The sequence below is a fragment of the Gorilla gorilla genome, chromosome 7 (genome assembly GCF_029281585.2).
Source record: "Gorilla gorilla gorilla isolate KB3781 chromosome 7, NHGRI_mGorGor1-v2.1_pri, whole genome shotgun sequence".
NCBI lineage: Eukaryota > Metazoa > Chordata > Mammalia > Primates > Hominidae > Gorilla > Gorilla gorilla.
In genome coordinates this window covers 112,974,006-113,550,721 of record NC_073231.2, presented here as the reverse complement: position 1 = coordinate 113,550,721, position 576,716 = coordinate 112,974,006, and the positions used below count along the sequence as shown (strand labels likewise).

The 576,716-nt window shown below is 36.9% G+C and overlaps 1 protein-coding gene across 2 annotated transcripts; it reads left to right on the top strand.

The window, feature by feature from the left end:
• Positions 1-208,639: 208,639 nt before the first annotated feature.
• ANGPT1 (angiopoietin 1) lies at positions 208,640-462,884 on the top strand. Of its 2 annotated transcripts, none has more exons than XM_019032972.4 (9): positions 208,640-209,419; positions 365,232-365,387; positions 376,072-376,193; positions 390,538-390,767; positions 409,244-409,371; positions 418,428-418,529; positions 427,663-427,829; positions 448,077-448,207; positions 460,354-462,884. In XM_019032972.4, the coding sequence occupies exons 1-9, from the start codon at positions 209,123-209,125 to the stop codon at positions 460,512-460,514; spliced, it is 1,494 nt and encodes a 497-aa protein (XP_018888517.1). In that variant the 5' UTR covers positions 208,640-209,122; the 3' UTR covers positions 460,515-462,884. The 2 variants fall into 2 exon arrangements, with proteins under 2 accessions (XP_018888517.1, XP_004047476.1); XM_004047428.5 differs by having other exon boundaries at positions 208,643-209,419; positions 390,538-390,770.
• The last annotated feature ends 113,832 nt before the right edge of the window (positions 462,885-576,716 follow it).

The following is a 576,716-nucleotide window of genomic DNA, read 5'->3' as shown; positions in this document are numbered from 1 at the left end:
ATCAGTAAGATGTACAGAAAAAGCCCCACACATGAGCATATATATATAAATGATAATTTTATAGCATTCTCTATCAATAAAATTTCATGTTCAGAAGAATCTTATCTATCTCTAATATACTTCTTTGGATTTGGAGCTATTTGAGGAGAAACTTTGGTTATTTCCTGATGTGGGATAAGTATTTTCACCTTCAGAAGTTAAATCAAACCTTTAACAGACGTAAAGAATGTTCATAAATAGTGACTGAGGAATTATAGTGAGCGAGAATATTTCTGAGGGGAACTGGAAGACAGGATGAAGCACTCCATGGTTGTCATTGTCAGACCCTGTGAGCTCAGACACTAACATGAATGCTGTTGAACTATGAATGCCTGGACACATCACTTAACCTTTCTGTGTTTCCATTTTCTTATCTACACAATGAGGCTAATAATACTGATTGACCTCACAGCATTTAATTAGACTATTGGGAAGCTCTTTGAAAATGCTAAGTATCATTTGTTGGCACTTAGCTTCATGAAAGGTTTGTGTTTTTAACACACTGTGGCTTGAGGATGTGTTGGTACAACTCCTGCCAACTTCTTGTTTCTCCGCCATATCTTTTCTGAGCTCCCTTTGAAGTCAATGGGAATTAGGGTGATTGAAGGCACTTAGCAGAGGCTTCAGGTATGAGAGTGTATTTTCTGGCATGTTTATAGTAGGGCTATTCTTATAAAGAAAGTGCCCTGCCTCTCAGTGGAAAAGGAGCTTGATGGCTTCTCAGTGGTTTATGGGTGGGTAAATTAATGATTGCTCATGGAGCTTAAGGCCTAGAGCAGATTTTTGGCAAAGATATGAAAAAATGTTCAAATTATTTGAAAAAAATAATACATACACTTTTAGGCAACATAAATAATAACTTAGGCTCCTCTAGGGGAGGATTAAGCTTTTTACTTTCTGTTCAGAAGACATAGTTGTTACCTAATACATGCTTGCTAAAGAAATGCATGATGGATGGGCAAAAATTACTATACCAGTAGCATGTTAGATGATTATTATATTATACAACATTAGTGCAGCATCTAGAATACATCTTTGTTACCTTCTATGTAGTCCTTTATGTGGTTTTCTTGCTCTATTATAGCATTAACCAGAATTCTTTGTGGTACTGTTTACAGAAATGTAGAAATGTATTGTATGACATACTTTTACTCAAAGCTTTAAGAACAAAAAGAGGGAGTTCCATCACACTTTCAAACTTGCACTCCTTTGGAAACATCACTATACTTCCATGACATCCTTTCTAGACTGTTTTAACAGCCTTCCAGTTGGTATCCCTATATCTGATCTTTTCCCAGAGCCATTTTACAATCAGTTGCCAAACTAATCTTTCTTAAATATGGCGTTCATGATGACACTTGTTTCAAAAGCTTTCAGTGTCTCCCTATTTCCTATTGTGTCACTCCTATCTTCAAAACTAAAATTTTAAAATCTGATGTGTTTTAAAAGGATAAGCTGAATTGTGCCCCCGACCATCATATGTTGTGTTCTTAACACCTTGTACCTCAAATGTGAACATCTTTAGAAATAGGATATTTATTTCTTTATTTATTTAGAGACAGAGTCTTGAGCTGTCGCCCAGGCTGGAGTGTGGTGGCATGATCTTGGCTCACTGCAACCTCTGCCTCCCTGCAACCTCTGCCTCCCAAGTTCAAGCGATTCTCCTGCCTCAGCTTCCCGAGTAGCTGGGATTACAGGCGCCCGTCACTAACCCTGGCTAATTTTTGTATTTTTAGTAGGGACAGGGTTTCCCCATATTGGCCAGGCTGGTCATGAACTCCTGACCTTGTGATCTGCCCACCTCAGCCTCCCAAAGTGCTGGGATTACAGGTGTGAGCCACCACACCCAGCCTGAAATAGGATATTTAAAGAGGTAATTATGGTAAAATGAGTGAATTAGTGTGGGCTCTAATCCAATATGACTGGTGTCCTTATTACAAGAGGAAATTTGTACACAGGCACAAAGAGGAGATCCTTTGAAGATATAGGGAGAAGGCCATGTACAAGCCAAGGAGAGAGGCCTCAGGAGAAACCAGCTCAACTCACATTTGATCTTGGAGTTCTAGCCTCTAGAAAATGATTTCTGTTCTTTAAGCTGCCTTGACAATGGTATTTTGTTATGGTGGCCCTAACAGACTAATACATCATTCACAATATGAAAGCCTTCATGGCTTTACAACCTTATTTCTCTAATGATAACTTGAATTTTAATCATCTAGCTAAATAAAAACCAGGACTGTCTACAATTCAAGGGAGGAACACTAAGAGATAGAACACCTTTTTACTGACCACAGGACCTAGGAATATCATGTCTTCTGTCCAAAATACGGGAAATATACTTGCTTTTCCTGATCCAAAGTTCTGTAGGCTTTCAAATAAGATGGCACATATGGAAGCATTTGGAAAACTAGAAAATGTCAGCTTCTGACTTTCCAAACTCTGTTCAACTGCAGGTCACAAAGAACTTTGATGTTACAAGCTCAGCTCCACCCTAATCTGGAGCCCAAATTTGACTATGTTTTAGAAGCCCTATTTATACTAGCAGGTAGAATCTGAACTCAGCTTTGATGACTGAAGATGTCTATCTAATGGGTTTGGGATAAGCTCCTTGGGCACCTGTGTCTTCTCTTTAGAATTCCCGGTGATGATGGCATTATCCATATTGTTTGGCTTCAGCACTATTTCTTGGTTGGTATTCAAAGTTATTGCTGGAAATCAGACACTGCTCCAAACAATAACATTTTCATAGGTGTAGGACACTCCCTGGAACCTACTAAGCACTTTCTAACCCCTCTGTCACAGAGTTAAATCTTATCCTTGGACACTCGTCAAATACTGCAGCTCTGCTTTAGACTGGAGCATTTGTCCCCAAGATCATGACAGCCTCCTGACATGCTACTGCCTTTTGATGACACTTGCCATCCATAAGAGTAGATGCCCTCTGTCTGAGTACCAGCCTTGCCAGTCCTCCAAGACATGATTTAGACCTTGATTCCACCCCTCTAGGGATAGCCCCACAGTAGCTTAGGCCATTTTGTGCCTGTTCTGCCTTGTGTACTTCCTGCTATTGCTCTAATAGTGAGCTCCATCACAACTTACTTCAAGGCTAAGCTCATATTTGATCCTATGCAAAAATAAAGGAATCTTCTTACTATAGAATATCAAAGCTGAACTCAGTTTCTATTTTCCCTAAGAATTGTTTACTCTCTAATAAATATTTTCTTTCTTTGAACTCCTAAAGTATTTTCAGTCCGTATTACAACACTGAGCCCTTAATTATGTAATTGATCTTTTTATATTCTTTTTGTGAAAAATTTCTTATGATTTTCTTTTGACAAATAGATTATGAAGTCGCAAGAGTACACTTTTACTGAGTATATATTCTGAGCATAACAAAATATAAAGCTTTAAATGAGTTTTAAAAGTAAAAAAAAGTTTGTAAAGATATAATAAAAATATATATAGATGGCCGGGTGCAGTGGCTCACACCTGTACTCCCAGCACTTTGGGAGGCCGAGGTGGGTGGATCATGAGGTCAGGAGATCGAGACCATCCTGTCTAACACAGTGAAACCCTGTCTCTACTAAAAATACAAAAAATCAGCTTGGCGTGGTAGTGGGCGCCTGTAGTCCCAGCTACTTGGGAGGCTGAGGCAGGAGAATGGCGTGAGGGAGGCAGAGCTTGCAATGAGCCGAGATTGCGCTACTGCACCCCAGCCTGGGCGACAGAGTGAGACTCCCTCTCAAAAAAAAAAAAAAAAAGAAAAAGAAAGAAAGTAAAAATGTAAAAATACGCATTTTTTTTCTGGCAGGTTATTTATGCTTTTTATAAACACATTTTAATTTTAGGCTATACAAGTACATTTTGTCATAGCCTTTTTAGGATGTTTTTGACATTCATGAGTTTAAAGTTTAATGTAATTAATTTTGTCAGTGGTTTTCACTTTATATTTATGCTAAGAAAAGCCTTCATTTCCATAAACTCAGTTGAATATTTAAATACATTTCCACTTGGTTTTTATATTTTATTACATAAATTCTTTAATTCAAACAGTACATTATTAAATTTGTAAATGCATGCACATAGTGACTATGCATAGGAAAAGATGGACAAGAAACATCAAAATGTCAATATGATTATGTGATCAGGTCTAAGGAGTAATTATTTTGTTTTCTTTCTACATTGCTGTATATGATTTTATTTTTTAATGTGCCATTGCTAAGAAGTAACTAAGAAAAGGCACTCTGAAATAGACTTATTTCTGTGCTTTCTTGTGTTATTATGTTAAAAATTTCTTTCTGAGCTTTTAGTTCACTGTTCTCTCTGTATCTATATCTGTCTGTCTATCTATCTACCTACCTATCTATCTATCTTTTTTTTTTTGAGATGGAGTCTCATTCTGTTGCCCAGGCTGGAGTGCATGGTGCAATCTCAGCTCACTGCAAACTCCGCCTCCCAGGTTCACGCCATTCTGCCTCAGCCTCCCAAGTAGCTGAGACTACAGGCACCTGCCTCCACGCCTGGCTAACTTTTTGTGTTTTTTAGTAGAGACAGGGTTTCACCATGTTAGCCAGGATGGTCTCGATCTCCTGACCTCATGATCCGTCCGCCTCGGCCTCCCAAAGTGCTGGTATTACAGGCATGAGCCACTGTGCCCGGCCATCTGTATATATTTTTATTATATCTTTACAAACTTTTCTTAAAGTAGACCAAGTGTCATGGTTAAGTAAATAGGTATAGGGGCTGAAAAAATAGAGACAGTAACATTTTAATAGTCTAAGCATTCTATTTTAATCAGGATAGATTCTGCTATGGTAAAAAGTAAAAAAAACTACCCCCATAACTCTGTGTTTTAAGGCAGTAAAGATTATTTCTGGTTCACATTACATCTCCATCTTTGGTCAGAAGGGAACTCAACACAACATAGTCACTTAGAGGCCTGGGTTGACAGAGAAGCCACCATCTCCAACTTTATGGGTCACCTTGCTGAAAGAGAAGAGCTCATGGAGGGTCTCTCTCACCAGCAATTAAATACTCAGACTAGAAGATGATTTCCACTCACAGCTCCTTGGTCAAAACTAGTCACACGGTCCTAAAACAAGTAAAGTAGGAAGTGCAATCCTATTATGAGTCAGAAGGCAGAGAATTAGAAACATTTGGTGAACAGCACTAATCACTCTTTGACATTATTTTAAGACTGAGCAAAGAATATTTCTAGTGTAAATTCTCAAATGCTATGAATTACATCTTGGCTTAAAAAACAGGCAATTTTTCATTCAAAACATTTGCATTTTTCTTTGTATTACTAAAAGCACAGATATATTGAAGGCCTATAAATTCAAATCATATTAAAATGAAACTAGAGATCTAATTAGTTATGAAAATAATAGTTTTGTAAGTCCAGATTGTTGCATATTCTGTTTACTTAAAATGAGAATGTGATTAAGAATATCATTTTGACAATTATATTCAGGTTTTTTTGTTAACTAATTTAAATAAATAGGAGGAAAAACTTATTTAAAAGAAAAAGTTATTGCCTTTTATGCAAGTCATTTGATAGACAAAACAAAGATGTCATAAAACATTTAAACTTTTGTAAAGAAATTGTGATAGAATATTCTTATATTTATCACGAGTACCTAGTAATTTAAGGAATCCATGAAGAGATGAAATAGGAAGAGAATTAAGTTGTTGGATATAAGAAGTATTTAAAATAAACTAAGGAGAGAGTTAGTTTCAGGATCACCTCAATTGTACCCGTGGCTTTGAGAGTCAACTTTAAAAGGCTAGATTCTTTAAACGATCCTCCAAACATAATCTTGATATTTTCCCACAATGTAAAGCGACCATCATAGATTAACATGTTTGGAGGAAAAAACACAACAACTTCTTTCCAATCATTTTCTGTTGAAGTATTTTCAGTGACCCTGTCAAAATAAAACAAATTTTGCACCAATAGGTTTAATAAAAAAATAATAAATGACTGGGTCATTCGGCTATTTTCTTGCTAATAGATGTTTTCATCCAGTCTTCAGGCTCGGAAAGTATTTTTTTCCAGGGAGAAGAATAGTGTGAAATCATTTATACGGTTTAAACTGTCAAAAAGCACTGTCATTAAGTCACTAATGTATGTCCACAGGGGAAACATTCTCTTGAGACCTGATGCTGTTCCTAAACCATTTGATCTGTGGTCTCGTATTTTACATTTTCAGCAGAACACCTCTTTTATATTACAGTTTCCTACTTGCTTGGAGGTGCTCCATTATTGTCCATTTTGAGTTTAGTAAATGACAAAATCCATGATGTATTCATTCCTCTCTTTTAACAATAGCAAAGTATGTAGGTATCAGTTTACATCACTTTGTTAACAGGAATGATTCAAGAAAGGGCCCATACTTGACCTCCCCTTCCCATCCCCTGCCAAAAACAAAACAAAACAAAACAAAACAAAAACCCCCAAAACCTCCAAATTCATTGAGAAATGCTTGCTTTCAGATTTAAGTACTTGTTATTTTACAAATTAAATTACGTACCTGCTAGTTCACCAAACAATGGAAGTTTTGTATTACACAATATTCCTGGGAGTTAGATAAGAAAACATTTCAAATATAAAGGGAAAGAAATTGTAGTCATTTGGCTGGCAAGATTTCTTTTTTTATATTATGAGATTGGAAGATTGATGAAGTGTCCAGGAGTTGTAGGAGATGGTTCCAGATGTCAGGAGCTGCAGGGAAGATGACTGTGACAAGGAGAATAGCAGAATATGTGATGGCATTAGGAGTTCAGGTCTTGGATAGTCTGAGAAAGTTGACAAATATTATGGCTTTGATACAGCAGATAGATGAGACTGTTAGTATAAAGAATATTGAAAAGAAGGGAAATTATTTTAAAATGGATTTTAGAATTATTGGAAAACCAGGTCTTTATAATCTGAAAAATGCAACCAACATTTTTCATAAGGATTCAGAAGCCTTTAGGCTCATGGATTTAAGAGTTCTATGAGAGGATCATTGGAGTCATTTAAGAGTCTTTCAAAACGTTTAGCAGAAGTGAGGGGGATGAAAAAAGGCAAACGTGACTCATGTAAAACTGCCATGGTGGATGGATTTGTCTATAGGATACGACGCAGGAGGAAATGGTAAGGCATGCTTCAGGACACTGTGTAATTTTATACCAGAACCATCAGGTATTAGGTATATAGTATTGGGGATAAAGGAAACTCAAAAAATTTACATTGGTATCAATCAGAATAATGAAGCAAGATAAAAAATAATGAAGAAAATGGGACTAACCTAGAAATTATTATTCAGATTTTAATACATTACACAAAAATAAGAAAATCAAAGACTAGAATAATGGTTGATGTGACATATTCACTGTATTTACTTGTTAAAATTTTTTTTCTAACTTATAACTGTGTCAGATCTGAGAAGGAAAAATTGTAAAAAAGGAGCCATTTCACATTTCAACTGATGGAAGCTGATGTTATGTAGTGAAATCAGTGGTGAATTTGGATCAAGAAGAAAGGAATTCATATCCTGGGTCTGACACAAACCAGATGTGTTATCAGGAATAAGTCACCCTGTGAGTGTTCATTTCCTCATCTGTAAAAATGAGAGTTATAATTGCAGTAGAGACAACCACATCCATCAATATTCATTCCCTCTTTCTTCCGTAGGAATCAAACTTACAATTTTTAGCTGGCAATTATGTTGTCCCAAATAAAGACTGCATTTTCCATTCTCCCTTTGTAGATAGATGCAGCCATGTGATTAAGTTCTGGACGTAATTAGAGCTGCCATGCAGCAGCTTGGAGGAACCTTCCATAAAAGACGACTGATGCAAGTCCATTGCCTTCTTTTCTTTAAACTTTTCCCCATCCTGCTGTCTGAAATGCAAATAGGAAGGCTAAAAGTTCAGTGGCTCTCTTAGACAAAGAGGACATGGTCACATGTTAATTATGGCAGAACATACGGCTGGGCACCTTGGCTCGTGCCTGTAATCTCAGCACTTTGGGAGGTCAAGGCTGGTGGATCACCGGAGGTCAGTTTGAGACCAGCCTGGCCAACATGGTGAAACTTCATCTCTACTAAAAATACAAAAATTAGCCGGGGGTGATGGTGGGCGCCTGTAATCCCAGCTACTTGGGAGGTTGCAGCCGGAGAATCACTTGAACCCAGGAAGTGAAGTTTGCGGTGAGCTGAGATTGTGCCACTGCGCTCCAGCCTGGGGGACAGAGCAAGACTCTGTCTCAAGAAAAAAAAAAATAAAAGAATGGCAGAATATTGTGTTGGAAGGAGCCTGTTGTTTTCAGGACTTAGTGAAGCAGAATCAATATATCAGCCTTCAGAATTTTATGTACTAGAAAATACATTTCTATCATATTAAACTCTGTTGTTTGTAGCTGAACTTAATCCTGATAATATGTTTACTTTATAGTTTATTAGAAATGTTAAATAAAAGCTTGGGTACAAAAACTACAGTAGACCCCCTTGTCCCCAGGGGATATGTTCCAACCACCCTAGTGGATGTCTGAAACCACAATCAGTACCAAACCCTACATATGCTACTTTTTTCTTAGATATGCCCATGAAAAAGTTCAATTTATAAATTTAGGTATAGTAAGAAATTAACAACGATAACTAATTAAAAAAAGGACAATCATAACCATATTCCAGCATCACTACTCTTGCACTTTGGGGCCATTATTAAGTAAAATGAGGGTTCACTTCAATACCAGAACAGTTGATCTGATAGCCTAGGTGGAGCTAAGTGACTAATGAGTGGGTAGCATACACAGCATGGATAAGCTGGACACAGGGAGGATTCATGCCCTGGGTGGACAAAGCGAGATTTCATCATGCTACTCAGAAGGTGCTCAATTTAAAATTATGAATTGTTTCTTTCTGGAATTTTCTATTTAATATTTTTGGACTGAGGTTGACCACCAGTAACTGAAACCTTGGAAAGCAAAACCACAGATAAGGAGGACTAATGTACTATCAAAATTCTGGCACATAATGGGAGCATAATAAATCATAGCCGATTAAATTAATCCATGTTAAGCAATAACATTTTAACATGAATTTAGATTATCATCAATATATAGCTCACTGGCTGTTCAGATCTACATTTTTAAAAAATAATCTATCTTGAGACTGCTTGAAATGATTAAGGAAGTGGAACAAAGAAGCAGAGAAAAAATAATAAAGGCAAGAGATGAACTAAGTCACAAAAAGTCAACAGTCACCTCCCTTTAAAGACTTCTCTGTTCATCTAGATAGAGCTATCACATTTCTCCTTTGTGCTCTCCAAAATATTTGAACCCAAAACCATGCATTACTATTCCATTTTATAACTCTGTGTGAACATGTCATTCCTCCTAGTGAGCAACATTGAACATCTCGTCTGTGCCAGGCATGTGTATCTCATGTATCTCACTGAATAGTGAGCTCCTTGAAGGCAGGACTCATTCTGTATGTAGTTACCTGTTCTCCACTTAGCGCCTGGTCTAATTATCAAAAGTCCTGATTAGCTTTTATTTATAAACAGATTTCCTTACCCAACTCCAATATATGGTTAAAAAAAGCAAACATCTATGTTTGGCAGGTAGTAAATACTTAGTGAAAGTTTTGATCGATTGAATTTTTTCTTCCAACAAGAAACCACTAGAGTGAAGAATGCTGTGTTTTTATATCTACTTTACCTTACTGTGATTGCAATTTTGATATCATCTTTTCTTTTCCCTCTCTCTCCAACCCCCCTGTTATCCAATCAATAGCTCATGGCTATTCCTGTTCCTCCATTCCTATTTATACTGTCCAAGGCTGTTCTCAAAACCCTGCTCTCAACCTTCTACATCTGTTCCTCTTAGTTTCTGTTTGTTCCATACACATTGCAGAATGGCCTTTCAGACATTTAAGAATAGTAATGCTCCATTTTGCCTGAAATGTACTGGATGATTCCCTTTAGCAAACACTACTAGCAGCATACTCTACAGCTACACTCTCTTCTTTTTGCTAAAAGAATCATTCTTTTGTAGAGGCATTCTGAGTCACCAATGTGCTTAGGGGAAGTGGTTCCCACTTTCTGACGAGGAAAATAAACCACAAACAGTTTAAGTCATTAGTTGGTATTAGATTTGGCTGCAAATAACAGAGAACAAAAATAATAGCAACTTAAATACTGTACAATGGAATGTTATTTCATTTTTATGGTAATTTCCAAAAGTGGACAGTTTGAAGCTGGCATGGCAAATCTATGTTTACAAAGTCCTCAGGAACCAAAGCTCCTTCTATCTTGGAGGTCTACCTTGGTTCCATCCTTTAAGTCATTTCATGGACCCAAGTGTCTGTTCAAGCTGTCACAATCACACCTGCCTTCCAGACAGCAGGAAAGAACAAGGAATTAAAAAAAAGGAAGCATTCCAATCTTTTAAGAAAAGCTTCTAGAAGGTTCCACTTAATTTGTCTTTTACAACCCATTGGCTAGAACTTAGTCACGGGGTCAAAACTTGTTGCAAGGGGAGTCTGGGAAACATACTCTTTATTCTAGGTCATCATGTACTCCGCCAAAAGTTACGTTTTCTCACTGAGAAGATGAACAGAAAGGTAAGAAAAGATATTGAGCAAACACTAACATATGCTGTTACTTTCGTTAACAACACTCCCATTTGCCAATGATCAGTTTAGAGGAATGTGATCTAGTTCTGCTAGTCAAACCTGTGGGAAAGTACGATGAGAGTTTCTGGCAAAGAAGTTCCTCCTTGATAAAAATAAAACAGGGAGAGAAGAAAGATGCTTAGTTTGTAGTCCCCGTTTCTTGTCTTTTGGATGTGATGCCTGTCTGAAGTATGACTGCCAAATGCTTCCAGGAATGGAAAGCTAAGAGAATCGCAGAGGAAACCACCATAGATGATTATATTAGTGAGTCTCTGAATCTACCTTGTAACTCCCTACATATGGACCTCTTACTAAATGTGTGCAAATAAACGTCTGTATCACTTAAGCTGTCTTTACTGGGTATTCTGTTACTTGCTGCTGAAAGCATTGAAATTGATATGCTTTCTTACTGGCAGAATAAAACCTAAACTCCTTTGACACAGTAGGTAAGATGCTTTTTCCCTATCTTTCAACCTCAACCTCATTTCTTCTCCCACCCTCCTCCTTCCCTGCCACATAAATGCTATTGCTGGGTCTAGCCATTGCCATTCAGAACTTCTTTTCTTTGTTTACAATGCTAGGTCGTGTCTTTATACATGACTCCTTACCTAGTCTGCATGACAAATTCCTGTTGCTGCCCTAAGAAACTCAGCAAACCAGATGGAGTTTCATCACCTCCATGTATCAGAAACCAGGCTGCAATAAGTTAAGCAGACAGGGTTTGTTTTCTTCACATAAGATGCTGAGACATAAGCAGTTGCTGTCCAGACTATCTGTTCGTGGAAGTTATCAAAGCCCAGATGTCCTTCTACGTTCCCATTCCATTTCATTCCATACATTGCATCTTGTGAAACGACTTTAGTTCTCATTGTCTTGGGATGACTGCTGTACTTCCAGACATTGAATCTGCATTCCAGGCAGAAGGAACAAAAAGTAACAGAAGAGTTTGTTTACTAGCTAAGTTTGTCAGTTTTTATCAGTTGTTTTTTTTGTTTTGTTTTGTTTTTGTTTTTGTTTTTTGAGGTGGAGTCTCGCTCTGTTGCCAGGCTGGAATGTAGAGTGCAGTGGCGTGATCTTGGCTCACTGCAAACTCCGCCTCCCAGGTTCAAGCAATTCTCCTGCCTAGCCTCCTGAGTAGCTGGGACTACAGGTGCGTGCCACCACACCCAACTAATTTTTGTATTCTTAGTAGAGATGGGGTTTTGCCATGTTGGCCAGGATGGTCTCCATCTCTTGACCTCGTGATCTGCCCACCTCGGCCTCCCAAAGTGTTGGGATTACAGGCATGACCCACTGGGACTTTTATTTAACTGCAGCATTAGGTATAAAACATTGTTTGCTTCTATATCTGTTCTCTATGAGACTATTTCTCTGCCAAGCACGGTGGCTCTTGCCTGTTATCCCAGCACTGTGGGAGGCTGAGGTAGGTGGATCACAAGGTCAGGAGTTTGAGACCAGCCTGGCCAACATGGTGAAACCCTGTCTCAACTAAAAATACAAAAATTAGCTGGGCATGGTGGTGTGCGCCTGTAATCCCAGCTCCTCAGGAGGCTGAGACAGGAGAATTGCTTGAACCCAAGAGGCGGAGGTTGCGGTGAGCTGAGATTGCACCACTGCACTCCAGCCTGGGTGACAGAGTGAGAGTCTGTCTCAAAAAAAAAAAAAAAAAAAAGACTAGTTCTCAAGAGAGGTATATTAGACATGGCCTCAGTAGAAAAAGGATGGCATACAAAAGGGGTATATGAAGGGAGTGTAAAAGAAGAATTATTTACTAAGGTGTTGATATGGTTTGGCTGTGTCCCCACCTAAATCTCATCTTGAATTGTAACTCCCACAATTCCCACATGTCCTGGGAGGAACTCAGTGGGAGGTAATTACATTATGGGGGTGGGTCTTTCCTGTGCTGTTCTCATGGTAGTAAATGAGTCTCGAAAGATCTGATGGTTTTTAAGAATGGGAGTTTCTCTGCACAAGCTCTCTCTTTGCCTGCTGCCATCCACATAGGATGTGACTTGCTCCTCCTTGCCTTCCACCATGATTATGAGGCTTCCCCAGTCACATGGAACTGTGAGTTCTCCATTAAACCTCTTTCCTTTGTAAATGGCCCAGTCTCAGGTATTTCTTTATCAGCAGCGTGAGAACAGACTAATACAGGTGTGGACAAGATTATGGGAACTAACCAGAGATGATAAAACACCCAGCGATTACCAACAGAGACAGGTAATTACTACCTCTATGCCTAAAGAGGCAAGAAAGTCAACTTCTAACAAAACCAGTGAGACCTGAAGAAGCAGGAGCTATGGTTCTGGGTTGGAATTTAGCCTCAACCAATTCGCAGCCTATGACATAAGGATCAGAGAGAATAAATACCCTGACTTCTCCTCTTGTTTCTGTCAGCATCTCTCATTGGACAAACCCAACAGGAAACCAGAAAACAAACACAGCCCTGCTGACATGGTCCTAAGAGGTCAGCCTCTTAGGGCTCAAGGAAGGGTGGGGAGGGGCAGAGATGAATTTCAATGTGCAAACACAAACTAACCAGAGCAGGTGGGGATCATTTCTGTGGTCCAGCATCTAGCATAGCATCTGAACATCACTGGTGCTCCATAAATATTTATAAAATAAGTACTGCTGAATGAATTAAAAAGAAAGAAATACTCTCCCACTGACATATGACCTGACCAAAAATTTATAGAGCTTTAAATACGAGTTTGAAGGTGTGGTTTGGCCCTTGGAGATAAATGGCTTGGGGAGCATTCCAAATCACCAAGTGTCTTTGAGGCTGAATATGCTTGGGTGATTCTACACTCAAAGAATGCACTAAACAGAATCTGGGGTGCTCATACATCTCTCAAAAACAAGATCTTTCTCTGGTAGGCCCCTTAAAAAGTACAAAAAACATGATAAATACTTCTAGTGCAGACATTGCCAAACCTACGTGAGTTCACAGCTGGATGACACTAGATGTCCTCTTTGCCTTCATCCATCTTTGCTAAATACATTAGGGACATTTTATATTGGTTGGTTACTTCATGTTGGTTACTACAATATGAGAGCCAAGTGACTGAATGCCCTTTTCATTTTTGAGGAATTTGGTAAGCTCAGCTAAACAAGAGGGTGCTTCTAAAATTTTTTATGAGTAGCTGTTTGAGATCTAGGTGAATAGAAGGACAAAAAAATGGGTGCCCTTTAATAAAAAAAACCAATGATACCTATCATTAATTACTGCAGATTTTGCAAAGGGCCTGTTTGTTCTCAGTTGCTAAGACATTTTCATTACAGAGAAAGCCAGTTTGGTTGCAATGAAGTTATGATGAACTTTTTGCATTATGGCACCAAAGTGCAGGTTTCAAGTGGTAGAAGGAGACAGGAATAGGAAAATTGCCTTCTTTCTGAGTTGAGAGCTAGGAGAGTTGCCAGAGGAACTAGCAAGAAAATGTAAGTCGGATTGGTAATTTTTTTTTTTTTTTTGAGACGGAGTCTCACTGTGTCACCCAGGCTGGAGTGCAGTGGCGTGATCTTGGCTCACTGCAACCTCCACCTCCTGGGTTCAAGTGATTCTCCTGCCTTAGCCTCCTGAGTAGCTGGGATTACAGGTGCACACAACCGTGCACGGCTAATTTTTGTATTTTTAGTAAAGATGGGTTTCACCATGTTGGTCAGGCTGGTCTCGAACTCCTAACCTCGTGATCTCTCCGCCTTGGCCTCTGAAGGTGCTAGGATTACAGGCGTGAGCCATTGCACCCGGCCTTCTCAGATAGGTACTTATGAAACTATATGCCACAGGGTATGTGGCAGAGATTGATATAAAATCCTTATTTCCTCTTTTATAAAATCTTTATTAAAATTAGTCTCTCTCAGAAATGTATTTGGTGCAAATAGATTCTCCCGGGTGGTGCAAAGAAGTGTTGAGTACTGGGAACTGCTGATTTTGAGTTTGTGTAGACAAGTGAGATACAAATGTTTTCTTGGCCAGGATATGAAAGACTTTGCTTTATATTCATTTTTTGAACTCTGAAGAAAAGAGAAACACACCTTACAAGTTTTCTGGAACTGTAGACCAGGTATAGTGGCCTGAATTCTGACTTAGAAGCCTGAGTAGGCTCTAGAAGAAGGTTATGGATCATTTTTTTTTCATATTCAGTATACAATTTAATAAACTTTTTAGTACATTTACAGAGTTGTGGAATCATCCCTACAGTTTTCTTTTGAAACAACTCTATGAATTCCCCAAGCAAAAAAAAAAATTAATGAAAAAGAAAAATATCACAATATATTTGAAGGTTGGATATATTGAAGCACCTGTTGTTTTCCCTTATTGGTATGAAAATTCATTAATAACATTAATATTTCAGGCAAGCAGACAGGAGTTCACATGGAGGAAGCAGAAGAGGCTGAGGTCTGACTTGATGGATGGTAATGTTGAAAATCTTTTCATTTGGCTATTTGTTCAGTGTATCTGCTTCAGTAAAATGGCTTTTCATATTTTTGCCCATTTATTCTCTTATTAAGGTCTCTCTCAGACCAAAAGTTTTAATTTGAGAAAGTCTGTTTAAAAATTTTATTTATTCATTTCTTTTTTCTTCAACTTTTATTTAAGTTCCAGGGTACATGTGCAGGATGTGCAGGTTTGTTACATAGGTAAACGTGTGCAATGGTGGTGTGCTGCATGTATCCACCCATGACCTAGGTATTAAGCCCAGCATGCATTAGTTATTCTTGTTGATGCTCTCCCTCCCCGAGCCCCCCGACAGGCCCCAGTGTGTGTTGTTCTCTGCCATGTGTCCATGTGTTCTCAATTATGGATAATTAACAAGTGTTTTGTTGACTTATCTTTCAGTGTTGTGGTTACAGCTCAACCTGGGTGTGGGAATCATGAGGAGCACTAATCTGCATGTCTAAAACAGAGCAGGATTAGTTTCCAACTGCATATTTGAATGAATTCCTGTTGCTCGAAAAATTTCATGTTTTTGAGATTTTCTGTATAAAACAAGCTAAATGTGTCATGTAAAACTCCAAAAGCACAGTTGTAAGCACTCAATACAGACTTACAAATATACATTATAATTTCTCTTACTAATATGTACATACACACACACACACACATTTTATTTCTGCTATTGCCAAATTACTGCTATACAAATGGCATAGGGAAATATGTTTATTTTAAACTGATGTGGTGTATTGGCATTATGACTATATATAACTGGTTACGAAACAGTAGAGTGGTTCTAAACCTTTATAATAGTGGTTTTAAATTCCTAGAATTTTAAAATTACAAAATGCTCACAAGGGTTTAATTTTTTAAATGTAGTACCTCATATGTAACAAAAAAAATCCATTAGATTTGACCAATGACCATTAATTGTTCCTCTGCAGTTGTCCATAAAACATGAAAGACCAAGGAATGGGTTTAGGTTTTCAAAGAAGAAATATATGCTTCTTACTCTTAAATGTTGGGCTCTATGATGAGTTACATACTAGTTTCTAAGAGTATTAATCAGAGTTCTTAATCAAAATAAAATGTCTTCCACCAATGTTGAGGATGAAAGAAGGTTTAACTTGTATATTACAGTGCTGGATTGTATCTTCTTTTAAAATTTATATGCAGAAAACTGATACACTTTGGTTCCTAGACAAATCAGGCAGAATTCAAGATATAAGAGTCTACATAAGAAAGGGTTGTGCTTTCAGCACAAAGACGTGTGTGCAATTAGTTTTGTTTAATGTAGATTTAATGTGACTGATGGGAATAGATGTGACTAAAATAGTACAAGTTAAAAGACTCTTCGCCACTTAAAATTTAACTTACGACAAGAGGCACTTACTGTAATTTCTTTGGAGTAGGTATGTTTGGATAAACTTTTTCATCATAATTATCCTGCTATTATTTAGAAAATTGTGTTTTTTCAACTACTGTTTAATTTCCTGAAGTTTAAATATCTTAATGTAGTGAATATATGATACACCATGACACTTCTTTTCTTTTTTTTTTTCTTGTTTGAGAATCCGGTTCTCTTTGGAATGTTTCCCAGTATCTTCTGGAAAACAGATTTTTTACATCCAAGGACTTCTACTCATTAAACAGTTGTAAATATAGAAAATGTACCACAGACTAGCTCATTTTCTTTATGTCATGAGAGCTATTTAACAGAGGGCTCCATTGATTTAGTTTATTGCTTTATGTCAACATGAGTTCTGAACATCTATTAATGAAAATTATGTTCAATTAAATGACTCCATTAATATCTGTAACTCAAATCTGGTCCTACAATTTTATTTTACAGGCACCAGAGCCAAAGACACAAACCTGCTAACTTGTAACATGTCTACCCATGCTTCTCTTTCAAATGAATATGTTGGTTGAGGCCAATAACTCCTTCCTTTCCATATGGAAATCAATCAACAAGTAGCATTGTTATCTTCTTTCTAAGCTGGTGTTCTGTCTTTGAATTTTTCTTTTTCCTAGTTAGCAATGAAGGTAAAAGTTTTTACATAAGTATAATTATTCATACGACTCCCCTGGAGGTAAGAGAACTGAACAAAGACTGGTTCATCAAACCCAGAAGTCAGACAAATTTAGACTGAAATGAGACATTTAGGCCTAGACTAGTGTGTAAGAGATTAAAAAAACAAGCAAACAGTTTTTCATGGTCTTATATTCAATACAACATAGAACACTTCACATCTGGTTACCAAAATGTATGTAGATTTCTTTCCACCAACAATCAATTCTCTAGGAGACCCCAAGTAGGTGTCATCTAATTTAATTCAATTCTATCACTATCTATCTAGAGACAGCATAAAATCCCACAGGTTAAGAGCTCAGTCCCACAAGACTGCCCCCAACTTCAGAAGCCAATCACCTATTGGCTTCACCAGAAGTAGGTTGTCACTTATACTTATGACTCCTGGTATAAATGGGAGTCCCCATGACCCTCTCTTTGGGTTCCATTAATTTGCTATGATGGCTCACCAAATTAAGGGTGAGCTTACATTTACCAGTGATATGGTTTGGCTCTGTGTTCCCACCCAAATCTCATCTTGTAGCTCCCATAATTCCCATGTGTTGAGGGAGGGACCTAGTGGGAGATGATTGAATCATGGGGTTGGGTCTTTCCCTCACTATTCTTGTGGTAGTGAATGAGTCTCACAAGATCTGATGGTTTTAAAAACGGGAGTTTCTCTGCACAAGCTCTCTCTCTTTGCTTGCCCCCATCCATGTAAGATGTGACTTGCTTCCCCAGCCATGTGGAACTGTAAGTCTAATAAACCTCTTTCTTTTGTAAATTCCCCAGTCTCAGGTATGTCTTTATCAGCAGCATGAAAATGGACTAATACAGTAAATTGGTATCAGTAGAGTGGGGTACTGCTGAAAAGATACCCAAAAATGGGGAAGCAACTTTGGAACTGGGTAACAGGTAGTGATTGCAACAGTGTGGAGGGCTCAGAAGAAGACAGGAAAATGTTGGAAAGTAGAAATTCCTAGAGACTTTTTGAATGGCTTTGACAAAAATGGTGATAGTGATATAAACAATAAGGTCCAGGCTGAGGTGGTCTCAGATGGAGATGAGGAACTTGTTGGGAACTGGAGCAAAGATGACTCTTGTTATGTTTTAGCAAAGAGACTGGTGGATTTTGCCCCTGCCCTAGAGATCTGTGGAACTTTGAACTCAAGAGAGATGATTTAGGGTATCTGGCAGAAGAAATTTCTCAGCAGTAAAACTCATAGGTGGGAACTGAACAGTGAGAACACATGGACACAGGAAGGGGAACATCACACTGTGGGGACTGTTGTGGGGTGGGGGGAGGTGGGAGGGATAGCCTTAGGAGATATACCTAATGCTAAATGACGAGTTAATGGGTGCAGCACACCAGCGTGGCACATGTATACATATGTAACTAACCTGCACATTGTGCACATGTACCCTAAAACTTAAAGTATAATAATAATAAAATTAAAAAAAAAAACATTCAAAATGTGACTTGGGTGCTGTTAAAAGCATTTCATTTTAAAAGGGAAACAGCATAAAAGTTCAGAAAATTTGCAGCCTGATGAGGAGTAGAAAAGAAAAACCCATTTTTTGATGAGAAATTCAAGCTGGATGCAGAAATTTGTGTATGTAGCAAGGAGCCTAATGTTAATTCCCAAGACCATGGGGTAGGTGTCTCCAGGCCATATCAGAGACCTTCTTGGCAGCCCCTCCCATCACAGGCCCAGAGGCCCAGGAGGAAAAAGTGGTTTAATGGGCCAGGCCCAGGGTACCCATGCTGTGTGTAGCCTAGGGACTTGGTGCCCTGTGACCCAGCTGCTCAAGCCATGGCTGAAAGGGGCCAGCCTGTGATTTCAGAGGGTGGAAGCCCCAAACCTTGGCAGCTTCCATGTGGTGTTGAGCCTGTGGGTGCACAGAAGTCAAGAATTGAGGTTTGGGAACCTCCATCTAGATTTCAGAAGATATATGGAAACACCTGGATGCCCAGGCAAAAGTTTGCTGTAGGGGTGGGGCCCTCATGGAGTACCTCTTCTAGGTTAGTGCGGAAGGGAAATGTGGGGTTGGAATCCCCACAGAGTCCCTACTGGGGCACTGCCTTGTGAAGCTGTGAGAAGAGGGCCCCCATCATCTAGACCCCAGAATGGTAGATCCACTGACAGCTTGCATCGTGTACCTGGAAAAGCCTCAGATACTCAATGCTAGCCCATGAAAGCAGCTGGGAAGGAGGTTGTATCCTGCAAAACCATAGGGGTGGAGCTGCCCAAGACCATGGGAACCCACCTCTTGCATCAGCATGACCACATGTGAGACCTGGAGTTAAAGGAGATCATTCTGGAGCTTTAAAATTTGACTACCCCACTGGATTTCAGACTTGCATGGGCCTTGTAACCCCTTTCTTTTGGCCAGTCTCTCCCATTTGGAACAGCTGTATTTATCCAATACCTGTACCTCATTGTATCTAGGAAGTAACTAACTTGCTTTTGATTTCACAGGCTCATAGGTGGAAGGGACTTGCCTTGTCTCAGATGAAACTTTGGACTGTGGACTTTTGAGTTAAAGCTGAAATGAGTTGAAACTTTGGGGGACTGTTGGGAAGTCATGATTAGTTTTGAAATGTGAAGATATGAGATTTGGGATGGGCCAGGGGCAGAATGATACGGTTTGGCTCTGTGTCCCCACCCAAATCTCATCTTGTAGCTCCCATAATTCCCACATATTGTGAGAGGCACCTGGTGGGAGATGATAGAATCATGGGGACAGGTCTTTGCCATGCTGTTCTTGTGATAGTGAATGGGTCTCACAGGATTTGATGGTCTTAAAATGGTGACTTTTTTAAAGAGATGCCCAAGCTTTCTCTCTGCTTGCTGCCATCCATGTAAGATGTGACTTGCTTCTCCTTGGCTTCCACCGTGATTATGAGGCCTCCCCAGCCATGTGGAACTGTAAGTCCATTAAACCTCTTTCTTTTGTAAATTCCCCAGTCTCGGGTATGTCTTTATTAGCAGCATGAAAATGGACTAATATAACCTGCTTATTATACTAATAAAGGAAATGAAGAAGAATTCAGATGAACAACTAGATGGAAGAGATGCATAGGGCAAGGTATGGAGGAAGAGGTGTGGATCTTCCATGCTCTCTTTGGTCAAGTTGAGCTACCCTCCAGGAACATTCAACTGCTCATAACCCAAAATCTCTCCAAACACTGTCCTTTTGGGTTTTTATGGAGGCTTCATTAGGTAGGCATTATTGATTACACCATTGGCTGTTGGAGATCAACTCAACCTTCAGCCCCTCTCCTGTCTCCAGAGGTTGGTGGGTGGGGCTGAAATTTCCAACCCTCTAATCACTCTGTTGGTTTCCCTGACAACAAGCCTCCATATTGAAGCTATCCAAGAGCCCACTAGGAGTCACCTCATTAAAACAAAAATGCTTCTATCACCCAGGAAATTCCAAGGGATTTAGGAACTCTGTGCCAGACATTCCTAGCACTCAGGAAATTACAAAGGTCTAGGAGCTCTGTGTCAGGAATCAGGGTCACAGAGGAAATATTAGAACAGAATATTTGTCCCTGGTTTCTCAGACAGATCTCCTAAAATCCTTGTAGATAGGCGTGCTAGAAGAATCTTCTGATATTTTGTCTTTGACCTCAGTTTTTGACACAGTTCCTGAATCCCTTGGAATTTCCTGAATTACAGAAGCATCTTTTATTCTAATGAAGTGACGCTTGGTGGGCTTCTCAGGATGAGAGCTTGTTGTCAGGAATCAACCATATGATTAGTGAGTTGGAACTTTCTTTTTTTGTTTGTTTGTTTGTTTGTTTTGAGACGGAGTCTCACTCTGTAGCCCAGGCTGGTGTGCACTGGCACTATCTCTGCTCACTGCAAGCTCCACCTCCCAGGTTCACACCATTTTCCTGCCTCAGCCTCTCAATTAGCTGGGACTACAGGCACCTACCACCACATCTGGCTAATTTTTTTGTATTTTTAGTAGAGGCGGGGTTTCATCACGTTAGCCAGGATGGTCTCGATCTTCTGACCTCGTGATCTGCCCACCTCGGCCTCCCAAAGTGCTGAGATTACAGGTGTGAGCCACCGTGCCTGGCAAGAGTTGGAACTTTCAACATCCGCTCCCCACCTCTGATAAAGGGAGAGATGCTGAAAGTTGGTTTGGTCACTAATGGCCTACAATGTAATCAATCATGCCTATCTAACAAAGGCTCCAAACAAATCCCAAAGGATGGGTATTGGAGAGTTTCTGGGTTGATGAACACATCGTGGTTCCTGGAGGATGGTACTACTAGAGAGGGCATGGCTGGTCTGCACCTCTTCCTCCATAACTTGTCCTATGCATCTCTTCCATCTGGCTATTCATCTGCATCCTTTATCATATCCTTTATTAATATAGTAAGCCAGTAAATATAAGTGTTTCCCTGAGTTATCTGAGCCAACCTCGCTACTTAATCGAACCTAAGGAGGTGGTCATGAGGACTCCCAGTTTATAGACAGTTGGTCAGCAATACCGATCACAATCTGCAACTTGCAACTGGCATCTGAAGTAGGGGGATGTCTTGTGAGACCGAGCCATTCATGTATGGGATCTGTTCTTATCTCCAGGTTAGAATGTAATTGAATTATAGAGCACCCAGATGGTTTCTGCTGGAGAATATTTAGTGTATGTGAAGAAAAATCCCACACGTCTGGTGTCAAAAGTGAAGTATTGTAGAGTGTGTGAAAGTAGCAAAAACACTGTTTATTTTTACTATTAGACAAACATCTAATATAAACTGAAGACCCAAGGAAGTCTTAGAGAATTTTATTATTAAGGTAAATCTTATTAGGTAAGTAGGAGTAAACAAAGCACCACCATCTCCTGACCAAAAAAAAAAAAAAAAAGGCCAAAAGAGGGAAAGAGGATATTCTAGGTATAGAGAGGAATGTTGGTAGAATGGCAGGTATAAAAAGAGTCAGCTTAAGGGATCTGAAAATTCTCTATAATGTAGGTTTTTCTCTTAGATTACTCTGGCAGGTGTGGGGAAAATACAATGGAATTGGATAAAGAATTGAGTAAGAGGAAAAGCACATGACATAGTTTGGTGGCTTCCATAGCAATGCAGGCAAGAGATGATAATACTGAACAACGGCAGTCAGAATTAGAAAGCAAGCAAACTTCAGATTAAAAACATTTAGAAGAAATGAGGTAGCCTTTTACTTTTCCATTAAGCTGATTTTTTTAAACGAATAAACACATTTCTTGAATGTTATATTTAAAGGCAGACTTGGTGTTCTTTTCATCACATCTTATTCCATTGAGGTTAACGTAAGGGAGACATGCTAACCATAAATGAATAGTTAATAATAAGTGACATAACTTAATCAAGATTTACCAGTGTCAGACACTGTGGAAGGGTTTGAAATAGATTACAACACTTAGTCCTCATTTCAGCCCTTTGGGGGCAGGAGTTACTGTTACTTTCATTTTATAGAGGAGGCAATAGAAGTAAAAATTCAGCCTCAGGTTTTTTTGTGCTTCAAAAACCATGTACCTTTAAATGCTTCAGTGCCTCTTCTAACTTTGCTGGATTTGGTGTCTAGCTATCCAATGGCACTGCAGCTATCACATCACTGGAAGGCTTTGGTTTTGTATCACCATTAATTTTACTTTCCAAAGAAAAATTTTTAAAAACTACATTAAACAGAGGACCTTCCTTTTCCTAGATAAGGTCATGAGTTGATGCATACATATATAGACATAAAGTTTCATATGTCAAAAAGAAAAAAAATTAAAATGCTGGTACTCACATATTTTGCAAAGGATTTACGTTTTGGAGATTTGCATATACAGTGGCTAAATGAGACACATTCCTAGGTTGGCACATCTGAAATAGACTATCAAATGTGATCCTTGCCTCTTTTTATCTTCATATAGTCTTCCTATATTTCAATCTTGCTAAATGGGCAATGGAAGTAAATTAATGGTATGTAAGATAATTCCATAAATTCACCAGATTTCAGATTAAAGTAATCTTGTATGTTTATGGATGGTTTATTTGGGACTCTTGAACATGCTAGGACAAATCAAGATAAAGAATTTAAAAGGCCAACAAAATATACAGGAAAATCCCTTTAGAGTAGCAACAATTGTCTGCTGAGTTTCATATTGCCAGGTGTTCCCCTTTCAGCATAGCACAGTTCTTAGACTACTGCATGCTTTAAATTTTCAATATAATTTCAAAACTATTTTCTTCTCTTCATCTTCATTAAAGTATAAAACGAGTAGCACCTTTGGTATGAAATGCAAGTTAAAGCCAGATTTTTTTCACTAGTTTTCTGGAAGTAATCCAAAAAATTAAGAAGAAAAATGAGATACTGAAACATAAGCTATATTTGGCAAATATAGGGGATAGTAAAATCCAAGAACCCAGAGAAAAACTCCTGCAATGGCAGAGTTAATGATCTCCAAAAATCCACTCCTCCATAAGATAAATGAAAACACTGCCTTAACTGTCATAATCAAGTTTTAAATAACTCTAGAAACTAATCAAAAGCTTACAACAATTGAGAAGCACTTACCCAAAAATATAATTGAATCTCAGTAAGACCAGTGAGTTTTCTGGAATTTTAACTTGACCTATTTCCACCTATTATTCCCTAGTTCCACAGAAACCTTGAAAATTAGCAGCCTTGGAACCACAGAAGTTACAAAAACCAAGAGACTGGCTGCCATTGGAGGGGGACAGAGCAATTCTGGAGCTCCCCAAAAAGCTCCATCCTCAGAGAATTGCCACTATTTGACCCATCTAGAAACTTCCTAAAAGCCCCATTCACAAAGATTTTCTTTATTTGACTTGATTTAAAGTTCACTCAATGAGGAAAGTTTTATTCCCAGGGAAGTCTGTCAGAAACAATCAGTGGTAATTTAACATCTCGGCTGCTTGAGGCAGTGATGTTCCTAGAGAAAACAGGAATCTGGACAAAACTTTAAAAGAAAATCTGAAGAATTTGATTTCTATAGGGGTCTTTGAAAAGCTCCAACATATTCGTGGAGATCTACAAGGTATTGCACCCATGTTAGGTGGTAGGCATATACAAGAATGACCTGAGAATGTCCTAACATCTAATCTTTGGTTGATCTCAAGACTCTGCACAACTAGATAATAAAGGCTAAGGTAGAACTGCTAGAGAATTGAAGGATTCTCTTTGCTCCAATAAAGGACGAGCAACTTATTGGTTCAAGGAATTTAAGGAAATATTTGTCCAATCATTAGTTGACCACTAAGCTAACTAAGCAGAGACTTTGGTGGCTGCACAGGGAAAAGAATACAGGTCATGCAGAACTAGCCCAAGAAAGTCAATAACATATAAACAGCAGTGACAGCAGCAGCAGCAACAACTACAACAACAACTTTAGGGGAGGGAACTAAATTTCTGGAGTTGCCACGTTCTATATTTAAAATATCTACTTTTCAACAACAAAGTCATCAGTCACACAAATAAACAGGGAAGTATGGCTAGTATACAGGAAAAAAAAAAGCAGTCAATAGAAACTGTCTTTGAGGAATCCCAGATGTTGGATTTACTAGACAAAGACTTTAAATTGAATATTATAAATATGTTCAAGAAACTAAAAGAAATAGATCTAAATAATTATTTAGCCATTCCCAAGATATTACTTATAAACCTTTCACCACTATAGGTTGGTTTGTAAGTTCTAGAATTTTATAACTGGAATTATACAGTATGCTTTCTTTTTTTAATCTGGCTTTTTAAATTCAGCATAACTATGTGAAGATTCATCCATATTATTACATATATCAGCTTATTTCTTTTTATTGCTGAATAGTAATAGTTCACTGTATATAGAGTTTGGCAAATTCAGCAGGCCAAATTCAACTGACAAAATGCATCCTGTTGTTCGCCACATATGACCATCCCATCTGCTTATATATTGTACATATTTGTTTCATAGAATGGCAGAGCTTAGTGGAAACTATTTGACCAAGAAGGTTGAAAATATGTATTGTTTGGCCCTTTACAAAAACAGTTTGTCTATGCCTAGTGTATGCGTGTGTGTGTATGTGTGTGAATATAAATTATATATAATTTATATATGATATGTATAATTATGCATATAACATATATATATTTAAAATAATTATATATAATATATATAAATTAAAGCTATGAACATTCATGTACAACTCTTTATATGGACATACACTTTTATTTCTTTTGGGAGAATACCTTGGAGTAGAAGGGCTGAGTAAAATACTAAGTGTATGTTTAATATTTTAAGACATTGCCAAACTGTTTAACAAGGTGGTTGTATTATTTTACATTCTAACCAGCAATATATGAGAGTTCCATTTGCTCCACATTTCTGCCAACTCGATATGGTAGTCTTTTTAATTTTAGCTATTCCTTTAGTATAGTAAAATATTATTGTGTTATAAATTGAGTTTCCCTAATGACTAAGGATGTTTAGCATTTTTTCATGTCTTTATTTGACATCTGTATGTGGTAAACTGTTGGTTCAGATCTTTTGCCTGATTTTTATTGGAATGTTTGTATTATGAATGGGATGTAAACATTCATTACATATACCACATTTAAGTCACTTGTGAGACATATATTTTGTAAATACTTCCTCCAGGTCTGTGTTTGGCTTTTTGCTTTTGTTAAGTATCTTTTAAAAAGATAAAAGGAATTCACTTTTGATAAAGTTAAGTTTGTTAATTTTTTTTCTTTTGTAGTTTATGTTTTGTGTTCTATTAAAGAAATCTTGGCCAAACTCAAAGAAACTAAGATTTTCTCCTAGGGAGTTTTTAGTATTGACTTTTTTTTTTTAAGACAGAGTTTCGCTTTTGTTGCCCAGGCTGGAGTGCAATCATGTGATCTCGGCTCACTGCAACCTCTGCCTCCCGGGTTCAAGCAATTCTCCTGCCTTAGTCTCCAAAGTAGCTGGGATTACAGGTGCCCACCACCATGCCCGTCTAATTTTTGTATTTTTAGTAAAGATGGGGTTTCACTACGTTGACCAGGCTGGTCTCAAACTCCTGACCTCAGGTGATCCACCCACCTTGGCCTCCCAAAGCGCTGGGATTACAGGCGTGAGCCACCGCGCCTAGTCAGTATTAACTCTTATATTTAGATTTCTAATCCACTTTGAGTTACTCTTTGTAAATGGAAAGAGGTTATTGGTGTCACATACTACGCTGGTTTTACTGCTGTAGCTTTATAAGTCTTCATTTCAGTTAGTATAAATTCAACTTTTCCCTTTTAAAGTTATTTTAGCTTTCAAGGTCCTCTTCATTTCTATATAAATTTTAAAATTAAATTGTCATTTTTTACAACAAGCTTGCTTAGCTTTTGATTAGGATTTCACTGAAGCACAATATAGGAAGAATTCACATGTTGACAATATTGAGTCTTCAAATAAAAATGGTATATTATTTTCACTTGTCTTTTTAAATTTCTCTCAGAAATATTTTTTGCTTTTTAGTGTACAGTTTTTGCACATCTTTCACCAAATTTATGTCTAAATAGTTTATATTTTCGATGCTATTATAAATGATGTTTTTTAAAAATTCAGTTTCAGATTCATTATTGCTTATATATAGACTCAGCTGAAATTTTTATAATGACTTTATATCCTACAACCTTGCTAAACTCATTATTAGTTCCAAAGACTTTCTTCTTCATAGAGTACTTAGAATTTTATACATTAGACTTTCCTTTTTTTCTTTTCTTTTTTTTTTCTGTTTTTGAGATGGAGTCTTGCTTTGTCGCCCAGGCTGGAGTACAGTGGCATGATCTTTGCTCACTGCAAGCTCCGCCTCCTGGGTTCATGTCATTCTCCTGCCTCAGCCTCCTGAGTAGCTGGGACTAAAGGCGCCTGCCACCACGCCCGGCTAATTTTTTTTTGTATTTTTAGTAGAGATAGATTTTCTTTACTATTCTAGCTTGCTGAGAGTTTTAATCATGAATGAATGTTGGCTATTATAAAATATTTTTTCTGCATGTATTAAGAATGATTTTATGGCTTTTCATTTTTTAGTAGTTTAATACTGTAAATTCTATTGATTGACTTTTGAAGATATTAATATAAATATTTTAATGTATTAATATTAATATACTTTGCATCGTGGGATAAATCTCACTTGGTCATGATATATTACTCTTCCATATATTGTTGGATTTAAATATCAGAAATACTGTTAAGGAGTTTTGTGTCTATATTTATGAGCAATGTTGGTCTGTAGATTTTCTTGCTGTTCTAATATCTTTTTCTCATTTTGGTATCAGGGTAAAGCTGGCTTTTGCACTATTGTTATACATTTTACTTCTCTCTGTACATAATAAATCCCAAAATTCATTGCAATATTTTTGCTTTAAACAGTCAAGTATCTTTTAATAAAATTTGAAAGACAATTATTTTATAACTATTATTTCTGGTGGCTTTAATTGCTTTGTAAAGATCCAGACTTTGACCTGATATCATTTTCTTTCACCATAAACCACTTCAATTAACATTTTTTGTATTAAATGTCTGCTGGTAATGAGTCCCTTCAGCTTTAGAATATCTGGAAAATATTTTTTTTCTACTTTTTTTTTTTTTTTTGAGATGGAGTTTCACTCTTGTTGCCCAGGCTGGACTGCAATGGTGTGATCTTGACAAACTACAAACTCTGCCGCCTGAGATCAAGTGATTCTCCTGCCTCAGCCTCCCGAGTAGCTGGGATTACAGGTGCCCACTACCATGCCTGGCTATTTTTTTTCTATATCTTTAAAAGAGATATTTGACTGGCAATAAAATTTTAGTTTGGCAATATTTTTATTTTCTGTAGAGATGTCCCACTGTCTTTGGGCTTATATTGTATCTGAAGAGATGTCTCTTGTTATTCTTCTTTGCTCTTCTGTTTGAAATGTATTATTTTACTCTGGAGGCTTTTAAGAAGATATTCTCTTTATCACTAGTTTATAATGTGACTTTTTTTCTTTCTGTGTTTTAATTTAGATAATTTTTAATACTATGTCTTCAATTAATCTGTTGTTACACAGTGTCTAATTTACAGTTAATTTCAAGTACATTTTTAAATCTCAAACATTGTATTCTCTAACTCTAAAATTTTATTTTTGATCTCTCTTATATCTACTATGCCCTTAAAATAATCATATTTTGTTCTATCTTCTGAAACATGAGGAAAAGAGTTATAAAACTGCATTGATACCTTTGTATATTAATCATCTGCCGTCTGTCTTACCTGATTACATTTTTTTCCCTCTTCATTAACTTTAGATTTTGCCTCCCTGTGTGCCTGATAATTACCTATTGGATGCCAGGCATTGTAAATTTTACTTTGCTGATTGCTCACATTCTTTAATGTGTTAGTGAACTTTGCTCATGAATGTAGGTATGTTGGAAATGTTTGACTCTTTTGAGTCCTGCTTTCAAGCTTTATTATACAGCAGTAGAACAACTAGTTTAGAGCTAATTTTTCCTGCCACCGAGATGATAATCTTCATAGTATTCTGCCTGATATCCCACGTGCTGCAAGATTTTTCTACTTTAGCTAGTGGAGACATGAACTATTCCCATCCTTCTTTGAGCTCCAGGGATTATTCTGCCTCTTCCATTTGGTACTTTCCCTTCCCTCATGGTCTCTGACAGTTTTCTCCAAGTAAACACTTACCTGTGCTCAGCAGAATATTCAGAGTACCAAGAGCTTTCTTTCTTCTTTTGTTTTCTCCTTCCAGTTCCTTCTTCTCTATAAGGTATTCTGCTCTACAAACTCTAGCTATATGGCAACCTTGGATGCCCACTTTCATCTCCTCAGCTCAGGTAGACTATTGGACTCTTCTTGGGTTTCTTTTTTCTGATAAGAAAGCTGGAAGCCCTCTTCAGGAATTAATTTGGCACAACTGTAGGGCTCATACTTCTGTTTCTTCTCTTTCATACATCAGCATCTGAAAACTATTATTTGCTATATTTTGTCTAGATTTTTAGTGATTTCAGATGTAAGGTAAATACAGTCCATATTGCTCCATTAGTGCCTCCCACATATAGATTTTCAAGGTGAGAATATAATCTATGAAGATGAGAGAAATAACCTGAAATATATAACCTTTAAACATATACCCTATAACATCCTACTTTATTATTGTGAGAAAACATAAACAAGATATGTGAGCTGGAGTGTATGAAGTTTCCTGGACCTAGCTTCATTGTGACAAATATAGGAGATATATCTAAGAGCTGATCTAACTCATATCCAAAATCTTGGATTACAAAAAAAAATCAGATATTTAAGAACACAGCGGGGGTGGAGCCAAGATGGCCGAATAGGAACAGCTCCTGTCTACAGCTCCCAGCGTGAGCGATGCAGAAGATGGGTGATTTCTGCATTTCCATCTGAGGTACCCATTCATCTCACTAGGGAGTGCCAGACAGTGGGTGCAGGACAGTGGGTGCAGTGCACCGTGCGTGAGCCAAAGTAGGGTGAGGCATTGCCTTACTCGGGAAGTGCAAGGGGTCAGGGAGTTCCCTTTCCTAGTCAAAGAAAGGGGTGACAGACGGCACCTGGAAAATCGGGTCACTCCCACCCTAATACTGCACTTTTCCAACCGGTTTAAAAAACAGCACACCAGGAGATTATATCCCACACATGGCTCAGAGGGTCCTAAGCCCACGGAGTCTCACTGATTGCTAGCACAGCAGTCTGAGATCAAACTGCAAGGCAGCAGTGAGGCTGGGGGAGGGGTGCCTGCCATTGCTCAGGCTTGATTAGGTAAACAAAGCAGCCGGGAAGCTCCAACTGGGTGGAGCCCACCACAGCTCAAGGACGTCTTCCTGCCTCTGTAGGCTCCACCTCTGGGGGCAGGGCACAGACAAACAAAAAGACAGCAGTAACCTCTGCAGACTTAAATGTACCTGTCTGACAGCTTTGAAGAGAGTAGTGGTTCTCCCAGCACACAGCTGGAGACCTGAGAACGGGCAAACTGCCTCCTCAAGTGGGTCCCTGACCCCCAAGCAGCCTAACTGGGAGGCACCCCCTAGTAGGGGCAGTCTGACACCTCACACAGCTGGGTACTCCTCTGAGACAAAACTTCCAGAGGAACCATCAGGCAGCAGCATTTGCAGTTCACCAATATCCACTGTTCTACAGCCACCGCTGTTCTGCAGCCACTGCTGCTGATACCCAGGCAAACAGGGTCTGGAGTGGACCTCCAGCAAACTCCAACAGACCTGCAGCTGAGGGTCCTGTCTGTTAGAAGGAAAACTAACAAACAGAAAGGACATCCACACCAAAAACCCATCTGTACGTCACCATCATCAAAGACCAAAAGTAGATAAAACCACAAAGATGGGGAAAAAACAGAGCAGAAAAACTGGAAACTCTAAAAAGCAGAGCGCCTCTCCTCCCCCAAAGGAATGCAGCTCCTCACCAGCAACGGAACAAAGCTGGATGGAGAATGACTTTGACCAGCTGAGAGAAGAAGGCCTCAGACGATCAAACTACTCCAAGCTATAGGAGGAAATTCAAACCAATGGCAAAGAAGTTAAAAACTTTGAAAAAAAATTAGATGAATGGATACCTAGAATAACCAATGCAGAGAAGTCCTTAAAGGAGGTGATGGAGCAGAAAGCCGAGGCTCGAGAACTATGTGAAGAATGCAGAAGCCTCAGGAGCTGATGCGATCAACTGGAAGAAAGGGTATCAGTGATGGAAGACGAAATGAATGAAATGAAGTGAGAAGGGAAGTTTAGAGAAAAAAGAATAAAAAGAAATGAACAAAGCCTCCAAGAAATATGGGACTATGTGAAAAGACCAAATCTACATCTGATTGGTGCACCTGAAAGTGACGGGGAGAAAGGAACCAAGTTGGAAAACACTCTGCAGGATATTATCCAGGAGAACTTCCCCCATCTAGCAAGGCAGGCCAACATTCAGATTCAGGAAATACAGAGAATGCCACAAAGATACTCCTCGAGAAGAGCAACTCCAAGACACATAATTGTCAGATTCACCAAAGTTGAAATGAAGGAAAAAATGTTAAGGGCAGCCAGAGAGAAAGGTCGGGTTACCCACAAAGGGAAGCCCATCAGACTAACAGCAGATCTCTCAGCAGAAACTCTACAAGCCAGAAGAGAGTGGGGGCCAATATTCAACATTCTTAAAGAAAAGAATTTTCAGCCCAGAATTTCATATCCAGCCAAACTAAGCTTCATAAGTGAAGGAGAAATAAAATACTTGACAGACAAGCAAATGCTGAGAGATTTTGTCACCACCAGGCCTGCCCTAAAAGAGCTCCTGAAGGAAGCACTAAACATGGGAAGGAACAACCGGTACCAGCCACTGCAAAATCATGCCAAAATGTAAAGACCATCAAGGCTAGGAAGAAACTGCATCAACTAACGAGCAAAATAACCAGCTAATATCATAATGACAGGACCAAATTCACACATAGCAATATTAACTTTAAATGTAAATGGGCTAAATGCTCCAATTAAAAGACACAGACTGGAAAATTGGATAAAGAGTCAAGACCCATCAGTGTGCTGTATTCAGGAAACCCATCTCACATGCAGAGACACACATAGGCTCAAAATAAAGGGATGGAGGAAGATCGACCAAGCAAATGGAAAACAAAAAAAGGCAGGGGTTGCAATCCTAGTCTCTGATAAAACAGACTTTAAACCAACAAAGATCAAAAGAGACAAAGAAGGCCATTACATAATGGTAAAGGGATCAATTCAACAAGAGGAGCTAACTATCCTAAATATATATGCACCCAATATAGGAGCACCCAGATTCATAAAGCAAGTCCTGAGTGACCTGCAAAGAGACTTAGACTCCAATACAATAATAATGGGAGCCTTTAACACCCCACTGTCAACATTAGATAGATCAACGAGACAGAAAGTTAACAAGGATACCCAGGAATTGAAGTCAGCTCTGCACCAGGCGGACCTTAAATGCCCACAAGAGAAAGCAGGAAAGATCCAAAATTGACACCCTAACATCACAATTAAAAGAACTAGAAAAGCAAGAGCAAACACATTCAAAAGCTAGCAGAAGGCAAGAAATAACTAAAATCAGAGCAGAACTAAAGGAAATAGAGACACAAAAAACCCTTCAAAAAATTAATGAATCCAGGAGCTGGTTTTTTGAAAAGATCAACAAAATTGATAGACTGCTAGCAAGACTAATAAAGAAGAAAAGAGAGAAGAATCAAACAGATGCAATAAGAAATGATAAAGGGGCTATCACCACCAATCCCACAGAAATACAAACTACCATCAGAGAATACTACAAACACCTCTATGCAAATAAACTACAAAATCTAGAAGAAATGGATAAATTCCTTGACACATACACTCTCCTAAGACTAAACTAGGAAGAAGTTGAATCTCTGAATAGACCAATAACAGGAGCTGAAATTGTGGCAATAATCAATAGCTTACCAACCAAAAAAAGTCCAGGACCAGATGGATTCACAGCCGAATTCTACCAGAGGTACAAGGAGGAGCTGGTACCATTCCTTCTGAAACTAATCAATAGAAAAAGAGGAAATCCTCCCTAACTCATTTTATGAGGCCAGCATCATCCTGATACCAAAGTCTGGCAGAGACACAACCAAAAAAGACAATTTTAGACCAATATCCTTGATGAACATTGATGCAAAAACCCTCAATAAAATACTGGCAAACCGAATCCAGCAGCACATCAAAAAGCTTATCCACCATGATCGAGTGGGCTTCATCCCTGGGATGCAAGGCTGGTTCGACATACACAAATCAATAAATGTAATCCAGCATATAAACAGAACCAAAGACAAAAAACACATGATTATCTCAATAGATGCAGAAAAGGCCTTTGACAAAATTCAACAACCCTTCATGCTAAAAACTCTCAATAAATTAGGTATTGATGGGACGTATCTCAAAATAATAAGAGCTATCTATGACAAACCCACAGCCAATATCATACTGAATGGGCAAAAACTGGAAGCATTCCCTTCAAAACTGGCACAAGACAGGGATGCCCTCTCTCACCACTCCTATTCAACATAGTGTTGGAAGTTCTGGCCACAGCAATTAGGCAGGAGAAGGAAATAAAGGGTATTCAATTAGGAAAAGAGGAAGTCAAATTGTCCCGGTTTGCAGATGACATGATTGTATATCTAGAAAACCCCATCGTCTCAGCCCAAAATCTCCTGAAGCTGATAAGCAACTTCAGCAAAGTCTCAGGATATAAAATCAATGTGCAAAAATCACAAGCATTCTTATATACCAATAACAGACAAACAGAGAGCCAAATCATGAGTGAACTCCCATTCACAATTGCTTCAAAGAGAATAAAATACCTAGGAATTCAACTTCTAAGGAATGTGAAGGACCTCTTCAAGGAGAACTACAAACCACTGCTCAATGAAATAAAAGAGGACACAAACAAATGGAAGAACATTCCATGCTCATGGGTAGGAAGAATCAATATCATGAAAATGGCCATACTGCCCAAAGTAATTTCTAGATTCAATGCCATCCCCATCAAGCTACCAATGACTTTCTTCACAGAATTGGAAAAAAACTACTTTAAAGTTCATATGGAACCAAAAAAGAGCCCGCATTGCCAAGTCAATCCTAAGCCAAAAGATCAAAGCTGGAGGCATCACGCTACCTGACTTCAAATTATACTACAAGGCTACAGTAACCAAAACAGCATGGTACTGGTACCAAAACAGAGATATAGATCAATGGAACAGAACAGAGCCCTCAGAAATAATGCCGCTTATCTACAACCATCTGATCTTTGACAAACCTGACAAAAACAAGCAACGGGGAAAGGATTCCCTATTTAATAAATGGTGCTGGGAAAACTGGCTAGCCATATGTAGAAAGCTGAAACTGGATCCCTTCCTTACACCTTATACAAAAATTAATTCAAGATGGATTAAAGACTTAAATGTTAGACCTAAAACCATAAAAGCCCTAGAAGAAAACCTAGGCAATACCACTCAGGACATAGGCATGGGCAAGGACTTCATGTCTAAAACACCAAAAGCAATGGCAACAAAAGCCAAAATTGACAAATGGGATCTAATTAAACTAAAGAGCTTCTGCACCAGCAAAAGAAACTACCATCAGAGTGAACAGGCAACCTACAAAATGGGAGAAAATTTTCGCAACCTACTCATCTGACAAAGGGCTAATATCCAGAATCTACAATGAACTCCAACAAATTTACAAGAAAAAAACAAACAACCCCATCAAAAAGTGGGTGAAGGATATGAACAGACACTTCTCAAAAGAAGACATTTATGTAGCCACAAAATACATGAAAAAATGCTCATCATCACTGGCCATCAGAGAAATGCAAATCAAAACCACAATGAGATACCATCTCACACCAGTTAGAATGGCGATCATTAAAAAGTCAGTAAACAACAGGTGCTGGAGAGGATGTGGAGAAATAGGAACACTTTTACACTGTTGGTGGGACTGTAAACTAGTTCAACACTTGTGGAGGTCAGTGTGGCGATTCCTCAGGGATCCAGAACTAGAAATACCATTTGACCCAGCCATCCAATTACTGGGTATATACCCAAAGGATTATAAATCATGCTGCTATAAAGACACATGCACATGTATGTTTATTGCGGCACTATTCACAATAGCAAAGATTAAGAAAATGTGGCACATATACACCATGGAATACTATGCAGCCATAAGAAATGATGAGTTCATGTCCTTTGTAGGGACATGGATGAAACTGGAAACCATCATTCTCAGCAAACTATCGCAAGGGCAAAAAACCAAACACCGCATGTTCTCACTTATAGGTGGGAATTGAACAATGAGAACAGATGGACACAGGAAGGGGAACATCACACTCCGGGGACTGTTGTGGGGTGGGGGGAGAGGGGAGGGATAGCATTTGGAGATATACCTAATGCTAAATGATGAGTTAATGTGTGCAGCACACCAATATGGCACATGTATACATATGTAACTCGCCTGCACATTGTGCACATGTACCCTAAAACTTAAAGTATAATAATAATAAAATAAAAAAGTAAAAAACAAATAAATGATAAGAGTCTTAACATGGTTAAAAAAAAAGAACACAGCTTGCACTCTACATAAATTTTTTCTTTAAATAATTGGCCTCTGGAATTGAAACTCATCTCCTTCAAAAGTGTATGAGAAAAACGAATAGCCTGGAAATTTATAAAAATTTGCTACAACAGAGGAAAAAAAGCATCAGGAATGTCTCTGTACGAGAGATCTCAAAGACATAACACTATCACACTTAATTTTTGCCAATAGAGCAAGTATAAAACAATGTTATTAAGTCTTGACCTTTATTTTTCTGACCAATAATAAATCTGAAAATCTCTTCCTATGTTATATGTTTAATGGGCTTTTATAAGGCTACAAAGAAGTAAGGCCAAACAACATATGCTTTAGGAATAGGTGTGTGTATGAATATATTTATAATTACAAAACATATATATATATATTTATGCAAGTCACTAGCATAAAAAAGTCAAATTTTGAAATTGTAATTAGTTTCAATGAAGAAGGTCGGCAGAATGGGGGAGATGTTACAGTTGATGTATTCAATATTCTAGTCCTCACATTGACTGGTGGTTTTGTGAGTGGTTATTCTATTATGAATGTGAAAAACAACGACGACAACAAAAAAAAGAGGTCCGCTTATGAGTTAATGATTACAGTGTGTTAATCAACACAGTTTTGTTACCCTTACCAAAAAATCAGAAGTAAAATTTAAAAAAATTAAAAAGGAGCTACAAAGAGGGAAGAGAAGTGGGAGAGAGAGAGGAGAAAAGAAAGAAGAAGGACAAATAAATAGCCGATTGAAATCTCTCACCAGAAGCACATGGGTGGAAGAGCATGCCGACAGGAACTTGTAGGCTGGCAGCCAGCAGACGGCAGGCCATCGACCAATGGAATGACACAGAGTTTGGCCAGAGCGGTTGGAGAAGAGTTGGTCCAGAGATGGTCAGGAAAACCATCTCCCTTCTGACTCCCCCATCTGCTGAGAGCAACTTCTACACAATAAAGCCTTGCCCTCATTCTCCAAGCCCACGTGTGATATGATTCTTCTGATACACCAGGCAAGAAACCACAAGATACAGAAATTCCTCTGTCCTTGTGATAACGAAGGGGATCTAATTGAGCTGGTTAACACCAGCAGCCTATAGACGGCAAACTAAGAGAGCACACTATAACACACGCCCATTGGGGCTTCAGGAGCTGCAAACATTCACCCCTGGACACTGCTGTGGGATCGGAGCCCCACAGCTTGCCCATCTGTATGCTCCCCTAGAGGTTTGAGCAGTGGGGCACTGAAGAAGAGAGCCACACCCTCATCACACACACTGCGAGGGGGACAAGGGAACCTTTCTTGTTTCATTATAATGAAGAAATTGCTTTCATGAAACAAGAGCACTGGGTTGAAATGCAAGAGCTCAGAGAAGAGTTGGTGAGACAACAGGAAGAAATAAAATGTGGGCTGGCAAAGCTCACAACCCTGAGGAAAAAATTAAAACATTGGAGAAATGATAGTGACAATAGAAAAAAACAAGGCAGATTAGGCAAGAGAGACTATATATTGTCAAGAATACAGCAAAGTGTAAGATGGTCACAAAAAAAGATGATAAAGCAAAAAAATAAGGACACATCAGAAAAAAGAGGATAGATATAGAGGACAAAGACATACTTTGCAATCCCTAGTGAAGAAAACAAAAATAATACAACTGAATAAGTATCTCTAATGAAATCATGCCATTTGCAGCAACATGGATGGAATGGGAGACCATTATACTAAGTTAAATCAGTCAGGCACAGAAAGACAATACCAAATATTCTCACTCATATGTGAGAGCTAAAAAGCTTGATTGCATGGACATAGAGAGTAGAACAATAGATACCAGAGACTGGGAATGGTGGTTGGGAGTGGGGGAGACGGAGGGGGATTGGTAAACAGCCACAAACATACAGTTAGATAGAAGAAATAAGTTCTAATATTTGATAGTACACTAGGGTGACTCTACCTAGCAACACTATTTTGTATATTTCAAAGTAACTGGAAGAGAGGAATTGAAATGACACCAAGACATTAAAATAACACTCAAGGTCATGGATACCCCAAATACCCTGACTTGATCATTATACATTCTATGCATGTAACAAAAACTCACATGTACCCTGTAAACATGTAAATATTATGTGTCGGTAAATTAAAAAAGAAATTGAAATGAAACAACTTTGAATCTACATAAGAACACATCATATTCCAGTAAAAAATGGGCCCAAAAAGATACTTTAGAGTCATAACCAAGTAAGCATAATAAACGTCAAAGAGAAATAAAGAAACCTTTGAAGAAAAAAACAAAACAGGCCAGGCGTGGTGGCTCACGCCTGTAATCCCAACTACTCGGGAGGCTGAGGCAGAAGAATAGATTGAACCCGGGAGACAGAGGTTGCAGTGAGCCGCACACCACTGCACTCCATTTTGGGCGACAGAGCGAGACTCCATCTCAAAAAAAAAAAAAAAAACAAAAAAAAACCAAAAACAAACAAACAAACAAAAAAAACAAATAGACAAAACGGAACAAAAACATAATCCCCTCTCAAGGAGGAAAATATCAGGCTGTCCTCAGACTTTACAGCAAAAGTCAGTACTCGAAGAAACCTCTTCAAAAAGAGTCAATGAAAAAAACTATAGCCAAGGATTTAATACCTACTCAGAGTAAATGCTGCCCATTCTGGGCACGTTAAACATCAAATTCTTAGGGAATGTTGTTTACATGAGGACTTTTTGAAGATTCTCCTAAAGAACTTGAAGCAGGCTGGGCGCGATGGCTCACGCTTGTAATCCCAGCACTTTGGAAGGCCGAGGCAGGCGGATCATGAGGTCAGGAATTCAACACCAGCCTGGCCAATATGGTGAAACCCCGTCGCTACCAAAATTACAAAAATTAGCTGGGCATGGTGGTGCACACCTGTAGTCCTAGCTGCTCAGGAGGCTGAGGCAGACGAATCGCTTGAAACTGTGAGGTGGAGGTTGCAGTGAGCCAAGATCGTGCCACTGCACTGCAGACTGGGTGACAGAACCAGACTCCGTCTCAAAAAAAGAAAAAAAAGAAAAAAAAAAGAACTTGAAGCAGACAAATGCGAAATGAAAAATGGATACAAAGTACCATTCATGAGTACTGAATCTTTAACTGTAGATCTATTTGAAACACTAAAATAAGAGTGGGGATTAGGATGATAGGAAAGTTAGTGTTACATATCCTGACAGAATAGAAAAAATTATAGCAACAAAAATTAGAAGTAGAAGGCAAAAAGAAGTTGAGTAAATTATTCCTCTTCATTTAAAATAATTGTGGTGGGGGTATCAGGGTGATAAATCAATTAATGAAGTGTCAAATGTACTTGAAACCACAAATTTAAATACTAAAAGAAAATATAATTGACTTAAATGATGGAAGAGAGAATAGGAAATAAGAAGAAAGGGAATTGTGTACGGTTAGAAATTAATAGTAACAAGGTAAATAAATGAATAAATAACAACAGACTATAATTAATGATATTGTCATATCAATAGAGGGCTAAATTTACTTATTAGAATAAAAAGGGTTTTAGACCACATCACATTAAAACCCAAATTAATATTGTATATAAGAACTGCACCTAAAACAAATGAGTAATGAAGGCTGAATATAAAAGAATGGATAAACATACACCAGGCCAGTGAAAATAAAAGAAAGCAGAAATTGTAATCTTACTATCTTGCAAATTGAACTCAGACCCTGAAGCATTAAATAAAGAAGTGAATATTTTAATTGTAAAATGTATAGTTCATAGTAGTTATAACCACCTAGGCATCAAATAATACAACATTAATATTCACAAAGTAAAAAAATAGCATAAAGTCTAAAACATAGATATATTTTCTTACATTATGAAATATAACAACATTAAAAGAGATTTATAGTGCGAAATTTTCATCAACATCTCATAATTCATGACAACTGGAAATAAGAAAAGGAAATCATTTAGAACATGTAAGTTATGACATTCACACACACATACATACAATTACTAGCAATAGAAATTTTATATTTCCAAATACTCCTGTAATACTAACAAAAATTAACCATATATCAGGAAAGCATAAATAAATCCTAAAAAATGAAAATAGCACATACAATCTCTGTGACCACGAGATAATAAAACTAAAAATTGTAACAAATGGAGAAAACTTAGAAAGAGGAGTGGAAAAAGCAACTAAGAAAGAAAATACAAAAACTTTATCTTAACAGCCGTTGGGTCAAGAGAATTTCCAAACAGAAATTGTGGAATACCAAAAAATAATGATATTGACAATACTACATATTAGACCTATTAAATAAGCTAAAGCTCATACTTTATATGAGTTTTATGCTTAGGTGAAGAGTCATGGCTTTAAATATGTTAATAGGCAGTAAGTAAGAATATAAATGAAATAAGTATCCAACCCAAGATATTATAACAATAATAATAAACTTAAGAAAATTAGAGTGAATTCATTATAGAGGCAGAAATTACTTAAAAAGCAGAAAAATAGTATTAATAAGTATACACAAAATCTGTTGATTAGCTAAAAATGTCAAATCAATGCAAATATACATTATAAGCTGTGATAAGGGGAAATTATAGGGAAATTAAAATGATATAAAGATAACCATTTCAAATTTATACAAATGTATTTAAAATTTCTTCTAAATAAACATAATTTACCAAACTGACTTTAAAAGAGAGGAAAAAAAAAAACTCTAAAATATTCCATTACCATACATTTAGAAATTTATCACAGAGCTCCCAACCAGTAAAATACTAAGCATAGACATTTTCACAGGGTAAATTGACCTAACTTTCAATGAATAAATAAATCCAGTAGTATTTTAAAAGTTCTATAGTATACAAAATAAAAAATAAATCTTCCAAATCTTTTTTTATGACAGGCATCTTATTAATCCTAATAAAGAACAAAACTGCATAAGTAGAAAACTACAAATTAAACTGTATTATGAATACTGATGCAAAATATTAACAAAGAGAATGCAGCAATGTATTAATTTACATATAAAATCTCTAGAAGTGATATGGTAGGGTGGCAGGGGAGTGCTGGGTAGAGAAGCGGGGGTCCCTGGTGAGGGTTCCACCCTTGGGCCTCTGCCCACGGAACTATGTGAGAACAGGCACTCCTGTTTTCAAGCCTGAATGTTGCATTTTCCAAGACCACTCTGGCCCGCCATGCTTCCTATTCTGTGCCTATATAAACCCAAGACCTTAGCAGGCACAGACACAAGTGGCTGAACATGGAAACAAGCATACCAGCAGACCACTGATGGCAGAACAATGCAGCAGAGAAAGAGAGAAGAGGAGGGACATCTGCACGCCAAGGGGAGTTGGACTGGGGGGCGATTGGAGAATAGTCTGGCCACTGGGTGGCTCAACTCCAGGAGAAGACTACTTTCCACTCCATCTCGCCTTCCAGCTCCCCATCCATCTTGCTGAGGGTCACCTCCACCACTCAATAAAACCTTGCACTCATCCTTGGAGCCCATGTGTGATCCAATTCTTTCAGGACACTGGGCAAGAGCTCGGGATACAGAAGGCTGTCACATTGGCACTCTGCCCTTGTGGTAAGGCAGAGGGTCTCTTGAGCTGATTAACCCACAAGCCATTTGCAGACGGCAAATCTAAAAGAGCTTTGTAACACACACCTACTTGGGCTTGGGGAGTTGCAGTCACCCTCCCCTAGATGCTGGGCTGGAGCCCAAAAGCGCTCTTCACCTGCCCATCTGCATGCTCCCCCTACGGGTTTGAGCTGTGGGTGACCCAACAGGCGAATCACACCCCTATTGCACGTCCTGTGTGGGGAATCAGGGATCTCTCCTGTTTCAGAAGGATATATTTTCTGTGGGGAAAATAACTGGATGGTTGGGGGACAGTGGTGTATTATTGCATACTTTGTGAAGTGTGAATCAAGTGAATGGATTAGTTATTAAACAATAAAATTTTTAAAATTCTCCTTCCCATAAAAGAAGAAATTAGAATCAATCTTGCGTTTTTTTAAACATGAATATTTTATGCATCTAGCATATTTTTGCTGATAATATTGATGAAGGGAGAGCTCTGCATTTGTGCAGATCTTGATTGGTTCAGTTGACTTTAGATATGTTCCATTCTAGATCCTGAATTATTGCCCCCAATTTATAGAGGAGAAATGCACTATGAAGAAAACAGCAAAGCTGAGAGCAGGACATGAATCTTTTCCTCTAGCCTCTTTATCGCTTACCATTTTGACTGCCCCTTAGTGCAGGAATCTTGAGCAAGTTTCCTAGCATTCTCCCTAAAAAAAATTGTTCTTGTTATTTTCTTCTTAAATTAGGATAATAAAAATTTTTTTCTAAGGGCTTTTAATAAGATTAATTTAGATGATAGATATAAAATGGATAACAGAATACTCTCATTAGGTAGTGGATCTTATCTGCTTATGCAGATAAGGAAGGGTCAGCTTTTATACTGGGACATCAGCTTTTGGAAAGATTCTTTCAACAAATATTTATTAGACATCTACTTTGAGGTAGGTACTATCCTAGGCTCAGAGGATACAGCTTTGAATAAAACAGACAAACACTCATGGAATGTAATTCCTTGATATAAGTGCCATCAGTCAAGCTTATTATTTTTAAATTTCTAGAGTTTGGGGCAACACAGCATGAAGGAGAGCCTCCTCTACTTCTCCAGCCACCTCTGTCATCCTTAGAGGAGAGGCATAAAGGGCACTTGTTTAGACCTCAGTGACTCTACTTCTGACCTTCAGATACTAGAGTGTCATTTGTCACAGTGCCTTTATGGAGTAGCTGACACTCTGATTCTGCTAGTCCTGAAAGCCAATCCCTGGCATGCAACTAAATTTCCCAAGGGCATACTTCAAGAACAGATATGTCTCTAGCATAGAGTAAATCTCATTTCAAATGATAACAAGTGAAAATAGAAATTAAACATATACTTTCTGGCCATTCAGTGTTCATAGTACTGGACAGATGCTATAAAAAGAAGAGCTGTTACTTGAAACAAACTAGAAATTTGTTAGGTTAATCCATTGCTGGGATGCAAAAATACCTCCTCTTGTCCAGAAAAGTATTATGATTTTATAGCTTTCTAGCATGTTTCAGTTGTGCAGTTTAAATGACCCTTGCTCTTAATCAAAACAACAATTTTTGCCTTACTCAATGCTTCTTTCTTGAGACCTTTTGACACTTCATTTGTTTTATTTAATTGACAAGGATAAATTGAGTTGGGAAAGGAATTGTATTTCCCTATTCAAGGAGCATCTGGATTTAGGTCAGCGGTAAAGAAAGCACCCAACTGTGTAACAAGTGTGCATTTCCAACCTATGCATTTACTGAAACCCAGTATTAACATTGCCTTGGCTTGTTAGCATACAACTGAACTCAAGTCCCATTTCTTACATGATTTCAGGCATTATCAGATAAGGAGGTACCTAGATTCCTAGGGCACACCTGTTTAAACACAGGAGAAGCAAAAAAGACAAACGTGATGGGAAAACATGACCCCAAACTCTAAATTCAGCAATCCAAAATTCAACCCTTACTGAGTTCTTTCTCTTTCTCTCTCTCTCTCTCTCTCTCTCTCATAAAAAGGAGGGAGAAATAAAGATTCTGGCATAGAAATTATTAGTCATGTACATTTCCAAAGCCTGTACAGCCAGCCCTTTTTCCTTAATTTCTTTGAGGGAGTTTTCTGTAAACAATTACAGAGACGCTTATCTTTGATCAAAGTTTCCTTTCTCTGATTCAGATTTTGCCATTGAAATGACCTCCAAACAGAAACCAGCAGTCTCCTATCATAATGGTGAATATCTTTTAAATTGCTGTTGATCCCTCCAAAAGGAAAAGCTTTCCTAAGGACTTGGGATACATACTAAGGTAGCATTTTAACAAAGTACAAATTTTCCCCTCCCTGTTTATTTCAGGTTTACACAATATAGTTAAGTAACAAAATTAGATTGTTATAACCAAATGAAAACTGTCACTGGATCACTCCAAGTGGTCTAGCAAATTTTACTCTGCACTAAGCAGAAATCCACTCTTAAAATTGAAGGCATTATAAAGCCAAATGAGTTTTCATGTCTGAAGATTAAGCAGGGACAGTAAGCATGTTCTAGATTAATCAAGAATACTTTGAATCTAAGGCAAATAAGGGATAAATGAGAGTTGGATACCATGTTGAATAAAACAAAAAATTTGTTCCAGTAATTATAAAATCTTGGTAATATATTGATTCTTCATTCTAATGACTGAAGGCTTGAGTTGAGTGCCTGCAAGTTACATTTTAAAAAGCTAGCTCCAATTTGTATAGTCAAGATGAGAGTACTTCCTCTGTTAGTGATATAAAAATAACACCAGTCAAAAGGTTGCTCAATAGTGAATCATCAGTGGCAGGAAGTTAGCTTTTTGACTGAATTTCTGCTTCTTGCAGAAGCAGTTGTAGTTCATTTGACTGTATACATAGAGTAAATGCAGCACGTTGTTATTTTACTGAATCGGTTAATCACATGTTTCTGGCTTTTCTTACAATACAAATTATATCCTAGAAACAAAAGATATTTATATACTTATTACCACTTTCAAAAATAAGCATAAGAGAAAGATAATATCAAACAGATTTTTATTTATTTATTTATTTACTTATTTTTTAGACAGAGTCTCTCTCTGTTGCCCAGGCTGGAGTGCAATGGCACAATCTTGGCTCACTGCAACCTCCACCTCCTGGGTTCAAGTGACTCTTGTGCCTCACCCTCCCGAGTACCTGGGAGGGTACTTACAGGCTTATGCCACCATGCCTGGCTAATTTTTATATTTGTAGTAGAGATGGGGTTTTTCCGTGTTGGACAGGCTGGTCTTGAACTCCTGATCTCAAGTGATCCGCCAGCCTCAGCCTCCCAAAACGCTGAGATTACAGGTGTGAGCCACAATGCCTGGCTAGATTTATGTTTATTTATCTAAATAGTGGTATTTACTTTTTAAAGTTCTTTTGTACCAGCACAAGAATGGCTATAAAAATCATTTATATGTAAAATAATAATAAAATTCCATTTTAATGAAAAATTAAGACAATAAACTAAAAGCTCCACACATTTAGCGGGCTGTAAAGACTTTATTTTGTAAGATCAGACAATAATTAAATCCAAATAGTCTTTAGATAATAATCATAAACACTTGTTTTTGAGTATGAATAGCTTCAAAAGATAGGATATAAAAATTCCCAGACTAATTTCTTTCATTTTCCTCACATCACATAATCACAACACAAAAGCGTCTAGCAGAGAAATAAAAAAATCTTCTATGTTATGCATGCAGATGAGTTCTTTGATGTTAGAGCAAATGTGTAAGTATCTATTTAAATTGAAAACCATTTTTACAGAATTGATTATAGGATATGCTGATTAGTAATTGTTGCTAATGAATTTATCCCTAAGAATTTTAATTTGTACCTCTTATGCTGGTACCATTTCAAAATCTTTGAATTGAAGAACAGATAGCTGGATATTTTTTATTTAATCTGGGGACTTGAGTTATGTCAATCTAAAACATCTCACTTATGTAGTGTCATTTAACACATCAGTAAAATGTTTCAGGATAATTTTATAAGTGCCTTTTCTTAAAATGAGCGTGATACCGATACCTTATATTTTTGCTGAATGGCTTTGTAAATCTGGGCTTGATGCATCATTAGCATGTATCAAATTTACAGTACAGGCCATCTTGGGACAGGGAGACAGCCTGATCCACCAGGCCGATGATATTCTGTGACGCATATGACCAACCTGTAGTTTTAGGTCATGTTTTTTGTGGCTTGGTTGCTCTTGATTCTACGCTATTAATGCTTTGCAGGCATCAAGTCATCAGCAAAATACATTTCTATAGTATTAGCCTCACCCTTATGAAATATGTACCAAGGTCTATTTTTGGGGAGAATCTTTAAGATCATTAACCAACATATTCATCCTATTATGTTGAGATCTATTCAAAACATTTTAATATTGGAGAAGAGCAGTGAGCTTTTAAAAGCAGTGATAAAACAATTTTCCTTTCTGTCAGCTAATTAATACTTTCCGGGTAACTAATCTTGGGGCTTTCCAATATTTTATTTTCTTAATTAAAATGCATGACTTAGAAGACAGAATTATTTAAAGCAAGCACACTTAAGTTAATTAGTAGGTGTGTGAGTGGTTAGGAGTTGCAGAGTGTAAACAGTTTTGGGAAGGGGAATGGTTAAATCATTGGATATAAATGCCAAGGAATATTCAACTGTCAAAAGTCATTTTTAAAGTAAAATATTTAGTGAGATGGGCAATATTTATAATATAAACTTAAGTGAAAGGTGAATAGAGAATGTATATAGTACAATCCCAAGTTCTAAAAACTGAAGAGAAAGATTAAAATATTAACAATTATGATTTTGAGGTTATAGGAAGAAGAGTGTTTTTATTTTCTCATTTATACTGTATCTCACTCGCAATAGCATGTAGTGGTTAAGCATATAGGCTTAGAGTTATGTCTTAGTTCTACCACTTACTTGGATGAGTTAAATAACCTCTCCTGAGTGTCTTTTCTTGCATGTAAAATGGAAAAAATAATATTTACCTTATAAGGTTCTTGTGATGCCTCAATGAGATACACATAGTGATTCTCAGTACTGTGCCTTCCAAATGGTATGTGCACAATAAATGGTAGCTATTAGTATTATGCATTTTATTAAAACATCTGCAAAATACAGATGCACTACTTTAAAGGATACCCAAAGACAAAGATAGTTTTAAATATATGTGCTATCTACAGAATAAAATTACCTACTTTAATTCAAGAAAATTACATATATTTTTAAATTATTCTAGGCCAATTTTATAAAACTACTATATCAATGTTTATACCATTTTAGAAGCATATATGTTTGTGTATGTGTGTTTCTTATCACTAGATATTACAGAAAGTTAAATTACTGTCTAGAAATTTCAATTTTTCATTATGATATTGAAAAGTCATTTCTATAAAATTAAAAGAGTAGTATTCACACCTGTAGGTATAAAGATCTTCTCAGATTTCCCAAACTTTAGAAACTATTCATTTAGATGTTAAAAACAAATTACCTGTGTCCTGCATAAATTACAAATAATTCATGAACCCCACAATGAAATATTTATGGTCTCATTGAATGCTTCCCAGGATAATAAAATAAAGACTATGTTCTGTTTATGTGCCTGAATGGCCAGAATTTTAGTTTCTGTTTTAGTTGATAATTCATAAAAAGAAATTTAGGGGACTGAACTGTAGCTTTCAAACTCGAAAACTAGAACATTTAGAAAGTTTATTATTTTTATAGAAGACTTAGCTATTGGCCATCCAGAGTAGATTGGCCCATGTGTGGCTAAGGAATAAGATATAAAATTTAAGATCTCCTCTTTTTTTTTTTTAACTCTTTTGCTTTGTTGACAATAGAACACACCCTCACAGAATTAATACGAGAAGTGACCTTTCACCCATCATCCATCTGTTGATCCATTTATTCATTCTTTCTCTATGTATTAGTAGAGTACCCATAATGTGACATGCGCTTTACTAATGTGACATGCCTCTTTAAAATACAAAGGTGAACCAGAAAGGCAAAGTCTCTTACCTTGGAGAATTTACAGTCTACCAGAAGAACCATGCAATAAACAGACAAAATAAACAGTAAATGCTATAAAAGAAAATAGCAGGATGATGTCAAAAAGAATAATTATTTGTTGGGTGGTGGCGAAGATGAGAGATACTTCAGGTAGGTTTGTCTGGGAAGTTTCCCTGAATTGTGCCCTGAGAGAGGAGACAGAGCCAGGCAGGAAGAGATGGGGGAACAAACCTCCAAATCCAGAAAACCACAGGGCTTGGAGAACAACTGTGACATAATTTTAAGTGAAACAGCAATGCTAAATTGAATTTATTAATGCAGTAGGACACGGACAAAAGAAATGAATTGGATTGATATGTGTCAACATGGATAAAGCTCAAAGACATAGTGAAGAGAAAAAGCAAGCCGTATCATGTTCCTCATGGTATCGTTTATGGAACTTTCAAAAACACAAAGCAATGGTACATATTTGTTATATGCATATACATATATAATAAAGTATAAAACCATATATGATAATGATATATAACAGTTTTAGGGCTTTGCTTACTTCTGGAGAGAAAGGGAAGGAATGGAATGTGGAACTTTATAATGTTTGTTTTTTTAAAGAAATATGAAGCAAAATCCTAAAGTCAAGGGATGATTACCTAAGTGTCTCACTTTTTACAATTTTCTGTGTATTAGAAAAGTTGAAAGACTAGAAACTTCAATAAAACAGAATACAAATTGTATAAGGCTAATACTAAAACTAAATTCAAAAGCAGAGAGTATGATCTGATATTTAAAAACTGGAAATAAATTCTATGTGGTGGAATTATGAGTAATTTTTGTTTCTATTCTTTGTTCCAAATAGCAATATACTACATGGATCAAGAATGTAGGAAAAGTAGTCAACCAAGAGAAAAGCAAGTGGCTATGTTGTGGAGGAAGAATGGATAAGATGTAGCCATTCTGACTTTTTGGTTATCGGTACAATACCTTCTAGTATGTTCCACAACCTATTTTTTTAAACGTTTGCTTATTGTTGTTTTTAAAACAACTTTACTGATACAATTGATATAAAATAAATTTACAGTATACAACTTGCTGTTTTGAGGTATGTCTATTCCCATGTAATAGTCACCACAATCACCTCATGAACATATACATCAGCCTCAAAAGTTTTCTTATGTTCATTGGTGCCTATTCTCTCCTATCTCCTCACCCCTCTACCTACACCACTGATCACTTTGTAGGCTTTAATATAAATGGAATCAGAGCATATGTAGATTTTTTGGTCTTCTTTCATTCAGCATAATTGAGATTCATCCATGTTATTAAAAATATTAATAGCTTACACCTTTTTGTTTATAAATAGTATTCCATTGTATATATGTACCACAATTTGTTTATTCATTTAGCTGTTGATGGACATCTAGATTGTTTCCAGCTTTGGGCTATTACAAATAAAGCTGCTATAAATATTCATGTACCAGTCTTTGTATGGACATATTGTCTCTTTGCTCTTGGGTAAATGCAATCTATTTTTAAACGTCCAAAGTAGCAGATCTTCTATTTCAATTGAGATTACAAGAGTTCTCATGGTGAAAATGCTTTCCATTAAATTACATCTAACTTTGCTTTTTCTCAAATTGATTCACATAATTAAATTCATCCTTTCACCATTTGTGTTTATACTTGACAAATGTCTGTGGGCTCTCATCATGCCTGTAGTCTCCACTTTGCTAAAATACCTCATGATCAGGATTCTTGATTATTTTTTTCAGGTGGGGGATGAGTCAGTCTTTTCACTTTTTAAATCTCATGAATATTCTTATTCTCTGCCATTTAGCTTATTCTAGTTTTAAGTGGCTTGTCAATTGCGAAGTCCATTAACATGAAAACAATGTGAAGAGAGTGTGGTTTTTAATGCTTCCTCATATACGCATTTTTATTTTTAATCCCACTGTGAATTCTATTCAACAAGCATTTACTGATTGGTTTCAAGGCAGTTGACGTGGGCAGTAGCAAGATGAGCAAGGTGCATCTACAGAGTGGTTACAGTAAGGGCTTTGAGGCTAACAGATTTAAAACTGAACCCTGGATCAGTTATTCCCAGTCTTTGGGGTCTTGGGCAAGCAGCTTTATGCATCTAATCCTTGTTTCTTCATTTGTAAAAGGAGAAAATTATAGTGCCTCTTTTACCTGGTTGTGAGGATTAAATGAAATAATGCAGGTGGGATGTTTAATATTTCTTCTCACATCCCATGAACCCCTTCCCACCAAAAAATGATACTCCATCCTCATGTCTATGAAGTAGTACAAACTTCTCCGAGCTGTCACTGGATTGTCACTAGAATTTCCTTTTAGCTTACCATGCCAATTATGCCCTTCTGATGGATGGATGGAAAGGGCTTTACACTCATGGGTCCCTAAACACTGAGGTGGCTTCTGAAGCTGTAGATACATTCACATTCATAACTTTTTCACCTTTCATTGATATCATATTTCCCTCCATTTCTCTCAGTCATTGTTTTCTTGTTTTCAATTGCTTAATAAAAAAGAACTTTAATAGTAACAGAAGAAAATGTCTTTGAAATCCAGCCATTCATTGATGAGCATTAATTTATTTACAGAGCTGGAAGGTGTTAGGGTTTCAGGAGCGTCACTAAGTAAACTGCCTGTCTCCGGATCAAGCATAGAACACATTTGGAGTTAAGTGCAGGAGTTGGAAAGATGCAGCTCAAAGTATCACTTGTTTTGGTAAACTGCTATAGCTGATTCTAGAAAATGCCTTTAAGTCTGCAGGGGAACAGGTTGTTAATCCTTTATTCTACAATTAAACTTACCCCCATCCTCAGTACTGGCAAGATGGACAATCACAAGTTTCCCCTACAGAAGCAGATTTCTAACAACGCAGATGGGAGCAGTACAGAAGACACTCTCTCAGCCACCTAGCAAGTCCCAGGAGAAGCAGGTTGAAGGGAGTATGCGCAGATCTGGATCCATTTTTGTAACTCTCCAGGCAGATTTTTTGTTTTTCCTTCCCTCAGTGGAAAGAGTGAGTAGGAAGTGGAGAAAGCAAATGTTAGTCTAGGTGGAATCCTTCCTCGTGGAAACAGGAGGAGGTTGGAATAAATATCCCTCCTTCCCCTCAGTGAGAGTATCCTGGAGCTCATGGGGTGCATCACCTCTCGGAATCAGGGAAGGATGAGTTCCTGTCACATTAGGTGATCACATGCTCTTGTGTCCCACTATCTACGTTCCTTGCAGTCAGGGTCCTGGTTCATTCTCCTTTTCCCTCAGCTCTGGGCTGAGTACTCAACACTATAGAGTGAGACTGACTTTAATGTGATTTTATGCCTGAATTAAAGGATATGGCAAAGAAGAGAGATAGAGGAATTTGCCCTTGCTTCTCTCGCCAGGAGGGAAAGAGCTAATCTTAACAAAACATTCCTCTACTTTCAAGGCTTTCTCTTGGCTTTGGAGGAGACCTCTCACTTACTTTTATATTCATTGATAACTTTTAAGGGAAACCATGTTTCTCTTGTCTCTGCACGTGAAGAGAGTCTTTCAGTTTCACAGGACTCTTAAAAAGGATACAAGAAGATATAAAGGTTTAAAACCTGCCAATTTCAACGTTTGAAGCTTCCATGCAGTTCGCTCTGCTGAAGTGGTTGATATCGACGGATTGCAAGCTGGTTGCATTCTGGAGAAAGGAGGCTTGCCTGTTAAGACATTGTTTCTGTGTGTTGGTTGTGCTATCTAACTTCAGCTTTATCTTAGTCATTTTCCAACATGATATTCTATAGAGAAAATTATAATCCTATAAAGTGCTTTGATAAGAAACAAGAAAAAATTCCATGTTTTGATTGAGGGTTACTAGGAATTTTCCTTTATGAAGATATGATCTGTAAGTTTCAAGATTTTGGCAATAACTATCATGCAAGGGTAAACGTGGATTATTTCTATTCCCTACGATAAAATGAAAAAATATAAATTATTACTGTGATAAATCAATGTGTATCAAATTGAAGAATGGGAGTGTGGAAGAGAAGTTAAATTGCAATCTTTGTATCACAATTACAATCCATATTACATGTTTTGTAGGCAGAGAGAGAAAACCTGATCATTTTGACCTAAAAAGCAGCTTTTTTAGCTTCATTTTTTCTTCCAATTTTCTTGCATAATGACTGAACCCATACAGAGATTGCATAGATTGTTGTATTTTTATCTTTTATTTTTTTCTTTTTTATTTTTGAGATGGAGTTTCACTCTTGTTTTCCAGGCTGGAGTGCAATGGCGCAATCTCGGCTCACTGCAACCTCTGCCTCCAGGTTTCAAGAGATTCTCCTGCCTCAGCCTTCTGAGTAGCTGGAATTACAGGCATGCGCCACCACGCCTGGCTAATTTTGTATTTTTAGTAGACACGGGGTTTCTCCATGTTGGTCAGGCCTGTCTTGAACTCCCAATCTCAGGTTTTCTGCCCTCCTTGGCTTCCCAAAGTGCTGGGATTACAGGTGTCAGCCACCACACCTGGCCCAGAGATTGTTTTCTGCTAAGTTCCTGAATCTTATTAAATAAAGAAACGTGATTTTCATGTTTATGATAACTGCTTTTAGGAATTAGATTAGGGCCAACTCTTTTCTAAAATAAGTATCATCAATTATTCTGCTTGATTCTTTCTCTAACACACACACATACACACACACACCCCCCCCAAAAAAAATAGGTAAATTGTTGCTGTGAGTATAGAATGGCTTTTATCTTATTTGTATCTACCAAAATATTCTCCACTTTGTTTCCATGGTACACAGTCTCAGTCCAGGCTCTGACATTCATACAAATATAAAGAAGCTCTGCACTATGTCTCCTAATGCCACATTATGCTTTTGCTAAGGAAGAAAAAAATCACAACTTGATATATAGTGTTAGTTCATTCATCAATTAAACAACCTTCATCTAAAATGCTTCAGTAAGTTCTAATTGCCCATTTATAAACAGTCTTTGGCAAAAGAGACATCTCAGATGACAGGCATTAATGACTTACTAGAAGTAGAAAAAAAATTCTGATCTTTTTCATGATTCAAAAGCAAACAAATCTCAGGTTTTCCCCAGAAAAAGAAATATGATCTGTTTTAATGTTTTCTGTCCTCACTAATTGTTTTAACTATAAGAAAACATTGATTTGGAGAATTCAGAGTCACTTATGTCATGGATACTTCCCCAGGCCAGTTAAGCCTGGGAATTTAGTCGGAATACAAAATAAGAAATCTATTTTTCTGTGGTGCTGCTTCATCTTCTCTAGGGTCTTCTTTGCTTTTTATTACCAGATGATCCTAATTAATCTTGGTTTCCAACTTGTGCCCAAAGAGACCACATGACACAATCCAAACAGCTTCTTAAACCATATGGTTATTAAAGAGAATACTCTTGCAGAGCTGGAAAGCTTCCTTCTCCTTATTTCTACTTAAGGCGCTCTTGCTTTTGCCTGAAGATAAGAGCTCTTGGCCATGGTACTGCCTCCATGCCTTTAGTGCAATAACACGCTCAAGAATGCAGCCAAGACAGCTTCCTCATCTTTCATTTTACCTAGGCAGGTGCAGGTTCTTTCTCTTCCTGCAGCCAATAGAGGAAGACCCTGAATAAGTAAACCTGCTTGGCTCAGATGAGACTGAGCCACATCCTTGAACAATCACTCTGCTCTTCCTACTTACCAGTGGTAGGATCTAGAAGCCCCTTGAAAATGGCTACTTTCCCTCTTTCCTTTATTTGGATGCTGCCCCAGGGTTTAGGCAGCTGTTTTGATTTAAGTTCATTATCCCTCTTTGAAGCAATATATTTACTCCAGCTAAGAGAGGACAATTTCTCTAACAGAGATGTCATTGATTCTCTAAAGAAAAGTCATCATATCTTCCCAATGATCTTGAGTAACAGGAAGACTATATTTACTACTTTGCTCATGAGGGTTGTTTGAAAATGGGACGCTGTCCTATACTTATAGGAGGAGTTCCAGTAGCAGCTCAAATATTGCCATGCTATTTTTGACTCACAGAACTTACAGTGGAGAAACAGAGAGATGGTAATCTGGATATGCTTATATATTGATCATTTTTAGGCACATTCACTGAATTGCAGAGAAATATTCTTTGGACAATTGAAAATCGTGGATTTAAATATACTCTGGATTCAGTGGAAAAAATTAAATTCAGATACAAGTGTGTATTATGTTTGGGTTACAACTATTACATACTCAGATGGTTTTATTGCTTAGCCATAGTTGTTACGATCTCTGGTCTCATTAAAGTTATTTATTTTAACATCATTAACTTCCTCCAATTCAGTTTTTCTTCAAAATTTGAAGTTTATTAACATCATTTCCTGTTAACTTTGTTAATAATATGAGTATTACTCATTATTAGTAATAATATGAGTATTACTACCATTTACATTTACTAATAGCATTTTGTTAACCTTGCTAGTACTACAACCAGTAATTCAAGCAAAACTTTATTGGATTCTCATTACGCACTGAGCTAACCACTTTGTGTGCTCATCGCTTAATTCCCACAATAATTTATGTATGTACTGTTATGATTCTTATTCTGCAGCTCTGGATTCTGAGGCTCAGAGAAGTTAAGCAATTATGGTCACAAAGCTATAAAGAAATAGAACAAAATCTCTGACCCAAGTATATCTGACCGACTCCAAATCCTGAGCTCTTAAACCATTAGTTGGCACCTGCATTTTCATGTACATATTATGTATATAAAAATTAATAGATTTAGTTAAGTGTATCTGTTAATATGTACATATATGAATAATAACATCTATTTTCATCTAGATTCCAGGATCTGCTGAATTGATTTATGAATAGTTGCTATATTTGCCACTCAGAAAATTGAAACAACAATTTGTCTTTTCTTTTACCTTATAGGTAAATGTAAACACTAACTGCATGCAAAAGTCAGGATTTTTAGGCTAAAAGAAGCTATTAATTTTCAGTTAATTTTTAGTAATTTTTTCTACTACTAATAATAGATAAAACATTAAGCACACCATTGAAGAAAATTATAACCTTAAACTGTTCTTTAACGATTTCCAATGTATCTTTTCCCATTCTTGTCTCCCTTCACATTCCTTTCATTATCTTATCTAAATATTCTTAATTGCACATATCTGAAAAGAATTAGCATATGTCGACAGTACCCTTAAGTATGTCTCCAGGTCTTAACTCTTAGGACTCTGCCTGGCACATAGTTAATGATCCTTAAGTGTTTGTTACATTTTATTGAAGCAAAAGCTAAACATGGAATTAAGTCCTTCTAGCAAAGTTGTAAATAGACAAAAGCCCATCTTTTTCAGAAAAATACCCAAATATTTCCTTAATATGCTTATTTATTTATAACACATTTTTGGAATTAGTTTAAATATCCCTAAATAAAAATTTAAAGGCACTCATCAATTTTAGTTATTTCATTTGGCCACTTTGCCTTCAATTAATGTATATGTAATACAATTTTAGAATAGTCAATGTGTAATCAATCTAGATCTCTTGTGAGCATAAATCTGCTTCCTTGAAACGTATGAGAATATTCAATTACTTGAATTTATTTGAAACTTACAGTGAATTCATCTTAGTTTAAAGATCAAACATTTGGATACTCTTTTTCTGTCATATACACATGCCATTTTTGATCAGCATGTACCATTTTTTTTTCCTTAGCTAAAACCAGAAATGGAAAAGGCAAAAATACCGTGAGAACAGCAGTTTTCTTGTGGTATTTCCAGCTCATTGGAAGTGGAGTGTACTGGAAATCACGGGAGACAGTCCTTTCCCATGGGGCTCTAAGCCCAGCAGTGCTAATCCAAGAGGTTTGGTTTATTTAAAGCAATCCTTTCAGGCTCATCTATCACTAGTCTCAAGACCTTGAACAAAACCCATAGCAGACAAGGCAATTTTACATGTGTTCTGGCAGTCTTCTTCTATATAGAGTTATTGTCCAAATAGACAAACATTTTCCTTTCAACAAATATGTAATGGGTTTTCATAACTATGAAAGATGGGTCTCCAAGTATAGGTTCTCTTTTCGCGTTCTGTGTGGAGGTTTGGATCACTTCCTGATCGCAGAATGGAAAACAAACTCCCTTTCAAACCATCCGCATTTTAATTCCTTCCTCTTTCAGTTTATTTATTGTGAGATGACACCGTCACTGCCAGCATTAGGGCAGGGGGTGCACAATGATTTGAAACACTGTGGGCATGAGTAGTACATTTGGAGTTTCTCAGTTACCAATATTTTCTTTCAATTTTTTTAAAAGCATGGTTTTATTTTGGGTAAAGAGTAGCAACTGAAGGCCAAAAACATGTACATGGTAAAAAGGAAATTAAGTTTGTTTCAATAAATATTTCTCAAGCACCTACTCTGTGGCAGGTTCTGAGGATTTTTAAATAAATAAGACAAAAGTAGCTGATATTGGTGAAAGCTTACTGTTTTCTATGTGATTCTCTAGGCCCCTTATACATATTATTCCACGGAAGTCTATCAACAACCCTGCAAGGTAAGCACACGTGTTGACCCTATTTTACAGGGATCATTTGGCTGCAGAGAAGTTAATCAACTTGCGTATAGCCACACAGGCAGAAAATAGTAGCACTGGGATTCAAACCCCTGTCATCTACCTTTAGAAACTATGTTTTAAATCCTATATTTCCTTAAAATATTGACATTATAAGGTAGAAGACCAATGTACAAACCAATAGCACAATACAATATGATATGAACAATAAACTATAATTGAGGTAGAAAGTAGCATTCTGATGGAGTGGAGGGTAGACGAGAGAGTCAAGGGAGACTTCAAAAAAATGTGATATTTAAGTGCAGATAGAAAGGTGTGAATGCAGTTTACCTCATAGAACAACTTTGAACAGAGAAGAGGAATAGGACGAAGAAGCTCCTGCCATGAGAGAAATAGCATGTCAAATACATGGAGACATGGCATAGCAGGGTGATGTCCTGGAAACCACAATTGATGTAGCATTTCTGAAACACCAAGCATCACCATGGAGGGAGGTGGCAGGAAATGAGTCTACAGATATAAGCGAGTGTCAGTTCATAGGGAAACTTATGTGACATGCTAAGGAGACTATGTTTTATCCTGTAAACCAATGTTTCTTAAGGTTTCTTTTCAATGTGCCTGTATAGATAGAAAGAGAAATAAACCCTTAGGCTGAGATAGTGTAGCCCACACAGTCAAAAGTCCTCACACAGAAAAAAGTTTTGAAGCTTATGGTTTTGTTTAAATTTATGCATTTGTTTTCAATTACATAATACTATTTTATTTTATTTTATTTTATTTTATGACATCGTCTCTCTGTCATCCAGGCTGGAGTGCAGTGATGCAATCACAGCTCACTGCAGCCTTGATGTCTCAGGCTCAAGCAATCCTCCTGCCTTAGCCTCCCCACTAGCTGGTTCTACAGGCATGTACCACCATGCCCAGCTAATATTTGTTTTGTTTTTGTTTGGTAGAGATGGGGTTTTGCTAGTTGCCCAGACTGGTCTTGAACTCTTGGGCTGAAGTGACCTGCCCACATCACGCTCCCAAAGTGATGGGATTACAGGTATGAGCACTGCACTCAACCTATTTTAATATGTAAATGTTTAAATTATTTCTCATTCAAGAAAATCAATGTTCTAAGAGACTTGCATGCTTCGTTTGCGAAAAAGTACCTTTTGACATATCCTGTGTTTGGGAAGCTCAGCTGAAGATGTTGGTAGGGCAAAAAGCAAGGCAACAATATAATCATATTTGTTTCTTTGATACTTTTGGAGGGACAGAGAGAACAGGAAAATCCTCTAGACCAGACTAAAGTTGATGAGGGCCACACCAAGGCAGTGGCAGTGGTGATGAAGAAGAGAGAAGTGATTTTAGAAACATATGTTAGGATAATTAGCATGGGATAGTTAGTTATCAAATGAATGTGAGGGATAATGGAAAAAACAAACCAAGGCTATATGTCAATTAAGGATAGTGTAATCTCATCAGCTGAGATGGAGAATATAGGAAGAAGGGCTTTCCTGCACCTTTCAAGAACTTCATTATAAGGAAGACTCAGTACAGAGACCCTACATCCATGAAAGTCAAGAACATACAAATCTCAGGCCAGGTGCGGTGGCTCATGCCTGTAATCCCAGCACTTTGGGAGGCCAAGGCGAGTGGATCACCTGAGGTCAGGAGTTCGAGACCAGCCTGGCCAACATGGCGAAACTCCGTCTCTACTAAAAATACAAAAATTTGCTGGGTGTGGTAGCAGGCGTCTGTAATCCTAGCTGCTCTGGAGGCTGAAGCAGGAGAATCACCTGAACCCAGGAGGCAGAGGTTGCAGTGAGCCGAGATCACGCCACTGCACTCCAGCCTGGATGACAGAGTGAGACTCCGTCTCAAAATAATAATAATAATAATATGATTCTCAACATTTTCATGTTCAACATAATCTTACTATATTTTTCTTGATTCTCTTTTACATATTTCAAAGGTCTTTCCTCTTGAAATTTGAAGAAAAATACATATTTTTTTTAAATTAGAAAACTCAGTATGTTTATTATTTTTTAAATACCCAGAATTAATAACAGTTGGTGAGGATGTGGAGAATTTGGAAATCTTGTACAATGCTGGTAGGAATGTAAAATGGTGCAGTTATGGAAAACAGTATGGCTTGATGTTTCCTCAGAAAATTAAAAAATAGCATCACCATGTGATCCAGGAATCTGGGAATATACCCAAAGAAATTGGAAGTGGGAACTCAAACATATGTCTGTACATGTATGTTCATAGCAGCATTTTGCATAATAGCCAAAAAGTGGAAGCAATCCTACTGTCTATCCATGGATAAATGGATAAACATAATGTGGTATACATATACAATGTAATATTATTTAGCCTAAACAGGCTTATTTAAGAAACTTATTGACTAGCTTATTTTATTGACTAGCTTATTTTATTTTTTAAATGTTCTAGCATCAAGGCTATGATACAACAAAAATGTCAATTTTCCTGAAATTGTTTATTAAATGAACTATCACTTCCCCAAAGTTGGTGAGGCTTTTTTTTTTAATTCATAAATCAATTTTATATGTATTCAAGGGAGTAATTCAGGAGCATGTCTTCTGTCACATGGACTTGTATGGAAAGAGAAGCTATGTAGAGCATAATAGCTACAAATATTGGCCTTGAGTGAAGTGTCCTGTGTTGAGTCTCAGATCCACATTTTCAAGTTGTGTGGACTCAGGGAAGTTGTTTAGTCTTTATTAGCCTTGGTTTTCCAACATACAAAATAAGAATAATGACAGTACTTACCTCGTAGAATTGTTACAAATCAATATTAGCTATCATTATTTCACTGAAATTTGGCAGAGTTCCATATAAATATGTGTGATACATATATATATAATATATATAATAATATATATATGTATCTCACAAGTCTGTCTGGAGTAAATCATAACATATTTGGTTCCCACAACTTTCAAGAATTTAATTTCAGGGAAGTATCAAGGCAGAAACTGCACAACTGTGTAATTGGCAGAGTGCCGTCACATACATTATTGATTTCCTTTTGATTCACACAATAACTCTGTGATAAAAGATATTTCTTCCCTATGGAGATGCGCAAACTCTTAGAAATCACAAAAGTTTTAGGGCAAAAACTTGCAACTTCAGCTAAAAGCGTCTGACTTCCAAATTCAATGCTTCTACTGATGTATCAGGATGTCTTTGGGAACAGATTCTATACCCAGAATCTCTTGTATCAGACAGCTCTGTAAACTTTTTTTATTTAGGAAAGTGTTTATTTTAAACATCAAAAAATCTATTGAATGCTTCTAGGGCAGGTCACATGTCCATAAATGAAATATCTCTATCTCCTAAACTATGAACAGAAGAGATTAAAGAGATCACTCAAATAATATATATAATGTAGCAGGTGCTTGATTTATTCCTCTATAAAATTTCAGGAGGATTAAGGAGGTTTGCTGTGAAAATGGTGTAAAAAATAATTACGACACCTGACTCAAAGCAGACACTCTTCAGACTTTTTTCAAACTGGTGGAAGTGTTCTTGGCAGCCTGCTCTCATCACAGAAAGGTGTTGTGAGAGGGAGATTTTTCTCTGTGCAGCCAAGTTGTACTGAAACTCCCAGAGGAGCGATAAGTGTGTTCCAAGCTTTTCTTGTTTGCTAAGGTGTAACTGGAACCTCCTACCCGAACATAAATTAACTCTTTCCATTTTTCCTGTCCTGGTTTGTCATGTTAACCTAACCTTTTACTATAAGTTGATCTTTCAATTGAATCTTACATGATAAACAAATTATCTTACAGGTTTAAATCATTATTAATCATTTAGAATTGCAATTACAAAAAAAGTGCTGTTTTTTGCTCTATTTCTCATATTTAGCCATTGTTTCCTAAAATGTTCTGTGTTTCCAACTTATGGAGGAAATTCAATCAACAAGTTAAAAATATTACATTTAAATTAAAAGTTGAAGTCAACATCTATATAATGATAAATCCCCTCTGGAAGCTGCAGCATAGAGTTGGAAATGTTTCCATTTATTATGCAGATTCCTGAAAACCTGAATAAATTTTAATTTAGCCCCCAAAGAAACCTGATTTGCAGAGAAAAATTAGTTAAACTGTCATATAAATGAGATTTAAGGTGTTCAAATTTGGAATGAACTGCAAAGCTGTAATTTCTTAACCTGACAGAATGTATTGATTTATATAGCTATGTCATTTATTTACTATGGTGGACAGTCATTTTGGTTTTAGTTTTTTTTTTTTTGGAGGGGTTTGATTCTCAGCTTGCATTCATTTTTCTTTTGGTACCAGTAACTCTGTTTGTTTGTTTGTTTGTTTGTTTGAGACGGAGTTTCACTCTTGTTGCCCAGGCTGGAGTGCAATGGCGCAATCTTGGCTCACTGCAACCTCCGCCTCCCAGGTTCAAGCGATTCTCCTGCCTCAGCCTCCCAAGTAGCTGGGATTACAGGCCCCCACCACCACGCCTGGCTATTTTTTTTATATATGTATTTTTAGTAGAGGCAGGGTTTCACCATGTTGGCCAGGCTGGTCTCGAACTCATGACCTCAGGTGATCCAACTGCCTCAGCCTCCCAAAGTGCTGGGATTACAGGCATGACATACAGTATAAAAGAGTACAAATTGACAAATATGGTATAGTGTGATAAATCTTAGACTAGGTCAAAGTAAAGTGATCTAGGGAAAATTGGGGGTACTGTGGAATGGTCAGACAAGAAATTTAGAAGGAGGTGATCCATTCTAGTTGAGTCGTAAATGAAAAGAAGAAAGTAGTGACTATTTGGGAGAAAGAGGAAGAGATGCGGATGAATGGTCCTGACCGAGAAAATAGCCTGTTCAGAATTCCAGGGGGCAGAGTTAGGATGTTCAAGTGACGCCAAATAATTCAGTATGGCAGGATCACAAATTTAAGAGTTGGGGAAATAATTCTGGAGTCATGAGAAATCTAGCTGATGGAATAATCAGGGGCTCAATGAAGAAGGTTCTTGTAGATCATGTTTTTAAACAGAGCACTGGTATTTTAGCAATATGATTCATAAATGTGTGAAAAAGTGCTTTGAGAGGCAGCAAAATTGGAGATAATAAAACTTGTTGGGGGAAGAGTATGACTGCAGGGTCTGAGGTAGTGTCTATGTGAATGGAGACAAGCAGAAGGATTTGAAAGAGATTTTGGGTATATGAATACTCAGGTATTCGACTGATTGGATATAACGGTGAGGAAGAAACCCAGGATATGTCAGAAGAGATTAAAATATGGCTGGAGATTTGATAGTTAATTTCTCCTCTGATACTAAGGTTCTGCTTGCTGTGAAAGGACTTTCTTCTTTCATGACTGTTCACAGTAAATGCTGCTAATCCAAGCGTCATCCCACTCGGCTATTTGTCTTTTTTGCCTCATGAGTACGCATATTACTGTTTTCTACTTGTCACTGTTGAAGAAATAAAACAATCCTGTCCACAGAAGTCTCCTCCTTACCAATGTAAAAAAAGAGAACAATTTATTATCAAAAACCTATTAACAGATTTACTTGCATTGAAGTTCACATGAAAATTACTACAAAGTCTGGACACAATTTTACACAGATTTATATAGTAAGGTAGAAGAAAAAACAATTCACTTCTCTATCTCCTCAAGAAATAAATGGATGTACTTCATGATTGTTTTCTATATACTTCGTGATAGATTCCAGTGATTATTTTGGAATCATGTGTTTGCAGTTCCAAGGGTCAGAAAATCTGTGAATTTGCCTTGTATAATCAAAAGGTTGGACCTCTTCTTAGACTTGTAATGCTTTTTAGGAGATACCCTTAGGAGAGGAGATTGAGGAAACAGCCACCTCCCTTCTCTCTATTAAACAAATAAAATTGCTTCATTTTATTCTTGAATCATCAAGACCTCTCTGACTGTAATATCCTAGCTGGTTTACCCTGTCCTTGGTTATGTTCTCTGAAGTCAATACTTGAGATGGTTAACTTTGATATTACATAATCCAAATTTGAGGGTAAAGGATATATGAGGCTCTAAGACCCTGACAAATTCAGGGACTCCAAGGGACTCAAGTTCAGTGAATTCCAAGGCCTCACTCAAGTTGTTGGCTGACTCAGTAAATGTCAGAGTCCTATCATACTTCTAAATTGCATGCCTCCGGGTATTTGAGCAAATGTGTTTCCAACCAAGGAACACCATTGAATTCATTCTGGAGGGGACGTGTCCAAGTTTGTTGAACAAGAATGATACCAGGCAATGAATGTTCATTTGTCTCTCTCTTCCCTTTCCTTGTTTCCTGGTGTTTTGGTTTTGTTAAAAACTTTAGACAAAATAAATTTAACAGAGTTTATTTGGGCATTAAAGAATTAACAAGTGGGGCAGTTGCCTAAACTAGAAGAGGTTCAGAGAGCTCTGCTTCAGCAGCATGGGCAGTGAGCTTTTATAGCTGAATGGGGAAATCAAGGAAAGAAATTACTAGATTGGCTACTGCTAGATGCTTATTTAGGTATAATCTGCTGGAAAGTCCCTAGTTAGAAGTTAGTTGGCAGTTTCTGGTTGGTTTAGCCTAAATTTTGTTTTACTATTTACATTTGGCTTTAGTTTGCTTATGTAGGAATCAAAGGTACTGGATACATCTCAGCCTAATGGCCTCCCAATTACATTTTTTAGAAACAATTTCTTAATAAACTGCTGTAATGGGCATGTACCATGTAAAGTGGAGTGAGACTGGGGAAGGATTGTTTTGTTCTCTTCTGGTTTATTTCACAGGTACCTCTTAAGGGTATGTATTAGAAAGAAAAGTCAAGAGTGCATCCTACTCAAGTACATAGAAATTCTATCTCAAATCAACAAACCTTTTCACATCACCTCCAAAGAAGACTGATTTCTTAGTGTTCTACCTGATACTTAGAATACTGAGGGGTTTTTTTGCCTTTCCTGTAGGAACATCTCTGCATGATAGCTGAACATGAGTTGCTAAGCTGCAACTGCTGCTGTCACTCTCAGCTGTTATGTGTGGCCAAATAACCCCTTATAGGCTACTTGAAATAGAAAAACTACTGACATGGGGTCATTGGCAGAGGTTTGTAATAATGCATTTACAAGTAAGGACTTTTACTGATGATGTCACAGGGAAACTGAGGAAAGGATTTTATTAGACATTACATAAAGATCTTTTTTTTTTTTTTTTTGAGATGAAGTCTCGCTCTTGTCCCCCAGGCTGGAGTGCAATGGTGTGATCTCAGCTCACTGCAACCTCCGCCTCCCGGGTTCAAGCGATTCTCTTGCCTCAGCCTCCAAGGTAGCTGGGATTACAGGCGCCTGCCACCATACCTGGCTAATTTTTTGTATTTTTAATAGAGACAGGGTTTCACCTTGTTGGCCTGGCTGGTCTCGAACTCCTGACCTCAGGCAATCTGCCCACTTCGGTCTCATGAAGTGCTGGGATTACAGGCGTGAGCCAACCCGCCCAGCCAAGATCTTTCTAAAATATAACTTTAAGCATTCTTGCTCTTTCTGTAAGCACTTTGCTCATATGGCATCTTTTATAGCTCTTTTTTCTCTCCTTTCCTTTAGCATCTTTCATCTTCCCTTCCCTACTTTCCTCTTCACTTAAACCTCTCTGCCTCTCATTTTTTATCAGTTCTATTTATTTTTCTTTTGTGTTCTCCAAAAAGGTATCCTTAATAGTCATAGAGCCCAGAAATATGAAGGGTTCACCTTCCTTAAATGGATGAAAAGAAAGAACTATATAAATCTATAATTTAATATACAGTTTTCCTCTTAGTATAAAAACCAGCCATTTTTGAATTTTTCTTTGAGAACCTGTATGAAACCTCTTTTGTCTCTCCTGTCTTGTGTGCTAGAATTGACAAGAGTCAACTGAAAAACTCTAAGACCTCTCATTGGCTTTGTCAGAGAAGAATTTTACCATGAAGTGGTGCATTGACCATCTGCAATTTGCAACCTTCTCAAAGACCAATACTATCATAGGTGTTTTACAGTTCTTTCAGGTAACTAAAACTCTTTATTATTGCAGCCTTTACTTCCAAAATTCCAAATATATTCCTTTTTTTCATTGCAATCAGTTGAAAGAAAGAGGTAAATATCTCTGTTGTTCATTTCAGGAATTTCCTGAAAGAGTTATCAACTCTTCAGTTGAATACATGAGTGGACAGTTTATACTATAAGACTCTTTGACCCTCTGGCCTCATCAGTATTCTAATCTTGCAATGCCCACCAATCCTAAACTATTATATAATGATCTTACTCAGTCTTAACGAAGCCTTCACATTATAAGGCCCACCTTAAACCTAACGTTATAATCCCAATTTTCCCAACTTTGGCCTGTGATGACTAGTAAGACTTTGTTGAGGTAAGTTCTCTTACTGCAGTCAACAATTAACCAAGTTTGTGTTATCAATGGGTTGTTTCGCTGATGTTTTGAGGAGTCAGCATTTTGACACTTAAAAAATTAAGACCGTGCAATGCAGCTGCTATATTACCTTGAGGTTATTGAAAATATGAATTTCTGGAGTCATGCCTCAGAATCTGAATTTGGGAACACTCAGCGTTATTTCAACATGAGTGCTCCATGCACTATGCCTAAGAAGTACTGGATCTAAGCAGATATAAAAATATAAAGACTCCCCATTCAATAAATGGTACTGGGATAACTAGATAGCTATATAGAGAAGAATAAAACTGAACCTCTACATTTCACTATATACAAAATATAATTCAAAATGAATTAAATATTTAAATCTAAGACCTCAAACTATAAAAATCCCAGAAGAAAACCAGGAAATATCATTCTGGACATTGGCCTTGCCTAAGATTTTATGACTAAGTCCTCAAAAGCAATTGCAACAAAAATAAAAATTGGCAAGTGGAATCTATTAAATGAAAAAGTTCTGCACAGCAAAATAAACTATCAACAGAGTAAGCAGACAACCCACAGAATGGGAGAAAATATTTACAAACTATGCATCTGACAAAGGTCTCATACTCAGAATCTATAAGGAACTTAACAATAAAAAGCAAATAACCTCATTAAAAATGGGCAAGGAACATGAACAGACACCTCTTAGAAGGTGGCACACAGGTGGCCACAAACATAAAAAAATGCTCAACATCACCAATCACCAGAGAAATGCAAATCAAAACCATAATGAGCTATCATCTTACACCAGTTAGAATGGCTATTACTAAAAAGACAAAAAATAACAAATGCTGGCAAGGCTGTGGAGAAAATGGAATGCTTATACACTGTTGGGAATGTAAATTAGTTCAGCCACTGTGGAAATCAGTTTGGAGATTTCTCAAAGAACTTAAAACAGAACTACCATTTGACCCAGCAATCCCATTACTGGGTAAATACCCAATAGAAAATAAATTATTCTACCAAAAAGACACACACTTGTATGTTCATAGCAGCACTGTTCAGGATAGCAAAGGCATGAACTCAACCTAGATGCCCATCAAAAGTGGACTGGATAAAGAAAATATGATACATATACACCATGGTATACTAGGCAGCCATAAGAAAAAACAAGATCATGTTTTTTGAAACAACATGGATGTAACTGGAGGCCGTTATTCTAAGCAAATTAACACAGGAACAGATAACCAAATACCCCATGTTCTCACTTATAAGTAGGAGCTAAACACTGGGTACATGTGGACATAAAATGGGAACAGTAGTCACTAAGGACTGTGTGATGGTTAATACTGAGTGTCAACTTGATTGGATTGAATGATACAAAGTATCGATCCTGGGTGTGTCTGTGAGGGTGTTGCCAAAAGAGATTAACATTTGAGCCAGTGGACTGGGAAGGCAGATCCACCCTTAATCTGGTGGGCACAATATAATCAGCTGCCGGCGAATATAAAGCAGGCAGAAAAATATGAAAAGGGGAGGTTGGCATAGCCTCCCAGCCTACATCTTTCTCCCGTGGATTCTTCCTGCCCTCGAACATTGCACTCCAAGTTCTTTAGTTTTGGGAACTGGACTGGCTCTCCTTGCTCCTCAGCTTTCAGGCAGCCTATTGTGGGACCTTGTGATCATATAATACTTAATAAACTCCCCTTTTATTAGTTCTCTGCCTCTAGAGAAACCTGACTAATATAGACTGCAAAAGAGGGAAGGGAAGGAGGGTGGCAACGGCTGAAAAACTCCCTATGAAGTACTACGCTTTCACTACCTGGGTGATGGCACCATTCAAACCCCAAACCTCAGTGTCACGCAATATACCATCCTGCACATGTACCCCCTTGAATCTAAAATAAAAATTGAATTAAAAATAAACATAAATAAAAAATAAAACAACCAACTCTTTCTTTTGTAAGATGTACACATTTCCATAACAATTATAAAATAAAAAATATCTTACTATAGTTAAGAATATTGATTCTAACAATTTGTATAACTTTTGCATCTCTTCGGGAACCTCAAAACACCACCTTTAATCACTCAGGGTTCAGCACATTGTTAAAATTGTAAAACACCAAAAAGTTAAAAATATAACACTTCATTATCATTGTCTTAAATATTTCAGACCATATTTGTGGGCCTGTGTGTGTGTCTATGTGTGTAAAATTGTCTGGACTTTATCTTTGATGAGACATATACTGATGGAAAATGAACTGGTTTTTTTTTTTTTTTTTTAACACCAGTACTTGTCAATCCAATAGTGTCCTTTAAAGGAAATACAGTGAAACTTTCTCTTATCAACTTTTTTGCTATTCAACATGTGTTAAATCAAGCTGTGGAAGGTACCCATCAATCACAAACTGCCCTGGGTTTGACTCTCAACTTGAATTTATCTCTTTGGCTCAGTTTTCTTAAAGTGGGAGAAATAATCTGTACAGGGCTGTTTACAGGATTGAATTTGTAACATACTAAATATATAGTGGACATTCTGCAATGTTAATTTCATTTGTCTTTCTTAATTTCTGTTGTCTGAAAAGGAAAATTAAGAATTGGGTTTTCTTTTCCACAAAATTGATGCTAATCTGATATGAAGGTAAACTTAATTTAAACTTAGTTGTTGAAACAGTCATGCTATCTAACTTCAGCTGTCCAGGGTTTTGTTGCTGTGGTTGGAGGCAGTGTTAGTTATTTTTCTTCATAGGCTTCCTTCCTTCCACGAATCTGTTAGTCTGGGTCTTTAAAACTTAATTTCAAACATACTGCCGAAAATAACACTGTTAATCTTGTTAGCAAAGATTACTTTTCAAATTGATTTTATGAACTCTCAAAATGGTGGACAAATAAGGTAACTGACAATGTTCTAAATTTATGTAAGTTTTGACTCTCTTTGAAATGAAATAAAGCTGCTTATTTCTTTAAGTTTTGACCCGCACCTGTAAAAGCCTGTGATGATTAACTATTTATCATTTCAGTTTGGATTGTGAATTGTTTTGGTAATTAAAAGCAGATGGCAGAAGCCGGAGAAAAATGTGTAGCAGCTGATTAGTGGAAATAAATGAATTAGATATATTTAACTTCCAGATAATAGATGGGTCAAATGCAGTTTATGCTTCACTGTGTGTACTTTTAGAGTAATTCCAAACATGATGTTTGATAATATATTGAGAAGTAGGTGTTTGTTCTTCATCTTCTTTCACTCTCTGTCCCATGACACGACGTTCATGTTCCTTGAACAGCACGTGCATCCGCACATTAATTTAAACTCAACTTGATTACTTGGATCACCAGTGGCCTCTTGATAAGGATTTGCTTTGCCTGTGGGTTGTCTTGAGGCCAAGCATTATGTATTGCTTGGATTTTTCTTATGAGGCTTGTTACTGGCTCTCAAACTCAGCATTCAACAAAAATCAGCTATCCAATGAAGTTAATCTGTCAGCCTCAGAATTTTCATTCTGGTGCTGAAAACAAAAGCCTTCGTAGGAAAAATCAAGTTGTTTAGCAAGTTAGACATGTTTTAAACATGTTTATGAGCTGATATCCATTCCTTCTCAGGCCTCACAATTAAGATTCTAATCCCCACTCTCTTGGAATTTGTGAAACCAATTTGAAGGACTCTGTGTAGTTTCAATAAACCTGTGTTAGGATTTATGTGGCCATAAAGGTGAAAGGATCCAGACCTAAATGCAAGCCCACTGAAGCATTGAAAATTCATATTCCGTGAATGAAAGTCACCAAAAATTATGAAGGTAGTTTGTAGAGTTTTACACATTCTCTGGAACATGCTCATGGAGTAGGAAAATTGAGAGAATAAAAAAAAATACCATAGATTATCCTTCTCAAGGCAGTCATCCTTTATTTGAGAATTGTATTAACTTTTTGGGAATAGCTTTATTCTTTGTAGATTTTTGCTCTCATAAAGATGTTGACATATGATAACAATTCTGTTTTTAGAGGTGCTATGAGAACCAATCAATCCTTTATGAGTTAAATTGTGTCACCCTAAAAATGATATGTTGAAGTCCTAACCTCCTGTAGCTCAGAATGTGACTTTATTTGGAAATAGAGTCTTTGGAGATTTAACCAAGTTAAGATGAAGGGATTAGGGTGGGCTGTCATCCAATGACTGCCATCCTTATAAAAGGGAAATTTGAACAAAGATATACAGAGAAGGTGATGTGAATATGTCTGTGTGATGATGGAAGCATGGATTGGACTGATGCAGCTGCAAGCAAGGAATGCCCACGGCTGCTGCCTACATCTAGAAGCTAGGAAGAGGCAAGGAAGGATTCTGCTCAAAGTCTCAGAGGCAGCATGGCCCTGCTGACTCCTGAATTTGGGACTTTTAGCCTCCAGAATTGTGAGACAACATGTATTTTCTTTTTTAATATCTAATTACTTTTCTAATATCTAATATCTAATATCACATACTTTTCTATGGTAGCCCTAAGCAAAATAATATACAATTCATTGTCCTTCATGAAAACACATCTGGAAGAATAGATGTGAGAGAATATAAAGCTGCTTGTCATTAATATATATTCTTTCAATCTATTTTTTAATGTTTTAAATGATAAATTTCTATTATTAATACAAAAGCTACACATATTCCTTATGGAAAATGTTAAAAATAGAGACAAGTGATCTGAATTGGTTCTTGCTCCATATAGTCTCTTCTCCAAAACATACCAAGGCAATCATCCTTTAAGAATTTTATTAATGTTTTGGGAGCAGCTCTATTTCCTTCTCTGTAAATTTTTGCTGTCATAAAGAAGTTGGTACAGTCAAAGCATTTAGAGGGAACTGGTTAAAATACTGATCTTGCCTATTCTCTGATTGGAAGCTTTAATATCTACCATCTCTCTCACAGCAAAGTCCATAGGATTATATGGACCTATGATCCATATAAATCATGACCGCAAGAGTTCTCAATAACCTGGGGCTGTCTGAAAACTTCTGATGTCTGGGCTCTATCCTAGATAAATTCCGACAGAATCTCTGAGACTGCAGACTGGGCACAGGTATTCTGAGAATCTTCCTGGGGATTCTAATGTACTCCAAGGTGAAGAAACATTGCCTATCATAATCTCTGCTCCCCATTCCTGAAACCCCTTCTTTTGCCCCTGTTATCTTTTTGACCATATCTTTTATGGCCTTCCACCTCACTTACTCCACCTCAGCCACACTGCCTTCTTGTGGACTTTTCTTGTCTTTTGAGATGGAGTCTCACTCTGTTGCCCAGGTTGGAGTGCAGTGGCATGATCTCGGCTCACTGCAACCTCGGCCTTCTAGGTTCAAGCAATTCTCCTGCCTCAGCCTCCTGAGTAGCTGGGACTACAGGCACACACCACCATGCCAGGCTACTTTTTGTACTATTAGTAGAGATGAGGTTTCACCATGTTGGCCAGGCTGCTCTCAAACTCCTGACCTCCTGATCCACCTGCCTCGGCCTCCCAAAGTGCTGAGATTACAGGCATGAGCCACCACACCCAGCCTTTTGCAGCCTTTTCAAGCTTGTTCATGCATGTTCTCACGTGCTCTTTGTTATCTCACAACTCTCACAGCTATCCAACCACCTGACTGGCTCCCTCACTTCTCTCAGGTCTCTGCTCAAATGAAAGCTTATCAGTAAGGCCTTTTTTTGACCCCTTTAATAAAATACTCCCCCTATCCCAACCCTTACACACTGCTGCCCTCATGCTTCTTTTCCTTCTAGTCTGTTTTATTTTTCTTCATACATTTAACAACCTCTGAACTATTATTTCACTTATTTATTTTTTAATTATCTGCCATATCCAACTTGAATGTAAGCCCCCTGAGGGCAAGGACTTGGTGTTGTTCACTGCTATATCCCCAGCATAATGGGTGACAGAATAGGCATTCAATATTTATTTGTTGAACCAATAAATGAATTGAGGTAGGATTGGGGAATATTCTGACTCGTGAAATGAAATTATGTCCTTGTGGATTTGTATTGCATATACATTAATTGAAGGCAAAGTGGCCAAATAAATAACTAAAATTGATGAGTGCCTCTAAATTTTTGTTTAGTGATATTAAACTAATTCCAAAATGTGTTATAAATAAATAAGCATATTAAGGAAATATTTGGGTATTTTTCTGAAAAAGATGGGCTTTTGTCTATTTACAACTTTGCTAGAAGGACTTAATTCCATGTTTATTCCATTTTGGAGTTAACTTCTCCTATCACGGCTGTCCTGATCATTTTATTACAATAAACTGATAAAAGGTAAACTGAAGCAAAATACAATTTTAAAGAATTTATCTGAGCAAACAATGATCCACAAATAGGGCAGCTCCAAGCAGAAGTAGTTTGGGGGCTCCAACAAGTGAACACAAGGCAAGGCTTCTATAGGATGAACATGAATGTAAAGCAACTAAAATGTTTGATTGGTTATGGTTATATATTAGCCATATTTGGTCTATCCTACTCAAAAGTTTCCAGTTATATGAACTGTTATAGGATTCATTTTCCATAATGATCATAAGTTAATGGGCAACTTCTGATTGGTTGAGCTTGTTTTATTTTATGTTTTTAAAATATAGGCACTTACAAGAAATAGCCCAAGTTAAGTTTGACTTATGTTTGCAAATCAAACAAAGTTAAGAGCACTTATGAGGCCTAACTGGCTTTGTCTACTTCAGGATTCTTCAGGCCCGGTCTCTATTTTAACTTACTTTGACAAAACAAAACAAAATAAAAGAACAAGAGAAATTCATGCATATTCTGAATATGTTTAAACCTTCAGTGTCTTCCTGACACTTCCTGACATTTCTCTATTTCTCATTTCCTTTGCTTAATATTTTAATTTTCTGCTTGTCCTTTTACTCTAAAAACTCCAGATCATAATTCTTTATATTCATTTTTTACTCATACCTCGAATATTGTTATTGGCCCTGTCCTCATTATACCCAGGCTGGAGTATGCACAGCATAATCCTGGGTCACTGCAGTCTCTGCCTCCCAGGCTCAAGTGATTCTCCTACCTTAGCCTCCCCAGTAGTTGGGACTACAGGTGTACACCACCATGCCCAACTAATTTTTGTATTTTTAGTGGAGACAGGGTTTCACCATGTTGCCCAGGCTGGTCTCAAACTCATGAGCCCAAGCGATCTACCATCCTCAGCCTCCCAAAGTGCTGGGATTACAGGTGTAAGCCACCAAGCCTGGCCTAATTATACATATTCTTGAATGTTCTTTTCTGTCCCCAGTAACTTCAATGGTTTTCACTTTGGTTGCTCTTTAGAATATCTAGAGAGCCTTCAAAAGTAGCAATGACTAGTTCACCATTTGAATAAGAATCTCTGGGTTGAAATTCAAACATTCGTTTCAAAAACTCCTTGGGTAATTCTAATGGGTAGCCAGAATTGAGAACCACTGATGGATGTTTAAAACCTCTCAGATCACAGATTGAACTTTTTCTGTATTTTTGAGGCAGAGGATAATATAAATGAGGTGTAAGTTGGCAGAGTAGAGAATGGATTGTACCAAAGAATATCAACCAGGGAGAGACTGGAGGAAAAGTCAGTTTTTGCAAATGATGAGAACCTGAATTTAGAACATTGGTGATAAGGGTGGAAAGATAACAGATTATACAGACACTAGGGACGAGTTTCCAATAAAATATTGCTGTATGACAAACTACCTCAAAATTTAGTGGCTCAAAATAATTGCTGGCTTAAAAAGACAGCAGTTTTTTGCTAATAAATTTGCAGTTTGGCTAGTTCTCAGTGGGAATGTCCTGTCTCTGCTCTATGTGATATCACCTCATGTGGCTCAATGGGTCTGAAGAATCTGATTTTAAGATGGTTCACTCACATGGCCGATAATTCCTACTGGCTGTCACTTTGCAGCTTGGCTAAGGCTGTGGGTCTGAGAGCTTTGATTTCCTTAAAATGGGCTTCTCCATAGGTTGCTTGGGTTTCCCCACAGTATGGTGGCTAGTTTCAACAGCAAGCATTTCAAAAGAACAAAGGGGAAGTGAATTGCATTTTTATAACTTAACTCAGAAGTCAACATAACATTGTTTCTAGTATTTTGGTTGAGGCAGTAGAAAGGCCAACTTAGATTCAAGAAAAAGGGGCATAGATTCCATATCTTAATAGACACAGCAGGAAGGTTTGAGAAGAAATATATGTGGTGGCCATCTTAAGACACTACAGTCTACCACCATGTTGGGAACTGATTGGAAGAGGACAATGAAAAGTGAAGAAGGAAGAGCAAAAGTAATTTAAGCAAAAACAATCTTAAATTGCTTTTTAGGATTACATACAATCTCAAATTGTATGCTTACTAGGGTTATTATCCTCCAAAAGTAATACTGTTATTAACTAGGGCTGTGGGGAAATATTGTTTGTATTATATGTTCCTAAACCCTAGGGTGTACTTCATTTCACTGGCTTTGTTCAGCACCTGGATTGTACATTAACAAGCATTGATAATGCTTTGGAAGGGTGATGATAGTTTTCTAAAAGTTTTCAGAGACCTTCAATACTTAGGCTATTCTTACACATTTAACCTATTAAATTTTTTGGCTAAATGTACACATCAACTCAAACACCTGGTAAAGTTAGTAAAAAAAAAAAAAACAAAAAAAAAAAAAAAAAAACGAAAAACAAATATAAAACCAATTACTGAAACCTGATGACTTTGTTTTTAAAAGGAAAAGCCCATGATTTTCTTTTTAAAGAAAATAGGAAGCCAATCATTCCAACTCACTATTATTATTTTAAAAGATAATACAGAGAATTTCCTGACTTAACTCTGATCCATTTCCAATTATAGGCTTCCATGTTTGAGAATACAAAATGGGCCCTGTGGAATCACCTCTCTGTCTTAAGTAAATTTATTAAATATTTTTTAAAAAGAAATGACCACCAGAGTCCATTTGAAAAGTAAGCTTACTGTGGCAGTCCCAGGGTTAGCTGCAATGAATATAATGTGATGATAATGACTATGATGAGTGGTAGCTAAGAAAATGTGGATAGAACAGTGTTCTAGGTTCCTTTTGGCTCATTTATCCCCATTGGCAATCACCCCAAAAGAGGGGCTCACACCCAGCTCTGCCTTGTCCATGTGAGTTCTTGGTTCACAAAGTCTCATACAGCAGAAGAATAAAGGGAAGGAGAATTGAAAAATCCTTTTCGATGGTTTTGTTGCAAGCCTAAGTTTATCAAACACTCTGGCTGCATATTTTTCCTAGAATGAAATATTCTCATGGCTGCCTAGATTTGTTGTTTTTGTCAAAGTTCAAATTGTATGAATCATGTAAAAAGGATATGATTAAATGTATAAGAAATTTAATATTAGGAAAACAGGTGAGTGGCAAAGCACTGTTAACATATTCATGCATTAAGCAAATATTTATTAAATGCTTGCAATGTGCAAAACAGTATCAAGTGATATAAGAAGCTTGTTCTGATTTAGATCAAACTTGGATACAAGAGTTGATCTTTCTTGTTGGTCCAGTACTCACTTTCACTCAGTTAAGTTTACAAAGCTGCACATTGCTTACAATTTGACTCATCGACTGGAAGGTTTTTATTATTGCTTTCTCTTTTCCCAGACTTTTCATTGACTGTCTGAATACACACCATGAAATCAGCACCATTGGCTTCAAAGACATTTATTAAAACGATGCATTTGTAAGAAGAAATTTTATGAGACCTGTGGCTTATGAAGTCCTTGATCTATTTACTCCAGATGATTGGATCCTAATGTTTGCAGCAAAGACAGGCTCTAATACTTATAGGTAAGACGAGAGAAGTTTTAAACTAATCAATTGCAATAGGGTGCTCAGTTCCCTTTCGATAACTATGACCCTCACATTTATTACCTTTTTTTTTTTTCTAGGTCCACTCAGCATAAAGTTAAAAGTGCTTACATGCTAGACAGCTCTCTTGGAGGAGTAGCCTGCAAAAACTGTATCTTTAAAGGTTTATTTTCTGTGTAGCTATACTTGAGTGAATGTGTGTGTGTGTGTGTACATTCAAGATCTGTACATCTTATTCATAAAAATGAACCAATCAATATCTACCAAAGAAAAGTTCAAGAATGCAAATTTTTAAGAGCAACAATGATAAAAACACAGAAAGAGCTTTTCTTAGGCAATGATCTTATAATTGAAAGACGTTTCAACACAGTAAAATAGATTTTGGCTGAGGAACAAAGACATTTATTAAGTACCTTCTATATCCATGTCAGGCACTGGGTAGTCATTGGAAAATCAAAGATGAATTAAGATTTGGCTCACACCTCTGGGAAGTTGTGGGGGGTAGGGAGGGGTTAAAGAACTTGACTCAGGTGTAAAGAAAAATAATGCACTAGCACATATGCTGTGGTAGTTACCTGCAGGAAGGAGTTGAGGAAGATACTTGAACTGGTGGTTGAAGCATGACTAGGGGTTTTCTAGGCAGAAATGACAGGACATTATGTTCCAGGAAAATAACCACAGGGACAAGATACCATGGAGGAAAAACACACACATGCAACCAAATTGCCAAACCCCAGGAGCTTGTAAGAGAAAGCAGCACAGGACAGATCAGGATGGTTCAGAGACTTTGACAGTGTAAGACACCAGCTGGAGACTGGAAGGACTTGAGGATTTACAGCTCTTGACAAATAAAGAGGGAGAAATTATCAGTGGCTATTCAACAGCAAGGACAGCATTTCCAAACCAGCCTAGTCAGGGGCAGCCTTGCAGGGCAGTTATAAACAGAGTCTGTGGAGCCAGATTGCCTGAGTTGCATCATTGATATATCACTTACTCCCTGTGGGACCTTGGGCAAGTTACTTAACTCTCTGGGTTTCAGTTTACTCATCACCAAAGGAAGACGGATGATAACAAAAGTATGAGGTTGATACTGTGAGAATTGTATGAGTTAATGTACATGCACATGGACCAGTGTTGACATGATATGTGCTATTGAAATGTGGTTAAAGATGGAGGTTTACATCATTGACATGTGCACAAGAGGACCAGATGAATGACATGACACCCACTGTATCAGTAAGGTTGTGTGTGATTGGGGAAGTGAACCACTATAGCTGATAAAGAGCAAAGGATTTATTATATGATGATCTTATACACCTTACACACGTACTGGTTAAGCATTATATGTAGTTCTGCTAGCTCTATATTTGAAGTGGGGCCAAAAGTTGGCAGGGTGAACACTTGAGCAGATAGATGGATGACGTGAAGTCAGGGAGGCAATGGGAAGCCTGGAAGTTGTATCAGTATCTCATGCCTTCAAGTCTCATTTTCCATGATGCAGGTGACATGCAGAAGCTGGTGCCCTTCTTTACAGAGCTGCACTTGCTCCTGGCCCAGGATGCAGAGAAGATAAAGAAGGAGATCAGAAGGAACTACTGGACGTGTAGGTCAGGGCATGGCCATTGCAACAAGCGAGCAGCAGTTCAGAAAGAATGTGTGTGAGCTGTCACACATCTGCCTGTAGCAAACTTCAGAGTGTAAAGATGGCTGTTCTCTCACTGTGGCCTTCCAGATTGCCTGCAAATTCCTCTGGTGGCTGATCCTAACCTAGATCTCTCCAGGGAAGGGAACTCTGAGAAGGTGGCTCCAGTGTATGGACATTGACACAGTACAGTGCGTCTGCCTATACATTCAAACTGGTTGCCACACTGAGGTGGGACCCATGCTCTCTCCTCTTTCCTTACTTTCAGTTTCAACAATTAAAGAAAGAACAAATGCTCCCACCTCACTACTGAGAAATAATGCTACCTCTGTGACTGAACTATCAAGGAGCCAAGAGGAAAGCAGTTGTCATTCCAGGGAGACAAGACTGTAAAATAGAACATGGGCTGAGGAAGTGCCAGATGACTGGATTTCTGTCCCACCTTTGCTACCTGCTTCTGCCAATTTCTTCATCCCAGTAAATGCCACGCCCCCCATCCTCCAACCCAACCTCACTTTTGGCTCCTCCTGGACCCTGGACCCTCCTTTTTTCCTTATCCCCCACATCTAACTTTGAAACTGACACAATAATCCCATAGACAGATTTTTTTCTTTTGATAAACAGAAATTGACTCTTTCAATTTTAAAGCTTGAAACTTGCGTTGGTTTTATCTGAGTTCCTTCCTCAGGAAAGGACCCCCAGGCCTCTCAAAAAGTAACAAATAACTGAAACTCAGGAGATCATCACATCTAGACAAGGAGATGCCAGTCCCCTCATTCATCATGATTGCTTCCTTACCCTCCCAAGTTCCTGTTTCCTCACACATAGTTACATTTCTTCCCTGCTATATAAACCCCCAATTTTAGCAGGTCTAGGAGATGTATTTGAGACTGATCTCCTATCTCCTCAGCTGCAGCACCAGATTAAAGCCTTCTTGATTGGCAATAATCATTGTCTAGGTGATTGGCTTTCTGTGGGGTGAGCAGCAGGACATAGAAAGAGCCCCTGGTATTTTGGTAACAGTTTGTCAGCAAATCCTGCCGACTTTTCCCCAATACTCATTCTGAATTTATATGTTGCCCTCTTCCTCCAGTACTGTTGTTTTCTTCTAAGCCACCCTCTTCTCTTGCCTGGACTCCTGCTGCAGCTTCTACCTGATCTCACCCTTTCTACTGTATACCTACCTCTCCAAATTGTTCTCCCCATAGAAGTTAGGGTGACCCTTCAAAATGTAGTTCATATCACCTCACAGTGATGCTGCATCTTACACTGGCCCTCCAGAAGTTTAGGATAAAATCAGAAGTCTTTCTTCGGGCCTAAAACTTGCATGGTGAGGTCTTCACCTACCTTTATTATCTCACTTCCTGCCCATCTCCTCCTTACTCAGTATGGAATTCTTTTGCTTTTCACACATATCAAGACTGATCCCACTTGAAGAACTTTGCTCTACTGTAATCCCAGCACTTTGGGAGGCTGAGGCAGGTGTATCACTTGAGGTCAGGAGTTCAAGACCAGCCTGGCCAACATGGTGAGACCCTGTCTGTACTAAAAATACAAAAATTAGACAGCCATGGTGGCACGCGCCTGTAATCCCAGCTACTTGGGAAGCTGGGGCAGGAGAATGGCTTGAACCCAGGAGGCGGAGGTTGCAGCAAGCTGAGATTGTGCCACTGCACTCCAGCCTGGGCGACAGAGTGAGACTCTTTCTCAAAAAGAAAAAAAAAAAAAAAAGAACTACTTTGCTCTAGATTAGTGGTTCTCAATCGGGGCAATTTTGCCCCCCAAAGCCCTAGGGATATTTAGCAATGACTGGATAAATGCTGATGCTACTAAATATTCTACCATGCATAAGACGATCCACCACAACAAAGAATTATCTGTCCCAAAGTATCAGTATTGCCAAGATTGAGAAATTTCTAGGTGTTCCCTTAGCCTGGGTGCTCTTCTCAAATCTAGTCACTCTTTCATCTTTCTGTGTTTTAGTTTCTTATCTATCCAGTAATTCTTGGTATTTGTTTGAATTATTGTGCAGATCTTCTATCAGGATATAAGTTCTAAGAGGGCAGGGGCCTGGACTGTATCCTAGCACTTTGGGAGGCTGAGGCGGGTGGATCACCTGAGGTCAGGAGTTCGAGACCAGCTTGGCCAACACGGTAAAACCTTGACTCTACTAAAAATTAGCCAGGCATGGTGGTGGATGCCTGTAATCTCAGGTACTTGGGAGGCTCAGGCAGGACAATCTCTTGAACCTGGGAGGCGGAGGTTGCAGTTAGCCAAGACTGCACCATTGCACTCCAGCCTGAGCAACAAGAATAAAATTCTGTCTCAAAAAAAAAAAAAAAAAAAAAAAAAGGTGGGCTGTGAGAATGAGAACCAGAAGCATAAAAGGTGTCCACGACATCCAGCAATTGTGAACATTAAATGATAAATATAACATTTATCAGTAGTATCTGGCACATTGGTAGTGTTCTATAAGTATTATATTAGCCATTTTGTATTAATGTTTCTACTGACCTCCAGTTAATAAGGATTAATGATGTTATTATTTGATATAAAAAACACTAGATTGGGATTTGGAAAACTTGCCTCATTTCAGGTTTACCTGATAAATTGTGCTTTAAGTTTTTTCAAACATGTTTTGAGTGTCTGTAAAGTACAAGGTGCTGAACTCTTGCAACAGACAATACAAAGTAACTAGAACTCATCTGCCTCTGAGAACTTGAAATCTATTGGAGGAGATAAGACAAGCATGCAGATAGCTAAAACACAAGTCAGAAAGTAATACTACATTTTATTTACTCTAAAATGCATATCCCCTACCCGATCCCACCCCTGCTCTCTGACTTCAATACGTCTAAACCCAGGATTGGTTTAATAGATGACATCTCAGATTTGATGGAATAAGATAAATTTCACTAGAGAAATACCAATACACTTCCATGGGAATCAAAAGGAGAGGGTAGTTATCTCTAGCTCGGGACTGTGGGGGAATGAGGAAATATATAGAAAGTGACAAAAATAGCAGACATATTAGTCAACATTAGAAAGTGTCCTTGGTTTTCTTCTCTCTGAAATGAATGGATTAGACTAGATTACAAGTCGCTTTATTAGTAGTTTGAAGTCTTATGTGGTAGCTCTGGAAGCTTCTTGCAGCTGCTATATTCCCTGTCCACCTGTTCCTTCTGCAGAGGTTTATCTGGTCTGCCAGTAAGGAGAGTCAATTTGCTGTGGAACTCTCGTGGTGCTTCTAGGTGCTCTTGAACCTGTCAGACTCGCATTATAACTGTTTCTCAGGCTATGCCAGGCAACTACCCATGTCTGTCATTGCCACAAGACAGTAAACTCCGTGGTATACGGGCTGTGTTTGTTCGGTGTCAAGTTATTTATGCCCACATACGAAGAATAGTTTTTGGCACATCATTAAGCCCTCACAGGTACTAGCTGAATCAATATTAAAGGGTAATACATTTCTTATCTGAACCTACTAACACCTTACTTGGATGACCAGCTAAACTGAATCATTTAGGAAAATGGAATGGTTGATAAATGGTTGATAAGTATTTTACCAAAAGTAGCTTGGGTCCTTCAAAACTAGATGATACAAATGAATTTTTTATGCTGTAATAAACTCCAATTTTTGTTAATATATTTTTTTTTTGCAACTGAAAATTTCCAACTTGACCTTTTTTTTTTTCTCCCTGTGGAAAGCAAGAACCTGGTCAATATTTTTGAAGTGCCTAAACTATATGTTTAGGCCATTTGGGGACAAACTTGAATGCTCAGTAAGTTAGAATTGTATGAAGTTTGATGTGGTGCACAGAGCCAGCCATCTTGTGAAAAAGTGAAGAGAAGTAATTCTCATGGCTGATTTTTAACATAATTAGTTTCACAGCTTCCATTTTTGGAAAAAGCATTAGGGATAGCACTGATTCAGAAACAATATGATGAGACAGCATTAGAGGAGAGAGAAAATGTAACATTTAACTTGTGCAGAATGTTCAGAGATAAACCAGCAATCTTCCCCGTTGGTAAAATAAACAAGCAAAAGCTGGTGAACTAGACCAAGGAACACTGCCAAAGTCAATTGCCCCTGGACATTTTGCAGTCCTGTGCTCATTTCTATTTCATTTGGTTATTCCTGTCTTTCCAATACTCCATCATCTTTAATCAAGCATAAAATTAAATTGGGAAGCAATATTTTCTGGTTTCTATCTTTTTCATCCTCATCAGAATCTAAATTTATACCTAAGCAAGTATTCACATCTAGAAGAAACTCTTCTAACCATGTTCTAAACTCTTCTAACCGTGATTATGATTGTACATTCTTAGGAAAAATGTTTTAAATGAACCAATATTATTACTACTCTTTATAATTTATTATTTATCCCTTGAATAAACTAACTAACTTGAAAATATTTGGAGCATTTTTGGAAAGCTCCTTGGTAACTGTTATACAAAACTTGAAAATTAGTTGCGCTGTGATGCAAATTTGGCACAGAAGTGTCTTGTTGCTCTGCAAAGGTGTTTTTTTTTTTTTAAATTTTGGTCCCAAATTTATAATCCAGCAGATGTTGCATAAAAATGTAAATGTCTTACCCTTCTTGAAAAAAATTTAGAAGGTCTGATAATCTAAGACTCTTCAATTAAGCCAAAAAATATTTCCTGAGTACCTCCTATGTGCCAGGCACTACATCAGTCAGTTACCTAGAGCCCTGCAGCAGCCATCTCCTCTTAGGGGAGGGGTGGTAACTGTGTATGTTCTCCTGTGTTCCATGGTCCAAGACACTGCAGTAAGGCTTGTTCTCAGTAGCTGTTTATCATAACCCTTGCATGGTTGATTTACTCATAATGGAGAAAAGAATACTTATTTCAACATGTGGCAGAGATGGCAAGCCGTCTAATAATTATTTGGAGTTGCCATTGGAAAGTGGCTTCTTAACCACATACTGCATTTCACAGCCCTCTTTTTATACAAGCCACGTAACAAATTTTCACTAATGGAATGTAAGCAGAAGTAATGGATTTCAATCTTGACAAGGTTTTTAAGAGAAAAAAAAAAAGACTCTCCACCCTCTTTTCCTGCTTTGAAGTTGGGATTGGAATATCCTAGACTCTCAGGACCACAGGATGAAAGCAGCCTGGGTCCCTGGGTTCCATATGGAAGAAAGGCACTCCTTCAGCAAAAACATACGCAGTGGATGATTACACTGGGGTTTAACATTAATTTAGGTAAGACGTCGTGTCTTTTGCCAAAATTGGAAACACTAATGATTATTCAAGACACTGAAATGTTTCAAAAGAAGAAGAATCACCTGCCCAAAGCCATAGTTTATAGTACCTACCTGACACCTGTAGGAATTTGAAACTCCTTCCTTAATGAAACAGATCATTGGTTTTCCTATAATTTTGTTTTGGATCAAGCAACTAGCAACTCTATTGCCAGAGTAAATTTAGTCATGAAATTCAGAAAGCTGAAAATAAAGCTCTAAAATTTTAAACAAAAAGAAAATGGCTTGAGAAATTATTTTTAAAAATTCCATATTCATAAATTTATCTATGAAGACTATAAAGTATAAATAAAGTACAACAAAATTAAGGATTCTTAGAGTTCAAGGAAGTGTAGAGCCATCCAACCTTACCCTCTATACCAATGTGTGAATTCTCTCAGTTTTTATATTTAGGTCTCGTTTCTTTTTAAGTACTTGCAGTGATGGAGAACTCCTAACCACACAAGACAACTTTATTGACAGTCATTGTTAGATTTTCCTTTATCATTTTAGATAAAATATGTCACTAATACCTATCACTGACTTTAACGAATTCTGTTCTCAAATGCCTAGGAGTTTACACAGGATTTCTCTTCCATGTGTTTATGTAACAGCCCTTTAGTTACTGGAAGACAGATGTCAGATGTCATGTGCACTACTAAATCTTAATTTTTCTAAACTAAACACCCTCAGTTCTTTCAACTGTTACATATATTTATTATGCCATCATAATCTTGACTGGCTCTTCTAGAAGCACTCCATTAGTTTCTAGGTATATTCTTAATAGCCTATTTTTATTATAATTTTGCATTTGCTTTAGACCATCCTCATCAAGATATTACATCAGTTGAAATATATGGTTGACAAATTTGTTGTCAACCATATATCACAGATCTTTCTGGTAAGTACCGCCAATATTTGCCATATGTTTTTTCACCTTAATGTATTAATCCTTCATCTGGCAGTTTGAAGTATTTCTAAAGCTTTCCTACATCTCAGTACTTAACAACTTACAGTTTTTGCAGATTTTATCTGAGGGGAAAGTTGATTTTGTCTCCCTGGAAACCTTTTTGTTTATTCTTTCAGAATAAACTAGAATTTTTAAGATATTTGGAGGCAACCTCAAACTTGAGATTTGTTTCACTGCAATTTTTAAATAGATAATTATTTTCCCATTTCTTCTTCATATTTCTTAACCGCCTTCAGGTACCTGCATTTCTAAATGTCAGTAATTTCCTATGGATTTCTGAAGCTTTCTGTATTCCAACTTTGTGCAACTTAAGGAAAATATTATTTTATTTTTCTATATATCTGATAGGATGCTTCATGGCTCTAATAATTCATAAAAGTTGGTGAAGCAAAAATACAACTCTAATCTTATAACTAAATAAACTTTCTTAAAGAGAAACTTCCTGTCTTAGATAGCTCAGACAACTTATTCTAGACCAGGTTAGACTTACACTAAAGTTTCTTCAAACAAATGTAGTTATTGTCCTTCAGTTGAAAACTTTGCATTTCAAGCTTCTTTTTCCTTCAACGGTTTTCCCATTTCTTTTTCCTGGTTCTCATTTCTTAAGATGCTGGGAATCCTATATGGGGTTGGTGGAAGGAGGAAGAGTGTGGTCTATGTACTGGCCCACTTAGTACTGGGAGGTAATCCAACATTCCAGGAGGGCTTTTAGGCTGGTTCTATCTGCTACTGATCTCAAAGCATTTAGTGACCAGTTGTTAATGCCCTCACAGCAGCAGTGACTGAAGTGCTGGCACTGTAGTGTGTCACATGGGGTGGTTGGAGTGCCCAGGTAGGTCTCCATGAAATTTCATGGCACGAGTGATCCTTCGAACTTCACCTCAGAGAGGCTTCCAGATAACTCATGCCAAGTTTCTCTCAGGGACTGATGGATTGATTGACGTACCCAACTATGTTTGTATCTTCTTATAAGCCCACAGAAAATGTAGAATTATCTTCTGTACCAAATTTAATTTCAAAGAGTGCTGTGGATGGTTCTAACCCTTTCCAGCCTAGACATAACTTTGCCTATATCACTTATAATCTACCCCCAATGAATTTGAAGAGTCTGCTGTCAAGTAACTCTAGTTAAACAGGGGCTTATAGTTGTCTAGATTCTAAGCCCTTCCCTCAATTTGCTGGGAGGGCTATTTTTGTGGTGTCATCTCTTTCCCCCAGTGATTACTGAGGGAACAGGTAGGATGATACAAACTGCTCTATCGATTCGTCTTCAGTCTCTATTCACCTCACTTTATGGCTGGGGAAAGAGACCAGCTTTTCAGGCTCGAATATTTTTCCCAGTTTTTACACTTGGTGAGTTGTCTTCAAACCACGTAGTTGAAGCCACCTCATTTATTGGTGGTCTGTACAGGGGGATTAGAGAGAATTATAAAGATGTAGTCACTATATGGCTCAAATAGAAGCCACAATTATCAACCAGTTACATGGAGTTATCAAAGACAGCTTTAGTTTTGAGATTTTATGAGTTCTTTTTCAAAGCATATTGACACTGGATAGTGGTCAAATTAATAAAGTGAAGATTTTCATTTGATGAAGTACTTCTCTGACCAAAATATAGAACTGAGGAAACAACCCATGCAATTGTGCATTCTTGAAAGACAATTTTGGAAATTGTATTCCTCTCTTCATATTTTGCAGAGCTACTCTTGAACAGTTTCATAACTCAGATAACTGAAAAATGAAGCCCATCTTTTCAGTCCACCTGTCTATATTCAGTAAGCCACTAACTGTGGGGATATGAAAAGAGAACCTGGTACTTGCCTTGAGGGATGGTTTTTACATTTTTTTAAAAGCTGTAATACAAAAGGCAAAGGATAGGTGGCAGAGACTGTTTGTGGCTCATAAAGTCTGAAATATTTACTGTCATGACCTTTACAAAAAAATTTTGTAGACCCCTGCCTGAACAGAACCTACCACCTACTCACTGATGGCATTGTTACTGGAATATGGTATTTTCATTTGTATTTTTAATCATTCCTTTATATTTATTATTTTGTTATTTTTGTTACTGATATGACAGTCTTTAACATCTGGAGACATTTTATCTAATTTTCAATATTTTTTCTGTGATTCTCATAATCTGTTCATTAACTTTTTTTTTTTTAGACAAAATCTTGTTCTGTTGTCCAGTCTGCAGTGTAGTGGCCCTATCTAAGCTCACTGTAACATCCGCTTCCCAGGTTCCAGCGATTCTCCTGCCTCCGCCTCTGGAGTAGCTGGGACTACAGGCGTGCACCACCACACCCAGCGAACTTTTTGTATTTTTAGTAGAGATGGTGGTTTCGCCATGTTGGCCAGGCTGGTCTCGAACTCCTAACCTCAAGTGATTCACCCACCTCAGCCTCCCAAAGTGTTAGTATTACAGGCATGAGCCACTGCACCCAGGCTATTCATTAACTTTTATTTATTTTTTCCTTTTATTTTTGAGACAGAGTTTTGCTCTTTTGTTGCCCACGCTGGAGTGCAATGGCACAACCTTGGCTCATTGCAACCTCCACCTCCCGGGTGCAAGCAATTCTCCTGCCTCAGCCTCCCACGTAGCTGAGATTACAGGCGCACGCCACCATGCCTGGCTAATTTTGTATTTTTAGTAGAGACGGCATTTCACCATGTCGGCCAGGCCGGTCTCGAACTCCTGACTTCAGGTTATCTGCCTGTCTCGGCCTCCCAAAGTGCTGGGATTACAGGCATGAGCCACTGTAGCCAGGCTTTTCTTTTTTCTTTTTCTTTTTTTTTTTTTTTGAGACTGAGTCTTGCTCTGTCACCCAGGCTGGAGTGCAGTAGGCGATCTCGGCTCACTGCAACCTCCGCCTCCCAGTTTCAAGCAGTTCTGCCTCAGCCCTCCAAGTAGCTGGGACTATAGGCATGCACCAGCATGCTCTGCTAATTTTTGTATTTTTAGTGGAGATGGGGTTTCACCACTCCTGACCTCAGGTGATCCACCTACTTCGGCCTCCCAGAGTGCTGGGATTACAGGCGTGAGCCACTGGACCCGGCCCTGTTCATTAACTTTCGACGTCCATTTCTTACTATACAAGTCCATGGAGCCTTTTTTTTTTTTTTTTTTTTTTTTTTTTTTGAGACGAAGCCTCGTTCTGTCATCCAGGCTGGAGTGCAGTGGCTCGATCTCGGCTCATTGCAAGCTCCGCCTCTCGGGTTGACGCCATTCTCCTGCCTCAGTCTCCGGAGTAGCTTGGACTACAGGCGCCCGCCACCAAGCCTGGCTAATTTTTTGTATTTTTAGTAGAGACAGGGTTTCACCTTATTAGCCAGGATGGTCTAGGTCTCCTGACCTCATGATCCGCCCGCCTCGGCCTCCCAAAGTGCTGGGATTACAGGCGTGAGCCACCGCGCCCCGCCTCCATGCAGCTCTTTTATTTAATTTACATAGTCTCTTGGGAAAAATAAAAAAGAGTATGCGAAGACCACATTAAATCATCAAATTGATTTCCTACATTTGATTCAGGTGTTGTCCAGCTATATTTAGTAAACAATTGTACATTTTTCAAAAAATATTTATTTGAATGAATTGTTTGCCATTTGCCTTAAGTTGATTTCTCAATTCACTCAAAAATATCAATGTTTGTATATACATACATAGATATAGATATAGGTGTGGACAGAACGATTTCTTTATCCAAGAAAAGTGTAACATATAATAATATTAGATTGTCCCCTGATTGACTTACTGCTATATTTCAACACCATTACCTTAAATTCAGCGTGTTTCACTATACATTTTCAGAAAGAGTTGAGTCACAGCCATCTAATGTAAATGTTTTCTTCAGGATATTAAAGAAAAATATTATTTTAAAAATCAAGTGAGTTTTAAATGCTTTTATTAAAACCACAGTTATATCAGAATTTCCTGAATTTGAAGGGTCATGATGGATTATGCCCTTTTCCGTATGAAAGGAGTTAGAATTTAGAGGTGTTTTGCTATGTCAGCTTCGTGTACATAACAATTCAAATACTCTTAAAATTGGTATAGCACAACCCATATGCTTTTCTTTACTTCTTGTTACTACTTGAATTATTCTAATCCCTGTCATGTATCTATTGATTATACTATTCTTTTATGACATTTATTATGCCAAATAGAAACAGGAACATAATAATTAAAACATGCTGAAATATGTCAAATGATTTCCATGATGAATATTCCTGCCAACTCCAGAGGAGTAATACCATATTAGAGTTCTTTCAGTTCTGCAAATATGCCAAAACTTTTCCTTCCATGGGGGCCTTTGCTGACATTCTCCTGGGATGTTCTTTCACCAACTCTTTGCCTCACCAATTCTCCCATTTTTCATGGGAAGTGTAATCTACAGTCTGTGATTACTTGGACTAGATTCACCCCAATCCACATCTAGAGGTTTCAGAATGCTAAAGTTGGAGCCATTGGCATGTCCTTTCCTGCTTTGTAGTACAAACCTCTAGATCAGTTTTGCATAGAATTTTTTTCAGACTATCTGCTGTTTGCTCCTCAATACTGTTTTCTAAAATGGGTGGCATAAAAACCCTCTTCCAGAGGGTTTTAAATTATTTAGCTTACTTATTGTAATGCCAGAAGATGAGGCTAATGTGTTCAGTGGAAATACAGAGAGTTGAAAGAGTTGCTCCTCAAATGGTAATGCCAGGAAAAGCTCCTCAAAACCACCAGTCTGAAATTCACATCATATATTAAAGTTCAGGGAGTAACATCCTTTTGTAATTCTCAGGATTACGGAAACAGTGCAGCAGTGATTCCTTTATAAATATAGACACGAGAATTTGGCATGAAACATCTAAACCATATCCATGACAAAACACTTGGTATACATACCTAGAGTCTGAATGTGAGCTGTAAATATAGTTATAATTAAATAGTGCTTATAGATTTTACCATGTAAAACTTAAATAGCTGTAAATAAACTATGGATTTAGTTTCGGAATCAGTTCTTTGGACTAGAGTATTGCTCATTAATGACAATAAAAACTCTTTTTATCTGCTATTGAATATATGTTAATCTCTCTGTGTTTGTATATGTATTTTCAATATTCTTTAAGCAATAATTTTCAAATTAGTCTTTTGTATGTGTTTTATGCCAGTTGTCATCCTCTCACCATTTAAAATGCCTATACATTTATCTAGATATATGAAAATGTCAGTAATAGGGAAAACAAAGCCATCCCAATTCCTAGAGCTTTGCACGTTACATATTTTATATTGAATTTTGCATCTTTTCAGCTATTCCAGCAAAATGCCAATAATTACAGGTGAATAAACCATCAAATTGGTCAGTTTCTTTCCATATGGGAAGGTGTTCTTTATATTTTCTATTGTTTTATCTTACTAGAGTTCCATGATTTAAAGGACAGAGTTGCTAGCATTTCCCAAAAGAAAATGTTTTCTGGTGCAGAGTGTCAAGTGGAAAAAACATAGAATTTGAGCTGGAACATCTAGGTCCCAGTTCCAGCTCAGCTAATACCAGCAGAGCAGTCATTTAATTATCTGTGAAAATAAGAATGGTAAGCATACTTCGCAAGTTCTTAGCAGGGGCCAAATGAGATGTTGCAGAAGAAAATATTTGGCAAAGTTCTAGCCATAAATTAATATAATCAATCATTTAGTTTACTTCTTTTGTGTTCCCCATTAAGTAGACTTTTATTTCACTCCAGAGCAATATCACCCTTGTTGAGAATGTTTAAAATTGGGTCTTAGGGGAGGCAAAAAATCCCTTATGTTTTATACATACTAGACACAGATATAAATACAGCATATAAAAATATATACAGTATGCCGGCTGCAGTGGTTCATGCCTGTAATCCCAGCACTTCGGGAGGCTGAGGCAGGCGGATCACCTGAGGTCAGGAGTTTGAGACCAGCCTGCCCAACATGGTGAAACCCCGTCTCTACTAAAAATACAAAAAATTAGCCGGGCGTGGTGGCGGGCGCCTGTAGTCCCAGCTACTCGGGAGGCTGAGGCAGGAGAATGGCGTGAACCTGGGAGGCGGAGCTTGCAGTGAGCTGAGATTGCGCCACTGCACTCCAGCCTGGGCGACAGAGCCAGACTCCGTCTCAAAAAAAAAAAAAAAAAAAAAATACCAAAAATTAGCCGGGTGTAGTGGTGGGTGCCTGTAATCCCAGCTACTCAGGAGGCTAAGACGGGAATCGCTTGAACCCAGGAGGCAGAGGTTGCAGTGAGCCGAGATCGCACCGTGGCAGTCCAGCTTGGGCAACAAGAGTGAAACTCTGTCTCAAAAAAAAAAGTATATATGTGTATATATATATACACACACACACACACACACACACATATATACACACACACATACACACATACAGTATAACTATGATATTAAAATTTTATGAGGAGAGCAATTAGAAAAAAATGTTTAAAAAGTCTCCTTAGGGAGGTAATAATGCAAAAAAAAAGTTGCAAAATACTGCATTATAGTGCTATACAGCAGGTGTGAGTCTCAGCCTATACATTAAGTGTGGATGAAATTTAATTTTCTCGTTTCTTGTTCTTCTGTAAGAAAACCTGTTTTTTTATTTCATGCCCCCATTCTGCCAGAAGGGAGACATGTAATCTGAGTCAATTCAGGGAAACACACATCTGCCTTTGCCCATTTCCAGAATCACACCTGTGTTCTTCCTAGCTTAGGAGGTTTGGGGGAACTGCCTATCGTTTGAATTCTAAGATTTCTGAGGGAGAAAATCACTTCAGGTGCTTCCTCACCTCTTTTTAGTGCACAAGTCAGAAGTGGCTGCTGCCTTGCTACACTAGAGCTGCAGGAATCTTGGTAGAGCTCTCCAAGGCCTGCCTAGATCCTCGCTCCAGATGGTTCTGCTCTGTTCACTTTTTTGGATATGAGAAACTCAGGAATTGTGCCCACATTCTGGGCTCTCTCCAAATACAGAAGCCGAGTATTCCTAAGTATTTAAATTCGTCAATGCTATCTCTGGTTTCTTTATGTTACCAGCTACCCCGCCCCATGGTTCAGCCTACAGGTAGAGGGTGGAGTGGGATATGAATAGCCTAAGATCGTTTTGGAATAATATTCTCATAACTATTATCCCTTCCAGGTGTTTTAGAAGTGTATTTTGAAACTTAAAGAACAAAAACCTATTTCTTTAGATCAACCCTTCGTTGGAATAAACCTACCCTGAGGAAGTGGCTGGCTCATAATTTAATGGAGGAAGAATCACCATATAATGTGGAAGTATACGAGTGGGGGGGTCGGGGATGATGAGAGTATGCAGGGGGAATTTATTTAAAAGTTAGTTCAGGATATTTTTCTCACTTTGTGAATTTGTCGTAGAACAGCTTATTCTTTCTTTTCAACATCCTTACTGAGATATAGCTTACATACATACAAGTTATCCACTGTAAGTTTACAATCAAATAATTTTTAGCAAATTTATAGTGTTATGCAATCACAGCTACAATCTAGTATTAAAACATTTCCATCATGCTCCAAAAATTCTCAAAAGCTTGTTTGCACTCAATCTCAGCTCCCATCCCAGCCCAAGGCAAATCTGTTTTCTGTTTCTAGAAATTTGCTTTTTCTGGATATTTCATATGAATGAAATAATGTTACCGGTGGAAGAGACCCGAGTTACCCCAGGTTACTGGCAGCATATCTGTATGTGTGTGCAGCAACTTCAGCCCTTGTCTCCTCAGAAGAAAGAATTTGACTGAGAGGCATAAAGAAGAAGAGACCAACGCAAGTTCTGAGTAGGAGTGGAAGTTTATTTAAAAAGGCTTTAGAATGGAAAGAAAGAAAGGTATGCTTGGAAGAGACCCAAGCAGGCAAGGGAAGGTTAAAAAGAGCGTGTAACCTAGATCCTAGGGCTTCATAGGCTCACCTCTTTCCCAAGATTCTTCTCTTAGGGTGGGCTTCCTGCATGCATAGTTCCCTCCTTACCATTGGGAACTGATGAGGTGCAATGTGTTTAGGAAGTTGTACTCATGCCCATCTGAGGCTTTGTTCCTTTTTCCCATAGAGTGCACCTGGAGGGTCATATTTCCCCATTTTGTCTCTTAAACCACGTGCCCAGGAAGTTTCTTCTCCCTGACACTATCTTTAGTGTTAATAGCTGTGGATCATCAGGAGATTGTTCTTCCCTGGCTTTAGAGAGGTAGTATGATAATTATCGAACCATAACCTGATATTCCTACCGGGTGCAGGGAGAGCCCTCTCCTGCTCCACTCATGCCTATCTAACTAGCTGTGAAAATAATATAATATGTAGGATTTGTATCTACTTTCTTTCACTTAGGTTAATGTTTTCGAATAAAGTTCATCTGTGCTGTTGCCTATGTCTGTACTTCATTCCATTTTGTTGCTGGTGTTCCATTTTGTGGATATACCGCATTTTGTTTATCTGTTTACCAGTTGACAGATGTTTGAATTATATCCAGTTTTTGGCTACAAAACTCTGATGAATATTGGACGTATTTTTGTGGACATGTGTTTTCATTTCTCTTGGGTAGATTTCTAGGAAGGGATTTGCTGGCTTATGTGGTAAATTTATGTTTAACATTTTAAGAACGTGCCAAACTGATTTGCAAAGAGGCTATACTAGTTTACTTTCTCATCTGCATAGTTTTTTCACACCATCTTCAATACTTGATATTGTATGTCTTTTCATTATAGTCAGTGTAGTATATGTTGTCACGTGTCATTGTGGTTTTAATTTGCGTTTCTCTAACAACTAATGATGTTGAACATGTTTCATATGTTTATTAGCCATTGACATATCTTCTTTGGTGAAATATCTACTCATCTCTTGCTTATTTTAAAAATTGGGTTGTATGTCTTTTTGTCATTGAGTTGTACGATTTCTTTATGTATTCTGAGTATAAGTTTTATCAGGTATATGGTTTTCAACTTGTGTCCAGAATTGGTGGGTTCTTGGTCTCGCTAACTTCAACAATGAAGCCGCGGACCCTCGCAGTGAATGTTACAGTTCCTAAAGATGGTGTGTCCGGAGTTTGTTCCTTCTGATGTTGAGATGTGTCCGGAGTTTCTTCCTTCTGTTGGGTTCGTGGTCTTGTTGACTTCAGGAGTGAAGCTGCAGACCTTCGTGGTGAGTGTTACAGCTCATAAAGGCAGCTCGTCCAGAGTTGTTCATTCCTGCTGGTGGGTTCGTGGTCTCGCTGACTTCAGGAGTGAAGCTGCAGACCTTCACAGTGAGTGTTACAGCTCATAAAGGCAGTGCAGACCCAAAGACTAAGCAGCAGCAAGATTTATTGCAAAGAGGGAAAGAACGAAGCTTCCACAGTCTGGAAGAATACCCAGGCGGGTTGCTGCTGCTGGCTCAGGCAGCCTGCTTTTATTCCTTTATCTGGCCCCACCCACATCCTGCTGATTGGTCCATTTTACAGAGAGCTGATTGGTCTGTTTTACAGAGAGCTGATTGGTCCGTTTTGACAGAGTGCTGATTGGTGCATTTACAATCCCTGAGCTAGATACAGTGCAGATTGGTGCATTTACAATCCTCTAGCTAGACATAAAAGATCTCCGAGTCCCCACCAGATTAGCTAGATACAGAGTGCTGATTGGTGCATCCAAAACCCAGAGATAGACACAGGGTGCTGATTGGTGCATTTACAATCCTCTAGCTAGACATAAAAGTTCTCCAAGTCCCCACCAGATTAGCTAGATACAGAGTGCTGATTGGTGCATCACCAAACCCTGAGCTAGACACAGAGTGCTGATTGGTGCATATACCATCTTCCAGCTAGACATAAAAGTTCTCCAAGACCCCACCTGACTCAGGAGCCTAGCTGGCTTTGCCTAGGGGCTCCCATGCTGGGTCTGCTAGTGGAGCTGCCTGCCAGTCCCGCACCACGCACCTGCACTCCTCAGCCCTTGGGTGGTTGATGGGACTGGGCGCCATGGAGCAGGGGGTGGTGCCCATTGGGGAGGCTCCAGCCACTCAGGAGCCCACTGGGCAGGGCTCGGGCATGGCAGGCTGCAGGTCCTGAACCCTGCCCTGCGGGGAAGTGGCTGAGGCCCCGCGAGAATTCAAGTGCGGTGCGGGTGGGCCGGCAGTGCTGGGAGACCCAGTGCACCCTCTGCAGCTGCTGGCCTGGGTGCTAAGCCCTTCACTTCCTGAGGCCAACAGTGCCAGCCAGCTGCTCCAAGTGCGGGGCCCGCCAAGCCTGTGCCCACCCAGAACTTGTGCTGGCCCACAAGGGCTGCGTGCAGCGCCGGCTCCTGCCCTTGCTTCTCCCTCCACACCTCCCAGCAAGCAGAGGGAGCCGGGTCCGGCCTCAGCCAGCCCAGAGAGGAGCTCCCACAGTGCAGTGGCAGGCTGAAGGGCTCCTCAAGTGTGGCCAGAGCAGACGCTGAGGCCAAGGAGGTGCTGAGAGTGAGCGAGGGCTGCTAACATGTTGTCACCTCTCAAAATAATATTTCCCAGTTTGTGACTTATCTTTTGGATTTCTTCTTCTTTTTTTGCTAACCTCCAGTATTCATATCTTTTCTATTTCATAATGGTGTCTTTGGAAGCACAGAAGATTTTAATTTCAATGAAGTCTAATTTACCAGGGTTTTTTTATTTTTATGGCTTGTGCATTTGTTGTCATATCTAAGACTACTTTGCTTGAAATTGCCACTTTGCCTAACCCAAGGTCAGAAAAATTTTCTCATTTTTTTCTTTTGAAAGTTTTATGACTTAATTATATTTCAGTTTATGATCCATTTGTTATTACACATCACTCCTTTCTTATAGTTACCTGAAAAAAAGATTTACTTTAGCTGTGACCAGAATGATTACTGGGTCTCTGGAAGGGCAAGCAATTGGAATATGATTCAGAAGTTGTACATAGTGAAAGACACACTTAGACATGGTCAAGAAGCATTTCACTGCCACAAAGCAAGGCAGGGGAGGGGCTCTAAAGTGCACAGCAGGATGAGCTCCCACCCCTTAGATGTCAAGGAGCTCATGCCATATTGGTATGAGGAATGCCTTATTTTCTGATGTCCATATATGAAACTATTTCAACTGCCACTAGAAACTCCAGAAGAGTTTTTATTGCGTATTACTTATGTTAAAGCAAACTAAATATGGCCTAAGAAGGACTCTGTACCTCTATATTTGAGTCCTTGTGGATGACCTGCAACCTAACTTAATAGGCAGACAAGATTGAAAAACTAACTTAGGAGTATGCACCTGTAACAATCGCTGAGTCTTGGCCAATCCCATCAGCCATACTTCAACCAGTCATACACTGCTGAATGTTCAAATAAGGCAAACACCGGGTTGTAACCAGTCAAGCTATTTCTGTACCTTGCGTCTCATTTCTATACCTCACTTCACTTTTTTTGTCTATAAATTTGTTCTGACCATGAGGCAACTCTGCAGCCTCTCTGAATCTGCTGTGATTCTGGGGGCTGCCCAATTTGCAAATAATTCATTGCTCAATTAAACTCCTTTAAAGTTAATTCAGCGTCACATCCAAGATGGCCAAATAGGAACAGCTCTAGTCTATAGCTCCCAGCGAGATCGATGCAGAAGACGGGTGATTTCAGCATTTCCAACTGAGGTACCTGGTTCATCTCATTGGGATTCGTTAGACAGTGGGTGCAGCCCACAGAGGGTGAGCCAAAGTAGGGTGGGACATCGCTTCACCCAGGAAGTGCAAGGGATCAGGGGATTTCCCCTTCCTAGCCAAGGGAAGACATGAGTGACTGTACCTGGAGAAACAGAACAATCTCCCCAAATACTGCACTTTTCCCATGGTCTTTGCAACTGGCAGACCTGGAGATTCCCCCCATACCTGGCTTGGCAGGTCCTACGCCCATGGAGACTTGCCCACTGCTAGTGCAGCAGTCTCAGATCAACCTGGGATGCTGAAGTGTGCTGGAGGGAGGGGCGTCAGCCATTGCTGAGGCTTGAGTAGGTGGTTCTATGCTCACAGTGTAAACAAAGAGGCAGGGAAGCTTAAACTGGGCAAAGGCCACTGCAGCTCAGCAAGGTCTACTGCCTCTCTAGATTCCACTTCTGGGGGCAGGGAATATTTGAACAAAAGGCAGCAGACAGCTTCTGCAGACTTAAATGTTCCTGCCTGACAGCTCTGAAGAGAGCAGTGGTTCTGCCAGCACAGTGTTCAATATCTGCTAACAGACAGACTGCCTCCTCAAGTGGGTCCCTGACCCCCGTGTAGCCTGACTGGGAGACACCTCCCAGTAGGGGCCAACAGACAACTCATACATGAGGGTGCCCCTCTGGGACAAAGCATCCAGAGGAAGGATCAGGCAGCAATTTCTGCTGTTCTGCAGCCTCCACTGGTGATACCCAGGGAAATGGGGTCTGGAGTGGACCTCCAAAAAACTGCAACAGACCTGCAGCTGAGGGTCCTGTCTGTTAGAAGGAAAACTAACAAACAGAAAGTAATAGTATCAACATCAACAAAAAGGACTTCCACACCAAAACCCCATCTGTAGGTCACCACCAACAAAAACCAAAGGTAGATAAAACCAAAAAGATGGGGAGAAACCAGAGCAGAAAGGCTGAAAATTCCAAAAGCCAGAAAGCCTCTTATCTTCCAAAGGAACACAACTCCTTGCCAGCAATGGAACAAAGCTGGACGGAGAATGATTTTGACAAGTTGACAGAAGTAGGCTTCAAAAGGTCGATAATAACAAACTTCACCAAGCTAAAGGAGCATGTTCTAACCCAATGAAAGGAAGCTAAAAACCTTGAAAAAAGGTTAGACATAACCTTTTTTCTAGAATAACCAGTGTAGAGAAGAGCTTAAATGACTTGATGGAGCTGAAAACCATAGTACAAGAACTTCGTGAAGCATACACAAGCTTCAATAGCTGATTCGATCAAGTGGAAGAAAGGATATCAGCAATTGAAGATCAAATTAATGACATAGAGTGAGAAGACAAGATTAGAGAAAAAAAGAGTGAAAAGAAACAAACAAAGCCTCCAAGAAATATGGGACTATGTGAAAAGACCAAATCTACATTTGATTGGTGTACCTGAAAGTCATGGGGAGAATGGAACCAAGTTAGAAAATACTCTTCAGGATATTATTCAGGAGAACTTCCCCAATCTAGCAAGGCAGGCCGACATTCAAATTCAGGAAATACAGTGAACATCAAAAAGAGATTCCTTGAGAAGAACAACACCAAGACACATAATTGTCAGATTCACCAAGGTTGAAATGAAGGAAAAAATGTTAACAGCAGCCACAGAAAAAGGTCGGGTTACTTACCAAGGGAAGCCCATCAGACTAACAGCAGGTCTCTCAGCAGAAACCCTGCAAGACAGAAGAGAGTGGGGGCAAATATTCAACATTCTTAAAGAAAAGAATTTTTAACCCAGAATTTCATATCCAGGCAAACTAAGCTCCATAAGTGAAGGAGAAGTAAAATCCTTTACAGACAAGTAAATGCTGAGAGATTTTGTCACCACCATGCCTGCCTTACAAGAGCTCCTGAGGGAAGTACTAAACATGGAAAGGAACAACCAGTACCAGCCACTACAAAAACATGCCAAATTGTAAAGACCATCAAAACTATGAAGAAACTGCATCAATTAATGGGCGATATAACCAGCTAGCATCATAATGATGGATCAAATTCACACATAACAATATTAACCTTAAATGTAAGTGGGCTAAACACCCCAATTAAAAGACACAGACTAACAAATTGGATAGAGTCAAGACCCATCAGTGTGCTGTATGCAGGAGACCTATCTCACATGCAAAGACACGAATAGGCTCAAAATAAAGGGAGGGAGGAAGATCTACCAAGCAAATGGAAAGCAAAAAAAAAAAAAAAGAGCCGGTGTTGTAATCCTGATCTCTGATAAAACAGACTTTAAACCAACAAAGATCAAAAGAGACAAAGAAGGCCATCACATAATAGTAAAGGGATTAATTCAACAAGAAGAGCTAACTATCCTAAATATATATGCACCCAATACAGGAGCACCCAGATTCATAGAGAAAGTTCCTAGAGACATACAAAGAGACTTAGACTCCCACATAATGATAATGGAAGACTTTAACACCCCACTGTCAACATTAGACAGATCAACAAGACAGAAAGTTAACAAGGATATCCAGGACTTGAACTCAGCTCTGGACCAAGCAGACCTAATAGACATCTACAGAAGTCTCCACCCCAAGTCAACAGAATATCCATTCTTCTCAGAACCACATCACACTTATTCTAAAATTGACCACATAATTGGAAGTAAAACACTCCTCAGCGAATGTAAAAGAACAGAAATCACAACAACCTGTCTCTCAGACCACAGTGCAACCAAATTAGAACTCAGGATTTAGAAACTCACTTAAAACAGCAAAACTACATGGAAACTGAACAACCTGCTCTTGAATGATTACTGGGTAAATAACAAAATGAAGACAGAAATAAAGATGTTCTGTGAAACCAATGAGAACAAAGACACAATATACCAGAATTTCTGGGACACATTTAAAGCAGTATGTAGAGGGCAATTTATAGCACTAAATGCCCACAAGAGAAGGGAGGAAAGATCTAAAATCGACACCCTAACATCACAATTAAAAGAACTAGAGAAGCAAGAGCAAACAAATCCAAAAGCTAGCAGAAGACAGGAAATAACTAAGATCCGAGCAGACCTGAAGGATATAGAGACACAAAAAAAACCTTTAAAAAATCAGTGAATCCAGGAGCTGTTTTTTTCAAAAGATCAACAAAATTGATAGACTGCTAGCAAGACTAATAAAGAAAAGAGAGAAGAATCAAATAGATGCAGTAAAAAATGATAAAGGGGTATCACCACCGATCCCACAGAAATACAAACTACCATTAGAGAATACTATAAACACCTCTATGCAAATAAACTAGAAAATCTAGAAGAAATGGATACATTACTGGACATACACCCCCTCCCAAGACCAAACCAGGAAGAAGTTGTATCTCTCAATAGACCAATAACAGATTATGAAATTGAGCCAATAATTAATAGCTTACCAATCAAAAAAAGCCCAGGACCAGATGCATTCACAGCCAAATTCTACCAGAGGTACAAAGAGGAGCTGTTACAATTCCTTCTGAAACTATTCGCATCAGTAGAAAAAGGGAATCCTCTCTAACTCATTTCATGAGGCCAGCATCATCCTGATACCAAAGCCTGGCAGAGACACAACAAAAAAAAGAGAATTTTAGGCCAATATCCCTGATGAACATTGATGCAAAAATCCTCAATAAAATACTGGCAAATCAAATCCAGCAGCACTTCAAAAAGTTTATCCACCACAATCAATTCAGCTTCATCCCTAGGATGCAAGGCTGGTTCAACATACACAAATCAATAAACGTAATCTGTCACATAAACAGAACCAATGACAAAAACCACATGATTATCTCCATACATGCAGAAAAGGCATTCAACAAAATTCAAGAGCCTTTCATGCTAAAAACTCTCAACAAACTAGGTATTGATGGAACATATCTCAAAATAGTAAGATCTATTTATGACAAACCCACAGCCAATATCATACTGAATGGCAAAAACTAGAAACATTCCCTTTGAAAACCAACAAAAAACAAGGATGCTCTCTCTCACCACTCCTATTCAGCATAGTATTGGAAGTTCTGGCCAGGGCAATCAGGCAAGAGAAAGAAATAAAGGGTATTCAATTAGGAAAGAGGAAGTCAAATTGTCTCTGTTTGCAGACAACATGATTGTATATTTAGAAAACCCCATCGTCTCAGTCCAAAATCTCCTTAAGCTGATAAGCAACTTCAGCAAAGTCTCAGGATACAAAATCAATGTGCAAAAATCACAAGCATTCATATACACCAAGAACAGACAAACAGAGAGCTAAATCCTGAGGGAACTCCCATTCACAATTACTACAAAGAGAATAAAATACCTAGGAATCCAACTTACAAGGGATGTGAAGGACCTCTTCAAGGAGAACTGCAAACCACTGCTCAAGGAAATGAGAGGACACAGACAAATGGGAGAACATTCCATGCTCATGGATAGGAAGAGTCAATATCGTGAAAATGGCCATGCTGCCCAAAGTAATTTATAGATTCAATGCTATCCCATCAAGTTACCACTGACTTTCTTCCCAGAATTGGAAAAAACTACTTTAAATTTCATATGGAACCAAAAGAGAGCCCACATAGCCAAGACAATCCTAGACAAAAAGAACAAAGCTGGAGGCATCACACTACCTAATTTCAAACTATACTACAAGGCTACAGTAACCAAAACAGCATGGTACTTGTACCAAAACAGATATATAGACTAATGGAACAGAACAGAGGCCTCAGAAATAACACCACACATCTACAACCATCTGATTTCTGACAAACCTGACAAAAGCAAGCAATGGGGAAAGGATTCCTTATTCAATAAATGGTGCTGGGAAAACTGGCTAGCCATATGTAGAAAGCTGAAACTGGATCCCTTCCTTACACCTTACACAAAAATTAACTCAAGATGTAATAAAGACTTAAATGTAAGGCCTAAAACCATAAACACCCTAGAAGAAAACCTAGGCAATACCATTCACGACATAGGCATGGGCAAAGACTTTATGACTAAAACACCAAAAGCTATGGCAACAAAAGCCAAAATTGACAAACGGGATCTAATTAAACTAAAGAGCTTCTGCACTGCCAAGGAAACTATCATCAGAGTGAACAGGCAACCTACAGAATGGAAGAAAATTTTTGCAATCTATCCACCTGACAAAGGGCTAATATCCAGAATCTACAAAGAACTTAAACAAATTTACAAGAAAAAAACAAACAACCCCATCAAAAAATGGGCAAAGGATATGAGCAGACACTTCTCAACAGAAGACATTTATGCAGCCAACAGACATATGAAAAAATGCTCATCATAACTGGTCATCAGAGAAATGCAAATCAAAACCACAGTGAGATACCATCTCATGCCAGTTAGAATGGCAATCATTAAAAAGTCAGGAAACAACAGATGCAGGAGAGGATGTGGAGAAATAGGAATGCTTTTATACTGAAAAGGCATTATGAAATAGACTTATTTCTGTGCTTTCTTGTGTTATTATATTAAAAATTTCTTTCTGAGCTTTTAGTTCACTCTTCTCTATCTATCTATCTATCTATCTATCTATCTATCTATCTATCTATCTATCTATGTATCCATCTATCTATCTATCTATATTTTTTTGAGACGGAGTCTCACTCTGTCACCCCGGCTGGAGTGCAGTAGTGCCATCTCGGCTCACTGCAAGCTCTGCCTCCCAGGTTCATGCCATTCTCCTTCCTCAGCCTCCCAAGTAGCTGGGACTACAGGTGCCTGCCACCACGCCCAGCTAATTTTGTGTGTGTGTGTGTTTTTAGTAGAGACGGGGTTTCACCGTGTTAGCCAGGATAATTTAGATCTCCTGACCTTATGATCCACCCGCCTCAGCCTCCCAATGTGCTGGGATTACAGGCATGAGCCATCGTGCCTGGCCCCAAGTTACTACTTCTTAAGCTCCTTTTGGATAAGAAGAGCTTTCCTGTGGCTTGGACTGAGGACCCATGCCCCAGGGGTGTCATTCTGACTAGATTGTATGGAGTGGGTGCAGGAGATAAAATCACTGAAATGAAAATGACAGTCACTAGTCCCCTGTCTGTTCCACTCCTCTGCACCTTCCTTGTCCATCCCATTCCTTTGCACTCTCCCCTGCACATGTTCACACTGACCATATCTTTAGGCTTCTTAAGTTGTAGCTGCAGACGTGGTTAGTGTGACACGTGCAGGGGAGAGGTGCAGAGGAATGGGACGGACAGGGAAGATGTTCCTTGGGATAGTGATCTGCCTGCTGGCCTTCACTTCTTGGCCTTGTCGTGGGTAGTCACAGAGTCCACAGCTTTATTCATGGTCTCTTCGTTCCCTAGGAACTGCATAGGCTTGATGGATTTCAAGTTCTTGTCTAACTCATAGACAATAGGAATACCAGTTGACAGGCTGTGCTCCACAACAGCTTATTCAGAGGGACCTTCCAGATACTTAATGTCCAGAAGGCTGATGCCATAGGCTGCAATCCATACCTATTTTCCCTCCTTCATCTGGGGAGCTATTAATTTCAAAAGGGCACTGTCTGAAAGACACCATTACCTTTCAAACCCTCTCAGGAGAGTAGTTGATCATCAGTGAGGTCTCCATCCTTGTGATCCTTACTGAAGTTGCTGTAGAAGGGATAGCTGGGCTTTACTGGAGGTGTTGGGATGGCATAGGAGGCCTCCAGATTTTACCTGGGCCTCACCATGCTTGGCAGTAGTTTCTGCTTTACTGAGGCCAGTCAGACCCCCATAGCGTCATTCACTGAGACATCAGATGTTTACTACAGGATGCTACATATGGTTAATGGCATCCAGCACTATCTAGTGGGTCAGGATTGCTCTCTCTTCTGCACTGAGGAGAAGCACATATCAAGCTTATAGGCAGAATCTCACAGAGCCTGCATGATGCCCTTTGCTTCATGCCCCACTGGGCTCAGGTTATTGTCCTACAACTGCTGAAGTGGTTCTCCAGGCTCCTGGTGCTCTGGCAATGCTGGATCAGCACCAGCTTGCAGGTGGCCATGGCAGCTTACTGGGGGTGCTGCACCAACTAGGGACCCACTGAGATTCTAGGGTCTCAGCCTACTCCTTCCATTTCCTTCCCCAGTCCTGCGTGTGCCCTTTTGCCCCATTGTTCCTAGGATCCATCTTCATTTAATTTCTGTGTATGTTGTGAGATAGGCTAAAAAAAATAGTGTTTTAAAAAACACTATCCTTTTCCCCTTGAAATGAGTTGGCATCTTTGTGGAAAACCAGTTGAGCATAAATACAAGGCAAAATTTCTAGACTATCAATTTTGTTTCATTGATCTATTCCAACTGCCTGTAATTACACCAGTACCACACTATCTTAATTATTATAGCTTTATAGTAGGGTTTGAAATCAGATCATGCAAATCCTCCAACTTCCTTCTTCTTTTTCAAAATTATTCTAGCTATTATAGGTCCTTTGCATTCCCATATCAATTTTAAAATCAACTTACCAATTTATACACAAAAGACTGGGATTTTGATAGGGGCTATGGTCTATGGATTGATTTGGGGAGGATTAAAATTTTAACAATATTGAGTCTTCCAATTATGAACATTGAATTTCTATTTTAACCATTCTAATTATCTCAACAATGTTTTCTAGTTCTGTTTACAAATCTTCAATTTTTTTGTTAAGTTTATTCCTGTCTTTTTCTTTTTTGGTAATATTATATATGTGTGACAGTTAATATTGAGGGTCAACTTGATTGGATTGAAGCATGCAAAGTATTGTTCCTGGGTGTGTCTGTGAGGGTGTTGCCAAGGGTGATTAATATTTGAGTCAGTGGACTGGGAGGTGCAGACCCATCCTCAGTCCGGGTGGGCACCATCTAAGCAGCTGCCAGCAGGACTAGAATAAAAGCAGGTAGAAGAACGTGGAAGGACTTGACTTGCTGAGTCTTCCGGCCTTCATCTTTCTCCAGTGCTGGGTGCTTCCTGCCCTTGAACATTGGACTCCAAGTTCTTCAGCTTTTGGACTTTTGGACTTACACCAGTGGTTTGCCTGAGGCTGTCGGGCCTTTGGCCATAGACTGAAGGCTGCATTGTCAGCCTCTGTACCTTCGAGGTTTTGGAACTCGGACTGATCCACCACTGGCTTCCTTGCTCCTACACTTGTAGTCGGCCTATCGTGGGACTTTACCTTGTGGTCATGTGAGTCAATACTCTTTAATAAATGCCCCTTCATATATACATTTATCCTATTAGTTCTGTCCCTCTAGAGAACCCTAATACAGTAAGGAAGTGTTTTCTCAGTTTCATTTTCATATTGTTCATTGGCAATGTTAATTTTGATTACTCAGGCCCCCTATGACTTGCTCACCTTCTGGAACTCCCAGTCAAATTTCTGACTAGTTTGCCAGTCCATCACTTGCTTCAAACAGGGCCAAGACCTCAGACTAGCAGAGGTGCTGACTCTCATTCTGCACTTGCCACACAGACCACTTTAACTGTCAACACTTCATGTGAAGGGAGCCCGTTCTGGTGTCATCAGCAAAGCTAAATGATTGTTTTTGACAGTTTTGTCCAACTTTATAGTTGGTTTTTTGTCAAGATAAAAGTTGGGGACTATTTTTATACTTTTTTCCTCTAAATTAATTTCAATATTTAAAGATTTGCTATTTTATACTTAGCAACTCTTTCGTGCACTTTTTGTTTAGAACTTTTTATAGGAAAGAGGTGGTTATACATTTTACTATTTTTATTAAATTAAATCACTGCAAAAATGTATTTTATTTCATGGATATATGTGTAATTGTTGGAGGACAAAAGTAACTGATGAATAACCAAAAGTAACCACATGCTACAGTCACTCATTATAAATTAGGTGAGGTAATTACTAATTCCGCTGGCATTATGAAATGATATATTTCTTTTTCCAAAGTTTCAAATTTGTTATTCCACTTGGATGTTATTCCACTGTCATAATTTCAATATTTATTCTAAAAATAAGGATTTCCAGGTTCTTAACTGTATAATTGATTCATTATATGACTGTCTCCCAGTCATATACTAAGCCAGAACTATTTAAGATACTAAGCCAGAACTATTTATACAAGTTTTATTTTACTTTCATTCACTGAAATTAAACAATATTATACAATCTTTAGGCCAAGGTTTTTAGTTCTAGACATCATAATAAATAATTTGCTTCATCCTTGATTAAACTATAAGCACTTTGAATGCAGATATTATATTCTTTTAGTAATACTCTAATAGTCCTTTGCACAATGCATTATATGCAGTAAATTAAATCTATGTATTCTTTGCCCCCACTCAACCCTATAGTGGAAAATACCACATGGCCCAATATGAAAAATTAGAAATAGGTAAGGTTGAAAGTGCTTGAATACTATTTTAAATATATAAAAATTAAAACTATTTTCCTCATCCAATCAACAGGCATTTATTTAGTTCCTACACTCTGCTTTGCACTACACTAAATGCTGGGATGGTGGTGAATATAATAAGCATTATTCCCAGACTCAGGGATTGTTTCACAGGGAGATAGACAATCAGCAAATAATGAATAAATAAACAATTACAAATCATTTAAATACCACGAAGCAAGTAGCAGTGTGAAGCCACAGAAAATAATAGGAAAACCTACTTCGACTGGATGTTCTACAGGAAAGATTTTTTTTGCTGTTGTCCCCACTGTTTCACTATTGTACATTTATTTTTTATTATTTAAAAGTTTTACTTGGAATAATTCCTGTTTATAGAGAAAATTGCAAAAATGAGAATAGTACAAAGAACACTTGTATACATTTTCTCAGATTTGCATAATACTAATATTTTACACCATTCTCCTTATTGTGTGTTTTCTAAATGTATCCGTCTTTCTATATCTAGCTATCTATCTTTACCTATTGCATTAGTCTGTTTTCACGCTGCTAATAAAGACATACCCAAGACTGGGTAATTTATAAAGGAAAGAGGTTTAATGGACTTACAATTCCACATGGCCGGGGAGCCCTCATAATCATGGTAGGAAGGCAAAGGAGAAGCAAAATCCATCTTACATGGCAGCAGGCAGGAGAGCTTGTGCAGGGGAACTCCCATTTATAAAACCATCAGATCTTGCGAGACTTACTCACTACCACGAGAATAGTATAGGGGGAACTGCCACCACGATTCAATTATCTCCACCTGGCCCTGCCCTTGACATGTGGAGATTATTACAATTCAAGGTGAGATTTGGGTGAGGACTCAGCCAAATCATATCACCTATCTTCTAAATACCATCAGGTGCCACATCAGGAAGTTTCAGTCAATAATGGGCCACATATACAACAGTGGTCCCATAAAAATATAATACAGTATTTTTACTGCACTTTTTTATGTTTAGATATTTTTAGATACACAAATACTTACCATTGTGTTACAGTTGCCTACAGTATTCAGTACAGTTATATGCCATACAGATTCGTAGCCTAGGAGCAATAGGCTATCCCACATAGCCTAGGTGTATAGCAGGCTATGCCATCTAGGTTTCTGTAAGTACACTCCATGGTGTTTGCACAATGATGAAATCATGTATCATACTTTTCCCAGAATGTATCTCTGTTAAGTGACACATGACTATAATTTGTTTTTCTGAGTCATTTAAAGGTGCATTCACTGTGGGCCTTTAACTTTATATAATTTAGTGTGTACTTCCCAATAAAAATAATTTTTTTTTTTTGAGACAGGGTCTCACTCTGTCACCCAGCCTGGAGTATAGTGGTACAATCACAGCTCGCTGCAGCCTCAACCTCCCTGGACTCAGGTGATCCTCCCACATTAGCCTCCTGAGTAGCTGGGACTACCGGCACGCCACCACACCTGGCTAATTTGGTATTTTTTGTAGAGATGGGGTTTCGCCGTGTTACCCAGGCTGGTCTCAAACTCCTGGGCTCAAGCTATTTTCCCACCTCGGCCTCCCAAAGTGCTGGGATTACAGGTGTGAGCCACTGCACCCAGCCTCACAGTAGTTTCAGCTTGAGTAAAATGAATATTGATGAAACAGTTTTACCTAAACTGCCATTTTGTATTCTTTTTTTTTTTTTTTTGTCAATTGATTTAATAATGTCCCAAATAACACTTCTCCGCTTTTTCCAGTACAGGATTGAGCCTAGGCCCAGGTCTTGCATTTAGTTGTCAGGTCTCTTTAGCATCCTTTAACCCAGAATACTTCTACAGAATACAGTCCTATCCCTCCTTTTTATAAAACAGAACATTGCTTGCTTTGAATTTGATGATTCTTCATGATTGGATTCACGTTATGCATCTCTACCAGAATATTGCACAGGTGATGTTCTATCCACTATAGCAGGGGTTCCCAGGACCCAGGCCGCTGACCAGTATTAGTGGGTGGCCTGTTACCACACAGCAGGAGGTGGGTGGTGGGTGAGCAAGCATTACTGTCTGCGCTGTGCCTCCTGTCAGATCAGTAGCAGCATTAGATTCTCATAGGAGCATGAACCCTATTGTGAACTGTGCATGCATGCGAGGGATCTAGGTTGCACACTCCTTATGAGAATCTAATCCCCCCCATCCATAGAAAACTTGTCTTCCATGAAACCCGTCCCTGGTGTCCAAATGGTTGGAGACCGTTACTTGATAAGCTCTCTCCACCAGAAGTAGGCAATGTACACCTGCCCCTCATTGGTGATGTTAGTTTTGTTCACTTGGTGGAGATGTTGAACAATTTCTCTACTTTGTGTTAACTGTTTTTCCCCTTATAACTAATAAGCAGTCTACAGGAAGATGTTTTAAGACCATTCAAACATCCTTCCTATCAGCAACATATGCCCATGGTATTTAGCATCAATTGTCAGTTCTTTCCTGGTTCAATCTTTACTGCAATAGTTGCAAAGTAAGGATTTACCACCCCCGTGCTCCCCACATTGTGCTACTACCCTGTTCCAGCCTTGATGTCAGCCATTTCTCCAGAAACACTGCTCAATATCTTTTATATAGACTAGAAACAACCAGTTATAAAAACCATTGGCAGTTTGATTATGAGATCAGCATTTAAAATAAAAACTACATGTAATCAAAATTACTTAGGAAGGTCAATATATCTCCTAAATGCTAACAAAACACAGGAACATAGGTGAAAAAGGACTTCATCTTACCAAGTTAAAAGTTATTTAAAAATTTACATATTTATATAATGTGGTAAGGTACTTGACTCAATGAGACTAGGACTCAACAGAAAAGGCTAAAAGAGACTAAACAGCAATTTTTAAAAAGTGATCAAGGATCACATTAACTTACAGATTATTTGTTGAGTAGTGCAATATTGGGCTTTTTTCCCCATTAAGCAGAATTTATTTAGTTGGATTAAATAGTTAATGTCAAAAATTAAATGTTAAAAAATTAAAATGTTATAGGTGAATATTTAATTTTTTAGTATCATCAAGGAATTTTAAAGCATAAAAGAAAAAGAGAAGCTTTAAAGTAATGTTTGCTAGTTATTTTTTTACACATGTATATTTCTCTTAAATCATTTTTCGAAAGTGTATTATTTCAAAAACCTTGAAATGCAGCATTTTATTGAAAAGGGAAAAAGGCATTTACATATGTCACCAATATCTTCATAGGGCGTATACTTTCTGCATCTTCCTAGTTTTGTACCCGCTGTCTCTTTTGTTCGTTTTATCCATGGTGCCTAGAGCAGTGCCTGGCACATGGCAGGGCCTGGACAAGTATTTTCTTTTTTCTTTTCTTTCTTTCTTTTTTTTTTTTTTTTAAGACACACTCTCACTTTTGTCATCCAGGCTGGAGTGGAGTGGCACACTCTCGGCGCACTGCAACCTCCACCTCCCGAGTTCAAGCCATTCTCCTGCCTCAGCCTCCGAGTAGCTGGGACTACAGGTGCCCACCACCACACCCAGCTATTTTTGTATTTTTAGTAGAGACGGGGTTTCACCATGTTGGCCAGGCTGGTCCTGAACTCCAGACCTCAGGTGATCCGCCCACCTCGGCCTCCAAAAGTGCTGGGATTACAGGCATGAGTCACCATGCCCAGACTGGACAAGTATTTTCTGAGCGAACAATCAATGACATAGGGAGTTGGAATCAATTATTTGTACATGCCCTTCCAGCTGCAGGACTAGAACTAAAGCTCTGTGACTTCAGGCCCAGTATGTTTCCTTTTTTTTTTTTTTTTTTACCATGTCTGCCATCTGAAGTCTATTTCATTTATATCTATACCCTGGTATTGGCTGAGATAAGCCTCTACAAACGCATATCATTGATTTGAGCTTTACTTTGCTTGTCCTAGCAAAGTTTACATACACATCCTGTAAAGGATTGGATGTTGAATGGCCTGAGGACCATTTCCCTATCTCAAAGAGAATGTGATTTTAAGCCTTTTCAGATTTCTGAACATTTTACATACTCACCCTTAGGGTGACTATAGTTTGGAAGAAGAAAAAGAGATTTGGAAACTACTTTGGAGCACTAGGAGCATGAATGCTACTGTTTCTATTCTTTGGCTGCTGTGAGTAAGGATAATAGAGAAAAAGAATAAGGCTGCCAACTTGGACCCGAGGCATGCACTGGAGAGCTCCAAGCTAGTGGCTCCTACAAAGATGTTAATTTGGAGGCAACGTAATAAAATAACCACACTGAAAACACTTCACAATTTTTTGTGTGTGTTTGAATAGATGAACAGTTATTATAATAGTAATATTGACTGCTGATTTTTTTTAAACATTGTTTTGTCAGGTTAGAGTAAATGTGAGAAATTCTATCCAGTATATTTTTACACATTGCAATATCTAGCTTGTATGATTCATGCCCTCATTTCTGTATTGAGAGGGTTCTACAGAACACATATATAAGTATAGGGCAGCTTTACCTTTTTTTAGTTATAAAAGCCAAGTGCCCTCAGTATCAAAATGTTACTGCCAATATTATGTTATTTAATTCTCAGAACAAAACTGCTGAGCAGGCATTTGTTGTGCCCATGCAGCAGATGAGGAACATGGGGCACAAAATGTTTAGGCAGCTTGTCCAAGGAATACACACCTGTTGAGTGGCTAACCCAAAACTCAACCAGATCTGATCTGCTTTTGATTTCTCCTAGCCAGAAAGTGTTGATTGCCATGTGGTTATGAATTTAGACTAAGAATACACAATTTTTTATTATTTATGTATGCCTTTGTTACATGATTTTTAATATTTTTACTGATACATAATAACTGTACATATTTTGAGGGTACATCTGATATTTTGATACATGTATACAATGTGTAATCGTCATATCAGGGTACTTGGGGTATCCATTTCCTCAAACGTTTATTTTTTCTTTGTGTTGGGAATCCCCAAACAATTCTTCGAGCTATGTTGAAATATACAATAAATTATTGTTAGCTATGATTTTCCTACTGTACTATCAAATAGTAAAACTTATTCCTTCTAGCTATTTTTTACCCCTAATTCTTTGATTATTTTTGATATATGGAAGCTCATATCCATTTTGATATATGGAAGCTCTATGTGCTTGTTATTGACCCTGTAAATTACACACACACACACACACACACACACGCTGACTGGGGAAAACAGAATAAAGGAGAAATACTGGATATATGACAATTAGATACCTGAGAAAGAATATTTTATAACATGATTACCTGATGTCACTAAAACATAGAAACTCGTGAATTATAAAATGTCATTGATTCTCAGATAACTTTACGCTAACTCAGATCTTTCTTCTGCCAGCTTAAAACCTGAGATAGCCTCTGTTGCAGGCAGAATAACGCCCCCTGCCCCATACAAAACTGTCCACATTCTAAAGCCAGGATCCTGTGAATTTTTTACCTTATGTAGCAGATGGGACTTTACAGATGTGATTAAATTAAGGATATTGAGATGAGGGGATTATCCTGGATTATCTACATGGAGCCAGTGAAATTGCTGGGGTCTTTCTAAGTGAAAGAGGGAGGTACAAGGGTCAGAGTGAGAGGAGATGTGAGGGTGGGGTGGTGGGATTTTTACGAAGGAATCGTGCTAAGAAATGAGGGCCACCTCTAGAAGTTGGAAAAAATAAGGAAACAGAGTTTCCCCTTGAACTTCCAGGAGGAAGACAATGCTGATGCACCATTTTAGACTTTGGAACTTGAAAACTATAAGATAACAAATTTATGTTGTTGTAAGCCGCTACATTTGTGCTAATTTGTTATAGCAGCAATGGGAAACTAATACAGCTTCCCACTTTTGTGACTCACCCCTTCCTCTAAGGTCCTTCAAGACTGGGCCTTGTCGGCTGGGTGTGGTGGCTCATGCCTGTAATCCCAGCACTTTGGGAGGCTGAGGCAGGCAGATCACCTGAGATCAGGAGTTCGAGACTAGGCTGGCCAATATGGTGAAACCCTGTCTCTACTAAAAACACAAAAATTAGTTGGGAGTGGTAGCGCATGCCTGTAGTCCCAGCTACTCGGGAGGCTGAGGCATGAGAATCACTTGAACTCGAGAGGCAGAGGTTGCAGTGAGCCGAGATTGTGCCACTGCACTCCAGCCTGCCTGACAGACTGAAACTCCATCTCAAAATGAAGGAAAAAAAAAAAAAAAAAAAAAGAATGCGTTGTCCAACTCTCCTACCTCCAACCCAAAATTTTAAGTAGAATGCCTGAGGAAATAGAACTCCATGCTGTATATACTCTGCTACCCAGCAACACTAAACTACTTGAAATTGTCTTGCATAAATCTTGCTTTCTCTGGCTTCTAGTCTTGCTTTTCTCTGCCTCAGGCTGTACTTTTTTGTAAATGTGATTACATTCCCTCCTATATCACCACTTACTCTCCTTTACCCTATTCTACCCATACCACAACCAGGCAAATTAATGCTCATACTCAGCTCAGGTTTCCATCCTGTAGGAAGCCTTCCCAATACCATACTTATTCCCAAACTAAACATCTCTCTTCTACACCCTTTTAATTCCACCTTGACCCCAATTTATCACTATGGTAGCATTTATCACACTGCATGAAGCAATCTATTAATACTTTCATCATGTTGGGTGAAGCATGAACTCCACAAGAGCAGGGACTGGATGGGCCCACGGTTTTGTCCTGAGGCCCAACACGGTGCTGGCCCTTTGTAGTAAATGCTCAAGAAATGTTTGTTACATTCATATGCCTGAGAAATTTGCATTCTAGTGGCAATTGGGCTATTTACAAAGGAGGAAAGTCCTCCTTAAAATCAGTTTTGAGAAAAGCAGCCATCAGTAAATGATTTGTTTGATTGATAGCCTGTACAGCTATCTCTTTCCTAGCACAACATTTATGCTCTTGATAGACACAATTTTGATGCTTTTATGAAGGGGGAGGTATAAACATATTGATCCATGAAAGATTCACATTCTACAGCCTTTTATATCTGAAATATGAATACGTCACAACTGATGTATCCATGTTTGCAATATCTACAAGCAACTGTAGGACATTTCTCACCTATAGTTTTAAATTTCTTTTAAAGATTTGTTTTTATTTTAGTAGTATAGACAAAGCACGTATAGTCACAAGGAGATAGAAAGCCTTTACTCTATCACAGTATTAGAGATGACTTCTTAAATAGGCTGGGAAGTTCAGAAACTTCTAAGAAAGCATCAGTGAAGCATCCGTGAATCCTCAGTGAAAAAAGGGCTTCCACATGAGGGAGGGATGAGGATCTGCCAGTGACAATCATCCTCGCGTTTGCTACTCCACAAAAGCCAGGAGTAAAAGAAACCACATAGAACTTTAAAAGATAGTTTTCTGTTTGGACAATTTAAATTAAATTATATAAAACCTATAGTTTCAGCTGGTAGGAACAACTGTATTACACAGATGTACTCCGGAATTGGGGACAATTTGTTTATCAGCTTTGCTTATCCGAGTCTGAGTTAGGTCCTCCAATGTTTGAAAAGCTTTGATGCCTCAACATGATGTTTGCCAAAGTGGTGTCTATAATGAGCAGCCAAATTCTCCGTATTTCAGGCGCTTTCTTCTAAGCTGCTTTTGAAGGGGACTGTCAAGTGTTGCATGCTGTTTGTCAGTTAACACTTGGGGAGTGAAATTCACAAAGGGGACTTTATGAACTTTCACAACAAGGATATCTTTGCCAACACTTCAGAGCTATTTTAAGTTTGGGAGTTGTAAGTCTCTCTCTCTTCTTAGAGGTGATAGTAGCTGACCCAGGACACCTGGGTTTTAAGTGAGTTTGCACTTTCAAGACCTGCTAGCACTCATTGGGATTTCAACTGCATTATATGTCCAAAAAAATTGTGTTTTATTCATATGGCTTCCTTAATCTAAAAGGTTTAATAATAATAACAATGAATATAAAATAAACATTGATAAATACCATTTATTGTTTATTAATTACTCAGCACTGTAATCAATTATCTGCATGATCTCACTGAATACATGCTAGAACCTTGAGGTAGGTACTCTTATTTGTCCTGTTCACAGATGAGAACACTGAGGCTCAGAAAATTTAAGTAGAACGTCCACTGAAATAGAATGCAAGTGGTGAAATTGAATTCATACACAGGATTGCAGATCTTCAGAGTCTAGTACTCATTTTTTTCTTATTTTTAGAAGACTAAGGCTTTAAAAGGAGGGATTAAAAAATGTGTGTGTGTGTGTGTGTGTGTGTGTAGCTGGGTAGGGACAGGAGTGGGAGAGATCATAAAAAGTATTTAGGTGTTAATTAAATTCTTTATTTTTCAGTATCACCCAGGGGATATATCTTGTATTATACGTGTGTGTGGTGTGTATTGCATGTTTGCATGAGTACATTTGTGTGTATATGTGTGTTTTCCATTTTCCAACTTTTTTGTGTGCTCAAAATGTTGTTGTGAGTACTGTTAATCTGTGTTTTATCCTGCGATTTTGAGATGCTTATATTTATCTGTCACTTTTGTCATCTATCTTGTGGGTAATATTTGAAAGTCTCAGTTTCTGCAGATCACAGCTGGGAATTTAATAGACAGCTCTTTACTCCTTTCATTGCGAGCTGGCCACAGACTCACTTTGTACATTGGTGTGTTTGGGAATAACAGAAAAATAAAGAAAAACCAAGGATAAAGGCAGAGGTCTAAAGACTAGGAAAATAAGCATCAAGCTCATTTTGGTGACGATTGTGGATTGGCCTAACTTTACAATGCCTACCCATTTCCCTCTGCTATTCATTCATCATCATCATTAATTTCTCTCTTCATTTGCTAAACAGATGAGTAGCAAGGGAGGCAATAGAATTAAACCCAAACAAAAAGGCCCCTTTCTCCTCAATCCTCAGTGTTCCTTCGAGAATAAAGACTTTAATGATGGGAGGTCCATTTCAATTATCTGGAGCCAATGCATTTCTACCTCAGTAGTCACTGCTTTCGGCAAAGGGAAATGCCTGTAAAGGGGTAAAGATCCGTTAACTGACCACTTCAAAGAGAATTAACCTGCCAGAAGAAAGGGCGAATGTTTTGCAAACTTAATCTTTCCTGGGCAAAACCGCATTATGAAGTGCTGGCCAGGCACTTTCTTGCCTTCTTTGGAAGACAGGCTTTTTGTGTCCTTAACTTCACAGCTAGAGACACATACATCCTCTCCAGCACCTGATCTCTCTCCCCTGACTTGCTTGTCTGTGTTATTTCTTTGCAGAGCTGCTGCACTGTCTATCTACCTGAATCTTCTTGGCTTCATCTTACAAATTAGCTGCCTAATTAGTCTTCCAGAAGTACAGATTTGATGATGGTATTTTGCTACTCAAAAAGCTTTAGTGGCTTAGCTTTATGTAAACAACAAAACTTGGACTTTCTGGCTTAACCTTCAAGACTTTCTATGACTTAGCCTTATTCTACCCACCCGAACATTTTCTGCCTCCCCTCCCTGCCCCTGCATTTTTAAAAAGTCCACTTCACTTAGACCAAACTTAAACTTTGCTTCCACACAATAGTAAGTTCCTCAAGGACAGGATTTTTGTCTGTTATGTTTACTGTTGTGTCTCCGACACCAACAACAGTGGCTGGCTTCTTGTAGGTGCTAGATAGATACATAGACAGACGCTGAATTGATGGAATGAATAAACGGCCATTTTCCACATTTCCCAGACTCTGTGACTTTGTTTACTTCTTCTCTTCATGAATAAATATTCAGCCTTTGTTCAGAACCTGTTAATAAACCACCTCTCCCATTTAGGCAATATCAGATTAGCTGAAGTAAATCTCTCCCTTCTGTTAGTTCCAATAATTCTTTATATTCTCACAATTCTCAGTCACATATTTTTGTCACTTGTATCTTTCAATTATAACTGTTTAGATGCATGTCATATTTTTTTGACTAAACTTTAAGCTCTCTGGGCAGAATGCGCATCTGAATTATATTTATCCCTCCCCCTATTCCCAACCACCAGTTTATAGTAATGATTCTAAGATATCATCTTGCAGGTAAAACACACTCAAAAAAGCACTTGGTTAAGAATTTTTTATTTTATATTGTCACTTCCTGTTTTATTAAAATACGTTGTAAAATCTTTGCAGTCAAAGATATATCATTCAGTACTCTTTTCTCGCATCACAGTCAACTTCATTTTAATGAAATAATGATGGTTTCATTAACAGTTACTGAATTATTAAATATATTGGTAATGGATTATTCTTCAGCATTTTAGGAAATAAGAAACCATTTATATCCAAACCCATAGAATCCACAACAACAAGAGAACTTTACTGTAATGGACTTTGGGGGATAATGATGTGTCAACGTAGGTTTATTGGTTTGAAGAAATGAACAATTCTGGTGTGGAATTTTGGTGGTTGGGGAGGCTATGCGTGTGTGGAGCCAGGGAGTATATGAGAAATTTCTGTAACATTGTGCTCAATTTTGCTGTGAAACTAAACCTGCTCTAAAAAATAAAGCATATTTTAAAAACAAAACAAACGAACAAAAAATGCGTTTACATACATACCTCTTCCTTTATACACTGCTGCTAAGTAGTTTTAAGACATTTTTCTTCCAAACTGAAGATAACAGGAGTTGAAGATGAGAAGGTAGGAAAATATATCTTTGCCTTTGGTTTAAAGTTCCTATGTATCCCAGGCAATAGAACAAAACAATATTAACACTTATTTCGCTGACAGTAATCTCATATTTATATATTTCCAGAGTATTTACAAATAGATGTGACAGCACTATACCAATTTTTGGCACTTTTTTTTTCCACATTGCTGCTGCTTCATTTATATATTTAATTTTTTAACTATTTACACATATGAGTTCTGTATTAGTCTGTTCTCACATTGCTTTGAAGAGATACTCAAGACTGGGTAATTTATAACCAGTTCTGACTCACAGTTCTGCATGGCTGGGGAGGCCTCAGGAAACTTACAATCATGGCAAAAGGGGAAGTAAACATGTCTTTCTTCACATGGCAGCAGGAGAGAGGAGTGAAGGGGGTAAAAGCCCCTAATAAAACCATTAGATCTCATGAAAACTCACTCACCATCATGAGAACAGCATGGGGGGACTGCCCCCATGATCTAATCACTTCCCATGAGGTCCCTCCCCCAACATGTGGGGATTATATTTCAGATTACAAGTCAAGATGAGATTAGGGTGGGGACACAGAGTATATTATGCAGCCCTGACCCCTCCCAAATTTTGTCTTTCTCACATTATGCCTTCCCAACAGTTCCTCAAAGTCTTAACTCATTTCAGCATTAACCCAAACGTCCAAGTTCATAGTCTCATCTGAGACAAGGCAAGTTCCTTCCACGTATGAGCCTGTAAAATCAAAAGCAAGTTAGTTACTTCCTAGATACAATTGAGGTACAGGAATAGGGTAAATACACCCATTCCAAATGGGAGAAATTGGCCAAAACAAAGGGGCTGCAGGCCCCATGCAAGTCCAAAATCCAACAAGGCAATAATTAAATCTTAAAGCTCTGACATAATCTCCTTTGGCTCCATGTTTCACATCCAGGTCATGCTGATACAAGAGGGGGGCACTCATGCCCTTGGGCAGGTTCTTAGGGGAAAAAGGAAAAACCAAGAATAAATGAAGTGGAGAACAGTTTCCAGAATTCACAAAAAGCAGGCACATTTATCTAATAAGACATGTGCCTGCAAAATTACAGCCTTGATTCCTGACTTGGTTATTGCCCTCCAGGGCCTGCTTCTCCAGGGAAGACACATTTTTCTGCAGGCTTCTTTCCCTTTGTTCCCATCACTGAAGGCAATAATCTATGCAGAGGAATCTTGGATTTGGCCAAAGGCTCTTTTCAAGATGTATTGATTGTAATCAATTGAAGATTTCTGAAAATAAGACATCATGCAGCATTTAATGAGTTGAAGTTTAGCTTCATGGTCTTGAAAATAAATGATAGTGAGGATTATCGGCATTAGATTGCCAAAAAACAAAAACAAAACAATAAAAAAAAAAAACTGTAGAGTGTTCCATGGTTACAGGATTCTTCCTTTTTCCCTATTTTCCTTAACTTCTCTTCATGGGGGTATAATTATATTTATTCATGCCACTGATATTTAATTACTCCTGGGTTTCAAAATGGCTATTCTTTCACAAAACTTTCCTTCTGAAAGAGGAACTATATGTATTGTTATTTTCCTTCTGAAAGAGGAACTATATGTATTGTTATTTTCCTTCTGAAAGAGGAACTATATGTATTGCTATTTTCCTTCTGAAAGAGGAATTATATGTATTCAGCAGGACTTTGGGAGCTCAGAGACCCTTATAGATAGGCACCTGTTTTTCCTGAGATGTTAACAAGTATCCTTGGTGAACGAGGAACGTGCTGCTTTCTAATATACCATAAAAGAGGGTTTGTTTAGATTCTCTTTCAGGAAAAGAAGTTAGAGATTAGACATACTGAGGTTGTCCTAGCTTCGTGGAGAAAAAAAAAGTTTCTTAAAACTGCTTCCTTAAAATATGGCACTGTCCAAATTGAATCATTGTATTACGCAAGTGCTATCTAGTTTTCAAATCTAAATGTAAACAGATGGGGGTGACAAATAGATTCAAACATCCTCAAAGTATGAGTACGGAGACTTGACAACCAAATAGAAGAAAGACTGAACCTATTATTTAACCCTAAAATTAATCCACATTCTTAATTTTGTAAATATTTAGTATTTTTACTGTTTCCATGCATTCTAGGAATTATAAAACAAAAGCCCCAATGTGAAAACAGGGCTCTAGTTCTATTTATGGTTTTTCTCACTCATTCAAAGACAGAAAAGACTGAAAGCATCTCTAAGTCCTATTTCTCTAATTCCTGGAGAGTGATAAATATTTAGCCAAACACATGATTACTCATTTGAATGTTTCAAATAGACTGATGTTTTGCCAACATAGAAACCAAATCCAGATTTGGGTGGTCATAGTTTTACAAGTTAGTCACTCACCAATAAGCATCCATGAAAATTGAGTTTTGTCATTCATGTACTAATGTATTTATTCATCAACTTATTTAATAAGTATATATTTAATGCCTATTATGTGACAGGCATTGTCCTTGCTGCCTGAATACTGAATAGTGAACAGAATAAATCTGATTCCTGCCCCCCAGGACAAGAAAACAGCCTGTTGAGGAAAACAGATATGAAACAAAATCAAAGAAATAAAATATTGTCACAGAGGGCTGAGAAATAAAAGAGCAATATGTTGATGAATAAAAACATATGCCATCATACGTAGATAGATTTGGAAGCATAAACATCTGTCATCATATACACGTAGATTTAGAAGCATTACCCTCTATTCCTTCTATAAGAAAACACAGATATTTGTTACCTAGAGCAAACGTTTTGTAATCTGGCCCTGCAGTGTTATAATTTACTGTTTTGCTGGCCCCCTCATTCTCTCTATAAGTTTCCATGAGTGACTTGGGCATTGGCCTTCCCTACTTTCCCACATGATCAAGGGAATTCTCATTCTGCAACAAGTCCTAAAAAGTCAAATCAAACTCCGCTTTGACCAGTCAAGGCTATTGCCTCCTTGACCGACTACTAAGTTTTCATGCTGAATGGTGCATGCATCTCTGCAAATTGTTCTTCTTTATTCGCCACTTTATGGCCCACTTTGTCACCTGCTATTATCTGCTCACTTCCCAGAGATTTTGCTCCTACCAGCTTTCTTGCTAATCAGGTTTTTTTTTTTTTTTTTTTTTTTTTTCCCCTGTTTCTAAACATACATCTCAATGTCTGGTGTGATCTTCACACATTTCCCAGTCACCTTCCTCAGCTAAACCTCTCTACTTGGCAGACAAGCACTTTGGAACTTCATATCTACTCTTTCTCATGACACTGACATATTCTTTTTTTGGCATACAAATGTCAACAGGTAGGATCAAATGGAAAAGAGGTGTGAAAGGTTAATTCCCCAATATCAGCATCAACTATAGGAAATGTATTTGCAGAGTAACAGCTAAGCGGAACTCCTTGAATGAACAGTGCTCTGTGACAACTATTGAATGAGAACATTTCTGTCACAATGAAGACAAAGATAGGTTGTTTCAATGTCATGGGTCACTGGGTGAAGAGCAGAGAAAGCCAGTTCTTCATGCTTATACAAGAGCTCTTCAAACATGGGAAGCCAATGTTACAGATGAAGGTTTAGCCAAAGAATGAACAGTTGTTGCCAAAAATCAAAGGATTTTTTTTGAAACCCAATTTTTGATCTTAGTTAAATCCCTGTTTGGGATACAGGACCAATATCAGTCTGTCATCATCATGCACAAAGGAAACTATAAATTATAAATGTATCTACGTAGAAAAGAAATAGAATTGTTATTTACATTATTAGGGAAATCATATTATCAGTGAGTTTGCTTCCAGAATGGAGGCTGTGTAAATAAATGGATTTTACAGGATGAATCTTTATTAAAAAAAATATTGTAGATCACCTGAGGTCAGGAGTTTGAGACCAGCCTGGCCAACATGGCAAAAACCCGTTTCTACTAAAAATACAAAAAATTAGCCAGGAGTGGTGGCGTGTGTGCCTGTTGTCCCAGCTACTTGGGAAGCTAAGGCAGCAGAATCACTTGAACCTGGAAGGTGGAGGTTACAGTGAGCTGAGATGGTGCCATTGCACTCCAGCCTGGGTGACAGAGGGAGACTTAGTCTCAAAAAGATAATTGTAAAATTGTAGGGGAGAAGAGATTTTTTTTCTCATCCATTCATTGTTAGATTCATGACTGAGACCCTGGTAATAAAAAATTAGATTAACAAGAGAAAAGCACACAAATCTATGTAGTATAAGTTTTACTTGACATAGAAGCCTTCAGAGATGAAGATCCCTGCCAAAAAAAAAAACAGGGAAAATTGTGCAGTTTTGTGGACAACTGTGCAGAAGTATGATTAGAGGACAAAAAGTTCTGACCCAACGGTAATAAACTGGGTAAAACTTAGCAAGACCTGTTTGTTCAGATTCTTCTCTGTGTCTTCATTCCTTTTTTCTGGGTAGAGGGAGGGCTCCTCTGGAATGAGAATGATGACCTACTTTAGAGGAAGGTCAGATAATTATTTTATGGTCTGCTTCAGGGGACAATGGCAGGAGAAGGCCAAAGAGATGTCCATCCTGCTTCTGCTGTTTTTCAAATGTCAAAGTGCCGTATTTTGGGAAAACATATTCTGAACTCCATTAAAATGGGAATGTTATTTGTTAGTCTAAGCTGAAAATAAAGTAAAATAAACCTCTAGACTCTTCTTTTTTTCAAAATGGCATCCTTCCAAATTCCTCCGTTTATCTCTATATTTTCTTTTCATTGATTTTTTAGAGACAGGGTCTCACTCTGACACCAAGGCTGGAGTTCAGTGACACACTCATAGCTCACTGCAGCCTCGAACTCCTAGGCTCAAGTGATTCTCCAGCTCAGCCTCCTGAGCAGCTAAGATTATAGGTGCATCCCACCATAATCATTATTTAAAGTTTTTGTAGAGACAGGGCCTCACTATGTTGCTCAGGCTTCAGTGAGATTAATTTGCAATGGGAAAGACTTCAATTAAGCAGAAAGAAGATCTTTCTTAATAAAAAAGATTCATAAGAATTTGCTTCATGATTTATTCATTTATACTCATCTTTTAAAAATTATTTGAGATGACTTAAAAGAGCATAAAATAAGAAAGTAAAGATAAATAAATGAAAAAATGGTAAAGAGCAAACAAAACAGGAAGCAAAGTTGAACCAGGGATAAAGGTAGTGTTCCTAAGAATGGATTGGATTGAAGTATACTAGTAGGGAAGATCCCATGTGAGAGAATAATCAGGAATGTAATCCACAGATTCTGGGAACTCAGGAGACACAGTTGTTTGTGTACTAACATCCAAAGAGGGTTTCTGTTGTGCAACTCTAAAAAGAAGACATTGTGTGATGGCATAAACAACATACTCAACAATATTAGTTCAATAAGAAAAATAGAAAATGTTATACCTTTTATTTTGGCATGTTATATTAGTTTCTTATTGATAGAACAACATTGCTACTATAACAAATTAATTCAAATGTAGTGGCTTTAAACAACACATATTTATTATCTAACAATTCTAGAGATAGAAAGTCTGAAATGAGTCTTAGGGTGCTAAAATCAAGGTGTTGGCAGAGCTGTGATCCTTTTGGAGGCTTTAGGGGAGAATCCATTTCTTAAATTTCCAGCTTCTAGAGTCTGACTGCATTTCTTGCTTACTGGCCCATCACCCTGACCTCTGGTTCAGTTGTTAGAGAACTCTTTCTCTCTCTGATTCTAACCCTCTGTCTTTGTTTTGCAAAGACCATGGTAGTTACACTGGGCCCGCCAGGATGATCCAGGATATTTTCCCATCTCCGGTTTTGTAAGTCCTTTTTGCTGCATAAAATAACATATTCCAGGAATGAGGATATGGCCTTCATTGCGGGGTAGTTATTCAGCCTAGCACACATGCCTTAATGTAGGCAGATGATTGGGTGATAAAAATGTCTATGTACGCAGCTCTCTGATACTTTTCAATATACAAGGAAAATTAGGAGAGTTCATAGCATATTCACATTTTACCACCATGAAAGGAAAATCTGTTCTGGCAGTTCTAGTTTTCATTTTGATAATAAGCAGTAGGTAACTATTCTGGGTTCATAGAGTTTATCTTCAGACCTATCTCTGTTTTCAGGGTCAAAGGATAAGGAAACACCAATAAAAGCAAGTAATTTTCTATAAATTAATCTGCCTGGCAATAAAGAGTGTAATGATGGTCAAAAGCAGTAGCTCTGCTTAAACTGCTGGTTCACATGGAGATCATTGGCCTAAGAAACTCAAATCTAAAGTTTGTCAAAGTGGAAACTGAATTTACATTTTATAAGGAATTAGATAGATAGTATTAGAGAAAATACCTAACAATCAAAAACTTTTACAAATTTCTGGCAAGTTAGTTTGTTTCTGCTGGCTGAGAAGATTGCTAGGGAGTTGAACTCTGGTGTCCTCTTCTCATAACATCTCCTATCTTTAGAAGTAATTCATTTGAAGGTCTCACATCCTTGATAGCCAGGAAGGATAGCATTCACATCAGGTGCAGAGTGGGAAAGCCACTCCTGCTGACAACTACTTGCCCCTGAAAGTTGACATCCTCTTTTGCAGTCTCATTCTTACATTAACTTGTAGGTGAAACTAACTAGGGGAGGGTTAACTTTTGGCCAAGATCTCTGAACTGGTGCGTCTCAGGAGGTCATGAAGGGAGGTGCCTGGCCCCAATCATCGGAAGATCTATAGGCAGAAGATGTGGCACGTTTAGTTTCATCTGAATCTTTAGACAAATTCTCGGACAACAGGAAAAGTACCATGGGTTCTGCTATCATTATAGACACATTAATCTTAATATCCCATTAAATGATATATTAGTTTGATAAGCCTGCCATACATGATAAAATATCACAGACTGGGTGGATTAAACAATGGAAATTTGTTTTCTTGCCACTCTGGAGGCTAGAAGTCTAAGATCAGGGTGTTGGCAGAGTTGGTCTCTCTCTTTGGCATGTAGATGGTTGCCTCCTTCCCTTTGTTTCAAATCTTCTTTTCTCTGTGCATATCTGTGTCTTAATCCCTTCTCATAAGGACACTGGTAGTATCAAATTAGGGTCCACCTCAATGAACTCAATTAACCATAGTGCTTCTTTTAAACCTTTATCTCCAAATACAGCCATGTTCTGATGTACTGCAAGTTAGGACTTCAACATTGAATTTGTTATTTGTATCTTCCAGCTTCTAGTGTCTGCTTGCATTTTTGCTAGGTAAAAGGGAACACGATTCAGCCCATAATAGTAGTAAATTATCAAATAATTTAGTCATAGGTAATCACAAGTAAAGAAAGCTTTGGTAGCTGAAGTAGCTTTTGATTTTTGTGTGAGCATGGTGAACACTTCTACTTCTCTCCTTATGAGGTAGTGTATCAAATCCCCATTTTTCACCCTTGGCTCCAGTCTAGCAGAGACACTTGTACTGGTCCAAGAAATAGACCAATCAAGACTGCACGATTTTCCAAGCTGGAACTGGCTAGAGGTGAACTCACTTTTATTTTATAATACACATTATCAAGACATGAAATTTCCTTTTGGGGAGAGTACTTTACAAAATGAAGTCCAAAAGATAAAATAATGGAAAGAGAAAAAGAGAGAGCAAGGACCCTTAGCTCCTAGGTTTATCCTCTCTGAGGCAGAACCCACACCTGTATCCGTGAAATGTTATGTTTGTCAACAAAATCCCTTTTAGGCACGCCCTAGTTCAACTTACATATCTGTCATTTGCAATCGAAGTGTCTTGACCACTACTGCTGCTGCTATGTGATTGAATGTATCCCTGCACCTCACCTGAACATGTGCATAACAGACATATCCAAATAAATTGCTCCAAGAACATAAAGAATATGTTCAAGAAGCACTACAGTTTCTACTTCCCATTTTTCCTTATCTAGGCCATTTGGCACAGCTGGTGTTTTTCAAAGGCTAAGTGCCAGACTTAATTTTCTGTCATGGTGGATTTGTAATGACAGCTCGAGTTCCATCATGGTCAAATACTAGCTTTATTGGGTACGTGGTCATTCATCATGCAAAACTCAGATGATGAGATACGTTTCATGGATTTGCTGCTCCCCTGAAAGTCTTTGCTGCCGTAAACTGTGAAACAGACAAAAATTACCCACACCATTATAGTTAGAGGTGGCTCAGCTCCCAGGCTGTTATTGTTTTTGCAACTATGAATTTCCTTCTTTCTTTTTTATTTTTATTTTTTTTGAGATGGAGTTTCACTCTTGTTGCCCAGGCTAGAGTGCAGTGGCATGATCTCGGCTCACTGCAACCTCTGCCTTCCGGTTTCAAGCGATTCTCCTGCCTCAGCCTCCCGAGTAGCTGAAATTACAGGTGTGTGCCACCACATTCGGCTAATTTTTGTATTTTTAGTAGAGACAGGGTTTCACCATATTGGCCAGGCTGGTCTCAAACTCCTGACCTTGTGATCCTCCCGCCTCAGCCTCCCAAAGTGCTGGGATTACAGGCGTGAGCCACTTCACCTGGCCTGCAAACTATGAATTTCTTAAACAGAGAAAAATGGAATTTGCTTTTGTTTAATGCACATACCAATTATGATATCCCGTGCGTCTTATTTTCACCTCTTTTCATAAAAAGTCATCAGTACTTTACTTGTCTTGCTTTCGCTCTGTCTCCTATGATTTCTTAGATGTTTATAGGTTCCCATAACATTTGGACAAATAAGTTAGCTTAATATATGTATACATGTAGACCTAGATACATATGTCTAAACTATGTAAAAGTGATTCATGTATTTATAGCTAAGCTTATTACCATCATTTTTGCAGTTGGTTCATTATTACAGATCAGGGGTCAGCAAATTTTTTTGGAAAAGGGCCAGATAGCAAAGAGTTTGGGCTTGCATCCCAGACAGTCTCTACAGCAACTACCCACCTCTATAGAAACATTTACCTCTATGCACTGCTCATCTCTCCCCTAGTAGCGAGAAAATAACTACAGACAGTGTTTCAATAAAACTTGCTTTACAAAAGCAGACAGTGGCTTGGTCATATTTGTTCTGTGAGCATTAATTTGCTGATTCCCACCACAGATTGCACCTTTATTGTAATATTTTAATTCTGTACCTTCAATCCCATATCCCATTTGACCAGAGGATCAAAATCAATTAATGCTGAGTTAATGATAGAACATTATTAATGTTTTATGATATTAATGACTTTTATGATATTAAGCCCCTGTTGCCAGATTAATATTGCTTATTCATTCATTGTATAAGTTCTTATTGAGAACCTACTATATGCTAAGTATTATGCAAGATATTGGTGACAGTGGTGAAAAATACAAAGTTGGCCTTCATGTATCTTATGACCTTTTAGGGAAGACAGACCATTAATTAATAAGAAAATATTGTGATGAATGTGATAAACTGTGAGTTTATTTAGCTGAGTGACATAACACAGCTTATATTTAAGAGTGATCTTCCCTTGAAAGTAATGTTTAAGCTGAAACTGGAAGGGTGAGTAGGTATTTCGATTTGGGAGGAGTGGAGGTGGTGGGGGCAGAGGAAGATCCTGTTGGAAATGCCTAGTAGAAAAATGATAACGGGGCTGGGCATGGTGGCTCATGCCTGTAATCCCAGCACTTGGGAGGCCGACATGGGCAGATGACTTGAGGCCAGGAGTTTGAGACCAGCGTGACCAACATGGTGAAACCCCATCTCTACCAAAAATACAAAAACATTAGCCAGGCATGGTTGTGCATGCCTGTAGTCCCAGCTGCTCAGGAGGCTGAGGCAGGAGAATCGGTTGAACCCGGGAGGCAGAGGTTGCAATGAGCCGAGATGGCGCCACTGCACTCTGGCCTGGGCAAGAGAGCAAGACTCTGTCTCAAACAAAAACGAAAATAAACAAACAAAAAAACACACAAAAACAAACAAAGAAAAATGAGAATGGAAACTGGGCAACTGGAGCACATTTACGGCTACAGGAGACATATGTGAGAGGAGAAGCTGGGACCTGGACGAGGGTCAGATGATACAAGGTGTTTTATACCATTAAGAAAATCATCAGAGTTTTAAATGAAAATGCTCTTTCCAGATACTCATTGTTGGATGATTACTGTAGCTATAGTGACAATGGTGGAGAGAAGACAGGAAGAATGAAACATTAGGGGGATGGTTCAATGACCCACACAAGAGAAGATAGTGGCTTGGATTGAGTGGAGACAAGTGAGCACGCTGTGTTCATGGTATAGACTCAACAAGACTTTGCGGCTGACTAGATGTAGGGATGTGAGGAAGAAAGGAGTCAGGGAGCATCTCTCCTTCAGCAAACAAATATTACTTATTCCCTTTTAGAGGCCTTCTTGTGGAAGATTTGACCCCCATTTCACCACAAATTCAAATCCTATTCATTCTTTAAGAACAAGCTCACATCTTAATTACCCCAGATACCTTCCTCTACTGCTCAAGCTCACAGTGATGCCCTTCCTTTGAACTCCCAGAGCATCCATTGTCTGTTTTTTCCTTTTGGCATTTGCACAAATACTATCTTACACTACTATTTATCTCATGCATATGGCAGATTGTAGGATACTGTAGGATATGTGAATTATGTCTTGTATTTCTTTCATTTCCTATTAAGTTTCTGGAATAATTCCACGTACCAAGTAGATACATATGAAACACTTATACGGAAATGGATCAATGAGCAATGAGTAAATTATATTCAGATTTAACAAGGAACGTAACAGAGAACTTCAGAGCAGATAATGTGATTCTACAATCTAATGTTATCTTTCTTGTCAACTCTATTAATTAACAACAATGCCCAATAGCACCGGAACTGTTGATCGCCCATTACTTCAGTTAGCACTTGAACCTTATTATGCTGTCTTCAGTTTGCTTTCTCAGTTTATTCTATTTATTATCATTCCTTAAGTATGTTTCCCATGTTTCATTGTAATATTTAATTTCATATTCATTTTCAAGCTCTATTACTTAACATATGCTGCTATCTCTTTGACCTTATGTTCACCCAGATTTTTCTTTAAACTCTGCCAAAGATCTACACGGAATTGATGCCTTTTCCTGATGAGATTTTAGCCTGGAATAGATGACTGCAGACAAGATTTAATTCTATCATAGTTTCACAGGATCTGGACAGTTCGTGCATGTTCCCATTGCCTCACTGAACAACGTCAGAGGTGAGAATTGAAAGTTGTGAGCAGATGGCAATGAGGTAATGTTTCAGGCTGTAAAAGTCACTATAAACTAGAGCATATATCAGGAGCACAAACGATGTTGCCTTCTAGGGGTTGTTCCTCAACTTTGTGTCACAGAATTTACATGATTTTAGTTCCATTTCCCAACATAGTTGGAGTACCATATTCTCGCTTATATATATTTATGTTCTTTCCACGTTGGGCCACAAACTTTGATTCTAAGGGTCATTTAAGAAAGTCACAAATAAAATTTACAGCTTAAGCTTAGTTATCAAATTATAATCACCCTGATCATTGGACTGGTGGATCTAGCATAGGACTAGAAATAAGTCTGACATTCAACTCTGTAAATGTGTGTGTGTGAATAATTTATATATTCTTACACATAAAATATATATTATATACAGTATATTAAAATCAGAAAACCAGTATAAATTACAATTTTAGAAATGATTTAACAATTGACTCATTATTATATTCCATCAATTTCTTCAAATATATATGGAAATGAAATTATAAAAATTATTTATTAATTTAAAAGCTATGAGAGTTATAAAATTACAGGATTATGAAGAACCTTCCTTCCCATTTTGATTCTCTCTTTCTATTGCTGCAACTCAGATTTGTTTATGGCTCATTTTTAACCTTAAACTCAACCAAAAATCACACTGTTTGAGTAAAGAGAGAAAGTTGATTATAGACAGAAAGAAGGAGAGAAAAACATGTAATAATAAGCTTTCTATATATTTCTTATAGTACTCACATTAAGCAAGAACTTCTTTATTTTATAATTGTGTTCTTTTTATTGGTTGGTTAGTTTTGATACAAATTAACATCCTCTTATATACTATATCACTTCTAGTTTCTAACTGGTTACCTGTGGTCAATTATTTAGACTTTTGATGTGTTTTTAGATCTAGCTTTTGTCATCAAGTATATTTTCTCTCGCTCTCAGATTCATGTTGACCACAAATTTAATAAGCACAAAACTTTGGCCTGATTCAAGTGATTAATAAATATATTGAACCAGATGTGTCTATAAAGAGAGCTCAATAGCCATTAGCACAGACCTTCCACCAAACTGATGTTAATTCATCAGCCATAACCCTTTTTATGTTTGCATTATCATGTATAATTCTGTCATTGCAGATAAGGCATTTTTTATGCTGCATTCCTGTATGTGAGGACTTAAGCAAAAACTGGAGGAAAATTTGCGCATCATGATCAGGACTATCCCAGTATTATAGCTATCTGTAGTTTTATTTTTTAATTCTGTGCCCCTTTCCTCTTTTTCCCGATAGCCATACCTTTGCTTATTTGAGGAAATACACCTCTTTCTTGAATCATGTAGTTCTGCTGGGACCTGCCAACTCATACTTAGCTCCTTTCCTCTTCCCCACCTGAGTCTTAGTCATATAAGCTGATTAGAGGTCTCAACTAGGATATTCTTGAACAGGAGCTGAAGAAATGAGCTCTTGTCTTTTCTGGAGTTACAGTTAGGTGAATAGAGTCTGGAGGTACTAGTATTTTTTTTTAGCCTTTTGTCAAAAGATTGGTTTGAAAGACAAAGAAGTTGAAACACAATTGAAAAAGAAGTTGAGAAAGAAGTTGAAAAGCAATTTAGAAATCACTGAAAGTTCCGATGGCATTTCAATTCCTGTTTCTAGTTTTTCTACCATTCTTATTATTTGCTTACATAGCTCAATGGATTTTATTTTAATCTAAGCTAGTATAAGCTAGGTTTCTGTCACTTGCAACCAAAAAACACTGACCAGAAATTCAAGAACACATCAATCAACATCCAATTCTAATACTTGTTGCATAGGTATTTTCAAAGCCGAAACTTGAAAATCAGCAGTGTATATAGCTATGTAAATGATAGGCTCTTTCGAAGAACTTCCTGATTTCCAAATATATTATCCATCTGCTGCCAGTGAGCCTTAAGTTCCAAGTATTTATGCTAGTAAAGATTCAATTACAGAAGCAGAAGTGCATATGCATATATGTGTGTGTCTGTTTGCATGTATGTTTGTATTAACCATTTTGTTACAGAGATTGACCTAATGCAATTGTGAGAGCTGGTCAGGCAGCCTCTGTGAGACTGTCGTGTTCATGAGTCCTAAGGAAAGGCAATCGGGAAGGAAAGTGCAGGAGGGCAAGAATAACCTGGAATATAAAGAAATACCTGAGACTGGGTAATTTATAAGAGGTTTAACTGGCTCATGGTTCTGTAGGCTGTACAGAAAGCATGGCACCTGCATCTGTTTCTGGGGAGGTCTCAGGAAGCCTACAATCATGCAGCAGGCAAAGGGGGATCAGGCATCTCACCTGGCAGGAGCGAGGGCAAGGATGCGGGACGGTGCCACACTTTTTAACAGCCAGATATGGTGAGAACTTACTTACTGTCTTGGGGACAGGATAGGATCTCTCAGGCCGTGAGGAATCTGCCTCCGTGACCCAAACACCTCCCACCAGGCCCCACGTCCAGCACTAGAGATTCTATTTCAACATGAGATTTGGGCAGGGCCAAATATCCAAATTATATCTTTGGGGAAGTTTCAGGCATGGCTACAGCCTCACACCCATAAGTTAAGCCAGAAGCTTCGGAACAACATAGGTGAGCAACACAATGATTGTGGTTTTATTTCCACCTTCAAAATCTCCCATAAGTACCTCACATGCGGACCCTCTAACAAAACACAGAGGGAAGCAAATTCTAAAATATGTAGGTCAATCTAATTAAGTTGATGCATTACAACATCACCGCAACACCAAAATCACTAAAATGAATTATATTCCAAAGAAGCTAAAAATGCACATTGTGTGTGTGCGTGTGTGTTAAGAAGGAAGTGGTAGCGTGAATCTACCATAGGAGGAATAGGATATGGGTGTTAATGAAGGAAAAATACATCTTAATGAAACAGAGTAAGTTATGCCTATCCTTCATATTGGAATATCACATTGTGAAGTGATTCCTCTTTGTGTGCCTGGGTACACATTATTCATTGATGCTTTGATTAAATGTTTTTCTTTAATGTTATAGATATGATGTATTTTTGGAAGAGAGAGTAGATAGCCTTAGAATTTTCTGCAGAAATATATTACACCTTCTAGCAAATGTTGGTGTTTCCCATGCTATTCTATTCTAAACAGTATATATAGAATTTTATGATCATGGTGTTTTATTTGATTCAGGAATGGGTACTTTTGGCCACAGTTTGTATATTTTTAACATCTTAAAACTATTTCAGTATGCTCTAGGTTTGATAAAACATGTAGCCTGGAGGGGTTTCCCTGTAACATACAAGCCATGTGCTGTTGGAAGGAAACTCAATCCATATAGTTCTGATTTGTTTATACTTAAATAATATTGTAGTGTAAGAAGAATCTGTCATTAAAATAAGCCCTTTACTCTTAAAACAGAAAGCTTTTCTTTTCCAAGAGTAAATGAACTTGGAGACCAATGATCTAACTCTTGTTTGAAAATTGAACTCCATGAAATTAGGGCAGGTTCTTTCTCTGTTTATATTTTTTATGTCAGAGCTGTCAATCTCCTTGCTTACTTTTTTCCCCAATACATTTATTAATTACTTCTCTCTTTCTTTTTCCTTTTTAGTCGGCGGGAAATAATTGTGGATATTTACTTGATTTTTTAAATGAATTTTATTAATGTTTCAGTTTTGGATTGGGATTCTCCATCTATATTTATTTAGTTGAGTTATTACATTATTATCCAATCAGAATCTGTTAGATGTTCTCCTTACTGAAATCACTATAAGAATAATTTTATTTTTATTTTCTTTTTAATTCCAGAATACATACCTCATCATCGCAGAAATGGTATTTTAAATTTATATTTAAATTTAAATTTTGGTTTTAAAATATTAAATGTAATGATTAAATTAACTATAGTATTTAAATAATACCATCTAAATTTCTAAATAAAATTTTTATAGAGTTTTCTCATTGGTATCTTTTCAGAAATTTTATCCCGTGCGTTATATTGACTTAATTTCAGTGAAAAATGAAAAAGGATCAAATGTTATTTTTCCTAAAGCTTTTATTTTGTCCACATCCTGAGTTTAAAATTATACTTTTATGATGTACCATTTTCTTGAAGCAAAAAAAGCCAAAAAAACCCAAAACCCATGAAATGAAAATTAGGAACATATTACCATAAAACAATGTATCTAATGTATGTTTAAGCATTTTTACTTTTCTTTGAAACACATACATATCTATACATAATGTATGCACACACATAACTATATATGTATGTATTTATATACACATGTATATATGCAGACACATATATAAACACATGTATTTTATTCAGTTTTGTATATGTATATATTAATATATTACATGTTATCTTATATTCATATATGTAAATGTCTATGTTATACATATAAATTCTCTAATAATTACATATACATGTTGTTTTTTAAAAATTAATATGCACCGTCAGCTAAATAATTCGAACAATAAAAAAATGATATGTAATCTATCTTGTCTCCACAGGTCTGAAGCAGTACCTTTATCCTATAATTCCTTTCCACATACATGTATGTCTAGATTTTGAACTATTCTACTAATTATTTATATCCAGTACCAAACTGCTTAAAATACTAGAGCTTCATAATAAATATTATTGTGTAGCACAGTGAGTGCCCCACCCCTTATTACATTTTTAGAATTACTTATCTACTCTTAGATAACCTTAAAATTATATTTAATATGCATTTTAAAATAAGGTTATCATATTAGGAAAATATTGCAGTTAGTACTTTTATTAAAATTAAATTGAGTTTATAGATTAATTTAGAAAAAATTAGCACATTTACAATATGGAATTTTCTCTCAATATTTAGAAATTAATTTTATGTAGCAGATGAATATTTCTTGTTAAGTTTATTCACACATTTATTTTTATCTTCTTGTTTCTATGTTAAAAGATAATTTTCTTCCATTTCATTTTCTAACTTTTTGGTAATATATACAGTATTTTTTAATAGGCTACTTGTAAGTAGCACAGGTTGAATTTTCCTTATCCAAAATGCTTGGAACCAGAAGTGTCTTGGATTTCAGATTTTTTTGCATTTTGGAATATCTGCATATACTTAATGAGATATCCTGGGGGATAGGACCCAAGTCTAAACATGAAATTCATTTATGTTTCATATACACCTCATACACATAAACTGAAAGCAATTTTATACAATATTTTAAATAATTTTGCGCATGAAACAAAGTTTTGACTGTGTTTTGACTGTGATTCATCACGTGAGGTTAGTTGTGAACTTTTTCACTTGTGGTATCACGTCAGCACTCAAAAAGTTTCCAATTTTAAAGCATTTGGATTTTGGATTTTTGGATGAGGAATGCTCAACCTGTATTCTTATGTGCATAGTTATCATGAAAAGAAGCAAATGAAATAAAATGTCCACTTTGGTTGCTTTCATAGATATTTTCATCATCAAAAAGTTTAAATATATATGCATGCTGCAAATTTTCTGAGTATTAAATGTTATGTAGATACATACCAATTAAGTAAATGCCTTTTTTTCAGTTACTGTTTGGGAAGACTCATTGTTATGGTTACTGCAGTAGGGTATGGTGGATTACAATACTAGGTTCTCAATATAACTTATGGTAATATTTCCTTCATTATAAATGCCATAAGGACTAGAAATTTTGAAAACTACACTTTCAATCACCTTAAAACAAATTTTCTTCCCAAGAAATATAGGAAGTCTCTGAACCCCTTTGTTATTTAGTCTAGATTAGAAAAGAATTATGTCATCAAGAATTAATTATCAGTATCTTGTCAAGATAGTTAAAATTTATAACATCAAATGCATAGATAGAAAAAGACAATTATCACATAAAATTCCATTCACACTGTGAATTTAAAACCTAATTTTTAAAAAACAAAGATTTATTTATTTGAACTTCACTAATTTGCTTTCTTTACTGAAGAATTTTTTCTTCTCAATTCATGATATATTTTTACAGCACAAATTGTATTTAAGATTTGTATATAATTCGTAGGGCCAAATTTAATCACATTTTATATATACTAACATTTTTATTAAAGAAAACTACTTCTGAATTAAATTTCTTCAAAATGGGTCTCACTGATTAGGTTATCCTTTCACATTATTATAATTTACTCCTGCTTAAAAATATGCATCAAAATGAAAATTCAAGAAAACATGTAAATATTTCAAAATCACAAAATGGTTAGCTAAAACTGAGTTGTGAAACTAGGTCAAAGAATGAGAGAGAAAAGGAGGAATAAAATATTGTGAAATAGACATACAGTTTTCATTTTCTTATGCCTAAAAGTATAGGCAAATATTATGACATTGCTGATCTTTGAGGCTCTTTCAATACATTAAAAGAAATAAAGACATATAGATTTAACACAGTTGATAGGGAAAATCAGATAATTTTTAGTTCTTTGTCATATTTTCATATTTAATTTCTCTTTAATTAACAAGTTACTTTTAAAATAAACTAATCATTCAGTCTTGAATTTCTCTTTTCCTCCAAGAAAATAATAATTATTAGAAAGAACAAGAGAGGAATAATATCATATCTTTACGCAGCCACAAAATAAAGCGAGAAATCTACCAATCAATAAGTTATTTACGTTATATTTGAGAACTTGATGTGAATATTAGAGCAGCTATTATTTTTAATAGAACAGAACAAAACACAGCTTCTCTAATTAAAAACACATAGCAATAGGAAAATAACTAAAAAACCGAATATCTAATTCATCGAAAGCTTTCAGACCTGTACGCAAATAAATTAGCACAAAACTACTAAGAAACCTAAATTAACAGTAATTAGCAATTAAAAATTATATGCCTTTTAAAAACTTCATTATCGATACAAAAACTATAGATTTAACAACTAAAGAAGGAACAATTTAAGCATTAGTCCGCATTGCTTTTGTTTTCTTCCCTGAATTTTTAATTATAAGTTTAACATTTATTTCTTTATAAGACAATTTATATTATTATTTAAATTATACTGCTGTGAAGGATTTAAAGAGGCTGAGTGTTTTCAGTTCTGTGATGGTCTGTAATCACCTTTCAAAGCATAGTGGATGATCCAATTTCTCCATCTAATGGCTTTACATTTTAAATAAAAATATATACATGAGACCTGGAATTATAACTGAAAGAGAGGTTCTGCTTGTTTCCCTAGATTTTAAAAAATCTTGTAGTTATGCATAGAGTATTTCAAAAACTATATCTGTCAAAATTTAAATACTGAAATGTATAAACAATAAAACCAAACAAAATCATATTTACAGCTCAACTAATTGTGACTGTCTTCATAGACAAAAGTCTTTAAATGGGATGTGTGCTTTAAGAGAACTAGAAAAAACATCGAGATGTGATAACAATTTGAATCAAAGAAACCTGGGTGATAGACTATTACAAAATAAAAGCCTTTTGTAAAAACCTGGACCAAATGTTTACAAACTATATTGAAGCTGCTACAGTATCCAATACATGCTGAGTGTATTTATAGGTTAATTCTGTGGTAAAATAGTTTATGTGTTAATATTATGTTCTGGTCCTAAAACAAAGGCATTGCAAAACCTCTTTGAAATTAGTTGGGATGGGAGACAAAATATAGAAAGAATTATCAGATATAAATGTATACTTACAATAAAATAATTTTTATTCACCATTTTGCCATTTTTATACATATATGCCTAACAACCATGGTGTGAAGATCAAATATAAATCTCAGTCTCATGAATTTCATGTGCTCTTCATATGCAGCTAGGATATAGGATTATAGAAGTTTAAAACTGTGATATAAAATAATAAAATTTCATTTTACAGATGAAATTCAGGAACTATCAACATCATATATATATATATGTTGTTGTGTATATATGTGTGTGTGTGTATATATATATATATGACACAAAGTGAAATTCAGGAAGTGAAAAGCTGAGACGAGAGGAGTAGGTAGGGATCCTGTAATGGGAAGCTTTGTTTGTTAAGGATTTTTTTTTTTTTTATTTTGTGACACTTCAAAGGGCACACAGAGGACTCAAGTTCCAAAGAATAGAACACTGTGTGCTGTGCTCTCAGCTCTCAGATAGCCCTTTTGTTCAGGAAAGAGTTTGTTGCCAGTGGAAGCCAAGAACTTGTCAGCTGGATCCACTTTGTCTATGTACGAATCACTAAAAATAATTGAGAATGTTTTTAAATTTCCTGCTTTATAAGGAAAAAAAAAGTTTGAGAGTGACAAACCACCCAATAAAATGGGAACTATGCAGATGTATGAGAATTAATAAGTACTATAAGCAATGTTACAAAAGGGAGGATCACATAGTAAACTAAGCATAGACTGCATGCTGCCTCACCTGCATCTAATCCTGGAGATACGAAAAGAGTTGGGCAGCTGATAGAAGTCTGAGCAATGTAGAAATTGAAATAAAATCTAGGCCCATATGGGTAAACCAACATCAAACTAAGTGAAACTAATAGAAAACATAGAGCAGAGTAGGATCTTAATCTTTCTCAAATTGTCCTAGATATTTCTGAGTTTATTTTTTCATAAATTTTTAGAATCAATTGCCAAGTTTCTTCTAAAATTCTGCTTGAATTTTAATTGAAATTACACTTAGATATATAGATTTATTTGAAGAGAATTGGCAGCTTTGTAATGAAGGATGGACTATCCATAAACATGATATCTCTTTTTCATTTAATCAAGCATTCTTTTTTTTGTCCTGTAATAAAATTGGCTATTTCTGAGGCTATTTTTCTGCAATTACAAACTGTACTTACATCTTTGAATATATTTCTGATTTATTGTGGTGATAGAAAAATAGATATTTGTATGTTGATCTTGAATTAGATAATTGCCTGACATCCTATAGTAGTTTTAACAGTTTGTCTATTGGTTCTCTATATAAAATGAATCTTCCATTGAAAATGATAGCTTCTGGCCAGGCACGGTGGCTCACGCCTATAATCCCAGCACTTTGGGAGGCCGAGGCGGGCAGATCACAAGGTCAGGAGTTCGAGACCAGCCTGGCCAATATGGCAAAACCCCGTCTCTACTAAAAATACAAAAATTAGCTGGGCATGGTGGCGGGTGCCTGCAGTCCCAGCTACTCGGGAGGCTGAGGCAGGAGAATCAGTTGAACCCAGGAGGCAGAGGTTGCAGTGAGCTGAGATAGTGCCACTGCACTCTAGCCTGGGTGACAGAGTGAGACTCCATCTCAAAAAAAAAAAAAAAAAGATAGCTTCTGCAAATATCAATTTTTTTTGAACGGTTTTTTTTTTTTTTTTGCTTGGTTGCTTTGCCCTATGACACTGTATTATGTTGCTCCACAGTGGTAATAGTAATCATCCTTGTTTCAAAAGTTAAAAAAGAATGCCTCTAAAATTTCTTCATTAGGTACCACATTTGCTACAAGATTTGGGACCTGTCTTTTGTTAGTTTAAGGAAATTGCCATTTTCTAGGAGATTTTGACATAATTGGATGTTCAATGTCACTTTTAAAAATCTGTAACTTTAAAAATATATATATGGGAATTGACAGATAAACTTCTGTAACTTTTTTTTAAGTTCATTCATGAACTAAATGGCCTCATTGATAAATATGCTGCTATTGAAGAACTTTGATGTTTCTGGTTTAAGTCATACCTGACGACAATGTAAGAGGCTTCAGTTACCTGATTATTTATCTAGAAAATTTGCATTTATGTCAATAAATGCAATTGGCATATAATATTTAATTTTTCTATTGCCTTCAACTGAGTTAAATACAAGATAAGGCTGATCTATTAACATAACCCTGACAACATTCCCTTTTCTTGTGTTATTATCTGAAATATTTTATATGAGATAAAAATGATCTATTCCATAAGAGTTTGGTAGGATTCATCAGTAAAATCATTTTAGTGTGCTTAAAGATGAGTAAAAGGACAGGTTTTATTTTATCATTTTAATTTCCATAGTGATTACTGATCTATTCCAGTAGTTTATTTTTTCTGTGTCAATAATTTCCCAAACTATTCAATCTATATTTAAAAATTGTCATATAATTTTTACAATAGCAGTATATTATCTTTTGAGTGTTTATGTTTTTCCACAGCTATTCTCTCTTTTACTCGGTATATTTCGTAGTTGCCTTTTTATTCTTAACAACAGTACCAGTTGTCTGTCTAACTTATCAACACTTTCAAATAATCATCTTAGGTTTCAATTATTTGCGTTTCTGTGTTATTTTTGCTTTTTCTCTAGTTATTTTACTTATTCTTTATTTTTATTACTTTATTTATTCTTACTTTTGAAGATTTGATCTGTTTCCTTTTTCCTAACTTATTGATTTGAAGACTTTTTTCATTTATTTTTACTATTTCTTGTTTTTCAGTAAATACATACAAAGCTATTTTCCTTTAGGCACTACTCTATTGCATTCTATTTTTTTTATTATTTTATTTAAGCTTTAAGTATTCAGCTATAATTTTACTTTTAATCCATGGTCTGTTTTGTAGCATGTTTTAGTTTTTCCACATATATGGAATTATTTTTCTACAATTTTGGAATTATTATGAATTTACAACATGTACCAAAACCATAGAGTGAGTGTTATTGCTTAGAACCTATTGTGACTTTCTTCATCAGTTTTTCTTTATAAATTTATTCAAATCTGCTTTAAAATTTTTGTGTTCTATATTTGTTGGGTTTTAAAATGTTTTTTTCTCCCTCTGATCTCTACAGATCAATTATTACGTTATTCAAACCTACAATATTTTTGTTTTTTCTACTTCATATATTAATTTTAAAGAAGAGTATATTATCATCTTTAACTAAAAATACTGATATCCACTCATCTCGACAATTTATTTTATTGTTGAGTGATATATTTCAACATAATATACTTATTGATGCATGATTGCATCATGATTGTTATATCTTCTTATCATTTCTTCTCTCAGTTTATAAGCCTCTATTTTGTTCCTTATATTTTTTTGGCCTTAATTATTTATTTTTCCTAATATTAAAATTGCTTCCAAAGTTTTCTTTTGGTTTATATTGACCTGGTATTTCTTTTTTATTATTGCATTTAACAAATATTGAATGTTTAACGTGAGACACTGCTTTAGGTTCTAGATATAAAGAAATAGGTTACAATCCTGCTTATCTGAAGCTTATATTTTAGTAGGAAAAACATGTAATGATAGATTGAACTAATGAAGTAAAACCATATTATATGTCAGATGGTGACAAGTGCTACTGAAAAATGAAAGCATCCAGAAGAAACAGAGTTGTTAGTAGTAGGCTGAAATTTTAGACACTGTGATGGAAAAAGCCTCTATTTTATTTGGGTACCTAGAATCCTCTGCTGGAGGTTGAGCAGTTGCCATCCACAATCCCTCTCCTCAATGATTTATGGATAATGAGAGGAATGATACATTAGCACCAATGGAATGAGAAATAAACTGTATTGCTCACAGAGTAAATAGCAAAATGATTTTCAAAGATAATATTTCAGATACAGTTGGGAGTTAAACAAAAAGGAAACATTGGTGGTTTGGGGCTTTTATTGTGATTAGTGGATGGAGCCAGAACTGAGGTTCAGAATCTTGTTGTTGAGATGTGGGGCAAAGAGGAAAAGAAAAGCTGGGGACTTGAAAAACTGCCATCAATCAAATCTCAAAAGTGAGGCTTTGTCCTTATTACAGCCTAACTGAATGGAAAGTGGAGGATTGAGCGGAAATATATCCTTTCAAACGTTCTCATCTTTTTTATTACATTATCGAATTGATTTTTAAATTCATTGTGGATATTCATGTCTTGATCAAGAAACTTATGCCATGAGCAATTATTATTACTGTGTTAAAGACGGCTTATTTACATTTATTTAATATTATGTGGTTTCTATTTTTTATACATAATTTTATTTTTTCTTCCTTATTGTTTTATACTGGACACATTTTTTCCCATTTTATGTCTTGTGGGGTTTACCTGTATAAAAATCTTTTATTTAGGCTATATTTCCCTATTTGTTTGAAATTTATCAAATGTATGTACTTCTTAAAACAAAATGTGTATCACAGCACACTTTTAACTCCTAGTTGCTTCTACCCTGAACACACAACAAATTAAACCTTCCTCCCAAGTTGATATCCATGGTATCTTAGTTTGCCTTCTGTTGCTATAACAAAACACCATAGACTGGGTAATTAATAATAATAATAAAAGACATTGTTTCTCATAGTTCTGGAGGCTGGGAAGTCCAAGAGCACCACATCAACATCTGGTAGAAGCTTTCTTGCTGCATTAAAACATAACAAAGATCATCACATGGTGATAAAGCAAGAGCAAGACAGCCAGAGAGAGCTTGCTTTTATAACAAAGCCACTATTATGGTTATTAACCCTTCACCTAGAGAATAAAATGAATCCACTCATTACAGCTTCTATTAGGCCCCACCTCTCAATACCATTGGGTTGGAGATTAGTTTTTAACATACACACTTTTGGGGGACACATTAAACCATAGTACATGGTATCATGTGCTATTTTAGCCTGAGTCTTTTAAGAATATAAATGTTTAGAGTATCATTTAAAATAGAAAACATATTAAATTCTGTTTTCGCTTCCTTTCTCAAATGTCTTCTTCCTGGACTACTCTTTCTTACTAATGTAATAAATTCTCTAAAAATTATTTCAAACAGTGTCTATGTGTAATAAACTTGTCAGAGAATATCTTTATTTTAACTTGTACATAAAACTATAGGTTTCATGTTTTTTTTTAATCTGGCACACAGTAGATGATAATGTTTGTTCACAGTTGAAGGAATGCATATAAAAGAGTTTTCATACAAGGTCAGAGAAACCAGAGGGTTTAAATGAACCAGAATCACATGCAAAAGCAACACAGCCCAATGCTTTTTTTCAAATACATTAAGATCTTTTTTTTTCTTCTTATTATTATACTTTAAGTTTTAGGGTACATGTGCACAATGTGCAGGTTAGTTACATATGCATACATGTGCCATGCTGGTGTGCTGCACCCATTAACTCGTCATTTAGCATTAGGTATATCTCCTAATGCTATCCCTCCCCGCTCCGCCCACACCACAGCAGTCCCCAGAGTGTGATGTTCCCCTTCCTGTGTCCATGTATTCTCATTGTTTAATTCCCATCTATGAGTAAGATATTTAAACAGAAAAATAAAATAATTTATTGGTCTTTATATACCACAAGTTTTACAGTAAAATAAAGTGACATATTTATGTTTAGATAAATCCGTTGTAAATAATTTTTAAAAAACATAAATATTGACTTATAAAGCTATGGCACTTTAAATTTCTTTTATCTTAAAATAACACAGAAGGAATGAGTATAAAGAGAAAAACATGTAACTAGACTTCCCTAGGTGCCAATTAGGATCTTAGAGTATTTTAGGATTGTAAACTTCATTTACACAAAACCAATTTTATACTGCATTTTACTGAAATCAGATAGCTTATCAGATTTAGCAGCTCTTCCCCAAGGTCTCCCACAAGTATTTCAATATTGCCTTTTAATTACTTGTTTGTATGGGTCCCTCCTTTAAGAGATCACAAACTCTTTGTGGAGTATATCTCAGTCATTTCCTCATTCAACAAACATTGAGTTTTGTCTGCGTGGCAGGCACTGTCTCATGTATATTTGGAGATCCTAGTCAGCTATAATGTAGGTACTCAATAAAAGTCTCAAGTGAATCAGTGAATCTTCTTTGCCTCTAGTTTAGAACATTTCATAGCATTTGGTTTGTATATCATATATCTTTAGTGTGTTCATACAGATTTTACTTAGGTAAAGTTTTGCAGATTTATACTAAAAATTTCAATGTCTATTTATTCCCCTATTTCTTGTACTAACATCAACAATAATGTCTTTTATTTGTATTTTCCTTAATATATTTCAGAAAATATTCCCATGCCAATTCACGTATTCAGTTAATGCAATCCAAATGAAAAACCTGGCTGAGATTGTGTAAAAACTTGAGAAATTAATTTGAAATTTCTATGGAATATAAAGTCTGGAAAAGCTAAAGTAATATTTAATAAAAGGAAATACTCTCAAGTCAGATAGCATATATGAGAATATTTTACATAATAATTGGCCTATGTAATGTATTTAAGTATTTGAATTTGCAGGAGGGCAAGGGCAATGGCTCACCAAAACCCAGATTAATATTCATTTCTGACATCAGATAGCAAGTATTGATGATATCTAGGCCTTGCATAAAGCTGACGTCCAGATGTATTTGTGAAAAAGCATTTGACTTAACTCATGGTTTCTTTCTGCTTTTCCACGTCTTTGGTCAAATCAACCAAGGGCATTTACCAGTGGCTTTGCTTGATTTAATCACTGCACAATGTAAACATTTATCAAAATATCACATTGTACCCCATAAAATAATAATAACAATAAAAGGAAATAAACTGTAGGACTCATGGCACCTTGATTTCAAAACTTACTATAAAATTACAGTAATCCAGACAGCATAATAATAGACTAATAGGTTAATGGTATAGCAATTAATTCACACTTATACTGTCAATTTATATATATTTGGCAAAGTCCCCATAGTGTTTCAATGAGGAAAGCAAGTTTTCCATAAAAGAAGGTGATATTAATAACAATATCACAGGGGCTGTACACTCCCTGCAATATGGGAAGTAATATTATCCTCTCACCCCCTGGAAATTATGAACAATATCAAAGGGGGGGTTACACCCTATGCGAAGTGGGGAGTAATATCATCCTCTCCCTCCCTGGATATTACAAAAAGTATCACAGGGATGTGTGCACCCCCTGCCATATGCGGAGTACTGTCATCTTCTCCTCCCCTAAATATTACAAACAATATGACAGGGTGTACACACCCTGCAATATGGGAAGTAATATTACCCTCTCACCCCCTGGAAATTATGAACAATATCACAGGGGGTGTACACCTCCTGAGATATGGTGAGTAATATTATCCTCTCCACGCCTGGATATTACAAACAACATCACAAGGGCGAGTACACCACCTGCCATATGAGGAGTAAAATTATCCTTTCCCCGCCCTGGATATTATGAACAGTTTGACAGGGGGGTCTACACTTTCTGTGATATAGGAAGTAATATCATCCTCTCCTAACCCCGGATATTATGAAAATATCACAGGAGGGTGTACATCCTTTGCTATATGGGGAGTAATATTATATTCTCCCTCCCTAGATAGTATGATAATATCACAGATGGGTGTACACCTTCTGCGACATGAGGAATAATGTCCTCTCCTGGATATTACGAACAATATCATAGGAAGGTCTACACCCTCTGTGATGTCAGGAGTAATATAATTTCACCTTCCCAGAAATATTAGGAACAATATAACAGGGGGGTGAACACCCACTGTGATATGAGGAGTAGTATCATCCTCTCCCCACCTGGATATTATGACCAATATCACAGGGTGGTTTACACCACCTGAGATATTGGGAGTAATATGATCCTCTTTCCCTTGGATATTAGAAACAATATCACAGGGGAGTGTACAACCCCTGCAATACTGGGAGTAATAACATCCTCTTCCTTTTTGGATATTGCGAACGATATCGCGGGTGATGTACACCCCCTGCGATATTGGGAGTAATATTATCCTCTCCCCCCCGGATATTACAAAAAATATCACAGAAGGGTGTACGCCCTTCTGCCATATTGGGAGTATTATTACCCTCTTCCTTTTTGGATACTACGAACAATATCACAGGGAAGTAATATCATTCACTTCCCCTTCGGATATTTCAAACAACATCACAGAGGGGTGTACACCCCCTGTGATATGGGGAGTAATATCATCCTCTCCTCCCTATATATTACGAACAGCATTACAGGAAGGTGAACCCCCTTTGCGATATGGGGAGTAATATCAGCCTCTCTCCCCTAGATATGATGAACAATATCACAGGGGAATGTACATCCCCTGAGATACACGAAGTAATATCATCCTCTCCGTCCCTGGATATTATGAACAATATCACAGGGGGACATGTATCCCCTGTGACATGGGGAATAATGTCATTCTCTCAAACCCTGGATATTACAAACAATATCACAGGGGGGGTGTACACACCTGCGATATGCGGAGTAATATTATTCTCTCCCCCACTGGAAATTATGAACATTATCACAGGGAAGGTGTACATCCTCTGCAATATGAGGAGTAGTAACGTTATCCTTTCCCCCATTAAATATTTTTGAGACTATCACAGGTGGGTGTACACGTTTGCAATATGGGGAGTAATATAATCTTTTCCCCTCCTGGATATTATGAACAATATCACAGGGGGTGTACACCCTTTGCGAAATGGGGTGTAATATTATCCTCCTCCCTGAATATTACAAACAATATCACAGGGGAGTGTACACTTCCTGCAATATGGGGAGTATTATCATCCTCTTTCCCACTGGATATTATGAACAATAACATAAGGGTGTACACCATCTGCGATATGGGGAGTAATATTATCTTCTCATTTTCTGGACATTATGAACAATATCACAGAAGGGTGTACACCCCTTGCGATACTAGCAGTAATAGCATCCGCTCTTCTTTTGGATATTACGAATAATATCACAGGAGGCTCTACACTTCCTGCGATATGAGGAGTAATATCATCCTCTCCCCAAATGGATATTATGAACAATATCACAGAGGGGTGTACAATGTTTGTGATATTGGGAGTAATATCATTTTCTCCCCCAGTGGATATTACAAACAATATCACAGGAGGATGTACACCCTCTGCAATATTAGGAATAATTTTATGCTCTCCCACTGAAAATTATAAGTAATATCATCCTCTCCCCTTCTGAATATTACGAAAATTATCACAAGAAGGCGTACACCCTTTGCTATATTGGGAATCATATCATCCTCTCCTTCCCTGGATATTATGAACAATATCATAGGATGGTGTATACATCCTGTGATATTGGGAGTAAGTAATATCATCATCTGCCACCCTGGATATTATGAACAATATCACAGAGGATGTACACACAGGATGTGTTATGATATTGGGAGTAATATCAACTCCCTCCTGGATATTACAAACAATATTACAGGGGGGTGTACACTCCCTGCGATATAGGGAACAATATCATCATCTCCCTCCACTTGATATTACCAACAATATGGCAAGGGTGTGTACACCTCCTGCGATATGGGGAGTAATATCATTTTTTCTCTTCCTGAATATTACAAACAATATCACAGGGGGGTGTACACACCCGGCGATATGAGGAGTAACATCATCTCCTCCCCCCGTGGATATTGTGAACAATATCGCAGGGATTGTACAACCCCTTCGATATGCGGAGTAACATCATTCTCTCCTCCCTTGGATATTATGAACAGTATCACAGTGGCATGAATATTCCCTGCCATATGTAGAGTAAAATTATCCTCTCCTCTCTGGTTATCACGGAAAATAACGCAGAAGGGTATACACCTCTGCCATATAGTGAGTAACATCACCTTCTTTCCTTCTGGATATTACCAACGATATTGCAGGGAAGTGTTCACCACCTGCGATATGAAGAGTAACATCATCCCCTCCCTCCCTGTATATTATGGACAATATCACAGGAAGGTGTACACTCCCTGCAATATGGGGAGTAACATTATCCTCTCCCTTTCTGGATATTACGGACAATATAGCAGGGGTGTGTACACCCTTTGTGATATGAAGATTAACATCATCCTCTCACCCTCTAAATATTACAGACAATATCGCATAGGACTGTACACCCCCTGTGATATGAAGAGTAACATCATCCTCTATCCTCCTGGATATTACAAACAATATCGTAGGGGGGTGCACACCTATAAAAATTTTATCTTTGTGATGAAAGATAGCAGCAGTTTGGTTAAATTAAAATCGCAGTCAGTATCTAAAATTTTTAGAAAGTTTTCAGGTCTTATACTCATGCATGCAGATCATCATTGTTGATATAAAAGTCGAATAAAATAATTGCTTAAAATTCAGGTTAGCATGTTAGCTAGATACCGAGCATCGGTTTGAGTTCAAATAATTGGAAAGTGCTAAATGATCTCTAAAATAACTAAGCAAAAATGATATATTTGGCTTTTACTCATTAAGAGAAAGATTTTGAAATTGAAGTTGTGAAATTCTTAGATTGCTGAAGTAGAAATACTTGTGTAATGAAATAGTTTTTATAGATAGATAATTCTCTTGATGCTAATTTTATTAAACTGGGGGAAATGTAGGATATTTCAATTAAATGAGCAACAGGAAAAAGGGATGAATTGTGAAATCATAACTAGCAAGGTCTGTTTTTAAAGCTCCAATTTCAACCACTCTACAAATAATGTGATATATAAGTGACACTTGAAAACAGAGCTTCCTGCCTGAGCGTGTGTGGCATTGTGCTAAATTAACTGGCTCAGCTTTGAAGAAAAGAGAAGATTGGTTTTTTTTCTTAACTACACATATTATAACATTTTTTTGAAGAAAAATGTGCCAAGAAAACTAACCCTCTGGATCTAACAATTCAAGCCACTTTGTGAATTTTGGTCTCTTCCTCAAGGTGACTATAGCTACGAAGGGAGAAAACAATGGTGAATTACAAACGCAGGTCCCTTCTGAGTACTGCCTGAAGTTAAGGAATTGATCTTAATGTTTGATTTCATCCTTCTCTTGTTTGTGCCATATGGACTAAGTATGCTTTTCCTTATGGATATTCTGAAATCAAAAGCAATATTGCCAACTGCCTACTAATTAAACAACAACAGCAACAAAATGTGTGATGTCTAAACAAAAGGATGGTGTAACAAGAGAAATGGTATAAGATAAGTTATCAGCTACTGTTTGAGATTGTGTGGATCTCTCTATAATATAGCCAATACCACAATTATCAGAGACCATTTATATAGAGAGAGTTTTATAGTCTTGATACCAGTGACTTATTTGTGTAGGTCATTTTTGTAGTTTTGGCAGGACTGGGCCTGCTGCTATTCAAAGTGACCCCAGGTCCTTTACCCATTGATAGTATGACCAGATGACTTAATAACTTTTTTTCTTAACAGTCCAGGAGCAGATAAGGAGTTCAATGATTGGTTTAATATCAGTTATTATGCAAAATGTGGGACTGGTTGCTTCCAGTGCAACCTTAGTTGTCACAACAGTCTAGCATAGGGGATATTGCAATTTGATCTCTTGTTCAGATCACAGGAATTATCCAAGGAATAGGGTATATAGGAGAACAAAACATCTCAGTTCTTTATTGTCTGTTAAAATACCTGATCCTTATCTCTCAGGCTGGAAAGAGGGGTCATATCTTTGGAAACAAAGGCCGCCTACTGAGCCAAAGCACAAGCTAGACTTACCTGTCTGTATATTCAGAATAACAAAGGCCAAGCCTTGGTGTATATGTGATACAGATGTGGTAATCATCAAAAGTGGTTTATAGGTCTCTACAGAAACTATCACAGCCACATTGAGAATGTAGACTGCGGTCTGACCATGAGATTGAGGATCTCACTCTATAGAGCTGGCTCCAGCAACGCCCCACCTTACTCCCTGTGCTTCCTGCTCTATCTCAACCTGTGAGAAGGAAGGATATTTGACCTGTTTACAATAAATTTCTCTGTCTGGTTTTCAACAGAATCTCCCAGTCTTTAGTCAGAAATGTAATTTAATAATTTTTAGGTTAGTTATATACACTAATAAAATGTACATCTTTCATTTAAAAATCAGTTTTTGAAGAGTTAAGAGATTGGACAACATTGCCTCTGAGCACATTAGTACCTTGTTTTGTGAGTTGAGATGAAGCATTGATGCCTAAAGAAATACTCTCTTGCTAAATTGTTCATTACTGAAGAATGGTCAAGAAGCCAGTCTCTTTCAGCATAAGTCAGGGTAATCAGCAGGCCATCTCAGCTCACCGCAACTTCTGCCTCCCAGGCTCAAGCAATTCTTGTTCTTCAGCCTCCTGAGTAGCTGGGACTACAGGTGTGTGCCACCACTGACCAGTGCTAAATTTTGTATTTTTGATGGAGATGGGGTTTCGCCATGTTGGCCAGGCTGGTCTCAAACTCCTAGCCTCAAGCCATCTGCCGGCCTCAGCCTCCCAAAGTGTTGGGATTACAGGCAAAAGCCACAATGCTTGGCCTCTGGGCTATAGTTTTCTTTTTGTATGTTAGGATCAAATCAGAAATACATACATACGTACATATAGATAGATAGATGATAGATAGATAGATAGATAGATAGATAGATAGATAGATAGATAGACAGATACAGATATAGTTATGTAGATATAGAAAGCACTTGGTACATAAAATTTATAGAACCTAGTCAATGTTAAAGATAGATGCATATTGTTATTCTAAGTCTTTATTCAGATGGTAATCAAAAATTGGATAACAATTGGATACAATTTTAAGTAAAATGGTTAAAATAGCCTCTGTATCCTCTTAACCCTCTACCAACCAATTTCTTGCATCATTTTCCTAGAATTTTGGAAAAATAAGAGCATCGTTTAGAAGTGAATAACATTTTTTATTCTAAAATGTTATAATTCTAAAATATTAAAATACTGTTTGGTGAAACAGTATTCTAAAATGTTATATTCTAAAATGTTCTAAAATATTAAAATACTGTTTGGTGAAACAGTATTCTAAAATGTTATATTCTAAAATGTTCTAAAATGTTAAAATACTGTTTGGTGAAACAGTATTTTGTATTCTAAAATGTTAAAATACTGTTTGGTGAAAACAAAATTTATATTGTGGAATGTAATTAGCAAGAAGCCAACTTTTATTTATATTTAGTATTTATCCAGACTAGATCATTCCATTCTTTACACAGAGAAGGGTCCAAATATTGACTCTCTTTGTTTCTCTATCAGTGAAAAAGTACTTCTTTTGCTGTGCCTTATCTCAAGCTTTTAAGTATTTTGAGAACACGCATGAAACAGAATTGAACATTAGCTACACATTTGAACCATAGTAAATGCTATAGCATTATCTTACCTTTTTTCTCAGAAATGTTTGCACACTTTGTTTTCCCCTTGGCCTTTATAAAACTCAGTAAGGTGAAATGGCAAAAAGACTATTTAAATACTAACATTGAAGATTCATTCATTCATTCATTCCACAAATATTGAGTGATAGAGTAGTTGAGAAGCCACAGCCCATGTCCTGTCAGGGGAAGCTGACTGTATACAACTAAATTAATAAGTGTATTCTAGGCCAGGTGTGGTAGCTAACATCTGTAATCCCAGCCAAGGTGGGCAGATCACCTGAGGTCGGGAGTTCGAGACCAGCCTGACCAACATGGAGAAACCCTGTCTCTACTAAAAATACAAAATTAGCCGGGCATGGTGGCACATGCCTATAATCCCCGCTACTTGGGAGGCTGAGGCAGGAGAATCACTTGAACCTGGGAAGCGGAGGTTGTGGTGAGCCGAGATTGCGCCATTGCACCCCAGCCTGAGCAACAAGAAACTCCATCTCAAAAAAAAAAATAAAAAATGTATTCTACAAATCCAGGTAGTGAAGTTAGCAACACTTACTAAGATAAGAATAAAGCACAGTAAGAAGAGAATGGTCAAGTGGGAGGAAATGACTACTTTGTCTAGGGTGATTAGGGAAGACTCTATTAAGAGACGACTTTGGAATAGAAACTTAATTGAAAGAAGCCATGTGACTATCTGGAGGAATACTTCTCAGGACATCGAAGAGGCATAGGTCTCATAGAAAAAATTTCAGTTTGACTTGTCAAGGCCAGTTCTATGTTTAGAGCAGAGACAGTGAGAAGGGGAAAGGAAAGACACAAGGTTTGAGTGACATGGAAAAGTCCTGTAAAAAGACAAGAAAAACAAAATTCCAGGAAACTTTAATTTCTTACTGTAATTTTCCATGTATTTCAGATCTAAGCTGCTTTCAGTGTTCCAACTTGATTTTCTGTTTGCAATATGAGAATCATTTTTTCTTGAGACTGACAACTGAATTATTTTAAAATGACCAGAAATAGTGAAAAGTGCTAAACTGATCAAAACATTTTTCTATATTAAGAATGACTTATATGGATTATACATTAATCATTAAATAGGCCTCTATTGAAAAGACCACATTTAAAATTCTCATTTGTTATATCAAAAACTGTATTCCCCAATATAAAGACTGAAGTATACTAAAATTAGGATGTATTTTAGTGTGATTATGGCTTTTCAACACAGAAGACAAAAAGTGTATAATTTAAACAATTATCTAAATAATTAAGGGCAAATAATAATTTTGTTTTAAATATATAAACAATTATCTAATTAGGGAATCACAAGTTAAATACCCAACTGAGATTGCTACAGTGGTATTTTGATGACTTAAGTGTGGATGAATTGTAAACATTAGGATTAAATTTCACCTGAAAGAACCTATGTTTAAAGTCTATGGAGAAATGTACTTGACAGAGTGTATTTTGAGTTATATTAAAACCAAAGACTCATAAAAATGGTTTGAGATAGTTTGCTGAAATAAAATCATATAACAAGCATGCAACTGAAACAATTAGCTACAAGTTTCAACTCACAAACATATTTGTCAGAAATTCCCTGATCATCACCCGGGTATTGATTCATGCTTTCATTGAATATTGTTTGAATTTCTACTATGTGTTAGTCATTGTGCTGGGTTCTAAGTTTACAAAGGAGAACAAAAGAGTTTTACCCTGCACCTCTTAGGGTTTATGGGTTCCTGAGGAAATTGATGAGTGATAATTAATAAATGCAACTCTTCAACTCTCTATAGAAGAGAGAGAGTTTCTACTCTAAGGATATGAAGTTTAAAAGGATCATCTGGTCTCAATTTCCACCCTTTGTATAAAAGTTAACAAAGTGCCTCTCTGATATATTTTATCTGTTGAGAAAACAGATTGAGAGTTGAGTTATAAGGGAGGAATGACTTGAAGAACGAATGGTTGATATTACCATGAGACTCAATTGCTTCTCTTTTTGTTAACAGTTCAAGAATGGAAGAGTGAGCTTAACCGTTGGTTCAATGACCAGCTGTGTGATTTCCTAAACAGTATTCACAAGCTAGTTGACTTCATTCAGGATAGAGGTGTTTCCAAGGACAGTGTCAAGGAAGAAGTTTTGAAGCAATGTATCATAGATGTAATGGAGAAAAAAGAAAGCAGTGATTAATAGAGTAGAAAGTAGAAAGATCTGTGATTTGGAGTCTAAGGAAATTGGAGAAATTTGTGGGAAGAGTAGAAAGCTGTGGTTCCACAGTACACTGAAGGAATTTTTAATTTCAGAAGTGGAAGATTTCCAGGTAGATACATGAGAAGGATAATAAGTAAAGAAAAGGAGAAGATAACAAGTTCAACATTATTGTGTTCAGGGTTAGAGGAACACAATAATAGTTGATATTACTTGGAGTAGCAGGAAATAAATGATTTGAAGCAGGTGCCAAAAGTTATACTGAATTGGGAGAAGTGACCAGGAGGATGATAGGAGATAGTGTCAAGAATAGGTAAAAGAATGTTTAGCCAACAGGCAAGAGGCTTCAAGGAAACTTATTTATTTATTTATTCATTCATTCATTCATTTATATGAAGATAAGGAGTTATGAGCTGAATATAATTTGGAAACTCTGAACTATATGATGTGTGGGAGAAAGAACACCTACTCTTCAGAAGACCTTGAGAATTTATGGAAAGAGTCAGTGTTCAGTGAAGCCAGTCCGAAAGAAATGGTCAGTAGAGAGGCAAAAGGTATAGAGGAATTTGTTTAACTGTGGGCAAAGAAACCCATGCAATAGCTGTGAGGAGTAGTAAGGCCTTTGTGGTTTGGGCCTTAAAATGGACTAGGTCCCCAATTTACTTCTACTTTAATATCACGGGAATAAAAGCAGTAAGCTTTTCATCCTGAAATACCCAACAAATTGCCTTAATTTACTTCATTTCAAAGGTATGAATATTGCATGAATATCCTATTCTTAGTGTAGCATCTGATTTTCAAATGTATTTAGTTTAATAAAATCTGAAGTGCATTTTGCCAAGAAAATATCATCTGAGATTTTAGCCATGTTTATTTTAGGAGAAATATAATCCTCATGTTTATAATTCATTTACACTTAAAATATTGCTGAGAGAAACACATAGTACATCAAAATAGTAACTGTCATTCATGTATCATTTTTAAAATTTTGTTTCAGTTATGTAACTATGTTGATTAAGCCATATCTAATTTGGAAAGTTAAGAGATATGACTTCTCAATTTAGGAAATGACATAACCACATTGAATCATGAGCCTACAGAACTGCAAGGGACCTTGGGAATCATCAAATCCCTCATTATAAAATAAGAAACTGAGGAATAGAGAAGGTACCTGATATCCGCAATCACACTCAACTTAGAGAAGAACTAGAGCAAACAAATCCGGTGATATTAATTAATTCTCCACTTTGAGCACGTGAACACTTAGCACAAGCTCTTAAACATAATAAGTGCCAAATGATGCTTGTTTAATGAATAAATCAATGTCATTAGGACTCCACCTCTCAGACTTATGTGCTGTAGTTTGCCATTTGGCATATTTATTCATCAATTATCCACATATGAGGGGCCCTGTGATGGGCTTTCTACCAAATTTGCCTTATCAGACACAATTATCAGTCTTGAGAAGATTTTAACTCAAAAGTAACAAAGTTAATAAAGTGTTCAAATGTGAAAGAGTCTTAGATTAATATACAAAGACCTAACTGTCATTTTGTCTGGCTATTTGTATGAGAACGTTTATGAATAAAAATGTGTACATTACATTAAATAGGTAAAATGTTTCTTTTCCTATCATGTGCCTGGAAAATGTTTATGGAAGGGAAGGATTTAAGGAGCTCTTCAATTAGACAGTACTGCCGGAGAAAACATTCTGTGGAATCACTGAGCAGTCCAAGGGAAGATCTAAGAACAGGAGACAGAAATTAAGTAAATGGAGTTGGTAAAAGGGTTTATTGCCATTAAGCAAAGTGTGGTGAGGGACTGCCAGGGAACGACAGCGTGAAAATGAACTGATGGAAAGAAGAAATGTTCGAAGAATGCCGGGAAAAGGACTAGAACTTGAACAGAAAGATTATAATGTTATAGTTCAGCACATGTGTGATTTAGCTGTGCAACCTTGGACAAGGCACTTAGTTAATTACTTAATTAATTTTTTTTTGGAGATAGAGTCTCGCTCTGTCGCCCAGACTGGAGTGCAGTGGCGAAATCTCGGCTCACTGCAAACTCTGCCTCCAGGTTCAAGCGATTCTCTTTCCTCAGCCTCCCAAGGAGCTGGGACTACAGGTGCACGCCGCCATGCCCGGCTAATTTTATTGTATTTTTTGAAGTAGAGACGGGGTTTCACTGTTTTGCCCAGGCTGATCTGGAACTCCTGAGCTCAGGCAGTCCGTCCGCCTCAGTCTCCCAAAGTGCTGGGATTACAGGCGTGAGCCACTGCGCCTGGCTGCACTTAATTATTTTAAGCCTTGGTTTTTGAGATCATCTTATAAATGTAGATAATCATGGTACTTCCCTCATCTGTCCATAGTAAGGATTAAATTAAATAATGTTTACTCACTCTGCATACAAATCAGGTTGAACAGGGAGATGAGATGTTCAGTGAGGTATTGAATTTTTCTGGGTTCTAGACTTAGTTTAGTGGTGCTACTACAATTCTTTCATAATCACAGCTCTTAACCAGAGAATTTTTATGTGTAATAATTCCCCATATGCCTTTTTTTTTTTCTGGGAGCACTTTTAAAATTTAAACCTCCTTTAGTCAGCTCACTGGAAACTCTCAAGAATAAAGTCATCAAGTATGTGTGACCATTTATTATTACTATTATTATTATTATTATATTTTAAGTTCTAGGGTACATGTGCACAACTTGCAGGTTTGTTACATATGTATACATGTGCCTTGTTGGTGTGCTGCACCCATTAACTCATCATTTACATTAGGTATTTCTCCTAATGCTATCCCTTCCCCCTTCCCCCATTCCATGACAAGCCCCAGTGTGTGATGTTCCCCACCCTGTGTCCATGCGTTCTCATTGTTCAATTCCCACCTATGAGTGAGAATATGCGGTGTTTGGTTTTCTGTCCTTGCGATAGTTTGCTGAGAATGATGGTTTCCAGCTTCATCCATGTCCCTACAAAGGACACGAACTCATCCTTTTTTATGGCTGCATAGTATTCCATGGTGTATATGTGCTACATTTTCTTAATCCAGTCTGTCATTGATGGACATTTGGGTTGGTTCCAAGTCTTTGCTATTGTGAATAGTGCCGCAATAAACATACATGTGTGTGTGTCTTTATAGTAGCATGATTTATAATCCTTTGGGTATATACCCAGTAATGAGATAGCTGGGTCAAATGGTATTTCTAGTTCTAGATCCTTGAGGAATTGCCACACTGTCTTCCACAATGGCTGGACTAGTAGTTTACACTCCCACCAACAGTGTAAAAGTGTTCTTATTTCTCCACATCCTCTCCAGCACCTGTTGTTTCCTGACTTTTAAATGATCACCATTCTAACTGGTATGAGATGGTATGTCATTGTGGTTTTGATTTGCATTTCTCTGATGGCCAGAGATGATGAGCATTTTTTATGTGTCTGTTGGCTGCATAAATGTCTTCTTTTGAGAACACCATCTGATCTTTGACAAACCTGACAAAAACAAGAAATGGGGAAAGGATTCCCTATTTAATAAATGGTGCTGGGAAAATTGGCTAGCCGTATGTAGAAAGCTGAAACTGGATCCCTTCCTTATACCTTATACAAAAATTAATTCAAGATGGATTAAAGACTTAAATGTTAGACCCAAAACCATAAAAACCTTAGAAGAAAACCTAGGCAATACCATTCAGGACATAGGCGTGGGCAAGGACTTCATGTCTAAAACACCAAAAGCAATGGCAACAAAAGCCAAAGTACACAAATGGGATCTAATTAAACTAAAGAGCTTCTGCACAGCAAAAGAAACTACCATCAGAGTGAACAGGAAACCTACAGAATGGGAGAAAAATTTTGCAATCTACCCATCTGACAAAGGGCTAATATCCAGAATCTATGAAGAACTTAAACAAATTTACAAGAAAATATCAAACAACCCCATCAAAAAGTGGACAAAGGATATGAACAGACACTTCTCAAAAGTGATGATCATTTTATAGTGAGACAAATCCTGGACATTTCCTGGGTGGTAAGTGCTAGACTAGCAAAGTGAAGGCGAGAGTGAGGAAATTCTGATGACCTGTTTGTGATTAGTGGGAAAAGCACTAGATGTGAAGTGGGAAGACCTAAGTTTGAAGGGGAAGTCTGTTTCTGCCACCTGCTAGTTGCAAGACTTGGATACATTACCTAATATTTTTGAGCCTCCGCTTGTTGATCTATACAATAGGGATAGTAATACAAGCCTCAGAAGTTGTAGAAATTAGATGACATAATATAGCACCTAGCACAGTGCTTGATATTCAACCAAAGCTTCATATATATCCCTGATCTCCCCCTTCTCCCTATATCACTTAGGTCTCAAGATATATTAATCTTCAAGCTCTTTAGAGATGAAAAAATAAAGCCAAGAAAGGGCTAAGTGGGAAGTGGGGGGAAACTCTGAATCATTTGAGGAAAGAGGAAATGGAAGCTCATCAAAAAACAATTCACAAAGGACTATCAATTATTCTTATTTCATGTTAAATGACCATAAACATTGTACATTTTGTAAACTTTAGATATCTAAAGCTGTCAGATGATGGATGTATCACTTTGGAATGATTCTTAATGTCACGTCATAGTTGGTAATGCTAACAGAGTCAAGCTGAATGGCAGAAAATAAACTTCTCTTCCAGCCCTATAATTTGTGAAATGATCAGGACAGAGAAATGGAGAGAAATGGAATTAATATATGACATGGTCATGGTAACATAACACAGCGAATAACCAAGTTTCATAAAGTCAAATATTAGAAAGACATTAATAGAACTATTTAGATTTCTGCAGTGCCTTCTTACAACGGAACTGAAAGTGTCTGTTCTGTTGTCTAGATGGCTTTCTTCAAATGTGGCTTCCTTTATATTGCTAACCTTATTAATGCAAACCCTTCCAGATGGCTTTGCCATGATTATTTTACTTGCCATCTCATTTCCACTGAGCAGGGTTTTGCCTCTGTTAATAAGTGCAATGAAGCATGCTGCTCCCCTCATTGTCTGATTAAATGGTGAGCAGCAGGTGATTTTTTCAATTAATTCATGTTTAAAAATACTAGCTCCTTAAACATATTTATAATAGCATCACAAACATTATTTTCAAAGTTTGTCAAGATGTTATATAGATAATTTTAAAATAATCGCTTACGAAAAATTAGATGTTTTGTTTTTTGTTGTTTTTTTCTTTGAAATCATGCTTTCTTTATTTATTATTATAAATATTTTCAACTTTTATTTTAGGTTCAGGGGGTACATGTGCAGGTTTGTTACACGGGTAAATTGTGTGTTGCTGAGGTTTGGGGTACAAATGATCTTGTCACCCAGGTAGTGAGCACAGTACCCAATGGGTGGTTTTTCAGCCCATACCCGATTCTCCTTCTTCCCCATCCAGTAGTGCCCAGAATGTGTTGTTCCCTTTATGTCCATATGTACTCAGTGTTGAGCTTCCACTTATAAATGAGAACATGTGGTATTTGCTTTTCTGTTCCTATGTTAATTTGCTTAGGATAATAGCTTCTGGCTGAATTTGTGTTGCTGTAAAGAACATGATTTCACTGTTTTTTATGGCTGCATAGTATTCCATGGTGCATTAAGTACCACATTTGTTTATCATATCCATCATTGATGGCCACATAGGTTGATTCCATGTTTTTGCTATGTGAGTAGTGTTGTGAGTAGTGTGAGTAGTGTTGTGAGTAGTGTTGCAATGAACATACAAATGCATATGTCTTTTTGGTGGAATATTTTCCTTTGTGTATATACCTAGTAATGGGACAGCTGTGTCAAATGGTAGTTCTGTTTTAAATTCTTTGAGAAATATCCAAACTGGTTTCCACAGCAGGTAAACAAATTTACATTCTCATCAACTGTGTATAAGCATTCCCTTTTCTCCACAAAGTTGCCATCAGTTATTTTTTGAGTTTTTATAATGGCCATTCTGACTAGTGTGAGATGGTATCTCATTGAGGTTTTGATTTGGATTTCTCTAATGATTCGTGATGTTGAGCATTTTTTCATATATTTGTTGGACGCTCGTATGTCTCCTTTTGAGAAGTGTGTGTTCATGTCCTTTGCCCATATTTTAATGGGGTAATTTGTTTTTTTGCTTGTTGAATTGTTTAAGTTCCTTATTGATTCTGGATATTAGACCTTTGTCAGATACAGTTTGCTAATATAAAAAATTAGATGTTTTTGGACAATTCTCATGTCAAATCTCAAGAGAATGTACAGTTTAAGGTAGTGAGTTATTTCTTTGCACCCCAGAATCTTATTGATTTTCTTTGGTGCTTGCTGATATGATTGCATTAAAAAAATGCAAAAGGATATATAAATATATATACATATATATTTATAGGATATTTAAATATATATATTTAAAGGATATATATATATACACACACGGGATATATATATATATATACACACACAGGATATATATACTTATATATACAGCATATATACTGTATATTCTTATATATACAATGTGTGTGTATATATAAACACACACATATATGGGATATATATACAAACACACAGGATATACATACACACTTATATATACTGAGTGTGTATGTATATACACACATACACTTATATATAAGTGTGTGTATATATGTACATATACACATATAAGTGTGTATATATATGTATATATACATATATGTGTGTATATATATGTATATATACACACATACATGTGTGTATATATACATGTATATATACACATATATGTGTGTATATATATGTATATATACACATATATGTGTGTATATATATACACTTATTTACACAGGTGTGCATACATACAGGAGAGATATATAAAGGATATATATGATATATATATACACTTACATATTATAAATATTGTATACTAATATATATCTATATCCTGTACATATAGGTGTCTCTATCTCTATCTCTAGTGTGTGTATACACACACACACATACACACACAAAGAGCTGAGCATCCCAAATTAGAAAATCAAAAATTGAAAATGCTCCAAAATCAGAAACTTTTTGAATGCTGAAATGGGGAGTCAAAGGAAATGCTCACTGAAATATTTCAGATTTTAGGTTTTTGGGTTAGGAATGCTTAACCAGTAAGATAATGCAAAAATTCCCAAATCTGAAAAAGCTGAAATTGGAAATACTTCTGGCCCCAAACATTTTGGATAACGGATACTCAACCTATATATACATATACACATACACCCCTATGTTAAAATAAAAATGCTTTTAAATGGAAACTAGCAATTTCTTAAAGAAAAAGAACATGTACAACATTGTCTGTCTATCACGTAATTTCAAAAAAGCACCTAAACCATAACCAGTAACTGGATTCTGCATTCCTTGTAAACACTAGACTATCAACTCCTTGAGGAAAGGGTTTCTGGTCCATTTCTTTGCATACATTATGTCAAGTCCAAACATTTTTGTTCTAGCATTGGAGTCTGCATCACCTGCAGTGAAAATTGTTTTTAAGTATTAATTTTTTAGTTGAATGTTAAGTGAAATCTTCTCATTTAATTCCCTGTGATCTAACTCTAAACTGAAAATAACATTTAAATATGGAATACGGTATAATGCTCTTTCACTGGTATTTACAGTCTAGACTTTTTCAATCTAGTGTAAGGTTCACCTTTGTTCTCTAAACATAGTCCACATTTGAAGGTCAAGTTTCATATATTTTGTTTATGTATTCGTAAATTTCAGGCCTCCATTTTTTCTTTATTCGTGTCACTTTTTTAAGGCATACTATAATAGGTTTGAAAATCTAGAAATTGGCAGTTCATTGGTGAGCAAGTCAGAGAAGGGCTCTGGCTTATAAGTCAAGGGAGCTACTAAAAAAACACAATAGTCTTGGAAATGTCCTGAAGAAAACAGAAATAATAAGTGATGCTTATCTGAAGGTTTTACTATGTACTAGGCACTGTTTTAAGTATTTAACAGTTAACAGTTTTAATCTTAACAATCAAAAGTGGTTATTAACTTCATTTTGTCTGTGAGGAAACTGAGGCACAGAGGAGTCAGTCAAATCACAGAGCCATCACGGAGTTAGTAAGTTGTGGCTCTGGGACTGGAGTCCAGCAGCCTGGCTCCAGCATGTGTCATTTTACCACTTCAGTATTCAGCCTCAAAAAGAGCTGATTACTTCAGGCAGCTTATTCTTCTTGTAGCTAAGGCAAAAAAGAAAAACAGTTATATAAATATTTTTGTGTTTTTGACAAGAGAAATAGTACACTGAATCATTGTTTTGTTTTCTGGAACTAATCTCAATACTGAATTAACAGCATGGGGTTTGCTTAAAAGCATGTTGTATGACACACTGGACAGTGGCTTTAACTCTAATACCATAGTAGACACGGAAATGCTGTTTAACCAAACAGTTCTTATATCAACACTTCAAACGAGTAGAAGACCTCACATCCATGTGCTTAACTCCCTGAGTTTACATAATACAAACATAGTACCAGGCAATTTAGTTGACGAGGTAGGAAATATATTCCTTAGATGGTGTCTCTTAAATATCAGATGTCTGAAGATTGCACAGGTGCAATCTTTACGGAATTTTCAAGTATATCCTCTCATAAGCAACTCAGATATTCTACATTGCTGACTACCATGAAAACCAGGTGAGAGAGGCCAAAAGACCTTCTCTGGGGAAATAGAACAGCTGGACTATCACCTGATGAAGAGAGAAATGACCAATCCCTCCATTATGGAAATCAGCAGCATCCTTTCTTAATAGCTGCTGGTCATTCATTCTCTTCTTTCAGCAAGACTTTCTAGGCTAGGCTTTATGTTACATGGTGGATGCACAGACATAAATAGCACAATTGCAAAGAGCTTCTCATATTACTGAAAGCCAACCATAATTTTCCCCAAAAGATTTAATTTGTTTTAAATTCTTACACTAGTTATTGGTTAAGAAGTGAGAGTTTCACTTCACAGCATATGGCTTTAACCTAGGGTTTCTCAATCTCAGCACTAATGACATCCCGGTTTAGATAAACTTTTTTGTTGCAGAGTGCTGTCCTGTGCATTGTGAGATGTTTAGCAGCACCTTTGGCCTCTTCCCATTGGATGCTAGTACTATCACTATCTCCAGTTTTGATATACAAAAGTTCTCCAGATATCACCCTGTCCCGCATTGAGAACCATTGCTTTAAACTGCAAAAATTTTAGAGCAAGTGTTAATATATTTATCCTAAGACAAAACAAAACAAAAGCAATAACAAAAATCCTCAGGATAGTTTGAGCCAAGTCTCATATTTTGAATTAAAAGACATTGGGCCTCCTAGAATGAGACACTTATAATGGGTATGTATAGAGAACTAAAATACATAATTTACTATTTAGAATTATTTTAGATAAACTTAAATAGTTTTTATTATTATTTTAAATAAATATTAGTAAATGCTTAATCCAAATACATAGGCCAGAGTCTTTCTTAATGGTGACTATTTTTTTCCTGGGAATACCATTCCTTTTGTCCTCACCTTGGTTACCATACATGCTTCAAAATTTCTGAATCCCAACTATTAACACTCTGAATTGTTTTTCCAGCACCTCAATATAAACAGATACAAGGAGGTATAGATCAAGTCTCATACACCCTATATCTGTTTAGGCTCAACTCTGAGATGACCCATTAAATACATTTTATGCTTTCCACAGCTGAAAAACCTGCATATGAAAGCCGAGTATTATAAGGTCCTTATAGCACATAGTGAATCCTCAATGGACATTTTTTGGATATTTATTTTTATTTGATTATTTATTGTTTGTTGTTTTCCAAAAAAAAATTAAGGTAGGTGATATGGTTAGGCTGTGCTCCCACCCAAATCTCACCTTGAATTGTAGTTCCCACAATCCCCACATGTCGTGGGAGGGGCCCGGTGGAAGGTAATTGAATCATGGGGGTGGTCATCTGCATGCTGTCCTCCTGATAGTGAGTAAGCTCTCAAGAGATTTGATGGTTTTATAGGGCACTGTTGCCCTCCTTTGCTCTGCACTTCTCTTTGCTGCCACCATGTGAAGACGGATGTAGGTACCTGCTTCCCCTTCCGCCATGATTGTTAAGTTTCCTGAGGCCTCCCCAGCCATGCTGAACTGTGAGTCAGTTAAACCTTTTTCCTTTATAAATTACCCAGACTCGGGTATGTCTTTATTAGCAGTGTGAGAACAGACTAATACAGTAAATTGGTACCACAGAGAGTGGGGCACTGCTGTAAAGATACCCAAAAACGTGGAAGAAACTTTGGAACTGGGTAGCAAGCAGAGATTGGAACAGTTTGGAGGGCTCAGAAGAAGACAGGAAAATGTGGAAAACTTTGGAACTTCCTAGAGACTTGGAGAGCTCAGAAGACAGGAAGATGTAGGAAAGTTTGGAACTTCCTAGAGACTTGTTGAATGGTTTTGACCAAAATGCTGATAATAATATGGACAATAAAGTCCAAGCTGAGGTGGTCTAAGATGGAGATGAGGAACTTGTTGGAAACTGAAATAAAGGTTAAACTTTTTTTTCTTAATTTAATTTTATTTAAATTCTGGGATACATGTGCAGGATGTGCAGAATGTGCAGGTTTGTTACATAGGTAAATGCGTGCCATGGTGATTTGCTGCACAGATCAACCCATCACCTAGATATTGAGCACAGCATCCATTAGCTATCCTTCCTGATGCTCTTTCTCCCCCACCCCCAACCTGACAGGACCCAGTGTGTGTTGTTCCCCTCCATGTGTTTATGCATTCTCCTTGTTCAGCTCCCACTTATAAGTGAGAACATGTGGTGTTTAGTTTTCTGTTCCTGTGTTAGTTTGCTGAGGATAATGGTTTCCAGCTCCATCCATGTCCCTGCAAAGGACATGATCTCATTCCTTTTTTATGGCTGCATAGTATTCCATGGTGTATATATGCCACATTTTCTTTATCCAATATAACATTGGTGGGCATTTGGGTTGATTCCATGTCATTGCCATTGTGAATAGTGCTGCAATGAACATATGTGTGCATGCATTTTTATAATAGAATGACATATTCCTTTGGGTATATACCCAGTAATGGAATTGCTGGGTCAAATTGTATTTCTGGTTCTAGGTCTTTGAGGAATCACTACACTGTCTTCTACAATGGTTGGTCTAATTTACATTCCCACCAGCAATGTCAAAGTGCTCCTATTTTTCCACTGCCTCACCAGCATCTGTTGTTTCTTGCCTTTTTAATAATAGCTATTCTGACAGGCATGAGATGGCATCTCATTGTGGTTTTGATTTGCATCTCTCTAATGATCAGTGATGTGCTTTTTTTCATTGTTGGCCACATATATGTCTTCTTTTGAGAAGTGTCTCTTTGTGTCCTTGGCCCCTTTTTAAAGGGGTTGTTTGTTTTTTTCTTGTAAATTTGTTTAAGTTTCTTGTATATTCCTGATATTAGACCTTTGTTAAATGGATAGATTGCAAAAATTTTCTCTCATTCTGTAGGTTGCCTGTTCACTCTGATGATAGTTTAACTGTACAGAAGCCCTTTAGTTTAATTAGATCCCATTTGTCAATTTTCGCTTTTGTTGCAATTGCTTTTGATGTTTTTGTCATGGAATCTTTGCCCATGCCTATGTCCTGAATGGCATTGCCTAGGTTTTCTTCTGGGATTTTTATCATTTTTGGTTTTATATTTAAGTCTTTAATGCATCTTGAGTTAATTTTTGTATATGGTGTAAGGAAGGTGTCTAGTTTTAATTTTCTGCATATGGCTAGCCAGTTCTCCCAGCACCATTTATTAAACAGGAAATCCTTTCCCCATTGCTTGTTTTTGTCAGGTTTGTCAAAGATCAGATGGTTGTAGATATGCAGTCTCATTTCTGAAATCTCTATTCTGTTCCATTGGTCTATGTTTCTATTTTTGTATCAGTTCCGTGCTTTTTTGGTTACTGTAACCTTGTAGTATAGTTTGAAGTTGGGTAGCGTGATGTCTCCAGCTTTGTTCTTTTTGCTTAGGATTGTCTTGGCTATATGGCTTCTTTTTTGGTTCCATATGATTTTTAAAGTAGTTTTCTCTAATTCTGTGAAGAATTTCAATGGTAGTTGACAATAAGATGCTAAACTCTGCTTGTTTGGATGAATCCCAGTGCAATATTAGGACTGCAGGAACGCAAGTACTGCATCATCTCTGGAGTTCGCCATCACTAATACTTGTTTCAACTGATCTTTACTGTGTCATGAGGGGCTGTGTGGTGGTAGTTATGGTTTCTAAGAAATACCAGGAATTGACTATTTTATGCTACCAGGTATTTCTATAGTCATATTCTCATATTCTTTTTTTTTTTTTCCAGACAGATTTTTACTGTCGCCCAGGCTGGGGTGCAGTGGTGCGATCTTAGCTCACTGCAACCTCTGCCTCGTGGGTTCAAGTGGTTTTCCTGCCTCAGCCTTCCCAGTAGCTGGGATTACAGGTGCATGTCACCATGCCTGGCCAATTTTTGTATTTTTAGTAGAGGTGGGGTTTTGCCATGTTGGCCAGGCTGGTCTCGAAGTGGTTCGCCCACCTCTGCCTGCCAAAGTGCTGGGATTACAGGCATGAGCCACCAAGCCAAGCCTGCAGTCATATTCTTAACAGTTAACCAACAATTTAGTATCCTACCAAGGCCATATGTCTGAATAGACAGCTGTCTCACATCAATATAGTATTTGTTTAAAGTAAGACCATTGGAAAGAGAAAAGAAATCTCTCTTAAAAAATAGCCAAGAACCAAAGTAAACAAAACAAAACAAACAAAAACACATACAAAAACAAAAAGCTTAAGACATTAAAAGCTTCATATCATAACAATTGGTTATAATAATCTAAACCTAAGCAATTTTAAACAAGATGTAACAAGAATCAACTATATCTTTTCCAAAAATAATATTGGTGAAGCATCAACAGAGTGACTATCTTTGAGCTATGGAGCTTTCTAGTACGTCTTCCGGTGTAAACTGGTGTGCAGGATTAAAGGTTGCCACAAAGGTTGAGATAAGAAGTCTAAGTTCCCTCTCCTGTGTCTGGGCTGGCCTTCATTCTCACATAACTAATAGAATATTAGAAGCGATGTACTGGGACCACCAAGGTTAGGCCATAAGAAGGCTGGCAGCTTCTACCTGGGCTTCCTTGGCAACCTCTCTCTGAGAGCCCCAAGCTGCCATATATAAGACTCCTGACCCCCCTTTCGACTCCATCGTGAAGAGACCATGTATTGGTGCTCGGGTCCCAGCTGACCTTCTCTCCCACGGCACCAGAGTTGTGAGTGAAGCTGACTAGCACACTTTAGACCAGCCCAATCTTTCAAGAGCACAGGAAAAGAAGAATTACTCCATGGAATCTGATTGAATTCCTGACCCACAAATGTGAAGTATCACACAATACTTACAGTTAAGCCACTAAGTTTTGAGGGAGTTAACAACATATAACAGGAACAACTTCTAAACACATATACACATAGGATTTGACTAGTTATGTATCTATGAGTTAGTTAAATTCAAAGAGGTGACTGATCTACTAAAATTGATAATTTGTGTTTATGAAGTACTGGTGTTCTTTTTTATTAAAAATAGCTGATGCTCCTTTTTCATGGTCTCTTTTAGTTCACATTCAAGGTTTTGGTAAAAGCCTCACTTTTTCCACCGTTCATCTCTCCCCTCCCTTCCGCTCCCCTCCCCTCCCCTCCCCTCCCCTTTCGTCCCTCCCTTACTTCCTCCTTCCCCCCCATCCTTGCTTCCCTTTCTTTCTCTTTCTTTCCAAATGTGACTTTTTTCTATTAGGTTGTGCATGGAAAAACCAAGTTACTGCAAATCTGACTATTAGCTTTTGTGGCTTTATAATGATGATCATGCATATATATTATGGTCACTTTACATAAGCAAGGCTCATGGTAGTCTTAGTATAAATATTTTTTAAAATCCAAAATCATTGATTATTTTTCATCCATTTAAAAAATTTATGGTAGAAATATTTTAAAGCTATACAATTAGCAGACTGCATTTAATTTCATGATAAATCCTATTTCAGCATGATTGTGAGAATGAGATATAGCAATTATCCAGCTTGTTTTGATAAAAGACTTCTCCAAGAATAATAGAATTTTAAACTATCTTCATGTGAACACCTTAAATGAAAAAAGCTATGATTCTCCTGATTCATGTCTTAGCTTGCTTATATTTAAAATTAAATTCAGTTTTGATGGCTTTTGAGTCCCACCAAAATACTATAAATCTTTTATAAATATTTTCTTGAATTTACTTAATTATGAAAAAATGAGGATAAAGTCCCAATTTTTGTTGCCCTTTGGATTATAGATATCTTGTCAACTTTCTCTGAAACATTTTATATTTGAGAGCTTAGACTTGAGAATTTGTTATGTCCTTTTTTTAGTCAGTCTAAATTTTTACCCCCTTAAGGACACATACTACTTAAATTCTTTAAATACTAGGGTGCCGTTTGAAATTTAATGTAATTTTGACATAGTTTTCTTGTGTGTTCCATTATAACATCACAACTGGCATTATATTATGTCTATTATAAAGACTTGAGAATTATAATTCATTCTTATATATGGAGTCTTATATATGGCAGCTTGGGGCTCTCAGAGAGAGGTTGCCAAGGAAGCCCAGTAGAAGCTGCCAGCCTTCTTATGGCCTAACCTTGGTGGTCCCAGTACATCGCTTCTAATATTCTATTAGTTATGTGAGAATGAAGGCCAGCCCAGACACAGGAGAGGGAACTTAGACTTCTTATCTCAACCTTTGTGGCAACCTTTAATCCTGCACATCAAATTGAATTACACCTTTGCTGTGAAATAAATTTACATAAATTATGAATGATATTTTTGGCATATGGACAAATATAATTAAATATCTTTGTAAAAACATGTATAAGTATGCAAATATCTGCCTTCCTTTCATATTAACAACTCCTTTTGGAAAAGAAAATTCAAGACTACCTGAAGATTGAAAAGGTAAAAATAATTAACTTGAGGTTTTATATGTAATTCAGTGATTTCCCTTAATTGTTTATAAATCCCAAACTAAGAATGTATATACATATATATATATATATATATATATATATATATATGCACAAATGTTGGCCTAAGAGTACTGCATTGAGAGTCTGCCTACAATTTTTCTTAGAATGAATAATTCAATTGTCTGTAAAGAGAGCCATTTTTGGGGAGTGACTATAAGTGGTCTGCTAGGACTGAATGTATTCTGTTAAGCAAAAAAAAAAAAAAAACTCCATCATCAGAGCTTTAACAAAACAGCTATTTTACGATCATGGTGTTTTTCCTAATGAAGAGCAGCTTCTCAAAACTTTGCTTTGATGCTCACATTTCTAAATGTTTAAAATTTTAAGCTTTCACTCTCATGAAAATATGTGTTCTCTTTTTCAAATATTTAAATTTGTAGAATAGTCTAGTTTTGGCACAACTCAAGAATCACTGGCTCTCATGTGTATTGCATTGATTATTATATCTAACAATAAAGTGTTGAAGAGAAGAGTAGATGGAAAAAATCTGAAAGCTGTCATATCAAAAATGATATGGTCATAGTTAAGGTCAAACTTGAATGACATAGTTTATGTTCTTTAAGGGTATCAATGCCTATTTATTTATTAACCCAATCTTCAATCTTTACTAACTGTGTAGAACGCATAGCTACAGTGTTTGACACTCAGGATACATCTAAGTAAATATAAATTCCCTAATTAATTGATGCTTTCACCAAACATTTTGTGAATACTTGCTACTATAGGCAAGAAGCCTTCCTAAACATTATAGGGACATCATAACTCCAGTAACATACAGATTTTTAAAAGGACTAACTTGAAGCCCTGCTAGTGTCTATATTCACGAGGTGTGGTGGAGTATCACAGTGTGCTAAAAGAGTGGTAAAGGGACACCCATTTTGACCAAACTACTTAATTAAGGGTTACTAACAGTTTCTTATAATGGCCAGATTTATCTGACCATTACAACATTATAAAGATTAGATTAGTCGTGATCTCACAGAAATTTTTGAAATTCTATTATTTAATTATTATCCTGAGTCAAAATAGGTTATTTGTCACAGTGGATGAGGAATCTGTATTTTGATTAAGCAAATGTAACATTGAGACCATAACAATTTCCCAATTCCATTTAAGCATTAATTTTAGTAGACAATCTCACACTTTAAATTGATTTCTTAGGCACTGAATTACAAACACTTTTTAAAAGACATGGTATTTTTGTGGCAAGTATTAAAAATAAGATAAAATAATTTTTTCATCATTCATTGTAGGAACCATCTTGGTGAAATGACATATTTTTAAGAGTAGAGATGCTTTACCGAGATGGCTCAGTCCACCAGGGTGGAGGAACAGAGAATGAGCCAGAGGCTTAGAGACTCTTGGGGCACTGAAGTCAAACTTTGTTTCACTGATACAATCTGGGACATCAATTGCTAATTACCTTTTGTTCTGAAAAATGTTAAAATAAAACATATACACAATTTTATATTTTTTTCTGATCTAATTAAAGCATTCTATTCTAAAGAGTCACCTTTCCAATAAAACTCTTCATTATAATTTGAAGTTTTACATTCATTACAATTACAATGAAGTTATTTCACAAGTAAAATGATTTGAGCTTAATTGGCTAAGTCTATTCTCTTTTGCTAACAGTCACAGAGTAAATGTCTGGCTTAGTTTGAGGAACTTGGGGATTAATTTTCGTGGTTTTAAAATCCAGCATGCCTAACGGGAATACAGTCCTTGCCTTCTTCGCTATTAGTTGGTAAGATAGTAACCTTTCTAGGGTTTACTTGGCGGCCAGTAAGTCTTCTCCAGTAACCAGACACCATAATTTGGACTCAAAAGGAGATTTACTCCTAACATGTGGGAATCCATGTTCAAGTCTATCATCACCTCTCTTATTGGAGCTACATTTGTGTTCTGTGTCCTCTGGTGAGCCAAAATAACCACTTTTCCCTGTGAAATGAACAATGAGACATCTCCTCAAAATCATGTCTGTTTTGTCAGAAAACAGATACTGGGTCACAAAAAGATGAATACATATTTTTATCTAACTATATAATCCCAATTCCCCTCCTACCTCCTTGAAGATTACATTTTCTTTTTCCTTGATTTCTTGTTTTAGCTTCCAAATTGGTCTCTGCTTTTCTAATGCAGAAGGTGTTTTTGATCTAAGGGCTCCATCCCTCTCTCAAGGTACATCTCACATCTTTCACTTTTTCTACCTTCTCATCTAACCACTTGCTCTGTGTCTCTGGTATGTATAATACATCTCTATCATAGATGTCACCACTACCTTGAACAATTTATAAAGCCATCTTAGACTTTTTCAGAAAGTTGACTTTTCCTTCTGCTGCCTCATCCCAATTCAGTAATTATGTCAGCCTTATTATAACACATAGACTGTGAAATATTCAAGGAGCTCTTTTTATTCTTTTCCCACCCTCACTCTCCACCAAGAATGTTACAAAATTCTGCCACCTTTTCATACAAAGTATTTCTCTTTTCTTCTCTATCCCCATTACCTCCCTCCCAGTGTTGGCTTTTTAATATTCATATAATTCTAACTCAATCCTAATTTTTACTCTAGTGTTCTTTCTACTATACAGATCTGTTTCTCTGTAAAGTAAATTCTTTCTGAAAGTATAACATTGAAATGGGTATTCTCAGCGGTCCTCTGTCCTTAGTCTCTAGCCAAAGCAATCACCTTGGGGGTACATTAAAGAAAATCATTGTTATTATTCCTGGTATGCATCCCATAGTACCAAAGTCTATTTCAGAGCTAAACTCAGGCTCAGTGCTGTCCATGAAAAGTTGGCTCTTCTTTATTCAAGAAAAGTTACAAGGTTATTTGGTTAAGGTAAGTGTATGGTAGGAAGGTGGGGAAGAAAAGGGAAACTGAGGAAAAGAAATTTGATATAAACCTATCACAAGTCCACTGAAGTCTACATCAACTGAACCAAATTATAGAAAGTGAATTTTTAAAATATCGTTTACAATTTCTAATAAGAGTATTAAAATAATTTCTAGTAAGGTAAATTTTGTTTGGCTTCCTGAGCCAGCCCACAATGTAGGTTTCTCTCATAAAATGGCTGAAATACTCTTTTTGCAAAGTTTTACAATGCAATGTTCGACAACTATACTTATAGTACTGTATTCTAGCTGTATTCTGCATTATAGATGAAATAGATTTCTATGGGTTAATTTGGGGGTCCAAATAATAATTATAACATTGCAAACTTCAATCTGAAGTCTACTTCTTGATGATATTTATTAATTCATTTATTTAATAAACTGTTCTTAAGCCATTCCTATGTGACAGCCAGAACACCACCAGTAAGTTGCTGTCATAGCCTCAAGGAGATGACAGTCCTAAAATGAAAGCCATCTCGTAAATTGATAATTATTATTCAATGTGGAATTTGTTTTAAAAGCAACATTAACATTCAGTGCTCTAGGACACCAAAGAGACGATCTGCCTTATGGAGAACTTGAACCTCTCTTAAGGAATTGGTAGGCATTTATCACAAGTAAAAGGGCGTAGAGGGCATTCTAAGCCTCCACTTAGGAACAGCACATGCAAAGCCACAAAGTTTGGGAAGGGATAGTGTCATTTAGGAACGACCAGAAGAAGTTCAGTGAAGTTAGATAATGAGAAGTGATAGGAGAAGTAGAAAATGCTTGTCAGAGTCTTGATTGAAAAGGTACCATACTAAGGAGTTTGCAATGTTGCTAGAAGGGATTTGGCAATATAGATGCAGGAGTATGACTCAATCCCATTTGATCTGTAAAAATTCTAGGGGAAGAAAGATCCATTAGAAGATTCATGAAAATGCACAAGTGGAAGATAATGATGGTCTTCTTTATGGCTGCAGCAGCAGAGTTACAAAGAGGGATGTTCATTCAAGAGTCATTCTTGAAGCAGAAGCAACAATTTCATGGCCAATCAGAGAGACAGTGGCAGATGGCAGCTGGGTGCTGGAAGAAATGGAAAAAGAAGACTAGAAAATGCTGCAGAGATTTTGCTTGAGGAGCTTTGAAAATTATTGCTCATGAAATATAAAATAATGGGCTGTTTTGGAGTAACGGATAATGAATAGGTGATGTTTGAAGTGGAATTACAGTTTTAAGACCCAAGAACTGGCATCATTTCCTGCAAATCTCTTCCAAGTATCAGTCTCTTATTTTGCTTGTTCAATATCTTGGGACCTAAAGGAGAGACTGTTTTTCTTCTTGTTCTCTAGTGTACCTGCTAGACAATAGAACGCAGTCTCAAGTCAGCATCCCCTTTGAAATCCAAGCTGGGCAAATGGCAATTCCTGTCTTGAGCCCCATCACTCCACTCTGACAGTTTTATATCAGTTGTCTATTTTAATGAAAATTTGTAAGACCCATATCTCATATGATGTATGATTTTGGTACCTAACATAAATACATAAGTGAATGAATAAATGAAATTTATTCTTCCTGAACTCTAGTGTTTGCCTCATTTCCCCGGGCTTTTAATTCTGTATCAATCAGGGTTCAAACAGAGAAACAGACACAGTAGGAGGTATATAATATAATATAAACATATGTGCCACATGTATTAAAGGGTTAATTACAGGAAACTGGCTTACACAATTGTGGGGTCTGGTTAAGCAGTCCCTGTAAGACTGTCTTTGTGTCTGATGCTGGCTTGAAGTCCACAGGGTAGGCAGTCACGGAGGGAATATCGCCAGCAGGTAGGAACCCAGTAAGGCTGGACTGAAATCCATGTTTGCTCTTGTTGCCTCTGACTTGGTAATGAAGGAACCCTGCAGAAGTTGAGCCTCTTTCTAACAGAGCTAAACACACATGCCCAAGCCAGCTGCTGCTTCATCTACTGAGGGGAATCAGCACACCAGTAAAGTGTGTATGCTACACAATGGCTGCTGCCTCCCTTCTATCCTCCAAAATCTCCCCTCCTGGCTTTGAAAGCCTTTTTATCTGATCTCAGCATCATGTTTTTATTAGTCTGTTCAGGCTGTCATATAAAATACCATAGATCGTGTGGCTTAAACAAAAGACATTCATTTTCTCACAGTTTTGGAGACAGAAAGTTCAAGATCAAGGTGCCAGTAAAGTTGATATTTAGTGTGGGCTCTCCCCTTTGGTTATAGATGGCTGCCTTTTCCCTGCGTGCTCACATGGCCTTTCCTCAGTGCATGCATAGAGAGGGAGAGAGAGAGTGAGAAAGTGAGAGAGAGAGAGAGAGGAGAAGAGAAAGAGAGAGAGAGACAGAGGAGAGAAAGAGAGAGCATACACTCTGTTGTCTCCTCTTATAAGGACGCTAATTCTACTGGATGAGGGTCCTACCCTTGTGAACTCATTTAACCTTAATTACTTTCTCAGAGGCCCATCCCGAAATGTAACCACACTGAGAGTTAAGGCTTCAACATTTGAATTTTGGGGGGATACAAACATTCAGTCCATAGCTTTTGCAATTTTATTTATATTCACACAAGCAACCAAAAAGACCCCTTACGCTTCAATCACACTACTTTGTCCATTTCTAATCTTGGGTAAGCCTCAGAAAGCTTAACTCTGCTGGAGAAAGCAACATCACTTTGTCAGCATATGCTCCTGAATATTTATGCTATCCAAACCCCACTGGCTCTTCACTGCTCACTCCTCAGTCTTTTATTTTTCCATAGTGATGACAAGATACTATGCCTTTTCCAAGCCTTTCAGCCTTTCTCACACTTTTCAGGCTCTCACAATAGGCCTCAACCTTTTGACTCTCAGACTATCACTGTATTTCTTCCATCTTAGAGATGATAAGAAACAAAATTAAGTAAAATCCTTGGAATTATTTTTCTTCCCTGTGGCCTCAGAGAAAAGGTATTTTGAATCCTTTCCTTGGTGAGTTACTTTCCAAGAACTGGTGATGAGACCTTCCTATATCAATAATCTCTTCTTTCTATTGTATCTTGAATTTCTTTCCCTCCACTAGCTTCTTTCATAAACTTACAAACACCTTCACATCTTGCATTTTCTTAAAAATGATTGTATGTAGAATCCTGTCCCTACCCACTTTTCCCAACTAGCTTCCATCACAACTATTCTGAAAAGTCTTAAGAGCAAATAGCCTCCTACTTATTAATAGTAAATCTATCAACCTCTTCTCTGTCCTCATTTTCCCTGGCTCTCTGCCACATGCAGCCAAATTTATTCCTTGACACTGTCATCTCAGATTGCTCCCGAGTCTCTTTCTGTCACTTTTTTTACCCAGCCTCTAAAGGTAGGCTTCTCTCAACATCCTTTACATGGCCATCTTACTCTAAGCTGACAGTTCTGTGATGCATCTGAGACTTTAAAGAGTTTTTTAATGAGAATAACCAGAATAGCCCTGCCCAACAAAGACATAATGCAAGCCACATATGTAGTTTTAGATTTCCTATTAACCACTTTACAAAAAGTAAAAGAAACAGATGATATTAACTTTAGTATACTTTCTTTAACTCAACATACCCACAGTACTATCACTGTAACATGTAATTAACTAAAACATTATATATAAAGTATTTGACAACCTTTTTTAAATATGATGTCTTTAAAATCCAGTGTGTACTTTATACTTAGGGCCCACCTTGATTTGGACAAGTTTCATTTCAAGTGCTCAATAGTCTCATGAGGCTACTAGCTACTATCTTGAACAGCATTTCTCTGGAGTCTATATCCCTGACTTCAGTTCTGAGTTCTGGAGCTGAAACTGCAACTCCTACCATTATCTCACATCCAACCTATTACTTGTAAAATCTATCAGTCAGAGTGGTGGTGATGATCTGTGAAGATACAGGCAAAGAATTTACTCCATTGCTCATATACATTTGTGGATGTCTACTTCCTATAGAAAGGCAACATGGTGGACATAAATAGTAAGTCACAGGGGACTAAGTTTGAATCCTAACTTATTATGGTCTGAATGTTTGTGTCTCCCTCAAATTTGTATGTTGAAATTCTATCCTCCAATGTGATGCTACTAGGAGGTAGGGCCTAGGGAGGTGATTAGGTCATACGTGTGGAGCCCTCATGAATGGAATTAGTGCCCTTCTGAAAGGGACCCTAAAGACTCTCTCACCCTCTCCCCTCCATATAAGGATATAACAAGAAGTCAGCAGTTTGCAAATTTAAAAGAGGGCCTGCACCAGAACCTGATCATGCTGGCACTCTGATTCTCAGACTTCCAGCCTCCAGAACTATGAGAAATGATTTTCAGTTGTTTGTAAGCCCCCAGTCTATACTACTTTGTTCCAGCAGCCCAAACTAAGACATAGTTTTATTGCTAACTTCCATATGACATGGAACAAATTATTTCACCTTCATGAGATTCTTTTTTTTTCATCTAAAACAGAGGATACATAATGTTTGTCTTTTGGCAAGTTTGTTGTAAGGAAGATGCTATTATTCCTTACACAGTGCACGGCCAATAGTAATTGTACAAAAAAGTAACTAGGTCATTATAATGACACTCAAAGTTCTCTATGACTTGCTCCTAACTTGACTTCCAAGTCTTTTTTCCTGTTCTGAGATCCAGGCACATCCTTGTACTTTCATGCATCTATGCCTTCATTTCTTCATTTTTCAAAATACTTACCTACTCTGAGCTAGGCTCCATGACTAATCTGCCCTTAATGAGTTCATTTATTCATTTATTTATTCATTCATTCAAGAAAAATTGATTAAGCATATACTATGTGCTAACTACTTTTTGGGTGCTTGAGATAAATTACCGAACAGAACAGAAGATATATTTGCTTGAGGAATTTACATTTTAATTGGGAAGGCAGAAAATAAAAAGTAAATATAATTAATCAGAAAATTATATAGCATGGTAGAAGCCAATAAGTGCTGTGGGGGAAAAAAATAGAACAGAGAAAATGAGATTAAGAGTGGAGAGGAGGGAGCCGCTTACCCACTGTAAGTCCCTGGATACAGCAACTTATCTTACGCATCCTAAAATAGCTCATAGCAAGTTCTTTTAACATAATAAGCACTCAATAAAGAAGAGCTGAACTCAATGGAAATGAGAGGAAAAACAAGATTTAATTTCTGAATAAATGATTTACATGTGAGTTTTATAAACACTTTATTTTATTTAACTTTTTTCTTTTTTTTGAGATGAAGTCTCTCTTTTGTCCCCCAGGCTGGAGTGCAGTGGGGTGATCTCAGCTCACTGCAACCTCTGCCTCCTGGATTCAAGCGATTCTCTTGCCTCAGCCTCCTGAGTAGCTGGGATTACAGGCACGCGCCACCGCGCCTGGCTAATTTTTGTATTTTTAGTAGATACGGGGTTTCACCATGTTGGCTAGGCTGGTCTCAAACTCCTGACCTCAGGTGATCTGCCCTCCTCGGCCTTCCAAAGTGCTGGGATTACAGGTGTGAGCCACCGTTCCCAGCCAACACTGTTTATTTTGATTGGAGCATCCTTGATTTTCTTTAGCAAAATTCTTAGGAGTCGCCATTTCCCTGGATATTGTCTCCACACAATTTTAGTTATACAGGTGGAATATAGTGAAATAAGTAAAGAAATCGGGTAGGAATCCTATGCTAATTGGAACTGAGAGCCCATGTAACTATGGGTAGATTTTTTAATGTTATGTTATGTTATATTAATAAATATATAAAAAATATGGGGAGCTAGTACCCCCAAAATTTGGAATTTTTGGAGTAAGCAAAGTCAAGCAACCTTAAATATGTAAATATGTGTTAGACTCTTCAAGAAGACTACTACATATAACATCCAGCATTTGTCAAATTTAGTTTACCACATCACTCCATTTACACTAATATTTGGAGGGGTTAGAATTGAGGTAGATGCACATTTGGAAATGATGATCTAGAGAACAAATGGCAATGTAGGCAGAGGTGCTTATACTTTAAATAGGATGGTCATGTAATTTCTTACTCGAAGCAGATATTTTTTACAATGAAATGGGGCACTGTTAATAATTATGCCAGGAAAATAGGCATAAACCAAGCTTGTCCTTGGGAAACTGTACCGTATAGTCTCTCTATTTACAAGACACTCTGTTTACAGCCCTTGTGCATTCCTATCTTCCCCTACTACATTTTCTTCTTAGTTTCTTCAGCTTCCTTGGAAGATAGGTACAAGGGGAAACCTACATGAGAGGAACTAATAGCTATGCATTCCTTTTTGATGAGAGCTCTTTATATCTTCAGTAACATAATGTATCATAAGAAAGAAAATTGAAAATGAAAGCTTTGAGGAAATACGTGCTTGACTTTTTAAAGCAAGATAAGGAACTATCATTAGTTCCTGAAGCTAATAACTGATGGGAGAAGCTAATAACTTGGTGACACTTTCTGCTCTAAGAAATTGTTTTGGTTACCTTTCCAGATATATTATGAAAGGTTAATTTTAGATATATTGATGTATTTGTGACTATGTTTAATATAGGGATCACTATCAATACCTATAAAGTTTTTTAAATGGGCTTGGAAATTTTACAATAAAATAAATAAAACCATAATGTCCGTAAAACTCAAACAATTAAATTGTGGTTTTTCATGAATTGATGAGCACTCATACATTTAATTTTGTACAGCTCACTGTAAAAATCTACACTCAACTAAGGAATGGATGAAATTTCAATCTTCTGCAACAAGTTCTATTTCTGTTCTTTATATAAACAAAGCCAGCCATTACCTTGCTGTTCTCAAAATGGAACTCAGTATTCCTTATACTAATCACAGCTTTCCTTCGGCAAACACATTTTAAACATAGAATCTAAATTCAGCATCATTAGGCATTTTTTAAAAAGAGAACATTATTCAGAAATGCTACATAAGCTAAAAGGGGTTATATTTTTATAGAGTTTTGGATAAATATTTTATGACTCTAGGAAGAGAAAATTTCTAATTTTATTAAAGAACATTTTGTCTGCACATCTCCTTCCAAGTTCAATAAATAGAAAAAGCCCACTATGCAAGGGAATGAAGTGCTTACATACTCACCGGAACATAATTATTTTAGGGAGATAAATAACAATAAAAGAAATTCATTGTTAAGATGAAAATTTCTCTGAGTTGCTTTGCAGGATAATCACATTATAGTTTTTCTGAAGCAACATGAACATCATAATTTGCATTTTCTCCGTTTCCTTCCATCTGATAGTCTGAGTGTCTCCAAAAGAAGCCACTGGCCTTGACATGTACAGACAGAGGATATAGTTACCCTGGCAACAGGCACCACGGACCACAAGTGACCCCTATCTGAAGAGTGTCAGTGCCTCCTTTTACAAAAATAAAACAAACAAAAAATTTACTATCTTCTACTTAAAACAAAAAAAAGTCTCTGTTTTTAAAGCTGAAGAAAAATATAACTCCAGCCGATTTCAGCTTCTTTATTTGGCAACTTTTAAAATGTAGATTTGAAATCAATCAGCCACTTCTTCGTGTTAATTTCATCACTATGAGTTATACAATCATTTAGGTAACTATAATGTACTAAACCCCTTTCTGGTAGTCACAGTCTGAAGATCCAGCAGAGGGAGCCCACACATTATTGTTGTTTTTAAAATAACAGTCTAAAATGATATAATTTTATTTTAAATTTTCTGATAATAGAACTCCTGGTATTTTTTATTCTAGGGATTAGCTACCCAGAAAAGTATAAGTATTCTAATGCCAGTTTTTGATGGTTCCTGCTGTTTTAATCTAATGAAGTGCCAGCATTTTTATGTTTATGTAAATAAACACTTTTAAAGTCTATTTTGTGCAACCAGTTCAAGAATACCCAATGGGACTAATATAACCTTTATTTCAGATTTCCCAAAGTTTTTAGCCAGATCCCCCTCCCTCCCCCCTTTCAAAATCTTTGACTGAAGACAAACAATGCACACCCATGAAAAGCACTGAGGAGCAGTTTTTTAACTGAACACAAAAATCCTGAGGAGTCCCTAGCTGGTTTCATAAAAAAAGAACATAAGTAGTTTACACGGCATTATCTTCATGTCAAGAAAGACGTCTTTGAGATGACATGCCTGTTGTAGGAAGCTGTGGGATTCCAGGACCTGCCTTGCTCCCAGAAGATAATTCCTTAGTTCCTAATAACTTGGTGAGACTTAGTTCATCCACCTAGGAATAATCATTTGCTCTTGTATGCTTCAGAAATATTCATGGAAGTCCAGTCATCATCAAGTTTGAAGAACATAAGCATGTTCTTATCATGTGATGGATACTGGGCTACATTCTCCCTTCTAAACCTTACAATGACTAATTTATGGATGAAAAACTGCATCTGAGGGAACTTAAATAAATTGCCTATGGTCCCAAAGGTAATAAGTGATGGAGCTTGAATTTACATGTAAGTCTGTAAGACCCTAAAGTGCATGCTGATAACCACTGTGAAATATTGCCTTCCTAGGCTCGAAGAGTTCACAGTCTATTGATTTCACTCTTGCTTTTACTAAAACCAGGATTTCTTGCTCTTAGTGCAGAGACTTCTAGATAAGAAAAGAAAATCAAGTGGATAATATCTGCATACTTAACCATGAGTCAGCACCATGCTATATGCTTCATGTGTCTCATGAAACCTTTGAGCAGCCATAGGAGATGCATTTTATTCCCACTTTACAGATAAAGAAACTTAAGGCCCAGAAGATTATATGATTTACCCAAGATGATACCATGAACCCAGGATGTGAATCTAGATCTTTCTGATTTTAAAATCTTCATTGTCATGCTGCCTCTTCCTACTGAATTATTTCTTCTAATCAGTTCCTTAAAAATTAAAAAGTTTCTCAGGTAGTTATTTGGACTTAGCTCACAGTGAGAAGTATTTGTAAAAATTTTTTCTCAACCTAAACTCAAATATTCATTCATAGTTAAGTTTCTTGAGGTATATATATGCTTATATTAATTTTTAAGTAAAAATGTGGTTTGTTTTCTATTCCTCAGAAAATTCAAATATTATTAGTTGAAACAAAGAATCATAGAACTTGGCCAGGCACAGTGGCTCATGCCTGTAATCCCAGCACTTTGGGAGGCTGAGACAGGCGGATCATGAGGTCAGGAGATCGAGACCATCCTGGCCAACATGGTGAAACCCCGTCTCTACTAAAAATACAAAGATTAGCTGGACGTGGTGGCACGTGCCTGTAATCCCAGCTACTCAGGAGGCTGAGGCAGGAGAATCATTTGAACCAACCAGGGAGTCAGAGGTTGCAGTGAGCTGAGATCGTGCCACAGCATTCCAGCCTGGCGACGGAGTGAGACTCCGTCTCAAAAAAAAAAAACAAAAAAAACCATAGAACTTAAAAACTAGAATGGGCCTTACTACTCATTTAGTCTGATTCTCTTATTTTATGAATGAGAAAACTGAGATCCAGAGAAATTGTGACTTGTTCAGGCTCCCATCATTAGTTAGTGGTAACACAGAGCTGCCATTCTAACCCAAGAAAGCAGAATTTCCTTGCCCTGTTTCAAAAAAGAACTTAAGACAAATTGTTTTATAAACAAATCTGATACCTAAGTCATCTTAGGTCGTAACCTGATGTTGGCTTTAGCAAGCTAAAGTCATTTTCATGAGACCAAAGCTGGATTTTATCAATGGTATGAAAATTAAAATTATGATAAATTTTAACCAGAGTTAAAAAAGAAAATTGTTTCACAACTGAAAATTTAATAAAATTTGTTTCAAAATACTTTTGAGAACAAACTCATAAGCCAAAAACAGTAAAGATTTTAGAGCTTTTATTTGGGTAAAACAGCAAGTTGAATCATATAGTGAATATTAGAATATCAAGTTCAGAAGACAATATGATTATGTCATTGGTTTACCACAGTAGACCACTAATTGTAGCTGTGTTTTTGTATGTATATGGCACATTTTAATTAATTCTCTGCATATGACTTTTAAAGGCTCCTTTCTGTTGTTTGCAGATGGACTGTTTCTGGATGTAAGTTTCAACACACACATACCCAAGTGCACACATGCCCACACGCAAACAGATTTAAAGCAATCTAAGACACTCTTGCCCTGTGTTTACAGTCACAGAACAAAGTTCCTAAGTGGGGACAGGCCAGAAATAAAGTGCTGATGAGATCCTGACTCCTGATGGCTAGAGCAGGTTTGAAAGTCAAGTCTCTGCCGGGATGAAGGCATCTCAGTGGGTAGACAGGTTACTTTTTAGAGGTCAGGCTTTCAGAAGGGTCACCTAATCCTATTAATCTTTTCATATGTTCATGATGTGATTTCAGCATGGGTAGAATTCAAGTGCAAGAAAGTTTTACTGAGCCCTCCCTTTGCTTTTGGTTGAGCATATGCCTCATAAATGTCAGAACTGGCCTGTGGCAGAGAAAAATTAGCCAACTACCTAGTAATCATTGTGCCTTACAAGCCATTCAAAAGAAACTACAGATAGAACATTCAGTTTTAGAAGACCTTACAAACCATTAATGGAAGGAGGGCCTGTGGAAAAACACCCGGGAACACAAACATTTAAAGAACAAAACTTAAAAACAATGTTTTCACTATATTGTCATCTTTTGTTTGTTTGTTTCCCATAGCTTAGTCCGTGATAATTGTAGACTTTTCACAATTGTTTAGTTGAATGAGTAAAACCCAGCAGCCAATATTTTCTGAGTGCTTTCTGTGTGCCAACAAGTGTTAACAAGAACTTCTAAATACATTACCACATTTAAACCACATTATAATTCTATGAGGTACAATTGTGAAAACTGAGACTTCTGTAACACACCCGAGGTCACCTAGTGAGTGGCAGAGGCAGGACTGAAGCAAAATCTATGTTTCTCAGGGATAGTGCTTTCAATCACGAGGCAGATTTGAGTTGGAACATTTCCATCAGGAGCGTAAACAGTTGGTGTACTCTCTGATTCTAGTCACACAAACTTTATTTTTCTTAAATGGCAGTAATTATAGCATGGCTATATTGTTGCTCTAAGTTTCTCTGGCTTCTGTGTTTTATTTGGTTTGCTGTAAATGCCTCCTTAAGGAACATAAGGACCCTGGACTTTAATGTAATTTCAGGTCACTGGTTGACCCAGCTCCAAAATTCTTGCAAAAATGTTATTTCCCACAGGGGAAAAGATACATTTAGAACCTAGAAATTGGTGCATAACATTTCCATTCTTGCCATGAAGCTCAGAGCTAGCCTTTTCTGTGCATAAATGGACATGGATTATATGTGTTATAGCAACCTATCACCTTGGCACCTTGTTATCAGCTTACTGACATTCAAATTCCAAGACAGCTAGAAGAATGACTCTTTTCCACCAAACAGTACTTTAAACAAAACTTAAACCCAAAGTGGGATTTGGAGTTCACCTCTGAGCTCATGGAAATGTGAATAAGGTCTAAGACCAGGTCAAAGTGGTCAAATAGCTTGGAATTCATTCAGATATTTTTTCCTTGTCAATTAAAAAAGGGATAATTTTCTCTTGCCAGTGAGTAGCCTTTGGTTTGGGAATATTGTATAATCCAAGAAACCATATTAATAAATTAGCCAGGAAATACACTGCTTGAGCACTCTTGTTGTTTGGCCTATGGGGAGACCATATGGCTAAATGGGCCAGGGGGGATAAAATGGGGCAGGAAATATACATGATGAACATCAGGGAATTGCAATTTTTGTACATTCACAATCCACCACAATTCATTGCACCAAATTCCTTTCATTTTTTGTCACTGATCACATTCTTATGAAGCAACTTCTAGTATGTTGGGTCTATAAAAACCATTTATATTTGGGAGGCCGGAGTAGACAGATCACTTGAGGCCATGGGTTTGAGACCACACTGGCCAACATGGTGAAACCCTGTCTCTACTAAAAATACAAAAAATTAGCTGGGTGTTGTGGCACACACCTGTAGTCCCAGCTACTTGGGAGGCTGAGGCAGGAGAATCTCTTGAATCGAGGAGGCAGAGGATGCAGTGAGCCGAGATCATGCCACTGCACTCCAGCCTGGGCAACAAAAAGAGACACAGAATCTCTTTCTAAAAAACAAAACAAAACAAAACAAAAAAACAAAAAACAACCTATTACACCATTTTGGAATAGCTTACTTATCTAGAAAAGTCATATAGTATACAATGGGATAAATTAGTACTTTTTCCTGACTGTTCTTTCATGATGCCATACAATCTAATACATGAGATTTATTTTTAAAAAAAAATTTTAGAGACTGTTTTGCTACGTTGTCCAAGTTGAGCTCAAACTCCTGGGTTCAAGCAATTTTTCTGCCTCAGCCTTTCAAGTAGCTGGGACTATAGATGTACACCATCACGATGGCTCATGTTAGCTGTAATAGTTAATCTTGATTTCAATTTTCTCATAGGATACCAGTTGAGACCAATATGTACCGAACTGGTCTCTCATCTAAAAGTAACCTCTTTAGGTTAATATAAATATAAATAAGTGTGTTGCTTAGTCCAGTCCATGCCTTTGAAAATAGCCTGAATTAAATGTGATTTTTCAAGAGACAGTCTGGAGATGGAATCTAGACACAACTAGATTAAGCCACCTCTTTAATCACAGAATCTCCTGGGTTGAAAGGTACCTCAAAGGTCACACAGTACAACCACATTAACTACAGTTTACCATTAACTACAATCAGTTAATATTCATCGAACACTCACCAGCACCATATGCTCCAAAGTTGTTTGATTAAAAAATAAAAATATTTTAATTTGAATCTCTAAGACTTTGTCACCTCAAAGCCTCCTGAAATGGCTCCTAATCAATGCTGTTTAGAAGGCAGTGCGACAGTGGTTAGGCGAAGACGTCTGTGGGAAGTTTGATGGTAGAGTGGCATTGTGTGGTCACTGCCTGGCGATTTTGCCTGGAAACTAAGCACAGGGGCTTCTCAGGAGACAGACTGTCTAGATTCAAACCGTGACTCTGCCATTTGCTAGCTCTGTGACCTTGGGTACTGAACCGATGTCTCTAAGTGTTGATGTCCTAATATATGAAAAGGGATAGCAATGCACTTAGCACACATGCTTATTGAAAAGATCAAATGAGATAATACACATACATAACTTAGCGTGGAGCTTTACACATTATATATGCCCAAGATAGAGCTATTATTTGTAGTATTATTACTATTATTATCCCACTGTGGCCTTTCTGACAGCAGAGTCCTGGCACATAGTAGGTGCTCAGCATATATTTGTTAACTGGGTGAATGATAAATGAGTAAATGAGAGGGATAGCTTCTTTAATAAGAGGTAAGTAACTTTGGAAATGTGAATATTTCGCTCAAACCTTTATTATAAATATACCTACAGGCACAACCTGTATCCATAAATAAATTGATAAGAATGTCAAACTTTGTTAATGGTCTCTGCTCGATCTTGGAAACCTAGATCTTGAATACAAGGGGTTTGAGGTTTAAGGGGAAACATGTGGCATGAGTTAATTTTACCCAGAAGAAAAGCTGTCATCTTTCATATACAGCTAAACATAGGAGGCTTGGCTGAGACCTGCTTCATGGCCCAAACAGGTTTGGTGGGTTTGAGACAAATAAAATGAAGAACAGCTGTTGTTTAAATCAAGTCAAGCAAAGACACAGACTCAGCGTCCTTACATTGATTTTAGGTAGTATTTATATTTCAAGATGCAAAGTGGTGTTGCTAATTTCCACAGTAGGAAGTTGCTACAGTGAATATTTTCAGCAGTTTTTTTCTTCCTCATTCTTAATAAAGAATAAACATTTGAATATCTGATATGAATGGTTGAAATATATAAATGCAAATGAGAGAGGGTAATTGCATGAAAAATAACTAACAACATTAATAAATGGAATGGCATTAATTAAATAATACGATGCATACTATAAACTACTTTTTCAAAAAGAAAACAGTTTTCCAAATGGATTTTTGAAATATTGAGGGATTATATTTTATACATTCTTAAAAACTTCATTGTTTTATCATTTATTGCCTTCACTGTGGTCCTGTTTATTTCAGTTCAACAACTATTTCTTGAGAACTTACTAAGTACTAATGATATGGTCTCTGAGGAGATTGCATAAATGAGGGAAATTCGTTTTAGTTAAAAGTAAGTAAATAAGTGCTATGATGAATATGAGGACATTATGAGGAAAACCAAAGCCAGATCAGAAAGGTCAGAAAAAGTTTCCTAGAAGAGATGAAACTTGAGACATGTTTTGAAAGATAAGTGGGAATGAGTCAGAAGGTAGAAGTAGGGGGTGAGTTTAGAATAGGGCATTTCAGGTAAATGGAGCAACATGCCAAAGACACACAAGGAGGGCCATGCTGCTTGTGAGGAACTGCAAGTGCCACAGGATTCCCGGAATGCAAACTCTGGAGTGAAAGGGGGCATGAATCAAGGCAGCAGCAGTGGGCTGGGCAGTCATTTTACTTCACTCCGGAGCATGTTCAGATCCCCAGATGCCTGCATTTTCGAAATATGTTCCACTGATTGTTAATAATTGTTAACAATTATTGGAAAAGAAGAGATCATTGGTCAAATGCTTATGGGATATGCTGGATTAGACAATTATCTTCGTCAGTTAGGGCTTCTATAACAAAGAACCATAGACTGAGTGGCTTATAAAAGACAGAAATTTGTTTCTTATAGTTGTGGAGGCTATAAACTTGAGATCAGACTGCCAGCATAGTTAGGGTTTGACGGGGCCCTCTTCTGGGTTTAGACTGCTGACTTCTTGTTTTATACTCATATGGCAGAAAGAGGGAACGCTAGTTATCTTATTAAGGCACTAACCCCACTCTTAACTATTCCATCTTCATGACTTAATCACTTCCCAAAGGCCCCACCTCCAAATACCATCCCATAGAGCTTAAGGTTTTACCACATGAGTTTGGGAGAAAACAAACACTCAGTCTATCACAGCAGTGGTAGGCAGGTTTCTTTACCTCAAGTGTTTTCGGGACTTTTGCTATGTCAGTGGCCACTGTGATTTTGCAAGGGGAGGATATATATATATCGCATGCAGCGCTTTCTCTACATATTTGAACACAATGTCTTTCAGGATTTAGGTTTCATGGAACATACTTTCGGGAAATTCTGCTATAGACAGCAGGGAGTCTCTGAATAATTTGAAGTGTGGGAGAGTAGTTCATTCTAGTAGCAGAGGAGAGGAGGAATGCAAGAGGTGAAAAATTAGATGAAAGTGGATTAAACATGAGCTCATTGTAATAGGCCCGGCTTAGTGTAGTGAGAGAAGGAATGGATTTGACCTCTATCGGTAGAGAGCAGTTATGAAGAGAAGGTGATTGATTGAGAAGCACTTAGGAACCCATGGGAAATGCAAATTTCATGGATTTCATTCTCCTACTTAATTAAGAGGTTAAAATCAGCAGGTAGACAATTGATTGCATGTGGAAGGTGAGAAGATGAGTGAATCTATAATGACAAATGATCTCTAAAATACTGGAGAAATAATTTGGAACAAAGAACTGAGAAGATTTTTAGACCTATTAATTTTAACTTATCTATGGAACTTACAAGTTGAATATTTAAGTGATACAAATGTGGGAGACATAAGAATGTAGTGGTAGTTCCCTCTGAATGGATAAGGTCACTCATCAAGGGAGAAACATGGACCATTTTCCCAAACGGCAATTTGCAAAAAACTATCCCTTTCACAGAACTGCTTTCAGAGAAGTAGCCATTTAGGAAATTACCTTTTGGCTAACTGTGCATTGGAAAATTGTTTGTAGGCAAATTGACTGGAAGCCACCAGGAAAAGTGTACACTGTGAGAATTCAGGGCAGAGATGAACCTTTGAATTAAGAGATGGCGGGGGGAAAGAGAAGCTCAAAAAGAGAAATGAAAGGCTACAGAATGCCACCATGTTTTTACCAGCCTGATAATTTATACTGGCAAACAAATATTTATTTATATAAAAATGACTGCCTCAGCAGAAGCATTAATACCAGACTATTTGAGCTGCAAAGATGGCTGGGAAGGTGTATTTGTTTTGTAATGTGCTTAAATGGTCCAAGGTCAGGATTAACTGAACTTTATTTCTATCTGTAGTCCACCATTACCCATGTTACCCATTGCTATTATAGATTTTTAACATAGCTCAAATTAAACCTAGATCTTCCTTCCTATAATAGCGATGAGTGCACATAGCTAGACACTTCACACATCTATAACTAATAGCAGCTAGTATGTTTCAAGATGGAAATAATATGAGTATTTTGTTTCCAAGATCCCTTCCTTAAATAAGAAATGACTTTGATTCTTGGCTTCTAATTTTGGGCTCTTTAATATACTCATGGATTTATTCAGCCATGATAAGCAGGCTTCAGAATTAACCCTCTCTGATATGGCTTCTCCTGGGTCAAGACCTTGTGCCTAGAATCTTGGGTGATGAACAAAGAATGGGTGCGTGACCTTGTATGTGAGGGAGGTCATGTGGACAGTCGAACACATAGGAGACAGAGTTTCTAGCTTCAGAGTTTGTTTGTTTATTGTTAATTAACTGAACACAAGAATGGTTTTAGTGTATAAAGAGGAAAGAAGTTCACACTGAGTTCCACTCCAGGTGGCCCATAAAGCAGGAAGGACAAAAGGGACCAGAGACCAAACTGGACATCAGAGGACAAGGTAGGCATCTCCAGTAGCTGTGTCTCTTCTAAGCTTCCTAAAATGTGACTTTTAGGTTTTCTGATAAACAAGGAGCATTCATTCTTGGAATGAAGGTCTTGGATTATAGACTTCTAAAAACCTAAGTACTTGAAGGCCATGTTTGACTAATGTTAACATCTGTGAATTGAGGAAAAAATTCTAATATTTTATCTTCCTAAATCCAAGCAGGCAGACATTGGTGTCCCTACACATTCTTTCAGAGAGAGTGGGAATATTTCCCCCAGATTTCCTATATGCCCATACCTGGAATGCTCTCTTCCTCTTATCCATCCAAATTCTGTCTGTCCTTCATGGTTCAGCTGAAGATATCTTTTCTCCATGAGAATTTTCTGATGTCTCCTGTTAACATCTTATTGGTCTATATCATTATTTCAATGAATAAACATTTATTGAGTGTAATGTTAGACTCAATTCTTAGGTGGGGAATATGGCAATAAATAAAACCAAGCCCCTTTTCTCGTGGACATACATTCTAGAGGGAAGAAAATGACTTAGGAAGTAAATTCTCTCTTTCTTGAGGGATAGATACAGATAGGTAGGGACAGAGGTAAAGACAGAGATAGAGATGTAGATATAGACATAGATATAGATAAATGAAGATGGTGGGCTATTTTAGTCAGGATGCTATTATTATTAATCTCTGCTCCATACTGCAAGCTCCTTGATGAGAAAGACTATTGTTCTGCTTCTTATCCTCTCATCAGTGCCTGGGCACAGGGCTGGACTTGGGCAATAGGTTTAACAGATAATTATTTATTGATGTAGTTTTTAATTTTTTTATCCAGATATCTTGGCATCATAGAGGCACAGCTTTAGTTTCCATTGAAATGTCAACTTTGTCTAAACAGGCTGGCTTAGAGATTTGTTTGGTTTCATATTTATATGCAAAGCAAAATGCTCTAAATAAATCCAACAAGATTCAATCGCAACTTTTGGCAGCAGTTTCTCCTTCGTGAATCTATTTTTTTTCTTTCCTGGTTTTCCCCAATGTTCTTGCATTACTGGGAGATTTCCTAGTGCAATTAGTTGGTTCCACCCAGTGACCTTCCACCCTCTCCCTGAACAGATGAATAGGTCAAGCCACAAAGGAAAGGAGGGTCACAGCAAAGGTTACAGAAGGGCTCGTTTTTTGGGAGGGGTGGGAGTGTGTGTGTGCAGATTAAGTTCTCTCCTCCATTTAGGCTTCATCCTGCTTCAGTTCTTACTAAACCTATTGCAGGAGGGCACATTTGCTATTTAAAAGAAAAACTGGATTTTTGCCCAGGAAGTTATCCTGGCAGTGCTAGGAAAAAGAAGAAGAAAAAAAAAGAGTGGGAGAAGAGGGAAGAGGAAAAAGGAAAGAAGATAAATCTTGAGGGGTCAACAGTGAGCCAGGCCAAAATTTTTTTCTCCAGTCTCTTGTATCAAACATGGTGTCCCCAGATATAGTTTCTCAAACCCAGTGAACTTTCAAATAACATTAGGAGGAATTTCACTGTGCTTGGAGTTTGGGGAAATTTATAGTATTCTTGGAAGGGTTTTTTAAACATCACTAGTCTGCAAAGAAACAAAACCAACAATCTGATTTACTCTGTACTGTTTGCATTTTCCTTCCTATTTATTAATACAGTCTTACTTTATAAAAACAAATGAAAACTGCACTAATTGGGCTTCTATGAATACCAGGTGTTCTGCTTGTGCTATCTCATTTCAACCTCACGACAACCCCTGGGAGGTTGGTATGGTTACTGTCCTGTCACAAAGAAAGAAACTTGAGTTTGTAGCAAACAAGAACCTTTGTTTAGACTACACAACAGCTAAATGTCAGGGCAGGATTTGAACTCAGGTCTCTGGAAACACAGCTGGAGTCCATGAATTCTTTTTTTTTTTTTTTTTTTTTTGAGATGTAGTTTCACTCTTTTGCCAGGCTGGAGTGAGGTGGTGCGATCTCAGCTCACTGCAACTTTTGCCCCGGGTTCAAGGTATTCTCCTGCCTCAGCCTCCTGAGTAGCTGAGATTATAGACACTCACCACAATGCCTGGCTAATTTTTGTATTTTTAGTAGAGATGGGGTTTGGCTATGTTGGCCAGGCTGATCTCGAACTCCTGACCTCAGGCTATCCACCCGCCTCAGCCTCCCAAAGTGCTGAGATTATAGGCGTGAGCCACCATGCCTAGCCCATGAATTCTTTCTGTACTTTAATAGATTTCAAATTGTTCAGGTGAGAGATTACAAATATAATACTGATGGTGGAAAGTAGAATCACCATTCTCCCTACCACAAAGCTCCCACCCCCCTCACCCGCACGCCCCAGAAGTGGAGGGATATGAAAAGAACAACAGATCATGCTGCCTTTTGCCCTCATATGACCCCATCTGTATCTTCTCTCTAATTTCTTTTACTGATCTGATTTCTCTTAGGCCCTAGGCAAGTAAGTCCAGTTTTTATGGCCATGATTATTTATAGCCATGTTTTATTTGGTTTGCCAGGTAGGGATTTATTCTGAAGATCTCCAATTCCCTTACAGGTGTTGGATAACCCTATCATGGGATTGGAAGGTATTTTTTAATATAAAAATCAGGTAAGAATGTGAAAAAGGGAAGGGAGAAAACATTCTGCCAAGTCAATTTCAGAAATGAAGATTCAAAGTTAAAAAAATAAAATTTGCCTTTTGTGGTTGATATTGAAATTCTAATTTGGATCCAGTTTTTCAGGATACAAATTATAAAAAATATGGTTGAATGTATTATGGGAGTGAGTCAAGCAGCTTCCAGTTAAATGCCAAAATGACCTGGGGCAAATCCTTGAGCCTCAGCTTTCTTCTCTGCAAAATGAAGGGGTTTATGTCGATCATACACTTCAGAATATCAAGATTATTAAATTTACCTTCTTTACAATTGATCATGTATTTTTTGAACCTCCAAAATGACTCCAGGACACAATTGTTATTTATAACTTATTTAATACTTATCCAACTACTAGACTAACTGTAAAAAAAATGGTGAGCCACTAACCTGTATTTTGGGTTCCTAATTCACCTACAATGGCATGGAATTAATTATTCTCACTGCATCACGGCTGTTTATAGACAATGGACCCATTTGGAAGTCATAAGCATGAGACTTGGTGGTCTGGGCAGAAATATTTGCTCTCTTGGTGAGAAGATGTCAGTAACATTGTGTAGTCCCGTTACATGGGACAAGCTTCCCTCAGGGTCTTTTACCTAATAAAATTGCTAGAGCAATCTGTCAGGAGGCTTGCAGCCAAGAGCAGCAGGACTACAGTAAGTGAGAGGAGCCAACAGCTTTTGCTGGGTAAATACAACAGCTCCAGCCAAAACCATGGGAACAGCTGTCACACTGAGGTCGAAGCACAAAGTTACAGGACATGGCATCCAGGAAGCGGGACAAGGACAGATAGGTTAGCACTTTAGCAATGGCTGAAGATCAGAAAGAAAAGAGATCTTTTCAGCTCAGTGGAAGACAGAAGCATAAGGAAGTGTTTATAACAAACAGCTTCCAGTGTAATCTAGAAACATTCCATGGAAGTTGTTGAAAATTGGTAGTGAAACCACAGTGATTCTATGGCCTCAGGCCTTTGTGGGGACCTTGAGTATACGTAAGAAACATACAACATTTCTAACAAATTGAGCTCCAAGATCACGAAAAAATAATTCAGCAGATTGTGGTACACTTATTAACTTCCAACTATTGTTGAACCTGGAAGGCTTATATTGATACTGGTATTAGAGATGCATGCTTTATCTTTCCTATGGCAGTCTGGCAAGATGTATATTGATGTTTTCCTCTTTATATTTTTTTATTTTTTTTTTTTTTGAGACAGTGTCTCACTCCATCACACAGGCTGGAGTGCAGTGGTGTAGTCTTGGCGCACTGAAACCTCCGCCTCCCAGGCTCAAGCAATTTTCATGCCTCAGCCTCCTGAGTAGCTAGGATTACAGGTACCTGCCACCACACCCAGCTAGTCTTTGCATTTTAGTAGAGACAGGGTTTCACCATGTTGGTCAAGCTGGTCTCGCACTCTTGGCCTCAAGTGATCCACCCGTCTCAGCCTCCTAAAGTGCTGGGATTATAGGCATGAGCCACTGCACCTGACCTTTTTCTTTTTTTAATACAGGATTCACCAAAATAAATATACAGATTTCTTTCAATTCTGCAATTTAGAAATAGGTTTATTTCATGGTTTTTATGAACTTTCCTTTTGGAGATTGACTTGAGTAATTTTGATGTTAAAACTTCATACTCTTAGTTTGATTTTTTTTTAATTGACATTTTTTTTCTTCCTCTCTGATTGATCCCATGACTGGATAAGTGATGTAGTGGTGTGTGTGATAAAATTTGAGGGAACTTTCTACTCTGTTTATAGTGTCTCAGAGTGTCATATGATAATCATACTTAAGTCAAAAAAATTTCAAATTTCATTCTTTTGAAAAATCTAATACTCATCAAGTGAGGCTGGAGCTTACTATTCTGGAATTGCAATGTTGCTTAGCAGCAGTCTCAGGGAAGGTCTACAGTGTTTGCAGCTGCCCCTGAGTCACTCTTTTTAAATGAAGAATGGGCCTGAATTGAGAGGTATGTGTGTAGAGAAAACTTTATAGGCTGGTGACACATGTGGAATGAGAACAGGGAGCTATGGGTCCATCTGCAGGGAAATTGGAGTGCCTAAATGTGGAAGGGAAAGGAGGAAGTGAGATCAGAGTGGGTGATGAGATGGGATACTAATGCCCCTCACTGCTGACCCAAGATAAGGGTACAGGAATCATAGAAATTGCTGTCTTATGAGAGCAGGTACAAGAGGCCTGAAGAAAAAAGTCACACTATTAGGCTAGAACAAAAAGTGGTTAGAGCAGCGGCTGGGCCTAGCAGTTCCAGGCTTCCTAGGAGGAGTTTGCACTCTGTACAAGGGGGATAAATGGGAGCAGGAGAAGCCGCAGCTCCGTGCTGTGTAAGAGGTGGTGAGAAGTGAATCTGAAGAGCCGCTCCTGTGGCTTGTTGCTGACCCCTGCTCCCGACTGCCATTCCTCAGACTGGAGAGCCCAGAAATAGGAGATTTAGTGGCAAAGAGGACAGCAGAGATAACAAAAGTTGTGGGCAGAAATAAGAGTGTTCTGCCACACTGGGTAGCAGTGAATTCTCTAGTTGGCAGCAAGGGGAGAGGCCAAAGGCATCCACACAGTTGTTAGCAGAATTGAATCCATAGGCGTCTGCAGCATCCTCAATTCTTGCCTCCTCAGAAGAAAGAATTTGACCAAGGGGCATAAGGCAGAGTGAGAGACCAAGGCAGGTTTTAGAGCAGGTGTGAAAGTTTTTTAAAAAGTTTTAGAGCAGGAACAAAAGGAAGTAAAGTACATGTGGAGGAGGGCCAAGCAGGAGACTTGAGAGATTCAAGTGTGCTGTCGGACCTTTAACCTGGGGTTTATACATTGGCATACTTGCAGGGTTGCATTACTTCTCCCCTGATCTCTCCTTGTTGTGAGCTGTCCACACGCACAGTGGCCTGCCAGCACTTGGGAGGGGTCACATGCGCAGTGTGTTTACTGAAGTTGTGCACATGCTCACTTGAGGTGTTTTCCCTCACCAGGCGAGTGTTCCCAGAGGAAGGTCATATACTAGTTAAACTCTGCCACTTTGTCTCTTAGTGCACATGCTTGAGCCCACTCACTCAACTCCTGAGATCTTATTGAGAAGCCGCCCATCACCAGTTGCAGTTTTGTTTTTTTTTTTCTATCTGTTAGGAGACTGCCTTTCCCTGGTGCTGGCTGTGACCAATTATTATTTTAGAAAGACAATTTAACTACTGCCTGACCATCACTTGATGGTCGTCTGACATTCCTGGTGGGATAAGGAGGGGTCTTCTCCTGCCCTGCACAGTGAGACTAACTACCTACTGTAACACAGCCACCTAGCAGCCAACAGAAGGAAGAAAGCAGCTGTACTGGAAGGATGAATTTGGACGAGCTATAGTTCCAGTGATTCAACGCTTTTGTTTCCACTGTCTGTTCTCTAACAATTTCCAGGCCTGATTAAATGTTTTTATGGATGAAAACATTTTTTTGAGAAAAATGACTGAAGAATTAATGAAAAATGAGAAGAATGAAGAAAACATTTATGCTGAATATTGGATACTTCTGTGCCCATATACTTGCTTGATGAGATTATTACCTACTTTTGTATATATGTTCGCCAGCAAGTCATTTTAAGAAAAATAAAAATAAAAGATAATATGCTTTCCATTTATGCCATTTCATGGTTCAAAAACATTTTCAAATATATCATTTGTTAAAAAAATGACATAAGCGAGATTTGTTTTCAATTTTAGAGACTAAGAAACCAAGTTGGTTAACTGTTCAAGGTTCCATAGTTTATAAGTGAATCAGAATTTCACTCCAGTTCTTCTTTGTTTCTATTTTATTCAATTTTGAAAATTTGAATAGTGTATGCATTCATATGATTCAAAAATAAAAGCCATAAAATTAAGAATTTCCATTTCCAGTCTCTGTCCCTGTCCACTCTAGTCACCCCCTTTATAAATAAAAGATATCATACTGTGGATCCTATTTTATGACTTTGTTTTTTTTTAAATTCAGTTAGTAATATATCCTGGAGATCTTTCTGTGTCCACACTTAGACAGCAACCTCCTTAATTTTTGTAACTGCATAGTGTTCTCTGAGTGGATGTTGCACAGTTCCACCTATCATCCAAAAGTTCACAGTTGATGATAGTTGGGTTGTTTTGCTATTACAAACAAGGTTTTAGTGAACAGCCTTGAACATTCATTATTTTGTGTATATGTTTCTTTAGGATAATTCTCTGAAGCAAAATCTTGGGTCATAGTATAAATGCATTTGTAATTAAATGAAAATTACCAAATTTTTAGTAGGAGTTGTACTGTCACTGTCATCTGTAATGTATGACTGTCAGTTTCCCCATAAACTTGTCAACAAATTGACATTGTCTAACTTTTGAATTTTTGCCATCATGATTGTTTAGAGTGATTGCTTGGTATAGTTTTAATTTCTATTTTTCTTTTATGCTATGAATTCCAATTTTTTTCTCTGTCATTTTATTTTGCTCATAGAAGTCTTTTTGATTTGGTATTTAGACTTTTCATATTTGTTGGTAATCAAAATGATTAATTTTTAAAATTGATTCTAGATTTAAAAAAATCTTTCTTAATTTAAGGATATAAAGAAATTCATCTATGTTTTCTTCTGGTAATTTATTTTTTAAGATGTAAAACTACTTATATATGAATGTATTTATCTCCAAGCATAAATCTCCTGCTGCTAGTCACTGCCCCCTTTAATAGGAAACTACAAAGTTTTTGCCATAAAAAAGTAATTCACTTTTTAAAAAAATTGTAAAGCCAAGTAAAAGGGTTATATTGCATTCATGTGTCCACAGTTAGGCTTACTTTCTGGCAGCACTGCTTCTTAGAGTAAAGCTTGCTTATTTGTGCAAGAGAGTTTAGGATAATTTATTGGCAAATTCGAAGATACTGTTTCAGTAACTCTACTGGCATAGCAAGGTATACAAATAAGACTCAAGCTAATATTCAAGAGGTCAATGTGTCCAGGTTAGCATTTTTCATGCCAGAACTAAGGGTTTAAATTTCGTGTTCTCATTGACCCATAAACTTAGCAGAAAATGCAGTGCAAAACATTTTTAGGCCGGCTGTGCCTGTAATCCCAGGACTTTGGGTGACCGAGGCAGGTGGATCACCTGAGGTCAGGAGTTCAAGACCAGCCTGGCCAACATAATAAAACTTCATTTCTACTAAAAATACAAAAATTAGCTGGACATGGTGGCACATGCCTGTAGTACCAGCTACTTGGGAGGCTGAGGCAGGAGAATCGCTTGAACCTGGGAGGCAAAGGTTGCAGTGAGCCAAGATCATACCACTGCAGTCCAGCCTGGGCAACAGAGTGAAACTCCATCTCAAAAAAAAAAATAATAATAATAAAATAAAAATAAATAAATAAAATAAAATAAAATTTAAATGCTTTTTATGCACGTCTCCTTCTCTGAGATTGGTATTATTTAAGGCGAATCTCTTTGAGAAGGTGGTCATTCATTATTCATTGAAAAATGCCAGCTCCTTGCCTTCCAGTCCTTCTTAAATCAACTCTAATCAGAATCAGCACCTCCAACTCTTATTATTCTTCTGAAACTAATCTTTGTGAGGATGTCTTCTGCTTCCGTGTTGCTGAAACCATTGGTCAATTCTCAGTCCTCCTCTTATTTGATCTAAATGCTACACATTTGCTATAATGAACATCCTCCTCCTTGAAACATACACTTCACTTGGCTTCCAGGACACACACCTTTCTGGTTTTTTCCTACCTCACCAACTACTCCTTTGTAGGCTCCTTTGCTGATTTATCTTAATTTTCCTAATCTCTTAACACTAGGGGCCCTCAAAACCCAGTTGTCGACTTTTCCTCCTCCCTGTCTACCCTTACTCCGTTGATGTGGTCTGCACTCTCATGACTTCCAATACCATCTATATACCCAGCAATAATCCCCAGATTTATACCTCTATTATGAACCATTCTCCTGAATTCTAGATCATATATCCAACTGCTTACCAGCTAGCTCTTCAATAAGTATCTCAAACTTAACATGTCTGAATCAAAGCTTCTGGTCTCTCCCTTTCCCAAATCTAATCCTCCCAGTGTTTTCCATCTCAGCGAAACTCATCTTGCCATTTAGTTAGGCCAAAACCTTGAGACATCTCTCACACCTTGTGTACAAGCCACCAGGAAATCCTCTTGGCCTCACCTTCAAAATATTCACTTGACCACTTCTTCTCTTTACTTGTCCTTGTGAAAGCCATCACCATCTTTCATCTGGGTCCTTGAAGAACCTCCTCACTGGCCTCTGGCCTTTCATCCTTTTCCCGTGACAGAGCAAATAGAAGTATCCTTTTACGATACTAGACAGGTGGCATCATTGTGGATCCCTTATGGAACTCTTCCTCTGTCTTCAAAGTGAAAAAACGGCATCCGTCTGACCCCTTTTCCATACAAACATCTCTCATTTACCCTAGTTGGGAAAGATGTGTTGATTTTAAGGACCAGTGTAATTAGATTAAGTCCACCTGGATAATCTTCCCATCTTGAAGTTAGTTACTGCAAATTTCCTTTTGCCATGCAATGTAACATATTCGCAGGTTCTAGGGATTAGGATGTGGACATTTTTGGCAGGGAGGAGAAGGTATTATTCTGCCTCACAGACTCACATCCTTAAATACTTGCTCAAATGTCACCTTCTCAGTACTTTACTGACAATCCTATTTAAATTCACCACCATCATGATATTCATTGCATTACTTTCTGCTTAATTTTTAAATAACATTAATCGCCATATAACATACAGCATGGTAAATATTGATAATTTAGTTTATCTTTCTGTCTCCCGTTGTTGGAATGTAAGATGTGTAGTTTCAAGAAACTTTGTCTTTTTGATTCACGATTGAATCTCTAACATCTAGAGCAGTGCCTATCTTAAGAGTAGTAGAGCCTCAATTTTTTGAATTTTTGAATGAATGGATGAATGAATGGAGAAGACAAATACTATGAACTTAACTTGTTCCCAAGGTAGACTTTCCAAATCATAGGATAAAATAAGTTTTGATCCATTACCCGCGTGGATTCATTGAAGAATTTGTACCTATTTTTTTTCTCATGGTCCTGACTCACTATACATCGTGTAATGAAATCTACTGGATATTAACATGTGTAGAGGGACATACTGGATCCTCAGCACTCATAATAGGCCTGATTCATAACAGTCAATAGATGATAAGTTTCATTTGACCTAATTTGAACTACAAGTTATTACTTTTATTACTCTCTCCCACCATATATCACATTTTATTCATACTACAACCTGTCAGTATGCAGGATGTGTATTTACTATTAGGCAACTTGTGCTCAAAGAACTGGATCAACATCCCTCAGCAAGTGAGTGGCAGAGCTGTGAGCAGAACCCAGGTTCTCAGATTCCAAAATCCATGCCTTTCCACTGGACCATACTGACTACTTTGGCTACATTTGTCATAAATTATATTGATCAGAGGATGGATTAAGATAAACTGACTTGGTAGATACATTTGACATTTTTTTCCTTCCTTTGCAGGGAATAATAAAAGAGAGAGACAAGTATAAAAATACATGTTTTATTGAAAGCATTGGTGAGAGCAGATATCCTTGCCCCTTTTCCAATATTAAGGGGAAACCATTCATTCAGCCTTTCATCACTAAAATAGAATATTAGTTATAGGGTTTTTTGTAGATCCAGAGCCCCACTACTTTTTGTATATTCCTATTACTTTTAGTTTTTATAAAGGATGAATGTCACATTTTGTCAAATGTCTTTCCTGCATCAGCTGATATGATCAGATAATTTTTCTTCTTTAGCCTATTACTACAGTGGTTTACACTGGTTGATTTTCAGATATTAAATGAGTCTTATATCCTTAAGACAAACCAACTTGCTCCTATAATTCCTTTTATATATTTTTGAATTCTACTTAATATTATGTTTAAAATGTTTGCTTGCATAATAATGAGGGGTATTTCTTTGCAGTTTGCTTTTTGTGTACTCTCTTTGTTTTGTTTAGTTATCTGGGTAATAATTAAGAAAAGAAATTAATAATTATGTAATTAAATATTAAGAAAATTTAAAAAAACCTACAGACTGATGAAAATATTTCCAAACAATATATCTGACAAAAAAACAACCTCATACATAGACTATATAAATGTATTAGTCCATTCTTATGCTGCAAATAAAGACATACCCAAGACTGGGTAATTTATAAAGAAAGAGATTGGCCGAGCACGGTGGCTCACGCCTGTAATCCCAGCACTTTGGGAGGCCGAGGCGGGTGGATCACGAGGTCAGGAGATCGAGACCATCCTGGCTAACATGGTGAAACCCCGTCTCTACTAAAAATACAAAAAAGTAGCCGGGTGTGGTAGCGGGTGCCTCTAGTCCCAGCTACTCAGGAGGCTGAGGCAGGAGAATGGTGTGAACCCGGGAGGCGGAGCTTGCAGAGAGCTGAGACCGCGCCACTGCACGCCAGCCTGGGCGACAGAGCGAGACTCCGTCTCAAAAAAAAAAAAAAAAGAAAGAAAGAGATTTAATGGACTCACTGTTCCACATGCTTGGAGAAGCTTCACAATCATAGCAGAAGACAAAGGAGAAGAAAGTCATGTGGTGGCAGGAAAAGAGAGCATGTGCAGGAAACTCCTCTTTGTAAAGCTGTCAGATCTTGTGAGACTTATTCACTGTCACGAGAACAGCATGGGAAAGACCTGCCCCTATGATGCAATTACCTCCCATCAGGTCCCTCCCAAGACACATGGGAATTATGGGAGCTACAATTCAAGATGAGATTTGGGTGGGGACACAACCAAACCATAACATTGTGCCCCTGCCACCCCCTACCCCCACCAAATCTGATGTCCTCACATTTCCAAACCAATAATGTCTTCCCAACAATCCCCCAAAGTCTTAACTCATTCAGCATTAACTCAAAAGTCCACAGTCAAAACTCTCGTCTGAGACAAGGCAAGTCCCTTCTGCCTAGGAGCCTGTAAAATCAAAAGCAACTTAGTTACTTCCCAGATACAATGGAGGTACAGGCATTGGGTAAATATACCTGTACCAAATGGGAGAAATTGGCCCAAACAAAGGGGCTACAGGCTCTAAGCAAGTCCTAAATCCAATAGGGCAGTCATTAAACCTTAAAGTTCCAAAATGATCTCCTTTGACTCTATGTATCACATCCAGGACAGACTGATGCCAGAGGTGGGTGTCCACGGCCTTGAGCAGCTTCACCCCTCTCCCTTTGCAGAGTACAGCTCCCCTCCTGACTGCTTTCATGGGCTAGCATTGAGTGTCTGCGGCTTTTCCAGGCTCACAGTGCAAGCTGTTGGTGGATTTACCATTCTAGGGTCTGAGGATGGTGACCTTCTAATAGCTCCACTAGGCAGTGCCCCAGTGGGGACTCTATATGGGGGCTCCAATCCCACATTTCCCTTCCACACTGCCCTGGCTGAGGTTCTCCATGAGGGCTCTGCCCCTGCAGCAAATTTCAGCCTGGACATCCAGGCATTTGCATATATTTTCTGAAATCTAGGCAGAGGTTCTCAAACCTCAATTCTTGACTTCTGTGCACCTGGAGACCCAAAACCTCATGTAAGCCACCAAGAGTTGGGGCTTGCACCCTCTGAAGCAACAGCCTGAGCTGTACATTTGCCTCTTTTAGCCATGGCTGGAGTTGAAACAGCTGAGATGCAGGGGACCATGTTTGGAGGCTGCACAGAGCAGAGAGGCCCTAGACCTGGCCCATTAAACCATTTTTCCCTCCGAGGCTTCCAGGCCTGTGATGGGAGGAGCTACCATGAAGATCTCTGACATGCCCTGGAGACATACCCCCCAACCCCCCACTCGTGTCTTGGTATTAGCATTTGACTCCCTACTTATGCAAATTTCTGCAGCCAGCATGAATTTCTCCCCAGAAAATGGGTTTTTCTTTCCTACCACATTGTCAGGCTGCAAATTTTGCAAACTTTTTTGCTCTTTCACCTCTCGAATGCTTTGCTACTTAGAAATTTCTTCCACTAGATACCCTAAATCATCTCTCCCAAGTTCAAAGTTCCACAGATCTCTGGGGCAGGGTCAAAATGCCACCAGTCTCTTTACTAAAATATAGCAAGTGTCATCTTTATTCCAGTTCCCAACAAGTTTCTCATCTCCATCTGAGACTACCTCAGCCTGGATTTCATTGTCCATATCAGTATCAGCATTTTGGTCAAAGTCATTCAACAAGTCTCTAGGAAGTTCCAAACTTTCTCACATTTTCCTATCTTTCTTCTGAGCCCTCCAAACTCTTCCAACCTCTGCCTGTTACCCAGTTCCAAAGTCACTTCCACATTTTTGGATATCTTTATAGCAGCACCCCACTACCAGTACCCATTTACCATATTAATCCGTTCTCAAGCTGCTAATAAAGACATATTCAAGACTAGATAATTTATAAAGGAAAGAGGTTTTATAGACTCACAGTTCCACGTGGCTGGGGAGACCTCACAATCATGGCAGAAGGCGAAGGAGGAGCAAAACCGTGTCTTACATGGTGGCAGGCAAAGAAAGCGTGTACAGGGGAACTCCCCTTTATAAAACCATCAGATATCATGAGACTTATTCACTACCATGAGAACAGCACGGGAAAGACCTGCCCTCATGATACATTACCTCCCACTGGGTACCTCCCATGACATGTGGGAATTATGGGAGCTACCATTCAAGATGAGATTTGGGTAGGAACACAGTCAAACCATATCAATAAAGAACTCTTAAAACCCACAAATAATCTGATTTAAAAAGTGGAAAAAACTTGAAGAGAGATTTTATTGATGAGAGGATACCATGGCAAATAAAGCATATGAGAAAGTGTTTAAAATCACTAGTCGTTAGGGAAATGCAAATTAAGACCATGATGAGATATTACTATGCAACTATGAGAAAAACTAAAAAAAAAATAGTAACAATATCAAATGCTGGCAAAGATATGAAGAAAGTAGATCTCTCATACACTGCTGGGGGGAATGTAAAAATGATATGGCCACTCTTGAAAGGAGCTTGGCAATTTCTTAAAACTAAGCAAGGCTTCCAGGCTTGGTGGCTCATGCCTGTAATCCCAGCACTTTGGAGGCTGAGGCGGGTGGATCATGAGGTCAGGAGATCGAGACCATCCTGGCTAACACAGTGAAACCCCGTCTCTACTGAAAATACAAAAAAATTAGCCGGGCGTGGTGGTGGGTGCCTGTAATCCCAGCTACTCAGGAGGCTGAGGCAGGAGAATGGCGTGAACCCGGGAGGCAGAGCTTGCAGTGAGCTGAGATTGCGCCACTGCACTCCAGCCTGGGTGACAGGGCGAGACTCCATCTAAAAAAAAAAAAAAAAAACTAAGCAAGGCATAGAGGCATGTGCCTATAGTCCCATCTACTTAGGGTGAGGCTCAGTTGGGAGGACTGCTTAATCCTGGTTGTTCTCAGCCAGCCTGAGCAACATATCAAGACCCCTGTCGCTAAAAAAAAAAACAAAAAATAAAAAACAAAACAAAACAAAAAAACAAACAAACAGAAAACCCTAAATATACATTTACCATACAATCCAGCAGTCACATTCTTGGGCATTTATTGCAGTGATATGAAAACTTATGCCTGCACAAAAATCTGTTCACAACTGCTCATTGCAGCTTCATTTGTAACAGCCCCAAGGTAGAAACAACAAACTGTCCCTTGGTATTATGTTAAACAAACTGTGGTGCATACATGCTATGGATTATTACTTAGCAATAAAGGAATGAACTGCTGATACATACAACTTGGACAGATCTCAAGGACAGTATGGTAGATTTAAAAAAAAACCCCTCAATTCCAAGAGAGTACATAATTCCATTTATATAACATTATTGAAATGGCAAAATTATAGAAATGAAAAACCAGATTAGTGGCTGCCAGGAGTTAGGAATGGTGTCAAGGAGAGATTGGTTATAACTATAAAAGAATAGCCAGAGAGAGATCTTTGTGATGGTGGGATATTTCTGTATCTTGGATCTGGTGGTGGTACACAAATCTATGTTCTATAAAATGACATAAAACAATACATTCATAGTATAGTAATGTCCAAGTCCTGATTGTGATGCTATACTCTAATTATGTAAGGTGTGACCAGTGGGGGAAATCAGGTGAAGGGTACATAAGTCCTCCCTGTATTTACCTTTGCAGCTTTCTATTTCAAAATAAAAGTTTTTTTTAATGCATATTTAAATACATACCATAAGAATCTAAAGAAAACACAGATGCCAAGTGTGTAGACATGTGTTGCCAATTATTTAAGATTTTTTTTTTATGGAGGTGAAATCACACATTATAGTTAACCATTTTAAAGCCAAAACTCAGTGGCATTTAGAACATTCACAATGTTGTGTAAACATTACCCCTCTCTAGTTACAAAACATTTTCATCAGACCAAAAGGACACCTTGTACTCATAAGCAGTCACTCTGCATTCCTTCCTACCCACAACCCCTGGCAACCACTAATCTCCTTTCTGTCCCTATGGATTTACCTATTCTAGATGTTTCATGTAAATGGAATCATATAAGACCTTTTGTGTCTGGCTTCTTTTACTTATTAGCATAATGTTTTCAAGGTTCATCCATGTTGTAGCACATATCAGTACTTCATTCTTTTTTTTGGCTGAATAATATTCCATTTGTATGGATTTAACATATTTTGTTTATCCATTCATCTGTTAATGGACATGTGGGTTGTTTCCACGTTTGGGCTACTGTAAATAGCGTTGCTATAAACATGTGGTGCCAATTTGATATAAGAAAAAATTGTTTTAAAACTTCATGGTTTCTTTGTGAAAGATATAGAATCCATGTACGTGATATAATCAAAGGGTACGATCAGTACCTCCAAAGCCTCTGTGAGTCATATGAGAAGAGTGACGATTCGTTACTGTTGTTTTCCCTAGGTAAACTTCAGATCGTAGAGTATTGGGGGTTAAGAACACAGGCAAAATAAATGACTGCTTATTTTGGAAGAAACGAATAAAAACACTTCATGAGAACAGAGACAAAATGTCGTAACAGCAATTGTTAACTATTACATGAAAGTCAACATTGTGCTCACGTGTGATCAATACACAAATATTTTATTCTTTAAAGGCTTTACAAATATAAATTTAGTAGATAAATTTCTTCAGGAACAACAAAGCAATACGAGCTATGGAGGTCCAGTTTATTAGGTTTCTTGAGTCCAGTTTATTTAATATGCAGTGATCTTTGCGTCCTTAAATGCTCCAGAAATTAAATATACAAAACTTTAAAGGCACTAAGGGAATTGTTTTATAATCCTAGAAGTAAAGAACTTTCTGGAAATATATCAGCCATATCCAAGTAAGTTTACTTCTTATTTCTTGGTACTAAACCAACTCAGCTCTTTTTACAGCATTTCTTCTTGGTTAGCTCTTTCAATTAAGTCACTGATTCTCAACCATGGCAACACATTAGAATCACCTGATCCATCTTTACAACTACCAGTGTTTAGGCTACATCTCAGAGCAACTGAATTAGAATCTCTAGAGGCAAGCCCAGGCATCTTTTATCTAGAACTCCCAAGTGATCCTAAGGTGCTGCTAGGGTTAGGGAGTCATGAATTAAACCAGTAATTCTCTAACTTGAGCCTGCATCAGAATTTCCTGCAAGGCCTCTCAAAGGGAGCTATGACCCAAACTCAGGTTTCTGATTCAGTAGATCTGGGTGGGGCCCAGATTTTGCATTACAAACAAGATCCCAGGTGATCCTAAGCTGCCCTCCCAGAATCATACCCTGAGAATAATGAATCTTGTCCTTTGCACCCAGTGAAGATGACGATACAGCTGGTTACAGTCCTACATGTAAGTACCTTAAACATGCTTTTTTTTTCCCCCACCGATTTTAGAGAGCTTTCCTTAGCACATTAATTAAGATGTCTGGGCCCTTAAGTCAAATGGCCTGGTTAAAATGTCCCTTCTGTACAATCTTAGGCAAGTTCATTTCGAATGCTTCAGTCTCTTCATCTGTGAAATTGGTATGATATGATTGTTTTAAGGGTTAAATTTGATAATGTATGTAAAGCACTTGACATACAGTAAGTATACTGTAATTATTAACTTTTGGGGGATAGCTTCCTTTTTCAATTCTTATGACTTCTTTAGTCTAATTGGCTATCAAGTTCTATCTTCTTATTGGATTAACAAATAAGGAAATGTATCCTAAAATCAGGAAGATAATTAATTTGGGGATTTAAACAAGCAAACGCTTTAAAAAGACTGACTGAGGGTTTATATATATGTAATGGTTAAAAACTTCTGGTCTGGGTTCAGAAAACACTGGGTTTGAGTCCTTCCTGCAGCTTCTCTAAGTTTGCTTTTCCCTCTGTAAAATGATGGTAATAAAAGGCCCTATATTTTGTTGTTGTGACCATTGTTATAGATGAGATAATGCAAGCACAATGATTAGCATAGCTTGCTATATATATCTGGATATATCATAGACACTCAAGAAATGGTAGCTTTTATTAAACTGAGAGCAATTGATTCCTAACAGGTCTTTTAAATATTAACTCTCCTTTCCTCTTTGAACTGATATCTTTTTATGGCTTTTTGAAGGATGTCAGGAAGGAATGTAAATTCTCCAAGGGGAATGCAACTCTTGAGAAGAAAGTTGTTTACTATTTCCCCAACACTCTTCCAAACGCAAGACTGAAAAGGAGTGAAGATTTACTCTTCAGATACTAAATAACTGTATTATTCTTTCCAATGCCAGAATCAAGAAAAGAGCTATTGAAATTCCTGGTCAATCATTAGTTGCAAGCTCAGGCCTTCAGTTGGGCATTTCTGTTAGTGGACAGCACTGTAAATAGGGCTACTGCAAATCGGAGCTATGACTTCCCTGGGTGGGACTGAGGGAGGTTCTTCATGTGCTCACTGGCAGCATAAATGCAGAAGCTTCGGATTCAAAAGCATCCTTTGTATTTCTGATTAGACTACAGAATGGAAACAATCACCAAACATTCTGAACATGAGGCAAACGAATCTTGAGGAACTGTAACTACAACAGTTTTTTCCATGGATATATTGACAGGAGACATCGTTTTATTCATTTTGCAGGAGAGGAGGACTCTACTCTTGATAGCATTAAGTAATATTTCCTAAAGTATGGTACATGTTCCCCTGGGAAGTGAAATATTTGGGGGGTAGCACATGGACAGATACTCATTTTCATATTGTGTACTTATTTTAATATAAATTATAATATATAATATAATATATAAAAACAAGTGCTTGTTCTTCCCAATACTATTGTTTAGGTTAAACCTAAGATATGTAGACAGTTTAAAATTGAGTTAAGGAAACTATCTAGGTACATAGTAGTACACAGGGCATGGCAAATACCATGAAGGTGGTATACACGTAACAGAAATTTGGGAAACATTTTGCAAAATATTCAGTCTGTTCAGTGCTTCTGGAGCTAAAAGTGATCCATTTATACATATCACAAGTGGAAGGAATATTTAACTATGAGGAACAACGTGGCTATGACAATCCTTTCCCGTGTTTGAGTCATGGTTGTCTTCTATTCTTCTATTCTAGCCTTTAATTGCCACAATCCTCCCTTTAAAGATTTGTGCTATTTAGAAGAGAAAGATCAAGAGGAAAGAACAAAGACAAGTAATCAATGGAAAAGAAAGTATAAACTTTTCAGAGACCAAATAGGTTCTTTGTTTATGGTTATCATTAAAGGACTAGTCTTTATGGGTCAGTTTATGAACTAAGAACCTGGTTTAAGCAATGATATTTTTTAAGTGTTTTATGTACCACCAGAATTTATTTTCTAATTTAATTGCCAAATTTCTAATCTGAATTAGAGCCTGAAGGGGAGTGAAATTTTCTTTGGAAAAAATATATAGATAAAATAAGATCTTTTCCTTATGCACAGTTCGCACCAAACTGCATATTTCATGTAAGATTAATAATAGAGTGTTCCAGTTCATTTTCAGTGTATCAGAGGCAAACACATTATCTCTGAGGAAACAGAATGGAACGATATATGCCACAAGTCTAGTCATAAAAGAAGTTCTTGAAAATAAGGTCATCCAGTTGAATTGGCCGGAAATGAGTTGGATAACAAGGCATGGTGATGAAGCCATAAATGGTATCCACATTGCCCCCATAGCTCCCAGGGCATAAAATTTTCACTATCAAATGTGATTGGTTTACATGTCTGTTTGCTCTACTTGACGTTTCTCTGGTTTCAGTAGCCAGAGTAGTACATTGTTACTAAATTGTCCCCAACTCATTTCATTCATTCAACAAATACCTATCCAGCACCGATTATGTGACAGGCATTCACTGTTTCAGGTGCTAGGGGGATGCAGCAGTAAGGAACAACATTGCCCTCAAGAAACCAGAGCTATTTACATGAGTATCATTGTGAACATGAGCATCCTCTCATTTTAAAATGTGCTTCTTAAATTTGTGATTTTTTAAGATGTTCAGAAATAATTTTAAACATTTAGGAGGGCAAAATGATAGGGAATGAAATTAGGTAAATGTACTTATAAAATTCAACTAAACAAGGCAAAAAGTAGCACAATTTCTGAGCACAGAAAAAAGAACTCACATTTAGAAAGAAGAACTAACATTGAGAGCACTTGGATATGGTCTGGACACTGTGCTCAGTACTTTATATCCACTATCTTATTTAATCTTCACAACGTTCTTATAAAATTGGTACTGTTATTACTGTCTTCATATTACAGATAAGGAAGCTGAGCTTAGGAAAATTAAATGTCTTGTCTAATATCATCTAACATGGACTAGCATAGACAAGAAATTAAAAAACAAAGCAAAAACAAAGCAGTCTGTATCCTCCCACCTTAACCACTATGAAACAGTTCATCCAGTCTGGCAGGAGGAAAGAGAGATAAGACAGTATTACATCAGAAGTAAGATTAGATTAAGAGAGAGTATAAAAATAAGACTAAAAGAGGAAAAACAAGCAATTTTAGAAAACATTAAGGATCTTATTTCCCTAGTATTTTTTAAAATCTGAGTTTACAATGCTTGTGAATGATTCTTTTTTTAACTCATGAGTGGAGGTTGTAACAACTCTGTGACCACAACATAGTTTTTCCTCTGAACAGAAAGTCCTACATCATTGAGTTACTCTCAGCGGAGGGTACTTTGGCTACAAGAACTAGTTACAAGAACTATCCAAGTCCCGCTGGGTACCATAACCCATCAAATGGTAATTCCAGGCACTTCTTGAAATTACTTGTTCTTTTTTGAGAGTTTCTTAGAACATGTAAAATACATGTGCTTTCTGAAGTTGGAAAAGTTGAGACAGAGAGGCCTTTGCATTCTGCTCTCATCTAGGAATCAAGACTTCTGTAGGGAAAAAGAGAAGAAAGAAGGAGGCAGTTAGTAAATGCAAAGTAGTTTATATGCTTTTTATAATAAAATCTCAGTGGGTCTCCAACGGAAATCCTTCTTCATTCTGGTACAAGGGGAATGTTGGCATCTGTATTTCTGCATGGTACAGTCCTCAGCTGTTTGTTTTCTTTTCTGGCTTGTGTATTTGTAGAAGTTACCTTCATTGCAGAATTAGCAACTAATCTCACATTGAGAGGTATTTCTGAGATGTTTCTTGAATGGTTTTTCAACCCTGGCAATGTTCATAGGTGGCTGGAAGTATTAGGTATTATTCCACTACCACTGCTGGAATTGACTTTTGGAATCTATGGACTCTGGGTGCCTTCTATGACTCACTACAAAGTGAGATCTCTAGGACCTATGCAAGTCTAGCATCCGAAAACTTGTAAGGGACTGGCTCTGTGTCTTCACATCTCATCATTGAGATTTAAGGTGAATGAATCAGACAGTCAGCTGGATATTTATAAAATTCATCCTCTGTGCCAGGAAAAGGGGACAGACGGATCAATAAGACAGACACAATTCTAGCCTTTGGGACTCCGATCTAATGTGAAAAACAAACCTGAAACAAATGACTTCAATTGCATTCACATTAATAGTCTATGTAATCCATATGTTAGCTGTTCCCATGCTTGAAGCAAAGACCAATGCTTTAATTCCTCTTATTCACCCTTAAGAAGTCATTTGCCCCAAAGTATATATTTTACTGAAACAGATAAGACAAATTTGATCTCACTGGAAACATTATTTCACTCCAAATCTCCTTACTTGATATATCTTCCCAAGTCTCTCATGGCCACACAGCCACAAGCCTCCTCTCTCTTTCAGCAGCTCTGCCTGACACAGAATCTCTAAACCTCTCTAGCTCCAGTCCTCCAGTTCTAGATCTTTTCCTGAGTCTCTTAATCCCTTCCCTCCTTTCTTAGGTAGAGCAAATTAATTCAGTCTCAGCGGTTTCCACCTTGCATATCTATAGTTTAAAACCAACTTAACAGGCTGAGCCTGGTGGCTTACGCCTGTAATCCCAGCAGTTGGGGAGGCCGAGGCTGGTGGTTTGCTTGAGTCCAGGAATTTGAGACCAGCCTGGGGAACATGGTGAAACTCCATCTCTACAAAATAATACAAAAATTAGCCGGGTACGATGGTGCATGCCTGTAGTCCCAGTTACTAGGGAGGCTGAGGTGGAAGGATCACTTGAGCCTCAGAGGCAGAGGCTACAGTGAGCTGAGATCATGCCACTGCACTCCAGCCTGGGTGACAGAGCGAGACCCTGTCTCAAAAATAAAATTAAACCTACTTAACAAACAAGATACCTAACAATTACCAGAAATTTCAATCATCAAAAGACAGAGGAATATTTATATAATAATTTTTATTTTCCTCACTTATCTATATGCCTCCTGTCCTCATCCCACTTGCTGCAGTGTTTCCAGCTTTTTGTAGCATCCTCCCAGTTATTCTGGGAGTTCTAAATGGATATTTTGCATGTACTCATGAAGTGCCTTCAGTTACCAGATGATATCCTCCATCTTCTTCTGTTTTTGGTTTTGTCCCCTGTGATATTTCCATCTGTTGTGGATACCTTTGCTGCCTACATAGTTGAGTGAAGGCGTCTTGGCTCTGCTTCCAGGAGCTACAGCCAAGTGCCCTCCCTCCTTTTAGATAGAGCTGCCACTTCTATAGGCCTGATGATAGTCTTGATCCCTAAAAGTGCCTAAGCAGAGTCATAGAATATGGCACCCTTGGTGTGGTGAATCACATTGTGTTCAGAACACAAAGTAGGAGAATACTTTCCCGCCCCTTTTTCCCCTATAAATGGTTGTATAAATACCAGAGGACTATTTCCTTGAATCTCATTGCCTGGTGGTATTTTTGAGAAATAAATACTATTTTTTTCATATATTTTGATTTTATTGTAGAGCAGGAGTGATGATCAAGATATCTAACAGATGACATGGCATAGGACCAACCATTTAGAATATTTCTAAAGTATAATCCGATTAATCAGATTGGCTGTTGGTAAGCATATCTTACCATACTGGTGCATCCTGATTTAATATTATCCCTGTTTTGGAAGATCATAACATGAATCTGTGAAAGCCCTGGGTTTCAGAGGAAAGGGACCTCTGAAGGGGGAAGTCACCATGTTGTTCTTGTTCCCTAAATTCTAAGAAATATTTTCTCAATACTGAAGTATTGTCATAAACAATATAGCTCAGTGGGAAATGAATGTGAGCCTCACAGTTAGATGGATTGAGGATCAAATTCCTGTTCTGCCTCCTAAGAGATCATAGATCCTGGGCGATTAATCTCTATGGCTCCACATTTCTCATCAGCAAAATGGGAATAATAATATATAATATTACATAATTATGGGGGTTCTGTAAACATTAGATGAGAAAATTATTTGTTAAGCATTAAATAATACTATGAATTATTATTGTACTTTGCTCTTGTGTCTAACTCATTCTTTAGAATAAGTTTGGCTTTATCCTCAGTTCTTCATGCCTAGGGATTCTAGGCAAACTCACCCAACAAATGCAATGAATGTGGCCAGTCATGTAGTAACCAGATAGAGAGTCAGGAAGTTGCATCAATTGAGTCATTAATCAGCTCATTCATTTATTTGCTTATTCTTTCATTCCTTCAGACAAAGTGCATAGTGAATGTTGAGAAATCAATGATGACAAAGAGAAGATCACTTTAGCAGCTCACAGCAAAAGGAAGAGACAGATTTAAAAAAGGCAACAATTAGCAAGCAACGTGAGCAGTGCAGTTTTGGAGACATGAGGAGAAGGTTATTGAAATTTAACACAGAGAGCACTTATTGGACCTGGAGAAATTAAGAAAGCTTTACCAAAGAATTATCAAAGACTGGTTCTTAGGATAGATTTAGGCACATTAAGTTCTGGTATAAATGGCTCTTGGTCCCTTTGGAAATTTCAGACTGAGTGGGACATTTACTAGGACTCTTTGTAAATATGAGATCAGAATCTTAAAGCCTACACTTCCTTATTCCAGAGCTCTAATAAAACACAAAGCTTTTGGGTTCAAGCTACCACAGAATTCAATTGAACAGAATTGTTTAGTTCTTTAGAAATATTTTACCCTTCATGGAGGTGTGGTAGATGAATTTTAATTGGCTTGCTCTTATTACTCGCTTATTATTATTATTATTATTATTATTATTATTATTATTATTTAGAAAGGGTCTCACTCTGTCATCCAGGCTGGAGTGCAGTGGCAATCATGGCTCACTGCAGCCTCAACCCCCCGGGCTCAAGCGATTCTCCCACCTCAGCTTCCTGAGTAGCTGGGACCACAGGTCCTGGGCGTGCAACCACACCTGGCTAATTTTTATTTTATTTTAGCTTGGGTAGAGACAGGGAGGGTCACCCTATGCTGCCCAGGCTGTACTCAAAATCCTAGTCTCCAACCATCCTCCCACTTCGGCCTCCCAAAATGCTGGGATTACAGGCATGAGCCACTGCACCCAGCCCTACTCCCTAAATTTTAATGCATCCTGAATTGTGCCCCATTTCTGAATAATCAGCAACACACAACAGTGTTGCTGTTGCTTAGATGCATGATCCCAAAGACATATTATCTTTAGTGTGTCAGGATCCTTAAATGTACCTACAGTCTCCTTAACTGGAGTTCCAAAAACACTGGAGTCAATTCTGCACATCCTTGTGTTTTCTAATTACTTAAAATTCATCTTCAGACATTTTGTTTCAGAATGACACTAATACTTCCAGTGTTATGGTTTAAGGTTGATTTTGTCTTTCTGCAAAAGAAATAAATTAGTCTCTACATTTTTCTCTGTCTCTTTGTCCCTCGACCCCTCCTTTTTTATTTGCATTTCAGGCTTCTCTTTCTTAGTTGTCTACTTTTCCCTCAGGAAATTGTTCATTCCTGCTTTTCATTTGTTCTAATTGTGAAAATTCACATGGATAAGGACACAGAGACTTACACAGACACACACGTGGAGGAACAGATTTTTAACAGTCTCGGCTATTTAAAAACACAGGAGCACTTTAATAGAAACCTCACCACTCATCCATTAGTCTTCTGCCAATTTTCTGCTGTATTTAGTTCTTCGCAAAACACTTCTAGGTGTCGGGTTTGGACTCTCTTCTTTTCATGGATAATTTTCAAATCAAGCATTATTGGAAAGCGTTCTTAGACAACCTGCATTTTGCCAGTGCACTGCATCTTTGTGGCTGTGCATAGGTTACCTGTCACTGTGTGTGTGCGTGTGTGCGTGTGCGTGCGCACGCGTGTGCTGGAAAAGGCCTGAATCACTTTGGAGAGATACTCTGGTTTTAACAGTGCTTTTTCTTCTAGGTACGTCACTTCTCCTGGTTTAGGACTGTAAATCAATGCAGCTGGAGCGCTTTTGAAATTGCTTTCATTCCTTGCAGAGATTTCCAAAAGCAGGCTGGCCTGGTGGTTTGAAACAGGCTCTGAGTCAGTTTGCCTGAGTTCACATACTGGCGCCATCACTTGCCAGCTCTGTGAATTACATCCTGTTAGCCTTTCTGTGACTCAGTTTTCCCATTGATAAAATGGGGTTAAACATAATATCCGTGATCTTAGGTTTGTTGGAATGATTAAGTGAGATAGTGTGTAAGGAGTGCTTCGCCTGGAAAACAGTAAGGTCTTAATGCATGCCATTATTATTGTTGCACAGGAGTGATACATGACTCAATGAGGAGACACGCAAAAGTTCAAGAGGCTGCAAAAGTGGTTCAAATATTTTATTGCTGTGTTTGGCATAACTTGCTTCCATATCTGTCCAATCAGAAATTTGTTATTTGGTGTGGAAAGGACTGATGAATCTCGGCAAGGTTTCTTTCTCCAAGTAAATCGCATTTGTTCTGGAATTTGTTTTGACCTCTCCTCTAACTTCTCCCTAAATGCCCGTCTCTAACCACTACGGACCTTCACCCACTGCCCTGTTCTTGTTCCAGGACATGGGAGATGACAGCTGTGGCTTCTGTTTTTACACCATGACTGCAGTTGCCTAAAAGCCCTCCCAGTTCCTAATGAAAATCCCAACTCATAATTCAGGTTTTCTGCATCTAGTAAAGATCTCAAAGCCATTCCCTAAATTCTACAATTATTGCCTGTTTATGTTTAGGGGTCCCTTTGTTCAAATGTTTATACGCTGCCTTTGGGAAATCATCTTCTGATAATTTTTCTTTCTTCCTTCACAGAAGCACAGAGATGTCTCCTGTACAGCCCATTGCTGGCTGTTAGCACACCTGATATATGCTTGTTCTCACATAGTATGTCTGTGCAGCCACAGGAGGTTTTTATGTGGAACTTCCACACCAGTGTTAAAGACAGCCATAGCCACCAAAGAGATCCTTGTAAAATACAGGATTAGGATATACCACAGGAATTAATAATTCTCAAGCCACTGCTTTAAATTGTAGCCACATTGTTTTTGTAGGGAAGTTGCTCAATTTATATACACAGAACATGAAGGGTTGCATTCTGATCAGGACACCAGTTTCATTTAAGACCCCTATACCAAAAGGTACTTAGATAACCCTCTTTAATATGCACATACTATATTGCTTTGTGCAACATATTGCTTTGAGCAACAAATGATGCTAATTTTCTTGCTAATTTGATCCTCTCTGATTATTTTCTTCAACTCCTAAAAGTCTAAGTGAATACAATGAAAGAATACCATCTGTAAAAATTGTTTTTTAATGTATTTTTCCTCAGAGTCAAGAATACATGTTTTTTAAAGACATTTAATAATGATATGGATTTATCATTCTCTATCAAAAATAATTTCATTGGACATTATGCCAGTTTTCTTCTTAGGGTCCCTCGACTAAATAGTAACTTTAAAAACATACTGCTAGTTTGCTATATTTTAGTAGGTCAGCATGCACACCAAAAGTGTATTAAGGTGGACTGCTCTATTTATTGATTTGCCATGAATCTGCTAAAGGCTCAAGGCAATTGTCTGCGGAAGGGGGCGGGAGGGCCATACATGATCGAGGTCATGCGCATCTAGCCAATTTGTAAGACGATCCCGCCGCCCTAAGCCATCAGCAATCCTTAGTATAGGGGCACACTCATGCATTCCTGTCAAGTCATCTTGTGAAAGGCTGCCTGCTTCCAGCTTGGCTTGGATGTGCAACCTTAATAAAACTCACTGAGGTCTGGGAGAAAATAGCAGATCTGCAGCAGATAGGGTAGAGGAAAGGGTCTAGAATATGTACACGCAGCTGACTCAGGCAGGCTCCATGCTGAACGGTCACACAGAGAGGAAACAATAAATCTCAGCTACTATGCAATAAATATCTCAAGTTTTAACGAAGAAAAACATCATTGCAGTGAAATAAAAAAATTTTAAAATTTTAGAACAAAGCTAACAAATGGCTAGTTTTGTATGATTCTTCTTCAAACGCTTTCTTTGAGGGGGAAAGAGTCAAACAAACAAACAGTTTTACCTGAAATAAAGAACTAGTTTTAGAGGTCAGAAGAAAGGAGCAAGTTTTGCGAGAGGCACGGAAGGAGAGTGCTGGCAGTACAATGACAGTTTTCCTTTCCTTTGCTTTCCTCGCTGCCATTCTGACTCACATAGGGTGCAGCAATCAGCGCCGAAGTCCAGAAAACAGTGGGAGAAGATATAACCGGATTCAACATGGGCAATGTGCCTACACTTTCATTCTTCCAGAACACGATGGGAACTGTCGTGAGAGTACGACAGACCAGTACAACACAAACGCTTTGCAGAGAGATGCTCCACACGTGGAACCGGATTTCTCTTCCCAGAAACTTCAACATCTGGAACATGTGATGGAAAATTATACTCAGTGGCTGCAAAAAGTAAGTGATTGCTTTCAGTTTCTAATAGCACGGAGCTTTTTCCGTTCTTGCACAGCAGCTAACTTAAAGTTCCTTAGGGGAGCATTTGTGTATTTACCTTTTGCTCCAGGGGGGCAGTGTTTGCAATAGCAAGACGGCTGTCTGGGTTTGGCTTCCTGGGTAAGCCAAGGTTTGGGGGCTTGCGCAAACCTATGAATGTGTGGGGGCACCCCGTTTGTGGATCTAGCCCTGGTAAATTTTATGACATTTTTGGTTTCTCTTTTCTAAAGTTCAGCATTAAGGGTCTCTCTGTCAAAACCCTACCTTAAGAAAGTATGTACCTCTTAAGCAAGTTGGTGAAAAATAAATAATAATGACAATACTAATTAATAAGATCAAATCGATTTTGCACCAGAAAATTTTGTGCCGCTGGGGTGGCAAATCATCACAAAGTATTTGTTTTTTTTAACCTTTATAAAAATTAACATGAAGTGAGAGTAAATATAAAATATGATATTTGGTTGGAGAAATTGTATATTTATGTAAAGGGAACTGTTAATTTCAGCAAGTGGTAGAATAGTAGAGGACTGATTTCTGTTAAATATTTTTTTCTTCTGTCCTTGAGAAAAAAAATTAAAAAGATACATTGTAATGTTAACTGCCGGAAAGGGGTTGCTCGCTCACGATGAGGGCATGCTGGCTGTTGAGGAAGACAGGCACCTGCAGATATGGGCTGAACGCAGCATGTGGTCTTCTATATTCCTGAAATACCTCCTTTCTCAGGGCATTGTAGTTAGAGACAGTACCTGGCGAATTTAAGTATCCATGTTATTTGATGAATGTTAATGTTGAGTATGAATGTAATCTCAATTTATAGAAATCAAATCGAATAGTTTATCCAGTTATTTATCTACAAACCATTTAAGTTTTTGTTGAAGATAAGCCTATTAAATTATGAACACACTTCTGCAATTCATTCTATCTTTGCACTCTGTTTAATAATAGGCAGCCGAGAATAAGTATATTCAACTGACTATGCCACTAGAAGGGAGGCAATGTCTCAATTTGTGAAAAGCTTCTCTCCCTTGTTAATGGATTCACTTGGTACATATAGATAGGTATGCAGTCAAGCTTCTTTAAGTTAGTCTGTTAACCGAGCAATCCCTTTAAAAAGATAAAAGATAGGGAAAGGACAAATGCTCTATTTTGTTCCTGTGTGGTCACGCTCGCTTAGGTCACTGCCTGCTGAATCATGCCAAGTAATAGTTATTCTACTTTTGTCCACTAGGGACTGAACTAAGATCACTGTTATTTTATTTGACACATTAACTGGAACTTAGTAGTTCTACAGTTTCCAAAGCTGATATTGTAATCTTTCTATTACAGACTATAGGACTGTAATAGGCAATCAGTAGGTAGGCAGAAGAATAAAAAGCAAACAGAACTCTCAGTTTTTTTACAATTGTAGCTGAAATTTTAGGCACTACTTTCAGTAGTAGTTTATAATAGGATGTTTGTATTTTTCTTTGGTAAAATTTATTTCGATTGTAAACAAATGATTTTGGTTGAACAGCTTGTTATTATTCTTCAGTACACCATCCGTATAGTTTTTAGTGAGAATTCAATCATTATATATTAGTCTGGATTCTTTGAGGGAACGGGAAGGAAAATTTAGTCCCAAGTTATCCTGAATGATCTATTCTACCAAAAACGTAATGTTTTGTTTGCTTAAAGCGTATAATCAAAATAGTGATTCAAACATAGTAATGCATATTTCTTGTTGCTATGCAATTAGTCAGCAGTGACAGGGTAAACACATAATTCTGCTGGGCTTAAATTATGCACGTGTTTCATATGTTAATTTATTTTGCAAAATAAATTTGATTCTTGTTCGCATTGTTCTTGGTCAATGATTATGGGATAGCTTTCAGATTATAGCCAAGAATAACTATTAAAATGTTCTTTGGTTACATTGACCCTTTCAAGTGTAAAAATCAAGCTGAATATATGCTGAAAACGTCCCTATTGGTATGAGTCAGAGCAATGTGGCTTGACTATTGTCAGTTTAAATTTGCATATCTTTTGTCATTGTCAATGTGATTGGTTGGAGGATCAAGAAACCAAAAAATGCATTCAGCAAAGAACTTGCTAAAGGCTTTCATAAGTTTCCCTTAATTAGGAGTTTTCTTCACTCCAAGTTCTAAACTTCATGTGATATTTTTATTCTGATAATTGAAATGGAAATCTTTTTACTGTAACCATTTGGTATGCTCAGTACTGCAATGTGTATTACCTCTATTTTGATTCCAAGTAGTTGCCATAGAAAGAAGCAACACCCTGCAGAAACTGAGGCTATCAGTGTATGTAGGTGAAATTAATTTATCCATTTATTTGGCAAAATAATTAATCAAAGCATAGTGATTATTATGCAGCTCATGGCATCGCTATCAGGAAAGGTTTCGAGGCAGAATAGATGTGTTATCAACGCTAAATGAAGCTATATGATAATTATGTTAATCCATCCCCTTCCATGGAGGGAAACCTCCTTCCTCAACTTTTCTGGTCTTGCAACTGAATAGGATGAGAAGCAAGGCATGCAAGGGGGCACATGATTTGTGGGTCACCATAAATACTGGAACTGTTATGGCACTGCTTTCTTGATGTGATGGATTTAATTCAAAGAAATCAACTTTCCATAATCACTTGTCGATTAAAATGAGGTAGGTTGATAGCATTATTGTGGCATCTCAGACCAGGAAGAGTGGTGTGAATAATATGCCTAACATCGTAGTTTTATTTTGTGAAACACCTGGGTGTGTTTCTGGTTTGATCTCTTCTGTAATACAGCTCTTTTTGGAATTATTAGCAAGTCATAGTAAATACCTGAGAGTGACCAGCTCTTAGATAAGTAATGATAAATACAGCTGGCCTCTGTGTCTTTGTCACTTTCTTATGATCTCTCCCTACCTCTCTATGACAGTGAAACATTTAGCCCACATCCTGTACTTTATGAACTATTGTTTTCTGTCTCCCACATCTCAAAAAGTTCACAAAGATGTACATTTAAAATATTTAGATTTAAATATGTATAATGTCCTAAGATTTGGCGAATCCTTAGAAGATCTGTTTTGCTTTTGCCAAATGATGTCTTTTTTTGTTAAAAGTTTAAATAAATTGAGTCAATAATGCCTTGTAACAGAAAACAATAGTCTATTTGCTATAAGTATTTTACACTAGCTAAAATTGATGACTATTAATGGAAAATATAATTATGAATTGCCATCCAGAATATTTTAAGAAATACAAGGATTTTACTGCACTATTTAGCTGTTTTTCTATTGACAACATTTTTTGGTTAAGGATGTCCCCTATTTGCATATTGTATTCTTTTCTTCAGAGTTAAGATTTGAAATGCTATTACCCAAAACACATTGATGATGACGATTTTTTTAAACCCATATGTTACATATATATTAATCCCTGTTAATATCCATTAGAATGTGACCTCCATGAGGCCAGTAACCTTGTGTGTTTGTCCAATGTCATAACCTCAGTGCCCGGAAGAGTATATAACATATTTATAACAGATATACAATAAATATGTGTTAAATGAAAAAATGAATGCATTATCTATTGCATTCTGCACTTTACTGTCTACTGTCAGTATTTTATTCAAGGTATACACCTTACCTCTTCAATAGATTGTAAGTTGTCCTATAGGCAAGGACTATAACCTACGGTTATTTTTGTCCTAATACTCGTTAAAACAATATTGGGTCCAGAGTAGGTGGTTATTAATTATTCAAATTATATTTAACCAGTAATCTAGAATCTCAAAAACTTCTCTAGTCACTCCAATTCATCTTCTTAATTATTCTTTAAGGGTCAGCTCTGTTGCCAGTTTCTCCAGGAAATCTACCGACACTCCAGTTACCCTCCCAGGCTGAGTTCTCAAATGTCATCACAGTACATTGACTGTATCATGTTAACGCTGTAGTTCAAAGTTGTTGTGGTGGTTGTTTTAATTGTTTGTTTCTAGGCTTGTTTTCCCACCTAGACTGTGAGTTCCTCAAGTGTAGTAAATGTCGCTTATCCATTTTTATACCTCTGAACATGTTCATTAAGGGTCTGGATTAATTTTTTGTTATCGTAATAATCAGTTTTTAAGAAATCAAGTGCTCAAGTGTATAGTGGTAACTATAAAATAGTGAAAATTAAGGGACCTTGTAACTACTTTAAGATGCTAAAGTTTGCTTAAATGTTAGCACTAGGCTACTTGAGGGTCAGCTAGATATTCCTTTGTACAATAATGTTTTGTACTTCTATAAGCACAAGAACTTAGTATTTCTTGTTCAGTACAGTAGGGAGCCATTTACTGCATACATCTGTATAATATGTATATATCTGTATACTATGTGCACATGAGAACTTAATTATAATAATATGCATCTGTATAATATGTGCACATGAGAACTTAATTATATTAATATACATCTGTATAATATGTGCACATGAGAACTTAATTCTCACTGGTATATTATTGTTTTGGTGGCCGGTGGTGGCTGTGCAACAGTCAGAGAGAATGCTCTTGTGTTTTATTTTCACATTTGTGGGAACTTCCTAAATGTGTGAAACGGGTAGACATTGGCCGGGCGTGGTGGCTCACACCTGTAATCCCAGCACTTTGGGAGGCCAAGGCGGGCAGATCACCTGAGGTGAAGAGTTCGAGACCAGCCTGGCCAACATGGCGAAACCCTGTCTCTACTAAAAATACAAAAACTTAGCTGGGCCTGGTGGTGCGTGCCTGTAATCCCAGCTACTAGGGAGGCTGAGGCAGGAGAATGGCTTGAACCCAGGAGGCGGAGGTTGCAGTGAGCCGATATCGCACCACTGCACTCCAGCCTGAATGACAGAGCGGGACTCCATCTCAAAAAAAATAAAGTAGATATTTAGTAAGTATGATTTTAATAATTTGTCACTAAACGTGAAATAAGATACATGCACAATTTATGCCTAGAGATTGGGAAAAGTAGCAGTTGCTGAGAAAGATTAATAGAAATAATGATCTTTTAAATCGAGTTGTAGAAATGTCTCCATCAACTTCATTTGAAGAATAGACCTCTGATTTTCAAGCCAAGTAAGAGCCCTTCAGAATCTGTATTAACTTTTCAACAAATGGTTAGGTATTATTGGTTGCTTGTTACATTTTAGAATCAAAAGATCCAAAGAAAACCCTTTCAGCCCCAGAAGTTAGGCAGTTAGTGTTATAACAGCCTTTTGGTAAACTGTCTCCATTGAGAGATCTCAGGTTTTAGGGCTATGACAAGTAGGTCCTTTTCTATGAGTTTCTATGGGCAATTACAGTTCTTCCTTACCCCTGACTGTACCATTTCACATTGAGCTTTCTTTTAATAGCACTCCTCTCATATAAAGGTATTGGCTTAATGTAATTTAAATGAATAAGAATGTCATTTCCCCCCCTTAAAATCCTCCTACAACTTCTCATTACATAGGAATAAAATCTGAATTCTTACCAGGAGGTCTTATATGATCTGCCCCACACCTCTCACTGGCCCCATCACTTACTACCTTCAAACGACATTCCAGACACTCAAGTGACATTGGCCTTCTTGTTATTTCTCCAACAGACAGGCTCATTCCTGCCTCAGGGACTTTACAAGCTGTTTACTCAGCTCAGAAAATTCTTCCCCCTGATCTTTGCATGGTTGGCTACTTCTCTTCATTCAGGTCTTCACTCAGCAGTCTTCTCAGAACATCTCTGAGCACCATTACCTACCACCTTCCCCACTTTACTAAGAGACTTTCTACCTTATTATACTGTTTTATTTCTTCATGGTACTTGCTACTGCATAATGCTGTGTTACTTATTGTTCGTCAGATTATTTATTCTGTCTCCGCCTACTAAGAATGCAAACTCCATTAGAGCAGCATCCTTGTCTATCTCGTTGATGCAGTATACCTTCTACCTAGAAGAGTGGATGACACATGGTAGAACCTCAATAAATATTTGCAGAATGAGCGACTCTCTATTTTCATAGACACTATGCTCTATGAGGTACATCCTGCACCTGTCTTGTTCACTAGTTTTTATTTATTCTTCTTTTTTTTATCATTTCTGGTAGCAGATTGACTTTTCTAGCACAATGCTTACAGCATAGTTGGCTCTATTTATTATTTTTTAATAAATAGGGAAATAAATGAAGTCCATGAGCAGATTTGGACTATAATCAAATTGATGGATGAAATTTGATGCAACTATATTTTACATATTACCTTTTTAACTACATAATGGCAGAAATTTTATTAATATTCCGAGTTTCTATCCTCTCTATCAAGGGTCAACAAGTGATGGCCCTTGGGCCAAATCCTTCCTGCCACCTCTGTTTGTAAATAAAGCTTTATTGAAGAACAACCACATTCCTTCCTTTATATGTTGTCTGTGCATTTGTAAATAAAGTTTTATTGGAACAGAGCCACACTCATTCATTTATGTGTTGTCTATGGCTGCTTTCCTACTACAAAAGCAGAATTGAGGAGTTGCAACAGAGCCTAAAATACTTAATATCCAGCCCTTTTGAGAAAAAGTTAGCTGACCCCTGCCCTATATTGCAAGAGGAATTAGTATTAGTATTGGGACCATTGCAAGGTAAATTGTAAGGTTTGTTGTGTGGGAAAAAGATCGCCCTCCAGGAGGCCCAGTAATCTTCAGGTTCATGCCAGTTGGCAGAGAGCCTGACTAAGTCATTTCTTGGCTGGGTGTCTGGACATGCTGTGAGGTGACATTTTAGAGGCACACAAGCAAGGGAATTTCATGTCTTTTCTTTTTCCTGCCCATCATCACAAGAACAGGGAAATATTCCTAAAGCAGATACATATCAGAAAAGAAAAAGCACCTGAATAACAATACAGACCAGCAGCCTGTGGATAAACAAGTCTGGGCTACAGGATCTTCTGTGCTATGTGCCTGTTTCATCCTGTTGGTTGTGGCATTAGCAAGAATGCTGACAAAACACTAGAGCCATTCTATTTTCTTAGAAATGGGGCTTCAGCTCAGCCTCTTATTAGAAACCCTTCCCCCCTGTCATTTGTTTTAAGTATAAACATTAGAAGTGCTCTCACTTGTGCAGATGATGAGAGGGGAGGAGCGATAAGTGGGTAGCTCAGCTACAAAACACAGAGTTTTATCAGCCCCTGTGCTATAATTTGCTAATTAAGGAGGTTTTGTTTTCATTCTGCCACAGCGTTGTCTCTGTGTGGATACATTAGCAGCCTTTTCCTGGGCCTTGTGTTCTTTTCTTTTCTTTTTTTTTTTTTTTTTAATACCGCAAGCTATATTGTGTCATTTGCTTAGATGCACAATCCTAATTACATTCTGAGTCATCCTCGACTTTTGTCCCAATACAAGATTATCTTTGGCGGTGGAGTTGGGAAATTCCAAACCCCCTTTGTTTTTGGCCCCATGGTCTGAGGGAGGGAGGGCATCTCCATGTTTAAATCTTCTTACAATGTGTACAAAAGATGTGCCCCCTCTCTTATCAAAGAGGTTTTTAAAGAATGACGCCCTCCATGGATTATCTTCTCTTTACATTTGGAGGCTATTTCCATGTAGGATCTATACCTGAATACTCTTATCTAATTCGAAATAATTAGAGGTGAGAGAGCTTTAGATTCATTTGGTCTTAGTTGTCTGCTCAAATATCTGAATTCTTTCCTTCAAGCAAATGAAAAGGTGATTTTGAACAGAGAAAGTAGCTAATAATTCCATCCAGAATGCATTTAGGCCTATGAAGATCTTTTCTTTTGTCAGTAAGTACTGAAAAATATAGAGTAAGATAACTGTTGTTACTTGTTTATACTATACTACATGACTGTGCAGGTCACTTATTAGAGGTCTATCTAGGAATGTGTTTCCTAAGTTTGTGTTGAACTCTTGAAAAAACATGCAAATTAGCACAGGCATTGAGATGTGTCTGAAGTAAATCAGCAGCTGAAATATGAATAAAATGCAAGTGAAAAAAATCTGAATATCTTAAATCACTAGTAATATGTACCTATAAGCGACCAAACTCACTGGCATCAGATAGGTAAACTTACTATAAATTTCAATGAAATGGCTTATGATAATTTTGAAGGATGGCATATTATAAAGTTTAGTGATGTGTGTAGCTCTATTCATTAGGAAGGAGTATGCTTTATTGGTAGTCTCCACTTTGTTTCTGAAGGTTAAATAAGTTAAATTACAATGCTTGACCCTTCAAGATTATTGGAGACTTTCCATTCCCAGAGAACCAATAAATATTTTAAAATCCCAAATTATAATTCTTCTCTAAACCCTTAAAGATGAAAGATAGCCCCAGGATTTCATAAAACATTTTAACAGTGTTCTTGTCTTCACTCTTGACATAGAGCTGACTAGATTAAAGTTCAGTAGGTTTTTATTGTAGCCCAAGGTTTGCCCCATCAAGCAGGTCTTGACATCCACCTTATTTTAATTGCACAGATATAAGGGGTGAGAATTGTAACCTTATTACCAGTATTATCAGTCTTCTTATTATTTTCTAATTCTACTCAGTTTTTAAATAATAAGAACAAAGGTATAAGGTGATAGTTGTTCTAATGCTTGTAGAATAAATGAATGGGTTTATTGAATAAGTTGAATATTTAATAACTTAAAATGTCAATAATAAAGACAATATTTTTGAATCAATGAACTGATGAATTTTAAATAATTCTTGGCAATTGAACCTAATTTTCAAATGAATTATTCCGCAGAAGCTTAATATCTAGAAACAAATGGAGAGGTTACAGAAGAAGTGGAATGAGGCCTCCTTCTAAACCCTCTTCCCTTGGCCCTCCAAGAGCATTCCTCAGGGCATCCCATATGTCCAAAGGAACATAGTTTCAAAATAGCTGCAAGAAAACTTTCAAATAATCAAATATTAGTTAGGTAAAGCTGCCCAAACCTAGCTACTGGTGGGCACAAAGAAACATTACATTTGATAGTTTGAATTTGTTGCCAAGCTGTTGTAAGAACATCCAAATCTGCCTTACAGAAAGCAGTTTAAGGGTACCAATTGTAAATTTCAAAAACAAATGCAGATTGTTTTAGACTCTTAAAATACTGAGGCCCACCCATATTTCACATGACACAAATTTGATAAGATAATAGAGTACTCTTGGTTAATTAGCGGCAAATTCTGTAATTTATCTAATCCTTTAATTATACAATTGTATGATAGTGTACACTTATCTACTTTTACCTTAAGAATGTAGTGTTTGATGATTGCCTCATATTGTAAAGGATACTATTCACTTCAAGCAGAATTCATTGTCAAGAATAGTGAAAGAAAATCTGAATTTCAAGGAGGAATTTTGATATTTTCAAAATTCTCTGATGATTTGTTAGATCTACTTAGCTAACCTTGTTTTTTTACTTCTAATACATGGCACTTACCAAGAATAGAAATCTCAAGAACTGCTATTTTCTTGTACACATGTGCCAGTATTTTTGTGTTTTTTAGGACACTTGTCCATGTTGTAAAGATTAATTTAGTTTAAACTATATAAAATAATCCATGAGTCCATTTTCCCAAATACACCAAAGCTGTGCTATATCATAATGTGCTGAAAGAGGACAATCAAGTGAGGCAGCCCCATCAATTTCTTTAGCTCTCTGGAGCTTTTTTTTTTCTTTTTTTCTTTTTTTTTTTTTTTTTTTTTTTTAGCAGATGAATGACGCACGGCCGCTTAATATACTGATGGTGCGAAGGCCCCAATGTTAGGCCCTATATGAATGTATTATTAACTTTCTTATTGTTTTAGAAATGAAAGTTCTAATATTTTTTCTGGCTTCCAAATGGTTTGCTTTTTTCAACCCCCACTTTGCTCATTCTGCACGTCAGAGACTTCTGAGATTAAAAGCAGGAAAGCAGAGGTGGCAAGGCAGCCCTCAGACCAGGCAAGACAAAAAGATTCAAAGGGACCTCCAGGCCTGTCTCTCCTTTTTATTTCTCTTGTCTCCTCCATTATTGTTTTTAATAAAGTCTCCTGTGATCCTCCCCATGCTGGCCATGGAGTGGGAGTGCTGCAAAGAGGATGGACGACAGGGAAGGTGAATGAACAGAGAGACCAGTGACTGTCCCTTTATTGGGACATGGGGGAGGGGTGACACAGTGAGGGACGGGGGACTATAGCAGTGTCAGGAGGACTGCTCCATGAGGGATGGCATGAGTTTTGTCATGCGCTTTTAGGATACAGGCAGGAGTCATAGAGCTTAGCACCTGCAATTAACAAAGGGCAGGAAACCAGTTAGCCAGTTACCTAATCAAATATGCACTTCAGCCAAGGTGGTCTGCAAGGTACTAGGAAGATGTAAGAAATTCACTAAAACCCCTGTTGTTGAGAAGCCTAAACCCACTGAAACAGACTTAAAAGCAAGGACATTGTTTGTGTCCACTATTTCCTATGGCAAGTTTAACGATAGTACAGCCCAGTGATGAAGTGTGTCATGCCTAGAGTCAAACTGCCTGGATTTGAATGCTGATAGCACCACTGACTTGCTGTGTAACCTTGGGCAAGCTTCTTCACTGCTCTGTGCTGCAATTCATTATGGGTGAAATTGAGGTGATAATAGTATCTATGCCATAGAGTTATTAAGTGCAAGCATAATACACATAAATTACTTTGCATAAGTTCTGTCACCTAGTAGGTGTTGAGTAAATACTACTTATTACTAGGGGAAGTTCTGGGTACGGTGTTAGTTAAATATTGAGCACTTTTTCAAAACTATTGAGACCATTGGAAAAACTTTACATGTGTTAATTCATTGAATACCTCAAAAGCTAATGTGAGGTAGATAGTGTTATAATTGCCTCACGTGGCAAATGAGGAAACTGAGGCAGGTACAGAGAGTGGAAGTAACTTGCCCAGGATTACGCAGTAGTTAAATTTATGCGCCAGCACTCAATCCCAGGCAGTCTGGCTCTATGACCTATGCTCTTAACCAAATATGAGATTAGCTGCAGCAACGTTTGCCATGTCTCCTCTTGTCAATCCTCAAACCTTAAGCCTATTTCTAAAAAATTTTTCTGTAGTTGTCTTTGTGTCTAAACCCTTAATTCTTTCATACTAAATGTGTTGCCCCTTTCTCAAGTTCTGTTTCACACAGCCATTTGTCCCCATCCGCACTCTAAAGCTCCATGGTTAAATTGACGGTGGCACTGTAGGCTCTGTTGCTGATTGAAGCACAATAGCTGATTCTCTCAGCCCTCCCACAGGCCTGTTAACAGACCGCAGAATCCCACGTCTGCAGTCCCTACTGTGTAATTCCTTAGAAGCACCATCTCTTGAAGTTATAGAGCTTAATTGAGTCTGACTATTTATCTAAAAACTTCTAAAACACAAAGAAAGGCTTACAATTGCTTTACATGGGGCGAAGCCGCCTATTATAAATATCTTCCATTCAATGTAATGACCTCCCTCTTGGATTTATCTGTAGGCAATCCTGCTTGGAAAAGTGAAAGCGCATTCTGGAACTTAAAATATTATTTGCCTGCACTTCCTTTTGTGGGTCATTTGGAGAGTTGTAAAAATGAGAAGAAAAACCTTGTTTCCTTAGGCAATGACCTCTTATCTCACTTCCTATTTTATTTATCATTGTCCCTATTAATGAAAATATTCCTGGTATTTTGGGCCCAAGCCAAGAACACTGCTACTTGTAGACAATTGTGATAGTTCTTCCTCTCGTTTTGTCTGATCTTGGAGGCCTGGCCACTCAAAATTTGGGTTTTGAGGGTCACTGCTTCCTTCGCTGAGTATCAGTTGCATGAGACAGGGAGGCTCTAAGCTACCCTAAATTCTCCCTGTCCATTCTTCTCCATAGAGACCCAAAGAGGACAAAGCAGGGTGGGGACAAAATAGATTTCAGTCATTCTTTTCACCCACCTTTGCATGGTGAGGTAAACCAAAACCTATTAAAACAGCACAACAACAAACAACTCAGCGCATATTCACTTGCTTGACCTGCGCTCTCTATTGAAAGCTGAGCACAAGCAATGTGTGGTGTGCGGGCATTGCAGGTGCCCAGTAGATACTGTTGGGATGTGTTCATCAATCAACACATGCTGTATTGCTCAAGCTGTTTGGGGGCCACTGTTTGGTCAGTGAAGTTGTCTAAAGGATACTTGTGCTAATGCTGAATAACAGAGACCTTTCCCCAGTGTGCGGGAAACTATTAAGTTATAGAGTACAATTTTCTTGATTTTAAGGATTTCTCACTTCATTGTCTCCATGTTTGTCATCTTCCATCTATTGTGTGTGATATTTGTCATCTCTCAGGAGATAGCTAACAATACAGCAAATACATATTAAAGGAAGCTGGGAAGTGACCTCTCACGTTTAGTTGTACCTCTTGCATTACATGAGACACATGATTATCTACTGATATAACATAATCACATTTTCTGCCAAAGAAATTGCTATTGCTTTCGGCACAAAATAATTTATGTGCAAAGAGAGCGATAGATACTGGATGTTCTGCCACATAGCAAGTATGAAAATGACTTTTCTGCCAGACACAGTAGCTCATGTCTGTAATCCATCACTTTTGGAGGCCAAGTCTGGTGGATTGAGCCCAAAAGTTCAAGACCAGCCTGGGCAACATGGTGAAACCCTGTCTCTAACAAAATAATATACAAGAATTAGCCTGGCATGGTGGCTGGCACATGCCTGTAGTCCCAGTGACTCTAGAGGCTGAGGTGGGAGGATCATTTGAGCCCGGGAGGTCGAGGCTGCAGTGAGCTGGGATCGTGGCACTGCACTCCAGTCTGGGTGACAGAGTGAGACTATCTCCAAAAACAAAAAGAAAAAATAAAGAATGCTTTTTAAAAATAAGGTATTAATAAATCTACCTTGGTAAACAGTGTCATCACCCAAACAAATATTTTAATACATAGCAGGTATTATCAAACCCACTTTACAGATAAGGAAACTGAGGGCCACTAAAGTCAAATGATTTTTAAGAGGTTACATATTTACTTTGAGGCAGATTGCAGAATTTGAACCCATACTCTGAGTGGTTAAATCTGAAGCTCTTCACTCTTCTTGCCTCTTTCACTTTTCTTTCACAAATTACAACAAATTCTGAATGGTGGGGAGCAGGGAAGAGATTCAGATGAATGATGATGTCTTGTAAGTTTTTGGAGAATCTATCCATACTAAATAACCGTCTTTGGCAATGAGAATAATTTACCATACATGTGTATAAATTGCTGTAAGAAGCCTGATGCTCTTAGGGAAAATGCTTCCTAGGCATCTTTCCCATCCCAGCACAATTCTTAAAAAACTTTCACAAATATGTCAGAGGCAAATAATTCATTGCTATTTTTACTTTTCTTTTTAAATAAATGAGCTACTTAGACAAATTGCCTTAGTTGGAGTTATCCTGATATGAGCATACAAATAAAGATAATGTTTTAAAATAGCTTATCTGTATTTTTGTTCAGGAACACTTCATTACAGTATTAGGTTGTATTTCTTATATTTCTTTCAGCTAAAAAACAAATAAAAAATAAAATATAGTCAATAGAGGAGAATCATTTAACATCTTCAACATTAATAAATTGGGTACTATTTGTAATATTCTGGGGAACAGTCATCACTTAAAAGACCTTATGCCATATATGTTTTGAATTTTTTTAAAAGTTCCTCAGTATGATAAGAATATGAAAAAAGTAGTCATTGATCTCCAGTCTATGCTTAGAAAAAAAGAAAAGAAAATTAATAAACACTTGTGAAGGTGAAACTGTCAGTATCTCTTACTGACAGTCAAGATAAACTAACGTACTAAAGAGACCTTGGTTCAAATAAATGATAAAAGCTGACAATGGCAGTGGAAATCTCATACTCAGCCTTCAACAAGGAAAGCTCTTAACTGAGAATTGAATATAGAGAGAAACTAAGAAGTCTTCCTGTCAAAGGGGAAAAAGAAATTTTTATTTTATGACTGTTATGTTTCATATGAGACTAAAGCTTACATACTTTGAGTTCACAAATCAAACTTGTGCAATTTGCAAGGAAAAGGTCATTAGGGAAATGAATTACCCTGAACATAAATTATCTCTATATAGTATCCTACTATTTTGAAATGTCTTCCATTGGATCTAATTTTGAAGATTATGGCCAAAAAGATATCATAAACAACTTAAGAATTCAAATAAACTCTATAAGCCTATTTTAAAGTTTTTTTAATGTTCCAAATAATTCACCAAATATTTGGAAAGCTCCTTTTCTAGTCAGATACAAAATATCCTCTTGTGAAAAATGAGATTAACGTATGTTTGTTCCTCCTCTGATTTTCATCAGAAGGATACATCATTCCAACCCATTCATTCAGTGGAGGTGTTCTGGAATCTTTAAGGAACATAGAGTTTAAAAAATTATATATAGTTTTTAAAAGTTAGAACAAAACACACCCGCCTCACCATATTTGAGTAATAAAGCTATGTAAAGAAATACAGTTATTTCTTTTTTAATTTAACAAGGTAGAAAAAGTACAAGTAATAGGTAGAGAACAGGACTAGATGGTAAATGATTATAATAGCACTTCCTGTCTTATATGCCACCCTCTCATGAAGAGTTCCCCTCCCCTTGAATCTGGCTGGGCCATAAAAGGGAATTGAATTCCCGTCTTGTGCACTACAATACTCATACGCTGAGCTACTGTGTTAGAAGTCCATATACCCCAAGACCATGGTGTTGTGAAGAAGTCAAGCCACATGGAGAAGGCATGTGTAGATGCTGTGGTTAGTGAGTCTCCATATTTGAGTCACCTCAACTCAGGCTCTAGACATGTGAGCAAATGAGCCTTCAAAGCTTTCTGGTCCCCACCCATTGCACTATCTCTAGATTTGGAAAAGGTCCAGAACATCATGGAGTAGAAACAACCCATCCCTACAGTTCCTTTTCTGAAATCGTGACTCATAGAGTCTGACAGCCCAATGAACATAATCAAATAGTTGTTACAAACTACTAAATTTGAAGGGTAATATGACGGAACTTCAAAAAATTCATGGAAGAAAATAATTGAAAGATAAAAATGAAAATGTAAACTTTATTTCTTAACATAAGCTCCATTAGGTTCAACTCACTCATATAAGCCGTGATACCAGCCATCTTAGTCCATCCCTAAAGAACTGAAGGTCCAGGAATTTAATCATATCAATGCAGTCTTTTTTTCATTATTAACTGAAGGGAAATAAGTACCTGATATGGTTTGGCTGTGCCCCCACCCAAATATCATCTTGAATTGTAGTTCCTATAATCCCCACGTGTTGTGGGAGAGACCTCATAGGAGGTGAATTCGATTATGGGGGCAGTTTTCCCATGCTGTTCTCACGAGAGTGAGTGAGTTCTCACGATAGTGAGTGAGTTCTCACAGAATCTGATGGTTTTATAAGGGGCTTCCCCCTTTGCTCGGGACTCATTCTCTTTCCTGCAGCCCTGTGAAGAGATGCCTTCTGCCAAGATTGTAAGTTTCCTGAGGCCTCCCCCCAGACACGTGGAACTGCAGGTCAATTAAACCTCTTTTCTTTATAAATTACCCAGTTTCGGGTATTTCTTCATAGCAGCATGAGATTGGACTAATATAGTACCTTTTACAGATTTTCTTTTCTTCTTCTTCTTTTTTTTTTTTTTTTTTTTTGAGACGGAGTCTTGCTTTGTTGCCAGGCTGGAGTACAGTGGTGCAATCTTGGCTCACTGCAACCTCTGCCTCCCAGGTTCAAGTGATTCTCCTGCCTCAGCCTCCCAAGTAGCTGGGACTACAGGAGCCCGCCACCACGCCTGGCTAATTTTTTGTATTTTTAGTAGAGATGGGCTTTCACCATGTTGACCAGGATGGTTTCGATCTCTTGACCTCCTGATCCACCTGCCTCAGCCTCCCAAAGTGCTGGGATTACAGGCATGAGCCACCTCGCCTGGCCGCTTTTACAGATTTTTAAAGATTAAGAAACAAAAAAGTCAGAAAGAGCCAAATCAGGACTGTAAGGTGGATGCCTAATGCTTTTCCATGGAAAGTCTTGCAAAATTGTCCTTGTTTGATGAGATGAATTAGCACGAGCATTGTGGTTGTGAAGAAGGACTCTGCTGAAGTTTTTCTGGATGTTTCTATGCTAAGCATTGGCAAACTTTCTCAAAACACTCTCATAATAAGCAGATGTTATGGTTCTTTGGTCCTCCAGAAAGTCAACAAATAAAATCCAAAAAAACTATTGCCATGGCCTTTGCTTTTGACTGGTCCACTCTTTCTTTGACTGGACCACTTCCACCTCTCAGTAGCCATTGCTTTGATTGTGCTTTATCTTCAGGATCATATTGGTGAAGCCATGTTCTATCTCCTGTTACAATTCTTCAAATAAATGCTTTAGGATCTCAATCCCACTTGTTTAAATTAAAATTTCCATTGAAAACTCTGCTCTTGTCTATAGTTGATCGAGGTTATATGGTTTTGTACCCATGAAGTTGAGTGGAAAATTTGCTCAATTTTAATTTTTCAGTCAGATGTGTAAGCCAAATAAATTGAAATGATTGTGATGTTGGCTATTGTTCATGCTGTTAGTCATCGATCCCCTTCAATTAGGGCATAAACAAAGAAAAAATTCTATGTGTGTGGATAGTGTGCTGCTGCAGGCTTCATCTTCAACATTTTCTTGTCCCTTAAAATGAGTTATCCATTTGTAAACTGCTGATTACTTTGGAGCATTGTCCCCATACAATTTTTGTAAAGCATTAATGATTTCACCATTCTTCCAACCAAACTTCACCATGAATTTGATGTTTGTTCTTGCTTCAATTTTAGCAGAATTTATGTTGTTTTAATAAGGGCTCTTTTCAAATAGATACCTTATTCTTCTTAGTGCCTCAAACTAGATCCTGTTCAGATAGGTTACAAGTTAGTACAAATGTATTTTGGTGCAAACATTTTTAAACCCATGCATAGCTTTTTTAATATTATGCACTTTCCATGAGCTTTTTGAAGACCCCCCTTTATATTAAATCAATAGTAGTGACTGGAACAGTCACCATTTACTTAGGCATACATGCAGTGCCTATCACTATAACAGGCATTGAAAAACAATGTATTAGACCTGAGGTCTGCCTTCCAGAAGATTGCATTCCAGTAAGACTTATGACATGGATAAAAATGTCATAAGTGTTGGTTTTTAGGCAAATTTTTTATTGCCTCTGTCTATTCTCAAAAAGTTAACTATTTCAGTTTCACATAAGTTTAGTAAGATTTAATAAATATAACTGGAAGACTGCATATATTTTTGTGCTCCTTTGAGTAAAATTGTTGTTAGTATTTTTATATCTACAGAATAGTATTTTTAAAAGCTTCATAGACCATCCACACTCTGAATTCCACAATATCAAATTGAAGTACTATATAGTTTATGTGATTCTTAATGCTTACATTGTTTGAAATTTTTCTGATCATTAAAATCGTAAAAATCTCTGGGAATTTGGATTTTTGAGAATCTAGTCATGAAGTTATTTTATAACTCTATGCTACTTAACCTGTCATGTTTAGGCTGTAAGTTTGAATCCAGATGTTTCTGAAAGCTGTTACTGAGCATGGCTGACTGGTAATCTCTCAAATGTAAAATGAGTTAGCACCATCTGTTCAGTTCCCAGTGGTTTGAAATTCCTGCAGTAAAATCTATCCCAGATTTTCCCCTTCTTAAGTGATGAGCATAGAATCTGGACTTGAATGAAACAGGTATAGGAACATTCTTTAAATATATGAGGTGCTTTGCTTATTACATTACATACTGGTTGAAACTTTTTGGAAAAGAGCATAACAGTAAATACAAAGAACATAGCTATTTTCAAATCTTTTAACTCAATAATTCAATTTCTGGGAATCATTCCCAAGGAAATAATTTAACAGAAGGAAAAAGCAACATATATGAACATGCTCATTGCAGCCACCATAGCAGGAACACAGGAAACAATAGGTATTATTTATTTGGTATTTGTTTCAATACCTTGCACACATGATCTCTAATCCCCAAAGCAAAAAAAAAAAAAAAAATCTGGAAGATAAACATTACCCACAGTCTTTGAATAAGGAAATCACATACAAGCTCCCACAAGCAGTAAGTGGCAGAACCGTTAAGACACTCCAATCCGGGACCCTCTGACAAAAGATCATGTCTTCAGTGACCCCATGACTGCAACTGTTAAAATCATGTTTTAAAAAGAGAAGATGCCCACCAGATGTTGTGTGAACAAGTAGGTTATATACCTGAATAACTGAAATAATAGCTAATATTTTGGGCACTTAGTATGAACCAAACTCTGGGACAGATACTTTAGGATATTATTTTATTTGATTCTCACAACTCTATACACACATACTGTTATTGTCCTCAATTTATAAAAGCTGTATGTATGTTATAGCACTGAGTTTGTGTGCGGCGTGGGTGGAAGATCACTGTGCATTTGTAGGCATGCACATAAAACTATTGACAGGGCACATACCCAAAACATTCACAATGAATAATTTTTAATGAAAAAATTGAAGAGTTTTAAACATTTTCTCTTTTATGAAGATTATGTGTATTGTACAATATAAGCATTGACACTTTTATAATCAAAGCAATCTTTATTTATTTATTTATTTTGAGATGGAGTCTCGCTCTGTTGGCCAGACTGGAGTGCAGCCGTGCGATCTCAGTTTACTGCAACCTCTGCCTCCCAGGTTCAATCTATTCTCCTGCCTCAGCCTCCCCAAGTAGCTGGGACTACAGGCGTGCACCACCACACCAGGCTACTTTTTGTATTTTTAGTAGAGTAGGGTTTTGCCATGTTAGCCAGGCTGGTCTCGAGCTCCTGACCTCAGGTGATCTGCCCACTTCAGCCTCCCAAAGTGCTGGGATTACAGGCATGAGCCACCACGCCCGGCAGATTTTTTTTTTTTTTTGAATAGGTATATTTAGACTGAGGCCAAATAGAAGAAGCAGGAGTGATGTAAAACAGATGGGATCTTGACTCCATGAAATTTTGACCATATTAAAATTTTCATTATTTTTCAAAATAACTGTTGCAGGGAAAACAAATATAAAAAGATCTTTAGAAATAGTAGCAGAATATTGTAGAAAAAAAAAAACCAGGAGAAATATTTTGGAACAGGATTTTTCCATTGGTAACTTCATTTTTTTACTACCGAAGCAGCTTTCTTCCTGTAAGACCAGCTCTCAATTTACTTTACTCATGTCATGGTCATTTATTCATTTTATACCAATTTTTATTTCTTACTTTCCCTTGTCTTTACTTTCATGTAAAGACTTATGTTGAAAGCACCCAAAACGGAGAATTACAGAGAAAGAAATTGGGTAGGGGTAGTCCGAAATCCTTGGCTAATTTTATTCTTTTTTTTCAAAGGAAGAAATACATATAAGAAATTTTGTTTGAGATGAACAGAAGTAAGTTATAAAACAGAAGGTAAGTGAATGAGCTAGTTTCATAGGATATAAAATCAAGGTTAATTTCTCCAAGACTTAATGTGGCAAAGAAAGCAGGAATAAATACTGGAGAGAGAGATTAATGAAGTTATGATTATGTGAGATGATAAGTATGAAATTACTTCACAAGATCTTAATATCTATCCCAGTGCAAATTATATTGACAGCCAGAGCTTTTCAAAAATTTAGAACCAATCATGACATTGCCGTAGTGAAAACACACGGACCCATGGTACCCTCAGAATGAAGTTCAAACTCTTAAATCTATCTTTATAAGCTGGCCCTGGCTTACTACTCCAGTCTCATCTTTCACAATTTCTCCACTGTTCTTTATGTTCCAGCCAGGTCTAAATGTAGCAGTTCTGTTACAATATCATGATTTATTTTTCTTCCTTAACTTTGTGCAAACTGTGACCCAACAAATTCCCTAACTCTCTCCCGCTCCATCCTCCATATTGTAGTTAATAAACGAATGGATGGAGAGGTGAATGGACATATGACTGCAGGGATAAATGAATGAGTAGGTGTGATAGGTCAGGCAATTCAGTTTTAGGGAATGGAATTTTACAGGTAAGGTGACAAATAAAATGATAGAAACTTACTGTCAAACTTTTAAAGGACATAGGCATAAACAGTAGTAGTAGCGAAACAACGGGTTTGGATTCTGTGGTTGCATTATGCAAGGGTGGATAATTGGAAGCTGGGGTGCTATGGAGAGTGGCCCACACAGCCCTGACACTTCCTTAAAGTAATACAGAAATAAGCAAGCAGATAAAAGGATGGAGAAGCAGCTAGAGAACTAGGGAAAACGTTGAATTCTGAGGGGAAAATCATAATGAACATAAGTAAATAAAAATAAACCAGAAGTCTTCATCAAAGATAATACTAGGATTTTAGAACTGGGGTCATCACAAGAGTGCTTTGCTCAGGCAATACGTACTAAATTTTAAAAAAGCAAATATTTCTGCATTTGTGTCATATGGAGCTGTTTAATTTCAGATGACTTTACAAGGAATTCTTAATATTACATAACATGAGATTGATTCCATTCTCATTTTTCTAAATGTGAGGAGGAAACGACGATCCTAAGGTGCTTTCAAATTTATTTATTTATTTATTTATTATTATACTTTAAGTTCTAGGGTACGTGTGCACAATGTGCAGGTTTGTTACATATGTATACCTGTGCCATGTTGGTGTGCTGCACCCATTAACTCATCATTTACATTAGGTATATCTCCTAATGCTATCCCTCCCTGCTCCCCCCACCCCATGACAGGCCCTGGTGAGTGATGTTCCCCTTCCTGTGTCCAAGTGTTCTCATTGTTCATTTCCCACCTATGAGTGAGAATATGCGGTGCTTGGTTTTTTGTCCTTGCAATAGTTTGCTGAGAATGATGGTTTCCAGCTTCATCCATGTCCTTACAAAGGACATGAACTCATACTTTTTTATGGCTGCATAGTATTCCATGGTGTATATGTGCCACATTTTCTTAATCCAGTCTATCATTGATAGGCATTTGGGTTGGTTCTAAGTCTTTGCTATTGTGAATAGTGCCGCAATAAACATACATGTGGATGTGTCTTTATAGCAGCATGATTTATAATCCTTTGAGTATATATCCAGTAATGGGATGGCTGGGTCAAATGGTGTTTCTAGTTCTAGATCCTTGAGGAATTGCCACACTGTCTTCCACAATGGTTGAACTAGTTTACAGTCCCACAAACAGAGTAAAATTGTTCCTATTTCTCCACATCCTCTCCAGCACCTGTTGTTTCCTGACTTTTTAATGATCGCCATTCTAACTGGTGTGAGATGGTATCTCATTGTGGTTTTGATTTGCATTTATCTGATGGCCAGTGATGGTGAGCATTTTTTCATGTGTCTGTTGGCTGCATAAATGTCTTCTTTTGAGAAGTGTCTGTTCATATCCTTCGCCCACTTTTTGATGGGATTGTTTGCTTTTTCCTTCTCAATTTGTTTGAGTTCTTTGTAGATTCTGGATATTAGCCCTTTGTCAGATGAGTAGATTGCAAAAATTTTCTCCCATTCTGTAGGTTGCCTGTTCACTCTGATGGTAGTTTCTTTTGCTGTGCAGAAGCTGTTTGTTTAATTAGATCCCATTGGTCAATTTTGGCTTTTGTTACCATTGCTTTTGGTGTTTTACACATGATGTCCTTGCCCATACCTATGTCCTGAATGGTACTGCCTAGGTTTTCTTCTAGGCTTTTTATGGTTTTAGGTCTAATGTTTAAGTCTTTAATCCATCTTGAATTAATTTTTGTATAAGGTGTAAGGAAGGGATCCAGTTTCAGCTTTCTACATATGGCTAGCCAGTTTTCCCAGCACCATTTATTAAATAGGGAATGCTTTCCCCTATTTCTTGTTTTTGTCAGATTTATCAAAGATCAGATGGTTGTAGAAATGTGGTATTATTTCTGAGGGCTCTGTTCTGTTCCATTGGCCTATATCTCTGTTTTGGTACCAGTACCATGCTGTTTTGGTTACTGTAGCCTTGTAGTATAGTTTGAAGTCAGGTAGTGTGATGCCTCCAGCTTTGTTCTTTTGGCTTAGGATTGCCTTGGCAATGCAGGCCCTTTTTTAGTTCCATATGAACTTTAAAGTAGTTTTGTCTAATTCTGTGAAGAAAGTCATTGGTAGCTTGATAGGGATGGCATTGAATCTAGAAACTACCTTGGGCAGTATGGCCATTTTCACAATATTGATTCTTCCTATCCATGAGCATGGAATGTTCTTCCATTTGTTTGTGTCCTCTTTTATTTCGTTGAGCAGTGGGTTGTAGCTCTCCTTAAAGAGGTCCTTCACATCCCTTGTAAGTTGAATTCCTAGGTATTTTATTCTCTTTGAAGCAATTGTGAATGGGAGTTCACTCATGATTTGGCTCTCTGTTTGTCTGTTGTTGGTGTATAAGAATGCTTGTGATTTTTGTACATTGATTTTTTATCATGAGACTTTTCTGAAGTTGCTTATCAGCTTAAGGAGATTTTGGGCTGAGACAATGGGGTTCTCTAGATATACAATCATGTCATCTGCAAACACGGACAATTTGACTTCTCTTTTCCCAATTGAATACCCTTTATTTCTTTCTCCTGCCTGATTGCCCTGGCCAGAACTTCCAACACTATGTTGAATAGGAGTGGTGAGAGAGGGCATCCCTGTCTTGTGCCAGTTTTCAAAGGGAATGCTTCCAGTTTTTGTCCATTCAGTATGATATTGGCTGTGGGTTTGTCATAAATATCTCTTGTTATTTTGAGATATGTCCCATCAATACCTAATTTATTGAGCGTTTTTAGCATGAAGGGCTGTTGAATTTTGTCAAAGGCCTTTTCTGCATCTATTGAGGTAATCATGTGGTTTTTTTCTTTGGTTCTGTTTATATGCTGGATTACATTTATTGATTTGCATATGTTGAACCAGCCTTGCATCCCAGGATGAAGCCCACTTGATCATGGTGGACAAGCTTTTTGATGTGTTGCTGGATTCGGTTTGCCAGTATTTTATTGAGGATTTTTGCATCAATGTTCATCAGAGATATTCATCTGAAATTCTCTTTTTTTGTTGTGTCTCTGTCAGGCTTTGGTATCAGGATGATGCTGGCGTCATGAAATGAGTTACGTTGGATTCCCTCTTTTTCTATTGTTTAGAATAGTTTCAGAAGGAATGGTCCCAGCTCCTCCTTGTACCTCTGGTAGAATTTGGCTGTAAATCCATCTGGTCCTGAACTTTTTTTGGTTGGTAGGCTATTAATTATTGCCTCAATTTCAGAACCTGTTATTGGTCAATTCAGTTTCATTTGTCTCACATTCCCATTCCCGTTCCCTTTGCAAATCCCTATGCTTTTGCAGGTTTTACAGCAGAGAATGTTCAGGACTTGAGTTAAATTACTTACTAAGTCTAAGGGTAATGAGCCTTACATTGTGACTTGTGTCCACTTAAACAGACACACTTGTACAGGACAATACTATCGGGCAGGATATACACTGCACTGTTCCATTAGTGTTACATACATATTTACCTAAAGGCATGATTTTATTCTTTTAAGTCTGTTTGATCCTTCAGAATTGAGTGAATCCTACTGAAAAAGTAAAGCTCTATGGTTCCATTTTGAAAATAAAATTATTAACAAATTCAGTGAAGAATAATTTAAGTACTAAGAGTCTGTCTGAGAGGCATTAAGGTATATTAAGTGATATTTATTTGCTCACCAAGATGTCTCATATGAGCTTTTTTTTTAGACAACCTGACTCTGACCTTGTGTTTTCAATTGGGTCATTACATGTTTGCAGGCATGTGAATTCTGTAATAGCAAACTGTGAAATGCTTTTCATCATATAGCAAGTGGATCATGCTTTATAAAGCTTTTTGTGACTTGTATAGGAAAAAGAAATTCCTGATTAATATTAAGACTATGCATGCCTTGGTAGTTCTGCCAGTTTATGACAAAATGTTTGAATAGAAACCTGGGTCTGTGAAAACAGAAATTCCATGTTTGCTGAGAAAGAATAATGGTTTTGTTACATCAACCATGTGGATATTTAAGCAAACACATATTTATGCCTAGAAATAAAGTAGGCTCAATGGGAAATTTACATTCTCTTAAAAACCCATACTCTTCTTGCATTCTCATGATTTTATGTTATGAAGTCTTATTCACTTAAATGACCACAACCCCTGGAGAACTGAAGAGCTCAAACCAGGGATATCCAGTACTGGTGGTAGTGGAGATGGGGGAGTCATTTACATTCTTTATGATGGGAAATACATGGGGCAAAATTACAAACCTCCAATTAGCCAACACTTTTCTTCTTTAACAAAAAGATAAATCACACTCTTTGCCATGCTTCCTGCTTTTGTTGTATGGGAAGGTGTTATTTTATAAGACATAATGTTCTTATATGTATGTGTGTGTGAGTGTGTGTATGTGTGAGTAGTTTTCCTTTCAGCAAGTGATGGATTATAGGTGTTTATTGAGCAGGCTGCTTTACCTGTTTAACTTCAAATTTCTGTATCTATGAAATGAGAATAATAATGGTTTCCTCCTAAGGTTCCTATAGTGGTTTTATGAGATGAGAATCACAGCATGCCTAATAACAAAGCTTGGTATATAGAATATGTTTAACAAATTATAGCGATTTCTTATTTTTAAATATTTTTCTTAAAAACGGTACCCAACAAACCTAAGTACCTTTCTTAGCCTATAAGGTTGTTGATAGTCAGATGATTGCTTTAAGATTCCCTTCTTCAAATACAGTGAAAAAACCTCCTATGCAGAAGAATTTAAAATAGTTTATGTAGCTTCTCTATTGCCACGGAGGTGAGCATAACTCCTCATTCATTAAGTGTGGATGGCTCATAGTGGTTCTTCTAAAGAGCGCTGTAATGGAAGACAGAAAAAGAGTAACTTTGCACTGGAGAAACTTGACAAACATGACCTCAAGCCAGGTAATCAAAGTCAATGTCAACAGAGATAAGTCATGTTGATAGTATGTCTGCTTGCCAATGTTATGACAATACTACAGAATGGCACTTTTATTCTGTGTTCTCTTTTTCAAAACCCATAACTTTAATCTAATCATGAGAAAAGTATTAGAAAACTCTCAATGTAGGGAGATTATTTCTACAAAATAACTATAAAGTATTCCTCTAAAATGTTTAGGTCATCAAAAAAGCAAGAGGAGCCTAAAGAGACATAATAAGTAAATGTAGTGTGGTATTCTGGATGGGATTATGGACCAAAAAATAACATCAGGAAATCTGAAAAGTATAGCTATTAGTTAATAAATTGAGGAAATAAATAAATAAGCAAACACACAAATAAATCCTATGTTTGCTGCTCTGAATTTGATAGACAAGTATGGTTGTGGTATGCAATGGATTTCTACAGACCTTAAGATGATAAATAAGATAATTCTGTTGTAACATGAATATTTTCTCATTAAAAATCTGAGAATAGCTCAGCTAAGCAGTGCTTGCTCCTTACAGTGAGTCACTTGAAAAGTAAAAGGCCTGCAAAAAAATACATTCAAACGTCGCCAATCTGAAGAATGCTTTAAAATCATACTGAAATATGTGACACTTTCTAATGTTTATGGGTGACAGGACAGTGTTATGCAGGAAAGTTTATAATTTTTGTTTTTTTAGCTTTAAATTCTGGGGTACATGTGCAGAACATGCAGGTTTGTTACATAGGTATACATGTGCTATGGTGGTTTTCTGCACCCATCTATCTGTCATCTACATTAGGTATTTCTTCTAATGCTATCCCTCCCCTAGTCCCCCCACCCCCTGACAGGCTCCAGTGTATGATGTTCCCCTCCCTGTGTCCATGTGTTCTCATTGTTCAACTCCAACTTACGAGTGAGAACATGCGCTGTTTGGTTTTCTGCTTCTGTGTTAGTTTGCTGAGAATGATGGTTTCCACCTTCATCCATGTCCCTGCAAAGGACATGAGCTCATTCTTTTTTATGGTTGCATAGTATTCCATGGTGTATATGTGCCACATTTTCTTTATCCAGTCTATCATTGATGGGCATTTGGGTTGGTTCCAGGTCTTTGCTATTGCAAACAGTGCCACAATAAACTTACGTGGGCATGTGTCTTTATAGTAGAATGATTTATAATCTTTGGGTATATACCCAGTAATAGAATTGCTGGGTCAAATAGTATTTCTGGTTCTAGATCCTTGAGGAATTGCCACACTGTCTTCCACAATGGTTGAACTAATTTACACTCCCACCAACAGTGTAAAAGTGTTCCTACTTCTCCACATCCTCTCCAGCATCTGTTGTTTCCTGACTTTTTATTATTGCCATTCTAACTGGTGCAAGATGGTATCTCATGGTGGTTTTGATTTGCATTCCTCTAATGACCAGTGATGATGAGCTTTTTTTCATATGTTTGTTGGCTGGATAAATGTCTTCTTTTGAGAAGTGTCTGTTCATATCCTTTGCCCACTTTTTGATGGGGTTGTTTGTTTTTTTCTTGTAAATTTCTAAAACACCAAAAGAAATGGCAACAAAAGCCAAAATTGACAAATGGGATCTAATTAAACTAAAGAGCTTCTGCACAGCAAAAGAAATTATCATCAGAGTGAACAGGCAACCTACTGAATGGGAGAAAAGTTTTGCAATCTATCCATCTGACAAAGGGCTAATATCTAGAATCTACAAAGAAAGTTTATGCTTGTAAAAACACAGACCTTTGTGAACATAGAAAAATGAATTTGCCAGGTCACTGAGGATGCATTAGCTATAATCTGATGTATTCTATTATCCTCCTGCAGTAATGCAAATAAAAAATTAGTATGTTTGCCAACAGCACATACTTAACATAATAATTACAACCTCTATAAATGTCTTTGTTTCAAGCCCTTGAAACTAAAGTCTTCAAAATTGAGTAAGAAAGCTTAGGATATATAGAATTTTTCTTTCAAAAACATATTAATTTCCTTTGTCAATCATTAAAAGGGCTACATATTGTACTATAACAAGAAATCAGAACTATATCATTTTATTATTTATTGTAAAACAAAATATTCTCAAACTTTAAAAATATTACATCAGATCTGTAAAGCATTTTGTTTTGTGAATATGGATATGGTTTTGATGCCTCTATTCTATAACAGTTATAAGGAACATTTTACAGATTGTACACAGATCAATTGTGGAATATTGTCTACTCATTTTAAACCTACATAGAGTGGTTAAAGGCAACACTCAAGCAAGCCTGCAAAATCTGCATCATGTTATCTTTTTGTATGCCTTGTGAAAAGGTATTTTTAAGATGTGGTATGATGGTGTTATCCATATTGTCTGATGTCAATTCTTATTGCTTGGTAACTCATGACAAACCTGTTGTGTGTTAGGAGCTTATGAAGTACAATTTTAAAAGCCAGAAATCTAGCTTAACTTTACAAAAAAAGCGTGTATTGCAGTGATAAAATTGCATAAAGTAGGGATGGAAAAACATTTGAGATTCTGGCCAATTTAAGGCGGATGTGTAGGCTGGGTTTATTGCTATTCTTACTTTTCAAAGATGACATAATTAATGATATTTTTCTCCAACAGTGTGAGAATGGTTTTGGCTTGGACTTTTCTGCAAATGCTTTCTTTGTATATAACAAAGCCTGTCATAGAGCTGGTGCATATGGCTTATAAAGGCTGTGGTTAATAACAATTTGTTCTCCAAGGTTGCGTTTATTAATTTATTCATTCACTGAATATTTATTGAGTGGTATCATGTGTACCCCCCCAAGCATTGTGGTAAAGCACTAGAGACAAAGGTGAGCACAAACAAACATCATTTCTACCCTAATGGATGTATACTCCAGTGAGGAACTGAATATCAATCAAGTGGTCACACAAATCATTTTATGTTAACACAGCAGAGAAGAGATACACAGGACAATGAGAATACAAAATAAAAGATTGGATTTGGTCAAGATATAAACTCTTCAGGTACTAAAAATGTACTTTGCATTCCCTTAAATGTGAAGCCTAGATACTAGAGACTGGTCCTTGGAAGTCATTCATGCCTGCCACTAGCACCTATGACACATGGTAGACACTATAAATATTCGCAAACAAAGAAAAAGTACTAAATGAATGAGTTAAATTTGTATTGCTATAGCCTATATCTGTCTTTGTGTCTATATAAAGAAAACCCTGTAGTTTTATGGTTTTTCCTCACCAACTAATAAGTACTTTGTCTAGGTTCTCCCAATTTCACTATTCTTGCTTCAAGCATGCAACTATAGTTACTATTCTCTTTTTTACCACTTGGATTTGATTCTCAAACAATTAACAAGAACAGGGGAGGAAAACTGGTTGTGTACACGTAGCTCAAATATACCAACTGGACAGGTAACTTTCTCTTGTGAACTCTATGTGATTTGATCTCAATCAGGAGGATTCCCTCCACTTACAACAGGCCTCCTGTAATATTTGAGGAATTTATATTCCAGAGAGATGCATGTTCAAGAGGGATCTTATTTTCTATTGCCATACTTTGTATAAAATTTTCTTTCAGTTGTGGTATGAATATATTTTCAGAAATAATAGATGCCCATTCAGATTTTTAAGTAACTATACTCTATAACCTTGTGGTTAAAAGCTCTGTTATTAATCTTGCTATTAATATTATATGTAGATGATATAAAATTGCCTTAAAAAATAAGAAATCCAAATGAAATGTAACCAATCACAGAAGTAGATTAAAGGATATGACTACAAAGGATAATTTGAATGACTATTTTGATTGAAGAGACCTGTCAGTTCAGCCTAACAACTGGTTTGATCTGACTTTTTAATTTAATTTAATGTATTTATTATTTGATTGATTTTTACTTGACCTAAATAGTGTATAATGCAAGGCAACGAAAGTACCCCATTTCTCAGCATCAGAATCATAACCCCAAATGTTGAATGGAAACCTAAAGGTTACTTAGCCCCACATCCCAATGAGCACAGAATACTTTATTTCTGTAGATTCTGTCCCTAACAGTTCACCTTGGCTTGATCATGCACAGCAAAGGAGAACTGACTATTAGGTGAGACAGACAACTCCACTCTATTGCAGTTATAATTCTAGGAAATTATCTTCTGTATCAAGTTGTAGATTCCATTCATTTCCCTCTGGAAAGAATAGGTCTTTCTCTCCTCTACACAAATGCCTTCAAACATGTGGTATAAAAGTAGCTTTAGGTAACTTGCTCTTTCCGAGCATCAGATTTCTCATCTGATAAAAGGGATTTAATGCTGTCTAACATCTAGGCTTTAGGCAAGAGTCAAAGCAGACCTGTTGAAAGTACTAGCACACTTGAGCACATAGAAAGTACTGATTTATCAATGGTTTCCTATTATATCATTATTGTTGTTGTAGCACTTTAGGATGACTATTTTACCTCCTTAACATTTCCTTTTTGCCAAGCTATGCATTCTTTCTTTTTTATCTGTTCTTAATTGCCATTGTGTGGTCAATTTTACCTTAAACTGTAGAGCTAAGCGCAGTATCTTCAGGACTGAACACAGATCACGTGTTCCTAACAATGCAGAAAACCAGATCTGTTTTGTCCCAAGGACATTCTACTTCTTTTATTTCAACCTAGACTTTAACTATTCTTAGTAGCTTTATCATACCACTGGATCATAAAATCCCAATTAAGTCCCCAGGTTTCTTTATGTGAACAACTTTTATACCTGTTCTTTCTTATCCATACTCTTTTGTTTTGTTTTATTTTAAGCTAAAGGTAGATCTTTCAATTTATCTATATTAAATTGTACGTTTTGGTGGGCTCATTGTTCAAGCCTATTGAGAACTGTAAGAATCTTGAGCCTCTTTTCCAACAGTTTATATATATATATGAATAAATAAAATGTTAAATCATTATAGGTACTTAATAGTTGTACCACTATGTACAACTATTTATGAGGTCATGTGATCTTTTGATAGAGGCATTTAATGTGTAATGATCAATAAGGGTAATTGGGGTATCTATCACCTTATCATTTCCTTGTGTTTGGAACATTCTAAACCACTCTTAGTTATTTTAAAATTTTAATCACAACCTTGCTTATCTGCACATTTGACAAACCTGTGTTCTAAATCTTCAGCCAAGGAAGATGTTGAATATGACATGAATAAAGATTAGCATTTCATCATTGTACTTATAGCCCAAGCAAGAGGGAATGAAGTCCTAACTTAAGGTAGTAGTGGTGGGGCTGGAGAGTAAGGGATTGAATTTGTATATTTCTCGATTATAAATTTTTTTTTTTTGAGATGGAGCTTGTTGCCCAGGCTGGAGTGCAATGGCGTAGTTGCTGCTCACTGCAACCTCGGCCTCCTGGGTTCAAGCAATTCTCTTATCTCAGCCTTCTAAGTGACTGGGATTATAGGCGACTGCCACCACACCCAGCTAGTTTTTGTATTTTTAGTAGAGACGGGGTTTCACCATATTGGCCAGGCTAATCTCAAACTCCTGACCTCAGGTGATCCACTGGCCTCTTTCTCCCAAAGTGCTGGGATTGCAAGAGTGAGCCACTGTGCCCAGCCTCAATTATAATTTTTAACAACCGGTGTTCATGCAGATGCTGAAATCCTTGGATTTTCCTCGGCTTTACGAATAATTCCCTTTCCTTAATTATATTCTCACTTTAACCTACACAGAGTGTATGAAGTGGGCCAGGCCTGTGAAGTTTAGGGTTGGAATTTGAGGAGCAATAGATAACACTAGCTTTTAGTAGGGTAAAACCCCACTTTAGTTGGAAAACCAGAAATTATTCTTGCCAGCCATAGAATCCAGGTTGTCCATCTCTGTGGAGCTGGATCACAGACTCCTTGAGGCCTGCCCTTATTAAAAAATCATATTCTCTAGTGCCTACTATGGGCATTTTTGAGATAGAAAGGGGGCTCTGTTAATAATTTCACCAAGACAATAGGATAAAAGGACTTCCAAGGAAAACCTTGTATTCCTAATTTATATTTTGTACTCAGTAAATGGATATTTAAGTAATTGAATTGCATCCTAACATTAAGTGGAAATTTCTAAGTCTTTTATTTCATCTTCTTCCTCCATACAAAAAACCTCTTAGTCCAACCTCTCACAATCCACATTACAATGCCCCTGATGGGCATTCTGCTCAAATGTATCAATGCCAGGAATGGCTCTTCACGGAAGGACAGTGGAACGGCTAACCAGAGGAGAATATTAGAAAGCCCTCCCAGATAGAAGTCCTTCCTGGAACTTGTTCCTAGAACTGCACCTCCTAGCAATATGTTAAATTAATGTTCACTTGGCAGCTTCCTATTTGAAGATAGTTACTCTGTGGGAAGAGTTAGGTAAGTGGTGTGATGGCAGAAGAACCACAGTGGTCTCTTGCCCAAAACTGTATTTGAAATGCTACCTGTTAGGATTCTATTTAGAATCAAGTCTCTCAAGAGAATAATATGGTTATCTGGATTATTCTTCCTAGCATATGGCTGTAATCTTGAGGGATGCTATTTAGTACTATTTTGCATTTACTTGAAAACGAAGATGTATGTTTAAAGAACAGAGTATAAGCTTAGACTTGTCATTCAGTGTGTATTGAGCAGAGTAGATCTTTGGTGACTTTTCATGAATTCAGTTGTACTTTAATATTTAACATTGAAGTATTTTTCATTTAAAAATGTTTTATTGTGAAATACGGCATCAATCAAAGTGCATGAAAATATAACATGCAATTTAAAGATATATGCTTTTTAAATTAGTCCAATTCAATTGGTTTTATATTTGTTAATGAAAAATTCACTGTGATTAGTTCTTATTATGACAAGGTAACAACATTTCCAGACCTGGAAGAGCCAAAAAGCATCCCTAACATTTCTTACTAATATATGCAGCAGTTTGCCAATTTGTGGACTTTTCTTTAACAATGCATTTGTTTTTTAATGGATATTTTCTTAACAATTAGTAATTTAGTCCATAAAGTTCTGACATTAGTTCTGAACATATTTGATGCTTCTTAGAGCATTCTGAATTCTTACTTCTGCATATTTATACATAGTTAACTCCACTGAGCCTGTCTGAATCTTTCCATTCCAACTCAAATCCCACTTCTCCCACAAAGAGGAATGACTAACAGCTATTGCTCTTACTCGGACACACTGAAATATTTAACTATATTATAACTACCTTTTTCAGCCACTTCTCTTAATTATTTTATAGGAGACCAAATATCGGCTCCTCTGGAAAACCTTCTTGATCCCCCCATGTGTTGGGCATCCTCTTTGTTTTCCTGCTCTAGTTCCCTGTGCACTGCACAGTCCTCCACCGCCACCCCACCATCAACACACTTACCACACTGTGCTTGATTTCCTGTCTGACTCTTCTCCTGACAATAGTAGAATTTATCGAATACTTATGGTACTCCAAGTTCCATGTATGAGCTTCACTTGTATTCACTCAGTTCATCCTTACAATAAATTTACGGGATTGTAATTATCATTCCCATTTCAAAGGAGAGGAAGTTGGGGCACTGAGAATTAAGGAAATTGTCCAGCGTCATAAAACCCTAAAATTCAGAGAACGTGATTCTAGAGGCTGAGCTCTTGACAATTACCTTATGCTATTTCTCTAGATCCGCTCCTAGAAGTCAGGGATAGGCTTTGATCATAGTATTATCAGCATCTAGTACACCACCTAGAATATAGTAGGGACAAGATAAATGTGTATTGAATGAATGAATAAATGAATGAATACACTTTTTTTCTACTGATTTCAAGCATTTTCAGCGAGTGTAAACAAAAATAGTCAAGATTTGAAGACTGAAAATTACATTCAAAATTTGTCTTATTCGAGTTCTTATTTTGTAGTTGGAAAAACCATGATGCATAGAGGCAAGTTATATTCATAGGATCACTTTTGTAGTTTTTAACCCTTGACCATATGCCAGAAACTATTTCAAATACTATATGTGTATTATCCCCTCTAATCCTCACGTGAAGTGGATGCTCTTATTATCTTCATTTTGGAGATGAGGAAACAAGCATGAAGACATTATCCAATGTCTCAAAGCTGCAGGTGGCAAAGCAAGAAAAATAACTGAGGTTGGCTGGTTTCAGAATTTATGTTCTTACTCACCACACTAAATTGGCTCTCACATATGTAATTATTGCCAGATCTAAACTGAAGCGAATGCTAAGTCCCAGAATCTTTCAAAAATGTCTCCCTATATTTCAAAAATTATAATTATTCTAACTTTATCTTCATCTTTAAACAGTCTGGATTTTATAATGCATTCAATATATGTTTTATTTAATTTGAGATCTGGAGTTTCTTGATCCTTGTAATATATTCTACATGTCTACAAAAGTTACCTAGAGAAATCCTTATGTAGCTTTTAAGGCAATTCTTTAATTTATTCTAGGGAACTTTTACTTTTTAAAAGGTTATATATGAGTACCCTAAATTTGTCAGCAGCTGTACATGGGAATTGATTATATATATAATCACATTATCTTTAAATATTGGTTTATTCAAAAAAGATTAAGGGAATTTACTCTGCAGCCATAGATTTCTATTAAAAACAAAAGATAATGGCACAATGACAAAGTCACTGCTTTATGTTTACTCACAGACTGTTGTGTTACTGTTGGAAAGATGTTGTTAATAGAATGCTTGTTGATCCTAGATGAACTGGAATATATTCTAACTCTCAGGAGGACATTTGGGGGCTGCATTAGTTTTCTATACTACATAATAAATTGTCCAGAATTTAGTAGCTTATAACAACACACATTTATTATCTGACAATTTCTGTGGTTCAGGAATTTGGGCACAACTTACGTGGGTCCTTTGCTCTAGAGTCTCTCAGAGGCCATAATCAAGGTGTTGCTTAGGGGTGGAGGCCTCCTCTGAATGTTTGACTGGGGAAATGATTGCTTCCAAGCTCACTTGGATTCAGCTTCTTGTGGGCAGTTGAGCTGAGGACCACAGTTTGTTGCCATATGGGCCTCTTCAACATTCAGCTTACTTCATCAAAGCATGCACGCTGAAAAGGCAGTGAAGAGTCTACCAGAAAGATGAAAGAAATACCTTTTGAAACCATGTCATATAAGTGACATCCCATCAACTTTACCAGTTTATTGATTAGAGTAAGTCACTCAATCTAGTCCGTGCACCGGGGGAGGGGATTACACAGTATGTGAATTTTAGGATCCCAGACAATTAGGACTACCTTAGAAGGCTGCCTCACTATAGGGACAGAAATGTCAACTTTCTTTTATAAGTCTAAGGGACAGAGAGGGGAAACAGGCTAACTTTTAGCACTCAATTTATGCTTTCCTCCCTCTTTATAACAGTTTTGATATTTTTGTTTGTTTTTGGATTGGGAAGGGTTGATTGGTTGGTTAGTCGGTTGTTTTCTGCTTGCTGTGAGTTTACAGATTGTAAAAAATAAAATCTCTTTTAAAAGTTTCTACTTTGTAGTGAGGGTTGTATACATGTATAATTGAATAGCCTCAAGAAATTGTTGTTATGAGTGCTGGTTTGTGATTGATGAGTCCTTTACTACCAAAAGACCCTCCAAATCTGAGTCACATTTTATTCTTTTATCCTTGGAGCCCCAGCAATGGAATCCTGATGATCACCTGTGACATGAAGTATGTGTGCCAGCAACCTCACTTGTAAAGGTCTTATGCATTCAACCCCTGGATTTTAAATGACCTCTCTGCTTGTTTGCTCTAAAAACTCCCTTTTTGAATCTGTGGTTTTTACATTGTGATCCTATTTTTTTTTTTTTTTTTGGCATGGCTGAGCCAAATTGTCTAGTTCGTATTGACTCCTTCACAAGAGGCTTGAATTATGTTCGTGCTACCTAGACACAATCTATGCTGCTTAAGAGATGGCAGTGAGAAGTCCTCCCAGAACCAATTTCAGTTTTAGCCTTCAGCTTTGGTCCTTGTTTTCTCTCCCTCTTCACATCTTCATTGCCAATGTTATTTTCATCATTACCTTCTAAAAGCATGCACTTATTTTTCAATTAAACAATAGGGTTTAATTGAACTTGATTGTTCTAACTTCCAAGAAAATGAACTTTACTGTTTCTAACTTCCGAGAAAATGAAATTAGACATAGCCTGACCTTCTGTCCTCCAGAAGGTTTATATAGTCCAAGGCAAAGCACTCATGTGCTCATTATAATAGCAATGAATAAAGCTTTGACCACATAAATGTTCTTAACTAGTGGTTTGTTTACTAAACTGACACTTCCTGGACTTCTTTGCTGTATTCTTCAATAAGAAATAATGATAATAATACATTTATTGGCATGTTTTGAAAACAATGCTATCTAACACATTGTGTATATTTCAGTGTGTAGAGAGATTGCCCCATACCATCAATATGCATTTATTTACATAGTTATTCATTCATTTATTTATTAAAATAGAACTATTCAAGCAAAATGTAATTAGCATCCAGAATTTGTTTATGGTGTACTTTGGCCACAGCATGTATCCTATCTGAATATAGGTTAAAAGTGATGGGTTTTAAATGACAGGCTTGGTAATATTAAATCCATAATACAGTGAAGTTGTTAAATGATTTTTAATGTATTTATTGATTCTAGGACACCAGTGGTTGTGTCATTATTATTTTAGGTGACAAAATGAAAATACTGCCAATTAAACTATGATGCTATCATTTCTTACCACTTTGGTTGTAAAAAGTATCCTGACTTGGACAAATTAAAATGTGATAGGACTGAATCTTAAGCTGATTAATAGTAAGAATTAAGAGGTAAAGAAATACTGAGTTGCTTTAGGTATCTATTGTGAATACAGATAAGTGGCCTACAGCTTCAGGTTTTTAGTAGCATAAGTACCTTTTACTAAAACTTAACTTATGTTGGTCCTAGTGTAATTAATTACCAGAGTTTCCCAAATTTCAAAATTGAAATGCTCCTAAGTAGAGAAAACCATGAAATCCCAAAGGTCTGTAGGCCAAGCCTGAAATGATCTAGCCCAGCTCAAAATTTATAAATATAAATAAGATAGTGACAAATATGATAATCAGTTTTCAAATATAAAATCAGGTTTTTAGTTACACATATTTAGATAAAATTAACTTTCCATAAAGATGTTTCATATTTTTCATTTGGCTTTGTGTATCTGTCACACTGCAATGTGGCTATGAGGTTCAAGTACCCTTGGAGACTCAGGCAACCAGAGGCAATATATGGAGTTAGCAAAGGAACTTCATAATTTTTGATTACTCCCCAAATCTAACAAAAGGTCGAAGATAAATTGCTTAGTTTAATTAAAGAGCATTAACACAAATTTTCTGCGTTGGACTCTATCCAGACAGTATCTTCTTGTGAAGCATTATGTCTGTTAGGATTTAACTGAAAATCATATCTAAATAAGAGATAACTGGAATTGGCTTATTTGATCATAAAAATTGCCTGTAATTGAATTGAATGCTCTTTTTCCTTCTTACCCCCATGTGTGTCAAGCAGGCAGCAATTTGACTAGCACATCATGTTCTCTGCATATTTGTGTGTGTTTGTTGCAGAAATATTTCTTTAGAAAACTTTTCATTTTGCAGCAGGGATTTACACAGATCAGAGTCAAAAGCAGTGGCAGAGTTACACCAAGATCTGGAGTTGTTCATTCATGCAATAGCAAAGCAGCACTCATCTATATGTGCACAGATGTTTGAGTTATAAATGCACAGGTTCAATCTATTTTATGAAAGATTTATCTAATTTCATTTTTAGTTTTATTTACTACATCAAAATAGGCAGCCAGTTGCCTTTTCTTTTTTAATTCTCCCAAAGACATGGTCTATACATACAGCTTCTGTTTAAACTTCTCATCTCTGATCCCACCTGTAGCTGATCCCTACTCCTTAACAGTCCCCTCTCCCCCAAAAGGATTGGGAATATATACATGCTACAAAACAGAATGTGCTTATAAATGCAGAATTAGAAGTAAATACTTTATACATCCCCACATCTGGGAAATGTTGAACAATTCTACTTTTAGGACCCCTGGAGTATTTCACCAGATTCGTACTGTGAAAGGCTCAGACGTGTCCTTGTCCCTGGAATGGAAGCATAACCCAGAGACATGGGTGTCTAAAAACAAGTAGTGAAATGGTGATGATGCTTTCAGTGTGTTTTCACAGGCAGGTCAAGTCTGCCAAAAATCATTTAGAGTTCATGAAATTTGTGACAGAAGTTTTTGGCACTTAGTCAACAAACAACCCTTTGTTCTCTTTTCATTTCTTTCTAAAGAAAAGGGCAGAACATTGAAAATGAGTTTTTGAGTCAATTTAAATTTTCACTCAACTCCCTGTGCTGTTCACTTGATGCGTCTTTGGATCCCACCACTTTCCCTTCTACTTCAATGACATTCTAGAAAGGCAATGAAGCATATTTTTAAAAGTCTAAGACTATATACAAAAAATAACTTATTTTATGCAAACATGTTGGACCATGTACCGAAGAAGTCTAAAGCTTATATTGGCGAATATAAAGTGAAAATGGTCATCTTTGAGGTCTGACCACGAAAACTGTTGTAAACATTGCTAGTAGGGCATATAGGGTATTATGCATTCCTCGTTCCCATATAATATGAGTTGAATTCTAATCTACTTGTTTTGTTGTTGTTGTTGTTGTTGTTTGATACGGAGTCTCACTCACTTGCCCAGGCTGGAGTGCAGTGGCAAGATCTTGGCTCACTGCAACCTCCGCCTCCCAGGTTCAAGGGATTTCCGGCTGACTTAGTAGACACAGGGTTTCACCATGTTGGCCAGGCTGTTCTCAAACTCCTGACCTCAAGTAATCTGCCCGCCTGGGTCTCCCAAAGTACTAGGATTACAAGCGTGAGCCGCTGTGCCTGGCGATAATCTACTTTTCATTTGTTTTATTGACTGAAATTTTTTCACCTGGTTAAAGTGTTTTAAAAGCTCCATGGAGTTGCGGAGCTCTTGGACAAGTTTACTCCTTAAATATAAAATGAAGCCAAAAGTTACTGAATGGGATATTGGGTAAGAGAGTAGGAGTTGAGGGAGAGGACAAAAGGATACAGAGTTATACCTGTCAGCCCTTCTAATGCAGTGAGCATCACAAGAAATAGAAAGTTGCGGGACGGAGCTCAGGTTGTCTTAAGATGGCGTCACAAGTATTGACTTTGAAGTTTGACTCTTCCAGGTTTGAATTTGGGCTGTGACACTTGCTATGTGATTTTCTGTCAGTTACTTAAACTTTTGGGGCTCTAGTTTTGTCATATGTCATATGTAAAGGAGGGATAATAGAATTTATTTGATAGGGTTATTGAAATGATTAAATGAGATAATACATGCATGCAGTTGACAGGATACTTAGCACAAAGGAATGGTTCAATTAATGTTAGACCTCCTGGGCTCATGTTCAATGTGTTTAATATTTATTTAGTGGAGAGCAAGAAGCTGATATTTAGAGTTCACCTTTATATTTATAACAGAATGTTATATTGTTGCATCAAACATAGTATAACATTCTGATGCATTTCGAATCTAAAAATATATGTATTCACATTCCTTAGAGGTAATGTCATTCACACTCACCAATAATTATCTACTAGACATAGTTACTAAATCTTGCTGAAAATATTTTAAATTATTTTTTCTTTGTTTTAGTTTAGAAAATATTTTATACTTTAGGATACTTCTACTTTTTTGACTAGAAGCATGTCTAACCTATAATTATGTCAAATAATTCAGACTGTCTTTTGACATGGACAATCCTAAGAACTTTTGAGAAACAGATTTATTAATATCACAAGCTGAATTTACAAGGCAGATTTTCTATTAGCAGGTTTTCCAACACATTGCAATAGAGAAATAGCAACTATTGGAATCTGAAAGATAAATAAACTCATTGTTTACTCTTGTATATGTCTTGCATGTTAGAATGTGATCATAAAATGCCCAATTAAGTCCAGAAGGCCAGTTAGCAGATCACTGTAATTAATGTCTGCAACATCAGTCAAATCTTGTTTATCAGTACATACTGGAATTTCAGCTACACATGGACAATAATTGTTGTAATCCCAACTTGGCCATCAGTTTCAGAAACTTGAAACTGAACAGAAATCAGATGGCCTCTTATTTTATTTTTCAGTTTCACACTCAATATGATCATAATATTTTTTTAAAGAATAGCTTTTATAGAAGGAGGAACTGGAACAGTTTGCTTACTAACTCACTTCTATCTGCAGTGCCAATGTCCAAAGAAAATGCTTTCATAGGTATTTTTTTCCCCTCTTGGGGTGTGTGTGTGTGTGTGTGTGTGTGTGTGTGTGTGTGTGTGTGTGTGTGTGTAGTGGGTATGTGTGGGGTGAGTGTGAATAATTTCCCAAATCAGAAACTTCTTGGGAGGCATAGTGAGTGGTTTAAACTTCAAAAAGTGAAACTAACTACTCATTTCTGGTAAAGAGCCTTATCCAAATATTAATAATTTGAGTTGACAAAGACTATGAGATATAAAAAATTCAGCTGCCTGGTTTCAGGCTAGTGGTAGAGCTGACACGTGTGCTTGTAACTTCCCTTCAGAAAAGAAAAGTTGGGATTGGCAAAGCTTTATCTATTATTGTACATTTCTGCTAATGGCACTAATTTGGAGTGATTAGGTTCAATTTTCACCTCAGCGACCACAAAGAAGCCTCATGTGGAAAGCTAAGTTAACTGATAATCTTTATTATAATTTATTCCACTGATGTTTAATTTTCATTCAATATGACAGCTTGGTTAGTTGGTTGACTATCTCATTCCTTAGGATAATTTTGTTGGCTATTACTATTATAATCATTATTAAACTGGTTATTATTATTTCCAAATGACAGGAAGGCATTCATATGTGCTAATTATTTTGCTCTGCCATCTCTACATTAGATTATTGGGAGCATCTTACACAGGAGTTTTAGATTTGCATATATACCTCTATGTACTGATATATATTAATGTGTAATCACCTAATAAATATAGTCTATCATAAAGAAAAATATGTCATAAATATTGTGTAGAATTTTTATTCTTCATACTAGTAGAGTTATGATATCAGCCACATAGTTAAATTCATAAAATTAAGAGCATATGACACAACTCTACTGTGTTACAAGTTACAATTTTTGACACATCTTCTATTGGCTCAAAGCAGAAAGAAAAGTCATTTTATCATAAAAATACTGCTTTATTAATGAAGTATTAGGAAAGAGAGCAGGAAGAGTGTAAGGACAGGACCTTTTTGGTTCAAAATAAGTTCATTCCTTAGCAGATCCCATTTCATTCTTTAGCATGATCAAGTACCTAGGAAAGTAAGATGCTCGAGATAGGTATAATTCGAGATTTAATTTTATACATTTGGTTCTCTAGGTTTTATATTTCTATTTTAAAATAATACATTTTACATCATATACACTTTGAGACTTGTATTTTAGAAAAATGTCACTAAAGTAAAAGGTCACATTTAACATTTTTATTTCCAGACCTTAAGAACAATTTATGAAAGCAGGTTTTGTTGTACATTTCACCTTCCCCTTTGCTCAGTATTATGTATAAGGGTTTATATTGTTTGTGGAAACTTAAAACATTTTAGAGGATTTTGAAGAAGAAATTGGGCTAGTTTGAGTTCAGATATTTAAGTAAATTTGTACTTTGAGTCAATGTGACTTTTAATCATCCATGAATGATTTAAAAGATAAGTCAAAACGCTTATGACCTTCTCTACATCTCAATTTTTAGAACAGGACTTTTGACTTGAGATGCTTTTTACTCAGGCCTTGAACCCAGAATACCACTGAGCTTGGAGTTTCTTTTTAAAGAGAAATATGCGTGTGGAATGTTGTTGCTACAGAAAAGATTATGCAAACATCTCAGCTTTGCTCAAGATATCCAAGTTCGCAGAAAACTATTTGTGACTTCAACAGTTACCCAGCTTTCTGTTTTAATGTTGACCAAATCATGTTTGGTTGACTTAAACATAACAACACAAAGGACATTTTTGAGCCTGTAATAAGTTTTTTCAAAATTTTTGTTCATTTGAAAGAAATACACAATAAACTTTGTTATTAATACAATCATGTTGCTCTCTCATCTGCTGATGTGCTGATACATATACCAGATCTCCGAGGTACATTTCACATGGTAGGCAGGAAACCAATGAAGATCAACTTTCTGACTTCTTGTCCTTATAAAAACATGCTTTTTGTGGCTTCATTCCAATCCCAAGTTGTGTATTTTGGGTCTTTCTGAGGCTGTTGCCATGCTTGAAAATACTGACAAAAGAGACTAATGAGGAGGGAGGTTCTTCTAGCAGATTCTTTCTTGAAGATAAAAGCCTTGATTGTGATTTAATCCAGCCTCACTGCCTCTTCTATTGCAAATATTTTTATCATGCGATTTACCACAGGTAAGGAATATTTAACAACGAAAACAAAATCACAAGCATTACCCACATGACTCATGAGTAGAGGGCAGGAATTACTATAAATATCTATTTTTTTTGTTAATAAAGTCTCCCTTTGAAACATTGTGCCCAATTCAAAACATAAGTTGGTTCAACACGATACATGATGCAAAGGCTGTTGTATTTACTTGGCTTTCATTCCTAGAATGGAAGGCCAGGATTAAACCACTTATTCACCACATTGCCAGGAAATTCAGAGATAGTTATTAAACATAGAATGTGGGAAAACAGGATACATTTGCTGGAAATGTAAGCAGAGAATTCAATTAAAAGTTTAGCAGATGACTTGATGTACAGAGTTTAAGTCACTTAATAGTTTAATATGTAAGACAACTCCATCTAAAATTAGACAAATACTCTCATCTAATTTTAGATTTTAAACCAAAGAAGTTGCTAAAATTTTCAAACATTATTTATAAGTAAACTTACAGGAAACAGTTGTCTACATTTTTGAGCTATTCACATGGAGACTACGAAAGGCTCTGCTAAGGAATGAACTTATTTTGAACCGAAAAGGTCTTGTCCTTACACTCTTCCTGCTATCTTTCCTAATCACACAATCTCAGTAAGCGAGAGAGAGACTGCAAAGTAAGGTAGCATCTGGGAGCTATTTTTAGGTTGAGTAAAAGGCTTCTGAAGGAATATTTTGAGAAAGTGGCCAGAGAGGAAGACATATAGAAGCCAAAGGTCAGTAGAAGAGGGTGGAACCCGTTTCCAAACCACTTCATTTTACAAGCCCAGGCAATGTTTTGAGGAAGTACACCCTAGACATTTCCACCTCTTAGACAGATCTCCCATTGTTTGTTCTTTGCCTTCTCAATAAGAGCATACTAAGGTATTTTACAGACCGCTTTAACACTGGAGTAGGTATATGTATATGTGTATGTATTTAAAGGACAGGGAAATAAATGCTACTGTGAGTTGAAGAGCCAGAAACAAAGTTGGGCAGGTGAAATTTGTCTGAGAAACCTGACATTCCCATGCTGATTTCAAGTCAGCATTTATGAATACTTAGGGTTTGCATTACATCTCAGTGCATTAGCGGGTTGTTTAGATTGCTGAACAAAATATGTGATACTATTTGTAAGTAGAAAATGTACTACTTGCTACTTAGTGTGTACTTCTAGACATGTAGGAAGACATGTATAGATAACACTACTCTAATGACTAAAAAAATAAAGTTACAGATTTGCATCAAGTTGCCTGTAACACTACCAGGTAATCAAAAGTGAAGGCAAACTGGTTCAAAACTTGTTCTAAGTGACTTGTTTGAGAACTGATTTCTATTTTAACAAATAAATAGAATAGACAGTCTTGTCCAATAGCAGCATGTCTTGAAATTGAATAAAGATAGAATCTAAATACTGCTGATAACATCACAAGTCGCCCTCCCTACACAACTCCCTCTTAACTATTGCATTTTTAGGCTTTTAAGGTCACTCAAGTACATCTATTAAAAAACAAAGCTGGGATTATGTAACACGCCATGCACTATGCTTAGTTATTTTCTGAACCATTTGCCTGGGAATGCACCACCCGTGAAGCAAAAACCAGAAGGAACATGAAAACAGGTAGGACTTTAGGCAGCTGTCTTTTCATTCATATTATATCAGTAGCATCAGTTCATCACTGAAAAATGAGAAAATCTTGATATGCTAAGTGAAGTACAAATTACCACCACATAACAGAGACAACCATACCTATTCTTAACATCTTTTAAATAAACTCTCCCAGGTATTTTTCTTCACAGATGTGTGAATTTATTTTTTAAAACTATGGTCATTCTATAAATGGCGTTTCAAGATCTTTTTTTTTTTTTTAAATCTCAGCATATACTATGTGCATCTGTTCATGTCAAGAAATATACTTCACCACCTCATTTAGTAGTCATTTAAATCCACTTTACCCAATCATCTACTGTTGAGCATCTAGATTTCTAACCCAATTTTTTATGATAAATAGGCAAACATCACATTGTCCTCAAAATATACATAATTATTATTTGTAAATTAAAAAGAAAATAAAACTTTGATATGGTTTGGCTGTGTCCCCACCCAAATCTCATCTTGAATTCCCATGTGTTGTGGGAGGGATCCAGTCGGAAGTAATTGAATCATGGGGGCAGGGCTTTCCCATGCTGTTCTTGTGATAGTGAATAAGTCTCATGAGATCAGATGGTTTTATAAGGGGGAGTTTCCCTGTATAAGTGCTCTCTATTTGCCTGCTGCCATCCATTTAAGACGTGACTTGCTCCTCCTTGCCTTCCACCATAATTGTGAGGCCTCCCCAGCCATGTGGAACTGTAAGTCCATTGAACCTCTTTCTTTTGTAAATTGTCCAGTCTCAGGTATGTCTCTATCAGCAGCATGAAAACAGACTAATATAAACTTAAAAATGGTATTGCAATGAGCATCTTTGTAAATGAATATTCTTTAATTATTTTTAGTCAGAATTCTTAGAAATCGAATTTCTGGAATAAAAATAATAATACAGAGGTCCAAATAATACTTCAGATAATCTGTGCCAAATTAATATATGTTTATGTTAGCATTGTGTGAGAATGATCACTCCTCAGCATACAGAAACACACACACATGTGCATCTTTACAAGCATTGGGCACCATCATTTAAAGAGTTCATTGAGCATTTAACCTTTTTGGATGTAAAGTTATAGTGAATTTTCCCCATGCAATGTATTTCAATAAAGGAAAATAGGCTTATGTAAATTATTTCTCAAAATTTATTTATTAATCATTTTCAGAATGTCTAGTGTGTGTTTAGTGAAAATCTTGTGAATGGAGATTTCCATGAGGAAGACTAAGCAAAAAACAAGCATTTATTGAGCCTGTACTATGTGTCAAATATATTTAATCTCATTTAATCTTTAGAAACACCTGGCAAATAAAAATTATTATCTCCACTTTGGATATGAGAAAGCTCTTGGAGTTTGGGCAGTTTGTGCAAGTTGACACAAGTTAATGCAAATTCTGGAAGTAGAAGTATTTTTTTAAATTTAAGAAATACGTGTATGAAGCCATTTTCTCTGGCTGTGATTAAAGATATGGCCATTAAAAGTGGGGAGGAACTTTTAATATTTTCTCCCAATTTATAAAATATATTGATTAATGTAACAATAAATTTTAGCCATGCATATCTATTACAAACTTCAAAAAATATAAATAAAAAAATAAAAGTGGGGAGGGAGATTATGTATTGGTAAATAATTTTTACCTAAATGAGACGTGACTTCCAAAAATGTATCATGGTGTGTTTACAATATGAATGTGCATGGTGCAATAATATGAAACTGGGATCCACAGCTTTTTGGCTTTTTGGCTTGATGGTCCATGGTCTCTCCGTAAGATCCTAATTATAAAGGATATGAGGATGTGTCATTGCTCACATTTTCTCTAATTTCATTTTATTATTTAGAGGGAAAAAATTTGGTACACACCTCTCTGTATGGATGGTAGTAGAATAATAATAATATATAATAAAATAGTATATATTGTGGTAGACATCGTGTCAGAAGGCTGGTTGATTTTATCTTTTTAAGTGTTAATATCCTGTCTTATTCTATTCATTCTATACGGAACTTGTAGCTAAGACACACACACACACATGCACACACGAACACACATGTAAATATTATACATACATATAAACAAATATAAAGTATAAAATAAAAATGTAGGAATTAAGTAAACAGAAAACAAAGAGAAAAACAAAGATCAACCTGGTGAAAAACACATTAATAGTCCTTTAAAATTGCTGATGGTGAATCAAAAATTAAACTAAGAGTTCTGGCAGTCAAATAAAAAGGTAAGCACAATGAACATAAACATTTAGGAATCCAGGAGAAACACAGTTTCCCTGATACTCAGGTCAGTGAAACATCTTCCTTCCTTTTTCAACAAGAGATTACTATAGGTGTAAGATGACCTCCACAATGGCATCCCTGTGATAATGTGATTTTCGAATCTGTTTTCCCATTCTAATACCCCAGTTAGACCTTCTCACAAATCATTGTCCAAATGATTTATAAAATAACAAGTTCCATGTTTAAGGGAGTCACCCATTTTAGTCACTTTGAGAAAATGTGAAGTGAATAAATGTCACCATATGGATATAGATCTGATTCTATAGTACTAAAGCATTTACAACACTGTTGACAATGAGCCAGAATATTCTATTGATAAAATCTCTCCCCTTGTCATAAATTAACCTCAGTATCTATTAAAGCTGAACTCTCTTAGGGCCAATGGTATTCTTTGGAAGATATTGAACCTAGTATCATAAGGTTGAAATAAAATGTGCACGTGCACGTGTGTGTGTGTGTGTGTGTGTGTTTGTCTGTTATGTATGTATTAGTGTATAAGTGTAAGTGGTAGAAGAGCAGTTTCTCTCTTCATTTTTAACCTCTTTCCTGAATCTGTACTTCATATGCAGTCACTGCTCAATTGATGTCTCCTGTTGGTAATCATCAAAGGAAACAGGTGGTAGGAAAGAGTTAATGCAAATTCTGGTAGTATAAGTATTTTTTAATTTAAGAAATATATATGAAGCCACTTTCTCTGGCCATGATTAAAGGTATGGCCATTAAAAGTGGGGAGGGAGATTATGTATTGGCAAATAATTTTTACCTAAATGAGATGTGACTTCCAAAAAAAGTATCATGGTGCATTTACAATACGTTCTAGTAAATATGTAGAAGGCAGTCATACATTTCCTCATCTGCAATATAATACTAACTGTGATGTAATATTAACTGCATGGGGTGATTGTGGGGTAAATCAAGGGAAAGTAATTAGCAGAGTTTCAAGCACAGAGTAAGTACTCAATAAATATGATTTATTCTACTATTACTAGTATTATTATAACTTTAATATCTATTATTTCCTGCTCTAAAATATATATTATATATATTCATATGCACACATGCACACACACACACACACACACACACACACACACACACCCACCCCTATTCCCATTTGAATGTTCTTGGCAATACCCTTGAAAATATTTCATTTGGGTCAAGCATTTTTCAGAACTTTTTTCTTAAAATAATATTAGACTTTACTGTGTTGGTTTTGGTTGATTTTGCTTTCTTTCTGAATGCTCTTGGCAATTTCTTATGTACTTGTTATTCCGATCCAAACTGGGGAGGAAAATATCTCACAAAACAGCACAATGTAGAAGACCACACAGTGATTTATAAAGGTCCCTCTTTCCGCCCATAGAGCTTTTAATGGGGAAACTCATCTGTATTGCTGCGTCAAGAAATCACCACCTTTATCACACAACACAGATGTAAATGAACCATATAAAAGCAAGTGATCCTTAACTCTACTACAGGAAGCTAGAGCAGAATTTGAGCTTTAGCAGATGCTCAGAATGTGTAACTAGCTGTAGAGATGAAATGTGTATGTTAACAAGAAGTAATACCAATAGTTTATCTATGACAATGGCTTTAAAATTACTTTTTAAAAAATCAAGCCTTTTCCAACAATACCGTATGTCCCATATGGTTCCTCCAAGTCATTCTTAGTTCTCAGGTCACTTTTAGTTCTGTGTCAACTTTACTTGGATTCAGGTAGAATGCTTTTGCCATACTGTGTTAATTTTGTGCCCTTAATCAAAACACTAATTTTCATATTTTAAAGATTCAAACAGTTATCTATTGCAAAATTCACTCTTAAAACCAGAATTTTATCATCAGATATTTAGGTGCTTCTAAGCTTTGTTAAGTACATACACACTATAACAAATTGAGAGAAGGCAAGTCTAACCCGAAGAAAATTATTTGATAGTAAGTTTAATATAATTTATTCTTGATTCATCATCCAGGATGAATATGCAAAGACACACACATAATGTTATTAGATTTCTATGAGTTAATACGTATAAAGAATGAAGACCGGTTATTTGCACAAACTAAGAAATCAATAAATATTACAACATGGCCTAAACTCGAAACGTGTGTGCCTAATGCAAGGAAGTCATGCAACAGTTGAAAACATAGTTATTCCAAGGTAAGGTACATCTGGCTACAAAGTTTGATGAAGTGGTAAATAAATAGGTCTCATTTATATTATGTAACAGAGAAAATACTTCCTTCTATGCAATTTTGCTTAAGTACTCATTTCAAGCACTGGTACCTACCTGTTCCATCATGTTTGAGCCCCTGAATCTCAAGTGAAACTGTTGATTTGAGGACCTGCTCTCCCAGTAAATTTTCCCTTAATATATCAGAAGTTTTCTGTGTGTGTGTGTGTGTGTGTGCATGTGTGTGTGTGAGTGTGTGGGTGCTTTATTAATAAGGGGTTTATAAAGTCAGTAAAAAGCTCTGCCTACTATAGATTGAAATACATAGTTCATTAAATAGGTTACTTTACGTCATAAGTGCAACTAGACCAAAAACATCACCAACGAGGGGGGTCTGTGTTTTATTCTTTGTTCCACTGACTATCTATTACAGCATCAAGAACAATGCAGGTTTTTAACAACTGTTTGATGTAGGGACGAGTAAATGAACAGGTATCACTAGAGTAATAGAACTTCCCCTGCTATTGAGAAAATTTCCCTTTTATTTTGACTGGACATGGCTAAAGGAAATCACTTCCTTCCTTTTCTTCTGTGCTCCTTGCGATTCATGTAGAGCACTGATATCTCCTATGTCCTCTGCCATCGCTCCCCCAACAATGAGTCAGACCATGTCAATTCTTATGTGAACCCTCTCATAAGAAGACTTATAGGCTGATTACCAAAAATCTTTCTGTGTCCAAACTTGGCCCGTGATAGGCAAAATTAACTCTTTGCATATAGTTCTGGCTATGTCTTTCCCTACTTACTAATGCACATGTTTGTGCAAACTTAGGTAGGTGGGATTCTTTTTGGGTTCTCTCTATAGAATGTTTTATCAAAAGACGTTCTTTTTGCATTATTTCAATGAGAGTGGTTTTATAGATAATCCTGATTTGGGGTATAAAGAGAATTCCTTTTGACCTAGCCATACCTAAAAAAATTTACCCAAATGACAAAGGTCACTTGCTTTCTGGTCACTTCCTGGGTTGCCAGTCCTATCAAATTCCACCTTCAGAGTCCTCTCCTGTACTCCCTAGCCATCCTCCTCAAAAACATACACCGTAAGAGCAGAGTTGGGAGATTACCCTTTTCTGCTTAGCAATCCTCTGAAATTTTGCTCTTTTACTAGATACTTATATCTAACCACATAGCTTTCTGTATTTCAAGGAAGAAAATAATAGAAAACAAATGAAAAAGTGATAGAGGAAGAAATGAATTAATCGAATTAATCTGTTTTGTCAATATAGCCTCTATTTCAGGGACAGTTTCACAAAAAAGTTGCATTATGATAGAAGAGTATCTCATTAGTTTTAAGGAATGTAGAGAAATAGATTTACCTACAAAATACTTTGAACAATTTAGTTAAGAATCACTGAAATGATAAAATGTATTTAAGTAAGTCCTTATATGTAATTACCTTCTTATTAAAACTTGACATTGATGAGAGTTATGGAGAACATACCATACCACAGTTCATTCATTCAGAACTCATGTCCTTTGTCTTTCATGTAAATAAGAGAGTAAATCCCAGAGATTGTGTACTCACACAAACAGCAAGTCCACCTCTGCCACTAACTAACTGTAGGACCCGAAGTAAGCCACATAACTCAATGAGGCTTCAGCTTCTGCCTAAGTCCAAAGAAGAAACAGACATTTAAATTCATAACTTTCGGAATTGTGTTAACCTTCAAAATCCCTTGCTCAAATCCTTTGGGTAAACTTACTCAGACACAGGTAGTCACTGGATCGGCTTTTGTGGTTTGTGTGTGTATGTGTGTCTGTGTATGTGTCAGGAATCCCACTGTAGCATTACTCCACACTCTTACTCTACAAAGAAACCCTACAGAATATTTCATTGCCTAGGAGCCTCATTGGAAAGCCACTGAACTGGTGGCCCTCTAAATTACTTTCAAATTCTGTTATTCCCAACTGTATATGTGTCATGATCTGCCTGTACAGTTTTAAGTGGGCTGTGAGAATGTGTCTTACCAAGAAGGTGACATTTAACTGGAAGAAAATGAGGAAGTGAACAATGCAGATAACTAGAGGAGGAGTGGTCTAAGGCAGAGGGATTGGCCTGTGCAAACACTCTAAGACAAGATCATTTCCACCCATTCCACTGACCAAAGAAATACATTTGTTCATGCTCATAGTTAATGTGGCAGGGATGTATAGTCTGTTTGCTTTTTTAAGAAATACTAGAAATTCACATGGCAGAAGGCATGAGTGCATAATTCTGTACCATAGAGGGAATAATGAGTTGGAAAGAATCTAATCTGCCACACAGGCACTTTGCCTTTGAGTGGAATGGGGAGCCCTTGTATGGCTTCAGGAGATAACCTGATTCCAATTTCAAACATGCAATCACATCTGATTTCTGTACTGAAAATATAATCTAGGGGAAAAGGGCATGAGCAAGGAGACAAGGTAGAAGCCCATTACAATAATGCAGCGAGGGATCATAGTGGCTCAGACCAGGGTGGTCGCAGTAGATATAGAAGTGGTCAGATTTCGAATGTTTTGAAGGTAGAGTCAACAGGATTTCTTGAGGCGCTGGCTATGAGAGAGGAACAGAAAAAGGAGTCTTCAATCTGGGCAACTCTACTAGAAGGAGAGTGGCCATCAACTGAGATGGGGAAGACTGTGTATACAGAGGCCTGAGTGGAAAATTGGAAGCTGAGTTTTCGTTATTTTATGTTAGAATTGCCTATTTGGCACCTGAGTGAGAAGTCAAGTATACAATTGTTGAGTCTGGAATTTAGGAGAGAGATGTGGGTTCAAGATAAAAATTTGAGAGCCTCAAGCATATAGAAGATATTTAAATCCATCTCCCATACTCTGCAATAGCCACATAACTGGTCTATTAAGTTCTATTCTTTCCATATTCCAATGCATTTTCCATCCTGCCAACATTTATGTTTTGAAAGCAAACCCTGATTCTATTCCTCCCTGCCTAGCCATAGCTAAGCCATAGCTTAAAACACAAAATACAAATTTAATATAGAGGTTCAAAATCTGGGCAAAATCTATTACCACTTTATCTAGTAAAATCCTCTTTATCTTTATAGGCCAAATTCCAATGTCAACTATTCTGTTCAATTTTCCTGATAGCCCTAAGAAAATTAAACTTTACCTTGGCTTTTCTCACTCAGAACTTATCATATGCTGCTTACTGTATTGTCCAATATGGTAGCAGCTAGCCACATGAGGCTATTGTCCACTTAAAATATGGCTAGTTCAAACTAACATGTGCTGCAGATGTAAAATCTGCATCTTAATCAAATACTTACTACAAAAATATATAAAAATCTGACAAATACTTTTATATTTCTGAAATGGTAATATTTTGGATGTATTGGGTTAAATAATATACATTATTGGCCGGGCGCGGTGGCTTATGCCTGTAATCCCAGCACTTTGGGAAGCCAAGGCGGGCAGATCATGAAGTCTGGAGTTCGAAACCAGCCTGGTTAACATGGTGAAACCCGGTCTCTACTAAAAATACAAAAAGTTAACTGGGCGTGGTGGCATGTGCCTGTTGTCCCAGCTACTCAGGAGGCTGAGGCAGAAGAATCGCTTGACCCTGGGAGGCAGAGGTTTCAGTGAGCCGAGATAGTGCCACTGCACTCCAGCCTGGGTGACAGAGCTGGACTTCATCTCAAAATAAATAAATAAATAAATAAATAAATAAATAAAATAATATACATTGTTAATTCCACCTGTTTATTTTCTACTTTCCACGTGTAGCATACTAGAAACTTTAAAATCATATATGCGGTTTCTCATCTGTGGCTTGTAATTTATTTCTATTAAACAGTTCTACTTTAAATCATACATCCCATTGTGTGATTACACAGTGTTACTCATATCTATTTTTCTGATAGATTCTGAATTTTTGAAAACAGAAATTATGTTTGATTTCTCCTTCCAGGACCCAGCAGGACTCTTGGCTAGAAGCCCGATAAAAGTTAATCGGAAGTTCTTGGATTTCTGATTGATATCTCTCCTCAGACACTGATATGTGAACAGATTGCCTACAATGTAAACATAAATAGAATTTGGAAAAAAAATGTAGGAGGTCCATAATATATATTTAAGAAACCTAAATACTTGGCCAAAGTCATCCAATTTTAGCTGACCACTGACCACATATAATTTTTGAACTAAAAATTATAACTCTTGAAGGAATTCTAGGAACCTAGGAGCATTTCCAAGGGACAAAAATAATGGTAAGAGTGTAAGTTTCTTCTTCTCACTTTTGTATTTTCTCCCTCCCCATTGCATCCAAATACAATGATTTTGGAAATAAAATTTAAATTTAAAATATCCACTAAGCAATGAGATGAGAGCAGGATCCGTCAGAATAATCAATCCAATATACGTTATAGTCTAGTGGCAAGACAGTAAAATGTTTCCCGAAGCTCTTTGCCTCCAGTAGACAAGATTCTGATGTGATAGGAGATGTGATGTGATTCCCTATAGGCAGCATGTGCAGAGAGAACCACAGCTGTAGAAAATGCAAAGCGAGAGACTGCAAATTAGTATGTATTGTCAGCCCCCTTCAGGGTGAAGTGCGGATTCTAATGACCAGTCCTAGATGTCTAGACAGAAATACCCCTGCAGGGAAGAAGAATAACATCTCAAGATATGTTAATTTGATGTAAATCTCCTTTTGCCATGCTGAATTTCTCCTTTATAGTTCACTCCCCGGGTTTTTGGTTTGTTGTTTGGTCTCTGGAGTGCCCTGCCCTTCAGAAAATGGGTAGAGAGGTGCAATTTATCTCCCATGAAAAATTAATAGCTATCATCTGATCTAGAAATCATTGTCTTACATGCTTGGTCAGGGTAAGTGATTTTTTCACTCTCATCATTCTGAAGTAATAAAACTGATGCCTGAACCTGTAGATAGTCCCTGTGAAAACTATATTTAGGAAACCCCACATAAGCAGAGTCTGTCAGTCTCTATGTCTTTTGACTTCATATCAGCTTAACTTACCAAATTTTAAAGATTTTTCTAGACATTATTAGTGGAAACCTATACAATTTTGCTTCAAATTGCAAAATCTTTATTTGCATTTACAGAGTGGTTTTGTTTCACTGAGAATGAGGGATAGGACCTCGTGCTTCTAGAGTGCTGAGCTCATTTGCATGTTCAGCCACATTCTTCATTGGCTGACCAACTGACATAAACAGAAGAAGGCTGATCTATTACCTTGACATATAAATGTATCCTTGAAGAGAGTGTGATTTGCTTTTTCCTCATAAACTGTGTATGGCCTCTGTGGGAGAGATAATGATGCTCAGAAATCAATTTAATCCTAAAAACCTGTCCTTTCCCCTAGGTATCTGAGCCAAAATGTGATGTACTTTTAGAACTCCCAGTGTTGCTAAATATCTTGCTCAACACTTAATAGTTTGAGGTTTAGGGGTTTTGTTTGGCATTAAGCACTGGTGCCAGTGATTCAGGAATGATACATCCACATATAACCCATGGACAATTGAGCCAGATGCTCCCAGAACAGAATATTTTCTGAGAGCAATTTAGACAATTTTGGAAGGACATAGACTCTTCTTGAACACATTTAATGACATTGCCATTAAGCATACTAAATCATACCAAATAGTATGAATCTGTACTTAAAAACAGAGAAGACATTAACCAGAATTCATTTTGTGTTTGTCTGCATGGTAACTTCATGTTCTCCAATACCAATGATCCAATCTCATTTTATCTTTTTGGTTAGAGTGGTATACTAGTATACTTTTTTTTTTTTTTTTTTTTTTTGAGACATAGTTTCGCTCCTGTTGCCCAGGCTGGAGTGCAATGGCATGATCTCGGCTCACCACAACCTCCGCCTCCTGTGTTCAAGCGATTCTCCTGCCTCAGCCTCCTGAATAGCTGGAATTACAGCCATGCGCCACCACACCTGGCTAATTTTGTATTTTTTTTTTTTTTTAGTACAGACAGGATTTCTCCATGTTGGTCAGGCTGGTCTCGAACTCCTGACCTCAGGTGATCCGCCCGCCTCAGCCTCCCAAAGTGCTGGGATTACCGGCGTGAGCCACCGCGCCCGGCCGGTATACTAGTCTACTTTTAAAAATCTTTCATTATGCCCACTATATTATTAAGTATATCATGAATACTTGAATCCTAAGAATCAGAATTTTTGATCCAAGAAAATATTAATGATGACTTAGCTCAATCTCCTAACATTAGCTAATTAACTTTCTCAAAGACACTGATTCATAACTGAGAGACAGAACCAGGACTGGAACCTGGGCCTCCTAAATTCCGGTCACAATCTTTCCACTGCATGATTTTGTCTTAATTCACCAAAGGTATTCACTGGGGAGGAGAAAATCTGTTGAGGCAGGTATTGTTCCTGACCTGTGGGGTGACTAGGATATCTTCCCTGCCCTCAGAAATCTTATGGCCCCAAAGGAAGATAGCTAAGAATGCAGATCTTTTAAGTTATGTAGATATTCTGATGGAAGTATATAAAGTAGAAAAGGGGAACACACACACAAACACAAAGTTATCAGTTACACTGAAAGGTAATTGGGACATGCTTAATGAAGAATGAATCTTGGGGATTTTGAAAGAAAGACTGGGCTGGCCATTCTACATTAGGAAAAGGATATTTAATTCTTGTCTCTGCTATTAGGAGACTGTGCAGGTGTTACCAAAAATATAAGTGCAGCTGAAGGGATGTTTCTTATTTGCTCTATGCAGAAAAAATATAGCACCTTCTTACAAGCAGATACTTAGCAGGCTGAGTTACTAAGACTTGTGGAAAATTAAAACTTAGGGAGAGTTTTAGCAATACTTCTATACTGTAAGATTTAGTTTGTGTGTGCACGTGTGTGTCTTTTGAAAGCAGTCATTGCCACTTTCAAAGCAATAAACCAAAACTACTATATTTGAGGGAATAGGATAATTTAGGAAGGTAGAAGATATGGAGTTAGGGTCATCCTATGAGAAATATAAAGCTAACCCAATAGCTTCCATTGTCTTATAGAAGGAAATCTTTTTAGAAGAGAAGCAACCCACACTTTTGGACAATATTTTAAGGGACTTGGTTTACTTACTCTTACACTTCTTTCTTGAAAAATCTGTTATCTAGTAAGGAGCTACACAAGGCAGATGTGGCATTTGTAAAACCTTTAAAATAAAAATAGATTAAAATAGGAAGCTAAGTACAACTTGAAACTAGATTAGATGGTAACATAAGAAAATGTGAGTGCAACATGACCTACACTAGTTTGTATTTGTTGGTCTAAACTACTCTTTGCCCAAATGTATTCTTTTCCTTTTTCATCTTCTCTCATTTACATTGCCACAGATATTCAACAGAAGTATTTTGTGATGTCATACTCATGATCACTTTATTAAGGAGGTACGTGCATGAGCATATGTGAAACATGCAAATGTTTAAATAAACGTTCAATTCTCCTTGACTTCCAGCTAAAACATGACCTCTCGATCTACGAGGTGATGGGACTCCCCCAGCTTTTTTTTTGAGATGGAGTGTCACTCTGTCACCGAGGCTGGAGTGCGATGGCATGATCTTGGCTCACTGCAACCTCCACCTCCCGAGTTCAACCGATTCTCCTGCATCAACCTCCTGAGTAGCCGCGATTACAGATGCGCGCCACTACCCCTGACTAATTTTTGTATGTTCAGTAGAGACAGGGTTTCACTATGTTGGTCAGGCTGGTCTCGAACTCCTGACCTCGTGATCTACCCACCTCGGCCTCCCAAAGTGCTGGGATTACAAGCATGAGCCATGCGCCTGGCCAGGACTCCCCTTTTTAATCTGCAAAGACTTGACTTCTGTTAGGGGTGTGGATTAGATAAGAGCCAGACCAGGCCCTGAACCACGTATAATCTCATTTAGTCATCACAAAGGACTCGGAGGTTATTATTCTCATTTCCAATTTTACACATAAGAAAACTGAGGTTCAAGGAGATTGAATAAATTGTTTAGGATTAAACAACCTGTTAGTGATGAAGCAGCAATTCAAATAAAGATCTGTCCGACTCCTGAGCTGATGAGCTGATTTTCTCTCTACTTGGCAATGGGGTACCACATTAAAGAAAGTCCTAAGTGAACAACAACAAATTCTGTGGAGAAAATCCAGTAGAGCAAGAGACTTAGTGCAATTCAGAAGGAGGAATAACTAGGGTACAAGTGAACTCAGAGGGAACCTGGTAGCTTTCTTCAAATATTGAAAAGATTACCAGGCCAAAGGAGTTATCATGATTGCTTTGCATGATCCCTAGGGGTAGAAAATAAACCAGTATGTATGTTGAAGTTTTAGGAAAACATTATTATATGAGAGAACTTTCCAAGAAAGATGATTAAGGATAGATAGACAGCACTTGCTTGGAAGGTAATCAATTTTCTGTCGGTTGACTTTCTTAATTATAGGCTGTGTAATCATTTGAAAGACTATTACCAGAAACAAATCAAAGGCAAAACTCATAGCTTAATGAATTTGCTTTATTCTGGCTACTGTCAGTTGAATAAACTGTGTAGTTAAAGTATCAAGATAATGATTGAGTGATTTTCTAAATAAACAACTGAAACCTGAAAGCATTGCCATGGTTGGTTTCTGCTAGATTTATTTCCTTTCCTTTGGTTTTATCCAAGTACATAAAAGGTGATTTGGAAAGAGTATCTCTTTTCTCTAGTTTAGAGTGTCCACATTAGACATTTTAAGTTAAGCATATGACATGCCAGGATCAACTTTAAAAAATAGAAGTATCATATATCTTCAAATTGAAGTTTAGAAAATATTCTATATTACCTACTGGTTATTCTGACTTACTTCTGCTAAAGTGAGGAAATATTTCTAAAGGTGAATATAGTTAAACACCATCAGCCTGTTGTTTTTAAAAGGACACGTTAATGCTTGTAGAAGACCTTTGGTTTTCCAATTATGGTATTATACATTGCTTTAAGTCAATCATTTAAAGTATGCATATTTTAATTTAGCACAAGTGCGAATCTAACTTATAGTCACAAAAGAATTGACAATTTGTAAACAAAAATGCATGCTATTGTAGGATTTTGAATCATCCCACATTTGCACTCATGTATGTCTGCATATTTGTATTTACTGAATGAATGAAAAAATGGAAACCTATTTGCTCAATAACCTTGACCATGTCATTTCACCCACTTGGGCTGCTACCTGCCTATAAACTAAAGAAACTGGATCAGAATTTTCTCAAGTTTCTCCTAGATCGAAATGAGTAAGTGTGTAAAATTTGGTGCTGTATTAACCCCCAGAGAGAATGTAGAAACATTAAAAAAATGTAATTAAAATAGTGAATGTTTTTAATCATCTTCTGTGGTTTGCAAGCCACATTCTCTGAGCAAGTCAAGATGCTTGAGCCCTCAATTTTATGTACCACCCACCTCTATGCAGACAATTTCCAGAACTTCCTCTCCTGCCCTGACCTTTCATATTCTACCCAGTCACATATTTCTTTCTGTTTATGGAACATCTTTACTTAGATGTTCTGCCATCACCTAAATCTAAACATGGGGAAGAAAAGGGAATTATGATCCCTCCTTAGCCCATCTATTCTGCTTTCCCTGCACCATGGTTTCCAAGGCAGATACCCCTGGCATCCCCTCCCCATTCCAATTATCCACCATGTCCAGGCTAATACTGAGTCTACTGATTCCTACTCAGTGTTTTTTCTTCCTCTACTTCTGAATTTCAACAGTCTCAGCCTGAGCCAAGCTCAGCACACATAGACTCTTTTAAGGGCCTCCTGGTGAGCCTGCCTGCTTGTATTGTTTCCTTATTTTCATGGACACTATGAAGAACCACAGAATACTTTTATTCAAATCCTTTTGAGCAGCAATACAAACTCCTTTCCTGAGTGTAATTTAGCAGCTGGTATGTGCCTTGAGGATAGTATTTATTTTTACATGCAAATTTCAAACATAAATATTTACTTATGTAAGTTCTGTCTCATATTAGAACAGGAGTTGGTTTAGCATTGGAAGCAGGTCTTTTTTTCCTTTCTTCCTTATTTCTACAGATATTCGTTAAAAAGTGATTCATGTAAAACACTCTACCAAGCTCTCTGACAGCCATAAATATAGATTAAAGATGGCTCTTGTCCCTGTGGAGAACATTCCTACTTCCTAAAGTAAAGGAAAGTAAAATTGGTTGAGTACATTTAGGCACTGACATAAGGTCATGATGTTAATTTTCTCATTTTGGCTTTCTAGAAAACTTTGTACAATACAGTTATTATCTCCGTTTTACAGATGGGGACAATAAGGTTAGAAGAAGTTAAATAACTTACTCCCAGGTCTGACTCTGAAGCCCTGGTTCTTAGTTCTATGGGCCTGCACTGGAATCTGTATTTACTGGTTTCTAAATTAATGGCATTTCCAGATTAAGTCAGGTATGATAACAACCTAGAAATTTGCTAAGTGATTTCCTATAAGTCTGAGTGGCTAATATGTATCTAAACTTTCTTTTTTTCTCATAAGCAAGTGATGTTCACTAGCATAAAAAGTATATTAGATTGTAAACACTATCATAAGCAGTAGTCCATATTCCACAATCTACAGGAGACTCTATATATGTGAACATGAACAACTTTATGTAAAAATAATATGTTGTTTTTAGATCTCAAAAATTCATTTCATTAAAAAATACATTTTGTTCGTAAATCAAATAACATATGGTTTTATGTAGCATACATTCATTCTCTCATGTTAATTATTATATTTATTAATCCTGCCCTCTCTAAACCCTGGTAAAAATATTTTTGGATGCTCATTTTTCAATAAATAAGACAATTATTTTCTTCTAAGACCACCCACTACATAAAATGAATTTGCATCTGGAGTGGTTTTTGTCAACAAACTTCAAAAGAACATATCAGATAATTTTGGTGATAACCATAGCCTAAAATATCAGGTTGACATTTATATAAATAGTAAAGATAAGCATATGGTTTTTTCCCCTGATGCCAATTTGCTGTCTTTCAAGATTGTTTTCATAAATAATTACAGTGTATAACAAAAATTCTTCAGTTTCCGTGTTTAGAATAAAATTACCACCTTTCTACTAGGAACATATTTTGTAAGAACCTGATATTTAAAATCTTCAAAATAGAAAGATTCAAACTATTTTCAATAAGTATTTAGAATGTATTTGTATATGGATGAACAGTCTTTATCAGGAAATATCACTGGAATTATATAAAATGACAAAAAGACCCCCTCCAAAGACTAATAGAGATGGAGGTGACAAAGAAGAAGAAGAAGATGATGATGATATCAAAGAAGGAGAAGAAGGACAAAGAAGAGGTAGAAGGAAAGGAAAGAAGGAAAAGAAATAATCATAATGCTAAAGGTAAACTGGGATTTCACATGGGCCATTATTAGCAAATGATTCTGTAGTTTCTCATTTCCCTATCTCTGCATTGTGAAACAAATAAAAGAGCTTTCTTTCTTCCTAGACTTGGGTAACATTGTGGAGGGTTAAGGTGTTTGGCACCTATCAGATGCTTAGAATAACAAGGTTCAGTATGGACTCTGAGGCATGAGATTTTCTCCACGCCAGAGTGTGCTAGTCACGCAGGTCCAGCAGGGTCACAGCGCACTGGAGGGCAGCATTCTCCAGAGTGCCCTACACAGGTTCTGCTGTTCAGGTAAATACAAGAATTCAGTCTCCAATACGACCAGTCCTTTGCATTTTAGAAACACTGAATTTCACTAAAGTTTTTTTTTCTTTTTCTTATTTTTTTAGTCCAAGATGAAAAGATATCTGTCTGTCCTCTTCATGCCACTCTAGCTTATCTGCTGTCATCTATGATTCCTGATGAGTTGTCACTTCTGTGGCTTGTCAACTGAAAGTGCTCACAAAGACAAAGTCTGCAATAATGTTTTTAGCATGTTTAATAGAGCCTGGTTAAGTAAACATCCTCAACAAAAGCAGCAAAAGAAAGGTTAAAATAAACAGAGCTACTGTGCCAAGTTCATAATGACTTACACATTTAGCACTCTGCCCATCTTCTAAGCATGGCCATTAAAATCAGGTTTGTGTACTTAACATAATTGCCTTGAAACCATAGCTATTCAAATACTATAGGCCATTTACATACTTCAGCTCTCTTTTTCTTCCTTCTCTTTTCTCCTCCAGCTTTATAAGACCTGGAAATTGTTTCACAAAACTTAATTTCAAGGTAGTTAGTGATACGTTTCTCTATAACAGGCTAGACCTATGAATTTTTGTCAGAAAATTACTGATTCTTGTAGAGTCAACAAGGAGAAACGAACACTTTTTCACATTCTTCAAATCAGGTACTCTTTGGGAGAGTATGAGAAGTTTCATATCTCAAATTAGAAAAGTAGCACAGTTTCTTAACAGGCCAGTTAAAATGACAACCAAAAATATGTATTTATTTAAGCAATATGTAATATTAGAAAAATATATGCACTTCGGAGAAAGTCCTGGAAATGTAACCTCACCTCACTGTCCCTCAGTTTCTGACCCATCCAGCGGTTCCTGGTGTGAAATGTAACTATATTGGTAGATGATTTTAATAATTAGAGATACTAATAATAAAATTAAGTAGCTGACATGTTTGTGTTCAATAAATGTTATCTCAACTGTTTAAATATACTAGCATATAATTTTCCATTTTATATTTCTTGTAATTTTTCATAGTTATACAAATAAGTTGTTGATTTTCAAATATTTCTCCCGTATGTATCCAGGAATTTATATTCTTATGTAAACTTCAGTGGTTTGTTCTTGTCCCAGTACGAGCACTTTAAGCTAAGACATTCCATTGAAGGAATGGATGATTGACATAAAATGAGCACAGAATCCGAGGGGCTGTCCTCACGGGTCAGTGTTGGGTTCTATTTTGTTTAACAACATCATTAGTGAGCTGAAAAAAGGAAGTAAGTAGCATGAGAAGTACATCTGCAGACGATAAATGAAGATGAACTTCAAATTCCCAGGAGAGGAGAGTATAAATAGATCCTCAGAAGGTTGCTGAAATTGGTAGCAAAGAAGAGAAAGAAACGCAGATCTAAATTACAACGTTCCATATAAGCACAAGAGGGCTTGAATAACGTGAGACCCAGAAAGAGGAAAGAACTAAGCTAACAAATAGACAGTACAGTTTGCCAAGGGCACCAAAGCCCAAAAGAACATAATATTCTGGATGATGAATGCAATGTAAATTTCCCATTTCTTCCTGTAGCAATGAAATTGAAGAGTGTATAGTCTAGCATAGTGTTGACATGAAGTCTTAGGATTGAGGCCCGATGTGAATACTGTGTGGCCTTGAAGAAAGGACTTACCTTTTCTGATTCACATGCTCTGCTTCTAAAAAAGAGAGTATTGGCCAGGCACTGTGGCTCATGCCTCTAACCCCAGCACTTTGGGAGGCCAAGGCAGGGGGATTGCTAGTGCTCAGGAGTTGGAGACCAGCCTGGGCAACATAGAGAGACCCCATCTCTACAAAAAAAAAGTTTTAAAATTAGACAAGCATGGTAGTGCACTCCTGTGGTCCCAGCTTCTCGGGAGGCTGAGGTGAGAGGATGGCTTGGGCCCAGGAGGTTGAGACTGCAGTGAGCTGTGATTAGGCCACTGCACTCTAGCCTGGGTGGCACAATGGGACCCTGTCTAATCAACCAATCAATCAATCAGTAAAATTGTATTGTATTATATACCTCATAGGGTTATTTTGAAGGTGCAATGGGTCTGGCACTAGATTGTAAATTCTATAACATCAGAAATTACAGTATGCTTACAATTGTATCTCCAGTGCCTATCGTGATCCCTGGCACAAGGTGGGCAATGAATAAAAGGTTTTGAAAGAATGCTGAATCATAGGGCTGTTCTGAAGGCTGTGTAGTAAATATGAGAAACAATCTTGAGCTTTTATTTGTTTATTTCCTTACTACCTGCCTCCCTTCTTAGCACGTCAGCTCTGTAGGAGTAAGAAAATTACCTTCTTGTTCCCTTGCCAGATCCCTGTGCCCAGAACCTTGACATTTAGATGTCGTTTCTCAGCCAACACATGACACTCCCCGGAAGTTTGTTAAAATGGTAGAGTTATGGGCCTAGCACCAGACCTACTGAATTAGAATCTGCATTTACTATCCTCTGTTAATTCTTGTACACATTAAATTTTGAGAAGCATTTGTCTAGAACACACCTGTCCCTAGTAACGTCTCTATAAGCTGTTATTAGATAAATGACTGCAAGATTTACTGTCTCATTTAGCAGATTTAAAGTCCTTCATACATGCACACTAATAATGTTTTTTAACAGCTTTTGGGGGGTATGATTTACCTACCGTAAAATTCACTCATTTTAAATGTACAGTCCGATGACTTTCAGTTAATTTACAGACAAGTGCAGTCTGCACCACAATCAAATTTCTGAACATTTCTATCACTCTAAAGGATCCCTTGTGCTCATTTACAGTCCTTTCTCCTTCCCAGCTCCAACTACTATGAAAATATTATTTTAATATCCACCCCTATCATGAGGGAAATGGTATATATTAAAATAATATTATTATGGTGATTACATAGAAAATCTAATTTAGTGATTAGAGAATCACTAAAGGGCAAACAAATATACCTCTTTCATTCACACTTCACTAAATAAAAGTGATTCTTGAATGAATTTGACTGCAGTTTAAATAGTCATTAACTATTTCTAAATGGATTTGCTCAACAGCTAAGAGTTTAAACATGATTCAGTGGGGACATTTACCACTTTCAGGGAAAAACCATTTCAAATAATTATTTTCTAAACTTATTGGGTATACATTTACAAGCAAACATTATCAGTATATCAAAAATAGAAGCCATGAGACAGTCTTTTCCTTTAATCCACTAATTACAAATCATTGCCATGTAATCAGGGTTAGAGCTAGGCCAGCCTATATACTTTAACTTAGTTAATTTGCTATTGAAGTTTAGTATTTTTTTCTTTTTTTTAAAAGTTTGTCTTAGCTGAGACTGACTTTCTTAGGGCAAAGTCTCTTTAATCGTTCATCTCCTCTACTGAATTCAGGTCCTTAAGCTTATTCCCCTGGACTTTCTGAATAGGTCAATACACGATTTCATTGACCCCATCACTCTGGCATTATCCCCGGCAGTTCTGCCTCCCAACCCCAAGCGAAGTATTTCAAATCCCCCGCTTAAAAACCTTCCATGATTTCAAATTGTCCACGTAATGATGTCCAAAATCCCTAGCATGCATTGAGTCCAGACTCCTTTTCCTGTTTCATTCCTGCCACTCCCACTTTCCCGCCCGGCCTATTACACATGCTACACTTCCCACTGTTCTCAAGACTTGCCAAGCGTATCACACATCGTATCATTACTAAAACTGTTCCCTCCCTGTGGGAATGTTATTACCTTTTCTCTCTACTTAGATATTAAAATCTTATTTGGACCACAGTTCAATGCTTCTATTGATAACAGCTCAAATACTTCTCCAATAGTCACCCCTTTCCTCAATCAAAATTGCCTCTTTTTCAATTTTGACTCACTGAGTATGATGTTTTGAAACTCAAACTTAGTATAGGAAAGGAAAGATAAGGACTATAATATAGTGAATTATATGTTCCTACCACCTTTCACAGTATTTGGAATAGTAGGAGCTCGATGAATTTATAAATTTATGTGTGGGTGAGGGAATCTATAACATCCTGCCTTTGAAAATTGTTGCACTTGTAATGGCCCAGACATCTGGATGAGATGTACACTTCCAGTTCTCCAGTTCATGCTCATCTACCCTCTCTTTGTGTGTGTATGTATCTTTTTTACACAGGTATCTATTGAAACCTTTAAACCTTCAGTTAGAGACAAGAAAAAGCATGAACAGAATGAAATGTTTGAAGGATTGGTCCTAGAAGCCTGGCTTATGATAGATGCTAATATCCTGTTTCATCCTTTTAAAATTATGGACCATAATAGCTGAAATAAATTGAAAGATGATATTTCAATCCACTAATTTTCTAGATGAGGAAAATGCTGCCCAGTGTCTTTATTTGTATTATTTGCTTGTCCATCTTTCATGTCAGGGACAATCTTTTTGCTTTTAATACTTTACTCAATGTCTCTTTATTAATAACCTGATTGAATAGTACGTCTGGACATGTCCTTTTTCTGCACAGGATCTTGAAAGCCACAGAACTATTTCATAAGGCAACCGTGGTTTCCTAGGTGAAAAACACTTACCTATCCAATCACTTGCAATAGAATATTCCTTCCCTGATATGTATCTGCTACTTGGTAGCAGTAATGAAAAAGAATAATCTGACACCAAAGGTCTGAAGTTCACTTCTAGCTGGTCTTCCCTACCCCCAGGTATCAATTCTATATTTTGGGAATCATTAGCACAAAATGAAAAAAACAACCAGCCCAATTTCCCCTATACCCACACCAACTGGGCAATGATCTCAACTACTATTTAAGAAAGTTAAATGCTTAAAAAGTCTTTTACACAAAAAAGAGGGGAAAAAGAGAATTATTTCACATGAATGTGACATATGAATGTTTATTAATCTGAGGTTTTTTTTTTAAGTCAAGACATCGTTGCTTTTATAAAAACTCTCTTTGTAAGAGCAAATTATAAATTGCCAACTGGAATGAATGCCTACAGAAATAAATGTCCAAATAAAAAGAATGATTAAACCAGAAGATTCTGCAAAGAACTCAGATAGTGAGACAGGACAATTCTCTGACATTGTCAAGATGACCTTGAATATTTATTTGAATGAACCAGAGTATAATATACATATCCTTTGAAATAAATCCTTGTTATTAACAGTACTTATCAGATATCTAATACATTAAGCGTTTATTTGAAATCTGAAAGGTGAGTTAAACACCTGTTCAGTGAGGACTTTTTTTTTCTTTTTTGAGATGGAGTCTCTCTCTGTTGCCCAGGCTGGAGTGCAGTGGCTCGATCTCGGCTCACTGCAAGCTCTGCCTCCCGGGTTCACGCCATTCTCCTGCCTCAGCCTCCCGAGTAGCTGGGACTACAGTCACCCGCCACCACACCTGGCTAATTTTTTGTATTTTTAGCAGAGACAGGGTTTCACTACGTTAGCCAGGTTGGTCTCAATCTCCTGACCTCGTGACCCGCCTGCCTTGGCCTCCCAAAGTGCTGGGATTACAGGCGTGAGCCACCGTGCCCAGCCTCATTGAGGAATTAAAAGCAGATATCTTTTTATTTCCTAAGAAAGCTATATATCAGAAAATTCTCTGGAAAGTAAATCCTATTGTCTTACCTGACTCTCATAACATCGTTGTAGAAAAGGAATAATCCCAAAATAATTTATTTGGGATAAGGAATATTTATGTTTTACTCTATAATATCTTTGGGGGAAAGTGAAGTATTCTCTTTTTAAAAGATTTTACGGTTCAGTTTTTTTTTTATAATTGCATGATCCTGTAAATTTTTGTTTTAATCCCTCAAATATCATTTCTTTTGTCACACAGTAAAAAAGTTTTATCTTATGATGGTATTAATTGTGTTATTAGAGAGGTACCAATAATTTTTTCTTATGCCAACATCTATGATCAATTGAGTTGCCAGAGTTTGCTGAAATATGTACCAAATACAAATACTCTAATGGATTAAAATATTGAGGCTGGTAATATTCATTTTAAGACATAAGTTTGTTATAAGGTATTTGTATGTATTTCTGGAGGGATATATATGCTTAATGTAACTTAAACCACTGGGTCATGGGCAAAGACTTGGTTTATGAAGCAATCTAGTCTTTGAATTTCTTGAACTGTTTCCTCAGTGCCTAGCATGATACTTTGATGATAAAAAAAAAGACAGAGTAGTTTCCCTGAAAATCTGGTAGGAAGGTAGATACAAGCATTAAGGAGATTCTTATGACAGTATGTTGGGAGAACTGGAATTCAAAACTAGGAGCTTGAGAAGGCAGGAAAGACGTCACAGAGATTGCAGATCTTGCTAAGGAAGAAAGAGGTTGATAGTAAGATGAAGACATTCCTGGAAGAGGGCATGTGGCCTGTGCAAGGCTCCGGGACCTGGCAGGACATGTAATGTGAAGAGAACTCAGGCAGTCTAAGAGAGCCAGAGTAAAGAGGAAGTCACTTTAGCTTAAGTGTGTTGTGTTCTGGATCTGTCCTCAGTTACTAAACCTATTGGAAAAGTGAACACTTAGAAAATTCCTCCTCTGCTCTGTGACAACCTAGGTGTGTGTCATTTGTAATGGACAACACGACAAGTGACTTCCAACCAAAATCTGTGTTTTTGCAAGGTGATTTATTAGACACAGTCAATTTTTTTTATGCTTACATTTTCTAATTATAAACCAAAATCACTGACCAATATACTATATGCAATGTAATGTGCTAAACACACACACACTGTCTCTCTCTCACACACACATGCACTACCTTATTATCAGAGGCAAAATAGCCTGTTCTATAAGAACTATTGTTATCTCCATTTTACCAAGGGGAGAGTGAGGTTTTGAGACGTTAAATGACACCAAGGTCAGATAGCAATTAGTACGGAGCTGAGCTTTGAATCCAGGAAGTTTAACTTAGAAACTCAAGAATTTTCACCTTTCACATAATTGCTGCCTTTTCTAAGAATATGTGATACCAGGAGGTTCATCAGAGAACTCAAGGAGAATAGTTAATCTTAGTGCACCAAATAATAACAGACTGTATTGCTGTTTCATATTGCTGCTGTAACACATTGTCTCAAATATAGTCAACCAAGGTGTAGGCAAAGTTGGTTCCTTTTGGAGGCCCTAAAGGGAGAATCGATTTCTTTGTCTTTTTCGGCTTCTAGAGGTCACCTATAAACCCTGACCCGCTGACCACTACTTCCCTGCGTCAGTATAACCTCTTGCTTCCACCATCACATCTTTTACTACTGATTTTAATCCTCCTGCTTTTCTCTTATAAAGGACTTTATGATTCCATTGGGCTTACCTGGATGATTTAATCTCATTTGCAATTTCCTTTTACCATGTAAGGTAACATAGTCACAAGTTCCAAGGTTTAGAATGGGGACATTATTTAGCCTACCACACGGATGCAATCTAGAAAAATATTTGTTTAAATTGTAGGTGAGAAAGAGTGAATAGGTATGAACTCTGCCCTCAAGGAGCTCAAAGTATAGTTGGGAGTCAGCCATGTGAACCAAAAGTGATAGTAAAATGTGACAAGGTGCTGCAGGCTGCATTGTGAGTACTTAGCCCAAGGATGGTACAGAAAGAACCACGCAAACATTCTCTCATATTTAAAACATCAGTAAAGACCATTTGTCCCAAACTAATTTTTCATTAATAGTAAACTCCATTTTCATTTAGAATTATATTCAGAATTCTTGTGAAATTCCAAGAACATTAAACATTACCTTAGGAGTTAAAATGCTTTCAAGGACTTTTTTTCTGTATACTAATTAGTTAAAAATTCTAATAAAAAAAACACACACACACAAAAAGCACACATTCTTTCAGTATGTTTCAGAAGTAAGATTCTAACCAAAAAGTTGATTCATATGTATGTTATTACTTAACCTGTGACTTTAAAAATGAAAAATGACCCACATGACAAATGGATTTTTTTCTCTCAGAAATGAAATGTAACCCATTTATTGACCCAACTATGTGATTCTTTTTGTTACCTTTTTATTGCTTTTACTTTTATGTTAATCATAATAAACCACCGTTCTGTCAGAGTGTCCTAAAACAAAAGATTTGTGGAAGCCTGCATTTCAAAAATAATATTAGTCTACAGAAAACTCCTTGACTCTATTAAAAACAGTGACGATCCTTTGACCACACTCCAGGAATTTCTCTCTCACCAAGACAAAAGCAATCCAAAAACTAACTAGTTGCTGGGAACCCAGCAGAGTCGACTTTTTTTTTTTTTTTTCCTCCTGGAGCTCAGCAATAGGCTTTTATTCTTTCTTTGAGCTCCTATTGGCTCTGGAGAAAAAAGACACATAATTAACCCTGAAGTAAGAAGCATTTCACTGCAGACTCTTCCTGCTGGGTTAACAAACATCTCTCAGAAAGCAAGCTCCTTGGGAGTGTCCCGCTCAGTGTCATTATTGATTAGTGACACCCATTCTTTTAGTAAAGCCTTTGGAAACTTCGGCTTCAAGGGGGTTTGATCATTAAGGATGAAGTTTTCAGTTGCTTTTTGTCCAAATTTGTTAACTGAACTGTTAAGTGGTGAGATGGTGATTGGAGAGCCTCCCCGGGAAGTCCGGGTTTCACTTGCCTGCAGTAACCGGTCTCATCCTATGAGTGCCTCACTGTGTTCCTTCATGCTTTAAATGACTCAACCCCTATTTCTCTCAAGGCCCTGTAAGAGGCACAGAATCATGTCACAGCTTGACATTGTGACATATAAGCACCTATTAATTTGAGCGATTGGTACTTAGTTATCCTTAAATAACTTGGTTATCCATTCCCTTAAGCGTCTTAAATATAACTATTGATTGTCGCTTGTTTGTTTGTTTTTGCTTTTAAATCACTCTCAGACCATGTAACATGGCCCGATGCATATGATTTAGAATAGCATAACCCTCTTGTCCAAAAGAATTGTTCCTAGTGTATTTGGAAATAAACTCAAATTTTCAAAATGGATGAAAGGCAATATTGAATGAATCACTTTTCTTTCATTTTACCTGAGGGTTTAAGAGAAGACAATAATAGGATGAATGCTTTTTATAATACCTTTGGGTGGATTGGGAATTTTGCCAATTTGGTTAGAGAATGAGCCAAGAGGTCAAAATAACAAGTGGGATTCCCATAAAGGTTAATTAGCTACTGATGCTGTGGCTATCAACGTGTCCTTGCTTAAAAAAGCACTGGCAGGTATCTGTGATTGTTCTTGTTTAGTTATAGCACTCGAAACACACACACACACACACACACACACACAATGAAAAAACTACCAGCACTACTACAATAATAAGACCAAGAAAAACCTAAATTAGAAAGAAAGAGATCATCAAAAAAGAGTGTGTGGGATGACCAAATGAAGGAGCTGAAGACAGACCCTTAGGAAAACCTACATTTTCTCAGACACACTTGAAAATAGCATCATTCTGTTTGTTTCTGTTTGGATGGGTATTTTAGGATAGGATATTACACTTTGCAAAGTCTATTGTTGCATTAAAAAGTCTCATGGGGGTCAATCTTGTCTCCCATAGGGTAGACTCTGGACCTTGTAGCTCTTTTGTAATCTCTCAAGTTGCCCAGCATGAGCTAGACACATGGGAGACATTATACCCACATGAACTGAATTCATGTATACTGAGATGTGGGTAATAGATGGAAACATAAAAGGTGAATGTCATCTGGGAAGGAAAGCTATATACCACACTTCATTATTTGTAGCTTGCGAAGAAACATTCTTTCTCCTTAAACATCAATTCAAGTTGCTTCGTGGTTGGTAATAAGTGGAGAAAGGTCACATGAAAGGCCATATGGAAATTACAGTGCTGCCTTGTTCCTGAAAATTTTCCTACTGGATAAGCTGCCTTTCAAAATATGGCTTCTTCAATTTGTAACGCAGGGATCCCTTTGCCTTGATCTACTCACCAGGTGGATGCCTTCAGGGAGCCTAGCCTTCCCAAAGTCCTGTAATGCCTTGCTTAGTCTAAGGACTGTCTTTCCAATTTCAGCATTCTGTTTTAGGAGCTGTGTCTTCCCCAGAAATGACACTAGGAATAATAACTCCCGTTTCTCCTCCTCCTCCTATTGAGAGAAGATCAAATTTGAAGATCAATATGCACAGGAACTTGGTCTTACCCAGGTCTTACCTGGGGACTATACTGAGAGACAGTCTAAAACAATGCACCATTCATACAGAGCTTCAAACCTAGAGGAGGAAGAGAGAGACCTTCCCTTCATGATTATAATTATTGTGGAAGATCTTACTTGGACAAAGGGAGGGGAGAATCAAACAGACATGTTATGGACAAGGGGAGCAAGAAAAGTAAACAACACTGGACATTGACCTGAAAGACAAGCCCATGTGTGTCTCACTCTGTCCTGAGGAGAAAAGAGCATCTTCAGGAGAGCGTCTGCAAGTACAGGGAGGAAGAGGGACCTCAACAGATAGCTGGTACAGGGCAGGACAGATGAGGTTCAGGAAACAGCATCTGCTTCACAAAACAGACAAGAGCTGGCTCTGATGCATGTCTTGAGTTGGCATTACAGCTTGACAGGGCAGGATGTCTGATAGGGTAGTGACACTTAGCAATGAGACAGTGCAGGAACGTTGAAACAAAATTCAGCCCTGGCCCCTAGGCAGCCCCCAACCCCCATTCCTCCAGAACACACACAAATGTGTCTTTAGCTTTAAGAGTATTATTAACTAATGCAAGCTGGTCCTGAGTACGGTTAACAGGACTCACCAAGCTCACCATATCCCAGGCTAAGTGATGTTTTAAAATCAGAATCAGGAAAAGGGAGTGCATGGGGAACAGAGTGTGGGCCCATATTCTTTTTCTATGTTAGAATTCTTGTGTAAATTCTGTGAAAAGTTGAATCGATTTGCTTTGATGCTAACTTTTTAATACATACACATATATTTAAATATATGGAGGGTCATTTCCCTCTAGTTAAAAAAAAATCCTCTGGTTTTCCACACAACTCCATCCAGCACCACACTGGTGAACTTTTGGTGACAAAGGTCCTATATTGAAAAGAGTAGTGTTTGTTATTCCTCTCAAGCTTCTTAGTGTCTTAAGGATCTTGCTGTAAAACATCATTTGTTATTGTTGTGCTCCATTATCCTCTTCCCTTTTTGAGTGCTATGTTTATTTTAAGGAAAAGGACAAAATAGTGGGGTTTGGTGGAGAATCTTCTATCCCAAGAATAGAAGGCATATGCTCTACATACAAATTCTGGAAGCAGGGCTTTGAAGTATCCTCCCTCCTAGAAGATCAAAGTCCAGGAAAGTAGAATACAAGGAGGAAGAAGAGTAGAGGAGGAAAGGAAAAACACAAAATTAACCAGCATTTTCTAGGATTATATGGAGAGAGCTTCTTCAATTTGCCACTCTGCAATCATCTTTTTTTCTCATGTGTCTTCACGTTTAAATAGATAAACTTTCCTCAAACATGCGATTATTTCTTGACACTGTAACTTAGTGCATATAATTCACTCAACCTTGGATCACCCGCCCACTTTCTGTTTTAGAATGCTGATTAATCATCCAGAGAGTGCTCACCCCTCTGAGAAACCTTTCCTGGTACTGGGGTTGCCCTTTCTCTCTTTATTCTCCCACTGTACTTTAGACATCCTTGCTGCTGGAGGCAGATTTATCTGGCAGTGAGTGAAGCCTGACCTTCAGGATCCCTCACGCGCACAGGCCCCTTTGTGTCCAAGGAGTTGCTGGTTGTTGTAGAATTCTCTGTGGGAGGGGAAGCCAGTTTGCAACTGGGAAGCAATTCTGTGTAAGCATGTTTGTAAAGCACCAGAGACATGAGTCCCCAGAAGTCCAGTAACTTTTATTTTTCCTTTTCCTTCAAAATAAATAAGCACTTTTATACCTGGTGGTGCATTTATAATTTTGTTTTCATTTTCCAAGAGGATTACCAAATGGTATAAGCCTGGGGCCCACAAAACCTGGAGCTGTTCCCGATGCTTGCTTTGGTGAGCACTTTCTGTTGAGAGCTGGAGAAACTCAACTCAAGCTTGTTGAAAAGGATACCAAGATTGCTTCTGGGATCAGTGATGGAAACCAGCTCTTGGGGTTGGACAAGAGCTTGGAAACCATTTCATATTTTTTTTTGCTTTGGCTTTCTTATGCAAGTTGTGGGAAAGTAACTGTCTTCAGCCTCTGCTTCACATCTTTCCAGATCCAAAAGAGAAGAAACTTCAGTTGGGATAACCCCAGGATCAGTCTCTCACAAGCACACCTTGAGACTGATGTGTCAAGGGATTTAGTTTCTATGACTGGGAGCCAACAGAGTAACATGGAAAGGATAATGGGGATAAAGGATGTAGAGGAGCAGTGTGATGTTATCTAGAAAAGCAAGATAAGCATGCTGGGAAGATAGCCACTAAATTACCTCTATTTTGAATTGAATTTGTTTTCATACATGTGGGTCTCTTCCATAAAGCTATGGGTTTTATTAAAGGAATAACCTTTCTAAATTTCTCTCATTATCCTTAGTGCCTTCTCTACTGTCTTGCCCAGGGTTGTCTGTATTAAGTAATAAGTCAGCGAATAAACAGAAAAAAATCAAGATAGTAACCTCCCATAGTAGCGTATGGTCACCATATTGCTGAGCCTGAATTCCATACTAGAAATCAGATACCAAACGATATTCCTTCAATGTGATTTTTCCAATGCATAGAAAGGAATGCTTTAAGAATAGTCTTTCTGGCTGGGTGCAGCGGCTCATGCCTGTAATCCCAGCACTTTGGGAGGCTGAGGTGGGTGGATCACAAGTTCAGTAGTTTGAGACCAGCCTGGCCAAGATGGTGAAACCCTGTCTCTACTAAAAATACAAAAATTAGCTGGGTGTGGTGACACGTGCCTGTAGTCTCAGCTACAGGAGGCTGAGGCAGGAGAATCACTTGAACCCGGGAGGCGAAGTTTGCAGTGAGTCGAGATGATGCCACTGCACTCCAGCCCGGGCGACAAGAGAGAAACTCTGTCTTAAAAAAATATTTTTTTAAAAAAGAATAGTCTTTCTAATCTGTTTGAGATATTGTGTTTTAATATATAACAAATATATGAATTATTATGGCTTAATTTTGTAAAATTCCTCATAGGATTCTGAGAAATATTATGATTCCAAATAAAATAATTAATCCCGTAGCAGTCATCATAACATTCATGCATAACCAAGAATGTACATAGAATATTATTTTACTGGGTGGCTGTGAATGGCTGCCCAATGTTTTCCAGTTGTGGTTTGCATTGAATCCTCCCAATGGATGTGTTATGCTTAGGTCCTGTGTGGTCTCAGGAGGGGAATAACATGGCCATCACATTCAATTTTTTTCTTTGAAATTGACCAAAGAAGGTTTATATCAGCTAATCTGATTACTAAAGAAACATCCTGTTAGTTACCCTTCTCGGAACAGTGGAGTTATCAATTTTGCATTCATGTTACAGTTGAGGATCCCTGAGTACGGTGTCTTCTTAGTTCAAAATTAGATGTGTTTGAAGATCACCAACCAAAATTTGATGAACTCCTGAAATTATTTTATCACCAGAGTCAAGTTTAACCATTTTATTTTTTTCTGACTCTTAAATGGATTTGAATTTCCAATTGTCTGCTTGGCCTCCAAAATGACTTGATTCAGATTTAGCATTTTGAAGCCAACTAAGATTGTACATAGCCATTATTTGGTTGTGTTGTCCAATGCAGAATTTTTTTTTAACTTAATAAGAGGAAAAGGGGTCAGGCACAGTGGCTCACTCCTGTAATTCCAGCACTTTGAGAAGCTGAGGTGGGCGGATCACATGAGGCCAGGAGTTCGAGACCAGTCTAGCCAACATGGGGAAACCCTGCCTCTACTAAAAATACAAAAATTAGCCCGATGTGGTGGTGCACACCTGTAATCCTAGCTACTCGGGAGGCTGAGGCGGGAGAATTGCTTGAACCCAGGAGGCAAAGATTTCAGTGAGCCAACATTGTGCCACTGCACTCCAGCCTGGGTGACAGAGTGAGACTCTGTCTCAAAAAAAAAAAAAAAAAAAAAAGAAAGAAAAGAAAAAGGAAAAGTTACCTGAAATGATTTCCTCTAACTCTAACAACTAACAACTAGATTAGAACTAAGGTACAGTGAAAGAATGATTACAAATATGTTATTAGAAACTCACACTTTTCGAGTACTGTGTGCCAGGTAATGTTACATGTATGTCTTAGGTCAAATTCCCTGGGAAACAGACTCTGAGACAGAGAGAGATTTTTACAGACAGTTTTAGTGGCAGGGAGTGAGGAGGGGTCGGTGGGTGTTCTCAGAGGGAGGAAAGCAGGACTAGGCAAAGGGAGATGTTTAACTATGACGCAGTTCCAACAGACCACTTAGCTAATCCCACAAGACGCTGCGGAGCTGGAATGGCCTTTCGGGGGCCCAGGTCTTTGTATCTCCACATCCGTCCAGCTGTCTGATGTGGAAGGGGCATAATCCTGAGCAAGTCAACTCCCCTTAGCTGAGGGCAATCTGCAGAGAAGGTACAGCTATGAGTCCTCAGCAGTCAGCACTCCCTGCACCTGGTGCAACCATGCGGGCACACTTCAGTATTCATTATTGACGCTTTATCTCATTTAGTCAGTATTGTGCTAGTAAATGTTTAATAACTGGATCTAAGTAGGGGGGAAGAGAAAGTAGGCTTGATTTATAGTCTGTCAGTTTTCATGGTGTAAAAACACCTACCATGGCCAAATTCAGGTTACCAGCTTGATTTTAGTGAATGCAGAGTCGTGAAGAGATGTGCACATACAGCTCTCAAAGGTATGAGCGGACTCCAGCACATCAGCACTTTAATCTTCATTAAGCCATTGGTAAAAATAATATTAATCCCTATTGTGAAATGGGAGATCATACAAGAAGTACATTGCTCAATTCTTCTTTATATACAACCTGAAATCACCAGGTAACTGCAAATTTCTCTGCGAAAATGTTTACTATAGAGTTTTTCACGTATCATTTAGACCTGCTTGCACGAATTCAGTTTTCTTCCAATATGTATATTTGAGTAAAACCATTATTATTATTATTATTATTAGGTAACATCTAAACACTAATTTGGGCAGTTAATGGACCGATTTCTTTAGGTTAAGTAAAAAGTTTAAATGAGACTGAATGCTAAGGAAACTCTAGATGTAAAATTAGTTCAGGCCTTTTTGTGTTGTTAGTGTGATAATTAGAGGTGTCTGAATGTTTGAGACTAAAAGCAAATTTACAAATGTGGGCGATTGTGTTAAAAACTTTGATGAGATGCAACTGGAAGACACTCTGGAGCCACGAACCAAGACTTCCAAAGCCTGACCAAGGAAACAAGATTAGTATCAGTTGTGCTCTGAATTTAGCCGTGGTAAGTATCATGGGTCCCAGAAACATATTTATTCTTTTGTAAAAGGTGTTTTTGTGAAAGTTATTCTGTGAACACTATGGGACAACTGCAATGTGGCATGAGAGAACTTGAGGTTTACGGACAGAGAGGTTCAGATTGGAATTATAACTGCATGTCACTGGGCACATGCTCAGACTCTCTGATCCCTGGTTTTCTCATCAGAACGTGATACCTCTTTCCCAGGTTGTTGACAAGTTTAAATGGGGAATCAGATTGCTTGCCATGTAACTGCATAATACATTGTAGCAGTTCCTGTAATTAGTGTAGGAAGCTGAGAATTTGGAACTGAATATGGAGTTTTCAGTAGACTAAGGTAACGATTTTATGTTTCTCGAAATTACCCTTAAAATTGGAATGAAGTATTCTCATTTGTAGTAGATTTTAGTAAATTTTAGTGGTATGGATGGGCTTTCTTACTCTCTATAGAATGACTGAAAGAATGTGTTCTAAAAGGTGTTTAACATGAAACTCATTAAAATTCTATAGCAGTGGTTCACAAATGGAACACAAACAATGAATAGAAGTCATTACAAATAATAATGTCCCAGAGAAAAATCAGATGGCTGCGACGAAATACATGAATTATCATGCTTATGGACAATGTTAGAAAACTCACTGTTTTCTATGCAAAAACTCAAATTATAATAAAATGATAAGCCTATCATTTCTCTCTTGCTTTACTGAAACTAACTTCCTTCCTATCTAAAATAATGCACACGAAGCATTGTGTTCCTTGTGAAACCCCAAGCTGCAGATAAACTCCATTCACTGGAGATCTTATTAAGCAAACAATTCAAAGAGCGGCTTTGCTTTCACACCGGGCGTGATATTGACAGATGCTAACCTTACCAGCAAGACTCCTCTTTTGTATACTTGTGATGGGGAAGGTTTTCTTTTCCTTTCCTAGCTCAGGGGAGGATAGATAGAGACACCGAAGTCAAATTTCTCTTATAAAACATAGCTTTGGGATACTTGTAAGTGGTACAGAAAAAGTGAGACTTTACTGTCTTTTTCTTTCTTTCCTTGTTTTGGCTGGTATCTTGAGTCATACTTTATAGCTTCACAAAAGGCCACTGGACATTTTTATTAGGCTTGAAGAGAAATGTTTTTGACTTTCTTTTACTGGCAGATTTCCATGCAAACTGTGACTAATACTACTTCCATTGCAATTTGATGAGAAAAGACAAGACAATTTTTCACTCACAATGAGAAATGCTAACAGCTATTGGAAAAACGAAGGTTATACATTTTACCTTTTGATGAATTTTTAAAGTTTTCCATGCAAAATAGAAAATGTTAGTAATATGTAAAATCGTTTTCACTCTACCAATATAAAATAAAATATTGTCATACATTTCTACAAAAACTGATAAGATAGAAATGCCAGAATTTATGGATATATGTTTTTAAATTCCAAATAGAAGAATTATTCTGGTAGAATAAAGAATTAAACCAGTGGAGAATAATTTTTGCATAAATTTCAATTTATGTATTAATTAACAAATATAAATGTTAGCAGGAGTATTAGTGAATAAATACAATTTTCATATGAAATCATTTCTTTTGATGATTAGCAGGGTAGGGAATTCATATATATCTATATGTTTTTATATAGAGAGGCACACTTTTAGAGCTAAAAAAATAGGATGATACAAACTATTATTTTTAATCTTATGAAGTGCTTGTGTGTTTTATGTAATTAGAGGACACTTCTAAACTCAATATCTTGTGATTCATCCTCCATGGACCATATATGAATACTGACCTAAATAACAGATTGATAACAAAAGTTTTGGCCAATTCTCATTTTCTCCAGGGTTGATAAGGAGAGTATTATATATATGAGAGGATATGAGACCTGAGGCTGTTCTTCTCCGTCTGATTGGGAAGATGTACAACTTTAACGACTTGTTCTATCAAATTTATGATGGAAAAGTAAAGTAAATAGAGGAGAGACAACTAACAATTAACCTATAATGTTTGCCTTCGATACACACAATCATAGTATTAAATTCTACTGATTTCTTTCAGGAATAAAGCAAACAGCAATTTTTTTGTAGTTTTTTTCCTAAGAACTGATAGGCTTTGTCACGTATGGTACATGACTACCTTGGCCAAGGATTAGAAACACTTTTTACATTGAACTGGGGGAGGCTTGAATCACAGGTTCACTCCTTTAGCTGCTTATCAGAAGCATTATTTCCAATGCTGGCAGTAGCACTGGAAGTCCTTCATTTTGCACCTATAAATAATAATAGATACAAATAATTTTCAGGTTGCAAGTCAGATAGAAAGTAATTGCTTGTTAATTAAATTTGTAGGAGTCATAGGCAATTATCAATGAACAAAATCAATTATAGAAATCCTAAAAGCTTCTGTAAAAGCTTCATGGTATCTGAGTCAAAGAAACCCTAGTTGAAATCCTGGCTTCTGCCCTAATCCTCTCTAAACCTAAGATTCCTCTTTATCTGTAAAATGGGCACATATTAACTAATGAGATGTTTGCGGAGATTAAATTAAGTCACGAATGTAAAGCATTTAGCATAGTGGTTGACATCAAATAGCAGTGCAATATGAGATCTATTTATAATAGCAATTTAAAAGCATTAAAACCCTACGAAATTAGTCAAACCTAGATATCTGATCATTTTAACTCACAAGACAAGCTTTGAAATAACCCAAAGCTTTGGCTGGGTTGAAGTTTGTCCTGTTGGGTCGATTTGCATGTTAACTCCCTGTCTCTCTCTCCTTGTCTCTGTAGGGGAGGAAAGTTTTCCTCAACTCTCCCGGGGTCCCTGGTTGGATCTGAAAATAAAACTGACAAAGACAGATTAACGGAGAAAAGCATACAAATTTACTTAATAAGCTTTATTTAATAAGTGACATGGGGACTTTCAGAAATGAAGACCCAAAGAAACAAGTAAGCACATATTTTCATGCTTAGGTTGATGAAAAGTGGAAAGTCATGGAAAAATGTGATTGGAGGACAAAAGGGTATGATCTAATGGTAACAAACTGGGGGGACCTAGCAAAGCCTGTTTATGCAGATTCATCCTGGCATTTATAGTTTTGAGGATAAGAATGTTCCTTTCCTTCCCTCTGGGTACAGAATGGGCACCTCTGGAATGAAAGTTTTATGACCTACTTCAGAGAAAGGGTCAGAGAGAATTCTTTTAAAGCCTGCTTCAGGGGAGAAGGACAAGAGAAGGTCAGAGAAACCTTCTTGCTTCTGCTGTTTCCTCAAATGGCTAGAAGCTGTGTTTTGAACCCTATCAAAATAGGAGTTTCACTGAGTCCTGAACCCCATCATCTCCCTGTCTCTGAATCCTCCCCACTATCTTTCTTCATCTGTGTGCATGACAGGCTGAAGGGGGATCATGACCGATTTTAGACCTAGAAAATATACTATTGATACATGTACACATATCAGTTTGTTCTTGGCTTTAGGATACTGGTTTAACTTTCTGTATCAGAAGAGAAGTAAAAGATATGTATTTGCGTTTTGTACAAATAACTAAATACACCAAATAATTCCAGAGGCTGGGATTTTTTCCCCCGATTTTGAGAGAGTACTTATCCTAGACAGTTTTGCAACTTTGAATAGAAACAAATCTCTATTAGTTCTGGGAAGTTGAAGGAAGAGCTGGAGCCCACCATGGCTGGCCCCAACTGGGATTCCATTATATGAGCAAAATGGAAGCTTCTATGTTGGATCCAAAGTTTTTATTTTTCATGAGCCAGATTTTTATCACCCTTTTACTCCTTTGTCATTTACAAATAAACTGCTACTTACATATATCTTCAAAAGCCATTATTCTTTTTTATCTCCCATTGTTCATTACTGGATTTTCCAGATAGTTTTGACATATATCAGCAAATATGGCATTTCATCTTTACAATTTTCTACAAATATCTAAAGAAGCATGGAAATTGCCAATCCCAATTAGCTGCATGTCTCATCATATCGGTTGTTTTATTCCCAGCCGATACAAAATTCAGTTGAATGTCACGGAATACTAAGCAACTTGGTATCATCACAAACGAGAGAACACAGACACTCATGTGCCCATTTTTTTCTCAACTTTTTGCACCAGATTTTGTTGATGGTGTTTAAAGAAAGGCAGCTGTAATGCTTTTGGCTTGCAAAGCTTATACCGTACTCAGCTAAATACAGTTGTCAGGGAAAATGGTAAAATGGTGACGGGGGTTTATCTAGAGAAGATAAAGTAAATTACTATTTTCCACCCAATTTAATACAATAATTTTCACTGCATATGTTGTCTTCTCTGGCATAAAAAAAAGTCTAAACTTTATCTACATTAGAAACAAATATCTGGTTTATATATATCTCATGTAAAAAGGAAAAAGTGTGTCATGATGCTTTAGTCTCTTGAAGAGGCTGTGAAATTTTAATTTCTAGTGCATGATCTGAGGTCACAATATGTTACAAGAAGATAAACATCTAAATGCCAATTTGCAGAGACAGAGCAATTCTATTTGCCTTACTAGGTGTATTTGTAATTTTTACAAGACTATGAGGGAAACCCTGTCCCCCGAGACCCTCATTTCACACTGTAGACTTACATGATTTTAAGATGTCAATGTTGTTCAATGTTGCAAATGCCTTATGTTTAAGTATCTCAGGATTGAAACAAACTGACTAAAATTCACAGCCACAGAAGATTTCTGTCCCATCTCCTAACTTCTTGCTTTTTGTTGAAGAGAGAAAGTAATACGCCCTTCAGATATTTCCTGGCCAGAATTCATTCCCACAGATGAATTTGTAGCTCTCTCCAATGAGATAAGCCCCATTTAACTGGTCCTAGGATGGTCATAATCTATTTGGGGGAAAGGTAACATTTAAATGTAGACAGATGCTAAATTCTTCCCAGGAATGAAAATAACAGGGGATGAAAAAAAATGGCTCTGCAGAGGTTTTTGATTGAAGAAGACTTGAGTTAGAATGAAAGTTTGGAAGTCATCCTTCCAAAGAGAAGGAATTTGGCAAATGCTAATGTTGCCCTTTTCTCACTTGTCTCAGAGTTCCAGATAATAGTTAGGATGTTCCTGGGGCTGTAGCATGTGATAACAATGGCAATAGCCCCTAAGTGGCCTTCCCATCCATTCTTCCTGACATCCTGATATCAGATCATTCTCTCAAGGGTACAATGACTCCCTCTTAGCAAGAATCTATAATGGCAACCTATGATATTATGATATGATATATATGTCGCATACATATAGGTTTTTATCCATGGTTTCTGGCTTGTAACTCCCATGTCCCTTTTTATTTCTCCTGAAGGCCATAGACACTAAAAATATACTCTAATCTTCTCTGTCTTTGAGCTGGCCATACAGAAATTCTCTCCGGGCACGGCGGCTCACAACTGTAATCCTCACACTTTGGGAGGTTGAGGTGGGCGGATCACGGGGTCAGGAATTTGAGACCATCCTGGCCAACATGGTGAAACCCTGTTGCTACTAAAAATAAAAAAATTAGCCAAGATGGTGGCGCATACCTATAGTCCTAGCTACTGGGGAAGCTGAGGCGGGAGAATTGCTTGAACCAGGGAGGCAGAGGTGGCAGTGAGCCAAGACCACACCACTGCACTCCAGGACAGAGTGAGAGTCTGTCTCAAAAAAAAAAAAAAAAAGATTATCTGACCCACCTTGTCTGTAGGTCATAAGACCCCTATTTCAGAAGATGTTCTGCCCCATGCTCTGGAGGAAGGAATGGTGCATAGAGAGGCCAAGAAGAACTTCAACAGGTAGGTCTTGCTGGGTTCCCCTCTCAGTCTATTAGTATTAGATTATACCCTTTTTGTCCAATCACACTTCTACATGGTTGTCCATGCTTCAATCCTGCCTATCCAATGACGTTTCCATAAAAGGCCAAAGAGGACAGGGTATGGAGAACTTCTGGACAGCTGAACTCAGGGAAGCCTACAGGAAGGTGAACAAGAACTTATATATGTGCCTGTACAGTGGGACATCCCAACACCCCAGAGGAAAGGCTCCTGCACTTGGGACCCTTCCAGACCTCACTCTATGTATCGCTGCATCTGGCTGCTTATTTGTGTTCTTTAAAATGTCCTTTATGATAAACCAGAAAATATAAGTAGATGTTTCCCTGAATTTTATGAGCTGCTCTAGCAAATTAATTGAACCTACAGAGGGAATCATGGGAACCCCAACTTGAAGCCAGTTGGTGAGAGGTTCCAGAGGCCCTAACTTGCGATTGGTGTCTGAAGTGGAAGGGGGCAGTTTTGTGGGACTGAGCACTTGATGGTGTCTCCAGGTGGACAGTGTCAGGTTTGAATTGGAAGACACCCAGCTGATTTCCCCTGCAGAATTGATTGATTGCTTGGCATATGGGGGAAAATGTTTTCTATGTGGATTGCTGTAGTTTGACAGCAGAGAAAAGAGAGTTTGTGGGGTTTTTTTCCCCTTCAAATTATCCCATGATTATAAATTAAGTAAACTTCTCCACTCCCCTATAATGGACAATATGGCAACGAACCATCTGTCTGCCCTTTCTTCACTTTGCTTCTGGTCTTACTTTTATAGCTCCGTTATAATTACCTTGCAAGGGGGAGCCCTCCATGACTACCTAGTATATACTGGATACAGGGAAAGGTTGGCTTCAAAGCATAGAAGGGATTTGATGTGCTAAAATAGGCTGGATTATTGATGCCACATAACATGGGAGCAGACAAGTTTCTTTTTATTGTTTGTCCAGAAAGGGCTAAGTTGTGACCTTTTACTGGATCACCTTTACCTTATCAGTGATATACTCTATTACTTCCATTGAGAAAGATTTTAACTTTCTGGTTAAAGCAAAGCATGGGTATTTTCAGACTTAAATTACATCATGTAACAGGATATAAGAGATACTTGATATCTATTTGAGTGAGGTTTTAATGGGTAAAGTAAACCTTTTCTGGCAATGGGGGAATACCTTAATAAACTCACACACTTGGTTTGACATACAGAGCTCTATGATGGGAAACTTGAGTATGGTCTTTGAAAGGTTTCAGGTTCATTTTATAAAGTTATCAATGGTTTCCACTTAGGGTAGAATGTCACTAAAAGAATCTTAGTTGACTCAAAATACAAGCCTAGATAATGGTCAAAGTTATTGGGTTCTTTCATTCCAGATCATTCAAAATCAAGTCTTGCTCTAAAGTTTTGCTCTATGAGAAAATCCTTCCACTTAGACATAACCCCTTCTGTATGCCATGTTCACAAATACTTTACCATATAATCATGGTGACCAGAATCACTGACAAGCAACTAATTTTAGCACTACTCCTTTTTACAAGATATCTTTAAATCATGTTGGTTTTGAATGATGCAACCCACATTCCTTGATCAGAGCAGAGTAAACTAAATTTGACAACCACCTACCTAGTTCAGCAACCACTCAGAATTAAAATTCCAGCAAGAAGTGTATTTTAGGCCTGCATTCTGTAATTATCTGTTTTGTGTGTTCAAAGCCATTTTTTAATACTAATATTGTAACCAGTTTGACAAAATTCAAAGAGTGGCAGCTCTGTGGAAAGTGATGTCATACTTTTCCCTTTCTTCAAACCTCTTCTTATAACCAGGGGCTATTCATAGATTCCTCTCCCTTTAGCAGACAAATGAGATGTCCAAATAATTTAAAGATTTACATTCATTTTGTAGAGGTATTATACTTCATTTAGAAGTACTCAGATGGGCACTTGGAAGTGGGAAGTGCTATACTAGGTCTCAGAGGTTGATGTTAGTTCAGACAATCTTAACAAGTTGCCTGGTTTGGATGAGGTTGCTGGTTTCCTATCCCCATACTTGTTTTCTCTGAATTAGCACCCTCATTTTTTTCTTACCTGGGCTGATGGCTACCTTGTAAGAAGAAAACAGAACATAAAAAACTTACATTTTCCAATCCCTTTTACAGACAAGTAAGGTAATGTCACTAAATTCTTTTCTTTTAAACTGAAAAATAATAAGTGTATATATTTATAGGGTATAATGTGATGGTTTCTGTACATGTGTACATCATGGAATGACCAAAGCAGATGAATTAACATAGGCATCACCTCAAATAATCATTATTTCTTTGTATTGAGAACATTTAAAATCTTCTTTTGACTATTTTGAAATATACAATACATAATAATGCATTGTAGCTAGCCTACTTTTAAATCTCTGGATCAATGTGGACTGCCAGAAGCTGTGCACTTGGATTCCCTTGTTTGGGGGCCCACTTACTCCTTCCCATCCTTATCCCAAAGAACTGCTATCCTTGAGCATTCTCCCTTCAGTATACATTTAGGGTTCCTAGCAGAGCGATTAATGCTGTTCGAGGTATCATAAACCCTATACCCATGGATCAAGGGCCCTCTGCAATCATGAACAGATGAAGATTTTCAGGTACTGCAATCTCAACTTGACCTTCATTTTTCCTGAATTTATTTCGCCACCACCAAACCCACTTTTCTTCCTATGTTTCCTTTCCCAATAACTGGTGAGCATTCACCACATCTAGCCAACCACTCATTCTTACCATCTTACCTACAAAATATCTCTAAATTCCATCCACCTTCTGCAAGACTAACTGCCCTGCCATCATAATACAAATTATTTTCCTTCCCACTCTAATGTGGCTCACCAAGTCATGGTCACTGATCTTGTCTTTATTTAAAATGTTGATATTTTTTCCATCATGAATTTTATTTATTTATTTATTTATTTTTGTTCATTTTTTTTTTATTATACTTCAAGTTTTAGGGTACATGTGCACATTGTGCAGGTTAGTTACATATGTATACATGTGCCATGCTGGTGCACTGCACCCACTAACTCGTCATCTAGCATTAGGTATATCTCCTGATGCTATCCCTCCCCCCTCCCACCACCCCACAACAGTCCCCAGAGTGTGATGTTCCCCTTCCTGGGTTCATGTGATCTCATTGTTCAGTTCCCACCTATGAGTGAGAATATGCGGTGTTTGGCTTTTTGTTCTTGTGATAGTTTACTGAGAATGATGATTTCCAGTTTCATCCATATCCCTACAAAGGACATGAACTCATCATTTTTTATGGCTGCATAGTATTCCATGGTGTATATGTGCCACATTTTCTTAATCCAGTCTATCATTGTTGGACATTTGGGTTGGTTCCAAGTCTTTGCTATTGTGAATAATGCCGCAATAAACATACGTGTGCATGTGTCTTTATAGCAGCATGATTTATAGTCCTTTGGGTATATACCCAGTAATGGGATGGCTGGGTCAAATGGTATTTCCAGTTCTAGATCCCTGAGGAGTCGCCACACTGACTTCCACAATGGTTGAACTAGTTTACAGTCCCACCAACAGTGTAAAAGTGTTCCTATTTCTCCACATTCAATCCAGAACCTGTTGTTTCCTGACTTTTTAATGATTGCCTTTCTAACTGGTGTGAGATGGTATCTCATTGTGGTTTTGATTTGCATTTCTCTGATGGCCAGTGATGGTGAGCATTTTTTCATGTGCTTTTTGGCTGCATAAATGTCTTCTTTTGAGAAGTGTCTGTTCATGTCCTTCACCCACTTTTTGATGGGGTTGTTTGTTTTTTTCTTGTAAATTTGTTGGAGTTTATTGTAGATTCTGGATATTAGCCCTTTGTCAGATGAGTAGGTTGCGAAAATTTTCTCCCATTTTGTAGGTTGCCTGTTCACTCTGGTGGTAGTTTCTTTTGCTGTGCAGAAGCTCTTTAGTTTAATTAGATTCCATTTGTCAATTTTGTCTTTTGTTGCCATTGCTTTTGGTGTTTTAGACATGAAGTCCTTGTCCATGCCTATGTCCTGAATGGTAATGCCTAGGTTTTCTTCTAGGCTTTTTATGGTTTTAGGTCTAATGTTTAAGTCTTTAATCCATCTTGAATTGATTTTTATGTAAGGTGTAAGGAAGGGATCCAGTTTCAGCTTTCTACATATGGCTAGCCAGTTTTCCCAGCACCATTTATTAAATAGGGAATCCTTTCCCCATTGCTTGTTTTTCTCAGGTTTGTCAAAGATCAGATAGTTGTAGATATGCGGCATTATTTCTGAGGGCTCTGTTCTGTTCCATTGATCTATATCTCTGTTTTGGTACCAGTACCATGCTGTTTTGGTTACTGTAGCCTTGTAGTATAGTTTGAAGTCAGGTAGTGTGATGCCTCCAGCTTTGTTCTTTTGGCTTAGGATTGACTTGGCAATGCAGGCTCTTTTTTGGTTCCATATGAACTTTAAAGTAGTTTTTTCCAATTCTGTGAAGAAAGTCATTGGTAGCGTGATGGGGATGGCATTGAATCTGTAAATTACCTTGGGCAGCATGGCCATTTTCACGATATTGATTCTTCCTACCCATGAGCATGGAATGTTCTTCCATTTGTTTGTATCCTCTTTTATTTCCTTGAGCAGTGGTTTGTAGTTCTTGAAGAGGTCCTTCACATCCCTTGTAAGTTGGATTCCTAGGTATTTTATTCTCTTTGAAGCAATTGTGAATGGGAGTTCACTCATGATTTGGCTCTCTGTTTGTCTGTTGTTGGTGTATAAGAATGCTTGTGATTTTTGTACATTGATTTTGTATCCTGAGACTTTGCTGAAGTTGCTTATCAGCTTAAGGAGATTTTGGGCTGAGACAATGGGGTTTTCTAGATATACAATCATGTCATCTGCAAACAGGGACAATTTGACTTCCTCTTTTCCTAATTGAATACCCTTTATTTCCTTCTCCTGCCTAATTGCCCTGGCCAGAACTTCCAACACTATGTTGAATAGGAGTGGTGAGAGAGGGCATCCCTGTCTTGTGCCAGTTTTCAAAGGGAATGCTTCCAGTTTTTGCCCATTCAGTATGATATTGGCTGTGGGTTTGTCGTAGATAGCTCTTATTATTCTGAAATATGTCCCATCAATACCTAATTTATTGAGAGTTTTTAGCATGAAGCATTGTTGAATTTTGTCAAAGCTTTTTCTGCATCTATTGAGATAATCATGTGGTTTTTGTCTTTGGCTCTGTTTATATGCTGGATTACATTTATTGATTTGCGTATATTGAACCAGCCTTGCATCCCAGGGATGAAGCCCACTTGATCATGGTGGATAAGCTTTTTGATGTGCTGCTGGATTCCTTTTGCCAGTATTTTATTGAGGATTTTTGCATCAATGTTCATCAAGGATATTGGTCTAAAATTCTCTTTTTTTGTTGTGTCTCTGCCTGGCTTTGGTATCAGAATGATGCTGGCCTCATAAAATGAGTTAGGGAGGATTCCCTCTTTTTCTATTGATTGGAATAGTTTCAGAAGGAATGGTACCAGTTCCTCCTTCTACCTCTGGTAGAATTTGGCTGTGAAACCATCTGATCCTGGACTCTTTTTGGTTGGTAAGCTATTGATTATTGCCACAATTTCAGCTGCTGTTATTGATCTATTCAGAGATTCAACTTCTTCCTGGTTTAGTCTTGGGAGAGTGTATGTGTCCAGGAATTTATCCATTTCTTCTAGATTTTCTAGTTTATTTGCGTAGAGGTTTTTGTAGTATTCCCTGATGGTAGTTTGTATTTCTGTGCGATCGGTGGTGATATCCCCTTTACCATTTTTTATTGCATCTATTTGATCTTCTCTCTTTTTTTCTTTATTAGTCTTGCTAGTGGTCTATCAATTTTGCTGATCCTTTCAAAAAACCAGCTCCTGGATTCATTAATTTTTTGAAGGGTTTTTTGTGTCTCTATTTCCTTCAGTTCTGCCCTGATTTTAGTTATTTCTTGCCTTCTGCTAGCTTTTGAATGTGTTTGCTCTTGCTTTTCTAGTTCTTTTAATTGTGATGTTAGGGTGTCAATTTTGGATCTTTCCTGCTTTCTCTTGTGAGTATTTAGTGCTGTAAATTTCCCTCTACACACTGCTTTGAATGCGTCCCAGAGATTCTGGTATGTTGTGTCTTTGCTCTCGTTGGTTTCAAAGAACATCTTTATTTCTGCCTTCATTTCGTTATGTACCCAGTAGTCATTCAGAAGCAGGTTGTTCAGTTTCCATGTAGTTGAGCGGTTTTGAGTGAGTTTCTTAATCCTGAGTTCTAGTTTGATTGCACTGTGGTCTGAGAGATAGTTTGTTATAATTTCTATTCTTTTACATTTGCTGAGGAGAGCTTTACTTCCCAGTATGTGGTCAGTTTTGGAATAGGTGTGGTGTGTTGCTGAAAAAAATGTATATTCTGTTGATTTGGGGTGGAGAGTTCTGTAGATGTCTATTAGGTCCACTTGGTGCAGAGCTGAGTTCAATTCCTGTATATCCTTGTTGACTTTCTGTCTCGTTGATCTGTCTAATGTTGACAGTGGGGTGTTAAAGTCTCCCATTATTAATGTGTGGGAGTCTAAGTCTCTTTGTAGGTCACTCAGGACTTGCTTTATGAATCTTGGTGCTCCTGTATTGGGTGCATATATATTTAGGATAGTTAGCTCTTCTTGTTGAATTGATCCCTTTACCATTATGTAATGTCCTTCTTTGTCTCTTTTGATCTTTGTTGGTTTAAAGTCTGTTTTATCAGAGACTAGGATTGCAACCTCTGCCTTTTTTTGTTTTCCATTGGCTTGGTAGATCTTCCTCCATCCTTTTATTTTGAGCCTATGTGTGTCTCTGCATGTGAGATGGGTTTCCTGAATACAGCACACTGATGGGTCTTGACTCTTTGTCCAATTTGCCAGTCTGTGTCTTTTAATTGGAGCATTTCGTCCATTTACATTTAAAGTTAATATTGTTATGTGTGAATTTGATCCTGTCATTATGATGTTAGCTGGTTATTTTGCTCGTTAGTTGATGCAGTTTCTTCCTAGTCTTGATGGTCTTTACATTTTGGCATGATTTTGCAGAGGCTGATACTGGTTGTTCCTTTCCATGTTTAGTGCTTCCTTGGGGAGCTCTTGTAAGGCAGGCCTGGTGGTGACAAAATCTCTCAGCATTTGCTTGTCTGTAAAGTATTTTATTTCTCCTTCACTTATGAAGCTTAGTTTGGCTGGATATGAAATTCTGGGTTGAAAATTCTTTTCTTTAAGAATGTTGAATATTGGCCCCCACTCTCTTCTGGCTTGTAGGGTTTCTGCCGAGAGATCCGCTGTTAGTCTGATGGGCTTCCCTTTGAGGGTAATCCGACCTTTTTCTCTGGCTGCCCTTAACATTTTTTCCTTCATTTCAACTTTGGTGAATCTGACAATTATGTGTCTTGGAGTTGCTCTTCTCGAGGAGTATCTTTGTGGCGTTCTCTGTATTTCCTGAATCTGAATGTTGGCCTGCCTTGCTAGATTGGGGAAGTTCTCCTGGATGATATCCTGCAGAGTGTTTTCCAACTTGGTTCCATTCTCCCCATCACTTTCAGGTACACCAATCAGACGTAGATTTGGTCTTTTCACATAGTCCCATATTTCTTGGAGGCTTTGCTCATTTCTTTTTATTCTTTTTTCTCTAAACTTCCCTTCTCACTTCATTTCATTCATTTCATCTTCCATTGCTGATACCCTTTCTTCCAGTTGATCGCATCAGCTCCTGAGGCTTCTGCATTCTTCACTTAGTTCTCAAGCCTTGGTTTTCAGCTCCATCAGCTCCTTTAAGCACTTCTCTGTATTGGTTATTCTAGTTATACATTCTTCTAAATTTTTTTCAAAGTTTTCAACTTCTTTGCCTTTGGTTTGAATGTCCTCCCATAGCTCAGAGTAATTTGATCGTCTGAAGCCTTCTTCTCTCAGCTCGTCAAAGTCATTCTCCATCCAGCTTTGTTCCGTTGCTGGTGAGGAACTGCGTTCCTTTGGAGGAGGAGAGGCGCTCTGCTTTTTAGAGTTTCCAGTTTTTCTGTTCTGTTTTTTCCCCATCTTTGTGGTTTTATCTACTTTTGGTCTTTGATGATGGTGACATACAGATGGGTTTTTGGTGGGGATGTCCTTTCTGTTTGTTAGTTTTCCTTCTAACAGACAGGACCCTCAGCTGCAGGTCTGTTGGAATACCCTGCCGTGTGAGGTGTCAGTGTGCCCCTGCTGGGGGGTGCCTCTCAGTTAGGCTGCTCGGGGGTCAGGGGTCAGGGACCCACTTGAGGAGGCAGTCTGCCTGTTCTCAGATCTCCAGCTGCGTGCTGGGAGAACCACTGCTCTCTTCAAAGCTGTCAGACAGGGACATTTAAGTCTGCAGAGGTTACTGCTGTCTTTTTGTTTGTCTGTGCCCTGCCCCCAGAGGTGGAGCCTACAGAGGCAGGCAGGCCTCCTTGAGCTGTGGTGGGCTCCACCGAGTTCGAGCTTCCCGGCTGCTTTGTTTACCTAATCAAGCCTGGGCAATGGTGGGCGCCCCTCCCCCAGCCTCACTGCCGCCTTGCAGTTTGATCTCAGACTGCTGTGCTTGCAATCAGCGAGACTCCATGGGCATAGGACCCTCTGAGCCAGGTGCAGGATATAATCTCATGGTGCGCCATTTTTTAAGCCCGTCGGAAAAGCACAGTATTCGGGTGGGAGTGACCCAATTTTCCAGGTGCCGTCCGTTACCCCTTTCTTTGACTCAGAAAGGGAACTCCCTGACCCCTTGTGCTTCCCAGGTGAGGCAATGCCTTGCCCTGCTTTGGCTCGCGCACGGTGCATGCACCCACTGACCTGCGCCCACTGTCTGGCACTCCCTAGTGAGATGAACCCGGTACCTCAGATGGAAATGCAGAAATCACCCGTATTCTTCATCGCTCACGCTGGGAGCTGTAGACCGGAGCTGTTCCTATTCGGCCATCTTGGCTCCTCCCTCCATCATGAATTTTAAAAAATTATTTTTGTTTTAAAAATATTTCATTAAAATATTTTAAAATTAATATTTCCATACAAATTTTATAATATTAATTTAATATTTCAACATTAAATATTTTAATAAATAGTAATTCATTAAATCAATGCATATTAATTTAAATAATACCAAATATTTTAAGATTTATTATTTTAATTTAATGTAATATTTAATATGTAATAGTTTACTAAATCTTATTTATCTTGGTTACTGAGGGTTTTTTGGTTAAATTTTGTGCCTGAGTCAAGTACCTCACTCACTTCACTACAGTCCCAACAGTATTCCCTCATACCTCCATTTTTTGGCTTTATTGTTTTCCATTTTACCTGAATCAGGAGCAAAATAGCTACAGAAGATTCGAGGCAGGGAGGCTGGGGAGCAGAGGGAGCAGGTGTGACTTCCAGCCTGAAGCTGTTTCAAGGGGACCAGGAAGAAGAGTTAACACGAAGTCAAATTTAATGTGTTTATAATTACCCGGGATTGGCCACTCAATTTTTTGATTGAGAATATATTTGCAACTTAAAGTGATCATAGGCTAAATTACTTAAGAGTAAATTGAATAGTCATATGCCTGACACTGTTTCACCCAGGGCTGAGTAAACTTATCTCTTTTGATAAAATAAAAATGACAGAAAAATACTTATGTTCTTAGTTACATCATAAGCCGAACTAGTTTTGTAATACATATTGGCCACATCTTTTTAGTTGATTTTTACCTGTCTTTTCCCACCTGTTTTTTCACTGCTTTCTCTTTAACCTGAAGCACTCCCTGGCACATCATAGGAACTTAATATTTTAGTATCCATTTGTTTATTCATTCAACAAATATTCATGGAAGCCTACTATGAGCCATCCACATTTCCATCTGCTAGAAATAGAGAGTGAACCAGGCAGGCAAATACCAAAGAGCCCTTCCTTGACTCTTAGGCAAAGTGAGGTAATAATTCCATGGCACCCAGCAACACAACACTCATCATATTTTTTGTAATGATCTCTTTCAAGTGTATATTTCACTGGTTCAATGAAGGCAGGGGATGTATTCATCTTGCTCACCACCATGACTCTATCACCTAGTGGCCTGGCATATGGGATATACGCAATGCGGATTTAAATAAATGGCTCGACCACATTTCTCAATATTTCCTCTGCGACGACTTAACTAATTTCTTTTGAATATATACATGTATACATATGTTCAATGTATATATGTGTACATATACTATCAGAATCAGTCTGTTTTTGTTTTTTTTTTTTCCTGAGGAATTGTCTTGTGAGTGCTGTTGATTGCCTACCCTGAATCCATTATCCCTTTATTTATTTCTAATGGATCCCTGATTTTGTTCAGGAATTCACTCTTCCCTATGAAGCCCATGGTTCAAGAGAAACTGACTCTTCCTCTATTGCCAGGGACTTGATTGGTTCAATTAGTCCTAATGAAAGTGTTTCTAATCTTCTTAGCAATGTTTGGCTTCAGTATGGACATGCAATTTAGGTCAATTTCAACTGAGATGTTTTCCAGGGGCTTCTGCGAAAATCTCCCCTTGTTTGCCTAGAGAGCCTTTCTCCTACAGTAGCGGTTCTCAATCTTGGGCTATTTTGCAATATCTGGAGACATTTGTGATTGTCACATTTGGGGGATGCTACTTACATCTAGTGAGTCAAGGCCAAGATGATGCAGCTAAGCATCCTACAATGCAAAATACATCCTTCAAACAAAAACTAATTATTCAGCCCAAATAAGAATCAAGAATATACAAGCTGAGAAACCCTGATCTAGCATAAAGAAGAGAGCATGTAGCTCTTTCTGATGGCTCCTTCCACCATACAACCACAGAAAAACTAGCTTTAGGATAAAGCTCAACACTGCAGATTATAGAAAAAAGAGAGAAAGATTGTAGGTTCTTGATAACTTCTCCAAATGCATAGTTGGATCAAATATTTTTGAAGCTGACCTTGGCTGTGGACTCCCAGTGATCTGAGCCAGTATGTCTCCTAATTGCTGTGTCAGTTTGAGCTAGATTATTTTTAAATAGCCATTAAAAGCATTCTATGTAAACTGATATATATATTTTTATTAAATAACAGGAATCCAGTTACTGATTTCATTTTACTTTGGTTTTCAGCAAGTTAAAAGCTAATTTATAGTCCAATCTGAATAACTGTAATTTTTTCTATCTGCATATCTGCATTCAAATTTTTTACATAGTCTTTTATCTTCGTTCTATTTATGTGTATTTTTGCTCTGAATTTATTTTGTACATATTCTTATAAGTCTTTTTATCAATTTTATTGAATGATGTAGGTGAGATAAAGTGCCTTATACCTCATAGGAAACTAAAGATATATTTGTGGAATTAAGAATAAAGGTGTACCAAACAAACAATGTTTATTTAAATGTTAATACAACTTATATTTAGCTGGTCTTTGAAAATTGTACAATACCACCTGAAATAATTTGGAGTCAACATGGGAGGCAAAATACCGTTTGTAAGCTAGTGTTTGCAGAGATTGAAATCTATAAGTTTAGTGCTCTTTCTCTTTCATCACTTGCATATCTAGCCATTCTCTCCTTGGACAAAAACAAAAATAGCAGAATTATGTGAATTTTCTTACACATTTTTTAAAACATCTTTAAATATTTGTTAAAAAGGTCAATCAAAGCCTCCAGATTTTGAGTTTTTATCCTATGATTTTGTTCAAATCCACAGAAACCAGTGTTATTTATCTCATGATATCTTTAAAATAAGAATGGTTGTAGAGACCTACAAAAAATTAAAATAGGAATTACTTGGCACAAACAGTTATGTAACATTTTATGAAGCTCAAGAGCTTAATAATACTAAGTAAGAGACAAATGGTAACTGGGCAAAGTTTTTGAGAAATATAACCGCAAATTACTGAAATCTCATTTAAAAAAGCTAAGATTTCACTTTGTTAATGGGTAATAGTTAAATATTTTATGCTGACCATATATTTGCGCTAGCAGGAGAAACTACCACATTGTCTATTTGTTTGTTAAGTCACATGTTCTGGTATTTTAGTCATAATCTGAAAGCTACTTTTATATATAATTAATGAAACATGAGAGGGTTTGAGTTGATTTAATCTATTTTTTCAGTCTCCCTTTCCTAGTGATTTCAGAGGTCAGAAATAACCTAGCTTTTCAGACAAGACAGTTTCCTCTACCAAAACAATTAGTGTCTAGCTGCAGAACGAAGGAAATAGCGGTTTAGAAAACACAAGTTTTTGATGCTCACAGGTCACCTGCGGACTGTAGGGGTAAAAGGGAGCCTTTTAGCATGTTGGCCTGTGTAGAAGAAAGCAGCACTTGGGAGGAAGGGCATTCCAGAGCCTTAGGACCTGACCTAGGGACTTTCTAGTTCGTAGAAGATCAGTCCTAAAATCTGCCAATTGCAGTGGGACACTAGCTGGGGAGGAAACTATGGGGTTAGAGCGTTAAAAGGTTTCTTGGCAGGGTGAGTATTAGACCCTTGAAGTTGAAGGTAACAGTTTCAAATGGTGTCAGGAGCCACTGATTTGTGATCTTTGTCCTTGCTTGTGCTTGACCCCTCTGACCTTTGTCCAGGCTGGCCTGCACAAGTGTATAAGCAGCTGCCAGTGGAGTGTGATTTGAAGGGCATCAAGAGGCCCACTTGGCCCTGATTATTTTCCCCTGGGTCTGGCATAACTTTCCTATTGCTTAGCATAGCATCTGGCTCAATAAATCTTGGATGGTTGGATGGATGGATGGATGGATGGATGGATGGATTCATCACATATATTTATTACATGCCAGGTATTATGCAAAATGCACAGGACCCACAAATAAACACAATCATTATGTTCCTACTTTTCATGAGGCCCACTGTCTAGTTAAACAGAAAAGAAGGTAAAATAAATACAAGAATTCTAAGTGAGGGTTCCGAAACTTTAGAAAGAAATAAAGGGCTAAAGATAATGGACTTCAGAAAAGTCTTCAAAAAAAAAAAAGGCATTTTTGATATGAAAATGACCATAATTAAAAAGCAAATATATGTTCAGGAAAAAATATTATAATCTCATTGGCCCTGACTTGGTGTTTAGAGAGTCTGTCTCTGAAAAGGTAAAAGGAGAGCAATAAGAAAATTAGGGACTTTTGATGGGGAGAAAACATCTCAGGGAAGGGATAACTGAGAGCCCAGACTGCTGTTCAAGCTGAACTGATTTGAGCAGAGATGAACAGACTAGAACAGAACCACTGAGCCTGGGTCCTGGGGACTGTGGGACCTGGAGCGAGGCTGTCCAGAACCAACTGGCCTGAGTCCCATTGGTGAACCTGACAGAATGTTGCACTCTGGGAATCCAAGCTCAACAGACAAGCTGCAGTAACAAAGTCTGATTGTGAAAAATGCAAAGAACTCTGTGCAAGAGTGATATTTTCTTGATGGAAATGTGACAGTATTATATTAATCAGAGATGACAGAATTGACTTTGGGGCCACTGGTTTAGTAACAGTTAGAGGAAAGCCTGGGGCTATTTTAAATAAACAATTCCTTTGCATCAGATAAGAATATTTCTTGCCACATCTGAAGCCATTTGATTTTTCATGTATCAGTTGCCTTTGGATTAATCAGAGAGGAGTTGCATGCATAATAATAGAAATAAGCTTTGTCTATGATCATTTTTACTTTAGCTTTCCAAATTTGAGGAGGATCTACTGATAGTAGAATACTTGCTGAATGAATGAATGATCAAATGAAGGCATGAATGTTGGAGTATAATTTATTATTCTGCTGCCTGTAATACTTTTTAAGTGATAGTGTCTCATCTCCTCATTCACCTGACACTATGATTGTGGGAAAACAGAAAATAATCTTACCTCAAATTACTGGTTTTTATATAAAGTGCTGTAGTTTTATTTTGATATGTGATTAGCCAAGCCTCTAAAGCCTCATTGTGTGTTCTTGAAGCACATAAGCAGAGACTGATCTATAAAACATGAAAGTTCAGCTTTGGGGGTAAGCCTTAAACTAAATCTGCACTGCTTGCTTGTGTCTACTCCAAAATTCCAAAGATAAGAGTTCCTTTATTTGCCATCCATTATCACTATTTAAACATCTTTCATTGCTGAAGTTGTACTTCTCAAGGAGTTGGATGGGTTGACTTTGAACAGTAGCAGTTCACAAAGACAGCAGAGCCCTCACCTCCCAACCCTATCTCCTACTTTGTTTTTCTACTTTCAGCACGAAGACTCTTTTTAGTATCAGACGGAGGAACACATTTTTCTCTCGAAAATACATCAAGGGAAATGAAGGGAAGCAAAACCTCAAAAGCAATCTTTTCAAACTTATAAAATTTTCCTCTACAAATCATGATTTCTGTTTTCTAACAATAACCAAAGAGCCTTCTTGAACATCAAATAGCTCTTACAAAATGACATTTACAAAATATCCCATGTACACAAACTAGAAACATATGGATAAAATAGCAAACATTTAGAAGTTAGTGAATTAAATGGAAAAACACCTCTGAAAGCACATTTTATATTGTTATTGTAAAACCACCATGTTACTAATGCTGGATAAACCCTGAGAACAGCTGGATTTTGACTATATCTAATTGGGCCTGACCCAAATCATTTTTATTTTTTGTAAGAAAATAGCATTTCTGTACATTACTCTTATTTTCAGTGCTGAGTTCTGGACTATATGCCAATGCTTACCAAATTAGCTTTCTCCATATGTGTGAATAAATAAAAGACAGCCTGCAGCCCACTGCTGAGTTTTCATAATAATGGAGGAACAATGGTCTTTGAAAGTTACAGATAATCCCCAGTCCTCATTGTGGTCATCTCTTTCTGTCCAATCTTTCTCTGGAACAACTAGCAAGATGCAAAATTGACTGATGATCTTCTCCCTTCCCCTGCTTGACCCTGCATACACACCGCCTCTTGTAGAAGTGCCAAGGAGCAGTGAAATGACCAAAAGGCAGGGAGTAGGAGGGAGAGGAAAGAAAAACAAACCAAGTGATCAACCCCAAATGACTGAGTGTTGGCTGTTTTCTATTATTTACTCCTTTGAGCTTTCTCAGATGTGTTTTTCTGAGAAGACTTTCATGTTGTCTTTTCTTTCCTCTCTGATAGTTAACCACCAATTTCCCTGCAATGGGCTAAGGGTGCAGAGCCCTTGAATGAAGTCCAGGTAGGCTGCCAGATTCTCAAGACACTAAAGCACAATATTTCCATCCCCATTCTTTTGAAAACAGGCTTTTAAATTGTGCATGAAGCCATGTTAATGATGAATAAAAATGAAAGTCACAAAGTAGTGAGTGAAAATTCAAAAGCAGTTCATCCATCCTCGGTATTTACATACAGCTTTAAATATGTAGATTTTTTTGAATTATGCATTTTGGTATTTGTTCTATCATTTTATAAAGGGCTGCCAGCAATTTACAAAAAAAAACATGGTCTACGTTGAGTTCTGTTTTGATCTGCCCTCTCCATCAGAGTGTTTTTAAATGCTTGTATCATGAATTAAACATAGAACAATCTCATTCATTTAAATAAAATCCGCCTACTGAGGGCCATATGCATGGCTTGGGTCAAATCTGTGGAAGCGTCATTGTGGAGAAGAATGCCCTCTGGCCATGTCTTTTCTGTTTCAATTGTCCAAGGTCTAAGAATGAACACCAAAGAGGAAGGAACACATCAATCTGAGTCACCAACACTTCAAAGATGGTCTTTCTCAAAAGACCAATACACTGCAGGCTTTCATCATATATAAACTGACTTAAGGAATTTCCTAAAGGAGGTAGACTTTATGTAGAATTGCTTTTTTTTTTTTTTTGAGGATTTAATGGTAGAAGGACTTCTTTGTAAATATAAAAATAATTATTTAACATTCATGATGATGACTTACGTAGTAACAATTTTATTCCAATCATTATGCTAAGTGCTTTACATAATTTATTTTAAAAACCATATAAGATAGTTATTATCATTATTCTTCATGTGTATTATTATAAATGACAAAAAGGGAGCACAGAAAAGTATTTGCTGACGCTCACAACACATCAGGATTTGAATTTCCTTATCTTACTCCACAACATAATATTAGACTCGAAAGACTACATACTTATATTTTATTCAGGTACTTTAAACTTTCTCAGAGATCCTACTAATTGATGTAGTTTGATTCTGGGATCCTCAAAAGGGAATTTTATATAATTTTAGCTATTGATGGTCATTTCTAATAACTTGAAAATATCACTCTAGAGTATATATTACCCATATATATAACAAGATTTCTAAATCTAGGCCAATTTTTAAAAAATACTTATTTTTAATGCATATTGTCATGCATTTTTGCTTGTTAAATCTGTACCTTGTGTGTATGTCAGATTTATTAAAGAGATAAATGTTAAAAAATGAAAGAAACCGAAGACAGATGTTGCTGTCTTTACTATGTAAAGAGCTTTCATGAATCAACATGAAAGTGTATAGCAACTGAATATAAAAAGACAAAGAACATGATGAAGAAATTTAATGGGGAATAAATACAAATGGTTAGACTCAAACACATATGATAAAATCTTTCGTATCAATTTTAACTATAAGAATGCCAATTACATATTATATTTTAATTATGAATGAAAAAGATTAAAAACTATTTTAATTCCTATTATTTCAAGGACATAGAAATATGAACACTCTCAAACATCACTGGTGAGAGTAGAAATTACTTAAACATAAACACCCAAACACACAGTTTAAAATATGAGTTGAAGTTGTAAGACTTCAAAATGTTTGTACTCTTTGAGCCAATAATTTGATTTACAGTAGATGAATAAAATTGAGAGGAATATCAAATTTTACTTACAAGGATATTTATTACAGTTTTATTTTAAATAAAAAATTTAAATAATTTATAAGTTCAACACAAAATAAAGACCTGGCTAACACATTTATGACATAGTCATAGGATAGCAATAGTGTGAAGACTAATTACAAGTTGAATATCTCTTATCCAGAATACTTGGGACCAGGAGCGTTTCAGATTTCTGATTTTTTTCTGATTTTGGACTATTTGCATATATATAATCATACACCTTGGGAATGGGACCCAAATCTAAACACAAAATCCATTTATGTTTTATATACACCTTATAAACAGAGCCTGAAGGGTAATTTTATAAAACATTTTAAATACTGTTCTTCCTTAAACAATGTTTTGATCACATTTTGGCTGTGATTTGTCACATGAGGTCAGATGTGGAATTTTTCATTTGTGGCGTCATGTCAGCACTCAAAAAGTTTCAGATTTTGAAGCGTTTCAGATTTTGAAGCATTTCAGATTTGGGATTTTTAGATTAGGGATGTTCAATTTGTAATATAAAAACATAATATAGTACATGTATTTGCAATATACCATTAAAGAGAAAAAGAATATTAAAAATATAGAGTACGATCTCAATTTATAAACAAATACCTCCTATATAGCTCTACATATAATAAAGCTACATCACATATTAAAAATCCACATTATATGCATACATATATAATTGCATATAATAGAATGAGAAAAAACTGTAATATCAATTATTTAAATGTGGTATAATTGTAGGTGATTTTTTCTTTATTCTTGATATGTGCTGGCATTTTAAAAATTTACTACAATTAATATATATTTTTTATAGATGAATATGTCTGATATAACATGGAATCATCAACCCATGGTGTTCTCAAGAAATAATAGCCCAATATAAATGCAAGGTACTGCTATTAGCATAAATGTTTACTTGAGTAAATTTATGAAAGAAGTTCAATGTCACTACTATTCACAGAAATATGAATCAAAACAATCACAATGATTTCCCTCCACGTTTGCTGAAGTTCTGTGCTGCTGAAGATAGAAAGAACAGTCCTCTTCAAACACTGCTGCCTGGAGTGTGTAATTGGTACGATCTTTTGGAGAGCAGTGTGTCATTATCTACCAAAATTTTAAATGAACACACCTTGAAAATTAGCAATTTCACAGCTAGGACAGATTCTACAAACACATCTACCCAAGTGAATAAAATTGATGTACAAAATGTTCATTGCAGTATCTTTTATAATAGCAAAGTACTGGGGACAATGTAAATGTCCATCAAAAGAAGAATGTTTAAACAGATTTAGCAGCTGCTAAAAAATAGTTGAGAGAGATCTACATGTAATGGCTTAGAGAGATGTCCAATACATATGATCTTTAAAAAAGGACATGGCACAACCATTTGTATAGTATGATTCAACTGAGGTTTAAAAAAATCTGAATATATAGAAAATATCTTAAGAAATAAATCTTAAATTTAACAGTGGTTATCTCTTTGGAGGGACACGAACCAAGGATCTTTGGAGGCAATGAAACAGGGATTTCGGGTTGAACTTTTATTCTTCTATGGCGTTTGAAATTTTTGCAGTGAGAAGTATTTATGTATACCATAGAATTAGAATGATTTAAAATGATCAGTGACTCAAGAAAACTGTTAGCCATTTGTTTTAACCAAACACTAAAATATTGGCAGATATCATCAGGCTAGTTGAAACTGTGAATTACTCTCTACAAAATAAGAGTATTTTTGTTCTCTTTTAAAATATTTTAATTTTTGTGGCCAGCACGAAGCTGGTCTTGGCAAGAGTGGAAGGCATTCTCACAGGAGAAGAAATCCATAGAGCAATACATCCAATATATTAAGTTGCAACAGCCCTTTATTTAAGGCTTTTGGTGGTATCATCATCTCTTAACAAAACATTTTTATTTTTCCAATTTTAAAATTCTCCAGTGGCCATTTTGCTTGATTTCTTTTTTGTCTTTCATTTCTTCATGACAGTAATGCAAAACAAATTTTGATAAAAATATCTTGTTCATTTTTTCACTACTCAACTCTCTGCTTTCAAGCAGAGCCAAGGAACATTGATATTTTGATATAAAATAATTTTTCCCTTTGAATTAAATTGTTTTTCAAAATGGAAAGGATCCCTATTTTTAAAATAGTACAAGCATCTTATGCTAATTTAAAAATAACAGATAGTATGTAAAAATGCAATGAAACTAAAATATCCCTCTAATCCTATCACAAAGAGACAGGTGTTAGCATTTTGGTGTATATATTTTGTGTGCATCAGTTTTCCTATAACTTGATTTTTTTTCATGTGATACTCCCTTTACCCTTATCATCATTGATGATACCAGCATAAGATTCTACTATACGGATATTTCATTTTTAGACACCAAAATTTCTGCCAGGCCCAACTGATTGCCAGTGTAATTAGCCTCTCCCTCTTTCTTGTTGGCAAATCTTGCCTCCCATAATAGAGGCTGAATAACAGTTATTCACGTTCTCAGTTTTCTTTGCAGCTAAGGTGTAGGTATGAGCCCCCAAACTGGCTAATCATCGCAAATAACAAAGTTCCAGAAACAGGCTTTCCTCCTTGATAAAAAATAGACATGCTTGGAGAAACTGCCCTTCTTCTTGTCTTTGTGTAAGATGTGATGCCCGGAGCTACAGGAGCTGTCTTGTGACCATGAGGAATGAAACCTAAGAAAAAAACTATGTCAATCATAACAGAGTTTTAACAGTAAAAGATTCTGGATCTTTAATGACATTTCTGAACTACTGAACACACTCTAGAAGCTCCCTTTCAGAAATTCCTATGGGCTGAGAAACAACTATTGTTTGATCCACTTTAATCAAGTTATTCTCACCTGTATCCAAAAGCAATTCAACCGATATATGGTTATTTCCAATTTTTCATCCTCTCAAACAAAACTGAAATGTTCATTACTAAATGTACTAAATGTACAACATTATTAATTTCTCCAAATGTTTTCCTGAAATAAATTCTTAGTAGTGTAATTCCTGGCTCAAAGATTAGAATAACTTTAAATATAAATTATTTTAAGAGCATCATAACCAGAATTTATGATTTTATTTTTTATTCTTATATTTCTTTATTGTGGCAGTGGTTTAGAGATTAAGGATCATGGACTAAAGAGGTATATGCTACCCACCAATTAGGTTTCTGCCCACTCTTACTACTTGGTCTGCTTAAGGCAGTGACTTAACTTGTCACTTCTTTAGTTGGCTCATCTGTAAAATGGGTATAAAAATATCCACTTCATTGTGTTTCTGTGAGGCTTAAACAAGTTAACAGCTGTAAAATTATTAGAACTCTCTAGTGCTAGCATGGGAGCGGGTGCTCTTTCTTCCTCTGTGTACCCTCCCATGCTATCTTAGTAACTGATATGTATTAGTTGCTAAATACACATTTATCTAATAAGTGAAGAAATGAATAATAAGTCTGAGATCTTTATCTGGACGAATATTTTGTCGTATTTAAGGTTCTCTAGGATCCACTCGGTTTGCCTTTGCCTCTGTTATTTATCTTTTTGCTGCAACCACAAATTGGGCTGGAATATAATATTACAGTGATGAGTCAGTGTGGACTTTCAACACAGAAGATCTCAACCTGAAACATCCTTAGGATTGGCAGTGCATTAAAAAATGACTTTGTTCTACTCAAATACCAATTTGTTCTTTAAAAATCAACATAGCATGCAAGCATTGGATCTTCAGAAGTGATGAGTTTTTATAGTTTTTTAGTCCCACTCTTCAGCCAATGAAGCAATTTGCTCTTTATCACCCCAGACATTAATTACCCAATGTGCTGATAGAATTTTTCCATCATTATATTTTTAAATCCTGGAGGTGGAGAGGATGGAAGCAAAATTAGGGACCCATTGTCTGACTATTATTTTATCCAACATAAGCATGAAGGCAAAAAAAGGACATCACATTTCCAAGATATTGTAGTTTTGAGCACTGATCATGAATTCCTTTTTAAAAATTTTAGATCTTTACACACTGATTTTTTTAGAGAAATAGAATCCATAAAATGAGCATTGAGAGACATCTAAAAACATCACACATCTTATATCCATATAAACATATATGTTTGTTGCAGTGTTATGTGTACATTCAAATCTGAATTCCTCAAGGAATTTCATCATATTATTAAGAGCAAATAAAATAATCCTGCATCAAAGGACAGTTGAACTTAATGGAAGTTTTATGTGAAGTTCAACTATCTTACTCTTTGGCTAATGCCTATCAATCAACCCACTCATTGCCCTCAGTTATGCATTATCCTTTTGAGGATTTAAAAGCAGGTCACTTCAGATCTTTAGTGTATTATGTCATCTCTCTGATCTACTCAACAGCATAGAGGCTACCAAAATGAAATGACTATTCCAACCTGTAGAAACAGCTAAGATTGTTACAGTGGTTCTTTGATTAACTCACATTTTAGTGGTCCTGTGAGAGTATTTTATTGGAGGAAAAAACAGAGAAAAGAAGTTGTATCTGAATGTTACACTTTAAAAAATATAATTAATGACAAGAAGCGGAAATGAAATAGTCCACAGTTTTTTTTTTTCTTGTTTAGTGACAGAAGATCACTTGCTATTAATGGATTACCCAAAATGAAGTGCTAAACGGTAGAAAAATGGTGTATGAATAAGAAGTACTGACAATAAAGACTGTTTTGAATATTTTATGTGGTTCTTGGTTGTCAAAAAGCAAAGTCTATGGACTCAAAACGCTATGCCAGTCAGCAAGCTAGAAAGCTGATTGTAGGAGCACCAGGAACACATTTCCAAAAGTAACGTTTTAACAGCAGGATTAAAGGTTAGAAAGTGGCATTTTGTGTCAAAAGCAATCATTTGTGGGGTGTGTGGGGGGTGGAGGTGTTGCATTCATGTGTTTTTGAAGAAGATAAGCCGATAAGCCATTTCCTAGCATGATCTAGTGTAAATCTGTACAGTTTCAAGTTGCTTTAAAAAGAAATATCTGCTGGGCACGGTGGCTCACGCTTGTAATCCCAGCACTTTGGGAGGCCGAGGTGGGCGGATCACCTGAGGTCAGGAGTTGGAGACTAGCCTGACCAATATGGTGAAAACCCATCTCTACTAAAAATACAGAAATTAGCCAGGTGTAGTGGCAGGCCCCTGTAGTCTCAGCTACCCAGGAGGCTGAGACAGGAGAATTGCATGAACCTGGGAGGTGGAGGCTGCAGTGTGCCGAGATCACGCCACTGCACTCCAGCTTGGGCAACGGAGTGAGACTCCGTCTCAAAAAAAAAAAAAAAAAAAAAAAAAAGAAATGTCAAGTACAGGAGTGTTTTAATATTGCTGCCTGCTGAGGAAGCAGTGATTGGACTCCTCCTGTTTTTCCTAGTTGACAATTATTATTTCCAATGGACAGTGATGCTTGATGCCTACTGCTGTGAAAAAACTTTCATTCATGTGTCCATCACCTGTTTATAGAGGACCTACTATGTGGAAGGCATTGTTCTAGGCATTCAGACTATAGCAGGGAATAAACTGAACTAAACATCTTGTTGTTATGGAACGTTGTCCAGAAAAAGTACTATTGAATTCATCCACTTTGTTGTGAGATCAAGATGTGTTCATTTTACTCGTGCTTTTGGGGATGGAGACTTAACTTACCAAATGTACTTTGAAATGTATTTTGTGTGAACAATTTGAAAGGAGCTGGGTCTCCTCTTTCCTGACATGACTTCCCACAAATGGGGGCTAGAAGATCACTGTCCTACCTCAGAAAAAGAGTTTGGAACAGAATTGGTTTGTATTTAATAAATACCTACATGTTAAGGAAAAGTCCCACTCTCCTTCTGATGGTGTGCATGTGGCTGTATTGTGTTTCTAGTTAAGATGGGGTCTAGAGGGAGAGAAACCTAGCGCTCTAATTTATACTTTCATGCTGAACTCTCCTGTAATGTGGGCCAGTTGTGTGGCAACATCTCAACTACCCTGATGTTTTCTAAGCCCTTTCTACCCAACAAGTGTGGCACTTGGCTCCTTCAGTTATCAGTGAGATTGGCATCTCAAGGCAATTGTGGTGTTTGCGGGTGTGACTGACCACTGTGTTGACTCTTCCGAGTCACATCACTGTGCCATGTGAATTATCAGGATTCATGTTCTTATAATGGAGTGGAAAGGGTTTGAGGCTGAAACCCTGGGGCATTCCTGGGAGAGGGTTGGAATCAGGAGCCAGGCTCAGCCACTATCCTATGACAGGCCCATACCCTCCCTTTGTGCAAAGGCTCTTGAAAGGCCTTTACTGTTTCTTCTCTGTGAGACCGTGAATCACCTATATTTTAAATGATGTGTTTTTAATGGGTCAAAATTAAGAGACTGACATAAACAATTTTGGGAGAGAAGTGTGTATCTCTTCATACTAATTAATGTCCAGAGCAGAAAATAGTTTTTGATAGTACAATGAAAATTACAAGCCTTTATTCTGATAACTTTTTTACTTAACATGTTATAACATCCTTGGAACCAAGTCCTGTTTTCAGAGAAAGTTTCTTTAAAATGCCAACTATCTCCAAGCCTATCACAGCCCTTGACTTATATCATTGACTCTAGAAAAGACTGTTGTTGATGATGGAGAAGGTATAGGGCAGAAAGAAGGTCAGAAAACATGAAGAGAAGCTTCTGGAATAGGAGATGAAGTGAGGACTTCAGGCCTAAAGTTGACCCCCTCTTCTCCTGTGCAAATATTGACCCCTAGTAATACCCACCAATTGTGACACTATTACCAACAGAAGTAATATTAGAATACCAGTGAAAGTTGGATATTCTGGAATATGAATGGAGGTTCCGAAAAGTGTGGGTTTTTAAATTTGTTTGCTTGGTTTAAAAACACTTCTAATTTCTTTTATATTTTACCTGAACTTCTTACGCCCTAATTTGGCTAAGTAATACAGCCACTGAAATAGCTCCAAAAGAATCTTTCTCATGATTTTCCTAGAACATCTAGAGCTATGGAATACTGAAAATGTCCCAGTGTCTTCTGAGGCTCCCATTCCTAGAGAAATAGCGATTACTCTTTCTCTGAAAGGTAATCTTTCCTCTCCTTGTTTTACCATTCCACCCTGTAAAAGCAGACTTGAAAAACAGAATAAGAAATGATGTTGGTTTTTGTAATAGCACATGAATGTATTCTTAGCTTTCTCTGGAGATTAAAACTTTAAAAAGCTAGGTACCACTCTGTCCAAAACAGTTTTAGGTTTGCTTTGAGACCAGAGCAAGGATTATATGACCCATCAGCAGAACTTCCATACTTGTGAGTACTGCAAAAAGTACAAAATCTTTGATTCACAGAGTGTTTTCACACTTAGCAGAAAAAAAAAGAAAAGAAAAAAATTAACATTTATATTTAAATTTTAAAAGAATTTTAAAACTTATAAATGATTTGCCTTTACAACCAAGCAAATCTTTGAGTAAAGTCCTCATGCTTTTCTTGAAATAATAGGGCTTAAAATCGATTTTTAACATTTAAATTTAAATTGCATTTTTCAAATTGACTTGCCAGAAATTTTCACACACAAAAGCAGAAGAAAACCAAAATGTACCTATCACCCACTATCAAAAACTATTCTAAAACTTACAATTTTCAATGGAATCAAAGTCCTGACATAAAATAAGAACAAAATTTGTAAAAACTGTTTCTACTCTTTTGGGCATATTGACTGTGGGTTATTCAGGTAGCTGCATGCTTAAAATACATACAAATCCTCCAGAGATACTTAACACTTCTATCCCTCCCATAATACCCTCAGAGTTATTGTCAGCACCTGGGAGCAAGCCAGTTCAGGAGAATCTGTCTGCATCATGATACAGGGCAAAGATTCAGCCAAACCCTGATAATCTGGTAATAATCCAATTTAGTTTTGTTTCAACTTTGGTATTTGAATCATAGGAAACCAAAGTCCTTCCGTGTATGAACAAGTAGGTTTTTTAGGGCATTTGATGAGGTTTTGCTCAGAAGGAAATGTTTTAAGTGAAAAAATGGGACTCCGCTAGTTGGATTTCTATGTGGCCATTGAGAACTAATAATATGACCTCAACAGACCCCAGTGCAAGATTATAGGACTGAAATGGGATAAGAAAAATGGAAGCAAATGGGAAAATGTTTCCAGTGTGAATAGTTGACTTGCTGGTTCTGAGACCCAAATGGTTCTTTTGACCACCTTCCCCAGTCTCCCCAGACCCTACTTAAGGTTAGAAGAAAGCAGAGCTGCCAACTTGGATATAGCTTCCATGATTTGCAAGCTGTAAAAGAAGTGATCCTTGAAAACCATTTTAACAACAAAGTTCTGTTCATGAAACAGCTGGTATTTTTGTGAGTTATCACAGACTTGTGACTTATATAAGGATGGAAATTAAACACACACACACACACACACGCAACTTTTTTTGAGGGGAAAAAATCCCCTCATGTTACCCTAAGAAAAGGGAAATATTTGTATGAGTCAAAAGCATCTGGCTTTGTTTTATTGGAGCCTAACATTTTCCAGTTCTTACCATTTTCATATTGCTTGCCCTAGGCCTTTCAGGTGTCCTTGGCACGTTGGCCTTGGGGACATTTTCAGAAGGAGAAAGACATGAGAAACAAATAAATACATATATGCGTATTTCCTCTAGGAATGATGGTTTTGTAGTAGTCTTGTGCTAACTTAAAAAGCAAAGTAATGGCATGTGCCTTCTACGGGTAACTCATGTCATTACTGAAGAAATTGAAAGCAAGTGACAAAAATTACCAATTGGGCCATTAAATAGTCATTTAAGGGTACAGCGGCTCTATAGTTACTAAGGACAGGTCTATAGTTCCCTGCCCAGCATCCCTTTCTTCTTTCTGCTCTCAACATTTGTTCACATCCCTTACTGAACATCCTCACTACTAGATAGAAAGGAGAGTTGCTGAAGTGCCAGTCAACAGCTTCTACCTACTTTTAGTCAATCTCATAAAATAGTAGGAAATAAAACTGTAAGTATTGGCTGTTTTTAGTCAGTGTTTTAAAAGAAGGGCCACGTGCAGTGGCTCACACCTATAATCCTAGCACTTTAGGGGGTCATGGTGGGAGGATCCCTTGAGGCCAGGAGTTCAAGACCAGCCTGGGCTACATAGCAAGACCCTGTCTTTACAAAACGACAGAAAAATTAGCCAGGCATGGTGACACTGGCTTGTAGACCCAGCTACTTGGGAGGCTGAAGCATGAAGATCCTTTAAGTCCAAGAGTTTGAGGCTGCAGTGAGTTTTGGTCATGGTGTGCACTCTAGCCTGGGTGACTAAGTGAAACCCTCTCTCAAAAAAAAAAAAAAAAAAAAAAAAAAAAAAACAAAGAGAAAAGAAAAAAGGCTAACTAAAAAGGACGGGTTTTAGTTATGTTTGATTTTAATGTCCTTACATATCTCTATTTTTCCCATTTCTAAAGATAATTTTGATTTACCTATTATAATAATTTTGTGATTATTTTGGGTTTGAGAATCTGGACTTAAATGCCTATTGGCGTTTTAAGTCAATATCCACAAGGGCCAAAATGCACAGATGAATGAAAAGTAATTTGGCTAATTGGATAGGATAAATAGCCATACTGAAGATAGACAAATGCCTGCCTTGAATTTCCCAGCGTGATATTTAGTCAATCTCTAATCTTCTTGTCATGTTACCAAAGCAGACAAGAGCCTTAGCTACTAGTTGATAAGGTCATCAAGTTATCATTATGTATTAGCTCTATCACTATCAAAAGAATAAACAGATCATGGTCTCTCCATCAAATAGTAACTACTGAGACAAGCTTTTCTCTTTACCATTCAGGTTCTGAAGCACTTTGTATCCCAGTAATCACTTTTCCTAACATCATAACAGGACATAAGTGTCTTTTCTAATGTTGTTGAATTAGAGTACTCACTAAAGAATGAGGAGGAAAAATGCCTTGATAATCTCCTTGAGGCCAATTCTTTTATCCCCGGTGTCTAGCTCTGGGCATTCAATGATGAAGAAGTACATCCTGTCTTTTTCTCGGAAATTCTAACTGTTTTCCTGCTCCTGAGAACTAATGATTTTATGTCTTTGAATGGTATAACTGACAAAGTTAAAGTGAAATCTATGTTATGCTTCAAAGAAACACATACATAAATAATTCTCCATATTTTAAACTTATTTCCTAACATATAGAAATGACAACATATCTTAGTTGTAGATATTACAAAATATCCTTATTTACAGTTCAGGCCAAAGTGAAATATTACAGAGGGGTATTTATATTTGCCATTTTTTGTTAGACTTCCATAAATCAATGCAAACTCATAAAGATGTTTACTGTCATCTTTAATTGGCAAAGATACAGTGAGAAATCATTCAGAAGTAGAATCATGAAACTTGTGGATTATATATGGCCTAGTGTAATACACTGAAAATTCTTAATAAAAATATGGAAACATGGAAGTAAATGCATATAAATGTTACCAACACATAGAAATAATACTCAAGGTGATATAAATACCTCGACTTGATCCTTACATAGTCTATACTCACATGTAGCACATACAAATATAAAATATATGTTTTAAAAACCATAGAAATGGAAGAAATCATAGAGGTCATGGAGTCCAGTCCTATCCCCCAGCATGAAATATCTTAACTACATTCTCGGTAAGAGTTTGTAAGTACTCAGTGAAGACATGGTGAATAAATGAAAAACAGATAAAAGCCTCTAGATTCACATTGGACATTTCTAGGAATCCTCTTCAGAAGGCAGCTCACTCTATTTTGGACAGTTCCAACATGCAGAGTGCTCTTTTCTCTATTACCTTATGGCATTTATTATAATATCATCTAGATATTCTTCAATCTATAGATAGAGAGCTACTGCTTTTTAAAAAAAATAGCTGGATCACTATGTCAAACTTAATTATCCTTAGGGTTTTTAAGAGGAAAAAAATCCATAAGGAAGCTCTAGGAAGAGCTACATATTTTTATGAGTTATTAATGTTCCACGTTGCTTTAATATGCCATTATCCAGTCCAAATAATGGGTACAGAAATTAATGTAATCTAATATAAATATAAATATAAATACAGAAAGGAAATCTTAACAAAATCATCCTGAAGACTGAATGGTTTGGGGAATAAAAATCACATAGATTTATTCTGCACTTTAGGATATGTGGATAAATAGCATTAGTGATAATCTGCTAATCCAAGATGGCTCCTATCATGTTACCTCCAGATAGCCTACATTTTCACAAGTGAGAAAAAGCAGGCGCTTTGTCATGATATCTCTTAAGCTTAGTCTCCTTCCCTCCCCCCAGCTCCTTATTCTGACTCTGAAAACTAACTCCTCTGGGATAAACTCTGATAACATTAAATCTGTAGGTACCATCAGGGCTATTTCAATAGATCACTGTGCTGAACCTCCTGGCCTTCTGTCTGGAACTGGGACTGGGGCTGGCTTTCAGCAAAAATGCTCATTAATCTTTTCTTGCCTCTTACCTCTGGTCTCTGAGAGACAGCCTAGTTTCTTGCTTGTATATTCTAGTGAGAGTCAACTAGGAGAAGAGTTTTCCCTAAAATGCATTGATCAAAACTAGAGAAACTGGGAATGACAACACTGTAGCTCCATGGTTCTGCCAACCATAACTAAACAATCTCAGTTTCTTCAAGTGGAAAATTGCTTCTTAGATTCTCCTGAGGATCAGCTCTCCAGCTCTAACCCCTAGCTTTAGGAAAATACCAGTATCTTTCACAGTCCCAAGAATGCTTGCGGGCACTATAATAAAATCTATAAACCTATATCATTTCCTCAGGATGAATGGGCTCTAAAAATCTTTGCAGAGGTAAAACAGGTCAAATGTGGATTACTTCCAAAGACTGAAAGTCAAAATGCATTAGTGGCAGGAGTCCATATATATTTTCACTTACGATTCTGCTTTTGTTTTGTCTCAGCAGGTTAAAGCCAAGTCAAGAGAGTTGCTCCATCTATTGCAGGAAGTAGGTCAGGTTCATCCCCCATTTTTTGTTTGTTTGTTTGTTTGTTTGTTTGTTTTGAGATGGAGTCTCGTCCAGCCGCCCAGGCTGGAGTGCAGTGGTGCAATCTCATTTCACTGCAACCACCGTCTCCCAGGTTCAAGTGATTCTCTCGTCTCAGCCTCCCAAGTAGCTGGGACTGCAGGTGCCTGCCACCACGCCTGGCTAATTTTTGTATTTTTAGTAGAGGCGGGGTTTCACCACACTGGTCAGGCTGGTCTCGATCTCCTGACCTCAGGTGATCCACTGGCCTCCACCTCCCAAAGTGCTAGGATTACAGGCGTGAGCCGCTGCACCCAACCCATCCCCCCAATTTTTTAAAAAAGATCATATTTCACATTCACTTTTAAAATTTTTTTAAATTTGTATGCATTGAGATATAATTAGCATACGATATAACTCACATTTTTAAGTAGACTGTTTGATGAGCTCCAACAAATGTAACATCATGTAATTACTACCAAAATTAAGATATAGACATTTCCATCATCCAAAAAGTACCCTCCAAATCTTTTGCAGTCAGTCCCCTCTCCCCATCTCAAGCCCAGGGGAACCACTGATCTATATTTGGTCTCTATAGTCTTGCCTTTTTCAGAATGTTCACACTCAGATGTTTTTTAAAAAATAATGCTTATAATAAATAGTTACAGCTTAAAAAGTTAAGAAGTTAGCATGCATTGATGGGAAAAAAAATCATGAAAAAGTAACATGATTGGTGTGAAAATTGTATAGTTTCTGAGTTGAACACCAACTTTTTTACTCTACAGAATGCATAACTTGTTCAAATAGTCACTATTACCCATTGTTAGACTCCAGTCAATTAAAAAGATGGAATCTGCTGCCATAATCAAAACAATATAGTTTGGCTTCAGATTAGACAAAGAGATCCATGGAATGAAACAGAGAGACCAGAAATAGATCCGCACACATATGGGAACTTCATATATGGCAAAGGTGGCGTTTCAATTCAGTAATAAAAAGATTATTTACCAAGTGAACAGTTTGGCAAAAACAATTCTTCTTCTGGAATGAATAAAATTACATTATACCACATATGAAACTAATTCCACATAGATTAAAATTTTGAATACAAAAAATCCCATTAAAATATTCTAAAATAATTTGTGAGAAGAACAGGAGTAGAGTTAATATTCCTAAGGAAAGTGGGAGACTCAGAAGCCACACATATCCAATATAGATATATTTGCATGGCAAAAATGACATAAACAAAGTAAAAAATAAAGATAGATTTGTGGTAATGGCTTAATATTTTTCATATACAAAAATTGCCTGCAAACTGATGAGAAAAATTAATCAAATGGCAAGAACATCATGATCTCAGTAAATCTGTAACCCCAATGGATGATAATAAGCAGGAGCTCATCCTTATTATTAGTCAAAATAGAAATTAAAATGACAATAAAATATAATTTTTTTCTTCTACCAGATGGACAAAACTTTAGATAAGTAACAGCTAGTGCTTTTGAGGATATGGGAAAAGACATATTCTAATACACTGGAATGGGTGCAAATTTATTTCATTATTGTGAAAAGAAATTTGTCAGGATTGCAATATGACACGTAACTTTGGAAATCTATCCTACTGGAATAAAAATGCCAGTATTCATATAATTATATACAAGATTATCCTCAAGGATACTTTAAAACAAATTAATACACAAATATTTATATGTATAAACATAAAGAAAGTTATGGGATTTTGCATACCAGGATATCAGGCTGTTAGCTCAAAGGTTTCAGAATGGAGGAGATTATTATTTTTTAAAAATACAACTTTGAATGATTACAGCTATTACAGTCATGCACCACATAACAACACTTCCATCAGTGAGGAACCGTATATACCCTGGTGGTCACATAACATTATAATAGAGGTGAAAAACTATTGCCTAGTGATATTGTAGCTGTGGTAATATCATAGGGCAATGCATTACATTTTCTGTGTTTAGATACACAAATTCACACCACTATGTTACAATTGCCTACCATATTCAGTGTACTAACATGTGGTTACAGGTTACTGAACAAGTTTGTAGCCTAGGTTCAGTGGACTATACCATACAGCCTAGGTGTATACTAGGCTATCCCATCTATGATTCTGTAAGTACACTCTGTGATGGTTTTTTGTCTGTTTGTTTGTTTTGAGACAAAGTCTTACTGTGTCGCGCAGGCTGGTGTGCACTGGCATGATCTCAGGTCACTCCAACCTCAGCCTCTCGGATTCAAGCGATTCTCCTGCCTCAGCCTCTCGAGTAGCTGGGGTTAAAGGCACCTGCCACCACACCTGGCTAATTTTTGTATTTTCAGTATAGACGGGGTTTCACCATGTTGGCCAGGCTGGTCTCAAACTCCTGACCTCAGGTTATCTGCCTCCCTCAGCCCCCAAAAGTGCTGGGATTACAAGTGTGAACCACTGCTCCTGGCCCAACACATGAATGTATAATAAACACATATATGTTTTGAAATTAACAAAATATAAATGGGAAAATAAAAAGACTAAGCCAGGATTCCAGGTGGCCTGGGGCCAGAGACAAAAAAAATGACTGTCACATTTTCAGAGAAACTTGCTCTCCCATACCCAGAAGATTCAGCCCCACATTATGATGGGAACCAGAGATGTGAAAATATACATCTTGGGGCCACAGATTTCTTCTGGGTTTGGACATCTACATTTGTGAGTTAAAGAAAGTCTTTAGTAGTAATTAATTTTTAAATTAAAACTTTTTTCATTGCAATAGTACCTAGTAACTGGTATGCCAATTTAAATCTACAACCTTTAAAAATGTTTAATGATAGCAAATATTACACATTGGGACTCTGAGTCACAAGGCTTTGTATTCTGTCCCTCCGTTTTAATAGTGAAGGGATAAGTAGCAGAGGCAGCAGACCATGGATTCTGAAGCCAGACTTCCTAGATTCAGAACCTAGCCTGGCCTCTCACTAGATCTGTGATCTTGAGCAAGTCACTGAATCTTTCTGTGACTCAGTTCCTCTCTCTGAAAAATGGGTATAATGGTAGTGCTTACCTCAAAGAGTTGTTCTAAGAATTACGTGAGTTATTATTTGTAAAATATTTTAAATAATGCCAGGTAAACAGAAATCGCCTATTTATGTGTTTATTAAATACATGAATAGCAAAACCATTCTTCTATTTTCTGATCATTCCGTACCATTTTCTAAGCAATTCTTTGAGGATTCATTCTGGATCCTCTTGAAACTACGGAGTGTCTGATGATTTAATCCCACGTATGATTTTGGTTACCACCTTTGAACAATAACAAATCAACTATCTCATTAGCTTCAGAACGTCACTTTGTAACACTCATCTCAGTATCTGTACTCAGCACAAGACAAGCTTCAGAGTATTCAGCTCAATATTTTAAACCAGACTGAACTGAATGGTCAGAGTCTCACAGTCACAATGAATTACGTCCTGCTTTCCAATCATAAACAAGTGCATATTTTTGTTTATTACAAGGCCAGTATTAGGTTCCAGTGTGCTCAGTTTCATAAACCTCAAGCTTATACTTGCAGGCCCCTTTCTAATAGTCACACACATATTAGAAATGTGGGCTGATATTGGAAATAAGTTTTCTGAGTATTAGATTAAAAATAAGGAACTAGGAATTATTGAAGAGTGAATGATGTGTTAAAAATTATCATGGGTAATTCACCTTTTGTTGTATTTGGCCAGTTAACCTTAAAGGGAATGCAGTTATTGAGCTTAGATTTACAGGCTTTGAAATTCGTAATTTACCAGACATTTTGGAAAGGAAGTAGGAACAATAAGATGCCAATTTTGTGCTCTCAAAGAGCTTACTGCAGCATGATTTTTTTTTTTTTTTTTAGGAAGAAACCTTATGGTTCAATATTTCTGGAATGTAAGAATGAAGAATGTACAGAGGGATGGTACAACACCCTTGCCACATTGCCTGGGTCAAAAATATTTTTAGATGGAGGGAGTAGCCACAACCATTTTCTAAAACGCTGTTGTTTGAATTTACTCTGTGCTATGCATATATATGTCCCTAAATATCCCTAATTATATTTTATATGTTTCTAAAGAGCTACAGACCTACTCTTTTGCACAGAGGTTTACTTTGGCAGTATATAATTGTTTTTGTTATATGTTATCCTCTGTTTGGCCTTACTGTAAGCTGAAACAGACAAAAGATGTTCAGGAAAATCAAGCCAATTCTCAAATCTGGAGATGTGAAGAGCCCCCAGTGGAACATTTGCAATGGAACTAACAGAGACTAAGAATCTTCTTTAATTTGCTATTCCTGTCAAGGTCCTGTCACATTCATTATTGTGAAGTGTAATTGCCTTACATACCAAATTTACTCCTCCCGTCCCCCTGCAGAATTATCCTTCTCTTCATTTCCCAGGCTAATCTAACTTTGGATAACTGCACTCCCATATGTTATGCATGGCAGACCTAGATCTAACTCAAAGAAAACCAAGGACTATTGCTGGGCAGTCAGACATAGCACGTAGTCCTTGCCATGATCAGAACAAACCCAAGAGATAGGAAGAAAACATGTTTTCCTCATTTTTTACAGAAATAAAAGCCTGCAATTAACAGTGCTAGGTAGTAGCAAAGTCATGATTAGAACCCAGCTTTCCAGGCTCAGTAAATTTTTATTTTCATATCACTACATTTGTGCTTTAGAAAGTCATATTAGTACTGGGTCATCATGGCTATAAAGGATGTAGAATTGAAATATTGGGTCCATTTGCTCCATCTGAATCCTCAGAGACCATCTTAACTGTGCGAATAAATGTATTTCCACTGTGTATGCAGCCATATAGCCATAGATCTTCAAATTAAATAAACAATAAGTCAGGCTCCTTTGAACAAAAGTGTACAATAATGATTTTTGAAACTGCCCTTCTGGTAATACTTTACTATTTCATATCAAAGAAATTAAAGGAGTAACTTCTAGTGTTAATTTGATCCATACAATGCAGAAAGAGTTTTTAGCAGCAGGAAAATAACACAGGAAATGCTCCATACTCTTCAGCCAATCAATTAATTCGGGTGTGCCACTAATCTCTGCCAGGATACAGAAGGTTACCGTCTCAATCTCTTTACAGATTCACGGGTGTGCGTTGAAAATTCTGCAATAAAGCAGGTCCACTCTAGAGACTATGCTATGCAAAGTCCATAAAAGTGGTGTACAGGAATGGTATAATCAGGCGGTTTGGGGTATTTTTTCAAATGACAATGAGCTAAGATGTTTTGAGAAGGATGGCTCAGAGTAAGCTTCTGTTTACAAAATGGAACCTGACTCCTTTCAGGTATATTGATCATTGACTAGGATATTTTGTTTTATTTATTTATTTATTTTTATTAAAAAATAATTTGGAAATGGGGTCTTGCTCTGTCACCTAAACTGGAGTGCAGTGGTGCAATCATAGCTCACTATGACCTAAAATTCTTGGGCTCAAGTGATCCTCCCACCTCAGCCTCTGAAGTAGCTAGGACCGTAGGTACATGCCACCATGTCCAGCTAATTCTTTTTAAGTTTTTGTAGAGACAGGGTCTTGCTATGTTGCCCGGTCTCAGATATACTATATAATATTTTGTTTCAGGAACTTTATCCAAAGTTGTTGAGATCACCATTTGTTACTCATAATTACGATTTGTATGCAATTCATGTTACTAAAAACTAAGTTGTGAAAATACGAATTAGTTTCTTCATAAAAAAATTTTCATCTCATTACAAATTGAGCAAACTTGTTGAGAAACACTTAATATAGATTACTGGCAATTATTGTCTAACTTATTCATACTATTAAATAGGTCGACCAAAACCCAGAAATATATAACAGATTCCCAAAATATTCTTTAAGACACTGAGAATTTAGAAAGGATTTGGGATTCAGACATTTTACTTATTTACTTCAAAGAAATTTATTTTTAAAGTTGTGGGGAAAAGTAAAGAACTGTATCAATAGTTCCTCCTATAATACAAAATTTAATCTTAAAAAAAAACCTAGGTAGAGATTATAGTATTACTTGGAATGAAGTCTTTAAATAGCACGCACAGCCAGAATCTGAATTCTTTCAACATTTCCTACCATTTTTTTCTCTGTCAAAGCTTTTTTCGGTTTATCCTTGCTCAAGATTGTGAATAATCAATATTAGTGTCAATTATTCACAATCTTGAGCAAAAATAAATAGTATGATCGTACTATAGTATGATTCGTGCTATCGTACTATTTATTACTATTACAAATAGTCTATTGTACCATTGGTAATATTATAATTCTCCCAAATGATCAACAAGTATAAACTGTTATTTCAGTTTAAGAATTATTTGCTTGAAAGTTTTGCTGCCCAGGGATTTTGCAGTGCACACAGAAAGGTACTTGCTAGCATTTTGGCCTTTTATGTCAATAATGCTTTAACAATAGGCACAAAAGAGGAAGAATTCATGTGAAGAAGTTAGCAACTCCTATTTTGTTTCAATACAGCAGGGATCTGAACTCAAACAAAGGAATCTGAACTTGGAGAATATCTTCAGGTCATTTCATCAGCGTTGCTCATACTTGGCACCTTTGATCCTTAGTATCTTCCTTTCTCTGTCTTCTACCACTTTGTTTAAGGTTTGCTTTAAAAATTATCCCTTCTGTGGAGCCTTTCCTGACTCCTTAGGGTGTTTTACTTCTATTTTCGCAGTGCTGTGCACACATTTCAGTTATGGGTTTTTATAGTTTACCTGTCTATTTAGCCCACTAAACTAAGAATTATTAAAGGAATATCATTTATTTTTGTAACCTAGCATTAGCACAGTAGCTGGCACATAGTTTGTGTCTAATAACTTGTTTTTAATAAACTAATACATCCTCAAAAATAATACAATTATATCATGTTACCATAGATTACTCAGTTTTTACTGTATATTAATTCCAAAAGAGAATACCCTGTAGTCTGTCAGAGAAAGGCACTCTGCAAATTGTGTTAACTAGTTACTGACTTCGAGACTGTGTTAGTGTATAATAATAGCTAACATTTGCTAAGACTTTATATATGCTAGGCACTATAATGAATGCTCTATACGTATTGATCCTCTTCCAAATCTTAGATATAATTATCATTCATACAATTAATACCACACTTGAAGTTAAGTGTTTGAGTAAGATTCAACTCCAGGCAAGCTGACTCCAGAGTCATCGTTCTTAATCATTAAGGTTGGCTTATTTCTAACCTATGTTATTTAAGGTTGGATTATTTCTAACAAATACACCATTGAAACACCACCTATTGGATGCTCAACTCAAGGGCTACCAGCAGTTTGTGAAGTACTTTAAATTTTAAGGCAGCCTCTCTTCTTTTTTCTCTTGCTGTGTACTTGTAAATAAATGTATTTTTTCTTTCCAATTTTATTTTAGATTCAAGGTGTACAACGTGCAGGTTTGTTACATGGGTAAATTGCATGTTGCAGGGGTTTGCTATACAGATAATTTTGTCATCCAGCTAACCAGCATAATACCTGAGAGCTAGTTTTTCAATTCTCACTCCTCCTACCCTCCATCCTCAAATAGGCCCTCTTGTCTATTGTTCCCTACTTTTTGTCCACATGTACTCAGTGTTTAGTTCCCACTTAACAGTAAGAACATGTAATGTTTGGTTTTCTGTTCCTGCATCAACTAACCTAGGATAATGGCTTCCAGCTCCATCCATGTTGCTGCAGAGGCCAGGATCTGATTTTTTTTAATAGCTGTGTAGTATTCTATGGTGTATAAGTACCATATTTTCTTTATTCAGTCCACCATTAAAGCTAATTCACCGGATCAAGTAGGCTTTATTCCTGGGACACAGGTTGGTTTAACATATGCAAATCAATAATTGTGATTCAGTACAGCAACAGAACTGAAAACAAAAACCTCATGATCATTTCAATAGATGCAGAAAAGGCTTTTGATACAATACATACAACATGGCTTCATGCTAAAAACCATCAACAAGCTAGGCATCGAAGGTACATACCTTCAAATATTAAAAGCCATCTATGACAAACCCACAGCAACATCGTACTGAACAGGCAAAAGCTGGAAGCATTCCCCTTGAGAACTGAAATGAAACAAGGATGTTCACCTTCACCATCCCTATTCCGCATAGTACCAGAAGTCCTAGCCAGAGCAATCAGGCCAGGAAAAAAATAAAAGGCATGCTAACAGGAAGAAAGGAAGTTAAACTATCTTTCTTTGCAGATGATATGGTACTACACCTAGAAAACCCCATACTCTCTGCCCAAAGGATCTTAGATCTGATAAACAACTTCAGCAAAGTTTCAGGATACAAAATCAATGTACAAAAATCAATAGCATTTGTATATACCAATAACATCCAAGCTGAGAGCCAAATCAAGAATGCAGTCCTATTCACAGTAGCCACAAAATGAATTAAATACCTAGAATACAGCTAACCAGGAAGGTGAAAGATCTCTACAACAAGAATTACAAAACACTGCTGAAAGAAATCAGAGATGACACAAACAAGTAGAAAAACATTCCATGTTCATGGATAAGAAATTTCAATACTGTTAAAATGGCCATACTACAAAAAGCAATTTACCGATGCTAGGCTATTCTTATCAAACTACCAAGGACATTTTTCATGGAACTGGAAAACAAACAAACAAACAAACAACATTCCAAAACTCAACTGGAACCAAGAAAGAGCTTGAATGGCCAAAGATATCCTAAGCAAAATAACAAAGCCGGTGATTTCACACTACTGGACTTCAAACTACACTGCAAGGCTACAGTAACTAAAATAGCACGGTACTGTTACAAAAACAGACAGACCAATCAAACAGGTTAGAGAACCCAGAAATTAAGCCACACACCTACAACCATCTGATCTTTGACAAAACCAACAAAAACAAGCAAGGGGAAAATGACACCCCATTCAATAAATGTTGCTGAGATAACTAGCTAGCCATATGTAGAAGATTGAAACTAGACCCCCACCTTTCACCTTATACAAAAATCAACTCAAGATTAAGGATTTAACTGTAAAACTTAAAACTAGAAAACCCTAGAAGAAAATCTAAGAAATACCACTCTGGACATTGGTCTGGGCAAAGACTTCATGAGGAAGACTCCAAAAGCATTTTTGCTGTTTGTTACCCTTTTTCCTATTATAAATCCCCAATAAAATACTACAAAACACTGAAACTTACCTTTACTAAAGAAAGATTGCTTGTCGCTACCAAAGGAGGAAAAAAGTTACCTACGGAACAGTACTATGCACTTACTGATCAAGAAATATCAGTGTTATAAGTAAAAACATACAATTTCTAATATAGCAAAGTCTATTTTTTTGTAATTAACACAGATGATACATATACATGTAATATCCTTCCTGATTATGAAGAACTTTTATATGCAATGTCTGTGTAGGTTCCTGAAAGTTAGATGTTATTTTTCCTTTTTAAAATAGAATATTATTGAGAATCAGAAAAGTGACTTAGAGGTTCTTAATCCTGTATGTATATTTAGAGTCACCTGAGTATCTTAACAAATCAACAAAACCATGCCAACCTTGGCATTTTTTAAGCACTCCCCAGACAACTCTAATGAGAGGTAAGTGAGAACCACTGAGTCAAACGAATCATTCAAGACTTGCAAGCTGAACCTTAAATCCTGGACCTTAGACTCCACAGGTTTTGGATGACCACGTCCACCTCTTCAAATACAAACCCTTTTGGGTGTCTTTTTAAGGGATTATTGACAACCTTAATTATGTTATCACATGTGCAATGGAAGATTGCTTATTTTTAAGAGTAAGTTTAGATGAATAATATCAGCTACAGGTGCCTAATGTGTCTCCTTCTGAAAATTTCATTAGATTACAGAAAGGTGAGGTACTATAGGGAGGTCTGTGGGAAATATAACAATCTCTATGGGCTCCAAAATCTCTATCAGCTCCTGAAAAGCTTTCCAACTAAACAATAGCACAATATGCTTGCAGGGCTAATGTCCCTTGAGGAGAATTCTAGCCTTCCTTTCTGAAAGTTTGTAATCTTTCAACCTTTCATATATAAAATCTGGAGTTTCCCCTGATAGTCTAACAGTTTCTCCCAAAGTTTTGATGTTGGAATGTCTCTTCTAGGTACCTGTTCAGGCTGAAAAATTTTCAAGATTTCTATGGGTTTTTAAAAAGGTGTTGTGTGTCGTTAAGTGCCTGCCTCTAAAGTAATTCAGAACTAGACAGGCGGTATAATTAACACCTTCACACTCAACAACCACCAGGACTTGAAGTATGACTTGCTGCCACAAATGTTACTGCTGTGATAAACCTGGAATTCGGTGCAAGAAGAACAAGTCCTGTTGTGAGTAAGCTCAGTTACAGCTGTTCTCTGACACAGCTATGTTTGCTCAGTTTGTAAGGCTGGACTTTTGCTTTGGCTATGGCTTTGGCATTGAGGCTCTCCCCAGCAATTTCAGTTTCAAGTGTACATCCAGCCCTTTCTTGGAGCTCTGCTTTGAATCACTTTCTTTTTGGCTGAGACCCACACAATCATTGATTGAGATGAAGTCCAAAGGAGCCATTTCTCTGTGGTCACTAAAAATGCAAGCTGCTTCATACTGATCTGAAGGAAGCCACATTAGAAAATCTTGGTGGTGCACTGTGGCACTGTGGTCAGACAGAAAGGGATCTGGAGCTCAGTTCTGCTGAGCAGTAATTGGTTTCTGTACAGTGTAGACTTGATCCTGTAAGTTTCCAGACAACATGGACAGATGTGAGGAGGTAAGTACAATAAGGAGAAATAAACATAGCATTTCAGCAAATACCAGTGCCTGCTTCAATGTATTAGCTTGGTTACATCTATTTTTAAGACATAACCAACCACTCATTGTCTGTTTTTCATTTATCATTGTTCAGATTGAAATATACAGATGCACAGGCAAATTCATAAGTTGTATTTTAGTGTAGAAGAAAGGAGCTTGAACTAGGAATAATGCATCTATTCCCACCTTGGCCATTCCTGCTTGGCTTTCACAAATCATTCCACCTCATTTACTCCAAAACTTTCGGGGTTTGGGTAGAGAATTTCTAAGTTGTCTCCTAGTTCCAAGTATATTGATGGGAGACTGGCATAGGCTTACAAGAGCCAATTATGCACATTTTTTTTTTCCCAGCTCTTTGTTTGGTGACATCAGTTGGTAGCTTGAAATCTACTGTGTGGGAAGTATTTATGCCATGGAAAATGGGAAATGCTATAAATAGGGACTTTTTTTTCTTTTTCAAAGAGAAAATTTATCATCACAGCACTGTTGGATATCTGCAATACCCTGGTGCTATGGAGTACATACACAATAACTGGGAATTTGCTATAGTGCCCGACTTGTAGAAAAGCACAGCAGATCTCTCTGTGACAAATATGGGATTTACACACACTGCAGCTTGACTTGGATACTCCGCTATTGTATGTGATGTATCTAAAATATTCTGCATTTTTGTAATCTACTTTGTTGAAAGAAAAGAATAAAAATGTAATAGGGAAGGGGAAGTTTTATAAATGCTGTGTCAAAATTTCTTTTTAAATTTTTCTCATATTTCTCCAGACTTATGACCTATTAATATATTTCTTCTATTACTCTTTAATAATTAAGTTCTCTTATTCTATCTGAAATATTAGGTTGGTGCAGAAGTAATTGTGGGTTTTGCCATTAAAGGTAGCAAGTGACCTATTGTTTGGGCTAATTCAGAATATAGAGGCAGGAATAAATAACGGAGTCAATAATTTAGAGTAAAAATTCCTGATATAAATGAAGCCCGTTCATCTTGCCAAGACTCCTGCATGTCTATCCTCTAGGTCTTACAAAATGTTCTTGACCACTCACATATAGAGGAAGAATAGGCAAAGAGCAGGAAAAAGCTATGGACCAGGCAAAGAAGCAGCATTTATTCTGATCAGCCAACAAACCTTAGCTAAGTTGAAAAATTAATACCCTGTAGGGCTTGCTTTTCTTTTGGAAAACTATGTTTCCATCTCCAATTCCTGTCATGCCCACTGTCCCAGTGTACAGTTGTCATAACGATCCCTTCTGACATGGAAAATTGTTCCAGTTTGCTTTTGGAAATGTGATTCAATCTTGCTAGCAGGGATTCCCTTGAAAGATCCTTGACCCATTCTCAGGATGCTCTCAGTTTGCCAGAAACAAGCAACAGAGTGAATGGAGTTTCACAAAGATGGAATTCAGGCGTCTTCATGAGTATAATTCCTCTTCAGGGCTGCCCTCACACTGCTGCCAAGACCCAGCATGGTGCCTCCACGAGGGCACCTACTCTTTTCTTTCAAAGATATCCAGTTACTCAGGCTCCAAGCTATGAAGCAGGGGTTCAGTGAGCATGAAGTGGTTCTTGGGACCCTCTGGAGAAGCAAACATTGACAGGTAATGTCATAGCTGCCTGTCACTATTCAATAGGGTCAATCTCTGGGCAAGTTCCCGGCACACACAGTGTTGCTTTTAAGTCCTGCTGATTTGGATTCAAGTTTTTCCCCTTTTAGCATTTTGCCTGAAATTTCTGTTTGACTTGGAACTCCACAACTACCAAATTAAGTGAAATGAGCATGATAAAAAAAGTTCATTGAAATTTACCACAGCCATTTGAAGAAACTTCCAATAAAACCAGAAAGAGAGCCAATGGCCATCCGCCCAGCAACATAAAACAAAGAGCTGCCCACTAGGAGATGGAATTAAAACACTAAAGAAATCAGTAACAGGAAGAATTGAACTTTTCTACAGTCTCCACTTATCTAAACTTCAGGCCTTCCCAAGAATTAGCAAAATCCATCTGGAGTACCCAACAAGCTTCTCAACAGAGATGACCTTGCTTTTACTTTGCAAATGCAAAGCATTAAGCAAGCACACACAGGCAAACAAAACCCCTATAAACAAACACAGGTAAGAGAGTGGTGGGGTCCTTTAAGGTTCTCTGTCCTACACAGCCATCACTAAAGTAAGACGTTGTCTTTTGTTCTCTGTGGCTCTGCCCTACTTCAGTAGAAAAGATACATGGATAAGTGGGGATGATATGCAGTAGAAAAGATTTTCCCCTCAGAAAGCAATAGGTCCATTTTTTGGAGACACATTTCCAGTTTTGATAAAATGAGAAAGTATTGGCATGCTATTGGTTAAAACAATAATATTCTTAATAAAGAAAACTACAGTTCATAGATGGTGAACTCACACTGGCTATATCACCTATAAAAACTAACCAATTGCTTTAAGAAATAAATTTTTTTTAAAGTGTAAGGTCAGGGAAAAAAAATCCAAACAGTCAAAATGGCATCTAGCTTCTAATGTGTATGCATATAGATGTATATGTATTTTGTCACTATATATACATACATATATGTATATATAGTCAGATGTGTTTTTGTGCAGGACACACACACACACACAAACATCCTGCACATGATAAACGCTCAATAAACATTCGATGACAAATAACTAGTTGATTGATTATATCATGTAGCCTTTAACTGCTGCCTTGTGAATAGAATCAAAGACTGAATAGTCCATTACCACACAGGTAATGGCACATGTGTGTAATAAACTTTAGATATTGGCATTCCTTCTCTATTCTACTTAATTTATTGTGTTAACATTTTCCTAGTAATTTTTCCTAGCTATTTGTATTTTTATTCTTCCTTAAACCACATTTCCAGACCAGGCTATCCTGGGGCTGTAGTATCTGATGATGAAGCAGATTTGTTAAATTTTTGCAAACAATATTCATAGTTATAACATGTGTGCACGCTTTCTTAGATTTTTGTGTGGAAGTTCTTTCATCATTTTTTACCAGTATCCCTTTGGGATATCTCAAGACCCCAACATCTGGTTAGTGGTTTCTTGGAAAGGCATACTTTTTCAATACATAATGTTCTTTTTCTTAAAATAACAATAACAATCTAATTTGCACGCTTTTAGTAGCTTAAAAAGTTGAATAAATTCACTTTTTCTTAATAACTGTCATCTTCCCTCTTGCCATACTTCAGTGCACCTGCTCTGAAATACCATAAAGCTATAGGTTAAAAATATGTACACAAATAATTTGGGAAGTAAATATGCAAAATAAGGCAATAATTGGATAACACAATAAAAACTAAAGCCATGATCCCGTTTGTGTGGGAGAGGTAGAATGGGTACAGGTTTAGTGTCAATATCTTTAAACCACAATCGTTTTCTGTTTGATGTCTTTTTTTTTTTTAACCTCCTCTGAGACTCAGTTTCTTCATCTATAAAATTGGCAGACTGCTACATCAGGCTTTTCATAAATATCATTTATTTACTTAAACAAACAGTGCTGTAATGCTTGCTCTATCTCAGGCAGTGTTCTAACCACTTTCAAACTTGTAATTTATTTAATTGTCAAGGCAGCCTTATGGAGTAAGTACTTCCAGTTCCACTAAGGAAACAAGACACTTAGACACGATGACTTTCTCCTAGAAGGCCTTCAGCCAGTGGCCTACCAAGGGAGGGAGCAATTGAGGTGGTCTACTCTAGGTGCAGGTGATGAATGTCTGCCTTTTAAGGAGATAATTTAAAGACAGTAACAAAACCAACTAATAGTTGGTCTGCACTTATTATCAGGCCCTGATAATTCTAAGCAGTTTTCATGAAAAAATATATCTCCCCTCAGGGTGGATGACTTCCATCCCTCATCTCTAAATATCCATTGCTTTGAATATTTTTAACATTGTTTATATATAAAATAATAGAAACAGAGTTTGTAAAACTTTTGAAAATTTAGAAAAATATGAATAGACTGTAGGACTAAAAATAGTCTTGAAGCAGTTATATATAATAGAGTATATATATATGTATGTGTGTATATATATATATATATTTGTTCATTTTCACACTGTTACAAAGATACTACCTAAGACTGAGTAATTTATAAACAAAAGAGGTTTAATTGACTCACATTTCCACATGGCTGGGGAGGCCTCGGGAAACTTACAATCATGGTGGAAGGTGAAGGGGAAGCCAATGCACCTTCTTCACAAGGCCACAGTTAGGAGAAGTGCCAAGGGAAGGGGGAAGAGCCCGTTATAAAACCATCAGATCTCGTGAGAACTCACTATCATGAGAACAGCATGGGGGAAACCACCCCATGATCCAATCACCTCCCAACAGGTCCCAACCCCCAAACATGGGGATTACAGTTCAGATTACAATTTGAGATGAGATTTCGGTGGGGACATAGAGCCAAGCCGTAACAGTGTACATAGAGTATAGTTAGGTATATATGGTGTGTGTATAAACATAAACATATACACACATTATACATATATACAACTGTATTTAGGTACATAATACCTTCTTTCTCTTAGGATAATTAACATATCAGTGGCATCTGCATTTTGCCTTTTTATTATACACAGATGCTCACTGGAGATTTGAGAGTTGGTAATATTTCTAAATGCACCTTTCTCACTACTTGCTTCTTTTTTGAAAAATGTGAATAGACATTTTCAGAGGCAGTTGCAGATTAAAATATATGGTTCCTAAAATAACAACAATAATCATAATGACAACAACAAAGAAAAGTATAAAAGAGCACTTCCTTCACCATTTTTAAACCAAAAAATTCAAGTGTGTCTAAACCCTATGAAGGCTGATTTAATTGAGTAGTGAATCTATCTGAATTCTGCTTCAAATGCTGTATGGAAAAGTCATATTTTACAGTGCATATTATACAGATTGGCTATTTCAATTAGAAGTACAGTGGGTGATTTTTCAACTATTCGCTTGGCTCTGCTGCTAAGTCACTTGGATATCTTAAGCTGCAGTGTATGCCAGTGCAATGGAGTCAATTTTGACAACTGATATGATTTTTTTTTTTCATGACAATATTGAAGTTTATTTTGGGTGGTAAATTTAACCAAGATATTAGAGGAGATTTACAAATATTAATCTTTGGGCCATCTTTTCTTCTATTCAATGCACTCATCTGTTTTTATGTTCTTGACAAGATTGTGTAATTGAAAGCTTTGGACTTTGAGCCAGGGATTTTCAGGTTCAAATTTTATCTACACCGCTTACTTGTGATGTAACATTGGCTTTAACCTCCTTTTCTGGAAATAGGTGAGACAACGCTTACATCATAAGGTAGGCTCTGAAGCTTAAATGGATTAACTCTACATCAAGTGTAGTTTCTTCCCTTGTATCTTCCTCTCCTCTTCCACTTCTCCAAACATCAAAATACTTTAAAATAGTCCCAAAGAGTAGCAATCTGTACATTTCTCCTTCAGTGAGTTACTATCTTTAGAAAGTCCCTAGGTAAGGTTTGGTGATGGATTAAATGTCAGTATGAACAGGTGAATGAGGTCTGGCTTGCCCAGCACACATGGCAGATTTATCCAGACAGGATTATGACTTGGAGTGTGTACGTTTCCTGCTATGCATATGCCAATGTCACAAGGCATCTGGGGAGGAAATTCAGCCTGTTCATTGTTGAACAAAGCACCAAAAATGTCCAGTATGTTTATTATATAGTTATTTTAGAATAAAGGAAAAACAAAACTATATTTCAACATTAAAAAATGTTGATGTATACTTAGAATTTTTTGTGTGTGCCAAAAGAAATAGAACGTTCCCTTGCAAAAGTGTGTATTGAAGTGAAATGAAACAAACGGCCCTTTATTTATTTATGTAAGGCTAGACATTGGGTATATTGCATCATTTAAGCTTCATCCTTACACTTCATTACCTACTAAAAATGGGCCCTGCTTGTAAGTATTTGTGTAATCAGTGATGAGCTGTGATTTGAGATGGAATGGTGCAGACCAAGCATTAGAAGAAAAAAAAATGTACTTGATCTTTTGGGACACTAAGAGAATATTTGCTTCAAAATTGGAAATTTCCTAAACTCCAGGTTCAAAAATCATAGAAATACTCTGTTTCCCAGACACACTGAACCACAAATTACATGTTGATAGCTTAGAAATAATGTTTCCAGTAATAATAATAGATATGTAAAAATTTTGGAATTTAGTGAGAACCGAAAGTCAGACTTGAAGGCCTATATCCTCAGATTTTCTTATTTTTCAGTGTGATAAAATTCAAATTGCCTTTAGCCAACATTAAATACCTGCCACAGTTTGGTTGGGCCTTACCGTATCTCTCACCACTTTCCAAAGCTCTGCTATGGCTGGAGTAGAATATGCACTGCTCCCTCCTCCTGAACCAACCAACCAAACAAACAGAAAACCCACAAAAAAACAAACACAAACAAACAAGTGTGCATTTTCTGTCTTCTATCCCTTTGTAAGATCTGTTCTTTCTAATAGCAATTCCTTTCTTCCTCCTCCCTGAATATTAATCAGGTTTGAGTTTAATTTTTACCTTTCCCATATACAATTTCCCCTCCCCTCTAAATTGCAGCAATCTCTCCTGGAAAAGAACTCAGGGTTCCCCATACTTCCACATTGAAATTATTTCTTAAAATTTTGCTGCACGTTACCACATACATGGATCCTATCATTTCAACCACATGGCGAGCAACTTGTGGCAAGAGTTATGAATTTAAAATTTTGCAATGTTCTCAACTTGATTACATGTGGAAACATGGGCACAGAATGTTAGGCATGGAACAAGGGGGACATTATAATGCTGTGCTCTACTTCTTAAGGTTAAATGTCATAACATGATAGTTTAGAGAAGTTACATACTCATGAAGTGCTTCCTAAAGAAGGGAAATGTTTGGAAAAAAGGAAAAGGGATAAAAATCTGTAAGAACAGAAATAGTACCTGAATAAAGAAAGCAAGAGATCTCTTCCCATAGGCCCTTTCCTGGCTCAATCTCAAGAATAGTAAAATATACAAATCCAATTGGGTCATATTCTAGAACAATGATTGACCATATATCCTGGAAGACAGGGGCAAGCTGCTTTAAAACTGCACACTCAGGAACACAGCCCTTTCTCTGGGCCTCCCCTGTGCTCTTATCAGGGCAGCTTCTCAGTGTTTCTCATGCTTCCTATTTCCATGTGGCCTGAGCAGTGAGGTCCAAGTCTTGTTGCTGGTACTTTCCTCTCTGCTTCGTTCCATTCTTTCCTTGAGGTGCCCAATCCCACCCTTACCCTTGGTGGCAGTCCTAAACCAATATGGAGCCTGGCTAACGTCCCTCGTCCACTCTTCTTGCCTTCACTCATGTGTGCTCAATACACATATCAGGTCTGTCTCCTGTGGTTGGGAGGAGGATGGTAAAATACTAATATTTGAATGTTAGTTTCAGTGGAGGATCGGCCGGCCTTCTTACACTTCAGCACTGGGCTTTATACTTCAGCAAAATTTGAGAGCTCTGTATTGAAATTTGGTACAAAATCCCAATTAATAATAATGTAGAACTTAGCTTTCTTTTGACCATTGCCCCCTGGCTTAATATTTCCACAGGGTACCTCAAGGGAACAAGGCCATTGCTGGACAAAAGAAGGATTTAAGCATTTCTTTTTTAAAAAAATACTAACTGCCATATTTGTTAAGGGTTTTCAACAACCTTATTTCTATGACTGGCAATTTCTGTTCCTATTTATGCTAAATTTTATCATAAATAATTAGATTTATCTTGATAGTTTTTTTTTTGAGATGGAGTCTCACTCTGTCACCAGGCTGGAGTGCAGCGGTGTGATCTCGGCTCACTGCAAGCTCCGCCTCCTGGGTTCCAGCGAATCTCCTGCCTCAGCTTCTTGAGTAGCTGGGACTACAGGTGCGTGCTACCACGGCCAGCTGATTTTTGTATTTTTAGTAGAGACGGGGTTTCACCATGTTGGCCAGGCTGGTCTGAATCTCCTGACCTCGTGATCCGCCCTCCTCGGCCTCCCAAAGTGCTGGGATTACAGGCATGAGCCACCTCTCCTGGCCAGATTTAAGCATTTCTTATCTCCCTAGCTAAATACCGTCTGATACCATCCAGATTTCCACCAGAATTTTTATCAGTGAAGAGTAGGTTTCTCCATTCCCTTCTGGGGACTGAGGGTGGGATCAGGTCAGTCTGGGAAATGCAAGTCAATTCTTTGGCCAATAGCCATGTGCTCCCTTTTTGTCAGACAGATTGTTCTAAGAGAGACAGACTGCTTTTAGACCATTAGACAGAAGGCAATTTGCGACCAGACAGAAATAGTGCAGAAGTGTCCACCAGTAGCCCATATAATGCTTTTGAGAGAATTAGAAAACCGCCCAGTCCTACAACAGGCATTGGAGTTTAGTGAGCTCAGAGTGAATTGGATTTCGTCCCCCACTTACACCGTTGGCTGGCTGCCTTGGGCAGGACAGAATCTGCAAGACTCTGTGATGACCTCCTGCCAGAATATACAGTGCATGTGAACATGTTAGTTTAATTTGTTTTTCTTCTTTTAAGGTATATTTCCTCATGAGAACTGCCATTGTGTAAAATACAATTAAATGTAAATATTATACTTTATAATCTTATAATAATTTCCTGATAAAGATATCTGATAAACTAGTCTATAGCATTATATTACAGTCTATTGCAGTTGGCTCTTCTGGTCTCCTGTTTTCTTACGACTGCTATATTTGATCATACTTTCAGGATGGAAATAACCTGGGCTTAATCCATTCAATAAAAAAAGGTTGGCAAGCCCTTTTTATGAGTAAATGGAAAGGGTTTTGCAAGGCAGCATATATAAAAAAGAAACATTAATCCTAACCCTTCACTCTCTTAAATGGGAATTAAGGTCAACATTCTTAGAGCAGCAAACTGAAGTGGTGCTAAGTTCAGAAATTCTTTGGAAAGGGAACCAAACAGCTGACTTTCACTGGAGAAAGAAGCATTTCACGAGTTGAGTGCTAGCATAGGCAGTATCTTTCCAAGACTCTTCTTCTTAACTAAGTCATTTCTTCTAAGAGAATAATGAGAGGTCATTTAAAAAGATCATTATGTTCATCTACTTAATTCTCTGTTTTTAATAAGTCTTTCTACTTCATTATAAGACACAATAAGTCAGATTTTTCCTGAAAGCCCAGGTTGTACCTGAAGGGAAAGTGAGGCACTTAGAAAAATATGGTAAATCTTTCAGTTCATCAGACTTGCTAAGGCATTAAAGAATATATTCAAGAGAGCCCCTAGAAAGAAAAACTTCTATCACGGTAGAACTTATCTCACTTCTTTTTTCAGGCTCAAGTGGTAAATAGTATCTTTTTGGAGAGGAAATGTCTCTATGAATGATCCCTCATGGACTACATCATTTCACTACTTCAATCTACCTCTCATTCCTTCTTCCAACATGACAGATATACTCAAACCCAACAGCACTGCATTTGCTATCCAGTTTCCAGAGTGGTCAATTGTATCGTTTTCATGTTTCAGCATATTTTAAAATTCAACCTCTGAATCTTAAATAAGATGCTGTGACTTACAAACCCATTGGTAAAAAAGACAGTGTTCCTTCAAAATTTGTATGTTTTCTTCAGATCTCCTCCAAATACATTCTCTAATTCAAAAAAAAAATAATAAATCTATTTTGTACTTGACTAAAAATAGTGTTGAAGTTAATGACCACTTAAGAGAGTAGGTAATTGAGATACTGAAAAGTTAGGAAATGGAGAAGGATTTACACTTTGTCAAAGAGGTCATTTTTAGCACCTTATCACAGCAACAGCATAAACTCCTTGTAAATTTAGTTCTGACAGCATTGGGATTATCACTTTTCTGTCTGAGATAAACTTGCATGTAGTCACCATTTGTATAAATGTCTCAAATGTTTTAGCATGACAATAAGGTAAATCACATTTTAATTGCAGGTGATAGTTTTCAAAGTACTTCATAATAATTTGGTGTTGTTAGCCCCATGTTAAAGAGGAGGAGACTGAGGCAGGGAAATTGAGCCTTACCTTTAGGTCATGTGAATACCTGGCGTAGACTCTAGTCATGCTCACGTCTTCTGCTTGGTGGCTTTAGGTACATATAACGTATATAACACAAAAATCCAGAGGAAAATGTAATGTCGGTGAGCTACTAACCAAGAGGAAAGTATCTTTTGTTGTTTCCTCCTCACTGGAGAACAGATGGTCATAGACCTGCATTCTAATCGTTACTGTGTCACTGCATTTCTGTGAGACTTTTCTCTCTGGGCCATGGTCTTTAAGGAGCAGACATTTCAAGAAACAGCAGCCGTGATCATTTCAGCCCTAACATTGTGTTTCTGTTTCTGTTTTGAAAATATGGCCAAATCTTAGTTATCTGATAAGTTAAATAATAGAGTTAAAAATGAAACTAATAGTTTCAATCTCTGTCTTTTATTAGAATACAAGATAAGAATTAGACAAATGCATTTGGTTCTATTACATGGATTGTAATTTTAGAGGCACCAGGAGAATGGTCATCTCCTAAATAACCCCACATTTCCCGACATTTTTTTCTTATATCCTTTTATTAAATACACACACATACTTGCTCAAAATGGTAGCAATTATTTATATCAGTAGTTCTCAGCTGGGCATGATTTTGCCGCCAATGGACATTTGGCAATATTTGAAGACAGTTTTACTTGTTACAGCTGGGAGGCACTACTGGTATCTAGTAAACTGAGGCTCTGCTACATATCCTATAACACATGGATTTCCTCACACAAACATGCACACACAATGAAACATCACCTTGCCCTAAGTGTCAATAGTTTTGAAGTTGAAAATTTCTATTTAAAGCTATAAATAACTGAACAACACTCCTAATATCATACAACACATTTTTTTTCTAGTAATTTCACTTTTGGTCCATATGACATAGGTATGACACATATATTTTCAATGATAAAATCATCACCTCAGCTTATAAGGCTCCCTGAGATCCAAAAGGTCAGAATTTAATTGAGCAAACAGCATCCTTTAGAAAATTAAAACAGCCAGAAGAGCAATAAGTTGGAAACCATTCATTCATGCCTTTGTGTGAATTAAGGTAATGAGAAGTTATTGCAGGGAAAGGCAGTCCTGGGTAAATGCCATAGAAGAGGGGTTTAGGCAGCTGGAAGACAGCATAAGAATGCCTGGCACCACAGGCCTGCTGGTGGGTGCCTGTAAACCCAGCTACTAGGGAGGTTGAGGCTGGAGAATCACTTGAACCTGGGAGGTGGAGGTTGCAGTGAGCCAAGATTGTGCCACTGTACTCCAGCCTGGGCAACAGGACTAGACTCTGTCCAAAAAAAAAAAAAAAAAAAGAATGCTCAGCACCAAGAGAGAGGGGATTCAAGAAGAATTATGGTGCCCAATTTTGCCAACTTTCAAATTTAGTCTAACTAGCCTCCACCATAAACCACAAAGAGTAGCAGAACACACATGTAAGCTTCAATGTTCTTCTTTTTTCTGGTTCAACTTCCAATGAGATGTGATTTTCAAAATAGCTGAGGACTGGGGAGAACAAGAGTGAAAAGAGATGCTGACAAATTCACAGATTGACTGACAAATTATTTTATTGGCTGCTTGTGATTAGTAGTCTCAATGATTTAGAAATTGCATCAGTAGACTCTAGTCCACACTGTGTAGTTTGATTTGAAAGCCTAAAAGTAAACACTTTGATCCTACTACACTGATTATTTAGTTTATTTCTCTTTTTCCTTTTCCTTTTCCAGCCTTAAAGTTACCATGTAACACATACGTAAAAACCCTATTGAGATGGCATCTCGCCAGGTTCAAGCTGTAACTGTTTGCATCGATTATCTATTGGTTGCTTAACAAATTATACCAAAATTTAGTACAGGCGTACCTTGTTTTATTTCACTTCACTTTATAGCATTTTACAGATACTGCTTTTTTTTTTAAAACAAATCAAAGGTTTGTGGCAACCCTGTGTCGAGCAAGTCTGTTGACACCATTTTTTCAACACCATATGCTCACTTTGTGTCTCTGTGTCACATTTTGGTAATTCTCATTATATTTAGAACTTTTCCATTATCATTTTATCTGTTATGGTGATTTGTGATTAGTGATTATTTTCCTCTTTTTTTTCTTTTCATTGTCCTTCCTTCCCTCCTTCCTTCCTTCTTTCCTTCCTTCCTTTCTTCTTCTTTTTTTTTTTTTTTTTTTGACAGAGACTTGCTCTGTCACCCAGGCTGGAGTGCAGTGGTGTGATCTCAGATCACTGCAACCTCTACCTCCTGGGTTCAAGTGATTCTCCTGCCTCAGCCTCCTGAGTAGCCGGGATCACAGGCACACGCCACCATGCCCGGCTAATTTTTTTATTTTTAGTAGAGACCATGTTGGGCAGGCTGGTTTCACCATGTTGGTCAGGATGGTCTTGAACTCCTGACCTCATGATCTGCCCACCTTGGCCTCCCAAGGTGTTAGGATTATAGGCATGAGCCACTGACCCTGACTCTTTCTTTCTTTCTTTCTTTTCTTTTCTTTCTTTCTTTCCTTTCTCTTTCCTTCCTTCCTTCCTTCTTTCTTTCTTCTTTCCTTTTCTTTCTTTCTTCTTTCCTTGTCTTTCTTTCTCTTTCTCTCTCTCTCTTTCTTCCTTCTTCCTTCCTTCCTTCCTTCCTTCCTTCCTTCCTTCCTTCCTTCCTTCCTTCCTTCCTTTCTTTCTTTCTTTCTTTCTTTCTGTCTGTCTTTCTTTCTTTCTTCTTTCTCTCTTTCTTTCTTTCTCTTTCTCTCTCTCTCTCTCTCTCTCTCTCTTTTTGACAGGGTCTTGCTCTGTTGCCCAGGCTGGAACACAATAGCATGATCATGGCTCTCTGAGCCTCGACTTTCCTATGGCTCAATCAATCTTCCCACCTCAGACTCCTGAGTGGCTGGGACTGCAGATGCATGCCACCATACCCAGCAAATTTTATGTTTTTGTGGAGACAGAGTCTCTCTATATTGCCCAGGCTGATCTTGAACTCCTGGGCTCAAGCAAACCTCCCATCTTGATCTCCCAAGTAGCTGGGAGGCTGCTGCACTTGGCACATCAGTGATCTTTGAGATCATTGAGATTACTATTGTAACCGTTTTGGAGTGCCATGAACCACACTCAAATGAGTAGAAGAACTTCATCGATAAGTGGTATGTGTGTTCTGACTTCTCCACTTATGGGCCATTTCCTCATCTCTCTCCCTCTCAATGGGCCTCCCTATTCTCAAAGACACAAAAATATTGAAATTAGGTCAATGAATAACCCTACAGTGGCCTCTGAGTGTTCAAGTAAATGGAAGAATTGTACATCTGTAGCATTAAAGCAAAATCTAGAAATAATTAAGCATAGTGAAGAAGGCATGTCAGAAACCAAGACAGGCTGAGAGCTAGGCTTCTTGCAACAAGCAGTTAGCCAAGTTCTGAATGCAAAAGAAAAGTTCTTGAAGGAAATTAAAATACTATTCCAGTGAATACACAAATGTTAAGAAAACAAAATAGGCTTATTACTAATATGAAGAAAGTTTTAGTAGTTTGGATAGGCTATCAAACCAGCCACGACATTACCTTAAGCCAAAACCTAGTCCAGAGCAAGGCTTAACTCTCTTCAATTCTATGAAGGCTGAGAGAGGTGAGAGAGCTGCAGAAGAAAAGTTTGCATCTAGCAGAGGTTGTGGCTCATGAGGTTTAAGGAAAGAAGCCATTTTCATAACATAAAAGGGCAAGGTGAAGCAGCAAGTGCTGATGTAGAAACTGCATCAAGTTATCTAGAAGATCTAGATAAAATCACTGATGATAGTGGCTATACTAAACAACAGATTTTTAATGTAGGTGAAACAAGTTTATATTGAGGAAGATGCTTTCTAGGACTTGTGTAACTAGACAGCAAAAGTCAATGCCTGGCTTCAAAGCTTCAAAAGACAGGTTGACTCTCTTGTAAGGGGGATAACGCAGCTGGTAACTTTAAGTTGAAGACAATACTTATTTACTAACTCAAAAATCCTAGGGTCCTTAAGAATTATTCTTAAGAAATAAGTATAAGGAATATACTTATAAATAAGTACAAGGAATACTCATTTACTAACTCAAAAATCCTAGGGTCCTTAAGAATTATTCTTAAGAAATAAGTATAAGGAATATACTTATAAATAAGTACAAGGAATACTCATTTACTAACTCAAAAATCCTAGGGTCCTTAAGAATTATTCTAAATCTACTCTGCCTGTGCTCTAGAAATGGAACCAAACAGCGTGAATGACAGCACATCTGTTTACAGCATGGCATGATGAATATTTTAAGCCCACTATTGAGACCTACTGCTCAAACAAAAAGATTATTTTTAAAGTATTACTGTTCATTGACAATGTACCTGGTGACCCAGGAGCTCTGATGGAGATGCACAAGAATATTAATATTGTTTTTATACCTGCTAACACAATATCCATCCTGTAACCCATGGATGAAGGAGTAATTTTGACTTACTGGCCTTATTAAAGAAATACATTTTAGAAGGCTAAAGCTGCCATAGACAATGATTCCTCAGATGGATCTGGGCAAAGTAAATTGAAAACCTTCTGCAAAGGATTCACTATTCTAGAAGCCACTAAGAACATTAGTGATTCATGGGAGAAGGTCAAAATATCCAAATTAACACAAGTTTGGAAGAAGTTGATGCCAACCCTCATGGATGATTTTAAGGGGTTCAAGACTTCAGTTGAGGAAGTAACTGCAGATGTGGTGGAAATAGCAAGAGAATTAGAATTAGAAGTGGAGCTTGAAGTTGTGACTGAACTGCTGCAATCTCCTGATAAACCTTAAATAGATGAGGAGTTGCTTCTTATGGAAAGTGGTTTCTTTACATGGAATCTACTCTTGGTCAACAACCGTGAACATTGTTGAAATGACAACAGAGGATTTAGAATATTACATAAGCTTCTTTAACAAAGTATTGACAGGGTTTCAGAGGATTGAGTCCCATTTTGAAAAAGTTCTACTGTGGTTACAATACTACCAAACAGTATAACTTTCCCCAGAGTGAGTGATCAAAGAGAGACAGAGAGAGACAGAGAGCATGCTTTAGATAAATCTTTAGTGAAAGGAACAGTCAATTGATATGGATAACTTCACTGTTTTATTTTTAAAAATTGTCACAGCCACTCCAACCTTTAGCAATCATCACCCCACCCTGATCAGTCAGCAGTCATCAACATCAAGACAAAACCCTCCACCAGCAAAAAGATTAGGATTCACTGAAGTCTCAGTTGATCTTCACCGTTTTTTAACCATAAAGCATTTTTAAATTAAATATGTACCTTGTTTTTTAGGCATAATGCTATTGCACACTTAATAGACCACAGTATAGTGTAAACCCAACTTTTTTATGCACTGAGAAACCAGAAAGATTGTATGAGTTGCCTTATTGCAATATTTGCTTTATTGTGGTGGTCTGGAACCAAACCCATAATGTCTCCAAAGTATTCATGTAGCTTAAAATAGCAAATATATATCATCTTATATAGTTTGTGAGATTTCGGGATCTGGGATGGCTTAGCCTGGGTGATTCTGGTTCAGGGACTGCAATCTCTGAAGACCTGACTGGGGCTGCAGGGTCTATTCCCCCGTTGTTGTTGGAAGGCCTCAGTTTCTCACCATGTGGGTCCCTCCACCATAAGGTTTCTTACAGTATGACTTTCCCCAGAATGAGTGATCAGAGAGACAGAGCCAGAGAGACAGAGCCAGAGAGAGAGAATGCAAATAGAACCTGTAGTGCCATTTACAATGCAATATTTGAAGTGGCATAGCATCTATTCTGCCATATTCTATTGATCACACAGATCAACTCTGATATAATGCAGGAGGGGACTATGCCAGGGTATAACTACCATGAGGTAGGGATCGCTGGACCATCTTAGAAGCTGATCACCACATTGATGTTGTCTTTAGATTCAATAATCAGTTTGAGTTCATCCAATTGAAGTGTTTATAAGTAACAATGCACAGTTAAGTTTTGCAACTGTTAACTTAAAAATAATGACAGCAAGCTTTCTGGATAAAAAACAGTGAGCCCATGTTCTAAGGACAACTGTGTTGAGTTTATTGTACATATATACAATGATCTTAAAAAAACACAGCAAACGTATTTCAGGTTTTGCCAGTTATATTTTTTTAATTTTACCGAGATACTTTTGTGCTAATTTAACCAGAATTCTGTTTAGTCTGCCCTGAAGTAGCAACTTTTGGCTTTTTGGTGGTGTAATATGATAAGAATTAGGAAGTATTTGAATGAGTAAGAATTAGAAAAGACTGACTTCTAATCTCTGCTCTCCCATTTCCTGTCTGCACAAGCAGAGCTAAATTCTAATCTCAGATGCTTTGTCCATGAAGTAGATTTAGTAAAACTCATCTCTGATGGTTGGTTTGAGGACTAAATGCTATGATGTGAGCAAACTATTTAGCACATTACTGGGCATATAGTGATAACATAATAAATAATATTTTGAACATCAATTTCCAATTCAGTGTTCTGTAACTGAACATTATGACCACAGTAAGTTGAGAAAATTAAAAATGGATTGAGTCAAGCCTTTTTGTACAAATGAAATAAAATTAAACATTGTAAAAATATCAGAGGGTCAGAGACCTGGGTTCTAGTGTTTACTGTGTAATTGGATTTAGTATTTTTTAATGAAAGTTTTATTTCTATTTGTGTGTACAGGCAAAATCGTGTGTGTGTGTGTGTGTTGTATTTGTTTCTTGTCCTAATTAAAACTGCACTTCTTACTGTGGGTCACAGTAAAGAAAATGAGAAAACCACTACTTTAACCTGACTTAGTTATGTTTATGTTTTTTTCCTGAGAAGAACCAATCTTATTCTCTTCTAGTGATTGCATCTATCTGAATGTTTTGGAAGGCAGAGTATTTTAATGTCCCTTTGTTGGAGAGCCTCTTCCTGTTTAGAATCCCATTGAAAGACGAAATCCCAATGCTCATGGAGTCATGACCTTTCCATGTTAGACCAGTAGACATGCCCCAGACGAGGATACAGCTTATTGCTTCATGCCCAATACCATGGTGGTTGCAGATGCATTAATGGTGAGAGTCACAGGAAACTCAGAAATCTCAGTGGACTTACTCATTGGGAATTATTTTATATAGAAAGCAAGCATCCACAAGGACTTTTTTAGTTATAAGATTAAATAAAGAAGTGCTAAGCCCCTGAGGTTTATGAAATTCTAAACATCAATCTGTCTTAATAAGGCACTACTTCTCATGGGGGAGGGCACCATTTGAGGCTGCCCATTGTCAAGTATGCTGAGTTTCCGGTAGTGAACCATATGAATAAATGTGCTTTGTATTTATTCTAATGTCATATTTGCCTTGTCTTACCATTGCATTGATAGTATCATCAGTAACTTGAAATGCTTCAGCTTATCAGTCTATTTATCAATTTATCAGGAAGTTTTAATAAAAACCTTAAACGCTTGCAATATTGTTACTTTCTGGGCCCTTGTGTACTACATAAGGTGATGAATATTTTTATAATATGAATAATTCTATGCTTCATTCCTTGAAGTCAGATGTTCAGGTAGTTGTGTTAACTATAATGTTTAGAATGTCTTTTTATTTTCCCCCTTCTGCAATCTTCCTCCAATCCTTGCTCCCTACACCTCTTACCTGCACAGTACTTTTCTGAAAGACATCTAGGAACTTCGTTCACTGCAGTCTCTCACTTTATTAATTGCTGGCCTAGCACTTTATGGTCTATTCATCATTGAAATCATAATTACAGGTTTTTCTGGATTAAAATTGCTTGAGGAGAAAGTTCCCTTTGAAGTTTTGAAACAACTAGCACATGTTATACAAGATGTTTCTTTATATGCAAATGTCAGATACTTATACTTTGGTGTAGTTAGATTGGGAGAAGCAGTTTGAAAATCCATTAGAAGAATGGATTCTCTGGTGTGAGTGCATTTACAGTTATCAATGAGAAGACAATGAACAGCTAATATTAACCATCGGGCTGGGCACAGTGGCTCACGCCTGTAATCTCAGCACTTTGGGAGGCCAAGGCAGGTGGCTGGCTTGAGGTCAGGAGTTTGAGACCAGCCTAACCAACATGGCAAAACCCTAGTTCTACTGAAAATATAAAAATTAGCTAGGCATCGTGGCACACACCTGTAATCCCAGCTACTAGGGAGGCTGAGGCAGGAGACTTGCTTGAACCTGGGAGGTGGAGGTTACAGTGAGTCGGGATTGCACCACTGCACTTCAGCCTGGGTGACAGAGTGAGGCGCTGTCTCAAAAAATCGTAGTAATAATAATATTAACCATTGTATTATTTCATAAACCTCAGGGATTTAGCATTTCTTTATTTAATCATGTAACTAAAAACATCCTTGTGGATGCTTGCTTGCTATATAAAAAATTCCAAAAGAGTAAGTCCACTGGTGCCCTTAAGGCTGGAAAAATTGGTAAATATATATAGTAAATGGCTTTCTGACATTACATTAAAATGCAATAGGATATTATTACCTATAGACTTTATGGCCAGCCTGTAGTATATAGATGTACTGAAATAGTGTTAAAAGGAAAGATACTTAGATTTGCATAACTCTGTAGTATTAGGCAGGCAGCAAGTGTCAGTCAGGGGACTATATTTTTATAGCTACAGTTAATGAAATAGTTTCATTCTTGACAAAACTGCTTTGATGTAGATATTATTATATTTACAGATGAGGAAGTTGAGGCTTAGAGTAGTTAAGTGGCTTGTTCATAGTCACAGTGTTAATAAGTATTAGGAAGCTAGGCCTCTGTAACAAATTTCTATTATTATTATTTTTTTTACTGTCCAATGCTATCTCTCACATCCATGCCCACTGAGGCAGTTTAATCCCATTCTTCCCATTTGAAGCTTGTTATTTTATTTTTCAATTTAGGTATATTTATGATTTTTCTTATTTAATCCTCAAACAATACTATGATACAGGTGCATTATTCTTCGCTTTTTCTAGATGCAGAAGCTAAAGCACAGAGAAGGAAAGCACCTTGCTCAAAGTCACACAGCTAGTCAGTTGCCAGCTTAGAGCTAACAGATTCCAAAACTTATTATTCTTTCTCAAACACTGCTTCTCATGTGCTGCTTCTCACGTAAATATAAATCAGAACTTGGAAAAAGCAATAATATGGTGGCTAGTATTAGCTGTTCATTGTCTTCTTATTGATAACTGTATATGCAGTTACACCAGAGAATTCACACTTCTAATAGATTCTCAAACTGCTTCTTCCAACCTACCCACATCGAAGTATAAGTATCTGACATTTACATAGCACCTTACATCTGACCAAGCATTTTGACATGTATTATTTCATTTGATCATTACAAGAAACTTTTGAGATGTTTAGGACAGGTACAATTAGCCTGATGGCTTTACTGATGAGAAATATTTATCTCTCAGAAGTAAAAGACCTTGGAGTTCATATGGCTGACAAGTGGGAAAAAAAAAAAAAAAAAAAAAAAAAGCACTCAGGTTCCCTGCTGACACATTCTGGGAGCTCTCCACAGCACCATGTTAAAAATAGCTCTTCATGCCGCAAGATTCTACCTGCCTGTGGGAATTCACCAAGACCTTTCCCCCACTTTGGAAGAAGTCAGGTAGATTGCAAAGATTCTCTATTTTTGATATGAGAAATTCTTACAGCTGGGAAGATAGGCATGGTGTGGATTAGCCCAATCCTAGACAAGCTGGGTAAGCCTCATGTAACTGTATGTCTTCTGGGAAATTACTTATATTCTCTGACTCTTCCTTTTTTACAGAAAAAAAATGGTGAGAATTATGAAAAAGCAAACGTATAATTTCTTTTTTATAATGGTGGTTTTCCAGCAAACTCATTAGACTTTTTAATATAACACATCTCATATTAAACACATCTCTGTGACATGAGAACCCTTGGCTTTAAGAAGTCAAGAATGCAAAAGGCCTCAATGAGATCCTAGAATCCATCAGGTTTGGGCTTCATGGTTTCCTGGAGATAATGATGATGATACAATTTTAGTATTAAAGCTATGAATTCTGAGAACAGCCAGCCCTGGGTGGGAATGCACATCAGGACAGAAAAAAAGGCTGATGAAGTATGTATTTCTCCAAGACATGTTTGTACTAAGTAATTCTGAATTTACTAAGAAGTCCTTGAAACTATTTCTTCTCTATGAGAATATGGAATAAAAGTGTCATGCATTTCATAAACTTTGAGCATATTTTTTACAATCTTGTAGAGAATATTTCCACTTTAACTGCTACTAATTATAATGATATCTGTTTATATACTTGTTTTTCTCACTTGCCAGGGACTAAGCAAGAACTGCATCTTTTTCATATTTATGTATTCATGGCACGATGCCTGTTAGCATAGGACACATATAAAACTTACTGAGTAAATGTTCACTGAAATGTGTTTATATAAGAAAGTATGTGAAAATGTATAATACAGATGCACATCTACATATGTGTATGTATCTGTGTGTCTTTGCTAATATTTATTTATTTATTTATTTATTTATTTTGAGATGGAATCTCGCTCTTGACATCCAGGCCAGAGTGCAGTGGCGCGATCTCAGCTCATTGATGTGCCTCCAGAGTTCAAGTGATTCTCCTGCCTCAGCCTTCTGAGTAGCTGTGATTACAGGCGTCTGCCACCACACCTGGCTAAGTTTTGTATTTTTAGTAGAGAAAGGGTTTCACCATGTTGGCCAGGCTGGTCTTGAACTCCTGACCTCAGGTGATCTGCCTGTCTTGGCCTTCCAAAATGCTGAGATTACAGGTATGAGCCACTGCGCCAGCCTGTCTTTGCTGATATTTAAACTGCCATTCTGTGTTTTTATACATACTTAATAAGATATGGCATTTTCAAGGGGAAACATGTACTGTCTATTACCCCATCCCATATATATATTCTATATTGATATATAATATATGCATATATTCTATAGGTATAGATATAGATACACAGATACATATGTATGTATATATTCTATATTTATAGATAGATCTATATATATTCTATATATTCCAATTTAAGATTCTATACAAATATATATATATCTGCAAATTTTCTTTAAGCATAACTTTGCTTTCAACAACCAAAACATTTTTGAGATAAAATTATTCCAGCTCAGGAGGTTCAATTTACAGTACAACATGTTTTAGTTTAGTAAAGAAGAAAACACTATTTCCCAAAGAAAAATGGCTTGTTTGAATATTGATTGGATTTTGTTAGTAAACTTTAAAAAAAATCATAATAGTAGAGCTCATTCTATGAGAATATGCTCTAATATTATATGCATATAATAATGTTAGACTCCATATTTGCTTGATATTTGTGCTTATTTGAAGGAATTATGGTGTAATGAACAGGAGAACAAACATGATACTAATCCATATGCACGTGAAGATGATGTCTCTGTTTTGGTTGAGTAAATGAAAGAAAATGCTAATGCTTTTCAGCAAAGATAATTAATGCGGCCATAAATAGCGTGTCACTATGGAGCTGAGGAAAGAATAAGTCAACTTGTCATATAAAATTATTATGTTTCGTATTTATGCTGGGCTTACAAAGGCCTCAAATGTCTTACCACATGTTGATTCAATCATTCTTTCAGTATTTCTAAGCGTGAGAGTGGTGAGGGGGACTTTTCATTGTATTTTTAAAAGGACAACAAGTATATGAAGACTTTTTTACTGCCTGATGGTGATCATCAAATGTTAGGTGCCTTCATTTCCCCCTTAATGATGGCAACTCAAATGCCATTAGGATCTGGGCAACTGACCTTAATAGCTAAAAGGGCCAGAAGTTTTATATCCAAGAGAGGTATGGGCTGTGGATAACTAGAGATTACATACTCTTGTTAAAGGCTTGAAACCATATTTTAAAAATAATGTGCTAGTCAAACAAAACACTTTGGCTGTTTGAACTTGGGCAGCAAAGGGCCTGTTTGTAATTCTTGCCCTAACCAAGAACATGGGGCTGAATAAAGCAGAAAGAGAGTGACCCGGGCATCAAAGAGACTTGAGTCTGAATATCGACTGCAACATTTGGGCTCTGTAGTCCTGATCATGTTACTGAACTTCTCATCACTTCTGCCACCTCATTGGTCTGAGATGGTAACCATACCTATTTCAAAGGGCTGCTGTGAGAAATAATTAAAGGAAGAACCTCAAGACCTTACCTCATTGGCTGATCCACAAGAAGTATTCAAAAAACAAAGACGATTGTTACAGGCTTTGCACACAGCACTTTCCTCTTGGTAAAGACCTACTTGCGGCTGTTTTGGCTCTTTTGTTTATTTCTTCTTATTTGTTTGTTTTCTTGACTTCTTATGAAACCAGAGAATTAGGGGTGGCGGGTAGGGAGTAAGACTAGACGAGGAAAACCGGCTGAGCCAGTGGGGAATGTCTATGGAGGGCAGCAGAGTTTTTCAGAATTGCTCCAACCAGGCCACCACTAAACTTTGCCAGATGTTTGTAAGTTTCCTACTAAGAGCGAATGCATTCCAAGCACATTTCTTTCTTTCTCTAGTTCTTTATTTTATTTCTGGGTATAAAATTAAATTCTCATTTTCTAAAGAAAGGAGAAAACCAACCAAACCATTTCAAGAAGAAAATAAAATTCACCTGTATTCCCGTCAGCCAGAGATTGGCACTGTTAACAATTCAGTGTTTCTTTTCTTTTTCAAATGCATACAAATTTGTGTCTGAATATACTTACCATAATTGAGAACATGCTAAATATATCATTTTGTGTACTGTGTATTATGCTGAACAGAAATGGTTTTTGTTTGTTTGTAAGCCATGGAAAGCTAGTATATTGAAGCCACTTTGCACTTTAAAATCAAGACTATCTTGTCTATTCAATGGAATGCTGCTAGGAAGTTGGGAGAGCTGTCTTTATAATTGTGGTAATGGTTATTTTAAACTCTTAATGTAGTAATTTATGTTTGAGAATAACTATAGAATCAATTTTTAGTTCTGGTAACATGTTTCCTTTCTTTCTCAACCCCCTAATTGCTCTCTCTGGGAAATAACTATTTGCCAAATATAAAAATTATTCATTCAGATTCTTGAGATATAGTATTTAAATAGGGGAAGATTCATTACACAGCTTTCCTTCACATCCTTAGAGAAGAGACCCTGGGGGCTTTGTGAGAGTCTGAGAAACAATTTGTTCCTTCTTGTGTCTGAGCTAGAACTCAGGGTAACAGGAATCTGAAAGACATTGTACTCCTCTCTTTGGAGTAAGTCAGGCATTGGGATATGAGAATGTTTTATTAGCAGTTAGAATTACTAAGTCTAACTCAGTCCTGTAATTACAGTAAAACAATACTGTTAATATATCTAAGTCTCAAAAACATAATATTGATTTAAAAATAAGAGAATGAAGAAATCATGCAATAAGGTAACATTTTTGTACGTCATGAAAGTGTACCAGACAGTATATTATTTTGAATATAAACCTACAGAGAAAAAGCCCACATCAACTTCAGAATAAAGGTTATATTCTGATTGTGGGACCTTGATTTTATATGTAGTAATTTATTTCTTACTAAAAATGAAAACATCCAAAATAAATATGTCAAAGTGTGATGTCCGTTAAGTAGGTATGGCAGCTTTCTGGTCTCTATTATCCACATTTCATGATCATAAGAACGCAGGATTTAGACTTTCCAATAAATTAGCCCAGGCTTCTTTCAGTTAATGAATATATGAAGTATCCAGTTCTCCCAGCTTGTTGGGGATGGGGACTAAATCAGGAGGAACACTGGGAGGTGATCTACAGCTGCCAAAACTAGATCAATGAGTCTTTAAAACTGACTTTTACAAAATTCCTCTGGCAATATGTGTAGTCACAAGAGCAGGTATTTTTGCAGTTACTCATGCTTCGTTTCATTCTCTTGTGGTGTATGGTTAATTCTCAGAGAAGCCAGTTTATTGTAATGCTAATTTGGTCTCTCATCCAATAGCACTTGGGATGTAACAAGCATCACCAGGGCACCAAAATGGCCTTTGTGAAAGATGAAACAATGCCCACTGTCTCTAGTCCTTTGGTCAAAGGGAGAAAAAAAATAGGGATTTTATTGCATTTATAAGATGTCAGCAATCATTATTCCTTTCTTATGCTTTGAATGACTTTTTCTGTCCTAATAATTCTTCCAGTACCTGGACCAAGGGTAATTTAAATAAGAAGTACTCAACAAATATTATTCAGAAAAAAGTCAGTTGGACCTCACACATAATGTTTTGGAATGTTTATTATACAATGACATTAACAGTTTTATGCCTGTACAAACTTACTATATTTTCCATTGAGTAATCTCATATTGTGGGAGAAAACACATGCATACACATATATACGCACACACTTTTATCATTTATTTTACTTTATTTAAGCAGATGAAAGAAAATTAATTTTAAAAACCCATAAACAAGATATTTCAGAAGAGAAAGACAACCAACAAAGCAACTTCATTGTAAGCAAGAAAAGACGTAGCATAAATGAAAAGGTAATAACAGCCTAAAAAGTCAGAGTGTTGAATAGTAAAGGATTTTATTGAAAGAGATTTGATTTTAAGTGTTAATACCTTCCAATTTCATACAAAATACCAGAGTAAAATGATGGCAATTTTCTACCTAGTCATGGTATTCCTGAAAAATCGACAAATCCCTTAATTATTAAGGCTTTCAAACTTCTGTTCTTGAGTATCTTATATCATCTGCTGGGTATTTAAATTTTGTGATCTATCCTGTAATGTTTCATTGAATGCAGAAGATTTCTTTTAAAAGATCATCATTATAAGCTATGTGTTTGCCTTGCTGCCATTTGTCAGAGGAGAAATAAGTGTGGTTTGCAGAAAATGTTTCTTAGAAGAATTATCTGGTGGAGAGCCTTTTACCCCATCAATCCCCCCAACCTACTAGCTGCTGGGGTGGTCTGTAGTTCAAATGTCAAAGCTTTCTCTTTTTAAGTGAAACAGAATGTATTTTGTGTAGCATGCAGGGGGTTAAACTGCATTTCAGATAAGCAAGAAACTAAAAAGCATTACAGTAAAGGGAGACATGTTTGCAATTTTGTTTGAAACAGTATCTTGTTTAGTTAAAAAAGATCCCTCTTATTGTTATAAAAACAATGCATACCAAGTTGCTTTGTAATTATTCCATTCTTCTGTCATCTAAGTATAATTTTAGAATTTGGGAAAAAGATTTCTGTGTTGTTAGGCAGAATACTGGAGCTGTCCATGACAGATTAATGGGCAGTTTCTGAAGTGATTAAATTTTACATCAAATACACCTCATTCAAAGGTGAGTGATGCGTTGGTTATTTTAAATGGATCTTTAAGAAAATAAACTGCAATGAAATGAACATAACTACAAAGTATGAATGTAGAACTGGACACATGTAGGTTGGGAATAGGGAAATATATGTGTGTACAAGAGCACAATTGTGCAAATGTATTTGTGTGTATGTTTGTATATACGTACATACAACATATGTTCTTATATATGTTATTAAATGGGTAAATCTTATGCTTACTATGTCTGAAAATATGGTAAAGTGCACAGAAATTATCTGTCTTTGCCTTCTACCTGAATCTCATATTAAAACTCTGATGCTGTGCCCTTGCCGCATGTGTGTGGTATGGCATCAATGGCATGCTGTTGCTTCTGACTGATTTATTTCTTGATTTCCCAAGAAGCACATTTCAGGAGGCAGGCAGGAGAGTCATCTTGCCTAAGCAAGCACAGCTCCTTGCATGCTCTCAAAGTCTTCCCAGAGTCCTTTCTTATCCCCTAGCCCTCAATTTTTCCAGTCTGTATTTTTTCAGATATAAGCTCTAACTCTGTTGCCTAGGCTGGAATGCAGTGTCATTGCCATAAGGCTATTTTTTTTATATATTAAAGGAGACAGAAGAAATGTAGGCCCTCCCTTCTATATTCCTTTGGGACTGCCTCTGGAAGACTTATTAGATTCCCTCGTTGAGAGGATTTGTTCCTTTCTTTATTCTACCCATCAGGCAGGCAGGAAGGCAAGCAGGACATTGATACCTTCAGTCCAGGATTTGTAGCATGCTTATGTTATAAGCAGTCTCAATGAACAGCATTAAGTTTTACTTCTTTTGCTTTTATGTATGGAGCAAGATTAAGACATGGTTAGTTTTCAGTGTGTTTCATCGATTTTACTTGATTTAAACAATGACTCATAGTCGAGATGTTTCGGAATAGCAAAGTAGAAAGACATAGTAAGACAAGATGGGTTTATGTGGTCCACAAAGTGAGGATATGTGTCTTCAGATCTATGTACATCATTTATGCTGGTTCCTTTGCCATTCAAAAGGGGATCATTGATAATTGCTAATATGATATTTCTTACTTAGAGAAACAAATGGAACTAGGCTAAGCTCACAATGGGAGACTCAGTGTTTTCATACACAAATTCATTTATGCATTAAATTATTTATCAAAATGGTATTGAGACCCCACTATGTGCCACGAAGTGAAAGGAAGTGGTACCAAGTTGAACCAGGTAGTGCTTGTGCTTAGGGAAATTATACTGGGATGGTGAGCAAAGCTATTATGAAAAACAGAGGCACAATGTGCTCCAGAAGTAGAAAGGAAGGGTGGTGAATAAGGCTATTATGAAAAACAGAGGTACACGTGCTCTAGAAATAGAAAGGAAGGGTATTACAGAGAGAAGATTGATGAGAGGCTTCCTAGAGGAGGAAAAGCTTGAACTGAGTTTTGAAAACTAGGACCTAGCCCAAGAAAAGGGAGAATAAAGGTGAAAAGAAGCATTCCAGTCGGAGCAAAGTCATATGCAAAGACATGAGTCAAAAAGAGTGTTTGCTTAGTGAAATGAAAATACTGTGGTCATTTGGTATGTCTGGAGCGTAAAGTACATGTAGGGTGGGAGGGTCGGGGTCCAGATTGTTAAGAATCATCTATGACGAACATAGTGTTGTGACATTATCTGCAGGTAGTAGAAGCTACTGAAAGATTTTGAACAGTGACATGACAAAACCAAATCTGTGCTTTAGATTGATCCCACTGGCTATGGCATGGATGATGGATTGGAGGAGGCAAGTCTGGAGTCAGGAGACCAGTTATGGGGCCATTAACAAATCCAGAAGAAAACTGATGAGAGTCTGACCTTAGTCAGTGACTGTGAGAATAAAGTGATATTGGTAGGGAGAGAGGGAAGCGGGAGAGGGATGGACCTAGGCAGCCTTCAAGAGACAGCAGAGGGCGAGGCACAGTGGCTCACGCCTATAATCCCAGCACTTTGAGAGGCTCAGGTGGGTGGATCACCTGAGGTCAGGACTTCGAGACCAGCCTGGCCAACATGGCAAAACCCTGTCTCTACTAAAAAAACAAAAATTAGCTAGGCGTGGTGGCATGTGCCTGGCTACTCGGGAGGCCGAGGCAGGAAACCACTTGAACCCAAGAGGTGAAGGTTGCAGCGAGCTGAGATCGCCCCACTGCACTCCAGCCTGGGTGACAAAGAGAGACTCCCTCTCAAAAAAAAAAAAAAAAAAAAAAAAAAAAAGCAACACCATCTGGTGTGGATTTAATGTAGAAAAAGAAGGAAAAGACTAATCAAGGTGATTCTCTGTGGCTTGGATGAACAGATAGGTGGTAATGGTGCCATTCACTGTGATAAAAACCAAAGACAGAAAGCCAAGTTGTGTTGGAGAAAGACAAGGAATATATTTGGGACAGAATGGTGCCTGGGGATTAAGCGATTCAGAGATTCTAGCTCTTTATCTTAAAACAGATGTGCCTGCTATGGAGACATGATCCAGTCCAGGGCTTTGCTATTGTTTCTAGTATCATTGTTTCTTTACTACCATTAAGGATATGTATGTTATATTTTATAGATATATACATTCAGATTTCAATTTTCTATAATAAATTAAAATTCAAACCTTATAGACTCTTGTACTTTATAAAGGAAGTTTTAAATCAAGGAGTTTGAGAGCTTCATGAGTCATTAGAAATGATTGAATCCAGCCCTTTATTTCATAGATGAAGAACTTAAACCCAAAGTGTTTAAGTGATTTCTCCAAATTCATGGACTATATCAATGATAGTACCTGGATTAAAATCCAGATATCCTGACTCCTGGCTGAATGTGCTTTTTATATGCCATGTGCCTTTTAAAAAAAGGTAAAGGGGAAAATTAAGCAGACGTACAAATATGCTTGAGGTTCCATGACTCTGACATTTTACTAGTGTGAGAAGGTAGGTGTAGAAGAGAGGTGCCAGGTTAGCAAAATGTGTTTTGGCACAGGAGACATTCGCTTATACAAAGAGAGAATGACTTTCCTGGGTCCTGGCCCAACTCTAGGGCAATGTAAATGACTTTGGCAACTTTCAGCAGCCACAAAAATGTGGTCCCACAAGAATCATTACCAAAAAAAGCAATGGCAGGAGAATTTGTTCCTATGGGATTTTCTGGGTTGCCCTTGATAGCTTCTATATATGCCTCAATGGGATGTTGCTACTATTCCTTTGGAGGCTGAGTAACAAACATCCACTCACATTATTAGTATCAGTATCTGAGAGCATCTCCCTATCAAGCAGAAAGAATATTTACAGAAAGAAACATAGTCAGAGGCAGACTCCATTCACCAATTCTATTCAAATGACTCATTCACATGTTTCTATTTCCTGCTAGACTCAACTCTTTGTACCTGTAGCATTTGGCACCAGGCTTAGTACACAGCACACACTTACCACATATATGCTAAGACTAAACTGAACTGACACAGGGGATGATAAGCCTGAACTAATTTTAGAATTTGGTTCTGTTTTTTGCCATGTGTGAGGTGATGCATCTGAAGAAAAAAAATCAAGGGGTTGCTGAGGCTCAATGACCGGGGGCCGCTGATGGGTATCAATGGTAGGAAGCAAGAACAGAGTCCAGCAAAGAAAGTCAAGACCCCTAAAATGGATGGAGCATGAGTTGGTGAAAGGGGAGATCCAAATCAGGAATCAGCAAAGGCAAAGCAAGTAGCAGGAACCAGGGAATTGGGAAAGAAATGTGGGGTGGGTCTAAGGTACCGACAGCCATTGTTGTTGGCTCAGCCTAGTGATGTGAGCCTGGGTTTCCCACACACAGAGGGGTCATGACCTGACATCTGACATTGATTAGCTGTTTCACCTTGCTTTCTATAACCTCTCTGAACCTCAGTCACCACATCTATAAAACAAGATCCTTAGAGCTCATAATATTTAATGTCTCTTTCAGCTCTCTTGTACTAATGGTTTTCTTTCTTCCATAAATAGTAAATATTCTTTCAGATATCAAAATGAGAAATGGGATCCATGGCGTGTATATCAGTACAGAAACCATTTTAAATGTTAGCTAAATAGATCTATTGTCTAAAAAGACAATTATATTTCTCCATTTCATAAAAGAAATAGTATATTGGGAGATCTAATAATAGAAATCCCTGAAAATAATATATTTGCCTTCAGCTGTCTTTTTTTTTAATCAGGCCATAAACCTAGATATAGTTGCATTTTCAATATTGCCATTGATTTATGGAACAATGAGATTAGATAAAACCATGAACATTTAAGGCATTTTTTGCATTGTTTTACCTTTTTATTGCTTTCCCATATTTACCCTTTTGCTTTATTTCATGGTTGTTTTGCCATAACTGAGTAATGCCATATGCACCAACATCCAATGAAGGTCCATTTAATCTGCACCATATTTTAAGTGAACAATGCCTTTGTCAATTTTTATAGGGTTTAAAATGTTACTTTCTTAAGAATTACATGGAGAAATTGTATTATTTGTGCTTTAAGATATGCTCTGGTTTAAGAGACCCCTTGAAGTGGTTTCTTCAAGTGAAATGATACAGAATGCATTTCACATACAAGACATGTCATAATCTCACACAGATTTTGGTTCTCATGAAACTGAAGCCCACAAGGGTTTTGAGAGTCTAGTAAAAGCTCTCCCAAAATTCTCTCTCATGATGGAGAATGATAGCATCAGTTCTCCCCTGGTCATTGGGCAAAATACAGGGGCATGCGATTTATGATAGAACTACAAATGGCTGATTATGTTACCTTCTTAAAAATATGTTTTCTTTGCCTACTTAATACTAAGACTTTTCATACAGTTGACTGGATATTTGCTTTCTCACCATGGGTAAAAAAAAAAAAAAAAAAAAACATTTCCTAAGATATTACAGCCATCAATCAATATGCAAATGTATAAATTAAAAAATGGTCAATCTTTGAACAAGTTTCACCTCATCATTTCTGTAGCTTTCATTTTTACATATTTTGTGTATGAATATTGTATGTTATCAGAATTTGTTTTTAACATTGGTAACAATATGCTTGTGTTTGATGAGTGACATTCCTTCAGAATGGAGCACAAGCTACTGGTCAATCTAGCCTCAAAGCAACATACCAGCTCTGCCAAAAACCCACTGTATGATCTTAGACAATTTACTTAACTTCCCTGAGCCTCTGTTTAGACATCAGTGAAATGAGGAAAATAATACTTACAGTACCTTGATTGTTCTAAAGATTCAATGAACTGCGTATTTGTAAAAGCTGGTACATATCTAGCCTTTGTAGAGGCTTTGTGTATTATTGTTATTCCCTTTGTTGTATTTTACAATGGTTGGCAAGAAAATAGAATGAGCAGACAAAATAAACTTATGTTACTAAGAAAAAAAGGTAAAAACTAATGAGAGGACTTTAATGATTCCATTCTATTAAAAGTACTGGCAAATAAACTTTCCACATACCTGGCCCTAGGGCTTCTCATCCCACCTCAAATTAACTTGGTCTCCACTATAGTGAAACCAAGTGAAAGTAATCACCCTCTAGTGATGCATGTTTTTCTCAAAGGAATAAATATTATAAATATTATAATATATTGTGTATGTTATAATATATTATCATAATGAATATGCAATAGCTGACTAAAATTGAAATTATCAGTCAACCAATCATCCAGCCAACCAGTCCAATAACAGAACACTTCCCACAACTCTGAGGCTAGTAGAACATCAGAAGATAGAGTTGAGATTTTTCTTTGATGTCTGGCTTTTCTTTGATTTCTATGAAGTCACTGAAGGCCTCGGATTTCTAAACTATAAAATGGAATCAGTTCTCTCCTTGCAAGTTTGGTATAAGGATCAAGTCAGACTATGTGTACAAAAGCTATGCAAATATTAAATCACTTAACAAATGCAACTTTTTTTTGCTTGAAAGTAATCATTTATTGTTTGTCATTTCATTTCAAATCACATTCTCTTCCTAGTATTTTGGTCAATAACTTATAAAACTCTGGTATGGCAGTATAGTCAAATAATTTTATTATTCAGGTTGAGAGACTCCTACATTATAACTCATTAGCTCTTGTGGTCAGCAACTTCTAAGCTTAAAATTCACATCTTAGATGTTTATAAAATATTGAACCTTGAGGTAGCTGTCATTTTCTGTAAACATATTTTAAAACCAGTAGGGAATATATGAAGACAATCAAATTTGTTACAAATCTTTTCTGAACCTGGCTGCTATGGCACATCAAGATGGATTTCACAGTTATACATCTACAGAGGAATGTTTAGAGATAAGATGAAAGCAGTCCTTCTTATTAATCACACATTGTATATTTGACTTCTGCCTCCTGCTCCAGCCTTTAAATCAACTACATCTGGTTCTTGCTACTTAAGTGTGCCATTAGATTTTGCATTAAAAGGCAGTTACTCCTGGAGAAAGCAGCCCCATTTGATTAAAAAATAATTAACTAGAGCTATATTCATGCTACTCATCATAGCAGCCTAAATGAGCATTTTAGTGTAGGTTGGAGACTTACTTTATATCTACAACAGGGTCAGCAGAACTGAGAGGCACTTTATGGCTGTGATGAATGCTAGCATGAAATAGTTATTTTGCTTTGCTGGTGTTAACTTTTATAATTAAAAAAAGCACTTTAGTACAGAATGGTCAACAGCTGATACAAAGAGACTGAACCTTGATGTAGCCACCTATGCTGAGGGTGTCCTCCCTGTGAAGACTAGGGTACATGATTGTTATTACACCTGGAGCAAATCAAACTCTGGGAACAGACTACTGCTAACCAACTGCATAAGAAATTGACGTACAATTATCAAGCAGATCTTGTATTGGAGCTCACTGATTAGTGAACTCTCTCAGGAGGAAAATTTGCATAGAAAGCCAGATTTCTTGATAAGCAGGGAATCTGATATTTCAAAGTAAATTTGATAGTTTAAATGAGTATTACTCAATGACATTGCTGTCATTTAGGAAACATGGTAAGAAGTTTGCACCAGAATATAAACTACAGCATCACTTTCTTCAATGAGAAAGTTTTGCATGTGTGTTTGTATATATATACATCAGGTGAATGAACTAAACAGTGTGCTTAGTGACCTAGACAATTTACATCCTGGTGCAAACTCCTCATTTCATGGCTGACTGTTCACAAGCAGGTCTCATACAGGCAGTTGTTCTATGGACCACACTTTGAGATGCACTGATTCTTTACCTGAGTAAGAATTACATTGGGAAGCTTTATAAAATATACAGTTTCCCAGTACATGCCCTTAAAGATTTCTGGTGTGTTGTACCTCCATCTGCATTTTAAAATTCTCCCCATGTAGTTTTGATGAACACTCAAGCTTTAAGAGCTATATAATAAAATGCATAGCATAACAAAGCAGTGCTAGGCTAAATAGGTTAGAGGTTAACAACATGGGTTTAGGTTAACAACATGGGTTTTGGTTAACAACATGGGTTGAATTCTTGCTTGTTCTTGAGCAAGTTGTTTGGGGGTTTCTGAGCCTCAGTAGTCTCATCTATAAAGCAGCTATAACATATATAATTGTGAAGTTTAAGTGTGATTATAAAAGGAAAACATGTAGCTCTGTGCCTGTTGCATAGTAGGCAATGATAACTGTCAGCTATAAATGATAGCTATTATCTTTATAATGGAGACTTATCTGTAATTTTTTAAGATACTTACACTCATGTATAACCTCAAATTCCCTGGAAAAGTAAGGAATATTCTCTTAACGTTTTCCTGCCTGAAATTTCTTCTGCTAAACATTGATTAAAAGTAACAATCCAAAATCTTGGTTGTAGGTGTTAAAAATCTAAATCAATGTGATTGAAGGGGAAAAAAGGTTGGCTGCTCAATGGGAGACTGTTAGATCATGCAACTTACAATTGAATGTCCAAGGGTGGAACTAGCTAAAAATATAGCTAGGTCCAGGTGCTCAAAAGGCATCACCTGACTCTGTGTCTATCTGCATCCAAGTATCTATGTATGTACATAGATCGATCTATCTATCTATCTATCTATCTATCTATCTATCTATCTATCTAATCTCCTTATCTAACATATGTCTGAGTCAGCTTCATTCTTGGGCTGACTCTGGTTTTGTGGTGGCAAAATCGGGCATCAACTGTATTGGGCATATGTCACCAGCTTACTAACCACAGAGGAAAACAAAGTTATTTTATAAATGAGTTTGATAAAATTTGAGAACTGAGGCTAATGGCCTTGCTTGTGATGTCTTTCCATTCTTGAACAATTCACACCTATGAAGTAAGAGCAGAACATTCTGGCTTGACAAGTTAGAACCTGTACTCATTTGTGATGCTAGGCTGGGACAACTCTACCTGAAGCATTTGTTCCGAAGGGCAAAAAGATAACTTCCCAAAAGAAAGTTAAGGAATGCTATTAGGAAAAAGGGAACATAGGATGTGGAATCCAAAATGACAAATTTTTATTACTCTGTCCTACCCTCTTTTTCTCTACCTGCCTCTTGTTGTTTAAATATGTTAGTTCAATTGGAATAAAGTCAAGATTTGGCCTACAGGCCTTACATTTTGATAATTTTCAGAGATTTATTCTAATATATTTTGTATTTGTTTTATAATAAACTTTTATAGGTTGAATTTTTTTCCCTCCTATGTCTAATTTGGGGGAAAAATGAATGAAGGGGAATTATCTTATATTGACCAAGAATGAATTTAGAATGTATTAATAATAATAAGAGTTTGATTGAAAACCATTTTTGTTAGCATGGGACAGATTTGTTTTTGATAAATAGAAATAATCAAGGGATGATGTTAGCAAGTGAGCTGCCAAAGCTTTACAAAGGGGAATTTACACTTAGACTATATTTATTACATGATAATAATTTTACGATGGATTATGAAATAGTGGATGTATTATGGTTCAGTAAATCAGTAAAAATCACATAGCTGTTAATGATTTGGAACCCGGCTTGTGAAGCACGACTTGTCATAGCTATTAAGTGGTTGAAAGTGTTGGTATGAGAGTTAAGGACTTCAGTGCTCAAGTCCAAGTCTGGCTGATTTTGTGGTGTGTGGCCTTGGACCTGACTTCTCTGGGATGCAATTTCCCTATATGTGTAGTGCAGTGATAAAATGTAGTCACCACACAGTGGTGGAGGAATTAAATGCACTGACAGGGAGGTGCAGGTTTCCTTTGTATTTTTCAAACAATGCATATGTTCAGCTTTATTTTCCCAGGTACCTAATAGGCCCCCTTGCAGTAAGTCACTTAATGATTCTCCATGGTCCCTATGGCACCATTTATTTTAGCACTATACTGTTCTCTAAGATGGCACCATAAAGGACTAAATATTACCCAAAGCAAGAAGGGTAAATACTGCTATATGGGTTGTACTTTCAGTACCTGTTTTTGAGCTTGCAAAGGAGCATGGAGAATGATTACAGCTAGCTCTCAGGCTTTGCAGCTCATTTCATATATCATTGCCTATATTTTAATATTCCTTTAAAGGTTTTTGTTTTGGACATCATCCTTCCTCCCACTCCTCATCCCATTCCCCCAAAGTAGCGTGATATTTTATTTATCATTACAAAAATGGAAGCAGGAGGCTGAATTTTTCTGAGATAAGTGGTCAGTACGGTGTAACGGAAAAACCAGAGCACCAAGAATTAGATTTAAATTAGTATGTGAATTTAGCTGCATTCTTGCTGGACAACCTTGGGTTTATCACTGGCCTCTCTGATTCTATTTTTTCATCTATAAAATAAACAAAACAATAAAGCTGACTGTGATACATCTTTGCTATAAAGGCTAAATGGATAATGTCAACAATGGGAAAGTGTGATCCAAGTGCAAATTGTCATTATGATTGTGATTATTATAAATATATTTATCAGTATATTAGGAATTTGTTGACAGCTGGATTCCTGTGTGCTCTGCTCCCATTTCTGCAACTCCCAGAGATGTAGAGGATCCCCGCCAGATGGCTGATTTGCCAGCTGTGTCTTGTTTTGTCATTGTAAATATTACATGCCCCAACTGGGAGGCTTTGCTTATAATGTAATATGTTTTGTTCTTTATCTCTTGCAGCTTGAGAATTACATCGTGGAAAATATGAAGTCGGAGATGGCCCAGATACAGCAGAATGCAGTTCAGAACCACACAGCTACCATGCTCGAGATAGGAACCAGCCTCCTGTCTCAGACTGCAGAGCAGACCAGAAAGCTGACAGATGTTGAGACCCAGGTACACCCCAGGGCCAGAGTCCACAGACTCAACCAGGAAAAATTTTTTTTTTTCTTTAGCTTGCTCCATAAACACAGAGCACATTTCAGCACTGTGATTAGGGAAACATACATTTTTGTTCATTGGTAATAACAACAATGACTGCCTGACATGCTATGAGTGTTTTTTTTGATCTAGTGAGGGTTGGTATATTTAGCTTTGCATATGTTTGCCAAAACAGAGCCAGCAAAGGACCTCATTAATGTTTAAATTCAAATAAGCACTGCAGCTACCAACTGTGATATGATATGTGTCAAACAAAGTAACCATTTGGGTCAGATTGGTGTCTTTGTTGTGCATTTTTGACCTGTTTTGTTTTGTCTCTGGTAATGCTGCAGCCATAAGGGCACCTGCAGACGGTTTGTGCATTCAGCAGATAGAAAGGACAATCTCAAATGAAGTTATGAGGAATATGTGTGTATATACATATATCTACCTATTAGGGCCAATGATGTACTTATTTGAGTACCAACGAGTAAAAACTAGGGATGCCCTTTGATCACCATTGTCACAAACACCCCATCATAGTTTACTGGCAAATAGCAAATATCATTTTTGATGACTATCATTTTGATGACTGTCATTTTTAATTGTCTCTTGGTTCCCTTTTAGCCATGAAAATCATTATTCCAGTTACCATTCTGAAACCCAAGGGATGATTCTATCCCAACGTAGTTGATTTCCGACATGAAAGCTGAAATATATATGTTCAAAAATAAGGTGCAACATGATTTCTATTTTCTTTCATTTGCGATACTGGCATCACAGGTAGATTGGTATTTAAAGAAAAATAGCAATGATGACTGATACAGATAAAAGCTTCTATATAACACAACTTCCCGTGCACAAATGGTTTTTATGAAAATCACTTAGAGCAGATAGATAGATCTTTTAGCTAGAAATCACTAGCTTGAGTGATTTCTCACATTCATGCAGCTAGTGTATAAAATCTGGGATTCAAACTCCAGGGTACTCATTTCTTTTCTATCTCCCTTGATTAGTAACACTAATAATTAACTAATTGAATAAGAACTTAAGTATTGACTACATTGGAGCAATGATTCACATTAGCTTTGGAAAATACTTTTTGCTGCCCATCAGCATCAGATGAACACGGGAGATGGACGGAACTACATATTGTCCCTGAAAATTACAAGACTTTGTCTAATCATTCATTGTCACAGTAAGTTTGATAATATATGCACATTGGTTTCTTGTGGTATAAATAATGTGACGGTATTATTTATTTTATTTTATTAGAACAGAATGCTCACCCTCTCCTACAAAATACTCACATGTTCAAAAACAAATACACAATATATCCTACTTAATTGCATATTTGAAATTTGTATAAGTTTCTATTACAATAACTTTTCTGGAACACATGGCAGAGTCTTGTTTAATTTTTTTATCCCCTAAAACACTGTGTCTTGGGTTGTTTTTTGATCTCTGTCTACCTAGGAGTTGGAGTTGTGGGAAAAAAAAAATGTCCCATTGTTAGCATGTTAATCTCCAAACTGTTAAGATGTGTGCTATGTAAGGTATTGAGAGATAAATTGTTCTGCATCCTTAAGGCCAGAAGATGTGTACTTTATTGAAAATGGTACAGAAAATTCAATGAAAGAGAATAACTACTCCCTATACGAAGCAGCCAAAACTTACTATCAAAGACCAATGAAAGTTTATTAGATACAGCGAGAACAATTTTAAGATAGCTGAAACCCAGAAAACATTTCGAAAATCACAAATCCATCACAAGTAGCAATAAGAGGGAAGTAGAAAAGGATGACAATGGCTCAAATTATGTCCTACCTTAAGAAGTGACGCCTATGTGTTTTTTTCACTTTCATTTTCATGTCTTCCAATTGCTTATGCTATTTGTAGCTGTGATGCTTCGAACCTGTTATATGTGAATGTATACCCTCGTGCTACTTATTTGAACTATTGCAGCAGGACATGTTCTGCTTAGACATAATCACTCAAGTGAACTCAAATCCTGATTCAGAGCCAAGTTTACAAAAGTAATCCTGAATTATTCCTTAACCTCCATACACTCTATTCATTTATAATAAGCATTTATAAAACCACTAGATCCTTCTGTGCTATCCAGGCATGCTCTCATGGTTTTCCTCCTATATTCATCTAACTTGGCTTCACACTGGTAAGTGTTGCTTTTCCTAAAACCGACTTCAGGTCCTCAGTTTATTTCAGGAACTCATGAGAATGTCTTTCCAATACATTTTAATGCCCTAGCTTTCACATGATGATGTTATGAAATAATTAACTTATTGCTTTCTAATCTTCTGCTGACCTTCTAGATTTATGACTTAACAAAATGCAGAAGGACACAGGTTCACGCCAATGGCATTTTAAGATCCTCTTGTGCTGAAAAAAGTGTCATGATCAGGAAAGATACCAGTAATGACCACATCTGAATAACTCTGCTGGCCATGGTGGCAAGAATCAGAAACCACCACCATGCCTTTTCCTTCCCCCTTAGTCTGGCTCGCAGTGTTTTTCTCACTCTGTTATCAGTTTGTACCAATATCTCTTGGCCTTCAAGTTCCTCTTTCCAAGAGTACAATATGAAGGGGTTTGTAGGAGGAATTATTCATGTTACTTCCTATAGTGTCATTCTATTTCTCACTTCTTTCTCAGGCAAAGTTGGTTTTTGGGGAAACTAACAGACAAACAAATTGCCTTAAAATTTGCCTCTAATAATCCATGCTTGCCTCAGTTCTAAGTAATTTTACATATATTGGCTATTTAATAATAATAATGAATTCTATAAGGTAGATGATATACCATCCTATGTTTATTTCCTTATCATTTATTATTATGTTTTGGGATAGGGTCTCACTCTGTCACCCATGCTGGAGTGCAGTGGCTGATCAGGGCTCACTGCAGCCTCAACCTTCTGGTCTCAGGTGATCCTCCCACTCCAGCCTCACGAGCAGCTGGGACTACAGGTGTGTGCCACCATGCTCAGCTAACTTCTTTATTTTTTGTAGAGACCAGATCTTGCTGTGTTGCCCAGGCTGGTCTCTACCTCCTAGGTTCACGCAATTCATCTGCCTTGGCCTCCCAAAGTGCTTGGATTACAGACATGAGCAACCACTCCTGCCTTTGGGTACTTCCTTGATGTAAGATGTTTTAATAGGTCCTATTAGAATGCAACAAATAAAGCAGTCTTTACCTTCATGAGTTTGAGTTAATGTGGCAAAATTCTTCTAAGTCATTTCTTTCTTAACTTTCAGTCAAATTAATGATCTGTGGAGCCCTTCTTCATGACCTTAAAGATGTACCTTTCCAATCTCCTACTTGTGGAAGTATAATTGACCAGTGCTCACCAATGGCTGTGCTCTGAAATCCATTGCTGTGTTGGTGCAGAGACCACAATTTCCAGCAGTCACTTCCACTCATTGTGGCAGGGATATGTAGGCCTGCTCCTGGGAGCTGTAGAAGTCCACCGACACATGACTTTGGCTAGGGGCTCTTCATCAGCCTTGCTGGAACTGTTGCATGGCTGCCTTGAGGGATAAGACTTCCACCCAACTCTTCTTCCTTCCCTCTCCTCTTTCCTGCAATTAGACCATCCCGGTCTGAAGCCTCTCCAAACCTCCTCTGGCTTCCTCCCAATTTTTCCTCGTGGGCATTTCCCCTAATATATTTCCTGCATGTTTAATCCCATTTAATCATCTTTTCAGACATCACAAATGATCACATCTGCCATTTGGACCTCAATAGCACTCATTAGAAATATAAGGCAAGCCAGGTACAGTGGCCCGCACCTAAAATCTCAGCACTTTAGGGAAGAGCCAGGTGGAAAAATGACTTGAGCCCAGGAGTTTGACACCAGCCTGGGCAAAATAGCAAGATCCTATCTCTACAAAAAAAAAAAAAAAAAAAGCCAGGCATGGTAATGCGTGCCTGTAGCCTAGTTACTCACGGGGCTAAGGCTGGAGGATCCCTTGAACCTAGGAAGTTCAAGTTTACAATGAGCTGTGATCACACCACTGCACTCCAGCATGGTTGACAGAGCAAGACCCTATCTTTAAATATATATATATACACTTGTGTGTGTGTGTGTGTGTGTGTGTGTGTGTGTGTGTGTGTATTAGGCAGTTCAGGAACAGTTTGTTCAATGAGCATGAATCTTTTAACTGAAATGATGAAACAAACTCTTTAGTGGGTCATCTAAGGAAAATATCCTGTAATTAGTTTTCTTACAAGGTTTAGGAAAATTGTTTGATAAGCCACTAGGAGCGGGCTCAGCAGCCTATGGCCCACAGGTCAAATTTGACCAGCCATCTTGTTTTGTAGATAAAGTTTTATTGGACACAGCTGCACTCATTCATTTATATGTTGTCTATGGCTGCTATTTCACTAAAATGGTAGAGCTAAATTGTTATACAAGAGACCATTTGGCCCACCAAGCCTAAGATGTTTACTGTCTGGGCCTTTACAGAAAAATCTGACCAACTCCTGCACTAGGATATAAATTCCTAAGAAGCAGGGATGTTTCTGTCTTGTTCTTGTTCGCTGCCCTATCGACAGGATTTAGAACAGGACTGGTGCATAGGCTCTCAATAAATACTTGTGAAATAATTACATTGACTAAGTTTTAGTCCCTTAATCTCTGCAGGTTTCAGCCCAATGTCACCAAGCCTGAGGGCAATATGCTGAGGCTTGTGTGTTGATTGTAATAGGTACCCACAAATAGCTGATGGGTCAGAAGAGGACTTTGAACAGAAGCAGTCTACTGCAAAGATGTCTGACCCAACTAAGAACATTGAGTGAATTTTTTTGGGGTTTTTTTGTTTGTTTGTTTTTCTTTTCCGTACTCTGAGAAGCATAGGAAATTTGGACTCCTTCCTTACTCGTGATGCTAATTTAGGGGGCAGGGGCAGGGAGAGAGAGTTGGATGCCATCAGCTGCAACAAGCAGAGGACCTCATGGCGACTTGAAAGAAGCCATTTTGGTAGCAGTTGTTAGTGACTGGAGGGTGTCACTAACCAGAGGGAAGCTGCTTATTTACAGCTACTTAATAAGCCTGTGGGAAACAACCCAGACTCCGGAGATAGACTCTCCGGGTTGCATTCTGACTCTACTGAGCATTAGCTGTATTGGGAGAGTTATTTCTACCCACAGTTCTCTGTCTGTAATATAAGTCCTATCTCTATTAAACTCTGTAACCAAATGAAGTGGTTATTATATTATAAATATAATATAGGGTTATATTATTATGTTATAATATATACATATATAATGAGGGTATTACTATTATAAATAAAATATATTTATATATAAATAAAATATATTTATATATAAATAAATAGAGAATATATGTAATAGTTATATAATATTAATTATATATTACATCACAAATAAGGTGAACAATAATTCCATAAGATTATCTAATTTCTACATTCATATTTTCTCATTTTTCCACTAAAACTTTTATAGGAGTTTTGTTTTTCAAGATTTAATAGTCCATTTAAATTTGGAGCAGTCTTCTACTTTTTTTTCCCTGATATTGACATTCTTAAGAAACTGGGCTGTTTTGTCAATAATTTCACGTTCTGCATTTGTCTGAATATTTCTTTATTATGACCTTTAGTTTACCCTTCAATCCCCTATGGTTTCTGTAAACTGGAAGTTGAGTCTAAAGACTTGTTTAGGTTGAATGGAATATTGTGGCAGAGGTGTTCTGTGGAATTACTGGTCACTTCCTATTGGATCTCTTCAGGAGACACATATGCCAGATTGCCACTCCCTTAGTTATGCTGTTCTTTAACTTGGTTAGGGTTATAACCTCCACATCACTGCATCTCGATAGTTCACTTTTCCCTAGGAAATTAACAGATAACCTGTAGGGTAATACTTGGTCACATTGTCCATTACTAACCAAGTAAATCACTTCAATCATTTTGCAAAATGCTGATTTTCTAACTCTCTCATTCCCTCTGCATGTATCAACCTTAATTCTTCTGTTAGAATTAATTGCCAAGGCATCATATTTTATGTTACAAATTTTTCTTTGGAAAAAAAAATAACTAAAGCAAAAGGAAACATAACCCTAAAAACAGGGCCTATTTCAAAGTTAATGAGTCGTTGAAAGAGATTTTTGGCCAGGCACGCTGGCTCACACCTGTTATCCCAGCATGTTAGGAGGCTGAGGTGGGCAGATTGCTTGAACCCAGGAGTTTGAGACCAGCCTGGGCAACACGGCAGAGCCCTGTCTTTACAAAAAAAAAAAAAAAAAATACAAAAAATTGCTGGGCACACCTCACCGGAGCCCAAGAGGCTGCAGTGACTGTGGTCATGCCACTGCATTCCAGCCTGGGTGACAGAGTGAGACCCTGTCTCTAAAAAAAAGAGATTTTCTTTCTACCTCAATCTCTGACTTTTAGCATTAATATTAATTTAAAGGATCAAAGGCACTCTTGAAAATATTAAAGGGAGCTGGGTGAAATTTTCCAGCTCACTTTCTCTTGGAAACCAATAATTTTTATTTTTAAATGTTTACTTTTTTTAAAAAAAGAGCTAAAATTTTGTAGCCCATAAATCCTCAATTTCAGGCTTTATGTCTCTCTTACTCTTAGGTATATTTTGGAAAACTTATTCTTTGAAATTTTTCCTTGAGGGGCATGTTTCACATACGCTTTACTCCTTTTCCTTCTTCTTCTTTATTTAAAAATTTTCTTTTTTTCCCCAAAGATGTGCTTTTGGAATGTGTTTAGGCTAAGAAGGAAATGTCTTTTGTCATTTTAATGGAACACTTCAACTATTGCTAAGCAGCAAATTCCATAGACGCATGGCAAGAAAGTGGTCAATTTATCATAGTTTGCTATGCAATTCTCTTGGTTGCCCGCTTCAGACCTAGTTTAATACATCAGTGGAGAGAGTTGAAATAAAGCAGCAATAGGGTCAAGGTGATGGGGAAAGAAGAGGAGGGATTGGCATTTGTGCTCTAAACTGCCCTGATCTTTAGATCGGCATTTAGCCTGGACTTCTGATATTGGACTCCCTTCTCCCATATTCAGATGCTGCTCTAGATTTAGACTGTCATCATTGACATCTAACTTGATATTCATGTCAGCCCTGTTACCCTTTCTGTGACCATGACTCAAGCCTGAAAGACAGCTCACTGTCCATTGCCCAGAATGTCATCTAACTCAGCTATGAGCGCTGCAGTGTGCTAGGCCCCCGGGGGGTCTGGAGGCTTAGAGGACTCCAGATGAGCCTTCCTGCCTCTGTGCAGCTGACATCCTAGGAGGGGCAGAAAGACAGCAAATGAGTGAACAGATATGATAGTTTTCAATAGTGATAGGTCTGTAAAGAAAATTAAATAAGGTGATGTGATGGAGGGTGAGGAAGGTATTACTGTAAAGAAGGTGGCCAGAAAGGGACTCTCTAAGATGATGAGAAGAAATCAGCCATGCATCTAGGAAGGGGTGGGCATGCCAAGCAGAGGAAACTGCAAGTGCAAATCTTCCAGGATTGGAATGAATTTGGCTAGTCAAGGTGGCAGAAAGAAGACTGTGTAGTTGGAGCATAATAAACAAGAAGTGAACAGGGTTCTGATCACGTGGGTCTTTTCAGACCAGGCTGAGGGCTTTGGAATTCATTCTAATTGCAAAGGGAAGCCATTAGCATGTTGCAAAGGAGATGGCATGATCTGATTTATGTGTTCAAAAAGATCCCTCTGGATGCTGTGTGACAAATGGACTTGAGGTAGGGCCAGTAGGAGAAGGAAGACAAACTGGGAACTGTAGTGGTCTCCAGACTGAGATATGGGCAGCTTTGTTTTCAATTTTAAATGGTTCCATTTTGTTCTCAATGGACATGGAGGAGAATACTTACTGTCTTTTGGAAATTAAAATTTTTGGTGTCTGAGAATGTCAGGAACTGTGCTCAGAGAGTACGGCGAATAAGAAAGAAAATAGATTTCATTTAACTGCATATGATATGCTTGATTTAGTGAGACAATGTACCTCATAAGCAAATACTGAGTATCCATAAACAAATATTGAGTGTTGTCTCTGTGCCAAGCTTTGTTCTAAATGTCACCAAAACATACAAGTGTTTCATTCCCTATTTCATTATTTTATAAATTGTCACTCAATAAACAAATACAAATCTTACTTGGACAATAATATGTTTAATAGTTGAAAGTTATATCTTGTGCATCTCCAATATTTATATTCTCTACCATTTATCCCCACTGAGCTACTCCAAACTCTACCTTCAAACTGTTTGTTTTGAAATGAAATAATACAGAATAGAAAAAATGTTTTTTAAAACGCTGAAACCCTTTACAAACATGAATATGATTAGTAGCAGTACATTTTAGACAGGCTTTCAGATCCTTACTAATGACTGTATAAATGAGTCATAGCAGTTTAAACTTTTTTAGAGTATAAATGCTCCATCTCACCATTCTCTGCCCCATCCCCTCCTCACCCTCCTGTTCCACCCCTTGCAGGGCTAGGACTGTAGGGTGAGGCAAGTGAGACCACATCAGACCAAATCAGACATGTGCAGAATCAGATCCTGTCTTTATTTTTAAATGATATTCTGTTAAATGTGGATTTCTTGAATTAATTGTAAAATTTTTAAAATGTTACATTAAAATATTACTTACCTTGATTACTGAGATTTCTGGCACCCCTTTAAGTTTTGCAACTGAGGCATTTGCCTCTCTCACCTCAGCCTAGTTCCTGCCTTGCTCCCTTCAAATACATCCCCTACTCCTGCAAATTCCTGTAGCCCAAGTCCAGCCCAGGGTCTATTGGTGTATTTTGTTTTTTATTTTATTTTATTTTTTGAGATAGGGTCTCACTCTGTCACCCAGGCTGTAGTGCAGTGGCATAATTATGGCTCACTGCAAACTCTGCCTGCCAGGCCCAAGTGATTCTCCTTCCTCAGACTCCCGAGTAGCTGGGACTACAGGCACGAACCACCATGCCCAGTTAATTTTTGTATGTTTTTGTAGAGATGGGGTTTTGCCATGTTGCCCAGGCTGGCCTTGAACTCCTGAGCTCAAGCAAACCACCTGCTACAGCCTCCCAAAGCGTTGGGATTACAGGTGTGAGCCACCACACCTGGCCCTGTTGGTATATGTTGAATAGACTTTCTGTGTGCATCTGATATAATCCTAGATTTAGAGACGCTGCAGAAAAGGAGGACGGCTCTAATGGCATCATTTGTAGAGGAACTTTACATTGATATTGACCTGGCAGAAGTATTTCCAGGTCCTTTTAAATAAGCAGTTTTAGGAAAGACGCGGTAGTTAATATTTCAAATAATGTGAGGAGCTTTTAAAATTAATTTATCTTCTTTCTTTGTTTTATACCTCCCTTAAGAAGTAAAGAGAGGGACGGACAAGAAAGAGTCAGGAACAGGGCATTGACACAATTTGAAGGCATCTGCTAGGACTGGAGTGTGCATTCTTTGCCTGGAGAATGATAGGTTTAGGTGCACAGCTCACAGACTCATGTCATAATAAGGCCCAGCTGGACACATGGGTCATTGTGATTCAAGATGAATTGAGCCTTCACAGTTTCTAGAGGACCACCAGAGTAGTAATAGTGGTGTTGAAAGGATGAGAACAATCTGTCTCTCATACAATCTGGGTTCTGGGTCATTTCATTTCCTCAGATTGGTTTGACTCAACCTCTCCTTAATTTTCTTTGCAAAGCAGCAGAATCAGAATAAAACTACCTGAGTTTGAAACCCCACTCTTCCCTTGGTCCCTGTGTGAACTTGGGCTTCTGTCTGAAGCTCAGTTTTCTCATTTGTAAAGTGATGATAACAATTTCTCCTTTGATAGGTGGTCATGATATCCGGAAAGGCTAGCATTACCTAGTGTGATAGGCGTTCCATAAATGTGTGATAATGAGTCTTTCTAAACTATGTCAAGAGGATTTTGCACATTTCTAATTGTTTTTTGCCAGGTGATCCATCAAGGCAGGTATCTTTTACATGCCTATTAGTTATTCTTAATTATTCACAATATCTAAGACCTTGTACTTAATACTAACCTTGCACTTACAGATATTGGAGATAAAATATATGAAGCAACTAGCACAGGAGAATATCCTAGGGTTTTAGGACACAGAAGTCCTAAAACACAATGTGTTTGTTCAATTGCAATTTCAATCTCAAACCAAAATAATATCTGAAAGGCATGTAAAACATTAGTTGGTAGAATGTAAGTAGAATGTAAACCTTTTTTTTTTTTTTTTTTGAGACAGAGTCTTGCTCTGTCGCCCAGCCTGGAGTGCAGTGGCGTGATCCCGGCTCACTGCAAGCTCCGCCTCCTGGGTTCACGCCATTCTCCTGCGTCAGCCTCCCGAGTAGCTGGGACTACAGGCGCCGGCTACCACGCCCGGCTAATTTTTTGTATTTTTAGTAGAGACGGGGTTTCACCATGTTTGCCAGGATGGTCTTGATCTCTTGACCTCGTGATCCACCCGCCTTGGCCTTCCAAAGTGCTGGGATTACAGGCGTGAGCCACTGCGCCCGGCGGTAAACCATTTGTTAAATTATTCTTGAAAAAATATTTAACGACAAAATAAAACTTAAAAAAGTTCTTTGATTCGTGACTGAAGTTTGAAATATTTTCATCTTTTATCTTAAGGTACTAAATCAAACTTCTCGGCTTGAGATACAGCTGCTGGAGAATTCATTATCAACCTACAAGCTAGAGAAGCAACTTCTTCAACAGACAAATGAAATCTTGAAGATCCATGAAAAAAACAGGTGAGGATTGCTTTATTCCAAAAATGTTTCTGTGTGTACTTATTTATATCCTTCACCTTCTGCCAACTCTTAAACAAATAAGGTTGAAGTGGTTTACAAAAATGAAATATAGAGCCAAATTAATATTAATATAAAAATAAAGGAGAACTTAAGGCAAATTCAGCTAGTATGTCAGTAGTAAATTAATATTGTTGCTGATACTCTTGAAATATTTGCTTTATATAACTTTTAGCATTAATTTCTCTAATGGTAGTAGTTCAAATCTCACCACATCTGCAAAAATTTGATTCTATGACTAAATAAAGTGACATAAAATATTGACATTTTTCAGCAGGATGAAAACCTATAACAACAGAGAATACAGCCTCTTAAATTCCTACTCAAACCCCAATTCTTAGGCTTTTACAAAGCTACAGCGTTGTTGAATTCAGAAATATAGCACTAGAGAGAAGGAAAATGTATATTTTTTCTAGAAAATAATTTACCTATAAAGCTGATCAAGGGTTTGGTTTTTTAGTTGTCATTTACAGCCATTTACTTTGGACATAGTAAATTTCTTTGGTTAGCTTTATAGATGTCATCACACCATCTTGTTTTATAAATTATGAATCATTTCATTTGATTGAATTGGAACTTAGACATCTTGAATGCTGGGACAATGAAAGAGTATATTATTTTGAAGTCATTAACATTGATGATGAACAATTCAAAACACTGACTTCCTTAGGACAAGTTTCTTGCATTACATTGATTTTTCTTCTGGGTATCTAGATAACTTGAAGAAGGTTCAGTTCCTATGCATAATATTGAGGTAAAGACCATGGTATTGATAGAAACTGGTTAAATGCCATTGAACTGGTGGCACTAGAGTTCCCTTTATATTCCACACCAGGAAGGCACCTAAGAGGACTGCTAGTTCTGTTCTTTACAAGTGAGGGAACAGAGACTCAGTGGAAGGCAGTGACCTGTCCAAGGTCACACAGCTTGCTAGTGGCCGAAATTGGAATGTAATTTAGGTGTCTTTGCTGCTAGTCCTCATCTTTCCACTGTAACACGTGGCCTCTTCATATTATCTACAAACTAAAAGAACTTCCCAACTTCATGCTAAAAGTAGAGCATGATGCAACAATTACAATTAAACTTCTGCATGAAAAATACAAACCTGGCTGTTGGTTTAGAATCTGAAAGGGGTCACTCATGCTGTATGACTTGTATTTCTAAGTGTTACATTTATTTATCCTTGTACTGTGACATGGGGTTAACTGTATAACTACAAATAAACTTGACAGGACTTGACCCTTATTGCATGATTAAATGTTCTAGAACTAACAATCCTGTTGAAATATACCATTTATTCCCCTGCAATTTCACAGTAACCAGACCTATACATGTATGTAATAGGTATGCTTCAACCATCCCTTAATCTAGGGTCACCAAAAGTGAACCACATTTACAGTCATATTTCAAGATGCTATTTGTGAAGGCTTTGCCCAGGAATCATGGATAAGTAAAACAATGACAATTTCCCCTTATTTTTCTGGGTCGTCGTTTGGTTTTATAATTATACAAATAGCACATTTATTATAGCATAAGGACAAAAAAAAAACACAGGAAAATTAAAAACCACAGCTTTATCATACAGAAAGAGCTGCATATTTTGCTGCATTTTATATATAAATATCATTTTCACAAAAAGTTCTGTCATACCTTACACACAGTCTGGAAGTCTGACTTCTTTGGAGATAGATGTCATTTTACATTAATAAAATATTCTCTAATATTCTTAATAACTGCATATTTCATTTTACTGGTATAACCTAAGATGGTTTGAATCCATCTCTCAGTAGTTATGTTACCACCTGATTTATTTCTGAAAGAGTTGCCAGCATGAATTTACATTCTTTAGTTTTTCCCTACTGATCTGCATATTATATCTTTGTCTGTATCTGACCCTTGAGCCGTCATGATACCATAACATAAACTGGGAGGCCTGAAAAGTCTCCTCCCTAGCTGCAAAACAAATGCCATCCTTATGCACCACTTGTACTCAGGTACTCTGTCTCTTTCTCTTTTCTTCCCTCCTTCTCATATTTATCCTTCCTTCCTTCCTTCCTTCCTTCCTTCCTTCCTTCCTTCCTTCCTTCCTTCCTTCCCTCCCTCCCTCCCTCCCTTCCTCCCTTCTTTCTTTCTTTCTTTCTTTCTTTCTTTCTTTTTCTTTTTCTTTCTTTCTTTCTTTCTTTCTTTCTTTCTTTCTCTTTCTTTCTTTCTTTCTCTTTATTTCTTAAAAATGTATCCTTTCTACCTTAATTCTGGATCATTTCAGATTTTCTTGTCTTCCTGTCATGATTTTTATGCAGCATCTGGTATCATTTCCTACTATAGAATTCTCACTATGAAATATTATATTTTAAAGGCAAACTGCTTTAAAGTTGTTCTCTCTGCTCTATCAGTAAAAGTGAGTTAGGGTGCAAGCTATCAAAAGAGCTCCACTCTGGGTCGGGTAGAAGGGGCTTCCATGCACTTCAGTATCTCAAAGGAATCTGACTTCTGATCCAAAACATATTTGTGCCTTCTGCTGATGAACTTTCCCCCCTTATTAAATTCTAATTTCAACAGAAAACTCAGGTTTTCTTACATTTGTAAATCACATCATTTATTGCTAATGTTAATTTTTTCAGGATTATAGCAATGTCCTTTTCTAGTAATATAGGTATTTCACTACAAATTCAGAGATTTGGGTTTTAATTGGAAATTCATTTCTGTGCTCACACAGACAAAAACTTGCATGCATCTTACACTTCCTTTCCACATCTCTTTCTTTTTTGACAGTGGACCCCTCAAGTATGGCATTATCTCACATGTGGTTCTGGGGTATTTTTCAATCAATTTCTATGCCTCCTGGTATTGCTGTATCTCTATAGTTATCTGTCTGTCTTCTTGTCTAAGGGCCTAATGTGTGTGATGGAGTATTGGCAGAACATCTGTTCTTAAATTAGACATAGTCTTCCATAAACAACTTAAAAAAAAGAGAAGTGTTTTTCTTTATACAAATAAAAAATACCCATTTGTGATACATAGCATACTTTCCCTATTCTGTTTATTGTTATTGTTTATTTTCATATGTGCAATGGAATTAGGGGAGCTCTGCCAGGCAATTTATATTGCAACAAAGAAATGTGCTCCTCCTATTTAAGTGGAGAGAGGTTCAAAGTCAAGCATGAAGCTGTTTATGTTTTAAAAAAATAGTTTATCGATTACCACTGGTTATTCCTTATATGAATCTTAATCCTCCAAATGCAACAAGAAGCTTTTTCTACATTAAGGCATCTCTGAAATGCAGCAACAACATGCCTTTAGTTGGTCAGGTCTGGTTTGGATCAGCTAATACACTTTGCAGGGGGGATTATCTAAATTAAGCTTTGTTTCCTCCCCAAGGAATGTCGGGTTGTGTCTGGGTGTGGGACTTACCAGGTTTGAGTAAGATGGGGCTTCAGCCGCCAAGTCAGTGAGCTGGCCCTTAGGAAGGTCCACCACTGCTTTGGCAAAATGAGGAGGAATATTTTATGGTTAGGATTATACTACACAAACATGCTGAGAGGTCCTGCTGATTTACATCCTGACAAATTAAATGCATCACTTGTAGGATTGGAAATGGATTTTTGGCCTCATTAGATTCACTTCTTTATCCCCTACATGGCCAGAAGCACAAAGCAGAAACAGGATTAGCAACGTTTGCTCTGCTGTTTGTTTTCCTAACAGTCCAGAGGGAGTCACTCTAAAAAGCTTCCAGTTTGTTCTCTTTAGGCAATATGTTTTTCTTTTGTTGGATGCTACCCGAAACTTAAAACCTGGTTTTGTTTCTTACCTCAAAGAAACAACACTTGGGAGTAAGGAATCTGTAACTCAACCATATAATTGGAATTACACAACCAAGAACCTAAGTAAATGGGAAACATTAATATTTTACCTTGCCCACAAAGGGAGTGATATGAACACAAAGTAGGACACAAAATGTAAACTTTCACTAGTTTCCTCCAGTATGTTTCCTACTGCTTTCTAAAACAATGGAATAGAGGTGTACAGGAAATGATGTCCTAATGCAGTTTCCTTCAGTTGAACCAAATATGTGACTGGGTCTGTTAGTCGAAAGGTTTGGTCACCTGGCCAGTTTTCCCAGCACCCGCCCATCTCTGACTTAACCCCAACTTTTTGCAAGGCGGAAGCAAAGCCAGGGTAAAGAATATTCCAGAAGGAGCCCTTCTGTCTCACCAGGGTATACAGGAAGGGAAATCAAAACCCCATGTATACAAAGACGGAGCACATGGGCTTTCTTGATTGTGCTGAGTATGCAGAGTGAAGATTAAGGAAGTCTTCAGTAAGACCATTCAGAGTGAACTGAAACGAGACATGTGATGGCTATTCCTACATAGTTTGAGCAATACTAGCTGCCGCCTAGCTACTAGTACAAGGTAAACATCTGTGCCAGGTGCTTTAACTTACTATTTCCAATCCTCCAACCAATCCTGCAAAGTATGTATTATTATTTCTATTTTACACTTAAAAAAAGCCCTGAGGCTCACAGAAATCAAGTAAGTTGCTTATGACCAAACAGCTAAGGATATGGCAAAATTAGAGTTCAAGTTCATGGTGATTCTCTGCCTTAATTATTATAAAAATATTTTTGCAATGTGATGAGGCCTCAAGTATAATTGATGTAGTTGTCAAGTTATTCTCTTAAAACAAACAAATATTCATTTGAAGAAAGGGGTAGACCAGTTGTTTTTGGCCTGTCACTATATAGGTCATTATTTAGTCCTTCTAATATTAGAGCAGAAGATATAAACTATTTATTTTACCTTGGGAATTCACTGAACTTATTTGACATGCTCATCTATCTTCTAGCTGGAGTTATGGGAAGTTGTTAAGTTAATTAATTTTAAGTGATTGAAGCATGTGCAACTTCAAGATACCCAATTATGCCTTACTAATTATTATAATAAAATACAGTATTGATATTTAATGCTTAATATGCCTAAAGAAATGAAAAATGAAATCATAGTCTTTTAAGTTAAAGCTATCTTTCATTTGATAAATTATTTACAAAATGCTAAAGTAACTTGCTAACTTCTAACATTAAACTAGGCTGAATTATATTAGTTGTTTATAACAAGGATAAAAAAGGTGACTTTTTGAATTTATATTATTCTAGTCTTTTTCTTGTAAATAGAACGCCTACATACTAGAATGTTACCTTTTTTCCCTGTTAATTTTTAAAATAATATTTAATAGCATGTAGCATTTTCCTTTTTTTAAATTATAATAACCTTAGTATCTTGGCATGAAATACAATTCTGATCAGATTGGAAATCTAAGGCTCATCTTAATTCTTCTCTTTCCCTAATCCCCCACAACTCACCAGTCACTGTTGATGCTATCAATTCCATCTTCTAAATATTTTTCTAATCCGTCCCATCCTTTCCATTCCCACTGACTATGTCTTAGGTCAAGCTGCCATGAATTCTTGTCTAGGCCACTGCAGTGACCTCTGGGTTTAAGCTATGTGCCACTCCAGTCCTTATCCAGAAGCTGTGCCAAAGTCTTCTTTCTAAAATGCAAGTCAGACTATTTTCCTCTATTAATTCCCTCTCAACCAAATGACGATTCTCTATAACTGATAGAAGAAAGTTCAAGTTGTTTAGCACACAATACAGTCCATGATCACTATAATCTTACTTTTGCAGACTTACTTCCAATAATCTTATTTTTTAGAGGATACACGCTAATATTAAGAGCATGAGCTCTGAGGCCAGACTGCCTGGTTTCACTTTTCCTTGATTCCTGGGATAATCGACTAAGTCACATATTGTTTGTGTGACTTTGTGCAACTTACATAGATTCTATGTGTTTTGGTTTCCTAATTTGTAACATAACAATGACAATAATTGTACTGTATGAAGTTAAGATGAAGATTGAGTTAATGTGTGTAAATCACTGAGAACAGTGCCTGACATGAGCAGCAGTGTTTAATCATGTTAGTTGTTAGTATGACACTGAACACATGATGTTATTTCAGACATATTTGATGTTTGCCTGACATTCCTTATTCAACTCACAAATTTCTATTCATCCTTGGAAACTCATTGCGTGTGTCAGCTTCTCTTACAGTCCGTCTCTGGCTCTACCAGATAGATTTGCTCATTATGACCTATGTGATAGCCCTGTACCTGTTTCCTCCCCATAATTTCACTTATCTGATCACATTATATTATATGTATGTTTCTGTGTGTGCATGTTTATTTATCTATATCCATACTATTAGGCTGTGACCTTCTAGGACACAGAGAATGTGTTTTATTTTCATTGTCTTCCTGCTCGTGGGCACAATTTTCTACACATAAGCATATTTAGTATTAAATGCATTTTGAATGTTAAATGAATAAGGAACTGGGAAATGTCCCAATAGCTCTAACCCAACAAATGCCATTTATCCATATGACATACAGAGACTCACACACACACAAAGACTCACACACACACACAACTAATAAAAATACTTTTAGTGGAAAAGACAGATCATATTGTTTACATTAAATACTGTAAATCCATTTATCGTTTTTAACATGAATAAAATAGAGATCGTGTTTACACCACTATTCTGCATTGCCAAAAGCCCATTGCATGGCACTCAATGTTACTATTGTATACTGTGAGGTTCACTAATTCAGCCCACCTTTAAAATTTCTGGATAGCATTTGCGCAGGCCATTCTAGACCTATGACTGTTTCCTCCATTTCTATGATAAATAAAAACAAGTAAGACAAACTTGTTGTATATACATGTATATTAAATTATATACATGCATATACAGTTGTAAGTCAAATTTCCCCTAATTCCACACCCCTACACCATACCACCTGCTAGCAGAGAATCATCATTAAGAGATTAAATTCAGTGCTTACTCTTCCAGATGTTTTCTCTAAACATACTAACATATGTGTATATATATATACAGTGTGCATATTTATGTGTGTGTTTACACAGATGTACACTCATGTAATTGCACACATGCACAAGTACTTGTTTATATGATATGTGCATATATGTGTAGATTATTTTATCATTGGGGTTTTTTCTACTATTTATTTCATAATAATTTGTCGTACATATATTACACATATAACCATAAACAGATATACCTCATTCATTTTCAAGAATGAGTAGTAATCTATTTTTATAGATGCACTATAATTTATAACCTATTATAAGTATTATTTATGTTAATAGATATATAATTTATCAAAACTATAATTAGTGATGTGATAATTTACATTTTTTATAGATATTCACAAGTTATCTTCACATTTTACCTTCTCCCTAAGAGTACCTGGGCTTTCAAATTTCCCAAAACTTTGCTAGCCATCTAATTAATCTCGGCTTCTTGAGAAGTTAAGTTGTGCATGTTTTTGCGTGTATTAACCATTTGCATTTCTTCTGTGACTAGATTTCTTTTTCTGTGACTACATACTAGCCTATTTATGTATGTTTAACATTTTTTCTATTATATTGTTTATCCTTTTCTTTTTTTTTTTTTTTTTGAGACGGAGTCTCGCTCTGTCGCCCAGGCTGGAGTGCAGTGGCGCGATCTCGGCTCACTGCAAGCTCCGCCTCCTGGGTTCACGCCATTCTCCTGCCTCAGCCTCCCGAGTAGCTGGAACTACAGGCGCCCGCCACCACGCCCGGCTAATTTTTTTTAGTATGTTTAGTAGAGACGGGGTTTCACCGTGTTAGCCAGGATGGTCTCGATCTCCTGACCTCGTGATCCACCCGCCTCGGCCTCCCAAAGTGCTGGGATTACAGGCGTGAGCCACCGCGCCCGGCTGTTTATCCTTTTCTAAATTAACTCATATGAGCTCTTTAATGGATATTAAAACTTTGTAATATATGTTACAAAATTTTCTCTAGTTTATTATTTATTGTCCAACTTATTTTTTAATAGAAACATTACATCTCTGTGTTATGAAATGTATCAGTCTTTTTTTTTCTTAGTTGCTGGTTTTTATAATACATTTAGCTTATTCTTCTTTACCCCAAACTTTACATTTATTTGCTAATATTTACTTATAGTATCTATGCTTCTACTCCAAATTTGAATTTCCAAACAAATATGATTTCAGACTTTGAGAGGAAATTTATTGCATTCCAATTAGACACGTAAAGTATAAATTTAACCTGAACTAAATCTGTGTGTATTTAAATGGGGAGAAAAATCACTCTTTACAAACCCATATTTGCAACACATGTTGACACCATACATATTGAAAATAGTGGAAAATATTGGAACATCTGTAAATAGATTCAGACAGATAAAAATGAGGTTTCTATATTTTCAACATCTTCCTCCTTGTTTGAAGGGCTATATTTATACTCATAGAGCTTAGGCAACTGTCACCACTGTGAATTCATTGGCTGCTACATTAAGAACTCTATTGTGGGAAACAATTTGAAAGGGATATCCTTTTCTGTGAAAGCTTCAAGATATGTTCAATGATTTGAAATATTTCCAATAAGATGTTGGAGAAGGCAGTGTAAAACAGGGGTATGGAGAAGTCTACCAGAAACTTCAAATAGGACTTGCTGTACACTCATTTAGAACCTTTTACTAAAGTTCGAGGCACAGATTATTTTGTTTATTTTATTCATTAAAGTACACCTCTGCCTCAAATAGAAGCTAAGTGCCAGAATTCTGTGCATGTCTCTTCTCAAAGTGTTTCCAGAAAGACGGAAAACAGGAAGTCCTGAGACTCCTGTGAGAAACTCTCTCCTTGGATTTCTAGCTCAATTTGTATAGATTTAGGTGCATGGTTTCATAAAGTGTTGTTCCATGGAACCCTAATCCTAAAAGAAGCATCTTAATAAAAACTGTTTAATATAGGCTTCCCTAAATCTTAACAAGAAAACTCTTATTTTGCTTCAAAGAACATAGTGAATATGCTCTAGGAAACAGTGCACTGGTGTTCAGTCACCATCCAGGTTTTGTGTTTAAAATGCAAACCTAAGCTAAACATGTAGCTGAGACTGTCATCAGGGAAAATCTGACTACTTTGACTACCTAACTTTAGGACACTGGGGCTGCAATGTCGTCCTTCAGATCAACCTCTCCATATAAAGATCCCCATGCTAGCTGAGGTGGCCACTCCCAACGGACCTGGATAACGAAAATAGTAAAGAATCAATGAAAAGCTTCAGGGACAAAATGAAATATGAGCAGTATATTAACAATATAATTAAAATTAACACATAAATTTAATGGAAGAGGTATTAAGACAGGGTAGTATTTAAGAAAATTCTAGTCCAGATGTTAAAAATCGACTTGACAAAGTAATTCTGTTTTTATATGTGGGAAAGATAAACAGGTTCAAATATTGTGAAGGATAAGCTCCCAGAACAACTAAATGGAGAGCAGCAAATATTAAGGATATGTGAAGGCAGTGCCTTGGTTCCTGGTATAACATGATGAATAAAAGAAATAGGAAGAGATTATAGTGTGTTAAGTCAAAGAGATGAGACTATAGGATGTTCATTGACACAGCAGTGGGATGTCTTGAGTAGATTTCCAGTCTAACAACTTAGAAGACATGGCTTTTTATTCCTGGTTCGGACACTTAATATCTGCATGATTTTGAAGAAAACATTTGATTCTTACCTATCCATGAGGGTCTGTAACATCTGCTCAGTCTATGTTACTATATTGCTTTAAGAATCAAAGGAGATAAAGGTTTTAAAATGCTATATAACTATAATGGTGTGTTACAAGAATAAGATAATAAGTAGAGATGGTATATAGAGTTTTCTGGCAAGTGAGGTTTGCATTGAAACCATTTTGGAAGTAATGACAAGGAAGGGCTGACTTCCAAAGTAGATACTAGCCAATAGATGGGAGGAATCAAAGAGAAGAGAGCAGTCTTTTGGAAGCCAAATATGAAGAGAAGATGAAAAAAGGGGATGAGTGTAGTCAAAAGAAATGGAAGGGAGGGTCAAGAAGAGATCAGTCTTGCCTGAAGAAGTCTAAAAAGTTGTCATTAATATGAAAAATGTCCCTAATAAATAAAGTTGGTAGATAATTACTGAAGTACAAATGTTATTAAGGGCGCTCCGAGTGAAGAAATGTGATGAGAAAATGATGAGAAGAGATAATTAACTGGTAAGACTTGCCATTAGAGAAACAATGTAACATGTTTCCAATTTGCTTGTAGTTGTTAATGCATATTACTTGGGTTTCCAAATCCTGTGGAATGTCTGTGCTGTAGAGTAGGCTTCTTAGTTCCATGGACAGTCTCTTTTTCACATTACATGCACTGTCTATTCTAAGATGACAAACTATATGGGTATCTTTTGATACCTGCTAGTAAGGGAGCATTAAAGGTTGTCTGATGAATTATGAAAATTAATGTTCTGTCTAACATGCTAATGTACATTATATTATATATTATACATATTATCTATTCCTTTTACTCAGAAAAGCAGATCTTTTCCACAAGCCAGTGTCCAGAATTGTTTCCTTTAGTACCGGGGCTTCTTTGATCTACTTTCCATTCTCAGCTCTTTCCAAATTATCCTGAAAAACAAAACAAATCAAACAAGCCCACCTTCTTTACTGACATCTCAGATAGCAGCTATCTCTGCGCATATGTCCGCTTGAACAAGGAATACATCAAAAATAAACAGAAAAACACTGATGCAAAAATTAAAAAAAAAGTATTATGTCTGAAACAGAAGTTTCTTTTAGCTTCTGCATTTTCATTTGAGGTTTTTATTCTCTAAAAATAAACCCTAGAGTAAGAATAGTGTCATTTTATGTTTTACAGAATTATTGGCACTTAGCAACTAATAAATACAAATTATAACTATAGCATGATATTTTCCAAACCAGAATGTTACCTACTGATTAGGAAAACTGAAAGGCCAGTGCTCATCTTATTTCAAGTACAAAATGGTAATTCAGAATTTTTATCCAGTATTATATGACTATAACATTCAAATTTTGATATCTACATGCTTGCCAGTTTAATAGGTAATGCTAAGTTTTCTCACTAGTAGACTATAACGCCTATGAATTTAAAAGACAATTTTCTTATAAGTTAACAACTCAAAATTATGGGCATCTTGCCTCTGATCATTACCCCAGGAGTAGCAAGAAAAGTAAATAAAAAGTAAACAGAGAATAAGCTAAGACACTGGTCGTGGTTAATTCTCAGATCTGAAGGCCAAAAATTAATGGGCACAGAGAAGATCTCCTTTGACGCCTACCCCAGTAGGTGGGATGAAACTTTTAACCAATAAAGATAATGGAGAAGATTTTTGTTTTTGTTTGTGTTTTACCACGAACTTCTCCAACAAAAAGTTACTGGCGAAGAAAAATCACATGGTAAAAGAAGATGAATCATACCTACCCCTTACAGATGTTGTTCTTCATCTTACACTGCTTACCTTGCCTAAGTTTTTCATTTCCAAAAGAATTTTTAAAAAATAAGTGATCATCACAGTTTCCCTATATTACTGTACCCAAGCTCTATCTAAATTGGGTTTACTTTATGATCGGTGCAGGGCAGGGCTCCTTTCTGTCTTGGTATTGGTAGAATGAAAGCAATTCAAAACAGAAATGGGACTTCTACTGCAGAAGTCACACAGTTTCTGCTAATGGGTCTCAATGAGAAACTTTCTTATGTGAATGTGTGCACACTACTAAAGGTATAAATTAGTAGAGTCTTAGAAGCCTCAGGTATTTTTCGGGCTTGACTTCACGGGCAGCTTTCCTGCCATATTCTTGGAGTACAAGTTTGTTGGCAAAGATTTGGAATGCCCAGGAGTAGTTCTGGCCACACTTCTTTTTCCTCTTCCTCTTCTTCTAAACAATGGAAATGTATTCTCTGAATATTCTGGAGGCTGAAAGTCCCAGATCAAGGATCAAGGTGCCTGCAGGGCTAGGCTCTCTCCAAAGGCCCTAGGGAAGACTCCGTTCCAGGCCTCTCTCCTACCTGCCAGTAGTTCCTTGGCTTGAGGCAGCAGTGCTCCAATCTTTACACAACCTTTTCCCTGTGTGCACATCTGATCTGTTTCTCAACATTTCCCTTTTTATAAGGACACCAATCATAATGGATTAGAAGCTCATCCTCCTCCAGGATGACCTCACCTTAACTAATTACATCTGCAATGAATCTGTTTCTAAATAAGGCCACATTCTTGACTTCCTGGAGGTTGGGACTTCAACACATACACACACACACACACACACACACACACACACACATATATACATATTTTTTTTTTGGCTGGGGGGCAAGCATGGGCGGGCCATAATTGAACTCATAACAACCACTTAAAACAGTACCTGACACTGGCCGGGCACGGTGGCTCATGCCTGTAATCCCAGCACTTTGGGAGGCCGAGGCGGGCAGATCACGAGGTCAGGAGATCGAGACCATCCTGGCCAAAATGGTAAAACCCCATCTCTACTAAAAATACAAAAAATTAGCCGGGCATGGTGGCAGGCGCCTGTAGTCCCAACTACTCGGGAGGCTGAGGCAGGAGAATGGCATGAACCCAGGAGGCGGAACTTGCAGTGAGTAGAGATTGAGCCAAGATCACGCCACTGTGCTCCAGCCTGGGCGACAGAGCAAGACTCTGTCTTAAAACAAACAAACAACAACAAAAAGCAAAACAAAAAAACAGTACCTGACACATAGCAACCATGTCATAAATGAGAGGTATCATGACAAGTATGATTGACATCATCATCACCATCTACCATGCTGATCCATCCACAAGGTTTCTGGCATCTACCAGGATGGCACAGCTTCTGCCACATGGACATCTCTCGATTCCCTCACAGTCTTTTATGCCATTTAAGCCTTGGACCCACACTTCTTAATCTGTGTAAAAGACAATCAGATGTTACACTTTGTCCCCCAGTACCTGGTGTTGGAAGATTTGGCTCTTCAAACATGCTCTATTTTATAATTTAAGTATTGAATCTAAAACACTCCCTAGTGTCCCCTTTTTGAAAGGAATGATTCAGTGCTGTATTTCTCCAAGGTAAATTAAGTGCCCATTCTGGTATGTGGCATTTTAATAACACCTTGTAAACTAAGGACGGGTTGAACCTTCTGAAAACAGAACTGAGAAAACTGAGTAAGCCTTTCCCCTGAGGAAAGCTAGTATATTAGACACTCCATAAAATGTTAATGCTTTTTATTTCCAGTCAGTTGGTAGGCTCCAAAAATGCTTCTGCTTTCTCTATCATTTTTAATATGCAATATACAAGGGGAATATCCTGTAAAGAGCTCAGGGAGAAGGAAGGGCCTCAGTTAAAGACTGCAACACTCTGAGCAAAGCATCCCAACTCCTTTCAGAAGACCGTACCATCAGCCAAAGGAAGTCTTCATTTTGTTACCATTTATACAGTGACTTGGGAACTTGTAGTGTCATTAAGCCTCATCCTGAAGCTTGAGTTGAGAAATAAAGGAAGCTAGTGGTTATGATACAGGACCAGTTATCAAAAATCACAAGAATTCATTGTGACTTTAGATAGATCACTTTTGGCTCCTGTGGTTTCTGTGTCAATATAGTTTTCTTTGTGTGTGTGTGTGTGATTGAGAATGTATATTGCTGTTTTTTTCTTTTTTCACCTAACATATTTTGAGCATTTTCTAATATCCTTAAAATGATTAAAAATATTTTCAACAGTTTCAAAATAAGAGATTTTTTTCTTTCTTAATGTCATTGTACATAAATCTTTGTGTTTCTGATTATTTCATATTTTTCTCTTTATTTCTGATTTTGCAGATGGTCAATATACTATTCTTGATCCCACAGAACTATTGTGAAATTTAGTCAATGTTAATGTTTTGAAAACCCCAAATAAATGAAGCAAAGTGAATAAAAAGTAGTTTCTACGTGTTGTTTGTTTTTTTCCTGAACTATTCTGTTTCCTCTTAGGTCCATTTCTTTAGTGAAAGTTATACTATAACTTCTTTAGAGTATAGCTATTTGGGTGTAAGTTAGCTACCTTGGATATAAGATACACCCAAGGAAACCAAGAAACTAAATCATAGTTAAAAGCAAACATTACTCTGACAATATCTGGTTTACTTATTTTTTATTTGACATGTTATATGTGTAACTCCTATTCTGAAGAATACATATTCTTAAGTCTCTCACTTAAAAATATTTTTACAGTGAAGTGTAAAATTTCTCATCTTAAATAAATTCAGGAACCAATTGAATTATAAGGGTTTTTTTGTATAACATTTTTTCAAATCTAAGTTTTATTTTCACTTCCTTGTAGTTTATTAGAACATAAAATCTTAGAAATGGAAGGAAAACACAAGGAAGAGTTGGACACCTTAAAGGAAGAGAAAGAGAACCTTCAAGGCTTGGTTACTCGTCAAACATATATAATCCAGGAGCTGGAAAAGCAATTAAACAGAGCTACCACCAACAACAGTGTCCTTCAGAAGCAGCAACTGGAGCTGATGGACACAGTCCACAACCTTGTCAATCTTTGCACTAAAGAAGGTGGTAAGAATGTCTTCCTCACTTTGGTATTGTTAATATTTTATTTCCTTTGATCAAGTAAATACTCAATATAGCTTTCTACAGTGCATTGATTGCTGTGTAAAAAATAGCAGAAGAACTTTATGGTTAGAATCATTTATGAAGTTATGTTGATAATTTTCTCATGTTTCTACCTAGAGAATGTATTCATAAGCCTAAATTTGTGAATCCACAATGTCTTTCTGAAAGAGCTTTCTAATTTCTTCTTTCTTTGTCTTTTAACCTTAGATAAAATCTGTGATACTGTCGTGAATAAATAATTGGTATTATGGTGTTAGACACTTAACTATATATAGGACAGAGATGAGCCAATGTTAAAAATTAGTTCATAGTGCTGGGAGAGTTTCAGGAGGATTTCCATTTTTAAACGAATATTTATTATTTCCTTTTAAAGGGAATGGGGTAGGAAATTGTGGGTTGCAGAGAAACGGAGACAGACTATTTGAAACAAGTATTATGAGTGAGGCAGGATTATTGTTATTAAAAATGTTTATTAAGTTCACTTGTGCTTAGTCCTGTGCAGGATAGATTTAATCAGGGTATTTAGGTTCATTAATTCTGGGGTATCTTTGTGACAGTGGAGATACAAATTTTTGATATCACTAGAATGTCTGGAGCCATTGAACCTTCGGGAATATCTACAACCCTGTATTTCTTTAGAAGGCATACATCTGTCTATCCATCCATCCACCTAACAATTATTGAATGAATGCCTCTGCTTGCACCTGTTTCCTTCAAGCAGAACCTCTAGTGAGCCTCAGTAGAGCTCTTCAAAGTTTGGAACTTGAAGTCATCTTCTGTATTTCTTTAATCAGCCTTTCTCTGAACGAAGATGGAATTGTAAATGGTGATGAGTGAAAGAGAATACCACTTACATCTGCAAGTTGTTGTTATTAAGCTGTGGCTTATGTGACCATTCATGAAGTGGTTCAGTGAGCATATGCAATGTACACATGGGGAGGCTCCTTTAATTTAAAAGTGGATTTGAGCTATGTGACAAATTTGTTCAATTTCATGCTTTCATCTATAGTTATGAAAAGGGAAGATAACTCCATATTAAGTGATTTTGTTTTAAAGACATTTCATATTTCTCTATTACACTCCATTACCTCGAGTTATATCTCCTTTAGATAGTCTAAACAAGCCTTTAATATACTTTGTAAAGTAATATTTTTTAAACAGTGAGTTCCCAGAGCTCCATTTGGGTGTGCTCAGTAATGTGATTGGGAAGGGAAAAGCCTGCTAATCAGTCAGACTCTGCCAAAATCTTGAGTTAGAGTCCACTGGAAGGAAAGCATAGTAGTATTTTGCCAGAGAATTTTAATGGAACTCATGAGTATTTAACAATTAAGTATTAATACAAGTTATATCTATTCTCATATTGAGCTGAATACATTTTGGGAAAGATTGAAAACACATTTTTCTTATCATCCTAAGACTTAAAGCACATGGAGTGGAATAGTAGTTTTTATTTCATGATTTTAGGGATGTCAAGCCCTAGTGATTCTCACAGAGCTCATATGTCTGCATACTTATCATAATTTAACTTCTTTTCTGAGTATTTGCCTAATAAATGTGTCTTTAAGCTTTTAGAGGAAGAGGGTGTGACTTTAAAAGTAAACATTCTGGCTAGGTTTGAACTTTGGGTGCAATATCAGGGAAGCAAACATCTGTTCAATTTAAGAAACATTTTTGAAAAATGAGGATAGCCATGATAGATGGTACCCTTAATAGCCATTCAGGAAGTGAAAAAAGTAACTGTGTCTGTTCTATGATGTAGTATATCCAAAAAATAGTAATAATAATAATCATAGAAACTGAATTTGTCTAAATATTCCAGGCCTCTAGATATCTTTTCTCTTTAATGACAAAACTCTGAAATGAATCTTGATTTAACTACAGGATTTGCCATCTTAATTTAAGGTAATTGCCTAATTTTCTAATAGGTTCTCTGCTGTCATGACCATAGATTTTATTTGCTTCTTGTTAATATCTTTTTTCTTTAATCTTACTGTTAAGCGTTCTAACTAAATATTTAGTTACTTTTGGAACTCATAAGAGACACAAAAGTGGAAAGTGGCTCTCATAAGGTTTTTATGAAGATTTTCATTGTCTGCATATCTTTATTTTCACTGGAGCCTTAGTCATTGGCTATGGTGAATTTAAAATTTTAAATGGCTAATAGCATAATACTAGATTGAATATCAGTTATTAAAATGAACTTTTATTCAAATTCTAAAACACATGGGTAAAGCCTTTCTTTGTTTTTTGACCAAAATTTATATATCATATAAATTTATTATTTATTGAAGGATTATATGTAAATATTTTACTTATAAATTTATATATATGCAAATATTTCAAAATAAGCATACCAGAATAAACGCAACAAATATTCTAAAATGTACATTTTAAAGCTCAAATATAGATATTCTACAAGATCTTAAAAAACACGAGCCGTGTCGTCATCCAAAAAGCCAAACATTTTAATTGACCCTAAAAGGTCTTCTGGTTTCAATCTGACCCACTAATCTGTGGCGACAGCCTGAATATAATACTGCAAGGCCAGATTAAAAAAGTGTTAATGAGCTTCCCCTGTCATTGGCAACCAGTTTAACCTTAATGAAGCTGTCTCATCATGTATAAAGTCAGGAGAATTATGTCTATTTCACCACAATAGGGAAAGAATTACATTAGATGCTCAATATACAAGCGAAGATCCCATTGCTGAAGACACAGTTGATTCATTAAACTTTAGTTTCTTCTTTCTCCTTCGATGGACAAGATTCAGTTAAGTACATTCATTATGTGCTTTATAAGCAAAACTTCCTCTGCAGAAAATGTTTAAATACAATGCCCCGGAGTGTTTGAGTGTTGACAGTCATCCAGGCAGCTTTTTTGGCCTCCATTTTCTGATCTCTAAAATGGAATCATAATATCTACCCGGTAGGTATGTAGTACACCATAAATATATACAACTTTTGTCAATTATGTAGTTCAAAATTGCCAAAAAAGTGGATTGTAAATGTTCTCACCACAAAGAAATGACGAGTATGTGAGGTAATGGATATGTTAATTAGCTTGATCATTCTGCAGTGTATACATGTACCAAAACATCACGTTTTACTCCAAAAATATATACAGTTATTATTTGTCATTAAAAAAAAGTTCAAATTTAAAAAAGAAATAGAGGGCCTAGAATAAATACATGCATAAACAAGTAAATGAATTAATTTCTTAAATGTTGAAAAATTAAAAGAGGTTAGTATAAAACGCATAGCTTCTGTGTTAAGTCATAGTCAACATTAAAATAATTGTAATTATCTTTATTTTAGTGCCTTCTAAAATGCCTATAATGCATTAAAGTTATATGATAAAGAATTCCTAGGAAGTGTTGGCTAGACATGTACTTTTTTCCCCAAACATTTGTTTGATCCAGAAACTGTAAATCTATCTTTGCATTCAGAGAGTGCTTTTGTTTAGTTTCACAGCACTTTTTCTACTAACACATCTGATGTTGTGAGATACTTTTAAGAAGGACAACTAATAAACACATTCTCTGAAATAATTCACCAAATTTTCCTCTTCTTATTCCTAATAGACAATAATGGTGTCTTAGGCAAATAGTCAATTCAAACTGAATTGCATCCATTTTGTAAGGCTTCTGAGTAACACATTTATTTTTGTCTAACCTTCATCTGCAAACATTGGGCCACATTTATTCTTAGAAACATTATCCACTAAAGAAATATTGCCCTCAGTGTTATCACAATGTCAAAGCTCAGCCGATTGCTTCATGTTTTTGGCAATTCAAAATTACCAAAGTTAAATATTTGCTGGAATTAAGTAATTTACATTAATAAGGCATACAAACAAGGTTTGGAATCTTTCAGGGGAGAATAATCAGTTACTGTGACTATTAAAAAACCACTAGTTGGCCAGGCGCGGTGGCTCATGCCTGTAATCCCAGAACTTTGGGAGGCCGAAGTGGGTGGATCACTTGAGGTCAGAAGTTCAAGACCAGCTTGGCCAATATGGTGAAACTCTATCTCTACTAAAAATACAGAAATTAGCTGGGCATGGTGGCCCATGCCTGTAATCCCAGCTACTCAGGAGGCTGAGGCAGGAGAATTGCTTGAACCCAGGAGGCAAAGGTTGCAGCGAGCTGAGATCACGCCACTGCACTCCAGCCTGGGCAACAGAGTAAGACTCTGTCTCAAAAAAAATAAAAATAAAAATAAAAATAAATTCACTGGTTATCTATGTACAGTGGTGATTAAAATATCATCTCATGTTGAACATACACGTGGCAAATATATAATTGGGAATTTAATTACTAACAGCATGTAAAAAAAGGAAGGAAGGAAAAAAGAAAAGAAAAAGTTTTTAAAAAAAGTATTTAGACTGTATTATAAACTTACATAGCCTGATTGTCTCACACTGCCCAAATCAGCTCGAAGCTCATTTCTGCTATAGCAGGATGTGGTTCATAAATTTATCCATTCATTCAAAACAGTTCTGCAGCAACTGTTCTGTTCTGGGGAAATGATATTTATTCATTTTTATTTAACAAATATTTGGTAAGTTTCTATAATGTGCCAAATATTGCTCAGACTACTGGGAAGAAGAAAAGATGTATTTCGTTCTGTGGCTTTAAGGAACCTAGGGTTTGATAGGAGAGAAAAAAGTAAACAATTATTTTTCAGAATTATTTGCTAGAAGTGAGCCTAGGGTGCCTGGACCCGAGCAAAGCTCGCAGAGAAATATTAAAATCATGGCAGGAACAGAAGGATAAGGGCAGAATCCAGCATCTGTAGAGTTTTCTTGGGGATTTTACTGAATCCTTATTATGATTCTAGTTTGCTTAGGCTTTCTACGTGTTAGCCCTTACAACAGCAACATGAGGGAGTTACCATGTCTAGCATAATTTTATAACCTCTACAGAGAATTTGAGAATTTGCCCAAAGTTACAAAGCTGGAAATCATTGATCTAGGATTAAAACATAAGCAAGCTTGTTCTAGTGGGAAGATGATAGTTAAGTCTAAAAAATGAAGAAAGTGAAGGACACACCAGAGAGTACAAACGGCATGTATATTTTCCAGAAGTCATGGGAGCGGGCTGTAGCCTAAGTCTTAAAATGAATTTAGAGAGAGGATCTCTGAGGGAGACCAAAAAGGCCACATTTTTTTCTATAAAATCAATGAGCAGTCATTGTCAATATATGATGATAATGGTGATATTTGTGTTTTAGAAAAATCTCCCCAGTGACAATGTAGGAAAAATATACTGTAAAGCTGAGAAGCCTGGAGTAGGGGACCAGATGGGTGCTTTTACCATTATTATAATATCAGCAAATACTTAACACAAGCCAGTCTTCTGAGACCTTTGCATATATTAGTTTATTTAATTCTGGTAACAACACCATATGATAGGTTCTATTACCAACTCTATATGAAAGGTAAGCTAAGCACAGAGAGGTGAATAAGGCTTAAATATCACACTACTAGCAAGTGAACAAGCTGAGATTTGAACCCAGAGTCTTGTTCTGAATACTGTACGTTACACGCTGCACCATATTGGACAGGGAAGGTAGAGTTGATGATTTTTGTCAGAATTTCAAAGTGATCTCTAGGAAAGAAATAGTAAGGTCCATATTAAACAGGGGTAAATGGAAAAGGAAGTGGAAGAAATTTGTAAAAATAGAAAAATTAGAATCAGCAAGAAATAATGACTTCCTAGAAGTCTAATCTAATACCAATTGCACATTTCTAGGTTAAACAACTGAGGGAGCATAGATCACATTCTTTAAAACCAGCAACATGGGAGATGAAATAGATTGGAAGGGAAAAAATAGTGAGTTTTAGTTTGGGATATTTTGACTGAGTTGCCTGTGGGACAGAGTCTGGCAGGCAGATAAATCGGATTCTAGAAGGAGAACAATGATTTGTCCTCAGAGGAGACAAGAGGTAAAATCATAGAAAGTGCATATAAAGCAATGGCTCTTATTCATGTAGGGGTCACAGATCCATCAGGAAACCAGATGCAAATGGCTATTTTTCCTTTCCACTTACCCCAACCCCAAAATGCAAGGATACAAGCACACATTTGTGTACAATTTGAGAGCATTTACATACCAAAGTTATGAGTGCATTGTATGAAAAAATGACAGTGTAAAATCAAAGACAGAAAAATTTGAAGGTTTTTAAGGGACAGGTTAAAAAAAAGAGACCGAAAGAAAAATATAGACAGCGTGAAAAACAGTAGTAAGCAGTGTTTTGGGAAGGTTTAAAAAAAAGGACAGTTATGAAGGATGTTCTTTTCAGTGGCAAGTAAGCATGACAGTCAAGTTTTTAAAAAGAACCTTCTGTATGCAGAGGTTTGGTATGCTACATGGCTCAGTTGCATATCTCAAAGACTAAAATGAGTGAGAGGAAGTTAAGAACAGAAATCATTATATACCTGCATTCAAGAAACTTGAACGTGAAAGGACAGATAACAGCTTTAAGTAGGGAGGCACACGGAGTAGAGGAAACTTAAAAATAAGTACTGAGAGACATGAACATGTTTATATACTTAATTCTCTCATAAGAAGTACAAATTTCAACTCATAGGAGCTTCTCATGAAGTTCATTTTTAAGAATCATTTCACATTATCACAGAGCCATAATGGCTGATACTACAAATGTTTAAGTGACCACTATTTGAGCTAAAGTGTCTTTCCCAGAAGCTGATTGCAGTCGTATGGAACATTTGATCATTATTTTGGGTCCTCTAGTCTTCTTAAAGGGGGAAATGAGGCATTTGCTTTCTTCTCAGTACTGAGGAGTCATTTGGCTTGATTCTCAGAATAATTCTACCATCTGAAAGGAATTTACCTCCCATGTTGTGTCTGTTGAGTTTATGAAGTTTATATCATTCTGTAAGGGATGAGACAGTTTGAACTGCAAGTCCCTTGAGTTAAGAATGACTTTAAAAACATCACAAGTGATGGGAGGAAATTAAAACTTTTTGAATGTCAGTCATATAAACATTGATAAAAATGGAATATATCAGTTTCGTTGACTGGGTAAAATACTTGGTTTTTCACTTACTACTTGTAATGCACAGTTTAAGATTAGGTAGAAAGAGAAAGAAAAATACAGGAAGTCATCTGCTGAACACTGCAGTGAGTACTTGTTTCCATTTAATGAGGGAAATGCTTTATCTTGACAGAAAATTATATGTCAAACATTTACAATTTCCTTAAAATGAACCACACTATCTAGCACTTCCTTTCATAAAACCCAATGGCTTAAGGCAAAATTGACTGTTTATTTTTGGAAATGGTATATTTCTCCTTTTTGATGGAGCGTGTTATCTGCCTTTTAGAATAGTCATAATTTCTGTAAAAAAAATTGTGAATAGTGGGTAGCCAAATTAATGATAACAAAATAAAAAATAACATAGTCCTTGACCTCTCCCATGAACTATTTCTAAACCCCATCTTTCGGAGGAGATTTGAAATTTTGTGGTTAATTCTCTTTTGGAATTGGAGTTTTTAACTTCAGAAACAAGATGAACTATCTGAAAAGGGATATCTCCTGGTTCCAGCTGGGCTTGGAAGTTACAGGGGTAAAAGGCCACAAAAAGAGTGTTTCCTTGATGTTCCAATATTACCATGAGCAAACTCCATCCTTCTTCCCTTATGCTTTCATAGCCTGGTTGGCTAAAGCGAAGAAGCACAGATAGTTTGAATAGTCTTTCAACTAAGTCATTTCCTGGTCTCATCCACACTCAAGTCAAATTCAACAGATATTTTCTAAACCAGGGACAAAACAGAACAGTAGACATTAGTCACGGATAAGATATGGTACTTTACACTGAACCAAATGACACCTATAATTACTCTGAGAGACAGTAAGAAAAAATGTTTTGTTAACAGCATTAAATATGTATGCATCATATCAACTATAGAGTGAAAACCTCATGAAATTTTTCATACTGTAAGAAGGGAGAAAAAGAAGGTAAAATCTGGGGAATGTTGCAACTATACACTTAGCTTTAAATGTGTATAAACAAATATTTATTTTCAGCATAAGATTTTCTAAAAGTCAATTGCAAAGAATCTTTAAAACTAGTAACATTTTGGCCAGGCGTGGTGGCTCACACCTGTAGTCCCAGCACTTTGGGAGGCCGAGGCAGGTGGATCACGAGGTCAGGAGATCGAGACCATCCTGGCTAACACAGTGAAATCCCATCTCTACTAAAAATACAAAAAAAAATTAGCCAGGAGTGGTGGTGGGCGCCTGTAGTCCCAGCTACTCAGGAGGCTGAGGCAGGAGAATGGCAGAAACCTGGGAGGTGGAGCTTGCAGTGAGTTGAGATTGCGCTGCTCCACTCCCGCCTGGGCGACAGAGCAAGACTCTGTCTCAAAAAAAAAAAAAAAAAAAAAAAAAAAAAAAACTAGTAACATTTTTAGCTTCCTATAGGAACTCATAATTTATTATCAACCAAAGGATATCAACATGAAAACTAACTTTAAGTACACTGGAATCTCATGCTTGTGCTGGTTTGGGTGTTCACATTCTGAGTGGGGTTATGTCTGCTAAGGAGTCATATTAATATGTAACCTACAAAGAATTACTCATCTTTTTAATGGATTTATGAATAAGTCAAATTATCAAATGTAATATCAAATGTCAGACCTCTTTTAACTTGTGTATTTATTATATGTTTGCATGTATCTTAATTATCTTAATTATTTTTAGGTGTGAACGTTCCATTTTCACAAGTGGGATGACGTCCTTTAGAATAGTGAGTTTGAACTTTGGGTATAATTTTAAGTGGAAATTTGGTTCTAAAGGGAGATCTTGCCAGTTGTTTAGGCCTCATGGACACACAGACTTGCACAAACCTAATCTTAATCATAATTAATTGTCCAACCTATCTCTCTAGAGCTAGGAATTATAGATTGAGATGGTTTCTCTCCAGTATCTGGGAGCAGGTGTATACCATCGAGAGGGCAGGCATGGTGGTTTAGAAGGAGCAGGAATCATGACATCTCTGTTCTAGTCCCAGCTCTGCTGTCAGATTGCTTAACATAGAAGTATGGCACACCTTAGAGTTTGCCTGGTATCCTACACAAACCCACATACTTTATGACTCATATCAAGCATTCCAAGTTTGTCTCTTGGTTTTGTGTCACTCCTAATAACCGGTGAAACCCTGTATTCAGAGGAGAAGCCCATGTAGAGCCAGGGCTGGTAGTCAAGTACTGTTCTTTAAGTATATTACACCACAAGAGTAAGAATCAAGGTGACCTACTTGTGGTGACAGTCAGGACTTATTTACTTAAAACTTCAAAGTGGAGTTTTGTGTATGTGTCAGTTTTCAAAAACATCTGGCAACTGCTTTCTATGTTTACAGCATTGCCCAAGGACTTTCATTCCATTTTTAATGGCTGTTGCTGAAATAAATTATATTTGTCTGCTCATAGCAGAGCACAAAAGATGCCCCTTAAGCTTTCCCACATGCATGGGAAATCTTTTGTACAAAACCAATGTATTTTAGCCAGGCTGAAAAAAAGTATATGGGAAATTAACACACACGAAACACCTGAAATGTCTTTGTGAATAAAATGAGCTCCTGAACAAATGGCAAGGGCCGTTCAGCATTCGTAACTGCCCAACAGGGTGCCCAAAGGGAAAACAAAGAAATTAATTTTATGTAAAATGAAAGATTACTTGATTAAACAAAGATGGTGTGTATTTCCAGTTGTACCTTTTAGTCAAGTATTTTTCCCCATTCTTTTTTTTTTTTTGAAACAGAGTCTCGCTCTGTCGCCCAGGCTGGAGTGTAGTGGTGCGATCTCTGCTCACTGCAAGCTGCACCTCCCAGGTTCACTGCATTCTCCTGCCTCAGCCTCCTGAGTAGCTGGGACTACAGGTGCCCGCCACCACGCCCACCTAATTTTTTGTATTTTTAGTAGAGATGGGGTTTCACCGTTTTAGCCAGGATGGTCTCGATCTCCTGACCTTGTGATCCACCCGCCTCGGACTCCCGAAGTGCTGGGATTACAGGTGTGAGCCACCGCGCCCAGCTTTTTCCCCATTCTTGATTACTTTAGGTAGTAATAGGCATTGAATATACGTTGTTATACACATGAGATTCGTTTCACATTAGAAGATAATTGCAAAATTTATTTGAACATGGTAATCAAACTACAGTACAAATATGTAGAATTGATATTTATTCTTCCACTTTAAAACAGACTTGAAATTAGAGCTACACTATGACATAGGATGCTTTGCATCTCTACATAAATGTAAGAGTTTGTATGTCTTATGTATATCATAGTATTATTGAAAATTTGTATATCTGCAATTATATATCATGGGCAATATATTCTTCAGATAATTAAAATGTATCCCTTTAGTAAAATTTTATGAAAATTTTTAAATGTGATGAAAAATTACCTGCATTTTTTATCCTCTCCTCTCTTTGTTTGGAAGAGAAAATTGGATAAAATTATGGCTTTTTTTCTAATAATTTAATCCGTTATTATCCATATGAATTAATTTTCATCATAATACCGTGATGCCTCTGGAAAAGTATATAGTATGCCCCCTTTATATTGTTCAGTGCCCAAATTCTTATCATTTCTTAGTTTTGCCTACTTGTTAAAATTTTCTGTCTTTTTCTCACACACATACACACGTACTTTCAATGATCCAATTTCTTGTCTCCATGCCTGATACTAGAAGATGAACACAGACACACACACACATACACACACACACATACACACACTCACACACACATACACACACAGTCACACACTCACACACTCACATACACACACACACTCACATATACATACACACACACACACACAGACACACACATACACACACACACACATATTCCCACTCTCACTACCCCACCAGCCTATCCTCTCTGTCTTTGAAGCTTCTAGCAAATAGTCCGTAGGCTGGGAGACCAACTACCAGGCTTATGAGAATAATACCTAAAATTAATAGGGGTACATCCTGAGTCAGTGTGACTTTTAGGGTATGGACATGATAAAATCCAATATGGCTGCTTTGGGACCTCTCACTTCCTTATCCTCTGTTAGCTCTTGACATTGTGGGCTGTCACGGCTTCACTTTTCTGCTGAGGGTTTTCATCTCAGACAATTCTACTGCCTGTGGCTCTCTGCTATCCTCATGTCAACATATTCTTTGTTCTTGTCATTGCTGCCTCCTCTCTCTTTTCCCATACAACCTGCTTCCATGAGACGAGGCTGTACCCTTTCAGACTTACGGCTTATACTGAATAACTCAGGACCTTGGGTGTGCTCTTGTCAGCAGAGATAAGTATTGCTGGGGATTCTGTAACAGATGACTCACTGAAGTTCTATTTGGGTTTCACTTTACTCAAAGGCCAGTAAGAAGTAGTTAAGATTTTCAGCTTTATAGTCAGAGAGTTCTACTACTTACAAGTTTTGGTGAAGTTAGTAGCATTTCTGAGCTTCAACTTCCTCATGTAAAACAATATATTGATAAATACTCCTCATAAGATATTTATAAGGATTGAACAAAATGAAGCATGTAAAACATACTTGGCACACAAAATTCAGAGTTTACCACATAGTAAGTGTTCAATTAATGCTAGTTGATTTTATTATGATCATGATTATTATAGTTCCATAAAAAATGGTAGTTAAGATTTTATAGATTATCTATAAAATTACATATAAATAATTTAAATGAGAGCAAAGCAGTTCTTTTTTAAAAATGTTTAATTAAAATAATAATTCACTAGATAAATTATGTTCAAGTGTTCCCTTATACCAGGGTTAGAGGGACTTTGAGAAAAGAAGTAGTTGTTTTAAATAAAAAAGTACACTTTTAGTTAATCAAAGACTTCAAATTAAGAGTATTTAAGAATAGAATAGTTTGTTATACTGTCTCACACACATACGCACATACACACATGCACACACACATATAACCATATTCAATTGCCATTTTTGTAGGTTAAAAACAGTCATGCTGAGATATCAGCCCACAGATATTTAGGTTTGTATGCATATGCTTTCTATAAGAAAAAATACCAACCTCAACATTTTCCATTTATAAGCATACAGCTTGTATGTATTTGTGTAGCTATATATATTTGTATATGTGTTTATAAAGTCATTAGTAAATATCTCTCACCCCTATACCCACCCATAAAATATTGAAACTTGGACTGCCTGGAAATCTTTTAATTCTTCCACACCCTTGAAATGCAAGACATTACCTTCTTCCACTTTTAAAGATTCTTTCAAATAAATTAGGATTCCAGAGAGTGTCTTCAAAATGTTTTTTCTATGAAATGTCCACACACCTGGCTGAAAAGCACAAAATCTAATCAATCGTTTGCTTGTTTGCACCTTGTCAGATATGCTGTTTTCTTCCTTTATATGCTCAGTTAATTTCAGTGACCTGTTGTGTTAAAATCACAGGTTCAGGGTCAATTTCTAGTGCTATGATCTTCCTAATAATGATGTCTCAAGGACTATCCTTGAACAAATAACCTGATCCACATGTATTCTGATGTTCGGTAAATACTGGAAATACATGAACCATTAGCCATATTTAAGGTTTAAAAAGAACGATTGAAGAACTGATTTCTTTATAGCAACTCATCAGAAAATGGGTAAGAGAAAGGGCTTTGGCTTTTTACACTGTCTCTGGTAGCAAGGCTAATTGCCTTCTGTGTTCTCGGCTAGTGTTGCTGAGGCTAATAATTACCAATTCCACATTCCAGGAAGTTTTCTCTTGAGGGTTCATCCGAATTGAAGTGACCCTCTGCTTTAGATTTCATGGTCCTCCCCTGAAGTCAGTCTGGTGGGGGATGCACCATCTAGATTTAAATTGGTTGGGTAAAGGAAGGGAAGATCAGGATAAAGTCAACAGCTGCTAGCATCAGAGTCTCAGGTTGCTTATTGACTGAATGTTGGCTGGTGAAAGACAGACATGCACCTGTTTGTGTCTCTATTCTATCCCTTTAGATGACAAAGATTTGGTTGTATAGATGAGGCTAAATGAAAAGAATGAATAATGATTCCTTCCTAGGACTTTCTAGATTTATTTGCTGATATTGGTGTGGGCAAAGTCTTTGAACTAGCATACCAGGCTCTTAAATTTAGGTCAGATAAGCTTTTCTATATGTTTTATTCTTTCAACTGTTATCTCTTCTAGGTAGCCTTCCTGGTGTCCACCTGGCAGATGGAGTATATTCTTGCATGTTCCCAATGTGCTTGATACATACCTCTAAGATAACAATTGTCTGCATTCTCTCTCTTTGGTGCTGTATTTAAACTGGTGACATTATAGCCTTACAAGTTATTGCCAGCTATCTTGTGACCAGGTTGATTGCCAAGAATAAGTGGGTCAAGAAAAAGACTAAGAAACCAATTTCTGGTCACATTGTTTGAAACCTTACCATGACTTACTTAAAGTTCTACATTGGATTCTTTAGTTACATGATCCGATAAATTATCTTTTTGCTTAAGCCACCTTGAATTGAGTTTTGTCCTATCATAAAAGTTACTAATCATGGGTATAGCTTTCATGGAAGATCTTTTTCGCATCAGGCTGTGATCACATGACAGGCAGGCTTGAGCTTTCTTATGTCTGTATCTCCATTGCCTAGGAAAAGTCTTAAAAATAGCAAATGTCCATCAATATTTGTTGAAATAATAATATAGGATGATTGAACTAAGAGAGGATAAGAAGCAGAGGGACAAATGGAAAAGCCATACTCTAATTGTCTTATTAGAACAAAATTAACACTTTAATTAATTTTTAACTGGTAAAAACTGGAGAAGGATAGTGGGACTAATAAGGGAAAGAGCAAACACATGGTTTGGAAGGAAATATTATGTAACATTAAACAAATGAAAGTTGCTGTAGCAGGAAGGACTGCCCAACAGGCAAGTAGATATATGAATCTGAAGGTAAAGAGAGAGGCAAATACTCAGTGTTAAAAAGTGCCTGTGTATATTAGAAATCTTTTGTGCCGCAGTTGGAAGCCATGATAGATAGTTTGCAAAATGAACAGATGTATAAGAAATAGAGATCCAAGAATGGAATCTTAGTGAACATCTATATGGTAGGTGATGAGAGGAAAATAAACCGATAAAAGAGGAAAGAGAAAAAACAATTGGAGAAGTTGAAAGGGACTAGGAGAGGTCAACAAAAAAGGCAAGGGGAAAGATAGGCAAAGACAACTTCTGTAGGGTAGAGGAAGGGAGTGGAGGAGACATATCAAATAGCTTTGATCTTCATAGTAAACCATAAAGGTCATTTATAAAGAGTGAGAGAAGATAAGATTTAGTTTTTTAAAACAGTAGAAAGATTTGCAATACACTCTACAGGAAATGTCATAGAAAGTTTATTACAAATGACTCAGTGTTTGCAGTCTACAAGGGGGTTGAGAAAGTGAATGAATGCCCATCTGGGGGTTGGGATTTACCTATGCAAAGGTGAGTGGATGAAAGGACAATGGGTGGAGAGACCAGGGATGCCAAATGGACTCTGGGATCGAGGCTAAGAAGAAAGAAAAGGGAGGCTAGGAAAGCAGTGATAGGAATGGCAGGGATCTAAATTCTCAATGAGAGGGAAGATGAACTCATCAGAAATTAAAGAATAAGAAAGGAAAAATAAGAATATCTGGTCAAAGAAAGAATTTTAGACATAAAGATCAACCTTTTAACTCGTGCTTCAAATCAGTTCATTATTACAAAAAGTGTAAACCACTTTGAGAGATAGATACAGCCCTCTTTCAGGTCTCCGGAAGGTCCCCCCCGACATCTGTTCAGTGATGCTTCTTTTACTCTTCCATCAAATCTTAGTCCAGACTTTTTTTTAAATTTTTTAATTTTTGAAGAGACGTGGTCTCACTGTACTGCCCAGGTTGGTCTTGAACTCCTGGCCTCAAGGGATCCTCCTGCCTCTACCTCCCAAAACACTGGTATTACAGGGTGAACCACTGCTCTCGGCCCCATCAAGTCTATTGTATCTATCTGTCTCGTGTCATTTACTAAATATTCCTCCAATTTCTATCTTCTATCTAACTGAAGCTCAAGACCTCCTAAAAATCTTATCACTGGTGCTGACACTTGCAATGTTCAGGAAATTCAAATGTTATTGTCTCTCTAGGTTTTAGAATGTTTCCTAGGTGTCCAGTTTTATAATATCTATGAATGACATTGGACTTCAGAACTCTGCAGTACTTAACAAAGAAACGAGTCATGCAAAAAGTCATGAGATTGAAACTTCTATAACCAACACGTTGACATATAAATCATTTATAATTTCATCTGAAATAATCTTTAAATCTTAACTATTTAGGTAAAGCTTAAAATACACAGCAAGATGAGATTGCCTGTTTTGGGGTTTTCTTAAATGTAAACAGTGGTATAATCTGATTTATTCAATGAATGAAACCAGCCAATTAGCCAAATTTGACCAGGAGAGGCTAATTCAATGTGATCCTAAATATAATTAGTCAACTATAACTGCTATGTTTTAATTAGAAAGTGGAAGACAGCAGCATCCACCACCCCCTAGACTGGTCTTCCACATTCTGCTAGTGTCTCTTCCATAAGAAGGAGTAACAGGATAATATTGCTGTTAACAGTGTTGTCATTACCATAACAACTACCATTCTTGAGTACTTATTATGCTTCACTGTCTTTGCACTGTGTTAGGTAATTCATACACCCATCTCAGAGGTATTTATAACTACCTCACTTTATAGATTAAGGGAAAAAAAAACTAAAGGTCAATCTACCCTTATCAAAGGGATCTTATTCAAACCGTAGTATATAATAAAAATACCAAAGGTAAGCTGTGGATGAAACTTTTACAATGATTTTCAATGCCTTGCTACTCTAAAATGTAGCCTAAATTAACTTTCAGGCATATGCTTGCTAGTTGGTAAGTAATTAAAAACAATCAATCTAATCTTTCTGGAAAGGGTGACTTTTTTGAAAGAATATAAGTATCTCAATTTTTCAAACATACCAAATTAAATTTCAAGAAAATACAATATCTATTTCAGATGTTACCATAACAACAAAAAATCCATAATATAACCATAATACTAGGTGTACCTTTTGATGGTAGAATTCTCAAACCATTTTCCCAAGTATAGAATTTGTATTCATGGTTTTGACAACAAATTTATACTGTTAGTTTTCACAAAAATAAGTTAATACCCAACTTTTTCCTTTTTTCTCGGTTACTAAAAATGTGTGTGAAATAGCTTCCTCTTCCCACACATAGCCACTTCACCAACATCTTCCTGAAGTGGAAAAAAAAAGCAAAAATGGGAGGAGAGATGGCAGACAAGAGTGAAGGGAATGTGTTCTCCATACATAACTAAAAAAGGGAGGGCAGGATGTGGTATATACAAGAGAAGCATTTTCTCCATAGATAAATGACTTTCTCTCTCTCAAAAGAGAAAAATGGGTTTACCGTTGGGTTCCTGCTGACCACATCTTCCTGTGTTTTTTGTCCTCTCAAGTGATCATAAATTTTAGTTGGTATTTCTTCACATCTCTTTTTCTGGGCATCTGATTTGTTTATTTTCAACTTTCCAACAGAATAAAGGATCCAGTAGGTGGGATTTAAAATTTTTTTTTTTTTTAGAAAAATAGCAGTCCATAAAGTTAGAATAAACGAATACCAGTAAACTATGTCAATGCTTTTGAAATGGATACCTTTATATAATCCATTGACATCCTCAGTGTCATTAAAGATGGCTTTTGAGTAAGCATTTATATATGCATCTTTAAATTGCTATTTAAATTGCTATTTGCATACATTCTGTGCAGTACTTCTTCACTATCATATGAATCTGTAGCCCTTTAATTAGTTGATTTATTTTGTGTTGACATGGCAATTGTGATGGTGGTATTTAGATGTAATTATTAGTATGATTCATTAAAACCATTAGTGCAGACTTGAGCTACATAGAAAATCATAATGTTATTAAATGCTTTAGTACTATTTTTCTGCTGTGGCAACATATCTGACATAAATATTTCATTTTCTTGAAATATAATTTAATATTTTTTAAAAATCTGAGTAATTTATATTGAAATAGTAATTATTTCCATAAAGATTAGACTGCTGAATACCTATAAGTTAGTAAACATTAGGCAACTAAAGGCCAGTATTTAGTATGAAACCAGTATTAAGTCAGGCCAGGATTTTAGATTTTTAGATCATTTAAAATTAATGTAAAAGTTCCGATTCATAGTTTGCCTTTGGTATTTTTATTATAAAAGACTATTATAACTCAATGTGTTTGAAAGCAGATATTTATTGATAGGAAACTTTAAGGGCAAGATAACAAAATAGTCTTAATCTTAATTTCTAGAAAAAGGTTAAATAAAACCAATTACTAAAATAATACATAATAGAAAATACTAAATCATAAATACTTTATAAATATAACACATATATCTTTAGCTAAGAACTATTAAATGTGGGTCATTTTGCATTTTTATTTCATTTGTAAGAAGTTAATAATGGATAAAGCTCAGTAAATAAAATAAGGTTTTCCTCAGTAGAGACAGTCTCTAACTATTAATAGATTTCCTGTCTTCACTTGACTTCTAGTGTTTACTGTGACTCTTTCACCTGTATAATTTAATTTCAAAGTCTTATTTATTTGTTTGTTCTTTTGTTTGTGTATCATCTGCCTGATGATTTAACTTTAGGGCATTAAAGAAAGAACAAAGTAAAGTTTGGTTACATTTTCATTGTAGGTAGTTAAGTTGGGTCATAAACTCTTTTCTACTTCCCAAATCTAATTATTGTTAAGAGTTGTTGATTCTTTTTGTTTTGTTTTGTTTTGTTGGTAAAATTTTCTAGAAGCTCTTCAATATAAAGTCACAGAAAAACAGTACTTCCATTGTTTTAGTGTTTTAAACTTCCATATTGCATTTTTATGTTTGAAATTATCTTCATGTCTTCCTGCTCCAAAAAGTGTGTTAGCACTTTTTTTAGACTTTCCTGTGAAATGTAGGTAAGAACGTTTTAGAGATTTTGCAGGAAACTTGACGTAATTGCTACCAATTGAAGATATTACATGCCCAGGTCATTTGTTCCTTAAGTTGATGTTTTGGAAAGGATACATAGAAAAAAAAGAATTAAGAAATTAAGTAAAATATAAGCATTCAGTTAAAAATGGCTCTACGGCTTTTTCCTTCAGTTTTTTTTTTTTAAATTTTGTAAGCTACCTCAAAACCTAGTATTGTCTTTATGATTGACTTTTTACTATGTGCGATATTGACATTTGTGTGGAGGAAATGAAGACATGCTTAGCTATTATTGGAGTCAGTTTGGCTACTAATGGTACTGATATTCACATATTGCAATCTTTTTTTTTTTTGCAGTTTTACTAAAGGGAGGAAAAAGAGAGGAAGAGAAACCATTTAGAGACTGTGCAGATGTATATCAAGCTGGTTTTAATAAAAGTGGAATCTACACTATTTATATTAATAATATGCCAGAACCCAAAAAGGTAAAACCAGAAGTGTTTGTTTACGAGATGTAAGCCAGATCCCAGTTGAATTGCTGGATAATCAGATTGATTTGTGAGCTTGTTAAACTGGAAATATATATAGAGATGCCTGAACTTTTTTCTCCCAGAGATACTCTGTTTCCCAGGTCCATAAAAGATGAAAACCCTATTGTACAGAAATCCCCAATCCCCATACCTTTTCTTTCACACAAAATTTTGCATTTATTCCCTGGTGTCCCTAGGATGTCCGATTGCTCATACGTGTTTGCCTTGTACAGATTACATGTTGAGGTCATGTCTACCGTGAGTCTATGGGAAAGAGAAGCCATCTTCCAAAGACCCAACAATCCAGAGAACACACATTATCCAAAGCCAAATACTGTGAGGAGAGGGAGGGGTAGATATAGCTATTTGCAAGTTATTGCTCCTGTTAGGATAGGAGAAACATTTCCTATCTTACTTCATAATCTTGAAAGAATTTGCTTTCCATATTTACGTAAAAGAGTGGGTTGGAGGATCGGATTCATCAGTATGTTGAACAGGACCCAAGGTAAACTTTGGAGTAAGCAAACATTATCTTCCTGCTGTAACATCTCTTTTGTATACTGTCTTCCACCATTTATTCATTAAATCATCCATCTATGCCTTCATTCAATACTGTTAAGTGGATGTCATGCATTTGTTAGGAACATGAATATAGAGCAAACAGTTTCTAGTGTAATGATGAAGATAGACAATTATGCAGATAGTTATAAAATGCTGTCAATAAGTATAGGGATAGAAATGGTCTGTTTAAAGCAGGGTATATGGGAAGTTTTGAGGTGAGACAGCTGAAGAGAGTGAGATTAGGCAAGAACCTTGCTCTTCAGTGTCTGTGAGTTTTAGCTGGAAGCCCAGGGTCCCAAGAGGACCGCATGCCCTTACAGGATAAAACAACTGTCCTCCCCTCATGCCCCCACCTAAATTACTTGTCTCTTATCCCCATTTCCTCTGGGGCCTGTGCAATGCTCTTGGAATCTTCTCTGATTCCCTCAGGCAACTTTACATGACTTTCTCACTACCAGAGTTCTAAAAGGCAGAGATTGTGCCTTTTATCTTTGATTTCCTGGAACCTAGCATAGTTTCTGGCACATAGTAGGTCTCAATAGATATGTGCTGGAATAAATGAATAAGTGACCTGCTGATGGCAATATCAACACTTCCATGCAGTACATAGTAAATCAGTCTAACTTACTTAGTCTTCCTGATTGTTAGTCTCCTTTGATAGGCAAAGGAAATGAATCCTGGAGCCCAGTTTGCCAGATGCCACTTAATTGGCAACCCAGGAAGTCTGGACTATAGTCCAGGTCTGATACAATTCTATTTTCCCTTTTACCACTGTCTTCTGTCTCTCTTGATTTCCATAATGAATAGTTGTTTATGTTACCTCTATATGGTTTCTTTTTCCCCTTTGCTGGGACAAAATTTTCTTCTTGAAAGATACCTTTGATGTTGTCTATAAGGGGGTAAAATGTAGGAGTGGAGTGGGCACAGGAGGGAGGACAGGCACGAGGCACTCTTCTGTACTTTGCTACCTCAGCCATCTACCAGAGAAGTGTGGTTTTGCCTGTTTTTCATGTTTGATTTCTGTGCAAGATTACATTGAATCCCATGGCTTAAAGAAGCAAACAAATGAAAAATTGAAATACAATCGCAAGTCTGGGAATGAGGAGATGAAGATAACTTATTCTAAGGAAGATATCCTAAAATCACACTTAAGCTTAAATTCAATTCACACACACACACATATCATAAACACACACCATACACCCAGCAGATGAAGTATGTGAGAATTTGATCTGGAGTGGGAGGTGGAGTTAAAACATTTGCTTTGTCATTTACCTACAGTACTACTCAAGACCTGAAAGAACCTCTAAATTATTGTCAGTTCCACTAGAGCTTATAACCTGACTATAAAAATAAAATTAACTAAAAATACTAAGCGAACTTCCATTTAGACTCATAGTGATTCTATGATATAAATGAATCTAAAAATAATTCCCAAAGTTTTCAGATCAAGAATATTCACAATTTTAGAATTTTTTTGACTTCATCATCAGTACTACCATGTGGTCTGTGGGAAGGGGTGCAGTACAAATACAGCTTTAGTCATTCTATGGACTTTAGTTCATATATAACCACAACTACACTCTAGTTTGAAACATTATGAGATGCAAATGGTGCACAGGCTATTTGCAGAACCACTGCACCTGGTAATGTGAAGAAAAAGATCCCACCTCAATTCATAATCCTGAATAGGTTTGCTTTTCATGCTTGCATAAAATAGAATGTTGGAGAATCCAATTTACTCCTTCCATGGCTGGCTCCTGGGTTGGTTTCATCAGGAAAGCAAGATTCAAGCTTATGCGTCTACAAAATGGTGGATTTTAAATATGATGGAGTTTTTGGGTTTTCTTAAATAAATAAAACTTAGAATATTAAATTCACAAATGTCAAGTACCTACTGAATTAACTTCTGATATTTAGGCTAAGAAAAAATAATAATCTGAACAGGTTAGCAGTAACATACCCATACGTACCCATAAGGAGCAAATTTTATCACTGCTGAATGGCCACCATGGCTTTTCAGAGAGAAGAAGGAGAAGTTCCGACATTACCTGGTCAGGACTATTGTTAGATTTAGATTTAGTTTTATTGAAATACTAGCAGAGTGTGGGGAGAAGGGGAGATAACTGAGCTGAAGAGAGAAAGACCTGGCCTTCTTCTGGACTTAGATGTTCATTCTCTTGTTTTATTATTTCCCTGTTATAATCATAGATTCTCTTACAAGTAGTAACATTGTTCTGTAATAAAGATGGGTATTTCAGACTGACATACGTACACATTTTTGCAGGTAAAAAATTTAGTGTTTAATCCCTTAGTATAATTGCATAGCATAGCACTGGTAAGAACAAATATTGTATGAATTTCCTCAAAAGTAATTTACAAGCTGATTAACAAAATAGCTCAAATGTATTGAGCATTTACAGTTTGCCAGTCTTCTTCTAAGCATATATATCTCTATAGATAGATAGATATAGATCTCTATATATAGATGTATAATATACTATACTATATATATACACTATATAGAGAGATATATATAGATCTCTATAGATATAGATACCTATATATAGATATATCTATATATAGTTATATCTAGATATAACTATATATATATTTATATCTAGATATGTAGTTACATAACTACATATCTAGATATATAGTATATCTAGATATAACTACATATCTAGATATATAGTATATCTAGATATAACTACATATCTAGATATCTAGTATATCTAGATATAACTACATATCTATATATAGTATATATAGATATAACTATATATACTATATATAGTATAGTATAGTATGTATCTAAATATACTATATAACTATATATCTCTATATATTTATATCTATCTATATATAGAGATCTATATATAGACATATAATATACCTATATATCTGCTGTCTATATATATGCTATATATATCTCTATATATGCTATGTATATCTAAATATCTATATATATGCTTAGTGTATATATATGCTTAGTACCTATATATGCTTAGTATATATATGCTTAGTATATATATATGCTTAGTGTATATATATATATGCTTAGTATATATATGTATGTTTTATATATATATATATATATACTCCTTCATTTACTCTTTTCAACAACCCTATGAGATAGAGACTCCCATTATCCCTACTTTAGAAAGATAACCTGCCCCATACAAATTCTTAGCAAATATTGAATATTGACTTTGAAACAAAGGAATCTAATTCTAGGATACACCCTTTTAATCAGAGGATTAAGCAGGATCATTATTTATGTTAACGATAATTGAAATTGTATCATTTATAATTTTAAATATGAACCTGTTGTCCCATGGGGTGGTAAACACATGGTGTGACATGTGAGCTACACAGGCAAGGGTTTATTTTTAGAAAATTAGGTAAGTTGATTCATGTTCTCATTATAACCCACCTCATTCTCACGGTCCTATAATCTCAGTTTTTTCCATCTTGAAATAAATTGTCAGCATTCTCTCAATCCTATAAAAAGTGCTAGCAAAATTCATCGTTAAGACTTTCACCCTTCCATGTAGACTGTACATTGTAAACAGGAAGTTTGGTGCTACCTCTGGGTAGGCTTAGCCAAAGCATTGCTCATTATAATTTTTCCAGAAGTTTTGGCAAGGGTAAGAATCTCAAGGCAACCTACACAAAAACCGAAGCGTCAAATATGCATGTTATGGACGAAAAAATAAACTAGGGTTATTAACGGAAAGTGACAAACCAATGAGCAGGAACTATTCATCTTGTAGTCAGTGTGTGAGTTGCAAGTATAACAGGATTGTAGTACAGTAATTTTTTCGATTGACATTGTTCCATGCCAAAAAAAAAAATGTCTTTGAAAGTTAGAGAAATGTTATCTTTTCTAATGTGGAAGCCAAAGACGGTTTTCTAGGACTATTTAACTTTTCAAGCAGAAAGAAAATTAGATTTAGGTCATTTCTGTATTTACTTTTTGCTTTTATGTTATTAATGGCTTGTGTTTATTTTTCTTTCTGAATTCCCTTCAATGTATAGTAGTAGGAAACAGGACTTTCCCTTTCATTTTATGTTTCCAAAACCAAATGCCTAGTTTCATCCAAAAAACAAACCATTTAATCATTACTCTGCTTATTGTAAAATATTAAAAATTTGATTCTGAACTCGTAATTCCCCTAATTCTTGGAAAAGTACTATAACAAATGGGTTAAGCCCTTTTCATTTATGGTATGGAAAAATAATTAACATTCACATGTCTAATCATTCCAACTTCTATGGAACATACAAGTATAAAAACTATGTGAATCAAATTTCCCCGTTTTGTTTGGGTTTAAGCCTCCGTATTATGTTAAAAGGTGTTTAATGCTTGAAAGCTTTGACCTTGCCTGGGATAGGAGCCAGTTCAGTCATTTCTTGGATAGAGTTAAGCCCAAGTCATATGATCAATAAATGCAATAGGCATAGTTAATGTAGCAGGGTCTTGTCCACAGGAAGGACACTGCCAGATAGCACAGACCACACAATACTGGCAAATGAACTTTTCAAGTCTTTCATGTCTCAAATCTTTCTAAAACCTACCATCTATTTTTTTAAATTTCCTTTATCTGTTAAGCATAGGCTTTTATTTTTTTTTCTGACTAAAAATAATAGGCTTTTGTTTTGTCTTTGCTAGAGTGAGTCCAACCTCTTAAATATAGATATATGTATGTGTGTGTGTATATATATATATATGTATACATAATACATATAGAAAGGTGGCATGCTCAAAGGTTAGTGATGCCAATATTATAATAACTAGAGCCTAGAAATCATAATTATAAAGATAATTTATTGAACTTCTACATGTTTTGGTTTTGTATATTTTCTATTATTTATAATAAATTATAAAATTTGTATGCAATGTTATATAACTATAGTATATTAAATTTAAATATTATATACATATTAAATATTACATTATATACATAGAGTGTATAATGCGTAGCATAAACATATATTATGTCATCAGTAATACATGTAAGAGATGGGAGTAGTGTCAATGCCTATTAAGTGCCAAACGCTGTTCTAAAAATTCTATATGCATTAACTCATCAAATTCTCAGAAAATATCTAAGAGGTACATACAGAGAGCAGAGGTGGATTTTAAATTCAGGCAATGTAGCACTCAAGTTGGCGCTATTAACCAAGGTGTCATTCAGCTCCATTGTGCCTATATAACACAAAGAGCAGCTGTTATCATTGATGTTATTAAGTCTTCATAAGAATTGGGAAGCATATGTTCAACCCTTTAACCTCTCTGTCCCTCAGCTTCCAACTTAGTAATCTGCCTAGGTAATTTATATTTCCCAGTGGTTTTTCCTCTAGGTCTTTATTTAAGAAGCATTCTCAGCACATCTGAACATTTACAAGTCACTGGATTCCTCTGTTTAGAAGGAAAGTTGTCTTTTTCAAAAATTTGCGAGTGATTTAAAAACTAAGATGCCTCTGTTTAGAAGGAAAATTGTCTTTTTCAAAAATTTGTGAGTGACTTAAAAACTAAGTGCGTAGAGTTGTAATAATCTAGGTAACAGTAATTTAAAAACTGTACAATATAGTTTCCTCTCTGCACTCTACATTTATAAATGTAGTGATTCTTTTCCCTGAGTATGTAAGTGGACTTTACAGCTTTGTAAACACAACTTGGCAAACTTTCAGGCAATCAGTGTCCATTAGGAAATAAAAATTTGAATAAAAACATTCATTCTGGATTAACAAGTCAGGGCACGATAAAATTTAATTGAGAAACTAGTGATATTAGCTGCTTCTAGAAAAATGTTTCCTTGATATTTTCACTTCCCTTTTTTCTCATTTAAATTTCACTGGTAAAGCTCCACTTTGACCACTTCTCTTGAATCACTGCCTATGCCCTCTTGAAACTATGCCATCTGATTTTATTCCACAGGAATCCGCATTCTCTCTCACGAAGGTCACTAAAGGCTTCTTCATTCAAATTGAAGTTATATTTTCTTAATCATTTTTTATCTTGACTTTTCTGAAACCTTTGATGATCACCTCCCCAACTCTAAATCCATCTTTCTTAGCATTCCATTAATCAAATTTTCCTATTTTATCTCTCCTGTTCCATCTCTATTTGTTTATCAAATATTCATTCAGTACCCGCTACAGGCTAGGCACACCTCTAGGTACTGGGGACAGCAGTAAATTGAAAGAAATCCCTGCCCACCTAAATTTTCCTGATGTATTCTGTCCTTCTCAGGTGTTCACCGAAGCCCATTCTTTGACCCTTCTCACTCCCTGCCACACACATCTGTTTCCACCTTTTTCTTTACTTATTTAAGTAATTGCATTTGTCTTCATGCTATTAACAAATGCTTTTAAACAGATTATTCCCAATAATTTTCAATTAGGTAGACATAGGATTCAATTCTGAATCCAGTTCAAATCAATTTTAAATCCCAGATCCAGAGCTTATTGTTGAGTATAATCACTGGTAAGTTACTGAACTACTCTAAACCTCAGTATTTTTTCATCTGTAAAACGGAGATGATCATCATACCTACATCCTACTAGGACTATCATGAGAATAAGTTAGAAAATGCATGTAAGGTGTTTATATTATTTGGTCCTTAACAAGCATGTCATTGTTAATAGCAATTCCTTTCTTTCTTCCTTATGCTCTTATCCATGTTTTTATCCTTGGTCTAGATCATCTCGAACTGCTCAATAAACTTTTTTCTTTGGATATCTGTGCTACCTCAAAGGCTAAGGTGTCCAAAACTGCGATCATTTTCTTTGCTAGCCTTTGAGGTATCCAAAACTATGATCGTTTTCTTTGCTCGTGTTTTCTTTCTTAAATTTCTCATTTAGATTATTGTCTCCATGATTCTTCAGGCTATTAGAGCTGAAAATTATGAACTCTCTCTCCTTAATTCTATGGGATCAGTCACTATTGAAACTTGGAGATGTTTGAGTACCTGACCCATATTTTATTTATAATAATACCCCCAGTTGTAAGTGAAAACTGATGCCGAAGAATGGTTGTTGAGTAAAACAAAAAATAAATGAATAAATGAAGTAGAATTACGGAAAATAAAAGTGTAGCTCGAGGTTATGTTGAGGACTGAGAGCAGGTGCAGAAATTAAAGGAATAGTGGTGGTGGGGACTACTGGAACAGGAATCAAAATTTCAAATGTACAGTCTTGGAGGTGAGTCAATTCCTAGGGTTAATGAAGACATACTGTATGTGTGGCTGTTGTCAAAGTAGGGGGAGAGCCTTGGGAGGAGAGTTGTCCTATTTCATATGCCCACAAGTAGGCATGTATATCTTGGACCCTTCCACTCTGAGGAAGTACATGGACAATTCGCTCTTTGAATGACATTTCTTGCCACTGCTTTTATACCCGTTTTGCTACTTGTGTTCCAAATGCAATGCCACAGGGAAAACACTTGAGGTTTTTCCTTTAATCAGAGCTTAGCTCTGTGTCCTCATAGCCTGCTTGCTGCTGTTGCATCATATCCCACCTTTAGCCAAGCTTCAACATGCTTTAGTATTCAGTTGTTGAGGAAATAGTGTTTCCCATAGTCCCCGTTGAATAATCAAGCTGCCACATTCATGCTACATCAATTACAGTGATTGCTCTCCGAAGATAATCCCATTACAGATATGTTTCTCTTCTTGGGTAGACCCTGGGGGAAATGAGTCAATTTCTCAATAAATACCATTGTATTTTGAATAATTAAAATAAGCATAAGTCTTTGAAAGATTTGTATAAATTTTCCACATGGGAAAGAAGTTCTTGTCACAGTCAGAAGAGATAGAATATGTCATGTTCTCCTGTTATTGTTCGTGACTAAAATACAAGCAAATAATATATTCTACATATGCTATGCCACAAATGTTGCCTCTAATGAAATATTGACTCAAGGACAACTACTGTAACATGTACATATATAAGAATTGATAGGCAATGAAATATGTGATAGTTAAAGACATTATATTTTAAAAATTTTTTATTCTTATTGTACTCCCATTTCAATCAATTTAAAGTTTTAAAATTCTGAGTCATGTGTTTTGGCAATCAAATGGTCTGTAACTTTGGAAATTTGATAGCATTTCCAAAACTTTGAACATACTCAAGTGCTTATTTTCATTTAAAACAGATTTTTAAAAATGTTTTATAGTCTGGGACAAAGACTTAATTTTCAGCTGACTAAAATTTGTGCACGTAATTTATTCATCATTGATGGAATTTAATCAGAAATAACTCAAATACGAATCAGAGGAAGAAATAACCAATAATATATCTAAATTAACATTGTTCAATATAGTAATTTCAGTTTTTGTAATCTACGGACCTGTTCACCTTATTCCTATTTTGAAACATGTAGGATATATGTTTTTTAAAGTAGAAGTATTTTTTACTTGACTTTGTTTTCCATTTGTCAGGTGTTTTGCAATATGGATGTCAATGGGGGAGGTTGGACTGTAATACAACATCGTGAAGATGGAAGTCTAGATTTCCAAAGAGGCTGGAAAGAATATAAAATGGTAAGATGGAAGAATTTATGGTGCTTTTTGGTGTTTTATCTTGAAGTTATCTTCTCCATACTATATGATGAATCTTGGTATTTTTAGGTGGTTTTGAGTTATTTTTGACATAAAATGATACATTAGTATTATTTTCATTAGACACAAAACACTCATAAATCACTTTCAGTAAATGATTTCCACATGTGCATCAGAAAGAAAAACGTATTACTGAAATTATTTGGTGAACTGTTGTGTATTGTCTGGATTTGTTCCTAGTTGCATGAGGGTGGGGGAAGCTAGAACTCAGACCTTCGTTGGATACGTGAGCCTGACCGAGGGAGCTGTGCAGGGTTGCAGGTTGTGGAACAGGATGGGTAATAGCAATGGCCTCACCCACATAACTGGCTAATTGTTGCTGGCTGTTGACTGGAAGCTTCTCCATGTGACCTTTCCATGTGGCTAAGCTAAGCTTCTTTCAGTAAAGTGATCCAGGGTTATCAGACTTCTTACGTAGCACTTGTCATCCTCCAAAGACAAAGCAGAAGCTTTCAGCCTTTTTTAGGTTTATTAGACCCAGAAATGAAACAGTGTTACTTCCATTGCATTCTGTTGGTTATGGTTGGTCACAAAGAAAGTCCAGATTTAAGGCAGGAGGAGTACACAAAGGTATGAACTGTGAGCCATGGCTCACTGGGGTCTGCAAAATAACAGCAGGCATCATCATCATCATCATGATCATCATCATCACAGTTCTTCTCTTTTTTAATGCTCAATATGTCTGCCCTATATGTAATTTCTTATCAATTTTTAATATCAGCCCTATTAACTAACACTATGCCCATTTTAAAAGGAAACAGAGATGAGCAAGGGTTGAAATAATCCAAAATCCAGTAATCACATAGTCGGTGCCTACAATATTAACTATCAAAATCTGCTGACAGAATGTAAAGGCATAGTAATGCAGGAGAATCTATATTTATGGATTCTCATTCTTTTGCAGCTGAAACCTCTAGATAATTCTTGTCTTGACTTTTTGACAAATTTTCTCTCACCAGGTAGAGAGAAAGAAATGCTATACTAGCCTCAGTTCTGTCTTGATATTCTTGCAGACAATTTGTAAAAACTATGGTTGATTTGCATCAGAGTTTGCCCATTAATAGGCTCATAGTTGGTCAAATGACAGTAAATAAGGGGTTTTAATAAATGAATGGAGGTTTCTAGTGGTGTCACTGCATCTACATTTTTATCAGATACTCAGTTGAACAGTCTGAAAGCACGTTTAAAAAGTTTGGACTTAAACAAAGTTGGAATCCTGATGTCTTTGTTATATCATAAACTCAAGATGGAAAGGTAGGCTGAAGCCAGCAAGATATAATTCCACAGAGATGATTGTAGAATATTTCACCTAGATAAAAAATGCCTAAATTAACTCTGAGGAAACAGGGTAAGGGTGACAAATTGCCTTAAGGACTTAGTATTTGAAAGAGAGGTTTATTTGGTTCTAAGCTCATTTTGAATTAACAAAGATTAATGTACTCAGTGTACATTACTAGTAGTTTAGGGGGTCACATAAAATGCAGAACTCACTGGTGTCTGCCATGATCTGGTTACATCAAAAATATAGTTTCAATTCTAGAGGTTTTCAAACAAGTGAACTTATCCTAGGGGTTATAAGCAGGATGGGAGGAATTTAGAAATTACATCTGTAACAGGTAAACACCTGGAGAAAAAAAGAATTAGGCATAAACCTGATAGCTATTTTAGTTAACTGGATGGAGGTAGGTGATAGTCGAGCCTGCTTCTCAAAATGTGGTCCAGGGACCAGCAGTATTAGCATCCTCTGGAAACTGATTGGAAACACGAATCTCAAGCTCTGGACCAGATTTACTGAATTACAATGTGCATTTGAACACTGCCTGAGAGGGGAGTGCAATAATGAATGGAGTAATATTCCAAGAAGGCAAAATTTGACCAAGTATGAACAAAACTCTCTAATGATTAATCCCAACATCAAATAGACTGCCTATTAAGTGGCAAGCCCCCCCATCTTCAGTAGAAATAGAAAGTGTATCATTATCTTTTGGGATTGGTATGGAGAATTGGAATGCTAGGTCAGATTTGAAGGCCTCTTCCTACCTAGGTGATTCTAAAAATATATGAGGGATAAAAGATTATCTATATTCAAAAACAAAAAGACTTTGAATTATGTTTATATTAACAGTTATAGGCCAGGCACGGTAGCTCAAGCCTGTAATCCCAGCACTTTGGGAGGCCGAGGTGGGTGGATCACTAGGTCAGGAGATCGAGACCATCTTGGCCAATATGGTGAAACCCCGTCTCTACTAAAACAACAAAAAATTAGGCGGGTGTGGTGGCACGTGCCTGTAATCCCAGCTACTTGGGAGGCTGAGGCAGGGGAATTGCTTGAACCTGGGAGGCAGAGGTTGCAGTGCGCTGAGATCACGCCACTGCACTCCAGCCTAGCGACTGAGAAAGACTCTGTCTAAAAACAAAACAAAACAAAACAAAACAAAACAAAACAAAACACAAGTATAGTCTTCACTCTGCCATTTACAAGAGGAGAGATTTTCGACAGATCACCTAACCCGCACCTTAGCTTTCTAACTAGTTAAAATAGGACAGTGGTAATACTTCACCTGCCTCACAGTGATGTTCCGAGGATTAGAAATAATGTAAGTAAAGCACTTTGGCACACTGAATTTTCAGTGAACAGTAGTTATTTTTATTATCCAAGATGAAAACATCAAAGCAAAAATTTCACTTAACTATGCCAAAAATACTGTTTTGCAAACCATCTGAATTCATGATTATTTTCACCACTAAAATGTGATGTGAAGAAGTCATCTGAAAATCAGACTGTAGATAGAGACTCAGGCTAATCTGAAATACATTATTATTAAAATTAATGATAACAGAAAAATAAATATAAAGTTGTCATCATGGTGACTTTCCAAAATGGTGAATTCTTAACTGTAAACATCTGCTGCCTTGGCAAGCTAGGCATGTTAAGTAAGAGATACTGACTTGTTAAGTATGGAATCAATTCATGTCTTGTAAGTATTTACCAAATATATCCATTTCTAAGCAATTCTTTTTTCATTATTGGAACAAAACTGAAATTCTTTAATCATCATGTTTTATGGAGTTTACCCCTCCTCCCTTTTTTAAAATAAGAAAGGCTATCATGCTTTATTCAAACTTGAAACATTTATCAGATGAATGTCAATTTTGCATGATCAAAAAATGAGATAAGCTCCAAAATTTTGAAATATTCTGGCTAAAAATGAGGCTGAAGAATTTTTTTAATTGAAAATATTCATCATATGTTACAAGATGGTTAAAACACATGGTAGAAAGTGTTTTGGTTCTTTCTCTAGAGTTTTTCTTTCACCTAAAGACAAAATAACATGACTCCACCAGGAATGGATATAGACTCCTTATGCCAGTTCTTATCAATCACACCTACTTCTATTTCCTGCATCCAAAGAACTGCCTGCTCACTTCTTCAGCTAAGGGTGTACATCCTTCGGGATAACAAGAACTTGGCATGCCCCAACTCTTCTCCAGTCTTTACCAATCTACTATTATATATACTAGGATGCTACATTTCTTCCTTGGGCAATGAGTGCAGAAATCAAGTTTTCTCTCTCTTTCCTTTCTGCCTTTCCTCTCTCCTTCCTTCCCTTCATAGTGATTGATATCTATGGGCTGCGTCTTGCTTCATAAGACTTCCATCACATGTAATTACAAATATATACTATATATTATCATTATTTTTAAACCTCTGTCAATATGAAAGGTTTACCACTTTTTGGATTCTCGGCATTGGCTTTAAGCCTACAAGTCTCTTACCTAAGCTTAGCTGTCACTTAACCTTCCTCATGAGGAGATTCAGCAAAATCTGGTTTATGGATTTGTAAAGATGTTTGCCTGAAAGGAAAGTCTGGAATAGGCTTTTTAATGAGGCACTTAGGGAAGATATTAGCTCCTTCAAGTCATAAGGATACCCTTTAGTGGCCTCCAGCAGTAACACTTATCAGCAGTACTTTCACATATAAAACGCAATGAAGCTAGGAGTTCCAGATAGTACCCAAAATGGCCTAATTTTATACTGTTGTAGGCAATGACTAATGTCCTGGAGGCAAACTTGCTTTATTTTGAGAACAATTACCCCCATAAACAGAGTTTCCTATCCACTCAAAAATTTCAGTGTGAGCACCATTCCTTCTGGGAGTTCTTTGTTTCTGGAAAGTTGAGAGCACATTTTCAGCTATATTTTAACATCTTCACATTAAAAAGAGAAAAATGCATATGAAATTAAAAATTTTGAAATACAAAATTTGTTTCAGTCTTTCTTGAGTTGCACGTCTCAGCATTTAGAGGAGATGCACAATTTAACTGCATATGAAAGTGCCCTGAAAGCCACAGCGCTGTCTTATCTGTTTTTTATTTTTTAAATAATTTGTATGAAAAAAGATGAAACCCATGGAATACATGGGCTGTGTCTGGTTTCAATTTTACTTCATCTATAAAAAGTCAACGCTTCCTGAGAGCATTATCAGACAAAACAAATAAAGTATCAGAGACAATTATTTTATTAACTTGGAAAAGCACAAACCAAAATTGAACATTTCTGCAGGTTTTGGCAAAAACTAACAAATGTTGATCTTTGCTTTGCATGTGTTTTTAAGTAATATGTGCCTTTTAAGGCCAATTTTAAGTCAGCATTAGTTCAGATTAAATTTCAGTGTCTTTTTATCCTTTTATTAGAGCGTTAGAGAAGAAATAAAATCAATTAACAATGTATCTGAGTTACTGAATCAAAACCTTTCAGGTGATTGTGTTTGACATCATTAAACATCATTTTTACAAAAGTACATGCCATAGTATCCTTAGATTTTATTCATGAAAAAGAGGAAATTGTATTGTAATTGTTTAGTCATTCGTTGCTGCTTTTTCAATATCAGCACAGAATTTCATATATACTTTCATTTTTATTTTTATGGAAGTTACAGGCTATTGGGGGTAAAATAAAGACCTGTGGTAAACTGTTATGTGCCATAATGTGTAAGCCTATTTTGGAGCATATGCATTGGTTGACTCTGTCTTTTAGGCATGAATATGAATTTTTGAAGGACAGTCCCAGACATGTAATCAAAATTTGCCTCCCCATAGGGACCTCAGTATGAAGATGAGATTTTACTCCTGCATTTTGCCTGTATACCACTCAAATAATTTGATTTAATTAATATGTTCTTTTTAGTTTGCACTTGGAATATCTATTCCACATCATATTTATATGGATCTCTACCTTCAGTTCATAGCAGACTTTCATGTGCAACCTTTTACATGTATAGCTCTCTCTCTCAGTCCACCCCAGACATACTGAATCAGAATCTTCACGGGGGACCTAACCATCTGTATTTTTTTAAAACCCCCACAGCTGTTTCTGATATGCATTCCTGGTTGAAAGCAATTATTACAAATATTAACTTATTAGCATGGTATAATACCTTAAACATTACCTCTTGTGTAGCTCCTAAAACTCGTGAGATATGGAAAGAGAGGGCTTGAAAGAGATAGCACTAAGGGAGAGTGGAAGGAAACAGATACTTAAGTACTTGGAAGCAAAGGTAAGAATAAGAAAGTAGTCTGTGCTTTCATTAGTACTATAGTTTAGTCCCGATTGAAATCAGTTGGTTGTAATTTCTTATTTAATAATTAACTTTTTGGATTAAAATGACAATACTCATTTGTATAAACCAACTCTCAATTTAGTATAATATTACATTAGTCCTCTGAGAGCCTTTTAAATAATTATTTCAGTATCCCTTTATTAATTTTTAGGCTAATACAAGACCCAAGATTATTCTTTTTCCTTTTCTTATACAAAGTAGAAAGGAACTTGTTTACCCACATATGACTCACAGTCTCATGGAAGAGAAGCAACTAACCAGAAAATTACTGTGTATTATGACATATATTTTAACTATAACAACAGCTAGATTTTTAAGTGTTTTCTGTGTATCAGTGCTCAGTTAAGTGCTTCGGTTATATTATCAATTTTATTCTCAAAACCTTGTATATGAAAATGATGTCTGTAATCCCTGTTTTGCAGACAGAGAAACTGAGGCTCAGAAACAAAGTCGATATTTCTACAGCAAATATGTGGCAGTTCAAGGCTTTAATCTGGAGCCAGAGATAAGGGGTAGAGGTTATTTCATCCAAGCCAAGCCTTTGTCCTACATATCAGATCTGTGGTCATGCCTGATAAACTATCCAAAAGACAGTTTACTAATGTGGGAACACAATTCCCCTTCTTTCACGTATTTTTCATCTTTATAATGAAACAGTTGTTTCTGGATCACTGCACTTGGCTATTAGAAGGTTTCCTCCCTATATTGCAGCCATTTTGATTCATTGTACTCAAACCTTTTGCTCTCATACTAGAGCATGCTTGGACAGTTTTTTGGGAAGGGGCTCGAAATAAATGTTAGTTTCTAAATGCAAATTATACTGCGTTCTTTTTAGTCACTTCTTCCTGAAAGACAAAAATGCAAACTGTTTAGGAAGGGATATTTATTTCCATTTAGAGGGAAGTACAGGCCTGCATGTGGAGACAGGGATGGAGGCTCTCCTAGGAATGAGGCTAATGCTTGTCCATTTCTAAGGCTCACCCAGGATCACTGCATGTTTCCCTGGGGAAGCTGGAGAGTTTTATCCACACAACGCTTTCAACAGCATGGAAATATGTGACCCAAAACTTAACACTTCGTCATTCCCAGCCTCTTTATTCACATTGAGTATAACTGTTGAATCCCTTTTCAATGACTGCACAGAAAAGGGAATCATCAAGTGGCAAGAGGGAGAGTTTTGACATGTCTGAGCTGCAAAAAAATGCAGGGAAAATCCCAGTGGTCTTCTTTTTCTTCCCAGGGGCTGTTGTAATTGATAAAGTGCTAATTCTTTGACTTTCAGCCTCCTGTAACTTTCTGTTTTGTTTATGCTTTGGAGAAGGTAAGCTTTGCTCTTCTCCTTAGTAGGTAGCATTGGCTGCCATAAAAATGTGTAAAATTCTTAGCACGCCAGAAATTGCTCTAATATTTCCTGCCACTGTGAAACTTTTACAAAGTATGACTTGAGCATCTTAGGAACAGAGAAGTAAAGAGCTAATGGAGTACTAACTTCAGTGGTCTTATAGCTTTCCTGTGAGCTATGGGTGGATGGTCTTCAGAAGAGTGTATACTCAATGCAATCTGGACCAAGCATATTCAGCCTATCAAAAAACTTAGTTAAATTGGGGAATAACTTTAAAAGTGTACACATATGTTAATTTTAACTTTAAATATAACAGTATACATCACATACCCATTAATAAAAAAAAAAAAAAAAAACGAGGGCCAAAGCCTGGAATTCTGTGTCATCAGTTCTTTCCTAAAACTTTCCCATAGTAGAATGCATCCAATCTCTAGTTTCAGTTTTTTAAAAATAGAACAGTACATAAGGACACATGCAAGGCAATATGTTAAAAATTGTTTAAATTTTTTAAATTTTTCCCAGTCTTTTAGAGTTCCAACAATTCATAATTTTAAAAAAAGTTTTAGTAATTTGCTTTTATTGAGCAAATCCGGATATTTATAAAAAATTAAAACTCTCTTTTCCCACTAATATTTAACTTATTTGCATAACATTTTATAAATATTGCAATAACTGAACTGTCATAAATGGGTTTGATACCAAACACCTTTGAACTTTGGTAAGTAACTCAGTTAGCAGAGGAGGTAGTGCGCAAGTGATCCAGTTGGGCACTTTAAGAAACATTTCCCCAAGACTCAACTGTACTATCTACAACAAGAATTGTGCTTTAAGGTTACTTTTCCATGTGTTATTGTAAAATGCTGTAATATTTTGTTTTCCTTCCTCCTTACCTCCATTTCTCTCTCCCTTTCTTGCTTCTGTCCTCTATCCTTTCCTTTCTACCTTTTTCTTTGAATTTCAAAACAACCCTATTGGAATGCTCAGTGCATGTCAGCTCTTCACTGGTTTTTGGAAATTCACAAATACAACACAGTTTCTATCATCAGGGAGCTCACAACATGGCCAGTGAAACAAATATGTAGATCAAGAATTACATTGAACTTCAAGCACTGCCAATGAGTATTTTCTGAGGCAATTGTGAATACTCCAAATCTAGAATGCCAGCAAGTTTCTAGGGGTTCTTTCTTTTCCTATCACTAACATCTCCAACATTAAGCACTGGCTTTCTTTTGGGACCACTTTTTTCTCCCTACAAAGAAACAATTTTGAATACTTAACAACCTTGACTTCCCCCAAAGAGAACAATAAAGTCATGTTGACGTTCAGAAGCCAAGCAGTCAGCTAGGTTCACTCAGGAGCACTTACAAATCAGCCTTCTGCCTCAAAATTCCAATGCCAGTGCAGCTTTGTAAATAATTACAGTCATGGATTTACAGGGTTGCTTATTAATATTTAAAAATAAGAAAGTTAAAGCTCCAAAAGTCATGGTTCTAGTAATCTATTAGTTTGGTGCAAAAGTAATTATGGTTTTTACCATAATTGAAAGTAATGGCAAAAAATGAAAGTAATGGCAAAAAATGAAAGTAATGGCAAAAACTGCAATTACTTTTGCACCAACCTAAATATGAAGTTATTGTTGAAACATAATTGCATTTGTGAATAATAATAGTAAAAATAATATTGTTAAATAACTTGTCTAATATCACCCTCATAGTGTTCATTGAAAAATCTTTAAACTCTATTCAAAATATTTTGTTAACTAGTAATTTAGAAACATTTTCAAAAGCAAACCTTGAATTGAGAATTGTTTTCCAGTTAAACCTATTAACTAGATTTATTTTATACAAAATGTCTCATCCACATAGGTTTGAATAACAGAGGTTCTATTGTACTAAGTAAGAATTAGACAGAAGCTTTGATGAAGAGAAACAGAATTATTAAAATGTCAATCATTGGAGAAAAAGTGTAAAATGTAAAAAACAAAACTTTACTTTTTAATAATTTTTAATTATTATTTAGAAAATAGTTAAATGCTGAACATGAAAAGAATTCCTCTCTAAAGTAACAACTGCATCTCTATATTGTTTCCCAGGGTTTTGGAAATCCCTCCGGTGAATATTGGCTGGGGAATGAGTTTATTTTTGCCATTACCAGTCAGAGGCAGTACATGCTAAGAATTGAGTTAATGGACTGGGAAGGGAACCGAGCCTATTCACAGTATGACAGATTCCACATAGGAAATGAAAAGCAAAACTATAGGTAAGTCATGCTACAGTGTAGTGTTCGACTACCTTTGACCTAGCCACTTAATAATTGTAGTGGGAAAATATGAAAAAAAGAAATGAAAATCATCCTTCAAAATGAAAATTGTTTTTTTTGTCTAGACCTATTACAAAGAGGTACCAAAAAGCCTGTAAAGACTTTTTCAAAGTTTTAAATTTCAGTTTTCGTAGGTTGACTATCTTTGATATTGGCTTAAATTTTAGGGAATGGTGAATGAAGTCAAGCATACTGTTGTTCTGTGGTTATTATGCAGTTGCAGTGAATTCATATATATAAAACTGATAAGAGTTTCGTACTCAAACTTATTGGCTTAAATAATCTCTTTATTCTAAAAAAAGATTTTCTGGTTCTACTTTTTTTGATGACCTTTCTTGAATTAGCATTTTTCAAATGATCTTGAAGATGACAAAAGTAAAATTTTTTTTATGTTTGAATGATTTACATAAAAGAGAAGATGAGGCATGATTTAGAGGGTTTTCTTGGTAAATCTAAAAAGCAAAAATAAATTGTAATAATGGCATCAATATACATAATACATGATTGCAGATGTAAAAATAGATAAACTATACACTTAATGATACATGTTTCCAATTATCCTTTTTCAATGAGAAGCTTGTCTACTAGGGAAAAATAAACACACAAAAATATGGCTAAGGAAATAATGTGATGTGGTGGATTCATTGCACGAACACTTATTGTGTTACTTCTGTGTTCCTGGAATTCTACTGGGCACTGGTCTTACAGACGTCAAAGTCAAGCTTTGTTACTAACTAGGTCACTAAAAACTGGCTGACATTCCTTGGGAACAGGGAAGATATTTTAGTTACTCTTATACTGCTACTCATTAATGCAATTCTTGATGCCTAGCAGGTCTTTAATTGTGTGTGCCTCAGTTTCATTCTTAGTAAATTAGAGTTGTAATGATTTTTAACTCTCAATTTTGTGACTGCTCTACCTCTGTCGTGAAAATATGATTGTATGAATTAAAGGGTGGGCACATTGCTTCAAGTAGTTGCAACAATAGCAACCCAACCCTTGTGTGTGTTTTGTTTCAACCTGTGTGGTTATCTCATAGTTCAACTGTTTCTGCTGCTTATTTGTCTTTTCAAGACAAACCTTTTTTTAAAAAATTTTTTAAAAGTTTGAATTCTGCATATTTTCATAGGCACAACTCATTTCATTTTAATGGATTACGTATGGGGTTGGATCCTTGGAGACATAATAATCATTTTCTCGACAAATAGTAATGATGTCACCACAACAGAGAATGAGAAATAGATCTAAAAGAGTTGATAGTCTCATGGTGGGGGTGGAGGGGAAGCGAGGGTGTACTTAATGGCAGCTCAAGAAACCAAAGAAGAGACATTTATAAAATGCAATGGAGTGTAAGAAGAAATGTTTCCAAGGAGGTCAATATTATGAAAGTTTTATAACAAGAAAAACCACTGTTAAACATCAGGGATACTCTTATGTAAATGTTTTGACCTGAAACTTGAAACTATATGAAACTTGGCTAATGTCAGACAGCCTGACAATAGGACTAGCAAATAATTAGTCTAGTCTTTTTCTAGGCTCCTGAAGAATTTGCTTTGGTTCCTTTCCAAAATGTCTCTCAGTTTTTCATAGGTGGCTGCATGTGTGTGTGTGTGTGCATACACATGCATATGCATGTGTGTCAGGCTTGGAGGGTGTTGGGAGACAGAGTGTTGGGGCAGGTTTAGGAGGATTGTTGGCATCTGCGGTGCACTTCGGAGTGTATGATGTGAATGCCATTCTGCCATCTGCATGAGGAAGGAGCACTCACCTCCTCTTAGAGTGCCCCACTGCCCTTTTGAGCATTTCTCATTTCTTTGACATCTGTGTGATTTTGTATTCTCACCACACAGTAGGGATCTATGATCAAAAAGTAAGTCTTGCCTGCTAGGGTGATGCATACACTCTGATATCCCCATTTTTCTTTCTTGATGGAACTGTGAACCTTGAGAATCAAAATTATAAAGCCAGAAGAAATGTAACAATTTAATTTCAAACCTCTGGTTTTATGGAAAGGAAAGCTGAGGCTCATATATATAATATAACATATGATATTAATATATATGAACTCTTCAAGCTTCACACACATGCATATGCATGTGTACGCACGCACACACACACACATACACACATATATATACATATGAACCTCATATATATAATTTTGCCCAAAAAGGGAGAAAGACTTAAATAAGGGATGTCTAACTCCTGCCTCATTCAATGTGGTTTCTGTTCTGTCATGCTGCTGACATGAAGTTAGTGGTTCTGGCCTCTTTCCTGCAGGGACCTAACAGAAAGTAGATCTGCAGTCATCATTTTCTCATGCAATTCAAGTATAGGATTCACGTTGACATGAAATGGGAAATGAGAACTCATTAAAACATAATCCTTACTCTGGTGAAAGATTCATTAAAGTAAACACACTATAAGATGGTGTTATTCGCTTTTTCAAAGAAAAATGGAACAGAAGCCTGAAAACAGAAGCTAAGCCCTTGCAACTTTTCTCCCTGCCTGTATCATCACGTATGCCCAGTACTGCTTCTCTAGGCCCATTAATGCCTCCCGTGGCCTGCAGTTAGAACTCCCATTGTCCATCACTGCCTCGTGTGCTTTTTGTCCATTCATGTCTCTTCCCTCTGAATTGGCATGTGTCTTTGTGATCAATTGTTTCAAGTATTAATACTAAGATTTGCATAGTATTCCATAACCTATGAAATGATTTTTAACACTACAAGCATATAAACCTCTTTTGGAGGTAGGTATTATTGGACACATTGTTTTTTTGAGACGGAGTCTCACTCTATCGCCCAGGCTGGAGTGCAGTGGCGCGATCTCGGCTCACTGCAACCTCCGCCTCACCGGTTCAAGCAATTCTCCCGCCTCAGCCTCTCTAGTAGCTGGGACTACAGGTGCCTGCCACCATGCCTGGCTAATTTTTTGTATTTTTAGTAGAGACGGAGTTTCACCGTGTTAGCCAGGATGGACTCGATCTCCTGATCTCGTGATCCGCACGCCTCAGCCTCCCAAAGTGCTGGGATTACAGGAGTGAGCCACTGCTCTGGGCCTAGACACATTTAAAAAATAAGAAAACTGAGGTTTTGGTCAGTTGACTTGGTCGAATTCAACTAAATTCCGACTGAAATATAAAACTGTGAAATTCATACTAGGTTTTTGTTTTATATTTTTTGTTTTCTATAATTTTTCTCAAAAATAATTATTAAATACAGAATTTTTTGAGGTTTTATTTTCTAAAACATATTCTATCTTGGAAATTTTGTTTGAAAAATCTTGTAACAGGTGTGGTCCTAATGTTTAAACCTAACTGTGGTGTTGTTTTTTAAAAAAACATTTATCATGCTCTTGACATATTAATTAAAAGAAAGTGTTGTGAATGGATAGATGAGCTCATAAATGTGCATGCATTACACATATTTTTCTTTTATCCTCTAAGGAAACTCCAAATAATTTTCTCAGATAGAAAATAAAATCTGTAGAACCTGAGAGAATATAAATAAGAAAAAATAATAATGTAAGAGTGTCATGATAAGCATAGCATATGAACTAACATGTACCAATGTGAAATTATTTAACACTTCCTCTAGAGAGGTAGTATTATTCAGATCCTCATCATCTAACATCCAGACAATTATAGAACCTTCCTGCCTCTCTAGTCTTCATACTCTCATATATATCTTCCATGCTGTTGTTGAGATGATTTTTCTAACAGACAACTTGGTCTTTCCCTCCTTCATATATTTCAACAGTGTTCAAATATCTGCAGGTGAAAGTCTACCACTAAGACTCTTCGTGACCTGGCCACTACCTAATTATGCACCTATTGCTGCCATACACTCTCCCTAACTTTACCTACCTGGATACCCTTCTCATTAACGGTTATGTTCTGGTAACTATTTGCGATTGCCCTAAATCCTCCATGCCTTTGTTTATGCTATATTCTTACTCACTCAACACATAAACTTAACTTTGTCACATGGATACGTCTTAAATCTTTAAGATTCTCTCTTATTCCAAGTCTTCCCTGATATCTACTGTGGTAGATGTAATGTGTCAACCCATTGCCCCCTTCAATACTAAAGCGCTTCTTTCTTCCACTTCCAGGAAATGTTGACTGACAGGTTGCAGCTAAAGTCCCCTTTCCAGGCACTGTTTGTAGTTAAAGAAAAATTAGCCGGGCGTGGTAGCACATGCCTATAATCCCAGCTGCTCGGGATGCTGAGGCAAGAGAATCACTTGAACCCGGGAGGTGGAGGTTGTAGTGAGCCGAGATTGCGCCATTACACTCCAGTCAGGGCGACAAGAGTGAAACGCCATCTCAAAAAAAAAGAAAAAAAGAAAAAAAGAAAGGAACATCACCCAAGATTACTTCTTGCAAGATACATTGTATCTAATGACTGGTCAATATAAGAGTATGAAGACCCTCTTGCCCCAATTTGGGGCAATTCTGAAGAGCCCCTCAGAATCCAAAATTCCACTTCAGATTAGTTGAAGTCTTCACCATGACAGCATGTGAGCCCTGAATCTCCCTTTGCTGAGTTCTGCATGCTTCACTCTGCCACGGATCCTGGGACCTCTCCCTTCTCAACCTCCCTACACTGATTTCCCAGAGAAATGCATCACCCTCATTCTTAGGCCAATTTGGATACTCTGTGCTCCCATTGACCCGTAGCACTCTGGATAACTATCCAGGATCCAAATCCTGTTATAAGTCATTAATGAGTGGCTATTAACTATCTTTAACTTGTGCTCTCTCTCTCCCCCCCCTTTGAGTGTGTGTGTGTGTGTACACATGTGTGTGTGTATGTGTGTGTGTTCTAAGCTTTTAAAGTGTAGAACCCATTTTGGAAAAATTCAAGATATGTAACTAATTTAGCCAAATTACTAACTAAGCTAGCTATATTTGAGGCACACATACTATACACCAGATGTCTTGTTTTCACAAGAGAAAACTGAGGCATAGTACTTTGCACAAGGTCACAGTCACTGATAACGATGAGTAGGAGTCCGATTTGAAATTTGGTCTTATAACTACCCACCATATGGCCATCCTCAAATAAAGAAGTTCATCAGTTAATTTCTAGAATTAAATAAACCCAAAACACATACTCTAAGATATAGTATATGTTTATTCTAACCCTGCTTCTCTCTTTAATAATTTGAATGGCTTTGGACACATTACCTATCTTTCCAGTTCTCAATTTTCTATTCTTACAAGTTAAAGTATTTGTAAAGCACCTTGTAGCTCAAAAATTTTCTACAATAGAACTACCTTTACCTGTGCATCACTATTTTTATTACCTTTCAATTCTTTGATAAAAAATTAAATTTGATCTCTCTAATAAACACTTGAGAGTTTATTATCAGTTTCAAAAAACAAATACACAACCACCACTGCAACAATAAATGCTTTAAAAATATTTTAATAATAACAGATTTATTGTAGGGTTGCGGAGATGCTATGTCCACTGGAAGGAGCTCTGGAATCGGAATCAGGATGTGGAGGCTGAGAAGAAATCTGGCTCTACCACCTGGGAAACTGGCATGGTTGTATTTGTCAGTGTTCAGTCAGGGGAGCCAGAGCCATGATGAGTCTTACAGAAATAAGGTTAAAACATATGCTTGAAATTTGGCATGGCAGGCAAGCCAGAGCTTGTGAAAATCTAAGAAACCAAACACGTGTAGCCACCAAAGTGGAACCACAAAAGTGGAGATCTACAGAAATTTGTTGCCTTGCTGTAGTTCCATTGCATGAGGTTGTGCAGTCAAGCATCTTGTGGTGGGTCTGGAGCTGTTGCCAGCATCAGGAAGACAAGCTGGATGCTAAGTGAAGAAATACACAATGTAGAAACTGTCAGGCATCTCTGCCCCTGGACTTCACCATATCTGATGACGTTCTCAGAGTCAGGCCACTGCTTCACTTTCGCCTTCCAAATCTCACACAAAATTCTCTTTTAGCCAACCCCAGCTTAGAACCTTACAATGAAGGGGATTCAGGGAAATGGAGTACCCAGATTAACCAAGTTGATATTACTTTTATGCCTCAGTTTTCTTATCTTTCAGTGGAAATAATATCCTCGAATCAAAAAGAGTGTACATATATACCTTGTATTTGGTAAACTTAAATATCATGCTAATACGAAAGCTGTTTAGAGACTGGGTACAGTGGTTCACACCTGTAATTCCACCACTTAGGGAGGCCAAAGTGGGAGGATTGCTTGAGGTCAGGAGTTTGACATCAGCCTGGGCAACATAGCGAGAACTTTGTCTCTATGAAAAATTTAAAAAACAAACATTCACTTGGCGTGGTGTTGCACGCCCATTGTCCCAGCTACTTAGGAGGCTGAGGCAGAAGGATTGCTTGAGCCCAGGAGGTTGAGGTTGCAGTGAGCTGTGATTGCACTGCTGCATTCAAGCCTGGCTGACAAAACATGACCCTGTCTTTAAAAAAAAAAAAAAGAAAAGAAAAGAGCAAACAGACTTTTTAAATTAAATTTTTATCATGCCCAAGAAATATATTATTGAGTCAATAAACAATTTTTAATTATATATTCTATGTCGAAATCACCACTATTGTCTCCAACAATGTCCTTGGCTGGTTGATAGTTGTTTATTTACTTGGATTCAGGATCCCATCCAGCTTCACTCATTGCATTTGCAGTCATGTCTCTTGAGTGCCTTTTACCTGAAGCAGTCTACCACTCATCTATCAATTACATTTTTCAAGACTTTGGGTCAGCTTTTCCCAGAACAGCTCTTTCTGGGCTTATCTGACTATTTCTTTCTGATTAGATTCAGATTAAAGCTTTCTTGAGAAGAATACTAAATAAATGATATTGTCTATTTCCCATTCTATCACATCCAAAGGCACAAAAGATTAATTTGTTCCATTATTGATTGGGCTAAGCTTAATCACTTGTTAAGGTTTTGTTTTTGGTTTTTTAATGGAATACCTATTCTCTCCAAAATTCTTACAAAGGATCATAATGTATGAAACACGTAAAGCTGATCTATTTTGAAATGGTTGTGGGAAGGTAGTATAATATTTCCTCTTGCTATTATCTCAAACATTAGTACAGCACAGTTTAAAAACCATTGTGTTATATTATTATAAATAAAAAAGTAGAATTTACCAATTGGAAATAAATTTCACTGTACTATTTTTAAATGTTAAAAGAAAACTATATAAAAATTTTTCTGCCTTAATATTAAAAGGACACAATTTTAGTGAACATATTCCATTATAAAGTCATTTTGCAGGTAATTTTTTTCGGATCTTGGGAACAGTTTGTTCCTTACAGTTCATTATTTTGTTGTCTTTTATGCTATTAACTTAATTAGTAAATCCTCTGTCACAGATGGTATCATGAGCCTCTCTTTTAAGCAATAGAAAATTAGTATTAGTTAAGTCCGAATGATAATGTTTAACATTTTTTAATGCACATCTTGTCATTATAATCTTACTACATAATTTATAATGCACATTTTGTGGATATTTATATTTTATTGACTTTATATTATTTATTGAGGATAAATGACATCATTAGATTAGAACTGACTGTTGATGTCTATCATAAGCCTTGTTCTGGAAAAGATTCCACATGAAGAGATGAACAGAATTTTAAACCAAAATTGTGAAGAAAACAACTTGAAAATAATTTGGTCATTAAATATCTTTTTGCACAAGGTTTGTTTTTGGCCAAGATCTTCATTGGGAAGTAGTTTGATGTAATTTGTAAAACACTGTATCGGGAATCCAGAGACATGAACTCTAGATTTGGATTTGCAGTTACTTTTCTGAATGACCTTGGACAATTTGCTTCACTTTTCTAAGTCTCAGATCCTCAGAAGTAAAATGAGGAGGTAAGGCTGAAGTTCTTTCCAGTTCCCCAATCCATTTTTTTTTAAAATCATTAAAGTACTCCCATGCCGTGTATGTATTTCAAGGACAAAACAAATTCATGTGGATTGAAAAGAATTCTCTCGAGCCTCCCATGTAAATTTAAGCCCTGCATTTTTGCAGATATTGCAAAACTTGTTTCATTTTTTTTTTCTTTCAGTGAAATGTTTCTTATTTCTCTGATCCTCTGGGCTACATAGTCCTGGATGGAACCAGTAGCAAATATATTGAAATACTAAGAGGAAAGTTAATTTTTTACAGCAGTTCTGGACTGATCAAGGTACGAAAAAATATGTAGGAAATCTCCTGGCAGTTTCTACTTCCCTCAATTCCTAACATAGGTTTTCAAACTCAAGGTTTTAAAGAGTCTTATTTGTGTTTTCAAATAATTTCTCCAACTTGGAAGGTGCATTACTTTTATTTAGACTGTGATTTTTGTTGTGGTTACTTCCTAAAACAGAGAAGTTGTTTTAATCATCAAAATTTATATTTTAATCCCCTTGACTGAGATGAAATACTGAAGACAAAAAAGGCTTCCTAGGTCTTCAGAGGCATGGATGAGCACATTCTTACAGTCACTTTGCACCTTCTTTAGGTCTTTTAAGTGTTGGGAAAATCTCTTCACTTAAAAATGCAGTTGAATGTCAGTCTCTAGAGTCTTGGATATTTTTCAAGCTGATGAAAACAAATGCCTGCATGCTGTTAGGTCTAAGGATTCCCAGAGGATTCCTGTCACAGAATGGATAATGCTAAGACTCAGACCACTGCTGTCCTAGAAACTTACAGGTTGGCAAAAGTTGCCAGAACCAGCTAGCAAGCACTGCCTCCAACAAATTGTCTAAGGTGATGTCCTGTGATCCACTGCTCTAGGTTCCCCTACTGCTGTTCACTATGAAAAAGATGATGGCCTTCATGAAATATTTGTTATGCATCCATCATGTGCTATCCTAGGATAAAATGTCCACAGAGATTTCAGTACAGTCATGTATACGTGTGTTCATGCAGGTGCATACCCATATGTGATGGTTATGGAGTGGGGTCGGATGGTTGCAGACAGCCAAACAGGCAATTACAATGCCACGAACACAGTCAGTTCACTTACAATCACAAATATGCTGTGACTAAAGAGGGCTAACCAGTTTTGGAAGGTTGAGAAAGCTTCCAAATAGTGGCCTAAAGTGACATAAACGTGGCAAATTGGTATTAGTTGGGGAATAGTTCAGAGATGGGGGTAGAAGAGGGATTAGCTCAGAAGTGAGACTCAGCATGTCTTGCTAGGAAACTACAAGTGGTTAACTGTTGCTTAAACTTAGAGCGTAAGGGGGTAATAATGAGCAATCATGATGCTAAGAGAAAAGAGAACCGCTGCTTGTGGCAGACTTGGGACAGGTAAGCAGCCATGGCCTCTGGGGGCAATTCCTCTGATACGGCCTTTTCTCACATCAATTTTTTCACACTCAATATTTTGATTACGCTGTTTGGTAAATATGAGCAACAACAATATGCAAGCTACTGTGGATGAAACAAAACCCCACAGAACTCAACCTCTGTTTTTCAAGATTTTATTCACTTTCCCTAATTGGATTTTCTTGATCCTTTAAGTCTTAGCTCAGTCCATAGAGCTCTTCGTCCTTGATTGGGTTAGGAGCCCCTTCCATGTCCTCCCACTGTGCTCTGGGCATGTCTTTATCAGAGTCCACATCACACTGGGTTGTAATTGCTGTTCCCTATTATTAGACTGTAATCTCTAGGAGGACAGGAACCTCTTCACAATGCTTGGCACATGTCTCCAAAAAAAGCATTTCTTAATAGGTATATAAAAGACATATTGACAAGGTTTTTTTGTGCATTCAACACAGGTGATTTTTTTGTGCGAATCCACACAGCTGACTAATACATGGCAATTCTTGATCTAGATACCAGAAATTCAAAGAGCAACAAGTCAAAAATCCTGCCTCCAAAGGTTTATGGTATAAAATGACAGTTGCCACTAAGATTTCTAATAAAGTATCATGTCCTTAAGTTCCCTGGATTGTTGTTGCTTAAATAAGATTTATTTTCTAGAACTATTAAACTCTAGCCTCTTTTATCTTTATCTCTTTTATCTTTACCTGCAAATGATATGCAAGAATTTCTATATTGCTTGTTGGCAAGTAAATAAAAAAATTAATAAAATTGTCCCACAGCATACATTGTTCATTTCTCTTTTAACTGGCTACAGTTTTGCTTTTACCTACATAACTTTACTAAAACTACTCTCTTAAAAGTTATTATAGTTCTTTTGAAATCAGAGTCTGCCTTCATTGTTTTATCTAGCCAGCCAACCACCATACACTTATCGTGTTACTATTATTTTCCTGGCACTATGCCAGTTGTTTTATTTCTTGAATGTGCATGTAGGTAACTAGGGTGCCTGTTTAAAGTACAGATTTCTGAGTCGCACCTAAAGAGATTCTTATCCTGGGTTAAGACCTAGAGCTCTCAGTCCTATCAAGTGCACCAAAGTGATGCTGATGCAGAAATAACACTTTGGTTACACCAAACAGACACACCATACCTTCTCTTGTGGGACTAATAGTTTAGGAGAAGGAAACAAAACATGGAATAGTTGACTCAAAAGTTTTAGCTGAAGTGATTTAGCATGTCTGTTTGATTTTTGTTTTGTTTTGTTTTTTGATCAAGGAACCATAGATCTTTTTTTTTTTTTTTTTTTTAATGATGAAGCCAAGGACTTTTTCCCTAGAATGATGAAGAAACACAAAATTTTGTATAAATTTATGTGTAATTCAACTTTACACTCACAGTCCCTGGGAAAGAACCCTTGGAATTAGGCTATCATTGGTTACTTAAAAAAAAAATAGTGGTCAATTCTACTGGAGTTGGGAATGGATAAGGTTCATTGGAGGAGATTAAATGGGACTGGGAAAGGCTTCATAGAGGAAATCCTTAGAGATGTGTGAAATGAGTAAGCGCTCATGAGGCAAGTATGGTAGTTAATGGCAGGAGGAAGGACTTGAGATCCCAGCCAGAGGAGCAATGTGGACACACATGCAGAGATGAGAGACAGTCTGCCTTATTTAGAGGACAGCAAGTATTTAGAGGACACCTCTGCAGGGCTTTACTGTGCTACATATAACAGAGGGCTAGAATCCATGACAAAGATTTTCGACTCTAGCTTATACTGATTGTGGAGACAAATAAGCACACTGATGACTTTGGTCAACGGAAGAATCTGCTAATGCATGCTGGAGGCTTATTTGCAGACCTTATAGCAATACAATGTCCAAGTACAACAAGGGAAAGTATTTTCTCTTTGCAAGAAACCTCAGACAATGCATCTCAATGGTTTTCAACGTTTTGCTTACCCTCTCCTCTCTCTATCTATCCCAAGGGAATGCTGGAAAGAAAGTTTCTTATTGCTCTTTAAACACAAATAAAAAATGAGAACAAATCTACCTCCCGAGAATTTGTTTAGACTGAAAAATCACCAATTTCAATCACAAGTTTTACAAGGTCCTGACTTAATTTTTGGTAACAAAGCAAAACCCATAAACTCTCTGAGATGGCCATTGGCCTGGTCTTTTAGGCACCACAAGAGGGTCAGACCAGAGAGTCACTCACTGGAAGCTGACTCTATCAGTCACACATGATGCCAAGGAAATCCAAATATGTTTAAGGGACTGTTTGTGTTTTAAACAGGGGTCTTGGTGTCACGTGATTCATTTTGGCACTCAGTTTTTTTTTTTTTTTTTATGTATTCTTAAAAAAGGGAGGGAATACTGGAATAACTATTTATCTTATTTTGAACTAAAAACTTAATCACTGAGCATGTATTTCTGAAATTTGGGAAATATTTCATTGTCACAGATCTCATATATATACATACACATATAATATATATTATATATGTATATGATGTACAGAATAGAGAGCACTCTGTCAGCACTATTGAAAGGCACGCAACAATAACAGTACGTGGGTTTGCTATTCTCTTTGGAGGAAAAATTTATGAGTTTTGAGCATATGCAAGCTTCATGTCTATCACTGCAAAACACTAAGAACTGTATTTTACCAGAGTTTTGAAACAAAAATTACTGCTAACACTGTTCCTAATGTCAAGAGCTTGGGAAGACCTGGGAGGTTGATAAGCTCATTTTATCTACATTCTACAAGATATTAATGTTTGTAAGTGAAGGGGAGACATTAAAAATGTATATTATCAAAAACTTACATGGAAATCCAGAGTACAATTTATACAGGTGTTATACAAGCTAATATCTAAAACAATCATATTAGAATCAGAGATTAAGTGAAACTCAATTTTCTAAAGATTTTTCATCATTTGGGGTGAGGTTTTCTGTAGCTTTGGAAATTTATCTTCCTTAATCATAGCACAGATTCCCAGGACCATTAATTACTATCTCAAACATTTTTCATATTTTTTCACACTTTTGTGTACATCTTCCATTACACATATTCCAAAATGAATAGCATATCTACCTCAGGACATCTGTAGCTTCTGAAACAAATAAGATAATGTCTTCCTTCTTAACATAATGGTAAAATTATTATGCACAAATTCTGGTGATTCCCAATTATCCAGTTCCCTGTTAAAACAAATGACACCAATTGTGGAAGGTTTAATGAGAAAAAGAAAGCTTTCAGCAAGTAGTCATGAGAATTAAAGGCTAGGTTGGCATGGATGATTTTTCCAGGAATTTTTTTTTTTTTACCAGTATCAATTATGAGTAAAGAAAGGAAAACCAAACAAATATATATTGGATTCATTCAACAAAATATTATATGATGGCAAGAAAATTGTAGGGTTCTCAAAAGTCTGAAATTTTAATTTATTAAAAGATAAACATTTTAATTGAAGGATATTTATTCAGACCATCTAGAGTCAAATTAACATAGACCTTAACTACATAGTCAGTCAGCAAAGCAACTCTTTGGTTTCTTGTCCTTCATATTTAGTACTCTGCTTCCTCTATAGAAAATAAGAAAAACTTCCAAAGGATATGGGGCCTCATGGGTTTGAGAAAATTGATCCTTTTCATCTTTAATTTCTCTGGCTTGTTGCCTCCATGGCTGTCCTCATGAGCAGTATCTCTATGTCACTGTTTTTATCACTCTCAGAACACTTACGTATGTCTATCAAGGTCATATGTTTATACCTGTGTAATTTAGACTTAGTCATTCCTGTAATTCATGCCTATCGAACTACTGTGTATTTTATGGTTATTGCTTAAGGAAGTTTGATTACTTTAATTTTTTTGCAAATAGTCAAGTACTTACTTTATTTTGCATGCAGCAGTCTTTTAAAGGGCTTTCCGGGTATCACCTCATTTAATCTTCACAAAATATTGGCAGGACATAGAGGTATTTTACAGATGAGGCAACTGAGGATCAGAAAGAATAAGAGCTAGATTGCAAATCCAAACACGTACACTACAAACTCTGTGATGTCATGCTGTCTTTCCAGACACAAGTGGTCATGACACAGCCTTAATTTGCAGAAGCCAATGGCTTATTTATTTCTCCATTTTGTGTGTGTGGAGGAGGAGGAAAAAAGGAAGAGTTTTGGTTAATGGCTTTATAGAGGGTTATTTCTTTCATTCGTACTTATTTTGTACCAAATTACCTGTATCTGCTTGATCTGTATATTTTTAAAATGTTTTTAGATATCTATAAGTCTTTATCACAGCCTTAATTCTTGATTAGTCACACTTTACATTATCAATTCTTTTAGTCTTCCTACTCACATCCTCTTTTCTTTGGAAACTTCTTTCAAACATTTCTGGAATATAGATTATTGTCATACAACTGAATGTCTTTAATATATTCACTCACTTTTTTGTAAGTGTATTAACTTTGCTTCATATATTTTTCTAGCATTTTCTCACATATTCGTTGATAGGCTATTGCAAATAAGTAAAGAATTCTGTTCATGTATGGACAATAGAGTTATAGAATATATCTCCAGGATGTGAAAAAGTCAGTGCTAACATACATGCTCTGACATCCCTCTTGGCTAATGGTGCCCAGTTCTTTCAGTGGAAAGGGGGTAGGATTGGAGAGGTTGAATATGGCAGAGACAGCCCAGAAGCAGCAACTAGAAATCATAGCCACATCAGGAAACTCTTGTCAGATTGAGCCATTGCTACTAGCCTCTGAAAGAGAACCATGAAGGTCATTTTGAATTTCTTAGTAATTGTGAGAAAGATAAACTAGTTCCATATGGTGGCAGGGAGAGAACTCAGAGCCAAAATAAAAATCTGCTCAGCTTGTCAGTACCTACGACCTTAAAGTTCAGATATCTGCGAGTCTGTCTACTGTTTAAAAGGGTTGAGGCCAAACTTCAATTTGTCATACAAACAACTCCCACTGCCTTGGATCATGAAAGAGACGCTTGGCCACCTGAGTACGGTGAAGATGCAAAAATGTGAAGAGAGTGAGTCTCTTAAGTAGAGAAAATTAGTAAGAAACTGGGTTCATGAGATTGGGCTGCCCATTTTAAAGAAAAGAAAGTTCTAGAATCTCTTGGATGATACATAGGGATATTTTGAAGCCTGTTCTTCCATAATAGAACTCACTGTTGTCCTATATTCATTAAGAAATGTGATGATTTAGTCTTTATAATTACTGAAATTTCTAAAAGTGATTGAAAAGGAGTAACTGTTTCATCAAAGATGACTAGAGAATAATGACTAATTTCAATGGACATCAGTTTTCCCATGATATGCTAATTGAAAAAATAAAAATGCTGACATTCTCTATAGTCATCCATCTGAAGGGACTCATTTTTTTTCTTTATTAGGAGAAAATACATGGATGAGAATAAATGCCATAATTCTATGTCGTGGCTGCTTTTTGGTCACATCCAAGTAGATTCTCTGGAGTTTTTTGTTTTGTTTTGTTTTGTTTTTCACAGCTTCCTTATGTCTGTCCCTAATGTTTTTTTCTGGAGGAACATTTTGTTTTTATCTTCTAACATATCGTCTTTCATACAGGCCATGTCTACACTGGCTGAACACAAGAAATAAATAACCAGGATTCCCATGCTGTTATTTTGGGAGATGTATTCTAACTAATGTTTCACACTTCCAATTCACTGTCACAGTAGTCAGGTGCAAAGCCGTCCTGTATATTGATTTTTCTTTGATAAACTGAAAGTCTGTTTGGAACAATTATTAGCTTCATAGAGAAAGCCACAGATGATAGTTAATTACACATAAGGACTAGATATTAGCCACAACCAGTGTTAAAAAGAATCATCCAAATGTTCTGTTTGAGCCTCAACTCAAAGAAGTTTTTTTTTTTTTTTTAAATCTAATTACAGAAATACTTGGCACTAATGAGTGACTGGTCCTTAATTTACCTGTATCAAATAACTAGCTGTGGTTGTTGGCTTTGGGCCAAAAATTGGGACTCTGAGCTAGCTAAAGAGCTGCTAAGAAAGAATGAGCCCCTGAACTGTGCAGGGACCTATTCTGGACTGCATAGTTTCTCCCAGAGTCTTTCTGGGATTCCACAGAAGTACAGTTGTCCTCATGTGCAAAGTTTTTAAAATAGTGTTTAGAAGAAATGATTTTTATGAAATTTCATCTTTATCTCCCAATGCAAGAGACTGTGTGTCTCTTCCTTAGAAGAGCATAAGCTGCTCCTCTGTGACATACTAAGAATATAAACATGGGGGGATGAATACTACTTCATGTAAATTACAAGTGCTACTAAGTATCGAACAGTGAAATATTCATTACTCCTCAATATATCAGTACCTTCTACTTGTACATCATTTCAACCAATATATGCCACTGTTTACATTGCACATCTTGAGACTCCTCTCTACTTCTGCTTTATGTTTTAATGCTTAATCTGGGCAGGACCTTAAGGAATTATGTTCACACCTTATTAGAATATTTCTTTTTTAAAAAATAATTTTAGCTGAAACACTAACCTTAAGCATATTTTTATTTTGAATTTGCTTTCGAATTGTTTTCAGTTGGCTATTCATACAATACAAATAAATTGTTCAATAAAATGTAAGGAATAATAGGAATTAAGACATGGCCTTTTTTTCCTTTATTCTATCTGAATAATGCCTTGCTCATGTTTTTATATTCTGGAGTCTCTGAGAAAATAAGAACAAAAACAAAACTGGAAAGATGAGAAGGATGTGAGAGACTGTATCTATGTATACACACACACACACACACACACACCCCTACATATATACTTTTTAATTATTTGAGTTGGATGGGCAATGAAGTGGGTACCCAGGTAGGTATGTTGAGTACCTAACTAAATGAGATGTAAAAGCTATACTTCTGAAATGTAGGCCAAGTATATTTTGATATTAGAGTTATTTATATTTGAGTTTGCTTTTGCTTGCTACCTTGAGCTTACCAAAAATTAATCAGTTAGTAAACCCATCATCCATCTATTCAATGAACATTGAGGCCTTTCTCTATCTCAGAGACTGTTCAAGATTTCAAGATTCTGATGATTCAAAGATGAATAAGACATAGTTTATGCCTCAAGGAGCTCACAGTTTATTATGGGAAACAGAAAAGTGAAAAGACAATTAAAATACAGCAAGTAAGTGTCATCATGAAGATGCTGATTTGATGCTCTTTGAGGTTATACTTGGAACAAATCTTAAAGGATGGATAGGAGTTCAGCAGCTGTTCAAACCTGGAGAGTACCTTCTAGAAAGAGGGGATGGTACTTGCAAATGTATGGAGAAATAAGAGTGTTGCTTAGAGGGAATAAGTGAGTGGGTAAGGCTGGAGCACTATGTGTACGTGCAGAAAATAACAGGATACGGGAGGGTTAGGGTGGGTGAGACATGGGAAAAAGTAGACAGTAAAGGACTAGACTTCAAAGGCCTTGCAAATCACAGTAAAAAATGTGGACTTTATCTTTGAATTTTGGAGGAACAACTGAGCAACTTTAACCAGAATAGAGGAATGATGAGATGCATGTTTTTGAATGAGCTGCATGGACTTCATGGGAAAGGGGAAGAAGAAGTGAAACTCAAGGCAGGGAGACTAGTTGTAAGTCTTCTTTGATAATCCAGAGAAGAACTGCCAAGACTAGAAACTGACCTCCAAGTCTCAAATAGATCTGGAAAGATGTCTCTTTACTGATAGCCTAACATAGCATTGATAACATTCATACGGGGAAAGGTCAGGAAAGAAATGTGGATTTTATTGTAATCCTAATACCTATACATATATACCTATACCTACACCAGCACACATATAGAGAGATACCTGAAGGCAGCCTTAGTCTTGTGACTATTGATGATATATTCATACAATGGTTTCCAAATGATTTTAGAGAAAAAAATGTAATGACATGAAAAAGTGGTCATAAATTTATATTTGAAAATCATCTCATACAGAAACATGTAAAGTATAATTCTGTTTCTATTTGTATTTTCACATGGAGAGAGGTTGTTTTTGAAGGATACCTCCAAAGAGGGAGATGAAATGGGGCTGTGGGCAGAAGCTTTACTTATAGTGTTCAAAAATTTTATAAGAATGTGTTCAGATACGTATATATTTAAAAATAAATAATATTTTATATTTAGAGGGGAGAAACAAGTAAAATACTAAAAATCTATAATATGAAAAGAGTAGTTATACTCAGTGATGAGATTTGGGTTGATTTTTATTTCTTCTTTTTGCTTTTCTTCTCAAATTTATAATCGTGCATTTGTATTGCCTTGATTACGAAAATAAATAATTATAAGTTAGGAGACTTAGATTGTAACTCTTATGTGAAAGGGTAAAAGTATAAACTATGTATTCAAGCACATAGCAGTCTCTTATTTAAAATCAAACATTTGTGCTGAATTCCCTGCAAAGACACTATAGAAAATCATTACATCCTGGAAAGTCTGTCTTTATTAGTGAGCTTAAAGCTACTGCGGAGAAAATGGCATTGACTTACCGTAAAAAGGAAGGCCATTACAAATCACAGAGAAACAAAAAATCAGAGTTAAAATTGCCATTGCTCATTCAAGAGCGCCTATGGGCTAAACTCTCCCAGGCCCAGTAGAGCAGATTTCAGGCTAGGAGAGACGTAGCTACTTAATTTTGGAATCATTCACTTATTCTCTCAATTCTGATTCTGTCTTCATCAAACAAGTAACTTTCTGATTATAATTTGGCTTTCTGTGTGAAATTCTCTCTAAGAAGACCATGAGAATGGGTCCCCACCATATTCCTACTTTGACTGCAAATGGAGGCCTGACAAAAGTCTCTCGTTAGTTTTGCCAATGTGTGTCTATCTTTGGGAGGCTGAGGACCTCCAAAAAAGTGATTGAATTGAAAGTTCTCACCAGCTCTGGAAGGTGGCGAATTCACCCAGGTAACATGTCCCAAAACTCCCTTTGATGATCTGTCATCTTACTTTCTCCTGGTGAAACCCGCCTCCACTTGGGCTGGCTGCAGCCTCAAATGTGAATTGACACTTTAAAAAATTCTACAATTTTGCATCACCAGTTACTTGTAGTCTGCCTCTCAGAGTTTTAAAATACAAGCTTGTATGTGATAATTCAACATTAGATTATTTGTACTACTGTGAACCAGAAGTTCCATTATTATTGAAACCAACAAAAACTGACTGAGGTTTACTTGTATACTTTACTCTGGCTCAAAATCTCTGCAGAATATTTGTAAAATATTGCACAAACATCCAACAATATTGTTTTTTGCTAAAAATAATATCAAATACCACAAACAATAGGATATATACGTATACCTAGATGAAAACACAAGTTAAAATATATCTCCAAATATTAATTGATATTTATTATTCTATTTCATAATAATGTAATGTTTTGCTCAGAGCCAGCCTAGGTTTTAGGAGTGTCTCACTGATACAGAGATGTGAATCACCCATTAACTCTACTGTGGGTGGACAGGATTCATAAATAAGACCCAGGCATACAGGTGGTGACCTATATGAATTTGAAGGGGATATTACTACATGATTCTGATGAAAACATTGTGCTGGTATGGAGAAGCAGTGTTAGGTAGAGTTAGAGAGAGAGGGGCTAGAGTCTTAGCCAGAGAACACCTTGAGCATCAAGCTGTCGATACGACAACTTCAGTTTAGCTACTCTAAGCCCTGTGGAGCCACTGAAGGACGTGAGCAAGTTTACACTAGTTCTAAGCACTATGTTGCCCAGAAGGATATGAAAGCAGCTTGTACGATCAGTAGGAAATGAGCAGACATCAGACAGGTCACTACATTTGGCAACTGTTGTGATTTGTCCACTAGTTCTCGGATTCTAGGACAATACTTGTCAAAATGTTCTCTTTGCACAGTCTGCAAAGAGAAATCTGAGATGCTAGTTGAAAACAAACATTCCTGGGGTTAGTAAATAGGCCTTTTAAACAAAAGATCAGATGATTTGTTATATGCACATCCATTAGAGGGCCACTGATCTAGGTTAATGCAAGTTTTATATAAGAAATGTTTCTAGATAGTAAGAGAGGTTCTTCGAAGAATGCCATATTAAACAGATGGAATTTTGAATTTAATTTTAGGGATACCTCTAGAATACAAGTCCCTCAAAAGCACGGATTTTTGTTTTCTTTTCTTATATATCTTAAGTGCCTAGATCAATAACTGGTATGTAGTTTGTGCTCAGCAAATATTTGTCCAGGGAATGCATAATGATTCAAAGCTTGAGTTTTAGACTCATACAAGCTAAATTCCAGCTTACATAGCTTCCCTAAACCTTAGTATACAAATTGGGGATATTAATGTCTGGATCACAGATTTAATATAAAAATTTAATCAAATAAACACTGGAAATCATTTAACATAGTGCCTAGCACAGAGGAAATCCCCAATCAATGAAACTTCCTCCTTTTATTGCTATTAATAATGTTTAGTACATCTGCACTATTAGATGTTAATGGATTAAGGGAGTGACATGCTGAATTGACATTGTAAAAAGCGTTTATGTTTAGAGGTTAATACCTGTATTAATAAAATAAACCCAAGTTTTTATGTTTTCTGTATCCTGCATTATCAGAGAACCACATGAGTTTGAGCATGCATAATGAAATAAACTTTTTCCTTCCTTTGTTCTTTTGGTTCAGATAGCTTGGGTCTTCTAGAGGTTTGTTGGAAGGGCTGAGTTCAAAGAAAGAAGAAAATGATGAAAAAGGCAAACATTCAACAAGTTGGTCTTCTGGGTTCTGTTATTCTGTCGAATGGCTTATCTTTCTTTTTTTTCTTTTTGACTTCAGGTTGTATTTAAAAGGTCACACTGGGACAGCAGGAAAACAGAGCAGCCTGATCTTACACGGTGCTGATTTCAGCACTAAAGATGCTGATAATGACAACTGTATGTGCAAATGTGCCCTCATGTTAACAGGAGGTGAGTCCTATGGGGCCATTCTCTAAGCTATGTTTCATTGGTTTGGGGCTTAAGGTTTCTTATCTATGAGAAAGGAGTATGATCTTATGGTCAGGAAACTTAAGAGCAAGTCCCTAGAGATCATTTTGTTCTGCCCACGAATTTACCCTGCGTTCTTGTGTAAGACATTGCTAGCATATTTAGAGGTTTGCGTCCTCCCCCAACATCAAGAGTGAAAATGTGCTAAGCTTGGTTCTGAATACATTTTTCAGTCTCTTAAGTCCCAGATATTCTACTTTCTAAATAAGTATCTTGATATCCTTAGTAAAATGAACAATAGTTTGGGAACTCAGCATATACAGCAATTACTTCTTATAAAAGACTTCGCAATTATGTAGTAAGTTAATTGATCATTTTGTTGAAATGAGATAAGAAAAATAAAGAGGTGTAGTTAAACCAAAAGTAACACAGTTCAGACCAGCTATACCAGAGTTTTGCATTATATAGTATTAATCATTGCAAGATATTTTAGCTAGTATAGGAGATACCATTAAATAGTATCATATCATAGAGTAAGAAAGTTAATCGTTTTGTACATTTTAAATATTTTTCCAGCCTTCTGATAGCCCCACAGAGAAATTCTCAATTTGGTGCTCTCATTTCTGTAATACTTCTTCAGTGATGTAATACATCACTTACCAATGATGCTTCTTGTCAAAACAAACAAACAAACAAAAAACAACAACAATAACAACAACAAAAAACCCTTATCCATAGCCTCAGAGCCTTGGTTAAGCAATGGCACATACCTAAAATTAAATAATGTTAGTTTGTTTTAATTTTATGAGTTTTATATCTACTTTTTTTTTTTTTTTTTTGAAACAGAGTTTTGCTCTTCTTGCCTAGGCTGGAGTGCAGTGGTGCTGTCTCGGCTTACTGCAGCCTCCACCTCCTGGGTTCAAGCGATTCTCCTGCCTCAGCCTCCTGAGTAGCTGGGATTACAGGCGCCCACCACCACGCCCGGCTAATTTTTCTATTTTTAGTAAAGATGGGGTTTCACCATGTTGGCCAGGCTGGTCTTGAACTCCTGACCTCAAGTGATCCGCCCACCTTGCTCTCCCAAAGTGCTGGGATTAGAGGCATGAGCCACCATGGCACCTGGCTATATCTAATTTCTGTTACAGCAAATGGTGCTGGTTTCCTCTTTAAATGAATGATATAAACTTGCATTTTAGAATGCATTCACAATATTCTGTATTTAACAAATAATTGATTTAAAGAAAAAATTGTTACATATTAATAAAAGTTATAAATGGATATGGCAAAACTGTGAAGTTGATACATGACTGGCTGAAGTTTGGGAAACACTAAGATAAAACCCAATGGCAAATGATATCACTCAAGAATGTGATAGGCTCTGGCAGGAAAGGAGTTGACAACAAACAAAATTGTAAGAGAAGTTCCTATTTCAGTGTTTCTCCTCTCACAGTTTTAGTGCTGCTTCTCTCTTACTATAATAACAATCACTACCACCTTCAATTGTTCTGATATACTTTCTGTCTTATTCTGTTACAAAACATGTTTTCATATTAGCAAGGAAAAAATTGTTCAAATCTAATATTTTCCTTTCCCAACACTACGTTACTACCATTATTATAACATATTACATGTTTCTGCACATGTTGTACTATCTTACTTGAACTCCAGATCCACTCTGTGAGATAGCAGGGAGAGAAACTCATCTCTATGTTGTACATGAGGAAAATGAATGACAGCTAGTGTTTGCCATTTCATCCCAAACATCTAGCACAGCTGATTGTGACACATAGAAACTTATTAGAAAATGTAGTACCTGAATTAGTGAAGTAGTAGTGTACACGAATGAGCGTAGTACATGAATGACCATCTTGTAACTCTTGAAATAACTTTCAAATTTTAAAACCAAATAAATAAATCATTAGGTTGATGTTATCTTCATCCACGAATAGAGCTTGGAAAAGTATAGGTGAAAGTTTTGGATGATGATTATTATCATTTTTTTGAGACCAAGTCTCACTCTGTTCCAGTCTGGAGTGCAATGGCGCAATCTAGGCTCACTGTAACCTCCGCCTCCCTGGTTCAAGTGATTATCTTGCCTCAGCCTCCTGAGTAGCTGGGACTACAGGTGCGTGCCACCATGCCTGGCTAATTTTTGTATTTTTAGTAGAGACAGGGTTTCACCGTGTCAACCAAGCTGGTCTCGAAGCCCTGACCTCAGGTCATCCACCCACCTCAGCCTCCCAAAGTGCTGGGATTACAGGCATGAGCCACCACGCCCAGCTGGTTTGGGATAAATCTTTTTTCTTCCTCCCTATCCCCAACCCCTCTGTTACTACTATCACCAAATCACAGCCCATTGACCCCATCCATGCCACCTATGTTGATATCTTCTCAATATGATACCAGCCCCAATATTATCAAAACTAACCTATTATGATTCTGCCTCTATCATATTCTATCATATTCTTTCTTTCTTTCTTTCTTTTTTTTAGGCGGAGTCTTGCTCTGTCACCCAGGCTGGAGTGCAGTGACACGATCTTGGCTCACTGCAAGCTCCACTTCCAGGGTTCTTGCCATTCTCCTGCCTCAGCCTCCCAAGTAGCTGGGACTGCAGGCGCCTGCCACCACGCCCGGCTAATTTTTTTGTATTTTTACTAGAGACAGGGTTTCACTGTGTTAGCCAGGATGGTCTCAATCTCCTGACCGCATGATCCGCCCGCCACGGCCTCCCAAAGTGCTGGGATTACAGGTGTGAGCCACCGTGCCCGGCCTCATATTCTTATACTTAATCTTTGAACTATCCTTTTGGCATCATATTTAACATCATCAAATATTAAAAAGTCTCCTATATGTAATTTTATGACTCCTCCCTCAGCCCTCACCCCCAAAACTAGTTGCTACAAATCTAAGATTTTTTTAAAAAATGGTACACACAAGGTAGGTCTTGAGCTTTTTCCTGATAGAAAATTTTTCTTTTTATTACTTCCCTGATCTCATAAATGAAATTGTCAGCAACTTTATACAAAGACAAAGGGACTTTGATTTTTCAGTTTCCTGCACATTTTAATATTGAAATATGCTTTATTTTCTCCATGTCTGTTTTCACAGATATTTTTTCTTACCAAATAAATACAATACATGAAAAAACCAACAGTAAAATCTTTCAAATGTGTCCTTAGAAGAGTATTCCAATATGTTCATATTTCTGTCATAATAATGAAAATATGGAGTGAAGCAAAGAGAAGAATGTACATCTTGGTTTTCAATGAGAAAACTTCACTGCTCAGATTTATGATTTTATTTCTGCTTTAAATGATTGAACTTCGTCATGTTCTTTCATCCATAATTATTCTTGGACCCAATTCTTACTCACCAATAAACACATATGTTTGGGAGAGAATATTTCCACTTATTGCTTGGGCTGGAATACTCTAAGTAAATGTGTTTTTGTAATAAACGCTATTACCTTATCAAATGTCCCTTTGAAAGAATCCAGGTCTTGCAAAGCTATTTATTATGGAAAGCTAAAATGTGGAATTTAGATAGCTAAGAACTGGAAAACATAAGGATGAATGTCATTGACAGTCCAGGTAACTGGAGTATTGCCTGGAACTTAGGTCCTACTTAGCTACTCCCCGCCACTACTACTTATTCTCTGTCGAAATTTCCCTTACAGCCATTTTCCTCATCTAATGATTTTTCCTTTCCTTTTTTTCTTTTTAAACTTAGTATTTGAGCCTGTTGCCTATTTAAAATAGCCTCTCTTAAGCAGTGAGACTTCGTACTCTTTGGAGCTAGTAACTCATAGCTCTTTGTCATCATCAATTAAAGCTTTGTTTTATCTTGTTTATTTATATATTTTTCCTTTGTTTCTTCTAAAAGGGATTAAGAGTAAAATAAGATTTATTGCCCACTAACTATCCTAGTTTTCTTCAAGTACATAGAGGAATTCTAGCTGGAGAATCTGGTATCATTACCCTTATTGGTAAAAGACTGAATGGCAGGAAATAGGCTTAACTGAAAGCAGAAGGTATTTCAGCTAGACCCAAGGTAGGACTTGATCTTTGTTCTTCATTTCCTAACTTCCTTATTTCTTGGCTTTCTTCTATCAATTTGAGGGGGTTAATTACTATTAAACAAATGAGCAAGACAGGCTAGAGCATAAGTTTCATTAAAAATTTAAAAGAAATATTTTTATCTATTTAACATTAAGAAAATGAAAATGAAATCTCATTCAATGCATACTTTTTGTAGATTTATTGTATATGGAGATAAATATGTGAAAAATTCTGATTCCAAAATTAAGACAGTGACAAATTTTTGTTACTAGATTGTCACATTCAAAACAAACTTACCTTCAGCTAAAAAAAAATCTTTGATACTAAATTAGGAGTTTTCAAAGTCTGCATTTCTGAAAGTTTGCTTAAGCTACAGTTAACTAAAATTATTAATATTATAATTGAAGAATTATTTCTAAAAATCTTTCATAAACTGTAATTATTAAAGGTTGCCAACAACAAAAACAAATATGTTACCGTTTTACATTCCTTACTTTAGTTTCAGTATAATTTCCATATTTAGTACATAATATAAAGGCTATGTAAAAATGTGACCTAACTTTCTGTAGAAAGAATCTATTGAAGTAGAAACTCTCATTTCTTTTCCCAATGCATAAACCATGTCAACTGATAGACAAGACTTTCTAAAGCTAACGAAGGATATTTTTCAGTTCAGTCCTTAAATAGAGGATAAAGCCATACACGTAAATTTCTTAGTACATCTAGAACTTTCCAGATGCTAACAGCAGACAGTTGACAAACGCTCACTTTGCCTACTATATAATCTTAAAGAAGACAAAGAAAATGATAGAAGCTAGCAGTTTTTTCAACTGGTGTATGACCTTGAAGTGACAAAATGCTAATTGTCTTAGCATTTTTGGGAACCCAAGAAAGACCTGCTAAGCATGATCAGATAACTAAAATTCTCTATGTTTCAAGGTAAAAATATTGAGAGAAAAGAAGATCCATATGACTAATGTAAGATTGACTGTAGAAATCTACACTGCACTACTTTTATTTCAACCCAATTTCTATATTTAGTACATAAAATGTAAGTCTATTCTACACAAATGTAAGTTCTGTGAATGCAGGGATTTTGTGCTGTCCACTACTATATTCCCAGTGGCTGCCATAGTGTGTGGCAGATAGCATATGTTCAATAAATATTGGTTTAGTGAGTAAATATGTTAGCAGAGACTCTGAAAGGACATTGCAAAATTACAAATTATTCTGGTGAAAAGACATAAATGAATGTTAGTATAAACGTGATTCTTGCATGATCTTATATTTAAAATGCCTAATACATACATGTATTTGTATGCACCAGCATGGAACAAAGAGATGACTATCAAAGACTGAAGCTAACTTAAGAATAACCAAACCCCAAAAGACTAAACTGCAGAATTATAAAAATTTGAGTGTTAGGTTCCTGACTGTCAAATAAATTTGAGCTTCCTAAAATGCAAAGTTTAAGATTACATTCCTATTTTCTGGGGCAAAGTTTCATTTCTTAGAAAAAGAGCAAAGAGTATCAGAAAATGTCTTTTATAAGTTTGGAAAAAGGTGAATCAGAACCGATAGTCCTCTCGTGCAAGGCTACAACCAAAGCTTAATAATTGACAGTGGATGAGAAATAACCAATTAATTTTGTATTGTACTCAGTAATAATATTTAAAAACTTATTGAGCTCTTTCTAATGGATACGTTTATATTATTCTAAATGATTTATATTTAATAACATATATGAAGCTTCCAAAAACTCTTGGAAATACAGACTACAATAATACTTTTGGCAAGAACTGAGATACAGAAAAGTTAGATAATTTGCCATAGGTCACAGAATTTTGTCAGAAGTAGAATTTAAATGCAGGTACTCAACCTCCAGAGGCCTTTGTTCTATCTACTCTTTCTACTGCCTCCATTAAAAGGAATGACATTCAAAGAGAATGACAGAGCTCTATTGTACCGTTTGCAGCATCTTTTTACAAGCATTTCCTCATTTAAACATGGTTAAAAGCAAAATGAAGTATGAGGGAGAAGAGAGGCAGTAAAAGAATACCTAGAAGTTTTAAGTGAATTTGATATTCCTAGCCAGGATAAACAACTTTTCATCTTTAGAACAAAAAGAAGAGAAAGGGAAAGAAAGAGAGAGAGAGAGGGAGGGAGAGAGAGAGAGAGAAAGAAAGAAAGGTCAAAAACAAACAAACAAGCAACCAACCAAAAAAAAAAAAAAATAATCCTTGGCCTGAAGAGGATATATTAAGAGATGACAGAAGGAATGGACTTCTAGCAAGGTTCTTTGCCTCCTGCATGCAAGACCCATGCAGCTGCTTCTTGAGGCTTGCTTTGGGTAGGGCCAACTTTGTCCACATAAACTCACCAAGAGATTTTTTCCATTATAATCCCATTGATGGCACCAATCAATTTAGTTTAAACTCATTCTTAGTTAGTGATGAAAGATGAAAATCTTAATTTCTGTGCAAGCTGTTTTGCATACTGCTGATTAGAATGCATGCATTGAAAACGAACAAAAGAAATCTACAAAAACAAATATACCTTTTCATTTTGCTGTACATTTTACCACGGAAAAGAAGTGTTGAGAGACGTTTTGTTTAGAATCAGAAGAATTTAAGAGTTAGATTTCCTGATGTTCAAATAAAGTTGAACTTCCTGAGTACAAAGTTGAGAATCAAATTCCTATTTTCTGGGCAAAGTTTCATTTATTAGCGATAAAATGTGAATTTTCTGCTTCAAAGATAAAAGACACAAATGATTTTAAAAGGCCTGGGATAGTTATTACAAAACTAAATTTTAATGAGTTAAGTGTAAATGAATTGGAAACATGAATCTCAGATTTCTTATTAAAATATACATGAGGTTACAGGTTATGAAGAAAAATGCTTCGAAAGTACATCTCAGCAGTTACCAACCTTAAGACATTTGAGGCTGAGCGCGGTGGCTCACGCCTGTAATCCCAGCACTTTGGGAGTCCGAGGTGATTGGATCACCTGAGGTCAGGAGTTCGAGACCAGCCTGGCCAACATGGCAAAACCCCACCTCTACTAAAAAAAAATACAAAAATTAGCCAGGCATGGTAGCGGATGCCTGTAGTCCTAGCTACTCAGGAGGCTGAGGCAGGAGAATGGCTTGATCCCGAGAGGCGGTGGTTGCGGTGAGCCAAGATTGTGCCACTGCACTCCAGCCTGGGTGACAGAGTGAGACTCCATCTCAAAAAAAAAAGAAAAAAAAAAACAGAACAAAACAAAACAAAACAAAAAAATGTTTGAGACATTTTATCAGTTGTCCCAATAGCAGAGGGTAACTTTTTTTTCAATCCTTTGCTTGCATCATTCAGTTCTTTCAGGCTTGAAGTGCCTTCCCTAGATGAATTGCTCTAGGATATTTCTTATTTGTTATTCCCAAGCATAAACAAAATACAAAGGCAGTGTTTTCCCAGGATTGCACAGAATATGTAATTCAGCTATTCAGAATCTTATCAGAGAGGAACTGTAAACTCAGGCATACTCTTCTGTATATTCATAGAACATCTTCATCCCATGCAGATTTACCATATGTACTGAGTATCTATGATCACCTGTAAATACAAGGAATGCATATGAGTAATGAGGAGTCTGCTATACTTTTGCCTGCATTGAAAAAATGCTTTAAACCACATATTTTCAGGATTTGTGTTTAAAAGACTTGGCCATGCTTAATTTTTAAAAATAAAGGTAGAAAGTGGACAAACTGTTTGAAATATTTGATACGAACAAATTATTTAGTTTGTTTTAATGTATATATCAAAGAAAACAGAGAATCCTTGCCTACACAGAAATAATTACTTCTTCTACCTTGAAGTTAGGATATTTTATAATAAAACTGAAATTGTCATGAGAAATAATTGCTCTTTTATTTCATTTTCTTCCATCTTAATTCATCATCTTTATTATCAGTTGCTCTGAGATAGATCACAGAATTCATGGCCCACTAGTCTTAAGATAAAGAGTTAATTGAACATTTCAAACTCCTTGATTTGTCATGAAATCAAAATGAAACATTTAAAAAAATTAGGAACTTAAATGCCAAGTTTTTATAACATGAACATTGTACAATTGTACTTATTTGGGTCTAATTATTTTCATATTTCTCTAATAAACCCCACTAAGCAAATAAGAAAATATGTTGGCACTGATGACCTTGTCTTTATTATTAAATTACTGTGATGCTCCACAAGGTCTTGTCTCTTTTTTTTCTGCCCTAAACATTCTGCCCCATTTTCTAGATAACTTACAGCTGGCACTTTAGTAGGATTTTACAGGCTATAATAGTGCATTATCTTATTTGATTCTTATAACTGTGCTGTGAAAATGGTTGGTTAGCTCTTAGAATCTATGTATTATGAATGTGACCTTAAACAGTTCCTTAAACTCTGTGAGCATTAGTATCTTTATTATGGTACTTGCCACATCACTTAAGGCTGTTTGAGGGATAAAATGAGAAAATGCATATAAATACCTTCATATGAACGATTCAATAAATATCAAATACTATTGGTACTATTGTGTAGGATCTCTTGGTTATTTATTGATGAAGTAACATGAAAAGTCTGGGTCTTCTAACTTCTGCTCCGGCGCTCTCCAGGCTTCCCATTGCCCAAAAGAAAATGTCTAAAGGTGTAATAAAAACCTTTATGTTTTCCCTCCTGTTTATTTTTTAGCCCTATATTCTCCAACCCTTTAACCCACTGGCACTCCAGCCAAGCCAACCTGCTGGCAGACACTCTCCCCTGGTCTTCCAGAGTACAGACTGTATAGAAGCTCTTTCTGTCCAGTGAACTCATACCCATCCTTCAGGACCCAGAGCAGCTGTTGAATGAGTGAGCTTTGTGGTCCCTCAGACAGTTAGCACCTACTGCCTCTGTATTTCCATAAAATTTTCTTCTTCTCTTAGTTTAACGGCTATCGTCTCAATGTGTAGCATTTTGTTTATCTCCTACACAAAACTGTGCATGCTTTAAAGTCAGAAATTTTGTTTCCAAAAATTTCTGTCCCCTATCCCTATCCATCAGTTAATATTTGCAGAATTGATTCTAGACTCAATTTTCTCCTTTTTTTTTATGCTGTCACATATGCTCAGGATGGCTTTGGAAGATCGTAGAGAATGAGGACTCTAAACCATGTTTGATTAAACATTTAACCTAGCAGATCTGGTTCTTCTGGTTCGATTGTGGTTCCCATCTGTAGAGAATGTTTTACTTGTTTGCCTGATCATGGACAAGCAGGCTGGCTAAACTGCAAATTGTTCCATAAACATTGAACTTCTCACCAGGACTGCCTATTCCTCCACCTTCATTTCCTGCAAGTCATTTCTTGTTTACTGTGCACCAGTTGCACTGATGTCCCTACACATCCCAAGCTTGTTTTCTTCCTCATCGCCTTTGCAGGTGCTGTATTCTGCTTAGCAGGGTCTTTTCCCATCTTCTTGGGGCTGCCTCTCTCCTCCTTCTGGTCTCGTTAAATATCAGCTTCTTTCATGAATGTGAAAAGTCAAGTTATTCTCCTTCAGAGCTCCTACTTATTTTCTTCATGACATTTTAAGTCATAATTTATATTAGGTTGGTGCAAAAGTAATTGCGTTTTTTGTCAATAACAGTCATGGCAAAAACCGCAATTACTTTTGCACCAACCTAAAAGTTATTTTATCTGCCTGCTTACATATATTCATCTGTTTCTCCCATTAGAAGTGAGTTTCATGAAGGCAAGGATTATGTCTGTCTTGAGTATTGTGTAACAGTGTTTCACAATAATTATATATTGAATGGATACATAAAGAAAAAAATGAATACAATAAGGACAGGTGTTACATTTTGGGGTATCTATCAAATACAGCATTTTAGTGAGCTAAACAACTTCAGACAACAAAGACTTCACAAGGAGAACCAATCAGAGAGTCAATCAGTTAACAAGCATGCAGTGACCCGCCGGTCATTTGGGAAGCAAACTTCGTTAGGTGTCCTACTAAGTACAGGAGATGGGCCAATATACAAACCATGGCTTTCCATTGTTTTTAGGATGATGAACAAAACACTGGGTGATTTGCTTCAGACCCTCTCAGCTTCAGGTGACTATCCCCCTCGTTGATTGTGACCCAGCCATACTGGCCTTCCTTCAATGTCTCCAAAATGCCATTCTACTCATTGCAAACATTACCCCACTTTATTCCTTCAAAAAGCTACACAAGATCAATTTACCTGACTCTCTCACAGGCTCTTACTGTTTCTTGTCTCTTTCCTAAGTTTTCCCAAAGTTTCCCAATGAGCGTATCCTTTAGCCTGTGCTCTTTATTGCCAGGCTGTTGTTGCAACAGACGTCTGTCTTTCCGCACTCCTCTGGGACTCCTGTGACTTTCTATAAACCAAATAAATAAAAACACACATTTTACCCCAGTGCAACTTGGAAGAGAATTCTATGAATCATTGTCAGTCTCAACAATAGAGTAAGTGTGTTTGCTTGAGAGACCATGGTGCATATTTGAAAGACTATAAAAAGTTCATTAATGCAATGGAAAAGTGCTTCAAGAAGGTCACAGAAAAGGAGGAGAAAAGTTAAAAACAGAAGCAATCAAGTTGAATTTCATCTTAGAGTTTCATTTTAGTCCTTTAGAAAGAGTCTTTTGGGCAAATAATTTCACTAATATTAGAATGCTTTTTATAATATAAACAGCATATTTAACAGCTGTACTGATCAAAAATTAGAAGAATTAATCTTAAGAAAAACAAAGGTAGGATTTTACTTGCAGTTCCTCCTTCTTTTCCAAACAAGAACCTTTTTGTCCCTCGTGTTTTGACTACATTAACATTTATGTTGTTTGCATACAGTTGATAAAACTGCGCGGAATATAGTGTCTTTCCAAATTCATCAAGACATACCTTGTGGTTCCCCACTATGAACTGGTGATTAATGCAGCTTGTTATGCCTCTAGTGTGACTTTATAAACACAAGCCAGCTGTACTCATCTTCTAAAGTTGAAAAATGAGAACTAGCTTTTCTCCATTTGACTTCTTCTAAAGTTTCTGCAAGATGGTGCTCATGTTACAGTTAAACATCAGCTGTACAGCTTTCTCTTTCTTTAGCTATTAGTCCCTTAGGTATAAGTCTGTAATCAAAGAGAGGTCAACTGTATCCAAATAAAAAATATGCCAGAATGTCTCTGGCATAAATCTCTCCCTAAAGATTCAGTAGTGTTACTTCAGCAGACAGGAAAAAACACTATGCTTTATCTAAAAATCTAAGAACTTAATTTATTTAAAAAATAAAACTGACTTATCCAGTTATCCTTATAGAGAGCTATACAAGCATAGAATTTCCATGTTACTCATCAAGTTGTTTTTCTTTTTACTAAGTTTGGAAAGCACTTAAATAACCATAGACAAAATATGGCTGTACAGGAACTGAATGGCTGCTATTGCTGAACACTTTTTCTACTGTTATAAACTACAGAGAGGGTACATTAATTGAAAGCCCTTTTGAGCATCATAGTCATTGCACAGTATCCAATTAATTTTAGAAGCAGCTTAGGGCCAATTATTGACAAACATATGCAGTAGATGGAGAATATCTTTCTATTTAGATCTCAGTTGCTTGTCTAAGTTTCTGCATTTCTTCACTAATAATTAATTGTTCTATTCCCAATAACAGTCTTAAGATGGAATGCCTCTTATGGGTATATGCATTTTCCTTATTGCATTTGTCTTAAATGTAAATCCATCTCTTATGTAGATTGTATCTTGAAGCCCAGAGGCTTCCCATCATTACAAGAAGAAGTGAGTTCCAGTGGAGTCACACTGAAAGCTGCTTTCCATGAGAGCATTGCTGTCTCTGATGGGTCATACAAATCTTAAATCAGAAGTCATTTAAAACAGTTTCACTACTGGAAATATATTTACTGATGCCTCGTAATTGCAAATAAGCATAACAAGAACAAGCAATTAATGCCATTTATTTCCAAATATTCCATTTACTTAAAATTGTTGCCTCTCCTTCTCTCTTCTATTATGAACTATTTTTTCAGGGTGGTGGTTTGATGCTTGTGGCCCCTCCAATCTAAATGGAATGTTCTATACTGCGGGACAAAACCATGGAAAACTGAATGGGATAAAGTGGCACTACTTCAAAGGGCCCAGTTACTCCTTACGTTCCACAACTATGATGATTCGACCTTTAGATTTTTGAAAGCGCAATGTCAGAAGCGATTATGAAAGCAACAAAGAAATCCGGAGAAGCTGCCAGGTGAGAAACTGTTTGAAAACTTCAGAAGCAAACAATATTGTCTCCCTTCCAGCAATAAGTGGTAGTTATGTGAAGTCACCAAGGTTCTTGACTGTGAATCTGGAGCCGTTTGAGTTCACAAGAGTCTCTACTTGGGGTGACAGTGCTCGTGTGGCTCGACTATAGAAAACTCCGCTGACTGTCGAGCTTTAAAAAGGGAAGAAACTGCTGAGCTTGCTGTGCTTCAAACTACTACTGGACCTTATTTTGGAACTATGGTAGCCAGATGATAAATATGGTTAATTTCATGTAAAACAGAAAAAAAGAGTGAAAAAGAGAATATACATGAAGAATAGAAACAAGCCTGCCATAATCCTTTGGAAAAGATGTATTATACCAGTGAAAAGGTGTTATATCTATGCAAACCTACTAACAAATTATACTGTTGCACAATTTTGATAAAAATTTAGAACAGCATTGTCCTCTGAGTTGGTTAAATGTTAAAGGATTTCAGAAGCCTAATTCCAGTATCATACTTACTAGTTGATTTCTGCTTACCCATCTTCAAATGAAAATTCCATTTTTGTAAGCCATAATGAACTGTAGTACATGGACAATAACTGTGTGGTAGAAACAAACTCCATTACTCCGATTTTGGTACAGTTTTCAGAAAAAGAAATGAACATAATCAAGTAAGGATGTATGTGGTGAAAACTTACCACCCCCATACTATGGTTTTCATTTACTCTAAAAACTGATTGAATGATATATAAATATATTTATAGCCTGAGTAAAGTTAAAAGAATGTAAAATATATCATCAAGTTCTTAAAATAATATACATGCATTTAATATTTCCTTTGATATTATACAGGAAAGCAATATTTTGGAGTATATTAAGTTGAAGTAAAACCAAGTACTCTGGAGCAGTTCATTTTACAGTATCTACTTGCATGTGTATACATACATGTAACTTCATTATTTCAAAAATGTTTTTAGAACTCCAATACTCACCCTGTTATGTCTTGCTAATTTAAATTTTGCTAATTAAATGAAACATGCTTACCAGATTCACACTGTTCCAGCGTCTATAAAAGAAACACTTTGAAGTCTATGAAAAATAAAATAATTATAAATATCATTGTACATAGCATGTTTATATCTGCAAAAAACCTAATAGCTAATTAATCTGGAATATGCAACATTGTCCTTAATTGATGCAAATAACACAAATGCTCAAAGAAATCTACTATATCCCTTAATGAAATACATCACTCTTCATATATTTCTCCTTCAGTCCATTCCCTTAGGCAATTTTTAATTTTTAAAAATTGTTATCAGGGGAGAAAAATTGGCAAAACTATTGTATGTAAGGGAAATATATACAAAAAGAAAATTAATCATAGTCACCTGACTAAGAAATTCTGACTGCTAGTTGCCATGAATAACTTAATGGAAATATTCCTATGGGATAATGTATTTTAAGTGAATTTTTGGGGTGCTTGAAGTTACTGCATTATTTTATCAAGAAGTCTTCTCTGCCTGTAAGTGTCCAAGGTTATAACAGTAAACAGTTTTTATTAAAACATGAGTCACTATGGGATGAGAAAATTGAAATAAAGCTACTGGGTCTCCTCTCATAAAAGAGACAGTTGTTAACAAGGTAGCAATACCAGTTTCAAACTTGGTGACTTGATCCACTATGCCTTAATGGTTTCCTCCATTTGAGAAAATAAAGCTGTCCACATTGTTAAGAAAAATACTTTTTAAAGTTTACCATCAAGTCTTTTTTATATTTATGTGTCTGTATTCTACCCCTTTTTGCCTTACAAGTGATATTTGCAGGTATTATACCGTTTTTCTATTCTTGGTGGCTTCTTCATAGCAGGTAAGCCTCTCCCTTTAAAAACTTCTCAACTGTTTTCATTTAAGGGAAAGAAAATGAGTATTTTGTCCTTTTGTGTTCCTACAGACACTTTCTTAGACCAGTTTTTGGATAAAGAATACTATTTCCAAACTCATATTACAAAAACAAAATAAAATAATAAAAAAAGAAAGCATGATATTTACTGTTTTGTTGTCTGGGTTTGAGAAATGAAATATTGTTTCCAATTATTTATAATAAATCAGTATAAAATGTTTTATGACTCTGTTATGTGTATTATGTAATACGTACATGTTTATGGCAATTTAACATGTGTATTCTTTTCATTTAATTATTTCAGAATAGGATAATTAGGTATTCGAATTTTGTCTTTAAAATTCATGTGGTTTCTATGCAAAGTTCTTCATATCATCACAACATTATTTGATTTAAATAAAATTGAAAGTAATATTTGTGCAACTTCATTTTATTTTTAATACATATTTTGCCAAATTTAAATTAGAGATTTATGAAGATATAGAATCATTGACAAAAACCTACCAAATGAACTAAAGCCTCAATCTTAGAAAAACTTTCAGTCTGGGATGAAATAAGAAAGCTTAGCCTCATTAGAATGGTAGATCAAAGCAGTGGATCTCAGTCCCATGTCCCTACAATATGATTGTCATGTCTTGCCAATTAATACATGCCATATTATCATGTGGCAACGGACAATATATTCTGGGAACTCTGAATGTAGAATAAGAGGATGTGTGTTAAAAATCTGAGCTTGGTATACAGGGGGAAAAGGAAGGAGCATAAAGAAGATGCTACTTGTCTCACTCACCTGACATGCCATCAGCAGTCTTATCAGTCCTTGCATTCTTACCTTTGGCCTTGATTCTGCTCCTATTGCCATTACATTGATTCAAACCTTCCTTAATTTCCACCTAGATGATTGGAAAAGACACTCTTTCATCCTGCCTCTCTATGCTGTTATTCACCTCGTAACCATAAAAGCTTATTCCTTCTAAAGCCAGACTTCTGAACATGGTTTTTCCCTGCTCAAAACACTTCAATGTTTCCTCACTACTCCCTGAATTTAAAATAAACAGGTCAGGTTAATCTCAGCCTGCATTGCCAGACAGCTTCATTCCACCTACTCAGTATTCCAATCAGAACAAAGAAGCCCCATGGTCGACTACTTGCAAAAATGATGCCTATTCTTCCCCTTTCTGTATTCATACCTTTTGAAATGCCACTTTGCAGCTTGTTCCATAAAGAGATAAACTCTATTTCCTTACTCCCTGAATGGCTAACTCTGACCTTCTGTAGCCAATAAAACACGACAGAAGTGATGACTATTTGCCAGTTCTGAGTCTGGTCAGAAACATTCTACCTTTGGCATGAAAAAAAATCCAGCATAGCCTAATGGAGGATTAGAGACCACGTGGAGCAAAGCCTAGTCTACCAGCTGAGACCACCCTAGACCAGCCAGCCCACAGCTGACCCATGGATGATTCCAGATACATGAGTGATCTCAACTGAGATCAACTGAGCCTGGCTCAGATCAGCAGAACTGCTCAGCTAACGTGCATTATCATGAGAAACAATAATGGGTTGTTGTTTTAAACCACTGCATTTTCTTTTTCAGAGTTTTGTTAAACATCATTATTGTAGCAATAGCTACCTGATACAGAATACAGTGCTGCAGCCCCCACCTACCCTTCTGCCAGCCATGTGAGTTTTATGCATCCTGACCTTTCAGAACCGCTATCCCAAATGTCCCTTCCTTCAGCTCAGATGGGCAAAACAATCCTCTAACAACCCTCTGGGATGCATAAGAACATTAGCTGCTTCATGACCCCTTTTCTGATGCCCTCTATTGTCACCTTCTCAATACATACATACTTTTACAGCTCAACATATTTTGCTTGGGTTTTATAAAAGGCTGCCTCTTACTTATTTTTTTTTTAATTCCCCACAGTACCTACCAGAAACTTGTTATTTGTTGAATGGAATTGAATTGCTTTGAAAGACTGAGAAATCACTTCTACCTATAAAAAATCCAACTCTCGGATTTGACCACTATGTTGAGTCATTTATTTTCAGACTTTAAACTTAGGCCATTCTCCTCCAGAAAAAGATGTCCGAATTTATAATTTTAGTTATCTCAGATGTCTAGTTTATTATCAACTTCACTGGAACATATGTATTATATAAATTGAGGGAAACCTACATGCTTCTTTTAAATTCAAAACTGTGTAAATATAGAAAATGTACCATTGAATGGTAATTACTCATTTACTCTTTACACATATATTATTGTTGGGGCCAGGCACAGTGGTTCACGCCTATAATCCCAGCACTTTGGGAGGCCTAGGCAGGCGGATCATGAGGTCAGGAGTTCGAGATAAGCCTGGCCAACATGGTGAAACCCCAGTTCCACTAAAGATACAAAAAATTAGCCAGGCGTGGTGGCAGGTACCTGTAATCCCAGCTACTCAGGAGGCTGAGGCAGGAGAATCGCTTGAACCTGGGAGGCGAAGGTTGCAGTGAGCCGAGCTCAGGCCATTGCACTCCAACCAGGTGACAGGGTGAGACTCTGTCTCAAAATAACAAAAACAAAAACAAAAAATAAAACCCACCACACACACACACACACACACACACACACACACACACACACAAATTTGGGCAGCTTGTGATTTAAGATTCGACTGAAGTCTTTTTCTAGTATTTCCTCATGTATTTCTCTAATCATTTTATTAATTACTACATATCATCATTGAAGTTAAGATAGTGAATATAATTAAGGGATTCCTGGGAAAAACTTAAAGAAGTCATTATATCACCTGTATTCTTTCAAGAAAGCAAGTTAATGGAGTCAGCTTCAATGAAGAGTAAATGATAGATTACGGTTAAAATTTAATAACTCCCTTTTAACACAGGACAGTCTCTGACATGTGAACTGTCATCAAATGTAAAAGGATATTTTATTTTATTTTGTTTTGGTGAAGAAGAGGCTGCGTCCTGGTACCTTTTACAAATAAGCTCCTATTCTATCTCCTCATGAAAGCAGTCTGCCTCCTGCCCATCCATGCACTCTATCTTGGCCCCCAGGGAGTCCATGTGCTGGTTATGAAGGTGAAAGCTGGGAGGGTACCACTATCACGCAATTGTGCCACAGAATTACTGCGACTCCCTTACCTGAGTTTCTCTTACAGTAACTAAATTTTAAAAATATAGATCTGCTTTCTAGATATGCTGTAAAGGACTGGAATCAACTAAAAAAAGTATTAAATTTTGTAAGTTAAAAATGAATTTAAAAGAAAATATTATAAGCAGGTAATATTCTTTTTTTATATTCTTTTTTTTATTATACTTTAAGTTTTAGGATACATGTGCACACTGTGCAGGTTAGTTACATATGTATACATGTGCCATGCTGGTGCGCTGCACCCACTAACTTGTAATCTAGCATTAGGTATATCTCCCGATGCTATCCCTCCCCACTCCCCCCACCCCACAACAGTCCCCAGAGTGTGATATTCCCCTTCCTGTGTCCATGTGATCTCATTGTTCAGTTCCCACCTATGAGTGAGAATATGCGGTGTTTGGTTTTTTGTTCTTGTGATAGTTTACTGAGAATGATGATTTCCAATTTCATCCATGTCCCTACAAAGGACATGAACTCATCATTTTTTATGGCTGCATAGTATTCCATGGTGTATATGTGCCACATTTTCTTAATCCAGTCTATCATTGTTGGACATTTGGGTTGGTTCCAAGTCTTTGCTATTGTGAATAATGCCGCAATAAACATACGTGTGCATGTGTCTTTATAGCAGCATGATTTATAGTCCTTTGGGTATATACCCAGTAATGGGATGGCTGGTTCAAATGGTATTTCTAGTTCTAGATCCCTGAGGAATCACCACACTGACTTCCACAATGGTTGAACTAGTTTACAGTCCCACCAACAGTGTAAAAGTGTTCCTATTTCTCCACATCCTCTCCAGCACCTGTTGTTTCCTGACTTTTTAATGATTGCCATTCTAACTGGTGTGAGATGGTATCTCATTGTGGTTTTGATTTGCATTTCTCTGATGGCCAGTGATGGTGAGCATTTTTTCATGTGTTTTTTGGCTGCATAAATGTCTTCTTTTGAGAAGTGTCTGTTCATGTTCTTTGCCCACTTTTTGATGGGGTTGTTTGTTTTTTTCTTGTAAATTTGTTGGAGTTCATTGTAGATTCTGGATATTGGCCCTTTGTCAGATGAGTAGGTTGTGAAAATTTTCTCCCATTTTGTAGGTTGCCTGTTCACTCTGATGGTAGTTTCTTTTGCTGTGCAGAAGCTCTTTAGTTTAATTAGATCCCATTTGTCAATTTTGTCTTTTGTTGCCATTGCTTTTTGGTGTTTTAGACATGAAGTCCTTGCCCATGCCTATGTCCTGAATGGTAATGCCTAGGTTTCCTTCTAGGGCTTTTATGGTTTTAGGTCTAACGTTTAAGTCTTTAATCCATCTTGAATTGATTTTTGTATAAGGTGTAAGGAAGGGATCCAGTTTCAGCTTTCTACATATGGCTAGCCAGTTTTCCCAGCACCATTTATTAAATAGGGACTCCTTTCCCCATTTCTTGTTTTTCTCAGGTTTGTCAAAGATCAGATAGTTGTAGATATGCGGCATTATTTCTGAGGGCTCTGTTCTGTTCCATTGATCTATATCTCTGTTTTGGTACTAGTACCATGCTGTTTTGGTTACTGTAGCCTTGTAGTATAGTTTGAAGTCAGGTAGTGTGATGCCTCCAGCTTTGTTCTTTTGGCTTAGGATTGACTTGGCGATGCGGGCTCTTTTTTGGTTCCATATGAACTTTAAAGTAGTTTTTTCCAATTCTGTGAAGAAAATCATTGGTAGCTTGATGGGGATGGCATTGAATCTGTAAATTACCTTGGGCAGTATGGCCATTTTCACGATATTGATTCTTCCTACCCATGAGCATGGAATGTTCTTCCATTTGTTTGTATCCTCTTTTATTTCCTTGAGCAGTGGTTTATAGTTCTCCTTGAAGGGTCCTTCACATCCCTTGTAATTTGGATTCCTAGGTATTTTATTCTCTTTGAAGCAATTGTGAATGGGAGTTCACTCATGATTTGGCTCTCTGTTTGTCTGTTGTTGGTGTATAAGAATGCTTGTGATTTTTGTACATTGATTTTGTATCATGAGACTTTGCTGAAGTTGCTTATCAGCTTAGGGAGAGTTTGGGCTGAGACAATGGGGTTTTCTAGATATACAATCATGTCGTCTGCAAACAGGGACAATTTGACTTCCTCTTTTCCTAATTGAATACCCTTTATTTCCTTCTCCTGCCTAATTGCCCTGGCCAGAACGTCCAGCACAATGTTGAATAGGAGTGGTGAGAGAGGGCATCCCTGTCTTGTGCCAGTTTTCAAAGGGAACGCTTCCAGTTTTTGCCCATTCAGTATGATATTGGCTGTGGGTTTGTCATAGATAGCTCTTATTATTTTGAAATACATCCCATCAGTACCTAATTTATTGAGAGTTTTTAGCATGAAGGGTTGTTGAATTTTGTCAAAGCTTTTTCTGCATCTATTGAGATAATCATGTGGTTTTTGTCTTTGGCTCTGTTTATATGCTGGATTACATTTATTGATTTGTGTATATTGAACCAGCCTTGCATCCCAGGGATGAAGCCCACTTGATCATGGTGGATAAGCTTTTTGATGTGCTGCTGGATTCCTTTTGCCAGTATTTTATTGAGGATTTTGGCATCAATGTTCATCAAGGATATTGGTCTAAAATTCTCTTTTTTTGTTGTGTCTCTGCCTGGCTTTGGTATCAGAATGATGCTGGCCTCATAAAATGAGTTAGGGAGGATTCCCTCTTTTTCTATTGATTGGAATAGTTTCAGAAGGAATGGTACCAGTTCCTCCTTGTACCTCTGGTAGAATCCGGCTGTGAATCCATCTGATCCTGGACTGTTTTTGGTTGGTAAGCTATTGATTATTGCCACAATTTCAGCTCCTGTTATTGGTCTATTCAGAGATTCAACTTCTTCCTGGTTTAGTCTTGGGAGAGTGTATGTGTCCAGGAATTTATCCATTTCTTCTAGATTTTCTAGTTTATTTGCGTAGAGGTGTTTGTAGTATTCTCTGATGGTAGTTTGTATTTCTGTGGGATCGGTGGTGATATCCCCTTTATCATTTTTTATTGCGTCTATTTGATTCTTCTCTCTTTTTTTCTTTATTAGTCTTGCTAGCGGTCTATCAATTTTGCTGATCCTTTCAAAAAACCAGCTGCTGGATTCATTAATGTTTTGAAGGGTTTTTTGTGTCTCTATTTCCTTCAGTTCTGCTCTGATTTTAGTTATTTCTTGCCTTCTGCTAGCTTTTGAATGTGTGTGCTCTTGCTTTTCTAGTTCTTTTAATTGTGATGTTAGGGTGTCAATTTTGGATCTTTCCTGCTTTCTCTTGTGGGCATTTAGTGCTATAAATTTCCCTCTACACACTGCTTTCAATGCATCCCAGAGATTCTGGTATGTTGTGTCTTTTTTTTCATTGGTTTCAAAGAACATCTTTATTTCTGCCTTCATTTCGTTATGTACCCAGTAGTCATTCAGGAGCAGGTTGTTCAGTTTCCATGTAGTTGAGCAGTTTTGAGTGAGATTCTTAATCCTGAGTTCTAGTTTGATTGCACTGTGGTCTGAGAGATAGTTTGTTATAATTTCTATTCTTTTACATTTGCTGAGGAGAGCTTTACTTCCCAGTATGTGGTCAATTTTGGAATAGGTGTGGTGTGGTGCTGAAAAAAAATGTATATTCTGTTGATTTGGGGTGGAGAGTTCTGTAGATATCTATTAGGTCCACTTGGTGCAGAGCTGAGTTCAATTCCTGTATATCCTTGTTGACTTTCTGTCTCATTGATCTATCTAATGTTGACAGTGGGGTGTTAACGTCTCCCATTATTAATGTGTGGGAGTCTAAGTCTCTTTGTAGGTCACTCAGGACTTGCTTTATGAATCTTGGTGCTCCTGTATTGGGTGCATACATATTTAGGATAGTTAGCTCTTCTTGTTGAATTGATCCCTTTACCATTATGTAATGTCCTTCCTTGTCTCTTTTGATCTTTGTTGGTTTAAAGTCTGTTTTATCAGAGACTAGGATTGCAACCCCTGCCTTTTTTTGTTTTCCATTGGCTTGGTAGATCTTCCTCCATCCTTTTATTTTGAGCCTATGTGTGTCTCTGCACATGAGATGGGTTTCCTGAATACAGCACACTGATGGGTCTTGACTCTTTATCCAATTTGCCAGTCTGTGTCTTTTAATTGGAGCATTTCGTCCATTTACATTTAAAGTTAATATTGTTATGTGTGAATTTGATCCTGTCATTATGATGTTAGCTGGTTATTTTGCTCGTTAGTTGATGCAGTTTCTTCCTAGTCTCTATGGTCTTTACATTTTGGCATGATTTTGTAGCGGCTGATACCGGTTGTTCCTTTCCATGTTTAGTGCTTCCTTCAGGAGCTCTTGTAAGGCAGGCCTGGTGGTGACAAAATCTCTCAGCATTTGCTTGTCTGTAAAGGATTTTATTTCTCCTTCACTTATGAAGCTTAGTTTGGCTGGATATGAAATTCTGGGTTGAAAATTCTTTTCTTTAAGAATGTTGAATATTGGCCCCCACTCTCTTCTGGCTTGTAGGGTTTCTGCCGAGAGATCTGCTGTTAGTCTGATGGGCTTGCCTTTGAGGGTAACCCGACCTTTCTCTCTGGCTGCCCTTAACATTTTTTCCTTCATTTCAACTTTGGTGAATCTGACAATTATGTGTCTTGGAGTTGCTCTTCTCGAGGAGTATCTTTGTGGCGTTCTCTGTATTTCCTGAATCTGAATGTTGGCCTGCCTTGCTAGATTGGGGAAGTTTTCCTGGATGATATCCTGCAGAGTGTTTTCCAACTTGGTTCCATTCTCCCCATCACTTTCAGGTACACCAATCAGATGTAGATTTGGTCTTTTCACATAGTCCCATATTTCTTGGAGGCTTTGCTCATTTCTTTTTATTCTTTTTTCTCTAAACTTCCCTTCTCACTTCATTTCATTCATTTCATCTTCCATTGCTGATACCCTTTCTTCCAGTTGATCGCATCTGCCCCTGAGGCTTCTGCATTCTTCACGTAGTTCTCGATCCTTGGTTTTCAGCTCCATCAGCTCCTTTAAGCACTTCTCTGTATTGGTTATTCTAGTTATACATTCTTCTAAATTTTTTTCAAAGTTTTCAACTTCTTTGCCTTTGGTTTGAATGTCCTCCCGTAGCTCAGAGTAATTTGATCGTCTGAAGCCTTCTTCTCTCAGCTCGTCAAAGTCATTCTCCATCCAGCTTTGTTCCGTTGCTGGTGAGGAACTGCGTTCCTTTGGAGGAGGAGAGGCGCTCTGCTCTTTAGAGTTTCCAGTTTTTCTGTTCTGTTTTTTCCCCATCTTTGTGGTTTTATCTACTTTTGGTCTTTGATGATGGTGATGTACAGATGGGTTTTTGGTGTGGATGTCCTTTCTGTTTGTTAGTTTTCCTTCTAACAGAGAGGACCCTCAGCTGCAGGTCTGTTGGAATACCCTGCCATGTGAGGTGTCAGTGTGCCCCTGCTGGGGGGTGCCTCTCAGTTAGGCTGCTTGGGGGTCAGGGGTCAGGGACCCACTTGAGGAGGCAGTCTGCCCGTTCTCAGATCTCCAGCTGCGTGCTGGGAGAACCACTGCTCTCTTCAAAGCTGTCAGACAGGGACATTTAAGTCTGCAGAGGTTACTGCTGTCTTTTTGTTTGTCTGTGCCCTGCCTCCAGAGGTGGAGCCTACAGAGGCAGGCAGGCCTAGTTGAGCTGTGGTGGGCTCCACCCAGTTCAAGCTTCCTGGCTGCTTTGTTTACCTAATCAAGCCTGGGCAATGGCGGGCGCCCCTCCCCCAGCCTTGCTACCGCCTTGCAGTTTGATCTCAGACTGCTGTGCTAGCAATCAGCGAGACTCCGTGGGCGTGGGACCCTCCGAGCCAGGTGCGGGATATAGTCTCGTGGTGCGCCGTTTTTTAAGCCCGTCGGAAAAGCGCAGTATTCGGGTGGGAGTGACCCGATTTTTCAGGTGCCTTTCGTCACCCCTTTCTTTGACTCAGAAAGGGAACTCCCTGACCCCTTGCACCTCCCAAGTGAGTCAATGTCTCGCCCTGCTTCGGCTCACGCACGGTGCGCGCACCCACTGACCTGCGCCCACTGTCTGGCACTCCCTAGTGAGATGAACCGGTACCTCAGATGGAAATGCAGAAATCACCTGTCTTCTGTGTCGCTCACGCTGGGAGCTGTAGACCGGAGCTGTTCCTATTTGGCCATCTTGGCTCCTCCCAAGCAGGTAATATTCAATTGTGTGGACTTTAATACAATGAGTAAACATCAAACAATGGTGTGAAAGGTTAGAGTGAGAACATCATTAAGGATCTAAATTAACTTAAATATTTACATTAGGAGAAAGGCACAAACCATTGTAATATTCATACTGAAATGCTGGATTATACTTACATAAGCCCTATCCTTGGGAAATAATTGTACAGGTTTAATGGCAGAATGTGCATTATATTTAACAGACATATGGAACACCTACTAGCATCCAGGTAAAGCATTAGGAAGGTACTTTAGGATACAGAGATAATTAAGGCATATGGACATTCACAATTAGTCAGAAAAACAGACAAAAAGAAATAAGCATTCGTACAAAAGTGTTTATGTTAATAAATTATTCTATGTTAAAGCTACAAGAACACTGAGATGGGAGTGATTAAATCTGCTGAATTTTATGTTGTGTATAGTTGTAAATAACAAGTGTGTAAAAGATGAGAACTTCCATGCAATAGCAAGTTTTATATAGAGATGTTTTTAAAATGAAAAGGAACATGTAGGTCTCCCTCAATTTGCACAAATTTTCGTAGAAGATGGCATCTATGGCACTTTGGGAAGCTAAGGCTGTTGGGTCTCTTGAGTCCAGGAGTTTGAGACCAGCCTGGGTAACATGGTGAAACCCCATCTCTATAAAACATACAAAAATTAGCCTGGCATGGTGGTATGCACCTATATTCCTAGCTGCTTCGGAGTCTGAGGGGGAAGGGTCAGTGGATCCCAGGAGGTGGAGGCTGAGAAGAGGAACTGCAGAGGCATACAGGTGTCAGAAAGCATGGAGTTGTGGGGAACTCCATGTTTTTCAGTATAAATGGACTGTAATGTTTATTTGAGGGAAGAGCACTAGGAGAAGAGGCTGGAGCTGGGGCCACATAACGAAGGACTTTAAGTCATGTTCCTAAGCTTAGATTTTGCATGATATTAAGGAAAAATAATCTAAGGAACTTAATAATTGAATGGGAGGTGGGGGGAAATCAAAATCATTCCAGATTTTGTCTTGGTTAATTAAATAGGGGGCAGTCTAAATCACCTAAATAGGAAACACAGGTTCTGGGGAGTAGCTAATGAGCTAGGTTTTACATGTTGAGTTTTAGAAGTAGTGATTCAAGTTTGGTAGTTGGATATATGAGTCTGAACTCAAGCAGGATTAAAGTGTAAGACTATGTTTAGATACACAAGAGGAAATCCAAAGAGGAATGGAGCCATAGGAGTTGGGTAAGTAGATTACATCAAGAATCAGTGAGGTAATTGTGAGGATGGCCATGAGACTGGGGAATTCTCCAAGTGGGAGATGAACCTGGAGCGATATGAATGAGAGTAGGCAGTCATATTTCCCTTCCTCATGGGAGGATGCTTCCACAACCATAACCTTGAAACATTTAAGTATTAAGGGAGTCATCAGAATTTTTACAGTGCCCCTCAATTTAAATGCACCCCGTATGTAGTGGTTGCATTGTGCCAGATCCAAGCTAGTGGCCTACTTCCACACATTTCCTTACTCTGCCATTTTTGGCATGCTTTCCACTGCCCCACGCTAATTTCCCTGCAATCTTTCTATTGCTCCAACCTCATTCTTTCCTGATTATATAGACCCACAATATATTTAGTCCTGTATCAAATTTCCACGCTGTCAAAAGTGCAAACTCATGACGATTTTCAGCGTTACTATTTCAGTAGAAAATATTTGTTTGGCTTAAAATATTTTAAGGTGTTTTATTGCTTTCCAACATAATTTTATTTGTTCCAGGAAACATTTTATCAAAATATTCATTTCAAACTGTCGTAATCCTTTTGCATTGTTGCACTGAGCTTTCTGCTTAGTGTCTTATGAGGCAAAAATCATGGTGAGCAGCTGCATTCTCATCTGGAGCTCAGGGTCCTCTTCCAAGTTTATTGTTGGCAGAGTTAAGTTATTGGGGTTGTAGAACTGATGTCCCATTGTCTGCTGGATGTCAGATGGGGGTCATACTCAGCACCTGGCTACTCTCAGGGCAGGTGATCTGAATGGGTTTTACCTGATCATATGAGTGGGCCCTTTAAATATGCATCTGTAGGTCTGAGACAGGAGTTAAATCCAACACATTCATTGTCTTGGGGATTATATAGAGGAAGTACAATAGGGGGTGGGAAGTCTTGTGGGCCATCATATAGAATTCTGCCTACCATAGATGGCAAACCAAGGGCATAATAATACTCTGCTTCTCAGTAAAATAATCTAAGGTTTTGAAAATGATACATATGAAGGAACATATTGTTTATCTATCCATCTATCTCCCTATTTATCTACCTACCTAACTACCTATTTATCAGAAGATCTAGCCCAGTGACCGAACACTGGTATTTATCCTGAAAAATTATTTTAACCTTTCTGAAATTGTTTCCTCAGTTACTAAACATTGGTACCCTAGTTCCTTTCTCCTCCTTGTCTGTACCATTTTCGAAATAAAAATGAGATCATTTAAGTATCTATTTTGGGTATAAATCTCATTTCACAAGTCCAGACAAGAAAGGAATATCACAATACTTTATGTTTTTTGTTTTTTGTTTTTTGTTTTTCTCCCCAGAGTCTCACTCTGTCACCCCAGGCTGGAATGCAGTGGTGCGATCTCCGCTCACTGCAGCCTCCACCTCCAAGGTTCAAGCGATTCTCCTGCCTCATCCTCGTGAGTAACTGGGACTACAGGCGCATGCCACCACGCCTGGCTAATTTTTGTATTTTTAGTAGAGACAGGGTTTCACCATGTTGGCCAGGATGGTCTCGATCTCCTGACCTCATGATCCACCCCGCTTGGCCTCCCAAAGTGCTGGGATTACAAGCGTCAGCCACTCCGCCTGGGCTATGTGTTTTAAATCAACTTTTCATTTTGCCTACAAACTCCCCATTCAAGACAGCAAGGAAATCACTTCAGTCAGTTCACAACCTCCCCACTCTAGCACAGTGTAAAGGACCCAGAGGCAAATGGACAGCCTAGTCTTGGGGACACATTTCCAGTCATCATTCCACATCCTTGATCCCTGAGACACCAATTGTTCTTCTCCCATTGCTTCCTTCAGTCCATCCAGCCCTGCAGAGGCCAAGCCACACTTTAAGTAGGAAGCCACAGAGCCTTTTTCCCCAACACCCCATTTTGCCTGCACTTTTGGGAATTATCTACAAATAAGGTATGGGTTTCTGCTATTTGAAAAACTCCAGGACTTGGCTTTTCCTCTCTTAGTCTCTAGGCATCCCTACATTTAAGTCTGGGGAAGTCCCTCTCTTTCTCTCTCCTTGAGTTTCCCCTGGGCCTGGCTGCTCCCTGGAAGGGTGCAATGCCTAGAACATCTCCGCAAGTGCAGGGTTGTCCAAGATAACTCTTGAAAGGAGACTTATTTCATAGGCCCTTGAATATAAGAAAAAAAGAGTAAGGAGCGGTGTCTCAAAGGCCCCACCCACCTTAAGTTCATGGCAGCTCCCCGGTGCCCTACTTAAGAGCAGGTCTGTTCAGAGGCATGCCCTGTTGGATCACTCTCCAGGAAACCTAGCATAATCCCTATGGCCTTAGGTTCTTGGACACAATATCTAATAATGAAAAATTCTTGAAATTAATTTCTACTTTTCTTTTCACAAAAATATCCCTAAAGGTAGAGGAGCAAAGAGCTTGACTTTTTCTTGAATGAGGAAAATACAAGTAGAAAAATATACATTAATACCTTAAAAATTATTCTGCCACACAACATTTTTAGAACTAAATAATTAATTTTGGGGGTGGTGGGTGTTATGCCTGTATTAGTCCCATTTAAACAGGTAGACATCACTCAGTTCCTGAGCCACTTCTAGATAATCCAAGACTATATTTGGAACCAGGGGATCTGAAGTTAACCTTACTGATCTCAGTGTGGTGGCTTATCAGTCTGGGTTGAGGACCTTGGTATTCACATGCCCACCAAACCTAAAGGTCTCTAATTTCTATCAGTTATGCCAGTTGAAAAACATGGGTTTCAGACAAGATTGTCTGATTTCCACTAATTTTTTTTTCCCTGAAGCTGAGACCCTGGACTGTATCACAGATTATTTGTCTAGGGCCTTGGTAGCACACCTAAGTCATGCCAGCTACTTCTTCCAAAAGCTTGGATCATGCCTTCATGCACCCATACACACTGACTGAGATGCTGCTTCTTATAGGATGGACACTTACAACCTCTTAGAAATGTCATGACCAGCTTCCAACCTGAGACTTATATACAGAGCTCCACCATCAGACTGGACCCTTTGCATGATGATGATAATGCTGCTGCTGATGATGATTGTGAAAATAAAACAATCATAACAATTGTAGTAGTTAGCATTAACCTTGAATACTGATACTATTATTAGCAAGACTACTACTAACAGTAGCTAGCATATATTTAGTATTACTATAAGCCATTTCATCCTATGACACCATCATGTGTGCATTATTAGTATACCCTTTATATATAGGAGAAAACTGAAGGACAGAGAAGGTAAAGAACTGCCCAAGGAGATGCAGCCACTAAGTGGTGGTGCTGGGAGTTAAACCCAGCAGTGTAACCCAAAGTTGCACTGCCCATTTTTATAGCCACTAGCCACATATGGCTATTGAGCACTTGGGATGCGGTTCATCCAGATTGAGATGTACTGTAATGGAAAATGCACACCAGATTAACAAGGCTGAGTATATTTTGAAAGTGATGTCAAATACCTCATTAATAATTTTATATTGATTACATATTGAAATATCCATTTCTGGAATGTATTGGGCTAAATAAAATATGTTACTAAAATCAAGTTTACCCATTTCTTCCCACACTTTTTGATGTAGAGCTAGAATAGTTTAAATTGCACATGTGGCATGCAGTCTACTTCTATTGTGCAGAAATAGCTGTCCAGAGAGCACACTTACAGATACATATCCTAACAGCATCTGTGATCATGCTAAATGCGCTAGGCATACTACAATTGACTCCTAAACAACATGGATTTGAACTGTGCAGGTCCACTCACAGGCCGACTTTCTTCTGCCTCTGCCACCCCTAAGACAGCAAGACCAAACCCTTCTCCTTCTTGTCCTACTCCTCAGCCTATGTAACATAAAGACAACAAGGATAAAGCCCTTCATGATGATCCGCTTCCGCATAATGAATAGTAAATATATTTCTCTTTCTTGTGACTTTCTTAATAACATTTTCTTTTCTCTAGCTTTCTTTACCGTAAAAATAGAGTATATTGTACATACAGCACACAGAACATGTGTTAATCAACTGTGTTATCTATAAGGCTTCTGGTCAGTAGGCTATTAGTAATTAGCTTTTAGGGGAGTCAAAGTTCTATGTGGATTTTTGCCACACAAGGGTTCATTGTCCCTGCATTGTTCAAGGGTCAACTGTAGTTCATTTAGGTTCTAAATAACCCTAAAAAGAAGGTATTAGCACTTCCATTTTACCAATGAAGCAAGCCAGATGCAGTCCATTAAGGCCCTTATCAATGACCACACACTGAATAAACTTTGGTCTCATGATCCCTGATCCAGTGTGCTTTACTCTGAAGTCATGTAAAATTCTTATAATCTATAACCAGGCTGTAGGGATTCTTTGATGCTTTTAATATTTTATAGTTTCTAGCATTCCAAGCTAGCCTTAATAAAGCTGTTCAGTCTTCCAGAGGAATAGCTTTACAAGAACAGTTTTAAAATATTCTTATCAGTTTAACATATAATATCAATTCATATTGGATTATAATCCCCTCACCCCTTTCTTCTTTCTGTGCAGAAACTTCTGGTTCACTTCCTAAAACATGTACCTTCCTTTAGCAATTCTTGAAAAACAAATTAAAACACCTTTCTTATATTAATTTTGCTTATAAATGTTATTAAATATGAACATGAGTCTATGATCTTTCTGTACTGAATATTCACTAAAGATGGAAAGAAATTTCATATAACCTTATATAACAGAAATTGGGAAAAAGAATAATAATTTTTGACTACCTAAGCCTTTATTACGTATAACATAAAATGACTGCATTTTATAATTTTGGGAAGTTCTACTACTCTGCAAGGCCGTACTTTTACCTTACATCTTTCACCATTTGAAATGACCTCAAATGATGCTCTATTTCTAGCTGTTTTTGCCTGTAGGAGTGTGTCCGTTAGAAGGATGGCCCTGGGATGCTGGAGGGCTGAGAGCTGGACCAGAAATATATTTCAGTAACAACTATTCTAAATATGATCCTCAAACATAAATGTCTCCCCTCCAACCCAAGTCCCTTATACTTGCGCATTTGGGTCCCACTGTCTGGAATGCTTTCCATATACCCTGTGTCAAAGGCTGTTGGGAATTTTTATAAAATCATTTAAGACTTTGCTGAAACATCCCTTCTTCTGTTATCTTTTCCCTGGTTCCTAGTAACCTTGACGGGATGCCCATGAGTCCATGATACTTTAAAATTCTTATTGGAGTACCCAGTACAGGATTTGTTTATTGTTTGTGACTGTCTTTCTTTCTCAGTAGACCATGAGCTTCTGAGAGCAGGAACTTTTTTAACTCATTGTCATATTCTTTAAATTTAGTGTAAAACCCAACCTTGTCGAACATTGTACAGCAAAGAAAATATTTGTTGAATCTCATCATTCCCTCTCTCCCTTGCACTCTGTATTCCAGTCCTGTTGAACTTTCATTTCATCCTGTTGATTTGATTCTTTCTTGTCCCTGTGCCTTGTGTATTATATATGTGTATATGATATTTATATTATCATGTGATATTACAGGCAGTACTGCCTGCAGTACTCCCTCCATATACCCATTTATTCCTTCTTCTTCTAAAAGGTTTTCCTGACTTTTGAGGGAAATAGATCTTCCTTCTCTATGTCCTCACTACTCCTTGTACTATCCCCAATATCATATTCTGTGCCCCTTCTGGAAACAAGAAACCTGAAGGCAGGGGCCAGATCGGGTTTGTTTACCACTGTATCCCCTGTACCTGGGGCACTTACTGACATGAAGTGGTTGTTCAATAAATATATCTTGAATAAATGGTTGAATAAATTTTATTCAAATGCAGGCTTGTCATTTTTACACCCCATTTTGCACTTCCATATGTGTTCAGTATATCATTTAGACAGACTTGGAGAGATAATATAAGGGAACTTTAGGTTCCAAATATAACACAGTTAAAAATGCTTTCCTAGGGAGTTTATTTTACAGTGACAGGAGCTGGTAGCTATCAATGCAGAGAAGCCTGTATGGATGCACAGGCAGAGTAAAGCTTGGAAACAGCGACCCTGCTGTGCAGCTTCTCGTCTTGTATTTCCCTACTCAGCTACCCAAACAAGAACCTGAGGGTTAGGTACCCTTCTCCTTTCTCTACCTCCTGATCCACCTTCACAGCAAATCACCAGGTCTTCCTGATTTTACTCCTTGAATGATTCTCAAACACACCCCTTCCTCTCCTATCTAGGTCCTCATAATCTGCTACCCACACAATTGCAATATCCCCTAACTGTTCTCAAGGCTCTAGCTTTTTCTTCTCAACCTCATCTTCCCATTGCTACAAAGGTGAGCATTTAGAATTGGAATATGGCACTCCTCTCCTTAAACCATTTCAGTGGGCGGCTCCATGTCACCTTGAGCATTAAATCCATTCTCTCAGCATGGCAAAACAAGGCCCTCCATGATCTGGTCCCTACCAACCCATCTAATCTCTTCTTGGATTTAAAATTCTAGTAAGTGTGAAATATCATTTCCCCCATAATCCATGAGATATCACACATCTATGCTTTTGTTCATCTTGCTGTATCTTTCTTACATGCCTTCTCTCATAGCCTCTTGCATAATTCTTACTAACCTCTTAAGATTCACATGGACAGTCATCTTATTCAGAAAGTTTTGTCTAAATTCCATGTTTGGCTTAATGTCTTTCCTCTGGATGACCATAATATCCTGAATATACCTCTGTCTCTACTTTGAGATGACTGTCCAGTGGTCTCAAAATTTCTTATCATGTTCTTTATCAATAACATTGCTGAATATGCACCTCAATATGTATATTTATTTGTTTATGTATGCAGGTATATATTTATGTGTGCATAAATTTACATATATACTCCTTTATTAATTATGTATTGTGTATTTTAAGGTATATGTAAAATTGACATTGTAAGCACCAGATAAAGGTAAAATGACAACATTTAAGGCATTTTGAAATGTCTTAATGCATTGAAAAACACATTTTTCTATACAATTAGTAATGCTCTTTACAGAAAGTCATGTACCTTGATTGGTTTGTTAATTTTGAATTTAATTCTTTAGGATATACCTATTTAAAAGACTCAGAAAGCCCGTACCAGAAAAAAATTGATAAGTTGGACTTCATCAAAATTAAAAACTTCTGCTCAGCAAAAACACATACACACAAAAAGAGAAACTAGAAAAACAGATTTGTATTTCAAATAGATAACACTTAAAATGGAAATATTTAAAAACAACAACAAACACGTTTTGAAAAATAGAGAAAAAACTTAGACAATTCACAAAGGAGGGTACAGAAAAAGCCAAAAAGCACAAGGAAATGTGCTCAATAGCATTGCCATTAAGGTAATGGGAATTAAAACCCAATGAAATACCACTACAACTGCATGGAAAAGATAAACTAAAAGATGAACAACATCAAAAGCTGTAGAGTTTGTGAAACAGATGGAGATCTTGTGCATTGCTTAGCACATTCTCATAAAGTTAAACTGTACCAACCCTAGGACACACAAGGAAGAACAACATATTTACAGAAAAATGACTTGTACAAAAATATGTGTTTTATATATAATAGGTAAAATAGTAAACAACCTATAAGTGTCTAGCAAATGGTGAATATATATACTTTTTAAAATGTAGCACCGCCAAAGAATGAAATACTACTCAGCAACAAAAAAGATCTAAACTACTGATAAGTGCACTAAAATAAAAGGGCCTCAAAAACGTTATTCTAAGTGAAAGAAGTTGGCCACATATGAATACATTCTGTATGAATTTTCTTTATATAAACCTCTAGATAAGGCAAAACTATGAAATAAAAGCAGTGACTCTCTCTGGGGAGTGGGATTGACTGAGAAAGGGTCTGGGAGAATCTTCTAGGATAAAATAAATGGTCTCTGTTGACAGGAATGTGAGTTGCATGAGAATGTGCATTTGGCAAAGTTTATCTCACTGTAGAGATAAACTCTGTATAAAACAGTGTCTGGATGAGCCAAAACCAAAACAAAGACTTTTTTTTAAAAAAAGTTTCCTATAAGGGGCCGGGTGCGGTGGCTCACGCCTGTAATCCCAACACTTTGGGAGGCCAAGGCAGGCGGATCATGAGGTCAGGAGATCGAGACCATCCTGGCTAACACAAGGAAACCCCACCTCTACTAATAGTACAAAAAAATTAGCCGGGCATGGTGGCAGGCACCTGTACTCCCAGCTACTTGGGAGGCTGAGGCAGGAGAATGGCATGAACCCAGGAACAGATACAGAGAGTACCAGAATATAGGACTTCCATGGATATACCTTGTTCTATTGATTTCATTTTGGAACCATGTGATTATTTTATAGAATTATAATGCAAAACAAAAAAAAACTGATACATTGAATGGCAAATGAATTGTACGTGTTAACTGTGCATTGCATTGCTGGCTCAACCAAAAAAAGAAACGATTTCAATTAGTTTTAGAGCACAGTGATTTGACAATATGCTCTGGTGGAATATCTGCCAAACGCACTCACAAAATTAGTCATGTTGTTAATGTGAGTTTTTGTCATCCAGAGACTGCTATGTGTATTTTGTAGGATAAATTACGTGAAAAATTATGTTGATGTTTTGGAGACCAGGAGTTTCCATCTGGAAAAAAGGTGCTGCCAATGAAGATCAATTAGGTTAAATAAAAACCAAGTGCTGACTCTGAATTAGTATTATCAGTATGGATTCAAGATGCATGCTACCATCTTAAAAAATTCATGCTTTTTTGCAGTTTCTCCTGAAAAGACCTGGGATCAATGACCAACCAAGTAGCAAAAAATGCCTCTAACATCCAGATTATAATTTCTATTATTTCTGACTAATAGGAAATAGGACATTTTGAAGAAATGGCTAAACTCAGACCTGAAAGGGAAAAAAGGTACCAAAAAAGCATGATGCTATCAAAGGCTAGAGGGAGCCTGTCAAAAAGACTCTGAAATAAGCTTAAAGAGGCCCACTCAACAAAAAATAAAAGATGCAATGGATTAAAACGAAGCAAGTGTGCTTGAATTTATTGAAAAGAACAAGTATGGTCAATTTATTTTTTAAATACATTGGACATCTTTGGATAATGCTAAGAAACAAAATCATTATGTTGAACACTAACAAATGAAAGAATCGGGTGTTTATCCTTCTTGTCCTAGACAAACTGTACCTTAGGGTAAAAAAAATAGTTGATGTAGATATTTATCTTTACAGAATGCTAAAATCACAATATTACTATTTTGCAGCCCATAATGAACCAGTGGGTCTACCTGATGGTTGTTAGCATAATACAAATAAAGAACTAAATATTAAATGACTCCTAACTGAAGCACACAACATTGTCTATGAAGCATTCTTGCCGAAAACAAAATTGAATCCAATATGATGCAACCACTGCTAGCTAGGTCTAATGACCAGCTTATATGATCCCTATTTAAACAAACAAGCTATTATGTACATTTATAAGATAATCAGGCATTTTGAGATAGAAATCTTATAAAGATATGCAAGTTCAAATGGTAGAAAGGCATCAGATACTGGGTTCATTAGATAAACTCATTTTTAAACTTGATTTATAAATTAGGCAAAGTTTTGTTAAAATTTGATTGATAACTTCATTTTCCTTGATGTCACCAGTTTTCTTGCAAACTATTAGTTTGAATATTTAATAAAAGTTTTCAAAACCTATAAGAACTCTTTATTTGTAAAATTTTAACAGGTAAGATAATACCATACCTCCAATATTTTTTAAATAAGTAGAAATAATGAATAATGTCACAGATAAATGTACTCATAACACTTGCAAAAAGGAAATCATTTAACCTGAAAACAGTTTTTATATTCTTCTTCAAAATGAATTTTCTATAACCTGTGTTCTTTAAAAATCAATGTGTTTTAGAGTGTGTGATTCCTAAAAACAGATTAATTAGGTATTATACCAGTAAAGTCCATTTGTCAAAAAATTTGGAATACCTTTTTATGTAAAAGAATAAGCATATAGATTAGCTTTAAGTCCAACAACATTTCAACATTTTTCAAAAAAAACTTTAAAAAATATTTCAAAGATCCTACTATATCTGAGATGCCTTGTTATTATAAAGAGGATATTTCTTAAGAATGTATGCACTATATGCATTTCTGAGTGTATGCACTTTTTTTTGGCCTAGATTGCTTGCCTATGAAGGATTCAGGAAATTATATTCTCTCCTCAACATTTCCCTGAAAACCCTCTGAAAAATTCCAGTAAAGAGCAACCGCTTCATCAGTAACTACACTTCACAGTTATTTCCACAAACATTATTTTTATTAAAAAAAAATTTTCTGCTGAGAATATATTATCTCTGCTACAGCCCACCTTTGGTGGTTTAAAAAAAAACAAGTAGTTCTTTGTGTATGTTATTGCTGAAACAGAATAGAGAAAATACCAGCAGCTGGGACATGTTAGAAACATTTCTGTCTTCTTCCAAGGCATTGCAAAATTCCCAAGTGGGGTAGCTTCTGTCTAATATTTACAACTGTATCAATATTGTGCATCTTCCAATGATTTTATGACAAAGGAATGCATTTAAGTATATAACTGTATGTTATATCGTTTTCTATGTATTATTTTGGCCATTGTTATTTTGGTAGGAAGAATAAGCATGTTTCTAAAAGTTTTTTTTTGTCATCATTAAGTAACATACCTCAGATAAACCTTTTAAACATTGATTATTATGTTTAGTAAAATTTTGTAAGACTCTAATTGCATTTCTTATGATTTTAAACATTACGCAGAGGTATAGGTATTTGTTTATATGTTTTTCACCACTCCAAATTCGTCATAGTAAATGTGAGAGAGTCAAGATGCCACGATCCCTGTGGGTGATTAGTTTGTCTTAATTTCTTTGCATTGGACATCGTTGGATTTCACATTTCACGTATTTCTTTATTTTATAAAAATAAACAAACAAGCATTTTGGTATTTTCTTCCTGTAATCAAAGGCTTTTCTTGTAAATCCATGGTGTAGGAACCCCATTTTGAAACCATGTCTCTCCTAAGATTCTTCTACATAGGGATGAGGTTTTATTCATATTTGTAAACCTATATAAAAGCTCAGGGCTTGGCATATGCTAAATAATTGTTAATGGAGCTAAAAAAAACTGAAAGATTAGATCTCAATTAAGTTATATATTTTCTTATATATATTCTTATTCTTTCAGAGACAGATATTTTGTCTGGTTTATTGTATTTATTATCTAAGGTTTATTTCACTCACCTTTTAATGACACTGTATATAGATATTATCAGTGTTTTACAATAACAGCCATTTCATTAAGGCAAGCAATATTTCATCATGATTCTTAAAAACAGGCTCTCCCCAAGTATCTGAAATCTGCTTTAGGATGTTACATATACAGGTACCTGCTTCCTTTAAAAGGTAGGCTCTTACCCTAAAAATAAAGCCATATACCACTCTCAATGCCATTTCCTACATTTGAGGAGGCAGGAGTCAAACCTCAAAACCATTACTGAGACATGATATCCATGATTCTCTTGGATATTCAAAGTCTACGACCAAAACAAATAATATTGTTTTGCTTCCACTTAATAATTTTATTAGGCTTAGTCTCTAAAAACATGCCTGAAATTTAAGACTTCTCCATTATTAACCACTATTTATTGGCTTCAAATAACAGACTTGAGGTTGTAAAAAGAGGATAATTTTTACCTTAAGTGTTTGCTGGGTAACTTAGACCAGAAGCTCAATGGAAATGCTTCAGAGTAGAGCTCCAATTTTAGCTGCATTTGTAGTTCACAAATGCAATTATAAGGAGCCAAAAACCTCTAAGTTATGCCACTTACAATTCCAAATTCCAATCAGCCAATATTTATAGAGCACCCACTGGGTGGAAAATGCTGTAGCAGTACCATGCATAAAAACAAAATCAGCATTTTATTACAAGGAATAAACAATACAGTTGGGACACCACTGTGTCAAACCCTTAATATCATGCTATTGACTCAGACATAAAATTGAATGGCATGTTAATAAGTGAATGCACTCCAGTGTTTTTTGATTCTACAATACTAACATCTCATGTATGATCTGTCACACTGTGATTGCTGCACTGTTTTGAGCAACCAGATACAGCTTGCTGATCAATTCCACCTGTCATTGAGATGCTAAGGCAAGTTTCCTAGGTTCTTTTTGAATGAAGCCTTTTAATCTCTTCCTGTAAATAATGAAAGAATTAGGGCCTGATTCCCAAAGAGAAGACTGAAACTCTCAAATAAGAAAGGGGAAGAAAAAACCTGAGGGTGCCTCCAAAATAAAAGGTGTACCCAACGACAGGTAAAAAGATCATCCCCACCTAGGAGTCAATATGCATCTCTGAGCAGCAAATATTACTAGCAAGTGTGCTAGGAATAATGGAGGACCCAACTAGAAAGATGGGATTGTCAGGGAACCAACATTAATTAAGCCTACATCCAAAAAAGAAATCAATAATTTCACTAGTGTTACAAGAAGGCCTTGGATCTGAGTGCATATCTGGGTATGTGTGTGGAAGCCTGCTTGGGGAAATTTTGTCCTGTGGCCTGGGGGAGGAGGATATCATATTAATATTTTGTTGAATTTGGAGCAAATAGCAGAGCACCCAAAATTATTTAGGAAATTCGATCAGAAACAAGGCAAAATCAACAGCAACGTCCAGTTTAGGATAAGGTTGGGGGTGAGGGTGAAAGAGGTAAGGCAGTAGTAAGATAAAACAATAGTTTTAAGAAGTTGTCCTGGATAATTCATAACGTATAGTTTAGGGTAGTTTTTCCCTTGAATGTTGAGAACATTCCCTGGAGAGAAAGTGCTACCTTCAGAAGGCCAATTTTAGGCTAATAAGAAGCAAATTTCCCTTTTCTCTTAGGCCTTAAACACAGAGACACCAGAGACTTCTGGGAGTGTGGGTGAGGGTGGGAAGGGGATTAGAGGCCACCTACTGCAACATTTATTTGTTTGTTCATTAAAAAATATAATGAGTAAATGCTGAAAACCAGGTACTGTCGTAAACTGGGAATAAGATTAACATTCTCTACATCACTGAGTTTGCATCTTTGTGGGGGAGACCAAGTCATACATAAATAAATTACATAGCTTCAGATAGCTAAATACACCATTAAGAAAACAAAACAGAGCAGGACTTGAGAACAAAGGAGGAGGGGATAAGGAGGCTATTTCAGAGAACTTTGTCAGATCATTGTGAGATGATTTTAATGGGGCTGGAATTACATGAAGAAATGAAGCAGGCAAAAGCTCTGGGGACAGAAATATTTCATGAGGAAGTAGCAAGTAAAAAGCCCTGGAGGCAGGCCCAGGCTTGGTGTGCTAAGGATAGAGAAGTCAGTGTGGAGGGAGTCAAATGCTGGGAGTGGTCAAAGTGGCCTTTGGCACTTTGGGTGGCAGTACCCATGTCCTGTAGACTGTTGTAGGATACTTAAAGATTTAGTTTTTATTGCAGGTATTGTAGGAAGCAGTGAAAAGTTTGAGCAGAGAACAGTGTGATCCAATTAATTATTTAAAAGTTATCCCAATGTTTCTGCTTTATGATGAGAGCTACACCTGGATCTGTGATACTTTCATGCCTGTCTTATTTCTAATAGCACTATGATCCAGGGCATATGCCAAATATTTGCCTTAATATTATTCCGGCAATGTCTACCAGGCAGAGGTTTAAATTCTTTAGAGGTTAACTATAGGAAGGAAAGTAGTGAATAAAGCCAATCTTTAAAAAATGAAGTCCATGAAGCAAAACTTTCAGGATGTGAAATGTTCTCTAAGATAGTCAAGTCCTTCTGTTGTTGCAGGATGTAGTAACAACAGAGTAGACTTCTACTGAAGAAATCAGTGCCAAAAATTCCTAAATGATGATCAGAATCAAAATAAAGCTTTGGAACAGAATTAGGCAACAGACAGATGCTTCTCGATTCAGGGTCTGCTCCCCAGTGTTCTTACACTGACTGCCACTTTTTTTTCAGGCAACAGGGGCACATTCCCTATTGCAGCCAGGGACATCTGTTACTGGCCACCTATTTGTTTGAAAACAACTATTTGTTTGAAAATCCCCAGGAGGAATAAGTTAAAGAGATCTGTTCTGTACCATGGTGACAGTAGTTAATAACAACATGTTGTATACTTAAAAATTGCTACGAGTGTGTATTAGTTTGTTCTCACACTGCTAATAAAGACATACCCGAGACTAGGTAATTTATAAAGGAAAGAGGTTTGATTGACTCCCAGTTCCACATGGCTGGGGAGGCCTCACAGTCATGGCAGAAGGCAAATGAGGAGCAAAGTCATGTCTCACATGGCGGCAGGCAAGAGAGTTTCTGCAGGAGAACTCCCATTTATAAAACCATCAGATCTCGTGAGACTTATTCCACAAGGACAGTATGGGGGAAACCACCTCCAAGATTAAATTATCTCTACCTGGCCCCACTTTTGACCTGTGGGGATTATTACAATTCAAAGTGAGATTTGGGTGAGGACACAGCCAAACCATATCAGAGAGTAAATTTAAAGTGCTCTAACTACAAAAAAAGATACATATATGAGATGATGCATATGCTAATTAGCTTCATTTAGTCATTCCATATGTATGCACATATCAAAACATGATGTTGTACACCATGAATGTATATACTTTTTATTTGTCAATTAGAAACATTATGTGAAAAACATAAACAGTTTCTTTTTGTGTACTCTTTTTCTTTTCCTTCAGATTAATCATCTGGCTGTGTCTCTATATTGTCAAAACTCCTAGTTAATTCTCTCTACCAATAAATTTAATTTTTGATCATTTCCATGCCTATACTCAGAACTATATTCAGAGTAAATAGAAGAGCTTTTGAAAATGACTTTTTCTATGCAGTGAAAGGGTTGAATCTCTCCCACTTAAAGCTGTGTGATCTCATGCAAATAACCTTAACCTATCTGGACCTCAGTTTTCTAATAGGAATAATTTCTACCTCATAAAGCTATTATGACAGTAGATGAAAAGAAAAAAAAGTATTAATTTGTTTGATATTTCCAGCACCATGTTCATGATAGGTAAAATAAATGATGACTTTCATTGTTAAAGTTGTTAAAATGACCATCAGCAGTGCAGCACAGTCCTTTGATTAAAAGAAAGAACACAGTGAGCCTATAACAATTTCTGGTTCCTGATCCACCTAAAAAATACAGGCAACCGTATGAGAGGAGTTTTGGAAGGAAGGTCAATAAGTTATTAGAAGATGTGACTATTTTCAACTAAACTTTACATAAGACACCACCAAAGAGCTCAACTTCCAAATGTGTGCCATAAGCCTTAAACAAAAAATGTTAAATAATGAATAAAATAATATAATTAAACATTTATGAAAGAGAACAGCCTCTCAGGGTGATTTCTCTATGACCCTCAGTTTTACTTACATTCCTCTGCAGGCACACTTAAGTAGAACCCTAGGAAACACAAGAGATTATTTTTCCAAGTGTTGGCATCTACATTACTTTAAAATGATATTTCTTATTTTTAGAAAGAGAATCACTTTTTTTTTCCAAAGGAGTATAACAGTTTCTTGGCCTTTACCTCTGAACTCTCACCTTCCCAAAAGGCATCTCCAGCAATGTACAAACTCCTCCATAAGAAATGATTTAATTTGGCAAATGACAAAAATACCAATTAACTTTATGTTAATTGACTCAACTGTGTGATGTCTGGAAAATTTGATGACTCATAAGAAAGTCTGACAAAAATGTTTTCACATCAGAGGGAAATTGCAAAACTTCTGGCCGTGCACCAAATAGGCCAACTTTGGCAACATCCTGTAATAAACACCAGGAGAAAATTGTTAGGTATGCAACAATTTATTCAGGACATTTTTTTAAAGGTTTCCATTGGATAAAATGGCCTTTTCTTTTTTCATTTAATCTTGAGCGCCTGTCTGTGTTTGGTATTCTTCACAGTGAACTACTAATTAGAACCAGACCCAGCACAAGCGTCTCTGAAATTCTCAGTTAACTGTTGACCTGTAACATTCATGATTCCTACTGGACAACTATTATGCAGGTACTTGCCTTAAAAATAAAACACACACACACACACACACACACACACACAAACTTCTTGTATCAGATACATTAGGATTAAATTGCAAACTTGATTTTTTCCTCAGTATGGAGTTACCAGTAGTGAATATTATCTTCATCCAATGGGCAAAATGCCGCAATAATGAGAAGCTATTTAGTACAATGGTCATGAGCTTGGGCTCTGTCATTGACCTAGGCCTCTATTTTAATCACAAATTCTTTGCTTATTAGCTGAGTGACCTTGGACTTGTTAGTTAACCTTTTCAAGCCTCAATTTCTGATCTGCAAAACAGAGCTAGCAATATTAATTCCTCTAATTAAGAGTTAAATCAAGGATAAAATAAAATAAATTTTATAAAGTTTTCAAGCAGTGTTTAGCAGATTTGGGATGTATTACATTGTTTTATACACTTGTAAATTCAGAATAAAAGAAGCAAATTTTATTTATACATATTGGGTTAGATACACAACCAGGATAAGCTATATTCATTACTTCACAGATTTAGATGGGAAAAAATGTGATCCCTTCTAGCAGATATTGGTTAGTTTTATTTTGTGGAATACATGTAATTTTAGTTTCAGCACTCAAATCAGTCAAAAGAGTTGGGACAATTTTGTCTGTAAACATTACTTGAGATTGACTCAGTTCTAAAATTATGTAATTTTGTCTTTTGTTTCTGAAGCCTGATACATTGGACTGGGACCAACCAACTATAAGAAAAACAATACAACATTAATTTTATTTGGATCCGTCTTATATTTCTATGTATTCAGACAAGTTAGCCACTCCCCCATGACGAATTATTTATAATGAGTTACCATATCTTAAGAAATTTATATATATTAAAATACACAAAACAAAACCACACTTCTATAAAGAAGCAAACTCTCTGGACTTCTAAAGAACAGGTGACCTAAAATGGTATGCTCACTGTTCTCTGAAAGTCAACCAGAGGATGCCAAATTACAGTACCCACTCCAGACTTCCTACAATATTAAGCATTTAGAAATGTTAATATTTCTAAAACAGTAACCCAATCAAGATGAGAATAATGATTGATCTTCATGGAATGTGGAGAAGAAACAGAAGTAACCCCAAAGGTGACAATTTACAGTAACACAAAGATGTGCAGTTTGAAACTGTCATCTTGCATAGTACCTAGAAATGAATAGGAACAAAATAAGAACTGCAAAAAAAGTATTCCCTTTTGCTCCAGGAATTTAGGATAAAAGTTTAGGAGGCATGAGTCTTCTGGATAGTTGTCCAGGGACTTTCAGTAGTATCCCACAGGCTTGGAGAGCTTCAGAAAAGATGCTACAGGGCTTTAAATGTACAGCAACTGAAAAAGTACTTTTAACCCTGTTGACTTGTTGGTACCTCACAGAAGCACATTCAAAAGAAGCATCACTGAAGAGAAAGTCAAATTGAATCACAACAAAAACTTGTACTTCCTAGCAAGCAGTTTTATTTGCTGCTTCAGATTTGGCAAAAGTCATTTTCGATTTTGTCTTTAATTTGAACTCTTAATGTTATATTGAGGGAGGATGACATGGAAAGAAAGACTCAAATTGAAGACTTTATGTGGCTTATAGCAATAATTCTTCTTAATTTAAGATGGTCTTCTCTCTTCTAGACTTATAACTTGAAGTTTATGAGTGTCAAGACAGAAAAAATAGGTCAAGAATGCTTTTGTAGCTTGACATAATAAAAGGAGATGCTTAAAAGTTTTGAGAAATGATCAAAATATGCCTTTCACAATTCGGTAATCCCAAGGAAAGCTGAGGATAAAATTTCTAATACACAGGGAATGAACATGCCAATATTTATATATTTCAAAGTTGTCTTAAAAATAAATATGCTTAGCAGAATACATGACATGTTATATACACATGAAAGAGACAGAGAGAAGGGGAGAGAAAGAGAAATGGAAGAAGGAAGAAAGGAAGAAGAAAGGAAGGAAGGAAGGAAGGGAGGGAGGGAAGGAGGGATGGAAAGAGGGTAAAAGAAAAAGAAAGGAAAGAAAGAAAGACAGAAAGAGAGGGAGAGAAAGAGTGAAAGAAAGAAAGATTAGGTCTTTTTTCTTTGTTCCAGGCCTACCAGTTGATAAGACCTCCCTGAAAGGAGGTTTTGGAAAGGCATTCTAAACTTTTACCAATGACTGATGATGTTATAGACTTCATGCTTAACCAATTTTCAGATGACATGAAGTATATTAGAGGCTATCTAACCTATTGACCATCTGTCAGAATCCCTCCCTCCCCACACACAGAAAATGATAAATGGAGTGAAGAGAAGAATCTAATAGGTTTTTAATTTTATTTTAAATGTAGAAGCACAGTACATATTCACTCTAAAAAATAATCTTAGAAAAAAAATCAAACAAGAAAGAAGGCTATAAAGTGAATATTATAAGATTCTTTTATTTTTTCTTGGACTTCTACAATCTCTTCAAATATAATCACGCCTCAATGTTTCTTGCTTACCTTTTCAATATTTTCTATGTGACTATATGCATATAGATACATATGTAGCTAATTTGTATACATTTTCTAACGGTTGCATAAATGGATCAGGTTACACATACACACACATATACAGAGAGATCTATATGTAGTATGTATGTATGTATGTATGTATATATGTATACTCATACATAATTCTTGTTAGCAATTGCATGACAATCCATTATATGAACTAATATCTATTTAACTAATTTCCTATAGATTGAGATTCAGGTTTACATATAATGCTGAAATAAACAATGTTATACACAGATATTTATGCACTAACGTGAGTTTTAAAAAGTGGAATTATTGGAGCAAAGTGTGAAAATACATGAAAACTTTTGTTAACTACTAGAAAATCTCTAGGAATGTCCAAACTCAAACTCAACTCACAAAACAAAATCCTAATGAAACAAGCATGGATCTGAATAAAATACTCAGAAAACACAATACAAATATAGAGGATATAAGACATGAAGAATATAATATAATAACAACTAAGCCTATCATAATAAAATTATAGAACACAAAAAATAAATTTCAAAAGCAAATAAAGAGGAAATGCAGATAATACAAAAAGGAAGGAAAATTAGACTGACAGTAAACATCCTTACAACAATATTGAAAGTAATACTTGTAATGGAAGACAGCACAGGTTTAAAAAAATCATAGGAATTTGAGTTAAGAATATACTCATTCTCAGCCAAAATTAAGCAGTGACTTCCAAAATAAACTAATATGAATTTAGAGCTCATTTATAGAAACATAGTAACGATATCAGAATAGCGGGGGGAAGAGGTTTTAGAATTGATGTGCTATTTACTTGTAAAATTACACTGGGAATGTGGGACTTAGTTCTATTACTATCTTGTTTCAAGTGAAGATATTCTAAGTTCTGTTCTTAAAGGAGCTGGTGAAGGAATTGGGGATTTGGAGAAGTCATAGAGATCACAACAGCTATTTTTAAATAGTGTCAAATTTGAGTGCTCGCCACACAGAAAATAAGTTAGATATGTCCTACATGGGATAAATTTGAATGATTGTCATACTGAATAGGAATTAAATATGTTCTGTACCTGAGAACCACATGTGCATTGTCATATTCTGAGGAAACAATGATCTCATTATTACAAATATTCGAAGATGGAATGAGCTCTTTCAAAAGGTAGTGAGAGTCTCATCGTTGGAGATATTCAAAAGAAGGCAGGAAGAAACTTGGCAAGTAGATTATAGAGAGAAATCAGGAATTACACGAAAAAAAGTAAGCTTTAAAGTTTATGTCAGTTGGCCTGGAAGAACAGGAGCATGCACTGAGGGTATCTCTCTGGAGAAAATAACAGCAATGAGTGGAAACCACCTCCCACAAAATCCCATCTTTACCAGCAAAGGCCTCAGTCTTTTTAAACCATCAAAGACCAAAGCAAGGAAAATGCAACAGTTAAATGCTGGCCTCTTTTTAGAACATAATTTAAAAAATAATCCTCTTATTTATATGGATTTTTAGTTGTAAAATCTATCCAGTATGTTTACTCACTTCATGTCTTCAGCCCTATGGGAAGAATTAAAAGAAAAAAAAAGCTCTAGTGGCCAATAACAATATTGAGTGTGCAGATTTCTCTATTTTCAGTACAATATTTTGTGTTCCACTGTACATTATTTATTTTGATAAAGTTAAATTATTGAGTGAAACAGAGGAAAGGGCAATTTGAATAAAAATTCAGTATAGTAGTTGATGGCACTAAACTCAGGAGAGGTATCAAACTATGGAATCACACCTGGATTCAAGTGATTACTTTGTTATTTACTAATTTACTCTGTGACCCTAAGCAAGAACTCAATCTCTCCAACCCTCACTTTTTCACCTGTGAAATGAAGATAATGGTAACTACCTTGCAAAGCCACTAGGAAATTTAAGTAAGAGGGCAAAAACCTAGCCGAGTCCTGGTGCAGTTAGTACTTGAGTTATGTTAGTTTTTTTCTCTTCAATTAATTGATTCATTTTGTAAAACTTGTTTAGAGCAATGAAGAAAAATATTTTCATAACACTAAGCAGCATGAAGGTAAGAATCAAATCCGGTTGTTTACCATGATAGACCTAGGACTTGGCACAAAGGAAGTCCCCAAAAATAATTAGGTTGATATTGTAATTTATAAAATTTAATTATATAGATTTGAAAAAACAAGATTAAAATTTTCCCGTTATTTTCCTTCCATTCTATGACATGAATTACTATGTTAAAGCAATGATCTTGTCTTAAAATTTGGAAAAAAGTAACGATTTTGTACCTTGAGATACTATATCTCATCAGAAGCTGTATTTCCTTATCTTCAAAACAAGAGGCCACATACTTTACAGGACAACTTCTTGGGACAGGCCAAAACCCAAGATCCCTAACATCTGACTTTGTGACCAACAAAAGCTGCCTTTTAAGTTTGTATTTGTAGATGTCATTTTAAAAAATCAATTTCCCATTTCGGCATAAGAGTCAAGGACCACATTTTCAACAGAATACATCTGGTTTGCATTTCATTTCCAACTTCAACACCAGGTGTCTTTCATGTGTATTTAATTTTAGAGAGAGGGAGCACCTCAGACATGGAATGATTTGAAGTGGTTTAATAATACAGATAAAGTATATGCTGATATTGTATTTCCAGAATACAATTACTTCTTATTGGTGATGTTGCTATTATTGTTGGTATGGACTGAATTGAAATTATCTTTCAAGTTGTAGGCTTGGGATATAAGACAGTAAGCCTGATTTTAGGTACACAGTGAGCTCACATACATTCATGAATAAACAAACACTGTATACACTCAATGAGAGTTTCAGAAACTAGGACATCCCCCCTCCCAAAAAAAAAAGAAGAAAGGAGGGAGGAGGAAAGAAGAGTGGAGGTGAGGGGGAGAGAGAGAAACAGAAAGAGATTTTTTTCACCAACATCTTTATCAAATAATTAGTCTTCCTTGGGAAATGTGGCTCAATCTCTTTGAGAGTGTGAAATTTAAACAGAAGAATAATTATTACATTAGTTACAAAAACCAAGCCGTCTTTAGGGAAAATGTTTTGATTAATGAAAATCAATTTCATCTCCTTGTATACAGAGTGCTATAAAATGATTTCCATTGGGAGAATGAGTCCACTTTTTTTTTTTTTTTTTTTTTTTTTTTGAGATGCAGTTTCGCTCTTGTTGCCCAGGCTGGAGTACAACAGCACTATTTCAGCTCACTGCAATCTTTGCCTGCTGGGATCAAGCAATTCTCCTTCCTCAGCCTCCCGAGTAGCTGGGATTACACGCATGCACCACCATGCCTGGCTAATTTGTATTTATAGTAGAGATGGGGTTTCACCATGTTGGCCAGGCTGGTGTTGAACTCCTGACCTCAGGTGATCCACCTGCCTCGGCCTCCCAAAGTGCTGAGATTACAGGCGTGAGCCACCATGCCCAGACGAGTCCATTTTTAATTTAAACAGAGCCCACGGTATGAGTCCATACAGAGTGTTTATTTCCTCTAGTGATCAGAAAATCACCAAACATATACAATGCTACTGGTTTTAACAGAGTATATGAAGTTTTATTTCTAAAGCAAGTAAATATCACTAAATATTGATAACCAAAAGAGATTGTTTATATTGTAAAATCACTAATACTCAGAATTTTTTTGGAAAAACATAATAATGATTTTTCTTGAACACTCTAAATAGAAGTTGGCATGGACGTGACAGGACAGTAATTTATGTAAAATCAAGATAATACTAAATATGCAGCCTATATTAACTAATTAGCTAATAAATTAATCACAACACATGAGAGAAACCTAAAAGTGTAATTCTTTATTATTAAGCGACCAACTCTAAATCTAAAATCTTCTTTCAAATTTCCTTGAAACTATATGTTCTGCCTTTCAGGGTAAGCTTTCAACAAACACAGTGCTTAGTTTGTAATAAAAAAACAAAAACAAAAACAAAAAACCTCTTTATCTGTGTTGCTTAGTTGAAAGGTAAGTCTTCACAGAATGCAAAAGATACAGAGGTCAAGTTTACTTGGTACATGATTGTATCATGGCTTAACATCTCTTTATCCATTTTATGACATGCTTTGTAAACAATCAATACAAAAACATAAGAAAAATTTGGGTTCAAACTATTTATGCCAGAAATGCTCAGACAACTTCTTGCATTAGGTAACTCATGGTTACGGGGGGATCATGAGAACTCTCCAGAGCCACTTTCTGGGGGCACTCAGCAGCTTACACCCCTAGGTTTGGGCGATGCAGCATGTTTCTATGTGTCAGTCACATATCCAGAGGCCTTTCAGAAAGCCCAGCTTTGTGTCCAGCTCATTCCTGCAATGACAGTGCTGAGAAATAATTTTACCTCTTTGAACTTTAATAGTAGGTATTAAATAAGCTAATGCATCGCATGTACATACTTATTGTCTGGTCCACAGTAAGCAGTCAGTACATAATTACAATCTTTATAACTACTATTATTATTATTATTATTTTCATTAACTCCTAAACCAAGGGGAGGACAGTTGCTTAATGGAACCTTATCAGAGCACACAGGGTGAAATACAAAGACTATCAACAAACAAACTCAGACATCTTTAGTTAACTTGAAATTATAGAATGAAAAAACACACTCCTACAAGCTAATTAAGATTAAGGATCACATTTTCCCTTAAGAAAAGCTGAAAATAAATTGGGCTTTTCTGCCTATCTCAGTTTAAAGACTATAAGCCTTATTAAAAGCATAGTAAATAATGGCTTTTCATTAATTTGATTTATTTAGATGTAAAGAAACTGGAGAGATGCACATCCTGAACTTACTATATATCCCAAACTCCTAAACTGAAGAAGGAATGGAATAAGCATATACTCCATACTCCAGAAGCAGAAACTAATGTTTTAAAGGTTGGAATTATTTCACTTAAACTCTAACACATGGAAGGATTTTTTTCCATATAAACTGCAAAGATTTGAAAATAAAGATTGATAATAGAAATGCCACATGACCCCAAGGTGAACTTGGTGGGTAAGCCAAGATGCAAGAGGTCAGAGTTATTTCCTTATGACTTGATTCCTCATCTGCCTAACTCCCTTAGAGATCTGCAGAGCTTGTAGTAGTTAACTGGCAGCAGCTGGGTTGGTTATCAAAGCCATGCATTAGATAAACATGTATTGAGTTATCTATTGTAGAGCCAGATGCTGGGTTAAACTGTAGAGATAAAAAGATGGCAAAGACACTTCTGCTGCTGCCATCTGTAAAGTTCAGTGACCCTAGAAACATGAAAATAGCGAGTGACTGTACAGCATGATGACAAGTTACCGAAGCACTGCCAAAATGCAACATATTATGTCCAGCTACAGGAAGGGGCATTCTAATTTACCCAAGGGATAGAAAAGACTTCACTGAAGTTGTAATACTAGAAACAGTGGTTCCAGAATACCTGCCTAGGAAAGTCTTGGGGCAGCAATTTGGTCACCAGTGACTGGCTTAAAGTTGTGTTTGCATACATAGCGCTTTTTACTAGATTAATAGATAAAATGTCACTCTTCACAGGCGAAAAATTGTGGAAGGGAGCGGGCATATATTATGAGAGTGCTGAAGTTGTTCTGAGTCTCTCTCTCTCTCCTCTCAGTGCCACAACTAATTTCAGCTGAGTGTTTAAAGATGAACAGAGGTTTGCAAGATTGAAACGGTGAGCAAGGATTTCCCTGGCAGGGAGACAAGAGAGAAAAATAGAATTCGGAGATTACAATAGTTTAATTGGTGAGAAGAAGTGGGTCTTGTTCTGGCGGCACATTAGAATCCCTTCATGGAATTTCTTTTTAATGCCAATGCCAAATTGTATCTCAACTAATTAAACCATAGGCTCTAGAAATGAGGTGCTGTCATTGGTTTTTGCTAAGTGATCCCAAGGTGATTCTAATGTGCATGCTGGCTTAAAAACTATTGATCTAGAAAAGTGTTTGCAGAGACAGGGAAGAAGATGTGACTGGGAAATTACTAACCTCGAATCTTTCATTATCTGGAAAAGAGAGATTATAATACCTAGTGCATAGGCTTGATGTGGGCATTAACTGGGAAAAAGTAGAAAGTAAGATTGGTAAGATTTATAAGTGCTTATAATAATACAGAAACTCTTCAAAGTATTAGTATTTTGTACATATTCTAAATTTATTTAATCTCCATAAAGCCATAGTAAAACATTTAAAGGTGAGGAATCTGATAAAAAGAGGACTCTGAGGTCACATAACTGATAAGTCTGCCAGGCGGCCTTCAGAGAGCCTTGTTTTTAAGCTTTGCTTTTCCCAGGGCGCCTGGCATCTGGGAGGAACCAATAAATATAGATGATCATTCCTATTGTTACTAATTTAAAAGATAAAAAAGAAATATATAAAAAAATAGAGAGGGTTTGTCTTTGGGTAGTGGGCCTATGGATGCTATATTTATTCTTCTATTGTTCTGTATTATCTTTAAATTACTTTATCACGAACTTTCAACTTTATGGTACAATAAAATAAAAACATAAAATAAGTTAAAAACAATAATAATCCAAGTTCTATTTCTGCTTCCACTACTGTCAGAATAACTTCACTGAGTTTAAATGCGGATGATATTTAGCTGTGACTTTCAATATTTTTAGCAGTGGAATTCTTTGTTTTAAGAAAGTCTATTTTAGAAGTCCAATCTGGTAAACAGACCAACACATAGCTTCTCTGATTATAGTACAGGAGGGGAAAGAGATTTCAAGAAATCTCTTGTGGGGGGCACAGAGTAGTGAGGCCTGAGCTATCATCACCCTATAAAATACACACACACACACACACACACACACACGCACACTCAGGAGAGACATGGTTAAACTGCAGAAACAAACAATCTCAAGTTTAAGTCACTTTAGTCAACAAGAATTTCTTGCTCATGCTCTATGTCTAAGATAAGTAAGTATAAGTGATGGGCAAGGAAAGATGGAGGTAGTGTATTCAGCTCCACATAGTCACTCAGGGATCCAAGCTAAGGAGACTTCTCCAGCTCATTGCTTTACTTTCAGAAGTTCATGGACTTTTTGGTTATGAGGATGGGGAAAGAGACAGACTGAATAATTACATAGAGTCTTTATTTGACTTAACCAGGAAAGGAAATGTGTGGCTTCTACTGACATTTCACTGGCCAGAAATAGTTATATGGCCAAGTCAGCTATGAAAGGGCTGAGAAATGCAGTCTCCCACATGCCTGCTAGAATAGGAGTAGTTATCAGCGAAACCCAGCAATGTTCACTATATGCATCAAGGGGGCCTAAGAGATTCCTCAGAGCACAGTTTTAATACACCACTAAAAGAGGTGTTTCATCATACCCTTTCTACTCCAGTAGTCTGTGAATGTTTGCATCCTACAAAGACTTTCAACAACTCTCCTTTCTTACTCCTAATATTAAACAGAAGACATAAATCTATATTGTATTACCTTATTTATCCTTCCTGTGCTTATGTCTTTGGGTGCAAATAAATGCTCATTAACTCTCTTTACATGAGCACAACCCATAATATCGCTATGTACTTTGCTTTTCATTCAGTATCATTTTCCAATTGAAATAAGGATTTCATGAGAACAACAAAAGCTCTACATTCAAATCAATTCCAGAAATACTGGATAAAACAAAATTAAACAGTTATATTTATTGCAGAATTACTTGCTTTTAATATGGCTGCATGATTTAAATTTTGCATAAGGTAGTTATGCAGCACTTCTCAATCTAAATATTCTTTTAATTAGACAATTATACAAAATTTTCAGAACTCCCTAGAGCACAGTTATAAAACTACTGCATATATTAGAATATGGCATCTACAACACAACCAATATTTTGATACTGATAGATGTGCTGTGAACCATGTTTTGGCTTGTCCTATTGTTTCTTAATACCTTTAACAGCCACAGAAGTGAGGTATAGATAATCAAGTTCCCAAATCCCAAATCCCACATGATAGTGGGTGTGAAGTCTCTCAGCAGCAGTGCCTCTGACCTGACTGTAATGGTGTTACACAAAAATCTATGCATGTTGCTATGCAAAAGGGGGATCTAGTTTTCAACACCAAACCTGATAAAGAAGTGAGAAAATCTTCCCCTCTAAGGGAGGAGAATGTGACCATCATCTGTGTCCACAGAGCACATCCAGTGAAAAGCAGACCAAAAGAACAGAGCATTCAGGCCACAGAGAGCAACAGGATGAAGCAGACAGATAAACACGATACCTAGGATTAACTGGCACAATCCAACACTTTGCAGAACCTTTTCAAAGTAGATGTCTGAATAAACAAATTGATAAAGACTAGGGGACTTATTTCAATGTATATAAATGAGGCTTGAAATTAAAATAAAGGATCACAAAAAGAAAAGTTACAATCTGAACCTAGATGATGATATTTTGCAAGATGCGAATGTCACATGTTACAAAAAATTTTAGGAGAATTCAAAAGATTAACACACCTCTGTCCATAATCTATCCCCTTAGACTCACTGACCTGGGGCTTTTGCCAATTTATTTGTGAAATGACATCAGTTTCATCAGAAAAAGAAAGAAACATAGCCAGAATCCAGAAATGATCATCCTTAACCAGATGCCTTTTGCCAACACTGGCCTCTGAGAGAGAGGCTCACTTGATGTTCTGGACAAAAATACTCTTTATTACCTGATAGACCTTAGCCCTGAGTCCTTCTTTGGTCTTCTATGCCACATACTTGGCTGGCTGCTGTGAGAAACATACAGGTTCTCTCTTGACACTCTTGTCTCCAGTTTGCCTAAGCAGATTTTTGTCTGCACGTTTGTCTCAGACCAAGCTCAGCCTTTGTAGTTTCATCATTATAAATGGTAAGAAGAGACATGGGAAGAGAAACCCACAGAAAAATTAGCATCGTTTTTGAAGCCTAGTATAGAGCTGTCCAAGTCATTCCCTAGATGCTTTTCTTCCTGTCATGGGCATTATAAGCAGTAGGAAAAGGAGTAGGAGGCCACTTCTAGTTGCATGATAATGCCATTGTCACTCTCTAGCACTGCAGCCCAGTGGGATCCCTGGGGGTTAGGTATATGACATCAGACTGTATATAAAAGGGCACTTCAAGAATTTCATGGAAAAATGAAATTAAAAGATAAAAGTAAAAACTATAAACTTTATTTCTCAACACAAGCTCCACCAAGTTTAAGACACTTTTGTAAGCAAGGATACCAGTCATTTAGTCCAGCCCTTGAAAACTAAGGGTCTTAGGAATTTAACCATGCCAATGCAGTCTTTTTTACAGGATTGATGGGAAAAAATGAGTGCCCTCTAAAGATTTTTTTTAAGATTAGGAAACAAAAAAGTCAGAAGGAACCAAATTAGGACCATAAGGTGAATGTCTAATAATTTCACATTGAAACTCTCACAAAATTGCCCATGTATGATGAGGAGGAATGAGCAGGAGCATTGTCGTGGTGAAGGAGGACCCTCTGGTGAAGCTTTCTTGGGCATTTTTATTCTAAAGTGTTGGTTAACTTTCTCAGAACACTCTCATAATGAGCAAATGTTATTGTTCTTTGGCCCTTCATTAAGTCAACAAACAGAATGCCTTGAGCATCCCCAAAAAAACTGTTGCCATGACCTTTGCTCTTGACCAGTCTGCTTTTGCTTTGACTGGCCCACTTCCACCTCTTGGTAGCCATTGCTTTGATTATGCTTTATTAAGCCATGTTCCAACTCCTGTTACAATTCTTTGAAATAATGCTTCAGGATCTTGATCCCACTTGTTTCAAATTCCATTGAAAGCTCTACTCTTGTCTGCAGCTGATCTGGGCATAACAGTTTGGCACCCATGATGTGGAAAATTTGTTCAACTTTAATTTTTCAGTCAGAATTGTGTAAGCTAAACCAACTGAAATGTCAATGCTGTTGGTAATCATTTCTGATGTTTATCATCAGTTGTCTCCAATTAGGGCATGAATAAGATGAAGTGTTTCCTGACTAATTGATGCAAATGGTTTGCTGCTGCAGGCTTCTTCCTCAATATTGTCTTGTTCTTTCTTAAAATGCATTATCAATTTGTAAACTGCTGATTTCTTTGGGGTATTGCCCCCATAAACATTTCATAAAGCATCAGTAATTTCACCATTCTTCCACCCAAGCTTCATCCTAAATTTGATGTTTGCTCTTGTTTGAATTTTAGCAAAATTCAAATTGCTCTGACAGGAGTTCTTTTTAAACAGATGTCTTAGCCTTCTTAGAGCCTCACACTAGATCCTGTTCAAACATGTTATGACAAGTTAGTATGAGTTTATTTTGGTGGAAAAATGTGAAATCCATGCATTTCCTTTTTATAATAAGCACTTTCCATGAATATTTTAAAGATTCCTCATATAATAGATAGGGCAGCCTTTACACCATGTGAGGTACAAGCGAAGGGATTACCCAGAAATAGCCACATCTCCTCCTTCTCAGTACTCCCAAATATCTCTTGGTCTCCCAGTAAGAAAACAGGGTATGCCACTATCCAAGTTCTGGGACAGCCTGACATGATGGCACTTGAGCAAGGAACAGTGGACTTTCTAATGGTAGGCCTCAGAATCAGAGAGATTTACCCTCAAGTCATAGGCAATGTTGTCCAACCTCCGGACTTCCACAAAACAGGGGCAAATCCTTCTTCTCTCTACCTGTCCCACTGCTGGCAGTCGACCAGAACACATGCTCTAAATAGCCAGCATATCCCCATTGAGAAAAAGGAGCAGAAGAAACAATGTTACAGAGTCCTTGTCACAAATTCTATAGACAAGTCACCACACCCGTCAAGGGAAAGAGAGAGTCAGGCAACAGGAGGAGGATGACATGCTACACAAAAGGAAGCAGAAAGCAGGGGGAATGGAGGTTCCTGGATCCAACAAGACACAGAGTTAAGACTTCATGGTGTCCTATACATTTCAAGGCTGGTCACGCACAAGTGCTCATGGCCCTCCCCCACAGTTCTCCCATTCTGATTCCTCCTCTGAGCCAATGTTTGCCACTCAACCCTCCTGCAGCCTCATCTAATTGCAGTCACCTCTGTGGGGAATCTAATTATGCTGCCTTTTTACTTTGTCTAGACTACTCTCTTCTTGTCTCCTCGTCTCCTCTCACTTCTCCCACAAGCTGCCCAATTAATGCATGGAGGCATACGGTTTACTGGCCACACTTGCCTTTCAAAAGAAAGCCCCGTTTGTCCTAGCAACCTGAGTAATGATAGGCACCACCAGGTTTTGTTATTTAGGGTATCTTCCTCACAAGCAAACAAAAGCACATTTTAAAAGACTACCTAAAGGCTGGAACTTGTTATAGAAACTTGAGGTTTCTGGAAAGACAATTCTTGGATAACAGAAATCTCATGCTAGATCCAGAGTTACTGTAGATCCTAGTTTATAGTCATTACATGGGGTATCAAGAATCTTCACAGTGACCACTAATAGGGTTCTCCAAATGGCATAAATGTCTAAAGAGGTTTTCTTGCTGTAGCTTATTCATGATAACATACAGGCAACCTCAGTACATATTTGACTTGTCTATTCATTTGTGAATTTAAAAATAAACCTATATAATTTTCTTCAGAAATTACATGTGGCATAATTTTCATGTCACATTATTATGTTTTTTAAAAATACAAATTTAAATATTTTGGAAACTACACAATTTTTATTATTCTTTGCCATTGCATACATTTGATCGAAATGCCTATGTTTTTCTTCAAATTGTTACCAGTGGCAAATCTATACGGGTCTGCAGCAACTTGATCCTTGCCTCCTCAGGGTAAAGAATTCAGCTGAAGGACAGAAGTAGATTTAAGGCAGAGGGAGAGACTAAGGCAAGTTTTAAAGCAGGAGTGAGAGTTCATTAAAAAGTTTTAGAGTAGGAACAAAAGGAAGTAAAGCACACTTGGAAGAAGGTCAAGCAGCAACTTGAAAAATCAAAGTGCCCAATACAGCCCTTGACTTAGGGTTTTATGCATTGACATGGTTCCAAGGTTTGTGTTTCTCCCCCCTTGATTTTCCCCTTGAGGTAGGCTGTCTGCATGTGCAGTACTTGGGAGGGGCCACATGTGCAGTGTGTTTACTGTAGTTGTGTGCATGCTCACTTGAGGCATTTTTCCCTTATCAGTCAAGCATTCCCAGAGGAAGGTCATATATTGGTTGAACTCCTCCATTTTGACTCTTACTGCAAATACTTGAGCTCACTCACCCAGCTCCTGAGATCTCCTCAGGAAGCTGCTGATCACCAGCTTCAGTTTTGTATCTACTGGAAGACTGTCTTTTCTCGGTGCTGGCTGTGGCCAATTATCATTTTTGAGGGACAGTTTAACAAGTGCCTCTCCATCACCTGATGGTCTCCTGGCGTTCCTGGTGTGGGTGAGGAGCCTCTCCCGCCCTGCTCATGTCTGTCTAGCCACCTACTCTAACAAAATCACCTCTAATATTTTATGTTTTAAATGCAATGGAATATAGCTACATATAGAGATAGCAAGAGCGATAGATATAGCCTAAAATAGGAGCACAGTTCTCATTTCGCAAATGCAGGTATAGCAAAACACATGGTTTCTCCATCTGGGCAGGAACTATTCTTGTCATGCTTGCCTAAAACAAACCATATAGTAGTTACTCAATAAATATTTGTGAATTGTTTAAGCAATTGTCTGGAAAAATGGAAACCTAGAAAAATAGTGTGTTTTTAAAATTATTACTATTATATCTCTACAAAAACTCATTCATAAGCTATGATTAAGAGCTTGGAGTGGAGTCAAACTACTTTGATGTAAATTCCGACTCCACTATTTAAATAACTGTAACCTCAGGCCTTAAACTTACATCCTCTCTGCTTCAGTATTTTCCTCTCCTTTAAGATGGAGAAGACAGTAACATGAACTCATAGGGTTAGAGTGAGGATTAGGTAACGTTACATGTTTAAAGTATTACTGAATAAGCACTCAGTACATTTTTACAGCTACTACTACTACCACTACTACTACTACTATTTTCTCTGTATTGCAATTTCCTCGCTTATAAAACAATGTGTATGAATAATGAGTAGCTTTCAATCACATTTAGTATATCTTCTATTGTTCCATCAGAGAAGCAGAGGGTCTTTGAGTGATGTAGAATAAGGAACTTATTTTATGTATCATGCCATATACAATGGTGGGAGCTGTGAAGATATCTATGGAAGGCTGTTGCATCTATAGTCAGCAGTAAGACTGAAGTTGCTGTAGGTCAACAGAGCCAGCGTCAACATCTGGAAAGAAATGCTTAACATGAAGCAGGGAAAACATGGACAAAACAGAACTCTCAAGTACAACAGAAACCCAGGAGATCAAATTGGAACTTGCCTCTGTTCTGTACCCCCTCTACCTGTGATGAGAAAGGCAACTTTCAGAAAAAACTAGCACCCTTCACCATAGTAGAGTTGCATTGCTACTGGCTCAGAACATGGAGAAGTTGAAGAAGCAACAGGACTAGTTGCTGTCTCATGCAAACAAAGTAATCCGGCAGATTAGTGACAATACGTAAAAGCTGGTCTCTATACTGAACTTCATAGCGTAATGATACCTCTTCACTTACCTACCAAATCTAGTACAAAATTTCCTGTGACCAACCCTAATCTGAAACAATACAGAAAAGGGAATTCTGGAAAACGTAGTTGTAGTTAGGCTAAGCTGACACAGTACAAAATCACTGCATTTAGCAATAGAACCATAAAAAATCTTCATGTAGGATCTATAATCCAGTAGTCCATACTTATTTGTGTTTTCACTTTCCGTGTTTTCAGTTACTCATGGTCAACCCTGGTCTGAAAATACTAAATGAAAAATTCCGGAAATAAACAATTCATAAGTTTTAAATTGGATGCCGTTTGAGTAGTATGATGCAATCTCACAGTACCCTGCTCTGTCTCACTCGGGATATCAGTCTTCCCTTTGTCCAGCATATCCTCGCTGTAGACATTCTCCATCTGATAGTTACTTAGTAGTTGTCTGGGTTGTTAGATGGACTGACAATTTCTCAGTGCTTGAGTTCAAGTCCCTCTTACTTTACTATTCATAATGACCCAAAAGTGCAAGAGTAGTGATGCTTGCAATATGGATATGCCAGAGAGAGGATGGACAGTGCTTTCAAGTGAAAAGGTGAACGTTCTTCACTTAATAAGAAAAGAAAAAAAACTGTATGCTGAAGTTGCTAAAATCTATCTTAAGAACAAATCTTCTATCCATGAAATTTTGAAGAAGGAAAAAGAAAGTTATGCTAGTTTACTGTCACACCTCAAAACGCAAAAGTTATAGCCATAGTATGTAATAAGAGTTTAAAGTAAAAAAGGCATTAACTTTGTGGGTGGAAGACATGAACAGAAAGGTGTTCTGATTGATGGCAGTCAGATTCAGTACTATCCATGGTTTCAGACATCCACTAGGGATCTTGGAAAGTATCCGCTGTGGATAAGGGGGAAATATTGTATCAGAAACCAAAAACAAAAGTGCTTTAGCTGAAAAGGAGCAAAGGTCAAGGATCTAAACCCATTGGCTTCTTCCTTATATGTCTCCCACAAGCTACTCCCTCCCCATAACTCTGCGCAGTTTGAAAACTCTTTTCAGTTGATCTCTCTTTCTCTGTAAAATGCAGACCAGAGTGTAAAATGCAGACCAGAGTGTAAAATGTCAGATATGCTTCTCATTTCACAGAGCTATGATGTCAATTAAGCATTAGACTGTTAAATAACATAGAATTCCAGTCAACAAAATGCAAATCATTAAAATTAAATTACCTCTGTAGAGTTACATTAGATTCCATCATTTTTCAGTAATGATCCAACATACCACCATTAATACTGATATCAACCATGTAGACAACAAATGTCCTAAAATAGTGACATTAATGTTTTAACTCAATGGTGCAGAATGTAGAAGAACATGGATTTTCCATATGTCAGTTCAATCTATGTGTTACTCTAGGATTTAAGTATACCTGTATTTAATCCAAGGGGTTTTTATTTGCACAACTGTTGCTTTTAGTGTTTTTTTTTTTTTAACTGTCATAGTCTTACCAACATAGAGAATTATTTTCCTAATAATTTTAAAACTTGGATATTCAAAATATTAAATGATAGCTCCCATGAATCAAAGTGTTTGAAATGAAAACATTTTCACAGAGTACAGACCCAGGTACATTGTGTGTGAGTGTGTATATGCATTTTAGGAGTCATCTAAGATTTATAGAGGTAACTGTCTTGGAGGTTGGCCAACTTTTTCTATAAAGGACCAGAGAGTAAATTATTTTCACCTTTGTAGACCAGATGGTCTGTGCCCCAGTGATTCAATTCTGCTATTAGAGAACAAAAGCAGCCACAGACCATATGTAAATGAATGGGCATGGCTATCTTCCAATAAAACTTTACTTATGGACACTAACATTTGAATTTCAGATAAATTTCATGAGTACTATTATAACTAAAAATTATTTTTTTAGCAATTTAAGAAAATAAATATAATTATTAGCTCACAAGACAAAAGAAAACACAAATGGAATGCTTTTGAATCACAGGGCATAGTTTACCAACCCCTGACTTATTTCAATAGAAATCAGTAGCCAATTAAGAAACTAAAAAAATTTAACAAAAACATGCAAATACTTAACTAAATTTCCTTATAGAGAAACTCAAGATTAAATATATATATATACAATTTTGTATCATTAAAACAGAATTATGGAAAACTAAAATCCTTTTGTATACTAAAAGTTGCAATTTTTTTTCACATTGGTACTGAAACAGAGCATATGCCTTGCATGCAGTTATACTGAAAAAATCTATTATTTAATTAAAATAACAAAGATAAATTTCTGTATTTAAGTTTGTTTTTAAATCAGTGTAGGCTTTAGACAAGTTAAGGTTACTTCTTGGCTACATAGAAGCATGCCAAGAACGATTAAATAATCTCTTGTCACATCATCATAGCTAGTTGTTGAGTATCTTGCTTTTTCTATCTTACGGAAAAATGAAAATCTAAGCATTCTGCCAATGTATTTCTTTCCCTAGTGCTTCAAAATCCAGTGTATAAAGCCATCACTTGCCATAGAAGCAAAAGAACATAGGTTGTAATATTCAGAATATGTCAAAACATAGTATGGATTATCATATCAATCTAGCATGTAAGAAAGACCTTCGCAACCCTGCCAATTGATTATGGGATTTGTGTCTTGCAATGGGTAGGCTTAGTATTCCATCAGGAAATATCATATTACTGCATTGATTCTATTGTGTTTATCTTTAGCAAATGTTCTGGACAATGTTATCAGAGACAGCAATTTAAAAAATAGTGATTTCCATCTTTTAGCAAAAATCAGACCAAAAAAAGTCAAAATTTAAATTTCTTTAAAGTGAACCTAGACTATAAGACTGTAATTTAATCTTTATTTCAAGGGAGGAAGAAAGCTCTCAATTAAGCTCATGTTAAACACTCCTTTGTCTGTAGCCATGCATTCTAAACTTACCTTTTTATATTAATTGAGTAGTACACACAATGAAGAAAATAAGTTTTGAAATAACTCCACTTTTAGTTAAAAGACTACAAACTACACATTTTCAAATTAATTCAATTTATCTTCCCCAAATTCAGGTTTGTGTAAGTTACTTGTAATTTTGTTTTGTTTTGTTTTGTCTTGGTTCTTTAGTAGTTTCTTTTTGAAATTGTTTCATATCTATGAAAGTGAATTGTTTACTATAAATATTTACTATAATACACCTCTTGCTTTTATTGGAAACATGCCACATAAATATCAGTAATAATTGAGTAACACATAAAATAGTGAAAAGTCTAGAGTATTTTAAGAATTGGATTCGGCCGGGCGCGGTGGCTCACGCCTGTAATCCCAGCACTTTGGGAGGCCGAGGTGGGCGGATCACGAGGTCAGGAGATCGAGACCACGGTGAAACCCCATCTCTACTAAAAATACAAAAAATTAGCCGGGCGCAGTGGCGGGCGCCTGTAGTCCCAGCTACTCGGGAGGCTGAGGCAGGAGAATGGCGTGAACCCGGGAGGCGGAGCTTGCAGTGAGCCGAGATTGCACCACTGCACTCCAGCCTGGGCGACAGAGCGAGACTCCATCTCAAAAAAAAAAAAAAAAAAAAAAGAATTGGATTCAAAAATAATGCATCAGAATGTCAGAATATTAGAGCAATTTAAAGTTAAAAGAAAGTGAATAACAATATATTGACAATATATAGCATTTCAACTTATTGGTTGGACTCCAATCAATTAAAAATAATAAATAGAAAATTATAAATGAACTAAACATGCAGGTCTTTTATAAAATGCAGGTCTTTTATACCATTTCAAATTCCTTGTTTTTATCCTAAAAGTACTTTGTGTGTGAAAGAATCTTTAAGTGTAAGGCAGACCTGGTGGTGACAAAATCTCTCAGCATTTGCTTGGCTGTAAAGAATTTTATTTCTCCTTCACTTATGAAGCATAGTTTGGCTGGATATGAAATTGTGGGTTGAAAATGCTTTTCTTTATGAATGTTGAATATTGGCCCCCACTCTCTTCTGGTTTGCAGGGTTTCTGCAGAGAGATCTGCTGTTAGTCTGATGGGCTTCCCTTTGTGGGTAATCTGACCTTTCTCTCTGGCTGCCTTTAACATTTTTTCCTTCATTTCAACCTTAGTGAATCTGACAATTATGTGTCTTGGGGTTACTCTTGTTGATGAGCATCTTTGTGGTGTTCTCTGTATTTCCTGAATTTGAATATTGGCCCTCATTTGGAGGGCTCAGAAGAAGACAGGAAAATTTGGGAAAATTTGGAACTTTTTAGAGACTTACAGGGCTCAGAAGACAGAAAAATGTGGGAAAGTTTGGAACTTCCTAGAGACATGTTGAATGGCTTTGACCAAAATGCTGATAGTGATATGGACAATAAAGTCCAGGCTGAGGTACTCTCAGATGGAGATGAGGAATTTGTTGAGAACTGGAGTAAAGGTCACTGTTACCACGCAAAGAGACTGGTGGCATTTTGCCTCTGCCAGAGATCTGTGGAGCTTTGAACTTGAGAGAGATGATTTATGGTATTTGGCAGAAGAAATTTCTAAGTGACAAAGCATTCAAGAGGAAGCATAGCATAAAAGTTTGGGCAATTTGCAGCCTGACCATGCAAAATTCTATGGATCTACCCTAGAATTGTAGATCCATTGACAGCTTGCACCATATGTCTGAAAAAGCCACAGACACTCAACACCAGCTGTGAAAGCAGCCAGCAGTGGGGCTGTACCCTGCAAAGCCACAGGGGTGGATCTGCGCAAGGCCATAGGAGCCCACCTATTGTGTCAGCATGACCTGGGTGTGAGACATGGAGTCAAAGGAGATCATTTTGGAGCTTCAATGTTTAGTGACTGCCCTATTAGATTTTACATTTTACATTTCCACCAACAATATATGAGGAGACTCATAGGCCCAACACCACGTGTAAGCCACCAAGGTTTGGAGCTTGCGCCCTCTGAAGTAACAGCCTGTGGCCCTTTTGTTTTGGCCAATTTCTCCCATTTGGAATGGGTGTATTTACCCAACGCCTGTACCAACATTGTAACTAGGAAGTAACTAACTTGTTTTGATATTACAGGCTCATAGGCAGAAGGGACTTCCCTTGTTCCAGATGAGACTTTGGACTTGGACGTTTGGGTTAATGCTGGAATGAGTTGAGACTTTGGGGGACAGTGGGGAAGGCATGATTGTGTTTTGAAATGTGAGGACATGAGATTTGGAGGGGGGGCAGGGTGGAATGATATGGTTTGTCCCCACCCAAATATTATTTGGATTGTAGTTTTTATAATCTTTACATGTCATGGGAGGGATGCAGTGAGAGGTAATTGAATCATGGAAGTGATTACCCCCATGCTGCTGTTCTCATGATAGTGAGTGAGTTCTCATAAGATCTGATGGTTTTATAAGGAGCTTTTTCTCCTTTAGCTCTGCGTTTCTCCTTCCTACCACCATGTGAAGAAGGACAAGTTTGCTTCCTCTTCCACCATGATTGTTAGTTTCCTGAGACCTCCCCAGCCATGCTGAACTGTGAGTCAATTAAACCTCTTTCCTTTATAAACTACCCAGTCTCAGGTATGTCTTTATTAGCAACATGAGAATGGACTAATATAGATGTCCGTGTGCAAAAGGATGAAGTTGGACTCCTACCTCACAGTATAAACAAACTAATAAAAAACCTAAAACTCAAAATAGATCAAAGATTTAAATGTAAAAGCAAAACTATACAACTTCTGTATGGGAACATCTTCAAGAATTTTGGTTAGGCCATTATTTCTAAGACATGACATTAAAGATACAAGTGGTGAAGGAAAGAATACATCAATGGAACTTGATCAAAATTGAAAACTTTTTTGCTGCAAATTATGTAATCAAGATAGTAAAAAGGCAACTCACAGAATGAGAGAAAACATTTGTATATCATACCTCTAATAAGAGACATGTATCCAGATTACATGAAGAATTCTTATAATTTAATAATAAAAAGATAATCCAATTTTAATATTGCAAAGGACTTGAATAGACATATCTTCAAAGAAAATATACCAATGGTCAATTATCAAAGAAAGAGATTATCAACAGCATTAATCATTAAAGAAATACAAATCGAAGTCACAATAAGATACCACTCTATAACTACTAGGCTTCCCTTAATCATAAATATAAATAATAACAAGTGTGACAAGGGTGAAGGAAACTCAACTCCTCATATATTGTTGGTGGAAATGTAAAATGGTGCAGCCTCTTTGGAAAAATATTTTGACACTTTGTCAAAATGGTAAGCATATCAAAATATTACAAGCACCCCATAAATATGTACAACTATTATAAATTCATAAAAATAAAAAAATTAAAAGAACATAGAATTGTCACATACTCCAACAATCTGTTACTAGGTAGATAATTACCAGAAATGAAAACATATGAGCACACAAAACTTGTACACAAATGTTCATAGCAGCATTATTCATAATAGCCAAAAAGTGGAAACAACTCAAATGTCTACTAATTGATGAATGCGTAAACAAAATGTACTACAACCTTAAAATGGAATATTATTCAGCCACAAAAAAGAATGAAGTATTGAGAGATGACACAGTATGGATGAGCCTTGAAAACACTATGCTAAGTGGAAGAAACCAATCACAAAGTACTGCATATTATATGATTTCATTTATATAAAATGTCTAAAATAGATAGCTCTATAAAGACAGGAGTAGATTAGGATTTTTCTAGAATTAGATAAGGGGCATGGAGAGTGACCATAAGGACTATTGGGTTTCTTTTATAGATGATGAAAATGTTCTAAATTTAGATTGTGGTGATAGCTGCACAACTTTTTTAATGTAGTAAATACCGTTGAATTGTATACTTTGAATGGCTCAATTATATAGTTTCTGAATTACATCTTAATAAAACTGTTAAAAATAATATGATCAAAGCTGAATTTCTCCAAAAAGTTAAATGTAATCTTAATATGCGGGAACTAGAGTGAAGAGAAATTGAACATAGGGAGAATTGGGAGTTTGTGCCTTGGTCTATTCAAGAAGTACCAAGGATATGAAAGGAAAAGAAAGACAATTGTCATTTATTGAACAGGAATTGTGCCTATATCATGTTTAATATGACCCAAATCTTTACTTACAATATCCTTTCAATAGTACTCTTGACCTATACTATACTGCGGCTAGACTTAATATCCCCTTGAACTAAGGTGGTAATAGTAGGATTGGTAAGGAAGATCCGAATGAAAAATATACAGTTACTGCTCTCCTTTTCCTCTACAAAGACTATGTTTAGTTATTTAACACGTTGAAAAACTAATTATCAATTATTAGAAAGGATAGGCTAGATTATGCTACTGCAGTGGTATTTAAATTTTAACTTGCGTCAGAATACCCTAAAGGGATTATTAAAATACAGACTGCTGGGCTCCATCTCCACAGTTTTTGACTCAGCATGTCCCAGTGAGACCTGAGAATTTGCATCGCTAGTAAATTTCTTGTTGAAGCTACTGTTCTTGGTCTGGGACCACACATCCAGAACACGTATGATAATTTTCACAAATATGTTTTCAAATCCTTGTGGCATATTTGCACAACAAAAAAAAAATTGTCATACATGCTACTTGTCCACCTAAGGTAGGCTAATGTCGAGAGGGAGGTTTCTGTTCCAAGTAGTCACCCAGGGACACAGGTCTGGCTCCATCTCTGTAGCTGGATCCTCTAAATCCCACCACATCTTTGGTTGCCAAAGAAGGAGAAGAGAGACATGGGGTCCTCAAGGCCAGTCTCCTATGCCTTGGCTTAGAACTGATGTATGTCATGTCTGCTAAGAGCCTACTGGCCAGAACTAGTCATATGACCCTCACAGCTTTATGAGGGTCATAAGATGAGTAAAAGAAACCAGTCACAAAGTACTGCATATTATATAATTTCATTTATATAAATGTCCAAAAAAGATAAATCTATAAAGATAGAAGTAGGTTAGAATTTTTCTAGAATTAGGTAAGAGGAATGCAGGTGACTGTAGACTCCATTTTCTCTAACTGAAAACAAATTGGATATTAGTGAGCTCTAGTTCTCTAACAAACATTAGAATTGCATGTTTAGGGTAATTAGCCTCAGTCTTTTATGGAACACAAATGATCTAACTATACAGAGTTGATAAGCCTTAAGCCTGATAGTGGCTGACTAGAATATAGTTGTGTGAATACTAATTTTCTATGGTTATCAGAATAGTGTGATACTGGCATAAGGATAGACATATAGATCAATGACATAGAGCAGAGAGCTCACATATTTATACCCTTGCATATGTGATCAAATAATTTCTCACAAGGATGCCAATAACATTCCACAAGGAATGAACATTTTCTTCGACAAGAAATGGGAAAATTAGTGCTGGGAAAACTGGATATCCACATGTAAAAGAATGAAATTGGACTCTTACTTTGACCATATACAAAAATTAACTCAAAACTGAATAAAATATAAGAAAACATAGGAGCAAATCTTCATGACCTTTGATTTGGCAATGATTTCTTAAATAAGACACTAATAGCACAGGTAACAAAATAAAAATTAGATAAATTAGACCATCAAAATCAAGAATGTTTGTGCAAAGGATATCATCGAGAAAGCAAAAAGACAACCTTCAGAATGGGAGGAAATGTTTACAAATAACACATCTGACAAAGAATTAATATCCACAATATATAAAGAACTTCCAACACTCAATAACAGAAAAATATAAATATTTTAATATTTATATTAAAATATAGGCAAATGACTTGAATATATATTTTCCCAAGAAGATATACAAAGACCAATAAGCACTTAAAAATATGTGCAACATCATAGCCATTAGGACAATTCAAATCAAAACCACAATGAGATACTGCTTCATCCTTATAGAATGGCATAATAAAATACAAAACAGAAAATAACAAGTGCTGGTGAACATGCAGAGGAATTGAAACTGTCATACATCACTAGTGGAGGTGTAAAATGGTAGAGATGCTGTTGAAATCAGTTTGGTGGTTCCTTAAAAAACTATATGACCTAACAATTCCAAGAGAATTTAAAACATGTACTTTAACAGAAACATATACTCCAATATTCATCTCAGCATTATTTACAATAGCCAAAAGCTGGAAACAATCCAAATATCCATCAACAGATGAACAGATAAACAAAATGTGTTAAGTACACACAATGAAATATTATTCAATCATAAGAAGGAATGAAGTTATAATACATGTATAGCATGGAAAAAATCTTAAAAACATCACACTAAGTGAAATAAGTCACATACAGAAGGACACATATTATGATTCCACTTATGTGAAATATCTAGCATAGACAAATACACAGGGATAGAACTTAACTTAGTGGCTACAAGAGAGGGAAGTGGGGAATTATTGCTTAGTGGTTTCTGTTTGGGATAATAAAAAATTGTAGACAGTAGTGATGGTAACACATGTTCTGAATATAATTAATGCCACTGAATTATACATATAAAATGGTTAAAATGGCAAATTTTATGGTTTTATGTTTACCACAAAGAAAAAATTGACATTATAGTGCCTCTGTATCACAGTAAATATTATAGTGATCTAATTTAAAAATGAATATCAAAACTGTGTCGAATATGTATATATATGAGGGTATGTATATACCAGAACATGGACAATACTCTCAAATAATAGGAGAAATTATCTTATTTTTCCTCTTGTTATTAGTAAAAACATTTATCCTGTTATTATTTTATCAGCAGTTATATTTAATGATATCATTGAATCATATGTCTATTACTCAAGCTGCTTTGAGAAATGCCAGATGGATTGTGATGGTTAATTTTACCTCTCAACTTGACTGGGCTAAAGGATACCAAAACATTATTTCTGGGTGTGCCTGTGAGGGTGTTTCCAGAAAAGTTTAGCATTTGAATCAGTGGGTTGAATAAAGAAGATTTGTCCTCACCAGTGTGGATGGGCAGCATCTTATTCATTGAGGGCACAGATACAATAGAAAGGCAGAGGAAAGGTAAAATCTCTCTCTTCTTGAGCTGAGACATCCATATTCTCCTGCCCTGGGACATCAGAGCTCCTAGTTCTCAGTCGTTGGGACTGCGGGACTTGCATCATTGAGAGTTACACCATCAGCTTCCCAGTTCTCAGGGCTTCAGACTCAGACTGAGTTACACCACTAGCTTTCTAAGTCCTCCAGCTTGCAGACAGCAGATGGTGGGATGCCTTGGCTTCAATAATTATGTGAACCAATTCTCATAATAAATCTCCTCTCATATGTCATATATATAATGCATAATCCATGTCTTTATCTCTGGAGAATGCTAATTAATACATGGAATCAGGTAGAGAATCAACATAAAATGGTTATGAGCACAGATTGTAGCTGGAGTACTTAGCTAGATTTGGATCTCGACTCTGTCATTCATTACCTGTTTCATCTTGGGTGAGTAACTCTGTCTCACTTTCCTCTTTTTAAAATGGGGCTAACAATAGTACCTGCCTCTTACATTGTTTTAAAATTTAAGTGAATTAATACATATGAAGCACATAGAACAGTGTCTGGTTCGTGGTGAATGTTATGTTTGTTAAATAAAGTACATTTCCCAACACAGTGGCCAGGTGATTTAATCTGGAATAGCTCACAGATTCTCAAAGTACTGTAATGCTTCTGTAGTTGCTATAGTGGTAATGCCAATATCATATCCCCTTTCTTGAAAGAAAAATTTCACTGGGGTTACTACAGTTTGGAAAGTCTTTATATGGCAGTGAAATGATGTAATCACATTTGGGAAAGAGAACACAAATGATCCATCAGAATATCTGAGAAGGATCCAAAGAAAATACAGTTCTCCCCAGCCCTTCTCACCTAGGTAGGTGGGAAATGATGCCCAAATCTCTCTCCTGTCAGGGGATGGGAGAGATGAACTCTGCTTCTCCCAGGGTTCTGCAGGGTAAATACTGGAGGAGGAGTCTCTCACCAATGTTTTTAGGAACACTGAAATCCCAGGAGTCAACTGAGCTAAGTTGAGAGAGATTCTCAACTCCAATTAGCCAAAAAGCCTGGGAGGTGGGAGTAGGGAGGGGTAGCCAGGGATTCAAAAGCCAGAAAAAGAAAGTGAACCAAACAATAACAAGTCCATTGTTAACAGGAAGAGGTCTAGGTCAATTGCTTGTAGTTTTATTGCTGTCTGAAATTTGCTTTTATGTGTAAACCACAGCTATGGAACTAGGAGGCAGATTTCATCGTTTGTTCATTCAACAAGCATTTAGGCATGTACTGTACCCTGTTGGGAACACTGTGCTACACATGAAATGGGGTGTAGGACCTTCAGCTGCACCAATACATTATGGCTAAGAAGGAAAAAAAATGTTGGAGACGAGGGACCCCAGGGAGCTCTAACATTATTGCTGTTGTTTCTCAAAGGAAGTGTAAAAGGATACGAAATATTTCTTGCGTGATGTCCTAGCAAGAATTCTTACACCTAGTTCGGAAAAAAAAAAAAGAAGAAGAAGAAGAAGATAAAATCAACTGTGGGAATAAAGCTCTTTTGACCTGGTGACTTATCTAAGCAGAAAGTCGCTTCCCTTGATGGTGGGTAAGATGCCTTGTTTGTACTCACTTGATCCCTGGACTTCTTTACCCTCCCTCTACCCCCGATCTGCCTGAAAATAGTTAAAAGGCAAAGCAGTAAATCAGGAAGTCTCCAAACACAGCAGGGTTCACTTTACAGTACATCAGGGTTAGGGTTGAAAACTGAAGTCGTCTAATTCCGTTTTCAAAGCTGAACATCTAATGGTGGATTATCATTAATGACAGACAGCATGGTGTCAAAGGGTTGTGTCAGGTTCCAGACCTTTTCATGCTTTAAATTCCTATGTTTAATCAAAGGTTAACCAAATCATTGCTGGTAGCAAACTGCTGCTTCAGTGTACTGTGGGTGGCCTGTCTCTGCCACTGAGTCAGCCATTGCTGATAAGGAAAATAATCCACGGAGTTCATATAGATACATTCCTTGATGTTTACCACTTTTCAAAAACTGTAACAACCAGCACATGGGAAATTGGGGCTGGAGAGGCTATGTCATTTTATCTTCAATTGGAAACTAATTTGGTGATTTGAATATAAAATTGTTGCTTTGTTAAATCATGTCTTTGTGTGTTAAACAAGCATTACTAAGTCTTAGCAATGTGCCCAACACTTTGTTAGCTCCTAAGTATTTCCTTGAATACAAGAATCCTGTCCTTAAGCCTAGACACATGTAAACAGCATTCAATTCATTGTGATAATTATTTTATTCACAGAACATAAAAAAAGATTTCAAGAATATAGCAGAGAGTAACTGCTGGCCAGAATCAAGGAAGTCTTTATGGAGGAGGTAATGTTGAAACTTGGGAAGAAAAGTAGGGGTTTGCCAGGGTGAGAGAAGTATGGTCTAGACGAGATAGTAGAGATAATACAATAGCAAAGAGCTTGGTGTGGTCAGGAGACTCTGAAAATTGTACATGTGTCTCGTATAATACAAATGTCCTCAGTGTGGTAGTTGGGTGGCAGGCTAGGGCTAAATGAGGCTGCAAAAGTTAGGAAGACTGTAAAGAACCTTGAATGATATTTAAGGAGTCATCACTGTACCTGCAGGCGAGTAGTTCTCTACTCAAGCACTCCTGAGAATCACCTGGATGACTTTTTGAAATACACATTGCTGAGCCCCACCTGCAGAATTCCTGATTCAGCAGGTCTGAGTGGGGTCAAGAATGTACACTTTCAGTAAGTTCCCAGCTGATGCTAATGCTGCTGGTCAGGGGATCACACTTTGCAAACTATTGTTGGTAACTGGAAGCCAGAAGCAGGTTTTATTCCTAAAAAGAAAATTTAAAGTATAATAGTATTTGATATGGTTCGGCTGTGTCACCACCCAAATCTCATCTCCAACTCTAATCCCCACGTGTTGAGTGAAAGCCCTGGTGGGAGGCGATTGGATCATGGGGCGGTTTCCCCCATGCTGCTCTCGTAATAGTAAGTTCTTGCAAGAACTGATCATTTTATAAGTGCCAGTTTCCCCCGCTCTCTCTCTTTTCTGCAGCCTTGTGAAGAAGGTACTTGCTTCTCCTTTGTCTTCCACCAAGATTGTAAGTTTCCCGAGGCCTCCCAGCCATGTGGAACTGTGAGTCAATTAAGCTTCTTTCCTTTATAAATTACCCAGTCTTGGGTATTTATTTATACCAGTATGAAAACAAGCTAATATGGTATTTAAATGGTAGAAAGAAAATTCAAGATGGAATGGATAAATTAGAGTATGAGGTTGCAGAGAAATAAGACACATAGTCCATTTATTGCCATTTACTGCATGAAGCATTCTGTGTTGAGAGTTAGATTTGTAACTTTCATTTAAAATACTTAATAATTGCCAAGTCTTATGCATAAGGCTTTGATTTAGCTGAGTGTTAGAATCATAGTTAATAGGTTCTGGAGGAGAGGAAGAGCTGCAGGATAGTGTTGGTCCTGGCATGGTAGAGTTGCAGCTCCCAGGACCAGCTGTTGGCTGCTGGTAGGACATGGAGCATTTCCAATGAGGTGAAGGGAACTTCAGCACAGCAACCTTTTCATTAGCTGTGATGTGGGAAGGGATACTGGCCCCATCACCTCACAGAGGCTCCTAAATCCTCCGAATCAGGCACCTTGTCAGCTGCAACCAAACCTCACCTTCTGAAAGTGAAGACAGGTGAGTTGCCTAGACACAGCTTGAAATTTAAACTCTTCATCTTGGCTTTTTGACTTCTCCTTAAACTAGATAACTTTAGGTCCCACTGCTTTTAGATATACACTTGTTCTTGAGAGCCTGGTTATCTGACAAGACCTCTAATATGCCATCTTTGGTCCCACCTTAGTGCTTTTTCCCATACCTGTAATGCTCTTCTCCTTTCCTGTCAGTCATATCCTTCTCATCCCTCAAAGCCAAGCTCATATTCTTCTTCCTTGAACCCTTTTTTTAGTTTTCTAGCCTGCACTGATTCTGCAAATTGTGAAATTCTATAACCACAACTGACTTATAATTCTCATAATTTAGTAATTAGCTATGCACATTTCTAACCTCTATTCAGTGTTTCTTTATCAGTTTCTCAGCCAGACTGCCAACTTCTTGAAATTGTCTTCTATACTACTCAGAAATTATCAAGGTGTTCTGTGCAGAAAAGAAAACCAGACCTGAAATGCTGATTCATAGTGTCAATGAAAAGAAGTACAGTTAAATCCTGAATCAAACATGTACTTCAAGTGACACGTGAAAATGCTGTGGCAAATAACCTAAGATAGAATAATGTAACCTACACATATCTGATGAACATCCCATGCACCCACCCTCTTTGTACTTGGCCTGTGTGAGCACCTCCATCTTCTGATTGCTTGTCCTCATTCTTATAGGCATTTGTCTTCTCTTTGCTTTCAGGAATATTTTTTGTCTTTTGTTAGTTTTAAGCTTCTGAATTGCAAACCATAGGAGGAGGCAGGAATAGTACAGATACAGAATTTTGAAATTCTAGACTCCAGGAAAGTGCATTCTGCACTCCTACCTCATCTTGCTGCCCCTGTGTCTGGGACTGGCTCCAACTTGGCTTGGCTCCTGGAGTAAATGGTGCCCAGAGCTCCTTTTCCCTAGCAGAAAACTACTCTCTTCCTACAACAGCATTTTCTTGTAGATCATTCCCAGACTACCTTTCTAATCCAATCTTACCACTCCCCTTGTCCAGACCTGCCTTTTAAGCTTTCAGATATTTTTGCCCAAGTGTTTCACAGTCTGCAAACATATCATCCTATAGACAAATATAAAGATTGCTATTTGCCCCCAAGGCCATGCTCCTATCTTGCTTGTCATTATTGGTAGTAGGAGCAACAAACCACTGCAATTCTCACAGGCAGCCAATGTGGAGATCATTTTAACTCTTTCTCTCAGTTTATTTTTGTCCTCTGTTCTTTGTTCATAATATTTGCAATATATCCCCATTTGCAGCAAGAGGAGGAACCCATACCTTGCTAAACACATGGAGGAATTACGTGTAACACTGGCCTCTCTTTTGTGTTGTCCATTTAATTTGAATTGGTTTTTCTGTCCATAGTAAATGTGGTTTCCAAAGACTCTAACAGGATTAGATTCTCTCTCTCTCTCCTCTCTCTCTCTCTCACACACACACACACACACACACACATATACACACTCCATTTCTGTACAGAATCTATAAACTCTTAAGAGTGGCTTAAATGTTGGCCACACATGTATCCTTATTTGCACTCTTTGCCTTCTTCCTTCTGACTCCTGAAATCAAGTTGGGCATTGGATTACTTCAGCTCTTTCATTCTCATTACCTCTATACTTCTATGACATTCTGAAATCTAGAACAATCTTTTTTATTGAGTTAAAAATTATTTTAGGAGCACTGTCCTTCAAAGAAAATCAAGAGTTACCCAAAGCAGCCAACTTGAAATACTAATCTTAAAAACTGGGTGTGTGGTGGGGGGGTACATATTGATTATTTCTAAATTTTCATCAATAATCAACCTAGACTAACCCAACTATATTTTAAGCTGAATCTACTTTTAGATTCCAATTGAAACCTTCTTTAGATTATGTGGGGAAAATAAAAGAATCATGGCCCAAATGGTCTGAAAACTTGGAAAAAATATCTTGAGATAATGGGAGAATGGATAGTGGCAAGTAGTTTTCTTCCCATTTCTTTATGTGTGCTATAATTTTTCATAACCAGTACAAAATAGTACTAAATATATATAAAAGAATAAATTAACATCAAAATAATGCCTAGAAAATTATAGCATATGGAAATGTTCCTACTGATTCCAAAGTCTGCTGGATTCTCAATTCAAGATGCTCTAGTTTAATTTTCATGTTTTGAAAACATAACTGAGGATGCAGCCAAAATACATCATGAAAACTACATTTTGAAAATCTTGTTAATTTATGTTTCATTTTAGAAGAAAAATTTGTTTCTTTTTTTAATGTATTTCCCTGAGTCTTGTCAAAAGGGTGGTATTGATTACAATGTTAACTTACACTTTGGAATCTCTCTAAACTTTAAACTCAGCTTAAAAGCAGGATCATGTATCTGTTCTTAAGTGTAAGGCAAAGTTGCTATAATCAAATAACTTTAGTATTCACATTAAAAATAAAAATAACATTGAAGTCATTTTAGGTAGACAATTTGCAAAGCCTCCCGAGTCCATTAATAATTGCACATTCTAAAATCTCTGAAACTTTGATTGATGCATTGATAATACTTTCTTCTGTTTTAGATAAAGAAACTATTGACTAAAACTAAAGCCAAGTTTTGCTTTTAAAATATCTCCAGTGAATGTCAAGCTATATCACAGCCTAATTCACACTGCAATGCATATCATGAACATTGTACCAATCATAAATCCCTACTTTAAATCTAGATTTTATAATGACAGCTCTTCTTTCAGTTATATTGTTGGCAAGATTTCTCTGAATACTGACTACAGGGATTACAAGGTCATTGTTGGTTCCAATGAATCCCATAAACTTGTGAATAAGAAGCCCTTAATTTTCCAGGGCTTTAAGTGTCATGATAAGGAATAGAATATGTCAATAACCTGCTCTGTAGGTTTCCTGTCTTAGATGTCTGGATTTGATCACATCTCAGGTAATAAATTTGCCTCATAATTATTTAAGGAAGATCACTTGGAAACATGGATGGCCAAGGGAACTCTTAATATTTAAAGTTACTTGGAACCATTAAACAGATTTATTAATATTGATCAATTTTAATTAATATTGACCTCAGGAAAACAAACCAACATTAGATGATTTTGAGCACTCTCTTGATTATTCGTATTACTAATGCTTGATTAGTTTGTCCAAATTGTCCTTTCATACGTGAGCTTTAACTGTTCCTGAGCATCAAGTCTGATTCAGATGGCAGTAAGAAAAGGTACAAAAGCTTTATCCACATCAGAGTCCTGATTAAGAAGCTAGAGTTTCACTGACACTATGAGTTCCATTATTCTTAGTGAATAACAGCTTCCATAGCCATTTAAATGACATCCTACTCCTCCCAGTATGTACCACTGACTCAGCCTTACCCTTCTGGTGTCCACACTTGATTCTCATTGCTTCTGTGTCTCTTGCCTTTAATATATTTCCTTTTTCTTTCTTAAAAGTCAAGAAACTTCTGACAGCCTCAAATCCAGGGTGCCATTTCTTCTATTTTTAACTCCTTGACCCTTTAAGCTACGTGTATTACTCTTTATGTGTCACTGGTGTGTCTCTCATTCTCAGAGAGGCAGAAACAATGTAGTTTTTTCTTAGTACTCACACACAACCAACTGTAATACTCAGTATGCAGTAGGTATGTCACATATGCTTGATGAAAGAAGAGATAGCAATGCAATTTGGAGAAACTTCCCAAAAGAGTTATCTTGCCTACTCACCCTTGCAGTTTGTTAACCCTCTATGAAAACAAATATTAACGAATTATATTATTACATCCCCCACTCTCCTTTATAATCATCCTTTGCAATAGCAACTATATTGCCCAGGTATAGGTACTTGGGGAGAAAAGGAAGAAAATCAGGAAAATGGCTGATTTAGGATTCATCTTATTGTTTAACAATCATAATTTGTAATGTGATATCAAGAGTTTTAGGGAGATATATAGCTTGAAATAATTTATTCTGTTTATTAAATTATTTTAAAAACCCAGGAAATTATGCTTACTACCAAGCTTTGCATTTGATTTTTCTAGCTCTGTCATTTCTAAAATATATGTGCAGAAATATTCTTCTGGAAGCCTGGTATTCTGGTTTCATAGACGGGAACAAAGTAAAGTAGGCTGTTGAATTAATTGGAGCTGAAACAAAAGGCTTCCTGAACCTCACCTGTTAATCACTGAAATGAAAGGCCAATTCAAAGATGTAACACAACCCTGTCAGCCGTCCAGAGCTGCTTGCATTGCCACAAATTCACTTATGACTCTCCTGGGAGTACCACTGCTGTGAAACCTACAGATTTAGAAACTGCCCCTCAATTCTGCTCAGCACAGAATGCAAACATTTGACTCATATGGCACTTGTTTGTCAAATGAGCCAGGACAGGGAAATTGATGAGTATACTAATTATTCTTGAAAGAGCCAGAGAAGAGTGGAGAACATTCATGAACTTAAGATAATGAAGTGAAGAGCAAGGGAATGAATTTCCCCAAATTTTAAAAGGCTTCAGATTCACAGACAGCAAGGCTGGTGAGCAGGACAGGGATTTCTCAGTTAGAAACAGTCCTCCTCCTCTACTGCAATCCTGACATCTCCCTTGCAGATTAAAGCAATTGGAGCATAAATTTTTGGAAATTGTGAATTTTTTTATTTTTTTTCCAGCATTGAATACCTATGTGTAATAGGGAAATACAGATCATAACTCCTTTGAGTAATCACTTGTCTTCTTAGTTTTTATAAAAATTAATGCTTTTTCTCCTAAGTACCAAAGCGGAACACAATGGTAGTTCAAATGGTGGAGCCTCTCAGAAAAAGGCTAAATTACTATTTAACATAAACATACAAAGGGACAATCCTGAGCCTAAGTGAAATTACTCTGGACTTTTTAAAAAATGAGTCAAATTTGGTTTTTTAAGCCACAGATACTTGCCTGCATCAAAGTTACAAGTAAAAAATGTCATAAATATGAGCTAGAATTAAATTTTTGAGTTGGTATACTAATACAAAGTGGCAATGATTTTAAGCTCCTTGCAAGGAAAATTAAAACATTTATGTCTTCTACATCCTTTCTCCAGAAAATAAAGAAGACGCTAGAAGAAAAAACCTTCAAAAGAGAAATATCTTAGGTGAGTAGGCACCCATTGCCATAAGAGGACACAGTGGACTTTACCCAGGGATATTTGCATTTTTAACTGGACATGGTTAAAGATTGAGAAATTTCCAAGCCTAAAGAAATGAAGCCTTATGTTGGGAAATCAAGTGGTATGACTTACCAAGATGGAAAGTATTTGAATGTGTGCTGGAGTATGATGAGCTATCCAATGTCCATAAAATCATACCAATGAGATATCAAAAAAACTGATGAAAGTTTACCATGTTTACAGAGCACTGTTGAAGGTTCTGTAAGAGCTTGCACTAGCCTTCAAAGAGCATTTAATTTAGTAGTGTTACAAGAAACACACAGAAATCTGATGAGAAACTGGTTGGTTTAAGACATAACATAGAAAGAGATGTTATGTGAGAGCACAAACATTGGAAAACCAATTCTCCATGCTGAAGTGGTCAAGAAAATTTATGGTAATTAAACATGCACAGTTGCTTGTTTTGCCTAATTGTAGAAACATTCCCACTGGCTGAACTCTGCTTTTCTGCTTTTAAAATGACTCTCAAGTCTTTCATTATTGATTTATTGGGGAACACAAACAATCCTGACAAATCCTCTTCTCCCATTTCTCACCTACTGTGTTACCCCCTCGACCATCATAACCCTCACAAAGGGTGGTTGATGTCACAAGAAACAGTTTAGCATAGTGTCCATAATTGTCTTTCTTTTATCCCCTATAAAATATTTCAGCTTCTCCAGTAACTCAGAGCTGAGCATATCCAGATAAAAGATAAGGTTAGATTACTAAAAAGAAACTAGGGTGAAGAATTATGATTGGGTGACCCCGTTTGAACTAAGGAAATATATTGCAAACACACTCAACTAGGCCAGAAAAGACATGTTCTTCCCAGAGGCTTGCCAAAGCTGGTTGCAGTGCCAATACCTTTGATCTCAATGTTCTCCTGTAACTAGGATTGTGGCTTAATAAAATAGAATCCTATTGTCCTTGGTTTCTGAAAGTAAATACAGATTGTGGGCACCATCTGGGCATGCAGGTACAACCAAGTGTCCTTTGCACCCTATGCCCATCAAGCCAGGGCAGCACACTCTGTCTAAGGATGCCCTGAGGAATGCTTCAGATGCAGCCAAAGATAGGAAGCTGTTTCCCAGGCAGAATGGGTTATTCAAGGGAAATCCTAGACTCAGGATTGTTCCTTTGCATGCTTAGCTTAAATAGTAATTGAGCCTTTTTCTGAGAGGCTCCACCATTTGAACTGGTAAATGTTCTGTGGTTATTCAATTCCACAATGACTAGGTCTGGATTACAGAAAGTTAAATCTAAACTAGGACAGAAAATTGACAATAGAAGCAATTCAGATAGATTCTTGAATTAGGACAGTGACTTAGTTACTCAGATCTTCAAGGAGGGTTTTGTTAATGTTTTTGTATTTTTGTTTCATTTGGTTTAGAGAACTGCTAGAGTGGCCAAGACTGGGTCCATGGAAGAAAAGGGTATATACCAACTATCTCAGGTAGATAATTGACATTTCCTTTTTTTTTAAACATAGTGTTCACTGTGTTGAAATGGATACTTGAGGGTAAATTACATGGTATGCTCCTTTTTTCTTTCCAGTTAGTTCTAAAGCAGGAAATGATAGACTGTTCTATTTCCTTGCATGTCAGAAGAGAAATGTCAAGCATTTTATTGGCTAGGAAAATTTCTGCCCAGTTTTGTGGGCCCAAGGGACCTTAGATATAAGAAAGACTCAAGCTGAAAGTGAAGAGTACATAAAAGAGCACTGTTCTTGGAAGACTTCCTGAGAGAATGATTGGCTATACTTTATCTCTCTTCTGCCATTTAAATCTTCCCCTCTTGTATTTTCTTTGAACTTTGGGCCATAACAAGCCTTCAGACTATTCTGCCTCTCAGAGGTCCCCAGATGTATTGGAGAAGCTGTGGGTTCAGATGTCTGCAAGTATCCTCACACATCTGCCATACTAGCCCATTGTTTAAAACTGCCATGTTCTCAAGTATTTTTTATTTTTTAATAGAAAGGCAATTCCATTTGTTGGAAGATTTTTCTTACCAAATGTTGGAGAGTTAAAAAGAAATTTCCCATATACAGCACTTCAGAAGGACCCAAGTCATTCACAGACTGTTTATGACTACAATTAAGTCTTCTCTTAGTAGATGATATCAACTCCAAACCCACACAAGCAAGCTGAGTTCCATTCAAAGCAATAACAGCACCTACTCTGTGCTTCCTCTTCTCTTCCGAAAACAGCTTAGCAGCTTCACAGTAATGATGTCTTCAAAGAATTCTGATGAGCCAAGGACTGTGAGCATAGGGCTGATCTCCATCATACCTAGTGCAGCTCTGCCTGATTGCACAAAAAACTTATGCAGTTTCCCTTTCAAATGAAATTAGCATAGATGAATGTATAATTTCTGAGTAATTTGCCAGGCCTTCCCCCTTTTTCTCATAATAAAGCTATTCTATTCACCATCTTCAACTTCAAGGATATCATTTTGAGCTAAATAAAATTGTAGAAATATCTACTGATGTTTCTACTCTAACTTCATTTATCAGTCTTGGATATATAAAGTTTTGTTTGGTGCCTTATCAATTAAAACAGCTAACATTTTCAGAGTTCTAGCCAAAGCTGTTAGCAGTCTTACTCTCCATTTGATATCCAGAGATGCTTAATCCCCACTTTGGGTAGATCTCACTCCCCTACCCACCACTGATTTTGAATAGAAAAAGGATTATTTTTCAATGTTCCTGCTTGGACTTTGTTTCTCTCATTTTAAAATTATGCTTTTTTCCCCTCTTTTGAAAACAATATTTTCTATCACTATCTAAAGAAACGCATGTTTCAACACATCAAATCTTAACTTATCTCTGGTGTAAAAATGTGTATTTTCCTCAAAATGAAAAATTAAAAATTATATATAATTCATGCTTATTAGTTTGTCAAAAATTAAAAAGCAGGATAAATTATTTATGAATGTGTAATTGGTACACTCTGAGAACAAACAGAAGATATGTAATAAAAGCTTTAAAATACAATTACATTTTAAGCAACTTCACCTTAAAATCCTTATCCTAAAATTACTATTAAAAGCATGGGCAGGCCGGGCATGGTGGTTCACGCCTGTAATCCCAGCACTTTGGGAGGCCAAGGTGAGTGGATCACCTGGGATCAGGAGTTTGATACCAGCCTGGACAACATGGTAAAACCCCACCTCTACTAAAAATACAGAAATTAGCCAGGTATGGTGACTGGCACCTGTAATCCCAGCTACTCAGGAGGCTGAGGCAGGAAAATTGCTTGAAATCGGGAGGCATATGTTGCAGTAAGCAGAGATTGCGCCACTGCACTCCAGCCTGGGCGACAGAGTGAGACTCCATCTCAAAAACAAAACAAAAAAACAAAACAAAACAAAAAACATGGGCAGATAGATAGATGAGCAAGGAAATTTGCTGAACCATTACTTGTAAATCAGATCTTCTACAGCAGGAGATTCAAGTACGCTGGTTATGTTCATGGGATAAAATATTATATTGAGTATTAAAAAATTATGTTTTAATGTAAAATTATACTTGTAAGTAAAAATTAAACAGACTATAAATCTGCACATATGGAATGAGCATATATATATATAGAGAGAGAGAGTCATGCACATATTTATACTGAAATGAAAAACTGCAACTGTAGATAAGTAAATTGTTTTCTATTTTTCAAGTATTAAGTAATTTTTTTTTTTTTTTGAGATGGAGTTTCGCTCTTGTTGCCCAGGCTAGAGTATAGCAGCGCAATCTTGGCTCACTGCAACCTCCGACTCCTGGGTTCAAATGATTGTCCTGCCTCAGCCTCCCAAGTAGCTGGGATTACAGGCATGTGCCACCATGCCCGGCTAACTTTTGTACTTTCGTGGAGACGGGGTTTCACCATGTTGGCCAAAATGTTCTAGATCTCCTGATCTTGTGATCCGCCTGCCTCGGCCTCCCAAAGCCGAGGGATTACAGGCGTGAGCCACCGCACCTGGCCTATATCTCTTTTTCACAATAGATCACAATTATAACATAATTACCCTATTTTAAAATGTACAGAACTATAAGCATTTGTAGACAAAGAATATAAGTATGAAAACTAATAATTTGCAGGTTGCAACTTTTAAAAACAAGTCCATCTTCTCACACTGTAAGAGCAAGATTAAATAATTTCATATAATGTATTATGTTTTTTGAAAATGGATTAGTGATACTGCTCTAAAAACAGAATTTTCAAGCCATTCTCAATAGTAGAATAGCTTTCTTTAAATAATTTAAAGAAATTGTTAAAAGAAAGCTATTCTCTAATATTGAGTCATTAATATACAGTACTTCTTTTCAAAATACTGTGGCTATAAAAGTTTGCAGTGTGTATGTGTGTGTATGTGTGTGTGTGTGACTGTGTGTGTGTAATCATTGTCTGTCTTCAACCAATTAACAAAACTAACCAGATCTGTGAGTGTTATGAAGACGTCCTAAAGGCAGACAGCAGTTGCTGTAGGTTAATGCTATTGCCCTGCATGTGCACAAAGGCAAATTATCAGCACTCTTTCAAACCAACAAACATAATAATACATAAACAATGGGCCTTCAATAAAGAGCTATTAACAGCTATTTAGTGAGCCTCTACTACAATCCTAACTCTGTCTTACTCCTTCCATAGATAAAAAGAGGTTTAAGAATGATTATCTTCTAAACTCAAGGATTCAAATTTTAACAAAAAGTAAAGAGAAGAACAAGTGAGAAAGCTAGTAGCAATGCAAGCATGCTTGAGGACATAGAAAATTCATGGAAATCTGCAACATGAAAAAATCAGAGAAACGGTCAAATGGGTATAAGAAAAAGGTTATGGGAAAAGCCGAACATTGGTTGAATTTGAGCTGACTGGAGGATGCAAACTACAGCCGCAGGTCCAGGCAGGTAAAAGCAAATGTGCAAAACAGGCCACTGTAAGACTTAATAGACAGGGATGGAGACAGTGACAACACAGAGAGGGGACAATCGCTTCTCTTTCCCAGCAGGTTGTCAAAAGGTCATGAAGACCCAGTGTTGGCAGGTCTTGGGTTTTCCTATTCCAGTTTTTCACCTGAAGACAAAAGGGAATCATGGCTAAGATAGTGATGCCAATTGATTCTAATTATAGAGTCCTAGCCCCTCTGTGAGACAGGGTTCCATCAAAAAAAGCATAACCCCTAGGAGATGTAAATGTAATATTTACTATGGGGGTTTGGCCATGTGTAATTATCAGAACTGGTTACATAGTCAATTTTTTTTTAGATTTTTTTTTAATTCAAAAAAAAAAAACAAAAACGGGATACATGTGCAGAACATGCAGGTTTGTTACATAGGTATACTTGTGCCATGGTGGTTTGCTGCACCCACTGACCTGTCCTCTAAGTTCTCTCGCCTTACCCCTGACCCCCAAGAGGCCATGGTGTGTGTTGTTCCCCTCTCTGTGTCCATGTGTTCTCAATATTCAACTCCCTCTTATGAGTAAGAACATGTGGTGTTTGGTTTTCTGTTCCTGTGTTAGTTTGCTGAGGATAATGGCTTCCAGGTTCATCCGTGTCCCTGCAAAAGATATGATCTCATTCCTTTTTATGGCTGCATAGTATTCCATGGTGGTGGGAATGTAAATTAGTTCAACTATTGTAGAACACAGAATGGCGGTTCCTCAAGAATCTAGAACCAGAAATACCATTTGACCCAGCAATCCCAATTCTGGGTATATACCCAATGAAATATAAATCATTCTACTATAAAGACACATGCACGTGTATATTTATCGCAGCACTATTCACAGTAGCAGAGACTTGGAACCAACCCAAATGCCCATCCATGATAGATCGGATAAAGAAAATGTGGTACATAGTTGATTTGAGGCTATTGTTCGTTGTTTCTGTGTCTGGTGCTAGAATCAGAAGTTCAAAAAGCAGGACATTAGGAAGGAAGAGTGGACTTGAGAGGAAAGCAAGGGAAATCTGGAACCTGTGAGGCTGAACTGGAACCCATAAGGAAGAAAAACCTGCAGTGGCCTCTCACTGCTCCCAGGCTTCCAACTTCAGTGAAAGAAGTGTCCTGCAGGAGAAGCTGTGGGCTGGGTTGCTGCCCTGCAAACCAGCTGAGTTAGCATATAAGCAATAACTTGTGCATTGCAGCAGTGCTTTGGACTCTCCTCTAACCTCCAAACATAAAAAGATAGCTGCTGCAATGGCAGTCGCTACCTGATCCTCTTTCAGCTCTTCTATTCCTCTGACAAATGTGTTTTAGCTTTTTGATGAAAGGTGCCAGTTCTCCTGCAAAGAATTCCCATCATCAAAGTTGGGGGCTTGGAAGAGTAGAAGCAACTTAGATAAGATGATAAACAATGTCAGTTCTGGACTTTACTCTTTACTGGAGTAATTCTAGGCTAGACACTTAAGTTCTCTGGGCCTCAATTTTCTCATTAATAAAATGGAAGAATTAGGGTGGCCTCTAAGTTGGCAAGCCTAGAAAAACAATGCCTGTGAAGACGAAAATAATATGCGAAAATTGCACTGGGAGAGGCTGCTCACATCTTTGCATGGGGTATGTAAAAGTACCTAATGAAAGATCTGAAATTAAGCTCACAGGCCAATTCAAAGGCAACAATATGAAATAAGGAGAGGTAGGACGACAAGAGTATGGTGAAAAGAAGAGAATTAGGAGCTGAGAGACCTGGACTCTTGTCTTGACTTCATCACTGACTACTTGACCTATAAACACAATCATTTAACTTTAGAGGACCTCAGTTTTCTCCTCTGTGAACTAAAGGCATGAAGTGGTGTTGCTCATCATTGGCTGCACGTCGGAATTCCCTAGGAACCTGTAAAAAATATTGATGTGCAGATTCCATCCCTGGAGATCCTGATTTCATTGGTCTGCGGTGTGGCCTGGGCATCAGGATTATTTAAAGCTCCCCAGATTCTAATGTGAAGCTAACCTTGAGAACTCTTTGTTAGGGATTGCTTGGAAAACGGCAGTATGATTTAAGGGTGGTGGGAAGACTTTCCCCCTCCCCCCACCACACACATACATGTCCACCACAAACCTGTCAGGCTGCATGACATTTCATCCTTAGAGATTCACCCCATTGAGCTTTGAAGGCTCTTCATTACTTATGAAAATTCATATACTCCTGGTAGATGTGACACCTTGAACTTATAATAAGTATATCTTACCCAGAATCAGAAAAACTAATTTGGAAAGAATTTCAGAGGTCACAAGTTCAAGCTGGCAAGTATTTTTATTGTGATTTTTTTTAGATAAGAAAACTGAAGCCCAGAGATATCTTTCTCCAGCATTAGGCTTTTCTGTAATCATTCATTTTGGTATGTATGTGGGAAGGGAGTTCAATTAATGACATCTTTCTTGCATACCCTTTTTTTTTTAAAAAAAGGTTTTGGATTGTACTTGTGTGATCATGTCTTTTTTCTTTCTTTCTTTCTTTCTTTTTTTTTTTTTTTTTTTTGAGACAGGGTCTCACTCTGTCACCCAGGCTGGAGTGCCGTGGTATTGATCACAGCTCACTGCAGCCTTGAACTCTCAGGTGAGGACTACAGGCACACCACCATGCCTGGCTAATTTTTGTATTTTTAGTAGAGACAGGGTTTTGCCATATTGCCCAGGCTGGTCTTCAACTCCTGAGCTCAAGCTACCTGCTGGCCTCAGCTTCCCAAAGTGCTGGGATTACAGGGGAAAGCCACTGTGCCTGGCTAACCATGTATTTTTAAAAGCCATATGTGCTTTTATCTCAACCTATATTAGAGTTTTAAATCCTTTCTAGATGGGAGTCACCATGAATGACATTTAGCCTTTAATATGCCTCATTTATCTAAACAAGCATTTCCTGCTCTGTGTTACTGTTCTGTAATTGCTTCCTGTGATCTACCTTTTACTCTTTCTACCTTTCATCTTGATCCATGGTATCTCTGTTATGCTGGCCAAAAAGAATAAGTCATTGCAAATTCAAAAGCAGAAAGATCTTCCCTTTATATCAAAAGACATAGACAGCTGGCATGCAATCTACATGTCTGTTCTCAAAGACATGTTGGGCATTTTGCCTCTCTGGGAATCGTTCAGGTTGCCATAAAGTGAATGGAGACAAGTCTATAAATTTGTAAAATGTTAAATCAATCAATCCGTAAAAGTAAAGTTCTAGTCTGTTTAAGCTTTGGTTATGCTAATTGTAGGACACCCTTTCTCTCCCCTTTAATTAGCATAGTCTGTCTAAATCAACCTGTCTGAATCAAACCCGAGGTATCTTTCTACCAGATGTTGGTGAAATGATGTTTGCAAAGGCATGACCTCATCAAAGATTCCATTCTATAGGAAGGGATTCTGAGGGATTCACACAAGCAGGAAGTTACAAGCAATATATTTATTATTCTTTGTGACCTAAATTATAATTGGAATAACGCAAGCCTCCTTGTCAAAATTCCATTGCTGGTTTATGTCTCCATTGGGGAATTTCTTTCTGTACAAAAATAACTGCAAACAATTAAATAATGTTTAAAATTCTCACAAGTTTTGATGTTTCTCTCCCTTTACTATCTAAAGCATAAAGATGAGTGTAACATTTAAGTATATTATATGTTGCTTATGTTAAGACATCTTATTTACATAAGGGACATTGCCATAATATGTTGATTTGAAAAAGTATTCGATATGTTACATGTTCCAGCCTGAGAGAGAAGAAACCTCTTAAGATGTTTCTTAGATATGACTATTATTTCCTAACTTACCAGACTAATACAATTATTTTTTAAATAACTAAACAAGAAATAAAAATTTTCACTTATATCTGTCCAGGAAGAGAAAAAATTACATTACTTTCACTTGGAAAAATTACTAAAATGATCTACTATTTTAAGGCTTAATATTTTTGAAAGTCTCAGGAACTTTGGGAATTTTGGAATTTATCCATAAATTAATAACTTTCAGCATGAATTTCAATTTTCTCTTCATTTTGACTCAAATACTATGAAAGCTGTTTTAATAAAATATGTTCTGTGAATCATGCAGCGTTTTAAACAACAATAATTAACACAGAGTGGTATAGTACTTCTGAACTCTATCTTTACTCTGCCACATACTGGTTGTGTAAAAATTAGCAAAATTACCTCTTTAAAAACAGTGGTATTCTCATTTGTAAAATTCACGTGTGATGAAAAAATGCCTGACAAAATAGCAGCTACTTGAAAGAAAAAAGCATTTTTAAAACAAAACATGATTATCCATGAGAGCGTTGTTACTTAATAGTGATCCCTATCCATTAAGGATTCCATCAAATTTCATCTTCTCCAGAACAACCCTCCCCAAGACTTGCCGAAATCTGGATCTTGCCACTTTCTTCTCATTCTTGAGATCTCTTCATACTTTGCTACTTAATTACATGCAACTTGCCTTTATAGAAATCTTTATTTTCAAATATTTTCGTGGAATCATGGTATCTAACATTATAGGGAGTTTATGAAATAGTCTACTTCTATAGAGAAGGAAGTGTTGTATATTGGTGCAGCTTTTGTAATAAGGGCTGTATGTATTTAATACTTTTAATTAGTTTACTTACATAAAACAACTTCATCAATGCAAAATTCACATACCATATAGTTCATGCATTTAAAGTGCACAATCCAGTAGTTTTTAGTATATTCAGAGTTGTGCGAGCATTACCACCATAAATTTTAGACTATTAGTATTACCCTGAAAGAAATCCTATACCCACTGGCAGTCACTTCCCATTTTGCCCCAGTCTTCCCATTCTTAGGTGATCGTTAATCACTTTCTGTCTCAATAGATTTACCTATTACTGACAATTCATATAAATGGAATTACATATATGTATATGTGTATGTGTGTGTATGTATGTGTGCGTATATTTATATATGCACAGACCACATTTTGTTTATCCATTCCTCAGTTGATAGACATTTGGGTTGTTTCCACTTTGGGGCTATCATGAATAATGCTGCTATGGATATTTATGTATAAGTTTTTGTAAGGACATATGTTTTCATTTCTCTTAGGTGTATTCCTAGGAGTGGAGTTGATGAGCAATATGGTAACTCTATGCTTAACCTTTTAAGAAACTGCCAGGCTGGTTTTTTTTAAATCATTTTGCATTCTCACCAACAACGGATGAGTGTTCTAATTTTTCCACATACTTGCCGTCATTTAGTATTACCTGACTTTTAAAAATTAAATCCATCCTAGTGGGCATGCAGAGGTATTTCATTGTGGTTTTGAATGTATCCTGTGTTTCCCTGATGGATAATGATGCTGAGCATCTTTTATCTGTTTTTTTGTATCATCTTTGGAGAACTGTCTCTTCAATTCCTTAATCCATTTTTTGATTGGGTTATGTCTTTTATTGTAAGATTTCAGGCTGGGAATGGTGGCTCAGGCCTGTAATCCTAGCATGTTGGGAGGCCATAGTGGGAGGATTGCTTGAGCCTAGGAGTTTGAGACCAGCCTAGGCAACATGGCAAGACCTCATGTCTACTGAAAATTTTTAAAATTAACCAGGTTTGACAGTGTACATCTGTAGTCCCAGCTACTTGAGAGGCTGAGGCAGGAGGATTGCTTCAGCTCAGGAGTTTGAAGTTACAGTGAGCTATGATCATGCCATTGCACCTCAGCCTGGGTGACAATGCAAATCCTTCTTTTTTTAAAAAAAAAAAAAACTTATTCTACATTAGAAATGCAAGTCACTTATCAATGCAGTATTTTCTTGCATTATGTGGGTTGTCCTTTCACATACTTGGTGGTACCCTTTAAAAAGCAAAATATTTTAATTTTGATGAACTATTTATATTTCTTTCTTTGCTTGTGTTTTGAACGTCATATCTAAAAAGGCTTTACTTAACCCAAGTCACAAAGACTTACTCATATTTAATTCCTTTAATAATATTTTCACTATTTTTTAAAGTTCTCAGTGGTTGCTTTAGGGTTTACCATATATATCTTATAGAAATCTCCTTCAGATATATACTATGAATAACACTACTCAAATTAGATCTAGAGTTGTGACTCCTATATAGCTCTTTTCTCCTTCATTTTTTTGTGCTATTGTTGCCATACGTATGATATATACATATGTTAGAAAGCCAACAATACATTTTTGTATTTATTATTTTGTATTATGTGTTCTAAAGAGGCTGACAGAAGGAAAAAGATCTAGTTTATATTTATGTAGTTTGTTATATTAATTTTAATTTTCTTATTTACTCTTTCTTGATCTCTTCATTTCTTTCTGTGGATTCAAGTTACCATGTGGTGGTATTTCTTTAATAAAAGTGGGTCCCCCTTCCAAATTCTTTGTGCTATTATTGTCAAATAGGTTATATTTCCTTATATAGGCCAATAACACTGTGACTTTAGATCCGTTAAAAGAAGGAGAAATATGTAGTTTTTACAGTCTTTTATAACTACCTATATAATTGTTTTCACTGAAGCTCTTCATTTTTTACATGCGTTGAATTACTGTCTGGTGTCACTTGCTTTTAGCTTGAAAGGACTTCCTTTAGTTTTTCTTGCAATGGAGGCCTCTAGCAACATGTTTTTAGGTTTTGTCTGTCTTGGAATGTCTTTATTTTGCTTTCACTTTTCAAAGATAGTTCTGCTGGATATAAGATCCTTAGTGATCATTTATTTTTCTTTTAGCAATTTTAATATGTTATCCTACTGCCTCTAGCCTTCATTGTTTCTAATCAGAAGTCAGTTGTTAATATTATTCTCTTGTATGTGAGGAGTTGTTTTTCTCTTACAGCTTTCAAGATATTCTATTTATGGTTGGCTTTCATCATTTTCTCTGTGATGTGTCTGTGTATGGATCTTTTCCATTTATCTTATGGGGAATTCCTTGAGTTACATGAAGTATAAATTAATGATTTTCAGCAAATTTGAGTAGTCTTTTTTGATTATTTTCTCTACACTTTCCTCTTTCCACTCTGACTCTACCAACAAACATGGCAAGCTTAGTGCTGTCCCACATTTCTCATTTTTCTTTATTATTTTTTCACTCTATTAATTTTTCTCTGTTCTTCTAATTACATCATCTCTCTCTTATTGATTCTTCCACCAGTTTAAATGTACTGTTGAGCCCCTTGAGTGAATTTTTCATTTCAGTTTTACTTTTCAACTCCAAAATTTCCATTGGTTCTTTTTATAATGTTTCTCTTTGTTGATAGTATCTATTTATTGAGACATTATCATCATATTTTTTTTCTTTAATCATGGTTTGCTTTAGTTCTTTGAACACGTTTGTAATAGCTGCTTTGAAGTCTTTGTTAAGTCTGACATATGGGCCTTCTTATGGTAATTTCTGAATGTTTCACCCCACTCCCCTCTTCACCCACATGCATATGAGTCATATTTTTCTGTTTCTTTGCATGTCTCATAATTTTTGTCAAAAATTGATATTTTAGATAAAATAGTGTAACAGCTCTAAATACTGACCCTCCCCACTCCGTATACCAGATTATTGTTTATTTGTTTAGTAACATGGCTGGACTATTTTAGTGATGTCTGTATCTCTAGCAGTATGAAGCCTCTGATGCGGCGCCTCACAGGGCACAGCCTTGGGCATGCGCACAGTTGCCCTGCTATGATAGTAATTTCAGCAAGGTCTCTTTTTGTCTTTTTCCCTGATCTCTCTTAACTATCTGCCTCTTTAGGTATCACACCCAGTTGTTAGCTTCTATTTATTGCTATCTGATTACTCTATTGTTTTCAACATTTCCCTGGGACATAAATTGCTTCAGTCTAATCCAATTAAATTTGAGCATCTTTGAAGGGATACTTTTTGAGGCCAGACTTGGAGGTTAGTTCTGAACCTGAATAATACTCTTTTTAGCTGTTCCTGTTCCTGATTCTAATAAATTAGCTGGCCTTGTATAATATTTAGTTTGTTGTTCTCATGGAACTACCAGCCTCCTCTTTATTTCTTACCACCAAAATCTCATGGTTTCTCAAAGTGTTATGAGGCTTGAACTCCCCCATCATCTGTTCTAAATAAAGTCAGTTCCCTGAGGAGAGCGTTAGGACCTTGTATTATTATGGCCTGCTTCTCCCTGCTGGGCAAAATCTCTGAACTTTTTCAACAGGATGGAATTATAGCCCTGCTTTAAGAGCAGGCCACCCAGCAGGGACAGTGGCATCTAGTCTTCTTAACTTACCTCTCCAAGGACTGAACTTTTTCCCTGCAAGTGATCTCCGGTGAGGTAGGCTGGGGCCCCAGCATTCTTGGCCTGCTACCCCTGGAGTACAGCCTTCACCCTGAGAGGGGCTTGGGTGGAGAAAGCCCTTTTCCAACCTCTTGGCCTCACTCACCTAGAATATAGCCTCTGTAGCACGAAATTGAAGGGGCTGGTTTCCTGCCCCACTTGAGAAATGCCGGGTTTTGAGAAATTGAGAAATGCTGTTTTCCTGCCCCACTTGGGGACATACCATAGCTCTTAACTGGGAGCTTGGAGCAGAGGGCAGGAATCTTGGGTTCTTGGCTATACTGACTTAGAATGGAGCTTCCATCACACTGAACTGACAAATTGATTACTAGAAAATAATTTCCATTAATAATTTTTCTGTGCTACGATTAATAGGGTGAGAATATCCCTTTTATTTTTTAACAGGAAATGACATTTTCATTTATATTACATTATTACTGATATTGAAAATGTTTCCATTTTCTCAATATTGATTATTTATACATTTTATGCATGTCTATTGAAACTATTAAGGCTTTTCTTATTTTTAGTAGATATTTATTTATTTATATGATATAATAAAGATAAAAGTGACAAATATTTGCTAAGTGCTTTTACTTGTTTTACACTCTTTTCTTTAAACACATTTTTGACTAAGTAATTTGTATGCAATCACATTTATTAAGGAGAGCATCTATTTGATTTTTTTTTTAGATGGCAGAAAAGAGGCCCATAATGACTTATCTTAGAGGTCACAATTCTGAAAGCTATCAGTTATTTTTGGGCCATGAAGTACTTCCTGGGGAGCGGCTACCCCATAATAGCTGTAGTAGCAATGTCTCCTCTGAGATGCATGGGGCTGGTCTAATCCTCTCATGAGCATCACATCTCATCAATTCACTCTGTCTGGGAAACTCCCTACCAAGCAGCTATGCTCAGGGTCATTTCCTGTGGGTTGGGCAGATCAGCTCTCTCTATTACCGCATTACTGTTATTCATTTATTTATTTTATTTTTTTTTACCCCAAACACTTTGAGAGCCATGATAGTCTATATTGTAGACTTCAATTTTTCTTCATCTTGGAGGCACATCTTTTAACCCGCTCAATGGTGTTATCTGGGGGAAACTAACCAGGTAATGTAAAGAAAAGCACATTTCTCAATTCTAACTCTTTTTTTTTTTCATTCATCTGATTCAATGAGAACACATCCATTCATCTTGACTAAGATAAATTCTTCCTGCATGCTGACTATCTCTTGACTATTCTTCTTAGTAGGAGGGCACCAGCATGTGCCCTCTAAAATGTGTAGTTCACCATCAATTATGAATCTTAATTGACAGTACACTGAGCTCTGTAGAGACAGCACTGGGGCACTTGAGACTTGAATGGGCACTGAGCAATTCTGTGCCTCGCTGAGGAAAGATAACTAAGCCTGGGCAAAGGAGGTCCTAAGAAGCCGAGAGGCAAAATGTCATTACATGCATTCTTTGCACAAACTTGTCAGGAGGAGCTCAAGAAGAAGCATCCAGATGTTTCAGTCAACTTCTCAGAGTTTTCGAAGAAGTGCTCAGATAGGAGGAAGACTATGTCTGCTAAAGAAAAAAGAAAATTTGCAGACATGTCAAAGGTGAACAAGACCTGTTAAGAAAGAAATTGAAACCTATAGCCCTCTTAAAGGGAAGATAAAAAAGAAGTTCAAGGATTCCAATGTACTGAAGAGGCCTCCTTCAGCTTTTTTCTTGTTCTGTTCTGAGTATTGCTCGAAAATCAAAGGAGTACATCCCGGCCTATCCATTGGAGATATTGTGAAGAAACAGAGTTGTGGAATGACACTGCTGCAGATGACATGCACTCTTATGAAAAGAAGGCTGCAAAGCTCAAGGAAAAATATGAAAAAGATATTGCTGTACATGGAGCTAAAGGAAAGCCTGATGCAGCATAAAAGGTAGTCATCAAGGCTGCAAAAAAGCAAGATAAAGTAAGAAGAGGAGGAAGATGAAAAGGATGAGAAGAAGGAAGATGAAGATGATGAAGATCATGATGAATGAGTTGGTTCTAACAGTTGTTTTTCTTGTCTATAAATCATTTAATCCTCCTGTATACAACTCACTCCTTTTAAAGAAAAAAAATTAAAATGTGGTGCTGTCTAAGGTTTATTTTCAAACTGCACAGTGTCTTTATTTTGTGTAATTAGCACACTACCAAATGTATCTTTAGATAGCTCTGTCCTGGTGGTGGTTTCAGTAGACACTAACCTTGCCTGGTACAGTATGGGAGCTGTAAATTGTCATGGAAATTTAAAGTAGGTTCTTGGTACACAGCACCGATTAATCGTATACAGGGATGGGGGTTTTCTCATCCCCATTTGTCTCAGATGCACTGAAATAATTACATGAAATTGTTCTGTTAACTACTCTGTTAACAGAGTAGTAGTAAATACTACTCTGTAATTGCAGAAAAAATTGTAGCTGTTTTTTTTGACATTCTGAATGCTTCTAAGTAAATATAGTTTTTTTGTTGTTTTTAAAAAATCTTAATTCTCAAGTTTTTCTCAGACAACATTTCAACCTATTTAAATGCCTCCTGTAAATGTCTGTTGTTTTCCTTTAAGAGGGTAGCCATATTTAGTTAAACTTTCCACATTTTCTAGCCTCTGAGCTACAGGTAATTATGGGTTGCATAAATTCTCAGGTAACCAGAAAAAAATTAATTTCAATTTCAAGGTGGCTGGGAGTTGAAAGCATGATATGCAAATCCATACATCAACTCTAACTGATCTAACCAGTGACATCACAAAAGTAGATAGTCATTAGAACATTCCAGGATGGCTGTGCAGACAGATAACTGCTAATGGGCAATCCCCCCTTATCAACCAAAACCCAGCTAACAGGAAAATGAAAACACAGGCACATATCCTGCAAGTTTGTGTTATTAAGTTGTTATTTGTATTATTAATTTGCAATAGGATTAGACAAATGTGATTTTATTTTCTTAAAATATCTGGCTGGTAGTAGTTCCAATAGAAAATACTGATCAAAGTAAATGACAGTCCAGTTCATTTGGGAAAGGAATCAGCTTCTATCAGATAATTTTGCTCTATGGTCTGAAATAATATGGAATCACATTAATTGAGTCCAGAAATAAGTCGAAATTATGTGTTACTACCCATTCTCCCTAAATATATACTGTGGTCTATAATAACTTGCAGTTTTTTCCTTTTGCCCTGAAAGGAAACCTTTCTAACTGAAAGCTCTGGAACCATATAACCTATATTTTATTGCCTGGGGGGGGAGGGGTGTCTTAAAAATGGAAATTCCAAACTGGCATTTTCTCCAGAATGCAGCTCAGGCTCACTTTTCATATGTGACCTTATCCTGAACTTCTCTGAAACAGCACAGTCAACTGAATATATTTGTATGACCCTATCATTTTACTGGAATTTGAATATATCTATTTCTATATCTATATCTGCATATATCTATATTGGCATATATCTATAGATGGATGGATAGATAGATACATAGATAGATAGATGCCAGTATTAGCAGGGAAATGATACTCCAAAGTTTCAGGTATTCAAAACCTCTTCAAGTGAAAATCTGAATGTACTTTGTTACTAATTGAAAATGTTTTGCCCACTATTATCTGCCCCTGTGTGAGTCTTCCCATCATAAGCAAAAACCTTGGAAGATCAAAAAATATAAAACACAGTAGCTAATGTTTACATCCCCAGAGTGTGTTGTTAGCCTATGTCCACTTTGGGGAAAAGGAAGTCAATTGCCCATTTTGTCTCAGGCAATTGCTATGGCCACAGTTACCAGAAGGAATAGAAATTCATGTTGCAGCATTTTTTCCTTCAGTGAATTTTACAAAATGGATATGTGACAAAGGTCCCACCCAGTAGCACCACAACACACCATGCCATGTCAACACATTCTTGCCATTGTTATTCTCCATGGCTCAGAGGAAAAAAAACAATAGAAATTCCTCTGGGCAAGAATATGAGCCAGCAGGCCCCAACCTAGCGAAGAAAGTTTACGTTTAAAAGGTTCAATGTTTTTAGTAAAGTGGTTTCATGGGCTTTATTATACATTCATGCATTTTGCTAGTGATATTTTTAAGTAAATAGTTCACAGATTTAATTTATAAATCCAACTTTTGACAAATCTGACCAAATATATATATATATATATTAAGCCCTCTAAATGGGAAACATGTCCATCTTTGGTTATGAATATTCATAGGCCTGAAAGCCTCCTTTACAGAATATTATGTAGCAAGCACCCTTGGCCCACACATCTGTGCTCTATTGTGTTTTCCTGAAAAAATCAACTCATTCAGGGACTATAAAACAAGAATTCGTATAAAAATGTATATAAGGAAGACACATTTCCCTTTTTAAAAGTTCATTCATCCATGACAAAGCTATTAAAAGTAGTTCAAGTTAACAATAAAGAACAAAAGATAATTGTGTGGATCTATGTGGTGGGAAGACCCAGACATGGCAGTCAAGTTAGAATGATGGAGACCCAGACACCAGACAGACCACAAGTATGTCCTCTGGGGACTTATTTGAGTATGAATAAAGAGTAGGAGACCTACACAGATGTGCCAAAGACTCATGGTAAACAGCTGGCAGACATTACAGTCAGTGAAGAAAGCGTGGTGCTGGAGAGTGCTGGGGTTAGAAGAGGAGAGGTGTGGCAGGACATGGGAATGGTGCTGGAAAAGAATGGGCAGCCAGCAACACAGAGAAGTTAAGGAAGATACCTGGGAAGTCGGGACCTGGAAGGTGCAGCTGTAGCATATACTAAGGCAGGAGACCACCCCTCATGCCCAGTTTCTGCCTCTAAAGAAAGAAGTAAAAACTAAAAGGCAGAAATGAAATCCACAGGCAGATAGCCCGGTGTGCACCCTGGGCCTGGTAGTTAAAAATCAACCCCTGACCTAACTGCTTGTGTTGTCTGTAGATTCCAGACATTGTATGGAAAAGCATTATGAAAATCCCTGTCCTGTTCTGTTCTGTTCTAATTACCAGTGCATGCAGCTCCCAGTCACGTACCCCCTGCTTGCTCAATCGATCACGACCCTCTCATGCGGACCCCCTTAGAGTTGTAAGCCCTTAAAAGGGACAGGAATTGCTCACTCGGGGAGCTTAGCTTTTGAAACAAGTCTGCCGAAGCTCCTGGCCGAATAAAGCTCCTTCCTTCTTTAACCCCTGTTTGACGAGTTTTGTCTGCAACTCGTCCTGCTACAGTACCAGGAGAGGTATGTTCAGGAATAAATTTCTGACACATCTGTGGGTCCTGGTTCTCAAGAAACTGAGACATTGGAGGGGCTCACAAAGCAAGGATTGCAGCACAAGTGACCCTCCTTCTGATCTGAAAAGGATTCTCAAAAATGAGAAGGGACAATTCCCGCTTGGCAGCACATATCAGAAACTGATCAGAGTAAAGGCAGTCCATATGCAAATTATGTAACTCTACCTCCATCCAGCCTCCACTCTACCATAATATGCACTCTTACTGATAGAAAAGCATCTTGTTGTGAAGGTATGTTGGGGCAAATAAAAAATGATGGAATGCTGAAAATCATTGAAATAGGAACTTCGTCATAAAAGAACCAACTTAAAGAGCCTAGTTCGTGACTGCAATGTCAGGAATGGATTTGAATTTAGGTCAATCATGATGCTGAGCTGTGAGCACCAGGCAGCTGGGTGTTACAGGAGTATCATGCACCTTAGAGTGAGAGTGGCCAGGGTTCAATTCCCAAGCCGTTGCATACCATAAGGCATGTTTTTACATCCACTGACTCTCATTTTTCTACTACTTTAGATCCTCATGACCATATTATTTTTTTAATGTACACAGCACGTTTGCTATACTTTAGCTCTTCAGTGACTTATAACATTCCTCCCACTACCTCCTTCAAAATCTGTCCCTTCCCATCCAGCTGGAAAATGGAGGGAAATGTCTTTACAATCTAATTTTCTAGGGCTGGGGCTCAGACAGAGGATGCCAGAGAAGGCACAATAGAAAGTGAAGAAGAATAAATTGGAAGTTGAGTAGGGAAGTAAGGATCATTAATATGAGCTCTCGGTGGGGCAGAGGAGGAAGGCTGAGGATGACTTGGGGCCATCCAGTATAAAACCCAAGAAGCAGGTGCTCTGTGCATGGCCAGAGGTGTTTGTGTTCAGCATTCCCTTTGTGTGTGTTCTCAGGTTCCTGGCCCCCACGTGCCATCTGTGACAATCATCTCTTTATCCCTCTCTTCTTTAGCTCTCTGAAAAATGAACTGTAGTTTCAAAAAAAAAAAAACCCACAAATATATAATTACAAATCAAGTTATGTGCTAAGTAAGAAAAATACAGAATGAAATGAGAAAGTATATTAGGGGCCTAATTTAAGTATGGGGGGTTGGATTTGAGAATTGGTGAAATAGAATAAGTAGAAGCTAAACATGTACAAACTAGGAAAAAGGGGGTTTCTAGGCAGAGAGAGGTACAAAAGTTCTATTTTAGCATCACTTGTGTTAATAACTCTAAAAAGCAGTCATCAGCACCCAGAAACCAGCTGGGTTTCAGAATCAAATGATCTGTGAATGCTGTGATGCTTACAAATGGAAAAAACAACAATACTTAAATTCCTAAATAACGAGACTAAATCAGCAATATAAAATAAGAAATTAAATCAGTAGTAATTACATGGTTCTAGCCATTTCCATTTTGACCCAAAATGGGAATTTTCCCAGGTCCTAACAGAGGGAAAGGAGAAATAAAAGCTTAGAAATCTTGAAATGTTCCAGGTTGTCTTCCTCACCATTCTGTAAGCTGCCACTGATGCTTAAGAAACTTAGACTCTCTCACATGCTTCCAGAAAAGTTCCAGAAATCTACAGACTATCTCCCATGTGCTTCATGGACTAGGACTCTTGACCTCTTCCATTTTTCCTCCTCTTTCATCGATTCTCTGTCTAAGCAACCTAAAGAGGCAACTCTCCTGCATTCTCATCTCCATTCCTGCTGGGGCTGGCCAGGAACTGACAGGCACCAAAGGGAGGTATTGCCAATCTGTCATAGCTGTCTTGAGACAATTGATTACTTACATCAAGGGCTCTACTGACTGCACCTAGAGTAGCTTCTGTCATTTCTAGAAACTTCTGTCACTATTTCTCATCATTGCTAGAAACTCCTGAAAGTTTATGGTCTCACTGTTTCACGAAGGTTACACTGAAAATTAGACTAGGTTTCACTTATTTCTTTAGTGCTGAACGAGGATTTAGTCCTGAGTCCTTTGGACCTCTGGCAGAAAGACAAGCCCAAATGATCAGCATAATAACTATAAACAAGATGATGCCTTACATATTATTATATGTTTTTCCTTTTGCTTTTCTGAATACAAAATTCACTTACCCAAAGCATCCATTAGCCTCAGGGGACATTTGGATATTATAAAGAGAAAAGCAAAGTAATACTCAACCTCTAAGATCAAAACAGGCTATTGTTAAGAGCAGAGAATTTTCAGATTCCATGGAGGTTTTATCCCCCTTTTAGATTATAACAAGTAAGCCTAGGAACACACTGTGGTGTGGAGAACATGTTCCATCTGGGTTAATTGAATATAAAGAGAAGATGTGATTTGAGAGAAATAAAAGAAATGATCAACACTTTTCAGGTCTAGGAATTTGTGGGAAGAAGAGAAAAGAAAAACAAGAGTGTGAGACGGATATCCTCTCTGAGGAGGAGAAGAGAGAACATTTCAAAAGGGTGAGGGAAACGCTGAAGGCAGAGAAAAGCTATGCCTGTTCCACATGAAGGCCTCTAGAAAGAGGCTACCTCTGAAAAATCCCACAGTCACAAAGCCAGGATGTGGCCACGCACCCGGGCACCACGTGGCAGTCAGACGGAGGAACGCCTCAGAGGTTAATTTTCTGCAACCACTCTGAGTTTTAAAGCAACTGAGATTGTGGCTGGGGAGGTTGTCACACTAGTTTGACAAGAGGACTTGTACCAGGGGTTGCTGAGCAGAGGACAAGGCTGAAGTTTCATGGAGTCAGACCCCTTCAGGGTCTGAACGCAGCAGAAGCCAATGCAAGTCTCATTTGCCAGGGCAGACTACTCAGGCTTGACTACACTGAGAAAGACTCCATTCAGATATTTTGTCAGCTACAGGCTTCAGTGGCAAATGGCAAGACAACTAGCATCACCAGCTGGAGGAAGGATGTTGTCCTAGAGCTGGTCACAACATGGAGCCTCAGGACCCGGGCCCTTCCCATTAACTGAAGGTTATGTGTGCCACACTCCATTCTTCATGTGCTCAGACTAACATCAGATACTAACTATCATAGGACACTAACATAGGACACTAACTTAGGGAGAGAAAGAGAGATGAAATGATATTTGAATGGCTACATATATTTCAAGAAAGACTGAACTCTTAAAGTAATAGTTATATCATATATTTATTCTTATAAATGTTTAAGAAGATGGTAAATTGTGTCAGCTCCTTAAGTTGAAGGATCATGCTTTTTTTTTTTCCATTTTTGTATCCCTTCCCGTACCCATTCCATGGCTCTGCATGTAAAAAGAGCTCAAAAACCACTGTTGAATGAGTTATGAGTAAATAGATAACACTATTTTAACATTTTAATGGTTCACAAAACCCTAGAAAGCAGCAGAGTATCTTACAGTTTATCCCCTATTTCCACACTTCCCTAACTCAGTGCTCCAGAGATAAATTATCTTGAGAAGAAACCACACTCATACGATTGGATTTCAAAACTTAATGATTTTTCTGTTCCCCAATAATTTTTGTGTTGGGAGGGGGCAATCGCATCAAGTTTGTGAAACTCTGGCTGTAAGAGATTTTCAATCAACACACAGGTTCAGAGGCTGTTCCTTCCAAGGATAATCTCCCAGGGCGTCATTCGACAATACATATTTCCCAACTTCCCCATGCAGAAGGCCCCAGAAGGCCGCAGAAGGCCGCACACAGTAAGGAAGTTGCCTCCGCGTCCAGCCCGCTGATTGAGCAGGCCGAGAGCCAATGCGCAAAGAAGGTCCGTTTCCGTTTGTTTTCCTCATACTTTTCCTTCTTTCTGACTAGTAAGCCACAGAGTTATGGAAAAGGATGGGGAAGAATCTGTGGCCGAGTCCTTCTTCCCACAGGTCCACTAATTATGGAGAACCAAAGTTTTTTCTTAAAACTGACGGGACAATCGATGAACCTGACCACTGCAGACATGGACTTCCCTAAACTTCAATCTGTGGAGAGAGGCCTCAGAGTCTTCACTCGCTATTTCATTTTCAGGCTCCTTCCAGCAAAATAAAAGTAAAAACAACAGCTATTTGATGGCTCATTGCCTTTGTTTCCCTGGTAGATCCTCAGGGACGTTCCAAGGACATTCTACTTTGAGTGTCATAGAAAAAGCACCAGAATCACAGTCTGATATCTTAAGAGTGACAAGAGACCAGCATTCAAGACTTAGCTTCTGATAATGGTATGTATGGATAAAGCCACTTGCTTCCTGCATGACAATGGCCAGGTTCTTTTACCTCTCTGTGTCTAAATTTCCATCCTTAGTTAAAGGAGACCTTGGAGTAGTGTTCGAAATTCTGTATACAGGATTTTATTATTATTATTGTTATTAACTAGATAAAATACCTTGACACTTTGGCCTGAGTTACACTTCTGTTTTTGCAAGAATCGTTTTAGGCGATTTTCTAAATTCGTTTCTTGAATTTACTAGCCTGAATTAGTTAATAAATAAAAACTTTCCTTCACAAGCTATTTGGATACTTTTAAGATAAAATTCATACAGGAAAGGTAGGATAACTATTTTTATTCTTTCCCATTATCACACATTGTATTATCAAAGCCCAGAGAGCTTTATGAACAGAGTTGTTTGTGATTTTTCTCTTTGGAGTTCTGAGTATCTGTCTCTTGTAGATAGCTATGTTTTATGCTAAAAGATGGAGGATGCAACATTCAAGGGATCAGAACCAACAGGAACTGGAATATACAAAAACACTGTTTCTCTAGCTCCACGTGAGCCTGAGTTGCCAGCTTTCACATGTTTCTAATGTTAGCTCAAGCTTTCTGGCAGTCCCATTGTGAGCTCCATCTCCCAAGCATTCTCAGCTATTTTGGCATTTTTATGTTTGCCTTGCTTCTTTTTATTTCCTTGTCCAGAAATATAGTTATTTAAAAAACAGAAAAAAAAAAAAAAAAAGATGGAGGATGGGCCAGGTGCGGTGGCTAACGCCTGTAATCCCAGCAATCTGGGAGGCAGAGGTGGGCGGGTCACCTGAGGTCAGGAGTTCAAGACCAGCATGGCTAATAGGGTGAAACCTTGTCTCTAGTAAAAATACAAAAAATTAGCTGGGTGTGGTGGCAGGAGCCTGTAATCCCAGCTACTTGGGAGGCTGAGGCAGGGAAATTGCTTGAACCCAGGAGGTGGAGGTTGCAATGAGCCAAGATCACTCCACTGCACTCCAGTCTGGGCAATGCACTGCTTGGTGCATATTGGTTGTATTCAGCCAAAAAAAGGTATTTTCTGGAACTAGCCTTGGTCCAATTACTAATTTTTTGAATTTTGTAAAAGCTATATTAATCAAAGGACTCTCATGCTGTATAATGGAAGAATTCTTCCTAGACAATAACAATATATTCAGAAAATCCAGGTAGTCTCAATAAGAGAAATAAAGTGTTAATGAAGAATAATAATAATGAGATATTGAGATGGTAGCTCGAAAATAGGGACTTCAGATTAAGAAATGTCTTGAGAAAGAGGTTTGTAACACGTATTCAGAAATATATATGACAAAGTGATTAAACAAAATTATTTCCACAAATTTGCACTAAGAGAACAAAATAGATGTCAATTTATTTAAAATTATATAGGTGTTAGAGGGAGGGCATGATTTTATGTATTTTAACACAAGCATGCTATTTATGTTTTTTGAAATACTAGCTTTTATATACTCTAAATCAGCAGTCCCCAACTTTTTTTGCACCAGGAGCTGGTTTCATGGAAGACAAGTTTTCTATGGAGGGACAGATGGCAGAGGGGACGGTTTTGGGATGAAACAGTTCCACCTCAGGTCATCAGGCATTAGCTCTCAAAAGGAGCATGCAACCTACATCCCTCACATGCACAGTTCACAATAGGGTTTGTGCTCCTATGAGAATCGAATGCCACCGCTGATCTGACAGGAGGTGGAGCTCAGGCAGTAATGCTCTCTCACCCAACACTCACCTCCTGCTGTGCAGTCTGGTTCCTAACAGGCCACGAACCGTCTCTGGACCACGGCCTCAGGGTTGGGGACCCCTCCCTGCTCTAAATATACTCCTCTATTCTTATCAATAGCCACTTGGCAAACCAAGTATACTTGTATTAAGTTCTCAATTATCTCTATGTTAGCAACCTCCGACATCTATACTCAGGTCAAACAAGTACCGACATCTAACAGAAATCAATAAAGAACATGACATGTGGAACCGTTACTTTTTCGGTTACAGGTGATTATGTTCAGAAAAGAATGCAATAATTCCTTTAATGTTAACTCTACTTAAATGTCTGTTTTCCACCTTTGTGTCTTGCCAGAAGCACAATAATCATTCCAGACCTGAGCTATGTAATAAAGGTCTGGGAATAGTTTACTTGCTTGATCTGTTCCTCATACTAAGACATAGAACATGTGTTATTCCACCATCTGGGGCCAGTATTCGTAACTCTTCCTAGGTCTCCACAGAGTCACATGCTCTGAAATACAGTAATACAAATAATAATAAGATATTATTTCACCTATGGCTCAACCTATTATTCAAAGAAGCCAGTTAAACTTTTCATTTGAAGTTAAGTTTTTAAAAATGCTTTGTTGGAAAATAATGCAGAAAGTGCATTTGTATTTTAAATTTCTAAAACAATTACCAAAGTATCAGAAGTTTACAGCTTGATAGTAATCCTCAAACAAAAATCAACTGGAGAGGGGTGGTTAGGAATCAAATGATTACATTTTAAAATGCAACAAGGGAGGTGATGAAAGCATATTAATAATGAAAAAAAGTAAAACACTAACAGATGTGGAATATTGTACAAAGTCCAAATTCAATAGACATCCATGTAGAAAATAACCATGAAAATGAAAAACTAAAAGAAATTTCCTGAGGTGGTTTTAGTTTGAATTCAAGTAGGCTGGGCTTAGTTAAATTTCCCTAAAATTTTCCATTTCCCTGTCAACCTGGATGACTGATAAATAGATCTTAAATGCACAGATAAGCATATCACCCAGTGAGTGGGTAGAAGTATGGACTGGAAATAAAAGGTGAGACATTCCCCCGGTGCTAGGAGATACATACTGTATACATTATGTTCCACAGTGTTCTCTTGAAAATGCAACAGCTGATTCTTCTGGATACTTCTCTGTGAACAATAGTCATGACAATGGACTTCCTGAGTTTCTTTCCTCACCCTCACTCCCACCCCAGGTCCAGGCCAATTTTGTCTATACATAATCTACCAAGCTGGTGATTTTCCTGGAATTATCACTTGGGTTTCAGAGTCAATTACTACAGTTCTCACAAGGTCACTCCACCCAAAGAGCCTAGATTGTTCTTCAGGAGTTTGCTATACCTCCAGGGTTCTCATGTGATCTGTCCTCAGCCTCACTCACCAAGCTCAACCGGTGAAACTCTGCTATCCCACAGCTACACTGGATTTCGAAAGGTCTTTTCAAAAGCACACAAGCTCTTTCCTGATCCTGCCCTTTCTCTCTGCCTGAAATGTTTTCCCTCAGGTTCTTTGCATGTTTGAAGTGGTCTTATTCTTCAGATCTCTGCTTAAATACAACTCTTGAAGGTCTTCCTGAACACTAGGTAAAGTGTTTATATTTTACGTAGAAAGGAACTGGTCTCCATTACTATCTGTAATAGCAACCGTTTACTCTCCTGGTTATTACTGTTCACTTGTTTACTGTTGGTTTTCCTCACCAGAACGTAGCTGGGCAGGGAAAAGTTCTGTCTCATTTATTATTGTGTCCCTACTGCCTAGCCCACCTCCTCAGCCCACATAAGCCTCAGAATAATGTTATTAAATAACAGAAGAATTAAAAGTTTTTATAGTGAAATGGAAAGGTAGAAGGAGGGTAATTAGCCATTCTAACGGGGGTAACACGATATTGCGGTTTTGATTTGCATCTCCCTGATGATTAGTGATGTTGAACATTTTTCATATACCTTTTGGCCATTTGTATATTTTCCTTTGAGAAATGTCTATATGGATCCTTTGCCCACTTTTTAATGGGGTTGTTTGGTTTTTTGCTTTTGAGTTCCTTGCGTATTCTGGCTATTACTATTAATCCCTTGTCTGATGAATATTTTGCAAACATTTTCTATCATTTAACAGGCTCTTTCTTCACTCTGTTAATTGTTTCCTTTGCTGTGCAAAAGCATTTTAGTTTAATATAGTCCCATTTGTCTATTTTTTTTTTTTGGTCTGTGCTTTTGGGGACTTACTTATAAAATCTTTGCCTATATAAAGGTCCTAGAATATTTCTCTCATGTTTTCTTCTAGTAATTTTTTAGTTTTAGGTCAAGGACTATTATCAAAAAGATGAAAATATAACAAATGCTGTCAAAAATGCAGAGAAAAGGGAACTTATACACTATTGGTGAAAATGCAAAATTAGTACAGCCATTATGGAAAATAGTATAGAGACTTCTCAATAAAATAAAACTAGAACTACCTTACAATGCAGCAATCTCACTACTGAGTATACAAAGGAAAGGAAATCTGTATATCAAAGGGATACACATACCCCATGTTTATTGCAGCACTATTCACAATAGCAAAGATATGTAATTAACCTAAGTGTCCATCAACGGATGAATAAAGAAAATGTGGTATATTTATAGAATGAAATATGACTTAGTCATAAAAAAAAGAAACCATGTTATTTGCAGCAACATGAAGGGAATTAGAGGTCATTATGTTAAGTGAAATCAGCCAGATACAGAAAGACAAATATTGCATGTACTCACTCATGTGGGAGCTAACAAAGTGGATCTCATGGAGGTAGAGAGTAGAATGACAGTTACCGGGGGCTGGCAAGTATGTGGGTATGTGTGTGGGAAGATGGAGAATATAGTTTGGTTAATGGGTACAAACATACAGTTCAATAGAAGAAAAAAATTGTGATGCTCAATAATAGAGTTGGGTGAATATAGTTAACAACAATGTGTTATATATTTCAAAATAGCTATAAGTGAGGACTTGAAATGTTCTCAACATATAGAAATAATACATGCTAATGGTGATGGATATGATTAATATCCTGACTTGATCATTACATTCTATACATGTAACAAAATGTTACATGCGACCCATAAATATGTACAAATATTATCCATCAATGAAAAAAGATGGAAGGAGAGAGGTTCATGTAGATGGTGAAGAAGATGAGAGTATTAGAATTAGGGTGAGAAGTTGCTTATTTCCTGCGACTCTTTCTAAACCCTGTGGTTTTCCCCAGAATCTATGTGGACAATATGAAATTGTTCTTAAGTGTATCCCTGGACCCTTTGGGGATGCAACAATGAGGTCTGACTTCAAGAAGAAAATGAAAATCAGAGGGAAATAGCCAAAATACCACAAAAACAAGTCTTCAGATATTCTAGAGGGACTAATAGAGTCTCTGGATGCACTTCTGCTAGTTACCTTAGCCATTTACCCTGTCTGTAATTTGGGAAATTGAGTATTGCTAGAAGATAAATTTTAAACATCTTAAGTGTGTTAAATCGTTAACTAAAAAGACAAAAATTAGGATAAGATTTGTTAGAAAAAGGCAAAAGACAGTAAACAGAATGCTTATTATATTCATAGTATGAAATCATTGAGAACAGTGTAGGATTAGAGACATACATGTGAGAAGGTGAGTAACATTAAGAATCAGAGCAAGAATGCAGCCGAGAATAACCCTGCAGTCATCCTTAGTCAGATGCCCTCCGTGGGGACAAAATGCCCACCGTCACCTTGTTGGTTGGTTCAGGAGTTCAGTGACCTTCAGTTAAGCTGTACTGATGTAATGTGCTGGTGAGAATAGATGTTTGCACTTCTACTGAGGATGGAGCAGCTTTTTCCTGATGTTTACTGTAGAACTTGGATTGTAAAACATCAGCAATGAAGAGGGAATAGACAACTTAAGCTTTTTCCCGTAAGCACTCACTCGTCTCTCACTTGTCCCTGCCAAGGGCTCCAAGTCAATCTGCATTGAGCAGAGAGCTGAAACCCCGCTGAGCTGACAGCTGCTGCTGGCCTGGAGCCCACTGTGGACCTGAGGAGAATAATGCTCCCCACTTCACTCAGGGCTCAAAATAAAGCTGAATCACCACTTTGGAGATACACAATGTGTCCTCCTGGGGAGAACTGAGGTCTTTGCCTATGATCTTCTTGGGTCACACAATAATAGCAGCCTTCTGAAAATACGTTAAACATGCCACGAACTGAATCACTTCAGTTCACCAATTTGCATTATTTTCCTGTTTCCTATGCAATGAAGAACTCATGGACTTTCCAAAATTACTTTTGCTTCTCCACTCATTTCAGAAAGTTGAGGATAACTTTCCAGACCTTGAAAAATATTTATAAAATAATGTTTTCTAAAGAAATCATAGAGAACTCTTAGACCTGTGGTCCAAAGTAGTGGGACATGCAGGCTCAAGGGCCATCCATTGTCAGGCATTCCTGCATTTCTTTTCCTTTTATGTCCCAAAGTGATGGCAGAACTTTAAGAAATAGATTTGAAATATATTTTGACAAATGATTAGAGAAGAAATTTGTCAACTAGATAAAGGATGAAGCCATCCATTAGAGAATACCCAAATAATAAAATTACAAGGGTTTCCTGGGGTACAGTTCCTGAAAATTCATCTTCCTTTTTGACAAAGTATTCTTAAACAAATATAATTACTCACCATATACAAAAGCTATGTGTCATCAGAAACAATTTATGAAGCAGTAGAAGGTTGTATGTGGCAATATATTAAACACTTCTCAAATACATATGCAGCAGAGGTTTCTTAATATGCAAATAATTTAAGTTCTCTATTAATCATCTCATGAATTTCAGAGAAAAATGGATACCATATAAATGGTGTGGAAGAACTGGAAGACGCTGAAACACCTCATTAACACATGTAAGAAACTGGAGCACATTTTAATCATGTGTGTTTTTAATAGCCTAGTTATTTAAAAATTGGTAAACTACTTCTGTTTTTAACAGAGGGATTCAGATGAACTAGAATATTCCCTTTCCATTTTTAAAATCATTCATTTCCTACTATGTCCCAGGCACTATGCTAAGCACTAGGCATATAGGAATTAAAAAGCTGGGTATGGTGGCTCACATCTGTAATCCCAGCATTTTGGGAGGCCGAGGTGGACAGATCCCTTGAGTTCAGGAGTTCGAGACCAGCCTGGGCAACATGATGAAACCCCATCTTTACCAAAAATACAAAAAATTAGCATGTTGTGTTGGCATGTGCCTATGTTCACAGCTACTCAGGAGTCTGAGGTGGGTGGATCGCTTGAGCCTGTGAGGAGGAGGTTGCAGTGACCCAAGATCATACCACTACATTCCAGCCTGGGTGACAGAGCAAGACCCTGTCTCAAATAAATTAATAAATAAATAAAAATTTTTAAAAAGAAATTTAAAGAGAAAAGATCCATGCCTTCGTACAACTGGTTATCAAAGGAAGTAGATTGATTTTCATATTTAATGATATAATTATGTCTATGAAAAGTTTCCCTCAAATGAAAATAAGTGGCACTAAAAGAGCTTATAACAGGATATCCTGACTTAGTTTGTAAAATCAAAGAAAAGTTTTTTGAGGAAGTGATGTTAATCTGAAATACGAAGTGCGGATAATATTAGATACAGAGCATTCTAGGGAAAGAAACAGCATGTGTGAAAGACATGAGATGGGAAAAAGCTTAGCAAGTTTAATAACTAAAAGAGCCAAAGTGGCTGGAAGCTCAAAAGCAAGGGGGAGGGTAAAGGGAGAGGAAGGTATTGATGTAAGCAGGATCTTTCAAAAATTTTTATGTAAAAAATTTGAAATTTATCTTAAGAGTCAATGGGAAAGTTTGATGTATTCGATACATCAGAATGCTACGTATTTTTAAAGATCAATTTTTTTGCTATTTTAAAAACTGAATTGAAGGGAAAACAAAGATGTATGTAGAGAGATGCATTCAGCAGCTATTGCAAAAGTTCCAAAGCACAAGAATAGTAGCATAAAGTTGGATAGTAGAGTCAGTGGAAATGAAAAAAAGTAGATGGATCTGCAATGTAAAGGAGAACACTTGATTTATCTGGTACAGAGTGGAGTTCAGTAAATATTTGTTAAATGAATGACTGATTTACTTTGCATTTAGGAAAAGAGAAGAATCAGGTATACCTCTTCCACTGGTTTAACTGAGAACTTATTATGCATAAAGGTGTTTTCTATTCAAAGAGTTTTCCACAGACCAGCAACATCAGCTTCATTTGATACCTTGGTAGAAATGCAGAATCTCTGGCCCTCCTCTCAGAACTGCTAGGAATGTGGCTGTTAATGAGATTCCTCGATGATTTGTGTGCACGTTAAAGTTTGAAGAGTGCTCTCAGGTAGAGCAACATTGAGGCTCAGACACACAGTTGAAACCAAAAGAAGGAAATGCAGAGTGTATTTAAATTATACATGGATTGAAGATAACAGCCTATTAAAGATAGACTTTAGTACATAATTCGGTGAATCTTTTATGGAAACTTGTCACCAAATTTGCCAAATTGAATTTTCAAAATCGAAAAGTCACAAAACAATGCTTGTGATAAGACTATTTCTCTGCCTAAATGAGTAATAATAATTGTAATGACAAGGGTTACATTGTGTTTTATCATTAGTGTATGTGTGTATCTATATTTTTTCTGTTAGGGGAATTTATATGAAAGAAAAAAACCTGTACAAGTAGGGGGAAGAAAAGACTATTTTATAGTGTGTGCAAACAAATGTTAAAATTCTTAATTATACCTAGGTATTTTGACAGAGGCTAACTTAAGAAAACATAGATACTAAAGCTCAACATAATCATATCATAAAATCTATAACCCATGTGTATAAGAAAAATTATGTCATGCTGTTTATACAGAACAAGCACAGAAACACTGGAATATAGAAAAGATGTGTCCAGGATTGCTGTATCAATATGAATCTTGATAGGAGGAAAATGCCAAAAATAGTTCTAAGTTGCACTCTAACCCAAAGTTCCATGCAACCAAGATTACTAGCCTGCTTACCATTATGCACTAGATTAGTTCCATATATCCCCAAAGTGGAGGGGGCAGGGGAGGGAAGCCAAAATATTACATCTATCCTTTATATATTGCCAAAAATAGACAAGGTTCAATTGTGCTCAATGGCTCCAGAGGTTACAGAACATCATTCTTTCTAAAGTTCCAGCTGGCAGGTAGTTCCCCTACTCTCACCTGCTCCTTTGTTTTTTTTTTTGTATTCATGCACATGACAGTGGAGTAAACAATTCGGCCTGTGTCATCATGTCAATATTGTGGTCAGAAAAAAAAAAAGGCACAGGACAATTATTAGATCAACAATTGAATAACTCAAGGTGGTCACTTAATATTAAAATCAAGTACATAACTTGAAAAGGGCAAAGAGAGGAGCAACAAGAAAGTTACAAGGTATAAATATTTGACCTACAAAGAAAGAATGAAAATGTTGACTTGCCTTGACTTTGGAAACAGGAGGCTGGAGGAAGAAATGAGAAGCCTAAGAATATATGACAGGCTTTAAAGGTGGAGGCACTAGCCCTTGGTCAATAGGGCAACAGAACAACACGATGGAAATGGCCACAACAGAAGTTTAGGATAAACCTGAAAGGGTGAGAAAGCCCTAGCATCATGGTTAATACAGGACTTTGGATTTTAATATCCCTGGACTTAAATTCTGGCTCTGCCAGGTTAAGACAAAACTGACCAGAAAACTGTAGAAATAGAGAAACTATGAATTGTTATTTTTGTAATAAAGAGGGTGAGAGAGTGGGGTTTAGATTATTTAATGTCTTTGTAGTGAAGATTGAAACATATAATCTTAATCTCTGGTTTGTAATTCCTGTCAATTACTTGCTAAACTTTTTTTTAAATTTTGTGCCTTTTCTCTCTCTTTTTTTTTTTTTTTGTTTTGTTTGTTTGTTTGTTTGTTTTTAAGTCACACTGCCAGGGTTTGAATATTTACTAGTTACTTACTCTCTTGAAGTTTGGGGTCTCATACTCATATAAATAATAATAGTACCTATGTTGTATGGTTTTCAAAGAATTAAATGATGCCTCTGGACTGCTTGGGACATAGTAAATATGCAATAAATGTTAGGTCTTTTTATTATTATTCCTGGCTTGTATACAGGACTAAGTACCTATGAAGAATTCAGAGATGAATCAGATAATGAACCCAACCCTAAGAGCTTTTAGAATCAAGTAGGGAAAATAAGACATGCAGGCAAGTGACCATAATAAAGACTAAATCTGCCTCAAGAGAGATACAGGTAAAATAAGATGGGCATTTAAAGGAGAGAACTGACTTTAAAAGAGAGAGGAGGATATGGGAGGAATTTGTGGAGAAGGTGGTTTTCGAACTGGATTTCAAAAGACAAAAAGTTTCACTGACTAAAGATGGGAGTGGCACAGAGTAGTGGGAAAATAGTGAGATAATGCATTGCTTCATAAGGGAATAGGACAAGTATTCATTTTGCAAGGTTTTCAGATTCTAATACTGACTTGAAGATATGTTTCAACAAATTTTCCTTTTAAGATATTCTAACACTATGCTAAACTTTCAGTAGTAACTTGGCCTGCACATACCAGTCCCAAAAGCTGTGACACCTGGTTTGTTAAAGAAACAACAGGCATTTCAATGAAATGCCGAGGCCTCACATGGGGTATAACCCTTATGAGTTGTCATTCTGATTCCATTATTGAACTTGCTTCCAAGTTTTATTTAATCATCCATATTTGTGCTAGAACAGTAGTTTATTCATAATTGTTAAAAGAGAAACCTCAAATAATCTAAACAACCTACTTAGGTCCCAAATACAAAACTCAAAGTGCATCTTTTTGGAACAAATGTTCTATTTCACATTTTGATTCAAAAAGTGTAGAAAATCATGAACATCAATAAGTTAAAGATGTTAGAAAGGAATGGATTCATTTTCTAAGTCACATAGAAAATTTATTGGGATGAAAATACTAGGGGAAACATTCTTGGCAAAAATATATTCATGATTTTTCTTCAGGCCATTAATTTGGAAACTTTTGCATAACTATGAGGGAATGACTCTTGGGACTCCCAGACATAGCTTTCTCTCCTCTCCTCCCATCACCCCTGCCCCAGCTTATGAATATGGTTTTTAATAATATACATTTACATACATATATATCTGTTGTATTTGTACATTTCAATAAAAACACGAATTGTGTAGCATGAGGACTTAAATTCTCAGCTCCACCAAGGGGGCGTTGCCTTCTGAAACTTTGTTGACATTCAGTGGGTCAGAATTAGATACCAAGAAGGAAGGACACCATCACTTCACCAACTTGACCCAATCAATTCAGACCAGCTGAGAGCAAAACAGAAGCAAATACAGATTAAACTAGCTCACCCCAGGGAACGTTCACATCCTTGGCTGAGGTGTCCAAATGAATCAATAATATGCTTTCCTGACCTACATATAATGGTAAAAAATTGAACTCAGGTTCACAAAGAAACTGTTAACTTTGGCTATAGCAATGGCATTTCCCCCTTCTTTGGAATGTATTGAACTAATGTTTCTTCTGAATTATAAATTCCTCAAAATTAAATCTAATGCAAAATCACATTTCCTATAAGAAAAAATCAAATTTGCAGTTTCATCAGAACTGAAATACATGGACTCGAGTTCAATGTGGAAGGAATCCCCTGCTTGGGCTGTGTTTCTACTAATGATATTATAGTGCCCTCTCTCCTTACTTCTGAGACACTATTTTATTTTTATTTTTATTTTTTTAATAAAGGAAGGAGTTCAAAGAATGTCTTAAGAGAATAATGCCCAGATTTATGGGCAATATTATGTCTTGGGAAACACATTTTGTTGTAAACATTTTTTTTAAATTCTTCTTAGAGGTAGGCTGTGTATTGTGGGAAATGGAGGGCCTCCTCTCATCTGTGCACCATATGAACTGATAGTTGAACAGCTGTGGTATATACACACATTTATGCACATATTAAAAGTGATTGCTACATCTGAACCTACATTCTCTAAGGAAAACTACATTGAGAATCATCACATTGTAGCAGCTTACCGAAGCTTATCTATCTTAGGTGAGGACAAAACCCTTCACTGGGGAGTTTATTTTACAAAATTATCAATGAATTCTAATTTGTAGGTCATGAGAAATGCCATGTACTGAGAAAGGAATGCCTTGCCTATATTTGTCAAACAGAAGATAGAGTGCTTTTTTTTAAAATGCATGATTACAGGAAGGCAGTATGGTACAGTGGAAAGAACGTGAGCTTCACAGTCAGAAATAGCTAGGTTTGTATCTTAGCTCTACCACTTACAAGAGTCCTGGTTTTGAGTATGTTATTTCTCTAAGTTTCAGTTTCTTAAATGTCTGTGGTAGAAATGATAATGCATATCTTGCAAGCTAATTGTGGAGGAATAAATAAGATCATTTTTGTATCCCGAACAGTTTCTAGACTTCTCAAAATCATAGGCACTGTTGGAATCTTACTCTTACTGATGGGAATAATGCGGACCTTAGTGTTTTTTGCCCAGTCCCTCATAATGGAGGATTTACAGTCTAGCCAAGTTTCACCCAGTTATTTCTTGACGTTACTAGATAAATCACCCCAACAGTATTTACTACCCCAATGCTTTCCTTTGCAACGTTCTCTGAGCCTGAAAGCTTTCCTGTGCCAACACTGCTGTTGCAGGTCATGAGAAGGCCAATAGATGTTCTAGGAATGTTGGCTTCCAGAGCTGCCCAAATGGAACACCCTCAAGGTGTTTGAGCCACCACCTTCCCCTAAATCCTGTCTGCACTGAAGCCGGGATGAGGCCTACTCAGAAGTGAGAAGAGAGTCTGTCTCTTACTCTGTGGCACACTATGTCACCTGAGCCCCAAACCTACTTGTGCCACCCTGGTTTTCAGAGTAACTCACACAATCAGTTTCTTCACCTTTTGCCTACAGCTTCCCTCCCCACAAAGCTCAGAATGATAGAAGCCACAGAGATCTGCTGTGTGATCTTGAGCAAGTTACTTAACTTTTCTGTACCTTGGTATCCTGCCATATAAAATAAGCATTATACTAATAGGTACTCAGTAGAATTGCTGTTATGACCATATGCTTCAAGTATACAAAACGTACATTGTAAGTATTGCGTAAGTGTTAGTGGTTAGCAGAACTTTTACCCTCAGAAGTATTCTAGAATGTAGGCCCTGGGAATAAGAAGAAATTGTTGGAAGAATTATACAATGACTGAAACCATTTAATTGAAATATGAAAAGGAGAAGTGATTAATGCTGTGCCCCAAACTGGTACAGTTATCTCTAATCAGATGATACTGTTTCAAAACAAATAAGTATTTTAGGAACGTAGAGGAAAAATTAACTTGTCCTGTGAACCTAAGTCTATTGACTGTATAAGAGGAAAGGAAGAAAATTCATACTGGAGTTAATGTCTTCAAAAACCTGGAAAAATTTAAGTGATTTAAAAAGAAGAGAAGAGGAGATGGTAAAACTAGATTAATGGTATGTCATGACTATGGAGATGGCAAGGAAACCAGGTATATTTGAAAACAGTGAGTGGTACACAGGATAATGGAAATGAAAAATATGGGCATTCCAGTTGGAAAAATAAGCTGGGTGTAGGGATAGCATTGAATGGCATGTTCAGAAGTTTAAATTTACTCTTCAAGCAATGAAGAAACACCAAAATTTTTGTAAATAGAACCCTTGACCATTTTAACTTTTCAAAGAATGCTCACTTTCAAACATGATGCTTGAAAACCCTCAAATTGCCTTTTATGTTCTAAACTTACCTGTGTTTTTGTTGGTAGGGCAAGCTGTGTAATTTGCAGGTGCGTCAGCATCTTAGCACAAATTTTTAAATTGTATGTTTTATTGTGTTTTACCTATATCATACCGACAGAAAATAAAGTGCTGATATAGGTGAGAAGTAAAGACCTCATGAACTGAATAAACTTTGAGATAAAGATGGAAATCATCACATAGAGACTGTTAACCTTCAATTTGTTTCTCATTGAACCTAAGCCTGTTGACTGCGTGAGTAATTAGGAATGAAGAGAACAAAGTCAAAGAACATATGTGAAATGCTAATTACAAACTTTTAAGACAATATCTAAAAGGTGAACGGTAATTAGAAGTTTGGATCAATTTTTTGTACTCCAGGAGTTTTTTCTTATATAATTTCACTGGTGGCTTGCACATATTTGCCTTTGGTAAGTTTTCAGGAATGTTGTTATGTAAGAAAACAGGGGACTATTTGAAACTGATGTTTTGAAAAGATAACTTGGATAATCCTGTGGGTAAGGGAGGAAAGCTTTGCTATAGCTCAAATTAAAGATGATGGAGACCTAAGGCAAAAGCGGAGAGCATGAACGGAGGTTCCACAGCAGCTGCTCAAGAGAAGAGAAAGGAAGGCCAGAAAAGAAAGGAAATTGGATGACAGAATATCATCTAACTTTCTCTAAGATATTTCATGAAGTTTGTATAAGCCTGACGTCAATACCACACAAAGACAAACAAAAAGGAAAATTATATCTTGAACTGTGTGTACATAGACAGAAAAGTTCTAAGAACATATTGGCAAACCAAAGATAACAATGCATAAAAAATCATGACCACATTGGATTTATTCCAGCAGTGAAATGATGGTTCAATATTAAAAAGACATTAATATACATTACCACATTAACATACTTTTTAAAAGACATCATTATTTCAACTTGTGGAGAAAAGGACTTTAAGTTCAGTGCCCATTAATGATATTTATGATAAAACCTTTAGCAAAATAAGAAAAATGACTTAACCTGGTATATCAGTGTTGTTCTAATCAGGAAAGGAAAACCATACAGCAATATGAATAGGGAAAGTTTAATAAAAAGATTTTTTTAAGTAAAACATGTTATTAGAGTGGGTGAGGAATTAGCTACGGCAAGTATAAAATGCACCACTACCACTAGGGCTGAGATACAGTACCCAAAGAAGACCCTCTCCCCATTCCAGGTCCAGAACTTCTTGGAGTGGGAGATGGTAGAGAAGTTACTATGGTGCCATGCCACTGGAATTTGATGAAAATCTGCCCTCAGGAAATTGCAAGAAACCTACTCTGGGATTTTGAGGGAAAACTGTTCATACAGTAGTATCTTTCTGGAAGAACTGTGCAATGAAACAATAGGAGAGGGATGCCAGTGGAAGCTGCTGTTCACTGGTGGCTTCTACCCTCCATGAACTCTGGTTGCCTAGTGCTGAAGAAGCAGTTTGTGTTATAGGAGCTGGACATTGGGGAAGCTGCCCATTCCTGATCTTGGAGAAGCTGTAGTGCTTCAAGAGCAGATGCTAGAGGAGCTGCCTGTGCTGTAGGGGCTGGGCACTAGACAATCCATATGAGCAAGAGCATGCATGGTTACCACCCCAAAGTCAGGAAAGAAAACCCTTTCCTCTTGCAATCTCTCTCTACAACCCACTACTGGCAAAGTTTAACATTATGCCAGCTGTCAAAGGAAAAATCTTAAAGGGCCCATTTCCATTTACACAGGCAGGCAACAAAGAGTGTATTTGGAGTGAAGAGGCAAGAATTTGATACGTAGTGCAGCTAGTAATAGAAATCAGCCAAAAAATATAGCATATAGAGCAACTATTATAATTTTGCAATATTTAAAAATATTTCTTTTTAAATCAAGAACAGGACACAGATTCTAGCTATTATTTCTTCAACATTTAACTGAAAGATCTAGCCAGTAAAATAAAATAAAAATGAAACAAAACATATAAGCATTGAAATCAAAGGAAACAAAAGGATTATATTTTCATGAAAAACATAAGAGACTACAGATAAATAATTAAAATTTACATCATTTTTAACCTGGGCTGCCAGACTATGAGCTCATATTTTTAATCGTCTTTGTATGTTGTCCCCTTAAATTCTCAAAGACAAGTGTGCCCAAAGCAGTGGCTCATGCAAGTTCAACATTCAACAAATATCCATTGAGCACTTGTTATGGCTTAGGCAATCTAAGTTGTTGGAAAAACAGCACTAACAAGATAAGCAAAGTCCTTGCTCTCTTCAGCTTATATTCAGATAGGAGAAGTTCTGTGAGGAAAGTAAAACAGGGTAATCTACTAAGGGTGCCTTGGTGAGCTTAGCCAAGATTCTTCTTCCAACAAATCAACTCAACAATGGAGCACTAACACCAGTCTCATGAGTTTAAGTACTGATTACAAAACTAAATTTGATAAAACATCTTTGCTCAATGCACACTCCAGCCCATCGATTTCAGGGTTAATTAATGCCTAATGGGCTCTTGAATAAGTTCAGTTTGAAACCTTGGTGTACCATTTACTATTCATTAGCTATTCATGACACCTCTGAAATGGAGATAACATATATATATATCTCAATAAATAACATTATGTATAATCACATATGATGGTTATCAAGACTGAATGAAACTAAAGTGCTGGGCATCGTGGTTGGCAAGCAGTATTCAATACATATTGAAGAAAATGGTGATAATTTTATAATTTTAACTATTAAAAATATATTATCATTTAATATAAAATATTAATATAAATATTTTATTTTTATTAAAAGCCATATATCTTAAGTTATCCTATCAAATGCAGTCAATCAAATGGCATACCTATATCAAAGTTACTGAGCTGAGTGAATAAATTTGTTGGTCTATATCCATCTAAGATCTAAAGGGCTCTTCTGTTAAAGAAATCATTAAAGCTAGGGAAACAGAGTTCTACATGTTTCTCACCATTGGGTGTAGGCAGTCCAGATTTAGTGAAAACACATTTGTGGGCAAGCTTACATAGAATTGTAGTTTAGATTTACACAAACCTATACATTTTCAAAGCATGTTACGATTATTTACCATGTTGTTATGACAAAGAGCCAAAGCTATAAGTCAGCATTGTATGGGAAATGCTTACAATTACATGCAAAGAAGAAAGTAAAGGTGTTTATAGAAGCTTTAAGTAAAAACAAAAAAAAGCAGGAAATTCTGTGTAATATTTTTATTTTTGATGAATTGTTTAATCTTTTGACGTGATCACTTTGGGTGAGGTGTGTAATCAAGATTGGTGATGTTAGCTTGCAAGTCTTTTGCCAGTAGCAGATAGCAGGGATCTGGTATTGATGTCAAAAATAAAAGAAGAAAGGGAGAGAGAGGTAGCAAAGGAAGCAGAAAGGCTTAGAAGGAGGATGAGAGAGAGAGAGAGAGAGAGAGAGAGAGAGAGAGATCTCCAGTTGTCATAGTGATTCATTTTGTGTTTTCTATTTAAAGCTGTTTGCTAAGGCATTATTATAAATGCAATTCTCTGCTTTTCCTTCTCATTCTCCAGATTTTCTTTCATTCACCTTTCTTACCCTACTTTTTCTGTATCTTGTGACTCTTCTCAAAGTCAGGTTTCTTCTATTGGGTCTAACATTTTGTTTATTTTCTATTTGTTAATAGAAAATAATGATCCATTCAGGTCAGCAGAGGAACCGAATAACAATGTTATGTCCTTTTCCCTTATAACAAAACTAAAGTTTTGTATAAGAGAAGGCATTAAGTAAATTTTCTAAGAAGTTTGCTTTTAATGGAAGGAATAGTATGGAGATTATTTTTCTGTTATTAATCTTCAGAAAGAGGCTACAGTAATATTCTCAATACCACCTTAGAGATTTGTCTAGCCTGAAGCAGTATTATATATAAAATATAGAATCATAGAATTGTTAGTGGATCTATGTCATTTTTCATCTATCTAGGAGGTCTCCTCCTTCCTAATCCCTCCTTGGTTTCTGTCAAAGATGTCGTCCTTTCCTCATTATATGTAGTCTCAGTGGGAAGTAGCATCTGCTTCCTATCACAGTCTTGGGGTCAGATCCTCCCTCACCGTGTTCCTGCACACAGAGTCAGTAGACTGTGATCTGGGACAGAAAAATGAGATACTTTCTCCCTGGACCAGAATGATAAAGGATGTGAGTCACGGTTAGAGCTTATTGTTTATCACTGCAGTGGTGACATGCTACCTAAATTCTTGTTGAATGTCATTCCTCTGTAATCCTCAAGTGTGATCCAAGTGAATCTCTTTTGCTTTAAGTAGCCAGAGTAGATTTTTTTGTTGCTTACAACAAAAAATTGAATTTTAGAGTCATTTCATTGATTAGAAGAAATCTTGGAAGTTCCATTTTAGGAAAAAGATATAAACAAGATGAGAGTGGTCACCTATAAAACAAGGTTCAGATAAACTAACCTTATCAATGACCATCCATCACTTGATTGACAATGGATCATAAGCACGCAGTAGTTTTATCTGTAGAGGGACATTCAGAGATCAGCTAGTGTGGATTGGGCTCAGTGCTCTGGAGAAGGGATGTCACACAGAACAGGAAAAAAAAGTAAATTCTCAAAAAATAGACCTTAAAATACTAAGCAAAAGATATATATGATCAAGGATTTTTGAGTTCTTGAAGCCTAGCTTTGGTTGACCAAAATCCAACTTATCGTATAAAAACAATAGAAATGAGAAGAATGTATATGAGAGTCAATTTTTCTAACCTGAAGTTAATTAAAAAGAAAAAGCTGAGGAGGGAGAAGAAAAGCCTAAGAAGAGAGCAACAGGAGTACAGGTCGGGTAGGGGCTTTACGCCATCTTCTCCAGATTGTCCTCACTCTAAAAGAGGTTTAGAATAATAGGAGAGTACATTAAATGTGCCTAGTCTCCAAGTGAGCCTAAGGAGGCAGGAAGCCTTTCTGAGAGCCTCACACTCAGGGGCGATTGGCAGTGGAAGAGAAGACACAATACCTTGATGTCTAGGCAGAAGGGATGTACGTGGCCTTCCAAGTTTTGATTATATAGCAGAGAATCAGGAAGTTTCTCAAATTCTTAGAAGGGGTGCAGAAATACCTTAGAGAGGTTTGACTCCAAATATGATTTGGCTTTGTGTCTCCATCCAAATCTCATCTCGAATTGTGATCCCCATTTGTTGAGGGAGGGACCTGGTAGAAGATGGTTGGATCATGGGGTCAGTTTTTCCCATGCTGTCTCATGAATTTTCATGAGATTTGATGGTTTTATAAGTATTTGGCAGTTCCGCCTTTGCTCTCTCTTGCTTGCCGCCATGTTAGAAGTGCCTGATTCCCCTTCTGCCATGCTTGTAAGTTTCCTGAGGTCTCCCAGCCATGTGGAACTGGGAGTCAATTAAACTCCTTTTCTTTATAAACTACTCAGTCTTGGGCAGTTCTTTATAGCAGTGTGAGAATGGACTAACACAACTCCTCTGAGAGTCCAAGAGGATCCTGTGTGCACGGACTGACGCACATCAAATAAGAACTTGCCTCTCCACAGAATGCCAGTGAAGATGGATGCCAAAATGTAGGGTAGGGATGATGTACATTTGAGTGGATGCTAGCATGGACACATGAGGAGCTTGGGCCATATCCCTGATCCTTCAAACCCAGCCTCATAAATACGTAATGTTACAAAAGCTCACTGAATGGCAGATCATTTCAGGTAAAAAGAGAGGACTGACATGAATGAGAAAATTCCTAATTTGAGTTTACTTGGCATTAAAATTATATTTTATGCAGTCAGAAAAATTGGCAGCTAAATAGAAAATCTACTTTGAGTTATAGAATAATAAGAAAAATATATTTCTGGATGAATAAATTATGGATCAAAAAGATTGTACCTCATAAATGTATCCAAGAGTGTATCACTTATTTTGTTAAAAATTCTTCAAATATCTGATAAAAATATTTTGTGATTGCCTGCACAGAATTCATCCCCTCTTGTTCTGCTTGGAGCTCTGTAGCTTTTCTTCGGGAAATCCACCATCTGTGTTCGTTCCTGAGAGGTTTTTATGAGGCTGATTCCACCCTCTAGCTCTGGGGTGGGCAAGTCAACGAGGCACAGTGGATCAGAGTCAAAGTGCTTGGTTCCCAAGTGAGTTTGTGATAGTGTAGAACAATAAGGGTTATCCTGGGGAATTGTTTTGGCATGGAAAACAGGTGTTAGTGTGGACATGCTAGTAGTCATCTTTCCCATGTTAAGGCAAAAGCTTGCCTGAGAGTAGAACCAAAATAGAGAAAGTAAATATGTAGAGAAACAGAAACTATCCTGAAATTATTACTCAAAGTCTGGATCTAGCTCTGCCTGGACCAGATTTTTTTCTTCACTAATTTTTGGTCACATGCAACAAAATTTTTTTGCTTGTTTAAGTAAAATTTGTTTACCCAAATTTGGGTACCCAAAAAAGCCATAATAGAAATACATTCTCATTGAAATTCAAAATAAAACACAAACTTCTTAGCATGACCTACCAGGTCTTATATCATCAGTTCCTTGCTGGGCCCTTCAGCCTCTTACTATACTCTTCCTCCACAACAAAGCTCTGGACATCCGAGATTATCCTGCCTCATTCTTCCCACTCTCCCTTCTGTGATTCTCCTGGCTGTTTCCTTCTCATCCTCAGGCCCTGGTTCAAATATTAAAGATACTATCTCTGTTCAATACTGCTCCCACCCCACCTCAAATCTTCTCCATTTCATCATTCAGTTTATTTTCTTCATAAAATTTATCAGTACCTAGAAAAACGATGTCTATTTAATTATTTACGTTTCAAATTATCTTCCTTCTCTAACCAGAATGGAAGCTTCATGAGAGCAGGTACGTTACCTATCTCAAGCAAGCCATGGTGATTAACCTTTGGTAGGCACATAATCAATACTGCTGGAATGAATGAGTGAGTTTTACTTTTATATTGAACAATTACGTAGTGCTTACTACAATGCTACAGGTCTTCTAATTATTAATATTTTTCTTATAATGTTCCTATGAGGTTGGAATTAGTACTTATCTCCATTTGCATGATTATCAATCTGAACCACAAGATGGTTAAGCCATTGGCCCATGTGGGAGAGCTGGCTTCATACTGGATTCACACTGGCCAGCTGGCTCTGAAATTACTTCTCTCATCCTATGTGCTTTACTTCCGGAAACACTAATTGGATGATTTAATGAACAAGTTGGCTATTAAGGAAGTGATCCTTGCTAGATGGGCTGAGAATGCTCAGTTCTGAATGTAAAAAGCAATGATTGACCTTGTAATCCATGACTTAGCCAAGACATTAGCCCTAAGAAGTTTGACCAGTGGCTGTAGGAGCTTCCTTCATATTTACTGGTACAATATTGTGCATATTTGAGAGAGTTGTTAGGCTGCTGTGGTGGTTTATGAGTGCTTGTAAAATCTTTTACATCTATTTAATATTGTTATACAACCTTAGTCAGTTGAAAAGATACCAATTAGTTCATTCATGAGGAAAAATTGTAAGGGCTTTCAGTGAGAAAAGACCTCAAAGGCATACTTTTCTCATTCTTTATAAAGCAACTGTGACATTTTATAATGTTTGACCAACCATTGTATAGTGAATGCTGTTGAATTTTTGTAATGTACTTCAAATCTTATCTCCCATTTTCTTTAATACTTTTACAATAGTTATGGTCTGATGCTACTCATCATCTGGAAATAAGATGAATTTAATAGAAAGAATGTTTCTCATTTATTCTTCAAAACCATTTTTATGTTAACCAACATTAAAAAAGCTGTGGGTATATTTGTTTCTTTCCATTGAGAACATTATTCTTCTCTTGTTATAGACAACTTTTTTCCCCTTCTTTGGGCAAAACTTAATCCTTACTGAAACGAATTGCAGCTGTTGTCCAAACTTACATTTTTATACTGATAGGAAGCAGTCAGACATTTCAAATATTCCGTTTTGTTTAAAAGTAAGTTAACAGTTTGGTTAACTGTTAAGAGTACATCAATGAAGGAATTGTACAAGAATGTGTTTGTGGCCAACTGGATGTTTGTCATTTAAAATACTTGTGAAGGCAACACAGCTAGACTTGAAAGAGTTATAAGGCCCTGCAGACTGGGAGAAATTCATTGAGGGAGAATCCACTAACTCTTGAAGTGGTAGCTTTTGACTTCTGGCACTGTAAATACCAGCTAAATGAGGCACAGACTGCATTTCTAAATGAACTAACCCTTACATAATTTCCTTTTTTAAACAACTCCATAAGGGCTGCAATGGTTAGAATTACAGAATCTGACATAACAAGATAGATTTAAAAGTCAACCACTCTCTTCTTGTATCTCCATTCTTGACTTAGAGCAATATTGATTTCCTTTTTTGAAAACTTGCAAAGTATTAGGAAAAATCAGCATTTGATACATTCTCTTCACCTTGAATTTCCCACTAGCAATTCACACCTTATTTAATCTTATGAAATAGTAATTAAAAGCATGGGCCTGAGATAACTGATCAGAGTTAGAATCCAATTAATGTAAGCCCACTAGAAAGTAGCCTCACCACTTAATAGCCAACTAGCTCAGGGTGAATTAGGTAACTTTTCTAAACCTCACTTTAATCTTCTGCATAAAAGAGATAATATTGTCCACTTCATAGAATTTTGGGGGGCATTAAAGAAATAATCTACGTGTAGTACCTAGTATCTACTCTACGATTCATCAACAGAAACACCAACACCAAGAGTTAAAGGAAATATTAAAAAGCTTAAATTACCACTAGAAAAAAGGTTCCATCTCCCACCAGCTTGTATTAATTAGAACTAATTCAAATTAACTAAAGAAAAAACTTCCTTAATAATAATTCAAAATAATACTAGGGTGTCTTATATAACTCAAGGACAGGAATGCTGCTGGTCTCAGGAGGAACTGGAAGAGAAACTTCAAAGCCAACAGAATTCTCTGTCTCTCACCTATTCACATTTCTGAATATCCACTTTGTCCTTCTCTCTACTCTGTTTTCTCTCCCTTCTCTTGACCATGTGGTAGAAGTCATGACCATTAACAACTCCCAGAGGTTATAAGTTCATCCGTTTAAGAGAAAATTACTTGTTATTTACCTGCCAAATCCAAATCCCTGATCAAAAACTTCACTAGTCCACTCTGGCTCAAGAGCCCACTGCTGGTTCAATAACCGAAGTCAGAGAGCCCCTTGGCTACAATCTTCATAATAGGAAGGGGGAGTAGTAGTAAGGAACTATTTAGTTTCTTGCAAAGGGATTTCTTGGGTGGCCATAAAATTGCCCAGCCTTCTCCAACTCTGTTCAGCTCTCCCCTTATGTTGGGGCATGTGTCATCTTGGAGATTCTGGTTTCTGTTGTTGCCGATGCCATTTTTCTCCCAAGCATGGTATCTTTCTATAGTACTTCTGTTATGAGCACAGCTACTAGCCTTGATGCAAATGGTCCAGGTTCTCAAAAGTGCTTGTCTAATCTATGTGCCTTTTTTCTCTCCTCCAGGTAGATTATAGAATCTCAGCACATCAAAGTGAATTTAGAAAATGGAAGGCACACACACATGTATATACACATTTTAAAAATGAGAAAACTGAAGCCCAGATAGGTGAAATGCTTAGCTAATGTCACACAGCAAATTAATAAATTATGACCAGAAGTCAAGTCTCTGGACTTACAAATTAGTCTTCTTCTTCCTATATTAATCTGGATACTTCTGGGTCACCAATCACCACTCATAATCCATTTCTCTGTCTACAAAATGCAGATTGTTTCTGTGTCTAGAGTGCTGCTCTTCAACAAGAATAGCTGTGTCCCTCAGTGCACCCTAATGATAACTATGCTGATTATACCCCACTTCAGCAAAAGCAGCTGCTGCATGAAATTGTGAACTTTAATTGCTGTTAGCTTAGAGGCAACAAAATACAACTGAAAGGGGTATAAATTATAGACTGTAATCATTATCTTTGTTACCCATGTTTCATTAAGTTCCTTGTTATTAGTGCATATATTAAGCACCTGAGTATCCTATTTGTGACTATTTTGAAAAATATTTATAAGTGGACAGCAGAAAATGTATAATAGTGAAGAGTTTGGACATTGTGAGACTTACTGTGAATGAGCTTGGGTCTTTGAGGAATCATGGATATTTTTGAATACATTTCTAAAGAAAAGAAAGTCACTCATTCCTGGAAAAAAAAATCAAACACTTATAAAGAGAGCCTGATGCAAAATTATTTCATCTACTCTTTGATAGTTCTCTAGGTAGCCCTAAATATTATGTATTTGAAAAAAATAAGGAATAATTAATTATTACTGCCTAATGTAAAGCATTTCCAATATTATATCATGATGTACTGAGCTTCATGATTATTTGTTTATATTACACATATACTCCTTATTGACATACCCATATATTTTTCCTCATGTCATATTTACTTCACATTTGTTGGTTTGGGATTCTCAAAATGTCCGCTAATTTTTTCAAGTCCCCCTTTCTCTACTCTAGTCCATGTGGTTTTAGGGAGTTGGCTCTACCCTTAGATCCAAGGGATGGCATGTCACCAAGATATGGCCAACTAGAGCCGCCAGGTCTCCTGTGCCTGCTCAGGAATAAGCCTGTATCCCAGTAAAAGACAATGAGACACAGTTTTATGACATTTGTTTAAATCATTGGGTAGAATTCTAAAAAGATAGATTGTAAGTTAAAACTCTTGGCAACCACCAGGGAAAAAAAAAAGCCTTTCTGAGACTTGAGCCAACACAGAAGCCAAACTGAAAGATGGATGGAAGTTCAGCTGATATTATTTGAGCCCCTGGATCTAGATCTAGCCATGCGTGATTTTTTTTTAATTTAGGAAAGTATTATTTTTATCTGTCACTTGCAGTTGGAAGATTCTTGACCAATTTGATGTAATAACTTCTTTCACAAATCTATCTTCGTATAATCACACTTCGCTATATCTTGCCTACTTTTAGAAAAGTGGAGCTCATTTAAAAGTGTAACTGCAAACATTGCAAGATCCTTAAGTAAAGGATGGCATGTTTTCTGAAAGGAAGGGAAAAGACCAATAATTAGTACTAATTGGTTGATGCTGGAATTTGATTTTTTTGAAAGTAAAATATAATAATCAAGATGGGAGATAATCACACTTTAAATGATAAAGGTGGAGAGGAAGAAATGCACAATGGAAATATTGAAGAGGAAAAATTCAGCACTTGCTAATATTTACCTTCAGGCTTTGTGCTTTGGGTAATAGTAGCATGATTCAGTGCATTTGGCAACTGGGGAGGGGCAGAAATTATGCAAGGGAAGTTTGCTATTTTATCTCTGCTGAGTTTTCTTTGATTTGGCACCAAAACAGCTTGTTTGAAAGCTCTGAGGCTTGGATCATAGATAGATAAATCCATTTGCTTGTCTTGTGTGTAGAGAAGCTGGTTTAATGAGAGTAGGAGGAATGAGTTACATGTTATCCTGCAGAGATTCAAGCACAAGGTCTAGGCTGGGATGCCAGAAGTTCACAGTTGTTGTGAAGAGAACTGTGTAGAGCCTGCCATGGGGAATCCCAAAGGTAGGGGAGGTAAACTGGTAAAGATGCAAATGTTCTATTTGACCATTTGATGGGGCCAAGGAAGACTAGCTAAAAGCAATGTCTATCCCATGGCCTGTATATTTAAGAGAAAACCCACATTTTAACACAAATTAAGGGAAAGAAAATTGGAATTCTTGAGTTCTACTTTAATGTGAATTTAGCCAGATACCAATAGACATTTTTCATTATCCCCTTCTAGTTTGTCTGTTTTTAAAAATAATGTGGCAGATTAAAACACTCAGATAATGTGTTCAATGTAAAATGTGACACCAAGCAAAACATTGTGGTTGCTCTCTTTTTATAAGGCACCATGTTTCCAAACTACTAGATTTATGGTAATTTACCTAGTGGGAAAATACCCTTCCAAAATTGTAGTATAAATGTTAGTTTAATAATATCTGATTATTTACAGTATATGGCATTGGGAAGGCTTAAATCATGTTAAAAAATATCTTTATACTTAAGCATCACCTTAGCAGAATTTAAATAACTGAATATATATAAATGTTAATAATCTCACTTTCTATAGAGAAAGTGTATCAATCATTTGGAACAAAGAATAAACATACCATACTACTTTATTTTCAAGGAATTATTCAGAAATAGACCACTATTCATTTATATGCATGGCTTGCTTGAGTTAATATATCTTGATAAATTTTTAAAAGCATTTATATCATCAATAGAATAATATGCATAGGATTTTGTATGATTCAGGAAAAAATTGTGAAAGTTATATTAATACATAATTCTAATAGGATTTCTAAGCATGCTTCCTATACTTTACAGAGTCATGTGATTATTAACTATTTACTCATCCCTTTTCTTACAAAAACTAACAGATGGGTATTTAGGGATAAACAAATTTGGACTTTTATAAGAATACAAGCATTTCTCATTTTGTTGAACTTTGCTTTATTGTGCTTCACAAATATCTCATTTTCTATAAATTGAAGATTTGTGGCAACCCCACATCAAGCATATGTACTGGTGCCATTTTTCCAAGAGCATATGCTCATTTTGTGTCTCTGTGTCACATTTTGGTGATTCTCATAATACTTCACTTTTATTATTGTGGTGTCAGTTATAGTGATCTGTGATCAGTGATAAAATGGCAGATTTAATTGCTAAATGTGTGTGGTCTGGCTACTCCACCAATCGGCTCTTCCCCATGTCCCGCCTGTCCTTGGGCCTCACTTTTCCCTGAGACACAACAACATTGAAATTGGACCAATTAATAATCCTACAAAGGCTTTTAAGTGTTCAAGTGAAAAGAATAGACACAGGTCTCTCCCTTTGAGTTAAAGTTGATTAACAGGTTAAAAATACACAGTTTGATAGAGGAAATAAGCCATAGTATTATAGGATAGATTAGTAGCATGACTATAGCTTACAATAAACTTTTATACATTTCAAAGCAGCTAGAAGAGAAACATTTAAATGTTTCTAGCATAAATAAAAGATAAATATTTAGGTAATGGATATTCCAAGTACAGTGATTTGATCCGTATAAATTATATAAATGTATTAAATGATCATGTGTACTATTTTTTAAAAGCTAGAAATGATTAAGCTTAGTGAAGAAGGCATGTTGAAAGCTGAAACAGGCCAAAAACTAGGCCTCTTGCTCCAAACAGTTATCCAAGTTTCTAATGCACAGGGAATGTTCTTGAAGGAAATTAAAAGTGCTACTCCAGTGAACATACAAATGATAAGAAAGTGAAACAACCTTATTGCTGATATGGAGAAAGTTGTAGTGGTCTGGATAGATGATCAAACCAGCCTCAACATTCCCTTAAACCAAAACCTAATCTAGAGCAAGTCCCTAACTCTCTCCAATTCTATGAAGGCTTGGGGAGCTGAGGAAGTTACAGAAGGAAAGTTTGAAGCTAGCAGAGGTTGGTTCATGAGGTTTAAGTCAAGAAGCCATCACCGTAACATAAAAATGCAAGGTGAAGCAGCAAGTGTTGATGTAGAAGCTCCAGCAAGTTATCCAGATTTAAGTAATATCATTGATGAAAATGGCCATACTAAACAATAGAATTTCAATGTAGATGAAATAGCCTTATATTAGAAGATGATGCCCTCCAGGACTTTCATAGCTAGAGAAGAAAAGTCAATGCCTGGCTTCAAAGCTTCAAAGAACAAGCTTACTAGCTTGTTAGGGACTAATGTAGCTGGTAACTTCAAGTTGAAGACAATGTTCGCTTACCATTTCAAAAATCCTAAAACCTTTAAGAATTATGCTAAATCTACTCTACCTATACTCCATAAATGGCAAGTGGCACCAACAAAGCCTTAATAATAGCACAAAGCCTTAATAATAGCACATCAGTTAACATCATGGCTTGCTGAATATTTTAATCCCACTGTTGAAACCTACTGCTCAGAAAAAAATATTTATTTCAATATATTATTGCTCATTGACAATCCACGTGGTCACTCAAGAACTCTGATGGAGATATACAAGGAGATTAATGCTGTTTTCATGTCTGCTGACACAACATCCATTCTGTAACCCATAGATTAAGAAATAATTTTGATTTTCAAGTCTTATTATTTAAGAAATAAATTTTGTAAGGCTATAACTGCCAGAGGTATAGTAAATTTACTTACAGTAAATTTTTACTATAAGTAAATAGTAAATATATGGTAAATAGTAAATTTTAGTATATACTATAAAATTACTACTATATTACTATTATTCTATGAAATATAAAATGTTTAGTATATACTATAAAATATAGAGTATATAGTAAGTTTTTACTATAAGTAAATTTTTTGGCATATACTTACAGCCTTTTGTAAGGCTATACCTGGGAAAAGTAAATTGAAGACCTTCTGGAAAGGATTTGTCATTCTAGATGCCACTAAGAGCATTCATGATTCATGAGAGGAGGTCAAAATATCAACATTAACACAAGTTTGGAAGAAGTTAATTCCAACCCTCATGGATGATTTTGAGGAGTTCAAGACCTTGGTGGAAAAAGCAACTGCAGGTGTGGTAGAAATAGCAAGAGAACTAGAATTAGAAGTGGAGCTGAAGATGTCACTGCATTGCTGCAATCTAATGATAAAACTTCAATGGATGAGGAGCTGGTTCAATGGATGACCAAAAAAAAAATGGTTTATTGAGATAGAATCTACTCCTGGTTAAAATGCTGTGAACACTGTTGAAATGGCAACAAAGGGTTTAGAATATTACATAAACATCATTGATAAAGCAGTGGCAGAGTTTGAGAGGATTGACTCTAATTTTGAAAAATTTGTACTGTGGGTAAAACGTTATGAAACAGCATTGCATTCTATAGAGAGATCTTTCATGAAAGGAAGAGTCAATCAATGCAGAAAACTTCACTGTTGTCTTATTTTATGAAATCGCCACAGCCATCCCCACCCCCACCTTCAGCAACTACCACCCTGATCAGTCAGCAGCCATCAACATCGAGGCAAGACCCTCTACCAACAAAAACATCAGAACTTGCCGAAGGTACAAATGATTCTACACAATTTTAAAAATAAAGTATTTTTTAAATTAAGATATATACATTGTGTTTTTAGACATAATGTTATTGTACAATTAATAGATGACAGTAGATGTAAACATACCTTTTATAGGTACTGGGAAAACAAAAAATATTCATGTGACGTGTTTTGTGATATTTGCTTTATTGTAGTGGTATGGATCTGAACCAGTCATATCTCTGAAGTATGCCTGTACATTAACTCTCCCAAAATGTCACTGGACAACTAATAGATATAAATTGTATGCTAAGTTTTTTAATACTCCATGATTGCTTTTTTAAAGTACCTTCATACAATATTTATGCTTAAACCCACCTGCATCCAAACTTCCATACCTATGTTCCTAGTGTAAAAGGATCAAAAAGAAGAAAAAGAGGAAGAAGAAGTAGGAGAAGGATAGAAAGGAGAAAAACAGAAAGAGGAAGAAAAAGAATATTAGCATACTTTCTTTTCTCTTCATGTCTAAAGGCAAATCAAGTTTTCTTTCTGTAAGATGAGAGGGAAGTTTGGAAGGAAAGATACCCAGAATGAAATTGGAAAACACCATCTGGCTTTAGCTGTCTACCAGTCTAAAAATCCTTAAGAAATTTGCTACAGGACACTTCTTGGTATTAGAGGGAAGTAGAACCTGTTTTTGAGGTGAGGACAATAAGATTCTAAGTGCCAAGCTGTTTTGCCCCTGTATTTGACTCCCTGTTAGGATTATTTGCCACACACTTTCATACCCCTTTTAAAAAAAATTCCCTGAATTCTCATTTCATCCACAAAATCCTCCCTGACAATTTGCTCCCCTGCTATGGCCCCAGCTATTTTCGTACAACAGTCATAAAATGAAGAACAACGTTTAAATGACCAAAAGTGTTAACCACCATCTGTAAGACTAAAAATATGTTGCTAGTTGATGCTGTAAGGGTCGTAGCTTTTCCTTGACCTGTAGTTTTTATTCAGGCTCCACAATTTAACTAAGTCTACTTTGATACACTCAGACCATATTTTCATCTCATGGAA

Bases quoted from the DNA above. Each gene is read 5' to 3' on its own strand.
- ANGPT1 (XM_004047428.5), top strand. From the start codon at position 209,123: ATGACAGTTTTCCTTTCCTTTGCTTTCCTCGCTGCCATTCTGACTCAC. The intron at 376,194-390,537 runs GTGAGGATTGCT...ACTTCCTTGTAG, and splicing joins AAGATCCATGAAAAAAACAG to TTTATTAGAACATAAAATCT. The intron at 448,208-460,353 runs GTGAGTCCTATG...CTATTTTTTCAG, and splicing joins TGCCCTCATGTTAACAGGAG to GGTGGTGGTTTGATGCTTGT.